This window comes from Apostichopus japonicus, chromosome 1 (assembly GCF_037975245.1).
Source record: "Apostichopus japonicus isolate 1M-3 chromosome 1, ASM3797524v1, whole genome shotgun sequence".
In the NCBI taxonomy this organism is placed as follows: domain Eukaryota; kingdom Metazoa; phylum Echinodermata; class Holothuroidea; order Aspidochirotida; family Stichopodidae; genus Apostichopus; species Apostichopus japonicus.
In genome coordinates, this window is record NC_092561.1 from 7,856,591 (window position 1) to 8,433,306 (window position 576,716).

Genomic DNA, 576,716 nt, shown 5'->3' on the forward strand with positions numbered 1-576,716 from the left:
CTGTGACCCCACAGACCCCAATATTCCGTAATGATATAGCACCCAGTATTTATATCTGGTTGGGTTCAAGTGCTTAGTATCATATCATACCACCAACCCTGAATGCAACCGTAAGTTATGGCGTGCGTTTGACATCTCACACTTCTTCACGACAGGTTTTAATTATCGGAAATAGGGGGCGTTGTTTTGTTTTACCATTTTGTTTTTTGTTTTTTTTTTGGCCGTCGCTTTTCTACTGTGATATCTAAATGATATCTATAGCTTTTCTTTGCTTGAAAGACATTGTTTGCAAATAATGAAAATAGTACAAATATCATTCAGCGTTATTGTTTTGGCTACATCTAGACTGAACCTAAGTGATGTTTGTTTACTTTCTTAACCGAACCGGCCACTTTTTCGACAACATACTCTCAATCACATCCGTACAGAAAAGACCGCATTTGCCGTACTGATTTTTTTCTAATTGACCTCTAGTATTACTCAATTTTAGAGTAGCTGAAAAATCAATTGAACATATATTGTAAGAAAAAGAAGAAGGAAATAGCCAAAACGTCAAGTAATGTGACAATTACAATTGCTAAGCATGATCGAATTTACCTTCTCATTATGACCGAACCGTCCTCATTGAGATCAAACTGTTGGGTATTTATTTTGCAACAGTGAACCCACAAACACTTGAACAACAGAAAACTGTGGGAAACCAAACTTCTGAAGCCAAAAAAATACTTTGCTGAGGCGTGATTCCGTTAGTTAGGTGTTATCATCGTCTTTAACTGCTTTCATGGAGAACAGAAGAAAAATACGGTTTTCTTCAGCCAAATTTGGTTATCCACAATCCAAATCGTGACTTAAAAAGTCCTACTGATATCGAGTAAACATGTCGTAGAATACAACCGTAACTACATATGAACTAAGATACCACTTGGGCTATGCCTAGGAATAAATGCAAAGGTTGGAAGGCCTAATGAAGGTATGGACGGTGTCGTGGGTGCATTTAAAGTTTATACATTTGTAAGTGATATTGGCTAGTCCTACATATTTAATGGTTCAGGGATGATGCCACACAACGTATGCCAGACGGCATTTAGACCAGGCTATAGCCTAACATTTAGCTGTTGGCTGTACAGGCCTACCGCCTAGGCCTACAACTCACAATCACAGTGCCTACTGTAGCTAGCCTAATGCAATTGAAGAGTCAATGTAGGCTAACACAAGTGTGAACAATTTTGAGCTGGTGTTTCTGCATAAATTTACCTTTCTGATTTTAGATTTATCAGATATGTGTTTTGTCAATGAGAGCTAAAAAAAAAAAAATGTTTTGCATGCAGTTTTTAACAATTGCTTTGAGAATGGTGTCCAAGCAATGTCACCCTATATTTATATCATTGGAAAACAATGTTCCTTTACCAGATTTACGGAAGCAAAAACCTCAAAGCCAACTGTACTAAGTCAGGCAAATATATGGCCAACCTCATTACGTTAAATGTTTCCTCTGACCAATTTGTATTCAAAGCCAACTTGGCCATCATACTTTGGTCAAACTTAACTTGGTCTCCAAACATTGCCAAAGGTACAATAGCCTGGCATTCACCCAGACAGATGCATTGTCTTTTCTTTGTGATATAATTACTGTCTGGCATATGTTGACATCCAGGGTCAGTACCTAGACTGTACTTCTATAAAGAAGGCATTTTTAGGGTCTCAAGTGCCCAAGGTTTCGAAAGCCTCATCAGGAAAAGTATTTCGTCCAAGTTAAATCTGGAATCCTGTTTATTAATAACCAATACGTGCAACATGATGAGACTATCATGTGTGAATTACAGGCTGTAGGAAACTATTAAACGGTCTGGGTTGCCTTTACCCGGGAGACGTAACTCAAATTTAAATGTTTGTAGCCTACTGTAAGTTGTAAACTGTCACTGCTTAGCCTAGGTGTAAGCTGTCAAGCTACAAATGGGAGGCCAAACAGGTTAAAATTGAAATTATTCAGGGTCTTTCTACAAATTTCAAGGATATTCCAGGGGCTTTACATAAAATCTGGGGACATTTAATCCGGGGACAGCACATGAAATTCAAGGACTGTCCCCGGCAGTATTGGACATACCTTGGGACTTCACCTTGGTATATATATATACTGTACAAACTTAAATTTACCAGAAAATAAAGAGGCTTGTGTTTCTCTTAAACATGTATATAAACCAGATGGGATTTGGGCATTCACGTAAAGTGTCCTTTTAAGATTCAAACAAATTTATTTTGTAATAAGTGGACAAATTTGTCCATACTGAAATAATTCTGTGCAGATGAATTAGAGCTGTTTTGGGCAGAGGGTGGTTGTTCTATTGTTATGGTCAGAAGCAGTAGTATTCTATAACTGATCATTAATCATACAGTAGTAATGAGTAGACACATGTATCCTTGCTGTATAAATATGAAACTAGTGATAGTCCTGGGTCCTATATATGACTGTGGACTTTATTAATCATTAAAAATGGTTTGAGGTGATTAAACAGTACAGTACCACTATTTGGAAGTGAGACTGAAAATACCAGATATAAATACTGCGCTATATCATGATAATGGAATATTGGGGTCTGTGCGGTCACAGAACGATAAATAAAACTTATGTGGTCCACAAAAAAGAAGACTTCTATAGCACATGGGTACATAAATAACAATAGTCTACAAAGTTTTTGTAGCAGTTTCAAAGGTGCTGAATTTTTCCCTAAGTTGTAACACACTTCTATGGTTCTTATACATGTTCAAATCTGTTAATACATTTTTGGCGCTTGTATAGCAGTTTGATTATTTACCAAAGCATAGCATTCTGTGATGCAATACAGGATAAATTATTCTGTGTTATCATGGAAAAAAGAAGGGCAGCAATTTATAGAACAGCAAAATTGATTTAAATGAATCATAAGGTGACGAAGAACCAGGAGTAAATTGTAACAACTTCAAACTTATTGGTCTACAACAACAACAACAAAATCTGAATGCATATATTAAAAAGATTTGCCATTGTTGCACGTTTAATAAATAATTTATTTATTATTATAACGAGAGGGCACAAAAGACTATGCCTTCATATTCTTATCTGTCCTTCATCCCCTTAGTAATACTAAAATATTCACCAATTTATACAGTTGCAACAGATATTCACCCACCGCCCCCCATTTTTCTTCCCCACCCCACAACAAAAATAATGACACAGTTAGGGAAGCCTTGCAAATCTAACCGCCATGTCCAGGCCAGCGGAAATCTCGCACCACTTGCTCATTATGTAGTGCTTATTGGTCATAATATAATATCATGTAGATGTTCATGCTACCGGTGGGTCTGCTGTATATATTCCTCTAGTCAAGTCCTCTATTTCCAACAAATTCTTGCTGGTTCTTTCTTCTCCACTTTCTCTTCCATTCTCATCTACTCTCTAATCCCCCCCCCCCCTCCCAATATGTTTTCTTTCCCCAAAAGGAGATTCTCTTCACTAAAAAGTGGTTCCTTTCTCCAAGTGGTGGTTCCCAACTCCACATAGGGTTTCCTTTACTCCCAAAAGCACTCCCCTCCAAATGGAGGTTCATATCCCCCCATGGGATGGTGGGGGAGGGAGGGGTCCCTATCTAACACTTGCCATTCTATCTATGCTGCTTTATAAGACTCACAAGTCTTCAGTTCTGTTTGTCTTGCTTAATTCACAGAGTCCTGGCTGATGTCATTATGAAGACTAGATTGAGGCATATGAAGAGAATGATGGTCATCTACCCTAGGAAGAGACTCTAGCATTGCAGGTGGATTAATTCACCTCATGATTCATTAACTTTGAGGTTCTTTCATGCTTGTACTGTATGCTATCATTGTGCAACAGTTTGATCTCTAGCTTTGCACCAATTCTACCTTAGCAAGTATTTCAATTTCAAGGGGAGGTTCCACTTGAACAAGATATGGAAACAAACTTCTTCTTTTTGATCACTGAAAAATGAAATTTTGAATTTTGAACAAGTGAGCTGCTGCCTTGCAGTGAGATAATGGTATGGGAAAACTTTGCCTGATTCCTTCAGGCAGCTGTTTTAAGAAATATATAGTGAACTTCCAGAAATAAGAAAGGGGAGGAAAGGAAAGAGAATGAATGAATGAATGAATGAATGATTGAATAAATTATATATATATATTTTTGTTACTCCGGTTTATTTCAACTTCGATTGACTTTTCCATATGACATTTTCTTACAGATAACAGGCAAAAATTTAGATTCAAAAGAAAAGGTGATCGCAATTTGAAAATGCATTTCATAGTTCAGGATAGGTAACACAATATCTCTGTGGCTTCTTACGAGTAAAATAATTGTGCTGTTCAACTTGAATAGTAAATTTAACCTTATAAAAAAAATTCGCCAAGAGCAGGTTTTACTTTCTACAGTTAACATGCATAAATATAATATTTCATATTAAAGAGTAGGAAATTAAACGGGTGTTTTTTGCTAGTTCTCATACCCTAAATACACATCTTTTACAGAAAAAAGAATTGTTTATTCAGAAATCTACCTTCGACATTTAGAATAAACTCAGAAGTGACACTACATCCCGAAAACAATGTGTTCAATTGTCTCATCCTCAACAGAACAGAATGTGCAGGAAGGAGTGTCAACCTTTCTCATTAAAAAGACCAACCTATTTGTCAGTAAACTTTGGCGAAGAAACCCGAACTGGAAAAAAAAAAAATTTTTGCTCGGAAATGATCAAAAAGGTAAGGGGAAATATTTTTTGCCAGTCTCTGTCCGAAATATCTGTAAACAACTTGTTCTACTTCTTTAGAGCAGTGGGGAAGCTGACAATACTTTTCAATATAATGGAGTAAACAATACTTAGACATAGATGGAACAATTACTGCTTTGTTCAAAAAGTTGTCCTTGTCATTTGAGGGCAGGTCTGATCTCCAAAGCACGGATTCTTTGTCTCCAGCTTGATGGAACTGCATTTAATAGACCCCAAAGATAGTCAAAGGAATTTTGTTTTCATGTCGTGAATTGTTTACGAAGTCATTATACAAAAGGAGAGCCTTTTTTTTCTGATCAAGAGAGTCTCCTACATACAAGATGTTACCATCTAACATATTTTTTATGAAAAATGGTTTTCTCATTTATACCAGGCGCGTAGCGAAGGGGGGACGAAGGGGGTGACCGCCCCCAACCCCCTTGAGCAAATTTTTTTTGTGTGTTTTTATGATATTGTTAGAAATTTCAAAGTAGAAAATGCTTAGATGCAACTTACAAGGCCTGGGATGTGCCATTTCCAGCGATCTGGGAGCATTCTCGGCCAAAATTTTCTTGTACGCTTTGCGCCAACTCATGGTGGTGCTATGCTTACATTGTTTCCAGTGCCGAATCTACGGCTCTAATAGTTTGCCTACCGGTTCGCCCCTCCCTTGGCAACTTCCTCGCTACGCCCCTGATTTATACGAACATGTGAATTATTCCAAATCTGATTTTCCCAAACAATCCAAGAGCTCATGGTTTGCTATTTTACTCCAAGCCTGCACCACCTGCCTAACAAATATATTGGAAATTTTGTTCATTTCTTGAGAATGAAAATTACAGTGAAAAATAAGTTCTCTACCGAAAGGGGATAGGTTTATATAAAGAAAGATCTTCCATGAAATCTGGCTTCCACAACAGTAACATCTCGTCCATGTGCATTTTTGGCTGTGAATAAAACTCTTGAAATGTGTATAGCCTTTAAAACCACCGCTCATAACTGTATTTACTGAGGTAGAGCGCTTCACTTTGTCGGGATTCCCAGCCCAAATAAAGTAAAAAATTCTAGTTTCAACAGGTTTAACTTTGGGAGGATTAGGAATAATTAAAAACACAAGTTGGGACAGGCCGTAGTTTTCAAGATAATGCTAAATAAGTATGTTAGTTTAATATACAAATGAAATCCATTTTCTTTGGGACTTACCCCTTCAGTTACTGCCTAACTGTGTTGAAAATGAAGTTGTTTAGCCCACTCCATGGTTCCTCAAAAATTCAAATAGCACCCTCTGTCCTTTCTCTACCGTTCCTGCTTCTCCCCAATAGTGTGATTTTGTCCTCTCACCTTTCGATACCAATTTACAAGACTAGACAGTCGCACGTACAAACGTCATCCATTTCGTGAAATTTGATGTCAGATATGCCACTACCAGTAGCCAAGGTTTGTCAGTCGGTATGTTTTAAAACTTTGAAGAACATTTTAATCTTTCAGTAGGAAGAACTACACGAGTTACCCGAGGTGAAGAAAACCACCTTACGCTGCTGTACAGCCAGGGCTTGTAATTTATAACATCCCAGATGCTCGGTTCATTTGCTTCAAGTACCTCCGCATATCTACTCTGGCACCAGTAAGTCTCTGATTATTTTCCTTAACATTTGCATATTCAGTGATCTGCCTGCTTGATACAGTTCTTTTCCCTTGACATAAAAACAACTGCTATAAAGTGACAGTATGCTGTCTCTGACTAGACATTGATTCAAATTCAAGCAGGAAGTCTTGTCAGGGCTTACTGAAAGTTTCTTAAGAGCCAATACTTCATTTTTCATTTCTTTATTCCAGTTTAAATTTACAGAGAAATTTATAAATACGATAAAAATATAACAATATACAGAGAACATCAAAAATACAGGTTAAGACTTATCAAAGTTTATGAGATTAAGATAATAATGAACGATAAAAAGCGTTACAAAAGTTATCAAAATTATCAAAAAGCTACAACAAAGGATCTAAGAAGCTGTCTTTACCAGTTTACAAAAAGGGGCTGCTCTGTAAATAAAACAAGTTCTTAAAGAGTAAAATTCTAAAACATTATTAAAAAGCTACAATAATGGATCTAAGGAGCTGTTTTGTACAAAAAGGGCTGCTCTGTAAATAAAGAAGTTCTTAAAGAGTATAATTCTAAAACATGGCGCGATATTTGGATTTCTCAAATTATAATTTGTTTTATTGCACAGAGAGTTGAGCTTGGAATGTAGAGGATGTCTTACAAATTCATTCTTACAAATCAGTCTTACAAATTCATTCCTAGGGGGGTTACTCCTCATATCAATGTCACAAACTTTCCCATTTGTGTCGACACAGAAAAGGGATGAATATGATGTACTCGAGATCCATTTGCCGTGATCATATACTGATATGATAGCTCATGTACGTCCCTCTTTCGAACCCACTTTTATAGCTTTTGAGGCGTCACCTTCAAGTCCTAAGAATCTTGCCAAAATGTCTTCATGTCATTGACAGAAATTTATGGGTTAGCTAGCTACATGAACAACTTCCTTTCCTTATGTGACAACAAGGCAGGTGAGGGGGGGGGGGGGTAGGGTTACTTGGACTTACAGTATATTGTTTATTTGTTTTATCTAAGGTCCGAAGTGTTATGAAATTTAAAGAACCCCATTTCTTAATGATTGGTGGGGATTGCAAAAGGGATCAACAATTTTTCTGGAGATTTAAAGGGATTTAGGTTTACCATAAGTTCAAAATCTTAGAATAACTTTCCCTTCATTTGATTTGATAGGGGGGGGGAGCTGTGAGATGGCAGGGGAGGGATCTTTATAGTGGGCTAGTAAGCCATTTGTTATGATGTTATATCTGCAACAATATATGTTTTTATCCAATTATGAATAGATGCATATATGAATATATTCACATTCATTGGTGAACTTGTGAAATTGTCAACTTTGCAGTTCACCATTGTGTACCTTTGGAACCCTACCAAAATTAAAACTCTCCTACCACTCTCCTACCTCTCTCCTACCTCTCCTCTTCTACCTCTTCTACCTTGCTTGGATGGGACACTGATGTTTAGTTTTTAAAAGTTTTTTTTTACTTTGTTCGATCTCTGTGAAGCATCACGATGGTGTGATAATTTCCTGCACCGTAGAACTAAAAAAACAGTTGTAGAATTAGGGATTAACAAGTTTGTGTGATATATACTGTATGTACAATGAGGCTGTAACTTAGGACTGGAACAGTTGATGTTATCAAACGTAATTAGACCTAGCCTCATTTGCATATATCAGACTTAAAACGTCATCTTTACTAGCAGTCGACAATCCGATGATTTTGTTGGCGAGTAAACAGTACTCGAAGAAGGTCGTCACTTCAAAACTTCCTGCGCCAGTTAATTGAATGGAAAAGAAGTTTAAATGATAGGATGTGTAATCATTTCCTATTCTTCCTTCTCTGTATTGTTCGAAAGGAAGGAATAACATTAACCAGCTGCTTTTATAATATTAGCCCTGATTTAATTTGATTCCATGAAGGTGTTATTTTTTTCGCTTCCTTATCTTAATTCTTCCTAGAATTTACATTTCGACGTCGGCATACAAATATCGACACCCATCGATGCAAATTTTGGCCTAAGCTGCAGGTGAGTCACCCCTTTTCCTATGGTTTGTGAAGGTCTCACATACATAACGTGACAACCCTAGGAAAAGACAAACCGTGCCAGTGGCCAGTGGCTAATTTTGTTAATTGTCTTTTCCTGTTTTGGAAGGTGTTTCTCGAACCCTTTACCTCGTTACACAACTGTCATAACTGGCTATGGCATAAAAAAGGACTTCTGGGAGTTAAATTTATAGCTAAGACTTTTTAAGGAAATGGATTAGTGGACATCTTCAAGAGTCTCAGAGTAATCTCAGAGTCGCATCTTGGAAGAACAATAAATGCTTTGCAAGTCGAGAAATTGAAGGGTGACGGTCGACTGTTTCGTAAAGGGAAAAACAAAATGGCCCTGTAGCAGTCACAGAGTTTTTTCGTCATCCATTCGGAATGGAGAGGAACTTTTCAAAATAGTAATTTCCACATTGGAATTGTTCCACAGAAGGACTCTCTGAATACCTTGGGATTAGCACACCAAAAAAATAAAACCAAGAAAAAGTGCATCACAGGTGATTATTGAATTTCTGTTTCAGAAGTTGGTCTGTTTTGGGTTTTTTTTCAGATGATATACTTTTGTAAGACAGAAAAAAAAGCCTTAAAATGCAAGTTGTTGTTTGCCAGTTATACCAACTATATAACCAGTATATAACCAACTATATAACCAGTATATAACCAACTATATAACCAGTTTTCCACAGGTATGTAGTTCAATTATTACTTTGTAAGTAATACAAAATATTTTTTCTCACCATTTCCTTTTTTCCCTGTTTTTCGTTTTGGAAAAGACCAAAGAAATTTATGGGTAGAATAGGATTTGCACCATTGACCTCTGTATTACATGCCCAGCATTCTAGTACCAATTAAGCTATCCAGTCCTTTAGATGCTGGCAATCCCTATGTTACTATGTTTAAGGCCATTTTCTTAGCTGGGAGATGCCAGTCAGAACCCCCCTGTACTTGTTTTATCATGTAACCAGGGATCAGTTTCATTCAGTGCAGATATTGGTAGAGCAGGGATTTCAAGAGAAATTGGCTTTTTTTTAGTACAATTATACAAGTAAAGAAGAAAAACTGACCTGGAAATAATATACAAATGGAAAAGATGAAATAAGTTTATGGCTGGAATGCGATTCGAACCAGTGACCTCTGACCTCTGAGTTACAAGCCCAGGGCTCTACCAACTGCGCCATCCAGCCCTTTAATAGTTGGTGGTCAATCCCTATATAGCCATTTTGTTTTGATCTTCTTAGCTGTGTGTTGAAGTCATTCACTTCCTTTAGTATTTGCCTTGCATGGATCAAATGGCTGGGTTTGCATTAATTATACAACCGTAAATAATATTTAATCTTTAGCGAAATAATTTTGAGGAAATAAACCCACATTTTGAATTTGTTTGGTGGCACAACAAATATTCACAGCACATTAACAACGAAAAAGTTCCACTTTTGTTTCTTTGAATCGGGTGATTTTGAATAATATCTGTGTTTTCTGGAGAACGTATATGTCTGACGCATTAGATCTGGTGAATCGGTTTATAAGAAACTGACATATCATTGGAACTTGGAAAAATTGTGAAAAATACTTTAAAAAAAAGGTGTAATTTCTAAAACTGCCCTGTGTCTTCCTTCTATTGTCTATTTTTGCTTAAATTATTTTTTATGAAAGAATATTACAAAAATGAATTTGTGCTGTGTAATGTCTAATAACCTTGCTTAGCAGAGCATAAAGTATAAATATAGATCAAGAATAAAAATTATGCTATCGCATAATTTTGGTCATTGCAAAAGTCGTACAAAAACCACTACAACAGTTTCGTTCAATTTTAATCAAACTACTCCCCAAAAAGTTCCCATCTTTATTTCTATCTTAATGGTGATGTTCATCATTATCAATGGCCTCACTTTCTGCCAATAACATAACAACCCCACCACTCCCCCCCCCCTCCCCACACACCTCCTTATTCTGGGAGAATGTGGAGAGCTTTTGCGATGTAAATAGCCACAGGTTTGCACACCACCTAGTAGAACTCACACGTTCACGTTCTCTGGGATTGCAGTTCATCAACAGCCTCGCAAATTCGTTGATTAGAACAGGAAACAGCAATTGACTGAAGGGAGACCAAGAGGAAAGGGTAAACAGATGACAGGGAGTTTGTACACACATGTTGTCATATGTCATCTGTTAAGTATCAAAACAGGAATCAATAGTACAGGATTCTGTAAATTGTATTCCTGTTTGAAAGATCCCTTTCTCCATTTGTATTTTTCATGTCTTGTCCTAAATTTGTGTCACTCCATATGACCAAGCTGTTTATAATATTCAAACAGAACAGTCTGTTACATCTGTTAAGTATCAAACAGGAATCAACCGTACAGGATTCTGTTAATTATATTCCTGTTTGAAAAGATCCCTGTCTCCTTTTGTAGTTTTCATGTCTTGTCCTAAATTTGTGTCACTCCATCTGACCAAGCTGTTTATAATATTCAAACAGAACAGTCTGTTACATCTGTTAAGTATCAAACAGGAATCAACAGTAAATTGTACTCCTGTTCAAAAGATCCCTTTTTTTCCTTTTGTATTTTTCATGTCTTGTCCTAAATTTGTGACACTCCATCTGACCAAGCTGTTTATAATATTCAAACCGAACAGTCAGTTACATCTGTTAATTATCAAACAGGAATCAACAGTACAGGATTGTAAATTGTATTCCTATTTGAAAGATCCCTTTTTTTCCTTTTGTATTTTTTCATGTCTTGTCCTAAATTTTTGTCATTCCATCTGAACAAGCTGTCTATGTTAGTCAAACGGCATTTTATACCGACTATTCTATGAACTAAAGTATCTATACATGCTTTTTTACCTTGTCAGTCTTCTATTTTTTTTTTTTTTTTCGGAGCCTTTAGTTGCTGCCAATTATAGAGTGTTGTTTGATGAAAGTATTTCTGGAGGCTGAAATTGATTCCTTCAGAAGCAAAATTGTAGAAATTTGGTCTGTATCTTCCGGCCATAAACCACATCCGTATGGCATTTTTATATCGCAACGCTAAGAATTTTTTTTCAAATTTTGCGATATTTTGTAAATCCATTCCAAAATGGACATTTTAGAATAATTTGGAGAAAATTTCAACTTTTGCAGCTTAAAGAAATACAAACTTTATCTACCGTGTGTATGAAAGATACATGGTGGTGACATGGTGGGTATGAAGTAAATCAAAGTCAAGGAAAATGGTAACTGACTTGTTTTCCTGTAATAATGTAGTTCGGTCAAAAGAACAATCAAAACTATAGTACGAAATGTTTCTCGGAAGGGGAGTATTAAAGAACTTGCATGCATTGACTGTAGATGTATGTCGTGATAAAATCGCTTCGGCTTTGAGTACAACGTTTCTGTTTGCTACCTTGTAGTAAGAATCTAACTGTAGTAGTAATTACCGACTTTGTGATCTGCGTTACAGTCATTGCCGACTTTGCAATCCGCAATCCCCTTCAAAATTTTGTAAGGTCGGTAAGAGTGACTCTATAGTTTTGGGAAACCAACAAGTTATTCAAAAGTACACATAGCCATTATGTACCATATTGACTCTTTCTTTCTGAAAACCGAAAAGGGGAAGAAAATTAATGTCTTGGTCAGTCAAGTTTTCATTCTGACTTGCAGAATTTGGAATTTCTGAACTTTAAGCGAAACAATTTTATGCCCCTTGTGTACAAAAGTAGATAAACTGTACGATTTAGTCATATTTATAAGTTTAAATTTGATATTGATTTCAGAATCCAGCGAAAGCCTGACATGCTGATATCAAGATGGGAAGCCGGGAAAATCCCCGCAAAGTTATTTCTAGTAAGTGTGTTTTTCCTTTTTTGGGGGGGTGGGGGAGAGGGGTGGGGAAGCAGGGAGGGGTCTGTAATTCCTCTATGCTAGTATGATTTTGATCTTTTATTGTTTCCAACCTAGAATGCATTGTTACTTTGCTCAAGCGAACACTGCCACTTTCCCTTATAATTTTGTTTCCCCAGAAAAAATCCCCCGTTTGGTTAGTGTTGAATCTACCATGATTGATGGGGAGGAGCGCTATGGTGGCAAAATGTCATTAGCAATTTGCAACCACCTGCTTGAATTAAAAGGAGCTTTCCCACATTAAAGCCAAGGCTACCCACTATAAACTAGAAGTCAATTGTTCCTTTAAAGGCTTGGCAGAATGTATTCACAGAACCGTGACTGCTATTACATGGATATTATACAGCGCACCGACAAAGGTACACGTCCAAGGAGCGATGTTTTTTTTCTTTACAAGAGATTGTTTATAAATTGCCCAAAATGTTTCCTATTCTCTGTTTCCACCTGGTTGAATGCTTTGTAGAGAACTGGTTAATTTCCAAAAAGAAAAGAAACATTCCTCGAAATTGTTTAGAAACATTGGAAACTTTTCCCTATGGAGACCTTTTCCAAGCATGTTGTCAACCGAAAAGTTTAAAGCCTCCTTTTGTCAATCTCCTCTGAAAATGTTGTTAAAAAAAATAGAACAGTGCCCTACCGATGACTGATCATTTGATAATTTGACAAACTCAAATTTAATATTTTGTTATTTTTTGTTAGTACTTAACAGTTATTACTTATTTTCTGTGATGATATTTGTAGTGTTTTAAGTCAATCACTCATAGAAACATTAATTCGAACAAATATAAAATATGGCACTTGAGACGAATGTGATATTAAAGGTCTTTTCATTTCTGTATCATGTGAGGTGATTGGCTAAATTCAAACAGCCACATTTCATTTATAAATAGGAATTAATAAAATGGCTTTTTGCCACAGAAATACCTACTGTAGAGTGAATAACAGTGCTCTCACATCATGTTCAAGTTTTTCATTTCATTTGATTCATTCCTGAATAAATATAAACATTTAATAATCAAAAGGATTATAAGCAAATAAATGATAAGAAGATTTAACTAAGATATACCATAGAAGGGTTTTAATCATTCATTAAAGTCTACAAGTTTGAAGAAAGGTTTATACAACACAGTAAGCAAAAGAATTTCTCAAAAATTTGTTTTCTATACTTTAAGAATGTCTCCAATTTCTATCTGCTTTAATGAACAAAAAATGTCAGTGCATGGTGGAGTCGGGGTTCAAAAGCACTCTGTTACTACTTTAATTTTACAACAATATAAAAAAAAAATCAATCAAAATTTCACCATAATTACTGACGCCACTTTGTTAAATTGTTTGAACAAATATTTACAAATATCGTACTGACGCCTAACATTTTTTAAAAAGGGCCAAGATATTTTGGCTTCTAATGACAGGTGTTCGTACACTGAAGCCAAATAGGCCGTGAGATATCCTTCGTAGTTCACGAAAAGTATTTCTGGAACAGGAAGCAGACCTTAATTGGGTCAAAATTTTGTTGGGGCTTCTTGGAGTGTAACAGTCGATAAATGTCAAAAAAGTTGAAAAGTGTAAGGTCAAAAGGACATATTAAGTCAGGAAGATATTGTTCCATATAATTCAATAAGACACAAGATGAAAGATAGTCAAGTGAAACCTTTGGTCATTAAAAGATATTTTTGCTATGATTTGTTGGATTAATGCCAAAAAATTATGGTAATTAGTATGATATCCGTAGCGGTCATGGCGACCCTATTCCTTTTGTGTTGGTATTATTCATAAAGTAAGGTCACAATTTGAACATGCCCTCAGCCTATATTGAAGTCAACTGTTGATACAAACACACTTTTCTTATTCCTTCCATTCCCCCTTGTATCATTCTCCCTGGCTTACACCATTATCTCCATTCATTGATATCCCCCTCCTACCACCAACTCTTCCCCTTTCCTTCACACCCCTCCTCCCCCATCCCCCACCTGCCCCCATCTGTTACCTCTGTCTTCCTGACTTAATCCATTGTCTCCAATCTTCTCATATGAGGAGGATACTCTTAAGAGAAAAATTCCTTTTCTGCATTTTCTGTGTCTTTTTAATCTCAATATTGAATATATATCTACGGAAGCTTAAAAGTGCCATCAACATAAGAAAATAGTTCAATTACTCAGTTGGAATGAAGTGAACAATTGAACATTTTTCAGAAAAATGTTGAATTGACGAGATACGATAAGTTGTCAATTGAACATTTTTCTGATTTTTGATAAGATATTATCTTGTTATCTAAACAATTTATTGAAAATGTTGACTTATTAGGGCAAAGTTTTCTTATGTTGATGGCACTTTAAAGCTTCTGTCTATATCTAATCTTTTTTTTCCCTGCACAGAGTTACAGACAGATCTTAATAAGGCTAACAAAGAGATATCAAAACTGAAAAGAGTCATTCAAGATTTGAAGAAAGGAAAGTGAGTCATGAACCTCTAAATACAGTATGCATTGATCATTGATTTTAATGTAAATATTATGATTTCTACCCCTACCCCATCCTCTCTCCTCCACCCCATTGTAGACTATTATGCATTCCCTGCCACCACCAAGTAAGAAAAAAAAGTTTCAGGACAGAAATATTGTGCTCCTCCTTAAATTTTTTGTGCCCCTCCTCTCCTCTCCTCTGCATTCCCCACCCCACCCTACCCTACCCCAACCCACCCATCCCGCCGAGAATTTCTTTCTATGGGCCTGCATGGATTATGGTTCCAAGGTTTTTATTTATCCTTAAATTAAGGCCTGTTTTGTTTTGAACCTGCAAATACTAATTACACACAAAAAATGTAAAAAAATATTATATTTTATCTCTCAAGGCTACACATTGTGCAATAAGACAGAAAACCAGCTACATGAATATCATAACATGCACGATTCTTGAATGAAAATTGTTAATTTTTCTTGATATTAAAATGTTCTTCTCGTTCAGAGATCGTTTGATACCGATCAGCGAACATCGGGAGCTACTCAAAAAGGCTGAGGAGCGGGCAAGCAGGGCAGAGATGAAAGCTATTGCGTTTGAATCGGAGGTTGGTTTGCGACTCTTTCTATAAATCTTAGATCGAAATCCTTCATGAGAAGCCAAAAATGTTGTACCTGTGAAACTGAAAACTTCTTTGCAGTTATTCAAACTAATCTGTAATCAAAAATCTATGAAAAAAAATTTAATTTCCTTTTTTTCTTTTTTTTTATATGTTTTGGGGTTGGGGGGTTGCAACAAAATTCTGCACAACTTATATGAAAGAAAAAGAGGCAAAAATACAAAAGAATACAATTTCATGTAAGCCATATGACTACTCAGTTGAATTGCTATGGTTTGTGATTGTCTCTGCTATAACTATTTGGCTTTATATATTTTCTTGTCATGCAGTTGGGGGAAAAATGGTTAAAATCGCTACAATAGCACTAGTATATTATATAACACACATATCTGTCTTCAAGCAGCATTTTGCGTCCTTTTCTATGGTTTTTCTCAACCTCACTGATTCCACGATGCCATAACGACATACATAACTAGCTTATCTATTCAATCTTACTTCAAATGGTGGCATAAAAGTTGAAATATTTACAACTTTCAACTTTGTTTCTCTTGAAGATATTTTCCTTTGGGATCCAAATAAAACTCGCCCATAATATGAATATTTAAAAGCTACGAACGTCATTGGCCAATACGTAATACAACACCATGCTTGATTTGTGAAGATTGTCTATGGCAGTTGTACCAGGGAGCTATTAGAGTCCAGCTCGCTGGTTGTACCAAGTTACCACCTCGCGTTTTGAATGTATTTTAAGCAACGGCTCATAACTAAACCTGCATCTCTGATTGGCTGAATTTAAACTAGTGGGTTGGGAGAACTGTATGCGGTTAATATTAGATGTGTAATTTGTCGGAGGACACTGTCTCATTATCTGAAAATGTCCTTAAATTACTTGCCAATTGACGCTTTTGACAGTTTGCTGTTTTGTGATTGATATATCAAGAAAGTGGAAAACGGCTACAAAACGCAAAATGCTGCTTTAAGCTACAATTACTGCTGTGCATTTGACTTTGATAATACTTGCAAAGACATAAATGATTTGAGTTTAGTAATATATGCTGTAGTAGACCTTAATATAATGTGCCGTGATGACATCAGGTACCACCTGCAATGATCCACTTCCTGGAGTGATGATGGGTTTTATCTGAAAGAAAAAAAATTCAATCGTCATCGAATGACCATGTTTAAAATTAGCAAACTGTCATCGTGGATTATTCACCAAGTAATATGCAAACATATTTGTCTTACCTTCCGTTATCATCAGCACTGTCACCAGATAATCCCCTTTAATCCCATTTTGTTTTTTCCCACCTCCCACCATCCAGTTGAACAAAAAGGGCATGAATGGATTGTACAAGAGCTCCCCCATCCTAGCAGAAGCCCACGGGAGTAGATTATCCGAGCCCGAAGGTAAAGCCCCGATACCTCCTCATTCTGCTGGCGGCGGGAAGACCAAAGGTCGACCGCCCAACGGGAAGCATTCCCCTCGGGCCTCGCCTCGATTTCACAGGAGGGTGTCGGCGAGCAGGAAGAACGACTTTGGCTCGGACCTGAGACGCCTGTCAAGCGCATCGGTCACCTCCAGGAGGGCCTCTTCCAAACGGAGACAACAGTCCCTTCAGAAACAATTAGAACTCAGCATGAAAAAGAAAAAGAGACAGTTGACCGGCGGGAAAGAGTCGAAGCCGCCCAAAACGCTGCTCTCCCGTATGTTGAAATCAAACGGACACAAGTCCAAGCCGGCGGCCAATCAGAACAAGGCCAAGAGGGTCCGCTCGGACGACAATTGGGGCGGCAACAATACTTCTCCCGGCCACCACAGGCAGTCCCTGCTGATGCGGGTCCACACCCGTCTCTTCAGCAAGAGAAAGAAACTGAGGAGTATTTACGATCTGCCGGATCTCTCCAACCTGGCCGATTGCAATTTCACGAAGGAGTACGAGACACCGAGAGAATGCTTCCATCGGTTTGAGAAGACCCCTCTGATTGGTGAGTTGTTTTTTTACTTGTTGTATCTTTCCACCAATTCTTTTCACGTCTTTTATCGAAGCACTGCAAAATGAAATCGCATAGGTTCGACTTTCAGGAGTTTTGGTGAAATACCTACGTACAAAGTGTCGCAATGAAGTTTCTTCTTTTGGGGAGGGTTGGAGCAGTGCTGGCATCGAGGTGGGGGTCATGGGGGTGAGAAATTTCCCTCAGTCCCCGACGCCCCAGTTGGCTTCAGTTAAGCAAAGCTGAAGCCCCTCAGCCCCCTTAAATTTACCTGTGATGTGCACGTTGTACAGGTTCACTTTTGCTCTTCACAAATGTTTGCCACCCCCCTTTCCTAGAAACTGTCTACTTGCCATCCCTTCCACCCCCCTCCCCTCCTCTTGAATCTGGAATTCAGGTGCTGTCACTGAAAGAGAAACATATCTTGCAAAGTCCCTCCCTCCCCTACCCCTCTCTCATTCCCTGTCTCTCAGCCAACTGCTGTACATAGTTACATGACCGTGATACGGAATATTTGGTAGACAAGATTCTTAACATGAAAGCGACTTGTCAAACACATATTATGGCAGGAAGATTCCCTGGAGAGTAACATTGCAATATTTCCTGTAAAAGCTTGAAGTAGGTTTCAGTTTTGTTACCAACAAATTATGGGTAAACAGCAAATGGTTGTGTTTAGGAAGGGAAGGGTGAATTATGATGTCATCCTTGCTACTGCTTCCTAGTTTGCTTCTTTTGAGGGAGGAGGGGGAGTGAATATACTTCAATACTGTCACGAGTATGCTTGACACAAGTCTAACCACTATCATGCAGCTGTATAAATTTATCCATGAATATTCATTTGTTTTCTGTTTTGCTCACAAAGTTCACATTAGCAACATTCTAGTATGCTTTGTTTAATTCACTGATTGCTCCACGGGCATCAATTGAATTTGTGTAAGTCTTTGTTTAGATTACTTTGCATAAAATGCAGGTAAAGGGTCAGTATGAATAGGCCGGGTAAGCAGGTCAGGACGTGATATTCGTATTTGGTACTACTTGGTGCAAGGGGTGCTGGGTGCACCACAGCAGTAACTCGTTGCAGTTGGACGCGTTGTCGGTTGGGCGACGTTAGCCCGCAGTATTTCACTATTAGTATTGTCAGCGACCTAGTATATGTAGGGGCAACTTTAGTTCACCGCTGGTGAATTCGTTATAGTATATATCTTGTTATATCTTAAAGAACCTGCCGATAAAAAAGCTGGAAACTGACCAAATTCCGGTTTTTGCCGAGGATTTGATATAAAGCTACCCATATTAAAGACACACACCACTCGAGTCTTGATGTTGTCCCGTTGAATCGTTTCACCTGACCCGTGACAAATACGTTTTGGTGAAAATGGATCAACTTAACAGAGAGCTCATTGCTTAAAGGCTGTGAAAGGTCTTTATTCTGTATAATAATAGAGCTATTATAATTTGATTTTTCTCATTTTCTCTTCGAACTCTGCACTTTAAACCACTCCACCCCCATCATTGACCCCCCCTCCCCCTGCCATACCCAGATAGCAGCATTTGGAATTGAGTTTTGATAACTGTCTCGGTGCTATTCGTAACTACGATCCCATATTAACATTGTAATCTATTAGCTTGTTTAGTCACGGTTTATGTCACGAAAGTGAAAGTTGATGTGAAAATAATTTGATGTATTTACTAACGTTTCTTGTTTTACCCAGAGTGAGTCTGTACCGTTTTTTAATACTGTACGTCCCTCTACGACGGGCTACTTCGGGTCAAAGCTCAGGTCCTTCTTAATCTAAAGTGTCTAGAATTGTTTTTCCACAGACTTTGTTTATCCCTTGGATCTGCTATGTATCTGGTACATTCTGGACCTCGTCAGTTCCTCACAGCTTGATCAGTATCCCATATCATTGGGGGGTGGGAGGGGGAGGGGGGGTTTTTACGGGCATGTTTTGGTTCCCACATTTTTCGAGGGCTACTGGGAATACGTGTAGGGATTGTGCAAATAGCCACCGTTATTTCCCTCCTGCCCTCCATCTTGTACATATGTTTTGAATTACTCGCGTATTAGCTTTACTCCCTTGAATGTAACCTATGTAGTAAAGCTTTTCCCTTTATGTCATGTCGTTCGTTGCATTATTCTTGGCGTGAGCTTTCCGCGCTAGTTTTGGAATACTCCAATGGACATCAGCAACGGTGGCTGGATAAGTCAGTTGGTAGAGCACACGACTTGTGATCCAGAAGTCACTGATTTGAATTCAGCCAAAAAGGTCTTTCTTTTTTTCACTCAGGATTCAGTTGTAATTAACTTCCTTAAAGTCTCAATACCTGTTTGCTGATGAATTTCGGAATACAAACTTCCGAAGCAGATTCAATATTTCTTATTCTAAGTGCATTCTGACCAGGTGGGTTTAATGGAGGAAAGCTGTTGCAATCGAAAGAAAGAAAATTATTTTCTGTTGTCCTAATGGCGCGAACTGTTTACCGTAAAATCACTGCGACCGCCCATATCAGCATGTTCATTACACAAGTGTAACCTATGTTTACTTGTATCGTCCACTTTTTTCACCCAATTTCACAGAGGAAAAGTCTGCAAACACCTATTTATCCCTTGCAATGGTAGGAAATGACACAATTTTGCAAGCTACATCTTTAAGAACGAAAGGAAGATAATATTCAAGAGACAGGCTAACACAGGCTAGCCACGAAAGTGAAAGTAAATCCTAGGCCTAATGGTATTGAACAAAACAGAGAGATTTGATTGGCGCTTGATCTGTTGGGCAGGGCTTGCAAATTTTGATTGAAGTTTGTAGAATCTACGGATTCGTTAAAAAATCTGGTGAATTTTATTCAGCTCAAAATGGTTAACACCAGATAAGTCACTAAAAATAGTGATTATTAATATGAAAATTGCAAAGAATGGTGTTATTTTCACTGAGATTTTAGGGCAGATAGCTGGAAAGGTTGTAGTTAAAATTTGGCTGACACACATTGAAACTTTAACAAATACAAATGCCAGTTGTCTCTAGAAACCCCTTCCTTGCAGCTATTGGGCTGTAATGTGCTGTACTGAGTGAAAGCTGGGGTATGATTCCCAATGTGGTTTCTGACAGACAATCCCCCTCCCCCCCCCCACTCTATCCCTTTCCAGCAAAGAAATGGTTCAATGTATGGCTTGCTGCCAACCTAACAGGACATGAGGTCCTTGATTCTAATCCTGTTCTAACCAAAGAAAATTCTGTGTTTTTTCAAATTTGTTTCTAATTTCCCTGACAGTTTTTCTGTTGTTGAATATACTTATTTTCAATAATACATTATTCGTTTCTACATGGTAATGTTAATAAAAGGTTGTGCACACATAAGTCTGTCTCCTCGGGTGTACTGTTGGCCCAAGTAAACACAATTTTATCAGTGTGCATCTATGTGTTACACATCAGGTTGGTTTTAGTTCACTTTTGGTGAAATATACGTCCAACTTCGGACGAGCTGTTCTCCTGAAAATGGCAAGTAACAGTAGGAGCTGAATGTAAAATTTTAACCAAGAATGCTATCATAGAATATGCTCCTCCTTTTCGTCAGCGGCTAAACTTTCGATTAGACTTTCCCTTTAAACGGACTGAAACCTTTCAAAGCATTTGCCTCTTCTGCCATGTTTAATGACCTGTTGCTGAAAATGTCATAAAAGAGTGACTGCCTACCAGCTGATTTATTTAACTATGCGTCTGTGTGTGTGTTTGTATGCACTGTTATACCGTGCATGTAAAAGCATACAAGCCAGCCAGTCCTTAATAGTATCTTTCCAGGCAAACCGGATATCTTTGAATGTGTTACCATGGATTTCAGCAGGTGTCTTTTTGATTATATAGAATTAAAAGTGTGTTTTTTTTTTCAAATTTTGTATCAAAAGCTTTCTGTTTTATAAAGGCAGTGCCTGCTCTAATTTCATTTTACGTCTCTTCAGTTTACTATGTACTTCATTGTGTGTGCAGTGCCCCATGTATTTGTTGCTTTCTTGTGGTATATAATTTCTCTATACCAGGGGTTCCCTAACTGGGGTGCATGAACCCCCAGGGGGTGCGTGAGTCCATCCCAGGGGGTTTGTAAGACGTTTCTTAAAGTTTCCAAATCAATATTTGTTCATCTCTTGTTTTTTTCATTACAATATTACACTATGAAGTTGATCTTTTACGAAGCACTGTTATGCGTATTATATAATATTAATGACTCATATCGTGTCTCGAAAAGTTTGGCGTTCGGGGACAACTCTGACATCCACAGGGGGTTCGTGGGGGAATAAAGTTAGGGAAACCCTGTCTCTATACTGTAAATGATGTGAAGATTTACCATTTCTTCCGGTAATTTTTCTATATAAAATTACAAATTACAAAATTTGGATGGAAAATTTATTGAACAAGGCTATGGTTATAGAAAATTTTGTTTTGTGTTGCAAATATAAAAAAAAATTAAAATTTGTATTACCACAATACCAAATGCTCTCCAACCATCCTGATCTTAATAGGAATGATAAAAGGACACGAGTCTAATATTTTATCTTTAATCTTCCTTTATTTGACTTTTGTAATTACAGTTCACTGATACAATTAAACGTCATTTATTCTGTTTCTTCTTACGCACTTTATGCGGAGTGGTAAAAGACGGTATCAGAACCCATGTAGATATGACCCTATCCCTTCAACGTGCACTTATGTTTTTACGACGTCACCCAACTAATTGATATCCCCTTACAAGTGTCTATTTGAAAACTACAGGCATATTTAATGTGTGTTGATTAATGTATGTCATCCAGGTACAGAGTTGTTGACAATTGACAACTTCATAATCATGGACGTTAAATATGAATGTAAGAGACTGACTTCGGTCAGCTTGCACCTTTGATAAGCCAATGAGGTTTCTTCACGAGTTCCTGCTTGCAGGAGGATCTAAAATACAAACATATATACATACAAATTGCAATTTCGGTGAATTGGGTTTTGGCCACCCTCATATGTCATCAACGTAGGTGCCCTTATGAAATTATTTCTTTCTTCTTTTTTTTCCCACAAGGGGTGAAGGAGGCCCCCTCTCAACTTGTCCTTCTTTCTTCATAGTAAAATACGATAAGCCTTTCTTCCAGAGTTGTTTTCTTAACTGCCTCAAGGTTCACTGACTGAATTATGTATGTATATATTAGATCCTCCTGCAAGCAGGAACTCGCGAAGAAGCCTCATTGGCTTATCAAAGCCGCAAGCTGACCGAAGTCAGTCTCTTACATTCATATTTTAACCTCCATGATTATGAATTGTTAATTGTCAACAACTCTGTAACTGGACGACATAGATTAATCTGGGAGTGACTCGAACCGGTTTTAATTATAATGCTGCATTATTATGATGAATTATAATATTATATATATATTATTATGAATTATAATGCTGTATTACACTTTGTCAGTCATTCAACACCGTTAGGATAAACAGGTTGTCTGTTGCAGTTTACAGTTGCGACCATGAATTGTGACAAAACTGCTATAAAAAATATAAACAAATTGAGAATTTTGAAAGGAATACTACAAAGGGCCATTGTTATCTTTGGTGGCACCTTTATTGTAGATTCCAAATTTATGTCAAATATTGTTACACCCATGGATGGACAGAAATGCACCATGGCAGGAACTATCAGTTACAATAAAAAGATATTGCGGGGACTAAAGTTAAGTTGCAACAAGCAAGCCATTTTTTACTTAACTTTTCACATCTTTTCTCCCTTTCTTTTCATTTCCCCTTTTCACTATCAAACAGAGAAAAGAAAAAAAGGGGTGGGGGTGGAATTGTTTTTCTTTTATTGCAAAGAGCCTGTGTAAGAACAAGTGTAAATGTTGAACTGGAGGGCCCTAACCTTACAATCTTAGCAGAATCTTCTTCAGAGCTAAGCTATAAACTGAAACCAAGATATGACTAACGACACATTTAAAGAGAGACAGAGGGAGCCTCAGGGAGGTACAGCCGTAGTTAATTGGACGGACAACTAAATTAGCCCAATGAACATTGACAACAGCAGAACTATAAGACAGGAGAACGAAGGGTTTCTCATTTTCACTATCCTTAATATCATCTAAATATTACAGTAAAATAGACTCTACAATGGTTGTAGACATTTAATGCTAAAGTCTTAGCTAGACCACAAACTTAACTCTGTTTTATGTGATATTATAGCAAGAAATCGCTCTCAGGAGATTTAATCAACCTTTGTGTATTAAGTCCAAGACTAATGGCAATCAGTCATTTCACATTTGTACGCCACGTATGTGGTGGAACGCCATATCTAAGACACTTTGTATTTTCCACATGTTTGATTATAAATCAAATATAATAAAATGTATAAGTCTCAACCAAAAAGTCATCTTTTTCTTTGTTATCATTTTAATGCATAATCTTATTGATTATTTGTCTTTACCATGTTTATCTTAGTTATATTGATTGATTTATTTGATGTTTTGATGTTGTTACCATGCCAGCAGTTGAGCAAGGCAGTGCAGTCAATTACGACACCAGCAAAGCAATGCGTTTTTTTTCTTCTCCTTGTGTTCCTGTCCCAGCTAGAAGTTTGTTGCGTAGATGGAATTAACTCTCTTTTATATTCAAGTAAGTGGAAGGAATGCCTACCTATGTTAGAGTAGGAGGTATTTTCTTTATAGTTAATGATATTTCCAACCTCGGTAGTTTTTTTTAATGTAACGCCAGAATGTTTCCGATAAGTTTGTAAGGACCAGCAGGAATACTCAAGATGGTAAAGATGCGAAAATTACTGGCATCTTCTCTGATGTTTATTTGCCTTTCCTTCGTGGGGGAGAGGGGGGCGGAAGGTTTGGAGGGATGGGGAAAAGGTTGAGATGACACAAGGATAAGAGTCATGGCAATTAAATAGCCCTAGAGCATCAGTGGTGCTAATTTTCATTTGAAGCCAAATGGTTTGAACTGGTAAATTGACAATAAAATTTATTCATCCACAATTTTGTGATCCTTAATATCTCTGATTTAGTCATTGACAAAAATGACAATGCTTAGAAGGAGTGTAGGATGAATTAAGGGATTGGAAAGGAGGGGAGGGGGGGGGGGGGTCAGGAGGCTGTTATGGAGAGTCAATCATGGGTAAACTGATATTCTCCTGAATTAAAAAGATCACTTTTCCGAAGACTGCAGCAGGCTAATATTCTAATTCATCCATTACTCCCAGAACGGATGAAGACTTTGTAAATGACATGGAACGGCAACTATTTGAAATATTCCAAAATAATTGACTGCATGTAACATTAATAGAACTACTTTTTGGTTACTTGCCATAGGCAGGCGAGTGTCCTATGCAGTCACATTGGTGTGTGTGTATGGGTGGGTTTATGTGATGACCCAGCTTGTAAACATCATATCTCAAGATAGGTTGCATCAACTAGCTTATATTTAGCATGTGTCTTTCTTATATTGAGTACAAGAACCCTATTATTTTGGGTGGAGGTCGAAGGTCATTTGGGGTCAGCAGAGGTCCAAATGTCGAAATATCAAATGGATCTCATCAGATTAACTATTACAAATTCAGCTGTTTGTTGTTAGAGTGAGCATACAAAATAAATTACCAGCCAGAAATAATGTCCCCCTGTTTTTCTTTTATCGTTGTGGTATTATGTCACAAGATACCCAGTCATCAAACCATGTAAGCACTGACTCTGTTTAGATTCATTACTGCTCGCCATCTGCAGTATGAACTTCAGCCAGGGTTAACACCAATTAAGTGTGTAGTAAAATTTTGTATTTTTTAAAAGAAACAAAACTACAATACTGCATATATTGAAACAAATGTTACACTATGACGCCATAAATGGAAAAATAGAATTTGTCTAAAAATAAATGATTAACTAGTTAATTTCTCTTAAGTTTCATTTTCTTTTCTGTTTCTTTGTTCAACAATTTTAAGTCATTTGTGTGCTACAGAACTAACATGCATAATGCATACAAACATATATACATTTATACTCACATACATACCCATACATACATACAAACATACATTCATTTATAATACATACATACATTTATAATACATACATAGTATATTATCATTATTATGGATCCTTATATAGCGCAAATACTATAACATATGTATATTCAAATGCGCTTTACAATAGTATACATAGATACACACATGTACATACATACATACATACATACATACATACATACATACACCGATTTATACATACATAAATACATAAACACACACATACATTATTATACATGTGTGTCTTTTCATAGTTTAGTGTTTAATACTCTACATGTACAATCCTACCCAGTGATATCTTCACCAACTACTGTACAGTCTTCTAGAAATGAATGCCTGCAGCCTCTTTTTTTTGTTGCTCATCCGTTTGATCAAAGCGTGGAGAATTCCGTCGTGATATCAATCTCACTCGAACGTGCTGGTCGTTCGATGACGGCGAGATGTGACGCAAAGCCCTAGATATATCCGTCGGTTTCATCCTATGAATGAAACCGAAAGCACTTACCTACTCTAAACTCCATACATATACATATGTATCTATATATATATATATATATGTGTGTGTTGTGTTTTGAAAGTCTCTCTGTGTACCATCACAAGTACACAGCATCGTCGTCATCAGTTTCAGCAGTAGCAACAACAGAGTAGTAATAATAATGCACACATGTGGGCAAACTGACAAGTCATGCACAAGAGCCCGTCCAGATATGATGTCGTTTATGATCAATCTGCCCAGGCGTCTCTATCTCTACCTTCGAGAGGTTGTATACGGGGAAGGCCATGTATGGTCCACAGGTACGTAGAGATCTGTCTATATATAAACTATAACTATCAACTATTTTTAATACAGGCAGACAGACTGGCTCTGTGGGTTTTGACTCATTATCGGACGGTCGATTACGTCAGACGATGTCTAAGTTCTCGTAGTGTGATTGTTAACCTTTGCTCGTGCCTACTGCATGTAGATCTACATGCAGTAGTTGTGTACAATTTCAATTGTCACATATATATGTATACATATATATAGGTATATAGTGACTTCTTACACAGTCGTAATAAGATGAACACTATATATAGCTGTGCAGCCTACATGTGTAAATGAGAATTTTCCTCGACGCGGGTGTCATGATGGCATATTTACCCACATTTTATAACTCTTCAGGTGGATGGGGATAAGGGGAGGGGGGGGGAAGATTGGAGGGACTGCGTAAATTTACTATGAGTGAAAAGTGGGTATATGCATGAGAAAACGAAAATAAAAAACATGTATCTGAAGTTTACATTGGATGAAATGACATTGATACATATGTGATACATATTTAATTATGTTATGGAATAAGGAAGGTTGTGCTTATACAGATAGGACTCTTGGCATTAATTATGTTGACAAAATTGTGGACATTGCATCATGATTAATTGAAGAAATAGAATCACCTCTGTTGATTCGGAAATAAATTTGCAAGATCAACGAATATTCGTAGTTAGAACAGATTTTAAACCAATGTCCTCAAGATATCCTCTGCCTTTTCAACTTAAAGCTATCCGGCCTTTTGTCGGGTAATTTCTACATATTTTTGTGTCCTTTGGGAGAGGGGGTGGGAGAGGAGGGGTGCCAATCAGGAGCCACTGCTACCTTGCTAGTCTAAATTCCGCTGCACATTGCTTGACTTGACTAGACTGTTGTGACCTAGTTTTGGATTATCATCCCATCACTCCCCCCTCAACACAACCATGCAACTGTCACTCCCCCCCCCCAACACAACAACTGATTGATCAACAACTACTTACTGTTATAATGACCAGAACTTGGTTAGATCACATGCAAATGTAATGCCCTGTGATTGGTTACATTTGTTAAGACTAGTCAGCTTTTGTCAGGATTCACTGCAGACTGTCAGTCGGGGAAAGCGTTACATGTTCAGTTATTCTTGACTGAAGCTCACTCAATGTAAAACTGGCAAAAATCTTGATCAGATATAAGTCTTCTGCGCACACTGCCCGACTAGACGTATAGTCTTTGGTGTACACACACTGCCCGACAAGGTGTATAGTCTTTGGTGTACGCACACTGCCCGACTAGATGTATAGTCTTTGGTGTACGCACACTGCCCGACTAGATGTATAGTCTTTGGTGTACACACACTGCCCGACTAGATGTATAGTCTTTGGTGTACACACACTGCCCGACTAGATGTATAGTCTTTGGTGTACACACACTGCCCGACTAGATGTATAGTCTTGGTGTACGCACACTGCCCGACTAGATGTATAGTCTTTGGTGTACACACACTGCCCGACTAGACCTATAGTCTTTGGGGTTCTCACACTGACCAACTAGACGTTTACTGTGGCACACTGCGTGACTTTTGATAACTTTTCTCATAAAGACGGTCAAATCGTAACTGGTCTTGATAGGTCAGGCAGTGTGCCGACTGCTGGCTCTTAGATGGCTAAGTTTTGTTGTAGTACAGTACAACAAAGATTATTCAGAAGGTGGTCGCCCAGTGGACGACCATGTGCATTATCGAAACTGTAAGTGCCAGTCAAAGCTGTAATTATGCACATTAAATCTTATTAAACAGCCAATTTTGTGCCGTCCGTACGACCACGAAAGCAAATCGTAGATTGTCCGAAGGGACAAGACGTGACTCCAAAATCATTCCTGTATTAGGAAAAGTGTTTACCCAGTGTCACATCGCAAAAATGCATTGCAAAATGGGCACATTTCTATACAATTGCTTGTAAGTTGTTAATTACCTTTGTTTTTTTCCTTTGTTCTTTTCCTCTATTGTTGTATTATGCTTATCTGTATTGTTTAACTGTTTAAGGGGGACTGCTCGTACAAGCTAATACTCTTTCAGTCTTCCTCCTCCACCACCTTGTTTTATCTTGACTTTTGTACTACTCCTCTTTTATTGTGGTGGAAATATACTCAAACTCAAAACTCAAACTCAAAGAATGTACAGTTTTACTAGTTTTTTTGTACAACTTGCAGTCAATGTAATATTTTATAAGACTCAAATAGTTCAGAGCCCTTAACACTGCTGTGCAAAACTTAAAATGTAAAATTATTCCCCGAGCTGTAATATGTATATATATATATGTGTGTATATATATATATATGTAAATATCTGTTATGTTCACTATTTATACAATTCTACAATATATTTGCTTTGTTAGAATATCTGTGTAATACCATTGAACTGTTCTCCATGTGAGATATTCAGATAAAACAGTAGACTTTATTCATAAGCAGTGTGCCTTTATATATCTTGCATAATTTTTCTTTCTACCATCTGGTGAGATGTTTCTTGTTTCCATTTTGCTGTTTTTTTTTTCCAAATAATTCTGTTCATTTATGGCAGTATGCTTTGTGTGAAAGATTGCAAAGGTTAAAGATTTTTTGAAGGCGTAACTTTCATATCGGTGCTGTGGCTGAGTGGATATGCGGTGGCATTTGAAGCGATGAGGCTTCATAAGAGGGAGGTTGCGGGTTCGATACCTGGCCGGGTGGGTTTTTCATCCAAGAGCAATCTATGGGTTTCCCATCTGAAATGACTTTCTAATTGAAAAGATTCTAAATTTTGAGTTAAAATGTTGAATTTGAAACCACCCTACTACATGTAAGTTGCAATCCATTAGCCCTTGCGTGTTTCTCCCACATTTGTGGTCGCTTATTAAAGCGTCGTAAAAATAACTTCTGATCATAGTTTATAGTTTTATATTAGGCTACTGCAGGACGCCTAACTAGATCAAATGACTTTCTTGAATTCCATTTTTATCCTAAAGTACTGACTTATTTATTGGGATTTAAAAGGAATCACAGAGCCAACCATAATCATTGATCTATAAGATAATAGAGAGAAGTGTCATGAACGACTTCCCCCAAACTGCTAACAAAAAATCTTGATTCCAATTGGGAGATATATACTGATTTAGTATATCTTGACACACAAGGCATTAAGACTTCGTCAAGTCTAAAGACTTGTTCAAGTTTAAACATGACATCATTGAGCCACATTCATGTGCTCCATGATTTTATAATTTGTCTTTTACAATTATAATGTGTTTTATAATATTTTTATATTTGTTACATATGTATATTTTTCTCTAATGGGGATGGCAATTTAGGCAAAATTATGCTTTAAACAATATTACAATATTGAAGTTCTTATATAGCAGGCATGGCCTAATGATGGCAGTGATATCAGTGTCACCGCTGTTGACCTTTGAACCTTGAAAATATGAAATGAAAGACAGAGAGGAAAATCAAGGGTTTCAGACCCTAGTGTCACTATGACATCACAGATTTACAAAATGGCAGCTTACAGACAACAGCCATTTAGACTAGGATATCTCCCAAATTGATGAAGGATTTCCTTTATCTGTTTTTCGGCCAGTTTGTTCTTCAAAAAAGTTGTTTTGTTTTAAAAAGCTGATGATGATAAGGTTTTCATCTCCTTAATTAATATCTAAATCTATAAATAAAGAAGGAAAACATCCCAATCCAAGTTGGGTTTTTTTTCGATTCCTGTTTTCCTTTTTGGCTTCCGGGATGATTCATTATCTGTAGTCATTTCAGATAATTAATTTAATTATTCATTTCCAAGTTTCCACTTTCTCGTCACTGACATATACACAGATGTAGGGTTTTACTTCCTCGGGTCTTCTTCTCGAATTGTCATGTATCCTACTGTAGGATTTAATGCACTCCTTCATATCTGTTTACGAAATTCCAGCCAATCTATTTCCCCCGTTACAATTCACAGCCGATGTTCGATTGTGAAATTCAATGCAAAGTGAACACTCTATAGTTGCTGGTATAGTCTTTCCATATATAAATTAACATACTGTACATGTCCTACTTTTGTGTTTAGCAACCAACAACCGCAGCTCCTATCCTGTGTTCTTATCTAGTATTCGTGCTTCAGTATAAATAATATATCCTTGCAGTTGTTCTTGATGGCTTCTCATTATCATTATTTTGGTGGTTGCACACTTTTAATAGAATGTCCTTTTATGGTGATAGTTAATATAGGAAATCATAGTTAAAGGGCTATGGTTCAGTTTTCAAGAATCTGGCAAAAGAGCGTACACAGTGATGATGGTAATTTAAAACAGAAACATATTTTCTGCATTTCAAACAATCAGATTCTGTTTTAACAAAACTTATGATGTAAAACTAGCACTTTTACATACACAGGTTTGAGATTGGAGGAACCAGGAGCCATACCAGTTTGAGTCACTCCAAGATTAATGTATGTCGTCCAATTACAGAGTTGTTGACAATTCATAATCATGGACCTTAAAGTATGAATCTAATTAGACTGACGTCGGTCAGCTTGCGGCTTTGATAAGCCAATGATGGCTTCTTAGCAAATTTCTGCTTGCAGGAGGATCTAAAATACATACAATACTGTATATACATACAAATGTTGGTCAAATAGTCGTCCACAGCAGCATCATGTCAGTGTTAAAGTTATTGCTGTGAAGTTAATTGAGTGGCAGCATCCCCCTGTCCTCCCACTTCACCGTTTGATGTCAAGATTACTGGGAAATTGGTCAAACGAATGAAGGAAATTCGTCTAGATTATTACAGTATAGGCCTACTAGTTGCTGGATGTTGCTATATGGTTCAATAGGTTTTGTTATTAATCTACCAAAAATAAACAAAGTGGATAAAATATTTCTTCTAAGTAAATATTAGACATCTGAAGTGAAATATAAGATGCCCAATATTACTGTAACTCAGAAGAATATCCTGGGAATTGAAATCAAAATCCAGAATCCATCCCCTATAATTCTTTCTCTTATATCATATGGGGGTGGGGTTTTGGGAGGGTATGGGGATGGGTTAGAATTTTTAACCTCAAAAAGGAGTTATCATCAACCCAGATGCTTTTGGTGATGACTATGAGGTAGGGTGGGGTTGGGTGTGGTGGAGTGGAATGAGGTTAATGCAAATTGAAATCAAATTCTGATAGTGGGAGTGCATGAATCTCACCTAGATGGGTTGGAAGGTGGGGGGGGAGGGGGAAGGGGTTAACCTGAAAAAAGGAGACACCATCAAACCAGATAGTGGGAGTGCATGAATCTCACCTAGATGGGGTTAGAAGGGGGGGGGGGGGGGTTAACCTAACAAAAGAAGACACCATCAAACCAGATGCTTTTGGTAGTGAACCACTGGGGAGGGGGGGGGGCGAGGGTTGAAGGAGGATTAGTGAAGCCCTTCTCAGCTCACAGTTTTAGCCCTTCTAAGACTTATATAATTTCTGTTCTTTCAATGATCTAGCAGATACAGCAGGTAGTCTGTCTTTAACTGGGTTATAGCTGTGAGTGATTTTAATCGTTATGATTATCAATTCACACACGTAAGCCAGATTAAACAGAAGAAAACGTAATTTATTTTCATTTTTGCAAAATGTCACTTTTTGTCTTTGTTGTTAATGTACATTGTCATTTCTCCACTGGTAAAAAATGTAACAATCTGTTATTCCCAAGAAATTCTTACATTCTCTAAGTACTCGTAATTTCGAAATAGTTCAAAGTAATTTTGAAATTATTTTGATGATGCAAGTAGAGGGTGTGTACGAATCTAATATACCAGGCCTATAGAAATCAAAGGTCATGGAAAATGGAAAGATTTTTTTTAAGCTTTCAATATTTTCTCCCGCATCTTTATCTAGAATCCATTTATAACAGTCGCATCAGAATGAGACAAATTTCAATTCTGAATATTCTGAGCTCTTTTTGCGTTTTTATCCCAAATATTGGTTTGTTTTGCTCATTGTTCTATCTATTCTGTAATATTGGCACTCTGTCACTTCCGTTTAAAGGAGAATGAAAGCGAGACCTAGTTTAGCCTGTGGCCTCAGTATCGAGTGACTTCTGAGTCGATAAATCTCCACGTAAGGTGATTGATTTCAAAGCCCCGTACAAGCTGAGAATTTATTTTTCTGATGTTGGAACTTTTATGTTGATACTGTAGCCTAAAACTCACAAATGGGTTTCTGTTTTAATTAGTATTTAGATTGGGCACATCTATGCAGATTTTGGTTCAAAAAGTAAGATTTCTGATTGGTTTGCATTAACTTCACTCCTCCCTTATCTGTCTCTGCACAAGATATGCACTCCAATCCAATCCATGTAGTTATTAAAACTTGATAGCATTTTGGAACGGTAAAAATAATAATGATAAAAATACGATCGGAGATTATGCACTCCAATCTATGTAGTTAACAAAACTTGATAGTACTTTGGAACAGTACAAATAACGATGATAATAATACGATTGGAGATTACAGGATCTTATCATATTTCATGTGGGTTCCCAGAGGCTCCTACAAGTGCCCGCTATGAATGGCCCCCTATCGTAACCATGGAAGCCTGCCAGTGCCTGCTCAGCTGGTAAGCAAACTTCTAAGCTGTTCGCCAGCGAACGGCTTTCCTTTCATGATGTAAGTGTTACTGCATTTACCTGATTGAAAAGTTGAAAATCCGCAGCAGTTTGTGAATGCTTCGTAACAAATTCATCTCTATATAGCTATCGATCTAACGTGGGCATTTACCATACTTATAGACTGTATACATATCCTGGAGCCCAAGTCAAACACTCTGCAGTGCAGAACAGGCAAATTCATCTAGGGTTGGTTATCGAGAGAAAGAATATACTGTGGGTAAAATCGTAAATAGCGAGTTTCATTCAGACGTCTTCTTTTTCTTTGTGTTTCTATCTTCTCTCCGTCTCTTTATCCAGTGGCCGAGGGTGAAAGTGACGAGGACAGTGGCTGGTCTACCAGTGAGGAGGAGGAGAAGGTCGGCGCTCAGAGACAGACCCGTAGAACAAAGGCAAAGTCAGACAAGAAACCAAACAAGAAGATAAAAGGATCAAAGTGAGTGACATTGTCTTCACCTCATTCACATTGCCAATGGGGAAAGGGGTGCGGCTTTTTCATCAGAAATGCATATTCAACCTACTGCATATTCATAGCAGAGAACCATTTTGATCAGGTGGTTTATGATGGAACGAATTTGCAACAGACTTGCGATCGAAGGATTATAGGTTCAATTTCTGGCGGGATCATTTGGGATCATTACTTGGTCCAAACAATCATATCTAACCAATGGATGGTTCATATTTTGATTTTTGATTTTAAATTTGATTTTCCTCTCTGTTTCTATCACTTTTTTTTGTCTTTTGGGTTACGTTTTTTATTTTTCCAAAAAATAAAAAGCCCTCCCCAAATCTGTCTGTAAGTTAACTGTCAATATTCTGTTGTTTGATTTAATGTGTTTTTATTAAGTAGGTGTATCATATCTTCATTTGACTGCGATTGGTTGAGTTTCCATGGTAACATGTTGTTATCAGTGACAGATGAAGATAAGATGATAAAGACCCAAAAAACAATCTGCTATTTTCTTTTTTTCAATTAATTATTACCTTGTAGCTTAGATATGTTCTAACAGATCCATCCTGGCCTATTCTGGCCATGTACTGTATAACACAGAAGAAATTGATACTCCCATTTAATGAAGAGAATAGGTCCGAGTGTAAATTGACATTTCTCAGTGAAACTTGCATAAAATTCCTTCATGCCAATTTCAGGATGTTGTTTGTTTGAAATTGTGATAGTTTGCACCAAATTGGAATACCTTGGAGTCATCAAGTGTGATATAATAGATGCATATTGATAAGAATTGCTCTTTGTATATATTTTTCTTCAAACTACGATATCTCCCAATCAGATCAAAAGTTTTCGTGGCTGTTTGGGGTGGGGAGTAAGGGGGGGTCGTTCTTTACAAAGATCTCTGTCAGATAAACTATTTTAGATGATGGTTGGGTTGTTAGGTTTGTGCATCCTTTAAAGCAGCATTTTGCGTCCTTTTCTATGATTTTTCCCAACCTCACTGACTCCACTATGCCAAAATGACATACATAACTACCTTATCTATTTAAATCTTACTTCAAATGGTGGCATAAAAGTCGAAACTTTGCAACTTTCAACTTTGTTTTTCTCCAAGATATTTTCCGTTGGGATCCCAATAAACCTCGCCCATAATATGAATATTTAACACTACTAACATCATTGACCAATACGTAATGCAACACCATGTTTGCTTTTTGTGTACAGTCTATATGGCAGTTGTACCAGGGAGTTCCATAACAACTCCCTGGTTGTACCAACGCAAAGTCTTGAATCTATTTTGAGCAACGGCTCATAACTAAACCTGCATCTCTGATTGGTTGAATTCAAACTAGTGGGTTTTGGGGGAACTGTATGCGATTAATTTAAAACGTGGAATTTGTCGTGGACACTATTCTCATTATCTGCAAATGTCCTTAATTACTCGCTAATTAACGTTGTTGGCAGGGAAAAACTTGGCTAATATCTTAGTTTGCTGTTATGTGATTGATATATATGTAAAAAACTCGATGGACATGTCAAAAAAGTAGAAAACGACGACCAAACGCAAAATGCTGCTTTAAATGAGCAGGTGAAATTAATGATCAGTCTTGTCAGTCTTTCAAAATACCTCTCCGTATCGTCAAGCTTCCGAGAAGCAGAGATCATTATTCGACGGACGACGGACATACTTTTACAGCGGCTTTTATCTCGAGAAGAGAACTCTGAGTGGGAGTAGGTGTTAGTCATTCTATGACGCACACACATGATAGTCACATGACTATAAAATGTTTGACAGCTAAATTTCTGAAGGGGCAGGTGCCACCACATACACTCTTCAGCCATTGTTGTTATTTTCGGTATCAAAATCAAGTGACTATATTCACCAAGTTGGTGAAGATTAATCTCATAAATTATGCATATCTAGTAATGAAATGACAAACTTGGGAAAAAGTAGGTTGCCAAAATTTTCATTTCATATCTTTATAAATGACATGAAAGTGTTATTCTTAAAATTGTTACTATATTAGGCAAAATATTAAGTTTTTATTTTATTGAAGACTGATAAAAAAAAAAAAAAGATACTGGTATCATTCCAGGTTGTATATTGATAATTTCCTTTTTTTTTAATTTTTGAGAAAATATGATCCTTTAAGCATCCTGATAGAGGCTCCTCAGGTAAAGTGACTGAACTACTAAGTCTAACACACAGACCGTTCTAGTTCCTCAGATGCAACAGAAAACTCAGTAGCAATTTTAATTTAAAATTAATTTAAAAGAAAATATATTAAAATAAATTAGGCTGTTATGGCCTCAGATAATATGTTTAAAATTCATTAAAAAAGAAAATTGAAAAATAGAACAAAATGGTGTTGAATATCATCCTGGGGGTCACCTGTTGTTAATTACGAAGACAAAAGAACATAGTTTTTTGTTGTTAATTATGAAGACAAAAAATAACATGGTTTCCATGAGTTATTAGAATTTATGAAACAATGGATTGACATTTAAGCGGTCTTCGCGGAGGAGTCGATGTCACCAATAATTAAGAATTACTTAAAGGAGTACTCCAGAGATTTAGTATATTTTTTAAAGCTGAATTTATTGAAACCTGGATGGATATGAAGAAGTATAAATAACACTCTATATTGGTCTGTTTTCTTGGAATATGACATATCAAGACCAAAAATCCATCCTTTAACCTTTCTTTGGTGGGCAAAAAAAAATCTAAGGGCAGAGTGACGTGTTGATCGATTTCAATCTTACAATAAGTAAGGAGAGTTTAGTTCGTTTGCCGATCAATATGCGAAAATATTTAATAAATAAAAAATATCGGTAACTTTCGTTGTATTCGAGAGAACTGTTTGGTATAGTACTTAAGTACTGTACTTACATGATGAATGTGATTCAAACAGTTAAGCTCATTATTAAATTTAAATGAGACACTTTTCTGCAGTTTTGTCACTATTATGCCAGAATTTAATATTCTTTCTGATGAAAACCACGGAAAATAGAAATGACTAGAACGCAAAAGATGATGACAGCCAAGTGGACAATTTTCTAAAATGCTAAATACCACTGTATACTGTCCTCGTTTGTCATGCTTCGAAGCACTCGCACTGATAGTACAAACAGTTTCTAACCTTTGTCTCATAGAGACAGATATTCATAGTGTTCATACTACCAGTATGAGTGTTATGAAGCATTGCATGAGAGCAAAACTTAAAATAAATTGTCCCAATTGCACAGCCATGCTATTGGGACAGTTTTTTAATAGTAATAGTACTGAATCCTTACCTTTTCATTTCATGCTTCGCAACACTCATACTAACAGTATGAACAGTTCCTAATGTTTATCTTATAGAAACAAGGATATTCATACTGCTCATACTGTCAGTATGAGTGTTTTGAAGCATGACAGAAGAGCAAAGCTTACATTTTGTAATAGTAATAGCACTTTATACTATCCTTTCATTTCATGCTTGGCAACACTCATACTAACAGTATGAACAGTTCCTAATGTTTATTTAATAGAAACAAGGATATTCATACTGCTTATACTGTCAGTAAAAGTGCTTTTGAAGCATGACAGTAAAGTTGATAAAAAAATGTGTCGGCAACCAATTGGGACGGTTTTCACATGCTAGTAGCACTGTATACTGTCCTTGTTTCATGCTCCATAGCACTCGTACTGACAGTATGAACAGTTCCTAAATGATTTATACTGTGGATAATTCATACTGCTGATACTTTCAGTGCAACCAACAGAGAACATGCCAAGCTATCATATGGGTAGATATTAGTAGATATTTACTGAACAGGATTCCAAAAATGTTCAAGCATTTATTATCCCATAAACATGTTTCCCATTGGACTTTCGAGTCGAAACTATAGAAAAGAAAACATAAAACACAAATAATTATTAATGTTTTTGTAAACTCCTCTTTATAGCTCCTTTAATTAGTTGACAAGAATTTGACCTTTCCTCTGTGAAAGGTCACTTAATCTCCATAGTTACATACTGTGAAAACACATGCTTCAAATTCCTTTTCTCCTTTTTTTTTTTTTTTGCCAAATGAGTTTGTTTACCCTAATAAGTTTTCAGGGATCTGTATTTCAAAAGAATATTAGTACAGAGGTAAATATTTTTTCTTGCAGCCTGTAAAATAGGAATAGAAATTAATCTGGTTATCTAGTTGAAGTATGTATCATTCTTACATGTATGTTGTTGTTTCCGGAAATTGCTGGTTGAAGTTTTGTAACATTTTGAAGCCAAAAGGAAAATTAAGCATGCATGTGTGATACTCAGTCCGGTAATTAAGTGCATGGACCCACTTCTCGCATGGTTAATGCTCGGAATCCCCCAAAACAAAACAAACAAAGTCAGAAAAATGAAGGGAGAATGTACATGTAGAATATAAATTGATAGTTGTTTAGGAAAACAAATTAATATTGCAAAGAGAAGTATTCAATTCATAATCACTGACAATCAAGCTTTCTTTGTTTTGTTTATTTGTTTGTATTTGTTTGTATTTCTCTCCCGTAGAAAGGACACTCCTCCGCCAGTAGCACCCAAACCTAAGAATCCATCCACCTCGGTCAGTAACACCAGTCTCACTCCGCCTTCCAGTCCAACTAACAGCGAAGAAAAGATTCTCCACCAGTCAACGTTTGACGAGGTAAAAATTTCATCTCTATATTAGCAGCAAGGGTCGTATCTCTATTCTCTAAAAAAGAAATGTCTGTGTGTATCTACAGTGTTTTAATACTAGGCTTAACTTGTTTCCACTATATAATTGTTTTTGCAAGTCATCGATTGTTTGCTTGTCACTGGAAAGTTACTCGCAAAAGTCAGTCAGTCAATCCAACCACCCACCCACTCACTCACTCACTCAATGATAGTTTTTTTGGGGGGTTTTTATTTCACATTTCTTAGAAACAAATTGCTCGAAAGAAACTTAATCATTAGCTTAAACAAACAAGGAATGTTTTTCCTCCTGATATGATCATTTGTAACTTTTAAAGCAATATATATATATATATATATATATATATGCGTGCATATATATGTATGTATGTTAATGGAGCAGTAAGACTAAATTTTGAATGTTATTTCAAGCCAGAACACCCACTAGGAAGTTCCCTGTTAGTTAGTATCTACATATGACCCTTGGCTGTACTTCACACATTTCCAAGTAATTAACCACCCTCATTTTGCAATGGATCAACCTTGAAAAAAAAACAACTAGACGTTATCTTCTCGCAAAATCAAATTTTCTTTCTTACCTGCTCAAAACTAATGAAACAAGTTATAACTCTAAATGGGCTTTGCAGAACTCATTCTGCGATCGACAATGACAGGTACTTGGTTATTTTGCCAAATTGCCATAGGTACAAAAAAACAAAAAAATCAGTTTGACAGGTATGGGGTGTCATGTGTACTTCATTTTGTAATATGCTTTTCATCAATTCAAGTCGGTGTTTGAAGTTGATCTCGGTCGGATTTTGATAAAAATTTCCAGGGGTGGAAACAATTTTTTTTTTCTCGCGAGAGGTCTCACTGCAGGGATTGATGATGGATGTGGTGCCGTTAACTCGCTCAGTATTGTGAGAAATTGGCCAGATGCCAAGGTACACTCTCGTCCGATGGTAAGGGACGTCGAGAGACCATACCCCGAGTGAGAATTGGAAGTAACAGTTACAGTCTGGATCGTAATTCTCTGTACCTCTCGTAGACACGAGAGAGGGTTTGAGACAAGCCAGTGTTCATCCACGTGATCGTTACCCCGCTATGGTGTCTAACGAGCAAATTCTTTACGCTTTTCTTTCCTCCCAGCCTGGAGTATTAACTAGAGATGCTTACAAAAGCAGTCTGTTTAATACATATCAAGACAATTATGAATGTTTTTTTTACGTAGAACTCGTAGGCCCTACTGTACAGTTACACTTTCATTGCATATATGTTATTAAATGTTCTGGCTTGCCTTAACTTGCATATATATTCATAACACTCCAGCGTGAGGAAGTGTCGTTTGTCATCATGATCAAGTTATTTGGCTTTATTTACCATACGATGACATCAGGATGACATCACAATGACATCATGATGACATCATGTTTGATGAGAAGAAATAGTTTGTAGGTTCGGTAGAGAGCATGACAATTTTAAAATCCTTGCGTGAGAGACGAGTGGCTTTTGAAGGGGCTTGTGTACCACCAGGTTAATTTGCATATAAATATAATTTAAGTATGAAATTAACACAGCCACCCACTGCTTTAATTAACATTCATAAACATCTCATGTATGACTACTGGATGATGAAAATGAAAGGAAGAGAGCTCTCATTCGACAACGATGTTGAGTCAAGTCTCACTGGAATATACTAGAGCGTGGTAAAAAAAAGCTGAATATAAACAGAGTGCTAACATTCAAGAAAGAGAAATGAACCACAACCATCAAACAGCAAATTATGAATTTTTTCCCTTGAAATATATATATATATATATATATATAGGAATAACTGAAAAACTGTTAAACAACTATGCTGCATTTAGAGAAAGGCTGAATCTCGAGTGAGATACAATAATTAAATTATATATATATATATATATATATATATTTAATTTATATTGTAGGATTTCTGTATACGTTAGTCTCTTTTAGGGCAGGTTGCATTGTTTTGATGTGTGGTAAATTATCTACTGTGTACTAGTACAATACATTCTTGAGAGGTAGTAATTTAGGGTATGAATCAGACACCCACCATTGTGACTTTCCTTCCTTACTTTCAGTCAGGGAGTAATTTATCCGGTAAACAACACAAAATGCCATGCAAAATTGGTCCAGTTACTGTGCAAAGTGCAAAGACATATCGCAATTTTTGTATACGGGAACCATAGTGTTATATGAGTGACCAAATTCAGGGCCTTCAAAACTGCTACACATTCCCTGTTTAGTGCAACAATCTTGATCATTGTTGACAATCGGTAACAATGGCACAGAAGCCAAAGAGGCTGGAAAGAGAGATGCAGATGAGGGTTGTGAAAGGGACGGAGTGGAGGTTGGGAGAGGGGAGAGCGGGGATATTTGAGATCAAATCTGTGGCATGGAAAAGGGCTGTTGGGGAGTGGGAATTAGCATTCCATTGGGGAGACTGCAAGCATATGAATGACTTTTCAGTGGATACTAAATTTTCCTTCCTCTCCTCCACCCCATCCTCTACACCTTGTCCATCTCCCTCTTCCTGTTTCCAATAACTTCTGAAGTCTCCAATAGCTGATATTACAATGTTGTATTTTGCATTTAAAGGTTGTCGAATTTCACAAACTTTGGTCAAATGATCAAATTTCATTTTCTTCTTTTTTGATAGAATGACCAACATATACATAATTTTCGATTTTGTTTTATGGCTGTTTCCTCATCCTGGTAGAATTAAAAACAAAATCTCCAAGTATACTAAATCTTCATTTATTTATATTTATATATATATATATATATATATATATATATATATATATATATATATATATGAGAATTGGTTGATGAATAAGTTGATGAATACATATATATATAAACATATTTATATAAACATATATATATATATATATATAAACAGGACATTAAATGTACTGCTATATTACAAATTTCTGGGCCAATTTTTCTATTATGATGTACTTCTCCCCAAACTCCCCACCCCTTTTCCCCTATGGGCCTAGGGCTACATGCCTGACATTTTAAATACTCCCTTAAAGTGTTTCTTTGCTCACTGAAGGCGTAATCCTCTGTTAATGCTAAGCAGAGTCCGGGTCGTAACCTTCCTTCTGTCCTTCAGTAATTTAATTTGACAGTTCCTCACATCGTAATTTCCGGAGCGACTAAATTAATCTATTTCCGATGGGAACCTCTTAAAGGCTGCGGTTCGTCAGACAGATGTTAAAGAACACGCTAGACACCGTTCGTCAATTCTCATTGAAATTGAATTGAATTTATTGTCCACAATCGGAAATTCGGCTTACACAGGTCGTAAACGGAATAAAAAAAAGCAATAGTATAAGTATCAGTAGACTGCGATACACATACAGTAATACAAACATATATATACAGCAAGTCCTACAAATAACAAACTCATCTTCTCACTTGTGAATTAAATATATGAGTAGAATTAGGCACAAATGAGTATCTGTAGCGGGCCCTAAGTGTACATGGTGGGCATAAACGCAGTCCAGAGCGGTTGTAAATGTAGTGCTCAAACAAGGTGTGTTGGGTCTTGCATGATTTGTTTCCCTTTATTGCAGACCCTCTCATGGTACAAGCACTCTAACGAAGGTAAGTGAACACCGATTACCCGCTGAGCAACTTTCCTCATGGCTTCAGTCCAGCTCAGGATTCTTTCTTGGAGGGACCACCATTCCTCTGTTTTTTTTTAAACCTATGCCAGATATGAACCTCAGATAATTTCGAGGGTTCATCACAAACGCAGACAATGAAATGCTTGTTTAATACAGACTGGTCTGACAAAGGGGTTACACTTGCCTATCATATCTGACATTATTACATTGTTATGAATCCGGGTGATGATGCTTTTATGCCATCTTCTTCTTTTCCAGATTCCCGGTCAAAGACCTCTGAAGTCGTATCACAGGGTTCACGGGCCACACGGAAGGCGGAGACCAGTACGTTACTCCTACCTCACTGCCACAGACACGACGGAGAATGGTGTATAAATTGCGATCTCTCGGTGCGCCATATTTCAGGGTTCTCTTTTGCTTGGTAATTTCGATCCGATGGCTGCATGGGAATGTTCCGGCTCTGAAGACATCACGGATTCGAGCTCTTTAGTTCACGAGAAGCTGTTCGCTGCTTCCACAGGGAGTTTTAAATGCACATAGGTCATAGAATAGCAGAATTATGATTGTTGGTGAGTAACGGTACCTGCGATGTCCGAGAGGCGGGTGTTCTCGACATTCGCCCCGATGGTCCTGACAGAGGAGCGAGCAAGCAGGAGGTATTGGGACGACATGTGGCGTGATGTCCTAAACTGGAATGGTAAAGCTGATGTTGTCTGACATACTCATAACCTTGTGTAGAAGATTCCAGACGTCTCACCTCTCAAGCCAGAATTCTAGCTAGTTCCACTCCCTGAAGTGAGAAAGTTGAAAAAGAATAAATTGTTTGATTAAATCGGTATTCATTAAATCGGTATTTATTAAAACCATACTATGTGTACAATGGAAGTGCTTAGTCTCCCACCAAACTGACTGTTTTCCAAGAGGGAGCCCTTCCCCATCCATCGAGTCGGCCAATGCCTTGAACACGTTAAATTAGTACGGAATTTGTTAATTTCTCCATCAGTGTTAAGATAGATGATTGTACAATGTAGTTCTCGAATCATGGATGTTACAGTCATTGGGGAGAAGTTTGCATCTTTCCGACTGAGACATGTCCAGTGTTGAACACGAACTTGAAATAGAATTCCCTCTGTTTTACTGAAGAGTTCTGTACCGTTGAAAACTTGGTTTGAATTTAACATGAACATAATATAGACTTCCCTCTGTTTCACTGTAGAGTTCTATACTGTTGAAAACTTGGTTTGAATTGAACATGAACATAAAATAGACTTCCCTCTTTTTCACTGTAGAGTTCTATACCGTTGAAACCTTGGTTTGAATTGAACATGAACATAAAATAGACTTCCTTCTGTTTCACTGAAGAGATAGATACCATTGCAAACATGGTTTGAATTGAACACGAACATGAAATAGACTCCCCTCTGTTACAACGTAGAGTTCTATACCATTGCAAACAAATAGACTCCCCTAGCTGTTTCACTGAAGAAATCTATATCGTTAAATAGACTTCCCTCTGTTTTACTGAAGAGGTCTATACTGTTAAATAGACTTCCCTCTGTTTCACTGTAGAGTTCTATACCGTTGCAAACAAATAGAATCCCCTCTGTTTCACTGAAGAGATCTATACCGTTAAATATACTTTCCTCTGTTTTACTGTGGAGTTCTATACGGTTAAATAGACTTCCCTCTGTTTCACTGTAGAGTTCTATACCGTTTAATAGACTTCCCTGTGTTACTGAAGAGATCTATAGACTTCCCTTTGTTCACTGTAGAGTTCTATACTTTTGCAAACATATAGACTCCCTCCTGTTTTACAGAAGAGATCTATATCGTTAAATAGACTTTCCTCTGTTTTACTAAAGAGATCTATACCGTTAAATAGACTCCCCTCTGTTTCACTGTAGAGATCTATACCATCAAATAGACTCCCCTCTGTTTCACTGTAGAGATCTATACCGTTGCAAACATGGTTTGAATGCTCCCACTGACAGGGTGTTATAAATAACAGTTTACATCCAATCAACAACATTGTTGCATGTCCCACCGAGTTCATGGAATGTACTTTTCATGTTCGCTCACAAACTCTCAGACCTTGATGCTATAATTACAACACTTCCTGGTGGGAATTTGTTGGATTAAAGTGACACAGTGTGCTGTCTTGGTCCATTTGGTGGAGATAACTGTCATTAACAACATCCCCAAGCAGCTAAGAGATCGTTTGTTATTCCACTTGGGAGATACCACAGCTTTTAATGTTTTTTTCACACACACATACATGTTTGTATTACATTCCAACCGAGGACCCCATTGTATTTTCCATTGTTCAAATCCACGTACCCTAACCTTAACAATACCCCACAACAATAGAATTCTTTTGAGGTCGTGGTGATTCTTTAGAAATCACATCCGAGGACCTGGAATTCTTTTGTTCAAGTCCTCGGTCAGATAGAAAAACAAACACACACACACACAAGGAGGAAGACTCGATTGCATCATCCAGCCACATGTGCTTCAGTCGAGTACGTTTTTCTGTATTCATTTAACACAATATTTATTTTCTGTATTACATGGAGATGGGTTTTGCAAATGCTGAAATCTCAAATATTGAACCATCATAAACATGACCTAGTGATCGCATCGGTTTGAATGTCAAACACGGTTAACATTCTATCGTGATAAAACGAAAAGAAAACTATAGAGTCAAAGGTTATGACCCTAGTGATCGCATTATGACATCACAGAATTACCAACATGACTGATCCCAGACAGGACTATTGAACTAGGATATCTCCCAAACGGAACATGATTTTTCTTGCGGAGTGTGGGGGAGTTGTTCTTTACAAATATCTCACTTGTAATAAGCCAAAGATGATGATTGGGTTTGTGTCCCCTACAAAAGTTATCACTGTTACTGCCCTTGCCCCTCCCCCCCCCCCCAATAAAATAATAGGTCAGAAAGTCAGAGAATGGTCAACCATTTTCAAAGTTCAACCATAATTTTTACTTCCACTATAAAACTAAGTTATCGCCATGGAGAGATTTTATCGTCTATTTAATAAATCCTAACTGGTCAAGAAAAATCTGGAGGACCAGAGCCTCTAGGAAAAGACATTTGGAAACTTCCATCAGTCTTTATCGTGCTGAAATTTGGGGTGAATACCGATCACCTTAAACATCATCAGTTCAGTAATAATAGTGAACAATGTTCTAACTTTGATTCAAATTTTTCAAAGTGAAGCTTTTAGTAGTATTTGCAAGAATTAAATATCACGTAAGGAGCATCGTGTGCATGATAAAAGTCGGCAAGGTCGTTGGACTTGAGGGAATTTTGTCGACCACTCCTGTGTTGTTTTTTTGAGATCATAACCATCCTAATAATGAAGAACACAAGTAATATATGAGAAGGCTAATCGAGTCACGCAGATTCTTGCAATTGACTCCAGAATATGCTGACATTATTCCATAGTTCTTTTCTTGGCTCATAACCCCTCATGCTCTTCTAACTCCTTCCTATCCCCTTCCAACTTCTCCCTTCTCACTCTGTGCCCTTTCCACTCCTCCCCCCCCCCTCCCTCCCCCGGTTTTCATGCATCCCCATCACCTCGATGCTGTGATTTATCCTACAAATCTTGTTTATCAGTAAGAATGGTGGAAAATGTCAGATATTGATAAATAGCAAAACTCGAGGACAAAAGAAAACCCAGAAAAGTGCTGAATCTTGTAAATATTGTTATTATTCAAGAGTATATACATTGTTGGTTGATATGCTATTTACACAGCTTGCAGGGAAGTTAGCTCATTCCCTGATTCATTAAAAGGGAAGATAGATACGTGCTGGGAATCGGGAAGTGAAAACAATCCTTATTTATTAAATACTCGTTTGAGAACGACTAGTACACTGCAGGCATTTACTCGAGGAAGATAATGTATGTCAACATTCCCGTCTTTTGACTCGCACGGACAGACAAAGGAATGACGTTAACCCGGAGATAATTTGACCTTATCATAGCACAGAATTTTATTCCTTTTTCCTTTGACGTAATATTTTGCTAACCTCTGTAACCCACTTTTGGTCAGTTGTTTTTCATATCAAATTCTGCTTATTTCAAAGTAATCTTGCTTTAGCCTTTCACTTTATCTGAAAGTGTATGTTCTAACATCTGACCCCTACACAGACTATAAAGAAAGGGGGAAAAAATCATTGGTTGTTTCAATTTAATATTGAGTCCAGTCACTTCCAAGGAATAATTGTCCTGACTGGATTCGAACCAGGGACCGGATTCGAACCAGTGCCGAATTTGAACTGATGACCGGAATCGAACCGGTGACTGGAGTCGCTACTGTTTCTGTGTGACAAACAACAAACGCACAAATCATTTTTGAGTGCTTCAATTTTGGGGGAATTGGTCATACGGTCTTGACACATGACAAGACTGCATCTGAATACGTACTCAAAGTTTAAGCTGAGTTGGACACATCTTGCATCTGATCGAAACGTCATTCAAGGCTCATGTGAAGGAAAAGTGGAATTTACTTCATAATCCCATGTTGAATTTTTGTTTTTACTTACCCTTAAGTCTTAGCCTTCAAAGTATCTGAAAGTGTATGTGATGGCTATTATGCAACTCTATATGCATAGGGGACTGTGATGTCATCAGGGGTTACTGTGATGTCATCAGGGGTTACTGTGATGTCATCAGGGGAGACTGTGATGTCATCAGGGGTTACTGTGATGTCATCAGGGGAGACTGTGATGTCATCAGGGGAGACTGTGATGTCATCAGGGGTTACTGTGATGTCATCAGTGGTTGTTACTGTGGAGCAGATTCCAGCTGTAGTTACTTCTTCTAGCTTAGAATGCTTGCATATACAACCCCAAAGGACAAAGTGTGCATTAGATTTTCACAAAGTTTCAGGTCAGGAGGAATCTTGTCATTTGAAAGCTGGTTTTTACTATTCACCACAGTTCTTGTGCCTGGGTTTGAAATGTTACAGAATGTAAGTTGATCTCATTGTGGCAAAAAAAATATTGTGGTATTATAATTTATTGGTTCATGGTAGATTCGGATTGTTGGTATCATTGGAATCATTGTTATTGATAATAATTTCAGGTGTTAGAATAAATATTTATTATTAAATAAAATATTATTTATTTTTATGATTATGATTATAATGAATGCAATATGCACTTCTTTGTTTTGAAAAAAAGCGGCTTTCAATTTCTGGAAAGCTTACAAAACCATTTCTTCTAGGCAGTCTAGTTTATCCCACATAATTGAGGAAAGACGAGTCACTAAACGAGGGAAAATTTCAAACATCAACTGAAAACGGAGAAACCAGTGGTGGATGACAAAACAAGATTTTTTTTTTCAATTTAAACTGGTGAGGGTTTTTTTATTTTTCTTCTTTCTTTCTGTTTTTGTTTTCCATTCTGGTGTATTTAGAGCAAGATAATAGTTTATTGCAAAAATTTAACTTCGGTGTGATTTGTTGCGGAGTATATGGATGGAAGTACTGATACGGTTCCAAATTGCGAACTAGAGAATTGTTTGAACATGACAAAGATATCTTTGCTCATTAACCCATGAAGGAAGCCAATTCATACTATTCTGTTTCTCCCTTGTCGTATGTATCTTTCTTCGTTAAATTTACGAAGAAAAACATGACCACGGGATCGCAGAATGCTTCAGGGTATGATCGTACGTCGGGTAACGAACACCGATGAAAGTACGCCCGCAAATCTGCCTGAAAGGATGACTTTTAAGGCCGAAAATAAATTTTTGTATATTTGTAGATCAATGGAAACCACGGTTATTAGTCCAGAAGGTATTTCTATACCACCTTTAAGCATTGAGAAATGACACTTTAACATTCTGATGGTTCATCAAGTAAAGTGACTGGATTATGTAGTCTATTACACAAGACCATTCATTCAGCTCCTCGGATGCAAAGTGGACACCGTATAGGAACCAGAATGCAAAATGCATTGAGGTTTCGATGACTTCAATGCACTAGACTTCTGCTTGTTAGTATAACCAGAACCAGCTGTTGGTTACAATACCACGTACGACTTGGATCTGGTATTGTTACTCAGACCACAGTATTATTACTACATTAGCACATGCTTTATCTATATTCTCCTTTTCACCCAAGTTTACCTGAAGGACTTCAAGTAAGTCCTTTTAGCAGTGTTGCAACAAGTCATGATTTAAGTCACTGAATATCAAATGATGAAATGACTCAAAGAAGAGGTGTACCCCCATGGTCACTGAAGTGGACTTCCATGAAGTGGGCACTGGGGGGTCCTCCTCCAAGAAGAAAAAGTTGTTTGATCAACAAATGGTGCATCGTAAGGCATGTTTAATTCGGTCTATAATCACGTGCAAACACAATATTGTGCTAACGACTAGTTTTGGCATTTTCATGTGAGGTTGAAGAGGGGGAGGTGTACATCCCCAACCCCCCCCCCCCTGCACCCCCCCTCCGGATCCACACCTGCTGTTTTAATCCCTATATGTATGAATATGAATTCCATGTTTGGAATACTTATAATGATGATGTTTGAAGCTGGACTATTTATCACTTTTTTAGCTTTAATTATAAATATCTGTTTTTACTAACTAAAATTAAGATGATTAATTTACTTTGCCTTATTTATTGCTTCTCTCTGTATATAGCTAATCTATGCAAGCTTTCATGTACATCCATGGCTAATCATATTGAACAAAAAAAAGGGTTGGAAAAATAAGAGCTGAATGGTTTGTAAATATTGAAAGTGAATATTATGTATAAAAAAGACAAAACAAAATCTATGAGACATTCTAATGAATATGTTGCTATATAGTGTGCTTCACATCTGCAAGTCATGTTGTCTTTTCTTAATTGTTTGGTTTTGATGTTTTTTTTACCTATTGCCAATAAGTTGGATCATCGATCAATTGGATAATTGAAAATAGGAAAATTAATCAACATAATTGAGAAAATATCAACAAACTCTTAATCCCTGTAGCAATAAGAAATGCCATATCAAGCCATCTCCCCACTTTCCCTCTACTCATACCCCCTCCCCACTCCACCCAAGCCTGCCCCACCTCAATAGGTGGTGAAGGGATTACATACTATTATTGTTTCTTAATCAAAAGATTCAGCAGGATTCTTAATTGAAATTAAGGAAACTAACTTAATTCTTCACACTGTGACTATTTACACATGGTTTAACTGTTTACAGGTATGATGACAACCAATTGTAAAACGTGGCTAAAAAGGAAGGGGTAGGGGGGGTCGTTCCTGTTAGAAATTTTGAGAAAATAGAAAAATATTTTCCTCCAACCCTAAACTTTCACCCAGCATCTCATTCCTCAGATGGAATGCTCTGGTTACACATCTAGCCCTGACACGCTGTCCTCTTCCCTCCCACCCCTTCCCCACCCCTCCCGATTTCCCTACTCCTTTTTTTATTTCTTTTCCACTTAAATTTCTTTCTTCATTTCCACCATCGTTCCTTCTTTACAGTTTTCTCAAAACCATATCTTTTACCTTTCCTTCCCGTGATCTTTTGCGTGCTCTAGCCCCCTCCCCCCTTGGACACCTTGTTCCTCCCTTCGACTGACCCCAACCTATGATATAAAGTTCAATCCTATAGCATTAGTAACAATGATAAATACAAGCACTGTGCAGCCAGAATAGAACCTTAACAATGACCCTCACAGATATGGGAGAACAGAATACCAGATGGTCGGTTCTGAGATAATCTATTACTGTATAGCGTCCTCTAACTAGGACAAAGTTTTGCTCTGTTCCCTCCAATGAGCCCTATTCATGAACTCAAAAAGTAGTAATCGATTTGGAGAAGAAAAAAAGATGGTATAATTTCAAAGGTTGTTTAAGGAAATCATATCCCACCCAAAATAAAAGGTGTTATCACCAGGGAAGCTGTTGTTTGGATGAATCGCTGTTTCTTGGACAAGTCTATGCAAGTCCTCGCTCTAAACAATATCCTTGTTGTCTTGGTAACTCAAGTTCACCCGCCCTCAATTTTATTCTTCAATGCACAGGTAAATATTAATGATAATAGGCTTTCTACAGTGAAAGGCGTAACGCTGCATATTGTGTTGAATCCAACACACGGTGACCTTTAACGTGACTATGTAATGATCGTTAACATGTGCTGGATGTAGTATTTCTGTTTATTGTCTTTAATAAATTTTACGAGTAACTTACCGTGTGCTATTTGAATCATTATATCCGTGATAAACCCAGCTAACCTTGCGAGAACATTCTCTTCCCGATGTTGCCTATAGCGAAACAAATTGAGCATATATTAGTCTGTTTATGAATGCAGGTACCATGATGCGATGCTTCGGGTTGCGGCGTTATTTTAAAATGCCCCTTTCAAGAATAGATACGGCAATTGTATAAGTTATGGTAGCTAAAGGCCGTCAGTATTCTACACACATTTAGCATGCTAAGATTTGCTAAATATTTCAAATTTTTTAAATGTGTCTGTTATGATTCGGCCTCTCCACGTTTTTTCCCAGAGAGAAGAGATCACACAGAGTTAGACCCAGGGGGTTGGAGCCCGGGGGGGGGCACTGTGGGCACGTTTATTTTTCCAAAATAGCAAATGTGCCCTACTGGCAAATAAAATGTGCCCCTTTGATGAAAAACTGTCTTTTGGATATCTTAAGCCTTTGTTAATTTTAATATCTAATTTGAATTATTTATTTTTAGTCTGTACATGCTATTTTTAAAATGGCATCCCATATCTTTTTGTAGCACGGTTAACAATTAAACAACCTCAATAAATAGCATTGATAGCATACTTACACATCATATATATTTGAGTGATATGGCCGGTGTGTATCGGTTTATAGTATAACGAGTGGTGGTTTTGGAATGAGAAAGTGCCCCTCTGATGTTGTGCCCCCCCCCCCACTTTTTGGAAGCTTCCTCCCCCTCCTGGTTAGACCAATTAATATCGAAGAGAAGAACAAATGACACGAGGGTGGCATTAGAAAATTATTGTTAAACTTTGAACATGACTGACCATTTTTTGACTTAATAATAATAGTAAATAATAATAATAATAAATATTAATAATAATAATGATGATAATAATAATAATAATAATAATGATAATAATAATAATAATGATAATGATAATAATGATAATAATAAGAATACTAATAATAATAATGATAATGATAATAATAATAATAATGAGGATTTATAAAGCGCAGACATATCCACCGATAACATGGTGCATCACAAAATACCCTGGTCAATGATGACCTGTCAAACATAGAGACAATCCCTCCACATGGCAGCAGCTAAACAGTGCCCGGCTGACAGTTTTATCTCACATGTCCCCATTTTATACAACCTGTGTGAAGAGAGGCAAAGGAGAAAAAGTGCCTTTCCCAAGGACACAATTCAATGATTTGGCAAGACTCGAACCTGCAAGCCTTAGATCACAAGTCCACTGCCTTAACCACTTGACCACAATGCGTTCTCTAGCATATTTAACAGAAATACTGATGGACGGTTTACTCCCAACAAAATCGCAATTAATAAGGAATGACGACGTCAGGCACAACCATGAAATATTAACAATATAATAAAATATAACACTCAATTTGTTTATGACACAACACTTTAGTGTTTTGAATTAAAAATTAGAAATTTGAGAAATCGGCCATTTGGAGAAAACGAATGGTTGTAATAACAAAACACGGACGGATCCAGGATCTTAGACAGATGGGATTTGGCCCTATAGCTCCCCCCCCCCCCACACACACACCCAAATACTCTATATCCATGTACAGGGTCTGGGGGTCCCTCGCCGAGAATTTCTTTTGAAATTTGAGACTCCAAATGATCTACTCTGAACCGTATATTTAGAATATGTTTTCTTCAATTATAGGTTCAAACGCAAGATTGTATTTATAACCATTTTTTTGTCTTTTTTGTAAGTGTGTGACCCCCCCCCTCCCCCAATCTCATTCCCCTGGATCATCGCCTGTATTAGAGGTCTCGCTTTAATTATAGACTGAATGTTATTCGACGATATGTAGCTATTACATGACTGCAGCTGAGAATGTTCCACAATTAAGAGGCCAGCTTTTCAAAGAAGATACAAAACTTGAGATGGTATACGTGGTAGTTGTTCTGCATCACGCCATCCAACATATATATTCCCAAACAAAATTTCGTTTTGCGACAGTGGTCTTCAATTATTTAAGTTTTTGTATGTGTATATGCGCATGTACGTACGTGTGTGCTCGCGCGCACGAGCGCGCGCGAGCGGCACTTTAAAAAATACACTACCAATCTGAATATTTGGTGTCCGAAGAATAAAACTTATTGCAAAATACTATTATATTTTGCGACTGAACTGTAAACTCAAATTTATAGAAAAAAGAAAGATAAAAAAGAGAATGTTTTCGCCATGCTCGCTTCTTATAGTAGGATTATTATATAACTGAGGATGGACGAATCCTGATTCCCACTTTTACCTTGTTTTGATTTTGGGGAGGTGGAGGGGGTGGGGGAGGAGGAATAGGACGGGGTGATTGGTACCAATTTTTAGCAGTGTCACGAAGCATATTGGAATATAACGCAAAATGAGATAGCAAGTGTTTAAATTCCGACATTCTCCTCATGCCAGGGTCTCCCCCTCTCTCTTTTTTGAGGGCGTATACATGCAAAAATGGTGTCATCATACACTTCCCTCATTTGAACTACATTGTGCAGTACAAGCTTTCATTGTTTTTTAGGATATGTTATTAAAATGTAAATCAATTGGAAGACAGCACAAAAAAGTTGAAAAGGATAACACATTTTTGATTGGCTGAAGAAAGCATCGTTGTGAAAATTTTCATCCAATTTTCTAGAAAAACAAAAATTGAAGTTAAAATGTTTTGTACCAAAATGTGAACGAAGGCAAGCAGGTGTGATGTCATATACATTCTGGCTAAAAAACTTTGTTTTGCATAGAAAAATGCTAATTGAATTAGGAGCAAGAGTGACCATTAATTGATTTCTAGCAAATTTGGGGTTCAATACAGTTAACCTTTACTAGCCATGCAAAAGCATCGTCTCCAGTTGGAAGAAAGTACGCCAACATTAATATAACACTAAACACAGCCAATAGACATTATAATGCGGTCATTGCTAATGTTTCCCGCCATTCGCAATAATCGATATCACGTTTCAGGCATGCGCAGACTAGTCATGTATTACCCTATTGAGAAAAAACCGTTTGCTAAGCGCAGCAGAGTGAACATTGAACAATTATGACTTATAATAAATATATATTTTGCGTTTGGTTCTGCCCAAGTTGTAACTTGGTTTCTTTCATTCAATAAAGTACCATTTTTAGATGATATCTATTTCCCCGACAAATGAAATGATTCTTATTATGCGAGTGATAAAGAAATTGGTTTTGTTTCTCGACCATTTTACACATGTATAGACTTGTAGCACTGCATGGTATCATAACTTCATTTGCTCATTTCATAGGCGTATGGAGAAATTTCTCTGTTAGGCGGAAGTTTCTGACCTGTTCCATCCATGCCCATACCCAACCAAAATATCCATTAATTTTGTATGTGTATGTATTATAGGCAACTTGTTACTCTTATAGCCTATCGTGTAGGCCTATATAGTTTGATTGTTAATAGGGTGGGGTGGGCACAATTGCATACAGAGCATCCCATACTATGACCCATGGTCGAGTCAAGTTATTAACATTTGACCAGATGGGCCGTTTTGTGACGAAAGCATATCTAGATCGTGTAATTGGTTCATCTTTTGCAATTCTTTTTTATTGTTGTTGTATAATTCCCACCTATACTATGGTATGGTATGGCATGGTTTGGTATGGTATGGTATGGTTTGGTATGGTATGGTATGGTATGGCATGGCATGGCATGGTGTGGTGTGGTATGGTTTGGTATGGTTTGGTATGGTATGGTATGGAATGTTATGGTATGGTATGGAATGGTATGGAATGGTATGGTATGGTATGGTATGGTTTGGTATGTTATGGTATGGTATGTTATGGTATAGTATGATATGGTATGGTTTGGTATGGTATGGTATGGCTTGGTAAGGTATGGTTTGGTATGGTATGGTATGGTATGGTTTGGTATGGTATGGATTGGTATGGTATGGTATGGTTTGGTATGGTATGGTATGGCATGGCATGGTATGGTTTGGTATGGTATGGTATGGTTTGGTTTGGTATGGTATGGTATGGCATGGTAGGGTACGGTGCGGTATGGTATGGTATTGTAGGGTATGGTATGGTATGGTATAGTATGGTATGGTACGGTACAGTACAGAAGGTATTTTGGGGTAAACATTTGTGGTCGGAATTTGATGTCCACTAGTACCAGTAAGCTGCTTTAAACTTAAGCCAACTCTCAAGGCTAACATTATATCGAACGTTTTTCTCTCACCTTATAAAGAAGAAACCTTCTAAGCTATGTACTGTACTTATCAAGGTTAGGGTGATTTTTAGTCTGAACTATATGAATGATTAAACCAAAATATATCTCTTCCTGAAATAACCATGCTGCATGCACGTTGTCAATAAATGAATCAGACATTTCTCATTTTCATTTTATTTATCATATTCTGTTTCTTCCTTTTTTTCCCCCTTCTTTTTTGTACCTGTCGCAGTCATGAGATCAATAAAGAACAACAAATATATGACGAATGTTTTTTTGACGAAAATCGTGCTGTATATAAGAAAAGTTTAAGATAAAAAAAGAAGACAAATTCCTTTCATGTTTCAAGGTCATTTCTATAGCGATAAAAAATGTTTCCTTATCAGCATCCATCCTTTGAGAATTGTGCTTGCCTTGATGGTTTAACATCAATCGAGGCTTCCTCGGATATTTTTTTTAAACCGACTGCTAATCAGACTGCACGCGACTGACTCATTTCACTAAATATAACCTTGAAAGTTAGGCAGTTGCAGATCCATCAATGTCATTCCATGTATCTGATGCATAGTTTTGTCCAGATGCTTCTTAACTCCAAAAGAGATCTCTCTGATAAAACATGTAATGATTGGAAGCACAATTTTGCTTACAGACCGTCAGGTAAGGTAAGGTAGGGTATTTGATATATATATATATATATATATATATATATATATAGGTAGGGTATTTGATATATATATATATATATCGAATACCCTACCTTACGTACCTTATGTATATGTATATATATATATATATAATATATATGTAATATATATATAATATATATATGTATATAATATTAAAGAAATGGAGGTAACCACAAATGCAAATGAATATATATAAATAATTGCAATTGTAGTGAGTTGGAAAATCCAGAACAGTGAAAAAACTTCAAGCCTCCACCGGGATTCGAACCCGGGCCTCCCGCTTTATATGCGGACACCCTAACCGATACAGGTGACAAACCCCTACAGTGGAATCACGACCTTCCTTACCGGTTTCGAACCTCTGGACATACAATCACCGTTCATAGCCTAGTGATTGGATAATCTTTCCGTTATCTCCAAAAGTGACTCATTGTACGTCTGTGATGTCAGCACGGTAGTGTAACCGTACCAAACGGTTACATCTTTTCTTTACAGGAACACAGTAGACAGCAGATCGATGAACACTAGCCGATCATATACCCAGTCTCTTTCGAGGGGACCGGGTGATACGGTACCTCATTTGAGGTAACATTGCCATGATACGGTTACAATCTCGATGTAAGGGGACTGACGTTGAGAGTGGATCAAGTTGTTTTGTTTTCGTGCAAAACGCTCCATGGGGTGACTCTTCCCTTTAAAGGAGGCCTAATATGCTATTCTAATCTTCTTCTTCGATTTATCCTTGAAACCTTCTAGATATGAAATGCTTGCTTATTATAGCTGTCAATATTCTACTCCGTTGGAATTTCATTAAGATGCAATATCATTTTACTCTTTGTATAAATGATCACACATACACACACAAAATAAGAATACATAAACACCCTCGTCCAAATTAACCTGATGACATCAGCTACTCTGCGGTTGCCAGATGTATTGACAAAGTATTATCAAATTTAAAACAAAATAAAACAAAAACTGTTAGCAAACTGCTTATCCACTAAAGTGCCTGTATGAGAATGTGTAAAAGTAGGTGGGCATGACGTTTCGATCCTAGCAGGATCTTCTTCAGAGGCTGAATGACAAGTAACAAGGGACAAATACAAACACAGAATACAGATAGGTTGAACAAAAAAGAGATTGATATAAGAGGAATAGTTGACAAAGGATGGAGAGAATAAAGAGACCAATAGGGGGAAGATGAGAGGTAGAAACAGACAGAAAGACAACAGACTTGATGATTCCTCGACAAATTTTATATGAGAACATTTGACAAATGTTGACCTCAAATGACCGTCGACCTTCACTGATTTCAATTGCATTCTTGTACTGAGTAAGGGGGATCTGCATGTCAAGTATGAACTTACTTCATCCCAGCTTCACTGTCGTGTTTGGAAGGTGTTCACTTTTCATACCCTGGCTTCTGTTAATATCACTCGTTTCATTTGGAACGGCTGGTTTTGTAAGTCTAGATGAAAACATCTCCACCATCTATCAATATTGTAACTGCATCACCGGACGACGGAGATATTCCTGACAGCTGAATAGGTGAGTAGAAAACAATTGCAAGAACAAACTTCATCGAAAATATAATATTCTTTGAGTATATTGTTTTGTGTTTATTATGAAATCATAGGGTGACCATGTATATTTAAGTGATCTTCGGGGTTGAAAACAGGTATAGTCTGGTCGACAACTTTCTTCGGTCATTGCACTGCTAACACTAACAGTATCGCATTGAATAGTCATAGGCTAGGCTATATTACCGTTATATTCATGCTAGGCATACTTGGTAGCCTAACTCAGGGACCTATTGTAAGTTAAAGCGTATAGATTATTTATAGTAGGCTTATACTAGTTATACAACTTACAAGACAAAAATATCATCAAATAGGACAGCAGCTTGGACAATAATCATATTACTGATTATGCCCAAGCGTAATTTAGACCACCAATAAACTTTGCCTAGGCTAGGTCCAAGCCTACCATCCATAAAGGGCCGAATGATTCTTCCCATACTAATAAACGTTATGCCAAGGCATTTGAACCATATTAGTAGGGCCTAACTTGGGCTTTCTAATTTAGACTACAGCTATTTGTAAATTTCATGCAGACCTAGGATTTAATCTAGTTTAGTAGTCTAGGCCCTACCTAAAGTTAACAGTTAATGTTAGCTGAACTTTGTGCAAGCATTTATAAAGGTGATTTCAACATCGTTCTAAGAAAGCTACTTTTAGTATATAACTCCTTTTCGCAGAGGAAACTTTCTAAAATAATTTTTTGTTTTACATGATGGAAATCATTTTTGTAGTTGTAAAGCTGGAGCATTTAAACTCTAAAGTCTTTTGTTATATATGTAGACAGAGAAGATGCTCAAGAGATGTACAAATAAAAAATAATCACTTTCTTAATTTACTGAGATAGGATAATAGGTCGGGCGACAAAACTGGTATCTAGGCTCTTAAGATGGCATGAATAGGGGGTTGGATTTGTTAAGTTTAAAGCTTCCTGCATATCAAACTTTTCTACTTGAATCTGTACATTTACAAGGTCTCTTCCCATCAAAATGTTTTTATTGGAAAATATGGAATGAGATTTTGCATCTCCCAGTGCTTTTGCTATGTACGGTGCCAGCCTATGCAAGCATTTGTGAGCCATTTTGCTTTGTAATGTAAGTAAGGGTGTAAGCAACATTACAGTTAGTATTGTGTCTAAAATTGTTGTCGTTGTTTCTTTGCTGTGTATAACATGCAGCTCTACAAGGATTAAATGAGATCAAGTTCTGCTTGCATTCACCCCAAGTTTGTTTTTCACTGGTACATTAATTGGCCTGTATTTTTCTGGATGCATCTTCAAATCTAATGAGCACTGTTCTTTGGTTTGAAACAGTAATTGAAATAAATATTTCGATATTGTTTAGTTCTAGTACTCAGTGCCATGGTCAAAGTTGTCACACAACGGGATCAGCTGAGAATATGCCTAGTTTATGAAAATGTAACTTTGAGCAAAAACCATACATTTGCATGAAGCATAGTTCAAACAAGCTGTACAATACAACAAACAAACCAACAAACATTAAAAGATTGGATGGATTGACGATTGGTTTATATATAGTTCATAATAACAATGAACAAGCTAAATACTACCCAGGGCAGTCTTTCAAGCTGTTTACTCTTGAAAAGCAAGTGCAATCATAAACTGATTTCAATTTCGTAATGAGCTGTTTTATGTTTGTAGTTTTGTATTATGCCAGAACAAAAGGGGATACTTTTTTATGATGATGAAGTAGAATAAAGCTGAATAATATCACTTAACTATGTTTTTGTGGCTATGAAAATGTGACAGTGAATGTTATCACAGAAAATGAAACACAAACTAATCATATGATAATCATAGTTTCAGAAAGGCTTGGCTAAAAGAGAAAGTACATTAATGAGAGCAAATAAAAGCCTGCATTTCATTACCATGTACTTTGGTAATATAAACAGAATCTATTCTGATGGTTATAACACAGTTTTTTTAGCATATAGGTTTTGGCTACTTGCAAAAGTTGTTGTTTGTTGTATTTAATAAAGTTCTGTGGGAAAGACGAAAACCAAAAATCTGTATATATAGGGAACTTAAAATATACCCATATTTCCAAATATATTGATTTCTCCACAAAAGTATTTCGCAGAACTGATACACACACTATTACCCCATAAGATTCTCAAACCTCCTACACTGTATGCAGTTTCTCCTGTTTATATCTTCATACTGCCATTGCAGCTTTATATGCTTCTATTAGCCATGATTGTTGTGATATGAGTCTGAAATCTGAACACGGATATGTTACTGTTCATGTTTTGTTTGTTTATTTTTTTGTTTGGTCATTTTGTATTACCTTTTTATTAACCGTGAAAGGAACTAGTAAATCCAGCCCTATGTATACTGGATTCGAAAATCTTGATGGTAACAGAGGTACAGTAATATACAGGTGTAGATACTTGTTTGCATTCTGTCTAGAATATTGCCTATTGTATGGAAGTGTTATTTTTCGATATCACTAAGTATGTCAGGTCAGGGCATGAATTGCACTGCAAAGTAGAAAATTCTTCAGTATTAGAGTATAGCTACTGTACACTAGACAAGTATCTCGTGGTGAAATTTAGGAAACTATATTTTTGTAAACCCCTCTTACTCTCTTCCTAATAGGATTCCACTCAATTCATCCTCATACGTACATGTACACTTTACATGTCGTTTAAAAGACAAAACAAAAATAGATCATTGGAAATATGATTTCTCTGTCATCAGCCATAGGTTGCTTAGTCTGTGCAGAACCCCATGTGCACTGGATTTTGTGCTGTGTAGTACAATAGATAACACTGTGTTGGCAATGTAGCAGATTAAATAATAGTCTACAGTGCTTCATAATATTTTGTGGTTTTTAACTGTATTCAACTAAGGAAATGTCAGTATGAAGCAAATACCAGTTATAATGGGTATATAGTATACCAATGGACCTTAAAGGTAGTCAGTATAGGCCCCAAATTAATAGCATGCTATAATTGCTAAGAAGTTTCTTCTTTAAGTACTTTCCTGGGAGGTCTTTACTCTCCAAAATTGATCTCAGACTTATTTAAGGAACACACAAGGTGACTGAATGTCCCAGTGAGGATAATTTCCTGGAAGGTTGTAATAAAAACAGTTAAAGAATTTTGACCAAAAGTGACCATATTTGAATATCTAGCATATTTGGGGTCAATATCCATCATAGATATTCCAGCACTTGACAGACAACTGTACTGTTCTACACTGTACTGCAAAGAATAATATTCCACACTTGGTTTGTTGATCTCGATCCCTAACCCCAAGATATTGGTTGATTGAATGGAACCGAGTTTTGCTGGCTAACCCCTATATAGTACAGTACTGTAGATCGCAGTACTGAAGGTGGTCTGTGATGTCATAATGTCTCTTGTCTTCTCGGACTGTTGACTTATCCGTAGAACCTATAAAACATTTGGAACTGCTTGCTTTAGCTCTCAAGGTTCTCTTTAGTTAGAATTTCATCATTTTGTGTATCTTCTTCATAAAAATAGTTTTTACCTCTACGAATAAACAAGATAAAAATTAGAAAGAAAAGAAGAAGAAAAAAATAAATTCCAGCTGAATTACCTTGGTGATATTACACACTCTGCAGACCATTGCCAGATGCATTAATTAACATAATACATTTACCAATAATTTTTTGCAAAAAAACCCAGATCATATCTTTGTCATAAGAATGCTATCAAGATGTGGTTTTCATTTCAAAGAAGCATACAATTTTCAGCACGCATGTTTATTTTTTAAGCAATTAACTTCAGCCACCGAAAATTCCCCATAACTGTTACCATATACATGAACTGCTCTTGTTAGGCTTATAAATTGTCAATATTGAAATTATGTTCTCAGGCCATGTTTGTTTTCCTAACATATCAACATTGTTGATACAGCTCGAACTATCAGGTAAAAAAAAAAAAAAATGTGTTTTCCATGCAAATTTGTGTTTGCTTGGAAGTTTTTGATGGGAAAGCAAAATATTTTTCGAACAATGTATGACTTTTATTGCATATATAATCTTTGATTTTCCAAAAATACAGGAAAAGAAAAAAAAAGAAAGAAAAAAAACAACATTGTCATTACTCTTTAGTCATGTTGACATTTTCTTTCAAGGAACTTAATATCTCTTCCCACAAAATGTACTGTACAAGAGCAGATCACGAAATATGAGCACTGGTTGCTTTCTTCACTTTTCAAAACAAGCCGCAGTATAAAATTTTATGCGAACCACTTTTCTGTCGTTTTGTATCCGGGGAACTCAGCTAATAGCCTGTGTTTTAGACTATATAGTCCAGCCACTTGATTTGTTGAACATCAGTCTTTTAAAGGGTCATTATCTCAAAACTTAAAAGTGATTATTCCCCCAGTCAGGTCTCCGTCGAACATTCATTAACTTAACGTAAAAATGAAAAAAAATCTTGTAGGAATACAATCTGTAATGATTGCTGGTGGATTTGAAATGTCTACAACTTATCAAAATTACTTTTTTTTTAGTGTCCAAAGTCATCCGCTGAGATTTTTTTCTTCTATTAATGTGTTCATCTTTAAACCAATAAACACTGTACAACAATAAACTGTATGTTTTATGTAACTATAGCTGTTTGCCTAGTCTAAAGAAGATCTTGGCAAGGAACGAGGATGTGTCAAGCCCTTTAACCTTTGACCTTTAACACATTTACTGTATTTGCTTTTGATTGCGTTGTAGATTTAGAAGATACCATTACATCCTTTGGCAATGTTCCTTAGGCCATGCATACATATTTTTGTGTGAACCCAGTTCCTTTCACAAAATTATCTTGTTCAGTAAGAATGTGTATCTGTAACCACAAGGTCAGGATGGTTGGGTAAGATCATGATTCCTGTTTTCCATTGATGTAAACTGCTACATTGGAATTGTAGTGAAGACCCATTAGCTCCCATGGGTAAAGATACTGTATCAAAACAAAGTTACAAATATACAAAGTGAAATACTATATGCCAGTGGGGGAGAGTTGATAGTGAGGTGAAGTGATTGATTTTAAACACGTCAACAATTTCAACTAATTTCTTGTTTATCATCCATATGTATGGCAGAGAGTTCACTTGAAGAATTTACGATATTAGACAATTGTTGTCATTGATCCGTAACATGGATGTGCTTTAGAAGTAATATTGTGTCAGTATTGTCTGTCATAGGATATGTATATGTGTATGGTTCAGCTGCATTAGTAGTAAATTATGTATTTTCCTCCATTGAACATGTGAGGGGTTTATCATTACATTATTACAATTGTGTAATCTGGTTGGAAGGAGGAAGAAGGAAAATGTAGTGATGTCTTATCTCAGTGACATGACTTAATTTACACATACTTACTACTCTGGCGTTTTTGGAGCCTAAGTACGCTAATCAGCCACCTGCCAGCTTTCCGCAGGGTAGTTTATTTCGAAAAAATAAAAACTCATGAATATTTGCATCCTACGAGAACGCAAGTTTAAGATTTTAAGCACTACCCCAGTCGTCGTCGTCACATGAATTGTCAGACGCCGTCTGTTAGCCTGAAGTCAGCACTTTCTGTCGAGTAACTTTCTTTCATTTCGCTGGAGGCCAAAATTGACAAACCACTATTTAAATTTTAATGATGTTTTTTTTCCCCGAAAAATATTGGGCATTTGGAACAGTACTTGTACGTTACAAAAATGAATATAAACTGTAAATATTATATATGTTAATGCTTTTTGTACATGTGAGCAAGTACTGTTACTAGAGCCCTATTTATGAAAAGTGCCATCTAATTCCTTAATTATTTAAATTGTACGCTGAATATGGTATACTAAGGAAGCAAATAAATAATTTAATAATGCAACCCTCTGTCAAGCCATACACATAAATTTCAAACAAGCTACACTTGATATGGAAACCTCGTTTTGAACTTGAGATTTTTCTCTTATTGCAGACTGGAATAAATAGTTTGAGATTGCCCGACGACTGTATTGCCCACATTTCACAGGACTTGTTTTAAGTCACATTTTGAACATGATACGGTATATACAGTATATAATAGGCTGTGCAAAAGCTTCATGATGTTTGTTGGACACGGTGAAATAAGGTTTTCTAATTCTTCAGCAGTGAGTGAGTGATTGATAGATAAAGCGCCTGCTTCTGCTGGCAATCCGCTAAAATCTAGAATTGATTAGATTTCAATGAAAACGGTTCGTCAAGTTTTTAATTCGTTTGCTTCAATCAGGAAGGAATATATACTAGGGTAGTGACTGACTAGAATGCATATGATTATGGATATCTTGCTCACAGAGTTATAAACATGTATGCAAATATTAAACCCCCTACATCAATGTATTTTAGCATAATGTTTGAATTTTTTACCAATTAATTCAGAAGTAGTCGTTAACACGATGGATAATATTTTGGCTCCCATGTTTACAAGTGGGTGTGGATGGGTTCTGTTTGTGCACAACATCATTAACTGGTTCATTTCATTTACTTGTGTTAACGAGTGTGTGACTAGAATGCATGTGATATCTTGCTCACAGAGTTTATAAACATGTATGCAAATATTAAACCGCCTACATAAATGTAATTTAGCATAACGTATGAATTTTTAACCAATTAATTCAGGAGTAGTCGTTAACACGATGGATAATTTTTTGGCTCCATGTTTACACGTGTGGATGGGTTCTGTTTGTGTACATCGTTATTAAACTGGTTCATTTCATTTACATGTGTTAACGAGTGTGTGACTAGAATGCATGTGATATCTTGCTCACAGAGTTTATATACATGTATGCAAATATTAAACCGCCTACATAAATGTAATTTAGCATAACGTATGAATTTTTAACCAATTAATTCAGGAGTAGTCGTTAACAGGATGGATAATATTTTGGCTCCATGTTTACAAGTGTGTGTGGATGGGTTCTGTTTGTGCACAACATCATTAACTGGTTCATTTCATTTACTTACAAGTGTGAACGAGTGCGTGGCTAGACAGTTCCACACCGGCTGAGTTATATATGTCGGAGTTACGTATTTAAAGGGTTTTAACTTGTTGAAAAAATTGCCATATGTTTGCAAGAACTGGTATACTATGGAGAATCCGGCCACTGGCTACAGATAATATTCGCAAGCATCGTGGACTATTAATGATGTCAATATTTAAAAGACGTCTCGGAGAGGATAGAGGTGATAGGAAGTTGGTTCCCACTATAATAGCTAGACTTTCCAAAAGTATGAAGTGACCATAATCTGACTCTCTAGCATAATTTAGGAGAGCTAATCATGATGACCTTTAAAGGTGAAGGAAATTCATTAATTTGAATCAATCAATCGTGATGATTTAGTCATCCTGCATGGCATGGAAAGCTCGGAATGGGTTCTAAAGCGAACGAGTGGCAAATAATTTTAGCGTTTACACCCCTGCGCAGCCACGATTGTTGTTTTCCCATAAAAGATATACGTATACAAAAACTGCTATGTACACACATGCTTTATATTGTGTAGCAATTCGCGCCGTTTTGCGTATTAGCATTTTGGCCATGGGATACCTGATTATAAATTTGATTCCCTGACAATGAAAGTACTGCCTACATACAGGAAGGGAGAAATATCACGGATAGATCAGTATACATACATCTATGTACACCTGTATATAACAAAATGTGTACAGACAAAGTCAACAGAGGGAAGAAAACATTTATATATATATATACTGTACATCTCTGCGAAGGTGGTGAAGTTGCTGAATGATAAAGATGTTCAAAAATCTAAAGAAGGTTCTTCTTTCATTAATTTTCTTGATATCTCAAAATAGAAATAGACTGCTATGTACCCACATGCAATATTTGTGTAGCAATTCGCGCCATTTTGCGTAAAATATTGGCAATGGGATACCTGATTATAAAGTATTCCCTGACAATGAAAGTACATGCCTACATACAGGAAGGGGGAAATATCACGGATAGATCAGTGTGTATATATGGACACTTGTATATAATAAACTGTAGACAAAGTCAATGGAGGGAAAAAAACATTTATATACTGTACATCTTTGCGAAGGTGGTGAAGTTGCTGAATGATAAAGATGTTCAAAAATTGTCATAGTCTAAAGAAGGTTCTTCTTTCATTAATTTTCTTCATATCTCAAAATAGAAATATGAAGTCCTCAAAAGAAAGCTTCTCAAATTCCATTTGAAATAACATAATTAATCTCTTCTCCTCTACTGTGACAACAATGGTTTGGGAAGGAGAAAAGTACATCGTACCATTATACATTACTAATGGTACTTCATGAAATATGTATGATAATGACATCTAACTGGTTTAATTTGGCGATAATATCACCGGGGAGCCTCCATCACTCGAGAAACATCTCCATTACGTACAAAAATTATTAGTAAATGACAAATATGGCCTTCAAATTTTGTGCGAAATCATATCTTTATTGTGTATATATCTGATGATGCAGAAAAAAATTGGATCACAAATTGTGAAACTCAGTTGTAGTCAAGTTTGAAAGGCACAAAAATTAATTTGGATTGTCATCTATAGAAAAAAAGAAGATATATAAAGGCATTGCTATCAGTTCAGCTTGTACTTTTATAGCACTTCTTGGGAAATGACCCTTTTAAACATTCTATGCTTGTCAACGAAAAACACACTGACCATTTTAGGTCAAAAGTTTTGGAAAAATATAAAACTTTTCTGTCCTCAGAAGATGATGTACACAACTTGGTAAACGATATCTCTGTAACCATATATATATCTCTTAGCTTGATGGATATGAGTCAAGAGTTGAACCAGTTGAGGCCCTGTGATTTGGACCTTTGATGGACCAAGGTCAAGGGAGGGTCAGACTCTGTGCTTGTGGCTAAATGTGTAATAACTTGCAGGTCGGGTGTTGATCTGGTTTTAACTGCTGTCGTTGTTCACTAAAGGGTTACACTGCAGTTTGACAAAATTCGTTTGCCGTAAAATAAACTGACTTTCAAAAAATTGTTTGTTCTCAACAGTAACTTTCTTGCGTAATGATCAATCACCCAGAGCATCTGTTTGCAACAAAGACTTTGTACAGAGTTGTAAGATACTGTATCTCCGCATTTAAATTTGGTATGCAAGAACATATGGCGTGTTTGAATAAATGCTTGTGAGCGATTTCACGCGGTAGTTCATGTTTGATTCAGAGATCTGTCAACAGTGTGGATCATTCGCATGAGGATGGATCTGATGGTACCCTCTGTAAGAATGCTATAGATCACCCCCCCCCAACCCCCGCACTGGTTGTAACCAAACAGAATTATCCACGAGTATAATAATAGTATGAATAAAATGCAACCATTTACAAAACTTTTGCCTTGCATGAAAGAACAGAGATAACATGGAACTAAAAAACACCCTCTTCATAATGCATAAATTTACAATTATTACGACGAGTATTTCAATGAATTATGCACAAAATATCTCATACAATTCCATACCGCAGGTGCTGTTATGTTCATTGAAGAATCCTACAGACCTGTTTAAATCTGTCTGTCATGATGATGGCATACATGTATGTGTGTGTGTGTGTGTGATGCCTTTGTCCGAAAACTAAAGAGTATGATGGTTGAATTTCATGACTTTGCTATGTAAGTACAGTTAGAAGTACACAGACATTTTGTAACATGGAGGTTAAAGTTGCCCAAAGGTTGTAAAAAAACTTGCAAACAAGATAATGAGGGGGAGGGGGGAGGGGGGAGGGGGGAGGGGGGGGGAAGGTCAATCTTGCATGTACATGAAATATAGGTCTATCTTTGTGCAAGTACTGTTTTTGTCAACAGTGTTCAAATTTTACATCTTGTGTGGAGTGTTGTACAAAATGCAAGAGGTGCGCAAGGGATCGTATGAACCTACTGATGTTTGGGTTTAAAGTAAAGAAATAAACATACTTAAAGCGGAGTCCAGGGCAAGGGGAAGGGGGTGGGTTGGAGAGACCGGGGGATGGGTCATTACCTCCATCGCCAGTCGGAGGAATGTCTTGCATTCAGTTTGCGAAAAAAATGAGAACATTCCTCTGGACCCAAGGTGACATTAGATCTATAGGATGCAGTGGGTGGGATGATGTACAGTACCATCCCCTATTCTGCCACATGAATTATATAATTTATTGGTACTAGTACTACCTCAATGTATTAAGATCACTTAACAGGCTTAATTATAGTCTACATATATTTGTCTCAGAATGCACCATTTGTCGTCTTTAATATTATGTTCAACATTTTTTCCCCCTAAGATCTGCATCGCCATCCTCCCCTTTGCCATACCCCCTCATCGCCACATTCCGCATCGCCATACTCCCCCATTGCCATACTCCCCCATTGCCACCCTCCCCCATCGCCACACTCTCCCATCGCCATACTCCCCCATTGTCACACTCTCCCACCACCGCACTCCCCCATGGCTGCCCTCCCCCATTGCCGCACTCCCCCATCGCCACTCTCCCCCATCGCCGCACTCCCCCATCGCCACTCTCCTCCATTGCAGCACCCCCATCGCCACTCTCCCCCATCACCACTCTCCCCAATCGCTGCACTCCCCCATCGCTGCACTCCCCCATCCCCACACTCCCCCATCACCACTCTCCCCCATCAACATTCTCCCCATCACCACTCTCCCCCATCGCCACACTCCCCCCCATCGCCACACTCCCCCATCGCCACACTCCCCCATTGCCACACTCCCCCATTGCCACACTCCCCCATTGCAACTCTCCCGCAGTGAAATCCTGGATCCTCCTTTAGCCCTCTAACAATGGTTCATGCGTTCACCCAAACTCAGTTGGGAGAATTTTAGAATTTAGCCATCCCCTCCCCACCATGCATGCCATCGACTCTAAGTAAAACAACGTGTAATATCAATCAACAACTCTCACAACCATTTTAACACCATTGACACCAAAGTTGTTTATCAAGATAAAGCTTAATTCCTTTGTCTAGATTTTTTTTCTGTCTAGCTGTGCTGTATACACTTCAACACCCAATAACCCTGCTGTATTCCTATTAAAATACATTGTTAGATTGTGCCCATTGAGCTTAATTCAGTGGGTGCATATCCAAGGAGATGAAGAAGGCTTTATTCGCTAAGCCCAAATTCTTTTTTTTTATTCTGTCACACTCTATCCCCATATCCTGTGGATACATCCTGCTGCCTCTTAAAGAGGAATGCGATGATCGTACTAGATTGTACAGACGTGTAAATTATTACTAACCTGCCCGGTATTAGTCTCACAACAGAGACACAGCATGTGCATTTCTTGTACTGTACATATCTCTTCTGGAAGTCTACAGTACAGTAGGTGTCCCAGACAGGAACTTATGGCTTTAGTCAGCCTGGGTAGTTTGAAACCTATTTAATTCCGTTGCAAATTAAAGATCTGTTAATCTTTGTCAGGCCTTTTTGTCAGGCGTTTTTGTCAGGCATTTAGGGATCGGCATCTCTTTAAACTGTTGTAAAGTGGTAATTGTGCCATGCTCCAGTTGGTCTGTCCTTGAACTGTTTCCTTGTCTGGCTTCGTCCAACTCGTTTCTTTCTTTTTTCCTTTTTTTTTCTTCCGTCGTTCCCAAAGTCATTTCGTAATGAGCCGTACGTAGCTATGCCGAGGTGGAGAAGCGTGTGTAGGTAAGTACACCTCACCTCGGTCTGGGGATGGTTCGGATAATTGACACACATAGGGAGTATAAAAATGTGGGTTAACAGAGAGACCCGACGCATAGCGGAAAGCAAAACTAGGTTTTACTCAGTGGATAAGTCCTGTTCTTCTCTTTAGGAAGCGCATGTATCTAGGTTGAATCGGAAGGTAGGGTGATTATTCACCTATGGACCTACTTCATAGATATCCCCTCCAGTGAAGCCTGGCTGATTAATACTGCACATGATTTTTTCGTTTACACTCGAAGCTATTTCTGATTGGCAGGTACGCAGTGGTAGTGTTTATAAATGGACTGATACGGCTATAGCAAATTTATAAAACATCTATGGATGCTTGTTCGCATTTATCTGTCAAATGGTTTGCGATTCAGAACAGCTCCCTCCCTCAGCATGCCTACAAATAGAGAAAAGGATTCTGGGAGCTGATCTTTTATCTTTCAATCTAGGTTCTAATCCCAGTTGTAAATGTTTCTCGGTAAAATTTCTTTATCTGCAGTAAGTTGGTATTACAGTAACCACTGTCAGTGATCGGGAGCAAAGCGTGACTACTGTTGTAACCCACACTACAGTAAATCTGCATTGAGATCAGCTGTGGACAAAACAAGTAATCTCCATGTTAGATCCTAATCCTATTAAATATCTTGCATGCACTTGGCTGCGCCTCGTTGAATGGAACATTCCATCTTTCAACTAGCATGAAATATTTGCACTATTGCACTCATAACCATGCATTATTTGTATACCATTCCATAAAAGTTAAGTCATACATGTATATATCAGAGTGCAGCTGTACAGTACTTTCTTAACATTACCAAGTGAGGACAGCTAGACTCAAATGTTGTGATTCATCTTCTTGTTTTATGCAATTATGTAATTTTTTTGGATGGCACTAATAAATAAATTCCATTCCACCCTCATATGCATGTCCTTAAAAATATGCCGTTATTCCACCACATGTTATTTCAGTAAATTTAGTCTATATTATTCTTAAATTACCTTAATTACAGTTATCTTAATCATGTATCTGAACAGCATAAAATCAATTTACAACATCCTTGTAGAAATGTGGCAAAAAGCCACAGTTGTACTGTATGTTTAGTGAAAGATATATACTTGGAAAGTCAAATGTAAGTCGCAATGTAAGTAGAATAAAATAATTAAAATGCCAACTCAGATACTGTAGTTCTATGGTGGTTAACAGACAATGCTTTGCATATATTAACCTTGGCCTTGCTTGCCTTGAGTCTTAAATACCTTGCTAAAATTTTAGTGTCTTAAAATCAAGGAAAACTGGTTTATTTTTTTATTTTTTATCAAGTTGAAAGTTTCTCTGTGTCCTTTGTATTTTGCGATCAAACACAGCGTTTTCATTTATATACCATAACTTCCATGATTCATTCAAAAAGTCTAATTTGTTGCAATTTAAGGTTTTTTTTGCCTCTCCCTCAATTTTTTTAAGAAATTGTTAGGAATTCCTACTGCTCTGTGTGAAAAGTAGGATGTAGGATGGGTATGGAAAGGAAATGTAAAATGTTAATTATTCTTGTACGCTAGTGACTGGGAGTGCACATGTTGTTTGGAGACAGGTAACTTAGTTGTATTCAAATGCACTTTTGAAGTACAGCCTGCAGCAGTATTAGAATAGCTCTTATGCCCTTTTTTTTCAAAATTAAGGGCTGTCAACCAACTTCGAAAGTTGAGCTACTTGTTGCAATAGCTCTCTTTTTGACGATTCATGTGAAAAGTGGTAATTTATGAATCTTTTTTCTGCTCTACATTCGTTGCTAATATCGCTAACCACCGAATCCCCATCATAGCCTGGTCTTTCTTCAGGTAATTGCTTAAATCCGATGGAGAGTTAAAAAATGCCTTGCAACAAACACCCTTTTGCAAATAAGGTTTTTTAATCCACGGTCTTTGCCTCAGGGGTAGGTATAATTATGCAGATTATGACTAACGTTTACTGGGACCTCACTTTACACCCAAGGCGATTAATTTCTTTAAAGTTTCTTCTACATTGAAGTATTTTAAATCTCGATGATACAGAGACATTTTTTTTTCCACCACTGGGATCTCTTGAGTATGCTGGCAAAGTTATACATTCAAGGGCTTGTGCAGATTTTTCCTTTTAGAGAATTTTTTTATTAAATTCTACTACTGTACTTCATTGTTATTTCTACATTTATAGGTCAAAGGATTAGAGGAGCCTGTCAGCCAACTGAATAAGTTTTTATGGGTACAAACAGACCTACAGTAACAGAGAATACCCAATTGTATTACTCTGATTGGCTGATGGTATAAGTGCATATGTATGTACCTGACAGGCTGGCATCCCCCTGGTACATTTAAGACGATACATTTATGCAATAGCACAAATACTTTGAAATTTACCACAGTATTGAAATCTCTTTCGTAAAATTTGGACCCAATTTAGGGCACATAATTAATCACAACAAAATTGAACTTTGCTCATTATTTGTCAGAGAGGAATGTTAAATGTAAAGTTCATGCATTATACATATAATCAACAGTAATGTTCAGTCAATGACCTGCGACTCCTTTGAAAACATCTGCCATGTTTTGAGAATCAAAATCATTGTCAAAACTTTCTCCCTTGAAACGTTTAGGCGCTAAAATTGATACATTCCAAGATTACAAAGCGTGCGCAGATGTTATAGAATTCAAGTAACATGTTCATACTTTATCTTTAACCTTGATCGCACAAACAAAAAGAGAGAAAGAATTGGTACATTGCTTTTATGATTGATTTTCATTATGCAAAGATAAATGTAACTTGAATGAATTTCAGATTGAATTTGAATAAAAAGAAAAAGAAAAAGAAAAGAAAAAAAACCAAACAATTTCTAGGAAAATATCATGAACCTGAAGACCAGCTGGCCTGATTCTCTCTGTATTATTGAATCTAGCAGCTGAGGAAACAAGAGTTTGAAAAAATATTTATGTACGCATTGTTTAATCCCTTTACAAACGAATATTATTTCTTTCTGGTGTTCATGGTGAAAATTTAATATTTACGTCGCTCCTCTGTTACCTGTCTCCCCTCAACATCTGCACTTTTCCCATCTACCTTAAAACTACTATTGGAATATTTTAATAGCAAGTCTGCGCCCTCATTCTCTGGGCACCGCCTCACTCATTCCCCCTTCCCTATCAACCATTCAGGAGACGTACTACGTATTTCTAGTAACAGGATCAGGTTTTTTTCGTCTAGGTAATTCAGGACTTCTCTGTCCTCCCAATATTTTTGATACCGTTTATTTTCCTCTTGTTTGTTTTCCGTCTAGTCTCTATGTATATATATATAATTTCTATACAGTGTGTCATTGAATTATGGCAGCATCTAAAACATGAAATTACAGTACTTTTAACGTAAAAAAACATCACTCTTTGAATTGTTTGATATTAAACTAACGACAAGGAGGGCCAGATCTGGTGTATTAATTGGTATCATTATTAATCTTGATCACAGTTAGTTGGATGATCTGTAGCCTGTGTTGATACTTTGCAAGCAACAGGGAAGTACTTTTCGTTTTGAAAATTTTGAACAACCGAGGTGAGCTGGCTATGTTACGTTTGTTTCCCATTAGAACAGACGTGTATCACATCTCCACTGCCAGGTAAAGGATATGTATATGCACAGTTCCTTTTTACTTTCACTGTCGTCATTAAAAGTTAAATTCAGAGCCCACAGGGAGCTTTCAGACTTTCTTGAAAGTGACCCTGAATGTGACAATATGACATACTTTGTAACATCAAAGGTTGTCTCACCTCGGTCCGAGAATGCCCTACTTCACAAAGTATTAATGTCACTCATTATTTTTACTATGCTTCAAATTAAAGCTGTACGTATTAGCGTGGTAAAACTGACATCCGTGGAAAAAGAGAAAAAGTAATCTAAGCTGATAGCAGAAAACCCCATATCAATATATTTCTCCCCTTTATAAGCTCAATATTTTTGCTGTTTGAAATGGAGACCATTTCTCTTACTAAGATAAACCCTCTCTTACATGTAGTAGGATGTGAATCATAATAGGATGTCTGTCATATCATCCTAGTATTAGCTCTCTTTTTAAAAAGCTCGTTTATGAATTTGTATCATCATCTTTTTCTTGACTTTACACCCTTGAAACGTGATACATTTGGGATTTAAAGTTTGCTAAGTTTTCTTTTTCATTTAGAATTACTTCCTGATGAAACATGCTTGTGAGAATATTATTATTCGTGCAAGGATAAACGACGAGTACTGTACGTAAATTATATGAAGAAAGCAGACTTTTTAGGTCAAATTGCTTTTGATGACATCACTATCAACTTATATATAGTCACAAAATATCACTAAATTTGCAAAAAGGATGTGGGTTTGACTAATTTTAAATGAAAAGATTGAAGGGTGCATGCTTTTAACATTAAATCAAGAGAGTTTCATATTAAAAAGAAAGCAAATGTAAAAACTGGTATTGATTACATCATTTCAAAAATTGAAAGGTGGTTAATGCATGAAACATACAAATTATGCAAAACATGTATGAGATTTGTTACTGTACTTGTGTAGAACCATCTTATTTCCAGTACTTTGTTTTGAGATCATCAAAATTTGCAGACATCTAAACTACTGTAAGATGGAAAATGTGAAAATGTAAATTATTATACTTAACACAGACTTATGTAAATATTCCAAATTCCCTTTGTATAAATTTATATTTAACATCTGTTTGTGAAACAGAATGTTTCAGCATGAATTTAAAATAGATAAAATGAAAAAATGAACAAAGTAGAAGAGAAAAGAAAGACGAAAAAAAAGAGAAGAAAATTAAAACGAAATGCGGGCATTCTAAAAACAATAAAATATGATAAGCAAGTGGGTTAAACATGATAAGTTAACCTTTACCAGGGGCTTGAGGCACTTTCTTCATTGTTGAGCACAATGGCTGGCAGGGATTATATGATTACTGGTGCTTTAGTTGCAAAATGGGTCAAGCTAGATTATATACAACTTCTAAAGTATTTAGTGTTCAGGTTTTGCATTAGCAGCGCGATTGCACGAATCGCATTAACAGCTCTCACCATCCCACAAATTTGGAAGCAGTGCGGGATGGTCGTGACATTCACCGCACAGTTACTGGCGAATTTCAGCCTAAACTAAGCAATTTCACTACCAGCGAAAATAACCTAAAATCCATAACATATACAGAAATAAGATGTGCTTGAAAAGTGCTGACCAAAATTAAAAATATATTGATAACAACTCACGGAAAAATCAGTTTTATTCATTCAAATTATCAATAACATAAATGTCTGGTATCTACACGGCATTCCTATGTTGTATAAGTCTAGCCAGCCGCCTAGCCTAAACCTAGCGCTGTCTGCTGGTGGTTAATCATGTTGTGACCTTTACAATTAAACTTCATATGCTAGACGTCTTCCCTAACTACTCCACTCATGAACATGCGTAAACAAATTTTAAGTGTTCGAGAAATGTACGAAGCGACTGCTTGGTTAACCTGAAGGCCTAAGCTATATCGTCAGCTGTTCTGTGAGCTGTGACTTGTAACTGTTGTCTGCCAGTCGTCTGCACGATAAACCTACAATTTTCTACCACTCTTTTCTCAAAAATCCTTGGGTTTTTCATCGGTGTACGTTCTGAGATGAACAAAGATGTTAAAACTCTTTCATTTTTATTTTGAAACGGACTACGAACGGTGAAGAGAAGGTTAGCTCTGAAGAAGATAGGGTTGCACACGAAGATGCAAATGTGCCTACAGTAGTACTAGTACTAGAGTACTAGTAACAGTATTGTCAATGCTGGACTGCTGGAGGTGAACCTGGGCATAGTAATGCCAAACAAACGAAGACTAAGCTTAGAAGGAAGAGTTCTTTCAAGTTTGTGCAACCAAAATGTGCTATATATATCTTTGAACTTTGTATAGCAATATGACCATTTTTCATAGCAATTTTGCTATGCGATCAATACTACAAAAAAAGCAAACAGATCGAAGGTTCCGTTGTTCTGAGTACATTTATATGTTGAATGTGAACTGGAATAGTGCAATATAGTATCATGTACTATTAGAACCATTTGTAAGCACATAAGAGCTTTTACATATAACATGCAGGTACATGTATGCTCTGCAGGTATACATGTGTGATTTGATATCTACGATAGTTTTATGTTGTAAAGTGCACGTGCTACCCATGGAATACGTATATTAAGTACTATAGATATAATGGTATGTACAACAGATATACATAGATGTGTTAAACATACATTGTAAATTATACCGTGGAGAGATATGGTAGTTTGTTTTTTCTAATACAGTACGCATAAACTGTAGTGAGTTCAAGGGTCTTCAGTATTGGTCTCAAGTATGCTAAAGAATCAGATAATAGGTACTCAATATTTTTGTTGTTGTCCTTCTTCAAATTGAGACATCGAATCTTCTATAGCTTTAACACAGTTTCTCGATATCCGGAAATTCGTGGAAATTATCTAAATTTGGAGATTCATAACCACCGGAATTCGGGAGAGTAATTTTGAAGACTTTTAGTTAAAACTTCTGGAACAATGAAACTGATGACCTTGAATGTTCCTTTGATAGCAAGATACAGTGAAACACATGTACCTCTACATTAGGGTAGAGTTGCCGGTATCCATTTATTTCACTGAAACGGGAAACAACCGTATGTTTAGAATCGTTCACAGATTTAGACGTTCACAGATGAAACGCACTTAAATGTTGTTCGTAGCCAACATGGTCTGTTAGCCTATTTGTACATGCTTTCCGATTGGTACTACACCTAACTACACTGCAAATGTGCATTTTCAGTTAGTCACCTAGTGTAAAGTGTATAGCCTAATTAATAGTAGACCGGCCTACATACGCTCTTGTCCGGTCTAATTAGACCATTAACAATTTATTAAAGCATGACAGCATTGTTGGACACACTCAGTCCTACATACATTGTGTGTTCTATAGCCTATATATATAACTGGGGCAATTCCAATTGTCTTGAAAATTAAAATGGTACCTGAAGAAAAATAATATAATTTTGACGGGGGGGGCGGCAATAATGACTGTTACGCAGATCGCAAACTCCGTAATCACTATTACAGTAACATTCCTCGAACACGACAGCATACAGAAACGTTGTACTCAAAGCCAAAGCGAATTAATCAGGTCACACGTCCGGAGTCTATGCATGCTGAGTTCTGCAATACCGCCCTCATTACCTTCCAGGAAACATTTCCTACTGTAAGTTTTGGTTTCATAATCAATCCTCTGAAATGGCTGGGACTATAATTTGTCCGCATCAGATCTAGCCGCAAGGAGAGGACAGTACTTTTTCAAATGTTTCTAGCGATATACTGATCAGGTGATCCTATAGAGTTAAATGTCAACATAATTTTGGTTGTGTCTTGCTCAAGCAGATATGAAGGCATGAGAAGGTGCTGGTCTGACAAAAATTAGACAGTCACAGTACTTTTGTTTGTGAGGGGCTTAAAATGCACTCGATGGTGTTTAATAACGAACGAATTATAAACCATAGTGATCGAATAGATTCTCGACATTTCGTCGCCCAGACACAAATTTTCAATTTGGTACGTACTACATTTACTCCACACAGCTACTATAGCTGCTCCTTGCCACTGGAATGGATTACCACTAGAAATCAAATATGTTGTGCTTCCCTCTCTTTGTTTAAAAAACATCTAAAAACTCATCATTTTTAATATGGGACTAGCATTTGAAATATATTGTATTTTTTCATTTTCAACCCCAAAATCTGCTTCAATAAATCATTAAGAAACGAACTGACACTGGTTGGTTTTTGTATTACTATCACCTTTAACTAATAGAAAGAAAGACAGAAAGAAAGAAAATAATCCATACATATTCTTTAAATATAGAAATATTCTTCTCACAGTGGAGAAGGATATTTAACAGACGACATTCATGCAATAATCTTGAGGCAAATGTTCTTAAAAGAAAAAGGGAAAGAAAGGATAAAGAGAAAGAAAAAGAGAAGGATAATGAGTAGGAGGAGGAGGAGGAGGAGGAGGAGAAGAAGAAGGAGATCGAGATGGCAACAAAAACAACTGAATACAATACAAGAACAAAGATTTAATTAAAAGCTGAGATAAAAACCAGCATTGATCTGTAATGAGCAGTGTCTGAAATGATCTTTAATGATCTCCGTCCGCTACTTTACAAAGGCATAAATTTCGTCGTTCAACTAATTTTTTTTGTAACATTTCTAGCTGTTTCCATGTTATAGCAAATCAGCAGACATTCTGGAATACGATGAATATTATAGTGACAGGACTGTGACGTACTGTACGCCAGTAGTTGTAACAGTGAATAATTTCTCACAGCTGCTTGTGACTGTGAGGTCGGGTTTTAAAATTCAAGATTCAATTTCTTTTTGGTTAGGATCTAGATACCCTCTGTCCCCACTCCTGCCCCATTTCATCCCTCCCCTTCCCTCCCCATCCATTTCCTCTCACCCCATTCCTTTCCCCACTTACCCCCTCCCCAAGTTTACTCTCTCTGCAAATCCGAGTGATGGAGGGTGATTAGGTAACAACTAGTTACAGCATTCAAGATGGACATGAAGACAGTGCATGAATGCATGTTATGGCCTAGAAACCATTTATGAACACCTATGGTCGTCTGTACAATATTTCAACTATAATTGTGGAAATATGTTTATCTTTACCATTTAAAGTGTCACAGTACCTGTAACTAGATGTATGGTATTTTAGATCCTCCTGCAAGCAGGAACTCGCGAAGAAGCCTCATTGGCTTATCAAAGCCTCAAGCTGACCGAAGTCAGTCTCTTACATTCATATTTAACGCCCATGATTATGTAACTGGACGACATACATTAACTTTGTGAGTGGCTCAAACTGGGGACCTTATGATTGGAAGGCACCGGCGTTAACCACTGAGCTAACACTTCTTGCCTCAGCAAGGATTATGCCTCATCATGCATCTCTACTGTAAACGAAAAAAAATTGTCCTCTGTCAACAGTTGTCTGTTTGCCTAGAGTCCTGCCAATCCCTGGAACGAGCTGTTCATAACAGAGAATCAAACAGTCATGTTTACGGGTATGGAATATAATTCCACACGATGCATATATATCTGAGCATGCCAGCGCAGAATGTACAAACATGTCCAAGGTATCATCATATAATACATCTCGTGTAATGAAATTCGTCAACCCGCAGAAAATGGAACAAGAAAATGCCATGAAATTACGGTCTGCATCAGCACATATTTACAGTTCACGTCGTGTAAATATTGAACCGGCGGACATGTTCGGTTCTCTCCGCACTTTTAATCTTTTGTTCCGATAAAAACACTAGAACGAGACTTTAATATGAAATGCTACATTTTCCCCCAAAATTTTTCTATCGCATTATTTAGTTTCGGCTCGTCGTCGTCGTCGAGCCGTGCATTGCTACATTAGTTTTACATTGCCACCTAGCCATAAAAGCAGACCCTAATTTGCCTGGCAGTAGTCTCTGAGCTGTCAACCTCGGAAAGGAGGATTTCAGCGAAGTGCCATGCTCCTCAATTAGTCGGTAAGTGACTCAGATGCGTCCTTGGGGTTATTATCACAACATACTCGTCTGTTTTCCCATCGCTAGAAGGACGTACAAAGTGCTTTCACACCGTATCACCTCACTTGTAAATTGGAGGGGCTCTCTCGGAGACGTCTTGGAGGGGGGAAGGCAGAAGAGTGCTAGACGTTTGTTTTTAATAGGCCTGCCATGTTGCCGTTCCAATCCCGTTACCGAAACGCAAACGAGATTGGATCTCTTCAGACTTACATCAGCTTGAAAAGGAAAGGATCAGAGCTGGCTCTGCCTGTGCGATGGAAAAAAGAGTGGGAGAGGCTTATATCATAAACCCAGTCAGAGAAAGGAGAAAGGAGGAGAAAAAAAATAAAGAAAAGTGCTCCAGCGCCAACCCGTCAGACGTTCATGATGCGATTGATCGCAAGAAGAAGTGCAAACAAGAAAATTGTCAAAGTCGGTCGCACGACGTCATCAATTTGTTGTTGAGAAAGCAGAGGACGCTTCATCAAATGTTTTTTTCTTTTTTTAAATGTTTTTCGACAGACGAACATCTGGAAGTGGATGTAAAGGTTGAAGCTGAATGAGAGAAGTTGTTTCCCTCAAAATTTGTTTTCCCACAAAAGAGACTGAAGGGTTCGTTTTGGTTTCGTACGATTCGGTCTACGTTTTGGATCCAGCTATTTTATCAAAAAGAAAAGTAGATATACTGTACATGTATGTGTTATTTGCTGATGATTGCATCTTCTCTGTTTGAGATGATAGAAAGCTGTGTTCGGTTTAGTCTCTTGACCTTCTGTGTTGAGCCATGTGTAGTGTTGTGTCATGTAAATATAACTATATCAATTTTATTAAAATGAAAAAAATAAAAAAAATACTAAAAGTTTTATAACATTCTCTCTATTTCTACAATATTAATTTTATTCAGTGGTCCAGTTTTTAGTTGTCTGTCTGTCTGTCTCTCTATCAGTCTGTCTCTCTATCAGTCTGTTTGTCTCTTCTAAATGTGTTCTTAGTCTTTTCATTTCAATCTGCCCCTGCAGAAGATCCTGCTACGTTTACGGTATTGTTGACAGGACTTTGATACTTGCGTCAACCGGGACGCAACATCTCAACAAATGTTTTGTGTCAGCTCAGAGAAAAACTCTCGTCCCTGCAGTCCTCCACGAAACATGCACTTTAGTCTGTCTGCCTATCTGTCATTCTATCTGTCTGTTTGTCTCTTTTTAATTTGTTTGTTTGTCTTTTCATTTCAATCTGAAGAAGATCCTGCTACGTTATCGTTGCCAGGATTTTGACACTTGCGTCAACCGGGACGCAACGTCTCAACAAATGTTTTGCGTCCGCTCAGATAAAAACTCTCGTCCACGAAACATGCACTTTAACATGAGTCGACAGGAAAACACATGACTTTGTTATAATCACCCCTGATGATGACACATGCCTCTAATGTGCACGCAAAAAAAAAAAAAAAAAAAAAAATGATGAAACCTTTAACTAAATATACAACAACAAAATGACTGTCAAATTCCCAAGCAGGAAAAATTGCCGTAGACTAGTTACCATATATGCTAGCCTGTACAGCATGCAATGTACACTACTGTAAGGTATACAAGCCCCGAACATAGGGTCTCCAAAAATGTCATAGGCTATGCATATGCTGTGAATGTTGGAAATCGCGTAAACTAAAATGAGTGCCTACACAGAAAATGCAAGAATTCAAAATACTGCACTTTCCGACTGATTTAATTGACCCCGGCCAGTTCGAATCCCTCTCCTACTACAGTATGTATATAAATTTATACGCAATGTCGATTAAACATCTCAAGCTTCAATGGCTTTTGAATATTTTTCGCATGGAAATCTCTGTCAGGAATATTTTTCTCTTTCAAACATTTATCTGTAGACTTGGAAGAAATTTTGGTTCTTTTGAGAAAAATAGTATTAAAAATTATGTGCAATCAAATATTAGACTGTTTGGTCAGATTGTTAAAAAAAAAGAAAGGAAAAATGGAAAACAACAACTCAAGACAATATTTATGTTCGTAGCTGAATAACTCACAAATTTCTCTCTTTGAGTTAAACATATTCCTAGAATTTTTTCACCGCTGATTTTAAGTCCTTGGTAATCTCTCGATTCAATTCTAGAAATAAACAAATTTAATAACAGAGACTGACAAGGATTTTTACCTAACAAAATTACAAGTGAGAAAGTTTTGAAACTTTTTGACTTACTGCTTCATCTGATATTCTGTAGAGTGTACTTGACCAGACACAGTAGTATGTTGCTACGTTGAGGTTTCAGTATCCATGGAAATAAGGTATGTTTACTTTTAAAAGTTAACACTGAACTGCTCTAAAGAGCTTCGGTACGGTTGGCTAGTCTTCATCAAGCTATACAGGGACTTTGAGCTTTACAGGGATTGGATTATCTCCCACCCTATGGGACTCTAGCTTATGCAATTTTTTTTTTTAGAAATGCAATTTACCCAATGACAGTTTCAGGAAATGAAATGAATTGATTAATATCTGTGTGAGAAATGTTATCAATGTTAGGAAAAGATAGATACTGTAGACATGTACATGTAAGTATAGTACTATTTATTGACTCAAACTGTGGAAGATACTGTAATGGATATTTGTATTGTGGGGAAAGAACTTCGCTTGTATCAGTGGAGTAGTTGTTCAGATAATAATAATAATAAGTAATATTTATATAGTGCATAATCAGCAAAGCTGCTCAAAGGGCTTTACAAATGTAAAACCTACAAACAAATAGTAACAAAAACCTAATTATTAAATATATAGAACCAAGAAGGCATAAAATGTAAAAGCCTAAAGCAACAATACAAAAAACACCCGTTCTAAATGATAATAAAAAATAGTTAAAAAAAAGAAGCCCAAAACGCATATAATCCAAAACAAATTCAGAAGTATGTAAATAGTAAAATAGATTAATCCATTTAGGTACAGTAGTTACTGTAGAGTCTCAATATATGCACATATACATTCACTCTTGATGGTCTAAACCATTTCCCTACATCCCCACCCCACCTCCGCCCCACCCCCATGGTACTATCGTGTCATACATAATCACACAATCATGACAACGTACTTTTTCCCCAAAAACATTTTGGCCCATTGACAGAGATTGAGTGATTGTATCAATTCGGATTATATGCTAGGGTTAATGTTTAATGCAGTCAGTGCTATGCTTAGCACCTTAATGTACGTTACAGTCTGTGCCTGCAACATTCTCTTCTTATAGCAGGGCGAGTCGTTCAAAGACAACATTTAATAATTACCCACGAGTCATTGAGTACATTGCTGGCTGATCAATCCATGACTACGGTGTTCAACGAAAAATTGGTACATTAGCGGCTACATTGGTTTGTTCAATAGGGCATTTGCTTATAATGCATGCATTATTTAAGAAGAACATGAAAACTGATGGGGATTTTTATTCGTAACAAATTGTTACTTCAGTTATGTGTTGTTGAAGTACGGAAAATTGTACTTTGGGATGAGAACAAAATGTAGATTATATATATCTGAATAGCACCGTCCGAATAGTCCAGGCTAATTCCTAATTTTCCGTAATTATTGCCGTCTCGATTCTTCCCTTTTCCATCAGAAAAAGCTTTTAGTCTAAAGTTGTGAAAGACTGACTTTTTTGCGGTCCAGAATCCTCAATGTGGATCTCCAGAATTTTAACAGAGGGCGCTGTCATCAGTCCCAGTGCGCATGATCTACACCGTGTTAAAGATCTTCTAATGAGAGTAACGTGATCCCGCATGAAAGCACTCACAATCATTCAAATACTCCCTATGAACCTACTGTACATACAGATGCACTGGGGTGACTGACTAGTTCAAGATTATAATCGTACGGTTTGGCGGAACGAGGGGGGGGGGGAAAGAAAAAAAAAAAGAGTGCTTTTGAAAAGCACTGGTTGAGATGCCTTAAAAAAGTACTTTAACTTGAAACTATGTGTTTCAAAACTATGTTTCAAAAGATCTCTTCTTCGATAAATGACGAATGAAATTGTCTATCACAAGTGATCAACTCATGGTACCGGCATGATGATCTGCATCCAGAGAGCGTACCTTCATGGAAACTAGATATTAGACCGATATGACTGCACCCTACTGCACTCTCAATGACCCCCAACTCTAGGTTCATTGCCCCCATCCATCCCAAGTCTGTTACCAATCTCACACCTGTGTTACAACCATCCTGGATTATCGAGATCCATTGTATCCATTGTCGACTGAATAATTACAACTTCTCATTATGTTTGTTAACATTTTTGAATGGGTATAGATTAAAAGATACTTATTCATGTACACATATATGTTATATGTTGGCTCAGCTTTTTGCCATTGTTCATTGTCACAAAAGGTTTCGCTTACTCATCGCGCGGAGTTCACGTTCCCGGCATGTCACGCAAAGTTCATCACGCGACTTCATCTTTTTGTTCGGATAGACGTTTTAATATGCAGCTGGGATCGCCTTTGGTAACGTCTCCCAATGCACACATAAAACGTGCATCGAAGAAAGGAAGGAATACAGCACATTGTTTCTTGTCAATATTGCTTAGATTTCAAAACAAGTTATTAAATTTCTGCTACCCTTTGCAAAATGAAGATATCAAGCTTATATGCATACAACATGGATTGTAATTGTTGACATGTCATTCAATCATTTATTTAAGGCCTAGTCCAATCTTCACAGGATATTCCCCCCACCCCACATCTTCATCCAATAAACATCAACTTGTTGAACGGTATGTACTTAAATGTTTCCTCAAAAAAAAAAAAAAAAAAAAAATTTGAAGCCAAAATGATGGGTTTTCGTTTGAATCATTATTGCTAAAGCCTAAATGAAACGCTGATTTTCGCAATCTTGTTAAAGCCTCTTCATTTCGATCCTTTTCAAGTTTTAAACACTGTGATGTGAAATGGAGACTTCATCGAGTTAGATAAAGGGGATGTAAACTCTAACCGTCATCTGTAGCTTACCCGACAGAGAGATACTGTATCTATCTGCGAGAAACGACTCGACCCCAAAACGGTTAAGAAAAATCTTGTTCCGTTTGGAAGATATGCTAGCTTAAAAGTCAAGTCTGTGAGCTGTCATCTTTTATAAATCAGTGATGTCATAGCGTCAGTAGGATCTGAAACCTTTTAATTTATTCGTTATTTTCATATATTTAAGGTAAAAGGTAAAAAAATCATGACATGGAAACTACAGAACATCATTAAGGTCATGTATTTTATTTGTTTTTCAGCTTTCAAAAAAAAGTCATCCATTTTCAGAAAACCGTCGTTATTAAGAAAAATATAAAAACATGAAGCACTCGCAGTGAAGAAAATGAAGAAAATGCAGCAGTACACTAGTATCTACCAAATGGTATGGAATAAGAAGCTGCAGGGGGGGAAGTTATAAATACCGCATAAAACCAATAAATAATGGTCAGATTTGTGTCCCCTTTAAATGAAGTGCCTCATAAATTTATTATGACATTGTTAAAGAGAGAAAGAGAGAGAGAAAAAAAAAATGATGGCAAAAGAAAAAATTTGCCAGAATTTATCTCAAGGCAGCTGCTGATCACAACAACCTCGCTGATCAGGGAGAGACCGAGTCCCTCATACTTATTTACATCAAAATAATCTGTCTTCGTTTTTAAGCCTTTCCTTTTCTTCTTTGTAAAAATTTGACAGATAACGAATCAGTGTCCTGGACGAACATCATTCCGTAGCCATCCCAAGGAGTGTCTGCGTGAGCTGCTGGTATCGCGGCATCAAAGTGTCACCTGGAGCAAAAAAATGGAAAAGTAATGTGACCTTTTCACTCTATCATATTTTTCTTTGAACTGTAAAGTAACATGGGGAGCTGCTGTAGTGAGTAAATACATATTGGATTCGGCATGTCAAGATCTTTCACCGCTTCGGACAAAGATATGAAGGGTTGTTAAGTACTTAAAAGAGACCTTTAAATGTTTCACTTAAGTTGTCTTCTCGGGGAGGTTGTAAACTGTCAGACCATGTATATGTGTATGTATATACAGTATGTATATGTATATATATTTATTTATTTTTATATATATATATATATATATATATATATATATATATATATATATATATATATATATATATATATATATATTTGAAAATGTAATGAGTTGGAAAATCCAGAACAGTGAAAAAACTTCCAGCCCCCACCAGGATTTGAACCCGGGCCTCCCGCTTTGTACACGGGCACCCTAACCACTAGGCTATGGACGCTGATTGTATGTCCAGAGGTTCGAAACCGGTAAGGATGGTCGTAATTCCACTGTAGGCGTTTGTCACCTGTATCGAACAATACTAGTTCTGTTTTTGGTGACATATTTGCCCGACTCTAGAGATCAGACATGATGCTAACTAACTCGAAATCATTTGTGATTCCCAAAGTCGGTTCTCAAAAGAGATATTTTGAACAAACTTTATGTTAATGAAATGGAGGTATATATTTATATACATATGTATCTCTTGGTGTGTCTTGTACCAGTATTTGGCTACAGTATGTTTTAATTATGCTAATTTTCAGGTCTCAAATTGAGGCTCTTTGTTGGCTGAATGGATCTATTTTTGCCATTTGCCAGGAGAAGCAAAAAAAAAGAGAACAATATGAAGACACCTGTAATTATCTGCCAGAATTAATTTAGATCACGGTAAAGCGGTTAACAATCCTCAGTCAAAGAACCTACATAATATATGTACCTAACCTAAAACCCTGTAAAACTTAGCCGCCCAATAGTCGAAGAACTGGCATGCTTTATGTACCAAACCTAAAACGCCCTGTAGAACTTAGTGGCAGGGTAAGCCGGTTAACAATCGTCAGTCTAAGAACCGGCATGATTTATTTTATGCACCTAACCTAAAACCCTACAGGTAGAACTTAGCTGCCCGGTAAGTTGGTTAACAATTGTCAGTTGAAGAACCGGCATGATATATACGTACCTAACCTAAAACCCTGTAGAACTTAGCCACACCGTAAGTCGGTTAACAATCGTCAGTCACAGAACCGGCATGATATATACATAGTTAAACATAAACCCTGTAGAACTTAGCCGCAGGGTAAGCCGGTTAACGATCGTCAGTCAAAGAACCCGCATGATATTTACGTACCTAACCTGAATCCCTGTAGAACTTAGCCGCACTGTAAGTCGGTTAACAATCGTCAGTCAAAGAACCTGCATGATATATACATACCTAACCTAAATCCCTATAGAACTTAGCCGCACTGTAAGTCGGTTAACAATCGTCAGTCAAAGAACCTGCATGATATATACGTACCTAACCTGAAACCCTGTAGAACTTAGCGACACCGCAAGTCGGTTAACAATCGTCAGTTAAAGAACCTGCATAATTTACGTACCTAACCTAAACCCCTGTAGAACTTAGCCGCACGGTAAGTCGGTTAACATCGTCAGTCAAAGAACCTGCATGATTTACGTACCTAACCTAAACCCCTGTAGAACTTAGCCACACGGTAAGTTGGTTAACAATTGTCAGTCAGAGAACCCGCATGATTTACGTTACATACCTAACCTAAAGAAACTCTGTATGATTGCAATATTCTCTGCAAATATTATTGGGCTGCTGCTCTCAAAAGCCTACAGGAACAGTGAACTGATTTCTGTTGTTGTATAAAATTTCAGGAAAGTGCCAGTGAGAAGAAGAAGAATTTGAATTTTTAAGCCAGTAGTTAATTTTGAGTGCTGGGATTTTTTTTAGTAAAGTGGCTAAATTGCTTTTAATTTTTCGCTGAACGGGTGAAACCGACTTTGATCAAATGTGCAGTTATTAGGGAACTGAAGTTTTTGCCTTTTCTCAATTCTGGTATGACATGTACAATTGTTGTTTTGTTACAATTGTTATGTAAGAGTATTACAGCATGATTTAAAATCCTTTGCTGGTGGAATTCATGAATGGGTAAAGTTATCTGGATGTTTTACTGTCAGCTCCGATTTGATATCAGTGGTGAATATGATGAAACTTGGTTCAAATTGACTCAGAAACTCTTTCTAAAACCAATTAAAAAAAAGAAGGAACCTCAATAGTCACATGATGAGGTCTTCTTTTGTTAAGAATGAGCAATCGTTTTATAAGTCAAGTGCAAAACCAATGCACCCTTCAGACGGCACATTGCAGTTAACCAGAGTTATAGGACTACGTTGAATTTAAATACCTTTTAACAGTCTATCAATAAAGCCAGTTTCTCACGAATCAAAGTTCAGTCAAGTTTAGGTTCACTGTGTCAGTCGTAAGCCCTCCTTCGGTGCAGCTGGTTCCCCATCGTACTGAGTGCACATGTGTGTACTTTGTGATGCACGAGTATGTACACTAAAGTACTAGTTATTAATGTGTGTCCTTTGGCACCAGCAGAACAGATAAGATGGCTGACCCTGTTGTCAAGTCTACACTAATTATGAAATTTGAAAAGATATAATCCGCTGGAATTTGGGCGTGAGAGTTTGAACGAGCGACCTTAAAAATAAAGTCCACTGCGGTATCGAGCTATTGGGTTTGCAGGCTGGCAATTCCTTATATGTAATCATTTCTGTGGTTAGGGTGGTTCCATGTACCAGTCAGTTGACACACATGCACGCTCCCTGGTCCCAGGTTGCAGTCAGTGTACATAGTGAACCAGGTATCATGCCTACTTCCATTCGATACAGCCCAGAAAAAATAATTCGCCCAGGTTTCATACGTCTATGTACACAGTGTTAGCCAAATCAGAGCAGAATGCTGATTTATTGGAGAATTCTGATGGAAATTTTTTCCCAAAATTGTTTTTGGTGATAGATTTGTAAGGTTATTGGAAGTCTACCCAAGGTAGTGCAGGGAATAATTTATTCAGATATCGCATCACAAAATGCCATGCAAAATACTATGCAAAATACTATGCAAATGGTAAAATTACTATGAATACAAGTGTAAAGATGTATATAGTGCAGTTTTTTTTGTATGCAGGAAGCTTAGTATTTTATGAAAGACAAATCCTCATAGCACTCCAATCTGCTACATAAAAAATGTGTACACTAAAATTATTTCCTGGATTTGAAAATTTGCCTCCCAGGGAATTTTTTTTGTTCCCTTCCTAAGCTCCTACATGTGAATTTGGGGGTGGGAGTGATATTTAGACATGTTTGTTACTCGGTGCCCAGTAGTTTGAATTTTCTTAAAATGTTAAATTGATGAATAGGTATACAGTACATGAATGTAACACTTTTGCTTTTACTGTTACAAATAAACTATTATCTTACAAAAGACAAACTCAACATTTTGGTCCCCTCAGACTACCTGAAGGCTGGATGCTAAGAAATTAGCCTTTATTAGAGTATTCCCTTCACTTTTTACTCTCCTTCTCCCCTCACCCTCCCCCCTGCCCCTCCCACCCCCATGTAAATGGTACACATGAATTCCTATTTGTAGTAATTTCTGCATCTAAATTGATTTTCCACTCCACAAATGGCACTTTTAGCTGCAAGTTTAATCCAAATTAATTCCAAAGACCACAAATGGTTAAATCCTTCTGATTGCCTCTTGTACTTCCACGACTTTTTGGGACTAACATTTAATTCAGTCCCTTCCCTTCCCCTCTCCCGGAAACATTTAGAAAATGTGCGTAAGTATGGGATGTTATGTAAGCAAATCGATTGCAAATTCATGGACCAAAACCTGTACCCGTTATCAGACATGTTTTCATTCCGTTTACTGTCTTATCATCACGCTGATTATTATTTTTTTTATCTTTTGATTAGATCTATGATGAACAGTTTTTTTTTCTGATTAAAAACTGGTGGGAAATGTGCTACACTTCATGTCATCTTGTTCAAACATCAAGTCTGTTGAGAGATAACAGTACCATTAGGAAAACAATGAATCATGAAATCCTTCTTGCCTCTCGTACCCTCAGGACCTTTTTGGGACTGATGTTTCATTCTGTCCCCAGCTTTCCTTCCTTTCCTCTCCCCCGGAAACATTTAGAATATATATGTCCGTAAGTATGGAAATGAATTTATAGCAAATCGTTTCCAAATTCATGGACCGAAATCTGTACGAGTTATCAAGCACGTTTTTCGTTCTGTTTACTCTCTAATCATCACATTGATTATTGTGTTTCTTTTGAAGACAAAATGATATTGATTTTTTTTTTTTTTTTAACATTGTTTGTACAGGATGTAGCATTTACCTTGTACACTCTGATTAACAAAAAAAAAAAATTGTCGGCTTGGTGGGAAAATACAGTATGATACACTTTCATGTCTTTCTTGTTAAAATTTTTAAAATAAACTAAAATGAGAAAATTTACTTCTCTTTTGGATGTCTTCCTTTTCTACGGTATGTAATCTTTTCTGTGTTCGAAAGAAAGAAATTTATTTTCTGTTGCCCTTATGGCGCGAACGATACGGTAAAATCACCGCGACAGCCCATTTTAGCATGTTCATTACGCAAATGTAAACAAAACAGTCTACACATGCGGCCCGATCAAGGTTTTAACGCAGTCCTATACCCGTATCATCCACTTCTTACAATTCCATGGAGGAAACGTCTGAAAGCACTTGTTTATTCATTGCAATGGAAGGAAATGACACAATTTTCACAAGCTACTCCGGTAAGACCGAGAGAAAGATATAATAGCAGGGACCTAAGACATGCTAGCCACGAAAGTAAAATTAAGCCTAGGCCTAACGGTCATAAACAAAAAAGAGAGATTTGATTTGAAGCATGATCTGTTGGGCGAGGCTTGCAAACTTTGCTTGAAGTTTGTAGAATCTACGGACTCGATAATCTGGAAAATTATATTCAGCTCAACATTTTTAACAACAGATAACTCAATAACAATATTGAATATTGGAAAATTATATTCAGCTCAATATTTTTAACAAAATCAATAAAAATAATGAATATTGAATAATGAAAATTGCATAGAACGGTTGTCATTTTCACTGAACTTTTAGTGCAGTATTGAGCTGGAAAGGTCAAAGTTTAAATTTGGCAAACACGTACTGTGACTTGAAATAAGCACCATGATTGGTTTGCACAGCCCTTTGATTTATAGTGTTTACTTTGCTCCTTACCTGTTTCCACATCCTGTACTCTCCCATCTACCTAACTCAGAGGTGGGCAACCTTTTTGAATGAATGAGCCAGATATCAGGAGTGAAAAAATGACTGGGCCGCACCTAACCATCGACCTGCTGTTGATTTCAAACCTTTGATTCCGAGGACTTTCAAGCAGTAGATGTGTCCTTAATCTGTATTCACGAAAACATACTGTCAATACAGTACAGGTGATAATTCATGGGGATAATAGGCCTACCTGACAGCATCATTAGTGCCGATAAATTCTAAGCAGCTAGCTCGTTTTTTGTGATGATGTAAAATCATTTTTTTAAAAAAAAATTTTCTTGAGACATCTCACGGGCCGCAAAAAAATCACTGACGGGCCGCATTTGGCCCGCTGGCCGTAGGTTGCCCACCGCAGACCTTACTACACATTGCAATGTTTTTCTTGTAAGGATTTGTACTTTTTTGTCTTAAACTGTTTCTATTAAAACGGTGGCAGTAATCAGCTTCCCTGCCCTAGTTCTTTCTGTTAGTGCATTGAACAGACGTATGCACTTTTTTCCACCCCCCTCGAGGTTCACTTCGACGGCTGAACATTTTCTCTCTTTATCGTGTAAATTCTCATTGTTAATCTGTGACGTTTCTGCAACACAGTCATCAACCTGCCTCGGTAGAGAGAACCTGGTGTGGGTGACCAGGTGGATATGACACCTGGACCCAGGTACACACCGTACATATCTTAATTCTTCCATTTCGCGAGGTACCTTAATAGCTTTAACGACCGGCCCGTGGAAAGTTTCACCTCGGAATAGTTCAGAACGGACTTGGTAACCGTTTGTTTTACGAGGCAAAAACATTATTCCAAGGATACAACGATCGTGTTTTCGGAGTCTAATAGCTGCGTTGCACTTTACGGGACAGGAAATAATTGATTTCGAACAAAAGCAAAGTTCTGGTGAAAGTTTCTTCCCTAAGCCGCAGATGTCCTGTCCGTGAAATGATAAACATGGGTTTTGTTTAAAGTGGTTGTTTTTATTTCCCCAATTGATTGGTATTACTACCACAATCATTATCAAATTGTAGGTCTGGTTTTCTGCTTGCGATTCTTCTTTTCTGTGTGTAGTGTGCAGGGTTTTCATCAAACATGGGAACAAAAAAAGGTTTAATATTTTTAATATTTTTGGAATTCACAGTGCTTTTGTTGGAAGGGGGAGGTGGGGGGGGGTTGGAGAGTGAAGGGAGAGGATTTATACAATGTTAGTTTCCAGACAAAACTTATAAACTATATGTTAGTTTATATAGATCTCCCAAATGGAACAAGGTTTTTTTAAGCGGTGTGGGGTAGTTGTTGTTCTCAAATATCTCTGTCATAATTTTAATGTAAAGATGGTGGTTGGCCTTTGTGTCTCCTTTATGACAATGAAATTGTCAATTTACGGAAGGGAAGGGAGATGGCCACACTCACATACAGACAATTGCCAGATGCTAGAGCGAGGTTAATACGGTAATGCATAGGTTATATGAGGTGAGTATGTCGCTCGTTAATTCACAAACCAGGTAAGGTTTGGGGAATTTATGTTGTTATGTTGCTATCAAGAAGTAAAACATGGTTTCCACTTGGAAATGATTGAAAGTATATATCACTCCTTTTGTATAATTTGAGAACGAATGAGAAATGATTGGAGAGACAAGGGGGGGTGGGGGAGGGAGGGGTGATGGTTGGGATATATATGGGTACCAATCCACAGTTTTTACTGACATCACATATTGTGTATTGAGTGTGATATCTGCACTATAAATTATAACAGTGACAATTCATGATATTTGATATTCATCTCATGTTGTACATGCTTGTCATTCCAACAACCATTTTCTTTTGAGATTTTTTTTTTCTTTTGAGATTTATTCAACCTTCTTTTTCCCCTTCCTTTTGTTTAAGCATGAAATCAATTTGAATTTGTCAATTTGTTGATTCTCTGTAGCATCAGAGAAATTCAAAGTTGATCTACACAGCAAAAATAAAAGAAAGGAAAAAAAGAAAAGTAAAAAATAGGAGAGAAAATTAATAAAAAAAAGAAACGAGGAGAAAGAAGAAGGAAAAAAAAAAATTCTAAAAAAGAGATTGCTGTGGGCAATAAGCTTTCAGCTGATGTTAGTAAGTTTTTCTTTAGCTTTTGACTGATTGATAGATAAATGACATGGATGTGAACAAGATGGTAAAATGAGACGATACTCAGGGAAAGCAAATTTGGGATGCTGGCAAATGCGACATAGATCGCTCGGCGTGTTCTAATCCCTGTGAATGTGTGAGTGAGTGTGACTTCAGTATCGATGCACCGTATCTCGTGGTAATGCAGTACTAGGTACTCGTCATGTATTGAATTCATGTTCAACACATAGCAGCTGCTGTACGATAGTCAAGTAGGATTAAGAAGGATCCAGAAAGCTGGTTTTATTTCACTCGGGGAAATCTTAGATATGATCGGCCGGTATAAGCCAGCTTCAAATACTGACATTCAGAGCTCTATTAAACACAGTCGTTTGAGATCCTGTGTTAATTTCCATGTTTAAAAGACAGTAAAATGGAGGTCGTGAAAGGTACTGTCATATTTTTCCCCCTCAAAGTATGCTAAATATGTCTGTGTTGGAGATGCTCCCCACAAAAGCTGACATGGAAATTTTCTTTAATATATATAACAAATTTTCTCATGCAGTCCAGATCTCATCAACATTAATGTTTGTCCAATAATTGTTTTTTAATAAATTCTGTTGACTCCACAAGAAAAACTTGTCCTCTAAACTTTATAATATAAAACAGCAGTGCTCACAAACCTTAGCTGTTAGCTCCTTTTGTCCTTGACTAGTTTGTAATACAAGGTAAATATAGGGTTTACATCTGAAGCAAAAGTTTAGAGTCTTGTTTGCTTTCGTATCAATTAAGCGATTCAACACATGCTAGTAGAGCTACAGGTGGTTCATCTGTGACATCACATGCCTCAAGTTCACTTTGGTACAAGCCATGTTTAGAGTAACTCCAAATGAAACATTGCATGAAAAATTTGTCAGGATGCTTGAATTTGTATTTCTTCTTGCCTGTAAAACCAAATTTACCTTTGAAGCATTCTTCTTAATTTCTGGACAAGTATAAAGTATCTAATTCTTTATCATCTCTCCCCCTCCCCATCCCCCCCCCATCTTGTAACCCTTCGCTCCCTTTCTTAAATTCCTATAGTCATGTGGATATGTCCAGTGAAGTTTCTTTGGTTTTTGAGTGTATACCCAGTCACCATTATGGTACCCGTCGATTTCTCCCATCAGTTATAAAAAATAAAATCTAAGTCCACATTTTACTTGCACCCAAGGGTTGAAATAAGCGGGCGCCCAGGCGCTATTCGCGCCCGCAAGCACTAAAATAGCGCCCCTGGACATGAAAATATAATACGCACGGGCGCTACTTTGTCGGCAAATAAGCGCCCGCATACTCCTGTAAATATCAGCCTTATCATGCGCTGCACAGAAGCCTGAAACTACATTGCATGCTAGTGCTATATAGTAACTGCTAGCGATTTGATAAATCACTGATCGATCGAGTGCATGCACAATAGCACTGGTGCACATGGTTTATATATCCCACAACACCTGTACTGATACGTACGTACATGCAGTACTTGAATTTTGTTTCTCCTTTTAGCTCCTGGTAGTGAGAAAATAGCTCCTGGTCCTACTGAAATTGCCGCGAACCAGGAGCCACTTTTTTAGAAAGTGGCTCCTGGTCCACAAATCCTTATTTCAACCCTTGCTTGCACCCCCTCTCTCCAACATTCTTTATTTTTGTCTCTTTTCTCAGCCTCACCTTTCTTCTCACCTATTCCCAGACCTGTGTTTCCCTTCCTTTCCCATGCACACATTTCCCCCCATTTCTTTACATCCCCTTCTCTCTCTTCTTTATCATCATAAATTTGTAGGCATTTGGGTATGTTTAGCCATCAGTAAACACTTATATACTGTACAGTAAATAGATGATCAGATGGTATCCTACCCAAATATGCATCATGTACTGTAAACATGTATTAATTGCTACTGGCTGTGAATAAGTCGACGTAAAGACAGCCTTTCCAGTGGGACCCGTATCTCATAATTGTATGCTTTTCTTGCTACCCTGTCGTAAATGTATATTTTTAATCAGTGAACAGCTTGGTTATTAAATGTCAAGCCTTGCAAGCCTTGTACTTTACCACACTCCCACCCCCACCCTCCTCTCCCTCACCCTCCTCTCCCTCACCAGCTCCCCCTGAGTGAGACCGATTTATGGATGGAATGAATCACTGGGCCATCTTCATTGTTGTAAGCACTGGTGTTGGTAGATCTGCAGATAAAATATAAAAAGATTAAATATATGGTTTAAATATTAACAAAGTTATGTCCCTTTAAGAACATATTCTGTCACTTTACAGTTTGTAAATGTTTTATAAAAACCAAAGGAATGCAAAAAAAAACCTGTTTCTTTCTCATTAAGTTCTCTCTCGTTAAGATTCTTTCTCATTAAGTTTTGACAACGATTAAGTCACGTATCATTTGTTGTGATTCTTAACTGTGTATTTATTTGTTTGTTTTGCATGTGATAATTCTTGTATCTAATGTTACAAATGATTGCATTGGAATCAAAAGTAAATCAATAAAGATGTGTTAAGGAGTTTCCCAACCCTTAAAAATCAATACAAGTAACAGTGAAACACTATACCATGACTATTTAAGCTAATGTGGAGGAGTTTGCTCAATTGGTCAAATGGTCAGTCGGTGACAGTATGAGACGTATGGTCATATGCAGTGACGCGATCCTACACTCTATACAGTGATGTATGTACACTAACGTGTTACAGAACACATACTACATACTACTGTAAATCCGTCACGGCCTGATACATCGAAAGTGATTATCAGTCGATACTTCACATATCTATCATTCAGATCACTCCAAAGTGGGAAGTCGTGAAGGAAGAACTGTCAATAGATGATATTTGTCTGTCAAAGATTGGCTATTCATTTTTTTTTCCTTTCAAAAATCTTTCTCAAGCTGTCACGGACTATATAACAAGCATTATTAAGAAAATTGCATCCCTCATTAAACTTGCTCTCAATAACATTAGAAATTTAGTTTTGATATTTGTCATAGTCCAAGAAAAAAAAAGAAAAATGTTTAAGTGTCAGTAATGTTTCTATAGCGATTCCAGTTTTTAGGTGACTTCTTCCAACATGAATGTTGATATGTCTTATAGACTGTTAAAAGCCATAGTTATCAGTTCAGCTTGTGTAATTTCTATAAATACAATTTTAAGTATTGAGGAATGACCCTTTAAACAGTTGCGGCTCATCAATTTAAGTGACTGGACTACTAAGTCTAACACACAGGTCACTAGGTCAGTTCCTTAGATGCAACACAAAACTCATTATGAAATTACATGCTTAAAATGGGTTACAAATTTGTCTCAAGGACAAAATGTTGTTTAAATGTCATTCAAGTGTGGGTGTTCTGCAATTGTGAAGTTAAATTAATTAACATGGTTTGATTGAGTTATTCTTATCGATAAAACATTGTCAGATTAACAATAACATTTATGCCAGTACTGATGAGATGATGTCATCATGATGTCATCATCAATTTTAAGCCTATAAAGGAGTATTCCAGAGATTAAGCATATTTCAAAACTGAATATCTTGAAAACTGGAATCGCGAAACATTACTGACACTTAAACTTTTTTTTTTCTTGGACTATGACAAATATATCAAAACTAAATTTCTGCTTCAAATTAATCAATTAATGGTACATTTTGGCTGAAAATTCTTTCCTTGAAATTGTTAATTATTTACATACAGTATATCTGAACCTGACCTATATCAAAAGCCAAGTACAATTACGTACTAACTGTCTTGTAGGCTTTGAAGAACAAAATAAGAACTTGAATCTTTATGTAAGAGGAAACTCCCTCAGGTAGATTCCTGAAGCATGGACTCATTGTTGGCTGTCTAATTTTAGGTTTTCCCCATCCTCCCTCCTCTTCAGGAGTAAATCGGGAGTATTAATCCCCTCTTGTCCCCTCTTTACCCTCATCCCATACCCTCATCCCCTCATCCCCTCTTGTCATTACATCATCTCGGGTGATTGCCAATTCTATTAGCAAAAAAGGGCGCATTCAGAGTTTAACATATTAAATGGAACAAAAAAAATAGAAAAGGAAGGTCTAAAGAAAGTGTTTTGCTCTTTAATTAGCCACATGTATCTATAAAGGTCAGTTATAGTTGATGGTCACGGCATTAAGTTTTATATGTCATTGACCTACAAAGGAAATTGTAATAAGCCAGAGTACCAAATTACTGACCGAGAAATCGGGGGCTAATTTACAGAGTCGCTTTGTGTTTTTATACGATCATTTCCCAATAAGGCTGTAGCCTCTTCCTCCAACTCCCCCAACTCTGTTTGACCAAATGTTTTTTCATCTTCCTCTTTCACCTCCAGGTGAAGTCGAATGCGGAAATTAAATGTTGATGCGGAAGTCAGTACCATTCATTTAGAGGGAAAACAAGAGAGAAATCTCGACAGAAGAATTGCTTCGGCTTTACATCGGTTGTCGTCATCATCGTTCGTTCTCGTCTAATTCGGATAATTTTGTTTGGTGGAAAGAAGAAAAAAAACGATCTGGATGGTCAGCGGTAGTGGAATATGGCCTCTCCAGAGAACATCGACGTGGATTCTACCAGTTCAGGTTAGAGAACCTTTTTTTTTCTTCTTTTTTACAAAACTGTGATTATAAAAGCCAAAATAAGTAAGCCTTTGAGTGAGAGCTCGTCCTCCTCACCTTCTTCCATATTTGTGCTTCCACAGGTCGTTTTCCTTATATTTATGTGCCTCCGTCTCCCATAGTAGTGTGTGTGTCCAAGATATACATTGCATATTAGATTCGGCTCTGACAAACTTCAAGAAATTCTAGCACCACATACAGTACTCGTAATTTGTATCTCGCGTACGAAAGTCGTCGGCAACAGAACTCCTGTGACTCGGAGCAATTTGATATTGGTGCAACCATCGTGGTGGGGGATGTTTACAGTCTGGGAGCTAAAAAACGGTTATATTATTAGCTCTACTTCCGCAAGGTGTTGACACAATTATTCACTCCAAAGAAGAACGAAATCATGCTTTATATTAATGTCCATTGAACCATAGGTAGTAGGTACTACAGATTGAAGCGTCGTCGAGAAAAAGCGGCCGCAAACTTTGAAGGAATTTTATAAATGGCGTAATTTACCGAGTATCGAGCGAAATGACATCTAATTGCGAAATGTCGGTCTCGTATACGAGAGCTTCGCTGACATAGTGACAATGGTAAACAACCGAGCATGCTCACCTTGTGACATGTCATAACTTTTGCAAGAAGTTGAGTATGAGATACCCCCCCCCCCTAAAAAAAAAAATGGAAATTTTATTGTATTGTGTAGAACATTTTCTGTCACAATCAGAAAAGAATGGAAAGGAAGTTTGATTTGGGATTGAATTTATAAATGAAGGAGCACTCCAATGATTGTGAGTCACATTTCTGTTGGAAATCAAAATTGAATTTTTGGCAGATTGAGAAGTTAAGGTTAAATAGGGGACTTAGGGTGATAGCAAGAGGTGTAGGATATAGTGCAAAGATTTAATTTGTCAATGTCTTTGAGGAAAAGAGGTGTACGCCTTCTCTGTAAAGAAAATAGAGCATAATGTACACAAAACACTTCACATTTTCACTTTCATTTAACTCAGCCCCACTTTCCAACCCCCCCCCCCTACTACCGGAATTCACTCATAGAATAGCAGTAGTTATGCCATGGCTAGATGTCCCTCTAGAGAACACAGACAAAGCTTTTCACAGATAAGATTTTAATAGCAGCGAACTCCATGTGGTATTTTAGGATTAATTTTTCAAACAGAGCCAGATCTGAAGTCCTAGCAAATTAAAGGAATTTAAGAAAAAGTGTCAAAAAATTTTGCTTTCAAAATCTACTACATGATGGTTCCAATCCTGCCATCTGGAATGTCTCCATGTTGCAAATGAACTATGACCCCATTTTTTCTGGCAACAAGAACATACATACCACACTCTAGGTAGGGTTTGTGCAAAACTTGGCCCACTCCTTGGATTAGAGGAGATTAACTGTAAACCTGTGCCAACCTCCTTTTAAAACTATACCAGAATAGATCGGATAGGTATTGCTGGTTAGAACCGACACAAACATTTTAAAGGTTATGTCATTGATTTTGTTGCAGCTGTAATACCTCGTGGAGGAAGACAAAAAATGTCGACATTTACGGGCGAAGGCTATAAAAGTGATTGGGTTTGTGACCGCTCCGTGGCGGCGACCTAAATTACGGCCTCTGCCTCTATTCTCATTCTAATGGATGTTGATCTTGTTTCCATGATTCTCATAAAAAATGTGAAGAAGAAAAAAAAAGAAAGTAGGCCTGATTGATTAAAGGTCAACCAAAACTACTACCATGCTTCTCACAAGCCTTCATATCAGAACTATAACTGTATGTTTGTGGATGGATTTTAATTAAATGCAAGGCATGAGCTGTGTTTTTAATTGCAGTGACCTTTTGTGATTTCAGTCCTCTCCCCCCACCACCCACCACTCACAGTTTAAAAAAGAAAGAAAAAAGAAGTATAAATTTATAAAGAGGATAATGAATAATTAAAATTGATCATTAATGAAAGCAGTCATGTTTGTAAAATTTATAAATAATTAAAGGAAAAAGGAGGCAAAGATATTTATAGCTAAGAGAAACAGAAAATGGCAACCAACAGTGGAAATAGTGTTGATTATGGCAATGGTTCGGTGCTGGAAGAATGTCCTGACGATTGAGTAAAGTTTTTGGAAGGAGTCCTGAACAAAAATTAAAAGTCTGAAGGCTTTTGATTCCTTGCGGAAGGCAAAAGGAATCTTTGCAATGTTCATGGCGTGTGTGTGTGTAAGTGAAGTGATGAATCTGATAATGGGCGTGTGGATTCCCCCATATTGAGTACAAGAACCCTATTGTTTTTGGTAGAGGTCAAAGGTCATCTGAGTTCACCAGAGGTGAAATTGTGAAAGGGTAAGTGATGAATCTGATAATAAGGGTAGTGATGAATCTGAAAATTGGCGTGTGGATGCCCCATATTGAGTACAAAAACCCTATTGTTTTTGGCAGAGGTCAAAGGTCATCTGAGGTCACTAGAGGTGAAATGGTGAAAACCTTGTAAACACCATATATCAAGCTGTATAAAGATCTCATTTTGATCAAAATCGAATGCAAGAAGCTGATTTGCGACCGTGTTAATATGACATCAATCCGTTTCATCCTCTGTTATTAGTTATTCATAAAGACCTGTGGGGTAGTACAACAACCTTAGATTCAAAATGGTGGACATCAGAGGTCAAACTTTGAAAGCAATGTAAACATGATATCTCAGAGGTAAAAACATTGATGACTGATACTGTGATTCTTGGTTCATAAAAATGTTATTCAATGCCTAATGGATCTTAAACATCCTCTACCTAAGTGTAAACATAGTAACTGATCCCGATGAAAAACAATGTGTCAATTTGAAACCACAGTACTTACAAAAAATATTCCCTATGGGCAAGGAATCACTAAGCCTTTTGGCTTTCATGTTTCTACTTTGTAAACCCATTTTAATCCATACCCTTACAAGTTTCATTTCAAACAAATGCAAAAAAAAAAAAAAAAAATCTTTGAAAACAGTGTCCTTATGAATTTGTTTGTCTGCATGTCATTAGTACTAATTAATGTAGCCGAAGTTTCTGGGCAACGATTTTTGTCACGATGGAATGGGGTTATAGTTAATTGGATTTTTTGTCAGCAATATTTCCAGTTATTAAGAGAATTGCACATATAGTGTTTTCTTTTAGTGTGGCCATATTTACAACTTTATAAAGGAAAGTTGGCATATTTGGTAGGATCCCAATTTACCGCAAGGTTAGCTAGCGTTCAAAACTCTGAAACAATTGTTTCTGTCTTATACATACAGTATATGTGTGTTTTGGTTGACAATTTTTCCAAACCTACTGATTATTGCTAAAAGTTAGGATCGTAATAAAGACAGTTAATTTAGATAGCAAAATCCCCCACCCCCACCCTACCCACCCACCCCCACCCAAAGTAAGAATAAGGAAGGGCAAGAAAATTTTGTTAACAAACTGCAAGCTAAATCAATAGCAAAAGAGGCTGTGTTGGTATAAATAAAAGACTGTGCCTTACATTTCCATTCTACCTAGCAGGATCTTTTTTGGAGAAAAAAACTGATGAAGATTTCCTACGAGGACCAAAGTGTCACACCTCATAATTTAATAACTGTGATACATGTAGTGTCAATAATATGTACAGATTTTTTGGGGAAAAATCCAAGAGATTTTGACAGCAACGTAATTGTTTGACATGAAATATTCATGGATCGGTTAATGATCTATGTTGCATGGGATTTATTTAAGTTTTAATTTTTATTTAATTGATATCAACTCTGAGAGCTGAGCTGTAAGAAGATTCTGACCAGTAGTAATTTATGCAAAATGTTTGGACACTTTTTTAAGGCACAGTGTCAATAGTGTATGGGTTGATGCTGAGGGGGCTGCAGCATATATGCAGCCGGGCTGTGTAGGACATAATCTTCTGTGCTCTGCAGTGTCACCCAATAGCCAATTATGCTGATATCTAGAAAAAGGTCTCTATTGTTTGATCAATATTCATACAGCCTTTTGCTGCAGGCATTTTTTTATTAATTTTATTTTGTAGCTCAGGCTGTAGCTTTTCGTTTTGAGGAGGTAGATCTTTGGAAGGAAACTTAAAATTTTTAATTGGCATTCTATCTTACCTGTCTCCTCACGCCCCAGCACTATTGTTTATGTGGCTACTGTGTATGTACCTGAGCTTGAGAGAGAGGTGGGCAAGACAACTTTTAATAGTGTCCCTGGTACAGTATGAGTAGCTTCACTACTTTCAAGTGGTGTTGCTTTAATCTCAACCCTGCTGACTATATACCCCTCAGCTTTGCATCATCATCATCGTCGGTAACAACTTCTATTTGAGGAATTTAGGACGAGGTAAATAAACAGATCTCTGTCTGTAATGTGGGCCGAGTTTATAATGTGTAATCTTAGCCGTTTTGTGTTGGCTTCACAATTATGCCGTGAGTACAGGTGACAGTGCGCTGGCACTCGGTAACCTATTTTCATTACATTGCTAAGGAATAAGATGTCATATGACAGGGGTTCTGCCACACTATGTGTAGATCTAACTCAGTTTTGATGGGAGAGGGAACAGGTATATAGTGAAGTGGGGTGGGGGAAGAGAGGGGGAAGGAGAGGGGAGAGAAGAGGGGAGACAAGGCAGCACGGGGCAAATTTAAATGGTCGTCCGAGGAACAACCCATTATCTTGCGTCTATAGATTAGAGATTTCAAATTGTCCAACATATGTCAAGGTGATCCCAGTATTTACCTTGATAAGTCACACTGCATTGTTAATTCATTCAGTGATTCAACTCTTGGTATCTAGGTCAGTGCTGTTTCCTCATATTTGTCAGGGCAAATTTTTAATGGTTCTCCGGTCGTCCCGAGACGAGCCAAATTTCTCTACGGACAAACCAAGATCGGCTTTGGAGGTTGTCTGACCGAGGACGGGTTGTTTACTGTGTACATCAAATTCAATTTGCATTGGAACTAAATACCTTGAAATAGGTAACATGAATTAATTGTTATCAACCCCAAAAGTTGGTGTTATATATCTAACAAAAACTGCATATCTATCCTATATTTTATACAGTGTAGTTTTTGTTAGAACTTTGGACAACCAAACAAATCCTTAACAAATTGCACTGTAGTGTAGAAAATAATATAGCAAACAAATAAACACAATGCTGACTTCAAAGCAAAGCCACACTACCTTTGCATGTGAAACATGTTTATTAACATTAACATTGAATTTAATGGAATCAAACATCCCAGTTTTCATTTGTACAGTATATGTACAATCCGATTTGGAATTTCTTAAAATTAAGAAATGTTTCAAGTTTCCTAGATGTTAAAAGTAAATGAGCAAGACCCCAAAGCCAAAGGTGTACAATACTACATCCCAACATTTTTTTCAGACTTCTTTTTTTATCAACATCAAGAGAATTTTATTGAGAGAGGGTGGTGGACGTCATCTCTTTGCGACGAAAAAGAAAAGTACTGATTGAGGTCACGTCTGTGATGGTTCAAACAGTTGTTGTTTCAGGGCTTTTAATTGGGTCACGCTAAAGGAAAGTGCACCTGATTACTCCGATTAGCCATCAAATGGAGAAAATCACTGTTGCCGCTTTTTTTCCGTTGTAAATTGATCGATACCGTATTAAACCTATTTATCCGGCTGAGGCGTAGGAAGTCGAACCGTAATGTTTTCAATCTTCCAAGTTTTTGTTAAAAGCAATTTGTGTTTTGTTGAAGCTAAGACATATGAATGATGAGATAAATTTGTACTGAAGTAATTTCTTTTAGAAAAGCTGTTTTGAAAGGCACAAGTAAGGTAGCTGTGAGGCGCACATAATCTCTCACTCTCTTTTCAGGGATATGTTACAGACCTGTGCAATTTTCAAATAACAGAGAAGTTAACAAAAATATAAGAAAAATATTTTAATTTTTTGCATTTTGGAACAATTTTTTTCGATATATATGACTTTATGTACAGAAAAGCTATTCTTATTTGATTTACATTCACAAAATTATACTGTAGAAACCTGTAATTTTTCTCTTTCCATCCGATGCAATTTCCTTCTGGGTCCATGTGATGTCTGGTGTTGTCTCCTTAAAGATACGTGACACATGCACTTTGCAAACAAGAAGAAACCTCCCCTCCCTCCTCCCCCTCCCCTCCCCTCCCCTCCCCTCCCCTCCCCTCCCCCAAAGAAGATATTTACCCTGTCCTTATTCCAGAAAATGTTAGAATTAATAGATGAAAGTACTGTATCTCAATATTTGTAACCTTGTGTTTCATTATGATTTCTATGTACTGTACATAGGCTGTTCACATTTTACTTACACTTATTTATGCCTGTAATTATTATAAACACCCTTGTTCGTTTTTCTATGAGCTATAACACAGGTCTTCCAGTTCAAGTTTGTTTGTTTGAAATACTTTAATAATGTGAAATCTCTTTGCTTTTTGGTCCAAAGAGGATTTCAGTCGTTGGTCAACGTCTTCTTTTCACTACTGGTGGGCAAGGAGAATTACTTGACTATATCCATTACCTGTATATACTCGCTGTAAAAAAAAATTGGAATTTCTAAATGTAACATGCAATTTTTGCAGCCTTTGATAATATTATATTTTCACACTAAACAATCACTGAAATCATGGTACATACACGTACGTTACTTTATCATGTCACCGTGAAAACCATTCTGTTACCTCTCGAATCTACGAATTAAATCGGCGATGAAAAGACCTTCCCGAAAATGCAGACCCACCAAAAGAGTTTTCCAGCTAAACCAATCAGTCGGTAAACAGATCATGATGAAGGATAAGGGTCTGAAGGGTACAGGCTTGAGAACTGAGTCAGGCTAATTATAGACTCGGCAAACATACTAAACAAGATAACGTAGGTTTAGACGAACATGAGATATCGGTAACAACCTTGCAACTTACTGAAATCACAAAATAACTTTCAGAAGGAAGGAAGAGCTCTCTGGTAAAACCCAATGTGAAAAGAAATTAAAAAATTAAAATAAAAAAGATTAATACCGGTGAAATTTTTTACAGTACAGCAAAGTGGTACCCACCTCAGTTACATAAACTACATGCTACAGCGTACCAGGCAAGTCACAAAGAAAGAATGTTAGGGTACCGGAATGATGATGAAGGCAACTCGATAAACCGTGTCAACAGCGAAGAATATAGGGCGCAAAGAGAACCAGAGAGTTTGTTGAAGGTATCATTGTAACCGTACAGAACGGTTACTGTTTTAAGGAAGTCCAGAAGAGGGAATCTTGAATGTTTCGAGCGATATGGCGGTGGTCGAAAGTTGGGTACCTCCACCAAACATTACGCCATATATCTCTAGTATAAATGTGACGTACAAGTGGCTGCCGTATTAGGACAAGAGTTGAGGACACTTTAACAACAACAGACAGTTATATCAGAAACGGTAGATACAAATGATAATAGGGATAACAGTATCTTTGAGCTGTTTATATCTCTAGTATACATGTGACTTTCAAGTGGCTGCTATATATATGGACAAGAGTAAAGGACACTTCATTCATACTTAGTAAAGATTCCTAAATCCTATTGGTCCATTCAGGTCAGCTGACCGTGGTTAATCCTGTGAGTAACGCACGGTAAAATTACGGGGCATCACTTTAATAAATCTTTGGTTATATGTAACCAAAAATGTTTTGTTTTAATGTTTTTTTCCCCCACACAAATGGTAGTGTATGAATGAACGGGGTTAATCAACGGTCTAGCGTGCGTTACTCACATGATTAATGCACTCCGGGTGTTAATTAACCCCTTATTTACAACAGACGGTAGATATCAGAAATGGTACTGTACATACAAACAATAATCTAGGCAGTATCTTTGAGCTGTTTATATCTCTAATAGTATACATGTGATAATCAATTGGCTGGCATTCATGAAGTCTGACATAGCTAATTACAAAGTTTTTTCTGCAGGTGGTAATATTTTTACTGTGTTAACTATGTTATCATCAAATATTTGTGAATTAATCAGCAAGCAGGGTATACGACTCAAATTAGAAAACTAGTTGCGAGGACAAAGTGAACATGTATAAATTTTGATAAAAATAGCAAAGTACTGAAGTATGATATACTGTACATTATGTACGGTTGGATAAGAGAGTATTTAGCCACAGTGTGGCTGACGTGACTGCATATATGTCTGTGATAATTAATTACCTACCTATTATGCGAAGAATGTTACTCCGTGTGATGAAATGTTGCGGGTTTTATGATATGGCATTTATGATTCGTTCATCAACTTGTTGAGTTTAATGAGAAAATAGAAAGAAGTGTACACAAAGAATATTTTTCGTTTAAATTAAAAGAACTAATTATACACCACATAGCATTGGTAATATTGGTGATCAAATACATGAAAAGGAAAAAAAAAAGAAAAAAGGAGGGGTTCAGAAAAAGCATACATGGACAGTATTTAAACTAAGAACAAATTTATGATTTTCTTGTCATAAGGATTGGTTTTGGTGCCCAGGGGGTAAAGTTGGGGAGGCAGTGAATACCTTTTTTTCTCTTATTAGGCTCCAATTACACGTACTGATGTTTCGTTGATGCTTGCATTGATTTCATATTTCATATATCTATATATCTATCTATATATATATATATATATATATATATATATATATCTATATATATATATATATATATATATATATATATATATATATATATATATATACATATAGATATATATATATATATATATTTATTTATATATATATATATATTCTGAACCTTGTCAGTCTGTAAAAATACTTTTATTGGAAGTACAGTATATGGAACAATCGAACACTACATATCCTTTGACTGACATTTTCTTCCTTTGTACAGCCTACTACAAAATGTAATTTCCATATCAATTAACCTAGCTGCTGTCAAGTTGTTTTCGAAAACACAAGTAATTAAGTACAACCAAAACCATGATAAATACTTAAAACGATTAACTTTACGGTTGGATGTGGCTGGTTGGACTTGTATTGTTTCCTTTTGTCATTCCTGGGGATGTTTATCTTAGATTAAGATTTTTGGAAATCATACTTGGAGAGAATGTGACAAAATTAAAGTATCTTTGAATAAAGGAGAGAATGTTACATTTAGAGTAGGATCTATTAAAGGCAAGTTGTGTGTTGAAATGTAGACTTAATATGATTTACATAAGTATCTGCACTCATGGTAGAGCCAATATATAGTAATATAGTTACATATATGTATACTTAAACGGATATGCTTGGCTTAGTACGTTATCACTGCAAAGGATATAGATATATATAATGACTTGTGACCCATAATTATGTTAACTGTGTTGTGGATCAGGGGTGGGGGGGGGGTATTAATAGAACAGGATCTATTAACGAATAGTTGTGTATTCTAAAAAAATTAACTATTTTTTACAAAAGTATACATGTACTCCCATGGTAGAGCCAATAAATAGTCAGAGTAATATGTATATATTATTTGTTACTCAAAGTTTTACGCCTGGACCGATCAGCCAACTCATGAGACAGGGGTTGTCTGATGACCGCTCAATGTGTGAAACTAAATAACAACTACTAGTATTCCACTAGCCTCAACTAATTCACATCTATACTACGCTCTGTCCACCGGACATAGAGCACTCTGCGCTAAGATGGACGCCAACCAACCAAACATATGTATATTTATATATATTTTTATATAGAAATAAATCTAGAGCAATACACCAGAAAAATTCCCAGATCTTGTGTCACAGTCTGAAGTCTGTACCACTCGACCACAGTGATTCTACTGGTGGGTGAATGCTAATAAACTGGCTTTATAGAGGGCTGTCAATGAGGGCGAAATTTATGATTGTACTGAGTGCTTTTGAATCTGTCAATTTACACAGCATTACCCCCTTTTTTTTGACAGGCTAGCCAAGCCTTAAAATAAGAAACGAATGTGTAGCAAGTGGTATGACAGATACATATTAAATTCATAAAGATCAACACACCAGAAAAAATTCCACGGTTCTTTGCAATTAACATTAACGATAACTGCTTTGGTAGTTCTCGTAACTACTTTACATTACAGCAATTAAGACTATGCAGTGTTAGAATTAATATGAAATATTCACCTCATATGGATATGGTTATGGTTAGGCCTTCATATGTTTTGCATTAGATTTAAAAACATACCAAACCTTTGACTCCATGTACAGTATGCCACAGTACGAAAGTATGTTGACATGATAATGAATCACAGGGTAACCTTGATTTATTTTTTTTTAAATTTATTTCTTGTATCTAATGAAAAATGCTGTGGTTCCTGTGTAACAGACTGCCACACACAGGGAATAATTAAGTCAGTGGCGGAGCGTCCATACAGTCAGGGGGGCGGGTGCCCCCCTGACGGACTCAAATGGACTTTTTACTTATTCGCGATTATTGACTTTTTATTGCGCTCTCATCGCCTATTGACATTTGTCACATTTTGTTGGCGATGACACCTATTTATTCTTCGTTTATCAGCAAATTAGCAAGGCCCGGAAAGGGTCATTTCCGGTGATCTAGGGAGTATCTTTACTCAAAAAGTGTTTGTACGCTCCGTGCCAACCTGTGGTGGCGCTCAGCTTAGTGTCGAAAGCGCCCCTACAGGCCATTCTCAGCCCCCCAATACCCCTAGCTCCGCCACTGAATTAAGTGTTTTCATATTTTTCTATCATTGGATATAGTTCCCACATGTCGGAAACGGCTATGCATCGTTACACTTGGATAGAAAATCACCATTTTGTATAGCATTTTGCGACGCGATACTGGGATAAATTATTCCCTGAATGTTCGTTCTTGCCCGAAGCTCGGTGTGGGACCCTGCACTCCGCATGAACCAGGGATCACGCCTAGCTGTGTTGGATGCATCCTGTCAGAGAGGCAGGGGGAGGGGGGGGGGACTACTATACAGTCGATTAATGGAACATTGACAATTAGGAAATTGTTAACACAAATTTTTTTTAAAGTTATTTTTATGCTGTTAATAGCTTTTGAACTGTCCAACTGTCTAGATGAAGTTAATTCTGACTATGCAATATATGTTTATCTCCGTGCATCCACCTCGGTCCCATGGACGTGACCAAAAACAAATCTGAAGAAAAAAACAAGCAATTAAATAAAAAATAAACATAAGACCTACTGTACAGTAGACTTAGAGATTCAATAATATAAAAATATAATATAAGGCATAAAATAGTTTTACAATGTGTATGAATGTCCGTTTCACCTACGTTGTTATATTTACAGTGTGGGACCCTATATATACCCTATAATATATACCCTATATTATACCCTATATATACCCTATATATACCCTATATTATATTTACAGCAAGCAGCACTAGTTTTATTTTGCAAGCTGTGTTCCTCCCTCAAGATAGTAATCAAACATTGATCAACTTTTTTTTTTTTTTTTCTAACTGTACGACCTTTGACCTGGGTGAGTTGCCCAAACTGGCTATTTCAGCAGCTGGTGGCCAGGGACATGTTTCTGTCTGTGAACAAAAGTAAAAGTTTGTGCCTGGCGGGGCAACCAGAAGTAAGAATGGAACCCCCAAATAGTAACACAGATTATTTTCACCTTCATGGCAGTGACCCAGTTCACAAGTTTTTTTTACTTTTTTTTTCGAGTGATCCCCCAGGGATTCCATGAAAAGAAAATGTTTGAGGTAGATATAGCATTGAAAAAACACAGTTCATATCTTCACCTGGATGAATAACTTTTGTGTTCAAAACATGACCAACCCTTTTCCTATTTAAAATTATATATATACAGGTAGCCCTGTTTTTATCAAGAAAAACAAAAATCTGTTCTCGGATAGTGGATAAAAGATTTCAAAGTCTGCCATGGAGTTTAATTTTACTGTTGATTACACACATAGGACGACGTAGAGATCATTTCCAAACATTTGGAAATGGTGCTATCATTTTGCTATATATATATTGAATTGATGTCATTTGCTTGTAAATTATCCTGTCTGGTGTTATAAGCTATTGCATGTGTTATTTTAACACCGCAGTGTACTTATTTCTTGTATAAATTTCTGTATTTGTCGATGTATGTATGCTTCATTTTTGGTTTTTATTCAACCTCTGCCGGAAGGCTTTATGGTGAAGTGTAAATGGAACCACAAGTTAATACATGTCTTGGGAATAACTTAAGTGTTCACATTTTGTGTAGCAGGTTTGACATACTGTAGCCTAGCTCTGAATTTTGTCGGTGCTCATTAAAATAATGTTGTATGGTTGTTTACTGTGTAAAACAGTGCTATGCATCTTTGACCCTTGCGTGACAAATCAACGATTTTAAATTTGAATACAGCATTTTGCAGTGTGAGACAGTAACAATTATTCCCTGCATGTGGAAGGCGTGTGTTTCAGACAGCCAAAAAACTCAGAATATCGTGGTTGTAACTTTTTTTAAAAGTTTCATAATTTAATTTGCACTCCTTTGGTGCTCTTAGCCTGTGTCAGTAAGTAGGTCTAACAGTTGGGAGAGGGCTGCACGACTTGGCTTTTACTGGTAGTAATATGTTTTTTTTAAAAGTCTAAAAAATAAATACAAAATGCAATGATAAAGTTGTCCTAAAACTCGGTACAAAAAGTGGTTTTATTAATGGAAAGTTAAATACTTTTTGTGAACATGTATGTGTTCTTTCAATTCAGTTCAAACTTCAAAGCATCTTTGTATTTTTTTGAAGGGTATATTTGAATGAATTGAGTGCTAGAGGGCAATATTGTAGTTGTGAAACAGTACGATGTGAAGATGATCCAACTCGACCAGGAAGTAAAATGTTTATAATGCTTTGGCCTCAGTCATGCGTTCTGTAGTGATACAGCTATAGAGTAGGACTCGATAAATAACTGACTTTTCACAGAAGATCAAGTTTGCCTTCCCCTCCCCCTACACCCTGCCATCCCCATACCAGAGAAATTACTGAGCTGAAAGGAATACAAAATTGGTAAATATTAAGCTTTTTTCTTTTTAACCCTTCCAATTTTGTAGACCTAGTTCAGTTGACATGTTGTTCATTGCACTAAATTTCTTTTTCAACTTTTTTTCCCCCTAAATTTTTAAATTTTGTTTCTTTAAATTGTGTATCGTGAAGAACAGATAAATATAAAGCTTTTTAAATATACAGCTTATAATACTTTTTAACACACATCAATATTTTGTTTAGTTCCTCAATCCCTGCAGTGTAGCTACCCTGATTTTGCTGCAACCCTGAGGGATATCACTTTCTGTAAATTTTTGAAGTATTGGATCAACATGCATGTAAACTTAACATGTACAAAGAACTATACCCACTCGCTATATCAGTTCTATCCTGCACTGTACAGCAAACTGAGTATGCATGTCCAGTCGATGTTCGACCACATCGTCAACACCTGAGTGCATACTGTACGTGTATACACATGTCTATACGCCGCTGTATACATGGAGGAGGTAAAAATTCTATTTAGTTAAGACTATATCATTTTCCTTCTTCTTCTTCAAGTGACATATGACAGATCTAGGTTGCTTAATCCCTCCATATCTGAATTGATTTTTTCTGAACGACTTTGTTGACACTTAGGAGTGCATGCATGCATGCGTGAATGTACATCACACATTAACAAAATAACACATTTATAAACATTGTATTACCCAACACATACAAAGAGCAAGCTAAATATTCCCAAATAGTGCAAACTCTTTGAGGTCATTTTTCATCACACCAAATTCCTCCGGTTCATTTCTTTTTACCCATAAAGTGTCGTCTCGTATTCATGTTGCAGCTGTAAAATAGATTCCATGTTTTCTTCAAGTACCCACATACATGTATATATATATACAACACGCTGCAGACGTACATATATGTTAGATCATGTAGCCCCTCGCTGCTAAGTTTTTGCAATTTTCTGCGATTGAGGTTCCTCCGTTAATCCTCTCTGGCGCCCATTCTACTTTTTAACGATTCCGCATCCTGATGGAGAAGAGCTGGAGGAGATGATGCTCGGTAAGAAAAAAAAAAGAAAGGATTTATCGACAGCTATCGCAGGCGTGAAAAAGTGCAAAGTATATGTCATCAATCAGCCCGCTTTCTCCACGGTAACCTTGAAAGGAACTTTCGTCGGAGTTCTCTCCGACAAATTGGCTTGGCAAAGCTATTCGAGCGTATGAATTTGTGATGAGGATCACGATTGCAAAAATCCCCGGCAATATATACAGTGGGCATGTTTTCTTCAAACCCGTGCGCAGTCATGAACCGAATCGCTATTCGACACACGTACTGTATGCATGGAGAACCCGCATACATACATACATACATGTATGTGCTTAAAATTAGAGTGGTGAAGAATATATACAAAATTTGCGAACAAACACCCATAATGTACATGTCATCAATATTGACAGATTTTTTTCAAGTTTGTATATCCGTGGGTTGAACCAATTTTTTTTTTTTTTTTTAGCCTATGAATGGTAAAGCTTAAGTGAGCCTTTGATAGTTGAAGTCTAAGGGAAACTTCAACATGATCATAATTAAACATGAGAGTTATCTTTTAAAGAAGTCTGTTTTTTTAATATTTTTTTATTACTGAAGACTGTTTTGTAAACATTTGTTGGGAGTATCATATTAGCTGTTCTAATTCTGGATGGGAATCCAGGTGTTTTAGCAATGTACATGGTTATATAAATAAAGGCAGCAATCTGAGTTTGTTAGCTTTATATATGTCAATTGCAGGTTTACACTATTTGAGGTACATGTAAAATGAGAAACACTAATTTTTGTTGTAATGAGCATTCGCCTGGCGAAACGATCCGAAAACGTCTCAGAAAGAGCTCTCCCGCATATTCTAACCTTTGAAAGTATTATTTCCGGACATTTGAGAGGAGAATTGTTTTTAAATTTCTGAAAAGGTCAGAGGTGAATTTGATTATCTTGACTTATAAAGTTACAGTCTTAGGAATGTAATTCATTAAGCATTGAAATGTGATGAAATTTTTTCATTCAGTTCCTACTTGCCAATTTTCAAGCAACACAGGTGTGATGTATATATGTCATATTAGATGCCATTGACAAAAAAACATTTTGGTTTGTCAAGTATTTTGCCTCTCAGATCTTTCAACATTGGTTACATGCGTTCAACATTCACTATGTACAGCAATGTTTCAGGCATGAGCTTTTTCTAACTCGGGGACAAAAACTATTATCCTAACACACTGTAGCATACACAAACTGAAGCCTATACCGCAATTTTTGCAAAGTTCCGTGATTTTTTTTCCACCCCAGGCGTCATCCCTGAATGTTAAAAGCTTATATTGCCAAGTAACATGGGTGCATTCATCAATGTTTTTACTTTTCTAGGTAGACAATTATACTCACATTTTGAAGAAAAAACAAAGCATCTTCTGGTACAATTGTTCAAGCAAGCAGGTGTGATATGCCAGGTGATAAAAATAAAATAAAATGATTTTGATTTGTTTTTACTTTTCTCTCTGATCTGTAAAACTGGGTATAGTTTCAACATTCACACTACCTGTACAGAAATTGTAAAGCTTTCAATTACCTGGGAACATGGGTGCATTCATTGATGTATTTTACTTTCTAGGTAGAAAATTATACTCACAAAATTTGAAGGAAAACAAAGCATCGTTTGGTACTGTACGTTGTTGATCGATGGACATCTCACTCCAAAAACTGCTTGCTTGCTCTGAATACGAAACATAAAAACATAAAGACACATAAACTTCTTGTATCTTTTGTAAATTGTATCTTGAAAACGGAATGTAGGAATCGAATGAAAGTATTAATAGAGTATCGACACAATCGGCACCTGGAAGGGGATTTATTCGACGATGCCAAGCAGCCCAGATGCATTGTGGGAGAGCTGTAGAAGAACAAATGGCTTGTTTTAAGATATATACTTACACTTCATGTCGTCAGTCGGGTGGTATCAAGTAATTTACATACACTAGCACAATCATGTATTTTCTTTTGCCAATTTGGAAGACCATTTCAGTTGCGGATAAGACTGTGGATTTCCCATGGCTGAAAAACCCACCTTTACTTTGGCCCGCCGGGGATCCAAAACCCACAATCCCTCCCAGATGCTGGGTTTCATTAATGTCAACGTCTGTTATCCACTCCACCACAGTGCACTCTGGTACTCAAGTCACAGCAGGATGCTTGGATCCTTTTCTAACTTTTACATGCCAACAGGCCATTTTTTACATGCCAAAAAGCCAGTTTTTACATGCCAAAAAAGCCATTTTTTGCATGCCAAAAAAGCCATTTTTTACATGCCAAAAAGCCAGTTTATTCCAGAACCATGCATCCTTAAAGTTGGAAGTAAAAATGCTTATCGCATGATGAATATAGGTGGATTTACTAGCATATTTGACCTGCTAGCATATTTTGGGATCTTCATAGTGACATACGGTTGGACTCTAACGTGTGTTACATCGATATGATTGTCATGAGAAATGCGGAAATAGTGCCGTTTATTTCATCGAATCCTAGAATTAGTCATCGGTTCTCCCAATGGAGTAATAATAATGAACAAATAGATACACTGTAAACACAATTCCTAGCTTTCGACATGAAGAGCTATGAAGATAAATTCAGTGGAATTTGGCTGGGATTGGAAAAAGAAAGTATGTACAACGCCTCAACTCTAAACGTGTGATATCAGTTGTATCGCAAACGTTAAAAGTAGACAGAAAAATTGAATAGATTACGCAAAATTTTTTCGTTTGCTGCATCGGTTAATTTTCCCGTTTCATAACTGTTTAACAGTTGCTGCCCTCTATGTTTTCTTTCTCCCACTTCCCTTTTGTTGCTTTAGCCCGCAGAGCAGATGTATGGTCCAATGATGACTCCTGTAGTCTAACCCTCTATTTCCCCTTTTTGTTTTTCCTGCATAATACTTAGTATATATCATGTTTAACTGTTTTTTGCTCTTTTTTCCCTTGTTTTTCTTTCCCTTCTCTCCTCTTGGCTTTTCAGCCCACATTGCTGTGCACTGGCATGTTTTTATCTATTTTTTTCTTTTTTTTGGTCTTATTTATCCAGATACGTAGAGCTATAGAGCGAGGTATAGCTAAGCTTTGGTGATACATACTTGCATGCATGCATGCATGCATAAATAAGCATGTCTCGGATGTAGCCTATACATTACTCAACAGGAGCGACGTCATTACCAGAGTAGCGTTAAACCATCCATCAAGACGCGCATTGTCATATTAATGCAATTACAGAGAGAAGCACCTGAGGCATGGTGCAGCCGGTCCCTTAATGATGTGAAGGCTCCTTCCGTAATTTGCATGTTTTGTTATCGTCGCTGCACTCACTCGACTGGAAAAAGAAGTAGAAATTGTCGTAGCTGCTTCTCCTCGTTCTTCATCATCATCCTCATCTTCTTACTTCTTCTCCTTAAAAAGTGTCATCACGTTTTTTTTTTTTTTTTGAACTTGAGGAAAAAAACAAGAGGTTTTTTTTTTTTTTTTTCCGAGTCTTCATTATGGTTGTGTCTTAACACACTAAGCTTGGAATTATGTCATCATCTTCACCGTAAGTTTAAAAATATTTTATATTTATTTTAAAAGAGAAGAAGAATGAAAGGAAGGAAGGAAAGAATGACACGATCGAGGCTTTACTAATGGATAGGATGTATGTTGTGCTGAAGACCTACCGTATAATTTCAACACCGTCTCTATGTTTTAATACTGTATGTAATTCATAGCGTGCTTGCAAAGCAAGTGCGTTCATATTTTCGAACGATGCATGCTTTAAGTACTACGCATGTTGGTGTCGTGCAGAATTATTACTGGTCGTTATTTACAAAGTGGAATCATCAAGAAAAATACTTTCTTCCAGTTTAAGATCAGTATTTTTTGTAGGAATTTAGGTCCTTGATTTTTGAATGCTTTTTTGAATTCTTTTTGTGCCATATGTTTCTAAATATAAACAATAAGAAGAAAAAGGTAAAGATGCTTATAGGTGCATGTTAACATTGATATGTATACTAAAAGTATCAGTTGGTTTGTGGAACAGGTTTGTTTTGTTGGTTGTGTTTTTGTTTTTTGAAGATCGATTTCTAATCAAGTAGAGTGGTTTTGAATGTTAAGTAAAGATGACTGTGCTATCTGATGGTACCTAACTTTTTCCTTTTTTACCCCGCCAAAAAAACTTGGTTTCAAAAGAAAAGCAAGATCAGTTAGTGATAGTAGAGGTTTACAAGAAGAAAATATAATTACAAAATATAGATGAACAAAAAACATGAACTTACTTTAGAGTTTTAATGAATATTTCTTAATGAATAAGTTTTATAAATTATAAATAAGTAATTATAACGATTTTAATGAATAGAGCTTTAATAATAAAGTTTTTCAAGTCAGTTGTGGTACATTGTGTGGCATCATGAGGTTCAGTACTTACCATATTCTTGGACATTTATGCTCTCCTGTAACATTTTTTTCATTTTTCATACTACCTATTTAACTTTTAAAAACGAAAGCGTAAAAAATCACAAATATAAATACCCCATCGGTGTTTGATCTGTAAATCTTCCAGATTGGTGCTAAATATCGTCGCACAAAGTTGGGCAATTCGGCGATAAACAAGATTTTCAAAGCAATTTAAAACTTGAAACTTTTGGGGAAATTGGAAGATGTTAGGAATTTAAACAATTTTCTGCACATGGCATGAACACAAACTACAAAAGAACAATGTTTGGTAAAGGAAATCGTAATGTGCCAATAATAATAGGGTGAGGATGTACTGTTGGTCCGCAGACGATGTATGGACGATGTATAGTTTACATTGTCATTAATGCGGTGCAGGTATGTCACGCAATTACAAAGTGTCTTAAAGTTACACATGTTTGCTAAATGCTGAAAAAAAAAACAGTTAAGGCATGGTATAATTTAGTGTTAAAATTTTGTGTAGCATCTATTCTTGGTTTCAAACATTGCTGTGCCCATTTTGCATAGCATAAATTTGGTTATGGGATCAATGATGAATAAAGCCATACAGTACATGAATATTCACAATTAATTGCTTGGCTATATCACTCTAAAATTTAATTATAAAAAAAAAAAACCATCTTGTAATGTATTCATACATAAATACATTTATAAACATTAGTCTACCATATAAGTAAGTCATTGATCAACATTTGGAATATGTAAAACTTTAGATGTGGGCAATACCTTTTTTTGTCACATAAGGGGGGGTGCAAAGCAGACTATTTTGCATTGGGTTGTGATCTTTTGAAGTTTCTTGCTGTACAAATAAGCCATGCCCTACATGCATGTTCATACAGTTTTAAATATTTATTGAATTATTGAAAGGTCTATTGTACAAAATACAGTATAAAGTGGTTTATACCATCAATTTTCATTAACGGAATTATTCAACAGAATAATTGCATTTTTACAAAGATTTTTGTAACCAAATAGTGTGCCCAAATCTTGAGAATGCGAAATTCCATTCACAAATTACAACATGTTTTTTTTTAAATTTTATCACAGCTATAAAACAAAGCACCCTTTTCGACTTTCTTACTGATATCATCAGCGAGTTGTTACTGTATATTTAGTACGTGGCCATTATAAGACACACATTAGTCTGTACATGCTATACAGACAAAACCAATGGCAAGCTGTCGATAGATAGAAACTTACAAAAAGCGTACAAAACTTTTGTTATAGCACAGACTTTTTCCACATAAGGAGACAACCTCTGGTCCTGCTGTCACCCGAAAATCCCATTTTTTTTTTTTTTTTACATTTACATTTTGTTACATTACTCCCGTTTTAGAAACATTCTGTTTATATATTTCAAATTCACGCAGGTCTTCTTTCCTCTGTACGTCTTTCTTTCTCTGCGATCGCTAAGATTGTTGACAATCATGCTTGATGTAATGTGTAACACACTCCCCTGGAGGGCCAAGGATGATCACTCTATCAAGAAGAAAGAAGGAAAGAGAGAGAATAAAAAGGAAAAGACACATACAGATATATAAAAAGAAAAAAGAAGAAGAAGTTACTTTCATGAAAAGAAGTACAAAAGCAAAAATGTAAATATGAAAAATGCCTTGGGCTAAGCTACTCTGTGCTGCACTTACTTGCTTATGGTTGAATTTTTATCCTGTGCCACAGATGATGGAAAAGAAAAAAAAAAGGGCTTTTACTAATTGAGTTACTACGTTACAAATTTTTTTCCTCCGTTTTTTTTCTTTTTTCGTTTTCTTCTTTCGGTTTGGCCGGGCTAGGAATGGGAGAAAGAGAGAGAAGGGATAAATATCTGATAAATACGAAGTAAAAAAAAAAAAAAATAAGACAAAAAAAAAATCGAGCAAAGATGGAAATTAAGGAGAATGCCAGATCAGAGGCAGCTGATGCGATATAGGTTATATGTATCTATACACGTGTGTGCGCAACACACATCTGCATTTAAGAAAAAGTAGTCGTAGTTGCCCTAGGTGACTCTGTTTTTTGCTCGTGTGATGAGATTTTCAAGGTTATAGCGAGAGGATATGAGAAGGGGATACAGACTGGGCAAAAGAGTGATGTTTGCATAATGTAACAGTTTTAATAAGCAAGTTATAAATGGAATAGGCCGACGGCTATACTATCCTCTTAGTAGTAGTAGTAGTACACTCTACATCCAACCACCCGACTGTATTAAACAAATGCGCCGTATTCTTGGTGGTAAGTAATGCAATTTTTTTTTTAAATGACTTGGGTGTTTCTCGTGTTTGATATTTTGATAAATTTTTGTAATTTATAGAAGGGCGGCCCGTACCGTACATTTTGAGAAACCCTCACGTACTTTCTTTAATTACTCGCATGTTTCGTTCGAGTCCGAGCTTTTATCCATCAAAGTTGTCAAAGATTGAGTTTTTCGGTTGAGACGATGTCATTTACTGTCATTTAGGGTTTGAATTCTGTTGTAGTTTTAATGAAAGAAAACGATCGGGAAGAAGAAGGAAAAAAAGAAGCACTTTATATAATGAAAACCTTAAAAAGTTGTTTGTCAATTACTGATTGTTTTTTTTTTTTTAACTTTCTTGCTCTTACATGCATGTGATGAATACTAATATGGAGAGGTGTCTGGGAGGATAAGAGTTTTTAAGAAACTAAATTAATTCTAAACATTGATGTTTAAAAGTGGAAATAATATAATTGTTTACAAGTTGAAATAATATAAAAAAACAAACACATGCAGGTATGTGGTGTATATATTCGACTTGAACACTTGGCCATCTTATGCTTGTATATTTTGGTTTCAAGTTTTACATTTGCACAGCGCTTTGAGCAGCTTTGCTGATTATTGCGCTATATAAATATTACTTATTATTGTAAAAATATCACTCTGTTGATACGGTAAAAGGAGAATTACCTTTCTTGTAGTACATACGAGCTGATATGCAGGTGCTCCGTTTGAATGGACTTCATGAAATGCTTGCATGTGCATAAATATGAGAAAATCCTCAACCTTACAATCCGTATATGTGCACTATGTTCAGATGAAAACATTTTATAATGTTGTCAAAATAATTGTTTCTATTCATCCACTGTATTAAAACTTTAAAATAAAATAAAACTGTTAGCAAGCTGCTTATCCACTAGAGAGCCTGTGTAAGAGAATGTGTAAAAGTAAGTTGGCCTGACGTTTTGATCCTAGCAGGATCTTCTTCAATACAACTTTGACGCATTGCCATAAACGATTGCAGGTATAATATTACTGTTGCACATGGTGGGTACTAAACAGTTGCGGCTAAATAAGTATCAGTTATGTAAATTGCCATTTTTACACAGACACAGATATATATATATCTATATAGGTTAAATATATATAGGCAATATATATATAATAGCTAAATATATATACAGTAGGCTATAGGTTATATGTAGGCTATATATAATTGAAAACGTAATGATTTGGAAAATTTAGAACAGTGAAAAACTTCCAGCCTCCACCAGGGCTCGAACCCGGGCCTCCCGCTTTATATGCGGACACCCTAACCAACTAGGCTATAAACGCTGATTGTATGTCCAGAGGTTTGAAACCGGTAAGGAAGGTCGTAATTCCACTGTAGGCGTTTGTCACCTGTATCGAACAATACTAGTTCTGCTTCTGGTTTTAGGCTATATGTTGCATATGTATATCATTCATGTATACAATGTAGTCAGTCATGTAGCACCAACTATAGGAAAAGCTTTGCATAGGTTTTGTGTTTTGCTTTATTTTTGAAAACAGCTGGCACACAAAACACATGCAATTTTCCCCTTCCTTTGACTTTCCCATCCCGTCCCATCCCCTCACCCCCCCCCCACTTTCTTCAATCTTTCCAACATTCAAGGTAGCAGAAACATTCTTTATACATACCAAAAGACCAATAAATCCACCGCAGCAAAATGAATCAAGATCTGATTTGTAAAGGGGGAAGATTTGTATTCATATAATACAATGTGTGCAAAATACCAAAAGCTTTCTCTGAGAATTTTTACTAAAGACTTTTCTCTGAGAATTTGTGGATTGTTTATCTAGGTGTAATACTCTAAACTCTCCACATTATTCTCAAATATTGAGGAATTTTAAATTAGACAATATAATAAAATATCACAGACAGTTAGAAGGGGAACATTTTTTTTTTTGAACAGTAAGATTTATAAGCAAACAAAGTTTAGATTATCGGTGAGCATAACTACGGTCTAGCCCTAACAGATTTAAAACGGGGAGAATCAAAACTCGATGACCTTTAAGTCTATAAATACAAAGTACACCTTGTGAAAACATTCCAGCAATATTTTTATTGCCAACAAAGAAAAGGCATAAAATGTTGATATAAACAGTAGTACTGGGTTAAATCTTTGTACTGGTTTTTGAGTAGGACTCCATGTAGGCTTCCCTTTTTGTTGGAATGCCTGCATATTGAAGGGAGGGGCCGAAACGTTGCACGTCCTTCCATGGTGTGTATATATACATGTATGTGTGGTGTGATTGAGTTGCATTCTAGTACACACATATATCTGAATAGCTGGATAAAGGAGGAGAGGATCCAAATATAGAAGAAAAACAAAAGAGAATATTTAAAAATCAGGTATTCGACTTGAATATATACAAAAATAAATTAAAAAAAGGTTCTAACTGATATATTTGAAACTGTACTTTAATCAATGTCAGATTTAGCATTGCCCCCAATCATGCTAGAAAGTATGTATGTATTTTAGATCCTCCTGCAAGCAGGAACTTGCGAAGAAGCCTCATTGGCTTATCAAAGCCTCAAGCTGACCGAAGTCAGTCTCTTACATTCATATTTAACGTCCATGATTATGAATTGTCAATTGTCAACAACTCTGTATTAACTGGACGATATACATTAATCTTAGAGTGACTCGAACTGGGGACCTTTAATTGGAAGGCACCGACGTTAACCACTGAGCTGACACTCCTAAAGTGAACACTCCTAAAGTGAAAAAAGGGTTTACTAAAAGAAGCATTTTAACTACCACCCTGAAAGTATATTTCCTCAGTGACAAACATTTTTTTGATCCCTGGTTTATACATGCTATGCAAGGTACTGTGACTTCTGACTGCCATGGCACCATGCACCCAGCAAAGAAAGTGCTAGATATGTATAGGGATTGCCACCAAATAAAGGGCTGGATAGCCAGTTGTTGCTAGAACCTGCTGGGCTTGTAACCCCAGAGGTCACTGGTTCAATTCCTGTTCTAGCCCGTCAATTTTCTTTGGTCTTAATATCCATGATCTACTGCATGGTTAATTTATTAAATGATAAATATGCACTGTGGTATTGTAGCTACAATTTCTTACTTTAATTGTCTACACTCTGCAATCTCTGGAAGTAATTTGGAGATGTAGCAGCACCACCAGCAAAGTATTTGTGAAGAAATGATTTCAAAATTTAAGTATGCTACATTTTTGGGCCAATACATATGACCTTTAAGGGTCACACTTGGCAGATCCGGCTTTAGGAATCACAAATGATTTTCGAGTTGGTTAGCATCATGTTTGATCTCTAGAGTAAGGCAAAATATGTCACCAAAAACAGAACTAGTACTGTTCGATACAGGTGACAAACGCCTACAGTGGAATTACGACCTCCCTTATTGGTTTCGAACCTCTCGACATACATTCAGCCGTCCATAGCCTTGTTGGTTAGGGTGTCCGCATATAAAGCAGGAGGCCGGGTTCGAATCCCGGTGGAGGCTGGAAGTTTTTCCACTGTTCTGAATTTTCCAACTCATTACGTTTTCAATTATATATATATATATATACACATATGATATACTTGTGATATAATTGAATATACATGTTGTACGTGTAAGCGATGCATGTACTGTAGGCCGTCGCAAACACACACAACCAGATACTCTATATAAGTTAGCAGTAGCTGAGATCAATCATGCTGATGAATTCAGAACATGTGTTACATGATGATATGTACATATTATTAAGTTAAATTTACATGAACTTTAAAATATTCATAAGTACCGTATATATCTATATATATGTATCCATGGTAAAATAGATCTGTCTACTTTTGGATGCGGCTGAGATATGTGTCATTTCAACCATCACTGAATTAATTCCTAATTTGGTGTGTGAAAAATGAAAGAAGAATAAATAAAAAATATAAAAACAAGTACGGCATTGCTCAGAACTTCTTTATGTGTACATGGAATATTTACCATAGTTCTGTGACTCTGATAAGAAATGGATAATTTGGCATAAAAGTACTGAAATGTAGCTTAAAGCAGAATTTTGCGTCCTTTTCTATGATTTTTCTCAACCTCACTGATTCCACTTTGCCATAACGACATACATAACTAGCTAATCTATTTATATTTTACTTCAAATGGTGGCATAAAAGTCGAAAAAATTGCAACTTTCAACTTTATTGTTCTCCAAGATATTTTCCGTTGGGAACCCAATAAACCTCGCCCATAATATGAATATTTAAACACTACGAACGTCATTGACAGATACGTAATATAACACCACGCTTGATTTGTGTACAGTCTATATGGCAGTTGTACCAGGGAGTTGCATAACAACTCCCTGGTACAACCAACGCGAAGTCTTGAATCTATTTTTAGCAACGGCTCATAACTAAACCTGCATCTCTGATTGGTTGAATTCAAACTAGTGGGTTTGGCGGAATTGTATGCGATTAATTTTAACTGTGAAATTTGTCGAGGACACTCTTCTCATTTATCGACATAAATCGTTAATTACTCGCTAATTAACGCTCTTGGCAGGGTGAAACTTGGATGGTATCTTAGATTGCTGTTTTATGATTGATACATGTAAAAAAATCGATGCACATGTTAAAAAAGTGGAAAAAAGCGACCCAACGCAAAATGCTGCTTTAAAGCAGTTTAATCTCTGAGGTGATTTTGTTAACTTTTGAAGTTATCTACAGAGACACAAACCCAACCAGGGTTATTGATCTAGATAGAGATAAACTGGGATGAACAAGTCCCCCTTCCTTCTTCCACCTCCCCCACCCCCCCACCTTACTCCACATCCAGGAGACACAAACTCCAAACACGTAATCTGTGCCATTATCCAGAAAAAAATTCTGCATAAGGTGCTGTAAAAATAAAAATACAAAAAACAAAACAAAATGTACCAACAGACCAAAGCAAAGTTTGAAAAGATGAGTCTTGTTTATGAGTGATACCAAAAAGGTGGAAAAAAAAAATCATCACTATGCCATCATGTGTCTATCTAAAAAGAACCTGGCACAAGATGCATTACAGTATATATTTGAGATATAACAATCCGAGGTTACCTGGGTCTGCATCATGCACAGGGATGTGCCCACGCTGGGCGGCACTGGGCGGCCCCGCCCAGCACTAAAAATTACCGCCCAGCACTGTCTTAAAAATCGTGAATCCCGCCCAGCACTATTTTCATCAAAAATCCCTACTTTCCTAACAATATATTCAACATAAATTGGGCCTAGCCTATGCCAAAATCATACGGACTAATAATGCATCAGTTACGCATGCGAGAAACATTACTTACGGCTCTCAATTGGTCCCTTGTAAAATCTCTTTGAAACAAACTAATAACTTTTACCAGGTACGTAATGTATTTCACTAATAAAAAAATTGTAAATTGTTAGCAAAACTAGTACTTGTGTATGTGCTTAAAAAAGCTACAGCATTTTAAGCACAGCATTTAGCATCTGAGCACCTTCAAAAATCGAATAATTTCTCCAAGGGGAGGGGGACACCCCCTCCCCATTAGACCCCTTCCCCAGGATGGCGATCAGTATACCCGGCACTCAGGAAATCTTGAGCACATCCCTGATGCAGTCACTGTATCCAGTACAGTACTGATAAAATTATAGTTGTCTTAAAAGTACAACACAAAATTTGACATTGTAACTGTTGTCTATATATATATACCAGGAGTTTTCTTCATCCCTATGACCGACAATGGATCTTCCCTTGTCGTCAACCTTTAAAGAATGTTCACCTCTGACCGCGGTCGGTTGTTGACCCTGTCTTGGGGACTGTTGCATGTGACACAGGAATAAGACTATATACTTGACTATGATGACAGGTACCTTGTAATAGTTTAAAGTGGTATATATTGTACTGAAGTATTCACTGATTGAATATAGATATTTAAAATAAAAATATTGGTTTATTTGAAAACACTAACACTATCAGCTCATACAGTTATTACAGTATTATGTATGAAGGAATTATTGGGCAAACTATACAAATGTAGGTGTGTATGTATGTATGTATATATGTCATGGGGGTTGTGCACTGGGTTTATTTACTTCACTTTTTGCTTACCTATCTCCTCACAACCTTAGCACCCGTTCTACCACCGGTTAACACTGTGCGCCCTTTATGACCAGGCTCCCTGTTCATTGTCCTTCCTTCTCATTCTACCATTTTAAGTGCCTGCCCATAGTATTAAATATGTTTGTGCCTCCAATGTCCCCCCCCCCTCCCCACCATCCTCCTGCCTCAAGAATATTGGGGTTTCTGGTACCATATCCCAGTATCTGCTCATAGAGGTCTGCACTTATCTGAGCCACACTTCAAGAGTACTATAGTCTCTGGAAGACCAATTGAACTAATTTATGATCATTTTAGTATTTATCATTTTATTTTCCCTCAAAGTTGGGATTAGCATCCACTTTTGTTTTTACTGCTGCTATCCTCATTCTTGTTTGATCATGTATGGTTCAGTGTGGCCTACATCCTAAAGTTCAACCAGCATTCGTTTGAACAAAGAAGTTACGATAAGTACTTATTGAAACAGATTCCTGTGACCATATTTTGATGAGCAAAGTGATATGTTATGGTAACAAACTTTTTCAGGCTAATAGTTTCAAACTTTTTCGTAATAGCACATTTAAGTTTTGTTGTTGTAGTTAGGTCATTTGTGGCAGTCGTATTGATTAAATTTGTATGTCTGTATTATATATACGTAAACACTGAGAAGCGACAATCGTGAACTGACGAAGAGCTAGTTTTGCTCAAAAGCTCAGCAAAAACTAATCATTGGCCGCTTTACTTCAATCACTCACCTAATGTAATTTTTATATCTCACTCGAGATCCAGCCACTCTCTAAATACAGCATAGTTGTTTGACAGTTTTTTCTGTTATTCTGATATAGACTTGTATGCATATGCATATATGCATATATATATATATATATACATACATATCTCTATATAAATATATATATTTCTATATATATCTATTTATATTATTTGGTTCTAATTTCATCTATGCAACTTACACTTATCTAGCGTCATACTTTCAATGTGTCACATTTTGTACTTTTCATTCGACTGCCAAGTATTGCTGATGAAGGTCCCAGGGGGACCAAATTTGGAAAATTCCAATATATTTTCTAAAACTTACTCCAAGTTATTTGTCAATTATGATTTATATCTTATTTCTCTGGTTTACTCTAATAATATATATACACATGATATGCATATATAGAAACTATTGAAAGTTCATTTAAGTAGGTCATCTTTGTTGTCATATCAAAACACACATATTGCTTGGATACGGTATTATTCTATTTTCTTTGCTACCGCTAATCTTTTTCTCTCATTGCCGTTGATCCGTTTAATTTGCTTTCATTTCAAGCCAGATATAAACACTACCCTTTCCACCTTTTTTTTTCCAATTCCCTTCTTGGTTTTTTTTTCAATTAGTGAGAACAAAACCGGACGTGACTATTGTGTGCAGTATTAATAAAAGGGTTTAAGTGAGGGCAAAAGTTAATGTGTACTGTAATAGGTTCAGTGATCATTGAGACAGCAGAGTGGATCATGTCGCGAACCGTCCACGTTTCCACACCTGTTTGATAAAAGGTGACTGATCGTTAGGCACCCGTATCCAACAACATGTTAAACAACTACATCATCAACTCGATATGACAGAGTGAAAAAGTAAGTGGGGTCCTCTGTTAAATAGTACGATACAAAAGTATACTAAGGAATATAGACCCCAGAGCATAGAAGAAATGGATCCTGTGCCCTAAGTAGGATTTCATGGCACACTCAGTGGGGGGTATAGGGTAATACTGTGAGTTAGGGACAATAGCCCCCATCCCATTGACATACTGTATAAGGTTCAACTGTCCTAATGTTACTAATAGCTAGGCTGTAGGATCCTCTGCCCTACACAGGATTTCAAGGCAAACTCAGTGGGTATAGGGTAGTACTGTGAGTTACGGACAACACCCACCCCATAGACATACTGTATAAGGTTCAACTGTCCTAATGTTACTAATAGCTAGGCTGTAGGATCCTCTGCCCTACATAGGATTTCATGGCAAACTCAGTGGGTATAGGGTAATACTGTGAGTTAGGGACAACACCCACCCCATAGACATACTGTATAAGGTTCAACTGTCCTAATGTTACTAATAGCTAGGCTGTAGGATCCTCTGCCCTACACAGGATTTCATGGCAAACTCAGTGGGTATAGGGTAATTCTGTGAGTTACGGACAACACCCACCCCATAGACATACTGTATAAGGTTCAACTGTCCTAATGTTACTAATAGCTAGGCTGTAGGATCCTCTGCCCTACACAGGATTTCAAGGCAAACTCAGTGGGTATAGGGTAATTCTGTGAGTTACGGACAACACCCACCCCATAGACATACTGTATAAGGTTCAACTGTCCTAATGTTACTAATAGCTAGGCTGTAGGATCCTCTGCCCTACACAGGATTTCATGGCAAACTCAGTGGGTATAGGGTAATTCTGTGAGTTACGGACAACACCCACCCCATAGGCATACTGTATAAGGTTCAACTGTCCTAATGTTACTAATAGCTAGGCTGTAGGATCCTCTGCCCTACATAGGATTGCATTGCAAACTCAGTGGGGGGATAGGGTAATACTGTGAGTTATGGACAATAACCCCCATCCCATAGACATACTTTATAAGGTTCAATTGTCCTAATGTTACTAATAGCTAGGCTGTAGGATCCTCTGCCCTACACAGGATTTCAAGGCAAACTCAGTGGGTATAGGGTAATTACTGTGAGTTAGGGACAATAGCCCCCATCCCATAGACATTTAATGTTACAGTGACCCTAATGTTACTATTTAGCTAGTTCTAGTTTATAATAGAGTGAAGTACTGTGGTGTACCTCACTAGCACACAGACCAAAGAAATGGATCTAGAGTAACCCTACGTAAGGCTACAATTAGGATAACTTTCACTGTTATCCAACTTATCAAACCACTGAGTGAATAACCATGTGTTATATGATCTATATGGCTTATATACAGAGCAGATAAATGGTACATTTCAGTTAATCTCACTTAGGACGCTAGCCTAACATACATTTTAGTTGTATGCTGCATGAAACTCCACTATCATCCTGGATTACTCATGAATACAGTACATTGCTTGCATGCTAACTTTTGACTGGTAGTCTGTGAATCTTTGGCTGAGTATTGTCTGCTCAATTTGTTTTGAAAATATCCAAAACAAATTACAGGATGGTAGTAGAAATCGAAAAAATATGAGTAAAAAGACTAAACTGAAGTTTATGTCTTATGGTCATTTTAAATAATTAAAATAAGAAAGAGTAAAGAAAATGAAAAGAAAAATTTGTCTCAAAATTGTAATTACTTTTTTATCAACTTTTTCATCGAATCTGTCCTGTTATTGCAAACAACTGGTTGAAAATGCAGAAAATAGTTTACGAGTATGAAATAAAAACTCTTTATATTACTTCTAAAGAAAATTCTTGTGAAGAAAAATGAAAAATAGGGTCAAGTAAATGCTTGATACAGACACTTCAAAAATATTTAAAAATGTAATAATAATAATAGAAACTTATACATGCATATATATATTTATAAACAGTGGAATTACGACCTTCCTTACTGGTTTCAAACCTCTGGACCTACAATCAGCGTCCATAGCCTAGTGGTTATGGTGCCCAGTCATCTTTCCCTTCCCTATCCCTTCCCAAACAAAAAGCAAAACAAACAAACCCTATATTAATACCCATTTTGTTGTATTACATTGCAATATACCCCATATTGCATCTAAGCATTTTTGTTTTTGCAAATATTAAGAGGATATTATTCCCAGTGCTCTATATACATATATATTACTTTAAATTTGTTGTACCAATGAGAAACACTGGATGACAACTGATAATATATTTTTTTCCCCTTCTGAATTATTGACTGCATGCTACCAGCACACAGGGAGTAGCATAGGGCCACCGCTAATGCACCAATCAAGTACGGTCCTCTTCCTCCTCCAACTGGGGAGTTTCGGAGGTAGCTTTCATGGGGCCCCGAAATAACAACATCTAATAGCACACAGGGGAACAGCAGGAATCTGTCGGTCCAACCCCTTTGCCCTGGCAGGAGTCGATAGTGTCATTGATCCCACAGATGTTGAACTTTTGAAGAGGGAATATAGAGTTTAAACTGGCAGTAAAAGAGAGAAAAGTTTGATGTCATTATAGAGTTGAACACCAGACAGCAGGGGGTACTGTGTATATGTGATACTTCTCTGTAGGTAGGTTACTGCTATTGGTATCTATAGGTACAGGTGTTGATCAGTGTGTAGTACATTTCATTTTATTTCATTTCATTTATTTATTTTTGTTCTATCACAACATAAGTATGACTATATGACATAGAAGGAGATAAGAAACAAACTTGTGAAAGGAATTGTACTAAAAAGCCCTTGTCAGGTAGTGACACTCCCTGAAAAAATACAGAACTTTACAATTAGAAAAGAGAACCCAAAAAACAAAACAATGAGTACCACCCCTTCCTCTCCCTTCCCTCACCCCCCTCCCCCCAGTTTCATTTCGCAGTTCTAGTACATGTTGATGAAGTGCTTTTGTAAGCTTTCAAAAGCAACTAAAGAAGGCATCGCCTTTAAAGTGAAAGGTAGGGGATTCCAAAGTAGTACATAGCATTGCCCATAATTGGTATTGTCTTTAAATTAAGTCAATTCAAGCAGCTTTTTGGGTAACTATCGGTGAAATTTTAGGTATTTATAACACACACAGTTACGTCCCTCGTACGCATTATCCGCTAATACTAAACTCAAATTGGTCAAGGCTTTAAACAGGAGGTAAATCCACCATCCATCCAGGCCCAGACTCCTCTTTCATCTTTTGGACCATTCGTATGGTGAGATTGTGCAAAATTGGTCCAATTTTGATCATTTAGATGTTTTTAGTTTTTGACTGGGGGGGTAATTGTTATTCTTAGGTAAGTGCGTTGTTAACAAATTCCCAGAACAGGTAGGTGGTTTTGGGGGATTTCAAATAAGAAAAGAAAAACAAGGGGGGTCAACAACACACACTTTTCCCTTTTCAGTTTAACATTAAACTGATTTAGCCTTTCCACATTTAGAGTGGCTGTCTACTACAAGCAGAAACATAGATCCTAAAAATGGACCTGCGAAATCTACATGTATTCTTTGCCAAGGCTCTGTCTGCCATCTCCATGGGTTTACAGGCGCTTTGGGTGGCAAAGTTTGGTACTGTCGACAATCATCGCATGACCCTACTAACTTTTTTTTACGTGTAGAAACGTATAGTCCTAGCCTAACCACTTTATCATTGGCGTTAATGTCAGGCTATCGCACAGTCTTTACTGCACTAACATACCGGGATAGGAATGTAGCGTTTACCCTTCTGGTGAGTTGAGAACACGTTTGAGTTCTTTGAAACCATCTCTGAGTACCAAGTTATCATTTCAAATGGTGATGTTATTTTATAAAACTAAGAAGAAATTTAAAAAAAAATAAAGTAAGTTGCTCCATCTCCACCATTGTATTTATATAATGTGGAAATAAATCAAACTCAAACACAGTAAGTTTTAGAATATGCGTCTCAATATGAACACACCTCAGTCGTTGGCATATCGTTGTAACGTTACATTCCCTTGTATAAAGTAAAGTTGGAAACCCTTTCCGTTCGAAGGTGAATGAAAACAAGAATATGAAAACTATAGAAAAAATAAAACAATTTTTGCTCTCTGTGTGCAACTTAGGAAGTCTTACGCTACAAATAAGATAATCCCTCCACCCGTGTTATCAGATCTTCCTCGCATTTTCACATGTCAAAAAGACTCAAAACATTAAGCTTTAAATATATAAAAAAAAAAAAAGCCTATTCATTAATCATACTTTTTTGAGTTAAATTTTTAACTCTGCAATATTTTGATCTGATATATGGTTTTCTTTCACAGGATTGCTTGAGAATTAAATCGCTTGATAAATACTCATACCGATTGCTTGATGCTTTCCGTGAAGTGTTATGTTGACTATAGGACCAACATAATGGGTCTTATAACTGCTTTTTAATCCTTTGAAGGCATTTCTTTCAAGAAGAATGTGACAACCTGATTTTATATTGATCATAGTTTGATATGATAAGCTTTAATTGGTTTTTTGATCAAACAGTTTATTTACTTAGTGGTTAATAATTATAGCAGACAGTCTAGCTGTGGTTTTTTAACTGTCTCTCTGATATATATATATATATATATATATATATATATATATATATATATATATACATATACATATATGTATACACACACACACACATACTATTGAATATTTATTCACATTCACATGTGCAATGAACAGAAAAAAATTGAAAAAAAGAGGTCGCACAACAATTAACAACAACAAAAAAAAACAAAGAAAAGAAAAGAAAAGTGGAAAAAAAGCAGAAAAGGAGAATAGGTCATAAAATCATTGATCTAGTATTGCTCGATGCAAAATGTTTGTTGCAAAATGCCTGATGCTAAATGATTGATGCTTAATGCTTGATGCCAAATGCTTGATGCCATATGCGTGATGCAAATGCGCATTGCTAAATGCTTGATGCTAAATGCTAGATACCAAATGCTTGATGACAAATGCTAGATGTAAAATTGGCAAATTGCTTATACAATTGTAAAGATGTCTAGCATTTTTTTTAAATAGGAATAATATAATATTGTTGTATTATACGAGACCAAATTCAGAGCCATCAAAACTGCTACACAAAATGTGAACAATAAGTTATTAAATAATTAAACAATTAAACTATTTCATGTAGGAGTAGATGAGAGCAGAGAAGAAAAGAGTGGAAAAGAGAACATACCTGAACTCATCAATTTATATATAGATATATATTTTTATATATTTTTATAGATATATATATATATATTTTTCTAATTCCCCAAACTTGCCAGTAAAGATGAAATTATATTTAAGTTGATATAGAAGTGAAGATAGAAAGGTCAAAGGTTAAACATGAAGTTACACTAAGTTGTACATTCATATCATTATCAGAATGAATATTTAAAGAAGGTTTTCTTGGATGACCTTGCACTACCATAACATTTGTTTTGTAAGGAAAGTTAAAATTTTGGGTCATCCAAGAAAAGTGCCTGTGTAAGTTGCTGTCACATCCAATGCCACACTGAACTCTAGACAGAATAAGCGCATATTTGTTTTTTGTTGTTGTAAACTTTATCATGTTATTATCGTAACTACATTATTAAATGCCAGACTTCATCACCTCACTCTGCCAAAATAAACCAAAAAGAAAACATACACATGAAATTGTCAAAACATTGTTCCAAAGTGTCTAGAATGGATTGCAAAAACTTTAACAACAAAATCAGGTCTGTTCCATGCAGAAAAAAAAGAAGAAAATTGCCACTCGAGACCAACATTTTCATGGTTAACATTAAAATGTACAAAAAAACGCTATATCAAAGATGGTGATACCTTCTACTTCATTTTGAACTTTATAAGATAGTTTAAAAAATTTTTTTTTTTTAAGCTTGATAAAATTAGCTAAATTTTACTTTTTCAGACATAAAAAGCTCCTTTAAGGAACCATGTGTTATCGGGTAAATGATCCCTCTCAGATCAATCTATAGAGGTTTATTTTTATTTCTTTCATGGTCTTGTCATAACGATCAAAGTAAGTTTGCCTTGACATTAAAACAAATGTCGTTCCTTGCTTTAATGCTGCCAAAATCCATTCTTCCTCCTCTCCCATCTGCGAAATTTCTCTCAAGAATACTATAGGCATCTACGTGTACCGAAACAGGTATATAATATGCTCTTCTTCTCCGTTAATTTAGGCCCTTTTTGTTTTGTTTTGTTTTTTTATCTCTTGTCGATTTCAGTTGTTTCTACACTCAATTAAACAGCATGCTCTCTCAACACATTTACAATTTCCTCCGAAATTTCCTTTCGAAATCTCTCTCGAGCCGGTTTTTTACATTTTCTCTCTCTCCTTTGTATTTTCTTCGCGGGTTTGTAAAAGTACTAATGATTATAATATCAGCTATATGGAGTGATCACCCCTAGGCTGTTATTCATATATGTCTTAAAAGTTTTTTTTCCCTTTTTGCATATATATATGAAGATGAAGGGAAAGAATACAATATAAAAGAAAAAGCTCTTAGCATTCTTCTTTTACATTAGAACCATGTTGAAGAAGAAATCTCCATAACCTGACACACAAAAATTCAGCATGAGTGGAAAAAAGAAAAAAAATGCAAAAGAAGAGAAAAAACAGGAAGTAAAAGCATTTTTTTTTTTTTAGAAAACCAGAAAATGTTCAAAACATGTGAGCCCTCCCATCCCCCCCCCAAAAAAAAAAGAAAAGAAGAAAAAACTGCGGCATGACCGAAGCCCTTTTAGGACAAATTACACTTGATTAGAACTGGCTTGGTAGATTCATTCTCCTTCTTACTTTGTGTGAAGAAGTTATTATCCAATTTTTTTCCCTGGCACTATTCAGTCTTGCAGCATTTTTCTCTTTCACCTTGATTAGTCTATCCAAATACTTGCATGCTACCCCTCTTTGTGAATGAACCAACCCAGACAAAAGTACAGCTAACCCTCACCTAGTTGTCTGTGTGTTATAACTGTGAACTGAGAACAAGCGGAGAGAATATATATATATATATATCTATACAATGTGTATAGTCAGGATGGCAATCCCCCTGTGTAGGAATGGAGTCTCCCAGTAAAGGCAGCTAGGTAATTTACATGCTTATAGTGTGAGTTGGAGATTGACTGTGAACTGTCATTGGTTGAACAGTATAACAGCCTCCTATTGCCTGTGCTTGCAATATGACCTGCCTAGGCTGCCAAGGTCAAGTGTAGTATATACTACTTACAGTGTTGTCATACAAGCGGTGGGGTGTCCCTTGATAGCCGCTAGCATATCTCACTACTACTAGTCAATGCACACAGGTGAAAGAATTGGAAGAAGCAGAAGAAGCGGTTTAGTAGTAGTAAAGCAGTGTGGTACGGTATAGTGTGTGTGTGTGGATGACACAATCGAGTGATCACACAAGGCTTCATGTAACCCAGATAGCCTTTTATTTTTTTATTTTATTAAAATTACTGCACTGCAATTGGGGGTGTTTTCTGAGGCCAGAAGGAACTTCCATCTCTCTTGTCTCTCTTAAGAATCACCTTGTGGGATGTGCTGGGGGCTTCTTCTTCTTCTCATGAATGGTCGCCGTCGTTAGTACAACCCGCTGCCAATCGCCGCTGTCCATCAACGTTGGTGTTCACACATGGTATTAATAGTCTTTCTGTATTGTGTACACTACTACTACTGCTGCTGCTTGTAGTACCTGCTGCTGATGTCCACCACCACTGGTAGTAGTACTACTACTAGCCGGTAGCAGAATATATACATACATATATATATAGCAGTGCTACCTGTGCCACTGGTATGTGCCCTGGAGGTAAAGTTTCCCCAGGCAAGTAAAGAGGAAGCGCAGCTAGTCGGCTTGACTCTCTCTACTACTACCTGAACGGAGTAACATCCTCTCGGCTCTTTCAGAGGTGGAAAGTTAAAGTATTTTCAAGAGGTTGTTGTACCATCGATTAAAAAAAAAATTTCCAGCCGTGTTGATGTTTGCAACATGTCCAAAGATTATGATATGGATGTGACTTTATCTTTGTCTGTGGTGATTTGACCTCTTAGAGGAGGGAATTTCCTCTTGTTATTTTTCATTTGCAAGGTGCAAAACAGTTTTGGTGAACTCGATTCAGGAGAATTAATTTTCTTTTTGTTACTTTTAATCCAAGCGGTGACGATATATTTCTTTGAGGATATCGAGCGATAATTTTTTTTTTGTCATTGGGAAATTTTTTACTTTTACTTTTCGTGAAAAGATTTAATTTTTTTCGTTTCGTCGACGATATGTTGGCCACGACGAAAATGGATGAGGGCCCAGCAGAGGCAATGGATACATTGGTAGTGATGCCACCCTCTTTGAGATTAAACGGTCTGAGCGAAAGTTACGGACACACTTCGCTCGGGAACTCGACCATGGAAGGTGAGTTGTGATGGGGGAAGACAGTTATCAAATCTGCACCATATTTTTGGTTAAGGTTTTAATTGGTAGTATTTTTGTGGTGAAATGACAACCATTTCTTCTTGTTGTTGTTGTTGTCAAGATAAGATTGAGATCATTTTAAGTGGTCTTTGTGTCTTATCTGTGGAAGGTTCATCGTACTTGCCTTTCAGAGGGTTTGTTCAGTTTCTCTCCCTCCTCCCTCCTCCCCTTATCTCCTTCTCCAGCTGCTTTACAGATTGAACCCCAACCTGGGTTTCAAAAATAAATAAGCCATCGATATTTTACTATTCACTGCAAAGTCGTTCTTGGTGCTAGACTATGCACTGCAACATTTAACAAGTATTCTGTACCACTAAAAGCTGGATGACACAGTAGTTTAATCTACCCGTGTACCGTTTTGTACCCTCCCCCTGATCCCATCCCCTCACCCCTAACCCCTCACCTCCTGGTATCAGACCACAGTCAATGGCATCTGTCTAGTCGGTTTACCCATCATCGCCCGCTTTGAAGAATGTGCGGCATTGTAAAGAACCCCCCACCAACCTTTGTAACAGTCTGATGATGTTGCTCCCTAAATTAAACCACGATAACATTACATGTTTAATTTGACATTGTAATCATGTTCCATGATTCGTCTTAGCCAAGCTACTTTCTGTAAGCACACAAGTCCTAAGTATAGGATTACTGTACTGAGTTTTTTGACAAACAGCTCAAAAGACAAGCTCAAAAACAGCTCGGAGAAAGAGAGACAACAAACAAAAAACCAGACAGTTCTTTATGATTTCCATCTACAATAGATTAGATCAGAATAGTAAACTCTGGCAAAAACAACTTGTAAAAATGTTGAAAAAGGATTTACATATCTCACAAATTTTGCTAAGATTGAAACTGATTTAAGCAAAAGAGAACATGAAGGGGAATGGCTGGTGTTTGGAGCTCTAGGGAGACAGGAATTAAATATGGCATATATCTAGCTGGTAAAGAATATTACTCCATTTTTACATTTATAATGCAATAATAATAATAATCAGCAGTTATCTTTAGGATGCTTAAGCGACGACAAATGTGGGAGAAACCTGCAAGGGCTTAGGGATTACAACCTACAAGTCGGGTGGGTGGCTTCCAATTCAACATTTTAACTTGAACCTTTTCAACATGGAAAGTCATTTCATATGCGAAAACCATAGATTGCTCTTGGATAAAAAACCCACCTTTACTATGACCCGGCCGGGTATCGAACCCAGAACCTCCCGATTGCTAAGCCTCATTGCTTCAAATGCCACTGCCTTTATCCACTCGGCCACAGCACCGGTGTCGATATTGTCAACGTAAATAAGGTTAATCGTTACTTCAAAGATCCATCAGAGTTTTATGACGTTTGGTGGATCCTACTTCTTGCAAATATAAATATATAAATAAATACGTTTGTAGCTTAGGCCATCGTCGTTTCCTCCAGCTCAAATGTAATATTGAAAAAAAGAGTAGAAAAGTATATATAATTTCCCACAAAGCTGTATGTAAGTTATTTTAACATTTTGTAATATAATATGTAAATGATCGAATTATCCATCTCTTTTTACTTCTGTCATTTAGAAAAGTAATTGGAATGATACACAGTAATGAAAACCACCGAGACCCTTTTGCGTTTGAAAATTTTAAAAGACTTTGAAATGCCGTAATAGATGGAGACCAGGGATCATAAAATCTGGTCTAAAATGAACTGATTTTCTCTGTTTTTGGAAATTTGTACCAAATGAGCTAGCAGCTTTTTTCTGTTACTCAGCTGTTTCAATTGACAATGGAATTATAAATTAACAATTACTAAGATCTGCTAATTGCTTTATTGAAGATTAACCTTACCTGTCTTTTCCGATTAAAATCCTGAAATTATTTGGAATTTAGAAGATATTTTACGTTCATTCATGATAAGCCCCACAATTTTTACCGTATAAATATGTCCTGAAACTTGCTAAGAGCTTTGAAGACAGTTGGCTGTTAAAGCACAGTACTGGAATTTAATCCCATGACATTGAGGGGCTTATTGAATTAGTCCGTTACATGTATATATACACTTGGTGAGGCCAAACCTCTCCGTAGGTGGTAACTAAAAAATCCTTGTTGAACTTTGAGGGTGATGCACGACCATTATTTGACCATTCTAGCCTATTTGGAAGCAACACTGAGTACATTGAATTCAGGGGAGTAAATTTAATGTTTAAATTTTGCGTGGCAGTTTCGAAAGCTCTTGAGTTATATCCCGTATAAAAGTACTATGGTTTCTGTGTACAAAACCTGATAGATAAACCTTTTCACACTTTGTTTGCCTATTTTTACATAGCATCTTTTGCGGTGCAATGAGGGAGCAATGATTCCCCTGCTTTTGTATATATGTAGAAGGTGGCAGAAAACACCCTCGCCCTATCCCTGGTGACTTTTCAGCCAGGCCCTGTCCTTTATGAATATATACAGTCACACTTCTGGTCAATCCACCCTTTTATCTCGAAGCAGCAAGTTTCAATCACATTCCATTAATTCTTACAACGGTCATGAATATATACTCCAAATTGTAGTCTGCTGAATTTTTTTTCTAGAGGTTCACGACCGAAGTTATTTTCCCATATTATTTTGCCGACATAAAGGAGGGTTTCGTCCAGACAACGAAAGTAAAAGTCCAGCGTTTTACTTTTATTCATATTCGTCGCAAATAATCCGCAAAAATAAAACATGTAAAATAACATCTCACCAAATGCAAATGTTCATATGAATTACAGGTTTAAGAGAAAATGACGTTTGAAAATAGCCTTAGCCTTCCAAAAGTTTAAACGATACGAACATTGTTGTGACGTCACCGATTCACTCTGCGTCCATATATATATCAAACTTTTGTGGACGACAATCCCCATAGAAAAACTGCACAGATGTCCGTTTTGCCACAACTAAAAAGGTGTTAAAATAAGACTTCAGAGCAGATTTTTGCCATTCCAAATTCCTTACTCTGATTAAAACTACTTGTATTGTTGCGATCCACTCTCTATGTCAAAAGTTGACCTGCTCACAGATTAGGGGTAAATAATTTGAAGTAAAAGGTGATTGAGCCTCTCTCCATCCTATTGATTATTTATTGGCTTTTATAGCACCGATAATTCTCCTCGTTTAGTTAATTATACGTGTCACTTGACTTGGATAACGCTCCGTTGTATTAGGTCACGATACTACATATTCAGTGAAACTATACTACAGCTGTGGGGGTCAATGGTCTGAAGCATTGTTACACTGTCATGGCAAGGAAGATGTTATCGTAACCAGGACCCAGCGATAGCTGCCATAGCAATATTTTAGGCCGTTCGGACAAACTGAATCCGTGACATCACAACCATTTTCGTACCGTTTAAAATTTTGTAGGCTTGTGGTTAAACGTTGAAATGTCATTTCCTCTTCACATATTAATCAGATAATGTTTGTGCTTTGGTGCAGTGTTGTTTTTTTACTATTCGGTTTATTCGTCATTAATATGGAAAACCGCTGGACTATTCTTTTAAATGTCTCAGAGTGCTTTCGCACTTTAGATCTTTCGAGCAAGGGATCTGATCCTCCGCACGAGATCAGCTTCCATGTGTGAAAGCTCCCGCACTCGGAGGAGCCAGCGGGATTTTTGTTCCACGTTTTACCAAACATCGACAGCACCTTACAGTGGTTTAGTGTGTACGTTCCCCCAGGTGCAGCCCTTTGGGTAGTATTTAAGTACACTTATATCAGGTATATATATAGATAGACCCAGCCACTCTTAAAAAAGTATTCAAATCAGGATGGAAAGTATTAAGGGGCAGGAAATTTTGGTACTTAAATGAAAGCAATTTATAAGCTAAATGTACCAATTTTTGTTCCAGAAAGTATCTTTATATGTATACTAATAAAAGCCAATGGGGAAACATTATATTAGTAATAAGCAATAATATCAGCTAGGTGGATGTGCCATTTCGATTGATAAAATTCTAACTTCGTTGGGAAAGATTATAATGTGTAAACACCTCCCTGTATAGCTACATACTTGGTGGCCAACTTCATAAAGCAGGAATTGACTGAATTCAGTATTTAACTGACATATTTTACAAAACATATCTAGTAGCTTGTATTTTTTTTCTGAAGTGGATCGTCTCTTCCGAGATGTTGCTGGGTGACCTACCGAAATCCAGAAGTAGCGTACAGGTCAGAGAAACTGAGATTACGTTCGTTAAAGACAGTACTCACACAGGAGCTATAGACTTATCCATTTTTGGTCGGGGAGAAAAAAAATGACAAGGAAAATGTGATATACAATATTTATACGGTCACAGGCTCTCACTTCATATATAGATACTTAATGGCCAATTCTATAGTGGGGGAACGGGAGGGGAGAGGGGGGAGGGGTGGAATGAGCTGAACTAGTTAAATGCTTACAAAAAAACAAAGAAAAACCTGAAATCACCTGCAGTAGCTTTAATTGCAAGTCTGTCAATGTGGGTTTAAGTGTGATTTATCGAAAAATACCCCAAAGTACAGTTGTGTGTCGTAGAAGCTGCACATGTATGCTAACGAACCATTTTGACTGTGTTAACGAGTACGGCTTAGATAAGCACGTATGGCCTCAATTGCTGAGTACTCAGAAATTCAAACTGCAACGGCGGAAACATACAGTTTTCGACGAAAAATCTCAAAGTGAAAGTAATAATACTCAGTATGTACACCGAACACTCGTTCCAGCGAGGCGACTCGCAGATGCTATGATATATTTTTTGCTAATCTTTTCTGATTATATATTCGTCGCTAATCTTTTTTGATGATATATTCTTTGCTAATCTTTTGTTGCCCTTTTAAGATTTCGAATGGTCAAACTTGTGACTTTCTAAGCCTTCCCTCCCCCCTCCACACATCTCCCCGCTGCAGGGTGCACTAAACTTAACGATAGTGCGTGTATATGCCTCTCTGTATATATAGGAACGTTGAACATACTACTGGTTACATAGAGACTGCAGTACTTACCGTACTACAATACCTACACTACAGATGAGCAGCTACTGTACCTTCCAAAAAAGTTGAGGAAATGACCAAAATTGTATTTATTTTTATATTCTATAATTGTCATCTTTAATGAGGGTAGCCCTGCTCAGTGCAGAGCACTGCTTCCCAGAGGAGCCCTCAATAATGTATGTCGTCAGGTTGTTAGTGCCGAACAATTCATGCTAATAATTCGCACACAGCTTTTAGGTTTGTACGATCGAGGGCTTGAACTAGTTGGTGCTCGGAAATAACCTTAGTTTTAATGATACTTGATTTCATACTAATGTTCATATATAGTTCAATGTCGTAACCGTACCTTTCACATAACGAACCGTAACCGCATGTATCAATGCATGATATCCGAGCCTGTAATGAGGTAGTAACAACTTAATTTATGCAAAGCAACTGGAAAGTTGAGGTAAAGGCCATCTTATACTTTAGACCCTGTATTTATAGTATTAGTGTATATTACTTGATGTTATCTTCACAGAAGAGAGCTAAATTTTAATGTGTTCCCTTAAGTTTGCAGCCATAGGACTGGATATTGTTAAGTTGCAACTATATAGCTAAGTCCTGGTTATTTCCAGATCACATTTGGGTCGCACCAACATGTAAAATTACATTTAGCATGTACTGTGTACTGGTACTTGATTTCTAAAACATCCAGGAAAACAGGCAAGCCAGCAATTATGCACTCAACTTTTTCCTATGTGGCTATGTTTCCATCGTAACCTTGAAATATTGTTAAATATTGTTAAATGTACCGTGGTGAGAGAGACACATGTCTGTAACAGGTAAATGATTGCAACATGCTTCGATTCGATAACTCTCTGTCCCTAATTAAAATTCTTACTGTGATCGTGCTTTTACGGGTCTGACATTGTCACTCTGTGAAAGTTGACACATCGAAAAAGGGAGCATGCATCTATAGATCTGACAATCCCGGGGGTGAAAAGGTGGAGGGTCCAGGTAGATAGAGGTGGGGAAAAGATTGGTCCTCTCTTATGAAAAGCAATTTGCACTTGTTACATTTTCAAACCGTGAAAAAAAATTATACATTCTAAGCATAATTTGATGTTTTACAATGATGGATGAAATATTTATAAATTGATAGTCTAATTTATTTGATATCACTCTCTCTCTCCCTCTGTGACCTGTCGACAGTCTTACTAAGGTACTTTCGATGCTCAGTGACCCCAACCTACTTTCTGGTAACATTGTGGCACTCCTTTTGAATGGAGCATTCAGGGGGTGGGTGTATCTATGCATTTTTTTGTCCCTGGAGTTTTCTTCCCTGGAAATGTTGTCTGTTTTTTTTCGTCGTGGTGACCTTTATAGAATCAGGAATCAACTTTGCACCAGTTTTCTTCACTTTATTGGAAACACTAAATTTGTATCCTCTGATTTTGTTTCCCATTGATCATTTTGATGTGATTTGATTTTTTCTCGGTTTCACGAACGCTTCTTTGCAATATTCTTTGTACAAGTACCAGTTCTGCAAATTTGCCAAACACTTTGCACCGGTCTGTAGGTACCAGTAGGTCCACAATATTGCGCAAAAACTTTGGTCACATACGCTAGCCAAGTAGCTTCATCTGGAGACAAGGTTTTAGGCTTCTCCTAGGAGGCGGAGTCTAGGATGTAGTATTGAGGGCGCTGTGCAAAAAAATCTTACTAGAAAGTACGTTAATGGGGAAAGTGCATAAGTTGGCTGGTATCATGGCTCGTAAATCCCCAAATCAGTCATTTGAAAATGTGCCCTTTAATACCACTGCCAGAACAGTTCACCTGCCTCGGGCATTTTAATAGGTTCTCCCGGTAGATTGCGGGAAATTTGAGCTGTGCAAGCGATTTTTCCACGCTCATATCCTTTGGTAGGCTTGGCGAATCGATTACGTAACACACAGGCTATCGTTCTAGACATGGTAAAAGGTGAAAAGTGGGCAGTGGCGAGAAATGAACAGCAGTCTTACTATAGGGAGGATTTTCAAATGGTGCACCTTTGCCTTTAAAGAAGACAGACTTTTAATCTATAGTGTTAAAGTCTCAGTACGTGTTTGCCAAATTCAAACTTTGACCTTTCCATCTTACTGCACTAACAGTTCAGTGAAAATGACACAGTTTTATGCAAATTTCATACCGAGATTCATTATTTTTATGAGCTATCTGTCGTTTAAATTTTGAGCTGATTAAAATTCGCAAGATGTAAATAACGTCCATAGACTTCAATCAAAATTTGCAAGCCCCGCCCAACAGATCATGCCCCAATCAAATATGTCTGTTTTTGTTTACGGCCGTTAGGCCTAGACTTACTATTACTTTCGTGGCTAGCCTGTCTTACGTCCCTGCTATTGAACTTTCTCTTAGTCTTACCGATGTTGCTTGTGAAATTGTGTCATTTCCCTCCATTGCAAGGAATATACAGGTGTTTTCAGATGTTTTCTCTGTGGAATTGAAAAAATGAATGATACAAGTATGCGTTACAATATTGATCGCGCCGCATGTGCAAATTATTTATGTTTACATTTTGCAATGAATATGCTGACATGGGCGGTCGCAGTGATTTTACGGTATATCATTTGTACCATAAGGGCGACAGTAAATAAATTTCCTTCTTTCAATTACAACAGTTGTTTTCCATTAAACCCACCTGCATTTGGAATAAGAAACATTGAATCTACTTGGGAAGTTTGTTTTCCGAAATTCATCAGCAAACATGTATTGAGACTTTAAGTTACGACATGACTAGGGATGTGTTCCCAACTACATAGTGAAAAAAATGGATCATATTTTACTAGTTTTTGTAAAAGAATGGATTAACCTCCCAAATTGATGTTCTGAACTTTTTTTGGAACGTTTGAAGGATATATTCCTGTACAGTATATTGTTTAACAATGGTGAAGGTGCAGTCCAACACAATATTGCAATAAAAAGTAGATGTTTTGAGTCGATTTTGATATTTTGTTCGCATTGTTTACGGTATATTAAGTCAAAGATCATATGTGGAAAGCAGAGACGGAAGTTTGAAAACCTCTTGAAATATTATAACTGAAGAAAACAATACATTAGATAAGATTCATACTTTGGTATGTAGATCCCTTCTAAGTGAGTAAAACATAATCCTACTGTTTAGTAAATTTGTTAAAGGTCATTAAAGGTCAAGAGAGGTCATAGTCTGAAAACCTTGTAAACATGATCATAAATTTCCACAAAACTAAAGATTTACTTCGCTCTCCTCTCGTACCTGTCTCCCAGATCACATTCGAACATGCTCTAAACTTTCTACTTTCAAAAGTCTACTTAAGACCCATCTTTTCATTTGTTCTTTTGTAAATTAATTTGCCTTTCTTTGTAAAGCGCCTTGAGCAGTGACCTTTGTCTACTGATTTGGCGCTATATAACTCTCATTTATTATGATTATTATGATTATTATTATTATTATTATTATTAACCTGCACACACCTATCTACACTGGCATTATTGACTGGTAACATTTATATTAAAAATTAACAGAAATGATTGTTGCCAGATTTTACCAATCTTTTAATAATCTATTTTAATAACTCTCGATTGCGTACCAAATATTGATCAGAGGTTTAAACGATTGTTTAAAACTTTCTGCCAAGATAATGCGAAAGTGGATCCTTACTGCATGCATGTATGTTAAGGTCATCGATATTGGCACACAAATTGAAGCACGGCAAATACTTTTGTAGAGGCTCTTAACCATTTATTAATAATAAAGGCAACAAATTATCTCAAATCATTATTTATTTTATTATTTTGTAATGGTAAAGTTTTGGAAATGAGCGACCTTTTTCAAGGTCATGCGCGTAGACTACAAAAATTGGCTCATTCCCTCTTGTACTGACTGGTACGGTATCAAAAGTCATCATCATAAATGTAGTCTGTACATAAATAGCTCTAATATGTTGCATGTAGAGTTTGAAGTTTTAATTTCATAATTGACCAATTCTGCTGGTAGGAATAAATAACACAGCTTTTAATATGTCTACAGTTTATTTATAATCCACAGTGACATAGCTAGTACAGTCTGAAATATATATATATAATTGAAATCGTAGTGAGTTGGAAAATCCATAACAGTGTAAAAACATGCAGCCTCCACAGGGATTTGAACCCGGGCCTCCCGCTTTATATGCGGACACCCGCATATACATCTATATATATACATATATATATATATATAGATATATATAGCTATATATGAATATATAATTATATGTGTATGTATATGCATTCATATCTTTACATAGAAACATATGTATACATATATGTATAAATGTGTACATATACATATATTTGTATTAATATATTGTCCTTATACATCACCAAATAGTAAATTTTCATGACATGATATGTTCTAGACACACTGTCTGCTCGCTACCAAGCAGCACAGTTGTGGTACACTTCAATATATCAATTTCCGTTGAGGGAATGCAACCAAGCGTTCAAGGTTAGACTTTCAGAGGTTATGAAGAAAAGTGCAGCTAATATTGAGTTTGCTGTTGCTATGTACAAGCAGTGTGTTATTCAAACTGCAAACTTGCTGCAACATAAATTATCACAACAAAACCATATCATTAATGGCCAAAATGGCAAATTTCTGATCTCACTTGATTTGTCTATCGTCTGGTATGGTGATGTGACTGATGTCATTATATAACTGTGTGGCTCTGGTCACAAAGGTAGAGAAAGGTTTGGAGAATTGTAAGAGGGAACAGCTAGTTTGTTTTAACCATAGCTCAGGGTTGTAATTATGAATAAATCATGTTTTGTATTCATGTTTCAATATCTATATTTTTCATATATATATTATATAATCTACATAAAATGCAATGAACTGTATACATAAAAAACGTACACGTTTGTTTGTATACAGGTATTCAAAATGGCAACAGCAACGATGAATTAAGGCATAAAAAACCCCAAAAAAGACATGAAGTGTTTGCCAATAAAAAACTAAATCATGGACAAACAATGTTGTAAAATAAAAATCGTGGAAAAAGGATGTAACAAATTATGAAAAACAAATGTAGCAAAAAATTTACCTGAAAATTTGTGGGACAAAAACATTTAATTGCATGTGATCATAAAGCTGTTAATAACCCTCATTATGTAAAATTTTTTCAAATAGTTGCAGCAATGGATTTTGCATGCAAGGACAATTTTTTATGTTCATCTGAGACGGCCAAATTACTGTTCAGATAATCAAAATCAGCTCTTTTTGGGGTCGTCAGACAGACCACTATTGCTTCCATCAATTTCGGAATTCATTGTACACTAATCGCTCCCAAATAGGTAAAAAGATAACATGGCGTCACCCCCTAAAGCTGGTGTACGTGTTCTATGCCACCAGACCTGCTGGTCTCTGCTACAGTGTACATATTTTTAGTTCTTTTTTGGCTTGCTTCATTTTGCTATCTGGACAACCAAGAAATAAATAATCCTTAAAACTGGTAAAAAATCCTTAAAATTTTGACCTAGAGCTGCCTTATCAATTGATAGATTGATCAATTGATAGATTGATCGGTATCCGCTATGAATATGTCACACTGCATATTGGATCAAAATGAGTCATGCTGAAGCACAAATTTGCCGGCTGCCATAAAACGCTGCTCAAACCAAGGGCCTCGAAATATCCTTTGCAACTTGGGGTACAATTTTTAACTAAATATTGTATATATATGAATAGCCTATATATTTTGTATTTTACGAACTACATCACCCTTCACTTGCAAATAATAATGTCACAGCGCTCAAACAAAAACATCGTTGTTTGATGTCAGCTTTTGGCGCAGGGTTTACATAAGAGCCTGTGTGTGTCCCACTGACTTCTTGAGGATATGTTTGTCCAACGCCAATTTGGAATGAAAAGGAAGAAAAGAAACTAAAAATTCAGTTTGGTTAGCCGACCATAAACTTGAACAAAAAGTGAATTTGATTTGGCACTCTCTATTGTTCTTTCTGGTGGTATTAAAAAGGCATGACCTAATATTGCACTATTGTACAAGAGGTCGTTGTACCTAATACCAAGTACAGTATGCAGCTTGTGTACATTTAGCTCCAAATATAGTGGTGGGTAGGACTCTTTACGAAATTCGCAGAAAATATTGAAGTTGAATAAACTTGCCATATTTAACATGAACCTTTGTCCCACTTACTGACTTTTGGGGATATGTTTGTCCAATGCCGATTGGGAAATATTGAAGTTTAATATACTTGTCATAATTAATATATATAATCAGTACCGGCAGCTGAACAAATGAGTTCATTGCAGCTTTATATCTCCTGTAAGTCTAGAATATTTTGAGTACAACTCACTGGGCTGAAGTTTTAATTGAATAATTAGGGAGGGGATGGGGAGGGGGAGGGGAGGGGGTGGGTGGGTGGGGGAGGGGGAGTGTCAAGGATAGCTTGTAAACTTCACCAGCCGAGTGTATATCATGGCAAATCCAAGAGCAAAGATTTTTAATCCGCTTTAGCCTAGATAAGACAATATTAGACCTATATTGTAACACATCATATAAGTTACATTCTCTCAGTGGTCTTACGATACGTGCGTACAACACTCTGGACTGAAAGTGCTCATTGACTAAATGTGGGAGAGAGTGGGAATCTTCTTCACTTTTTACACAAATGATATATAAAAATGGCAAACGTGGTTACCATATAGTGTGTATCCATGAATGCAAGTTGATCGATACTAAGAAAATCTGACTTTCGACAATTTTGGATTTTGACGTTTATGAAAGCCATGGCTGGTTATTTTGCTTAGAGTTTTTAGGCTGTCCTGGATTCAAATCTACAGTAAAACAATAGAGTGATGTGTAATTGAAAGTGGAAGCATATATGGCTATACATACATACAGTGTGTGACAGTTCTTAAGTAATGATATACTAGTTAATACTGTACATAGAGTCTGCTTATAGTGTACACCCAGTATAACACAATACTCTTTACGTACTACATATGCTCTATACAGATCTGCGAAGGGAATTTTCTTTTTAAAGAGAGAACCTGTTTCTTTTTACTTCCGTTGACCTCTTGCACAGTAGGGTACATGCATGCGATTTGACAATGAGTTTGTTCGTACTCGAAGCGTACAGTGCATGTGACCTTTTACTGTACATGCATTGAACTCTTCTATTTGTTGTAGGCTATATATATATGATATATCCATCTACTACTATGTACAGTACAGGATACATGCACTATTTGTGTGTGTGTGTGTGGGTTTGAATAATGCATTCATTCCATGCTTGTTCCATTCATCATACTTAATATCCATATAGAGCTATATATTAAACTGGTAATTACTACTTAATGACATATCTGTGAGACTTGATGAGATATATGATATATGTTAATATTTAAAATGTGTTACTGCAAGATGCAATGTTATAAATGGAATAAAGTATTAAACTTCTGAGAAAGAGGAATTGGGATGGGAATTCAATCGAGTATGGTGGAAGGGGGGGGGAGGGGAGATGGGGATGAAGGGATTGCAGATGGAGGTAGTGGGAATGGATTTATAAAGTTACAAGAAATAAAATTATCTTTGATTTTTACAAAGCAATTTTGAATGTTAATAACTGTAAAAACTAATATTGCATGCAATTAACAAAAAGAAAAGAAAAAAGGAAACCCCACAGAAAACAAAGAAACAAACTGCAAGAATTGCTTAATGCATCTTTTGCTGCTTTGTAGTAGTTTGAAATGTATATTCATGAACATGTATATGACATGCAGTAAATATACATTGTATGCTACCATGTATGATTAATAATGGGTCGTCTACCCAGTATATTTGATATGGGGTGTTACCAATATTTATTCCAGAATGCATGTAAAGATAACGAACATTACTACAGTCCGGCAGAATCAGAAGTCATTGGATTGTATCATTTACATTTTAGCCATTAAAATAGAAATTGCTAGCCTACAATTATAAACTGGATGATCCCACCAGTCCACCCCTTCTCTACTCAGTATATCGGATATGGGGTGTATCCAATACTTATTCCAGGTTGCATTGTAAAGACACAGACAGTACTATAGTCCGGCAATATCAGAAGTCATTGGAGTGTGTCATTTACATTTTGGCCATAAAAATAGAAATTGCTAGCCTACAATTATAAAACTGGATGATCCCACCATTCAACCCCTTCCCTATTCAACAAAGAAATTGTAGTTGATATTTGTGATCTTTTTCCCTTTTTCCCCTTTTTTTTTTGGTGCTATAATTTTAAAAACTCTGGTAACCATACTGGCAGGTTGTCAAAACAATTGCCATTATTATAAAATTTAATGCTTAGTTGCCAATATTTTATCAGATCTAGATTTCTTTTAGTAACCACCTTTATACCTTAAAACAGTCATGAGGGGGTAATATATGCCTATCAACAAGTAGATATCACTTTCCTGGAAGTCTTGTCAAATGTTCTTCTTTGGTGGCTGACTTATAGCCAACTTTCTTTCAAAGTGATGATAAATTTCAAAAAACTTATTTTGGTCTTATTTTTTTCATTTTTTCACCCTTGGATCGTTGACTCATGTTACTATACTCAGTATAAGTTACACCTGTACCAGCTATCCGTACACATGCACACAGATACATACACACGAACACGCATACATACAGACATGTGTACATCAAATTGGTTTTGATTAATGAGTGAAATCCCCATCTTCGCTAAGTGTGTGTACAAACGCCTGCTGTGTGTTCTGTTATTTAAACAGTCACTCGAGATGTAAGTGGTTAAGATTACAGCACATTTCAGTTAAAAAGTGCAGTCATCATGTAAAAGCCGTAAATCAAGCCGGGAACGATGCAACTTTCATTGGGACAGTCGGGTTTCTAAAGAGGGGGTTTAGCCTGGCAGTTAAATTTATTGGCTTTTTCCAGGATGACATACTATGAGGACCCATAATTTTAACAGAGATAGACAGAAGAGACATATATGTTTGTTTTGATATTTATATACAATTTATCTTTTGACAACTTTTCATGGAAAAAAAGTGATAACTTAATTTTTATGAGGATCAGATTTTCATTCAGGTGGGGGGGGTGGGGGTGTTATAAATTTGATTGGGATTGGGACAGGGATTGTACGACAGAGAAATATTAAACTGGATACTGCATGGACAATGTAAAAATGGTTCAATTATGGAAACATGTCTTGTTAAGTTGGAACATGAATTAATTGTCTCAGAATAGATCATTAAACGTAGGCGATGACTTAACAGTATATACTTTTCTATTTCTTCAAATGAAAAAGATAGAAAAAGCCTTTCAGTTTAGAGTGAAACATTAGATATTCCTAAATGTTTGTTTTTAGTTTTATAAGATCGTTCACTTGTCTCTGTATATGTCAATCAGAGAAGGTTGTTGGTGTACGTTTAGTACAACTGGCTGGAACCATTCGCGAGCACATTCGCGAGCACAGGAATTAATTCAGGACTTACACGCAGGAACGTTTACCGTTACGTTCGTCAACCCAAATTAACATCGCGTCATTCAAAGAGTTACTGGCAATAAACTGCAAATGTGCACAAATTTAAAGATGCATAAAATTAAAAGCAATTAAGAGGTTAAAATATTAAAATTTTAGGGTCAGAATTTTTCATGTTGGATTAAAACAGTCTATAATTAGTCAATTATATCGGCAACCAAATCATGCAATAAAATTATGGATCCACGTAGATGATCTGTGAGGTTCCAGGTACCCTCTGTCAAGAAAATCAAACAAACTTGATATATTCATAACCCACATTATTCCCTTATATTGAGACTTTTTGAATGGATAATTTTAAGTGTACAAACAATTTAGGTAATTAACCGTCACATGTATCTTTAACACATGTATGCATACTTGTTTAGGTGTTACACAAAAATTATTTAGATAGTAATCATTGATCAATTTATATACATGCATACATCATGTTTACATTGCGTTACTTATATATAAAGTTCTTAATTAACTCTTAACCAGTATTTTGTTAAGTCTTTTTAAGACTTTATAGGAGACTTCCTTTCCCATTTTACACAATTGGCGATAAACAAATCAATGAATTAAAACAAATAATTGGGGGCATTTTATGAATATGTAATAGCATTTATACATATAAAGTAAAAAACACCAGCATATTTAGCAATGTAAAAAGGAAGTGTGTTCAGATCTTGACTTCAGTTTCATAAGTGTGTGAGAGTCACTTGATGACTATTAAAAGCTAGGTTACTACACTTGAGGCATCTCTGTGTCTGCCTTCTTCAACCATGAGCCGTCTGCTTAGAACGCAGCTCACGAAGACATATTAAAGGGTGACTTTCGGCACAAATTTTCAAGTTTGAAACGTTGGAGATCGTTAAGAACACAGCCTTACTATCAATCCATATTGTATTTCTATACCACCTTGAAAAGTTTTGAGACATGACCCTCTACACATCTGAGTCCCATCAATAGAAGTGGCTGGACCTATTAGTCTAACACAGAGACAGTTTAAGTGGGTCACACAGAGACCCGTTTAAGTAGGTCACTCCGTGCCTCACATGCAAGTAAAACCGCGATAGGAAAACGTGAAGGCATTTATGGCCCTAAACAATGGTTGTTATTTTAACGCTTTCCAAATTTGTCAAGGACAATTGGTATCGAATGTCGTCCAAGGTTACTCTGTATGCATGGCAGTAAAAGAACATGTTCTAGAGAGTGATTATATAGTTTGTTAAACAAAGGATTAACATTAAACATTAACAGGCCTGCTCAAATTAAAGAGCCCCAAGTCATCAGTTTATGGCTTCAAAGGAACGTTCCTAAGATTTTTAAATATTTTATTGCCGAGTATATCTCGAAAACAGAAACTTGCTTAAGAAATGTTTTACTAGCAGTCAAATTTTGTTTTCTTTTCCTTGGACTTTGACATATCGAGACTAAAATTCTGCCCGAAGTTTGTCCTTAAAAATTTAACTGCCCGCTGTCAGAATGTAAATATATATTTCTTGGACGATACTGAAGCATAGATTATCATGTTGCCTGCTTCTACAGTGAAGTATATCATTGATCCAGTTGTATCTCGTGCATGGCATATATACTGTATATATACTGTATATATATATATATATATATATATATATATATATATATATATATATATATATATATATATATATATATATATGTATGTATGTAGTGTGCGTGGGAAGTACAGTTACCTCTAACTTAGTGACACACTTATTCAAGGTCGGCATGCTTATTTATAAGGTGTCTGAGGAAAGTGTTTCAGTCTGTTGTGTGTAGAAGACATAATATATAGTTATTGTACACCCTCCACAAGTGTGTGGGCTGAAGAAAAGATAAATTGCATGAGAGCACAATTGACAACTACCTGTATGTAAGCTCTGCCAATTAGCATTTCGCTGTGTGTGTTTGTTAGTAAATGTTTTCATTACTGTATGGGCGGTGTGTGTGTGAAGTAGGGGACTATAATGGCAATGGGCAAAGAGTACTAGGTAAATTTATAGCTTTCTCAATCTGCAAGCCAAGTTTTATCACAACCATACCCTTTTCTTTAACTCCCTTTCCCTTCCAGGGATCGACCAAAGATTTTATTAAATGAAAGTGTAGGGGGGGGGGGTGGAGGAGGGGATACATTGGCACTGGGGTAGTTGAAGCTGGCTCTCAAATAGGAAGGATACTAATCCCACACTCTCCTAGCCCCAAAGGTTGCATTTAAAAGTTGGACTTGAAGTGGTGCACTCTGAGTCTGAGGCATGTTTATTCTAGGAAGTAGGTTAATGATTAGGTCTAAATGCAAGGTTATGCTGATAACTATTTTTTGATATATGTGTGAGTTGAAAAAGTGGGTGTGTTTACCTTGATGCCAACCATACTTGGCTCTTGCCTTTCCATTCCTCCCCCCTTCCCTTCCCTTCCCTCTCCTCTCCTCTCCTTCCCTTCCCTCCCCTCCCCTCCCCTCCCCTCCCCTCCCCTCCCCTCCCCTCCCCTCCCCTCCCCTCCCCTCCCCTCCCCTCCCCTCCTCTACCCTCCCCTTCCCTACCCCTTCCCAAATGCAAATTTGGCTTTGTAAAAATACACATCAAATTTTACAGTTTATAAGTTTGTAAGATCTGCACGTAAGTTTCTCAAAATATTGGGTCTTGGCACTCAATCCATAATTCCATTCCAATTATGTGAACAGAAATTCAATTGTAAACTACACTAAGTGACAAAGATTCCTTTTGATTTCATGTTGTACAACAGGTTGAACTCATGCATTTAATTGCCCTTTATTAATTTATAATGAACAAATGCTTTCAGAGTACAGCATTATTTAAAACTACTTAAATTCTTACCTACCGATCAAATTTTATTTTTTTAATTCATGACGTGCTGTGCCTATACTTTGGTGATGTGAGACATAGACTTGATACTGTATATGTTAGTTGTGGGAAAAAAATTGCCTTAAAGTTATTGTAACTTTATATCGTAATACTTTCCTTTGTTATGTTATTAAGTTATCCTTCAAATTTGTTTAAATGCTGACAATGGTGAACATGGTGTGACGTTTCCCTTATAGTGTTACTATAAAATTAAGTTGAGCATCTACTGTATATGCATTCCAGCCTAAAGGTAGGGAGTCACCCAACGTTTTGAAAGGACGTTTCCTCAAAAACTCATCATGGAACTACTTCTTCAGGTTATACCGACGTTACATAAATGTTCCGTAAAATCTTTCAATTTGCTGCATTTTACGCTGACAGTCGTACCATGTTGTGTGATGTTCCTTTGGTAGGCAAGTGCGGTCAAATTTTGTTGGATAAGTCTACAAGTGGACACACACAAGTGGACACACACCCTTTTCAAGTGGACACACACACCCTTTTCAACCACACACAAATATCAAATATATGTAAACTAGACAAATAAACCTCTGTAGTAAAGGTAAAGGTCGCTTATGTTTTTAAAAAGGATATTTTCTTCAAGAAACGTCATTGCAAGTTTGTTTGTCAATATGTATAATGCATAACATGTTGAAATACTATGTTCCATGAAATAATTCTTAACCCTGACATTGTTTATTCAGACTGCTGTTTGTATAATCCATGATTTTTTTTTCCTAAGTACTACATATGTGGGTCGGTATAATCGTACGGTCATTTTCTGATTATGTAGACCTATACCGTGCACTACGGCATATTAAAGGTAAATTTTACACTGATGAGTAGCACTGGAGCCTGTTTATATCAATTGAATTTTTTTTTTTTTGCAATTGCAGTTGATGAAAACACGAGCAGTCAAAGTAATTAAAATAGTCTCGAGGACGTGACATAAGTCTGAAAGACTTCCTTTAACTTGTTAGCGATTCGTAACTGCTTATATACTTGCCACAGCCGATTTGTACAGTATGTGTTAGTGTTTGGAGGTACTGTGATGATTATGAGATGCCAAATGTGTAAACATACATTCTGTGGAGAGATAATATCAGCTTGGTCTCCATTTGGTTTGTAAGGAATTTACTGTACTTATTCAGGGGTGTGCACAAAGAGGTGGTTGGGAGGGAGGGAGGGGAAGGGCCGGGGGGGTTCAGCGCATGGCCTTCCATTAGCTGTAGGACAAAGTGGTTCTTTCTGTGCAATTTTTTTACATTCGGCTGGGAAAGATTTAGATGTCACTGATACAAGTGGACACACATCCCCCTTTTCAACCACACACAAAATATCAACAGTATTCATTAGTACACCCTTGCCTTTAGAGATAATTATAGACCTACTTTGAATTCTAACTTTACCTCAGAACGAATCATTTGATGTCTTAACTTTTATTTCATTTCTGGCAGAAGATCCCCAGAACCCCCCTCTCCCCCTCCTCCCCCCTCCTACCACCATCCCACCCACATGAGAGTGACTGCTTCAGAAAGCCCATAAACACTTCCCATTAACACTCCTAAAAGAATTCTTTAAGAGTTGCCTCTGGCCTAGCTTGGTGAAGGTTCAAGCTGCTATACTGTACCCAAAACAGCCGGTGGAAAAATTTAAGATTTCCCCGCCCCCCCTTTAACCCTCCACCCCTCCACCTACCCTTAATTTAAATCTTTTACACGCTACTGCATGTTAGATTAAATAAAAAAAATAGTAAACTTTCAGTATGCTGACAAGTACAGTATTTACAATCATTAAAAGAACATGACTGGACTATCGAGAGGAAATGTATTTATTTAACCAAGAGGATGTTTGTTTGAGAGTAAAGGAACATGCTAACTCAGAACTGAACTTTTCCCTGAACACAAATTAAACATGTTTGACCGGGAAGTTCACACAGTCCTACAAAGGGTTAATTAACTCTTTAATTTAAGTTGAATGGTAGTCTTGTCCAAAGACTTTTTTGCTATATTAGATTATAAAGTGAAAACAGCCTACGACCTTGTACCGGATCAAAAGAGGGTGCTATACTGTGTACAAGGGAGAAAACTCAAAACAAATTTGATTCAATCACATATCATATATACAGGGATGTGCCCGCACTGGGTGGCCCCACCCAGCACTAAAAATTACCGCCCAGCACTGTCTTAAAAATCGTGAATCCCGCCCAGCACTATTTTCATCTAAAATCCCGACATTCCTAACAATATATTCAACATAAATTGAAAAAAAAAATAAAAAAATGTAAATTGTTAGCAAAACTAGTACTTTGTGTATGTGCTTAAAAGCTACACAAGTGCCAGCATTTAGCATCTGAGCACCTTCAAAAATCGAAAAATTTCTCAAAGGGGAGGGGGAAACCCCTCCCTCTTAGACCCCTCACCCAGGACGGCGATCATTATACTCAGCACTCAGGAAATCCTGGGCACATCCCTGATATATACCCTAAGTACTGGTAAAACCGGCGATATCTCATATATACCCAACTGGTCCAGAACTGCCACTCTTTCTGAGCTGCTCCTCATCACCGTTACTCAGATATGAAACTGCTAGTTACTTACAGTGTGTACAGTATACAGCAATGCACAGAGATCGCAGTACAAATGGTACTCGTCCTCTTACCATCCATTCATCCTACGACGAGATTTGTGTTTTATATTGCCGGTAATAATAGCGTTTAATTTGTAATCCAAGTATGGCATATTCAGGAAAGACCGTCATTGATTGACTTTTATACCTGTTCCGTCTTTAACTTGAGGGAGTTTTTTTTTTTTTGTAAGACGCACGACTGACAAGCGAAGCGGCGTTAAAAACTATAATACAAGCTATTAATTACCACGTTTTATTCGTTTGGAAACTAACCGTGCGGATTCCAACCCCCCCCCCTGCAAAATACTCTAACAATTCCAGAGCGTGGTGTTTGTGTCGTTGGCTAATTCTTTGATCTTTTACTGTAGATACCTGTATGCTATGGTCGTGGTTGGCGTTGTAGAAGACTCTGAGGAATATGTGGGAAGGAGAGTAGCATGTTTTTGTACGTTTAAAGGAAAGTTACTGCATTGATTTTTGTCATAAATACCACCATTTCTTTGGGTTGATCTGTAAAGGAGAAGCAAACCCAGCCCACCATCTTTAGCTTTGCAGAGATAATTTGGATGAATTACTAAAATTTCTTTCCAAATATCAAAAGAAAAATCTTGCCTCGTCCAGGAGATATTCAAAAGTCTTGTCTGTGGACTGTTGTATTTGTCAGCCTGTGATGTCTTAGTGCCACACGGAGATGAAACTTTTTATCTCATCATGGTCTTTTCTCTCATGTATATTTTGTATTTATAAACAGTGGTGAAATTGTAGCCAGTGTTAGAATGATGTCCACTCTGCAGTAGTCATTGAATCACATCAACTTACCAGTACTTCCCCAGCCTGCAGTAGTCATTGACTCACATCAACCCAATTAGTTCATCCCCACCCTGCAGAAGTGATGCTTAGAACCGATTGTCAGATCCCACCAAAAGTTTTATTTTGCACGACCCATGATTTGTTTCCTCCCCCCTTCCCCCCACCCTGTATTTTGTGGATGGTTGCTTTATTTATTGTAACTTTTTGCATTTTGCCATCAATGTTACATTACATAAATCACATACAGTAGTATTAAATTGCCAACGGTTTACTAAATATTATTTTCGTTTTTCTTTTTCTTTTTTACTTTCAGCAAGTGAAGGCTGTAAGCTGCATACTTATTTATAGAAAATTATTTCTCCACCTTTTTACTGACATAAATAGACTCATATTAAGCTAAATATTGACTTGCATTATTTTGGGAAATTTTGAATATTGAAGTAAAAAATTTCATTAAGTAGCGTGGAATAGATTTATCCGACTCGAGTCAATATGTTGCTTTAAGAAAACAATTTGCCTCGACTTTGCAGTAATTTTCGGTAACAATACCACAAAAAGCGTCTGTAACATCATATCTATTTCCGCCACATATGTTCGCAATGAACCTTGTCCTTACACACTATAGCTACATGCTGTATATTACATATTCTTGTCAGGAAAACTGTTACCGTTTTATAAATGGCAGCTGTACTGCATGAAAAAGAATATATATCTGTACAATTGAACTATAATGAACAAAATTTTCTTTCCAGAAAGGAATAGAACATTGGAACATCATAGTTATTGTAGCCAGGGTTTTCAAATGGCAGCCCATGGGCCAAATGTAGCCAACAAAAGATGTCGATCTGAACCACAAAACCACATCGGCCAAAAATCTTGATATGAACCACAAAACCACATCGGCCCAAAATCTCCATCCGAACCACCAAACCACATAGGCCCATAATCTCCATCTGAACCACAAAACCACATAGGCCCATCATCTCCATCTGAACCACAAAACCACATAGGCCCAAATTCAAAGTCTGAACCACAAAACCACATCAGCACAAAATCTCGATCTGAATCACAAAACCAGATCTGAACCACAAAACCACATCGACCAAAAATCTTGATATGAACCACAAAACCACATAGGCCCATAATCTCCATCTGAACCACAAAACCACATCAGCCCAAATTCTAGATCTGAACCACAAAACCACATCGTTCTATCCAGGCATAGTGGGATTTCGTTTCTCAGTGGTTCGTCCTTTGGGCCCCAATTTTATATATTTTATTCTCTCGCAAATTAATTTTGCCGACCCCTATACTGGCTGCTGACGGTATAACTCAACGATGTACCCATTTCTAGGTAGTTTTTATTTTTATTCACCTGTGATATATAATTTTGAGTGATGTCTCCAACCTGCTGAAGGAACTTATTAATTCATGATCACCGATGATGCAGTAAATTTTCCGTCTTTGTTCCGCGGCTTCGCAGGTTAAAGAAATCTTTCAAAGAAAAGGACACTTGAATGGTACAAGGTCGTTGCTGAACCGCACAGATCACTCACAAAATATAGCACACTAGTCATCAGGATAAAACCTTTTATTCATGCTTATCGGGTTGAGGGTTTTTATTTTTTCTTTAAGGGTATAAAAAAGAATAATATTAATCAAAATGACTTCCATGGACCACTGGCCTTGATACCTACCAAAAAATCTGCCCCAGTTTTTGTAGGAAAGTTTATTTTAATACCCGAATGCACAGGAGGTTATTTTCTTAATTTTTAATTGTAAAACTTTATATATACCGAGAAAGGTTGTGTACTTTTTTTTTCTCTTTTTATTTTTCGATTTCTTTTACTCGTAAGTTCAAAATGTTTCTTTGTCTGCCAGGATCTGGGAATATTGATATGTACAAACTAGGGCAATGTCAGCCGAGAGTTGTAGATTATAAAAGTAAGATCTCATCGAGAGATGATGAACTGTTGATCTCGCCAAATCTCTTTGAATGTTATTCAGCTGCTGCCGGTCGTTCATTGTACTAGTTGTCACTTTATCGGGTGTCTTTGCAGACTTATACTGTATTGTCACACACTGTGGGTTTGAACCTTGATAGTCCATGCAACCGGCTTAGATATCACAAATATAGTATGTATTGCTTACATGTGTGCTGTTTTATAATAATAATAATAATAATAATAAATGAGACTTATATAGCGCCAAATCAGTAGACAAAAGTCACTGCTCAAGGCGCTTTACAAAGAAAGCAGATTAATTTAAATAAGAACAAGTGAAAAGATGGGTTTTAAGTAGACTTTTATGATGTATTTATTATGACAATTTCAAAAAGTTTTAGCAAAAGCCAATTTCAACAACGATTAGAAAAAAAAGTTTTGTGATTTTTAATTCTTTTTGAGGGGGGTTGAGGGTGGTGGTTGAGGGGTTTGAGGGGGAGGGATGTGGGAATCAGTGCTTGGAGCTCCATTTTTAAAGTGCCTAGTTCATGTACGGCACATGTTCGTGAGTTCATGAGTTTTCCAAAAGAATCCAAGATGACACAATGGTTGGGTACATCTGTTGCTTACTATCTTCATAAAGCACATTTTTTTTGTTATATTTGAAAAACTGATCAAAAATGACTTTGAATCCTGCACAGGTCTGTATGTATAGATCTATGCAACCGCAATGTCTATACATATATATATATGTATGCTTGTATGTACAGTATGAAGATTTCCCACCAATGGCTAGAAGCATATTGACCAACTAATGAACTTTGACCTTCGGTCTAGAGGACAGTTTTAAGGACATGTTGCATGTATTGTCATAATTTGAGTGACTTTAAGAGATTTAACTGAAGTACTTAATCAACAGTACATGTTTTCATCACTTTTTGTGTTGTGAATAATGCACATATGGCTCTAACTGCTATTTTCAACCAGAGCTTGTTTGCAATAAAAATTTTTCTTTGAAATGCTCGATACGGTAACTATGGAAAACTCGCAATGATGCTGCACAGTTTGTTAAGGGCTTGATTATATATTGTTTCACAGTACTATGAAGGGAAAAAAAAAAATTGAAACTTAATGAAGAATGCCCTTAATTGTATTTAATAATTGCTACATTATATAACTGCATGTACTGTATAATTGCCCTTCTTCTGTTGTGGGCAGTACAAGATTACTTGGCAATATGTGTCACAGTCCATACATACATACATGTGCATGTTTGTCTGTTTACTGTACCATTTATATGCAGGAAATAATCTTTTGGTTTGCATTATGACCCCACTCCCACCCCCATCCTCCATCCGCCTTGTTTTAGCTTATCACTTTCTCCTGTCAATAAGTCATCTGTTCCTCCTGGGATACAGGAATATAATCCTACTTTTAGTTTGTGTCACTCCCCCCCCTCCCTTCCATCTCCCTTGCTCTAGCTCATCCCTTCCTTCCCCCTCCCCATTCCGTCCCCCTTCCTTCTCCCTCCTCTGGCTTCTAGCAAAAGGTTTTACCCCAAATACAGAGAAGAGTCAGTGCATATAATGAGCCTCTTTTGCGACAAAACCAAAAGAATGTGTAACATTTCAAGTTCTATGAAGAGTATTTAGTGATGATTATAGGTCTCCCAGATAATAAATCTCCCCAGATTTATATCAATTTGTAAACAAAATGATCTAGAGAAAATGTAAAAAAAATCAATCAATCACTCAATCAATAAATAAATACTTGTGATGGTGACAAACCTTGCTACTTTTGTCACTAATTATAACTTTTGTAATAAAAACAGAATAATAAGAAGGATTAAAAAGAGGAAGGAAATTGAAACAAAAGGATTGTGCCCTAATTATGTAGGCTGCCGATATGATCTAGCTGTTCCAGTATAACAACTTTCTCAGAAAGTGTCCCTCGTCTGTTATTTCTAAGTTTTTCTACTAATTATCTGTTCAGTTGTGGTTAATGTTGGCACAGGATTTTACAGCAACTCTGTGCAATTCTGGGAAATTTTTCCCTTAGAAGCAGGCTTGCAATGAACTTTTCAACTTTCAGTAGCTAGGTTTACTACTGTTGGTTGATATGATGTCATATTTATCAACTTTTACCTCATGTGTGTGTGTCTCTATGTGTCTCTGTGTGTCAATGCTTGTGAGTCGAAGGTGACATGTAAAAAAAAGGGAGAGGTTTGGCATAGTTTATTGAAGAGTGCAATTCTCTGGTGGATGAGTTTATGAGACTACTGGCGGTCTGTTCAGGATACTGAGAAAAAGTAAATGGCCGAGCTTTTGTGATTCACACACAACATCACGCATCATATCATCCAGTGCAGTGATTATCATTGTAAAGGGTTTCCAAGCTATATATCACGCTGTCTCATACGCTGTCACTCTGTATTTAGACTTTGCAACATTTGTGTATGTAATTGTCTATGTGCACCAGTTGGAGTAATTACTGCATCATTTGGAAACTTTACTGTTGCTTCTCTGTGAAGAGCTTGTGAAAGTTTTTACCGTTTAAACATTGTACGTCTGTGTGCATACGGTTGGGAGGATACATTACTGTACAGTTAATGGGATACGATACACTGTCGTCATTCTTAAAGAGTTTACAACAGTTTGAACTTTTTAACAGTGTCTTTGTTTACAGTTTTGAATAATTACTACAGTTAATTGGAAATATATACACTCACTTTTTCATGAAGAGCCTGTGACAGTTTTAACTTGAGAACAACGTTTAATTAATTGTGTATACAAGTGGATTAATTACTAAGTTACTAAATTACTAAGGTAAGTGTGGAATATATACTGTTGTTCTCTTGAGTATAACGTTTATTCATTATTCGCAAGTAATTTCCTTGGTCACGTTTGAATTAATTACAACTTACTGTAAGTTGAAATATTGTCCATTCTTATGTAGTTTACACTAGTATATTGCTTATTGTGTTAATTTCATTGTAAGTTGGACAGTACCTACTGTATGACAAATGTATTGTCATATGTTTAGTTCAAAACATTTGTAAATAGAGCTAGTTATTCGTTTAATTGAATTAATTGTGATGTGATTATATAGATTGCAACGTCGACGGTTTCAACAGTTGGTTGAATTGTTTTGTGCATAGCTTTGAAATTTTAATGATTCATAACAACAATTTGAAGAATAGGTCCATCCGCAGGGTTGCATACCTCATCATGGATACTCATTGAAATAATTGCTTAAATAAGTGCTAATTAATTCATTTTTAAAATCCAAATTCCCTCTTCATTTTATGAAGTTCTCCGCACATGAACAAAACACTAGTGGACCCATATATGCTTAGAGTTAGAATTGTGAGTTTCTCATGTTTGGATGCTATATCATTGGTGTTTTCCAGATTGGACGTACTGTAAACCATGCATTTACAGGAGTTTGTTGGTATTTTACCAGACTTGGGAATTGTCTAACGAACTGCTTCTTACTCTCTCCTATGTACTGTATGTTCTAGCGTGTTGCACGCCCGCTGCATACTAGAACCCATCATTAGTTTACTCACACTCGATCTTAATGGTAATTCTAATAGTGCAACCGTAACGTCTACTTAGCTCTCTGCATTAGAGCATCGCTCTCTGGGTTGGAACTTCGCTCTCCGGATTAGAAGATCGCTTTTTGGGTTAGAAAGACTCTCCCTGGGCTATAGAACACTGCATGCTCTCTGGGTTAATACATTGCTCCCTGGGTTAGAACATTGCTCCCTGGGTTAGAACATTGCTCCCTGGGCAAGAAAGTCCGTCTCTCAGTTAGAAAGCCCCTCTCTCGGTTATAATGCCCCTCTCTCAGTTAGAACGTCCCTCTCTCGGTTAAAAAGTCCCTCTCTCAGTTAGAAAGCCCCTCTCTCGGTTAGAACGTCCCTCTCTCGGTTAGAACGTCGCTCTCTCGGTTAGAACGTCGCTCTCTCGGTTAGAAAGCCCCTCTCTTGGTTAGAACGTCGCTCTCTCGGTTAGAACGTCGCTCTCTTGGTTAGAACGTCGCTCTCTAGGTTAGAAAGCCCCTCTCTCGGTTAGAAAGCCCCTCTCTCGGTTAGAACGTCGCTCTCTCGGTTAGAACGTCGCTCTCTCGGTTAGAACGCCACTCTTGGCTAGAACGTTGCTCTCATTCTGCTCTATCATAGCAGGGGGATGGGAGGGTAGGGGGGATTCGAGGGTGCTTGTGTGAATTTGGTGATACATACATATTTCCCAAATGTAGTCCTGGTTCATTTGATTTCCGTGATATAAACAACATATGAGCATATTGAACATATTTTAGTGTACAAGTGATTACACAGTTAGTAAAAGTACGTTAAGACCTTGCTATCTATATATATATATACACACATGATGGATGCTCACATCAAAACAAACAATGTTCAAACATCAGGCATAATGATACTCTGTGCAAACATCTTTAACAGCTGACATTATACACATCTTTAACAGCTGACATTATGTACATGTATAATTGCACCTGTTAATACACAACATTTGCATACTACGTTCACTGCGAGCCAATCTTGTTACATCATGCTGTATATATACCATCACCAGTATCACTTGCCATATTTTTTATTATTTGCATTATTTTTTGGAGCTGGTTTTCTCTGAATGTACTCTTTACCAGTCTTTGTGACCATCATGAAGATCAGGGCGAATTACATCCGTTCAGACAGCATCCATAAAATGAATGATGGGCATGTGGTTTCTATGGAGACCATAAACCATAAACCAGGTCACCAGTGAAGCTTGATGCTTTATAAAGGCCAAAAAAAAAAGAAAAAAAAATTTACATATGTTATAAGCAATCAAAATTTGTCCTTGTTGAAGATTCCAGATGAAGCAACAAATTCATATTTAAGATAGGTATCCCTCAATTTGTCATATATATTTAAGCATATCTCTCCAAAAATCTAGTTAATCACTAATTGGGGGGGGGCAGGGAGGGAGGGGAGAGTCTATTTCCAGAATAATTTATTTTAGTATTTAAGCTACAAAGTACCACCCCGAGAGATCGTTATGCACAGGTCACGCAATTGGTGTTGTTGCTCGGTGACTGCCAAGTACCTATTTCCAGTTAAATGACATGCCCAAAAACTGTATGTACCTAATTGTTAATCATTTACATACATGGCCCATAAAACTTAAGTAGTTAATATGTACATGTTTAAATCTTGCCGAAATTATGTCTAACCGCATGTGACTTCTTGCAAGGTCAAAAAGAAAGCTAGCACTGTATATATTTTACACAGATATTGTTCTGTTATTGTTACTTGAACTTGGGAAACAATAACTCTAATAAAGGATTTTATTGTTTCATCTATACACATACAGTACCTGTATTCATCAGCTAGCTATACAATACGTTAGCAAGCCTATATAGATTTGCAATGTTATGGTTGTACACAGACTGCAGTTTTTGATTTTTGCCTTTTATTTTCACTTTTGTTTCGACCCTTGTATCGGATATAGTTCCAACTTATTGCCAATTGGGATGAGAAGTTAACATCATTTCATTTCATACGTGTGTATATATATTTACATACTTTGTGTAGTGAAATTTCTTTTTTTTCCAAGCTTTAAACATATAATAATGATAATAATAATAAACAGACAGTGAATGCTGAAGACTTGTCGATTGCAATTAATTAAACAATCATTATTAATAATCATTAATTAGATAACATACATAGCTCAGTTTATACTTATTTTACAATGCTGTTTTAATTCACTTTTCACTTAAGTTTGACATTATCCACACCCATTTTCAGGAGTATGTAATTGACTATGACAACGACAATGTTTAAATACCAGCATAAATACTCAATACACATATCAATAAAGTGATACAATGTAATGAAGACTTGTAAAACAACCTTTTTAAGCTAAATGATATACATAATACATATTGCTACATATAATTCAGAATGGGGTGAAATGCTGAACAATGGAGAAGACATATTATGATAATTCTTTAAATTTTGTGCCAGGCTTTTACGTCCTTCACATACTTTTTTTTTGCAGTCTTGAAAATTTTGCCTAAATTGCAATAAAATACAATGTTCAGCAGTTACATTTATGTGTATTGTTTGCCAGAATGCTATATTTACATGTATAAAACTGTATGATCAGGACAATATAAGAAATGTTTGACCTTACAAATGTGATTTGTAAGGTACAAATATGATTTTTGGTTTTAAAAAAAAATGGTAATGGAGCTCTAGCTAGAATATTTTACAATTTGCAACATTCTTTGATATGTTACTATGAAAATGAAATATGAAACATTGTGAAACTCATAATCTGTTGCTTTATGTAAATTCGGTTTCTCAATTAGTTTACTAAGAGCTAAGAGTTGTATAGTCCCCTGCTCAGAGGGCCAGAGAAAAACTTTACTTGGACAAAATAGGGCAAGATTGTTCAGGAAAATATCACAAATAATTGTTAGCCAAAAATATTCAGTTTTATAGCAAATCAACCTTTTTTTTAATTCTGAAAGTAGAAAGTTACATTTGCTCTTAAAGACAAAAACCACATCTCCTAAACGTATCGAAAAATATACAGCAATTTGTAATTGCCCGTCCTTTAGATTTAATTTGCAGCATTTAAGTTGTATTTCGTTGCACACTCTCATTCCAATACTGATATTATTTTGTAAACGATGGGCAAAAGAAAAAGGTTACTCGAGTCTTTTAAAAAGCCTTTTAGTGGAGGGCATGCATGCGTACCAGATTTAGTGTACAAGATGGTACGCTGATTCGTTGACCCGGACCGGGAGCCTTATGCGGGCTGGAATTGACCACATGACTGGGTGGTCAACTTAGCTTGAACCATCAAAGAAATTGTGTCAAGAGCGTGGGAAATGAGGCACAAGCATTCAAAGGTTTCACAAGAAACGAAAAGTAAAAAAAAAAAAAAAAATTAAATGATGTGACGTGACTTGGAAAGCAATGAAAAAGAAATGAAATGAACATGAAATGAGAAAATCAAATCAAATGATCAAATAAATCAAATAACTGGACTAACTATTTATAACTCAACAATTAGGAGCAAATGGATGGTGGTATTGATCGAAGTTTAAATCACGTACCCTGTAGGTGCACATTGTATCATTCTAGTTTTAAACTCTGCGACATAATTTTGTGTTTTACCCTCCTCACTGAAAGTAAATTTTGTTACAGTTTTTGAGATTTATAGCATTAATTTTGAAAGTACATTTTGAACTTCCTTGATCTGTTAATATCTAGGTTAATGACAGTATGACTTACGGAAGGAGTACAGAGGATATTGTCAATTATTTTATGAATCTCTTATATTTCATGTAACTTGAAACATGAAGATGTACAGGTACCTGTTACTGTTCCTGCTCCGAGAAATCAAAGGTGGACTTTTTTTAAGTCCATGGCTTTTTGTATATATATGGCTGGTACCTTTCATACATACTAATTTAGCAGTTAGAACGGTACATGTAAGGTGTGTATGTATGTATGTATGTATGTATGTATTTTAGATGCTCATGCAAGCAGGAACTCGCGAAGAAGTGGCTTATGAAAGCCGCGAGCTGACCGAAGTCAGTCTCTTAGATTCATATTTTAACGTCCATGATTATGAATTGTCTATTGTCAACAACTCTGTAACTGGACGACATACATTAATCTTGGAGTGTCTCAAACTCGGGACCTTATGATTGGAAGGCACCAGCGTTAACCACTGAGCTAACACTCCACTCCAGAGTAACAAGCATAGTGTGGGAGTCAAAGTAACCATAAGAGGGCAAGTGTGTGAGACATTTAACCTATAAAATGTAGAAAATGCCCTTGCCAAACCTTTTTATGAAAAGTTTGGAAACAACTAAACGAGTATTGTTTTTTCTGCTGACAGGAAAATGTTTTCCGTCAATTTTTCGGTATTAAACAAATGAGCACTATCCTACCAATGTCAGCATATGTAAAAATGAATCCTAACCACTTCAAAAGTAAACCTCCTGATTGAAAAGGTGTTTACTAAGAAAACAGCAAACCACAAAAATGTGACACGAAGATTGGAATCTTATCATAGTTGTTTAAAGATCTATCTTATCACTACTTCAAGGATTTTTTGTAGCCATAGCTCGGAACGTCAATATTCCAATGCATTAAAAAGTTACATGATTTTGCGCGACTTTTTCGAGGTACAGCGGTGAGGTGGGTGTGGGGTGGGGGAAGGGGGGGGATTTTCATGTGTTCACAGTTAGTAGACTATCTCTACTGAAATGCCATAATGCTGTATTCGAGTTAAGTTATGTTAGATGGTGAATTCTAGTAAATTCTAGAACTATTGCGGTCGAGTAAACGCATAGATTGCGGCCATCGTCTAGGAGACTATTATTGTTGCTGCATTTGAGTAAAAGAACTATGAGAACGACGCAATTGAGAGAAATGAAGCGATTGTTGCAGTTCAAGTAGATCGAAACACCAGATTGTTGCAACAATTTGAAAAAGAAGTATCAGAATTGTTTCATGTTGCCCTCAAGTCACTCCCGATAGTATAATTTTAAAATAAAAGGTTTTATAATCTAATGTTTCATAGAAATCATAATCAATATAGTTTTCAAAATTGCATAATTTTTCAAATAATTAATATTTCTTTTTCTTTTCTTTTCTCTTCTCTTCCATGCAATCTTCATTCACGCCTGCAGGTAAGACCCTTTTCTTTTTGCCTTGTTCTCTCAAACCTTACGTACAATTTTACCGTTCTAAGTAAGTGCGAGTCCTGTTTTACTTCAAACAAGTTGCTAGTTACCGTGGTTTCGACGACGACGACAACAACTGTAGACAGACTGAGTGGGACAGAGTTTTTTCGATTGTAGAAACATTTAAAAAACAAGAAATTAAGAAAATTAGAGAAAGAGAGAAACAGAATACAACAGAAAGATAAATCGTCGCCCATTGTGAATTTTTTAAACTTCTTCGACACGTTTTGAAGAAATTAAAAATGTAACACCACCGACCGTTGTGAGATTCTCGCGAAGAGAATAATCTCGATTCATCATCACCGTTAAGTGCTCGAATCATATTCGGCTCGTCATCCCTACAAGTCGACCGTACGTACGTACGTCAGTCGAATCTTTTGCTCCTCGCTCGCTTAAAAGAATTACTCACTCTCTCTCTCTCTCTCTCTCAATATCTCACTATTCGCTCATCCCCCTCTCTGCCGTTCCATTAAAAGACGGTAATTCCATTCCTGAAGCAGACTGGAAAGCCAAGTCAATATTTTAATCAAGCACTAAGTTCATTTTCATCATCCTAGGCTCTCTCTCTTGCTTGGGTTGTTTACTCATGACTTGGTCCGATTTTGTGCTCAACTCGTTTCAGCCTCTCCGTCTTCTTCCTAACACCTGCCAACCTGCCTGCCTGGTAAAGGTAATCAGGCGTGTTCCACCTCCTCCCTGTGCTATGCCACCACATTCATCTAGTACTGATTCTTTTGGTGTCTGCTTAATTCTTCACATCAATGGAATCCATTTTGCACGCCGAATGAGAACAAAATTCAAGGTAGAGCAACTTTGACAAGAGATGGAAAAAGGATTTTTTCTCTCCCCCCTCTTGATTTTTTTTTTTCTTTTAAGAAGGGAAAAAAAGAAGGAAAGACATTGGGGAAAAAAATTGTTAAAGTGAGAAAGAGAGAGGAGAGAGAGAGAGAGAACGATAGAGAGATGAGGAGGAGGAGAGAGGAGAGAGCGGAGAAAAAGTTCACAAAAGAGGTCAGCTGTTAAAGAAAAAAAGTAGTTATTTCTGTTTGGCTGTGATGTAAAATTAAGGGCAATGTACCTTAAGGCATAATTCTGTAGCAATCAGACCTAGTTTTTTAGTTCTCTTTTTATTTATTTTCCCCCCTTCTTCTTTCCTGTTCTCCTTTTTATTTATTTTTGTATTTTTTTCAATTCTCTCCACACCTATGCCCCCCCCCCCAAATCTTCACATGCACTTAAGAATAGAAACCCATCTGCAACGATCGTTGAAAATGTCGGCGATGAAATTACCGTTGTGGTCGGTAGATTACCATTTTTGTACCCCCCTTCCACATCCATTAAATTGCTTTTGCAACTCAAAACACTGCCTGTTCCAAGGACCCCCTAATACTTATAATAGTTGCAAGCATCCTTTCCGTATTTGTGTGTGTGTGTTTTCGTTATTTTTTGAGTCAGATATGTGTCAACAATTAAAGTAGAAAGAAAAGGAAACAAAAGAAAAAGAGTCCCTTTTCAGTATTTTTGGTCATAGGGGCGTATAAGTGACCAAGATTTATATTCTTTATAGAGCTCACAGACACAAACAACTCCCCACTTGATTGTTATTTGATCCATAAACCTATGTTTTGCCACAAAAAAAAAAAAGGAAAGGAGCAATATATAGATTTTTTTTTTCCACCCCCTCTATCCAGAGTAAAAGTGGATAAAGTGTATATTGAGTGACCATTGACGAGTATTGAAGTGGACAGTTTTATGCAGAGTGTCATACCTGTTGACCTCTATCAAGCTGTGTGTGTTGAAAAGATTACATGGGAGAAAGGGTGGCCTCATTGGCTGCAGTGTCAAATAGGGCTATTGCGTGAATGGAAACCCCTGGGGGGATAGAGGGGGGAGGGGGTTACCCTATAACTTGACCTGTTTGTGGTTAACTTGGTCAAGATTCGGAACAAAAGGTTCAAAACAAGGGGGTACTTTTTGGCCCTGTAGGCCTCTTTCTGAACTCTTCCTGTTAAAGTATGTAATGCACTAAAAAGAAAAAAAATTGTTGTCAAAACAGATTAAGGATCCTGTGCAATTTGCTGTTTATTTAATCCTCATAAAATGATATTGTACAGAATTTTAAAAACAATTATGTCTGTTGGGTAACATTTAATTAGTCATTTCATGTATATAAATATATATATTTATATATAGCATATAAATTTACATATACATATCAATCTGCTTTTTGAATTTGTGAGGCCTTACATCTCATATCAATTAAATTGGTTATTGTTTATTATTGACAGATTTTCTAGCTGATATATTTTCAAAACTCTTTGGTGTCGTGCATACACAGTGTGTGGTACATTTCCTTTTCTAATATTTGGGGGGGGGTTGACATGTGGGTGGGCACATGGGGGGTGGGGAGGGTTCTTTTTTCCCCCCTCTCTACCAGTGGTGGATGAAAGGAGGAAAACCGTCAGAAAAAGTTTAACATTTTCGTGGCTTGTAAATAGTTGATGAATTGAGATTGGAATGTATTCACACCTGGCAATGTTTAAAGAAAGAAAAAATTGTCTGACATTGAAAAAAAATGAAAAAAATCACTGGTCTTGTTTGACTACAGGTTCTGTATCAGTGTACACAGCGTGTGCCATTGCTGACCTTGTATTTATAAATAATAATGTCCTTGACCATGTACTGTCTGATTTCCTACAACCTTTCAGAACTGCTGACTTCGGTTTTGTAAAATATGTATATATGCAACACTATTCACTTGTGTACGTTTATGCTTACATAGCATTATGTCCACTTAAACTATAGCATTTGGCTATATATGCCAACGTACCAATTTATGCTAATTATATCAAGTGTGCGTTCATAATATGCAAATAATTAGTCGGTTATTAGTAATATGCTATTGACCTTTTATTCTGGATGTAAAGTTTTCAAAGGAGAGAAAAATAATTTTGTAAAGTAAATACTATATATACAATGGAGTTGAATAAATTTGGGTTAATTTTCACAAGATGGCAATTTTCTCATAATTTGTCAAAGCATTACAAAAAGAGTACCATTCAGACACAGAAGACTCGTGGAGGCGGGGACAAAATTTTCCTCACCATTATTTTGGGGGGAATCATGCAAAATATTGCTGTATATTTTAGCATTCCTAATAAGGAGGTTTCTCCATTTTGTTTCAATGACACAATGGAAATTCTAAGCTATGTACTAAATCTGCTGTTTTCACATTTGTATTACAATTTTGGCCTAATTTGCATATTACATTTCTAGCTATGCTACATCAGATACGTACAGTATGCTTGGCCTTTTTCTTCTTTCGGCAAAGTCATCAACGAATACAGAGTTTGAAATCCTGCACGAGCTAGTTCATAGGCAGACAATTAATTTTTGTATGCCATTATGTTGCATGGACCAGTTATAACCACTTCTGTCAGACCAGGTTGCATTAATTTTATACAACTTTTGGTTTCTGTGAAATGTCCCTTTAAAATATCTTAAGAGCCACCAATTAGAACGGCTGGACTACTTAGTCTAATACACAGACCACAAAATGGTTGAAAAGTGACACCTTCACCCTTAAGAAAGTTCCTTGATTTTTTTTTTTGGGGCTTTCAGGTACCATTAAGTTTGTTAGTTTTTTGGTTTGACCCTTATTAATAACATACATCTGATTGATCAGCACTGCTTTAACCTGGAAATAACTGCTAATGACATTTAGCCAGGAAATCCTTATGTCAGTTCTGGTCAGGCTGTCTGCCGTTTAGAGACGATCGCACTTCCCTGCCACCATCTTGTAACCTGTTACATTCAGTTTGGTAGTTGAAAGGGGAAGCCATAATTGCCTTTATAGAAATATAGGTTGGGTACAAAAAAAAACCTGGAGGGAAAACACTATCACCTTGACACCAACCGTTGATAAAACTCCATATCTGCAGCACGAGGTAGCTAACTGATGTATCCTTCAACTGTTGTTGTTCTTTTGTTGTTTTTTGCAGGTAAAGATATCAATCAGCTATTTTAATGAAATTGCATTTAGTGTTGTTATATTTAACAAAGCTGTGAACTATGCTATAATGTTTAACATATACTGGATGCAAATCCATCTAAGACTGTGTGTATTACCACCTAGCTTCTCCTATACGATGAAATTATACACCATTTACTGCGATATATATAAATATTAGATATATATATATTTTATATTTTATTTATATATATATATATATATATATATATATATATATATATATATATATATATATATATATATATATAAATATATATATATGAAAATCGAAATGAGTTGGAAAATCAAGAACAGTGAAAAAACTTCCAGCCTCCACCGGGATTCGAACCCGGCCTCCCGCTCTGTACGCGGACACCCTAACCCAACTAGGCTATGGACGCTGATTGTATGTCCAGAGGTTCGAAACTGGTAAGGAAGGTCGTAATTCCACTGTAGGCGTTTGTCACCTGTATCGAACAATACTAGTTCTGTTTTTGGTGTATATATATATCATAAACTATGTGATGCTGTCAAATGCATTCACAAAGTATATTACCAAATTTGAAAACTTTTTACATCTACTCCATACAACAACATGCTATGAGGATTTTTTGTTTAACCTTAGAACCAGCAGAAAGTATTTCCAGCAATTTTGACAATAAAAGCAATCAACTTTTAGCCACTGGAATGTCTCCCTGTAATAACAAAGTATATATTGTAAGAAGTTAAGTCTTTTTTTATTTTAGAAGGAATGACAATTTGGATCTTGGAAACAATATAGAGAAAATGCTCAGTCAAACAGGATCTAAAAAGGGAAAAAAAAGGGGGGGATAAGCAAGATGCAATTTCCTCTGACAATTGTGTAATTGAATTTCTGTACCATTACGGCATTGCCCAGTCGACCGCCGTGGAATGACGTCGTCGCACTGCAAATGCATACGAAATGATTATTAAACATTTGCCATGCAGCTTTCCCCAATTTTTTTTTCTTTTTTTCCTTCCCTCTCTTTTTATTTTCCTGACGTTTCCATCAAGTCGCGAAAATCATCCAATTGTGTAAAGTACCCTTTTCCTCTCGCTTGGGTTCTCTCCTCCCACCAGCCTCGGTAAACACCGCCGAGCCAGAAGGGTAAATAGCACATCGTTCTTTCACCTCGTTGTGCAAACAGTAACCACAGTGCAACTGCTCCGTCCTTTAACCGCCGTGTGACATCACGTTATAAAACCGAGAGTCAAGAGATATTCCTCCTCTCCGGTCTAAACTCTCTGTCGTTTTGAATTTCATAAATGACCACAATGGGGGGAGATCTAGGCCTTAATTTTAGTTTACTGCAATTTGTGTTAGGAGAGCAAACAAATTTAACTGACATTTTCTTTATTAATCTTTCTTTCCATTTATTATTTCTTCTCTTTTTTCTTCTTGTTTCCCTTTCCCTTTCGTTTCCCCTTTTGTTTTTGGTGTAGAGGGGGTGGGGGGGTTGGGGGTGGGGGTTACACCTAGCTGCTATTAAAGAGGCATATATATATATTTGAAACAACTGTTACATATTTGTAATAGAAAACCAGGGGTAGCAAAGTCACACAATATGTGTATTACAGTTATTAATATGGCCGTGGTTCAGTCACTGCATCTGTTGAAGATATTAAATGTTGTTCTTACCAACTGTTTCACCTTGGGTGACCAATCCTTTTCTCTTTTTTTTTTGTAATGAAATGTTTTCTCTTTTGGCATAATATCTTTTCAATTATTTTCCATCAGTTTAATATTGTAGGCTGCTCAGCAGCGCTCACCAAGGGCACTTTCTCTATTCAGCTAATGCCCTTAAGTTACAGATGGAGGAAGCAAGCAGCTAGAAAATAGTATAAGTTGTAAAGCAATTACAGTTGGTGCCTGTATATGAAATGGGGTCTTTTTTTCAATTTTTTTTTTTCTTTCTGTGAGCTCGTGTGCTACCCAGTATGGAGTAAATAATTGTGTGGGTGTTAATTTGAAAGGATTTTAAATGAAGCCTATCTGGCCAATTTTTAAGCCTTTTGCAATGAAGGGGTGTTTTTGTGAACATATTTTTTTTCTTTTTCTATATATATATGTGCCGACAGAAGCCCTTAGGATTGAAGAGCCTTCCGATGAAATGTAATTTCCTGTATAACTGTTCCATGTGTTTTTCTCGATATATATACGTGTATATATATATATATATACCTACCCCGGTCCGTTATATATAGTCATCCTAGTTTAATTATCTCCGAATCCTAGACGTGGTGTAACATGCAGCTCCAGACTAGCTTTGAATAGTACGTGTCTCGCGGTTTGCAATTTTACACAGAGAACGGAACGTTCACGGTTCGGTCAACAGTCGAACTTTTGTATGTAGAGAATTATTTGATATCGAATAAATATGGTGGAAGTTGTCCAATTAGCCATACAAACCCTTGTTTGCATTATAATGTCGAAAGGGATGACTCAAGGTAGAGCCATAGTCTTGATATGTGACAGTCCTCCCCCCCTAAAAAAAAAAAAAAAATTATCAGAGTTTCTCTGTCATCAGTCGAAAACAATTTTTCCTCTGGTGGACAGCTATCCTTTAGGTAGCAAACTCATTCACGTTCGACGGAGAGGTTAATAAGAATATAAAAGAAATGTCTCGGGTCCATGAGTTTTCAATTTATATTTCTAGTTAATGGCTCTGTAGATTTGATAAAACTGTTGAACAAACCCAGAAAATCTCTGCTTTTCGAGGAAACCCATCATTAGGAATCAAATATAAACCTGATTTGCTTGTACAGTATGTCCATAAATCACTCCTGTTTCTTAATACAATCCACCACCTGTGGTAGGAAGGGAAGGGGAAGGGAGGGTTGGTGTTCAGCACTTTGGCAGATTCACAGACCAGGTTTCCCACATAGAAAAATGATGACAATGATGATTCAACAGTGTGATTGTGTTAAGTTTTTCTAAAAAATGTTGACCTGTAAAATATTCATAATGATAGTATTGAAATGCACAGACATAAACATAAACATAAACTAACCAACACAAACATTGATGACAATGACCATGATGAGACAATATTGTGTGATTGCATAAAGTTTTTCTAAAGAAATGTTGACCTGTAAAATTAGGATAAAGATATCATTGAAATGCACAGACATAAACATAAACATACACTTACCAACACAAACACAATATACATCTTAATTTCCACCTAAATCAAGACAAAAAATCCAACAGTGTGATTGCATATAGTTTTGCTAAAGAAATTTTGACCTGTAAAATATTGCATAATGATGATATTGAAATACACATACATAAACATAAATATATACATACAAAATACAAATACACACAAAATATCTGTAAAACATTTTGGAATTGATTTGACGGAAACATCGTCGGCTACAAAGTTATTTAACTTTTGTACCAAGAAATTTGGCCTCATGTGCGTCGATCAGGCTGAGAGGTGAGACAACTCAATATAAGTGTTAGTCGAAGCATATCACACTACATGCAACATTATTGAACTGTTAAAATTATGTGACCTCTGTAACAATGATTTTACTATATGAACATCACCTGTGGAACGTTTACCGTGCTAGTATATATCATCAGTAATTTGCTGGGTATAGTGAGGTTTCTTTAACTATAATTGACTGCGTGGATTATGGGAGAATTTCTGGTCATATACCATTCATCAAGAGACTTAGGCTTAGTCCAGGTTTTCGTTTTGGAAAAGGAGTTGCAACAACTAAGAAAGAGGTGGTAGAGGGTTGAGGGATGAGGTGGGATGGGGGGAGATGGAAGGGGAGGGGGAGATGGAAGGGGAGGGTTGACCCTCCTGTGGAGGATGTGTCATCATCAAAATCATTGTATAAAATAGGTTTGAAGATTGGAAGGTAGGTGATGCTGTTTTATATTTTCACAGGTGCAGGGGGGGGGGGGATGAAGAGGGAAGGGGTAGGTGGATGGGCAGACAGGGCTGATGAGAGTAGATTCTGTATGTTCTCTGGAATTTCCTGTCCTCATGATTGAACTGATTAATTAAACTAAATTAATGTTAAAGCTAAAATTGGATTATTTGGTGTGGAAGGATTTAAAGCAGCATTTTGCGTTGGGTCGCTTTTTTCCACCTTTTTAACATGTGCATCGATTTTTTTACATGTATCAATCATAAAACAGCAAACTAAGGTACCATCCAAGTTTCATCCTGCCAAGAGCGTTAATTAGCGAGTAATTAACGATTTATATCGATAACGAGTAAAAGTGTCCTCGACAAAGTTTTCATATCTCCAAATCCACTAGTTTGAATTCCACCAATCAGTGAATAGTATGTTTATTCATGAGCATTTTGCGTTTGGTCGCCGTTTTCTACTTTTTTGACATGTCCATCGAGTTTTTTACATACATCAAATCACAAAACAGCAAATTAAGATATTAGCCAAGTTTTTCCCTGCCAAAAACGTTAGTTAGCGAGTATTCCACATACAAAATTAAATCGCATTCAGTTCCCAAACCCACTAGTTTGAATTCAACCAATCAGAGATGCAGGTTTAGTTATGAGCCGTTGCTAAAAATAGATTCAAGACTTTGCGTTAGTACAACTCCCTGGTACAACTGCCATATAGACTGTACACAAATCAAGCGTGGTGTTATATTACGTATCTGTCAATGACGTTCGTAGTGTTTAAATATTCATATTAGGGGCGAGGTTTATTTGGTTCCCAACGGAAAATATCTTGGAGAACAACACAGTTGAAAGTTGCAATTTTTTCGACTTTTATGCCACCATTTGAAGTAAAATATAAAGAGATAAGCTAGTTATGTATGTCGTTATGGCATCGTGGAGTCAGTGAGGTTGAGAAATACCATAGTCGAGGACGCAAAATGCTGCTTTAAGTGGAATGGGATGGATAGTTGAGAGGCCGGTGGCTGGGGATGGGTCAGAGGGGGTGTCATCTTAGGAATGGCTGATTACGTTTGGAAACTGACACAATGTAACGCGATATTAAAACTATATGGGCGATTCCGTGAAAACAGGGACATGACCCCAAAATTTCAAACTCATTTCTGCAGCCATTTTTGGCTTCTAATATACTATAAACACATTTAGGGTCTGGGTTATGTACTTTTTTTTCCAACTATATCACGTTCTTCTACCAAAAAATGTGAATACCTGACTAATGTTGATTTTTGAGGGAACATTTGAGGAAGTAGTATGGATATTTCAAAGTCTCAGATTTCCATATTTGAAAGCACCCTAAATAAATTTGTTATATATGTATTGGTAGTGCCATTAGTGATATATTAAAATATTAATCACAATTCCTCCAAACAGTTTTGGTTTGTAGGCATATATGGCTGTAACGACACATAACTGATTTGAGAGCGTAATGCGAGTTACCGAAAGACCAAGTTTTTAACTTTTTTTTTTCACTGGAGCAGATAATTTCCTGCCATTTCATATTATGCTTCTAGTCAAAGTAAAGAGTATAAAAATAGTTGAAAGAATTAGAAATGTACCTAGTATATAGATATAAATAGACATTGAAAACTGTAATGCGAGTTACCAGTAATGCGAGTTACCGCTGTAATGCGAGTTACCATATATCATTCCAATCACACTTGCAGTACTACTGATTAACAAAACAATACAGCGCACTAAATACTTATATAAGGTGTGCACAGTAGTTACTTCCTGTACCCAGAATGCACTGCAATCTCGATTACATCACATGTGACCCTTAAAACAGTTCCAACAGACATTGATGATTTTATCACCTGACCTTTGTGGAATCACGGACCTACCAAGTTGCATTCAACTGTGACATCATCAAATGAGTAAAGTTAGCCTATTCTTTCTCCATTTTCATGGGATAGTAATTGCTTAGTACAATATTTAGGACAAATTGTGAGCGCTTAGGCTATATTAGTCTGTAGCCTATCACATAGTAATCTATATGTTCAAGGATGGGCAAATATTGTAAATCATGACCATTATAATGTGCCTAACATCTTGATGGAAATTAGTCTTGATGTGAAAGCTGATGCTGCCAAGGGTGTGGGCACCTCAGAATTAGTGGGGTGGGCAGAGGGGATGGGACAGACGGGGAGTTTGCATAGGGGATGATTGGGGCTGCTGGGGGGGATGGGGCAGGATTGCAGAGGCTTGGTCAGTTGGAATAGATTGGTGTGGTTTACCAATTCAAATGTGGGTTCCCCAAATATCATGATGTGCAAACCCCTTTCCCCAATATGAGTGTATAATCACTGCAATGTGAAAATCATCCTTTACTCCAAAGCATTTCAAATCCCCAAATTACACAAAATAAGGCAGGCCACCGGATTTCACGGGAATTGATAACTGGAAATGGCCGAACCCAGGGATGACAAAACTTCCTATCGATGAAGCCAGATGATAAAGAAGTTGGGAACCCCTTTGATTGCTAATAGTTGTGGCCAATTCAAGTTTGCATCAAAATTCTAATTTGATACAAAACACCATCCATTCAAGGTTATCTAAAATGGCCATATATAGCTACCACCATGCCCTCATACCGCATGATGAAACATCTATTGTGTTATTGTTGATAATGTTATTATACTGATAGAATTAGGAACAAGGATTGTTTTATTAGTTACATGCTTTTCCTAAGAACCCTAAATACAAATTTCCAAAGAACCAATCACTTGTTAACATGCCAAAGAAACTTTTCTTGTAATTCACTATATAAGCTGTGAACCTGTTTAACTTTCAGTAGATGTTTTGAGACATTAAAATGGAAGAGGAGAGCTACCAGATTGCTTGGATTAGCTTCATTGGAAATTGGATTGATAATTCAAGAGTGTACATTGCAATCTTGTAAGTCAACAATTTTGGATTGGCTTGATTGGAAATATGGATTGATAATTCAATAGTGTACATTGCAATCTTGTTAGTCAACAATTCTTCAGTTGATTTTCTGGTTCAATCAGCTTCGATTATTATTGATATAATTGACAGGATGTTTTGCAAATTGTTGTTAAAATGTTGTTAAAAGTTTTGGAAAGAGTTTTTCAGTTTCTAAGAGTTTCCAAGAGTTTCAAAAATGGCTTTGGAGCATATCTCTTTCAAAGAATTTGATGAATAAAATCGATGACTGGAAAAAGTGTAATGCGAGTTACCGTAATGCGAGTTACCAGACTTTTCCCCCCTCCATACCACATCTGAAGTTGTTTCATATTTTCTACTGCTGATATATAAACATCAGTAGGGTAGATATCTTGTACATGTATACAATTGAAGAAATCATTCTTTGTTTGAGCACAGTGCCATTTTGTACTGGTGTCAATTTTTCAGGTGTCCTTTTTCCGTAATGCGAGTTACCGATATTTGGAAGCGCACCATACATTAAGGCGAACACAATTATAATTCTTGATAATTTAATATTGTAGCTATGAATGTTGGGTATAACACCACAGAAAATTGAGGAGTAACACTAAACCATATTCGAGCCACAGCACTTGGATTATAAAAAAACAGCAAAAAGTGTAATGCGAGTTACCATGGAATCGCCCATATACGTGTCAAAGATCTTTTGAAGAATTTTACATCCCACCTATCTAACACAAATATGTTGCGGTTGAATGTATAAAGCCTTTTGGCTCATAATCATGTGTAAAACCAACATTGTGACATTTGCGTTTTTATGAATGCTCGGAAGTGGTTAATTTTCAGGGATATCAGAGACTCATATTTTAGGGTTTTATATCTTCCCCACATAAAGGTTTTGATCACAATCTCGATGGAAGATTTTCGTATTAATTCTCTCAGTGACGCACACATGTACATCCATTCAAACACACATCCACACGGCACACGCACATATGTTTGTATTACATTCAGACTGAGGACCCCATTGTATTCTCCATTGTTCAAATCCACCTACCCTAACCTTAACAATACCCCACAACAATAGAATTTTCCGAGGACGTGGTTATTCTTTAGAAATCACAACCGAGGACCTGAAATTCTTTTGTTCAAGTCCTCGGTCAGAATACAAAACAAATGCACACACACACACACATATACAACGGATGAGATAATAAGTTGAAAAGTAAAAACAAATACTTTAATTATCTTCTTAGCATAATATTTGCAGTGAACAGATTGCATGTTCATAACAGTTGAAATGCATACACTCACACAAATCTGTAAAGTATGAAATTTGAAATAATTTTTTTCTCTCAATATGTTTTACACATGTATGCAGATCTCTTAACAAAGTATTGCTTTTGAGTAATATAGCTTCTTGGACTGTTACCACCACCACCACTACACACATATTAATTTTTTTTTTTTTTAGCATTCTCTCTCTCTATCTCTGCCTGGCGTTTGTCCTACGTTTAAGTTGTATCGGTATTTTATTTGTTCCCTAGGACAGCAGGCCTCCGTAAAGTTCAAACTATTTGTCTGACTGTGCACTCCATGAAACTCTGGCGGTACCCAGTGTGGGATTGCCGCCTGTCACCAGCCATCAAAGCCCTTCTCTGTGCCGTCTGTCTAGTGTGGTAGAGGGGTGCCCGTTGATTTGAGAATTGGGTTTCACCAATGCAAATTAGGAGGTGGCTAGGCCCGGCAATATTTGTGTAACTTTTCAGAGCAAGAAATGCAAGATTTCAGGAAAGGTTTTTTTTTTTTTTTTTGTGTTAATGATTTTTCATGTTGGAATTTGATCAAGGCACACAGTAGTTAAGTTAGACATTATATACGTAGCTGTACAGTGGTGTTCCGGTCTCTTAAAGCTTTGCGAGATCGTGTCGAGCGCCTGACGTCGGCTATTAGACTGTTCTCGCACGGTCGGAGGCGATCAAGTCTGTTTTAATCATAGATGTAGATTAGATCGTACGGTCTAAATTTTATGCCGTAAAATCAATAGCAGTTGTATTTATGTAGAGATCTGCATCCAGGTTTGCATGGCGTAATGTTTGAACTTTAAATTCATAGTGTATTCATTTAAGTTTACATAAATTTACATATTTAAATTCATAGTGTATATATACTAAGTAGTATAAGGATTAACATCAAACTCAGAGATGATGGTGATGTTTGTTTTTCCCCCTTATAATCCTTATCTTTTATTTTTGGCTTTGTAAAAAAAAAATGTAATATTCCAGTAGTTCTTATAAAGGGAGAGAATACAGTCTACATCTCATAAATCTGATATTTAGCTATTGTATGTTTATATCCAATGTGGAATCAGGCTGCTTGCAATGTTTGTTTAGCAGATTCAAACGATTCGAATCACACATCCTGCAGAGCTATTATTCGTAACTTCGTAAGCAGATCAAAACCTTTTTATTGATAATCGAAACTGAATGTTCTGCAGCTGAAAGACATTGTAAACATTTCATCTTCTTATGATTCATTACGATCAAATAACATGAGTGATTGTACTCTCCACTCTGTAAGAAAAATTGTTTGTTTATTACAAACAAAATAAAATACAATCATAAAAAAATTGTTTTGCATAAAACAGAAAATTGTATTTTAGACATGAAGTCCCAGATCTCTAATTTGTAATGAAATTAGTTCTGTCCTATACCAAACAGTGCAATGCCACAGAGAGCAGTAATTTACTGGAAATCAAGTTTTGTGTTCCAAAATTGTTCCCTGATCGCATGATAATGTTAAATTGCGATTGAAGTCAGTTACATCAAATTAAAAATCTCCCCCCCCCCCCGTACAATTTTTCAACGCTTGAAAATTGTTGTTCTAGCATTGGTGACCCCACTGTGACCAGTGACGTGGCAGTTAACTACATACAACATCTAGAAGGATTGTTATAGTACTAGCTGGATCGTCATCACACCGTGATCATGATGACACTTGTGGTATCGGATAAAATATAAGTAAACTATTAGGATCGATCGATCCCTAAATATCCTGTGTTTTGTTATTATAGTCAACATTAAATAATAACATTGGATAATCCGTACGATTTCATGAATCTGTCCTGTTCTATTTACTACAGGAATGGATTCGTTTCAGTTCTCCAATTTCTTTTTGGTTCCTTGCTTTAGCAAAAGGAACCTATGCAGTCAGGTTGGCGTGTGTGTGTGTGTATGTATGTATGTATGTGTGTGTGTGTGTGTGTCTGTGACACTTGCTTGGGTACGCTCTATCTCAATAAGGGAATGTTGGATTGAGGCCAAACTTGGACTATAGATCCACCATATGGAGAAGGTGTGCCCTATTGTTTCTGGTGCCCACAAAGGTCACCAAAGGTCAGTTATGGTCCAAAAACCGAAAATATTAAAACTGCAATAACTCCCAGTGCCAATGTGCGACAAGATTGATATTTTGGGACAAGTTGTGAACTGGTTAGGGGAGCATTTTCAAACTTAACGGTCATGTGATCCGAGGTCAACAAAGGTCAATTAATGATAAAAAACTAGTATTTTTGCGATAACTTGAGAACGAAATGTCTGTTAGGGTTGGGAGTTGCTTCAATGTAATCCAATTGTCGACCCGCACCTGGATGACCCTTGACCTCAATTTGACCTTTGGTGACCTTTACATGTTTTTGGGGATTTTTACAGTTTTGATGCTATTTTCAGATGTCAAAGGTACCTTCTGAACATAAATGTCAATAGGTTGACCCCATGTGACCTTTATGTGCGAAGTTATATGGGGTCAAAGTTTTTCGGTCGGAGTTAGGATGGTTGTACAGACTTGTCGTTTTGTTTTTTGGAATCAGGAGATTAAACTACATCTGAAACCAAGGTCAAAAGGTCAAAGGTCACATTAGAAAAAATGTGCTTATTTTGGGAGGAAACGAGCAAAAAAGAAAATGTTTGGTTTTGATGCTAGATTTGGATACCAAAGGTACCTTCCGATCAAAAATGTCAATGGGTTGACACCCGTGTGACCTTCGTGTGCGAAGTTATACGAGGTCAAAGTTAATTTTCAGACATTTAATGCAATAACTCCCAGTTCCAAGGTGTGACACGGTTGATATTTTTGGAGTAGTTGCAAATGGTATAGGGTAATATTTTCAAACTTAACGGTCATGTGTTCCAAGGTCACCAAAGGTCAATTAATGATAAAAAACTAGTATTTTTGCGATAACTTGAGAACAAATTGTCAGTTAGGGTTGGGAGTTGCTTCTACGTAATCCAATTGTCCACCCACATCTGGGTGACCCTTGACCTCAATTTGACCTCTGGTGACCTTTTTGTGTTTTGTGGATTTTTACAGTTTCGATGCTATTTTCAGATGTTAAAGGTACCTTCTGATCATAAATGTCAATAGGTTGACCCCTGGATGAGCTTTGTGTGTGAAGTTATAGGAGGTCAAAGTTAATTTTCAGACATTTCCAGCAATAACTCCCAGTGCCAAGGTGTGACAAGGTTGATTTTTTTGGACAAGTTGCGAATGGTATAGGGGAATATTTTCAAACTTAGCGGTCATGTGATCCAAGGTCACCAAAGGTCAGCTAATGTTAAAAAACTAGTATTTTGGGGGGAGAAAATGGGCAAAGAAAACATGTTTGAATTTTTACAGTTTTGATGCTCCGTTTAGGTCTCACCGATCAAAAATGTCAATTGGTTGACCTACGGGTGACCTTTGTGTGTGAAGTTATGTATACAAGTTCAAAGTTAATTTTTAGACATTTAATGCATTAAATCCCAATGCCAAGGTGTGACACGGTTGATAATTTGGGACAAGTTGTGAATGGTGGAACATTTTCAAACTTAAAGGTCATGTCATCTGTGGTCACCAATGTTATCATATCTGTTGACCCGCTTGTAGGTGACCTTATACTTCTTACATTTTCTACGCCATATTTAGATCTCAAAAGTGCCTTTTGATCAAAAATCCGATCACATTTTGTGATCACAAAAGTGTTGGCTATAGTGTTGGTTACTTTATGCGTACATGTAGGACCACAATTACTTGGACTATTTGAGCCCAATCTTGCTTGATAATATTATGTGTATTGTCATATACCCCAAGCAAGGAACCACAGTGCCCTTGGGCTCTTGTTCATTGTAAATTATTTATAGCTGTATATTCAGTGAACACCAATGATTAATCACTTAATGAACAGATAATTTGCATAATTTGAGCCTTAAATTTAACTGTTACATTCCTTTCATAATCTGACTTTATTATAGTTGTCTCCTTATAAACTCCCGACTACAGAAAGCTTCCTTGGAAAACACACCATTATATATATATATATATATATATTTTTAACAGTTTAACAGTTTTTCCGTTATTCCTATTTTAACAGTTTAACAGTTTTTCCGTTATTCCTATATATATATATATTTTTATATACATATACATACACATACAAACATATACATGTACATACATATATTTGCTACTTTAATATTCCATTTCAAATAATTGGAAACTAAGGCCTGCCAAAGTTGTCATGAATAACCTTCAATTCTTGTTTAATCATTTAATTTAATTTTGCAATGTGTTCGATCTTCAAATAAATCAATCAATCAATCTATCAAACCATCAATCTGTTTTAATTGAATTTGAGCCAAAAAATACAACATGCATGATATCGTGCAGAGTCTGTAAGTTTCACAGAACATTTCCTTCTTTGTTAAAACATTAAAATTTCCGATTTCATTAGTGTCTTTAATTCGCTGGAAATGTTTTTTTTACGAAACAGATGTTGCCGTTCTTAACGTGCCGTTGGTAACCAGTCATATTTATTATTTACATAAATTATATTATTTTTCATACCGGACTCAAAAACAACTTCAGTTGCAACCATGCATGCAGGCTTTAAATTATGAAGTCAGACTAAATATACGTAGAAAGAAAATAGCATTTTTTCTATGAATATGCGACTAGACATTTCCAACTCAAGACACACGTGCTGGTTATTTTTTTTTCCCCTGTACAATTACCGTCCACCTCGGTTTTCGTTTTAGCAGTTTATTTTGCTTGGGTAAGTTTTCTGTCGAGCAACTTGGAATCTTGGTGGTAAACTGGGTTGAACCGTAGTGCATGTACAGGCAGGAAGTTCTCTGGTTGAACTGCACTTTACGGGAACGGTGTCGGTTAGCCTTGTAATCACATTTAACATTTATAACGTTCACGTCCACGTGAAGGGATCGAAAAAAAAGCTTGTAGACCTGTGTCTTTCCTGACCGGGAGTACAGTCCTGTATATAAATCAATTAGATATTTGATTAAAATTTTGTAATTCAGTTAACATCCATAAAGGAGATTCTTATTATTATGTGGATATATATATCGTCGTGGTGACCGTGAGCTAGGAGCACGTCAGCTCGTCCCCAATGACCATAGACCTTCGGTACCGTTTTTTAAATTTTTTTTTATTTTATTTTTTTATTAATGTTTTTTTTTTATCAGCGTCGATTTGTACTTTCGCGGGAAGAAGTCCCATGTCAAGGTCTTCCCTTTTGTGGAACTGAAAAAAGTGCTAGTTTTGTACGAAGTGCTAGTTTTGTAGGAAGTGATAGTTTGTGTGAAGCAAGGCGATAGAGCACCTGCCCACGTAGGCTTTAATTACAAAAAATACTTTTATCTGACCTTCATTTAGTCTTCAGCTCTATATGTGTAAGGGAGGAAACTCATTCAAATCGTTGAGAGGATCGAGGAGTTGGTAAAATAAAGATGGAGGTAGATAAAAGTGGAAACAGATTTGAGAACGGTTTGAGAGGCACTGTAATGTGCATCGGTACTGTGTACAAATGTGCATTGGTACTATAGGATGGATAATGTGGGATATTTTTTTTGGGATGGGGTTTATAATTGTTTGAAGGTTTTTCATCTTTCTGTTCATGTTTCATCGGCTTAATTTGTCTGACAGTGCAGTAATATTCCCATCCCGATTTAGCCGCTCTGCAATCTAATGTCTAGACAAGTATGATGATGGAACACTCTTTTGCTTACCATCCCCTCCTCTCCCATCCCCTCCTCTCCTACCCCCTACCCTTCACTCCTATCTTTCTCCCTCCTCCCCTGGATATCAAAGAAATTGCTTCTTAAACTCCTTTCCTCATTCCGTGCCCATCGATCCTATTTCATTTTATATTCAAAGCGTGGTATGTTTTACTAGCTCTGTGTTGCCATCAGTAATGAATGAATGAATGAATGGAAATCCATCCTATATTTTAAGAGGACATCGTTGGAAGCAGGGCATCCAATATTATTATTTTAAGAGGTTTCCCTCGTAACGATGGTCTGAGACGACTAAATATTCATGTCGGACCGACGAAGCCGTCACAAGGGACGTGAGTTCCTGTACTGTAATAATAAACAGACAGTCACGTCTCCACGTAGTGTACGACAGCGTAATTGAACGGCCAAGTCTTTCGGACAACCCGTTAGACTTACTACCAGCTGGTTTGTTCGATAGTTAAGGACAAACAGTAAAATTGTTACAACTCATCACCAGGTAAATTTCATCTCAGTAGCTGTTGCCACCTGTTTTGCCATGGACCACTCTAGATATACTGACACACACTTTATTTAGTCCACTCTGTTTAAATGGCAATAGACCTGCAGTATTATAAAGCAAGCACCTATCTGATAGGAAAAGAGGGGAATTTCCTAATCCTACGAACGTCAAACAAACGCGATTGAGGTCCCGGCTGCACGATCATTTTTATCCATCAGAATCAAGCTTCCTGTGCACTTCTAGCTCTATAAAGTAGGACGAAGATTATAAGCTTGTATATGGAGCAATCGCTCGATTCATTTGGAGTATGTGTGTATAGAAAGGGGAGTCAAAAAGAATCAAAATCTGGAAAAGTGTTCTACTTTAGAGCATGATAGGAAATATGATCAAGTAGTTGGCATTTGTTTTCATGCAGAGATGTTTTGGATTGTTTTCCTCTGGTAGAGGAAAAGATGTTCCATTTTTGGTGGTTAACAATTTTGTTAATGATATCAACAGATAGGAGACTTTTAATGCTGGTGCACGACAAGCACTGCAGTACTATGATGAGCTGTACCTCGCGTGTGTCGTAACCACAGTAATACATCTAGATCACAGATGAAAGTAGAGAAAACATTTATTTCTTATCTGTAATCTGTATCTATCTGTCTGTATCTGGGTCTGTTGATGTGTGTCGCTTCTCGGCCTGTCGGCTTAGATCACATGTAGCATTAAGTTCGCCTTGTAGTAGGTGGATTGTGGTACACACCTGACGATGATCACACAGTCACGGCTTCGAGTGAGGGGACTGGGGTTGAGGGCCATCAATCGTTTGATTGTCTGGTGTTCTGTGCACTGGTTGGTTCTTTCTTGGGTTACTTTTCATAAAAAGTGTCAGTGTGTATCTGTCTGTCTATATGCCTGTCTTTATGCCTGTCTGTCTGTCTGTCTGTCTACATTGATAAGATGAGAGTGATGTCTATATTTGCTCTTTTCTTATTCTATAAACATATATATACATCCATCTCATGTATTAATATATACATGTATACACATATCCACAGTATAACCTATATACAGAGACACACAGTTTATATTATATGTGTGTAAACAGAAGATACAGACTGTTTTTCCATGGATGGCTTTTTAATGCAACCGGGGAGGCTCTTTAAAAACCTAGGGGGTCAACGACCAGCAGGTTATTAACCCCACCGATACCCTGGCTGGTGTGGAAGTGTAGCCAAGTATTTGATTTCATGAGAACAGTTAACTGGGCTGAACCTATTATGGGGTTTGTTTGTGACTTTAGCAAAACTTTGGTAGGAGACAGGAATCCCTTGAATAGGTTCAAGACTCCTGGGGATGTCAAACAAGTTCAAAAGCTGTCCAAAAAAATAAATCTTTCAGAGAGCTAGTAAAGAACATGCCTGTGAAAGTTTATATTTGGAAGCAATTGTTCTTGACAACTGGGGTTATATTTTATTTCTTTTCATTCCTTAGCAGGGGAACTTTTTTCTTTCCTTTACTTATATTTTTTTCCTTTCTTCTTTCTGTCTTGATATGTAGCTCCTCCTTGTTGTTGATGGTTGTTATAATAGTCTGGGTGTACCTTGCTCCTCAGTTGTGTAAGGAGTTGTGTAAGGAATCACACAGTAGGGTAGGATAGTAGGGAGCCATCAGTATGTCACATGTGTATGAGTGTGTGTGATCATGAAAAATAACAATGCTTACTCATAGATAGATGATCAAAAATCAACTGGGCAGAGAGGGGAGGGATGAGGAGGAGGAGGAACATGTTGCAAACAATTGTACCATCTTCATTGAACCTTCATAGCTCAAGTAGGGCTGGTAATTCAACTAATTGCGATGGTTAAACTTGGTGTTTTTCATTTTTTTTTTTTTTAAATGAATGTATTTGAAGGTTCTGATGCAACTGGTTTTCCAGTATTTTTTTTATTTTATTTTTTTATATTTATTTTTTTATATTTATTTTTTTATATTTATTTTTTTAAACGAGGTGAAGTAGATCTGTCAATTTTATGATGGCTGAAATTAAACCCAATGTAAGCTCTTTATGCAAACATTTTTTGATAGACTTTAATACCTTTTTGTCACTTAACCCTTTCAATTGTGATATATATATATTATGATGTGACAGCTTGTCAAAAACAACCCTCAGTTTGTTTGTCAAACCAGAGAGCTCCACTTATCCCAACAGATATGTCTTGAGTATATCGTCACTAAAAACCATCTAATTCTTGCCATCTTCCTCCTCAAATCGCTTAGTAACAAAAAACTAAAAAAAAAACTACTTTCGTAATCCCGGAGAGGTAATTATTCAGAGAAGCGTGTTATTATTACTTCTCTTACATATACATATGTAGATATATATCGTACGATCCTGCTCGAGTATGATAATATGCACTTACACACCTACCTGTAAGATCGAACGGCTTTGCATTTTGGTATACATCGCGCCAAACCGATTTTTTTCGTTTGATACAGCTGTCAACCTCCATTCAGTCCATTAATGCATCAGGGTTATGGTTTTTATCGCCGAGTAAACATTAACCGTTCTTGTTCTTTTCTTTATTTTTCTCTCTCTTTTTTTCCTTCATCTCCTTATTTCTTTTTTTTTCTCTTTGCAAACTATCAAGCGACCGCTAATGACGCTTTCACTGCCTCTCCCATTTTCCCGAACATCTACTTTTTATATTTTATTGGCTTCCAAACTTCCTTTCATATCGTACATGTTTCTCGCGTGCAGCCAGTAAGTGACGTTAATTTTGTCTTTGGTAAAAAAAAAAAAAAAAAAATTTCCATCCCCTAACCGGCCCGAGGCCATTTTTTCCCTGCTAGTGGTACAGTAATCTTCTCCCCATCTTTTTCACGGCTGAAGCATGCACTCTGCGGCAAGCTCGGAGTTGAAAACCGTAGCAATTAACACTCTTGATCGGGCTTGACCGATTCGTAGGTACGTCTTCGAGGAGAAGATTATCTACCTGTTATTTGCTTTCTGCCAATCGACATAAGTGTTGTATATATATATATATACTCTTCAACTCTCTGTAGCAATCGACCTGTAAAAACCAGTTCAGAGAGATCTCAACATATTTTTCAACATTTGTTTTCCCTCTTACATATATACATAATGACAGAGACTATATTGTATCAGTTGGAATGGTCATAATCTGCACTTTTGAAATTGTAAAAAATAAATTCATGGAAGAGAGAATTATAATTCCCCCAACTCTCTTCCTACGCGCTGGTGGGGAGCATGATGTCAGTAAGTGTGCATTATACGGTTAACTATAGTTCAGTTATGACGAGTTTGAGAATTACAATTCCCACAACTCTCTTCCTACGCACTGGCAGGGAGCGTGCTGTCAGTTAGAATGCAGAATTATAATAATGGAACTGATGATATGGTTAACTATAGTTCAGTTCTAAGGAGATCGAGAATTATAATTCCCACATGTGTTTTCCTACCCATTGATAGGAGTGTCACTTAGACTTGGTACGACAGCTTTCACATAGGATTAACAGTCCTTAACCAGTAAAAGCAAGAGTTATGTTATATTAAATTTATTTACCATCTGACAGTAATATCATACCTATTATTAGCATATATAGCAATCACCACTTTTCCCACTGTTTGTAACCAGTTCAGTTTTAAAGAGAATTATATCCCGAATTTTTGTAGTCACTTGACCCAATGGATCGTAAAACCATCTCAATCAGCAGAATTTATGACACTTTCCGTATAAACCGAATTTAGTCAGAGAGAACCATATATTCCCTCTTTACGGTACCAGCCTGACAGTGATCATGCCATCAGTGTGGAACAATGAAACTGTAATTACTTTGCTGTATCACACAGTCCAGGTAGGGAGGAGATATACTCCCTTGTTTTATATGCACTGATATTTAGTAACGTGTAGTAATCTGCATGTTAATGATAGGATTCTTAATTAATGTAAAGAGAGAACTATATTCCCATGGGTTTGTTTATTTTTGTAGATCTTGTATATAGAAGTAAATTGTTTCTAATAACATTGTAACGAAACCATGCATTGAGTGAGAAATTTCAAAAGCAAAGCTTGAAATGTTCAGAGAAAGATCGTACGAACCCCAAAAAGATGTCGAAAGATCTTCCCATCTGTCACATGAGGGAGTGAGGGAGAGGGGGAGGGGTTGGGGGCGGAGGGAAGGGTAACAGGTTGGGATAACATTCATATATATAGGGAGATCTCTCTGACTTAATAGCCATTTTTTTTAATGTTTTTCTTAAATTTGTGAACTGAATACACACGTCTTACTTCATTTGTCAGCCAAATAACCATCATTGTGACATAATTACTCTGCTAATTAACATTCGATATAACAACAAAATGTAATGCACTGCTCTTTTTTTCAAAGTGCAGATTGCCTGCATAATTTTGCTTCACAGTGTGTTCATTAGCAGCAGTTATATCCAGTGAAAGTCTTGTCGTTGCGGTGGCGATAATCCGATAATGAAATTGTGCTTGACCAGCCCCGTTCCTTTGCCATAGGCTTCCTACCGAATGACTTTATTTGATGACCGAATGACTTTCTTTCTTTCTTTTTTAAACTGTAAAGAGCAATTGTTCTGTTTTCACAACACATCCTGTTTCTTGATCGAGCCGAAAACCGTCGGAGTCGCACCGTTTCTGCCAGCTGTAAAAAGCTCGCAATCAAATCTTCCCCTGCAAGGTGTTCTGTTGGACGTCGTAAATTGGTTTTAATTTGCCGCTTTAATACGGGCACTTAGTCTTTTGTCTCGTCGGCAATGGAGTCACAAGTCCTTTCACAGAGTACACGACGGCGTTCGTATACTCTCGATATTACAAAATTAGCGAATGGGAAATATGTAACGGCCGTTCGTGTAATTGTGTCGATACCCCCCCTCTAGAAATGCACTGTCAGTTATTTGTAGAGCCTCGAAATAATATTGTTGGCAGTTTAAAATCGGAGAGCCTGTTAAATTGAAGTTATTCAGCAATGTTGGGTCCATGATAAATCGAAGCAAATAAGAAATTAACTGTACATAACGTGATTGCCAAATTTCCAATCAACTGCAGGCCTTTGTTGTTTAGTATGTGTTTTTTAGATGTCGTCCCTGCCATTTTTTTGAGCAATTGCCTTCTGTAGGTGTACGTAGGTGGATTTCAGGCTATGGATATGTATAGAGAGTGCAAGTGTACTGTCTAACTGTGAGTTGTACAGGTAGGGGCCCCTCAGAATGTAGGTGTTTTTTGTAAGTCACCTACAGCTCACCAGTTTTACATTATTGGGTAAAACAATGAATAATTATGAAGATTATCTATTAACTTAGATTGCATTTGGGTCCAAACATGAAAATATTTTTTTTATTATTTTTTTTTTGCATGGAGAAAAACCACACTAAAAAACACTTGCCCCTCAAAACGCTGGTCAACAATTTTGCTTATAATTTTCCAGGAACGTGATGAATTAACAACAAATTTTGGCTGGTTCACTCATTTTAAACTCTCTAAGAGTTATTTAAAAATTGATTGTGTTTCTTGTATTTTTTCCCACTGAGGTTCCCAAAATGCTGGTGTATTGCCCCTCAGAATGCTGATTTTCCCTAATGAAAAATACAAAACATGACACCTCCTTTACAAAAATTTTTTTTGTTTTCCCATTCCTTGGCATATTGACAGTCAACAAATGGAAAAATATTCCCCACTTAAGTAATAAAAGAGCAAAAGTAACCAACAAACATCCTAAAGACAATTAACAATACTTTGGATTTCTTCTAACTCAACTATCTACACTTGTACATATGGCTCCTGACATTGCTGTCAAGAACTTTCCAAATCTTCTTATATCAACAACTGAACGTGGTTCTCAAGCACATGAACCCCTGTTGTCAGCGTACAAGTGATTAGATCGACACTTAGCAGCACAGAAGGTAGCAAGACCAGTTGTCATTGTTTCTGATGGCCACAGTTCCAGATTTGATATTGAGGTGTTGAGGTTCTTGAGAGCAAAAGAAATGCATCTTTTCATCACTCCACCTGATACCACTGGAGTCACACAATTACATGACCAAATCAATCAAAATTTGCACTGTGAATACCATAACAGCAAGGGAGAACTCTTTTCAGGGGAATGCACAGTCAACAGGGATGGTTTCATGAAGAAATTGGCAGATGTTTGGCCACGGTGGGCAAACAAACTTGAAATAATAAAAAATGCAGCAAAACGTGTTGGTGTAACCATGGAGCTATAAATCCCAGGTTTATAGCTCCATGGTGTAACTAACCATGGCCTGAGTGTTGAATGGATGCAAAAGGACAAATTTGTTGAAGCATCATCTGTTATTCAAGATGAAACTGATGAAACAGCAGGACCTTCATCATCAACTTCCAACACATCAATGGTTGAGTCGCCAGTTGGCATCAAAAGTACACCAAGCAGTACTATACACAAAAACTGGAGAACTCATTAGAAACCATCCAGAAGCTTGAAGATTCATTCAAGAGTACACCATTGGAGGAGATTGATGGACTACTGACAATTAAGAAAGTGAAGCCAAAACCAAAGGTAACAAGTAACATGAGGGTAACTCAAGTCTATGGATCCATGGAAGGACAACAAATATAAGAGTCAGCGGAGTCATTGAAAAAAGAGAACGAAGCAAGGGACAAAGCCAGACAAGACAATAAGCTGAAGAAACAGTGTAATCTAGAGACATTTTTGAAGTGCAAGTCACATTGTGTTTGCTTGAAACCAGATGGCAAGTGTGAGGCAGAGAAGTTGAAACTGTGTCCCAAATGCTTGAATGTGCTGGCTTCCCAATTATATGCAGTAAAGCTGCATGTAAAGATGAAAATAGAGTCAAGCCTGATATGATTTTGCCTGCTTGCACACAAGGGAAGCGTGTGCGTCGGCAACTTCTTGTTGATGACTCATCTGTTGAAGAGATGTCTGTAGATGATATTGAGGTTGAAGGTGCAGAAGAGGTTGAGGTTGATGGTGCAGATGATGTTGAGGTTGAAGGTGTAGATGCTGTCAAGGTTGAAGGTGTAGATGTGATGGGGTTAAGAAGGTTGGATATGAAGGATGTGAAAGTGTCGATGTGGGTTTAGGTGAAATATGAAGAAGAAGTGTATGATTGGTAAAGTTCTACAAAAGGTGGGAGATGAAGTCTGTGTGAGATGTTTAGAGAAGCCATTTGGAGTAGATTAGGGTATGACACAGGAAATGGAAAAAGAGTCTGCTCCCATATTTTATGGTGAAGTGTATGAAGCAGAAGTGCAACCAGGGATGGTGAAATGTGGAAGAATGTAGAAATACATTTATCAATAAACATGTGTATGTGAAATGAAAAGTTGATTAATTTTATAGTTTAGTTATTACCCTTTACAAGTTTGTCTTTTCTGATGATGCTTTATTTGTTTAATTAAAGTTTCAAATGATAAAGTTGTTTATTACCTGTTAAATATAAATCATTACAGTTAAAAACAGATTGTTCTTTCTTCAGCTACATGAAACTGTTACATGTGAATGTAGGTTCTTTAAAGTGTAATAAATATTCGTTTATACTATATGTGTGTGGTACTGTATTTTGTGCCAACCCATAAGCACCCACCCAGTTGAACTGACCCACAATGTTAAAAATCTTAAAGGTAGCAAAACTTACATCCAAATGAGATCTTCATTTATATAGTAGTCATTTTGGCAGTATGTTGTGAATTGTACATATCTTAGTAAATGTAATGGACATAAAATTGAGGGAATACTGTAGAAGGCAATAGTAAATATTTCTCAGAACATTTAAAAAAAATGAGAGCAACTTATTTAACGTAGTTAAATTACAAAATATGTGAGGTAAGTGTTTATTTTTGGTGTTATTAGTGTAAAATTATATGTTTCATGTAAAAATACAGTTTTGATATTACACTGTAATGGATTTATTAATTTTTCATATTTGTTTTTATTGACCCTCAAAACGCTGGTTTAATGCCCCTCAAAATGCTGATTCTGATCAAGTAATGATGTTTTCAAAAATATCAAGTTACGTACAAAGTGCTATATTTCACTGATCATCATTCTACAAACATGTAATTTTGCAATGTAAATTACCCCCTAGTTGTCCGTTTTTGATGCAGTGCCAAGAAGCTACACTTTAATTAATAGCAAATTTTAGATGCACGATAAGCAAATAGATGATTGTACCCATATATTTTTTTGGAAACTATAAAATAATTTTTGAGTTGTTGGCAATTCTAAATTCATCATACATATATCCTATCTAAAAAGTATAATAAAAAGTTCATGACAGGTTCAGTTTTTTTTCTAGCCAATAATATTTGTTCACCTACATTTTGAGGGGCACCAGCATTCTGAGGGGCCCCTACCTGTAGTTGTAACATTTCAGAAATCATAGTCCCAGTTTATAATTTGCTTAAATGTCGACGGTTTTTTGTCAGGCTTTTTCATTATTGGTCCTGTTTTCGTTGATGAAGATGGGGGTATCCAAACATTGTTGCTGCTCATATTAAACGATCGAATTGAATCAACGTTGTCATTTTTCATATTTACTAGGATGAACTGAAATTTTACATTCTGTAGATGGAATGTCAACAAGGTTAAAGCTAGGGAAGTTTAAAAAGCTAGGGAAACTTAAAAGCTGGGAAGGTTATAAGCTAGGGAAACTTAAAAAGCTAGGGAAACTTGAAAGCTAGGGAAACTTTAAAAGATATTACACCGTAATGGTTGATTTGGGAATGTTCTTTTCTGTTTTTTGTGTCTGTTGGATTCTCTAGTTGTTTACACTTTGTGTCAATTTAGCAGTACACCCATTTTTTTTTCTTTTCCTTTTACAACCTGTATGATATGAATGGTTTAATTGTGAATATTGTTATCTTGGAAGCCAATGACTATGATATGGGAGTAAAAATATAAAGTGATCATCAATTGTGGGGGGAAAAAAAACATGTCTGTAACGCTGACACATTAAAAATAAAATATATATTTCCTTTACAACCTGTATGATGTGAATGGTTTAATATTTGTGAATATTGTTATCTTGAGAGCCAATGACTGTGCAATATGCGAGTAAAAATGTAAAGTGACCATCAATTGTGGGGGGAAAAAAAAAAAACATGTCTGTAATGCTGACACATTAAAAATAAAATATATATATATGTGTATAAATATACATATATTAATGTTAATATATGAACATTTCTGTAGCATCCCAGCTCCTCCCCCCCCCCCGCCCAACCAAAAATAGCAGGGCCAGTAGGAGTGACTCCATAGTTTTCCCTTTCAGGAAACCGAAAATATAAATTCAGTGATTGTTCATTTGTAACTACTGGATCATGTGACAGATTCGGACTGTCTTTTGTCAAAGCTAGGAAGGATTTTTCATGTCTCCCCATCGATGGTGAAATTTAAACCTGATTCGCAAGGAAATCTAAAGGGTAGTTAATGGGGTATATATAGAGCCATTAAATTGTCACCGTAGTCCAAACGTCCTTACATGTTGCTGCTGTTTTGGAATATCTGAATAATGTTTCCTTCAAGTTCTTCCAAGTTCGGTATTTGACCTACAAAACGAAAAAGCAAAAATGAAGAGAGACAGGTTTGACTATTAAGCTGTCCAGAAAGTGCAATGCCATGCCCTGGATAGGAAACCATGCAAAGAGAATATACAGCTTCAATTAAGCATGCATGTATGGCAGATGACATCAAGTTCATAGATACATGACAAACCAACATACCCCCCAAAAAAATTGGATAAAATAAGCTGAGTATATATTTATATATTTCATAATTAAAAAGAAACAATAAGTCCTCCTGGCCCACGATTATTTTTTCAGGTTGCGGTGAAAGTAATTGGCAAAACAATCCAATCATTGTACAGCTTTTCAAGTCTTAACTTTTCCAGATAACTGGGAAACCAAAAATTGTATCAAGACTTTCTTTTTTTTTCAGAAGTGTGACTTGGTTTTGAGGACATTAGTTAATTGGGCTTGCAGAAAGAACCTCATTTTGTATACATGTGTGAATGCGTGTGTGCGTGTGTGTGCATAATGTACATATGCAGATGCACTTCTTTATATGCATACATGACTGTTAATTGTGTGATTATAATCACCTCATCAATAAGGGCTGAATCAACTGATAAACAGCCCCCGAAATTATAAGTGCTGTGAACCTGACTTTGAGACAACAGGGGTGTGGAGGAGGTGACAACAGGGGTGTGGAGGAGGTGTGTCTCCTTTTGATTTCAGACCTCGCTCGATCATTATTTTGCTTTGATTCCCTTTGTTTTGTTCTATTCTCCAAATGTAAGAAAGAAGGGAGGGGGGAGGGTGGGGGGAATGATGACAGAATGATTGATAATCGGTAATTGTATACCGTACAGGTCGATCCAATAACATAAAAGACAATATGATTGTGTTTTTGGTTTTTTATTACTTTTTTAACCTCTGCACTACATTTCTGGGGGTGGCTTTATAACAATAGTCTTAATCACCAAGGTTACATACTTCAGCAGATAGCAAAATTCACAGCGCGTACTCCCTCACCTCATATAACCTATGCATTACCGTATTAACCTCGCTCTAGCATCTGGCAATTTGTCTGTATGTAAGTGTGGCCATCTCCCTTCCGTAATTGCCAGCTGTTACGCAAGTATCGCTCTCTTATTGCTCTCACTAAATCCTAAGATTTCAATTACTTCGTCTAAAGTTTATCGTTGTTTTTGTAATTCTTTTTCATCTATTCAACGTCCTGCACGTTTGAACTGCTTTTTGTCTTTGAAACGTTTTTTTCTTTCGTGATTTTCGAACGTTTTTTTGGTTTACCTCGTGAACGTGGTTCACGTAGCGTGGCTAGGCCCGCACCTTAGTGTAGCGTTCTCCTAGCGTTTATTTACTTCCACGTACAGCAGTCGTGTACGTGGGCTTACTTGCAGTTAAGTAACTGCTTTGTTTAGTTCTTCATACTGTTTTTCGTACAGCAGTCGTGTACGTTTTCCCTTTGCAGTAAAGTAACTGCCTTGTTTATTTTTCGTACTGGTTTAGATACGAATTTCTTACTGTTCACGTACAGCAGCCGTGTACGTTTTCATTCTGCAGTAAAGTAACTGTTTTTAATTTAGTTTTCACAGCTTCAGGTCTCGGAGATTTCTCAAAAAAAATTTTTTCGGAGATTTCTCGAAAAAAAAAAAAAAAAAAGGATGGAAAACTGCCGTTCTTGTAAGCAGTTCCGTCCGTTCAAAGCATGGGATAAGCATGATTTATGCCCAAAGTGTCGCCCATGCGGGAGTAAGCAGACCTGCTCCATTTGCCAGGACTGGACCCAGGAGCGCTGGGATTTGATCGGTACCTGGCTGGCGGATAAAGCCGCAGAAAAAAGAAAGAAGGCGGCTTCCTCAAAGCAGGGGAAAAAGAAGCCGCCGGCGAAGGAACCCCAGGCGGCCATAAGAGATGGCATAAGCCCTAAACATGGGGGAACGGAGGGCGCCATACGAGATGGCTCAAACCCTCCTCAGGAACGGGTATCCATACGAGATGGAGCTAATTCCCGTGCGGCGTCAGCTCAGCCACGGCCGCGACCCCAGGAGGGTCCGTCCACTTCAGGCCACGTGGAGTCCAGAAGCCCCCGAAGACAAGCGGTGGCGGACTTATTTACTTCAACTCCGGGGTCGTGGGACCACAACCGGAGAGATTTCTCGGGGTTCTCCCCGGAGAGTACGGAACGGCGCCAAAGCCGAAGCAGAAGCCGTACCCACAGCCGTAGCCGCGGTAGGAGCCGGGAAAGACACCGGCGACCTCGACGCAGGTCGAGGTCTGGCTCGTCGCCCTCGTCCTCGAGCGGACATTCTTCTGGGCGACACAGGGCCAAGAAACGAAAGAGGAGACAATCCCCAGATCCGGGGCAGGCTCTCCTTTCCCAGGTTAAAGACCTCCTGGGACAATTGCTACAAAAGCCGAGTCAACAGGACCCGGAACAACAAGGGGCTCCGTCAATTCCACCACAACCGGCGCCACCGCCAGCACCGGTTACGGACGATCTCGCCCCTGAGGAGGCCCAGGCAGATCCCTGGGACGACGTCTCCTCCAGAGCTGATGATGCGCTGTCAATCGCAGCTAGTGCCCGCCTCCTCAGTGGAGACTCCGAGGCGGAGGATGAAGAACCCTTACGGGGTACAGAAATTTCGGCGGAAGCCTTTGAGAAGGCGACGGCAGTACTCCGCAGAGTCCTCGGCTTCGAGGAAAGGGTGGATGCGCGGGCCCACGAGGGGCCGGCATCCAAACTCACTTTGAACGCGGCCACCCAAAAGCCTCGAGCCTCCATCCCGGTGGATGTGGAATGTAGAGAGCGGTTCGAGGCGGTGGCACAGGCGAAACGCTGGACAGCCTTCCAGCGATCAGCCCATCGCACTTTCCACGTGGGCGACGAAGACTGGGAAAGTCTTTTCACGCCACCCCAAATCCCGCCTCAAGTGAAGGAGAGACTTCGGTCGGCGGGTGCCTTAGACGGCAAAGACAAGTTCAGGGAGAAGGGTGCACAGACCCTAGAATCCTCCCTGTTCGACGTAGATAGGGCCTCCCGCGCAGGGATGAAGTACTCGTCAGCCCTATTACTTTTCGCCGAGCTATTGAACAGATCGTTCCAACAGGCCCAGGCATCGGGTATCTCCCGCAAAGATACCGCCGCCATCATTGCCCTCCTGGGACCCGTTTCCAGGATGGTATTAGACCAGTTCGCCCGCGTCTCGGTTAAGGCTACCTTGACACGTCGGGACCTGGTTCTGAACTCCCTGAATTGGTCGTCCAGATCCACGGCGGACGCGTTCCGCAACTTACCGATCCTGGGCAGCGACCTCTTCGGCGGCAAGTTCGATGACAAACTCCGGGAGGAGGCAGAGAGAATGAAATCTCTGAGGGAGGCGGATGAGCACATGTCCCGCCCGACCTCATCCTCGCGCCCACGTTTTGACTCAGGACAAGGTAGCCGCTCAAGATCCAGCTACAGTCAGAGTCGGGGCGCTCCGCGAACGCAACAACAATCCGCTCCTTCGCGGCCCGAACACAGGCCGTACCGCCCGCAATACCGCAGAAGCCGCGGAAGCCGCGGGCGCGGTAAACGGCCCTAGGGATGCCCACCCCACCGTAGCGGCCAAGGCCAAGGTGGGGGGGCGACTAAGAGTTTTCTGGGCTCACTGGGAGAAAATCGACCCAGGAGCCTGGGTACTGGACGTGGTAAAAAGGGGCTACGAGATAGAGTTCTCGTCTACCCCACCCCAATATGGCCTCTTCGCAACCACGCCAGTACCCGAGATACCGGAAAAGCGGGCCGCCCTCGAAGACGAGATCAACAGTCTTCTCAAAAAAGGCGCCATTACGCGGGTCACCACCGCAAACGCGGACGGCCCCCTCTTCCGGTCCTCGTTCTTCCTCACGCCGAAGAAGAACGGGACTTGGAGGCCCATCCTGAACCTCAGACCTCTCAACAGGAGGTTCATCCGACCGGAGAGGTTCAGGATGGAGACTCTCACATCAATCCTCCACCTACTGCGCCCAGGGATGTGGGCATCCTCCGTCGATCTAAAGGATGCCTACCTACATATCCCCATCCGACTCGAGGACCAGCGGTTCCTCGCGTTCAGGTACAAGGCCATAGATTACCGCTTCACAGCGCTACCATTTGGCCTCTCCACGGCACCCAGGGTTTTCACCAGGGTAACAAGGGCGGTCCTGGCTCACCTCCGCCGAAACGGGGTAATGGTGTTCGCCTACCTAGACGATTGGTTAGTACTCGGCAACTCCCAACAAGGGGCTCTCGCCAGTACAAACGCCACCGTCTCCCTCCTGACGAAACTGGGGTGGTTAATCAATGTCGAGAAATCCAACCTCGTGCCCACTCAATCGATCATATACTTAGGGGCCCGTCTCGACCTCGCCAGCGGCATGGTCTACCCGACGGCCGAAAGAACGGCAAGCCTAGTGGCCACGGCCAGAAAAATACTAGGCAATCGGAATACCCCAGCGCTCACGTGGCAGCGCCTATTGGGGAAGATGGCGAGCTTCACAGACCTTCTAGACCTGTGCAGACTCAGAATGAGGCCGCTCCAGCGGCACCTCCTCAAACACTATGCCCCGGATCGGTCGTCGGCGGCAACGCCAATCCCACTTCCAACGGGGCTTCGCCCGTTTCTCACGTGGTGGGCAGAGTCGGACAGGATCGCGGCAGGGCGACCTTTCCGGAACCCAGCCCCTACAACGTCGATCACGACGGATGCCTCCCTCAGCGGCTGGGGAGCGGTATGGGGCACACACACAGTTGCCGGCGAATGGGCGGAGCCCGAGAGGGGTCTCCATATCAATATTTTAGAGACGGAAGCGGTCCTGAGGGCCGTACGTCACTGGGCAACCCACCTAACGGGCCACACTGTCACGGTCCGGTCAGACAACACCACGACCGTGGCGTATATCAACCGTCAAGGGGGCACTCGATCCCTGGCCCTCCTACGCAGGACATGGGACCTGCTCGTCCTCTGCGACTCCCTTCGGATCGGCCTACGGGCGTCCCACCTAGCAGGGAAAGACAATATACTGGCAGACGCACTGTCCAGGGGGTATCTAGACAATGGGGAATGGGAGCTCTCCCGAACGTGGTCCGACCACATATTCCACCTGTTCGGCAGGCCGTCCGTCGACATGTTCGCGACGGCCAAGAACGCCAAACTCCCGACGTTCTGCTCCAGATACCACGACCCGCAGGCCTGGAAGACCGACGCCCTAGTCGTCTCATGGGCGGGCCTCTCCATGTACGCCTTTCCCCCACTGGGATTACTCCGCAGAATTCTCACGATGCTTCGGGACGTGGAAGCGGACATGCTTTTGATCGCACCTTGCTGGCCCAATCAAGCATGGTTCCCACTCATCATCGAAATGCTGGTGGACCTACCATACAAATTCCCACCGGCCGCCAAGCTCCTCTCCCAACGGAGCGGCCACATAACCCACCCCGACATCACGAGCCTCCATCTAGCTGCGTGGAAACTCTCCGGCTCTCGCTCCAGACAGCGGGGTTTCCACCGGAGGTTGCGGACATTGCAGTGGATGCCCGCCGGCAGTCCACGGTTAAAACATACGATTCTAGACTGCACCGATACTATGTTTGGGCCGGGGACAACGCTGCTGATCCCGTGGAGGCCTCAGTAGACCAGGTGGCGGCCTTCCTACTCGAACTCTTCCGAGAAGGGAAGCAAATAAGTACAATTAGAAATTACCGCTCCGCAATAGCAGCGGTTCACAGCGGATTCTCGGATGGCTCCTCAGTAGGAACCAACCCGGTCCTCCGCCAGGTCTTAAGGGGCATGTTCCACAGACGCCCTCCCAGGCGCCGACTGGCCCCGTCATGGGCCCTCCACGAGGTCCTGACGACCCTTGCGGGCTCTCCGTACGAGCCGTTACACAATGCTCCATTGGACAAACTAACACACAAAACTCTGTTTCTGATCGCGGCCGCCTCTGCCAGGCGCAGAAGCTGTCTCCACGCGCTCACCCTCCAACGGGGGTTCACGAGGTTCGAACCAGGAGGAGTCAGATTACTACCTGACCCTCACTTCCTCCCAAAGAACCAATCAGTAACCTTTACCCCGAACGAGATCTTCCTACCGAGTCTGTCACAAGCCTCGTCAATCGCGGAAGACAAGCGCTGGTGCCCTGTCCGAGCCCTTAAGTGGTACATAGAGAGGACCAAACAGCTACGTACCTCGGACAGGCTCTTCATTTTACCGCGGTCGCCCTACACCCCGGCCTCAAAGGACACCATTTCACGGTGGATGGCCGACTTAATTCGTGCCCACACCCAGCCTGGGGAACCCGTCCGGGCGCACGACGTCCGAGGCCACGCCACGTCCAGGGCGTGGTTCCGGGGGGTTCCCCTGGAAGATATTATGAAGGCGGCGGCCTGGAAGACCCCGTCTTCCTTTGTCGCCTGTTATCTCACAAACACCCCTGCCACGGAAGGGGATTTTGCCCGAGCGGCCCTAGGTCCGCCGCCCGCGAGATCCTCGACCCACCGCCAGGGCTCCTGTGTCACAAATGCATAGGTTATATGAGGTGAGGGAGTACGCGCTGTGAATTCCCCAAACCTTAACCGGTTTGTGAATTAACGAGCGACGTACTCACCTCATATAACATCCCGACCCGCCTCCCCACTATGGGGGACCTCGCGGACGGAACCATACAACCATGTCGGATACCCTCCTCGGATACTAGGGGAACTGGCCACACAGATATGACCATGTGACGGCCTTTCCCCCCCAGGAATTTTCGAGGGATGTCGTGGGGTCCCGCCTACACCCACCGACGACCCACTCTGGACCCACTTCGGGCCCACTCAGGACCCACCTGTCACCCACACCAGCCCACCTAGGGCCTCTTCAGGTGAGAATGTTTTTGGTTGTATCCTCGGGGTTTCCGCCCCTTGGTCGATCCTCTCCCCCTTCTCCGTCCGGTGCCGCACCATTGCGGCCTGGAAATTACGGAAGGGAGATGGCCACACTTACATACAGACAAATTGCCAGATGCTAGAGCGAGGTTAATACGGTAATGCATAGGTTATATGAGGTGAGTACGTCGCTCGTTAATTCACAAACCGGTTAAGGTAGTCTTAATCACCAAGGTTACATACTTCAGCAGATAGCAAATTGAACTTTAATGTCAATTTTTATTGTCTTTTGATTATGTTGGTTATTGATTTTTGGTCCCCCCCCATCCTCCCTCCTCCCCCTTTTTGTTTATTATGTAGTTTATTATTTTTTGGTATCGCCATTCCCTCCTCCCCCTTTTCTTTTCTTTTATAGGTTACTATATTTTTGTGTCCCCTCTCTCACCCTCCATCCCCCTTTTCTCTTATTATGTAGGTTATTATATTTTTGTGTCCCCATCCCCACCCCCCTCCTAATGCTTCATTTCGGTTTTTGACATTTTGAACTTAAGTTTGATTCCTAAATGTGCAAGCACAATCTATTGTTGGTCAAATTCCATCCGTTATACTTGAAGAGACAAAATTAAGCCAATTTTTAACATATTTTGCTTAATTGCCATTTTATGATTTTTTTTTTTTTTTTTTTTGGTAAAACATGGCTATAAATTTAGTTCTGCAGTAAGAAAAAAGGGGGTGGGGGTTGGGGAGGGTGTAAAAGTATGGATTATGATTTTATAAAGCGAGAGGAATAGAAATATATGTAATATTTGCATTCAAAGTATTGAGTGAAGTTATTTATACCAGCAAAAGTATCAGCTCATTGATATTGATACGTATACCAGAACTGGAGACACACAATGAAGGTCGTACAAAATGCATTTCACATATTGAAATGAGCAATACATTGTGGTGAATATGTGGTGTCGCCTGCATGCACACATGTGTTCTATATCTCAAGTTCATCACCGATTAGCACTTACCATAAAGAGCTCTAGGTGACCACGCTTTCTGCATTTTTACCATATATACGGAGTGAAATCTGCTGGTGGACTTGGTATGCACAAAACTATACAGACAAAAGTATGGAAAATTTAGGTCAACGTTGGGAAGATTTTAAATTTGTTATAATTGTGCGGGCTGTTTCATAAGCTGCATCTCCCACAGTTCTAGCCGAGATGGAAACATCTTAAACCAATCAAAATCCTGGCAGACCGCAAGGTGCACATGGCAGTTTCTGTATGTGGTCGCCGGGGTATGATGTGCAATTCGGACACTACATGCATAGTACAGCTAATTAATCTTATTTCCTCGACATCAGTATGCTGGAGCTATGTTAATTACTACACACTCACATACAGGGGAACTGCATGGCCTTTCTAAATGGGTTATGTACTTTTTCGCAGCTGTAATATGTTGTTGGTCCACTAATTTCCTACATCCAGGGGTTTCGATCGCCAATTAGTCCGACTATGTTTGGAAATTGCTTCTCGGTAAAGGTCTGATTCGCACGGTCAGGCGTGATCGGCTACACCTACGCTATCAGGGCTTTTAGTATTAGTGTAAGATTCCTTGTGGTATTTGGTCTTTTGTGTTTGGATTCTTACAGCAGGCTATAGAAAATATATACATAACTGTAGGATGTAGCTATAAATTATGCTTGTTTCCTGCACATGTGTGTGTGTTTGTGTATGTTGTGTAACAGGGTATGTATGGTAACTTAATTAATGGTCGGCAAATTCGTGCCAAAGATTCTCTAGATACGCTTACAAGTGAGTGTTTATATGAGAGTGAATGTAGTTTCCATAAATACATGGATGGATTTCAGCACAGGAAATTTTATTCTGACATTCTCTGCTGTGAATATGTCTATATGGATATATATATGGATATATGGATAGATAAATATATATATATATATATATAGATATGTATATAGTTATATATATAGTTATATATATATGTATGCATATATATGTGGATGGATTTCAGCACAGGAAATTTTATTCTGACATTCTCTGCTGTGAATATGTCTATATGGATATATATATGGATATATGGATAGATAAATATATATATATATATATATAGATATGTACATAGTTATATATATAGTTATATATATATGTATGCATATATATATGGATATATATATGGATATATATATATATGGATATATATATATATGGATATATATATATATGGATATATATATATATATGGATATATATATATATGGATAAAGCTATATATAGATATATCTATATAAAGATATATATATATAGATATATATGTCAGAATAAAATACTCGTTGCATACCAAAAGCACAAACACAAAATTCAAATGATACACGGTAACACATTCGCGTACTAGCACCCGACGAGTTAGAAATTTATATATATATATATATATTTATTTATATTTCTTTATATTTATATATATAAGATAAAGTTGTTTCCGTATTCATACATTTGATTCGGCAACAATTATATCTGATGCTTTCAATAATACACGGATGAATGTCAGGATGAGGGTGTGCGACCTTTTGGTTTTCACACCTACCCCACCTATCCAAGATTGGATCTTATAAGTTCGTAGCACTTTTGCGCTTTGGGATTTTCCCCCAGAATGTATTTTCCCTCTCTCTATTTTCTTGCATAGATTAGAGATTTCAAACTGTCCAACATTTGTCAAGGCGATCTCTGGATTTCTTCGATAATATCAGAGGAAATGTTAATTTAAGTCTATTCTTGTATCTACATCATTACCAAGGCAAATTTATCAATGGTCGTCCTAGCTGTCACCTTTGGGTCTCTGTTTTTTAACTTGCAAACAAATTTGCTATTCAGACAACCGAAAAAGTATGGCTTGACGTGTCCAAGGGACCAGATAAACCAGCCAAATATATGTAAACATTTGCCGTATTTTATCACCGCAAAAATATGAAAGATGTATTGAAAATGTGATATAAATATTGGCTTGGGTATTTTGCCTAGATTTAAAATTTCCATCATTTTGTAGATATAATTTCAACCATTTCCCCGAAAAACAAAAAAAAACATTGATTTGATGCCAAATAAAGGTTGGTAGCTTTTTCTTTCCTTATTCTAGTTTGAAGCCTCTTCTAGAGTTCTGCAAATTCATCCACACTCGTCCCTCCAATTGTGCCGAATTTCATGACTGATGCTTCCCACACCTCCCTCCCATCCTCCCCCCCCCCACCATCCTATTTTCCTTTTCAAAATTTGTACTTTTATAATTACGATTAGCTGTGTGACTTACTTTGTGTCTCGGCACATACAGAGACCCCTCCTACAGAGCGCCCTCTCTCCCTTCTGTGTCCACCGCGGGTGATTTCTGCCCTCGTAATTGTCTCTCTCACATGTCGCGATTAATTGAATTTTTTTTTTGGGTACCGGCCGCTTTTGTCTCTAGGTGTGCTGTGGGACGACATTTCTTGGTTAGCTCTCCTTCCCCGATAGGAAGCTAAACTTTTGTGGTTTGCTCTTGGGAAATACCACCTACAGGTGTACAACTGTGCTCTCACCTTGACTTCTGCAACACAATTGAATATGTATTTATGTCATGGACGTGACAAACACCGAGCCTCAAGTAACCACCCCATCACAAATGACACTCTGACCTAGTAAAAATGGGCACAGCTCAAGCACAGGTCATCCTTCTGCCCAATCTGAAGGAACTGTCTGTATATAAGGATGTGTAACAGATTAGACTGTATATATTAATAGGAATAGCTAGTTCTTGCATCTTATGTATGTGTGTATTTCTGTATGTTAGGTATTTATGTGTGTTGGTATGTGTACCAGGGAATAATTTGTTACAAGATTTTTGGAATCTGTAAATGACATAAAAATGAATAATAATGATAAAACATATTGTGCTAAAAGCAAATATATCTCTAGCATTTCGTTAGTCCAATTGATTATTGAGTCTTCTTATATTATCCATTCTTGTTTTGGGGTATTTATAAACATCATGATATAATTGACAAAAATATATATATATTTTTTTAAGTGTGAATTAATTTTTTTAAGATCATTATATATAGAACAGTACAGTATACCTGCATCTATGCTATGCATTGTGTTTGAATATGTAGTCGGGAAGTAACCATCCTATTAAGACGAAAAATCATTACAGCCGACCACCGAAATAGAAACCACCTCCCTTTCTCTCAGGTCCCAGTTAGTTTGATGTGGAGCTAGGAAACCTTGAATGACTTGTCAACAACTATACCCGTATAACAAAAAAAAAAAAAAATTATATTTGAATGTAAAAAAAAAAAAATATGTAAATGGATAAAGATCTTTCTAGACGTGTTTGTAGGATTATGATAATGATGACGACGACGACGATGATGATCTTGACATAAGTGCTGCAACGCAGCTCAATCTGCTGGAAGCTCCAATTCATGTTAACAACGAGAAACCCACCGCTGACACCGCTGTTGCTGCTCGTCGGATCATTAGAATGATTTCTACCCCCGGGACAATTCGACACTCTCAGTCTGATGAGAAGTTGACCAACCATTGTCCAACTTCGACCTGAAATTCAATTTACCTGATTTTATAAAAGTTCTCTCTAATTGTGGAAAGAGCCAGGCAATCAATGTCCGCTGCGAGCGGAATTTTTTTCTTCCCTTTTCTCTCTCTACTTTCCTTCTTTCCTTTTCCCTGTTGTGAGAAAAGAATCGCGCGGCATTGAGTGCTATATTGCTACATCTATCAATGAGTGTGGGATACATGTATGTAAGCATATACTAAAAACGTCTCATGTTGGAAAGTACCGAGTCGGTGTCAATTGAATGTTTTTGGGGAAAAAAGGCCGTTTCCGTGAGTTTATTGCTATAAGAAACAATTATTTGATTTGAAGTTGTTTATCTCTTAATAAATATACCTCGGTCTGAATGTTCTTTTTTTATTAGGCTAATGGTTAGGTTAATGTTAGTGGTTAATGGGTTAATTAGGTTAATGTTAATTAACCCTAGTAATTAACGTTAAAATAATGTTAATGTTATTTAGGTTAATGTTAATGGTTAGGTTAAAACGGTTAGGTTCTTTTAGGTTAATGGTTTCATTAACGTATTTGTACCAATTGTAAAATTAAAATGGAAAATCAAAAAATGGTCTGAAAGTGGGTGTGGGAGGGGGGGGGGGAAATTGGTGAAAAAATAAGAGGAAAAAGAACAAACAATTGAATGATTATAAAAGTGATAAATATAAAATTATATCACTGCGGTATACTCAGTAAGACTATATAAAGCTCTCGCTATTTATGCATATACATAAAGTCATTGATCTTTGCACATAGCAATGATTCTCAGGTACACAAAAGTAATCGGTGGTCATTAAATTGTTCAGAGATCAGAAATGTGTAACTAGGTGAGTGCATGGGTGTGACTAGGTCACATGGTATGTTTCCAAAGATCTATGTAGTTCCGTGTTATGACTATCTGGTCTTTATAAATATGTTTCCTGATTCTAAACCAGGATAAACGATCTATAACTTCTGGGTGATGCTGTGGTTAAAAAGAAGGAGTGTAAAAAAGCTTGGACCCATTTTATAAACTCTGTGGGCAAGGTAGGACAATTAAAAACACTAGTGGTGTTAACTAGGTGTCAAAGTTTTCAAAAGATAGTAAACACCAAGGGGGGGGGAATCATGAAATGGAGATTCTGTTAAACTGTAATACAAGAGTGTATACTCTTGTGAAGGAGAGGGTGGTTGTGATAGATAGAAGGAACTGGTTCCCCTTATACTGCCTATCAACATACTCTTTATACACATTTTCAGAGCATTAAATTAAGTGGGTTCAATTGAGTTTTCCACGAACCATTTTTTGTGATTAATTAATGTGGTTAGTTTTGAAGAAGGTTGATGGTACTGTACTCGTTCTGTATACATGTGTGCAGAAGAATAGACTTTTATTAACCCAGCATTAAACAGTACACACATGACACGCCCACTAAACGTTACAGCGGTGACCCGAGTGGGACCTTTTATCGCAGCTGTGCAAACAATGTAAGTAAGTACTTTATAGTTTGGATAAATGTTAAAAGGACAAACCAAAAACAGAAAAGTTGAGAGAAAAAGGGCAACTTATATAAAGACTGTTTCAGGAAGTGTGTGGGTTTTTTTTTTTGGGGGGGGGAGTGCGGGAGGGGGTTGGGTCAATAATGCAAAGCTTAGAGATTTTAAAGGAAGTTGGAATGATTCACAGTTTAAAACATGACATTGCTCTTTTCTTATGTTTTTCTGTATCTGGGTCTTATGCAATCTAGGTCACATGCACTTTTAACAGCTAGTACATTAAAGTTTGGAGTATAATTTTTTATTTAGAGCAATTTTATTTTTTTCCCGTCTGGTCGAAACTTAACCAATTAATGCTCAACATAAGATTGCAACTGCTGGAAAGTAAGACACGCCCCTGACCCTTCTGGTATTTGTCATTGGAACAAGTCAATCGTTATTGAATGAAGAAGAATTGGAATAGATTCCAAATATCTTTTTCACCCAGACACTTTCTCCGTATCGGTGTCGTATAACGTAAACGAACTGATTGGAAACTTCCAAATTTTGCCAGTCTATCTACTTCATTTACATAAAAATGAAACTTTATCCCTACCCTTAAGATGATAAACATATATCACATACCAAATCCTTTTTGAAGAAAAGGAACTTCTCTTAAAAATTAGCCAAATTCATACATGATTTTTTTTCTTCTTCAATTCTCTAGAATTCATCCTCCACCCATCCCAGACAAAAAAAATTATATAACCTCAAATAATCGATATCAACGAAAAATATTTTCTAGATCATTCTTAGACAGTAATTTCTTTTGCTATTTTTCCAAATCTGTGTTTCAACAGTTCATATAGAAACCACCACCTGAAAAAAAAAGAAAAAAAGTAGAAGAAAAAGGCATATTTTGTTTAGCAAAAGTTTATTTTCAAAAGTGATCCCCTCATAACCCAGTTTACTGGCAGCATATTTGTGTTTGTATGTGTCTTTAGTTCCATATTGTCTGTGATCAGAATTTCTCTTCCTTAATCTGTTGTCACATGCTTCTTTATGCCCTTACTGATAGGCTAGCTGCTTCTACTACTGCTGCAGTCTGGGTAATTTAAAACCAGGGGAGGTAAAGCTCCATTTTTTGAAGATAACAACTTTTGAACCTTCACTCGAAGTATTTCATCACCCGGGCATTAAAAACCTTTTTTTTTCTGAACTGAAACCTTCCTCCACTAGGAGACAAGAGAGGGTTATAGTAGTTCTCTTCTTCAAAATACCAGGATGAAATATGACTGTGATATATGTTTGGGGACATGACCCTCTGTTGCTGTCTGAATACTCAGGATGGTTGACCTGTTGTGATCCCATAACGAAGGAAACGTAGGTCATAGGTCATGGTGGCAATGACTGGAAGGGCATCCTAAAGGGAAATGAACAGGCGAAGAAGAAGTGTTGACTAGGATGATGATGTGTGTAACCAGCCAGCCATGGTTAGTGATATATTTGTGTGTATGTGTGCGTGTGTGTGTGTGTGTTGGTGGACTCGGAAATATTATATCAAAAGTAAAATGACTTTGGGAATGGCAAATATTTGTCATGCTAGAAGAAGGATGATCAACTTGAATTATGGTCACTTCCTCTTTGGTAAGGCCTAAAGTGTTGGTGTGATACAAATATCTCTAGAATTATCTTAATTAACAGGGTGAGAGGTGGAGAGGGAGAGAGAAGGGAGAGGGGGGGGAGAAAGAGGTCCCATACACAAGTAAAACAAGAAACTGACAACTAAGAACACAAGGATGTAACTTATAGGACAGTGAGTCCGGTGTGGCTTAGTTAGCTTCAAAGTTAAATTCCCAACTTAACATGAGATAGATGAACAATATGGGTGTCATTCCTTATTTTTAAAGATTTTCTCTTTGAGATTGTTTTCTTCTTTTGAGAGAGTGAGAGTTTTTGAGATCTACCAAGCAAGGTGTCTGTTGCAAGAAATCCCTGGATCAGCCTCTTTGCTGAGTCAATATGATATATAATGGCTATGTGTACTTTTGAATAACTTGTTGGTTTCCCAAATATATGGAGTGACTCTTACCGAGCTTGCAAAATTGTGAGGGAGACCGCAGATTTTGCAAAGTCGGCAATGACTGTAACGCGGATCGCAAAGAGGGTAATGTCTATTACGGTTTTCGATTCGTCCAACACGGCCGCATACAGAAATATTCAAAGCCAAAGCCAAAGTGAAATTAATCGGATCACTCATCAGGTAGTCTGTGCATGCTTAAAGTTCTTCACTACCGCCCTCATTACCTTTTCGGGAAAACATTTCACACTGTACTTTTTGATTAAGTTAGTAGCAGCTGGTTGCACTTTCAGTGTGTAACATCTTGCACGCACCAAATCAAAGACCTCGACAGTTTGGCCTTTGAAATATGTCACACTCGATATTTTGAAGAAATCGAGAATAGGACACCTATCATCGTCGTCTTCCAAAAGAAACATCAAGGTTTTAGCTTAGGCCTAGGGGTATCAATTATACTAATTAGGCATTTCCACTGTGAAAAATGGTAAAAGATAAAAAGATAAATAAAATTAAAATTAAAAAAAGGAGAGAGTGAGAGAGAAGACGGAAGGAAACTTGAAATGTGTCTTAAGTTTGATAAAAATAGCAGTTTAATGATCTCGATAGAAAATAATGATCATGTTTTGTAAATCTATGAATTGAAAATTAAGCAATCACACCGATTGGCTTAATTATTACTAACTCCAGACTGACTATATAGTATATACGTACTGTGTGTGTACTGACTCTGTACAAACTCCGTACTAACACCCAGACTGACTCCATACTAATGCCCAGACTGACTCCATACTAACACCCAGACTGACTATGTACTAAAACCCAGACTGTCACCATACTAACACCCAGACCGATTATATACTAATCCCCAGACTGACTTTACACTAACTCTATACTGACTCCACACTAAATCCCAGACTGACTCCATACTAATCCCTAGACTGACTCCATACTAACACACAGACTGACTCCATACTAACACCCAGACTGACTCCCCCATACTAACACCCAGACTGATTAAATACTAAACCCCAGACTGACTTTACACTAACTCTATACTGACTCCACACTAAATCCCAGATTGACTCCTTATTAACACCCTGACTCAATACAGTAACTCTATACTGACTCAATACTTAATCTCAGATTGACTGTTATTCACTGGCTTTACACTGACTCCATACTAAACCAATAATTGACTCTTAACACTGATTCCATAACTAAACTCAAGACTGACTTAGTACTGACAACACTGAGCTTCTTTTAGTGCATGATATGCTGAGCTGTCTTTACATGAAGAATTATGAAAACTCTGCTAATTGTTAATAAAGAGATGTCGGAGGACGGGAAAGGCGGGGGATGGGGTGAGATGGGTAAGAATGGGGGGGGGGTTGGGCACTAGTTGTGTACTTAGCACTAAAAAGTGTCTTCCAAGTTCAATGCATACAAAACCTACATTGATCCATAGTCAAGAATTCTCCCGATTTCATTTCTTTTGTAAAGATTTTCCATGGGAAGCAAAAAGTTTTCTCAAACAACTTACCAAGTAGGTGGCGCCCTTGCAGTATTCTTCTCTGTGAAAATGCAGAGCATATTCTACAAAGTTTCTCACACCTTATATAAGACTCTGTACTGTTTGAAATTGTTTGGTGTGCCACATGAGATCACTTTTCTATGTATTGTGTAGGTACTCATGGTACTTATATATGGTATCAATTAAGGCATTTGTCCATATGGTAATTTTATTTATAATTTAAGGTGTATTGAAAATAGCTCTTCATAGAAAAGTATTGTGCCCTCCCACTTCCCCCTCTCCCCCCCCCATCTCCAGTCCCCTAGATATGCTACTTATTGACATGGTGTCCCATGATGTTATTTTTTTTAATTTTATATATACCTTTATATATATTTTCTTTGTAATATTTTTTTGTAATATCTCTGCAAAACTTACTGTAAAATTGAATGATTGTTAATCACCTGGACCTCGGTTCCTTAATTTCTTAATCATTTATGGAGAAATATGAACCTTTTTAACAATGCACTAAAACATTATTTTCCCTACATTATAATTAAACCCAACTTGTGAAAACATAGGGATGTAATTAATACCATTGGTTACATAGGTTACATAGGTTTATAGCAAACTTGTATGTATAAAATTGTTGACAGATGAAATGGAGGGCGCTATACAGAAACTACTGCAAAAAGCTTAAAAGCCCTTGCTCTACTTGGGAGATGGCTGTTGGCTGGGTTTATGACACCTAATTGACATGGTTTTTGTGAGGGCACTATAACAGAAAGTTATTTTAGCAAAGCGTAAACAGACAACAACCGAGAGATTTTGAGGAACATTTTGAAAGAATAGAACAGGACATTTAAGTACTGGTTTCAAGTGATTTTGATGTTTAAAGTATTTGTGATTTCTCCTGCACTTGTTATCTGTGGTGATAGAAGTTTAAATATGGTGAGCATATTGTATGACAAGGGGGCAATTGGGATATCATACAAGATTTGTGAAATGGAAATGATAGAGGTAGGTGGTAAAGATTTAACACAGGAGGAATAAGGAGGAGGAGAGAGATTTGGGAAAGAGGAAGAGATAAAAAGAGGAGAGAAAGGATGAGAGGGGAGGATGAGAGAAGAGGATGAGAGAAGAGGATTAGAGAAGAGGAAGAGAGAGAATAGAGAGGGGTAGAAAAAATGAGAAGTGGAAAGGGAGGGGGGGATGAGGGAAGAGAAGGGAGAGGTAGAATGGAAGGTTGGGGTGGTGGAGAGTGAAAGAGGAGAGAAAAGATGAGAGGGGAGGATGAGAGGGGAAGAAAAAAGGAGAAGTGGAAAGAGGAGAAATGAGGGAGAATGGAGAAAGAAGAAACAGTAGGTTGGGGGAAGGTGGGGAGAGAGGAAGAGATAAAGAGAAGATAAAGGATGAGAGGGGAGGATGAGAGGGAATAGGGGAAGAAAAAAACTAGTAGAAGAGGAGACAAGGGAGAGGTAGAAAAGGAGAGAGAAAGAGGAGAGAAAGGATGAGAGGAGCAACTGTGCCAGATGATTCACGATGACAACAGTGACAGTTATAACTTTGCTTTGACAATTTGTTGTTTATTAAGTTCCCTCTCTTGATTTCAGTCCAAAAATGTGAATCATTCATGAATTTGTTTAATTAATATTGCCGACAATATGTAATGACAAAGAAACTTAATATTAACTGGAACTAGAGCTAACAACTAGGCCCACATGCTGTTGGTTGGAAATCACATGCAAGAATCTTTTCGCGCAGCTAAGCAGATTTTCCTCGTAGCTGGTAAAGTTGACTGCGCATGCTCAAAATTGGATCTATATTGAGCTTATGTTGGCTCTTTCCAATCCATGCGTGCTTGGTTTGCAATTTCACATGGTTATTCATAACTAGGTTGATGAGAAGGGCCGGTTAGAGAGGGGCCCAACGAATCTAACAGAGGATACACTGTTTGCGTCAATACATATGACGTAGTTTCACTAGGATCTGAGATTTGGATTTGTGCCAAAAATGTTACATCACAGTAGTGACAGTACAGTTGAGAAGTTCAAATGCTCTATCTAATCATAACTTTCAGGCTAGTAGTAAACAACTTAAAGGGGGAATACTAAGGCATGCCAATAGTGAAAATATTGAAGTTATTCATATGTGTTAGTTTATTATCTATACACACTAAATGACAAAATATACAAATAATGAGAATTGTATAAATTAGCAAATACCATGACTCAATGAGGAGAATAAAATGTTTCAGGGATGCAAGTAGAATGCAGAGGCACATAGCAGATAGATGGTTCAGGCTGGCCTTGAAATAGTCCTCCCGGTGTCCCGGGGGTCCCCTAGGGCTCCCCTAGGGTTGGGGTCCCCTAGGGTCGGTTGGAGCCAACCCATTTCAAGTACAGTACCCGTCAAGTAAGATTGCCTAACAGAACTTTGTAGAGTTTTACAATTTATGGCTTCATGTCGAATGCAGTGTTTGGATGAAATAAATGGTGAAGTTGGTCCCTGAACTGTCACCCTTGGACCGTGCATGGTCTCTGAAAGCCTAGCTATGCCACTGGCAGAATGGTCGTTGCAACAGTGTGATTAGGAGTGATCATTTGTGTAAACTTTCTAGCATATTTCATGACAATGAGCTGATACCTTGTTAGCCTATGGCAGGCCGTAGAGTGCTTGTAGAGTGTATTTTCTCAATTAGGTGAATTTTACATGAATTTTCAGGGCAGCAATTCCACAAATGTCATGTCAACAATTATAATAGGTTAACATTTTCAGCATAATTTTTGATGTATTATGGCTATGTTATAACACAATCTAGTGAATTGAATTGAATTGTTGTAAAAAGGTTTATTCCTGTTTCCTTCAATATTTGTGGTGTTGTGGCTAAAGGCCTGTACTGTAGCTATGTATATAGCTGATCTACACATCCTCCAGTATAGCACTGCCGTTGTTAACCTATGTGGGTCGAAAATGACAAAAGTTTGAACGTGGTGTTTCTATCTGCCGCCCTCTATATTCAGAGAGCTACTGTGTTTGCCTACAAGCTATAAAAGACCTTGGAGTCTAACATGCGAAGCTCAAATGACATCCTCAGTCTGGTATTGGACAAAGCCAGACGGATTTGATTTTTGTGACAGCCACTTCACCCATTTGGCAAATGGTTTGACCCGTTTTGATAGGGGTTACTGCTAGTGGCAATAAGGTTTTTTGGAGAAAGAGAAAAAAAAAAAGTTTTTTTTTTATGATGTATGGCCTGTGGTGGGATTATTTTGACATGTGATGCTTTAGTGTTCACAGATATTGTGGCCTGTTGGTGGTTTGTTACACAGGAAAGCTTTTATACTTTCAGTTTGATGGGAAGTTTCTGTCTTTTACCTTGTGTCTGATAGTAAGAGAAGTTTAACTCTTGGGTTGTTGCACAGATTGGAAGTTTTAACCCAACTTTATCAGTAGGGACAGGACATTACCACAGTGTGTGTGTGCTGTGCGTCCTTGCTGCCGTGGTGGACTGGTTGTGTGATAACTATTTTGAGCAGCTCTCTACCCAAACCAATGTGATATATTAGTGTTTACACACATATATATATACATATTGTTGTTAATGGTGACTGAGGGAAGGCTTTTTTTGTCATCCTCTGTCAGTGCTAGTAAGTGGTGGTAGCCTGGTCAGTTCTGTTTACAGCTGAGATACGTTACTGGTCTGGGGAATTTATACAGAGGATTAAAAAAGGTCATATCAGAATATATATTTACCCATGCCAGCGAATTTAGATCTGATATTGTGTACCACAGAACTGCATTCCCGTTTTGACTCGCCACTCATCATGGGCCTACAGATCAACTCCAGGATGAAAGGTACCTTTTTTTTTTTTTTTAAAACTCTTAACTCTTTTCACCTTATTTCCAAAGGATTTTGAGGTAAAGTTTTTAACTCTGTTAAGTATGTAAGTACATCAATCGTGTGTAGATAGATGTCTATATATGTGTGTGTGTGTGATTTGGTGTAGATCCATAGGACTTGATAGATGTGGTTTACTTGATAACTATGTCATTATAACAGATTTGTCACTCAGGGGGTTCTTATCATGTTTGTCCTATGATCTTTTGATAACTTTTATTGGCATCATTAATCTATAAGGGTTCATTTTGTTTGTGAAAAGGTTCCCCCCCCTTCCTCCTCCTCCCATATATTAAGTTACTGAAAAGAGCAAACTGTAAACTTGTATTGATACATACAGTATAAAAGAAACACGCAGGGCCTGCATGGTGACAGCAATCTGCCAGGACACTTGTCGTAGAAATTTCTTCTTCTACCGCTGTAGTTTGCATCGCATCTTTCACGCTTGTCAGTGGTGGTATCAATCTATACTGTATTCTCTCAACTGTTAGAATCAGGAAGATGTACCTGAAATACCAAAAACATTCGCTTGAGCCATCCGAAAGTTGTAACAGTTTATGACTAAGTTCCATCTTAGGCTAAAGTATTGTTCAAATGCTTTGTTTGCAAAGAAAGCAAGAAAACAGTGCACTCCATGGTTTCCACGCAGCCTGGTATATAACGTGAAAAAGTTTGGGAAAAGTACGGGAAACAGAAATGCATCTATTTCAAGTCTTGAAAGTCCTTGAGTTTGGAAGCTATAGGTTGGAAGAGCGGTGATAAATTAAGTCTTCATTTATGTTTTTCCACGACTACTGTACTTATGTAGTCTCGTCTGGAGCGGTTTGAAGACATGGTATCCTGTGGTTGGATCTATTCCATGCTAGCTACAGTAGCATTCATGCAATTTATAAAGAAAGCAACGCTTTCGAGCCCAGCTAGGTTGAAGATGTATATATGGCATTCGACTGCCAAGTATTGCTGAAGAAGATCCCAAGGGGGACCGAAAATTCCAATATATTTTTTAAAACTTTACTCCTTATTTGTCAATTATGAGTCATATCTTATTTCTCTTATATATAATATATGTACATTTATATGCTAGATCTAAACTTAAGCTGGGCTTACTGGTTGCACTGTGATAAACAATGTGAGCAAGGTATTTTAAAAGTGTGAGAAAAGAAAGCTTAACAGTGTTTTAATCAGACTGTGAAGGAAAAATAAAGTCCACAAAAAGCCTTCTTTGGGATTCTCTCCTCTCAACAACAACAACAAGAAACTGTGATACATTCTCAACAGCTTAAAAAACAAAAATAAGACACTGCCTCAAAACATTTGTTTTTGTTTTTGTTTTGCTCTTTTTTGGAGCTTTAATCTCGAGCAAGTGCAGAGTCTAACTGTTCAGTAACAAGTACCTAATTCTCGTTGTTATTTGGCATGGTCAAACTTCAGATGCTTGATTTGCCAAGGAGATAAAGTGAAGGTGAAGTGTGCTTGTGGTCATATCCATGCAACAACATTGTTCACCTAGGACCCCTACAATCCCCAAACCCCCTCAACAAAGAAGGAAGGCCCCTTCCCCCCCCACCCCCTAAATAATCACTTACGTTGTTATATGTGCAACTTGTTTGCAAGATTCACCATTTTAGGCAGTCAGCCATAGTAACAAGCATTGTTAAATTGGGAGAGAATTATCTCAGTAACCGAGGGTAGTCTGAGATTAACCTTACATTGATTGGAATCCTCAAGATGATAATTATATTAGCCAAATTACCAACATTTCCTTCAAGTTATTTAAGCGTGCTGTTGGTGTGGGTGTATCTGATACTTAATGTTACATAGTGTAACATGAAAACCCCACCCCCACCCCAGAGTTAACAGTCAAGCCACTACTAAAACCATATTTGGATTATTCAAAAAACCTTGTCGCGATCGGGCCGAGATTGTTTTTCTCACGATGAATTAACGTCCAATTCTAATCCTCACAATTTCTCTGGGTGAAGGTACTTTTGGAGAAGTCGTACATGTTTGTTAAACAAAAACTTGGCAAGCAGTTGATTCCTGATCCGTGACGCCATGAATCCTCTCCTCCGGCGACATACATTACCTTAAATGGTTAACCGCTCTATATGCATGATTAATTCATCATGATATTTGATATTGAATTAGTGATAACATATATAGTTAATCTTGCTGGTACAGAATTAGTGCAAAACTTCCATTTCTTTGATAAAAGATAAAAACAATATCACAGTCCTCCAGTTACAGCAGCAGCCATGAAAAATGATATTACAAGGATTATCAGGCTTTTTAATCTTATCAGCAGCTACATATTCCAGGGATGTCGGTTATCCCTGCTTGTTAATTTATGTATATATTTATATATATAGATATATATATATATATTATGTATAAAAAAAGATTCAGTTGTTCACTTACTGCTGCAAAAGTGTCATCCCAAAGTGTTGCCATGGTAACAGACCGCCCAGCCGTGCATGATAGGAAAAAATAAGGGTACACGCTCGTTCGCGTCCAATTGTCTGATAATCGCCGCACAGGCGTGAAACTAGAGTAACAACATGCTGTAAGTTACCATAAAGGTAGACTTTACCATATGTATATGAACATACCCTATACTAACATGACCACTGCCAGACTGCAAAAGGACTTTCCCCTTCCCCCTCCCACTTCCCCCATTCCCTCCCCTTCCCCTTCACAAAAGATTCAGTATAACAAAAGATTCAGTTGATCACTTACTGCTGCAAAAGTGTCATCCGAAAGCGTTGCCATGGTAACAGACCGCCCAGCCGTGCATGATAGGAAGAAATAAGGGTACACGCTCGTTCGCATCCAGTTGTCTGATAATCGCCGCACAGGCGTGAAACTAGAGTAACAACATGCTGTAAGTTACCATAAAGGTAAACTTTACCATATGTATATGAACATACCCTATACTAACATGACCACTGCCAGACTGCAAAAGGACTTGCCCCCTTCCCCCTCCCATCCCCCTCCCACTTCCCCCATTCCTTCCCCTTCACAAAAGTTCATAATAACAACTAGTGGTAGAGTGTGAGTTACAAGTTGCTTTGTCACATCTGATTTATACTATTTCTGTTCTATACTTCCTTAACAGTAAAATGCTGTGTCATTTTTTTATTTTTTTTATAACAATGACGATAAGTTAAGACCTTAAATTGTCTTTCACCTAGCTCTCATGATGTCTGGGGAAATGATTTGTAATTTCAAAACACTGTGGGAAAGTGCTTTTTGAAAATGTGTTTGTCGGTTTTCGACTTATACATGTATCTCCATTATTATGACTGGTTTTACGTGGTGTTCCACATTGAAATCTCTGAAGAGGAAGGGACAAAGAGGTACAACAGTTGACCGTAAAGGCTTGATGATCAAGAATTGCTTTACAAATTATTCATGGTATACCAGCCATCCCTGTATCTTTTACGACATTCCCCCTTCCCCCCCCCACCTCCCTCCAACTTCAATAGGAAAAGAGCAACAAATAATAACAATGATAATATACAGTATAAACAATGCAAATAATGGTGGGTTTATAATCATCTCTAGAGTTTAGTAAAGGGTTCCTTTTCCCTAGGATAATTTGATTAGAGATCCGGAGTATTCATCACCTTTCCCTTTTCGAAAGGTTTATCGAACCAAGCAACACGAAAAAGCTAGCGTGAGGTTGCGTAGCGTATATTCCTCTCAGTGTAACACACCGTACTTGATGGGTATATGTAATAATGCGCCTTTGTTGCGAGTGGCATCGTACATACCGTCAACTGTATCCTCTGGGATACAATCTATTTTGACAGCCCACAACCGCTTACTCTATAAGCATGCATGAATTAATATTTATATATATATATTAGTGTTTGCACGGGTTATCCGGGTACCCGCCCGACGTGATACTACCCGGTTCCTAATTTATTACCCGAATCCTAAGCAAAGTGTGATTTAAAAAAAAAGAAAAAAAAAATTGGCAAACCGACGGTTAGGCAGATTTCCCATTGACTTAGTGTGGTGTTAGGCAACAATGTGGTCGAAGATAACAGCAATAACGAAGAGGTCCGCTCGACGAGATACTACCTGGTTCCTAATTTATTACCCGAATCATACGCAAAGTGTGATTGTTAAAAAAAAAAAAAAAAAAAAAAACGATGGTTAGGCTGATTTCCTGTTGACTTAGTGTGTTGTAAGGCTACCATGTGTTCGAAGTTAACAGTAATAACGAAAGCTTTCCATAGATATCTTATAACTGCGTCACAATTTCAGCAAATAAACAGATGGTTAGGCTTAGCTAGATTTCTCATTGACTTAGTGTGGTGTTAGGCAACCATGTGGTCGAACGTAACAGCAATAACGAAAGTATTCCATGGATGTCTTATAACTGCGTCACAACTCCAGCAAATAAACAGATGGTTAGGCTTAGCTAGATTTCTCATTGACTTAGTGTGGTGTTAGGCTACCATGTGGAAGAAATTATTATTTATTCATTCGTTTATTTCAAAGAAGGAAAGGCTGACAAGGAATTTTACGCGATGTTTATGGATTATAGACGGGATAACTAAAAAATAGTTATCGCAAGTGGCTTTTTACTAATCGTTATTCCAAATGCTATCAAATTGCGCGAATCGCGCAATCTCGCGGCTAATGCGAACCCTGGGCCTGCATAATAGATAGTAGTAAACTGTTTAAGAGCTAAATTGGATATTTATATGGTTTGATCCAAAAGACGTGCACGAGCTAGCATAAGCAGCGGCGGCAGTGCGATGTTAGTAGTAATGCTAATTATAATTAAATAATTAATTTGTTAACAAGTTAATGAAAGAAACAAGCAAATAAAAATTATTGAGGGAGGTCAGTTATGCTACTTCTTACACCTACGTATTTGAACATGGAAACATTGTCAGTAGAGAATATAATGCATTTCTTACGCATCCAATATGTAATTTCTTGAAAATCGTGATACACAAGGGTAAACAATTTTTTTTCCGGGTACCCGGATACCCGACGGGTAATGGCCCTCGGGTACCCGGTTCCCGATTTTTGGACCCGTGTAAACACTAATATATATATATATATATATAATTACTACCGATACAGCAGTGAATGATACTGTACCTGTTTACCCCGGTATATGATCGTATCTGTAGAATTCATGCAAAGTCTATAAAGAACTTGAGCAGTCGTCCAAAGGTCTTTGGACTTTTATCGTTTCCTTCTCCCCTCCTCCCCCGTTCGTGGTGACAAGCTGGGTTACGGGAAAACCGTATCGATTTTTGTTTGTTTGTTTGCATTTATGCAGACGTTGTTTACACCTACCCCGATTGTAAAATGGAAAGTTTGCATAAGGCTCTTTAACTGACGGCAATTAACATGCTCTACACTCGAGAATTACTCGTAAACAAAAACCTCCAGTTTGTGATTACTTGCGGTTTCGTTTTCCATAGAAAGACTCGTAGCTAGTAGAAGTTGGCATCGCAGTTGCTCAATGACAGTGTGAAACCTGGGCACTGTGATGCAACGCAGCCAGTTATTTGCAATTTTAGGGGAAACTGTTACTTTGGGCGTAGAGGACAATATAAACCCTTTGACTATTGTGTAGTATGACATAATAAACATGAAAGTGGTGTAATACATGACGTGAATAAAACCGAAAATGACATTGTAATGCAAACAGTTATACTTGAGGTATCAATCTCTAGTCAATTAAATCCTGCAAATTTCCCCAAACTTATATAAAGGAAGAGAGTTTATTCAAAATGAGAATCAAATTGCCAATTATCACTCAATAGATAGATATCAGTGGACTTCACTGAATTTTGAGATTTCATGAGAATATTAATGATACCCCCCCCCCCCCTCTTGTCAACAGAGCAACACCCAGACACATTAATATGGAACTAATTCATGGATATCAAAAGATAAATTGGAAATAATTCAATACTTTCAAGTTGTTCTTTGTGTGAGAGCGTGGTGGCCAATTGGCTAAGGAGTAAGGCGTCGGACTTGTGATCCAAGGATTGCTGGTTTTGATTCCTGCCTACTTCATTGCATTGTGTCCTTTGGTAAGATGCTTTATCTCACTTGCCTTTCTCCACCCAGGGGTTTAATGGGGTACCTGTGAGGTAACTTGTCATTGGGCGCAGTATATAACTGCTGCCGACTGGAGGGATTGTCTCTGGGACAGGTTAGCATTGACCAGGGGTAATATAAAGTCTGTAAAGCGCTTTGAGACCTATCGCTGGTGTAAAGTGCTATATAAAAATCAAATATTATTATTTATTATTAATTACTGTACAACAACAAAAATGTACATAAAATTTTGACTATTTATAATCAAGCTACTGTACAGTAAGTTTTGATATGGATTTCTGATAAGAAAGAGTTATAAACTTAGAGTGCAAAAGTTAGCAAAATCTTTGCAGAAAGCTAACTATATGCATGGTTTAATAATTAGCAGTAATATTTGGTTCATATTACAACAGTTCCAAAGCTTCAAAGATTTCCACACTAAAAGATGGATATAGACTTAAAAAGTTAACATCTTTAAAACTTAATCGGAAGCAAATGGAGAATATAAATGAAAGAAAAGGAGAAAAATTTTGTCGAAGAGAAAATATTAATGAGACGTTGTCCTCTACATGATCCTACTTTATAAAGAAATTTATAAATAGGTTGGGGAGGGGGGGGGAGAATAAAGGGGGGACTAATAAATGAAAAGAGTAAAGAAGGAATAAGGTGAGAAACACTTAACTTCAATGCTAATAGTATCCTTTTTTTTAAGTTAACGTAAAATTGACTGATGTGTTTTACTTCTAATGGATGGCAACATGAAACAAGCGTTCCATTTTTTTTTTTTTTTTTTTAAACCTCCGAGGCGATAAATACCCTCGCTCGCTCACGCAGTTACTGTTTAGCAGATGATTGGGTTAATAATAATCATCATCATGGCAGGCACGGCATTCGCAGAGCTGAAGTCAATAAAATAGTGTGTTTGTAACGTGACTCATAGCTGAACAACATTCAAAATAACAACCTTCTCGTCTTCCTGTTTAAACAGTTTTGGTCTCGTCATTGTCAGGAAACATACTTACTGTTTAAAGTTGCAAAAAAAAATTTACTTCTTTCGAAAAATACAATTTGAAACGCCACTTTTGCCTCCGGTGTAATTACGCAGCACGTCAGCGAGAAAAGAAAAAGAAGACGAAGAAGAAGAATAAAAAAGGCTAATTTGGTATAAATCTATCTAATGCAAGTTGCCTCCAGACAAGTACTATAATCAATGATAGAAAGAGATAAATAACACCATTTTTTGGGGGTTCTTTAAATCTTCCTTTTTATGGACTCAAACCTTGCATGCCTTTTTCTCCCTTATAAATACAGTATGTTAGTATAATGTTACTTAACAATAAGGAAAGGTGGCAGAAAAGCTAATGACAGAATTTCTACATCAGTAAAATCTGATTCCTGACATTTATGTTAATTGTTTTTCGTTGTTGTAATATCAGTTCCCCAAAGTTAATACCATACAGTATGAAATTAATGCAGTTCATATAGACTTAACAGATAGAAATTTCATAATACTCTATCATAATAGTGTTAATTAGAGAGGTAAATGGAATCATAATTCATGCTCTTTGAGTTGTTGGTCTCGGACATTTCCGTGAACCTGAAATAGACTGCGTCATTCAATACATAGATTCCAAGTATTAAAGAGGGCACATACAGTAACTCCATGCATGATCACATTCTACAACCTCAATTGGCCGTGATGGTGTTTTCGACAGGCTGTAAAAAAATTATTTAAAATTAAATAACATGAAAAATATTTTAAAAAATAAAATTAATCTTTTTATTTTTAAATTTTAAAATTTTTTAAATATGCAAACATTTATCTGCAACAATTTGGTTGCAATATGTTAGACAAAAGTCGTTGGTGTACTGACCCACCGAGCCTTATATGTGACTTACTATTTACAGTCATATGGGAGGATCTACAGTGGTCTGTGAGTATGCAGTCCGTATATTTTGTAGGCTGGTAACCAAAAAATATAGCAAGTGTTGTGACTGCAGCTTTCAGCAACAACAAAAATGCCATTTTGGAATGCGTTAAAAGAGTGTGGACCTTTCTGTTAGAAAAAACTATTCATATACTTCATAAATAGGGAGCTCAAACTTGTCAATTTGGTAAAGAGAATATTTTACTGACTTTTCATGCAAATAAGTTTGGTTTATTCTTGATTTTGTTTAATAAGGTCAGACCGTTGTATGTACTATGTGCAGGTCCGTACAGCAGTTCTTCTCCCATTTAGTCATCCCGGACTACAGTAGTAATGGATAGGTCAGAGTGTCTCCATTAAATCTGTGCCAATGTCCCTGACCTCTTTAGAGGACCTGGGGTGGAGTAGTAAGGACAGCGCTTACCTTGACCTGGAGTAAGGCAGGACTTTTAAAAGGAACTGAATCAGATGTCTTTGCAGTACCCCTGTCTGTCATCATCAACCACAAATGACCCCCACCTCTTCCTGGAGGAGTGCTTGGTGGGTTGTAAAATCATGAGGACAGTGGAAACAGAAGGGTTACAAGACAGGTTTTAGATTATAGATTCTGATATGGATAGGGTCGCAAATAAGCTACTGTAAGCCTTCTTGATCCTTGGGTCTCTAAAATAAACTAAACTAAACTGATCAATCTTTAGAGTTTTTGAGTTCTTGCAGTCAAGAAGTATATTTATGTGTTACAAATGTTCAAGAGAGGTTTAGATTAGATTCTAACACGGATAGGGTCTCAAATAAGCTACTTTAAGCCTTCTTGATCCTTGGGTCTCTAAAATAAACTAAACTAAACTGATCAATCTTTAGAGTTTTTGAGTTCTTGCAGTCAAGAAGTATATTTATGTGTTACAAATGTTCAAGAGAGGTTTAGATTAGATTCTAACACGGATAGGGTTGCAAATATGCTACTGTAAGCCTTCTTGATCCTTGGGTCTCTAAAATAAACTAAATTAAACTGATCAACCTTTAGAGTTTTTGAGTTCTTGTAGTCAAGAAGTACATTTATGTGTTACAAATGTTCAAGACAGGTTTAGATTAGATTCTAACACGGATAGGGTCTTAAATAAGCTACTGTAAGCCTTCTTGATCCTTGGGTCTCTAAAATAAACTAAACTAAACTGATCAATCTTTAGAGTTTTTGAGTTCTTGCAGTCAAGAAGTGTATATTTATGTGTTACAAATGTTCAAGACAGGTTTAGATTAGATTCTAACACGGATAGGGTCTTAAATAAGCTACTGTAAGCCTTCTTGATCCTTGGGTCTCTAAAATAAACTAAACTAAACTGATCAATCTTTAGAGTTTTTGAGTTCTTGCAGTCAAGAAGTATATTTATGTGTTACAAATGTTCAAGAGAGGTTTAGATTAGATTCTAACACGGATAGGGTCGCAAATAAGCTACTGTAAGCCTTCTTGATCCTTGGGTCTCTAAAATAAACTAAACTAAACTGATCAATCTTTAGAGTTTTTGAGTTCTTGCAGGCAAGAAGTATATTTATGTGTTACAAATGTTCAAGAGAGGTTTAGATTAGATTCTAACACGGATAGGGTCTCAAATAAGCTACTGTAAGCCTTCTTGATCCTTGGGTCTCTAAAATAAACTAAACTAAACTGATCAATCTTTAGAGTTTTTGAGTTCTTGCAGTCAAGAAGTATATTTATGTGTTACAAATGTTCAAGAGAGGTTTAGATTAGATTCTAACACGGATAGGGTCTCAAATAAGCTACTGTAAGCCTTCTTGATCCTTGGGTCTCTAAAATAAACTAAACTAAACTGATCAATCTTTAGAGTTTTTGAGTTCTTGCAGGCAAGAAGTATATTTATGTGTTACAAATGTTCAAGAGAGGTTTAGATTAGATTCTAACACGGATAGGGTCTCAAATAAGCTACTGTAAGCCTTCTTGATCCTTGGGTCTCTAAAATAAACTAAACTAAACTGATCAATCTTTAGAGTTTTTGAGTTCTTGCAGTCAAGAAGTATATTTATGTGTTACAAATGTTCAAGAGAGGTTTAGATTAGATTCTAACACGGATAGGGTCGCAAATAAGCTACTGTAAGGCTTCCTGGTCCTTGGGTCTCTAAAATAAACTAAACTGATCAATCTTTCGAGCTCTTGAGTTCTTGCAGGCAAGAACTTGTATATTAATGTGTTACACATGTTATCAGGAACTGCTTGAGTACACTAATAAATATTTGAAAATTTCTGTGGTAGTGCATTGCTCCCCATCACCTCCTCCTCCCTTCCCTGCTTGCTCCCTTTTCTCACCATCTGTAACCCCCCCCCCCCCTCCCATCCTCTTTCTCTCTAATTATTCAGCTCTACACTCAATCTTGCCTTGCCGCAAAGGCTTCGCAGTCCTGCAGATGGTCATCAAAGTATAGTGCCAACAGATCTCTGATCAAAGGTACAAAGCTTAATGTCAGAACCAGTTGCCAAAAGGAAGCAATATATAGCCCTCTGATAAAATCCACAGATAAAAGATTTAGAAACCAAGTCCTGTAGTATTTTAAAGCAGCATCAATTTTGAGTTTTAAATAGGCAAGTTTCCCCCCCCTCCCCACTCCCCCTCCCCCCCAAAAAAAACTTCCAAGAATTATACTCAAACTAAGATTGACAATTTGATCCGAACTATATAAAGACACCCACCCTCCTAGCCCTTTTTTTTTTTTTTTTACTATAAATGAAAGTTGAAATGTTGAAAGTTATTAATGACTCAGTCGAACCATAACATTATGTGACTTGAACAAGTTTCATTGTGATAAAGTTGTTATTATAATAATAATTATGGTTATTATGATTATGATGATGATTATTATTACTGTCATTATCCCACATAATTTAAGTGCTAAATGTACAAAACACAAAGTCTGCTCTCACGCACAGAGAAGAAGAAATAAGGAGAAATAAGGAGAAATAGATAGACATTAAGCTGGATCAAGTACTTTAGTATCGCAGGAAGAGATAGTTGGTCTTGATAGTTTGTTTAACAAGGCTTCCAGTGAGTCGATAGTTCTCGAATGTTGATGGGAGCTTGTTCCACGAACGAACGAGGGGCAGCCCAAGGGAAACCTTTCTTCCGTCACACGTTGTTCTGATTCGGGGAACAGTCAACCATCAAGGTCACATATATAATTATAAACAATTTACAAGCGAACTGGAAAATTGCCAAACGTTATCGACTATTTCTTCCTCACTAATTTGAATTGAAACTCGGTAATAATCGGGAATTAAATGGAATTCATTTTTTGGTGAATTCCCAAGTGATTATAGTATATTTTTTTTTGCTTTTTTTGGTCATCAAAATCAACTTTAGAAAGCTGCTTTAAGCAGAGGGTAGACTGCATGACCAAAACATTTCCTTTAAGAGGTGAGATATGGTTTGTTTTAATAAGTACAATGACCTAGACCACTGGGGTCAAACCGAGGGGACAAGGTTAATGAGAAGGAAGGATTGAAACAAGAGCGATGCCTTTGCTCAACATTGTTTTCTCTGGCATATTATTACTTAATTGTGTACAGCATTTCCTTTCCAAATTTTAAACCTTCGAAACTGATGGGAACTCTGAGTACAGAGCTTAGAAAAATAAATCAAACATTTATATATACAGTGTATATCTATCCCGCCTGGGAACTTCTTGGGGTTAATCATGTGAAATGGAACATAATGTTTGTTTTTGTTTACATTGATTTGGAAATTTATATACTGTACAAACTAATTGATCGTTTCCAAGTGTGATAAGATTTCTTATTTTGTGATAGATAATTTGGTGTGTTAAACTTTGTTTTAATTAAGTCGATAAATTGTAATATTGGATAAATTGTAATATTGTTCTGGGCTGTAATATAATATTGTACATTGGTTCGTTTATAAAATTGCTAGAAATTGGTAAATTAAAGCAAAAATGTAAACATATCTTTAATAGTGAAAGGCACATAACAGACATACATATACATGTATATGTATCGTTGCTATGGTGATTTTGGGTTAACAAACAGTCTCAGACATTGAAAGCTATTAAGGAGATGATTATGAGAGGTCCCCCCCCCCCAAAAAAAAAAAAAATTGGAATAAAGAGAGAGAGAGAAAGAAAATCCATGTTTGTTTTATTACCGATAAAGCAAAAAAGATTTTCTTGAAATTACAACCTGGGCCAATGTTTTCCCCCTAGAGCATTGGCTATGTTATTAAGAATAGTTTTTCGGTCTCTTTCCGAAAGCCATGCTTGTATATTCCCTCTAGGTAAATGCTTTTCAAGTTGTTTATGAAAACAAATTGGTTGAGGGGGCAGCAAAGTCTATAACACAGGTTGAATGTTTATAACCTGACAGGTGCAAGTTCTCTATTTAAACTAACAACTCCCGAATCCGTTTCTCCAGAGGATTTAGCGACCCATACTCCAATAAACCCCGGGTAGGTAAGGCCTAGACTGCAGTAGTACACTGGAGTTTCTTTTGTGTTCTCAATTTATTGTTCCCACATAATGTGTCTTTTTGTTAGTTTACCCTATTCCTCCAGAGAGTAGTAGGAAATTGAAGTCTCGGTCGAAATATAAATTGCATAACTTGCGTCATGCTTTTTGCTTTATGGATCCGTCATTAGCTGCTGCTGCTGTCAATTTTACACTCTGCCAGGAATTGTTTGGTGGGGGGGGGTTGGGGGGTGTGTAAAGGCTGGGTTGGTGTGTAACACTAACAGCTTCTAAGACACATACTGTACATAGAACTGATGACGACCACACTATTGTGTATGTATGTGTCGATAGCGTGTGTTGAAGGATATACGGTAGCTTAGCCTGGACATATGGAGAAATATGAAATAGATTTACAGACAGGGATAGATATTAAAAAGGAAAGACAGATACAGTATATATGCGACAAACCCACAGTGTATTATTATGTGAGGGGATGATGCCTATTAAATGTAAATAAAGTTATCAGCACTTTGGTACTTTGGAACTATAGTAATATGTCAGGTAGCTAGGGGAAGGCTTTGTATGGAAGTATAAATTTAGGGACAAAGTTTTTTGTTGGGTACTGTATTTAAGAGTAGCAAGCTGGCAGGAATATTGAATTTGCCAGGAACAGAAATGGTGGGGTGGTGGGGAATTGTTGTGGAGTAAATATCCCCTTACTCTACTCTCCTCTCCTCTCATCCCCTCCCCCACTCCCTTCTAGCTCCTATTCCCCTAAATTTAAGTTTAGTAACAGTGTACATGGAAAAATTAAATCAACATGCTGCTTAATATTTTCAAGGCATTAAATTAGAGTTCTAATTCAAATGTTAAATAGGAACTTTGATCAATTTTAGCATGCTGGAAAAGAGATGCAATATAATATTTGTTGATTAAATAGCTCAGTACAAGATGCATGGTGCATTTAGTTTTTGTAGTACATGGTGTCAGCAGTGGGATCGTTGGTATTGTCGTTGAACGTAATGGATGAATTGTGTATACATACATGTGTCATATTGGTAAACAAGAACACTAACAGTATACAACTAAACCTCACACATCACACACAATGACAACCACAACAAAATAATTCAACCTCTCAAAAGAAGATGTTTACTTTGATTAATTAGAACACAGACAAGGCCTCCCTATTTAATTCAGCTAACATCTGGTCACTTAATTCATCTAACATCTAAAATACAAAAAATATTTCACATGCATGTTTTAAAATTATTTTCACACTTTCCTCTCACAAAATTATTATAATCAAAAGCAAACAAATTATGTTAATATAGTGGGAAGATATGTACACAACATCCACACTATATGCATAATAAGATTAAAGGCATGAATGTTTATCCTAAACATGCACTTCAAACTGTAATCGTGAATGTCATTACCAAACATTTTATGCACTTCAACAGTTGAAACTACATCTGGTATCACATGCTTTGAATTCATGAATCGACAAAAAAAAAATTTAAAAAAATATGTGAAAAGAATTTTTTTTCTTTCCGATAAATAATATACCATTTGGTGGGAGAGAGGACCTTTTCCTTGCATGTGTGGTGATCTTTGGCTGATAGAGTAGAGAGGAGGTTGTGATTTCCATTAGCGCTGGAATGTCGTCCCATTTTGCCCCTTGGGATCCCCTCAGCTAAAAGGTGATACTACTCCACTGGTGGTCTCTCAGAGGGTCAAGCGTACTTTTCTCTCTCTCGCTCTTCCCCAGTCCTTCTTCGTCCTCCAAACTCTTCCAAACTCGTTTTCCTTCCCTCAGAAGAGTGTCAACAATATCAGCGAGGAGAAAAGGGCAGCGTGATGTGAATGATTGTTTTTGATTCCGATAATATAGCCAGAAGCTGTGGTGGGCTCCTCCCGTTTGTTGTCATCTCCGTCGCTAAGAAATATGAACGAGATAAAAGTTCACTCTACCTCCTCCTCTGTATAACAACTTGTACTCCTCCTCGTTCCATGTTTTGACAGGAAAATTGGGAGATTAGCGGAAGCAGGGGTCTCTTAAGAGACCATGATCTTAGCCAGAACTTGGGCAAAAAAGAGAGCTATACACTCAGTCTCTTCTCTCCTCTCCTCTCCTCTCCTCTTCTCTTCTTTCTTTTTTTTTGCGGCTTCATGGTTGATATATCTGTCAAGAGTATACTCTAGAGACCCCGACGCAGAGGACTGAGGATGACGGGGTCGGCTTTCCGGCTCTTGTTGTCTAAGGAAACAGTTCAGTGCTGCTAGCTACATACATTGATTGTGATCACACCGTTGCCCAACATCTTCAATTGTTTTCGCCCCCGGGGGGAAGAAGCGCCGCTCAGCCTTCGTCTCTGGCCACGTCCTCGACGTTTAAATGTAAGGGTGCCATCTCAGAAATCGTCGGGCGACAGACGTGGTAATTTGTCTGTTTTGTAGATCACCGAGTGTTTACCAAGCGACCCCTTTTTTTTTTGCCGCAGATAGACCGAATGAAAATGTTATTGGAACCTTACATCGTCAACAGAAAATACATTAGTGGGTTTGTAGTATATTGTTTGTGGTATTATGGGACATGGATGTAAAAGATTTTTATAAAAGGAGAGTAGTAGGCAGTATGACTTTGACTTGTCTGGTGCCATAGGCATATATGGTTTATGTGTTAGGACAAGACATGACCCGTCCTGCTCCCCCTCCCCCCCTAGCTGCCACTCCCTCCCCAACCCCTATCCGTAACCCTTCATCTGATCTGCAGTTAGCTTAACTGTCAAATGGATTGTGAGAGGGGTTTTTGATAAGGATGTTTGTTGCCTTAATTCCTGTTTCAAGCTTTGTCTTGTACCAATGGAGATGTATGTAATATTCTGTGTTCAGTATTGAAGTGATCAATTTAAACGATTATAGGCCTTTAACCCTCACTATATATGCCAGTCATATTACAAGGCATGAAACCCATTTATCAATTTATCTCTTTTATATTCAATTAGTATAATGTTGAATATTGACCCTGTAAGCATATACTGTACCCAACTTACGTACCATCATCCCACTTCCACCTGCCCCCCACACCTGCCCTCTCCCCTGTCCCTCCCTTCCCAATTGATCCATGCCACGGTAATAGTGATCGTATAGGTAGTACATGAGCTAGATCAGGGCTTCTCAATAGGTCACCAGAGGGGTCAGATCCAGCTTGCAAAAGATTTCAATTATGGCCCTCCAAAGAAGAATCGATTCGTGAACACGTAAGATCTTACACTAACTGCGTGTGAGGACCCTTATCGCCTTGTCGAAGCACCTTACAGGCATACCCTGCACAATTTGCTCATTCTAGATATCGTGATTCTGTCCGGCCGTTCGCTGTGACCAAGGTTTTCTTTGCCCAGCTTAGAATTTTAGTTGAGAGTACCCTCGATCTAGACAATACACTTCTTACCCTTACTGGCATTGCTGGAGATATTCATTGTACAATTTATTATTATCACATTTATAAACAACATCCTTATACCCTCCCACCCCTCTCCTCTGCCCCCTTCCTCTCCCCCCTTCCTCCCTTTGACCCCATACATAATTAAGGGGGATTATCCCATTCAAAAACTTAATCATCTGTACTAATTATTAATACTGAAAGTAATCTCTTTTTGTTTTGTGTAAATTTGTCATCAGAGCTTGTTGAATAGCTTTTTCCTGTTTCTCTGTCCTTTGGTGTTGGATTTACTTTATGGTCTCTTCGACACTTGTAAGTCGATCGATATGTTGCAATTATCCTTGTACAGACAGTGTGACAAAAAAGAACTGGAATTACTTTGATGTGTGGTAGTTATGAGTTATAGATTTCGTGAATAATTTTAATTTGTAAAAGCTTTGTTGGAGACATGTTTCTATTAATTAATTAATTAAAACAACTAAGAGAAAACAATACGCATTGGAAAGAGAGAATTTAGAAATTTGAAGGAAGAAAACTGGAAAAGAAACATACTGAGGAATATAAAAGAAAGAAAAGGAAGGAGTTAAAAAAAAATGGGAGCTGAAGGAGGAAAAGAGAAGTATTCAAGAAAAAAAAAATAGAGGGAAAAATATAATTAAAAACTTAACTAAAAGAATTAAGGAAATAGACATTGAAAAGAAAATTAGGTTAAGAAAATAAGGAAAGGAGAAAAACGAAGGAAGTGACAATATTAAGGGAAAAGAATCTCACAGGAAAAAAAATAACGGAATGAATTAAAAAAAAAACAATAGGCGAAGTAAAAACAATACAGAAATGTTAAAAGCAGACCATAAAGCAAACTAGAAAGCTTGAAAGAGTTGGTTCCAGAAATTATAACGTGCATTGTCTCAATTATAAACAATTAACATCAACAGATCAGTCAAATGAAAAATTTGGTAACAGGGAAAGAAAGTTTAAAAAAAAAAATTGTTTAAAAAAAATGTGTATATAAGTTCTAAATAACAAGGAAAGTGTGTTTCTTGATTAATTACACTTAAGCGATCATTTTCCCAAGCAAAATTTCTCCCCTACGGTCACCAAAAATTTGCTGATAGAAACAGTCCCCCCCCTAAGACCACATCGCTTGACATCAAAGTGAGTAACGTTTGAAGCCAAAAAAAGAAAAAAATTAAACATATAGACGCGAGTGATTCTTCTTTGTTCATACTGTGCCCGAGTTCTTTTCTCGATGCCTCTGTGACTATCTGCTCTGGGCCTGATATTTTCTACCTTTACGTGCTCGACTAGAAAATAGCATCGGTTAAATCTTTAATCCTTTTGAGTTTTTTTTCCAGAACTATGTTAATTTCGGCTGGAATTAGAAATCCCTTTCTCATGTCCCCGTGGTCATAAAAAAAGGAAAAAAGAGAGAGAAAAAGTACAGACGGAAAACATTGGATAAGCCTCCCCGTCAGGATTTTAATACAAGAAATGAGGTCTAAACATTGTTTACCCTCCTCCCCCCCCCCCCCTCCAATACACCGTCACACATCTAGGCCTCTGCAAACAGCTCCTTTATTACCTTGTAATGTGTAGTTAGCAGCTAAAAAACAGAAAGATACTACTATACATTGCCTAGTATGTATACCATGCTTTGCCAAACACTTAACTACTATTACTACGCCCCGCTATTTATCATAGACGGCCAATACCTGCAGGTGTGGGGAATCACTCATCAAGAAAAAGAAGAAGAAGAAGGCAGTGAAAAAAGAAAAAAAAAAAGGAATTGCCGAAGCCTCGACACCCTGAGAAAGTAAACTGTGCCTCCCGTTGACTTAAAATGGAGCATCGTGCAGAACCTCCGGCTATCTCACCCCTGCTTGCACTATTCATACCCCAGTGGGATAGCTATGTGCCCCAGGGCCATATGAATAGGCCTGTTTATTAAAAACAGGACCAGTCTTAATCTATAGGTCAGGTCTAGCAGAGTGCTACGACCTTCAGAGGGGGGAAAAAAGGGGCACAAACAGTTATAGAATCATATAGTCTTGTCTGTCCTACCACTATTCCACAGGGGAATATCGATGAAGCAGCCTCTTATTAGAAAGAATTGTGTACTCGATTAAAGAGAATCGCCCAAGTTTTATAGGCTGAGCTGGCTTGTCTCTCTCCAAGCATGTTCAGTCTCGAGCTTTGATTGTTATGGTAGTTTCTGGCATATACACATATATATGTATGCATGTATATATATATATATATGTATATATAGGTATATATATATTTATTGACAGCTGGGGTTACATTCTTACAACAAAGGTGGATTCTATCAGTGCGTGAATGACTGCAGTCCTATTTACAAAGACAAATTATTTTGACTTAAATTATTATAATAATATTATATTGAGCTAATCGTTCTTCTCTACACTTCTAAATATTTTGGGGGTTTTTTGTTTAAAAATTGGTTAATTTTTGTTGAAGTTGTTGTTGCTTTTAAGGAGGTTAATATTGTACTTCTTGAATAGTTGGGTATAAAGTGAAGTATGTTTCATAAAGTTATTTCAGTCCTTGTCGCGTAATCTTCCTCGGTCGTAAGTAGAGTTCAAATATGGTTGCAGTCTCAGATGTTGCGATTATCATCTTCCTATGCAGTTACTTCATTGGTTCCGCTTCGATATGATGTTAACTTAATCCTTTTGTCCTACACGTCCCTATGAGAAGGTTGTAGAATATGCTCGCAGAGTTTTTTGCGATATGACATTTTCGTCCAGAATTATGCTCCCTTTTTGGGTTCCCCCCCCCCTTTAAGTTCTAACACTTGGACTCTCCATCATGCTGTCATACAACTAGTTTCTACATTTAGTTTCTTCATGTTGCTCCCTGTGGGGGATCTTTTGCAGCAATTTCTGTAATGTAATTTTTAAGCATTGAAAATGTGTTGAGATGATTTCAGATGGCATGAAAGAAACAGTCACCGCATGGATACAATCATCGGGCGTCTCGGTACATCTGGCTGGAATATATCACCATCTGAACGAGGAGTAGGAGGAGGAGGCGAGAGTCTATGTTGATATATATATATGTATTGAGTTATAGAGCTGGTTTTATGGAGAGTTTAAAATATGATCTTTGTTTACACCTCGGGTTGAATCTTTAGTTCGTGGAGGGGCCCGCCAAACGGGAGGATAAATAGGGACGGCTCAGCTTTAAAGGAGAAAGCAACGACAAGATATGATAATGGCGTATAGATGCCGAAATCAATGTCCGTTATGAAGTGGGACGTAAACCTGTAGTAACAGACGGACAAATACATATCCTTGTGAAAGTTCAATCGTAGTAACAGACAGAAAATATACACTTTCCAATTAAAGTTCAATCGGTTGTAACAGACAGACAATATACACATTCCAAATAAAGTTCAATCTGTAAATCTGCAGTAACGGACAGACAAATACACATTCCAATTAAAGTTCAATCAGTAGTAACAGACAGATAATATACACATTCCAAATAAAGTTCAATCGGTTGTAACAGACAGATAATATACGCTTTCCAAATAAAGTTCAATCTGTAAATCTGCAGTAACGGACAGACAAATACACATTCTTGTGAAAGTTCAATCTGTAAATCTGTAGTAACAGGCGGACAAAATACACTTTCTAATGAAAGTTCAATCTGTAGTAACAGACAGACAATATACACATTCTTGTGAAAGTTCAACCTGTTAATCTGTAGTAACAGACGGACAAAATATGCACTCACATGCAAGTTGAATTCTTTAATTTTGTCATGTTCATGACATACAAATTCTTTGATATTCTCCCTAACTAGGATATCCTGGTGGCTGAACTTGATGGCTTAGCAAAATTGCTGAAAAAAAGTTTCGGCAAGAACCAAAACCTCATAGCATATTCTGTCGTGAAGATATGAAGTTTTTTAAATTTGTGCTATCTTTTACAAAGTTTGCATCTGGCAATAGCAGAATGGATGATGTCATCAGGGCACACCCGCTGAAAATGGTCTCTAGTTTTTGTTATAATTTGTCAATCGTTAAACCACAGAGGGAAAGAATGTTTCTATTGAGAGAAAAAAACATATCTTGATGATATGTTCGGTATACCGAACACTATGGCAGCTAAGCAAATATTCCATGCAACATGCTTCAAGGATGATAAATCAATACCAAGGTTAAAATAACCTAAATGTTTTGCTTTGGAAGAGGATTTGCAAACATGATGTCACAGATCCCCTTCTATGATCCAAGTCTTAGAGTAGTTCAAGGTTAAGCTAGTCAAAAATAAGGTTACATTCAATCAACCGTATATCTCGAGTTAGTGCCAAGGAGTAAGATATTGAGGTATTGATATTAACATGTGGAAAAATTTTGGTAATATTTTACTGCTAAAATGTAAACATGGTACATACAGTAGGGATTTTAGGTTCCATCCTACCTTAACCACTGTCAATATATCTGTGGTCTATATATCTCTCTCTATCTATCTATCCCTCTCTTTATCTTTCTTGGGTTTTTTTTTTATATCAAACTGCTGGCAATCAATTTGTTACACAACAAATCGGCTCAATCCATTCTGCAAGCAGTCAACCATGTGGTTTCTTTGAATGGTTTAATTATCCAACAGCCTTATTCAAAGAATGGTTAGGATCAATAAACTCTGAATGGTACATATACAAAGCCAAGGCCATTATATGCATGCATGCATTCATTGAGTCCTGTCTTTCTTTCTTACCAGGGAAGGAATAGAATAAACCTTGTTTTCTACCTAAGCAACAGTAGTATTATATATAGTATTCTAACCTAGGCTGTCATAGACCATACACTACTGTAGGGCTAACTTACTACTACTGTAGCTTCAGTTTGGGACTATGGTCACCTGCATGGGCTTATAACAACATCAGTTATAGAATGACAATTTGGTGTTTCCTGCCTAAGTAGTCTTGATACTGGCTGGCCTTTGTGTGTGTGTGTGTGTTTGCTAGTTCAGTAATACCATCATTGTAAACCTGGATTTTTGGAAGGTGGACAAAAAGAGAACACAACTTATTGGGGTATGTTCAGTTTAGTATTTATATAGCTTAGGCCTGCCCTACTGTGCACAGTAAGCTGATATCTAGTTCAGGTTAGGATACCATAAGTGTTTAATTTGTTGAAGAGATGTTGACCACTGACTAACTTAGTACACTAGACCAGGCATGGTTAATTTAATTTGATAGCAAGACAGTTTTATATGATTTTCTTGTATTATTATTGTTTTTGTAAATGGTTCATTATGCCAATGGTCAATGATGTATGCACTTACTGTAGACCATGCACTTAGTACCCATAGTACACTAGACGAGGTGTGGTTAATTTAATTTGATAGCCAGACAGTTTAATATTAATTGGATTTATTTGCATCCCACAAATTTTCTTTTGTATGAGGCTGTACTGCATAATGTTGAATTCAAGGTAGCCAGTATAGGCCCCAAATTATAGCACACTATAATTGCTAGAAGTTTTCATAAAGTACTTTCCGGGATGTCTTTACTCTTCAAATTTTTCTCAGACATTTTTAAGGAACACACAAGATGACTGAATGTCCCAGTGAGGAAAATTTCCTCGAAGGTTGTAATTAAAAACAGTTTAAGAATTTTGACCAAGTGTGACCATATTTGAATATCTAGCATATTTGGGACCAATACAGCATACCTTTAAGGTACTTGCCAAAGTCTCCCCCCTTTCCCCTCCCCTTCCCCTCCCCTCCACCCCCTTCTCCCCCTATTCCAGCCATTTTGGACACATATTTAAGTCACAAAAAGAACTCGATTCAAATGTATCGATCGCTATTTAGCTTAACTGCATCTTTGCAGAAAACTGACAAGTACCATTAGTAAACTTTTGGCTCATAATACATGTTTTTAGAAAGAAGCTCTCATCAACCTTTTGTCCCCTTGCTGTTCTTGGTTGTTTAAATTATGAAATTGCTAATGTTTTTGACAGTATTTTAGTTTGGTTTCCTTATGCTTGAGATATGATTCATACATACCGGGCTGTAGGGAATTGTCATTTTTAGGTTTTTGTATGGCTTTCAAGAGATGTCCTATGTTTCGTGAAAGTATACCTTTTTTTTTGTGTGGTTTTGTTTTTGTTGTTGTTACTTTCAGTTTCCAGTCGAGGAAAATGATCCGATTGAGATTCTAAGAATTTACTATTTGTCGATGAGGTCATGTACTGTTCAAATCTGCATAATTATCAATTGTGTTAATTATCACCGCAAGCCCTACATTCACAGATAGACACTGTTAAAACGAGAATAAAAAGGGCATGTTACATCGGCGAAATTTTGGTCTGATGAAAGTATAAAACAATATTCGATTACAATCATGATTCAAAATTTCCGAGTCACAGTGCATTCGAAATGGGCGCACTATCGATATGGCAATATCCCTCAATTCCATATCTGCCACAGTCCCAGGTTACCATCAGAATCAAACAATGATAGCTCTAATGTGCACCGGCAAAAACAAAAGTAAAAAGTACTTTTGACAACCTTTTTTGGGTATTAAAGTTTACTAAGGCTCTGTATAGTCTAATCCAAAATGATACAAACATTGCCATGTACTGTACTGTTCTTGTTCCTTGATATTTTATCAGGTGTCCTTTCTGCGCCGCTTAACTTCTCCGGGGTTTCCCTTTCTGTTTCGGTGTCCCTTTGCTACTGTACAGTATGTTACCTTCCTATTACAATGCTGTTTCATCATCAATTCCCAGAAAGAAACCCAGTAGAGGAAACAATAGAATCATGCTCTCGTGGTCATATGACTAGCGTTTTATCAGCTGATCATAGTAAACCTCTCTACCTGTACATGGGTATAGTTTACTAGTATATTGTACATGAAACCTATACTCCCCCTGTTTTCTGTTTCCGAGGTCATTGACTCTGGGCTCTTGTTTATAGACACACTAAGTTGCCCTTTAGCTGTGATTGGAGCCAGTTCTTTTTTTTTTTCTCTAAGTTCAGACTATAGTTAGACGTGTCCCATTACCATGTTCAGTACTGGGTACGGTGGTATGTAGCACACACCACAATAGGCTCAATGGTAGACATTGTGGTGCAGTAGTCTGGTTTCAGTGTGGGTTGGATGTGGTGTTTTGGTTAATAGAAGGTTACTATATATCAGTGCCATCACAACAGTTGTTGCTATTGAAGGGGAAAAGTGTGTTTTAAAAAAAAGTCTGGTAGACATAATTATTCAATTTATAGCATATAGGTATTTTATATTCCCCCCAAAAAAGTTTTTTTTTTAATCCTAAGTGATTGTGTCATAGAGTAAATGTGGCAAAGTGTCTTCCAAATTTGCAAATTGTACAAAATTGATACTATATATGAGTGGATGATTTCCTGGACAGCAATAAGTTACAGTTAATAAATCAGTTCAAATTTATGAATAAATCAGTTTCAAATTTATTATTAACAGTGTTGACTCACAACCTGGCTTTCACTTGGTATATATGATATATCTAGAACATTGTGTAGAAGTTTCATCAGACTTTGCAATAATTAGTCATTTTTGAGCAATTACAACTTTGAAAGTTGTTGAAAATTCTTCAATAGGCTGTAGATGATGAGTACTACTTTGAAAATAGAAAAGAAAACAAATTGTGCTAAATGCATGACCAAATTTTTGATTCATGAGTAAAGTTTGGGTTGCTAAGCAACCCAAAATGCCACATAAATGTGAACTTGAGTAGAGGAAGTCTTTCATGTGATTACAGTATGTTGTTGTTGTTGTTGTGGTAATGGAGTAATGATCCATGCAAATCGAAAGTTTGCACAGATCAATGCAATTTGCACGTAAACTTTTGGAACGTGCAAGTTTTAACAGCTGTTGTAAGCTCACACACATGATTTAAAGGTTATTGTCTTGATATTTCAACTTGCTAAGAATTGGTAAGTTGGTACAACATTTTTGTGGAAGGAAGTTTCACCCTTTGCAAAAGCCAAGAAATTAAATGAATTTTTCTACGAGGGCCCTCGTACCCATGTGTGTGTATGACCCCGGTCCAGTCTTTTTTCGAGGGCTGGACGGAAATCTTCGTAGGCCAGCGTTCTCTTCGGACCTCCAAGTGAGAACCGGCCCCCCCCTCCCCTCCCCCGATACGGTAATTTATACCCATGGATACAATGAAAAAGAATTTAATCAAGTATTGGAAGGCTAATCAGTACGGTGCAGTGCAGTACTGCATGTCTCTGTGAGTGAAAGTAATGTGTATTGTACACGACTGACAGTACAGTAAAGATATATGTAAATTTGAACTCTGAACAAGAATGACCTCCTTTTGAGTTTTAAACAGAATGCATCCTTTAATCCAAGGTTATAATATATTTAGTGATCTCAATCGTAAAACGCATCTCTATTCACAATCAATCAGTCAAATTTTCCACGTCACTACAGATGCTGAGTTCATTGTTGTAGTGTAGTAATGCTGTATATGTACAGTATGACCCATCGGATCATGCTATATAGTTTGACAATACAGTCTGAATTTATAACGGCCGTATCGACTCTGGGAGTTGCACTTTTGTAGGCAGGACACGATTAAGCTGAAGAGCCAACATCTTACCCGCAACTGTGAACTGTGTCTTTGATATCGCAGCTGTTATCAGTACGCAAATTGTATTATATGGATGGGAGCGAGATCGTGGCAACGACTCCTTCAATGCACTTTTGTCTTCCTCGAAAACAAAAGCTTTTGTGTCTCTGCCCTGCACGCATGGTGCTGGTATAAATTAAAGCTGCCTTAGCCTGCCTGCATATGTGTGACATAATATGAATATATATATATATGAATATATATGAATATGAATGTGTATATATGTATATATATATATATAAATATATATATATATGTATATATATATATAAATATATATATATATATATATATGTATACATACATTTATATATATATATATATATGTATATAAATATATGGACCAGTAGCTGAGTGATCATCCCTGAAGGTGAAACTCTGAGTAACAACTACTAGTGTTCCACTAATCTCAACTAATTTTCACCGATACTTCGTTCTGTCCACCGGACATGGAGCACTCTGCGCCAAGATAAACGCCACCCAACCAGACGTTAATAAATTTATTTATATATGTCCGTCTGCTTAGATTGTACCAACCATTCAAGACCCCTTCCCCCCTCCCTCCCCCTGAAAAGTGGCTTTGGGTAGGGCAGGTTGAGAAAGATATATCATTTATATATATATATGTTGCTATATAGTACTACCACTATTCCAATGTACGGCAGGAAGGCTGTTAAAGCTGTTCCTTGTGTCCTTTTTGTTTTGCGGTTCACACATCCAATAAACTAATGAACAAATTTATTGAAGTCGGCATCCATTGTTACTCACATATATATATACTTGACGAGTCTGAGACTGCTGGAGAAAGTTTAACAGATGCGTAGACAGATAAAGCAAGTTCGGGATTCGATTCGCAGAACATACAGAAACTTACGACTATATGCTGGTACACCCCCAACACTGTATATATACGGTATACAGTATAGTTATACCAAGGAAAGCTTGCTTGGCTTTGGCTCCTCGTCATAGTGCGAAAGTCATTGCACTTACTGTGCACTGTTTGTTTGAAAAATATAGATCCACATGTTGCCGGCGTGGAAATATTTGTCGCATCTCTGTCAGAATTAATTTGACGGGCATGCATATCGCAGTCTGTTTTGGATTAAAATCGTCTGGTCGAAATAAGCTCGACCAACTGCCTGTCGAAAGACGGTTCATTAATAAATAATGAAAATGCAGAGATTGTAATCTGGTATTTATAATTGACAAACATTTGTTTGCGGTAGTGTTTTGAAGGCAAGTCTACTTCAGGGCGAGAGGAGAGGGTTGGGAGAGGGGTTTGTAGGGTGAGAGGAGGGGGTTTATTGGGTGAGGGGAGAGGAGTTTATAGGGTGAGAGGAGAGGGTTGGGAGAAGGGCTTATAGGGTGAGAGGAGGGGGGTTATAGGGTGAGGGGAGAGGATTGGGAGAGGGGTTTAAGGTGAGAGGAGAGGGTTGGGAGAGCATTTTTATAGGGTGAGAGGAGAGGGCTGGGAGAAGGGCTTATAGGGTGAGAGTTGGGACATGAGGAATGGGTTGATTCAGAATGAGACAGACAATGTTTTATTCAGTGGACACTGTTTTTGATATTTTACATACTTGAAATTTGAGGGGAGGCGGAGGTTTGGGAGATTACAGGGGGGGGGGGTTGAAGGAATTCCATTCTGGTTCCTAAAAACAGAACTTACCTACCATAGCTGCCCCTCTTACTTCAATCACAACTGCTATATAGTCAACTGCAGTACCTTCTAATGGTAAAGTTTCTTTGATGTGTTCTTTGCTCCTTGATATCAATGCCTAGTTAACTTGTCTGCTTCAATCCACTTAACTAGGTAGGGCAGCTTTTTGAGGTGAATATTGTTTAAAAAATGTAAATTAAAAAAAAGAAAACAATTTTGGTGCCATTTTAATACTAAAATCCCATAGCAGCAGAGGTAATTACTGTGACTATTAGACCAACATTTCAATATTAATAAATGAAAGCTGCATTAGTTGAAGATTGTTTTATTTACAGACCAAACTAAAATATGATGCTTCAACCGGTCATCGTTCGTCGGTAGACACACTTTGACCTACACTTTGACCTACACTTTGACCTTCACTTTGACCCCCTTTGACCTACAATTTGACCTACACTTTGACCTACACTTTGACCTCCCTCCCCTTTGACCTACACTTTGACCTACTGCTCAGTACCAGTTATCATTATTAACTACCACAATCTTATGACCTTTGACATCAAAATTGTTCTTTATATGTTATCCCTCTCACTAAAAAGTATGCTCTCTCTCAGTTTTTATCCGCTATGCCAGTACAAAAAAACAGACGGAAAAAAACAAAAAAAACAATCCTCTCTCTCTCTCTGTCCTTTCAGATCCATCTATGACTATAAAGAAGGAACCGAATGATTCGGATGAGGACATGAGCACAGACTACAGCCCTGGAGCATACTGCCAGTCACAGACCACCGTCGCCACGCCCTCTTCTTCAGTCTCAGCCTCCTCCGAATCCAGTCAAAACTTTCTGGGCTCCTCCTTATCAGATGGTGTCAACGGTTCGAGTGTAAAGAAACGAAAAGGCCCCGCGCCCCGGATGGATCTAGAACTCTGCCTTGTCTGTGGGGACCGAGCGTCAGGTTTTCATTACAATGCCCTCAGCTGCGAGGGTTGCAAAGGTTCGATAAGAGCATTTTTCTTTTTTTTCAATGTCGAGAAGTATTACGGAGATGGTCGTGCTTAAAAGCGGGTATTGAACTCTGACACCCTCCCCCGCCCCTCACCCCGCACCCGACATCTTTCATGGAGGTATTTTTGGAAGGAGAAAAGGAAACCATTACATTCTATAAACTAATGGTTTTAGTTTTAGTTTTAATTCGGCTTCTATGCCGTTGTTCTACTCGCACGAAAAATTGTTTTTCGTGTTTAAATCGCTTGCTCGTTCGTGCTCGCATAGGATTAACATTTTTTTTTACGCAGGGGGAAATATCTGAGTGACAGATGTGTCTGAATTGATTGCTACCGTTAATTACATGTTAAAATTAGTTTTAATATCTCTGCGTGAAAATGAGCTGGGGGTGAGAAAGCAAAAAAAAAGAAGGAAAAGAATTTTGCAATCTCTGCAGAGATCAATGCCTCGCAATTTTTTTCCCGTAAAAAGTTGCTGCTGCAAAGTCGGATGCCAAAATGCCGCCACGAAGTGTCAGGACGACACCGGCGTTCGTTCACCCCTCGGTACAGATTAAATGGTTACGGCTTGATTCATGTTCCGTGCAGTAGGTGGGAGTTATATAACATCACCAGAAGGTTATTTGAGAACGGGTTCTAGGTTAGAAGTTTAGCGGTGGTTTATATGAAAGTGTCAAGTCGTCGTGAAGAAATAAAGAGACTTAAGTGGTACAGCAAGGGAAGTCACCCCCTGGTGAGAAAAGTACCGATCAGGAAAACCCCCAACATGATAATGACTTCATTCTTGCCCAAAATCGTGTATCTCCGGTTGACTTTTGCGCGCAGTCTCGTTAAGGTTACGGAAACATCTGTTGTTTGTAGAGTCCACCGAAATCTCACAGTGGATGCACGAAATTATGTGAAAAGTATGCCAATCAAAAGAATCTTCATTAAACTTTTAAAACAAAATGTAAATTTGTGGGACCAACTTTTTGTATTGATTGTCCTTAAATGGATTGTGAATCTCTAATTTAGGGAGCAGCAACAGATGGCTTTAACCACATAGATGTGTATTAATAATTTGATTGAGCCGGGGTATCTAGTTGTGTGTTCATGAATATGATGGTATGCGTATGTCAAAGCAATACAAAGTCACCGTATTCCAATTAAGTCATATTTTAACGCTATTCCAATTGTGACTTGGTTAACTAGTCACGAGTTAAGATACTAACTGTAAGAAGGGCTATGTAAGGGAGTGATGGGGGGGGGGGGATGGCTTTGTAAGGGAGTGATGGGGGTGGGTGAGGGCTACAGTATGTAAGGGAGTGACAGGGAGTGAGGTCTGAAATGTTGCCTCTGGCCCTTCGAACGGTGCAGTCGGTAATTAGTGTTGTCTTGCAACTTTTATGTTCTTGTTCTAGTAGGTAAAGTACTCCAATGCACTAGGTACGACCGATATAGTATATGGCCCATGGTGCATGAGTGGCCACATACATGGCCCTTGTTACATCCACGGTCTTTGGGGTACATCCATGGCCCTTGGTACATCCATGGCCCTTGGTACATCCATGGCCCTTGTTGCATCCAGGGCCCTTGGGAACATCCACAGTCCTTGGGTACATCCAAGTCCCTTTGCTATATTTATTGCCAGGTCTGCATTGTCTCCACTGATTTAAACCAGTCTTTTCAAACCCACAAATAATTTATTCCACAATCACTTTCGTGTTCACAGTTGATTGCTCGCTCAGGATTTGGTCACCCAAAGGAGGGGGGAGGGGGTTGACGGGGGGAGATTACTAAACCGGAAGTTCAGATATTCATGGGTGGGTCACTCAAAGGCTTCATGGAATATGATGGTATTGCAATTAGGTTTATGCACCCTGTACATTATGAATATTTATGAGCATGTTGCCTCCTGTAGGTTTGCTTATGGTGTAAACTGCGACAATTTTCAATCATCAATGTCTCGAAAAGCATTTCATAGAGGAAACTGAACAAATTTCAACCGGGAGCCCTTAGAATATCTTCTTCTTACATCGGTCAAAGCCGAATTGTTTTTTTTTTCTTTCTCTGCTGTATTAAACATATCTGAGCATTGTGCTTTAACCACCAGACAAAAGATGTAAAAATTTCATCGCTCATTGAAGCGAAAAATTGTTCATCATTAGCCTGCTCGTCAATGAAGTAAAATTCATGATCGGTTTTAGGGTCAATGTCTGCCAGGAATAGTATTCAGTGTCATGCGACAGTTTTCATCAGATTTTTGAAGAAATTAAGAAAGTGAAAGGTAGTAAAGCTAGGACAGAAAACTGGTTTTACTCTCAACCCTAGCCTTGTCAAGCCTATTATGTTTTTTCACTAGCAATATGTATGAATAAACGTGATTGGAAACTCTTTGAGTGAGACTAAAATAAGTTAAAAATTAAATGACTATTTAGTAAATGAAAATGGCAAGGGGTGCTGTTGGGGTGGGGGACATGGGGGTGGGCATAGGGGGACATGGGGGTAGGGGACTTGGCAAGGGGTGCCGTTGGGGTGGGGGTGGGGGGACGGTGGCAGATGTTGGGTGAGAGAATTTAATGGAGGTAAAAGTAAAATAGTCTAAATAAATAGTCTAATAAGATGCATGTTTTGTAAAAGTAGAAAAAGGGCAACAACTGCAAACCACTACAGTACTGGGCTGTGAACACTTGTTCTTTCAAATTTACAGTAATTTTCCACTAATAAAGCACATGAGTCAGCTACAGGGACTAACCATATTTGTTTTGACAAGGAATGTAATCTTTATACTAATCTCAAAATATTTTTTCTCCTGGTTGTTTTTAGCTCATACCAGCATGCTGGTGTGAGCTATTGTTACAGTGCGGCATCTATCACTCTATCCGTCAACAATTGGTAAAACCGCTCCCACTCGCACAGTGTTTAATGGAATTTCATGAAACTTGAACACAAGGACCATTGGGTATAGGGCCATCAGAGATGGTCCGAAATTTGGGGTCAAAGGTCACCTGTGGGCCGTAATGGGCCATTTTGTGGAAATACGCAAAATGCTTCTTCTCCTACAGATTCCATGGTACAATGTTGAGGGTTTGTCACGATAGTACTATGGAAGTTTTATCTTCAGGGTGTTCATGAATTTGAGATCAAAGATCAACTAGGGGTCTTTTGTGGCCCGGGCCGCATCCCTATATTTTCAAACTGCTTCTGTTCATACAGTGTATGGCCAGTTATAATGAAACTTGGTCACAACGTTCCTCGGGATGAGGGTTAGGAGTGGTGTTCGGAAAATTGAGGTCAGATGTCATTTAGAGGGTCATCGGGGGTCATTCTTTGTAATATTTTCAAATATCTCAATCTCCTCAAGATTTCGATGGATCATACTCAAAGTTGAACTGATGATTGTTGGATTGTGTATGAATAAGGTGATGCCTAAAAATTTTGGGTCAAAAGTTAATTAATTACAATTAATCCCCATTGTCTAAAAATATCTGAGCCTTCACATTTTTCCTAAGCTCCTTTAATTTATCTACCAGTCTCTGCAGTGTTTGTTTACATTTGTGGTTAAGCTCTGCAGAGACTGTTAGTGGAATTAAAGCAGGATTGGGAGTTGTTATTAACTGTTGAACTGTAAGCATGAGAGCCCTGTAGCCAATCAGCACTTGCCGATTCTTAAAAGTCTTTGAGCCTGAGGTATGTAGGCAGCCAGCCAAAATTTTGGGAAGGAGTGCTTGTGAAGTTATTTCTGCTCAGGTAGAGGGGAGAAAGTTTAATAGGGTAGGTCAGTGGTATTGTTTGAGAGAGTGGGTAAAATAGGACTTAAAGGGGGAAAATAGGAATTATAGCCAGTGGTGTGGCCAGGATTCTGCTAACGGAGGGGGGGTTATCGCCGTTTTGAACTAGGGGTATAAATTTGTCTTTGAACTTAAATTGTTTGGCCTCATGGGCCCAAAATTGGTGGAATCTGAAAAATGGCCTGAAATTTGGTGGGCCATAAAGTTTTGTGGGCCCTACATTTTTGAGCTCGAAAAGGTATGAGCTTCTGCACCATTGGTGCTCTAGTTTCCAGAATTGAATCGATTTTCGCTATCTGTAACTTTACTTTATGGCCGAACGGGTGCGAAATTTATGCGTGTGCAGTATTTGCAATCAAACGAGTACCATTTGATTTCTACTGTATTAAACACAGGCACACACACAACTGCTCTTTGTTCGTTCATACAAATACTGAAACTGGGACATCTAAGGGGATGTTTTTTTTCCCCCACAAATTTTTGTTTGCGTCAAAGGCTCTTGTAGTGTCGTCCTGCAAAATTCGGGTGGAATTAACTTAAAGTATGGCTCGTTAGGCATCAGATATAAATGCATGGTATTTCCTTCTTTTCCTTTTCTTGACCACTACATGGTGGGAACATTGGGCAAAGGGTTAACTTGTCCCTCTCCTTCTGTTTTGTCTCCAGGTTTCTTTCGGCGAAGTATCACCAAAAATGCGCAATATAAGTGCACGAGAGGGGGTAATTGTGAAATGGACATGTACATGAGACGGAAATGCCAAGAATGTCGGCTTCGGAAGTGCCGGGAAGTAGGAATGTTACCGGAGTGTAAGTTTAAATCCAGCGAAAATCACAAAAATGAAGACTGTAAGGGGGTTTGGATGAGGAGGGGGGTGGATGGGGGAAGGGTGGTATGGGGGTGGATAGGGGAAGGGTGGTATGGGGGTGGATAGGGGAGGGTGGTATGTGGGTGGATGGGAGAGGATGGTATGGGGGGTGGATGAGTGGAGGGTGGTATAATCATTGGATTATGTTGAGTTATACTTTGGAAATTCTAGCAGCGTGGTGTGTCTCACAAGAAGTTAACATATTGATAGTTGCAGTTGTAAGAGAGGGAGGAGGGGGGGGGGCTATCGGGGAGGGTAGCCAGCGATAGATAGGATGTATTTTACGGTGCGTCTAGCTTACCTGTCTCCTGATGGCAACTGCACCCTCACGTTACCTTGATGGAGCTCACTCTGTGTTTGACCCAGTCCTGTACCTATCTACAGAAGGTACTGTATCATATCACCATGGGGGGGGGTAATCATCTTTTAATATTTACAAATGATATAGACATTACCTATCAAAAAAATAGTATTCGTGTGAAGGGCTCTCAAAGACGGCGAGGAAGACGTACTCTGATATCACCGTGAGATTCTGCTTCATTCAGTCGTCGGCGTGGATATGCTGTTCATTCATGAAGCCTAGAGTGAATCCTTATAGTCAAAGGTGGCTAACTGTGGGGTTTGTGTATAAAGGTCAACCTCGCTTTGGATGGAACTCGTGGCTTAGACACAGACCTTCTGTGGTTATAAATCACTGCTTATAGTAGTTTATCTCGATTTAAAGACAGTTTAGAAAGTTTAGAAAGATCAATATCTAACATAGTTCAGGGAGAGAACTATTTGAAAGGACTTAATGAATAAAAGTGAAAATATATTAAGGGCGACGGACAGTGCAAAAATTTCCAAAAGATTCCAGTCGCCTTTAGCGTTGCATTTACAAATTGCTCCAGCTTTTTTCACCTCCCATAGTTTTCGGTGTTTTTGAAATGCTCTCCTTTAGCAGTGCATTTACCAAGTGCTCCAGCTTTTTTCACCTGCCGTTAGTTTTCGGTGGTTTTTTGAAATGCTCTCTCCTTCTCTCTGTCGTCGTCGGTTCAGGTCTACTAACAGAAGAACAGTGCAAATCCAAACGGCAGAGAAAGTTACTAAAGAAGCAACAACAGCAGGAGATGAGTCCTCAGCAGAGCGACGAGGATGGAACACCGAACCTGACGGACGAACAGAGGGACATCATCGAACTGTTGATAAACGTCCACAAAGAGCTGGAAATTCCCGGTCCAGAGGACATGAACAGGGTTACAGTAAGTCGAACGATTTAAAAAAATCTGTTTCTCGACTTTTTAAGGAGGATGTAGTTAATCTTGAGAAGAATTAAGTCGTATTGCACTCTAAACTTAGGGCTTACGATAAGAACCTTTTATTATTGCATGGGGTACCCAAGAAGTAGGGTAGCCAAGAATGGTACTCAAGAAATAGGGTACCAAAGAAGGTACTCAAGAAATAGGGTACTCAGTGGTAAGGCATAAAAAGGCTTCCTAATAAAAAAAGAACCTTTGTCTGCCTCAGGTACTTCAGTAGTAGGCTACCTAAGAGGGTACTCCAAGAAATATGGTACCCAAAGAAGGATACTCAAGAAATAGGGTTCCCAAGAAGGGTACTCAGGGGTAGAGTATAGGTATGGAACAAGGTTTCCTAATGTGAGAAGAAACTTTTGTCTGCTTATGGTACTCAAGAATGGTACTCAAGGGTAGGGTACAAGAAAGGTATCCTAATAGGAAAAGAATCGTTGTATGCTTAGTGTACTCGTATCACAGTTATTGGACTTGCATTTACACTTAGCCTAGCAAAGCTTGGTTGGTATCGCTTGTTTGTCAGTGCTGGCTTGGCCTAGCGAACAGATGAATAAAATATCTATATCGTAAACTTGTTTTCAGTGATATACCAGACTCTTCATAAACATACAAAAACAAAGAAAACAAAAATCTACAAAAGGGGAAGGGGGGATTTCATTTACTCTTCAACAACTTCCAGAAAGAAGCATGCCTTCCAGCCGATAAGAGCTGAAGCAATTGAAAAGACTCCCGGGGAAGACAATTTTAACCATCCTTCAGAACTGTATAGACTCTTTAGTTGATTTTGAAGTTAAATGGCGAATCTTTAGGAAAACCTTTGTCCGTGCAAAATACGAAGAAAGCATATTTCAAGCACCAAGACAAAGAAAATGGTAGCCAAAAGACAATTTGATTTAGAGTAGACTAAAATTATTGGTGGAGGCAGTGGGGAATGCAAGTCTAGAAATGACCGTTACTGCTTAGTCATTACTGTAGCAGCCCAATCCTGTTTGTTTAAATGCAAATATGATATTGAAGAATTTAAAAAAACATGTTGTTTACCACATTTTCAACATATGAGTACTTATCCCATATTTTTATTTTTAATTTGATGCAAACAATCAAAAACGAAAAACAGAGAGGAAGAATATGAAAAATGAATTTGATTTGGCTCGGCAAATTTACAAAAACGTCGTTATCGCTCGTGACACGACCATAAGAGAGGTACAAGATAATTATGGGTGAAACTGTCTGAGCTGATTTTAATCAGCTAGTGGGTAACTAATTAGCAACATTTTATGGGAGAAAAGGGCCTTGTCTAATTTTATCAACGAACATATTTTTGTCGTTTATTGTACAAAATATGAAACGTTATGAGCACTGATACGATATGATGAGATTGTAACTTACAGCGGTTGTGGATAGCTTGATGTTTTTTTTACTTCAGAAATTCAGGAAGTGTGCCAGCTTCCCCCTCACCCCTCCCCCGCCCTTTCTCCCCTCCTTGAAAGTCCATTAGTAAGAAAGACTTATGAGAAGGTATATTAACTATATTTCATTCCATATTGGGACAATTTTTGCAGCCAAGGCTCATGAAATGACCCCATCAATGGCAAAACTATTTTCACGATACTTGGTTATTTAGCTCTGTACTGTATCTTGTGGGTAAGCTGTTCCTTCCTTCCCTAGTCCTCTCCTCTTAGTGGTGAAGTGGAACTCTCCAGACAGAAATATAACTAAACAAACTGTGGGATGAGGGGTAAGGTGAGGGGGGAGGCTGAGATGAACTGATCGGACTTACATTCTTTGCCCACCACTCAACTCCCTTTTGATCACTCTTCCCCCCACCGCACACACCCTCTCTCACCCTCTACCCCCTTTCTCTCCCCATCTACGTATAAATGTACTACCACAAGACCCTCTCTATTTTTTTCTTGTGAGATAACCTCTACAAACTTTGAACATTAACACACGATGTCACATTTTCTCGGCTGCAGTGTGTTGCATCATGTTCTCATCTCTCCCTGTCCCCCTCCCTATCACATGAAAAATCATAAAATTCTCCAAAATATCCTTCCACGATTATTATTTCTCAGATCTCTCAAACCAACTCCAAAGATTATAGTCGTGGCATTGTCTGAGACATTGAAAAACATCATAACCGTACTCAGAAATTAAATTTACGATACTTGTCAAAATGTTAGCGTCGTCGATGACTTTTAAAAAAAAAAAGACTTACTTTGCTGGGATATTAATACAAGCTCTGGGAAAGATGAAGATAACCACGAGAGACGGAGGGAAAAAAAACTCCTAGCATGTCATATTACAGATGATGACATCATCGTTCAAACTTCCCCCCCAAGGTTCAATTCACAACTCCCCTTTGCCTTCGGGTGAGTTTCGCAAAGAAAGACAACCCCTACGTAGTCACCAGAAGCTCTCTCCTTTGTTACGACTTTTCTTTGAAATCATCAACTTTTCTTATGACGGGAGTCGGGAAATTGATGTGCATTTGATTTGATGCTCTCATGAGCCATCCCAAAAGGCCTGCTAATCGTTCTCGCGATTAACGTTTGCGTACTCTCTGTCTGGGGCGGTCTAATGGATTTTTTTTGTTGCTCTTTCTGTTGCCATCATGAATGTTTCTTAGATTGGGTATCGCTTTCCGACCGTTAATGAGTACATCTAAGTATACGAGATTTCCCATGTGAGAGTACAAGGGCTCCAGAAAATATTTTTTATTGATGCGGTTTTACTCGTGGTGTTTCTTTTTGTTTCCTTTACCCCGATCGTGAAAAGGCATAATAATGACTTTTGTAGCATAATAATGAATGGGTTGACAATAGCCTTGACTTGCATCTGCTGGCTATTTATGGTGTGTATTTATCATGGTAAAATCAATAACAAATAATTATTAAAAAAAAATTGAAAAAAATATTTTTGCCTGTACCAATTTTTTATTCGTCGTTATATAATTCATCAACTTTGTACGGGGCTTTTTATGCCATCAGTGATATTAATTCCTTTATAAATCATCCTTTATTGGAAGTATAAGAGAAATAAATAAATAGGCTGGGTTCAACATTTGTAAACATGACAATCATTGATTTTTTATGATGTCTGGATGTACTTAAATTGTATATATATATATATATATTTATATGGTATCTCTTTCGAGATCCGGATTTAGGAATCACAAATGATTTTCGAGTTGGTTAGCATCATGTTTGATCTCTAGAGTAAGGCAAAATATGTCACCAAAAACAGAACTACGGTAGTATTGTTCAATACAGGTGACAAACGCCTACAGTGGAATTACGACCTTCCTTATCGGTTTCGAACCTCTGGACATACAATCAGCGTCCATAGCCTAGTGGTTAGGGTGTCCGCGTACAAAGCGGGAGGCCCGGGTTCGAATCCCGGTGGAGGCTGGAAGTTTTTTCACTGTTCTCAATTTTCCAACTCATCACGATTTTCATTTATATATATTCATTTGCCTTTGTCGTTTACCTCCATTGCATTAACATAAAGTCTGTTCAAAGTATCTCTTTCGAGATCCGGCTTTAGGAATCACAAATGATTTCCAGTTGGTTAGCATCATGTTTGATCGCTAGAGAAAGGCAAAGTATGTCACCAAAAACAGAACCAGTATTGTTCGATACGGGTGACAGGAGCCTACAGTGGAATTACGACCTTCCTTACCGGTTTCGAACCTTTGGACATACTATCAGCGTCCATAGCCTAGTGGTTAGGGTGTCCGCGTACAGAGCGGAAGGCCCGTGGTTCGAATCCCGGTGGAGGCTGGAAGTTTTTTCACTGTTCTTGATTTTCCAACTCATTACGATTTTCATATATATATATTAATTTGCCTTTGTCGTTTACCTCCATTGCATTAACATATATATATATATATATATGTTTATAAGAAAGAGATAGGTTTGGAATGATGAAGCCCCCCCCCACCACCACCACCCCTTGGTCTCTCTCTGTGTCGGTGTTAGTTTAAAGTCTATCAATCATAAAAAGAACCTACAAGTACACTTGTAAAAATGGCAGTATATCCTCACCTACCCCCCCATAGCAAGAGAGTGGATCTGGTAGATATTTTATTTATTTTTTGGCACAACTAAGTGTTAGTGTGTACATTTCCATAGTAAAAATGAAAATTTTTTGGGAGTCTAAGCAGGCTTACAAGTCATATCATATGAGTTGATGAAGTGAAGTTTTAATACAGCTGTTTGATAACCAAAACCTTGGTTGTCAGATCAGTTGGATGGGATCGGCCATGTCGGCTGAGATCACCGACTTATTACTAAAACTGTTTTTCCATTGAAAAGAATGAAACCAAACTCACTGGACACTCTGACAGAATTTTTTTTTTTTTTTTTTAACCGAATGAAACGGAGGAAACCCCCCACCCTCCCCACCCCCAGTTCAGACTTCAGATGCTGGACCTGTCAATGTACGTAATGATAATAAAACTCATTTAGTGGAACAGAACTAACTAGTGAATGATGTATTTCAGAGAAGGAATGCTCTTTGGTATAAGGAGCGAATTTTCTTGATCCGGAAATCATCCTTGCTGTGTTGAAAAAAGCAAAATCATGGAAAGAGATTTAGGGAATGTACTGTAAATAACGTTGTTTAAATAATTTCTGGTCGAATTTCCAACAAATGTCGTGTTTGGTCTGTCAAGTATTTCAAACTCCTTCAATCTTTCTATATTTTATATAATACATGATATGCTTAATATACAGTTTTTCTTTATCATGACTGAATTAAATTTTTAATAAACTCAGTTCAAGGTATGAGTTTTTGAGAGAATAAACACAATATCAGTTCTCTTTCTTCTAGGAGAGAGATTCGGAATTTTCTTACAAAGTATCTCATATATTTCTGTGAATTATTCATTTATAATTTCTTTCATCATGACTGAATTCAAATAACACAATACCCCACCCCCATGCCCCTCCCCCCTAAAAGAAAACAACAACCTTTTGAGATTAAAACCGAAAGTCTCTTTTCATGATCCTACTCTTTGTATGTCGAGAAAGAAAGAAAAAAAAAAGAAGCAAAATTGAATGTTTTTTAAACTTTACCGTAAAAAGTGATCTCTCTTCGTCATCACAGTAAAGCTTTATAAACATAAACACACGTTTTATAACAGTGTATTTTGTATGACTCGTTGCCCTGTTGCCTTGTAGCTGGCTACTACGTCAAAATCATATCGCCGCTTCCGATTCACAAGAAGCACGGGGGGGGGGGGGGAGTCTTGACCGATGTTTAAGAGCTCCCCAAATTTGGAGTAATCTTGTAGTCCCGGACTCCCCCACCCTTCGCCCCCAACCCCACCCATCGTGGGTATGTTTGACATTTCTCCTTCTTTCATTGTAGCCGTGGGTCGATATGCAAGCAGCGGCGGCAGCAGCAGCGGCAGCAGCAGCTGGTAAAAAACCGCCGCCACCACCACCACCACCACCACCCCAACCACCCCAGGTAAATGAGAAACAATTAAACTTATGCCAGCAGAGATTGGCCCCGCTGACAATCAAGCGGATGTTTTGTATCATTTTTAAAAGAGTAGTAGCCAAACAGCTACAGGGTTTTAAGGTAACAGGACATACAAAAAAATATTTTTAAAATATTGATATAAAATTTAAAAATATTTCAACTTATGCCAGCAAAGATTGGCCCCACTGACAATCAAGCTGATGTTTCGTGTCATTCTTTAAAAGAGTAGTAGCCAACAAGCTACATCGTTTTAAGGTAACAGGACATACAAAAAAATATTTCAAAAATATTAATATTAAATTTTTTTTAATTTTAAATTTTAAAAATATTTCAACAGGACATGCACATACATACACCAATTTTCCAAGTAAGAATCAAGTACATGTCATATTGGACCTACCATGAACAGCCACCACCTGTTTTGCATCTCACAAGGGGGGGGGGGTTTGGGAGGGGGGAGTTGGGGGTGAGAGAGATCATCTATCTTATGGATACTGATTCAACCCCATTTGTATCCACATAAATGTACATTTCTATTGTGGCAGGTACAATAAAAAAAACTATTGTTTTCTGTGGAGGTTAAAGGTCAACAGATGTGAAAGTGTGAAAACATTGTAAGCATGAAACTGGAAAAGTGAAGATCGGTTGAACTCTGCTCTCATTCTGAACTTGTTCTATTATTGCAGAATTTTTTTTTTTTAAATTTTGGGGGGGGGGGTTTTCAAGTGTCGGTTACATTTTATACCATTGCCATCCTCTGATAATTCATTTCATTATCATTGATTGTAGATGATTTTTACTCCAGCTCTTTAACAAGCAACAAATCCATATTGTGCTTCCTTTTAAGAATTTAAATGCTAATTATTTAAAAAGGTCTTTTCAGAAGAGGTTTGTTTCAGACAAAGCAAGATACAGAAGGATCAAGCCGTTTTTGTCTTAACTGAGAAAAATCATAAATGCAATTTTTTTTTTTTTCCATCTTGACACCAGGAAGTTCTTGTGGTTGTTATAAATAGTTAAATTCTTCTGTTAAAACAGTATTTATTAAGGTTCAAGGGATCTTGGATTTTGCAAATAGTGAATAAAATTTCCAAATTTTCCAAAATTTTTAATGATATAATTTTGCATCTGCAGTTGCTTGACATCTTTTCAAGACATGTTTCTCTTTCTGGTCTTTCACAAAAAAACAAAAAAATTCTTTTAATTCGTTGCTTGATGACATCTTTTTTTTATGGCATTATATTTTATGGCATTGAAGAGTATCCATGGGATGTAATTGTTGACTTTCTACGGTAGTTGATACTGGATTTGTTAGTATAGCTGTGTGCTTCACAGTATTGTAAAACAAGCAGTGGTTTAGCAAACTTTTCGTGCACCATGATCAATGAGTATGTTGGTTAGTTACTCTAGTGAGGTGTGTCAGTTTAAAGTGACTGGCTACAATACTAACTTCAAAGGAACCATCGCTTGGTCTACAGTTAAGAAAAATGAAAGAAAAACCCTGTTTGGCTGCCTCTGTCAACAGAAAGTGATGATAGCGCATGCACTGTATATAAATCTATTCCGATACTGTCGAGCAATGAAAGCTGTCGGTGTTATAAGGTTGCTGAAATTCTCAATTAATTTTTTTTTAATTTTTGTTACAAGGGCTGAAAAAGTAATATATACCGATCGGTGCAAAGGGCCAGTAAGAAGCAAAATGTCACTAAATTGAGCATTGTGCAGTGTAGGTCAGTAGGGGGCGTATTCTAGCCTGAGATCTTTAAGGGCCTGCATATCTAGATTGCCAGATTGTGGGACCATTTTCACAAGGGTCGGGTTGAAATCTTTCAGGGGCCACATTTGGCCTGTGTGCTACCTATTCAGAACACCTCTATCTATTCAGATATATGTCGCAGTGTCTAGGTATGTTACAATAGATACATTATGTGTATGTATGTATTTTAGATCCTCCTGCAAGCAGGAACTCGCGAAGAAGCCATCATTGGCTTATCAAAGCCACAAGCTGACCGTAGTCAGTCTCTTACATTCATATTTAACGTCCATGATTATAAATTGTTAATTGTCAACAACTCTGTAACTGGACGGCAAACATTAATGTGGGAGTGACTCGAACCGGGGACCTTATGGTTGAAAGGCACCGGCGTTAACCAAAGAGCTTACACTCCTCGACAGTAGTCACTTTAGTCACATTAGTCACATTGATATTCAGATGTACGTAGCATTGCTCTAAGATGTCCTATTTCTTATCACTGTGTTTCTGTTTGGTCAGTCTTGCTCCCATGATGGCCTGTCCTGCATAACATCTTTAATTTTACAGTGGTTAATAGACTGACCAGTGTTTAAATCCTTTTATGAGAGAATCAAGAGTTTCCAACAGACATTTCTTTTTAAAGTTCTTTATATTCCACACTTTTTAAATCCTTTCTACACAAGAACAGTAAGACTACCGAAATGAACCATTTGACATTTGGTACCAGAGCCCATGCCTGACAAGAAGTGGAGGATGGGGAGGGGAGGGGAGGGGGGAGTCAGGATAGGTAACAGCCCCAGTACTGGAGACATTTAGGGGTTTGAAAATATGGAAAGGGGGTGTTGAAATATATTGAGAAGAGTGTATTTCTCAATTCCATAAAACATAAAAATTTGAATTTTGAAAACTTTTAATAAAAAATGTGCGAAAAATTTGAAAATGAAGAGGCGGTACTTTTCAGTTTTGGTTTTGGTTTTTCTTCCACGTGCTCTGTCCGTCATGGCGGTTACGTTATCTCTTTCTCTGTCTCTCTTCGACAGCCTTGGCAAGGTGAGAAGGGGAAAGGGCAACTGGATCCCGAAGCCCAGCAGCTGAGATACGCCCACATTACAGAACTGGCTATTCTTACCATTCAACTGATCGTGGAGTTTAGCAAAAGGATACCAGGATTCCTCGAGTTAGACAGAGAAGATCAAATTGTTCTTCTCAAGGTTTGTTTATCCTTTTTTACCCTCCTCCCCCCCCCCCCCCCGATCATTGGTACCCTTGTCACACCCAAAGCGTCGTGTACAATTCAAATAGTTGCTCGATGGGGGGAGGGGGGGGGGCTACAGAACACCTCAGCTCATGTTTCCTCCCGGGGACATCCCAATATGGATACACCATAATCTGGCACAGCCACAATCCTGCGCACTCAACTTTATCTACGAGCCATAATAATCATGTTGGGGATCCACTCCCCAAGTATTCTTCAATCACACAAGTTGGACTCTGGGCTGTAAATGTATTTCTTTTAATTTTTTCCTCTTCTAGGGATGCCTTTTCCAAAACCTCATTCTTTCTGTGTACAATTTACTTGAAAAGTTACACAAAAGCCACAATGACATCGTTGTTGTGTCTACAAATCGCGCTTACAAAACTATTTCTTGTCACACATTGAAACATTGGTTTGATTTCCTAGTTGAGATATTGGAATATTACATCACCCCCCACTTGAAAGTCTTTGAAAAGACCTCTCCCCAGTTTTAGTTTCACATCTGTTTACAGTCACAAGAGTCCTCCAATTTGGATTGATCAATAATAATTACAGAAGTCGTTCTGCACGAGCCCGGAGGTGGAAACAATAGACCGGGTAAAATGAAATTATGCTGATTCTGTCGTACGGACAATCCCCTAAAAAATCGCTGAGGTCATTGTGTGGTATCATTTTATCAAGTGTTTTGATGAAAAACAGAACGAGTCGTCAAATTTTTTTCCGGGAAATCGGGTTTTATCGAAACGTGTAAAATCGGACAGCTTGCAAAAGGACAAAAGCAAAAGTCATGTCATGGCATCCTGGATTGCAATTTTTTTTTAATTGGATATAAATAATTCACCCAGAGGTCAGATCGTGGTTCAAGGGAAAAATACAAGAAAGAGGATTGTGTGGTCGTCGACGTATATGAACACCCATTTCGAGTTTTTGGGTGACCCTTCCGTTTGAAATTAGTTGACCATTAGTTTTACAAACGGTGGGAGTGACCTGTTTGTTCATTCTTCGTTCGTCTTCCCTTCCTCCCTAATATGAAAGTAGAGAACACCCATTTCAAGTTTTGGGTGACCCTTCCGTTTGAAATTAGTTGACAATTAGTTTTACAAACGGTGGGAGTGACCTGTTTGTAATTTCTTCTTTTGTCTTCCTTTCCTCCTAATACGAAAGTAGAGAACACCCATTTCAAGTTTTGGGTGACCCTTCCGTTTGAAATTAGTTGACCATTAGGTTTACAAACGGTGGGAGTGACCTGTTTGTAATTTCTTCTTTTGTCTTCCTTTCCTCCTAATACGAAAGTAGAGAACACCCATTTCAAGTTTTGGGTGACCCTTCCGTTTGAAATTAGTTGACCATTAGTTTTACAAACGGTGGGAGTGACCTGTTTGTAATTTCTTCTTTTGTCTTCCTTTCCTCCTAATACGAAAGTAGAGAACACCCATTTCAAGTTTTGGGTGACCCTTCCGTTTGAAATTAGTTGACCATTAGTTTTACAAATGGTGGGAGTGACCTGTTTGTAATTTCTTCGTTCGTCTTCCCTTCCTCCCTAATATGAAAGTAGAGAACACCCATTTCAAGTTTTGGGTGACCCTTCCGTTTGAAATTAGTTGACCATTAGTTTTACAAACGGTGGGAGTGACCTGTTTGTAATTTCTTCTTTTGTCTTCCTTTCCTCCTAATACGAAAGTAGAGAACACCCATTTCAAGTTTTGGGTGACCCTTCCGTTTGAAATTAGTTGACCATTAGTTTTACAAACGGTGGGAGTGACCTGTTTGTAATTTCTTCTTTTGTCTTCCTTTCCTCCTAATACGAAAGTAGAGAACACCCATTTCAAGTTTTGGGTGACCCTTCCGTTTGAAATTAGTTGACCATTAGTTTTACAAACGGTGGGAGTGACCTGTTTGTAATTTCTTCGTTCGTCTTCCCTTCCTCCCTAATATGAAAGTAGAGAACACCCATTTCAAGTTTTGGGTGACCCTTCCGTTTGAAATTAGTTGACCATTAGTTTTACAAACGGTGGGAGTGACCTGTTTGTAATTTCTTCTTTTGTCTTCCTTTCCTCCTAATATGAAAGTAGAGAACACCCATTTCAAGTTTTGGGTGACCCTTCCGTTTGAAATTAGTTGACCATTAGTTTTACAAACGGTGGGAGTGACCTGTTTGTAATTTCTTCGTTCGTCTTCCTTTCCTCCTAATACGAAAGTAGAGAACACCCATTTCAAGTTTTGGGTGACCCTTCCGTTTGAAATTAGTTGACCATTAGTTTTACAAATGGTGGGAGTGACCTGTTTGTAATTTCTTCTTTTGTCTTCCTTTCCTCCTAATACGAAAGTAGAGAACACCCATTTCAAGTTTTGGGTGACCCTTCCGTTTGAAATTAGTTGACCATTAGTTTTACAAACGGTGGGAGTGACCTGTTTGTTCATTCTTCGTTCGTCTTCCCTTCCTCCTAATATGAAAGTAGAGAACACCCATTTCAAGTTTTGGGTGACCCTTCCATTTGAAATTAGTTGACCATTAGTTTTACAAATGGTGGGAGTGACCTGTTTGTTCATTCTTCGTTCGTCTTCCCTTCCTCCTAATATGAAAGTAGAGAACACCCATTTCAAGTTTTGGGTGACCCTTCCATTTGAAATTAGTTGACCATTAGTTTTACAAATGGTGGGAGTGACCTGTTTGTTCATTCTTCGTTCATCTTCCCTTCCTCCTAATATGAAAGTAGAGAACACCCATTTCAAGTTTTGGGTGACCCTTCCGTTTGAAATTAGTTGACCATTAGTTTTACAAATGGTGGGAGTGACCTGTTTGTTCATTCTTCGTTCGTCTTCCCTTCCTCCTAATATGAAAGTAGAGAACACCCATTTCCAGTTTTGGGTGACCCTTCCATTTGAAATTAGTTGACCATTAGTTTTACAAATGGTGGGAGTGACCTGTTTGTTCATTCTTCGTTCGTCTTCCCTTCCTCCTAATATGAAAGTAGAGAACACCCATTTCAAGTTTTGGGTGACCCTTCCGTTTGAAATTAGTTGACCATTAGTTTTACAAATGGTGGGAGTGACCTGTTTGTTCATTCTTCGTTCGTCTTCCCTTCCTCCTAATATGAAAGTAGAGAACACCCATTTCAAGTTTTGGGTGACCCTTCCGTTTGAAATTAGTTGACCATTAGTTTTACAAATGGTGGGAGTGACCTGTTTGTTCATTCTTCGTTCGTCTTCCCTTCCTCCCTAATATGAAAGTAGAGAACACCCATTTCAAGTTTTGGGTGACCCTTCCGTTTGAAATTAGTTGACCATTAGTTTTACAAACGGTGGGAGTGACCTGTTTGTAATTTCTTCTTTTGTCTTCCTTTCCTCCTAATACGAAAGTAGAGAACACCCATTTCAAGTTTTGGGTGACCCTTCCGTTTGAAATTAGTTGACCATTAGGTTTACAAATGGTGGGAGTGACCTGTTTGTTCATTCTTCTTTTGTCTTCCTTTCCTCCTAATACGAAAGTAGAGAACACCCATTTCAAGTTTTGGGTGACCCTTCCGTTTGAAATTAGTTGACCATTAGTTTTACAAATGGTGGGAGTGACCTGTTTGTTCATTCTTCGTTCGTCTTCCCTTCCTCCCTAACACAAAAGTAGAGAAAGTCACAGAGGTGTATTGTTTTACATATATACATTTGCGGTTTGGGAATCCTAATTAAATAGAGCCCAAAAATTGAGTGAACCAAAAATATGGAATTAAGGGAAATTTTGAATTTCCTTACAAACATCTCTGGTCATTTATATAAAGCTCTATTGAAAGAGAGACGATCGTTTCGTCATTCGTCACCTTTCCACGTTTCTCCGCTCATTTTTTATTTTATTTATTGTTTTTCTTTTGTGTTTATTTCTTTGACACAGGGGTCAGCAGTAGAGGTCATGTTAATAAGGGTAGCTTTAAGATACAATAAGGAGCTAGACGCCATCATGTTCGGCAACGAGGAGCCCTACACCCGCAAGCAGCTGTTAGAAGGAGGGATGGGTTCGCTGGTCCAGCCTATGTATGACTTTGCTGCCAGCATGGCCGAGCTACAACTGGACTATGCCGAGTTTGTACTGCTCATGACCATAACCCTGCTGTCTTCAGGTACGTATGTCACACTGTCCAAGGTCCTTTAAAATTCTATGCATTGTTTTTTTCTTTTTATTTACTGACTGGACTTTGGTTTTCAGTTTTTTTTTGGAGTGAAACTCTTCGACAAGCTCCTCGGGGAAGGGGGGGGTCTCAGTTTTACTGTGTGTGACTTCACGGCGGTTCATATTATTTTTGTTATTATGTTCACATGTACTATTTAATGTTGTGGAATAACTTATGGTCATGAGCAGTACATACTTTGGCATAGTATAGCCTATGTATGACGTTGCAGCCAGTATGGCAGAGCTACAACTGGACTATGCCAAGTTTGTACTGCTCATGACCATAACCCTGCTGTCTTCAGGTACGTATGTCACACTGTCCAAGGTCCTTTAAAATTCTATGCATTGTTTATTCTTTATATTTACTGACTGGACTTTGGTTTTCAGTTTTTTTTTGGAGTGAAACTCTTCGACAAGCTCCTCGGGGAAGGGGGGGGTCTCAGTTTTACTGTGTGTGACTTCACGGCGGTTCATATTATTTTTGTTATTATGTTCACATGTACTATTTAATGTTGTGGAATAACTTATGGTCATGAGCAGTACAAACTTTGGCATAGTATAGCCTATGTATGACTTTGCAGCCAGTATGGCAGAGCTACAACTGGACTATGCCAAGTTTGTACTGCTCATGACCATAACCCTGCTGTCTTCAGGTACGTATGTCACACGGTCCCAGATCTTACACTGACGATTGTTTAACAAAGTTAACATGAAGGATAGAGTGATCATATAATATGCAACTAGTTAACAGTGTTTGGTGTGGGTAGATTGTCATTCGAGATCAACTGAGACCAAATTCCGAAACAGTTTCTGGTGGAGAGTGGAGGTCAAATCCTAAAAGAAAGAAACGTCTCAAGAAAGGGGAGTGTTGAAAAATTCCATACATAGTGTATGGGTCTACCTATGATATGAAGGTCCACACTTCATTTGGTAAGGGTCAACATAGGTCAAAATGCGAAACAGTAAATATTCCCTTCTTAAAGATCATGGTATTAAAATTTTATGTAAACGTCGTCACTTTTTCTCTCCCCTGGTGTCACAATACAGATCGTCCCCTGGTCCAGAACCGAACCAAAGTCGAAGCTTTGCAAGAGAGGTACTTGGATATGCTGCGGTCTTATCTGAAGTTAAGAAGGCCGAAGGAGCACTTGCTCTTACCGAAGGTTTTAATGAAACTGACCGAGTTACGGACTTTGAACAATAGCCATTCAGAACTGCTCTTCCACTTAAAACTGCAGGATCAGAACATACCTCCGCTCATCAAGGAGATCTGCGACTTCCACTGACGGCCGGTGTCAGCGATATCAGTCGATGGGTGTCAGCGGTATCTAGTCGATCGGTGACGGCGGTGGGCCGCGGGTGCAAGGCGAATAAAAAATTTAAAAACGGTCCACCGTGTGTGCATCGTAATGTGTGGTGCATGCATCCGTGGGGATCTCCCTAACCTGCCTTGTCTTCAAAGTGCCGAGGCGAACATGGTGAGGAGGAAAGAAGTAGCTTTCTTGTCCATCGGAAAAGCCAGTTTGTCGAACGTGAAAAGTGAGAACGGACACACACGAAAAAATTGGAGAAAATAAAAATCCCGTACGATTTCCAAAGGTGGAGGATAAACTTCTGGTTGTGACAACCAAACCTTACCGTGCTGCATGAAATGTACCGACGACGTTACACTCCTTTAAACAGGTCGTTATCAATAATAATTAGGTCGTTAATAAGGACAGGTCGTTTAAAATTTCCTGGCGGTTTGTTGCCATGGTTACGACTATACCAGTCAGTTATAATCTATTTCTTTGACTACCAGATTTTGTACAAATCTTTGATCCTAAGTCAATTTGTAAAACAATTGAAAAGTATATTAAGATGTCTTTTTTTTTCCTTTTTTTTCTCATCTCGGTTTTTTTTTTCTCTTCTTTTCTCTTTTTAATTTTTTTTTTAAGGGTAGGACCTTGGTTTTTTTTTTTTTGGTAATAAATTTCAATATCAAAGGATTAATAAAAATTAAAAAAACTTGGTGAACTGTTAAAACAATTTTTGTATCGATGGAAGAGAAGTTAAGGATGCCTTTACAATAGTAAAAAATGTCTTTCCTAAATGACTTTGTGGAACACCCATAGCGTGCGTGTGTTCTAGTTCCTCAGTTCTTAAGTTAGAAAACAATAATTTTACAGTGTGAGAGTGTACAGCGGTTAATCATTATTCTTGGTAACCCGTGGTGACAAAAAAGTTACATCTATGATATTTGTGATAAAAATTTTCAATAACCAAACATTTTGAAGAAAAAAAAAAAGATTTAATCTGAAATACCAAATGCTTACAAGTTTTGTACAGTGGCAGTCTAGTTATTCCCTGGGTTCTCTTAAAAATGTGAATATAACTATGTTATCAGGGAACACATGAGTTTTTAACCCAAAACCGAAGAAAATAAAGAATCACTTTCCAGAGAAGAATGTTTAGCTTTGGACACAGTTGATTAGAACTTGCAAAACTAACAGGTGCTATCAGAATGAGTAAGGCGATGCTATGTGACCTTCTAGGAATGGTCACAAGAGCTGCTCGAAATTGTACGACCCTTGGTTTTTCAGCATATCGAATCACTTTAGTGAAAGGTTTCCTTTTCCACTTACAGAAAAGTTATAAAATGTAGTTTTACGTTTTGCCTGCTCACTTCCATCGTCGGGCAGTCCCACCAGAAATTTGGCGAAGATTCGAATGAAAAAATGAAAATAATGCGACGAGAACATCTCTATAATTATCACACTTATGAAAGGTAGCCATGTTTTTTTCTTAGCTAGGGGACTGTTTTTTTCCTTTGGTTTTCTTTTAAGGGGGTGGGGGGGGAGGGGTTATTGCTTGAAAAATCATAGTTGCTCATTTTGACTGGAAATTCTCTTTTATCTAGGATATCTCTTTCCAAATGAATTTGAGAAGATGTCTTTTTTTTTTTGGATGTTTACACTTTGCATGATCACAAGTTGGGCATTAACATAAGTTTTTACCTACCGTGTGAACGATGGTCGTTGATTTAATACTGGGGTATATGTCGGACGACAATCCAATGGCCATTTCTATATCACCTTGAGTGGATCAAAAACCTAGATATGCCTCCCCGATCGGGGTCGTCACTGTGGGTTCGGCCGTCACGATCCGAATCTGGAGCACGTGCCTGAACCAGACCCGAATGCATCAAGGATTAACTGCCAATTTCGATGATGATAAAAAAGAGTTTGATGTGTCTGGGTCGATCAAATATTTATTTTGAGTGGGACCCCCCTCCCAGTGGGTAGATGATATTCTCTGCATGAATATATAGTGCCTGTTTTTTCACCCAGAATGCATCAGGGATGATTTGGTGCCAAAGGGAATCATGCAAGTTTCATGAAACGTTGGGTTGTTTTCTTGGGGGTGGGGGGGGTCTCAAGGACGTGATTATCTCGTGTGGGACTAAGGTGGGGTTCCTTATGATAAGAATACGTTTGTATTAATTAGTATAGCCGAGACAGATGATGGGTTCAGAGTGGGTTTACAAAGTGTCCCCTCTCCCGATAGTTTTAATTACAAGCTGCTTTGTCATAAGACCACACATCTTTTCAACTTTTGAGAGTTAATAATGTTTGTTTTTTTTTCAAAATGTCAAAATTTAATAATATACAAATTGGGAGGATTTGTTCCTTAATGGGTGTTAATTTTTTTTTTTTTCTACTCAATGATATAAAAAAAAGTCTTTCCATGGGAAAGGTTTTGTGATTTCCTATATTTTTGTACAATGTTGCAGAACATTAAAATGAAAGTTAAAAATTTAAGAAACAAAAAACAAACAATGAAAAATTCATTGTAACAAAATGTTGCAAAATAATCCATCATAAAATTAATTTAGCCAAATGACTGTCAACAAAAATGAAGAAGCAGAAGAAGATGGAATGTTAAAGATCAAAACTAGTGAGCACTCCTCTTGGGTTTCAAAAGCTCATTGTTTTATTTAGAAGAAACAAATTAATATGATGTATTTTGAATCTCGTCCACAAAAAATAAAATAATTTTTTTTTGTGGAATTTGATATTACAAAGGAAAAATTAAAGAAATGAATTATTAATTTCTTGCCGGAATATAGTTTAGTGACCTTGTTCCAAAGATGTTCAACAAAACGATGAATTGGCTTTCTTCAATTTTCTATGTTGCTAACCAGGGTCTCCGTGACAACCACGGTGTCTGAGATGTAACTATGTAAGCAAGTTTGTTTAGCCTAACTGACCTAACCATCTAATTACAAAGCTAGTTTCCCTCTCACTAAGATGGTGCAGTCGGCCCTCCTCTTCCGATGTGCAAATTAACCATTGTAACTATGGCTACGGCACATGGAAACGATTCCGTTCTCGTCAAAACAAATCCGATTTCGACCGGTGGGTGATTACGTGAGAACGCCACTCTCCAACTGATGTAGCCAGTGTTGTGATGTGTAAATTTTAGAGTGAGAACGTCGCTGCCACTCGAGTGTCTGTTCGTGTGAGAACGCAATTCTCCAACTAAGATGATGTCACCAGCTGTGATTTGTCGGTTGCATTGTAATAACTGTATGGCTTAGTTCAAAATGAGTTTCATAGCTGGTTGAAAAAGAATGACTACCTAAAGATGACTAAGCCTGCAAGTTACTATCATAGCAAAGCTACAGCCCATTCAATCTAGAGGGGAGGAGGGGGGATTTTGAAAGTAAGGAAAAACGAATGTTGCTCATGTGGATGGTTCATGTAAATGTTTTTGGAAAAGGTCTGTTTGTTTGTAAGGTTGTTAATTTAGCATGTTTGAACACTGCAATCATCTTTGCACAGAGTAAGTCTTTTGGCTTCAGTTTAATTTAATATCGAGTACGTCAGGCAAGCAACAAATGCTTTATTCAATCTATCTTTAGTTAGCCAGAAACAACTTTGGTGAAAGATGCACATATCTCTAAACTGTATTTTGTTTTTTGGCCTTATGTCAAGGATATTGTTATGTTTCTCGAGGCAAATTAAACAAAAACCAAGAAAAGAAGTAATAAATTGAAAACAAAAACTGGTAATATAATGTAAGTACAATATTAAACAAATTAAGTTATATCACCCTCCATCTTTGTTTGTATGTTTATTGTTTTTTTTTGGGTCATATAATGATAAACCAAAATTTAATTAGTTCTGAGAAACAAGGATTAGATTGAAAAGCTTAGGTCTCCAACGTTGAGCTGTAATAAAAACAAACAACGTAATCAAATATTTTGTCATGTTTAGAAGAGTATATACGAAAGGTGTTAAATTTAATTTCCATTCTCGTCTTTGGTTCTTTCCAGGTACACTCTGAAAGATCATGTCAATTATTTTAATCAAAGGAAAGGAAAAGAGGAGAAATGTAACATTTTTGAATTAATTAGTTAATTATTAATTAATTGTGCTATTGTTTTACAGTAAGATTAATTGGAATTGTACTGTTCATTTTGGATTAAATCGAATGAAATTCATGTAAAGTTGACAATTTATCTGTTATTTAATAGTGCCAAAATGTGCAATGGTGAAAACGACAAAGGTAATAAGCTTCCTTTTTGAAACTTTTCTAAATGCTTTACCAAAATCTTTTTTTACCGAAATTAATCAAGTTTTTCTTTTGATCTTTTGCGAAGGTGGGTAAGAGTAACCTGGCTAATTATGTTAACGAAATTCATTAGTGGTTTAATTTTGGTTTGGTTTGTTTAGTAGAGAGCATTGAAAATAATTTGAAATAATGCCGTGGAAAATATTCCTTAGGGAGTTTGGTACCGATCATGGAAGTAAATATGATGGACAAATGGGTTGATTTCATTGGTGCAGCAACGACATGTTTTATCAAATTCTTTGTTAGAAATACAGAATTATGGACAGAGCTAAATATATTAAGAAAAATTTCTTCTGGTTTTTGACATTCTGAGGTTTTTTTTTCCACCCTGGTGTATGTAGTAAAAAAATACATCTAAAGATAGAGTAAAAAAACTGAACAGACGACTGTCATTCTTTGTAGTGGGAACTGTTTGTGGGTGAAGTGGGAACAGTTTGTGGGTGAAGTGGGAACAGTTTGTGGGTGAAGTGGGAACAGTTTGTGGGGGAACTGTTCTCTGTTTACAAAATTTTAATTTTATAGAAAACAAATTCACTCTGCTCTCCCAGGAAGGAAAATTAGGTGAAATACATATGTTACTATAAAGGTGGATATTAGCCTCCCTCCACCCACCCACCCACTCCACCCACCCTCTTCTGAGAGGTGTAAGGGTTGTCACATTATCACTTGGAAATAATGAGACTTTACTCCTGTCCTTCACCCTCATTTACATATAACATTAGCACAAATAAAATGTAAAGGATGATAATTTTAGCCTATGCATGGAAGTAAAAGTATAGGACACATCGCCACTCGATGAAAGAACTTAAACCTCCGAGGTTGTGTTTTTAGGGCGATCCGACTGTTTTTTGATTTTCATTCAGACGATAGGATCGATATCTGTCTATAAAAATAGTTCGTTAAGAAATCGCTCGTTATAAGCAAAGAAAATATCCAAAGCTTGAATGACAAATTTGTTTGGTTTTATAAATCATTACTATTGTCATCGGCATAATTATTATTATCATTATTATTATCATCATTCTTATTATTATTAAATGCAATATATCGTTAAATGGGAATCTTATTTTGATTTTTTTTTTTTAATATATTATATGACGAGCTTGAGGGAGAGAGAGAGATGGTATACTATGAAAAGAACTGAAATAATAATGAAATTAAGAATATCACTCTCTCCCTTACATATTGTCTTTACGACAAAGACGGTGGATGTGATTATTAATATTTTTTTTTTTTTGGTTTCTTTGCTTATTTTTAATTTTTTTCCCCCCCTTCTTCTTGTAAATAATAAAAATACCATGGATGTAAATGTCGGTCATACAAGGAGGTCTAGGTCGATTGGGAGTGGGTACTACACACTACCCCCCCCCCATCTTTATTATTCTCTATTGTTTTATTGATTTTTAACTTTGTGCGTGTGTGTGTCTTATATAGAAAACCAAAATGCACTTTTTGCACCATTTTTTTTTTCGTTTAAGAAAAACGTTGATACACAAACACACACACACAGATATATATACATTCAGTTTTTTTCTTCTTCAACTTCTTTGTTTGTGATTGATTGTCTTCTTTTTAAATATCAGGGTATTCCACGAAGAAATTATTTTTTACAAGACTATAACAAAGTTTTGATTTTTCAAAGAGGTGCATGACTTTAAAATTTCACTTTCGGGAGCAGTTTTTTTTTCATTTGAACCCTTCCCCCTCACCCCACCCCTCCCCCACATTCATTTCTGAGTTCCATAACCTCGGGATGAAAGTGGCAAAAAGCACTTTAGGGGTTGGTTGGTAGGTGTTAAGCAGACGTTTATTTGGAAGGACCGTAAACTAGTTGGGCTGTCAGTCCATCCGTCTGTTTCTTTGTTTGTTGTGTTTTACTTTTCCATTTAAAATAGACAATATATTCATCTATTAACCCTCGGTCTATAAGTTTTACAGATGTGCTTGAATTAACTATGCTACTGTAAAAACATTTGTGGGGGGGGGGGGGGGGTTGGCTGGTAAATTATATTGGGATTTAATCAAAGAAATATTTTGCTTTCAAAAGTGTTTTTGGGGGGATAATTAGAACGATACATAATTCAATGAAATTATTTGATTTTCAAGCCGTGTCATAACATTTCAGACACCCGTCCTCTATTTCAAAATCATTGACGTACAGTACCCAATAACGACTAAACATTGGTATTTTGTCCATTTTTTATCTTAACATTTATTATTACTTTAATTTTAGTTTTTTTTTGTGTCCTGAAATGATTTTTCTTTTTTTTTCCACATTTATTTTTAATTTTGAAAACCATTCCTAATGTTGGTGGTGCACCTCAAATATAAACATCTGTGGATGTTGAAACTATGCTATTCTCTGAGTAATATCACTGATATTGTATCAGAAGAACATTGTATGATTTTCGGAAGGAATTTTGTAACATACCTTCTCAGAGCATGAAACGAGTTATTGTCTCATTCTTCTTCTTTTTTTGTGTCAGAGAGTTTGATTTTCAGAATTAATTATGACTGCCCCCCCCCCCTCTTCCTCCCATCCCCCTGTTTTAGTCATCAACAAACATTAATAGTAAGGTACGTGGACTTTTTACATTCTTTGTAGGTGACTTCCAGCCCTACGGGACTAGGTTAGGGTAACCAGGTTAGGGTCAATAGACAACGCTACACTTCCGGTCACTGATTCTAAATGAGTACCGCTAGTAGTTTAGTTTAGTAGAGGAAAAAAGGATCAGGAGGGACACTCAAGTCCCCATCATGGACCCAATAGGAGAGAGAGAAAAAAACTGAAGCCACAAACACTCAGACCCGATTCCAATGCTTAAAGTGCTTGTCCAAAGCATTCTTAAACTCATTGACACTACTTGTAAGTACAACTTTCTCAAGCAAACCGTTCCACTCATTCACAACCCTATTAGAAAAAAAGTTATGCCGAATATTAATCCTACTTTGTGACTTTTGGAGTTTAAGACAATGACCTCTGGTACAACTACTATTAGCATACATGAAAAAGTCGGTAAAGGATAAATTGTCAAAACCATACACAAACTTGAAAATCTGACTCAAGTCCCCACGTAAGCTCCAGTGTGGAGAGATTCAACAGTTGTAACCACCTATAATAAGGAACACTCTTTAAGGAACTAATCACCCTAGTAGCCCTTCTCTGGACCTTTTCAAGTACTTCCTTATCCTTAGCAAAATATGGGTTCCAAGCCTGCACAGCATACTCCAGATGAGGCCTAACCAACTGCCAATAAAGCCTAACTATGATGTCCTCTTTCAGAAAACTGAAGTTCCTCTTGATCATACCTAAAACCCTATTACCTCTTTAAGCAGCTTCAAAACAATGTTTAGAAGGTTGCAGAAATGCCAGTCAGTGAAGATACATTGGTCTCTTTCAACAGAGAACTGTAACTACACACCATGAAGATTGTAGGTATACTTTTGGTTACTACTACCAATGTGCATTACCTTGTAATTATCAATATTAGTATTAGTACTGGCAACAGCGAATTTTCGGCGAAATAAAGACGTATATAAAATCCTGTAGCTCCGAATTGCTTTGCTAGATGTAACAATAGATGGCGTGTGTCCTAAATATATCTCTATCATTATATAAGGTATCAATAATGGGAACGTCGGAAAAAGTCCTATGGTGGCATATACTGTACTCCTATTAGTGTCTATATCAATCCGCCCCAACTGTCAATAAGGAGCAGGAGAACAACTTTTTTGACCTGTGATCAATGAGGATCTGCTTTTTTTGTGGCTTGGATGTTAAAGAGCATGAATGGAAGTACATGTGGTGCAAAAATTGGGTCAATTGAGGCAATTTTAGACCAGTTTAGCCCTACCAGGAGCAGCGTACGAAAATTGTTTACGACTGAGAAAAGAATTTTGTTTACAAGTGACGAAAACTTCAGGCTTTCGTAGCAAAATATCTGCATGGTGATGATACAAAAAATTGATGGTGTCATGAAAGGCCAAGTTGTCAGCTATCCGGTGATGGGTAGCGCTTAGCTAGGGAGAACTATCTACACTTAGAGACCACATTTCTTTTGTGAATTAGTGTGTAAGTCAATGGGGCCTTTTAATGGGCGAATGCTACCCTATAGGGGGGGGGGGGTGTTATTTGCAAGCAATTCTTACATAGCGATAGGGTTTAAGCTTTTAACCTTTAAAGGGTGTGAAGACGTACTCGCGCAAAAAGAAACGTCTAATGCCGGTAATCTGACCTAGTTTCGAATGAGGTGTAACAGAAGTGTTAGACACCACCATCGATCCCAGAAAATACACACACAGCTTACCGTCGGTAATTAGACACTAGTGTACAGTCAGTACATACAGCTGCGGTCAATACCCACAGCACAGTGTACAAACGATACAGCGATGGACATCTCATGTCCAGCTAAAGATAACAAGGTATCACGGTTCATTATTGTCTGCATTTTGTAGCGACACGAATAAAACGTCACTTGCAAGCAACGGATAGTTACCTTTTTTCAGATGATTGCACGCGGTTTGGGGCGAGTCTTCAATGCCTTTAAGGGAAAGTGAAGTTAATATTATACCAATGACTAGTGTATTCATAACTTAGATATCACAATTTCGAAGTAGACAACGTGATGTTAACTTTAACAATGAAAACAAAATTAAAATTAATAAAAATTAAATTAAAAACGAAAAATATCAAAGAAATTTATCAGTGTGCTCTTATGGCATCACACATGTTCACTTTTGCAACAAGATGTGTCAACTTCAGTGCTGTTACATCCAACGCGGTACTTAAAAAAAAAATTGAAATTTCAACAGTGTGCTAAGAATACCTTTCATCTGGACTATCCATTTGTTTTAAGTAAATGTAGGAAGCAATGTTTTATAGCCGCCGGACTATCATGTTAGTAAAAATTGGGCAATTTCCTTATAAACATAATACTAAATTTTCTTTTTTTAAAAAGTCATAACAAATCCACGTTAATTTGACAAGTTGCGTTTTGTATCGTTCGGACTGAGGGTAAACGATCGGCTCGTGTACATGCGCAGTTGCAACGTGAAGTAATTGAAATGATAAAAAGAAATAACTTTACTTTATATCTTAGAGAGTATAATGAGCGATAGAACCAAACTATTAATAGTTATAGACGAGAATTCCTTTTCGTTTTATTGTTCTCAAATCGCATTTTTTGTCCCATTCGTCAAATTTTAATCAATCCTATATATATGCAAATTGAAGACATTTCACCGTCATTTCACCTGTTTTATCACGTGACCGGAATAGGAAAACGCTCCATTTGAGTGTGTACAGGAATACGACACGTCTTGATCCAATCGCGTCCGTTTGTGTCTTTAAATCGAATCTTATTCCCGTTATTCCCGTTTGGTCTCTCCGCGAGATACCGATCTACCGTTTGGCATAATTGTTCATTATTCGGTTGCTTGACTAAATCTTCCGGCATCTCCACCCGATATTTCGCTCTCCATCTGTGGTAACTATTATATGCAGTTTCGTTTTCTCCGATATTTTTGATAAAACCAGCAAGCGACTCGATTGATCGAAAGTTTTCTACATAAACATACGACTGCGGTGGAGTAAAATTTTCATAATCTTTAGGATTGGCACCCCACGCAATTGCCACGCTCTGAAACTTCCATATCGCGTTCCAGAATTTTTCTGAGATGTATCCCCGACAGGGTGAATTCTCTAGCGCTAAAATGAATTTATATTGTTTTAATATTGTAGTGCAGTTGCCAAGAACATCACACGTCAAGTTGCCGCATAGTCCGTATATGTCTATAGGAATATACTTCTGTAGTTCTAAGACGAAATCTAAACGCCGCCATTTTGCATGGATACAGTTGCTAGACACGAAAGCGACCATTTTGGATTTTAACTTGAAGTAATTCCGTTGCGATTTCGGCTCTGATTGGTTGATCCGCAATGGTCTAAATCTCCCGTATGTCATTGGAATCTCACTGGACGGGTCATAGGTCGCCTGCCAATGGTGAAAGCTTCTTGCAAACTTGAAAGGAAGAGTGGTATTTCTGGCCACTCTTAGTGGAGTCTCGTACGACATGAGAACATACCGCTGGTCTGGACGCCGATGTTCTACAAGGTAAAGGAGGTCTCTCGCCGGAGGTAGACGAGACAGATGTGAAAAGAAGGTAACGTTAGCGTTCAGTATATCCGTTAAATTAGATGTATAGATTAGAGAGACGTTACAAGAATGATTCGAGCACCAAGTAACTCGATTCTTTGGTTGCAAATCTCGAAAATGTAAAATGTAACCTCGGACGACAATTGTCATATGACAGACCGAGGTATCACCGTCGCTGAGGCTTGTTATGTGCCTTGTGCCGTTTGTTATTAATGGCTCTTGGAAGCTTCCGTAGTTTCGTCTTCCGGTTGACAACGAACTATCATTCGTTGTTACTGATTTTGGTGCAACTGCTATTTTCGTGCCAACTTCACTCATTGGTTTTTTTACCATCGAAAACCGTGCACGTGGTTTGATATTGGTTTTCTGTACAGTAGTGACATATACTAACACTGTTAACGTTAAACCTGACAGAACGAAGGAAATACACATCAATTTTTTAATCGTTGTAATACCAACGTCTTCCATTTTTGTTTATTATCTGGTTTTTATTCCGCTGCAGACTGGATATTTAGGTAGTATGCACCTACATTAAGGCAGTATAATGATAAATGGTAAAAACCGAAAAACGGCCGGAAACCGGAAACCGGCCGGAAAGTGTAAGACTCCAGGAAAGCACAACTGTGGTAAAACTTTGTCGAGTATTACTTCAAGACATGTGTAGGCTGATCAGACTATCCATAAAGTTCAACACCATAGGCCATCGGTGCTCAAACATTCCGTGACATACGTCAACTATAACTACCTCACGATTAATAAACGTAACCATTTATAACACATTTTGTGGCGAGTGATGACACTTGGAGTGTTCCAGATAACGTCGAATTTTCAGGAATACAGTGTGTCTGTCTTTCTTTCGTGTCAGAAAAGCACTTTCTATAGGTTCAACTCCTGCATTCGTTCTAGAATTGTCGTCTGACGCCTCTCGATGGAGTTTTGTCCAAGATGTTTACAATCTGTTGTTCCTGTCTAAAAGCTTTTCATAATTAGTGGCGCTCGTCCACATTCCTGTCAGTATATATTCCCCGGGAACTGTTTAGCGCCAAGGAGCTGTTCAATACAAATTTCGGTAGGAAATGGCCAATGGCACTGAAAGAATTCAGTTATTGTATCAATACAATGTAGAATGATATGGTTACCCACATTATATATCGGATCTTGAGCAAGGAAAATGTACACATACGGTATCAGTTAAAATTAGTTGATGGTAGTTTTTTTAGTCTTTTTATTTTATTTGACAGAGATGACATTCGACCATACCAACAGAATGCAAAGCGAAGGTGTCCTAGCCCATGCGTGACATACAGTGGTTATGCGTAAATCGAATAGGTATTCCACTTGAGTAAACGTCATTTATCGATCACTGCGGTCCACTGCGGTCAGATGCTGAGATGAGATGTAACCCGTAACCTATAAGTTGAAATGAAACCACAAAAAAAAGACGTTTATACTTATTAAAATGAAATAAAACTTTTAGCAAACTGCTTAACCACTAGAGAGCCTGTGTAAGAGAATGTGTAAAAGTAAGTTGGCCAGACGTTTCGATCCTAGCAGGATCTTCTTCAAAGGCTAAATTTTATACTTATTGTTAGCGGTCATCGTTTTTCTAGGGGCCTAGCAGTGAACGGTTCATTAAACTAGGGTCCCCAATGTTTCGAGCATTTAGCCAACGAATCATCTTATATAGGACTTTTTTTATTTATTTATTACTTCAGTGCAGTTACTGTAGTAGCCTAAGGGTGGAGTGCTCAGTTAAACGAGGGACCCTGAAACCCTAGCTACGCCTCTGTCACTGCCCACCCGCTACCCTGAGCTTTTTGCATTTGACTTCGAAGTTTGAAATGAAAGTTGGCTTTGATCAAGTCAAATGAACTCCATTGTTGTGGGAGTTTATATATGATAACGGTGAAAAGTCAAAATCAAAATTCATTATCAAAATAACCTCAAAAAGATGATTTAATCAGATTTAAACAGTTTACTTTTTTATAAATGAAAGGCAACCAAGGTAGAGGCCGGGTACAAAAATCAAACACCTTGATCCACTCACAACCCCGGCGCCCTTCAATAGGTACTTTTTCAGAAAAAGTCGCCCAGGAAAGAACCTGGGCACGAAAACCAAACTACCGAACGACTGATCCGCTCTCAACCCCAGTCCCCTTGCATCGGGACTGTGACTGTGTGATCATCGTCGGGTGTGCATCACCATTCCCCTCGAAAGGGAACATATACTACACATGATCTTAGCCAAAAGGCCGAGAAGCCCTTCAAAAGGTAGTGGGCTACTTAGGCTCTTAAGCTTATTTCCTTGACGGGAAGACAAACCATGGAAGTATTTGTAGTCATGACAATGTCCGTGGCCTCTTGTAGTTGGCATATACAGACCATATATAGTCCATAGCAGTACTGAGTTATAAACGAGACAGCCAATACGGATTGGGACATTCCGTTGCTGCACGAGATGTCTGGATTAAGCAAACTTCTGAAGAATAGATAATGGATTCAATTTCATAACTTGCCTCGAGGCATAACCTACTTTAAATCTTAATGAGAGTCAACCATTTGTTTGGAGGGGGTGAGGCTCGTTGTGTCGCAGTCTAAATAACTTGGGTTAATAATTCAGTAATATATAACCATCTATATCATTATGTTTAGGTATAGGCCTAATTTATATTTTATATTATTTTTTGATGGCTTCTCGGGGGGTAGAGGATTGGGGTAGAATTTAAGGGATGGAAAGGTTCAATGAATGAGTCTATATATTCGTTACACTAGGCATTCGGCAACCATATACTATATAGTTGCACTGAAATAATTGTGAAACATATTAACGTCAAAACAACATTGCCTGCCAAAATATACAGCACTGAGTGAAAGGAATCGAGAATCGGAGCTGATCCCTATCTTGATCCTTTACTTTTCCTTACGAACGGGATACATTTTGAAAATGGGAAACCCTTCATTTGGCGATCAATTGTAATCTAATTTTAGAATATACACTCGATATAGGTTTGGCGCCTAAACTCAAAAAGCTGCTAAATAAGTCCCCGACAACGCATGCGCACATGTATTGTTATATACGAACGGGTAGAACAGTCAAAATGGTGGAATGCCATTGGCACATTATATAGTTCCCTGCAACCTCTGCCTATTCTCAACAACGAGGTAAATGAATCTGGAGAAACTATCACACAGTAAATAAGCGCGTACGCGCGTACCATGTATGGAGGGTCATGTGATGTGTTCCAGGGTGGTACTAATATACTACTCTCCCTATTACGCATGATAATTTCACCCAACTAGTACGTAAACTGCCTACACTTCAGGACGTTGCACAGCTGAACTTGTCTTCGCTTTTAAAGTGCTAGCAGAAAAAGCTATAACATCCATAGGTTACACTATAAATCTATTGATGCTAGATATGAGCAAGGCGTTCGACACAATTCAAAGAGGATCCTTGCTAACTGACCTAGAACAGGTTCTTGACAACGACGAACTTCACCTGATATCACTACTAATCGATAACGTCTCCTACACCGTCAAATTAGAGGGCAAACTAGGACTTCCTTTTAACACTAACATTGGTTCACCACAAGGAGATAGTGCAAGTGCACTATTTTTTATAACTTATCTAGCCAACTCTATGAAATCAGATGATAATGATATCGATGCAGTTATCCTGCCATCGCAGTTAGTTGATCATGATTACAGCACTACCACCACTAATTCTTTTTTCACAGTAGACCAACAATACGCTGATGATATCTCTTGGGCATCAACTGGTCAGCATATACTGCAAGACATCGAAAAACGAGTCTCTGACAAACTGGCAGTAAGAAATCTGAAAATCAATTGCACAAAAACTGAGAAATTTACAATCACAAGAAAAGGAAATGACAGTTGGAAGAAATGTAAATATGTTGGAAGCTTGCTGGGGACCGAAGAAGACATTAACAGAAGAATTGGTATAACCAACGGTGCTTTCAACACACTGTCAAGCATTTTTAAAAGCAAAAACATAAGCCGGAAAATTAAGCTTAGGATCTTTGAGACTTTATTAAAGAGTATTTTTTTGTACAATTGCGAACTGTGGGGCACAACAAAGGATCTTGATCGCAAAATTGACACTTTTCAAAGGAGACTACTTCGAAATATTCTCAACATTAGATGGACCAATAATAATTGGTTATCAAATGATGAGCTCTACAACGAAACCAACCAAACACCTTGGTCATCGATAGTCGCACATAGAAGATTGAGATTTTTCGGTCATGTAGCAAGACTCCAAGAGGACGCTCCAGCAAAGGTTGCTTTAAGAGAAGCACTGAGACATACTGCTAAACCAGTTGGAAGGCCCGTGACTACATTGCTTGGAAAAATAAAATCGCAATTCAAGGACATTAATATTAACAATTTCGAAGAAGCAATAAACCTTGCGCAAGATCGTGATACGTGGCGGAGGTTAATCACTGAGCATGTCGGATAGACGAGACTCAACTTACTACTACTACTAGTACGTAAATGTGTTTGCGCGCTTAGAGCAGCAGACGACACCCGTTACCTAGCAATAACCGTGCTTGTAGCCTAACGTGATAGCTATATTTCCGTCGAGCAGCATTAGGCTCTGTTCCATGGAGAATTCCGTGGTTGCACTGAACTAAACATTTCCCCACATTTCATTCACTTATAGCGTGTTGTAATAACGTTAGGCCATATGAGACAAAGCTTGCCTCTAGAGCTGTATTAATAAGTAAGATCTATTATGTAGAAGGCCTGCCTTCATTCAAGAGAATAAGGTTGAACGTTAGCATTAGCACTATTTCGTAGGCCTGAAGTACCAGTACCTTCTTATGCCGTTAGTTCCCATGTCCGAACCGACCAATCTTTCACGAAGTCACTAACACTGTTCTCGAACTACTACAGAGAAATATCAGTATAGTACCACCCTGGAACACATCACATGACCCTCCATACATGGTACGCGCGCACCCAATTGACATGAATCCTCCAGATTCATTTACCTCGTTGATTCTCAACTCGAGTGAAAATATAAATATGCAAATAAGGCTAGGCCTATATACATCTGTTGTGAAAGCACTGTTCGTTAGGCTAATGGACATATAACCGGGAAAAACAGACTAACTTGCTGGCGGATTTCCATTTTCTTATCATGGTATTAAATGGTATATGAAAACGTTATAACCTTTCACAAACCATAAACTCTTTTATTTGAATTTCAAGTGCTTGTCAACCTGTGACAATAACATGTCCGAAATTTTAAGGGTCTATGGCCTAAGCTATATACTAAGACCTACCTCGCGATATTATCGTCTGCGTATAGCCTAACAAATTGTGCGAAAATCGTAAAACATACCTATCTTACCCCTGCTACGGTTTGTCGGCAAGGAGGTCCATACCCGTTGTACACGGTTTCCAAGTAATATCCGTACACTTCGATGGTATATCAGTAGCTTTAGGACCTCTATATAGTGTGTTTTAGCACATTGATATAGGCCTATATTGTACACGTCATTTCACTGTAGACCTATAGCACACATAACCAATACTACTCGTATGAATTAAACGGTTCACTAAGTTTCCTTTCAACTCCTATTTGTCATAATTACGGTAAAGGTCAAATTTGTATTTTGTTAATGAAGGGTGTCCTTCTTCTATTGACTGCTTTTAAAATGCTTGATTGATAGGTGTAAGAAAGGGTTCTATAGCTTCTTCCACTTCTTATTTTAAAGGCATTGAAGACTCGCCCAAAACAGCGTGCCGCCATCTTTAAAAAGTTAACTTTCCGTTGCTTGCAAGTGAAGTTTTTCTCTTGTCGCTACAAAATGCAGACAATATACGTGAAACGTGATACCTTGTTATCTTTAGCTGGACCTGAAATGTCCATCGCTGTATCGTTTGTACACTGTGCTGTGGGTATTGACCGCAGCTGTATGTACTGACTGTACACTAGTGTCTAATTACCGACGGTAGCAAGCTGTGTGTGTATTTTCCGGGATCAGTGGTGGCGTCTAACACTTCTGTTACACCTCATTCGATGCTAGGTCAGATTACCGGCATCAGACGTTTCTTTTTGTGCGAGTCTTCACACCCTTTAATCGTGAAATTTCTTTCTATCTACTTTTATAGGAGAAAGAGGGGTTGGTGAAGGTGTACTAATGAATTCTACGTATATAGGAAAGTGTTAACTGACTTTTTGGCAGAAGATCAATGTGGAAATGGTCGCTGCGGTTGTAATGAGCGGTTTACGATAGACACAGCTGCATTCGCCGTATAACAAGAAAGAGTTGTGTAACTGCATTATAAAGTTTAAAGATTCTTTTCAAAACGTAGGTACTGCAATTACAACTTGAAGGAGTAGATGGAGGGGGAGAGATGGGCGAGTGTGTGGGGTGGGGGTGGGTAGTTTGAGTCACTTTGCCTCTGTCGTAATCAAGGGCGGCGGAACCGGGGGGGCACAGGGGGCACGTGCCCCCCCCCCCACTTTTCCTCAGGTTAAAAATGTGCCCTTTTTCTACATAAAAATTGAGGTGTCTCAAGTTGGCAATTAGAGGCCAGGGAACCAGAATGAACACTCGGGAAGGGCCGTTTCCGGCCATCTGAGGGGTTTGTAAAACCAAAAATTTTTCTTGTACGCTCCGCGCCAACCGATGGTGGCGCTCCGCTCAGATAGTCGTGCATACAACTTTGCAAATCCTGGCTACGCCCCTGACTTTTAATGAATTTCTGTGGGTCAAACTCAAAGCTATTTCGAATGGAAAAAAATGGTTACGATATTAACAAGAAATAATCTCTAATTCGGAAGATTCCTACACTAGCAACTAGCATGATTTCACCTCATTTTGTCTCAAAAGAAAACTTGTTCCTTGTTTCCCAATTTGCACATTGGATAGTGCAGTGCTATATGCATATTTTTCTTGAGGGGGGGGGGGGGGCGTTGATGGAGTGATGTGTATACGCAAATAAGATAATACAATAAGAGTTATAAAGGGTACTAAATATAAGGCTGTATCAGTCCAATCGAATTTCTGCAAAGTGCCCTTTGATGTCGGTGCCCCCCCAGATTAATAGTGCTTCCGCCGCCCTTGGTCGTAATCACCCTTTCCCCTTCCCACCGGAGGCCATAATATTATATATATATATTTGGGAGTTTAAACAGCGGTACCAGCTCCATTCGTCCAGTAAACACTTATCACAGTTAGGATTTTGTCTATTTTCCATTTCAGTTTATTTATTTATTTACGATTTCGGTGACATTTGCTTATTTTTTTTCATCACTATACATCCCATATAAATGCATTTCAATGGTTTGAGTACTCGATGGTTTGATTTCACACCAGACACACAGTGAGTCTATACAGGGAACAACTCCCTGGTCTATACTTGTATTCTTGCATATTTAAATGTACTCAGTACTCGACCTTTTGCACTCGCATTCGTACTCGTAGGCCCTACAAGAACTCACTCAAACGAAGGGAAATTAGTCTTGTACTCGCTTTACAAGTCTGTATCATATAAAAAAATATAAAAAATCTTTCCATTTTTTTTTTTATAAAGTTGTCATTTTTGCAAGTGCAAGTTTAAGAATGCACAAAAACTATCAAAAACCTCAGGGTAGGACCGTGTTTTATTTGATCAATTACAAACTTATGCATTTGGAATATTTAGTAATAATGTCAAAACTGCTCACTTAACGTAGATACACTGGCTTTCAAATTAAGGCCTTAACTTACACACCTGTAATTCTCTATCGTTCTAAATTTACTATGCGAGTGGCCATAGGCACAAAGCACGTTTTCGTTAGTCGGGTTGAGTTAACACCGTAGTAGCAACCCACTCTCGTATGCTTCTAAATTCTTCCTTCTTTGCTGCCACAAGTGCGCCCCCGTTCTGGAAATTACAGCCTATCTAACGATCGTGTATTATAATTTACATGACGAGCGCCATCTATTCGCAAATATCTGAACCACATCATGCGTTTTTGTTTTGTTGCTTATTCTACTATGAGCACGTGCTCAATTGCTCATCTGAAATACTCCCTATTGCTCACGGTGTGCTCTTTTGCTCTTTGAGTCACTCATTTTGTGTTCGCTTTCACACAGTTAAGGTGTGCTCTAAACAATGCACTTTACCCTCCTTATGACAATACCAGTCCATCATGACGAAATGAAGCTCCTATCAAATCTAGTGGCGACTTAACGAATATGCGTGTCACTAAAACCGGGCAAAAATAAATAAATAAATAAATAAATAAATAAATAAAAGCCAAAGAAAACAATGTCAACGCATGCAAGTTTAGTATCTCCCTCCTAAATATATGAGCCTACTTACCGTGAATAAAACCAGACCGTCAAAGTGGAGACTGATATCATCCTTAGTGAATATGCACGTTACGAAAACGGGTAAAAACAAATCAATACAAAATAGACACAAAGATACAGATTGCATGTTTACCGGAGAAAAGCCTGCTCTTTCTGTAATATTTGGTGGCCCTAAAAAGAGCCGTTGAATTCGATCAATCTCTTTCATCTTGAATGACCTTGGTTCCAATGTATGGTATCATCTGGATATATTATCTAACATTCCCTTCTGCAGTTTTTGTACCATGTAACGTGGCGTGGGATTGCCTGCCGGGTGAGATCTTTGGTAGCTACATCTAAGCTATAGGGAATATGGGTATATGTTACAAAGTGGGATTGCCCTGGTGAGAAATTGATATCGCACGTCCAAGCAATGCATCTAAAATATATCCCAAAATATGATACACGATCCTTTCTTACTCACTAGTATGGGCGATCTCACATGTCAAAAGACATGCCCAGTGTATACTAGTATATAAGTACTCATATAGGTACTGTACTGGTGGGCGATCAGTACATATATTAATACATAGATATCATAATACATCCAATAATGGTTGGGAATGCCCTTGGACTTTAATGGCTACATCTTATAATAGGGCATCGGGGTACGTCCAAAATTGCCCGGGTGAGATCTTTGGTGGCTACATCTAATTTATAGGGAATCTTTGTACGGCACAAACTGGGATTGCCCGGGTGAGATCTTGGGTGGCTACATGTAATAGGGGAATCTTGGTACACCCCAAATTGGGATTACCCGGGTGCGATCTGGGGCCCTCTCTCCTATACTGGCCACATGCCTCTGTTTAGTTTCCTTGCAACGAAGATTATGAAACTAAAGGAATAAAATAACAGAAAATTAGGCAGTTACTCCCTGTACAACATCAATGTGCATAACTATAAGCTACTGTTTATTCAAAAGTAAAATTGGCCATTAAGGAAAGGCTTGTAAAATGGTCAATCTTTGATGGATTTTGGTGGGAGTTGCAGCTATTTTCATGATTTCTAATGCCTATTACAGTGATAAGGACGATGATTTTCATACGTGTCCGTAGACCTCTAATGATTTCAACCTATTTATTGGCCAGTCAACAATCGATCAGCACCAGGCGCGTAGCCAGGGGGGCAAACGGGGCGACCGCCCCCCTTGAGCATATTTTTTGTATGTTTTTATGATATCGCTAGCATAATTTCAAGCTTTTATGTAACTTACAAGGCACGGAAAGTGCCATTTCCAGCGATCTGGGAGGCATTTTCAGCCACAATTTTCTTGTACGCGTATAGCGTGGCGCTACGCTTAGATAGTTTCAATGCAGAATCTACGGCTCTGATAGTTTGCCTACAGGTTCGCCCCTCCCTTGGCAAATTCCTGGCTACGCGCTTGATCAGCACCGTTCAGGTAGATGGGTCCACCTTTGCCTGCGTAACAGTTTACGAATATTGATGCGTCAATTGGCACAAATACGCGTTAATAATGCAAGTACAAATAACCAGGGCCATGCATGGAGTCAGAAGAGCCAAGTAAATCCTATAATTGAAGCCGGGCGACAACCGGGCTTATATTAAGACATAATATCAAAGTGTTGTGATATCGAAGTGTTGTGAGGATGTACTTTTGAACATAAAAAGATACAGTCAAGTTTCAGCAAATTTTCGCTAAGGAATCAGATTCACATTTAACAGAAAATTCCACCCCTGAGATTCTTATACTGGTTTGACGTAACAATAACTTGGACGCATAAGAAAGAAGAAAAAAAAAGTTGGCAACACTTAACGTCCAAGCTTTTCAACACTGTTTTTCTTCATTACTACAAACTCCGCCACCCCCCGCCCCCATCCCTCCTGTCCCTATGGTTACTACAATTTTTCCTATATGGGTATACAACACGTACAGCTATGTATAGTTTGGCATTAACATACAAGCAACAAAAACTTTTTTGGGGGGGCTAAATTAAAATTTCCAGCAAATTTTAGTACGTGCACAAGTGTGACCTTTACCTGCTTTGATCACGTGACCTTTGGCCTTTTTAATTACTGAATGCACTGAAGGTATATGTAGTCTGTGGTATATCTTACTTGTGTTGAAAGATTGCCCGTATCATTATGTCGATATACGTGTATTGGCCAAGCTGCTGTTTTGGGGGTTATTTGACTCTGACCTTTGACCCCAGTGCCCACCAAGTTTGGAGCCAATCGGCCATACGGTTTAGGAGTTCGTGACACTTTTAGCACACACACTCACATAGCCTACATTACGCTTTGACCACCCCATGTTATTGTGCCAGCCTATGGTACCCCTTTTTAAGGCGGACCAACCCACCAAGTTCACCCGTTTCACATAGTATCATACATTAATATTGTTTCATCATAATATAATATAAAACATCCACAATTATATTGTTGCATATATATCTGCTTGGTACAATGATATATTATGCAAACAATGATATTGTTCATTTTGTTTAATGTTACAGTACAATAGTATTACTATTCGTGATATGCTGATGCCATTCAAGTGAATTAATAATATTACAAATTCATACTTGAAGCCAGTTAATAAAGCTTTCCAATATATCAGTTCTTGATATCACGAATTTAATTCTTGATTGCATTATTTGGTTAAGAGTTTAAATGTTTCATTTAATGATACCTGAAATAATAAATTTTCACGATATCATAATTTGAATGACGGACTTAATGACATCATCAATGATTTCATTAGAATAATAAATGGTGAATAAATTTTTTTTTACAACGGTTGGCAAGTCTATATAAAAAGAAAAAAAACCTGCTAATGTAATTAAAATAGAAATAACCAACAGTTAAGCTAATTGGTACAATACACATTGTGAAAGTATTTAACTGTATAAACTATACCGGCACATTTATTGAACTCAGTCTGTCGTGAAGTACACATCATCTAACCCTATCCTTGATCTGTGAAATTATACTCAAGTGCTTTGATTATTTCTAGCACCATTGACTAATTAGTAAAGGACTCTTAATGCCCTCAAAATTCCAAAGATATAGACTATCGACTGAAGACCAGTACAAGCAGAATTCAACAAGGGCTATGTGCAGTGATGGGCGCCTACAAACGCATGTTCAGGTATAGCACACGCCCATTAAAAGCCCCATTGACTTACACACTAAATCACAAAAGTAATGTGGTCTCTAAGTCTAGATAGAAGTTTTCACTAGCTAAACGCTACCCATCACCGGATAGCTGACAAGTTGGCCTTTCATGGCACTATCAATTTTCCGTATCATGACCATGTAGATTTTTTGCTATCCGAGCCGGAAGTTTTCGTCACTTGTAAACAAACCTCTTAACTCAGTGGTAAACAAATTTCCTACGCTGCTCCTGGGAGGCCTAAAGGGGTCTAAAATTGCCTCAATTGACCCAATTTTCTCACCACATGTACTTCCATTCATGCTCTTCAACATGCAAGCCACAAAAAACTAGATTATGATTGATAACAGGTCACAAAAGATGTTCTCCTGCTGCTTTTTGGCACTTTTCCTGAAGTAGAACAATCGAGCGGATTGATATAGACTTTAATAGGAGTATGCCACCTTCAGAAGATAGTCCGGTGGTATAGTCTTGTCAAGACCCTAGTATGAACAGCCTAGTGTACCTTTCCTTTTTCACAAAGTTATCTTCCCGTCTCTATTTGCTGTACTGCCCAAATAACGCCCGCGACAAAGCTTTAGATTGATGACTAGGACAGATCCTCGGGCCTGTATAATACATTGGGCAAGCACATTCGTGGTAGGCAGAAACGGACTCTGAGGCATGTACAGTTTGTACGCGAGAAAAAAAAAGAGTATTACAAACGACTTGGCCAAGACTAGTCCGATGGTAGACAACGTAACATTTATCCTAAAACCGCTAAAAAGAGATCAAATATTCCAACTGTTATATCCGACAACTCCATCTCAATCTAGGCTATTATCCCGAAGTTGAAACTACAGGGAAACAATCGCAGTATGTGATGTCATCACGGCTTAAGTTTTTTTCTTGAATTAACCGGCTTGAAATTTGATACATTTTGGAAAGTTTTGCTGTTAGATTTCTCTGTTTTCATATATGAGTATATAATAAGTCACTAATGTAATGAGGCTGTGTCAGTCATTGTAATACAAGTCAAGACAAAGATCAAGGCGAGACCAAGGAGCAACAGTCAATTTTGTTTTTAACAGAGGCTCATCATTGAGCAGGCACTTTTAGTGACCATAAACAGAATCAAATATGGACAATGTTAGATTCAAACACACCACGGGTGCACTCTGTACAAATGTATCACGTGACTGAGGAGTAGGTAATAAGTCAGATCGATATGCTCAAGAATGCCATTGGGAATGCCATTGGGAATGCCAATGGGAATGCCAATGGGAATGCCAATGGGAATGCCATTGGAAATGCCAATGGGAATGCCAATGGGAATGCCATTGGGAATGCCAATGGGAATGCCAATGGGAATGCCAATGGGAATGCCATTGGGAATGCCAATGGGAATGCCAATGGGAATGCCATTGGGAATGCCAATGGGAATGCCAATGGGAATGCCAATGGGAATGCCATTGGGAATGCCAATGGGAATGCCATTGGGAATGCCATTGGGAATGCCAATGGGAATGCCAATGGGAATGCCATTGGGAATGCCAATGGGAATGTCAATGGGAATGCCAATGGGAATGCCAATGGGAATGCCAATGGGAATGCCAATGGGAATGCCATTGGGAATGCCATTGGGAATGCCAATGGGAATGCCATTGGGAATGCCAATGGGAATGCCAATGGGAATGCCAATGGGAATGCCATTGGGAATGCCAATGGGAATGCCAATGGGAATGCCATTGGGAATGCCAATGGGAATGCCAATGGGAATGCCAATGGGAATGCCATTGGGAATGCCAATGGGAATGCCAATGGGAATGCCATTGGGAATGCCAATGGGAATGCCAATGGGAATGCCATTGGGAATGTCAATGGGAATGCCATTGGGAATGCCATTGGGAATGCCAATGGGAATGCCAATGGGAATGCCATTGGGAATGCCAATGGGAATGTCAATGGGAATGCCAATGGGAATGCCAATGGGAATGCCATTGGGAATGCCATTGGGAATGCCAATGGGAATGCCAATGGGAATGCCAATGGGAATGCCAATGGGAATGCCATTGGGAATGCCAATGGGAATGCCAATGGGAATGTCATTGGGAATGCCAATGGGAATGCCATTGGGAATGCCATTGGGAATACCATTGGGAATGCCAATGGGAATGCCAATGGGAATGTCATTGGGAATGCCAATGGGAATGTCATTTGGGAATGCCTCAAGAATGGCCCCAAGATTGGCCAAGAACTAAAACTGCCATTTGAGAATGATTCAAGAGCCACCCTAACATTGGCCAAGTGTAACACCTTATAAGATCGACCCTACGATAAGTCATATGCGCCTATCGCATTGACTGTTTGAAGGAGTGGTTGAATAAAGGAACCATTGACACTCTGTTTTCGTTTCATTAATTTTTTTAAATTTTAATACTTAAACAACATGTGATTTTCAAATTTCCCAGAGGTTTATTTCAATTACCTTAAACCATATTCGACAAATTAGAAGCAGCGGGCGTACAGAACGTTATTTTCCATATAGAATAACATACTAACATAGAAACATTTTTTTTTGTAAAGAAAAGTTATCCTCTCTTTCATAGATCAAACAAACAAACATGATAATATATTATAGCCTATACTCAGATTGCTATTCCCTCTCCGTTTACATGCTAAAATAGAAGCCGACATCGACACGTCGACACATATGAAATAACCGAAAATACCGCATCTCCGTCGACTGATGTTTTTATGATAAATAATGCCAATATAATACCTCACCCCACCCAGCGTAGAAATGAAAAGAAAAAAATAGAATAAGGTAGAAAGGAACGGTTTCTCTTTTCAGCGTTTTAAAGGAAATTGCACTGGAAACAAAATTATCGGCAGATTGTCTTGCTATGGATACGTTTACAAAAACAAGCACCAAATAAGCATTGAAGGCACTTTATTATTATGCAAATGACCACACAACAAAGTAACCAAACGTCCAGCAAATATTCCTGGATTATTCCCATCTCGGCGACTTTCGCTCTCATGAGACGGTTACCGCGATGTCGTAAGATGTATTCTACCCAGAATGCACCTCTCTCCGGAGCAGATACGGTATTATCTCGGTAAACGGCAGAGAGATACTGCGCACGCGCATGATATCTGTATAATGAAAGGGAGAATGGACAGGTTGAAGATATTGTTTGTCGTAACACGTAAACATAAGTTAAATCTCTGAGTTTTGTAAGCTGAGGTAAAGGGGTAAGGGGTAAGTGGGTAATTCAACCCTACTAAATGGAAATCTGCATATTTCATGTAGGGTCCGTAAACTGACAAAGTAACATTTACAGGCTTAGGCCTTACGTTCTGTCTACGCACAGGAAAACATTCATCAATCATCCAAATGGTGTAACATTTTTACCTCTTTTTTTTCTTCCAAGATATTTTCATAGTAATAGTTGTCAAATCATTTAATCCGTCTAACAAAAGTAGAGTAGCGCAAACGGGTTAGGCTGGGGGGGGGGGCTGTTGGTGTGGTGGTTTACCCTTTTTTTTACGAAAATGCAGCTCCAAATTTGATTTGTCTTCATGATGAGGTTCCATTTGAGGTATTACCCAGCTAATCGGTGTACACCTGAGGTGGATTTTGATTGGCTGAATAAACATATGAACATTCATTCAGTGCGTTTATATTTATAATATACTACGGGTCGTTTTCCTTATGCAATGTTATTTTTGATAGTATCTTCAGTATATAGCGATAATTTTCTCCCCTGAGGTTGGTCGCAACGTTCTTTTGAAGCTTAAAAAACAAGTGACAAATAATTTCTAATTAATAGAATACTTTATGGACAATGTTGATGGCTTACATCATTTTCACAGCCGATATATCTTAACATCTATAGAGTACGAAAGTTTTTGGCAACTTAATCTTAATCTCTTTTTGCCAACAAATATGTCCTTTAACCAGAGTTTTGTAACGGTTGAGGGAGGAAAAAACTACTTCCGATTTGTACGTTACGGCACACACACACAGCGGTATTTAGACACTAGTGTACAGTCAGTACATACAGCTGCGGTCAATACCCACATCACAGTATACAAGCGATACAGCGATGGACATCTCAGGTCCAGCTAAAGATAACAAGGTATCACGTTTCACTACTGTCTGCATTTTGTAGCGACACGAAAAAAAACGTCACTTGCAGGCAACAGAAAGTTAACTTTTTCAGATGGCCGCATGCGGTTTGGGGCGAGTATTCAATGCCTTGAATGGTTCTTTATGACACGTCTTTGTTTCCACAATTTCTGGCACTAAATGTCTACTTACTTCGGATCATTTAAAACTTCTGCCGTGACTTGATAGAGCGTCTCATTGGTCACTGTGGATAACTCTATCACCAATCCCATCCCACTAGACATCATGCGGTAAGCTACGTCAGTCTGATCACCGAATATCGGGATACCGATTATCGGCACACCGTGATATAAAGCTTCAAATGCACCGTTGTTACCACAGTGATAGACGAGAGCGCGGGTTTTTGGATGAGCTATGGCGACGGAAAACAAATATGAAAAAAAAAAAAACCGAACAGTATATTATACGAGTTTGATGTTCATGACATGTCTAACGGAAAAGAGGAGAATGTGAAATATTAAATTAGTTCACTTTTAAATGTAATAAGATTTTAAGATTTTGTGGCCAGGAGAGAATGGCAAGCCAAGTCCCCTTCGTATTTTCCTCTCGTCCTCCTCAACTCACAAATATGTAAAAACTAGGAAATAAAAGGAGTAGAGAGGGCCGGCCCAGATCGCACCCGGGCAATCCCAATTTGGGAAGTACCCAGATTCCAGATGTACCCGCCAAAGATCGCACCCGTGCAAACCCAACTTGTGTTGTACCCCCAATAAGGCGTAGCCACTATGATCGCACCCGGGCAATCCTTCTTTGTAACGTACCCGGATTCCCATATTAGATGTACCCTCCAAAGATCTCACCCGTGGAATCCCACTTTGTAACGGATCCAAAGTCCCTATAACTGAGATGTAGCCACCAAAGATCGCACACATTGGTGTATTGATCGCCCACCAGTACCAGTACACTGGCCATGTATTTTGAAAAGTGAGATCGCCCATACTAATGAGTAAGAAAGGATCGTGTATCATATTATGGGATATATTTTAGATGCATTGCTTAGACGTGCGATATCAATTTCTCACAAGGGCAATCCCACTTTGTAACGTATACCCATATTCTCTATAACTTAGATGTAGCTACCAAAGATCTCACCCGGGCAATCACACGCCACATTACATGGTACAAAAACTGCAGAAGGGAATGTTAGATAATATATCCAGATGATACCATACATTGGAACCAAGGTCATTCAAGATGAAAGAGATTGATCGAATTCAACGGCTCTTTTAAGGGCCACCAAATATTAAAGAAAGAGCAGCCGTTTTTCCGGTTAACATTCAATCTGCGTCTTTGTGTCTATTTTTTATTGATTTGTTTTTACCCGTGTTCATAACGTGCATATTCACTAAGGATGATATCTGTCTCAACTTTGACGGTCTGGTTTTATTCACGGTAAGTATAGGCTCATATATTTAGGAGGGAGATACTAAACTTGCATGCGTTGACATTGTTTTCTTTGGCTTTTATTTATTAATTTTTGCCCCATTTTTGAGCACGCGCTCAATTGCTCATCTCAACGACTCTCTTTTGCTCTTCGAGTCACTCATTTTGTGCTCGCGTGCTTATCACATGAACCACATCGTGCGTTTTTGTTTTGTTGCTTATTCTACTATGAGCACGTGCTCAAGTGCTCATCAAAACGACTCTCTTTTGATCACGGTGTGCTCCTTTGCTCTTTGAGTCACTCATTTTGTGTTCGGTTTCACACAGTTAAGGGTGTGCTTCTAAACAATGCTCTTTTACCCTCATTACCAGTCCGTCATGACGTAATGAAGCTCCTATCTAATCTAGTGGCGACTTAACGACTATGCGTGTAATTAAAATGGGGCAGAAAAATAAAGAAATAAAGAAATAGGCCCTAAATTATCACTTATATACTTTTTGTACAGAATGAACACATCTTACCGACTAGATCTTTCTGAGGAATCCATTTTTTAAGGTAAGTGTTGTTACCAATGACACGAGGAGGTGGGTTGGGTTCCTTCCAAATGACGAGTTGAGGAAGTCTGGCAAAGCTTGCCGACATGGCGTCAGCTTGTTCTTGTGATACTCCGTCAACTACTGTACCCATAGATACGACCAGGACACCTTCAGCGCCAGCCTTGTCGAAGATCATTTGGTATTCCTAGTACGTCAAAAAGACAACAACCGATATAGATATTTACAACCTGTCACAGTTAAAATTACATGGTAACCACCACATGGAAATACTCAATATTATAGGTATAGGCTATAGTCATGACCTGCACTAGTAACACAATCTCCTACATGTCATAACATGATAGGAAAGCAAAACTATTGAAGGACATCTAACATGATATCATGGCACAAGAACACTTCTATGATCAATGTTACGAACGACTTTATTCATTGTACGTGTATTCAGTATATACTGGTCAGGGTGATAAGTAGGTCACTCGTCGTGACTGACAACTTGTGCGTTTTTTTTCAGGAAGCTACGAGAAATGATGGCGCTATTCGGTATTAGCGAGTACAAATTTCCAGAACATACGGGAAGTTATTTTTAGCAGGTGACCGGATATCGTCGACTAATGAACGATGCACTATCAGTCGTATCTTCGAGACATGGATGGTTCTCGATGTTTTTCCGTCAGGATTCCTGGAAAAGAACTTTCGGGAGATTCAACCCGGCTATATATAAGAAGAGATATTTTCGGTGATGAGGAGTTTAGTTTTCCGATCTATTGTGAAAAGAAATTCATCTGAGATAAAAGATTAATAATCGAGGGGACGGACGGAGGAACCGGTGGACTGTTTGTTTATTAGATTGGTGCGTCGTTTAACCGGGACAGGCGTGACTTCGGCAGAGTTTTTCGGAGTTCACCCAGGAGGAAGCCATCCTTGGGATACAAACGTTGAGTCGAATTGGACCAGCGGGGAACGGTTTTGCTCCTGACCAAGTCACGGGATACCAACCTACGAGGGAGAATCCCGACATCGTTGTTGGTGACGCAAGGAGGTCAGAACAGCTACGAAAGGAACCGAGAGCCGGCACGCGCCGCGTAAGATAAGTTAAGTAATCTTTTAAAAATTTAACGGCCGTATAATATTGGAAAATCTGTCTGTAATATTCCAAATTTCTAATACCAATAATCCTTGTACAAATCAGTAGAGATCGTATCATTGTAAATATATCGTTTTTGTTAACTTTCAGAAACATCTCAGTAGTCTTTTGGTCCTTTGAGTTTACTTCCCTGAATCTATCTAAAATTTTATTTTTATCGGCTTTGAAGGCCAAAGGAAAAACCCGGGGTCGCAACAGAGGGGGCGCTAGAAGGTGCCATTTTGTTTTATCCCACGGAAGTTGTGACAATCAACCTCTTGGAAAAGGTAGGGATCCAAAAAAAAAGAGTAAAGATAAATCTACACATTCAAACAACCATATTTAGAGTTAGGATCAAGGTATTGGGAAGGAGTTTTGATCTAAGAGTGTGGAATATTTTCATTTCCACGTAAGTCTTGCGTTGTCGAAATATCGCCCTTTTAAGTCACCATCTACAGTATGTGTGATGTGTACATAACCTTCTCCCTCCATAACTCTACTACGGAATGCCATATGTATCAAAAATGTCCAAAACTATATAAGCATGTCCAAAATAATATAAGCATGTCCAAATTTATATAAGCATGTCCAAAAATATATAAGCATGTCCAAATTTATATAAACATATCGAAACTAATATAAGTATGTCCAAAAAAAATATGAGCATGCCCAAAATAATATGAGAGTGTCGAAAAATTATATGAACATGTCGAATGTTTATATAAATTTGGACATGCTTATATATTTTTGGACATGCTTATATTTTTTTGGACATGCTTATATAGTTTTGGACATTTTCGATACATATGGCATTCCGTACTCTACTTCTTCTCGCCCCCTCTCATCACATCCCATTCCCTGCCTTCATTGGTCAAGTAATTTTTTGAATATTGTGTAATATACCTGGCTTAGTGGTTCTGGCTCTTCGATATTCAGACCACCAACTAAACCCATATTTGGCAAGAAAGGTCGCGGGGTATCAGTGGTGAAATCTGCATTGGTTAACCATATATCGGAGAGACCAAATGTTATCGTAGGATAATGAGACACGGATGAACTGTAAGAAGAAGTCACAACTCCCATCAACGGATCCAACACTGCCGAGAAGAATATCACAGCTCCATAAATAAAAACTGTGTTGTAAGTCCTCCAAAAGAAAGACAATGGCTTACGATGATGGGTTCTGATCATAAAGCCAGGTAAAACTGAAGGTATATTTGGCGCTCTTATCCAGGAATTTGTCAAAGATGAAGTTGCTGTCGTTGAAATTAGACCATGAGGTATGCCCGGCATTTTTTGTACCAAAACCTGTTGCCAGAGGAAATTCGCGTCAGTCATGATCAGATCGAACCTAGATGACATGATTTCGTCATTCAATTCTACATCACATAGAAGATCTTCGGATGACTTAAGAAAATCATCTGCGACGGCCTTGATTAGTTGAAAGAGCAAACTAGTCGAGTCAGACTCAATGGTGACGTCCTGCGCCAGTTGCTCGGCGTCGACGATCAAAGATTTTCGGCTACAACCTTTGCGAATGTGAAGAAAAGAGAATATGTCTCGATATTGCGATGCAGCTGGGTAGCTATGGTACGGCTCTGGCAGAAGGAAGGTGATATTGTACCCACGTGAACTTAGAACTCTGGCAACAGCAGCAGCACTTTTGAAATGACTTGTACCAGGTTGTTCAAATACCATCAATATCTTTGCATTTTGTTTACCCGACGTGGCCACTGCCCATACTGCGATGATAGAAAGACATAACAAACTACGGAATGACATGATTATAAAATGTTTAATTGGCTGTCCAAATAGGAGTAAAAGCTCATAAACCAGACAAAGATTTGACTTTCGATTGTAGCCAATATAGTAGACTATAGTCGTCTCGGCTCCATACACATCCAAGATGTATTTTGAAAAGTTCCTGACGAAATCCGATAAAATCGCTTGAGAGGTTGAAAACGCAAATCCGCGTACTTCCTTAGGTTAAATCACACACACAATGACGCTAAGATATTTTCACCATGTCTTCCCATGTTAGAGTTTAAACCTTAAATAAATTTAACGAAGTAAGGGTAGGTCTACCAGCCAGTTATGGCAAAATATCAATTGGCCTTCATTTGATGTATTGTGCACATGCAGGTAAGTAGGCTACATTTCAGCCGATTCACATAGGGATTAAAGGCCCGGTCACACTACAGCGATATTTTATCGGAATACGGTCCGATTTTTCCGATTTTAGGCCGAAGAGTGAGGTTTGTGGTAGTGAATGTAATGAATGCAGTGGAATATTCGAATACCTACTCCAAATCTGAGGGGTTCTGGAACTGACTACATTCTGAAGTGACGTCACATCGAAAACCGATAAAAATCGGAAGAGAAATCGGATAGCTATCCGATAAAAGGAAACGGAGTTAATATCAAAAGTTAGGAGAGGGCTATTCCACATCGGAATGGCTCAACAGATAGCAAATCAGGTCCATTATCACAGTGGCTAGAAGACCCGAACGAAAAACTGGCTGTTTCGATTCCTCCGGGAAAATCGGATAGTATTCCGATAAAAAATCGGTAAAGTGTGACCGGGCCTTTACAGTAGGTATTGTAAATCTGAAAGTTTTTGTACCAAAGTAAAAACTGGATCGTGCTGACAATTGATCTGATAAATCGGTAGCATGAGCTATAGGGATTACAGTAAGAACTGAGGATATGTGTAATCACAATAGGCTAAATCCCAAACAACTTGATGTGTTGGAATTACACATATATCCTCAGTTCTTACTATATACCTAATAGCACATGCTACCGATTTATAGCACGACCCAGTTTTTTACTGTGGTACAAAACTTTAAAATTTACAGTAGTAACTCTCTTCTCTGTGTGTATCGGGTGCACATTTATATACAGCTATAAAACAAACGAAAAATTGTGTGTTGGTCAAAGCTTTAAATTCGGTGGAAATGTACATGTCAATATGTCCTGGTGAGGTCATATAACAAAGATATATAGTATACCGGGTACATTGTAAATATATCTTATGGTTACCTCTAATTATGTCAATTTATGTAAGCACGATGCTTTTTGTACACAAACGTGAAATCATTTTTAAAACCTTCTTAAAGGCATTGAAGACTCGCCGCCCCAAACAGCGTGCCGCGCTCTGAAAAAAAGTTAACTTTCCGTTGCTTGCAAGTGAAGTTTTCTTCTTGTCGCTACAAAATGCAGACAATAATGGAACGTGATACCTTGTTATCTTTAATCTAGACCTGAGATGTCCATCGCTGCTATGTACACTGTGTTGTGGGTATTGACCGTAGCTGTGTGTATTGACTGTCATAGGCGTAGGAGCCCAGTTTGATTGGGGGGGGGGGGGGGTGTGCTGTAACGACTTGCCCGAAAACTATAACAAAAATTTTTCAAGCGCTTCGCGCGCGTTCAACATCTTAATCTCCATATCATGTAGCATGCATCGGTTATTGCATCACATGCCAATTACATACAATCATATGCCGTGTTATTACCCTTCCATATCGGTTATCATTTTTCGGGAAGTCATTACAATAAAAATGATTATATTAATATAAGTTTAATCATTGAAAAACACATTGCAATTTATTTTTCTTTCAGTAGGTGCCCGAAAAAATCTCCTCATATTGCCCGAATTTTCACAAAAATATTTGCCTTAGGGGGGGGGGGGGGGAGGGGCTGCAGCCTCATATACACTAGTGTCTAATTACCGACGGTAGCAAGCTGTGTGTATTTTCTGGTATCGATGGTGGTGTCTAACACTTCTGTTACACCTCTTTCGAAACTAGGTGTGATTACCGGCATGAGACGTTTCTTTGTGCGCGAGTCTTCACACTCTTTAAGCAGGGAGTTGTTATGCAACTCCCTGCTTTAAGTCAGAATTAGTTTTGCCATCAGGCGACCAGCATATACAACTACCAGTCAACTTCAATTATCTTCCAGTTTAATTTTCAAGGCCTTTGTACTTATAGTGCCATAGAAAAGTGATTGAAACAATAGCTCCATGGTCGAAGTTGGCGTCCAGTTGGTGGATGTGTTAGTTTATTGTATCGGCTATGGCAAGCCATGTGGGACAAACACTGCATAATATATCCGCGTATTAATTCGAATATACATGTGTTGTAGCCTACATGTGTAAAGTTTCGCTTTTTGAAGCGATCTCGCGAGCCCGCCAAGACATTTATCGTTGGTATATGTATACACAGCAAGAGCGAAAATGTTTTTTTTTTTCGTGTATATTCTAATTAATCCGTGCATATATTGGTTTAATCCCGATATGTATTTTATTTAATACGTGTACATATTCGAATTAATACGTGTATATATTCGAATTAATACGTGTATATATTCGAATTAATACGTGTATATATTCGAATTAATACGCGGATATATTTAAGCCATATGATTGGCTAATAATATATACGCGTATATATTCCAATTCATTCGCGTATAAATTCCAATTAATACGCGGATATATTATGCAGTGTTTGTCCCACATGGCTTGCCATAATCGGCTATTAGCACAATCGTGCGAGGTTACAGTTAGTATATCGGTACTCAACTAGCGCTAAATTCTTAGTATACATATGAATGCACCTTTTTTGTCGTCTATATAAGTCTGATGCTATATCCTATATATACGAAAAATACAATCCACTGATATTGAATTCCACTCAAAAAATGTATTTTCTGTGCTTTAAAATCGCTTCAACAGACAAGAAATATCTGAAGTCCATATAGGGTCATAACCAGCATGTATAGAACTTACATTACACTTTTCAGAGATTGAACTTCGTCCTACAAAATCGCTATACAAAAGAACACGAAATAACTGCAAAATGTTAATGCTTCAGGGGGCTTTGCCCCTCTCACCTCCCCTCTCCCCTCTCCCCCTCCACCCGACTCCCATCGGAGCTTTGAAATACATTCCAGAAAATTTAAAATCCTCTCTCCCCCACATGTATTGCTGTTCTCCATATATACGAATACAAAAGACATAACTTTTCTGAAAACGTTACAGCTTCCGTGAGGTTCCCCCACCCTACCCAACCCCACCCCGGACCCCCCCACTAGTGCTAATTGGGATACACTTCAGAGAAATGTTTAGATTAATTTCTCATTTTGACATATATCTTGGTGGAGGGATAAGGAGAGCGGGGAGAGTGCTGGTATGGTCCCTGCACTCACTGTGTTAGTATGGAGGACACTAATGCATTTCCATACCCTTGAGATTAAGAGCCCTCGTTTGATTGTCTCACTGAAGAAGTTTTCCTCTGTCGTTTTGGTCGCTTTCATGTTTTTATTAATAACATGTATCCCCTACACTAAGAGAATTAAATGTGTCCACACAATGGTCCAATCAGTTGTAGTCTGCATAAACAGGGATTTGAATGCATTCTGGCGGGGCGCCGGAAACAAAATCTTGTTCCTATGTCGGGTTTACAAGGACTTCCACATCTACAACTAACGCTACATGACTTCTCATCTACTTTGCACGGACAAGCCCCTCGTCCCCTTTTCCTTGAACAAGTTGACCGGCAACGACAAACTACAGGGTCAGTTGTAGTTGTAAATCTCGCACTCGATTGTTCAGTTTCTGATTGGCGTGGCTGACATTGTAAGGACAAGCTGGATTCCGCAAATAAAATGATCTGGAGTGTCAGCAAATCGCCCGGCGTAATTTTCAGTAGCGTCTAACAGTGGCGGAGATTTCTTGTCAGAAGTGGGGGGGGGGGGTTGCAGGCCATTGATGCAATAAAAATTCATAACTGCTGGCTCACCATCTAAGTGGAGCGCCACCATAAGTTGGCACGAAGTGCACAAGAATTTTTTTGGCAAATATTGCCTCCCAGATTGCAGTAAATGGCACTGCCCAGGCCTTGAAAAGCTGCATTTAACCAGGGCGTATGCAGGATTTTCTAACCCGGGGGCTCGTATTACTATCTAAGCGGAGCGCCACCATTAGTTGGCGCGCAGCGTACAAGGAAATTTCTGGTTTTGGTACCCCCAGATCACCGGAAATGGCACTTCTCGGGCTTGAAACTGACAAACCATATGTACACTTTTGCCTGAGAACCAAGTTTTTTTCCAAATACTTTTTTTTCTCATCTATAACCTTTTTGAAGATTGTCACCAGTCACACATCATGTTCGACTTCATCACATATCCTGTGGATCATTGCTTTTGTAGGTGATTCTTCATCGCGGCCCACAACATCCGTCAGCCCCACTGTTCAGAATTTGAAAATTCACAATTCTCGTGAATAAATTCACTTCAAAACATACCCATGATGTTGCACAAAATATCATCTTTGGACAACCGTTATAGAAAAACCTCCTTCAAACCCTAACAGACGCGTCAAAATTGCACGAGTATGATGAAATATGATGAAGAATGTTGGTTAGGGAATTTTCGAAAATTCAGACGGCTACTAAAAAATTTCGTTGAAGGAAATAAATATTTACCAGATATTTCCGAAACCGAACACTACACACATCGACAGTTTTGAGTTATGATGTGATATCTGCTGTTTGCTTTACAAATTGGAATAATTTGTCACTGTTCCTCTTTCTCTTCCCGTTTTCTTGCCGTATTTTCTACTCCATCCTTTTCTCTCTTTCTTCTTTTTTCTTTTCCTTCCTTCACCTCGTTGAAGTTGGCAAGTGTATACAGCTCCAAAGCTATTCAACAGCAACAAAACGTTATTTTGTGTATGTCTGTTGTGGGGTGAAGTTAGCGCTATGAGCTACAAGTTCCAATGCGCAAGGTGGGGGAAAGGGGCTAGAAATAATGTGTGGGTCAATTCTAACTCTGTTTTCGGTCGTTAATTGTTGATGTAGCCTAACAGGTAAAAGGTTGAAATGACTTTAACAATTTCAAATTTAATAATTTGATTTATTATGCCATTTGGAGCACATAACATAGGCTATAACAGAACATTACTGGCAAAAACTAGGGGGGTTGATTGTGTTGGCCAACCCCCCTCCTCAAAAAGTGGGGGGTTAAAACCCCCCAACCCCCCCTGTTTCTCCGCCACTGGCGTCTAATTACATTGAGCACACGTACGCATATACATGCACAGGAAGCCTTGTACACGCTGTAGCGGTCGCACAACGATGTGTTGAATAGTATTGAGTCAAGAAGGGCCCCCCCCCCATATCCACAGGTTCAAAGGTTATGACAAAACTTTTGCAAACAAAGCTGCTTAGATGGCGCTATCATTGTTTGCATATAACGGTAAACTTTAAGAAATGTGATAGCGCCGCCGATTTCTTGTCCTAGGTAAATGTGTAAAAATGACATTGTAAACATGTTATTTCATGCCATAAACCTCACTCTGAACTGTACCGCATACCTAATTTAATTGTGTATGTCGTCTGATTAACTGACCTTTAGAATGGTCTTTATTGTGAGACTAAGGAGTCCAGCCGCTTCAATTGATGAGCCTGAGATGCTTGTGAGGTCATATCGAAAACAGAAATGATACAGGAGCCCTATAACTGGACTAAAACACCCTTTTCCTTAACATTATGCAATGTATAAAAATTTATGAAAACCAATACGAGGATATTAAAGGCAAAATACTTTCAAAGGTTAAGAGGGAAAGATGAATGACTGCATAGTAATTAATAAAACATTTGAGAGAATGAAACACAAAAAAACCTTTTTTTCCCCTTTTTTTTCAATTTCTCTTTTTAATCCAAACCCATGCAAAACAATATAAGCATTAGCATATACTTAATATACACTCACGTTCGCTTAATTGAATCCTTAATCGATATATATATATATATATATATATATATATATATATATATATATATATATATATATATATATATATATTTAACCGTTCCTCTTTAACCCCTGCCTTTGTTGATTTCATTTGTTATTGGTTGTAATGAAATTGCCTAATTAGTCGATTCCTCTGCGTAGAGAAATTAACACTGACCAAACCATTGGTACATCTTTCAAAAAATGCATCAGTTGATTTTTTTTTTTACAGTTCGGTAGTATCTTAAATAGAGTATTATTAAGAAACTAAATTCAGTCTAAAGTACTTGACATGTGTGCTACGTCAATAAATAAATAAAATTACAAGTAAAACGTGACTCATGCGAAGTGGTTAATACAAATGTGTTTACATATATATATATATATATATATATATATATATATATATATATATATATATTCATTTATTTTCATTTATATATATATATATATATATATATATATTTCTCGATTTGTTTTGTGATTCCGTCAATATGACATGTATTCCAGGACCACTGTCTGTTACCATCTTCAGATCGGTTTCCGATACATGTAACAGTTGAATAACCAGCTGAAAACGACTGGTGTCCTCTCTGGTGCTGAGGAAATTGCAGCTAAAATAGACAATAGCCTGTCGGGTTGAAGAAAAGTAAAAGACGTTTCATTCGGTCAGTGAAAGTTAAAATTAGTAATATTTGGTTACGAACTTACGATGCCGAATGGTGAGTAACCTTTGCAATCATGCTGGTGTGCGTGTACGTGTCCGTGTGCAGGTGCCTGCGCATGTGCGTGTCTTTGCGTGCGTGACGGGCAGCTTGTAAACACGATATCTCAAGAAGCACAAGTTGAGTCGATGTCATACTTGGTAGGTTGATGCCCCATGATGTTGTGTACATGCTATGGTTGTGGTATATATATATATATATATATATACATATATATATATATATATATATATATATATATATATATATATATATATATATATATATATCATATCTCTTCAACCGCATGTCCGATTTTCTCATACTTGGTAATGGGCTGTAAGTACATATTAAGTACATGTTTTTTGCAACAACAACTTTTACCTTATTGTAATTCAAGTGTGGGTGGGGTTTAATTGAAAATCATGGAAAACGGATTGTAAACACGATATCTCAACAAACTCATTTCAAGTCAATGTCATAGTTGAGAGAGATGCCATATGATTAGTAGATATGCCATATTGGATCCCATTCATGATTATTAAGGAGTGGGCGGGGTTTATTATAAAAAATAAAAATATGTCAATATCTTTGCAACCGTATGTCCGATTTAGTGTATACTTGGTATGGTGATATAAGTACAAAGTATGTACATGTTCCTAGCAACAACAATTTAGCCTACGTTTTTGGGCCCATCTGACCCCCCCAAAAAAAACCGGTTGCAGTTTCTATTTCCCCCTCAAATTCATTTTGAGATACATTCTTTGGGCCCGAATTTGTGAGGCTGAAACTTTTAGGGACCATTTGGGCCCACATTTCTTGGGGTTCAATTTTGGGTGGCAAACTTATTTTTTGAGTCAGTTTGTTTGCACCATATAGTTTGAGGCCCATTAAGGCGCCAAAGTTTATTGGGTCAAATATTTCTTGGGAAGGGGCCAACATTTTAAAAATGCAATAACTCCACAACTTTTAAATCGGATTGTAACCAAAATTGGAACACAGTTGTTGGTTAAATAGCTGGTTCATGTATAGGTAACATCATCAATGTGCAAAGTTAGTTAGCTAATGTTTATTCATAAATTAAAACTAGAATTACGAAAAGACTTGTAAAATGGTCAATCATTGTTGGATTATGATGAGAGTTATAGCTATCTTCATGATTTATAATGCCTGTTAGAGTGATTAGGACAATGTTGTTCATAGGTGTCCGTTGACTATTTTGTTGATTGTGGACTAGGGAGGGGGAGGGGAGGAGGAGGGGGGAGGGGGCCTTAGGATTGGGGCTAAATGAAAGCTCTTCCATCTTCTCATCGTTGCTAAGATAGAAAGAATACTTGCCTCTTCGTGAAAATCTCAACCTGGTCCCCTTCCTCCGGGAATTTTTGGCTATACTCCCTCAATGTTCCAGTGGACTTCAAGAAACCGACAAATTCGTTGATATTATCGTACTGTCGCTTAGACGTTACCTGAAAGCTACATATAGAACAGATTGAGCTAGCATACTCTTATGTCACAAAATGTATACAATCGAATCGTATGAATTCCTGCAATATATGAATTAATTCAAATATATCAAAGACAAAAACAAAAACCTGTATCCATACGGCTAATTGGATAAAAAAACTTTACCGTTCTGAAGTGATTATCGGGACGTGACATGCGCATAATGGGTTTCTTGAAACCTGTTTTTTTTTATCCTCGGCATTAACTGAAAACGTGTCATTTCTATATATATATCAGCATGTGTTTCCCAACCACCACGACAGAACTTCTGTGAAGAACTTGAAATTTTCCCAGAAAACACCGTCGAAAGATTCCATTCATTAAGCAGTACCACATTCATTATACTCGATTAGCCGTAACATTAAAAAATTGCTGTGACAAATTGTTTCACCCGATTTTTCATATGACGTTTATTGACGTTTATGGTGGTATATAAGTATGTTAACTTAACCATGCACATGAAAACTGCTTTACTTACTGGTATGTATCAGGATATTCTGGGGTTGGATACGACCCCGATGATACCACCTTCTTGGTGCCTTCTCGCATGATCCGTAAGCTTGCTGCGACAAACTATGAAAGAGACCCCAAAAAACAAAAACAAAAATCGCAGCGGAATAATTCATAGTCATCGGATGTCAAACGATGATCAGGACTGCAAAATGGCGCTGCAACTAATATACGATACAGTATGTACCGGTATATAGGGCGGTCATAAGGTGACATGCGAGAGTTACCATGTTAACATAACGCGACATCTCGACAAAATTTAGAACCTTTGTCGGGATACCGACTTACGCTGACTTGCACATCTCGGTAAAATCTGCTAAAATGTCGAGTTACCATGTTAGCATTACACGGCATCTTGACAAAATATAGAATTTTTGTCGAGATACCGAGTGACGCTAACTCGACATCTCAAATTTTAAATCTTTCCGGGGAGATGTCAATATTCAATATTTTGGCGAGATGTCGTGCTATGCTAACATGATAACTCTACATCTCGCATGACACCTTATGACCGCCGTAGGTATACGGTTTAAACAAAAGTAAATGGAACAGATATTTGAATTCATGCCGGACATTGTCCGAAAGTGCAAGGGAGAACTAAATCACTTTTTCGTGTATAGGTGGAAAGAGATTTCATGGTCACAGTAATAATAAAGTAAACTCCACATTACGATTATGTTTGGTAGTATACAAGTAAAGCCATCCTCGATGGAAGTAGAAAGGTTATCTTGGGCCTGTATAGAAGTAGTATATAATACAATGTGCCAGTTTCATGGTTTATTTTTCAACAACGTTTTATCGGTGACTGAGAAATGGGCACTGGAATGGTAAGGAGTAAAACGGGCACGGCTAGAACTGAGGGCTATGCCCCACCCCTACCCCTTCCCGCGAGAGAGGATTAAATGAAGTGGTCAGTATGGATACTCACGTCTTTTTGGAGGTCATGGCATTTCTTCTTAACTTCTTCATTGCTGGTTAACGCTTTAAGAGTAAAACTGTCTGCTCCAAGCAACAGAACAAGGAAACAACCGCCTGGTTTTAGAACTCGATCAACCTCAGCAAGGAATGGTTCGGGTTCAAAGAAATAGATTGCTGCAGCCGTCGAAACCAAGTCCACGGAGCCATCTTGAAGGAAAGATAAATCTTCAGCTAGGTTAACCCTGAAAAAAAGGAATTTAAATACGAAGAAGAAGAAGAAGAAGAAATAAGAGTACAGGAAACGGATGCCGAAACGGTACTTAGAAGCCGTACAGCTCTATTTTCGAAGAGTTGGGTATAACATAAACCAAGGATATTGTATTGCAGCTTAAATCTAACGAAGTGACAAAAACCGACAAAAGTGCAAGGCTGAGGAGGCTGAGGCTGAGGCTGAAGCTGAGGATGCTGAGGCTGAGGATGCTGAAGAGGCTGAGGCGGCTGAGGAGGCTGAGGCTGAGGCTAAGGCTGAGGAGGAGGCTGAGGCTGAGGAGGAGGAGGATGACCATGACGATGACGATGACGATGACGATGACGGCGACGGCGACGACGACTATGACTTTGACTATGACTTTGACTATGATGATGATGATGATGATGATGATGATGATGATGATGATGATGATGATGATGATGATGATGATGATGATGATGATGATGATGATGATGATGATGATGATGATGATGATGATGATGATGATGATGATGATGATGATGATGATGATGATGATGATGATGATGATGATGATGATGATGATGATGATGATGATGATGATGATGATGATGATGATGATGATGATGATGATGATGATGATGATGATGATGATGATGATGATAATGTTAATGATCACAATGATCACGATGATCACAATGATCACAATGATAACAATAATAACAATGATAATTTTGCGACGCTTAAGCAGCCACAAATGTGGGAGAAACCCGCTAGGGCTTCTGGATTACAACTAACACGTTGGGTGTCTTCCGATTCAACTTGTCAACTCATGTTTGGAATTCAATTTCAAAAAGTCCTTTCAGATGGAAAACCGTAGAATGCTCTTGGATGAAAACACCCACTTTACTATGACCCGGCCGGGTATCGAACCCGGAACCTCCCGATTGCTAAGCCCCATGGCTTCAAATCCCACCGCCTTTATCCACTCGGTCACAGCACCCCCCGGCTTACTTTCTCAAAGCTGTAGCACCTCTGGATTCCAGACGCCGATGGCGCCATCAGATTCAGGTTCCGAATACTCCGAATTCCTATAATTCGTCAAAGGTGCTAGTTTGGTTCAAGGCGCGAAATACGCCGTTTGCTTTAAAGCCCAACCGATGTCGCTTAGGATTGCTGAGCCGTTAACAACCTAACCCCAGTCGGCACATGTGCCAATGGTAGGTTTGGCCATGGTATACGTTTGACAACCTACCTGTATTCGATATTTCTCTCCTTGGTTACTTCCTTCGCCACATCGATCTGAGCTTTACTGCGATCAATTCCTATCATCTTGGTAAAAAGGGGAGCGAGGACCTTCGTTAGTTGACCACTACCGCATCCAACGTCCAGTGCAATTGTATCAGCATTCTAAAAAACAAAATACTTAATGAAGGCGAAATACTATATGGGAAGTGGTTATCAGAATTAAATAATGAGAATATCGAGGATCCTGAATCCCCGAACAACAATATTCCATGAGGTTTCTGTCAGAAGGGAGTTATACATATATAATGGATATAGTTCAATGTGCATGTGCTGTTTGATAAGCACTTCATCCTGCTTCAATATCTGTCAGTCATTTATTCCGGATTTAAAAATCTCAAGTTTTAATCAGACGGGATTTTTCTTCAGTTATATTTCACCAATGATTTTATATATATATATATTTATTTATTAAAAAACTTAATTACATGTATTTTAAACAATATGTAAAATATATTTAAAAAAAATTATCATATAATATGTGACGGCAAATTTTATCCTTTTTTTATCCGAAATGCGTTGCTTAAATAAGCAATTCTTTTTCTCCAAACAAGATATCTCTTTTGCTTTTGGCAACGTTTACTGTCATCCTTACAACTTTGTAATTATCCACCTGAAATATTATGTTTTCGTATGCAAGACAAGTAACACCGAGCCAAATATCGATGATGTCTTTTATAAATTTATATTTGCTTTGAGCGTTGAACGTTTAAATTATTTTAAGCGAAAGCAGCCCCGGAAAAATAAAGTGAATTTTCCGGAGCTTAGAAATGCCTTTTCATTTTATCCAAACCTGTTTACGTAGATGTTTCTTATTTAGCTGTGTGTAGTGAAATTGGTTTAATTTGCTGTCTACTTACATCAGGTGATATTAACTGCAGATGCTTGAATATGTAACAGACCATACCAGTTTTGTTTTTGCAATGTATAATTTTAATGTGTACCATGTTAAGTGATCGTGAATACATATGGAGGAAAAAAATAATATAATATATAATAACATATATAATATATAAAACATATATATTTTATTTATATTTTATTTATTTATTTATTATAAATAATAATATAATATCTATATAAAATATATATAATAAATATTATACAACGCACAAAACAGACAAACCAGGTAATTAATTGTATATTATTTGATAGATCTGTTCGCCCAATTTTTAACACACTAGGTTCTGATCGCAGAATCTCCCATGCCCGACAAATCAAGCATAACCACAATAAAAGGGATGGCCTTTTCCCATAGATTAGTTGCAAAAGTAAGACCTCAAACAGCAAATAATATATAAACCACCTCCCCCCCCCCCCCCCCCGTAAAACGAAAATGCAGGACACCAAGCTGTAAAGCTGTGGTTTCTCATAGTTGTATATACTTGAAAGTCCTGATTTGTAAGGTAATTTGTATAGGTAAATTTAATTAAATTTAATTTCTAAATACAGAAGGAAAGTTTACTCAAAATTATAGTAACTATATACCAGAACGGTTTACACGTAATGATCAGAGGGCAGTTTTCGTAGAAGATACGCCACTGGCGAGATGGTTGAATTTCTTCTAGGCTGAATTCCCGTCTGCTTTTACTGCGGTGAATGCAACTAATAACATATTTCAAACTTTATTATAGCGTCTACATACATATTCATGCAGGTACTGCACATCACTTTACCTGGGACTGATTACGCGTTTGACCCATGAACGCCGTCACCTTTTCTTCGAGTCCTAAACCGCCATAGTTCGGACGATAATCTTGATAATTTCTCGCCGTTTCAGCATCTTCAAATAGTAGGTCTCCCATTCCGTATAGCGGAGGAGTGAACTCCTAATGCGAAGTATAACGATGACAAGGGTAAAGTGATTGCAGCCTACACTGGCAAGAGATACACGATGCACAATGCATAATATAGTACAGTACACAATGCACCCTTCTAAAACTAAACGTCTAATGCGTTCATGCTTCAAAGTTAAAAAATCAGTAATATACAACAAATACAACCATTGAATATAGTATTAAGGATATACCAACCATCATTTATGGCTTTGGAGAGGCACGGTTGAATTAATGCGTCGTAAAAAAAAAGGGTACGGGAATGGGTAGGTAGGAAAGAACTGAGTTCATTCAACCGAAATAATACGGTATATATAAATCGTACATTATAGTACTACATGAAATCGTTATCGTTAGGAACTCCCTGCAGGCTGCCCATTATATAATATTATAATACGGTACGGTATTGATATACCGAGCTGCCCCCTTAGGCGTGAAATTCGATACCTGTTACCTGATATTTGAATGATTTGTATGACCCTTGCAGTATTAGCCTATACTTTCATGCATGAAAACATGTTATTTCTACATGCCGGTATAGTTATATCTGTGTGCCGTATATATATATATATATATATATATATATATATATATATATATACAGTGTTCAAAATTCAGATTCGATATATATTATAACAGACTCGTATTCTTCGACAATTTTAATCTTCTAAATAGCCGCATGATAACGCACTTCAGTCAACTATCTGTCCAGAGTCATCGAGGATACCTTTAAAGAACGGGTCAATCGCGCTAAGAAATCCACAGGTTAATTGAAACTGTGACAATGCAGTCTGTTTACAACGGCGTCGACTGTGACCTTGCTAAAATGACCATGAACAAAACAGATACCACTTCTCGCTTTACCTACGTGACCAACATCAATTCACTGAAGGTAGTAAAGCTTAAGAAATTGCCAAATTCAGTTGACAAAGTTGTCATATTGTGTATTTGTTAGAATTTCGTTGCGTTTGACCCTCCATCAAAGCTTAGAAGCCGTCACGGTCACCTAGCCATGTGTGTCGTCACGGCTACGATAAATTGAAAACTGATCCACCCTACGATTAAAGCAAGCTAAATGCTCAATAAATCGAAAAATATGGATTTATCAGTGGAAAACCCATGTTTATCGCTCATAAACATGGTGTTTCGGTCGATACACATGGTTTATCTATGAAAATCCATGTTTGCGATAATCCATGTTTTTTTTTCACGTGATAAACATGGTTTATCTGTCGAAAAAACATAGTTGATCGCCGATAAACCATGTTTATCGGTCGAAAAACATTTTTTGATTTGATTTGATTTTCTCAAGAAAGTTTGTTTGATAACATTACATATCTTCTGTTAAAATAGCTCAATTAAGCAGGAACTTATCTTTTTTAGTCAAACTCTCCATCAATTCTTTCTCTAAATGTATTACTTTTCATGTTCATTTCTGGTTTTTAAGTCTGCGTACCATCTGTTTTCACCGAAATTCTATAATGACTAATTTTGTAAGTTCTTTAAGTCAACGGACATGATACGTGCCCGTAGGTATAGCTATCTGATTATTTCCATCACAACTAACGTGACCACATAATATAAGACACAACATGTAAAGCTACACGGGAAGACATTAACAATGTCATGATTGAACCCATTCTTACTGTATAACGACGACGCCATTGAAGAGCATAAAATGAACTTGCCATTTACCAAAGCCTACTTATTAATCAAATACTCAAGGTAAGGAAACATTCTCTTCAATAACCAGAATGCAAAATGCATAGGAGATTTGACCTCACAAGCAATAGGATTCTTGTACTCAATATGTTTAATCCATTTACCATATTTGAAAAGTAACCATGATTTCTACCCATGAGAAATCATGGTTTGAAGGTTTTCAGGCCTCGACAAATATTTTTAAAAGTACTCGCTATTTGGCGACCGTGGCTAAAAATCTACTCGCCAAATTTTCACTCGCCAGTAGGCCTATGATTGTTGGTCAAGTCTCCAAAGTACAGATCTGCACATCAATACTTTCTATGAACAGAGGTTAGGCAGTGAGGCAGATACATGGTGCTACGTATAATTTCGCATTGGAAAGGCATGTTTCTTTGCAGTATGAAATTTAAACTTTAAACAATAAAAATCTGAGGTTGTAAGAACATCTATCTTCCAAAATTCCTTGCAGCAACAACAGCAAGTTTGTCTCCAAACTCCATCAATTGTTCGATACTTTGCGAATTATGACTGATAGCCAGTAAGAAAATGCCTTAATTAATAAAGAAATAATTAAGGAGATGTTTTGCCATTGGTTTTCTGACTGGTATTATTCACGTTGTTGTGTTAACGAACCCTATTCTTCCCAACCGTTGCTTGCCTAGACAACATAAACTTGTTCACAGCCTAGCCAGGTTTGTTCAAGTTGTCCCATAATCATAAACGTGACGAAAGTCGAACGTTACTTGTAAGGCCTATAGCTATGATGCAACTGGTGAGAGTGACTACACAAATTGAGATCAACAGCCGATGCAGACAAAAGCTTGTGAACTCACTGCCAAACTAAAACCGTTTTACACAATTATTTCGCATTGAGATTGGTCATAGTAAAAAATCTATCTAGACGAACTGTTAAGTTTCATAAACGCTGCCTGGTCACAGCGAAAGTATACATCCAACCTGAAATAATCTGGTCATTGGTCGTTGAAGCGTACACACGTACTTTTCGGAGCTCTTTAAATTCGTTCATTTCTGGGATCGTTTTTTCATCAAAACAACTTGTGATTCGTTTTGTTGTTTATTTGGAGTTTTTTATTTTCTGTTCCTGTCATTCTGCATGTTTTTGTGTTCCATCTGTGCTGTTTTTGTCTTGCTTCAGTGCTGTCCGTGGTTTTAGGTCTGAAGAGCCTAAGCTGCCAATCGTGAGTATCGATTTTCAGAGTTCGCAGGTTTTTCTGTGCCTTAGTGTATTCCTTATTTATTGTCTGTTCCTGTCATTCTGCATGTTTTTGTGTTAAATCTGTGCTGTTGTTTTTTTGTCTTGTTTCAGTGCTGTCCGTGGTGTAAGGTCAGTGTATCCTATCGTTCAGTGTATAGTCTCTGTTAAGCCCAAGCTGCTCATCGTGAGTATCGACTTTCTGGGTTCGCGGGTTTTTCTTTGACTTAGTCACGGTTTTCGTTATGGCTGTGTCCTGATCGTTTAGTCTGCTGTGACGAGTGTAATATGTGAATCGAGTTTGAGGTTTCTGGCTTGGAATGTGATTTTATTTCAGCGTCTAGTAAGGCTATTGTGTTTGTTTGCGATAAGTGTGTGAAGTTTAAGGAATTAGAGGAGCTAATGTTGTTGATTTGACGGGTCTAGGAAAACTAGGAACTAGTGATCATGATATACTAGCTTTTGATGTTGTTTGCAAAGTCGTAAATTCTGTTAGCAATGAAAAAGTCCCTGATTTTGCGAGATCAGATACAGAGGCAATTGAAACTTTACTAAAGGGTACAGATTGGATTAATTTTTTTAGAGATATGAGTGCTTATCAGTCTTGGATTTGTTTAGCTGATAAATTAAAGGTCATTATGGAAAATCATGTTCCGTGGAAGAATCGTCGTCGTAAAAGCAGTATGCCTCACTGGATGAATAAGAAAGTTAGATGTGCAATTAGGCAAAAACGTACAATGTGGAAGTTGTTTAGGAGGACTAAATCTGAATCTCTTTTGGCCAAGTTTAAAATTCATCAGCAGAAGGTAGAATGCTTAGTCTCTGATGCAAAATTGAATTTCGAAAATAGCATTGCATGAAAAATTAAGGATAACCCAAAGGCCTTCTTTTCTTATGTCAGGTCAAAGCAGAAAGTTAAAGATTCAATTGTTTCTCTTGGGGCATCACATGCTGATAATATAGTTACTGATAGTCAGGATCTTGCAGATCTTTTGAACAACTATTTTGTGTCGGTTTTTACAAGGGAAGATATGAGTAGTATTCCAGATTTTCAGGGGAACAGTGATAGGCCTAAACTGGATACGGTCTTACTTTAGGATGAGGTTATCTTAAAGGAGCTGCTTCGTCTAAATGGTTCTAAAGCTTCTGGACCGGATGCAGTCCATCCGTATTTGTTGAAGACTTTTGCACACCATTTATGTGTTCCACTCTCATTGGTTTTATGTAAATTCATGAATGAAGGTTTATTCCTAAGGACTGGAGATGTGCTAATATTACCCCAATTTTCAAGAAGGGTGATAAGTCTAAGCCCTGTAATTATAGGCCCGTTAGTCTCACTAGTGTTGTTTGTAAGGTCATGGAGTCTATTGGTAAAAGTCTATGGTCTGCCACTTCAGCAGTCAGTCTTTGATCAGAGAGTCTCAACATGGTTTTTGTCAAAAAAAGTCTTGTCTCACTAATATCCTTGAGATTACGGAAGATGTAACAAGCTCACTAAATAGACAGAAGTCTGTAGATGTTGTGTTCCTGGATTTCCAGAAGGCCTTTGATAAAGTTCCCCACAAGCGTCTTTTACTTAGGCTGAAGAGTATGGGTGTCAATGGGAATTTACTGTCTTGGATCGAGAATTGGCTTGGTATAATAGGAAACAGAGGGTGGTGATTAAAGGCTGTGCTTCTTTTTGGCAGGACGTTACTAGTGGGGTTCCACAAGGGTCTGTATTGGGTCCCTTGTTGTTTGTTGCCTATATAAATGACATCGACGGAGATATTCTGTGTACAGCTAAGAAGTTTGCTGATGACACCAAATTGTATTCTGAGGTCTCTTCCAAAAGCGATTCTGAGAAGTTTCAAACGGATTTGGATAAGGTTTTTTCCTGGTCCCAGGGGTGGCAAATGCTTTTTAATATTGATAAATGCAAGGTAATGCACATTGGTAGTAGTAACCAAAATTTTACATACAATCTTAATGGTGTGGAGTTACAGGAGGTCTCTGTTGAAAGAGACCTAGGTATCTACATTGACTCATCTCTGCAACCTTCTAAGCATTGTCTTGAAGCTGCTAAAAGAGGTAATAGGGTTTTTAGGTATGATCAAGAGGAACTTCAGTTTTCTGAAAGAGGACATCGTAGTTAGGCTTTATAAGCAGTTGGTTAGGCCTCATCTGGAGTATGCTGTGCAGGCTTGGAGCCCATATTTTGCTACGGATAAGGAAGTAATTGAAAAGGTCCAGAGGAGGGCTACTAGGATGATTAGTTCCTCAAAGAGTGTTCCTTATAATAGGCGGTTACAACTTTTGAATCTCACCACACTGGAGCTTAGAAGGTTACGTGGGGACTTGATCCAGGTTTTCAAGATTGTGTATGGTTTCGACAATTTATCCTTTACCGACTTTTTCATGTTGCTAACAGTAGTTGTACCAGAGGTCATTGTCTTAAACTCCAAAAGTCACATAGTAGGATTAATATTCGGCATAACTTTTTTACTAATAGGGTTGTGAATGAGTGGAATGGTTTGCCTGAGAACGTTGTACTTGCAAGTAGTGTCAATGGGTTTAAGAATGCTTTGGACAAGCACTTTAAGCATTGTAATCGGGTCTGAGTGTTTGTGTCTTCAGTTTTTTCTCTCTCTATAGGGTCCTTGATGGGGACTTAAGTGTCCCTCCTGATCCTTTTTTTCTACTAAACTAAACTAAATACGACGGAAAACGTCAAATAGAACCGTTGTACTACAAAGTACACCTTTCTGCACGCAAAATAAGGCTTCCGAGCGGCAGTTTGAAGCCAATGCAAATATGCATCCGTAGAATCTAAAACTGAAAACAGTCTTAGTTTGGCAGTGAGTTCACAAGCTTGTGTCTGGATCGGCTGTTGATCTCAATTTGTGTAGTCACTTCCACCAGTTTCAGCGTAGCTAGGCCTTAAAAGTAACGTTCGACTTTCGTCACGTGTATGATTATGGGACAACTTGAACAAACCTGGCTAGGCCTGCGAGCAATTTTATGTTGTCTAGGCCAGCAACGGTTGGGTAGAATAGGGTTCGTTAACACAACAACGTGAATAATACTTCAGAATACCAATACACTTAAGATGGCAAAACATCTACTTAATTATTTCTTAAGGCATTTTCCTAATGGCTATCAGTCATAATTTGCAAAGTGTAGAACAACTTAAGGAGTTTTGAGACAAGTTTGCTGTTGTTGCTGCTAGGATTTTTGGAAGATAGATGCTCTTACAACCTCAGATTTTCATTGTTTCAAGTTTAAATTTCATACTGCAAAGGAACATGACATTCCAATGCGCAATTACGTAGAACAATGTATCTACCTAACTGCTTAACCTTTGTTCATATAAAGTATTGATGTTGCAGATCTGTACTTTGGAGACTTGACCAACAATCATAGGCCTAGTGGCGAGTGGAATTTGGCGAGTAGATTTTTAGCCACGATCGCCAAATAGCAAGTCCTTTTAAAAATATTTGTCGTGGCCTGAAAACTTTCAAAACATGGTTTCTCATGGGTAGAAATCATGCATACTTTTCATAGGCCTACATGGTATATGGATTTGCCATTTTGAGTACAAGAATCCTATTTGCTTGTGAGGTCAAATCTCCTATAGGTCACCAGAGGTCAAACTCTGAAAAACGTTTTACATGATATCTAACGATGAAATCGTGGACACCTCTTATACTTGGTGTGTGAATTCATAACTTTGAGTACAATACCCATATTGTTTTGGTGGAGGTGTGTATAACCACGTATAGTAGACTGACCTGTGTTTATCATGCCATAGTGGTATTGTAACAGCTAGTTCTGGTTATACTAGCACGCAGAAGTCTAGTGCATTGAACCTGAATGCATTTTGCATTCTGATTCTATACCAGGTCCTTCATTTACCTTTTCCGGCCAGTTATTGTTTCGTCAAGGACCCCCATAGGTCAAGATGGTATTTGCTGGTGTTGTTTTTATGTTATGCTTTGAAAGGTTTCCACGCATTGTCGTGTCCATGCGATCAATGTCAGCGTTTAGTTCACAAATCACAAATCATGGATGCCCTTTGACCAGTGTTGCGAAAATCCTAAATTCAAGGACCTAAATAATCATATTGAAAGGTGACCACTATAACCGACCTTAGCAGTTTGCCGTTTGTCCTTTATTTGCCCTTTATTCCACCATTTGTAGTGTCGACTCATTAGTACGTGAGATGGGAGACCTACTTTTTGAAGATGCCGAAACGGCAAGAAGTTATCAAGATTACCGTCCAAATTATAGTGGTCTTGGCATCGAAAAGGAAGTGCTTTCGTTCATGGGGCAGGCCTATGAGCAGCCTGGGGTGAGTGTAGAATACGTATAACACATCAAAATATACGTAAAAACAGTTTGCCTCTTTTTTTGTTTTTTTGTTGTTGTTGCAGGAATTGTAGACACTTCCATCTTCCAGGAGGAAGTTTTGATTATTACAAATTTCCGTTGGTATCCTTTCAAGCTCGATTCGATGCAAATAGCATACCTCTCTACCAAGTTTGACGTATACAGTGACAGTTTTACCGTTCCACATACAACGGTACTGATATATAGGCCTATATACCGGGACTATATATAATATATACGGCAATATGGTATTGCCTACGTGTTAGACAAAGGATGACGGTTTATTGCGTTACAACACGGGTCAGTCATAATCAGTTGTGGGTAAACAATTTCATGTCAAGATTTGGTTGGGGTACATTACTGATTTGGAATGCACTCTTGGTAAATCCACTTACATTGACAACAAAAACATTAAAATACTTCAATGTATAGCATAGTACTTTTCACTGAATGAAAATTACGGAATAGGAAACCCCATTGGTTCAGATTTGGAGTTTCGAAATAGCATAAGTGAAATTTCATTGCAAAATAAAGTTCAATTAAATGTTGAATTTTCTTTAAATGAGCTCACGTTGAGCTCCTGATATAATCTTCTCGTTGCTTTCATGAAACTTACTTTTTGGTATGTTTGTCCTTACTGTCAATGCTACCTGTAGTTGAAATTTCATCAAAATGGAATTCTTATTAAGAAACAATATTACGTCTTTGGATAAACCATTGAATATTGAATAGAAAACCCAAACATTTTCAGCTCAATGATCAGCCCGGCTTATAACACTATTCAGATGATTACTGTTTGCCAGATGCAGTTATAAAACAACACTAACTTTAAAGAGATACATTTCTTTGCATTAAGATATATGTCTTTAAACGTGTAAAAGAAAGAGATGGTACACTGTTCAGATAATTGCTGTTTGCCAGATGTAGTTATAAAACAACACTAATTTTAAAGAGTTACATTTCTTAGCAAAAAGATATATTTCTTTTAACATATAAAATGAAGCGATGGTACATTTCACCATCCAAACTTCTAGGCATTGTGTTTTGCTTTTCGTTTTCTTTAGAATGTTGATACAATTGCACTAGACATTGGATGCGGTACTGGTCAACTAACGAGGGCTCTCGCACCACTCTTCAAAAAGATGATAGGAATTGATCGCAGTAAATCACAGATCGATGTAGCAAAGGGAGTAACCAAGGAGAAAAATATCGAATATTTGTAAGTTTTCAAATTCATTAATAAAAAGGAGTATTACGGTGGAAGAGGATGTGTCACTTTTACTGAAGAGAAAAGTATTTTACAAATGTTATAAGATATATTTATTTCAACGTATACTATCTTTTACCCGATATTCCATTCCTTACTCCAGGGAAGTGGATGATACTTAGTAGTCGTTGGAGTCATAATGGCAGATGTTCGTCAAAAGCGTTTCACATTTTTAATTCTTAGTTCACGTGACATAATGACATCCCTCATTAACTCGGCTCTCAGACTTAAAACAAAAGTGTACGTCCACGATATATAGAAAATGCTATTAGGAAAGTGGTGTTGTTCTTATTATGCAGAATGCAGGCTATTTTCCATGCAAGTTTGTTAAAGTCTCAGTATACGTGTTTGCTAATGAATTTCGAAAAACAAACTTCCGAAGCAGATTCAATGTTCCTTATTGTAAATGCACTCTGACCAGGTGGGTTTAATGGAAAAAAGCTGTCGTAATCGGAAAAAAAAAGAAATTAATTTTCTGTTGTCATTATGCCGCGAATGAGTTACCGTAAAATCACTGCGACCACCCACATCAGCATGTTCATTACACACATGTTACCTATGTATACCCGTATCGTCCACTTTTTCTACTAAATTCCACGGGGGAAAGTCTGAAAACACCTGTGTTATCATTGCAATTTGCGGATATGACACAATTTCGCAAGCTACATCGGTAAGACCGAAAAGATACTATTCAAGCGCAAGGACCTCACACAAGCTAGCAAAAAAGTGAAAGTAGTCCTAGGCTTAATTGTCGTACAAAAAACACAGAGAGATTTGATTGGCGCATGATCTGTTGGGCGGGGCTTGCAAATTTTGATTGAAATTTGTAGAATCTACGGACTCGTTAATAAATCTGACGAAGTTTATTCAGCTCAAAATGTTGAACGACCGACAACTCAATACAAATAATGAATATTGATATAGAAATTGCATAAAACGGTGTCATTTTCACTGAGCTTTTAGTGTAGTAAGTTGGAAAGGTCGAAGTTTAAATTTGGTAAACACCTACTGAGACTTTAACCAATGAACGTCATCCAACCGAATACACGGAGCTGCACGTGTGTGACATCATCAGTGTACTAATTCAGTGTAGTACATTTAAATATGATAATCTTGGGATTTTCTTTTCCCTCTCTTTCTTTCTTGTACTTTCATGGAAGCGGGACTACCAGACTAAACAGTATGCCTTAAGAATGTGCAATATTTCAATATACAAACATTCTGTCATGGAAAAGGTCCCCATCTTGCACATGCATCCTTGAATGTTCCTCTGTAATATATAGGCTCTGTACACGCCCTGTAATTCGGAGATATACATAAATTAAAGGTTGTGAAGACTCGCGCACAAAGAAACGTCTCATGCCGGTAATATGACCTAGTTTCGAATGAAGTGTAACAGAAGTGTTAGACACCACCATCGATCCCAGAAAATACACACACAGCGTGCTACCGTCGGTAATTAGACACTAGTGTACAGTTAAAACACGCAGCTATGGTCAATACCCACAACACAGTGTACATAGCAGCGATGGACATCTCAGGTCTAGATAAAAGATAACAAGGTATCACGTTTCATTACTGTCTGCATTTTGTAGCGACACTAACAAAACGTCACTTGCAAGCAACGGAAAGTTAACTTTTTCATATGGCCGCCCGCGGTATAGGGCGAGTCTTCAATGCCATTAAGTGAAATTGTACTATTTTTTGGGCATCTTCTCGTCTTGCGGGTCCGAAGTTAAACCAGGGAGGTGTTAACAACTCCCTGGTTATATCATGATCTTACAACTGGTGATTGTTTTCAACCTTGTTTTTGTTTTGTTTATTATTCTTCTAAAGAGTTAACGTAGCCGAAGATTTGTCTTTCTTACAAGACAATTCCATCGATTTGATATCAACCGCAGCAGCAGTCCATTATTTTGAACCCGAGCCGTTCCTTGCCGAAGTTGATCGAGTTCTAAAACCAGGGGGCTGTTTTCTGGTTTTATTATTTGCAGTGAAAGGCATATTCTTGACTTCTGCAACCAACAACGATGATATCAACAACAAATGCGAGGATATAATGGAGGACGTACGTCATTATTCTTAAGCAAATAATGTTGAATTAATGTGAACTGACTCATTCCCCCATAGGACATATAGGAATACCTCTCAATACCAGTTGAGCTACGTAACTTTATCCAACTTCCTATTACAACAAGTAAGATGATATAGTTTCGTTACCGGCAGTTGCTAAACAAAAATATATATTTCAATATTCAAGAACACTACAAAGCGATACAAACTTTCACGATATTACCAAAGTGAACGTAACGCTACTTTACATATTGAGGGCGTTTAAGAAACACCTTTAAAACAGTCATGTTATGGAACACAGCAATACAGCAAATGTTGTTGTTGTCCTGTTTAGGCTTATCGATTGTTTGTAAAGAACGCCATTTGTTTAGGAAAACAATCTCCATGTTAGAAATACAATATAAGCAGGTTGTATATTTTTTACATCAGCATGTTTATATTTAAACTTAGTATGTTATAGTTCAATATTTGTGTATCAGACGTGACATTTAACATGTTACAACGCAATTTCAGAATATGTGTGTTCATTCTAAGAACTTGCTTGAATTTTGCTTTGAACCTATCGGTTTTATGGAGCGGCCATTTTCGTTTCACAATTTCAGATGTTCTTTTTTTTTATCAACGTTTATAAGGAACGACTTGCCACAATTTAACATCAGTATGCCATATTTGATATTAGTATAAACAACAGATGGTCAGAACAAGGTGTCAGCAACACCGATGCCTTCCCCCTCCCCTCCCCCCTCCCCCTCCCCCTCCCTTCCCCTTACATTGTGATACAGATGACGCTCCCAACGTTGCCTCTTTGTGATGTAATATTGCCCTCGTTTTTTTTCTATTTCGCAGATCCGTAAAACTACTTATTCGGTTTTTAAGAAAGGTTCAAATAAAGTGATATCCTCTGGAAGTTATTCACTCCCTGATTACCCCGATAGACACCAGTGAGTAACACCATTTCTATTGAATTAACAATGTTACAATTGTAGTTTTCTTTTTTTCTTTTTCAATTTTCTGCTCATGTATATTCATGGAAGAGAAACATTGCTGTTACAACATTCGAACAAGACATTCATGTTAATAAAAAATTATGCCTTAACATTTCAGCACTTCAGGAAGATCATTTGTAAAATTTCCAAACAATTTTGAAGAAATTGAAACAAAGTAAGGACTGAGACTTAGACAAAATAACTTTAGTGCGCATGCGCGCTACAATATTGGGTATTACTTGACATGTGAACGATACCTACATGACTGGACGTTGAAACTTAAAAGTTTCATATAGTCTCTGTAAATTTGCAGTTTCAGAGCCTAGCTGCGTAGGCAACATATTCTGAGCCTGTCACATGTACCTATAAATGACTAATATACTCCCTGGTGTGTTATCCGCCCCTAAAGTATAACACCATTAACAACCGAAAAGTTCTTCCTAATACTGCAAGTACTCCACGCGCACTACAATACTGCGTGTATTTGCGGGCAGATGCAGTTTTTTTACTTCACATGATACTTCACATTTCTATACAGCTTTCAATTAACATCCAAGAGACGATACGATCACCTTGATGAGTTTGTCGGTTTCTTAAAGTCCTTGGGAACATTGAAGTTGTATAACGAACAACATCCAGAGGAAGGAGATCAGATTGAACGCATCAAGAAAAGGTGACATATAACAAAAATCTTTAATTCTCCATTTTACGAACACAAAGCAGTAATTACTGATGCACGGTTGTGGGACATGAACAATAGTAACATGTGTGATACAGGTGGCACTAACAGTTACTGTACTATTACTATGTGTTTGAAGTAAAGGAGGTACGGTACCGCTTGATTCCAGTTCACATCTCTCTTTAAATTACGCCAATTCGTCATACCGAGAACGAAGAAAAGCCACGTTCGGGTATCACCATAGGCCTACTTAAATAGTATACAATGACTTCATTTAAGAATCGCGTATTAAAGAACTCTCACTCAATGGTTGCTACAGTAACACGGTAACATGTGTTACAGGTGGCACCAGTAGTTATTGTACTCGCAACGAGTATCGGCTGACTTTTTCTAAGAATCCTGGTGAAATTTGCATGACATTTCTAAATGAACGAAACGACAACTGCAATGGTTTTTAAATTTGGATTGGACAGGGTTCCATCTTCAGTTTAGGAGATATGAAGCTATATCAATACCGCGATAAATGTAAGTGCATGCAGATGTTGATGCATCGCAATTTCGAAGGAAAAAATTGGATGTATACATTTTAAGGAAAGATCACAAAACAAATTCGTCAGTGGTTTGTTATCTGTGACATCACACCTGTTTGCTTCAAGTCCAGACTATGACAGCTTGAAATATTGTTCTATTATATTATCTCGAAAAAAAGGAAAAATGCGAATTGCATTCTAATTTCACTAGGACGTTTAGAATATGTTCCGTTTTCATCAGCCAATAAAAAAGTTTCCTATAACCTATGCTTTAAAACACCAAGCAAATCTGTCGTAGTATGATTTTGTTTTATGTTGTTACTTTACTAAATTTGATCATCTTCTACATATTGTTCGACTATTACCTCTGTGACTAGTTTGAAGAGGTACTTCAAATAATCAATGTCGCCATTTTGTTTTGTTCACAGGCTACGGTTGGCTGTAGCTACCAGTTCTTCAACACAAGAAATATCGCCAGTCGTGTTAAACTGTATGTTTAACTGTTATATGTATAGGAAATAGGCCTGAGTATTACAATATGCATCATTGGAACACAGACAAGAAACAAAAATCAGTAATCCATGTTGGCGAGGCTTAACCGTCCTAATGAATGAACTTAAGGTCTCTCATATCTGGAAATTAGTTTGATGCTTACTCATAATGTTAGCAGAACTGTAGTGCGAGTACCCCATCAGTAACAATTAAATGAGTACGCTTACCAGTAAGTGTTTTAAATACAGGTATACGGGTATTTAGTCTTATTCTAAATTTTCATACAGTCCCGTGTATATACGAGTAAATAATCAAGTTAGAGTACAAATCTATGAGGCCGAGTACAAGTAGCCTATAGGCACCGTACCACACAATTAGAGTAGTGCATGTCCTATCGGAAAATTGTGCTATAGTGGCCTATTGTAGTGAATTTGTTTTGGGCATTTTCTGAGTCATCATCTTTCTTTTTCATTTTTGGATGTTGAAGAGGATGATATAAACTACTGATGGTCTAAAAATCTGGATGATTGAATGTGATTTAAGGTATTTTAGAAAATCCTGGGTGAAAAAAGAAGATTCCACAGCTCTTCAAGCTCAAAATTTAAACGTTAATGGTGGCAAAAGTTGAATGTGCTGTGATAGCCCAAGCCATCAGCTATCATATGGTGGGTAGGACATGTCATTTGAAGACTTCTATCTATGCTCTAGCGGCCTTGGAAAGTGACCTATTGATTGTGTAAGTCGATGGAGCAAATGAATTGTAGTACGACACCTATACTATTATAATACGAGTACAAGTACGAAACCACATGGAATCCCTACAATAATGATATTGAGATATTCTCAATACTATGGTGCCATCGGTGTTACAGTGCAACTTGTGGAAGTATACAATTCTAATTATTCATTTAAAAAAAAATTAAATGGATGTGCACTATGAATTCATACTCTCAGAATCAGGAATTGAAATAAACTCAAATAGTCACTTTATTAATAAAGAAAAAAACACAAATTTTGTTTCCTTCCATCTCTTTTGATTTCAATGCTATCGGCGTACCCAGCAGAGGGGAGCAGTGACACGTGGATGGCAAAGCGGTCAAAAGTCTCGCTCCTGTCTCTCTGTACTACCTCCTCTCCTCTCAACGTGAACCACCATCCACCCACCCCCTCAATGAAATATACGACATTATAAAATAGTGGAGATAAGTAAGGAAATCTGAGTGAGTTAGAGGACTGAACAACATACATCAATTAAAACTTTGGGATATTTCGCTTTATATGGTTGACCTTTACTAATGGACTTTACCCGGTCTGCAAGCCAAAAACTCTGGTTACGCCACCGTTAAGAACATTCCAAGAAAATTTCCATCAAACTCATCTACATACAGTCAGTTAAATCAATCTATATAGACCATGGGATTTCCAATGTATTTCAGTTTGCTAACCATAATTCTTTTACAAATACTTCCTAGTTCCTAGACAGCCTGGCATTGTCTCATTTATCGTTCACCTTTCAACTTTACTATTCTTAACCATTGGCTTAAAATCAGAAGTGGGGGCCACGGCGCTGCCAAGGAAGATCACCGGTTTTTGAAAGTAGGGGAGGACAGGATGTTGTTTCTACCCACAATTTTCCACGGAGAGATGCAATCTATGGCGTTGTTGAATTGAACAGCTGATCCTGTGAATTGGCACCAAAAAATTGCCAATCCATCACACTTTTATTACCATATGATGAGTCTTATAATCCTTAGAATATTTTGAAGAAGGGGGTAACACGGGGTTATCGGTTCTTCGGTGATTTGTACCCCTCACTCCCCCTCTTAGAACTTCGCCCCTGGGTTTGAAGTACGTGTGGTCAGAGAATATCAATTATTAAGTTACTTTTCATTTTACGTTTTGTTACCTACCAGTCTGAGAGAAGTTTCTTCATTGTGATCTCAGAAGTTATAAACGAGCGAAATTTTAGTCGAAAGTATACGAATCAAATGTTAACCAATGAATACCATTAGAAGATTAAAAGTTTAAGTTTGATTACAAGACGCATGCACCTTTTTGAATGAATATATTTTCTTGCGGTATGATCTTCACATCGGTTTCCTATACAGATGACAGTTAAACAACATGCTGACAACGACTCCCATGCTTTCCGGTGTAGATGAAATATCAGCAAACAGAGACAATAACCTGTCGGTGCAAGAAGACAAAAGACATTTCAGTCTGTCAGTGCAATATATAAAGAATATCTCCTTGTGCTGCTTTGTTTTTTTTATCCATTTATCAAAAGTATGTGTTTTAGTAGTGGGTGAATTAATAGATAATGACATATGTCCGATGATCAACTTGCCTAACGAATTATCAGTACGTAGTTCATTAGGCCTATCCGCTTTCTAAATAATTGTGTTCTGCACAAGATGCCATATTGTATCTGAATTTATAAACAAAACGAAAGAGATTTAGATTTTAAACAAGGTAGGACCAAAAAGATTTTTAAAATAAAATATCTCAACGCTTCCTTCTCTCGTCGTTAAGACAAAATAAATACTTGCTTTTTCTTGAATCTCTCAATCTGGTCCCCCTCCTCTGGGAATTGTTGGGTATACTCCTGTAATGTTCCCGTAGACTTCATGAGGCCGACAAATTCCTCAACATTGTCGTACTGTCGCTTAGATGTCACCTGAAAGCTATTCAATGAAAATATTAAAGCAGTTTTTGTATTGTAAATAAAACTTGTCATATATTTTAGTAGTTTTAGTATTGAGAAGTCAATGGGTTTTGTATCGTCTTGCCTATTTTTCACTTTAAACATGATAACTTTCATTCGAGGGTCACAGGGTGGGGGTTGTTGCGAGCCCTACTCCCACTCATAAGATGTGGTTTCGTCACATGTAAATGATATCTAGTTACCTTCTGGTCGATGTCATTAACGGGATAATGATCATAACAAGTTTACTCACTGTTTATCAGTATAGTTTGGGGCTGGATACGTGCCAGAAGTTATCACCTTCTTGGAACCCTCTCGAAAGACCCGACCGCTCACAACGAATATCTACGAAATGAATAAGCGAGAATCATATTGCATGGTTGTTTAAATATACACACTTAGAAAAGTAAGAAAGACACCAGCATGTTTTGGAACTAATTGCGGTAGTTTAAGTAAAAAAAAGAAGAAGAAGAAGGAATCAACGTTGCGCTTATACTTCTAGTATACATGTAAAGCTCACTATGATTCGTGTATCCAGTTACACGCTGCATATAACGTTAGTGCATACAATGCGGACCAATTCTAAGTAACACTGTATAGCTGCAGATCATATTAAATGCCCCATTTTTTTCTCATGTGTTTCTTTGGGAGGGGGGGGGTGCTCAGGAAAAAAAGAGATAGATGTGTTTACTCACTTCTTCGATGAGATCTTGGCATTTCTTGTCAACGCTGTCATTATTGGTAAGGGACTTCAGAAAAAAGCCATCCGCTCTCATCAACATAGTAAGAAGACAACCTCCTGGTTTTAAAACTCGATCAACTTCAGCGAGGAATGGCTCGGGTTGAAAGTAATGGATTGCTGCAGCCGTCGAGACTAGGTCGACGGTGCCATCTTGAAGGAATGATAAGTCTTCGGCGAGATTAACTCTGAAGCAGAACAACAAATTTGAAAGTTACGGGATGAGCCAGTGACCAAAATGATGAATATCCTACTCATGTTCAATCAAGCAATTATAACAAATAGATACCAAAGTAGTACGCGGAAGCCGTACAGCTTAGAAAAGCTATGTATGGCCTGCCTGGAATTTATAAACGAATATTCACATCTGAAATCTACACAAATCATAATGTCGACACGAACGCATAACAAGTTTGCAATTTCATCATTCATGTCTTTTATTGTTCTGCCCATAATTAAGTCGACATACTGTCATGGATCAGCTTACCAGTTTATTGACTCCAAAATGGCTGCACCTCTCAGTCCGAGGCGCCAACGGCTTCGCCAGTTTGCTGTGCCGACCACCTCGATTCATTTTAATGTGCTGCGCATGTCACATAGCCCCATTTTCGCAGGTTGGGCCAGCGAGCCGGTAGCAATGTTCACCCCATTCCACCCTAGACCAGTGATAAAATGACCACTGGGGGTAACTACTTTTCACGGTTTAAGTATCATTTTGACAACTTACCGGTATTCAACATTTTCTTCACTGGTTACTTCAATTGCAACATCGATCTGTGATTTACTGCGATCGATTCCTATCATCTTTGTGAAGAGTGGTGCGAGGACCCTCGTTAGTTGACCGTTACCGCATCCAACGTCTAGGGCAAGTGTACCAGCGTTCTAAGAGAAAATAATGAAGGCAAAATAAAAATAAACTTTCCATCAGGAAGAAATAAGTAGATCATTATGATGGTTCAGTTTCTTGATCTGCGAATGGTTTTCTATAATGATGTGGTAAAAGGAAGGCGGAATGATTGGCTATTTCAGTGTATATTTGAAAAGCAATGCACTTGAACGGTTTAGTAATAATTTATCACGGTTTTGGGACATTTTTAATCTGTGTCAATTGGTCGAATCTGGAATTTCATTGACTCAAAAGTAGGCCTTCTTTCAGTGTTGCTTACGATCTTGCAACATAATGTCCTTAATTAATAAATAAATTAATGCTATTATTAATATTATATGTATTCTCAGAAATTCATATTACCACAACCAAGACACAGTGGCGGATCTATGTTTTTTTGGAAGAGGTGTATGAGGGAAGGTTGTGGGGAACTGCGTAAAACCGTGGATTTCTCCTAGATAAAAAAAACCCACCTCACTTTAATCGGCCAGGGCTCGAGTCCACGCCCACTGAGATGTTGGTTTCATTGCTTCTAACGAAACCGCCTTCATCTACTTGAGCATCATTCGAAGATCGTTGCAAGTAGTCTTAATGCGCTGAGTTGTGTTCATTATGTTTTAGCTTTTGATCAAGTCACATTTTATCTTCAGCGGATCAAGCAACACTGATGATAGGAGGATTTATTTCTATCTCAAAACGTAATATAAAAAGGAAGAAACCCAATGAATAGACCTTATATAGAAACATTCATACCTGTGGAAGTGTACGTGTTATTCCCATGAACGATGCCACCTCTTTTTCCAGTCCTAAACCGATATAGTTTGGACGATAATCTTGATAATTTCTTGACACTTCAGCATCTTCAAATAGTTGGTCTCCCATTTTCTTGGTTACCTCCAAAATTTGTGAAAAGAGATGGCAAGAACCAAGCGATTTCGACAGTATTTCTTATAACTATTGGACCAAACGATGAATGTCTTTCATATTGAACTTGATTGAAAGTCATTTGTGCAATCCCAGTTTCTACCGCCGTATTTGCTGTTAGCTTAAATACACAGCACACAGTACACTTCTAAATTTACACCAAACGCGTCATTGTGTGATTTAAATTCACTACAAACTTTGATATATGTGGAAAACCCACCCGCATTTCATAAATATATTCCGAGGCAAGATGGAAATATCATCAGTGTAATCCATACGGTTCGGTAAACATATTTTTCGTAAAAACGGTTGAAGGGTAAACAGGCTTTGAATGGTACGGTTCGTGAAAAACAGTATAGGTTAAGTTAACGGTATGAAACTTAAACTGTTGTGTGTGAAATGCCTAGATCACGTGCAGTGGTCTTATGCGACAAAGCTCGGTATCCTGTATTTTGTTAAATGGTTAAATGAAGTCAACCAGAGCATTCGGGCATCTATGATTTCAACAGTCTAGTAGCGTTTATCAGTAAAATAAAGTATATGATTTACGAAATAGAAGTCACAAGAATTTTGAAGCTCCAATAGTAAGACTAAAATCTGCTTTAAATGGATATTCTGCTGGCATAACATGTAAACCTTTAAAAAAGGAAAAGAATGTTTCATATTGTTGAATGAAACCCTAACTTGTCCCTGACTCGAGAGGGTTGATGGAATAAAGCCTAACCTATTTTGATTGATTAAACCCTCTCTTACTCCAGAAGGTAGATCATACGAGGGCAACTGTTTTTCGAAACCTTAATTTCCTGATATAAACTTGTCGTTGCTTTCATGAAGCTTACATTGTGGTATGTTTGTCCTTACTGTCAATGTTACCTGTGGTGAAATTTCATCGAAATGGATTTCTTATGAAGAAACACTATTTACGTCGGTGGATAAACCATTGAATATTGAACAGAACCCCAAACATTTTCAGCTCAATGATTGCCCGGCTTAGAACACTATTCAGATAAGTACTATTTGCCAGATGCAGTTATAAAACAACACTAACTTTAAAGAGTTCATTTCTTCGCGATAAGAAACGCTAAGAGTTGGGGTGGGCATCCTACGGCCCGCGGGGCATATGCGGCCCGCCAGTGATTTTTTGGCGGCCCGTGAGATGTCTCAAGCAAAAGGGAAAAAACAATCTATTTACATCATCACAAAAAAACGAGCTAGCTGCTTAGAATTTATCGGCACTATAATGATGATGTTAGGGATAGGCCTATTATCACCATTAATAATCAACTGTACGGTATTGACATTACGTTTTTGTGAATACAGATTAAGTTCACAAAGCTATTGCTTGAAAGTCCTAGGAATCAAAGGTTTGAAATCAACAGCAGGTCGTTGGTTAGTTGCGGCCCAGTCAATTTTTCACTCCTTATATCTGGCCCATTCATTAAACAAGGTTAACCACCCCTGCCTAAGGGGGAAGCAGTTTTGACTTTTAGGTGCAGAAACGTAAGGTGGCGACAATTTGTCCGAATCAAAGTATAACTTCAACCACCCAACAGCCAGAAGATCCTACTCCAACTTACTTATGTGATTATACCAAGAACCACAATGTGAGAAAGTACTGACGGCTTTAATGAGGAGTTTCATGTGAATTCCATTGATAAAAATGATACCAGTTAGCACTGAATTATACATTTTACATTGATATCTTGTCAAAGAGAAAAAATGGAGTTATAAGTATACGCACGACCAAAATTCATTGACGCAGCTAGGGTTTCAATGGACCCAGTAAAAGAGGAAGAGGGGGGAGGGGGGGGGCTTCCACCGTTACTTCATCTAACAGCAGATGAATGCAGATTAATGCCTACACAAGCATTAATAAGCACAATTAGGCAAAAGTATTCTAAATTATATGAAACCATATGTCGACTAACAACCATGACGAAGAATAAAGAGGGGTGAGTGTTTCCAATAATAGTTTTGTTTACGCAGAGCGGGAAATCAACAAAATGGAAAATCAATTTATCAATTTTATTTTGGTAATTGAATATGCATTCATGACAAAGGTTCGTTTCAATTCAGACATTACTGATTCAGTTTGCGAGATCATCGCTATATCCGCCGATACTCAGTAACTACTGGTGCCACATGTAACACATGTTACCGTGTTACAAAAACAAAGCAGTAATTACTGATGCACGGTTGTGGGACATGAACAGTAGTAACATGTGTTACACAGGTGGCACTAACAGTTACTGTGCTATAGCTATGTGTTTGAAGTAAAGGAGGTACGGTACCGCTTGATTCCAGTTTAAATCTCTCTTTAAATTACGCCAATTCGACATACCGAGAATGAAGAAAGGCCATGTTCAGGTATATCCATAGGCCAACTTATAGTTTAAAACGACTAGTAGATACGACTTCATTTTAGAATCGCGTATTAATGAACTCGCACTCAATGGTTGGTACAGCAACTACTGTTCATGTCCCACAACCGTGCATCAGTAGTTACTACTTTGTGTTCGTAACATGTGTAAATGATCAGAAATTACTGTACCAGCTATGAGTATCGGGGGGCTCTATGCACGGTATACAAGAATGAAAATATCTGGCATTGCGTCAAAGCAGTGCATGGTCAGTTAAATTATTTGTCAAAATAGTAGGGGGAAAACAGTTGTAAGTGAAATAAGGAGGCGTAGGCACGTTGGAACTCATTCATTTATTGAATGCAATAACACTACTGGCAGTTGATATCCAACGGATCACAATGTCGGAACTAACCCCTTAGCTGACCCCTGGACATTTGGGATATTTGCTCAATGACCCGTCAATTTCAAACTCTGATAAAATTGCAAAGTGTCCTCCACCGCTGTCTATGTACTATCATATAATAATATATTTACTATTAAGTTTTTATATTACGTCGACAACGTATAATTACAACCCTGTGATTTACAATACGGAACACTGAGATAATATAGAAATAGGTTGGTATGAGTCAGATTTGACGACCTGTTTTATTACACGGGTTAAATTTTTATGTAAAAGGAGTCAAACTTGGAATTAAACCTTCCTTTATTCGTGTTATTCGTGAATAACAGTTTAAGACGGACCTCACAGTGAACCTGTCATGAAATTAACTCATATATTAGAAGATAAGGCCAGTTTGAATGTCAAAAAGTTGAAAGCAACTCTCTATATACATTTATAAATATTTTCTTAGATTTTCGAAGTAAGGCTTGATAATAAATAAAACAAATATTTAAAGAATCATATCAATCATTTTTTTCCCTTCCAAATCAGTTTTTTATTTCCTTTCATGCAATGCGTGCAAATTAAACACAATTAAACAGTACAAATTATAAATATGCCCTACTGCATCTATAAGGATTATAATTTTGTATCCATTTTTTTTTACAACCTTGATTCCGATTCACTTGTTCATGTTTTTGGTGAATTCAACATTTGGTATCATGTCATTAATAGTTTAAACGTTGTTTACAAGACGCATGCAAATTGTCAAACACCAACAGTTTCATTAAAAACAAACATAGCACTATTCTCATCTATGCACGTGCATGGCTTTTTCAAAACACTGCATCCCAGAACGTATAATCTTCACATCGGTTTCTTATACAGATAGCAGTTATGAAGCAAGCTTAAAACCACAGGTGTGCTTTCTGGTGTTGACGAAGTATCAGCCAAAATAGACAACAACCTATCGGTTCAAGAAAAAAGACATTTCAGTAAGTCGTTGGAAGTTAGAAATGATATCTACTTGTGTTACTTTGATTTCCAATCCATTTATTAAAACGTGTGTTGTATTAGTGGTTGAATTGATAGATGATGACATCTTTCCGATGATCTACTTGCCTAACGAATTATCAGTATATAGTTCATTAGGCCTATCCACTTCCTAAATAATTTGTCCTGCACAAAAAGCCATATTGTATCTGAATTTATAAACAATACGAGTCGTTGGAAGTTAGCAAGGAAAAGTCTGATTGATGTCAATGTCAGTTATTCAAATCTGCTGTTTTCCTAGTCGATGACTTAATGAATAGATTACTGGCACCAGTCGATATCAACAAATTATCAGTATCTTATTTATAATGCCTCTCCACTTAATAATACACAATACTGTATCGTATCGGAACTTTAAAAAATGGAAACTTGAAGAGAGTGTGGGACAACGTAATTGTTAGGTTAAAACAGAATAAATAAGTAGACAAATAGAAAAAGACTATTATAAAAGATGTAAGAATATATTTGCCTTTTCTTCAATCTGTCAACCTGGTCTCCCTCCTCCGGGAATTGCTTGTTATACTCCTGCAATGTTTCCGAGGAGTTCAAGAAACCAACAAATCCGTCAATATTGTCGTACTGCCGCTTAGAAGTCACCTGGAAGCTGTAGAAAGGGTCGGGATATGATAATATGTAAGCTACAAAATACTCACTACTGAAATACTCCCGTCCATGCATGATATCTGCAATATACAGTGGCGTAGGAAGGTACTTCTGAGTGGGGAGGGGGCTGAAGACTGATGGCCGGCCTGGGGGAGGGGTCTAAGGGGGAGGGGTGTCTCCTCCCCTTTGGAATTTTTTTGCATTTCCAGGTGGCCTCAGATGCAATTTGGTGCAATATAGCACACTTCACACTTTATCATTTATTGAGAAATGAAAAAGGGGTTTTCTGACTTGCGAAGCGGGGGGAGGGGGGTCGGAATGATACTTCCGCCCCCCATATTTTTCACTGGGGGGCTGGAACCCCCTCCCAGCCCCCCGGTTCCTATGCCCTTGGCAATATATGAAAAGAGATATAAAAATAAAGGAAAGCAACTATGGTGAAACAAAAATTATTGTGAAGTTATACATATCATGGATTTAGCTGTTCCGGTTGTGCCTGAATTTTTTGCCTTGTTTCAATTTGATAACGCAAAGGGTGATCAATACCTTGTTTTCCCTTTGGGATGTAATGAAGCTCACCTAATACGCGTCCACATAATAGAATGTGTGGGGAATCAATGTCGAGGGAAGCGAAACAGGTAACGTTGATTGTTTACAATCAATTAGTTAGTTATAGCTTTACTGTACGTCCGTCCTTACACTCACTGTGGTCTGTGTTTGTGTGGAAGAAGTGCAAGTCTGAATCATGGATCCAGAGTCTCGAAATCCCACGAGCGTTCGCACAACAATCTTGATCACGGTGGTTCCATGATCCTCTCCCACCACCCTCACCGGAAAGGGAGATTACCGTTGCGGAGTTTGATCATTACCATACCTTTACCCTGACTTTTCTTGTTTGAAATACAGCGGTAAATAAGGATTACATCGGAAAGTTCGAATATTCCAAAAGAACACAAACGACTTCTTGCTATCCACATACAAGAGTACATCCGTCTTCTAATAGAATACCCCATGACCAGCCGATTCGCACAGAGATTACAGGAACGACTGTAAATCCCAAGGATTTGTACCACAGTTAATGCTGGATTGTGCTGACAAATCTGATAATTCGGTTACTGAACTGATGTGTAATCCCAACAAATCCAAGCAAATCCCAATAACTTGATTTGTTGGAATTACACATATCCTCAGTAATTGCTGTAATCATAATAGCACATGCTACTGACTTATAGCACGATCCAGTTTTCAATTTGGTGCAAAACTTTAAGATTTACAGTCATTAACTGTGTTCGCTGTGTGTATCGGGTGCGATGACGGTAAAAGGCTGATAACAATATCCATCCTATACTCTCAGATGTGTAGCTTTTATGCTAGCCTATCGGTGTATAGGTATAGCATACTACCCGCAACTCTATGTGTTACTCACGAGTATCTATCGGGATAGTCTGGGGCTGTATACATCCCTGCGGATAATACCTTCTTGGTTTCGTCTCGCACAATACTCAAACTTACATCCACGAACTACGAAAAGGAGTATACAAATTAGGAATCATATCACAAAGTGAGCTATAAATGATTTGCCCGCACTTTCCTTTTTACTAATATTGTGCACTCACTCACTCCATCTTCCCCCCTCCACCACCCCACCCTCCCGCATCCCTCTCCAAGAAAAAGAAAGCAATCATGCAAGTGCCTTTATTTGAATTCCAAGAAGCGATAATTCAGTTCTTAAACAGTTACAGTGAAAATGCCTCAGAATTTTGTGAGTTTCACTGACATTGGAAACATGAGCCTGCATTAACAAACTTATCTTCATAAATCGGTACTATACTTTCTACACACTTTCTTTCTTCTATACTTACTACACGAGGCTAAGAAAGTGTTCAGCGAATTATACAGAATTGTGTAATACTTGTAGCAAACGGCTGCCCCACCCAGCCTATATCTTTATGATTGGGCGTCAATCATTAGGGGGGGGACACAAAATCAAAATCAAATCCCCCACCCACTCAGGTTTAGTGACTTCCTTGCGCTAGCCGTACCAGGCTCTTAGTGACTCGTGTATCTCATAAAATGACCACAAACATTGTGCTTTGAGATTAGTAGTTATTAATGTTTCATTGACATCTACTCAATCCCCTGATGAAAAATAGTGCTTTTCAACTGTGTTCAAATAAGAATTACGGATTTCATTTCTACCATAAATTAAATGAGGAACCGCGCTCATATACCGCTGAGACAGTTCCAAAAACTTCATAGTATGTTGCATTTCACGTACAAGTAATATAACAATATATGCGATATGTCAATTGTGTAGTGCATGCAGTTTTGATTAGCAATGCCACTCATGATAGTTTTTGATATAATTACATATTTCATAGGAGTTTTGTGACAGATACATATATGGTGCTAAGCCCGGGTGCTAAGTTGCTAGTCATGTTGTTGTTATAACCATGCTACGCAAGTTATACCTCAAGTACTATTTTTTCCCTTTTTATGGTTAAAGTTTATTTCGTAATACAAGTCTTGTCGGATGTGACTCGTGATGAAATATATTTATAACTGACATAGCATTTCAGGGTCCAAACAAAAGCAAACTTGAAGATTTCTAGATGTTCTCCGCCCTGGACCCCCGCCGGGGCTTCAGACCTGGACCCAACCAGGGGCCCCTGGACCCCATCCAATAAAGGATTTGCGCCAAAGCGCTGCTGTGTGCGCTACGGGCACACGCCTTCAGTTTTATCCACGTTCAGTCATTTATGCCCCCCCCCTTACTTTTCAATTTGGCTTGACGCCCCTGTTTCAGAACCATCGTACCATGCAGTACTATCGATGACTCATCAGTAGCTTCTCATATAGACCAGTTGGCATTTATCACATTCTTATGCAGCCTATACGATGTTTGCATTTGTTTCTTGTCACATTCCCGAAACCGTTATGAAGTTATCATGTGGAACGAGCTGGATGGTGGAAGTAATGGTAGAATGGATCAACGTTGAGCTTATAGTTTGTAGTATATGCTTATGTCTCTTTAATGCATGTATGGTAAGTACACTGTTGTGTGCATGTAGTGATCTATAGTATACATAATGGAGGATCAATGCTGAATCTACTCTATGATTTAGTTCAGGTAAAATGTACCAATAATAAGATCAGGAAAAGGACGAATGTCGGAGTGGGTCGTGAACGAGAAAAAGACAATTCAGTATATGTAGCTTGGTATACTCACTTCATTCATGAGATCTTGGCACTTCTTGTTAACGCTGTCATTATTGGTTAGAGTCTTCAGATAAAAGCCATCCGCTCTCATCAACACAGTCAGAAGACAACCTCCTGGTTTTAAAACTCGATCAACTTCAGCGAGGAATGGCTCGGGCTGAAAGTAATGGATTGCTGCAGCCGTCGAAACCAAGTCAACGGAGCCATCTTGAAGGAAAGATAAATCCTCAGCTAGGTTAACCCTAAAAAAGAAACAGTTATAGTAATATGTCATTGACTGAATAAGACATATGCTAACGATGATCACTTATGTTCGATTACTAAAGAAAGGAATCCTAACTAGTAGTTATTAGAACCTGTACAGCTCAATCTTAGAAAGGATGCATATGTATGACGAAGTTTAATGCTTAAATTTACCGACACTGCAGCAGAACCGACAAAAACGCAAGATTTTCAATTTGTCATTCATAACTTTTGTTCCATTTCAACCTTTAATTGGGTTAACCAACATGAGAGGCGGTTTGGACTATACTCGGCTAACGGACTCCGAACGGGTGAAACGCTGGCTCCGAGGCGCCGCCACGTTGAAGATGCATGCCGAACGCGCCGAGTTTCCTCTTTAGTCACGACAGCAACTATTTTATTGCGAGGCTCCGCGTTTGTTTCAAGGCGGCCCATCGCTTGTTTCGATGCCACGCAGCGTCCAATCCATTTGTATCACTAAGGCAGTATAGCAATTAATCCTCCAATCCATCGCTGCGCAAATTAAAACCTGACTACCGAATAACTTTCACTATCACCTTGACAACTTACCTGTATTCGATATTTTTCTCCGTGGTTACTTCATTTGCTACATCGATCTGTGATTTACTGCGATCAATTCCTATCATCTTTGTAAAAAGCGGTGCGAGAACTTTCGTTAGTTGACCATTACCGCATCCAATGTCTAGCCCAACTGAATCAACATTCTAGCCAATAACGAAGGCAAAATATTAAGGGAAATGGTCAGTACGAAATCAAACAGAATATTAATATCGTTAAATGTATATATATATATATATATATATATATATATATATATATATATATATATATATATATATAGATATATGTTCTGTTGGCTTTTGTTTGTGGTATTAATAATATTGTATTTATTCCACTAATTCATGCAACCACAAGCTAGGTAGTAGCGGAACATGGCTTTTTTCGAAGAGGGGATGGGAGGGGAGGGGGTGATGTTGCAACTATCGGTAGATACCGAAAATATTTCCAAAGTTAAATACATACCAAAAGTCATCGTTGAAACGTGAGACATGTCAACTAATAACTCTATTATAAGATCAACATTATAGGTATGTTTTCAGTCAAAATAAAATCAGAAGGGGTACAGGGCTCTCTCTCCTACCCCCTACCCCAGATGTGCCCCTCTCTTGGAGCAATTGCTCTATAAGACACACTCACGGTTTTAATTTGATTGTATTGAATTATACCTATATTTAGATACAGGCCTAATTACGTCTTTAACTTCAGACATAAGCTTTCATGAACAACGTGGTAAAAACCACATTAATAGAACGATAATTGGAATATTATCTCCATACTGAAATACTGCTGCCTTAATCTGTTAATGAAACATACTAATTAGTGTCAAAATGTATTACTTCATGTAAATTTCAGTCGTAAGGACTGCGTGCCTATACATCAGGGGTGGGCAACCTACGGCCCGCGGGCCACATGCGGCCCGCCAGTGATTTTTTTTTTTGCGGCCCGTGAGATGTCTCAAGAAAAAGAAAAAAATCAATCTATTTTACTTCATCACAAAAACGAGCTAGTTGCTTAGAAGTTTTCTGCACTAATGATGCTGTCAGGTAGGCCTATTATCCCTATTAATTATTAACTGTACTGTATTGACATTATGTTTTTGTGAATACAGATTCAGTACACACACCTATTGCTTGAAAGTCCTCGGAATCAAATATTTGAAATCAACAGCAGGTCGTTGGTTAGGTGCGGCCCAGTCAATTTTTCCCTCCTTATATCTGGCCCATATATTCAAAAAGGTTGCCCAACCCTTCCTGTTATACATGCATGGTACATGTATGCTTACCTGTGAACGTTGATTTCTTAGTCCCATGAACGATGCCACCTCTTTTTCGAGTCCCAAACCGATATAGTTTGGACGGAAATCTTGATAACTTCTCGCCGTTTCAACATCTTCGAAAAGACGGTCACCCATTTCTTAGTGAGATGATAACCCAAATGGGAATAACTTAGTTCGGGTGAAAGTCACACGGCTAAGGCACTCCTAAACTCATATAATTACACCGTATATGTCTGTAAATTAGCAATCATATGGTCGGTCAGTTAGTTTACATCGCACTATATACCAATGGCACTAGCACGTCATATTGTACCCTTCTTAATGTTACGCCAAACGCTGCATTCTACAAGGCCTAAGTTTTTATATATAATTTTTTTTTTTGGTCATCTTTAATGAGGGTAGTCCTGCTTAGTGTAGAAGCATTGCTTTCAGAGGAGCGGCCCTCAATACAAAATACATATACAATAATATGAAGTAGAAAGACGATAAACATCCAAAAGCACAAAAAAGGACGGCAAAAAGATAGACAAACAAATATCAGACGTCTAAACAAAATACATAAGTTTGTCATATTGCGTTTAAAAATATTAATATTTGGCAAGCATTTCAAATAACTGCTATGCGGGGTGTAAATACATTTTGACATAGTCACGGTGAAAACTCTTATTTCATATATCTTTGAAGAGGGCAGTGTTGAAGAGGGCAGTGGTGAGTTAACATAATAGGATGGACAGGTCAGGTGTAGGTAAACAAGGATTGACCGGCGTTAGATGAACCGGAGTAATATCATGGTAATATTAATTCTTAACATTGTATGTAAAAGTATAAAGTACACACGGCCGCCTACAGTTTGTTTTTAACCACCAACGGTATTGTCACGTAATGTGAAAATGTTGCTTAAAGTCTGCTAAGATTTTCTTGGTTACCTCCAAAATTTGTGAAAAGAGATGGCAAGAACCAAGCGAGTTCGACAGAATTTCTTATAACTATTGGACCAAACGATGAATGTCTTTCATATTGAACTTGATTTAAAGTCATTTGTGTAATCCCAGTTTCTACCGCCGTATTTGCTGTTGGTTTAAATACACAGCACACAGTACACTTCTAAATTTTCACCAAACGCGCCATTGTGTGATTTAAATTCACTACAAACTTTGATTTATGTGGAAAACCCACCCGCATTTCATAAATATATTCCGAGGCAAGATGGAAATATCATCTGTCCAATCTATACGGTTCGGTAAACATATTTTTCGTAAAAACGGTTGAAGGTTAAACAGGCTTTGAATGGTACGGTTCGTGAAAAACAGTATAGGTTAAGTTAATGGCATAAAACTGAAACTGTTGTGTGTGAAATGCCAAGATCACGTGCAGTGGTCTTATGCGACAAAGATTGGTATCCTGTATTTTGTTAAATGAAGTGAACCAGAACATGCGGGCATCTACAGTTCAACAGTCTAGTAGCGTATATCAGTAAAATAAAGTATACGAGTTAAGAATTTTGGTCGCTAGCTCGATAACTACTATTGTTTTTCTAGTGTCCTGTTTATACTATACCACTTTGTTCTATTGTTCTTATGTATAGACGAAATAAATGAAATGAAGAACAAGAAGTCACATGAACGTTGAAGCTTTATCTGCTTTAAGGGATATTCTGCTGGCATAACATGTAAACCTTACTTTAAAAAAGAATAAGAATATTTCATATTGTTGGTTGAAGCCCTTACTTGTCCCTAACTCGGGAGATGGTTGATGGAATTTAGCCTAACCTATATTGATTGATTAAACCCTCTCTTACTCTACAAGGTAGATCATACGAGGGAACTGTTTTTCTAAACCTTTAGTTCCTGATATGAACTTGTCGTTGCTTTTATTTTTCATGAAACTTACATTGTGGTATGTTTGTTCTTACTGTCAATGTTACCTGTGGTTGAAATTTCATCGAAATGGAATTCTTAGGAAGAAACACTATTTACGTCGGTGGATAAACCATTGAATATTGAACAGAAAACCCCCAAAATTTTCAGCTCAATGATTGCCCGGCTTATAACACTATTCAGATAAGTACTATTTGCCAGATGCAGTTATAAAACAACACTAACTTTAAAGAGTTCATTTCTTCGCGATAAGAAACGCTAAGAGTTGGGGTGGGCATCCTACGACCCGCAGGGCACATGCGGCCCGCCAGTGATTTTTTGGCGGCCCGTGAGATGTCTTAAGCAAAAGGAAAAAAAGCAATCTATCTACATCATCACAAAAAAACGAGCTAGCTGCTTAGAATTTATCGGCACTATAATGATGATGTTAGGTAGGCCTATTATCACCATTAATAATCAACTGTACGGTATTGACATTATGTTTTTGTGAATACAGATTAAGTTCACAAAGCTATTGCTTGAAAGTCCTCGGAATCAAAGGTTTGAAATCAACAGCAGGTCGTTGGTTAGGTGCGGCCCAGTCAATTTTTCACTCATTATATCTGGCCCATTCATTAAACAAGGTCAACCACCCCTGCCTAAGAGGGAAGCAGTTTTGACTTTTAGGTGCAGAAACGTAAGGTGGCGGCATTTTTTTCCGAATCAAAGTATAACTTCAACCACCCAACAACCAGAAGATCCTTTAATTTAAAAGTCTCGATAAGAGCAGGACCTTGCGTACTAAACATCCAACTTACTTATGTGATTATACCAAGAACCACAATGTGAGAAAGTACTGACGGCTTTAATGAGGAGTTTCATGTGAATTCCATTGATAAAAATGATACCAGTTAGCACTGAATTATACATTGATATCTTGTCAAAAAGACAAAATGGATTTATTAGTACGCACCACCAGAATTCATCGACGCAGCTAGGGTTTCGAGGGACCCTGCTAAAGAGTGAGAGATGGGAGGGGGGCCTTCCACCGTTACTTCAGATTAATGCATAAACAAACATTAATAAGCATAAGTTATATGAAACCATATATCGACTAAAAACCATGACGAAGAAAAAAGGGGTGAGTGTTTGTAATAATAGTTTTTGTTTCGCAGAGAGGGAAATCGACAAAATGGAAAATCAATGTACCAATTGTATTTTGTTAATTGAATATGCATTTATGACAAAGGTTCGTTTCAATTCAGACATTACTGATTCAGTCTGCGAGATCATCGCTATATACGCCGATACTCAGTAACTACTGGTACAACCTGTAACACATGTTACCGTGTTACACACACAAAGCAGTAATTACTGATGCACGGTTGTGGGACATGAACAGTAGTAACATGTGTTACACAGGTGGCACTAACAGTTACTGTACTATAGCTGTGTGTTTGAAGTAAAGTAGGTACGGTACCGCCTGATTCCAGTTCACATCTCTCTTTAAATTACGCCAATTCGTCATACCGAGAATGAAGAAAGGCCATGTTCAGGTATATCCATAGGCCTATACTTATAGTATAAAACGACTAGATACGACTTCATTTTAGAATCGCGTATTTATGAACTCACACACAATGGTTGGTACAGCAACTACTGTTCATGTCCCACAACCGTGCATCAGTAGTTACTACTTTGTATTCGTAACATGTGTTACAGGACATGAACAGAAATTACTGTACCAGCTATAAGTATCGGTGGGGGGGGGGGGGGGGCTCTATGCACGGTACAAGAATGAAAATATCTGGCATTGCGTCAAAGCAGTGCATGGTCAGTTAAATTATTTGTCAAAATAGTAGGGGAAAAACAGTTGTAAGTGAAATAAGGAGGCGTAGGCACGTTGGAACTCATTCATTTATTGAATGCAATAACACTACTGGCAGTTGATATCCAACGGATCACAAAGTCGGAACTAACCCCTTAGCTGACCCCTGGACATTTGGGATATTTGCTCAATGACCCGTCAATTTCAAACTCTGATAAAATTGCAAAGTGTCCTCCACCGCGCTGTCTATATACTATCATATAATAATATATTTACTATTAAGTTTTTATATTACGCCGACAACGTATAATTACAACCCTGTGATTTACAATACGGAACACTGAGATAATATAGAAATAGGTTGGTATGAGTCAGATATGACGACCTGATTTATAACACGTTTTAAAATTTCTTTAAAAGGAGTCAAACTGTGAATTAATCCTTCCTTTATTCCTGTTATTCGGGAATACCAGTTACAGACGGACCTCACAGCGAACCTGTTACGAAATTAACTCATATATGAGAAGATAAGGCCAGTTTATATGTCAACAAGTTTAAAGCAACTCTATATCTCTACAAATTTATGAATATTTTCTTCGACTTTCGAAGTAAGGCTTCATAATAAATAAAACAGAATTCCAAGAATCATATCAATTCAAATTATGGTTTTGTTCCAAATTAATTTTTTATTTCCTTTCATGCAATGCGTGCAAATTAAACACAATGAACAGTAAAAAATGATAAATATGCCCTACTGCATCTATAAGGATTATCATTTTGTATCCATTTTTTTTTCAAACCTTGAATCCGATTCACTTTTTCATGCTTTTAGTGAATTCAACATTTGGTATGATGTCATTAATAGTTTAAACGTTGTTTACAAGACGCATGCAAATTGTCTAACACCAACAGTTTCATTAAAAACAAACGTATAGCACTATTCTCATCTATGTACGTGCATGGCATTTTCAAAATCACTGCATTCCAGAACGTATAATCTTCACATCGGTTTCTTATACAGACAGCAGTTATGAAGCAAGCTTAAAACCACAGGTGTGCTTTCTGGTGTTGACGAAGCATCAGCCAAAATAGACAACAACCTATCGGTTCAAGAAACAAAAACATTTCAGTAAGTCGTTGGAAGTTATCAAGGATATCTACTTGTGCTGCTTTGATTTCCAATCCATTTATTAAAACGTGTGCTGTATTAGTGGTTGAATTGATAGATGATGACATCTTTCCGATGATCTACTTGCCTAACGAATTATCAGTATATAGTTCATTAGGCCTATCCACTTCCTAAATAATTTTTCCTGCACAAAAAGCCATATTGTATCTGAATTTATAAACAATACGAGTCGTTGGAAGTTAGCAAGGAAAAGTCCTTATGCTATGATTTCAATGTCAGTTATTCAAAGCTGCTGTTTTCCTAGTCGATGACTTAATGAATAGATTACTGGCACCAGTCGATATCAACAAATTATCAGTATCTTATTTATAATGCCTCTCCACTTAATAACACACAAATACTGTATCGTATCGGAACTTTAAAAAATGGAAACTTGAAGAGAGTGTGGGACAACGTAATTGTTAGGTTAAGCCAGAATAGATAAGTAGACAAATAGAAAAAGACTATTATAAAAGATGTAAGAATATATTTGCCTTTTCTTCAATCTGTCAACCTGGTCTCCCTCCTCCGGGAATTGCTTGTTATACTCCTGCAATGTTCCCGAGGAGTTCAAGAAACCAACAAATCCGTCAATATTGTCGTACTGCCGCTTAGAAGTCACCTGGAAGCTATAGAAAGGGTCGGGATATGATAACATGTAAGCTACAAAATACTCACTAATGAAATACTCCCGTCCATGCATGATATCTGCAATATACAGTGGCGTAGGAAGGTACTTCTGAGTGGGGGGGGGGGGCTGAAGACTGATGGCCGGCCTGGGGGAGGGTTCTAAGAGGGAGGGGTGTCTCCTCCCCTTTGGAAATTTTTTGCATTTCCAGGTGGCCTCAGATGCAATTTGGTGCAATATTGCACACTTCACACTTTATCATTTATTGAGAAATGAAAAAGGGGTTTTCTGACTTGCGAAGCGGGGGGGGGGCGGAATGATACTTCCGCCCCCCATATTTTTCACTGGGGCTGGAACCCCCTCCCCCTCCCAGCCCCCCGGTTCCTACGCCCTTGGCAATATATGAAAAGAGATATAAAAATAAAGGAAAGCAACTATGGTGAAACAAAAAATTATTGTGAAGTTATACATATCATGGATTTAGCTGTTCCGGTTGTGCCTGAATTTTTTGCCTTGTTTCAATTTGATAACGCAAAGGGTGATCAATACCTTGTTTTCCCTTTGGGATGTAATGAAGCTCACCTAATAAGCGTCCACATAATAGAATGTGTGAGGAATCAATGTCGAGGGAAGCGAAACAGGTAACGTTGATTGTTTACAATCAATTAGTTGGTTATAGCTTTACTGTACGTCCGTCCTTACACTCACTGTGGTCTGCAGTGTTTGTGTGGAAGAAGTGCAAGTCTGAATCATGGATCCAGAGTCTCGAAATCCCACGAGCGTTCGCACAACAATCTTGATCACGGTGGTTCCATGATCCTCTCCCACCACCCTCACCGGAAAGGGAGATTACCGTTGCGGAGTTTGATCATTACTATACTTTTACCCGGACTTTTCTTGTTTGAAATACAGCGGTATATAAGGATTACATCGGAAAGTTTGAATATTCCAAAAGATCACAAACGACTTCTTGTTATCCACATACAAGAGTACAGCCGTCTTCTAATAGAATACCCCATGACCAGCCGATTCGCACAGAGATTACAGGAACGACTGTACATCCCAAGGATTTGTACCACAGTTAATGCTGGATTGTGCTGACAAATCTGATAATTCGGTTACTGAACTGATGTGTAATCCCAACAAATCCCAGCAAATCCCCATAACTTGATTTGTTGGAATTACACATATCCTCAGTAATTACTGTAATCATAATAGCACATGCTACTGACTTATAGCACGATCCAGTTTTCAATTTGGTGCAAAACTTTAAGATTTACAGTTATTAACTGTGTTCGCTGTGTGTATCGGGTGTGATGACGGTAAAAGGCTGATAACAATATCCATCCTATACTCTCAGATGTTTAACTTTTATGCTAGCCTATCGGTGTATAGGTATAGCATACTATACCTGCAACTCCATGTGTTACTCACGAGTATCTATCGGGATAGTCTGGGGCTGTATACATCCCTGCGGATAACACCTTCTTGGTTTCTTCTCGCAAAATACACAAACTTAGATCCATATACTACGAAAAGAAGTATAAAAATTAGGAATCATATCACATCTGAACCACAAAGTGAGCTATAAATGATTCACACGCACTTTTCACTTTTACTAATATTGTGCACTCACTCACTCACTCCCTCCCTCCCACCCCCCCCCCCGCCCTCCCGCGCCCCTCTTCAATAAAAAGAAAGCAATCGTGCAAGTGCCTTTATTTGAATTCCAAAAAGCGATAACTCAGTTCTTAAACAATTACAGTGAAAATGCCAGTCAGAATTTTGTGAGTTTCATTGACATTTTTCATGTATTGGAAACATGAGCCTGCAATAACGAAATTTATCTTCATAAATCGGTACTATACTTTCTACATACTTTCTTTCTTCTATACTTACTACACGAGGCTAACAAAGTGTTCATCGAATTATACAGAATTGTGTAATACTTGTAGCAAACGGCTGCCCACCCAGCCTATATCTGTATGACTGGGCGTCAATCATTGGGGGACAGGGGGACACGTCCCCTCCACTCTCTGAATGGGAGGGGGCACGAAATCAAATCCCCCCACCCACTCAGGTTGAGTGACTGGGCTGACTGGTGCTAGGCCTATATAACAGGCCCATAGGGAATCGTGTATCTCATAAAAGGAGCGCAAACATTATGCTTTTAGATTAGCAGTTATTAATGTTTCATTGACATCTGCTCAATCCCCTGATGAAAAATAGTACTTTTCAACTGTGTTGAAATAAGAATTACGGATTTCATTTCTACCATAAATTAAATGAGGAACCGCGCTCATATACCGCTGAGACAGTTCCAAAAACTTCATAGTATGTGGTATTTCACGTACAAGTAATATAACAATATATTATACGATATGTCAATTGTGTAGTGCATTGCAGTTTTGATTAGCAATGCCTCTCATGATAGTTTTTTGATATAATTACATATTTCATAGGAGTTTTGTGACAGATACATATATGGTGCTAAGCCCGGGTGCTCAGTTGCTAGTCATGTTGTTCTTATAACCATGTTACGCAAGTTATACCTCAAGTACTATTTTGTCCCCTTTTTATGGTTAAAGTTTATTTCGTAATACAAGTCTATCCACTTGTCGGATGTGACTCGTGATGAAATATATTTATAACTGACATAGCATTTCAGGGTCCAAACAAAAGCAAACTTGAAGATTTCTAGATGTTCTACGCCCCTGGACCCCCGCCGGGGCTTCAGACCTGGACCCAACCAGGGGCCCCTGGACCCCATCCGATAAAGGATTTGCGCCAAGGCGCTGCTGTGTGCGCTACGGGCACACGCCTTCAGTTTCATCCATGTTCAGTCATATATGCCCCCTTACTTTTCATTTGGGCCTGACGCCCCTACCAGTACTATCGATGACTCATCAGTAGCTTCTCATATAGACCAGTTGCATATATCACATTCTTATGCACCCTTAACGATATTTGCATTTGTTTCTTGTCACATTCCCGGATGCGTTTTTTTCCCAGGACGAACGTGGGTTTCAGGTTTTTCAGGAATTTACAAATTCGTTTGAAATCAGAGTTAGGGTTTAGAATGTGGGTTAGGGATCCAGTTTCCAGTGTGAAAACGAAGGATTGTCGTTCATAATCTGGGGTCAAAACTAGGAACAAATATTCAGAACATGTTTTTGAAAAGGCGTCACATGTTTGAAATGCAGGGATTTGATTGGCCGATGCCCACGTTCGTCCTGGGGTAAAAACAAATACGCTTCCCGAAACCGTTATGAAATCATTATGTGGAACGAGCTCGATGGTGGAAGTGATGGTAGAATGGATCAACGTTGAGCTTATAGTTTGTAGTATATGCTTATGTCTCTTTTATGCATGTATGGTAAGTACACTGTTGTGTGCATGTAGTGATCTATAGTATACATAATGGAGGATCAATGCTGAATCTACTCTATGATTTTGTTCAGGTAAAATGTACCAATAATAAGATCAGGAAAAGGACGAATGTCGGAGTGGGGGCGTGTACGAGAAAAAGACAATTCAGTATATGTAGCTTGGTATACTCACTAAGTTCATAAGATCTTGGCATTTCTTATCAACGCTGTCATTATTGGTTAGAGTCTTCAGATAAAAGCCATCCGCTCTCATCAACACAGTCAGAAGACAACCTCCTGGTTTTAAAACTCGATCAACTTCAGCGAGGAATGGCTCGGGCTGAAAGTAATGGATTGCTGCAGCCGTCGAAACCAAGTCAACGGAGCCATCTTGAAGGAAAGATAAATCTTCAGCTAGGTTAACCCTGAAAAAGAAACAGTTATAGTAATGTGTCATTGACTGGATAAGACATATGCTAACGATGATCACTTATGGTCGATTACTAAAGAAAGGAATCCTAAAGTAGTTATTAGAACCTGTACAGCTCAATCTTAGAAAGGATGCATGTGTGTGACGAAGTTTAATGCTTAAATTTACCGACACTGCAGCAGAACCGACAAAAACGCAAGATTTTCAATTTGTCATTCATAACTTTTGTTCCATTTCAACCTTTAATTGGCTTAACCAACATGAGAGTCGGTTTGGACTATACTCGGCTAACGGACTCCGAACGGGTGAAACGCTGGCTCTGAGGCGCCGCCACGTTGAAGCTGCCGAACGCGCCGAGTTCCTCTTTATTCGCGACAGCAACTATTTTATTGCGAGGCTCCGCGTTTGTTTCAAGGCGGCGCATCGCTTGTTTCGATGCCACGCAGCGTCCAATCCATTTGTATCACTAAGGCAGTATAGCAATTAATCCTACAATCCATCGCTGCGCAAATTAAAACCTGACTACCGAATAACTTTCACTATCACCTTGACAACTTACCTGTATTCGATATTTTTCTCCGTGGTTACTTCATTTGCTACATCGATCTGTGATTTACTGCGATCAATTCCTATCATCTTTGTAAAAAGCGGTGCGAGAACTTTCGTTAGTTGACCATTACCGCATCCAATGTCTAGCCCAACTGAATCAACATTCTAGCCAATAACGAAGGCAAAATATTAAGGGAAATGGTCAGTACGAAATCAAACAGAATATTAATATCGTTAAATGTATATATATATATATATATATATATATATATATATATATATATATATATATATATATATATATATATATAAATATATATATATATATATATATATATATATACATATATATATACATATATATATATATATATATATATATATATATGTTCTGTTGGCTTTTGTTTATGGTATTAATAATATTGTATTTATTCTCATTAGTTCATGCAACCACAATCTAGGCAGTAGCGGAACATGGCTTTCTCGAAGAGGGGATGGGAGGGGGAAGGGGGTGATGTTGCAACTATCGGTAGATACCGAAAATATTTCCAAAATTAAATACACACCAAAAGTCATCGTTGAAACGTGAGACACGTCAAGTTTGTCAACTAATTACTCTATTTTATGATCAACATTTTAGGTAAGTTTTAAGGCAAAATAAGATCAGAAGGGAGTACAAGGCTCTCATGCCCCCTACCCCAGATGTTCCCCTCCTTGGAAACAGTTGCTAAATAAGACACACTCACGGTTTTAATTTGATTGTGTTGAATTATACCTATATTTATATACAGGCCTTATAACGTCCATAACTTCAGACATAACATTTAATGACAAACCTGGTAATAACCACATTAATAGAACGATATGTGGAATATTATCTCTATACTGAAAAATACTTCTGCTTTAATCTGTTAATGAAACTTACTAATTAGTGTCAAATGTATTACTTCATGTAAATTTCAGTCGTAAGGACTGTATGCATATACATGCATGGTATACATGTATGCTTACCTGTGAACGTTGATTTCTTAGTCCCATGAACGACTCCACCTCTTTTTCGAGTCCCAAACCGATATAGTTTGGACGGAAATCTTGATAACTTCTCGCCGTTTCAACATCTTCGTAAAGACGGTCACCCATTTCTTAGTAAGATGTTAACCCAAATGGGAATAACTGAGTTCGGGTGAAAGTCACACGGCTAAGGCACTCCTAAACTCATATAAGTACACCGTGTTGGTCTGTAAAATTAGCAATCTTCCATATGGCCGGTCAGTTAGTTTACAACGCACTATATACCAATGGCAGTAGCACGTCATATTGTACCCTTCTTAATCTTACGCCAAACGCTGCAATCTACAAGGCCTAATTTTTGATATATAATTTTTTTATTTTATATTATTGTCATCTTTAATGAGGGTAGTCCTGCTTAGTGTAGAAGCATTGCTTTCCAGAGGAGCGGCCCTCAATAAAAAATTCATATATAATTATAAGCAGTAGAAAAAACGGCAAACATCCAAAAGCACAAAAAAAGGACGGCAATTTTTGATATATAATATTTTTTATATTATTGTCATCTTTAATGAGGGTAGTCCTGCTTAGTGTAGAAGCATTGCTTTCCAGCGGAGCGGCCCTCAATACAAAATTCCTATATAATTATATGCAGTAGAAAAAACGGCAAACATCCAAAAACACAAAAAAAAGGACGGCAAAAAGATAGACAAACAAATATCAGACGTCTAAACAAAATATATAAGTTTGTCATATTGCGTTTAAAAATGTTAACATTTGGCAAGCATTTCAAATAACTGCTATTCGGAGGTGTATATACCTTTTGACATATTCACGGTAAAAACAAACTCCTCATTTCATATATCTTTGTTGAATTAACAGAATAGGATGGACAGGTCAAGTGTAAGTAACCAAGGATTGACCGGCGTTAGGTGAACCGGAGTAAAATTTTACTCCGGCGGCTGAGTCAGGGCGTATATGGGGCATGATGCCCTCCACGTGTTCAACATCCTCAAAAGTGCCTGCACTTTTCATAAATTACAATTGCCCTTTGTTTTGGTAACAAAATGTACCCTTTGTTCTTTTATAATGTAAACTGTGTGCCCTTTTGTCATTCAAAAAATTCACTGTCGTGGCAAATTTAATAGAAGAAATTGTGGATTTTATTTTCCAGACAAACGTTCAAAATACTGCGATTAACGGAGAGTTTTAAGATAACCTTATGTTTGTAACCTCAAAACAAAATCATATCCGACTGCTCCTCGATAGTTTGTTCCCCCTCCCCCCCCCCAGCCTGGGCTTAACCCGCTTTCGCCGCCCCTTATCACAGCTCAGTAGCATGCCGTCCTGGTATCATAGAGTTTCTGGGTTTTTTTTTTTTTTTTTTTTTAAATAACATATTTGGACACCGTGATCTTTGAGATTTTTATATTATCCAAATAATCCAATGCATGAGTTGCGGGACCCAGTTTTATGAAGAGCCTCAAAGTACATCACATAAAATGTAAGTGCTCTTTTTGGAAACAAAGAAACAAAAGAGAAGTTGAGTATGCTGGATTGGCTAAGAGCTAATTATTGCTTAATACAAATTTGACAAGTGGGAAGCGTTGTGCACATGCATACTATATTTTTTTTTCGAACCTTGTTCTGACACACTTGCCTTAGATTCTATAGTCAAGTTTTATTAATATAACTAAAAAAGAGTCCTTTTCGAGATAATGATGCGAGTATAATTCCTGCACTTTTGGGAAGGATTACATTAGTCAAGAACAAGTGACAGTGATCACACGCAGGTATACCCGATAACATGCACAATGATTGTTCCTGTTTGCTGGTTATATTATATAATTATAGAGTACTGTCTATACTACAGAGCTCGGGAAGTACTATAGCAAGAAATATTTGTCGAGATAATTTTCGTGCATACGCACGTACGTACTATGTAACGTTATGTTTAACGTTAGGTTTCGGTTAGGTGATATATTGTAACGAATCGCGTAGACTATATCATGTTAATCATTAAAGTGTTAGTAAATCCCCATTGTACAAATTGGCTGATCCTTATTGAGACAATATATAATCAAACTTTACTTTGGTTATGGGCATGATTTACAGGGATGTCCTGTTTATGCTCGCCCAGCGTCATAATATTGTGAAAAGTGAAAGATAAATGAAGAGGAATTATAATAATTATAATTATAATGGATTTCGAAGATGTTCGTTTGATTCTTTAAAAAAAAAATGGATTCTTAAGAAGTAAAATGCAGGAAATTAGGAAGATTCCTTAGAAGTCGGGCATATTATTCAAGAGGGCCTAAATTATATATGGCATGTCGATGGTGACATACTCCTATTAGAGTCTATATCCATCCGCCCGATTGTTCTCCTTCAGGAAAAGTGCCAAAAAGCAGCAAGAGAACATATTTTTCGACCTGGTTTTTTGTGGCTTACATGTTAAAGAACATGAATGGAAGTACAAGTGGTGCAAAAATTGGGTCAATTGTGGCAAGTTTAGACCCCTTTAGGCCTCCCAGGAGCAACGTACGAACATTGTTTACCACAGAGTGAAAAGGTTTTTTTCAAATGATGAAAACTTCAGGCTCTGATAGCAAAAAATATGCGCTGTCATGATACAGAAAAATGATGGTGCTATGAAAGGCCAACTTGTCAGCTATCAAGTGTTGGGTAGCGTTTAGTTCTAGTGAGAACTTCTACCTAGACTTAGAGACCACATTACTTTTGTGATTTAGTGTGTAAGTCAATGGGGCTTTTAATGGGCGTATGCTATACCCGATGGCCATGACAAGTTGAATCCATAAAACGGTTTATACATCTGTGGTTGCATCGATAGATAAATACCTACATTTTACCTCATATTATCTACGCTGTTCCTGTCTGGTATCATTTGTTTCATTAGTTGTTTTGTTTCGTGTTGTTTTAGTTTCTTCTTTTGTTTCTCTCTCTCTCCTTGTATATACTCAACACTCAACACAACTCACGTAACACTCAACACAATAAGAAAGAACGAACAAAAAACAACAATGGACCCCATTATTCTTCAACTCAGTATATATTTTGTTGTCATTGTTAAAATTCACATTTACAAGAAACAGTTGGCATGATTGATTGAAGATAACAATTGCAACATTTGAGCACTCTAACAAAGTCATAATTACGGGTGAGTTGTTAAACTCGTACTAGGTAGGACCACTGAAAACCACTTACGAGGTAACAGTACAAATTAGGGCATGTTAACTGGTAGAATACTAATTAAAGCTAAAAAGAAAATTGGATTTAAAATAGAACTTCTAGAACGCCTGCAAACTTAGTGCAAGTTTTGAAGACTCGCTGCAGACTTAACTGACTCAATAACAGGTCTGCAAACTTACTTCAAGTCTGTAGACTCACGATGCAAAGTTGTTGACTTATTGCAAGTTTTGAAGACTTGCTGCAGACTTACTGACTCAATAACAGGTCTGCAAACTTACTGCAAGTCTGTAGACTCACGATGCAAAGTTGTCGACTTATTGCAAGTTTTGAAGACTCGCTGCAGATATAACTGACTCAATAACAGGTCTGCAAACTTACTGCAAGTCTGTAGACTCAGGATGCAAACCTTTCGACTTATTGCAAGTTTTGAAGACTCGCTGCAGACTTACTGACTCAATAACAGGTCTGCAAACTTACTGCAAGTCTGTAGACTCAGGATGCAAACCTGTCGACTTATTGTAAGTTTTGAAGACTCGCTGCAGATATAACTGACTCAATAACAGGTCTGCAAACTTACTGCAAGTCTGTAGACTCACGATGCAAAGTTGTCGACTTATTGCAAGTTTTGAAGACTCGCTGCAGACTTACTGACTCAATAACAGGTCTGCAAACTTACTGCTAGTCTGTAGACTCATCATGCAAACCTGTCAACTTATTGCAAGTTTTGAAGACTCACTGCAGACTTTCTGACTCAATAAACAGGTCTGCAAAGTTACTGCAAGTCTGTAGACTCACGATGTTAAGCTGTCGATTTATTGCAAGTTTTGAAGAGTCTTGTTGGTCTTTCCAGCAGCATCCCCTCCATGCTGGTTCCTCCTTGCAAATATTCTTCTGTCCCTTCTCCCTAACTCTTCATTCAAACCACTTGTTTCCAGACTGAGATGTGACCGACTGGTTGAGCTTCTGCTTATACTTAGCGACCAGAGAGTCAAATTTCCTCTCCTCTTTGATGTCCGGTTTGACCCCCCGCCTCTTCTTATTCTGTTCCTGAGATGGAAAGAAAAGTGTATGAAGCTAAATGAACAGAACTTATCGGCGAGTGTAAGTTGTAAACTGTGGTATCAATATCTCACACTTCCTTGCCCATCTCGCAATATTGCTACAAAAGGATTTATCATCTTGTAAGTATGTGCAACATGTGACCTTCCTTACTTCTCCCCTCCTCTCACCATCTGCACCGAAACCCCCCCCCCCCACCATCATCATATCTCAGGAATGTGCCCAGGATTTCCTGAGTGCCGGGTATACTGATCGCCGTCCGGGGGGAGGGGTCTAAGGGGGAGTAGGTGTCCCCCTCGTTTTTTGAAGGTGCTCAAATGCCAAATGCTGGCACTTGTGTAGCTTTTTAAGCAAATACACTAGTTTTTGCTAACAATTTACATTTTAAATTTTTTTGGGTGAAATATATTGTTAGGAATGTCGGGATTTTAGATGAAAATAGTGCTGGGCGGGATTCACAATTTTTTAAGACAGTGCTGGGCGGTAATTTTAAGAGCTGGGCGGGGCCGCCCATTGCGGGCACATCCCTGATATCTTCTCACGGTATTATTTTTCTCTCACCTGGTTGGCTCGTGGTGAAAGGAGTCCCCTTACGTTCTCCTTTACCCCCTGCGACTCCTTCCGTCCGGCTTGCTGTTTGAAGAGTTTCCTCCTCCTGGTCAATTTCTCTTTCCTCGCCTCTGCCTGCTTCTTTCCTTTGTCTCTCCATCTGAGCTTAGCGTGAGGATGCTTGTACGGTCCCGTCTTCCCACCGTCCAACATTTTGGCTCGGGGGTCATTTTCCATGTCCGTGGTCGTCTGAGGTTTCTCCTTGGGTTTGCTCGATGGGGTACGACTCCTCTCCCCTAGTTTCATCTACGTTTGCGAAACCGCACAAAAACAACAACAAAAGAATGGCCTAGAGCAGAACATCTTATGGTGACTCACAGGAAGGCTGATATGATTAATTAATATTCATATTACATAATCAATAAACAAAATAGTGCCCACAAAATAGGTACTCTCAAATTCGTACATAGAATCTTGGAATGAATATTCAAAATGTTTTGACCAGATAGTAACTATCACAATCAGCTAACATGAAGGTTGATGGGCTTAACTAAGATTTGCACTGTATAAATTTGTCTATAAAACAATAGATACACTTTCAAATAAATTAGGGTATCTCTTGCCCCCACTGGCATCCATCTCAAACCTCCGCCCTCCCTTGATATGATATACAGTCCATGATTTGACAAGTATATGAAGCAAGGAGTCCAATTATCACTTCATGCCAATTGTTCATCTCAACAGGGCACCTTTTTATACATTTGACTGTGATCAAATATGTGGCAACTGTCAGCAACAGTTTGAGCATAGTGAAGTCTATGCTTTTGTAACATTTCACTCTTTATGCAGCAATGAATTGATCAATTGATCCATCTTTCCCTCACCTTAGACTTATCCGCTTGTCTCTGCCTCTTCTCCAAGGCTTTCATGTTCTCCAATGAAAATCCAACAATTGGCCGCTGAAGAAAGGGGTAAATAAAGAATCTTTTTAAACGAGCAGAAAAACCGACCAGAATAAGAATACAGGTTAAAACAGGAATTGAAAGAAGCACCAAATGAATAGGATAGGACTGACTGACAGTGCTGATGTGAGATGTTGTCTTAACCCTCCAAATGAGCCAGTTACCTCCAACCTCCCCTATTCCGCCCCCCGCCCTCCCCAATTCAACCCAAGTAGACACTATAACAGAGACAGCAAAATTACAAGGCAGCCTTGATAACTAACTTGCTGCTCGCACTAGGCATCTGCCATTTTCAATGGCCTTGTCAAATCTTAAAGTTACGCATTTTTGTAAACTATCCTTACTGATATTCTGAGGAAATGTGATTGACCTACATAAACATATCATCCATTTCACTAGATCGTACAAATTTGTTTGTTTCAAAGACAACTGCATGATACATCTAACAGTTGACAGACAGACAAAAACACAAATATCTGTTTAAAGAGCTATTTCTTCCAAGTTGTCCACATGTTCTACCGCACAGAAATACATCCCAAGCTGTACCCTGTACGTGTTAAATTGTAAGGTCCTCTTTAAATTCTAAAAATAAAATAACAAAAAACATAAGATTGTAACAAAAGTAAAAGTGAGGGTGGGACCCTGCATGGGAAGTTGGGAAGGAACAATATATCTTGGGCCGGCCCAATACATGTGGATGACTTTCTCAACCATCCCGGATTACGTACTCACCCTGTTTTCACCAAAGTACTCTGCGTTATTGTTCACCGTCCGTAATGCCTCCAGGGCGTGTTTGTGTTCGGTGAAGGATACGAAGCCGTAACCGAGGGGTTTGCCCTTCTTATCCTCTCTTAGTTTGTCCTTGTCCCTCATCACTCTGGCCTGGGGTAGGTTAGAAGAAGAAAAAAAAAAATGTGTAAAATTGTGTAAAATAGACCTAAAAATTGGTAAAATTGTTCAATTTCTTAAAAATCATTCGAGTCATCATTCAAAAAAATGTTATGGATTTCTTCCTGCATTCATGTCACATCTTAAAACTGTAGGAAAGGCAAACATGTTTTTGATGAAGGTGTGATATGGGGGGGGGGGATGGGACGGGAAGAGGAGGATGGGATGGGGGTTGGATGGATGGACAGATGGATGGAATCATTAACATCTTTCATTTAAAAAAATACAAAAGCATAGATCAAAGTTTGCTATGAAAAGTTAGTCGACTAAATATCCTGGTAGGTATGACATCACATTTTCCATGAAGAGATAAAAATGGGATAAACGAAATAATAATAATAGGTGTTGAAAAAGGTGACAATATTTTTCCATGGGAAGACTGAACACAAACCTCGGTTATTTCCACGCCAGTCTTGGCCTGCACGGCCGATCTAAACAAGTCCTTCAGCTTGGTATCGTCGCAGGTCATCGGCAGATTATGGACCACCAGTCTGGTCTTGGAGACGAATATGTAAATGTTCTTTATCTTGGCGCGTTTTACGGCCTCGACCTTTGACCTCTTGGAGATGTCGGACCTGGACAGTCCGGCTGCTGCCTCGGTGCCGGGTCGAATAACTTAACGATGGAGAACAAAGGAAATGTGAGACGTTGTTCATCACAAAAGTAGGAAAAATAAAAAAAAATTGAGAAGATTCAGAAGGACGTACACCAGAAAAGACACACTTTAGATGTAAAGGGGCTTTCTCTGACACAAACAGAAGCCGAGCTGTAAAATTTCCTTTTGGATTTGGGCATCAACATTCGTCCCTACATCGACACCCGTTTATAAGAAACCAACTTTCACTTTTTAGTGTTCACCAGTAAATTTTGTCTGCTTTCATGTTTCTTTGTGTTTTTGTTTTCTACTGCTAAGATAATACTCATCTACAAGAGTAATATCCATTTTGATGTAGTATCCCAGATATATTTACTGCTTGTACTTATATATATATTACATATTTCTGTGTTAAATTTATTTAACACAAGCTGTAAACCTGTGTTTGTTTTTTGTTTTTTTTAAACAAATTTCACAAGTAAAATTGCTTGTTTAAATATGTTTTCATTTGTGGCCACAACATGTGAAAATATGTGGGCACACTTGCAGGTTGCTGAAACGGTGAGAAAATGTGAGTTGCTATCTGTGGTAAGCCTGGGACAATGAAACTCAATACATAGCTAACTTTTCAAACTCTTTCATCACCAAAAAGAAGACCCTGTGTCTTGAGGGACTATTATTACACCTTTTCAAACATTGAATTTCTTGTCACATACGGCCACAGATTCTTGTGTCAATGTGTGTACCGGGGTTTCCACACTATTTTCCCCGAGAAGGACTTGTGGCAATATGTGACAAAAGAGAAAACCTAGGCATAGGGTTTGTCAGTGTTTACCAAAATCATGAATTTTCACCCAAAAACCTAGGGATGTTCCTGGGAAAATCACAGGCCTTGACGCGCAAATGTTGGGCATATACTTAGGGTTTTAGTGTACAAACGCCATGCCTGCACTTGCCCTCTTTACCTATGCCAATGCCCCCCCCCCCACCCTCCGCTGTACCCCTCCCAGGTTAACCCTGAAGTTTTACACCCCTTGAATATTTAACTCACATCCCTCTCTGAGCAGATACAAGTTTCTCTTATCTTTCTCTTCCATCTTCTCCATCTTCTTCCTCTTATCCTGTAACTCAAACGCATCGCTCCTCGACAACGCCTTAGCCACGATCAATCGTCTCCCGTGGAGTTCCAGGTTGGTATTACCCTCCTGAGAAACGTTGGGAGAAAAGGAGACAGACGTCTTGCAGTTAAAAGCACAGAGGCAAAAATCTGACTTTTTAAGGAAATTTAACTGTAAATTTAAATAGGTTAAAAAGTAGACAAAGACTGTGTCTAAAAAAATACAAAAAAACCCAGACGGTCTGTGTGGCAAACAGAATTAGCGAGACAGACCGTGCCATGAACTACCAGAATTTACAAACCGAAGCAACCTTTGTTTCAAAATGAGTAATGACCCGCCCGCTGCAACATTCAATGTCATTTCGGCCAAACATCGGTATCAATAAAATAATTAAATATTCTGGTATTTGTACTGTTACCTATTAGGAAGATACAACACTTAATTGACAGAACATCACAACCAGAACAAAGAAAACTACAATAGGCATAGACACTGGCATTGGGGGTGGGGGGGAAAGAGTGGGCCCGCTGCTCCCCCTCCCCCCGCACTTTTCAAAAGATGCACTCCACGAACGTGCTAAATCATTTCGCTAGAGCCTTTGTATTAGTGAGAGTAGTGCCAAGCACTCAAAAGATCAATTTTTGGTTTCATTTTACCTCATAATTTGGTGTCATTTCTAGAAACGTCAATGAAATGATGAAATTTGTACAGTTTACAAGGGGTAGAAAATTTGAACACAGAAATTGTCAAAAGCATCTACACGACTAAAAATTCTTCTAGTGAAGACCCCGGACACCACACGCTTTCTAACCCCCCCCCCCTGTCTTTTGAGAGCTTCCTACGCCACTGGTAAGGCAGCCAGGGAGGAAAGGGGGGTCGACAAAACCAGCTGCTAAACTTACCACATCAGCAGTTTTTCGAAGACAATTATCCGAAAAATCCTTCTTGTGAAACTGTAAGAATGCCGTACCTGAAACAGATACAGTAAGATAGTTGTTGCTGTATCTGAAGTGAATATTTTCATGATGAATAGCATTTACAGATGTCAGACGTCTGTTGCGACATGAAGGCAACATTAATTAATGAGGTAGCTGCTATGCAAATTGTACTTAACGGAGAGAGTGACCATCACGGAGATGTAACCAATGGCTTTAAGTAACCAGCAAATCTGGCTACTGAATAATCCCCATATGAAACATTTCTTGACCGAACGAATAAGACGGCAATAGTTTCGCGGTAACTTAGGGACCATGACAAGATCACCATGCCGGCGGATTCCACTGGGTAAATGTCTTCCCATTATTCACCTCGTGCAGCCTTCATGCTCAGATGATCATAGAAGCTCTTGCTGATGAAATAAGGAAGCCAGCAAGCAGTGGTGATGTCAAAAAGTACAAGCATCCCTAATATTAAACTATTGCCAACTTTACCTCTTGGCTGGTCAGTGACGGGGTCCTTCACCAACGCACAGAACTTCACCGGCCCAAACTGTTTGAATAGCTTCGTTATTTCCGGAACGGTGACCTCGTAAGGTAGGTTTCTGAAACACAAACGTGACCAGAAAATGAACTGAGTGTTGGCTGCATTTGTGACATAAAAGCAAAATCTGTTTTTTAGATACGCTGCAGGTCACATGACATTGGTGGCGGAGCGTCCATACAGTCAGGGGGGGGAAGGCCCCCCCCTGACGGACTCAAATGGACTGCTGGCGCCCTTTTCAGCTTTTTTTACTTATTTGCGATTATTGACTTTTTTACAAAGATACCACAGGGATTGTGATGAAGCGCATGTACTTTCAACACCCATATAAACTTCCGAGTTGTCACAAATGGCGATGAAACCTATTTATTTTCGTTTATCTGCAAATTAGCAAGGCCCGGAAAGGGTCATTTCTGGCGATCTAGGGAGAATATTTTCTCAAAAAATTTCTGTACCCTCCGCGCCAACCTGTGGTGGCGCTATGCTTAGATAGTGCAGAAAGCGCCCCTACAGACCATTCTCGCCCCCCTGACCAATACCCCTAGCTCCGCCACTGCATAACATGACATGCTGACGTATTCTATCTGCCACACAACTATCAGCTCTTGCTTTTCACAATCATTCGGTTTTAACCTCCAACAAATGTATATATTCAAAAACGATTGTTGGCAGAGATTTTTCCATATTATTAGAGATGATCAGAAAAAATGCAAAAAAAGACACTTCAAATCATAGCACATACCATTATGAATTACAGGTTAATAGAAAATTATGATGAATATTATCACACCCCTCAGCATTCTTCTACCCTCATGAATACCCTCCATGTGTTTTAAATCTAAAAGGGTTGAGATGAGCTCTCAATAGGCTCCCGAAACAGCTGCCTGCCCATTTGCAAAATTGTTTTGTTCCAATCTTTATGTTCAATACTGGTTTATTCACAGATCACTTGAAAAGAGGTTAGTTTAGAGACCCAAGGATCAGAGAGCCTTACAGTAGCTTATTTGAGCCCCTATCTGTGTTAGATCGTGGATGAACACCGGCTTATTTCAAGCCTTCTCTTTTCGATAAGCGTTCAGAGGATAACAAGTCAGGGGTGTGAATTTTGAAAAGGTCAAGAGAATCGGGCTTTTGGCCGAATTTGGATTCTGGAACCTAAGGATTGTGAGGCGGACACTCTAACCGCTGAACCAAGCCTTTGCCTCAAAGGTGAGCCCCTGCATAAAAAGAGCCACTGCAAAAAGGCAAAACTCATCATTGGTATATATACATGCAACGAAGATAACAGTCATAAACAACTTTTGGCGTGGTGGTAACCTTGACTACCAAGTAAATTAATGATAGCAATCCATTGTAACGCTTCAATCTCACACAATCACTTCCGTACTAGTACAATATTCGTACGCAAACAGCAAAATTAGCAAAACTTGTCAAACTCTGCAACATTCCTCTTTTTTATGTATTTGAAATCAAACTAATCACAATTTTAGGAAAGAGAATAAGGTAGCAAAGAATGTTAAAACCTGACATGAAAACAATCTCCAGAAGCCATTTTAAAGGTCCTTACTTGATGAAAACTGTCCTCTCCTCTTTGATGTCTCTGGAGGTCTGTTCTTCATCGTCTTCGGGCTCCTGTTCGGTAAAAAAAAAAGATCATAAAAAAACAAAACAAATAGCAACCATATGAAGGTTCACATAATTTATGAGGTATTAAAATATTTATACATGATTTGATAAACTATGGGATTATGGGATTTATGGCATGTTATGGGATAATATTAAACATTGTGGAATTCTATCAAATATAAATGGACCACATTACTATGAAATGTGAGTGGTTTTACCTGCAATAATTCAACACAATACTATGAAACAGATCCCTGCTTTTTTTTTTCTCCTTTTTTTGGAAAGGGTTCACCTATACACATTAACCTTTCTGAACCAAAGAGGGAAAAATGCATCAATGCATCAAAAAAATAAATAAAAAAATAATGAACAAGAGAATCAAGCCAACGGGTAACATCTTTAATAGCATAATATGTGAATATTTGCTATAAATTGTTTCCCTTCATTAGTCAAAGTTGATATTTCAAGCAAATATTTTTTGGGCCTGAATTGTTTATCGGTATAGGTCTGTTGTATTAGTCTAAACTAATCCCTTTAAAGCAGCATTTTGCGTCCTTTTCTATGATTTTTCTGAACCTCACTGACTCCACAATGCCATAACGACATACATAACTAGCTTATCTATTTAAATCTTACTTCAAATGGTGGCATAAAAGTCGAAAAATTTGCAACTTACAACTTTGTTTTTCTCCAAGATATTTTCCGTTGGGATCCCAATAAACCTCGCCCATAATATGAATATTTAAACACTAAGAACGTCATTGACCAATACGTAATCAACACCATGTGTACAGTCTATATGGCAGTTGTACCAGGGAGTTCCATAACAACTCCCTGGTTGTACCAACGCAAACTCTTGAATCTATTTTTAGCAACGGCTCATAACAAAACCTGCATCTCTGATTGGTTGAATTCAAACTAGTGGGTTTGGGGGAACTGTATGCGAATAATTTTAAATGTGGAATTTGTCGTGGACACTTTTTTCATTTTCGCAAATATCCTTAATTACTCGCCAATTTAACGTTGTTGGCAGGGAAAAACTTGGCTAATATCTTAGTTTGCTGTTTTGGGATTGATATATGTAAAAAACTCGATGGACATGTCAAAAAGGTAGAAAACGGCGACCAAACGCAAAATGCTGCTTTAAACCTCACCATATCTTTATCTAATTCTTCTTCTTTCTCCTTCCCTTCCTCTTCCTCATCATCACTTTCCTCATCCTCATCACTTTCATCGTCACCAGATTCTTCATCACTATCGTCGTCATCTTTACTGACTTTCTGAGACTTTCCTGCCTCTTCCTCCTCACTGTCATCATCATCATCATCTTCGTCTTCATCATTTTCACCATCATCTTCACTTCCATCCTCCCCTTCGTCCATTTTTTCCTCTTTCGGTGTCTTATCCGCTACTTTTTCTAAAGAAATCAAAACAAAATAAAACTGTTAGCAAACTGCTTATCCACTAAAGAGCCTGTGAAATAGAATGTGTAAAAGTAAGTTGGCCTGACGTTTCGATCCTAGCAGGATCTTCTTCAGAGGCTAAATGACAAGTAACAGTAACAGAAGGGACAAAAACACGCACAGAATACAGACAGGTTAAAGAGCACGGTGAACACAATGAGATACATTTAAGGGGATTAGTAGACAAGGGATGGAGAGAAGAAAGCAACAGGGGAAGAGGAGAGGTAGGAGATAAACAGTGGAGGGACAAAGAGAGGATTAAAGGCACAGGGTAGGGCATAAACTGGAGAAGGACAAAGACAGAAAGGTGTGGAGAAAATCAAAATGACTGGGAAGTTATATTCAGAAAAGTACTGAAAACAAGTTTCAAGTTCAGCCCCCCAAAAAAGAAAGAAAAGATACACATGCACATCAAATTAAAACAACTCGTCATCTAGAAGAATAAAACATCTACTATCACACATTGTCAGTCTCCGTAAGAAATTATTAAAGAGCAAAGTAAAGCAACAACCACGACGACAAAAATCACCGGCAAAAAGTATTTAAATTAACTTGTCATCTGGCAAAAATAAAACATCTATGATCAGACAACATTGATACACTTTGGTTTCCCATGTGGACACTTGACCAAATTTCATTGCAATGGGATCCAATTAGGAACCATGAAATGTTGGAAACTAGGTGACCAAAGACAACACCCTGTTTCATTTGATACAACCATCATCACCTTGTTTCATAAATTCTAAAAACTCAACCAAATCGTTTTCTCTTTAAACTTCACGTCAACAACACCAGAGCAACCTTGGATGACATTCAACACCATTTGTCCTTAACAAATTTGCGATGCATTGTGAAACGTGTTATCCGAGGCCATACAATTGTTGTGTGTTTCATATCGAGTTTTGTGTCGCATTCGGAGAACTGACCTAATGACCTGTGTCTTTGGCTAAAAAAATCCAGCCACTTTAATTGATGAGCCTCAGATGTTTATAAAGGTCATTTCTCAAAAATTAAAGGGGGTATAGCATTGTAACATGGACTGATAACGTTTTCACATGAAAATTAAATGTTGTGCCTCAAGTCACCCATTATTTGATTTTAGAAATGCAATAATGTGTTAGCCTAGCGTGGTGGCCAATTGGCTAAGGCGACGGACTTGTGTTCCAAGGATTGCACGAAGTAATGCCCAGTGCATTACGTTGTGTCCTTGGGCAAGTTGCTTTTTCTCCATTGCCTCTCTCCACCCAGGGGTTGAATGGGTACCTGTGAGGTAGCTTGTCATTGTGTGCAGTTTATAACTGCTGCCAACCGGAAGGATTGTCTCTGGGACAGGTTATCATTGACCAGGGGTAACATATCCTCTTTAAAGCGATGAGACCTATCGCTGGTATAAAGCGCTATATAAAAAGAAAATAATATTATTATTATTAATACTGTATTAACCATTGATAAATTTGTTTTCCATTTTATAATACTCTTTTTTTGCTATTTACCTTGACTGGTTACATTCTGTTTGGCCTTCCGATATTCGTTACTTGGAAGGGCAAAATCTACTGCGATTGGCCGTCCTGATGGAAAGATGGAAAGAGGACGGTAGTCATGTGATATACGTCACCCAATCAATTTCGAGATGATCACTGCATCATTTAAAGTGTAATCGAGTGCTCACATGAATCAAAACAGTAGCATTACGTAGAATAAGGGGTATAAGAAGAATACAATATCAGTAACCATCTTTACATAAGAAATAAATGGCTAGAAAAAAACTGTACGATTGTATCAAGCAAGAAAGGTTCATTTCCATCGAATAGAATATGTCGTTTGGTCAGTATTAAGAGCAACGTTCATATCATTCGACCAATCAGAGAACAGTGTTTTGATGATCTCACAAAATTGATGAATGGTCACGAGTTATTGACTATTTTGTAGTAGGTTTCGAACAATGAGGTGTTGTATTTTGGATGACATCATAATATCTAATAATTGTTGAATTCTTGAAGGTAATCAACCATTTATCCTCACCCTCCGATTTCCCATGGACATATCCATAGACACATTAATGGACTGGAATAATCTCAGGGTCAAACCCTCCTCCCCCCCCCCCCAAACTACCTTTACAAAGGTCGAGCAATTTGTAACGCCCTACGATTCCATGGCAGTTCCATAACCCTTCTAAAATGCAAACCGATTTTATATCTTACCATGAAACTGTTGGGTGTTCATCTCCTCCATCACCTTTTTCGCGACATCTCTGTTCTCGAAGTGGAGGAATGCAAATCCTTTATTCCTGGTACTTTTCCCGGCTTGAGTCATTGGCATCTTTATTTCTAAAACTTTGCCAAATTTGGTAAATCCTTCCTCGAGTTCCTTGGTTGTGGTCTGTTGGGATGGGATGAAAATTTGTCTGTTATATCCGTACCTCTACCCGAAGTTGGGAGACACGTTTTTCAAACTCCAAAATTGAAATGCAAATTTCTTTCTCAAAATCAACATTAAACATTAAATGAGCAAGCTACAACAAACTTACTGCATAGGAGAGGTTTCTGACAACAATCCGACCCTCTGGATCCCATTCGGACCTGGCCTTCTTTTCTTCTGAGGAGAGGTAATAAATGCTAATTATTACAAAGAATTATATATGTGCCTATATCTTATGTACCGTTGATTCTAATTAATTTTGCAATCAACTTTGACCCTGCAATTAGACTTATTTTGAATTTACCTGCAATCATTAGTCAATTTTCACTTTGCGTAAAAATGTCAACAATTGATATTTGCATCATGAGGCCAAAAAAGTAAACAATTTTGAATGTTTTTTCTGATATAGATAGAGAAGAAAAACCCTGTTAGGATCAATACATCAAGGCCATCTAAATTTGGATATATTTTCAAATTTGCTTGATAAAATTGCAGCATGTGAGTAATACAAAAAATCGCAACATTTATCTGTGCAACGAGAATCTCTTTTGTCAATTGGATCCACAAATTGTTTTTCATCGACTTTGCTAGACAGTTCACCAAAGGGCTTTCAATTTGGTGAAATTATCTAGAAGGGTATCTGAACAGTTTAAAAAAACAATTGTAACCTTAGTTCACTTTGTGGGTTTGGCAACGTCCCTGACCATCACCTACAAGGCATTCACCTTCTCTCCTTCCCGACAGGCGCATAGCCAGGAATTTGCCAAGGGAGGGTCGAAAATGTCGGCAAACTATCAGAGCCGTATATATGGCTCTGCAAACTATCTAAGCGTAGCGCCACCATGGTTGGCACGAAGCGCACAAGAAAATTTTGGCTTCCCATGCCTTTTAAGTTGTATCTTAGCATTTTCTCTTTTGAAATTACTAGCGATATCATGAAAAAAAATTTAAATATGCTCAAGGGGGGGGGGCGGCTGCCCCCTTCGCCCCCCCTCCCTTGGCTACGCGCCTGCTCCCCGATGTATAAACACAAATACTTAGCACAGTTACACAATTGTATTGTCAAGGAAGGTCATTATATTTATGTTATACGAAACAATAAATCCATTTTTCTTTCAATGATAACTCGGGATCAACTTTAGAAGTGAAACGACGCGCTAAGCCTTAAAGCTGTCTGATCTCAATTTCTTGGTTTCCGCTGAATGCAAGTTCCCTCAAAGGTCTCTGTATTGGTACACTTTTTTCCCTTAAACTGACTCTGAAATGATCTCCTTTCGGTTAATATTCCAGACGATATTAAGGTTCTAAATTTACACACCTTCCGTCTCAGGTTGATGAGATTGATTCAGTCTCTGAGGTGGCACCGCCCTCGATATTTCCAAATTCTGTCCATTCATGATCAACGGACTATCCTGTGGTTGGATAGATAAAAGAAATTGAGAAGATGTAGACTTTTGGGAGGATAAAGAGTTAAAAGATTAGCGCAACATCTTGGTGAGGTCAAAGGAAAGAACTACAAGCACGAAAGACATACATTTCATAAAGGCAAGAGTTTGACTTCAAATAAGTTAATAGCACAAGATATTAGAACATGTCAACGCAATCAGGTACGGCTCCAAGCTGACAAGATCCTCCAAACCTTCACTTTGGCCAGTGGGGAATCTTCCCCTGGAAGGCCAGAAGTGTCTCTGTCATATAGGAGTGTATTGCTTAAGGTTTAGTCAAGTATATTTCAGTAGCTCCTTGGTCGGTACTACCTGATACTACTTGGGATGATCAACATCCTCCTGTTATCTCGCTCACTAGCAATGCTTGAGGGCGTTTTTAAAGATAAACAACCGTGTAAGCCGGTTACTGCAAGACACTTATGGTCATAGTCTCATAGACTGGTGTGATTGTTATTAAGACATAGCACTAGAGCTGGGTTTCCCTTTTTCCCCCCCACGAACCCCCTGTGGATGTCCAAGAACACCCAACTTTTCGAGACACGATCTGAGTCATTAATATATTATAATGCCCATAACAGTGCTTCGTAAAAGATCAATTTCATAGTGTAATATTGTAATGAAAAAAAACAAGAGATGAACAAATATTGATTTGGAAACTTCAAGATCAGATCACGAATTGTATCACGCATCGATCACCCATCACACACGATGAGACGGATGCTCCTGTTTTTCCTCCACGAGGCGTTTGATCCTCGGAGCTGTCTTGGAGAGGGCCACCCTCATGTCGGGGCCGATATCAAGGTGTGCCCGCAGCTTTGTTTTCATGACCACCAACTTTGGTGATATCATATTTTAGTTCAACAAAAGGTACTCTAGTTTTGACTTTCAGAGACATCTCCCGCACCCCCTGGGATGGACTCACGCACCCCCTGGGGGTTCATGCACCCCAGTTAGGGAACCCCTTCACTAGAGGCTGAGGGGCATCTATTTCCATCCTTACCTCTTGATTGCCCATCTTGAGGCACTCTTCCGCTGCTGCTTTGGTCTCGAAAGAGAGAAACGTTTTACCTGTCGAAAAAACGACGAGACAGATATATATGTGAATTACGTAGTATCGGGCATATACTGTGCAGTGACACACTGGCGGTAAGAGTGAACAGATTTTGGTATTGAATGGATATCAAAACTGTTCCAACATTAAAAGAGAAGTTGCTTCATAGGTTGAGGTGTTGTACAAACTCTCTGTTTGGGCAACACCATGAAATGTAGCCTTCAAATATAAGTTCCTTCTTGGCGTTCCATTTTGTCTTCCCTAAAACTTTGAAAAGAAACGGAAATAATCTTACCGACAAAGCCTCCTTTTTTGTCGCGAATCATCTTGCAATTCGCCACTCCACCGAACTGCTCAAAGAATTTGTTAATGCCGTCCCTCCGGAGTCGCAGCGGAATATTTCTGCGGGAGATGAATATGATTTACATTTGTAACACCTGTCGAGTTACATCACACGTTCACAACGCTTACATATTGATTTTGATCGTGCTTCGATAAGTGTTCAAACGATTACGCTTTAACAGAAAATACCGATTACCGATTATTTTTTTCATAATCGGGCCGATTCCGATTATTTGAAAAAGAGAAAATATCCCGTTTATACGAAATCGGCAATAAAGTATGTGATAGAAACAATTATTGTTTAGATTTTCCTCTGTTTCCTTTTGCTTACATTGTAATAGAAGGCTCTTAGGTATCCTTTTGTATGTACCAAATCACCTCTGGAGTTTTGCGGAAAGAAAAACAAGTTTTTTTTTTACAAATTTCCAAAGTACGAAAATATGACATCCTACCTATTAAGCACTGTGCTAAGCGAATGGCCTAACCACGTCGACGTGTATGTCACCTGTTAATGGCTTGAACTGGGCTAAGAATAGTTACTCAATATATCCAACTCAAAAGGTATCTCAGACAAACCATCCATCTTCAATCTCTACCAAAGTGTAAATTTTAGTTACATATTTCTTACATGTATTCTGACATATTGTACTTATTTTCAGTATAATTCCTTTTATGAACAAATAGAAATGTTACGAACTTGGAAGTTACCTATTTAACTCCATTAAAGTTCAATTAGAAAATGTAAGCTTAGGCCAATCAAACTGAACAGCAAATGGTACCATCGTAACTTGTTTATAATTACTGTAGAATGTTACCAGATTTACCAGATGGCTTCACATGTAAACACTACTAGATATCTCAATCAAACAGACTGTTATTAAGTGATTTGTATCAATTATTCAGAACTATGACTTAAAGCAAGACACATTTTCATTATGCCAATATATATGATGCAGTACTGATGATGGATAAAGAATTCACTCTCTCCATCACAATTATGAACGACCCCTTACCTTATTTCTAATGTCGCTCCCTCTTCGATTTCTTTTCTTGCTTTCTTGGGCGGCGAGCCATTACTTTGCTTCAAATTACTCTAGAGATAAAACCAACAGAAAAACAAAAGAGTTTTATTCAAGGACGAATAGACTGGAGGGTGAGCGGCGGATGGGGGAGGGAGAAGGGTTACCCACTAGGTGCATTCCTGCTCCAATGCCTACTGTGTGCCCTGAAGTCTCACAGAAAGGTTAAACTTGAAAGTTTACAGTATTTTATCAAAGGAAATTGCATTCTCAAGTAAATAAGTAGAACTCTTGCCTTCGAGGCACTTCAGTGCGCCACATCAATGTACTCTGGGGGACTTCTCATAGGGTGCTTCCACAAACCAACGCACCCCACTGTATTTACAAGTTACCTCACAGGTCCCCATTTATACATCTGCAGGGATGTGCCCAGGATTTCCTGAGTGCCGGGTATACTGATCGCCGTCCTGGGGGAGGGGTCTAAGGGGGAGTGGTGTCCGATTTTTGAAGGTGGTCAGATGCCAAATGCTGGCACTTGTGTAGCTTTTTAAGCACATACTACTAGTTTTGCTAACAATTTACATTTTTTAATTTTTTTTAGTGAAATATATTATGTATCTGGTGAAAGTTATTAGTTTGTTTCAAAGAGAGTTTACAAGGGACCGATTGAGAGCCGTGAGTAATGTTTCTCGCGTGCGTAACTGATGCATTATTAGTCTGTATGATTTTGGCAACGGCTAGGCCCTATTTATGTTGAAAATATTGTTAGGAATGTCAGGATTCAAGATGAAAATAGTGCTGGGCGGGATTCACAATTTTTATAAGACCGTGCTGGGCGGTAATTTTTAGTGCTGGGCGCGCCACCCAGCGTGGGCACATCCCTGCATCTGGGTGAGAGAGGCAATGAAGATCGCCCAAGGACAAAAAATGATCTAATCAGGACTCAAACCTTTAATATCCTTAGATGGCAAGTTCAGTGCCTTTTCCATTTGACAAAATCTTGCTCTTTGAGGTGCAACATCATGTAGTCACCCCAACCCATAAATGCCATACTGCATAAATTTGCAAACTAATTAATACTAAATTTATATTTTAGTCCAACGACTTTACCTTATCCTTGTGTGTTCTTTTCTTTCCTCTCTCGGTCGTCTTTTGTTTTTCTTCTTTTTCTTCTTCTTCATCTACGAGAACAAATATTAAAACAATCGTCAGCTGCCGTTTTAAGTGACGACGATTGAGTTTTCCTATTATCCAATCATATTTGTAGCATATTTTTGAAGTGATTTAAGGGTCGTGCATATTCTTTCGGTCAAAATGTGCACTTGTTGACTTGTCAAGTGAATACTATAAAATTTATGAATTTTTAACCATTTAAATGTCTGGACAATAGGCAGACAAATTTGCAGTGCATACAACTTAAACGTCAATAGCTCAGAGAGGAGAGAGAGAGAGAGAGAGAGAGCGAGGGCGGAGGGGGGAGGGGGGAGGGGGTGAACTGGTATAAAATGATCAACTGTAGTAATCCTTTGAGTGAACCTGACAAGTTTCACAAAAACTGCTGATCAAATGCAAGCAGATCCTTGAAACAAACTAAAAAACAATTCAAATTTTTTTAAACATTTCTTCTGTTTGATATAGCAGAGGAATAAATCATTTACTAATAGGCAAAACTAAAAAGAAAAGCACAAACCTTGGAAAAAAGCAACCCACACCATCCTTCATTCATACTCGACGTGAGATATTAGATTATCACGTTCGCACATGGATTAAACTAGTAATCCGTACACAAAAAGAAATTGGGAGTTCCCCACTATTCCATGATATTGGAATAGGGCAACCCCTTCAAGTTCAAAAGTTCACAATGAAAAGTTTTTAACTACCAACAAGTCACCACGTGTTTGGAACTTCAGACAATAAGAATGTAACATAGGGGCTATGTAAATACGGGATTATAAACTAGAATAGTACAGATTTATTCATACGTTGGTAGTTTCAGTATAAGTTTGTAGTAAGTTTAAGAAACACATTAATTGCTACAAACAATGATAGCTCAGCAACTTATAACCTGCATGGTCTCCCATGTGAAACTAAAAGTAATTTCTGTCCCTTTCTGCAAAGATTAACACAGGCAAAGCTCACCCCCCCCTCCTCCTGCCCTTCACGCACCCACATCTTGCCTTTTACTCATACCTTCTTTATCTTCTCCCTCGCCGCTGCTTGCATCTTCCTTTTCATCTGTTTTCTCGGTATCTTTGTCCTCTGAATCCCTCTCTTCTTGTTCATCCTTCATCGCTTTGTTTGCTTTCTTAGGAGTGTTCTTTCTAGGGGTAAAGTTCTTCTTAGCCCTAGTAGGGCCTTCTTCCTTCTTGTTAGCTGGGAAGATGTGCAATTTCCTCTTTTCCATCCATATGTCCTTGCCAAGTACTTTCTTGGTATCATCCCTTTTGAAACAATCAAGATACTGTAAAGCTTAGAGGGTTCACAATACAATAATAAAAAAATTCATATTTGTCTATTATGAGATACTGAGAGTCGAACCAAACGTTGAAGAGGCAACGCTTCTGTGTCTGACCAGTGGTTGTTATGGAAACAACTCCCTGGTCCGTGACACGAAATCGTCAGAAAACTTATCAGAAATGCATATAGAACATCTTCTCACCGGTCACTGGAAATTCAAACTTAAGTGAAACGCCAAATATTACTTCAACAGAGGTCTAAGACAATGGGCACTTGAATGTATTTGCTTATAGATGATTCCGGAGCTCAAAGGTTACAACAACACCAGTGTTCACTAGTACAAATAACACTTTTAGCACAATTATCAACATTTGGGATAAAGAATTCTGGTATTCGGTTAAAAGGTTATTTGAGATAAATTAATAAATTTGTTAAAATGTTGAAAATAACAAAGAATAGTAATCATGTAAAATCATCTCTTTTTTGGGGGAGATCCTGCATGTATTTATATGCATGTTGTCTTTCCCAAAGTTATTTATCTTAAAAGATGAATTATTCTTTTCTCTTGTAACACACATCCTAAGCAAAGGACTCAAGGACAACAACATCTTGCTATGCTTTTACCATTAATCATAAATCTTCTAACTAGTACTATTTACATGTGGACCATACCGAAGCAGTTTACTTGTAGAGCAATGCCCTGTGCCAATACCTTCTACTGAATATATTTAGGTTGAAGGACATTAAATTTTGCTTGGTGGACTAACTAGTTGTACAGTGAAAGAAAAGTCCAGTTTGTGAAATTGCAAACACGATTCACTTACTTCGAGGCAAAAGTAACAAAGCCGAACCCCTTGCAGCGATCAGCGTTCTCTGGAAATTAGAAATTCAAGCAAGACTTAATTAAAAGAAACATTGCAAATGGAACATTGAAAATTAGTGAATTAAAAACACAAGTCAACTTATATTTTGAAACAAATATAATCTCATCATTAGGACAAACTAACAAAGTAGAGAGTACTTTGTCTCGAGTCCAATGCTTGAACCAGCACACCCATACTGATGTCTGGTGGAATGATTGCATTTCACCAAAATAGCCTCTAGACCTGGGGTGGGCAACCTACGGCCCGTGTGCCACATGCGACCCGCCAGTGATTTTTTTGCAGCCCGTGAGATGTCTCATGAAGAAGGAAAAAAAAAACAATCTATTTGACAGCATTACAAAAAATGAGCTAGCTGCTTGGAATTTATCGACACTAATCATGCTGTCCGGTAGGACTAGTATTATCCCCATTAATTATCAACTGTACTGTATTGACATGATGTTTTTGTGATTACAGATTAAGGACACACACCTATTGCTTGAAAGTCCTCGGAATCAAAGGTTTGATATCAACAGCAGGTCATTCAAAAGGTTGCCCACCCCTGCTCTAGACCAATACACTCTGCACACTACAGTACACACATGCTTGTGTTTCATTCAGACCGAGGACCCCATTGTATTTTCCATTGTTCAAATCCACGTACCCTAACTTTAACAATACCCCATACAATAGAATTCTTCCGAGGACGTGGTGATTCTTTAGAAATCACAACCGAGGACCTGAAATTCTTTTGTTCAAGTCCTCGGTCAGATAGCAAAACAAACGCACATAATTTTGCCAGTATTCCAGTTAAGAGTAATTTTTAAGCTTGTATTGTCCCTTTCAAAAGTGTTGCTGTTTTTCAGGGTATTGCTACCTTCCTTCCTCCCTACCTCTTTAAAGAAATGCCACACAGACTCTGGACACATGCAGACCAGAAGGCATCATCACTCACTCCCTCCATCTAATGACAGTAGTCTCGATCAGTATTGTAATTACCCCAAATATTCGTCAGAGCATTATACCAGAGTGCAGAAAATGCTATTTTGGTGACAACCCTCCCATCTCACCCCTCCCCTAGTAATAGTACTATAGGTACCAACAACCTAATACACATTAGCCTACATTTTGTTAGACTAACTACTTTGTTGATAAGGTGAATAACCACAGTTCACAACAGTCCAGTAATGGGAACTGACCCTACTAAATTTGAGTTGCCATGCGTACTATTAAGTGCACACAACAAGTTAAATGAATCTGGAGAAACTATCACACATTAAATACACGCGTACGCGCGTACCATGTATGGAGGGTCATGTGATGTGTTCCAGGGTGGTACTAATCTACTACTCTCCCTGTTACGCATGATGATTTCACACAACTAGTACGTAAATGTGTTTGCGTGCTTAGAGCAGCAGACGACACCCGTTACCTAGCAATAACCATGCCTGTAGCCTAACGTGATAGCTATATTCCCGTCGAGCAGCATATAGGCTCTGTTCCATGGAGAATTCCGTGGTTGCACTGAACTAAACATTTCCCCACATTTCCCATTTTTACATTCACTTACAGCAAGTAGTAATAACGTTAGGCCATATGAGACAAAGCTTGCCCCTGGAGCTGTATTAATAAGTAAGATCTATTATGTAGAAAGCCTGCCTTCATTCAAGAGAATAAGGTTGAACGTTAGCATATTAGCACTATTTCGTAGGCCTGAAGTACCAGTACCTCCTTATGCCGTTAGTTCCCATGTCCGATCCGTCTTCGTTCAAATCTTTTACGAAGTCACTAACACTATTCTCGAACTGCTACAGAGAAATATCAGTTTGGTACCACCCTGGAACACATCACATGACCCTCCATACATGGTGCGCGCGCACCCAATTGACATGAATCCTCCAGATTCATTTACCTCAATGAGTGCACATCTCCTGACCATAATGTAGTCTGCACGTGCAGTTATGGTAACAGAGTAAGAATTTTACCTGTAAGTAACATTTATGTTTGGCCTGTTTCTGACCATTTGGTCTAACGTTAGGCCTAGCCTGACTAAGTTACACATTGCTTTGTTGAACATAGCCTTTGCCAGTGGCAGAACTATTAGTACTTGTACTACTAGGGTAGGCCTAGCCTTCAATTTTTACAAATTACAATTTTACAAAGTACAACTACAAAGTCTGCATCTCTTTTCCTGCTGCCAGGTGAATAAGGAATGGCTACTGTTATTCAACCGCAGCCGGGAAAATTGCACGGGCACTAATGCGTATTCGTCCAGCAGTCGGTTCAGTAACATTTTCCTTCAATTATTTGCCCCTCTGCCATACGAATATGCACGACAAACAGTTACCGACTAGGTAAACAGGTTTTCGCTTAACTACTAACTAAACTGAATGCAGCATTGGCTTAGCCTAGGCCAGTGTGTGATCACACACGTTAAGCCAATATGAACAACAAACTAGCTACAAATGAAACAATATTTACCGTCCTTTACAACAAAACATTGTTTCACTGGTCCATGACTGCCGAATAATTCACTGAGCTGGTCGTTTGTGCAAGAAAATGGCAAGTTACGGACGAAAACTTTATTCGGTACTATAGCCATCTTGAACCACTAACACTGTAACAGTGGGAATCGTGGTGCACACGCATGCTGTAGTGTACGAGCAGTTGCTACACATAGAGCCATGTGTGATCGTTGTAAATTCAATAATAAAATTAAGAACTAAAGTTTTAAATTTTTATTTTATAAAATGTCCAGGCAATGCAATTAATATAAATTGCTCCCATATATTAATTTACAATCAGTACTTTAGATCGACTGATAATCTACCGTTTTGTCGCTGAAATATATTTTTAGATTATCTGTACTTTTCATTTATTGCGCAATATGCCTGCACCATAGAAATTGAACTAGGGGCCTGTTCAGAGGTTTTACGACAGCCAAATGCGCCATACAGGTCAAAGGTAATATGGGGTGCTGCTCAGAGAATGTACGGCTCTGATGCTGATCTAAGCGTACGATTACGTCATTATCGCTGTTTCTGAGTTAACTTTCCTTGAAACGACTTAAGTATGTAAAATTTCCACATTCGAAGCAGCCGATATTTGTCAGCTCTTCCAATGAACAGTCAAGTTACTGCATATTAAAAAACTTGGTGACACTAGTGTTCAGTGGCGTAGAAAGGTACTTTTGAGTGGGGGGGGGGGGGGCTGAAGACTGATGGCCTGCCTGGGGGAGGGGTCTAAGGGGAGGAGGTGTCCCCCTCTCCTTTGGAATTGTTTTGCATTTCCAGGTGGCCTCAGATGCAATTTGGTGCAATATAGCACACTTCAACACCCACTCCATTTTGTAAAGAATTTTGCATTTTCACCTGGCCTTAGATGCAATTTGGTGCTTCAAATGAGTTTGTTTTCTCATTTGGAAATGAAAAAGGGGTTTTCTGACTTGCGGAGCGGGGGGGGGGGGGCGGAACAATACTTCCGCCCCCTATATTTTTCACTGAGGGGCTGGCTCCCCCAGCCCCCCGGTTCCTACGCCCTTGCTAGTGTTTGCGTATTATATAGCTCTTGACTATGCCGTCCATGTGAACATTTCAGAGGTAGTAATTACGAAAAGATATGGCGACAAATTATCTGGCATTATTGGAAAGATGGCAAACCGTGTTTGACCCACTGGCAGAACTAGCAAGTAGACTAGTGAGGTAAAATCTATTAATAATATCCTGGCTGCATGTATAGTCTTTGGTATAGACAATTATCCAAGGGCGGCGGAAGCACTTTTAATCTGGGGGGGCACCGACATCAAAGGGCACTTTGCAGAAATTCGATTGGACTGATGCAGCCTTATATTTAGTACGGTACCCTTTATAACTCTTATTGTATTATCTTAGTTGCGTATACACATCACTCCATCAAGGCCCCCCCCCCCCCCTAAGAAAAATAAGCATACTGGCACTGCAATATCCAATGTGCAAAGTGGGAAACAAGGAACAAGTTTTCTTTTGAGACAAAATGAAATGAAATCATGTTAGTTGCTAATGTAGGAATCTTCCGAATTAGAGTTTATTTCTTGTTAATATCTTAACACATTTTTTTTTCCATTCGAAATAGCTTTGAGTTTCACCCACAGAAATTCATTATAAGCCAGGGGCGTAGCCAGGATTTGTAAAGTTGTATGCACGACTATATCTGAGCGGAGCGCCACCATCAGTTGGCGCGGAGCGTACAAGAAAATTTTTGGTTTTACAAACCCCTCAGATGGCCGGAAACAGCCCTTCCCGAGTGTTCATTCTGGTTCCCTGGCCTCTTGCTAACTTGAGACACCTCAATTTTTATGTAGAAAAAGGGCACATTTTTAACCTGAGGAAAAGTGGGGGGCACGTGCCCCCTGTGCCCCCTGTGCCCCCTGTGCCCCCCCCCCGGTTCCGCCGCCCTTGCAATTATCTCACAAATGTCGAGCATAGCACTGAAATGACAGAAAGATAAACTGATCGATAGGTAGCCTATATCAGTGGGATTGTAATGATCAATGTATCCGATAACACATGACAAAAAATTGAATCAAAAGTAATGTATAAGTCTACCACACATAGTAAGGTATCATTAGGTATAAAGTACAGTAGCCAGTGGCGGCGATAGGGGTATTGGTCAGGAGGGCGAGAATGATCTGTAGGGGCGCTTTCGACACTATCTAAGCGGAGCGCCACCACGATTGGCGCGTAGCATACAGAATTTTTTTGGAGTAAAGATATTCCCTAGATCGCCGGAAATGACCCTTCCGGGCCTGGCTTATTTGCAGATAAACGAAGAATAAATACAATTTACAAATTACACTAACAAAATGTGACAAATGTCAAAAGGTACATGAGAGCGCAATAAAAAAGTCAATATTCGCGAACAAGTAAAAAGTGGTAAAGAGCTGAAAAGGGCGCCAGCAGTCCATTTGAGTCCGTCAGGTGGGGCACCCGCCCCCCCCCCTGACTGTATGGACGCTCCGCCACTGACAGTAGCCTATACATGATAAATAATATCCTTTAATTTATCACTATAGGTCAGGGTTGCATGTTTTACAACAGTACCGTATGCAGTACCAATGAAAACTTATATCATCTGCTAACGGCACCGCGGCAATTGCCAAGGTTCCTTGTGAACTGTGCAAAGTGAGATAGCGCTTTGCACATGGATGCTGGCGTTTGCAACTAAATAAGGATCAGTTTAAACTACAGGTGCTACACCACAACCTGGCTAATTGGCAAATTTACTAAATAGGCCTACACATGTAAAGTATAAGTAAGGGGACTGGGGTTCGTAATTGGCTTACGACTATCACGTGACGGAATGTTAATATTTGAAACGGGCCGTTCTATTCATTTATGTCTGATATAACATATTCATTGTCACGAAACAGTAGTCCGACAGATATATCGTTTGATTGCTGTTAAGTATCGTTAAGTAGTTAGCAATAGACAAGGGTCGAACATTAGGCTTTAGGCAGTAGTTCTGACTTTATCTAATTTGTTTCAAAAATTGGGCTACGAAATGCAAAAAGTTCGGGGTTCATTTTGTCGGCAAATTCAGTTTTTTTTTGTGGTTTGTCCCTCAAGGGAAAGTCATGACATGCCCTATTGCTCTTCTAAGGCCCATATTACATTTAAAGGCATCGAAGACTTGCCCCAAACCGCGTGCCGCGCTCTGAAAAAGTTAACTTTCCGTTGCTTGCAAGTGAAGTTTTCAAGTTGTCGCTACAAAATGCAGACAGTAATGAAACGTGATACGTACATTGTTATATGATTATCTAGACCTGAGATGTCCATCGCTACCATGTACACTGTGTTGTGGGTATTGACCGTAGCTGTATGTATTGACTGTACTAGTGTCTAATTACCGACGGTATAGCGCGAGTCTTCACACCCTTTAAGCTTAATTGACCGAGACGACCATAATCATATATGTGCGTTTCACATGCAGTTACCGTCATAACACCTATCACATGAGATCAGGTCAGAAAGTCTTGCACGTGGATATTGTCTATCTGTTATGTTGTTTCATATTTCTATTTAGGGTATTCATGTGACCTTTTTTCAGTTGATATATATGGTTGGATGAAAACAGTTTTCCGAGTAGAGGGTTTCGTTTTCCCGGCTTTAAAAGGGTTTTCATGCATACCCCTTCGTGGGTCGCAATAAATTGCGCAGTTCTAACTTTGCACGCTAGTTGTTTGTGCATAACACATGGAATAACTTTTTAGCCCTTTTTGTCTGACAGACAATTTACTTCCAGAACGTTGCCTGATAGAGTCGTAAATTGTGTTTCCCGTACATACTGAATCATTTCATGCCCCTTTGAACGTAATTGTAAATGTAAATTGCTTACGTAATTTTATACAATTATACCTATTTTTCAAGTTTCTGTATACTGAATAATGGTATGAAATCACATTAAATAAGACAGTGGTTTTCTAATGCGATAATTAACTGAAGTACATATGAAAAGAGGCTGAGCAAAACAAACAATTGTACAAAAAGAACACCCCCTACCCCCACCCCCCCCCCGATGAAAAATTAACCTACAGTATGAAAAAGTTTCCCAGAGAGTTAAATGAGGGCGGTAGTGAAGAACTTAGTATACATAGATTAATCACGTTTACATAGATTAATCACATAGAATACATAGATTAATCACGTTGGCTTCGGCTTTGAGTACAACGTTTTTGTATGCTGCTGTGTTGAACGACCCTAACCGTAATATATAATTACCGACTTTGCGATCCGCGTTATAGTCATTGCCGACGTTGCAATCCGCACTTCCCCTCAAATTTTTGCAAGGTCGTTAAGAGCGTCTCCATATAGTTTACCCTTTCTGGAAACCAAAATGATAGCAGATCCCTTCATCGGAAGTAAAGAAGGAAAACTGCTACCGGACCATATAACCAATCGAATGAAACAATATATTAAACAACTAATATCTCGGACACTATAATATCCAAGTACCCACAGTCGAATACAAACCCATGCCATTATATCCAGGTGCGTATCCAGGGGGGGGGGCGTTGGGGCGCGTGCCCCCCGGGTAAGAAAAAGAGGAGAGAAAAAAAAGAGAAGAAAAAAGGAAAAAAGAGGGGAAAAAAGAGGAGGAGGAGAGGAAGGAAGGGAAAAGAAAAAGAAGAAAGAGAGAAAAAAGGAGAAAAGGAGGGCGTAAAAGAAAAACGCGAAGACACCGGGGAGAGAAAGAGGAACAGTGACATCATTACAGCCCTGAAGGGTAGCCAGTGACGGATCAATGATTTCGTAAAAGTGTGACTCACCCTACCCCTTACACCGACAACTCCATTTTTTGACGTTTCCATTTTCCTCTCTCACTAATGATCTATATATGTACTATATATGGTCTATCATAACGCGTGTGTAGAATTGTGCTATGAAACCAACTGTGGCTGGTCTCGAACTCGACCGTGTCGTCGGGGAACATGACGCATTTTGGGATGGGGGCGACCGCCCGCCCGCCCCCCCCCCATTCAGCATTTTTTTAAATGATATCGCTAAGTAATTTCAAAATAGAATGTGCTTAGAGGCAACTTACAAGGCCTGGGAAGTGTCATTTCCAGCGATCTGCGGGACATTTTCGGCCAAAATTTGCTTGTACGCTTCGCGCTATATAACAAATGGTCCTGGGTAGTGCCATTTCCAGCGATCTGGGAGGCATTTTCGGCCAAAATTTTCTTGTACAATTCGCGCCAACCTATGGTGGCGCTACGCTTAGATAATTTGCCTACAGGCTTCTCCCCTCCCTTGGCAAATTCCTCGCTACGCGCCTGTTCGAGTTTGTAACGCAAACAGCAGATATCACATCATATCAGTGAGCATGAAAATGGCGTTCCAGGATGAAAAGCCTCAAAACTGTCCGACTTGCCTGAAAAAATAACCAAAAATTTTCGCGCGCCAAGCGCGCGTTCAACGTGTTCATGCCAATATCATATAAGCAAGCATCGGTTATTACATCGCATGCCATCATGTACCGTACGGTCCGTTCAAATTGCGCAGTATTTCGCGGGATGCCCATCTAAACAACGACATGTCTCATGTAGATGTATAAAAAGCATGGAGGTCCAATTATGTCAAAACTCTCTTTTACATTAGTAATGGCGAATTAGGGGCTTCACCCCAGCCGCGCAGTGGCGGAGCGTCCATACGGTCGGGGGGGTGCCCCCCCTGACTGACTCAAATGGACCGTGGCGCCTTTTTCAGCTCTTTACCACTTTTTACTTATTCGTGATTATTGACTTTTTTATTGCGCTCTCATCTACTTATTGACATTTCTCACATTTTGTTGGTGTAATTTCGCGATGACACCTTATTCTTCGTTTATCTGCAAATTAGCCAGGCCCGGAAAGGGTCATTTCCGGCGATCTAGGGAATAACTTTATTCAAAAATTTTCTGTACGCTACGCGCCAACTAGTGGTGGCGCTCCGCTTAGATAGTGTCGAAAGCGCCCCTACAGACCATTCTCGCCACTCCTGACCAATACCCCTAGCTCCGTAACTGCCGCCGCGCCTCCTACGCCTATGTGTGTAGTGTTCGGTTGAAGGAAATATCTGCTATTTTTTCATTTCCTTCAACCAAGTTTTATAATAGCCGTTATAAGAGGTTTTAATGTTTGTACACCAATAAATTAACTCTGTCTGAATTTTCCAAAATTTCTGACCAACATTCTGCAGCACACTTCCCTCTACTCGTGCAATTTTCACCGGTCTGTTAGGGGTTCAAGGAAGTTTTACTATATTGGTTGTCCATAAATGAAATTTTGTACAACATTATGGGTATGTTTTCAAGTGAGTTTATTTACGAGAAATGTGAATTTTCAAATTCTGAACAAATATGGGGCTTAAAACCTTGAAAAGTGGGGCTGACGGGTATTGTGGGCCGCGACGTAGAATCACCTAGCTACAAAAGCAAAGACCCACAGGAGATGCGATCAGGTCGAACATGATGTGTGCCGGGTTGACAATCTTCAAAAAGGTTATGGATGGAAAAAAAAACTATTAGGAAAATACCTGGTTCTCAGGCAAAAAGTGTACATCTGGTTGGTCATTTCAAGCCCGAGAAGTGCCGTTTCCGGTGATCTGGGGGGTTTCAAAACAAGAAATTTTCTTGTACGCTGCGCGCCAACCGATGGTGGCGCTCCGCTTAGATAGTAATTCGCGCCCCCCGGGTTTGAAAATCCTGGATACGCGCCTGATATCATTGCGTGACCAAAAAGTCCCGATTGCCTCGATATAAATGTGTAACACAATCAGTTGTTCCGTGGACTAACAGACTAAAATTCGTCACTTTCCATATAGTCGCTGCATGGAGCATAGATAGGAAGTTTTCAACTGACATATCCAACCCACCATCAGAATCTGTTGAACACTTTAGTCTGTTATTCCGGTCGCGTCTACCGACCTTCTTTCTTTAAGAACTGGCCGCTGTTCTTTAATTATCGCTCACTCCCTCTTTCAGTAAAACTCCAGACGGCAACAGAGGAGTGGGACTCGCACGGCCAGTGTGGAGGAATATCATAATAATAATAATAATAATAATCAGCATTTATCTTTGCGACGCTTAAGCGACCACAAATGTGTGAGAAACCCGCAAGGGCTTATCGATTACAACTTACACGTCGGGTGGCTTCCAATTCAACATTTCAATTCAAATTTGGAATATTTTCAAAAGTCATTTCAGATGGGAAATCCGTAGATTGCTCTTGGATGAAAAACCATCTTTACTATGACCCAGTCGGGTATCGAACCCGGAACCTGCCGATTGCTAAGGCTCATTGCTTCAAATGCCACCGCATTTATCCACTCGGCTACAGCAATACACGAAGACATTATTACAGTATGTTCTGGGTATGGCATATTAAAGACTGATAGAATTCACATATCAATAGACTTTTTAAAGTTTTTCCCACAATATAGGATTGGACTTATTACCAAACAAGATCAAAGACAACGACAAGAACGGTGTCGCGTTCACTCAAGTTAAAAATTGTATGAGAACACATGAAAAGATGACGTAAACATAATTGAATATAGTTTCGAGGTGTGTTTATTTGATCAGGTACCAAGTCTGACTCTCTTTCATAAGGAATAAATCATATAAATATATAAAGTATGTGTGAACTAACTAGAGATAAGATATAAGGCAGTTCATGGTCAATATTGTCCACAGCAGGTGGTCAGTATCCGTCAACTCGCAGGGGTCACTTGCAGTAGTCCGCTCACATCAAGTTGTCAGTATTACAGCAGTGTAGTGACATGCATATGGTAATATAATTATCCATGATGGATATCGCAAACGGGGACAAGAAAAAACACAGGAACAAGAACTCAAAACAATTATAAACAATAATCAAATAAGAGCAATGACAAAAAACCCTAAAATATAAACCTTATAAAAATTTCCAACGCTTTTCGAAAAAAAAACCAGTTGCTTTATGTGATGTTTGACTCTATCAATGTTGATATTGATATTGTTGATATGGAAAGGGAAGAAGTTCCAAATCTTCGGCTAACAAAAGGCGAAGGCTCTACCAAATGTAGTGCGTACACGTGGAACAAATAGTAACCATGATATAGAAACAATTAGAAGGTTCTTTGGGTAACCAGGAGCAGCGTCGTGAACACATTTATAAACAAATAGTAGGATTTAAATATAAATAAATACAATATTTTATATCAGAAACTCTTTAAAAATGGTAGAGACATCGTCCCTTTTTCCAAGGTAGTAAATAACTCTGGCAGCACTATTTATAATAGATTGTATAGTTTTGTAATGAGACTTTAGCATTAATACCGTATAGTACAGAGAGTTTGCACATAGATAAATAGATAGTTAACTTTATAGTCCATCTCAGAAAACAAAAACGCAAAATGATTTCCCGTCGACAGTAAACATAAAACAGTAGTGAATACAAACAAAACCCGAACAATAAACAAGCTATTAGTGAACAACTACGAGAATAAAACTAAATAAGCAGAACCAGAACAGTAACAGAAGCAGCACAGAGAGCTGCAAGTGACCGTTCACACACTGTGGCCAAATCGCTTTGCATGCGAGTTAAACAAGTGAATTGCCTCAGGTAAGAAAGAATTACGGAACCTGGACGTTTTAGTATGGGGCACCTGTAATCAAATCCCGGATCTGTTGAACACGATAAGACTATGCCAAGGGTGTGTGTGATCTTCTTTTATATTATTTAGTTTCTTCATCAGACTCTCTTCATACATGGATGAGAGAGACGGAACGATTCTGTTCATAACGAGTGAAATAACAAGACTATAGGAGTTTTCACAAAATCACGAGAAAGAAAAGACTTAACCTTTGACCTTATAACGTATATTGTCCTGAACCATGTGGAAATGGTGATGTTAACCCTGTTGATTGAAATAGTTGTTAGGGTCAATAAAGCCCAAAGTTATTTTTTTCAGCAACACTATACTAACACCAAATACAGTCGCAGTCCAACATGTTAACACCACGTATCAATACACCATGCACCTCCGTCTCTGCACCGACTTATTTCCAAGTATAACATAACTTCTGTTTTATTAGGATATAAGAAATAAGAGTTACAATCCACCTTTTCACAGCATGTATAGTCAAGAAAGACAAAATGTCAAAATCATCACAAAAAAATGACTTTTCAACAATTAATGAAAAACGATTGTCAATGGTCAATGTTAATGGTCATCAACAAACCCTGCCACTTTCAATACCTTTTTTAATGTACAATAGAGTATGGACGCATCGCAGATCAATATTGAACTGTTGAATAACACCGGTCACCATAGTAAAACAGAACCTGCTGGAACACCATTAGCATTTAGAAGTTCTTTTATAGCGACACTATAAATAATACATGATTCAGCACAGTAAATATACACATTCAATCTATCCTCCCTTAACTTGTACTCAGCGGTTCAATATCCTCTAGCTTTTCTCCAATTTCTTGCAAGATGACGTCACTTAGTTGCTCTCTCAAACATTGCAGGCTGTATTTCCAAAGTATTTCCTGTTTGGCTTCATCTCTGTTCAAAAAAGGACAAGTAAAATATGTAACATTAAATTTCCTATTATAATTAAATATGGAGGTCACAAAAGGATAACAACACTGTCATACATTAAAAAAAAAAAAGAAGAATTTTCGTCATTCCACCCGCAGGTGGAACTAAACATATTGTTTTAAGAATGCCGTGTACTTTCAAACCGCAAGAGGGGAAAATTTCAACGTACTCGATGTCACCTCACATTTTGATGACAAAGTAAATCACGTGATTACACAATAAAGCAATTTCTTGTCAATGTATGTTTGTATATATTTTGCCTATATACTGCTGTTTTTATTTAAGCTTGGTGAGTACGCGTACCACGTACACCACAATTCAGCTATCATTTGCGGTCAGGTTAATATTTAAAGACAAGTGGAGCCATCGGAACCGCGGCCCCCACATATTTCGACATTTAAAATGCATGGTATATGTCGTACACAATAGACACTATAACAATCACATCGCTATCGGACCAGTGGCAGAGCTAGGGGTATTGGTCAGGTTGGGGGGGGGGGCGAGAATGGTCTGTAGGGGCGCTTTCAACACTATCTAAGCGGAGCGCGGTTAATTGGCGCGTAGCGTACACTGAAAACTTAAATTGGTTCACCGACTAACATAACGTTAGTCCATCTGGTGCCTCTCCCGACTAACATAGCCTTAGTCAGTTGCTATACCGACTAATTTATTCCTTAGTCAGTTGGATTTCTTAGTGGGTCATCTTAGTCCGTCAACTTAGTCGATCAACAATTTCTTAGTCGGTAAATGTATATTAGTCAGTTACATTAGTTGGTGACATTAGTCGGTCTTTACCGACTAATTTATATGAGCCACCGACTAGTTTATAGCAGGTTTTACATTAGTCAGGATGGTGCCTCTCCCGACTAACCTTTCTTAGTCGGTATCGACTGACTAGTTGCACTGACTAGAATCACTGAAAGAATTAAACCCGACTAGTTTCACTGACTAGCATCACTGAAAGAAAAGAGAGCAGAAGAAACACAAATAATGTGTACGTTGGCAGTATTTATTTCTGATAAAACTTCTGATGTCTACAAAGGCTGACTTTCGACAGATAGGGAAGAAATCACTGTAAACAAAAATCTGAAAATATGATTTTATTCCAACAAAGTTAAGACAAGTTAATGGATCAAACATGAATCGCAAAAGTATAGCACTGCACAATAATGCAAAGTTGAATCTTGGGCAAGGGTTCCTCATGACTTTCGTTTTAAAGTGGTACCCCAAATCGACACCAGTTAAGTCTTCACGAACAAAGAGTGTTTCTCCTAACTACAAATGGCCTCCCACTTGTCTTCAGGAAGCCAAAATCTGCACCGTAATTGACCTGTGAACAGAAAATATGATATACATGTAAGCACAGATACAGATATAGCACATGATAACTCACATTATCATAAACATACATTTACATTAAAATTTTATAACATATTGGGAAGTATACATTTAAATCTAGGTCCCTCAAATTATAAGCCAGGAATAGCAGCTTTACCAAATAATTATTAGCTTTGCACAGCATAACACCAAGTTATTTTTCAAAGCTTAATAATTATGTTAATCATGTTAATAATGATCCCAATAGACCGGGAGCCCAGAGGGTTTGGTTAGCTGGGAAGGTAACCAATTGCCTTGTACATCACAATGTTCACAGTGCATTCCTGTATATGAAACCAGACGACTTGCAAACCGACTGTGGTGGGTGTGGCTGGGAGAGCAATTTTAAAGTCACCTGATAGCTAACCTAGATCAGTTTTCATGGTAACACATCAAAGTAAGTACAATGTGTCAGGTATGGCCCCAAGAGCAACAAATGGCCATTGCCAGTAATTATTGGTGGTGGGGTACCCCTGCCAGTGATCTAAAATTGACCCCTCAAGGCTGACCTAGGTCAGCTCATGAGGAAACCACTTGAAACCTACTGGAAAATGTTGGTTAGGACTTCAGATACAACTGATGGGCATTGCCAGTAATTTTTATTGGTGGGGTACCCCTGCCAGTAGACCCCCAAAATGCCCATCCCCCATTGACCTAGATGAGCTCATGATTTGACCAGTTGAAAACTACTGGAAAATGGTATCACTTCATATGTAAGGGATGGGCATTTCCAGTATTTTATATTAGTGGGGTACCCCTGCCAGTAGACCCCCAAAATGCCCCCCCCCCCCCTCATTGATCTAGGTCAGCTCATGATTTAACCAGTTGAAAACTACTGGAAAATGATTGACAGGATTCTATATGTAAGGGATGGGCGGACTCTGGCAGTGGTGGCCCACCAATATAAAATACTGGAAATGCCCATCCTTACATATGAAGTGATACCTATCATTTTCCTGTAGGTTTCAACTGGTCAAATCATGAGCTCACCTAGGTCAATGAGGGGATGGGCATATTGGGGGTCTACTGGCAGGGGTACCCCACCAATAAAAATTACTGGCAATGCCCATCATTTGTATCTGAAGTCCTAACCAACATTTTCCAGTAGGTTTCAAGTGGTTACCTCATGAGCTGACCTAGGTCAGCCGTGAGTGGTCAATTGTTGATCACTGGTAGGGGTACCCCACCACCAATAATTACTGGCGATGGCCATTTGTTGCTCTTGGGGCCATACCTGACACATTGTTCTTACTTTGATGTGGTTACCATGAAAACTGATCTAGGTTAGCTGTTAGGTGACTTTAAAATTGCTCTCCCAGCCACATCCACCACAGTCGGTTTGCCAGTCGTCAGGTTTCATATACAGGAATGCATTGTGAACATTGTGATGTACCAGGCAATTGGTTACCTTCCCAGCTAACCAAACCCTCTGGACTCCCGCTCTACAGATCAGTGAAAATTTGACCAAACTTATGAAGCTTGCACGTAAATGATATACTAGACTGTTTTTTTTTTAAAACAGGTTATGAAAAGTATCTTTAATATCATTAAACAGTTGGGTACAATAGTTAAACTCACTCTTCCATCTTTTTTCTCTATGGTACTTGTTCCTTTACTTTTTGGACTCTTGGATAAACTCTTTTGTTCTGCGAAGGGTACCAATATATCATCTTAAAACATGTCTTTAAGCCATATATAACACAGTTCTCCTCTTCTGTTGTTGCCTCCACACTGGTGTCGTACATCACAGGAAACCTCACCCTTGACTTAGATATTTGGCTTTTCAATTCCTGCTGGAAAAAAGAAACAGCAAAGTATTCATCATTTGAAAAAATAAATAAATAAAGTTGTCACCACAAAGTTATGTGAGATTTGCTTCCACTATAGTCTCAAAAAACAATCCCAAAGTTTGAAGCAGACTGTATAAAGCTGAAAATTTGAACGAGAGTGTCATCACCATTGCAACCAGAATCAAATGCCCAGAATACAGAGACAATAAAACATGGGCTAAATCTTTGTTTGTTTTTATGATCTTTAAAAATATAAAATTTTAGAAACAGAAATGCACTGAGCCAACTTATTTATAGGCCTAATCGTTTTTAGTTGTTATTTTGCTTGCTCACATAACAAGCCTGTTTAGACCTAGGCTAGAGGAGAATCAATACTTTGTTACACTAAGTTTGTCTTTCGGTCGTTTTGATTTAGTCTTACTAGTAGTACTAAAGTATATAATGGACCGACGAAGACTAGAGAATACCCAGAGTTTTAGCAACTGCGTTAAACTGTATCATCTGATCTATTATTTACGTCAATGAGTTTCATTCTATCTAGGATCAAAAAGAGAAAACTAATTAATCTTAACCTTTAAACTTTGCTACTAAACAGATATGCTTGAATTACAAATTAATGTCAAAAAACATCATAATCTACGAATCGATGCATATACATATACATAAACAGAATAATTTGAATTCGCGCAAGTGAACCCTGCACTACATTGGACAGAAAAAAAACGTGCAATTATAGACCAAACTAAACATACTAAATTTTCCGTTACTTCTACATAAAATATCAATACAAATACAACAACTTACTCTTTTGGCAGTATACTAAAAGCACATGTTATAATAACTTCAGACTATCAAGCTTTCCTGAGAAAAAACGGTTAATACTTCTTACAGTAAACAAGTCGACCGTGAAGGAATGTCGCAATTGTTTCATGAGCGTGACCGGAAATTAAATACTAAAAAATGATAAATGAAAAGGTTAAATAGAACTGAAGCGTGCATCCTGACTGCTCGCAACATATAATACCGTTGACTAGCCAACATAATTTGTTCAGCCTACTGTGACTGTACGTTTGAAGGTCTAGCCTTGCTTATTCAATATCACAAAGCCTACCCATTTAGATTCACATGGGATATTACAGGAAATCTTTACCAAATGAGTGTAGACTTCAAATAAACTATTGAGACTTATAGTTCCAGCATTTGTTTGGGAATAAATTAGAAGATTATGTGCCACTGTTCAGTCTAGCCCAATACACACATAACACATGGTGTTTAGAATGCACACTTTAGTGTTGAGAATGCACTGCAGTACCCAGTAGAAGCCTATAGGCTACTCACTGTCATTGCACTTGTGTATTGCGAAAAGCCAGCGTGACAACGGTAGCGTTACACTAACCATAATACATGAGTACTAGTGCCAGTGGCCTAACAATTAACTTTAATTTTACCTTCAAGTTAAAGGAATAACAGGTAGGCCGATGATGGCAGTTAATACCTCCATTCTTCTAAAGACCTTGGGTGATTTACGGTTGAAAGTTGCTTAGAGTGATCGTATGAAACTATGCCAAGTCCAGCAAGCTGCCGTTGCCTCTCGGTTTCCAAATTGAAGTGAATCGAATTGGGTTAAAATACATTAGTCCGTCGACCGACCGACTAAGCTACGATTATGGCGTAAATCGGGTGTCCGTATCGTTCTTAGTCCATGGGTTAAAATACCTTAGTCCGTCGCCACCGACTAAGCTGCGATTATATTTTCCTTAGTCAGTGTAAACTGACTAAGAAGCAGCGATGAAACGAAGATTTTTGCTAGTTCGTGTGCATTGACTAACGTTACAAACTAATTTAACGTTAGTCCGTGGCAATATTGACTAGTTTATTTTTTCAGTGTACAGAATTTTTTTGAGTAAAGATACTCCCTATAGATCGCCGTAAATGACCCTTTCTGGGCCTTGCTAATTTGCAGATAAACGAAGAATAAATAGGTGTCATCGCCAAATTACACCAACAAAATGTGACAAATATCAATAGATAGATGAGAGCGCAATAAAAAAGTCAACAATCGCGAATAAGTAAAAAGTGGTAAAAAACTGAAAAGGGCGCCAGCAGTCCATTTGAGTCCGTCGGGGGGGGGGGGGGCATTCGCCCCCCTGACTGTATGGACAGTCCGCCACTGTATCGGATATGTGTGTACGTGGTATTTTAAACTTAGCAAAGAAATATCAGCGATGCCGCTATACTAGGCCTAACACAATATCACTGACACTGCAGTTATATGCATGCCTCGTTGCTTATAGTTTAATATGTGAAATTCGTTTTTCTTTGAATTTTCAGTGGTAAATGTCGTTTATATATATTGTTTTTTATGATGGGTTTTGCTGAATGGGCCCCCACAATCACCAAGCCAAGGCCTCACAAAAGCTTAATCCGGCCCAGAGTATAAATCAACAAGTAGATTATTATACTTTATTTTACACGAAAGGAAAACATTTGAAGAAAATCTAAACATTGTAACATCACAGATTAACCCATAGCAATCCACTTCCTGCAGTAACTCAATCAAAACTACAGTATGAAAATGTTTCCTGAAAGGGAATGAGGACGGTATTTAATTTTTAATTTCTGATTTCTTTTATTGTAAATTATGTTTGAGGGCCTCATGTAAGATTAGCGTTTTTTTGTTTGTATCGCTAAAATGAGTTTTACCCTTGAAAGTTGAAATAAATAAATAAATTGAAGAACTTAACATGCATAGATTCTGGATGTGTGACCTGATTGATTCACTTTGGCTTCGGCTTTGAGTAGGCTACAACGTTTCATGTGTGATGCCGTGTTGGACAGATCTAACCGTAATAGCATAATGACAGACTTTGCGATCTGTGTTAAAGCCATTGCCAACTTTGTAATCCGCACCCCCCCCCCCCTCCCCTCACAATTTTGCAAGGTTGGTAAGAGTGACTCCATAGATTTGCCTTTCGGGAAACCACAAGGCGTTTAGCCAAGCAAAATAGGTAGCATTCAACTAACCTTATCTCGAGTTAGCAATAAGATATAAGTTTTTAATTTACAATGAGGATTACAATGTTTGTCTTTGAAAGATAAGGGTTACATTGTCTATACGTAAGAATATCCCTTACAATGCTATAAGGTAGCCTAGGCAGATTTTTTTTTTTTTTTTTTAATTAAAAGGGATAGGATCGCATAAAACTTTGAGAAGGAAGAAGGAAGTTATCCATAGAGAATGTATACGGACGAACACACAAATGCTAAGATGATCTTTACCGAGAAAGACGACTGGAGTTGCTGGGTCTGCCTCGGTCAAAGTAATGGGCCGTCGTCCCGTCGTACTTCGGATCGAGGGCGGCAATTAAGGATGAACGGGACCCTTCCTTCGCATCTACACCCCCTGAAATATTAATGTAGATACAATGAACATCAGCCAGTTGGAACAGTTTTCTAATGCTAATACCCCCTCTAAACTGTTCTCCCATATCATGCTTCAAAGCATTCGTATTGACAGTACAAACAGTTCTTAACCTTTATCTGATACTGAGAAACATGATATTCATATTGCTCTCACTGACAATACGAGTGCTCTGAACAACGGGACATGACACTACAGTATAGAAACAAAAATTGTCCCAACTGGGTGTAAATATTTATTAATACTGATCGATAATTCATGACACGAATTTTCTCTTAAGGACAGAGCATACGAGTTCTTTTTCTTATTTCTTCGAAATATTACCAAAGGAAAATTGTTGACAGGTAGAAATGGTGTGGAGAGTTCAATATCGGGAGCGACAGGGGATGGAGGGAGGGGGGGCACAATCTTCGAAGGGCAGTGGGACATGTACATATGACTTTAATGTCGAGAGCAAACCGCAAAATCACCACATAAAGTCCCGACAAAATGGACCCTATGTGCATTCTGTACCATACTATCTGGAATTTCCTTGTTTTTCCACAGAACGGGACATTTTAGATACTCATATGTGTGGTTGAATTTATCAACAAAAAGGTACTTTGTAATTTTAGCCTTTTTGAATTCTCAACAAAAGGTCACTTTCTCATAACAAATATGGTAAAAGAGGGCATTTACATTATAACAAAAGGGCACTTTTAGTTTATAAAGTCGGGCATGTTTTTCACAAATCTGGGTACACAAATTCACCGCCACCCCCCCCCCCCCAATCATTCCGAAAGGAATGGAAACATTTATGGTTTCAGACGTACTATAAAACATAAACAAATCTAAAAGCGAAACTATTTGATTTTTGTTTAATGTGATACGGTATACCTTCGAATGTATGGTACGTTAAATAAACTTCCAATAAATCATTAAACGTTGACAGTTATAGTTGTAGATATTTTTCATCAGATTGCATTTATCCACATGGGGAAACATACATAAAACCGTGTACATAACAAATCATATATTATGAAAAATGTTAATTTAAAGTCGTAAATATTTTCATAACCCTCCAGTTGTTAGGTATATATGTCATTGTCGTATCTGACGGCATATATTACGTCACTCACCGAAATAACTATATGTAGGTGTACGCAAGTTGTAAAACGTGGTTTACTTACAACAACATATCATGCTACTAAAGGAGCAGGCTACGCAACCAGTACCTTCCCGAAACACGTCTGTATCAACAAATCCGGGATGTACTGACAGTACAGATATACCCTGACCGGTAAGCTTCCTAGAAAGGCAATACATATTCATAACCTGTATAAAACAAAAAGATATATCATTAAGAATGAAAGGAGCCTTTAAAGTAACGGAGCCGGGGGTGTGGGGCGCTCCCTGAAATGAAACCCTTTTCCATGTTTGTAATTACAAAGGTCCCTTTGTTTAGTTCTCTAGTTATTATACAGGTACGTTTTTATGTTTTTATTTATATGTTTTATAAAATAATAGTGATCGTTTTTGTTGTAAAACATTCAAATACTTGAATTGAAAGTTTGAGATAACTTTGGGATTTTCCTCTTCAGATCAATGTTACACATCACACTGCACTGCTCCTAGGAAACTGTTCCCCCCACCCCTCTCCTCACCCTCTCCCCACCCCTCAACCCAAATTACACCCTTCTCTGCAGCAAGATATATATATATATATATATATATATATATATATATATATATATGTATATATATATGTAGTTTGTGTAAATGCTTTTTTTAAAGGAGACACAAACCATACCATCTTTATTAATTTATGTGATAGAGATAACTGTAATGAACACCCCCCCCCCCCACCCTGAGAAAATATCTTATTCTATTCCGTTTGGGGGATTTTAATCTTATTCCGCTTGGGAGATTTAATATTTATTTGTTTCATATGCAGGACTGAAGACTTTATCAAGTCTAAGTATGACATCAAATGTCTTATTGTTTTCTTTATTATCACAATGTTAATTTTTTCCTGATGGAGATGGCTTTTGCAAAAGGATGACTCTAACATATTAAATTGTTAACATTATTACATTTTTGCTGCAAGACACAACAATTAAGCAGCAGTTATAAAGGTCTATAAACCGAATACCGTATTTAATGAAAAATATATCTTGTCATCAATAAAATTATATATATATATTTTTTAAACCTGAAATAGCTTGGAATTCAGGTAAAATTTGTGAGCTCTGTGAGATTTCAGATCCTGGATATTGTCATGGATCACTTCGCCAAACAAATGGGCAACCGATGACACGTTGACAATACGTGAGTTGGGGGCGCTCTCCTTCAATAGTGGCAGAAGAAGTAGCGTGAGGAGGAAGTGGGACAAATAGTTGACTTGAAAGTGAAGCTCAAATCCATCTTTCGTAACACCTGCAAGATAAAATATATACTGTGTTTATACATATATAGAGAGAGGACAGGGGAGGGGGGGGGGGCTTAGGAGCCTGTGCCACTGATGTAGTTATTAAATAGCTTGCTTATCAACCAGCATTCGTTATAATACTATGTAGGGTGATACCATATCTTTTGTGATAGGTAGGCCTAACATAACACTTATAGGGGTATTCCGATCGTTTAATTTCATTGCTTAAAATTATTAAAAAAGTTCTGCACCTCTCGTTCAATTCACATCCTCATGGAATTTTGCATGACGAATTTTTGTTCTTATGATAAGTATGAATCTGGCAACATCAGCTGTCAATGTATCATGTCAAACCTTAATGCAGCAAAAACTGTTTTTGTTTTATTTATAATCTCATCATTTCGCTCCCATAGGGAGGATGAGATATTGTAGTTCCTTTGCCAGTTGGGTCATATACAGCTATTATCAGTTGCCATAGCAACAGTTGCCATGATAAGAGTGAATACTCCTGAGTAGCTACTCTCGGGAAACACCCATGTTGGGGTACCCCAGTGTGACCGGAGGTCTATGACTGAGGGATGGGCAAAAACGTGTCTGTGTGTGTCCAATTTTGTGTCAACAACGTCTACATGGCTGGGCTGATTTTCTTCAAACTTGGTGGGAAGCTACCTCAGGGTGAACCCTTGTGTTTTGCAGAACCAAAGGTCAAATTTAGTGAAAATCTATTTCCTTTGGGGGGGGGGGGGGGGTACATTGAATTGACATAAAATCTTCACAGGTATACTTGAAAATGTCAAATACTATCAAAATATGTGGTTGCCATGGGAACCAAGGTCAAAGGTCAAATGTTATATTTTAAGGGCAATTTGTGTCAAAAAACTGCTCCTAAACGGTTTGCTGGCGATGAGATATGAAACTCTGTGGATTGCCCTCTTGGGTTACAAAAATCATTGGAATCCAATGAGGAAAAATTATTTCTACAATCAAACAGTTGCATTTTATTGACATTTAAAACACACAGATCATTGAAATCTATAAGCAAACGTCTCTGCCATACGAACCAAAGATAAAAGCTACGTTTGTGTCCCGATTTAAGCTATGCAACTCGATTAATAAATGTGAATTTATAGCATATGCTTACATTTCTGTTGTGCATTCAATGTTCCAGCATTGCAAATGAGTACGTGCAATGGCAATCCCCGATCTTTGAATTCACGTACAAACTCTATGGTAGAGTTGAAAGACGAGAGGTCAAGGTTCATGTACTGAATATTCAGTTCAGGCACTTCACGCGTGATTGGCTGATGAACAGAATAATATGGGTATTTATTGTAGTGCGCGTACACGCTACAATATCGGCATTACTGGCTAAGTGAACGATACCTACATGACTGGGCGTTGAAACTTTAAGTTTCATATAGTCTCTGTACATTTGCAGTTTCCGAAGCTAACTGCGTAGCCAACTTATTCTGAGCCTGTTACGGCGCTCACCAGCGCCCTCACTTTGTAGGTACCTACATGAATATGCTCCCTGGTGTGTTGTCTGCCCGAAAAACTTACACCATGAACAACCGAAAAGTTCTTCCTAATATTACAAGTACTCCACGCGCACTATAATACTGCGTACTTGCAGACAACTGTAGTTCTAGTTTTTTATTGCCATATCTCAGAAATGCCAAGTGTTTCGGTTGAATGGACTGTATATATTGTGTGATAGACCATTGCAATAACAACATTATACTACCACAGCATTTGCCTGCAAATACGCAGTATTTTAGTGATCCAGGATTTCTCGAAAGAAACGGGGACGAGGGGTGGGCTGAAAACAAGTGTCGGTATACATTTCGAAATTAATATAAACAAAAAAATAATAATATAAATTTTTGGATGACGTCATATACTCCCACCTGTTTCTCCGTCTTTTCTCCGCTGTGCTCTTCCTGCGTTTCACGTATCATCCTTTCAATCGCCTTCGTAAAATTGAAACGATTATGGGGGGAAAGGAGAGAAAAGAACAATTAAATTCGTTTTAAAAAAAAACCTGAATTGTGAGTAACAAATTACTCAGCTAAAAGTTGCTTTACAGTGTACCAATCAGTTTTCTTGCTATGATTTCAAGTGCTTTAACATGAATAGTAACAAAAATTTCGAATATTCTTATCGTTCTTGCAAATGTTTCTGTTACACTTACAAATTTAGCTTTTTCTTCATTTCTGCAGGCTATGATGACCCTTCCACCAAGCTGTGCTATAGTCTTAGCTGTCTCGTACCCAATACCTGTATGTACAAAATAACAATTCACCATATTAAAAACATGTCCTTAACAGCAGAGGACAAGGGGAGGAATGGGGTTACAAAGGGGTTAAAAATATGTTTCTGTTTCGATTACCCGCTTCGATGCAAGTTGTAGGCCAAACAGAAAAGTTAACAAACGCATTGCCCTCCTACCCACCCCCCCCCCCCACAAAAAAACCTCCGCTCCTACAAATGGAAATATATACTTGTACCAACTGAACATGACCACCTCTCTTGTAAATAGGGCGCAGCTGGGTATCGAATGCATTACCATTGTGTTAGTTCCTTCCGAGGAGGCAAATGTGCAACTTACTTCAAGGCCCCAGCGTCCCCAGTTTGATCAATTAGCTGGTAGTAGCGCAGCTGCCTCCTATACGCCCCTCCCACCCCGCCCTGCCCCGATACCCAACCATTACCTGTGTTTCCACCTGTCACGATGAAGGTTCTATCCGGAGGTAACTGATCATCTGGCACGGAAGGTTTCGCACCCATAATGTATTACTTTAGCTCAATCACTGCGGTTTTGGTTTGATAGAGATCAGCAAAAAGAAAGAAAAAGAAAACATTGGATATGTCGAATTGCTTGCGCCATGTGGATATACCGGTATCATCCTAAAATGTATGTTTTTGACTATAGGGTATAGCCAGTGTTAAGGCATCAAAATGGATGACACATCGACGACTCGAGGTCAATACCAGATGGACTTGCTAGCTGGGTTAGTCATTCATTAAACACTTGTGGGAAATCCTGTAGTTTACATATTGCACGATGTTAATATTAGTTCTTGCCGCGTCCGTCCCGGTGAGGCTTATTTCGATGATAATGTGGTAAAAATGACATGAATTACACAAATTAGCAGTCCAACAGAGATATTTAACTGATTTCTTGTAATTTATTCTCCTGGGTTGATTAGAACCGATATGGTGAACCCTATAATTAGCAATACTACATTTTACGTTCCACACACACACGGAGACCTTCATCAGAAGAGGTATACAGCAAGGCTGAATTGGCTTATAGAACTCGCCAGACACGAGGTGACAGACATGGCACTTTTACCCAATCACAACTTTATGTTTCTGTCACATGCCAGCAACAGCCAATCAGAAACTATACATGCTTTAATTCTTGGAAATCACAAAAGGGAAAGATAACAGGGCATTTACATACATCTGCATACATTTAAATATACATGCCTCCCTCTCCCTTGAGACTGTGTCAATCTCCAAACGAATAGGCAGATTAGCAAGTGTAAAGAATGCAACATATATACAAGGAAACACTGAAAAAAAACATCAACCTACTGTACACTATAGACAGGCAGTAAGGACACCCCCTGCCATTCTTCCAAACTAAGGGTTTACATCCTACTCCACCCATCTGCATTTGAGTTCGTACTTTGTAACACATTTTTTTATACATGTTTAAAAGCTTAACTCTTGGAGGATTAAATACCATCTCAAAAGTCGAGAATTAGATGACTTTCACTGGTCTAACCATTGGAGAGCCTGGTGGTCTGTCATAACTAGTGTTTCCCAAACAAGTAATATTTCAACGTTGACACAGACCATATTATGGCCAAACACTCCTCTGCAGGGACTGAATACTTCTCTTCTCTTGACAACAGTTTCCGAATAATATAAGCAACAGGGTGCTCATGACCATCATCACCAACCTGGCACAGCACTCCAACAAGTCCAAAATTGGAAGCATCGATTTGCAGCAAAAATGGTCTTGAAAAGTCAGGTGCAACAAGAAATCTGTTCAGATACCAAACAATTCTTAAGGATCTGAAATGAACTTTGACACTCTGCAGTCCAGTCCACAGTATTGGGCACGGGACTCAGGCCTTGTCAAGGAGCTCTTAAAATGGATGCGCAATAGTCGCATTTAACTGTGAATAAAATTCCGGTACTATCCTGTAATACCAAGAAAAGCACCAACTTCTCTCTTCCTCATGGGTGTGAGAAAATCACGCACAGCCTGAACTTTGTCAACATTTGGGGAAATCACACTATTCCCCACAGTATTAATTCATTTATTTGTTTTATCGCCAATTGTATACAATGGGAAAGGAAGTCTCCTAGACAGTCTTAAATCTTTAACAAAGTATGACCTAAATAAGGCACTTGGCGGGCAATTACTGGACACTTATCCGGTTTAACAGTAAGGCCAGCAAATCCATACAAATACGAATTGCGCCACCTAATTTCACAACACAGACAATGGGTGATACATATGCAGAAACAATAGGTTCAATAACCCCCATTTTGAGCATACTGTCTAACTCACTCTTTACCTTCTCCTTTAATGCATTGGGAATTCTGTCGGCTCTTTGATACACCAGAGCATCACTGGTATGATATGATTAACCAACGTTGTCCTACCTGACACATCAGAAAGAAAACTTGAGCAAATTTCTGCAAAGAATTATGGGTTGCTTCTAAGTGTCTATCCAAAAAATCATTTGGTAACTCTATATCCTGCCATGTTTGTGTCTGTAAAGGATGCAAATGCATTTCCTCTAGCACTTAAGACTCGTCATCAAAAGTTAAGCTATCATCATTATTCCCATCTGCACCAGAACAAACATTATCTATGACACCAGTGACAAAATAACACTCAGCTGGTAAAATATCCCTTCTCTCATGAAACTTCTTACACAAATTTGCATTGACAACTCTACACACAAGGCATTTATATGGCATACAAATCTCATAGTTGACTTCATCAAGTCATCTTTAAACAACATAGGGACCTTGCCACTTACAATCCAGTTTTGCCAGTCCCTCAGGCAGGAAAACAACAACTTTTGCCCCTGGTTCAAATACCCTGGAAGAAGCATTCTTATCATAATACCCCTTCATTTCTGCCTGATAACGCAGTTGTGTGTCATTGTCCTCAGCCATCCACTCTGCCAGTCATTCTCTCATTTGTAGCAAGTAAGTTGGGGTATCAGTTTGATTTCCATCTTCTGATATCCATGCTCCCTTTAAGCAAACCTGTCAACTCTCCCGGTTTTACCGGGAGCCTGCTCCCGGTTTTTACCCGAATCACCTGGCCTCCTGGTTTCATATTCTATTCTCCCGGTTTTTTAATGTTTCATCACTTGCGAAATTTCTGAAAATAGCCAACAGTTAGTCCTATGCCTATCGCGTAATAAGTGTAATCTAAAAATAGATTGATTGTTAACAAACACGTTACGACTGACACAGTGCTGTGCCGGACTCTCAACCGATATCAGGCTGCTTTGTCAGTTCTCAGACTTTGCCCATTGTCGTTATTGTACGTTGGCCTTGGTCGAGTCCTGAATACAGTACAGTAGTACGTAGCACTGTGCATATGCCATGGTGCACAAGTTTAATAAACACAAGTTGTCCCTTGTTTGTATATGCGGCGTACCGAATGTGTGCAGTTCGCATGTTGGCTACTTGTATACGACAAAAAACAGTTAAGTTCTATGCCGGCACACACCTACTTGCGTCCTCTTCGATGCTAGGTGAATATCACGTCTTAAACTACGATTTAACAAACGGCTGTTTCAAACATCTCACTAATTCTTTCGGCGATTTTAATCCCTATTCATTGAGCACAATAGCATTACCTGCGTATAAACTCGTACAGGGATTATACGAGGTGTCTACGCAGCAATTTGTTTGTCAACGATTTTATACGCGATTGTTCTTGTTTATACGTCTTTATACGATCCTGTGTGCGTACACATGTCCAGTTATACATGAGCAGTACTGTAGACTATTTATTTAGGAGTATTTATATAATTTCAGTTGAAAATTACCAACCTCCCTATTTTCCCCTTATTCTCCCGGTTTTTTGGCCCTGAAAAATGTATTCTCCCTATTTTGGGGTCAAACAGGTTGACAGGTCTGCTTTAAGGCACTGGACCTCAGCCTCTAAGTTGTGTTTGTGCTCCAACCTAAGTTCCTCAGTTTTAAACAAATATTCCACCCACATTTTCTTTGGTAATCCTGGAGGTATTCCATTTGGTGACTGAAGCAGGTCACACTACTGAGTCCTGACGTTTGTGGACATTCTCTGTCCGAACCTTCCATAACCACTACTAGTAGTAGTAGAACTACAGGCCTAGTACTGTAGGCCTAGAAGGCCTAGTACTTTCTCTAACCTAGGCTCGGTCATTGTGCCTAAATGGTAAATCTACCTAATACCAAGCAAAGTTTCAAAAAATTCAAAACGTATGCAACAGGCAAAACACCACTGTTCAACTACTGCATAACGTTAATACCAATGCCAATAGTAACGGGTCCAATATATGCCAAAAGATCCCAGTGCACGTAGGCTAGGCACTAGGCTAGCTCAAACACTATTACTGTAAAGCAAAATAATATCCACTCTTAATATGCCTAGGCCTATCTCAATAACAATCACAAGTAGTGTATATTAAAGCAGATACGAAATAACATCAGTAACTAAAACTCAATATTTAACAAATAACTATTCTTCACCATTATACTGTCTGGAGTGTTACTGTTGCCTGTACAGACCCTTCAGTTTCGCTAAACCGATACTGCATACATTTTTCGTCATATACGAACACTCGCGGATTGTTGAAATTGGCAACATAAGTCTCAACTGATAGGAAAGTGATGGCTTAGAAACCGTCACAAATACTGTTTCTCTTGAAACATTCGTCGATAGCAGTTTTGTCGATGAGTCTTCGTCGAAACTCAATCGTACTTGTTCGCTACACCAACAGTCAATACAAAATACTGGACCTAGGCTAGCCGTACGTGTATGGCAAGCCATATGGGACAAACACCGCATAATATATCCTCGTATTAATACGAATCCATACGCGTATTAATTCGAATATATTAGCGTTTCACATCAGACAATAACTGACATGTCTTATAGCTTGCACAAACGAGTTTCTCTGGTTATCACATTGTAGCCTCGCCAGTGTCATAAATAAGATATTGCAAAGTTAGTCTATATTGACGTATACCCAGGCCAAACGTACTTGATCTAGACAACAGCATGATTTAATACGTGTATATATTCGAATTAATACGTGTATATATTCGTATTAATCCTCATATGTATTCGAGCTAATACGTGTTTATATTCAAATTAATACGCGGATATATTTAAATTAATACGCGGATATAGTATGCGGTGTTTGTCCCACACGGCAGACTTCAGAATAGACACTAGCATGTATATAGCTAGCCAGCTTCACGAACACCACGTCCAAAGTAGGCACCAAAACAGTTTTTCGGTGATCCACGGGAAATACTTGACCTCAGTAACAAAATTCCACGTACCGCAGCACAACAGGGAACAGTTACACTAAGGCTAAACTTAGCAAACCCAACATTGGAAAAATATAAGTTAGGCCCTTCAAACGGATTGACACGTCCTTCACGAGAAACATGACACACACACAAACATGGGCGGCGATCCTGGGGGGGATGGGGGGATATATCCCCCCATAAAAATGGGTGGAGGGGATGTAATACACCATATCCCCCCCCCCCCACCAAATGCCAGGAATAAGAATATTTTCATGCCTTCATTTATGCATCATCGCGAATGTACGGCTCTTTTTAGCTTCATTTCTCGCCTATACCATAAACGCAGTGCGATCTTTTCAAATAAACCGTCTTTATAAAGCAAGAATAGTTGACTGTAGGCTTCATTGGCCCTATAACAACAAAATGTATTATTGCGCCCACGGTATTGATATAGTACATATATGCACCCTCATAGTATTCATATAGGCCCTATAGTAGGCCTACACACGTACATGTTCCCTCGAACAGCTGAGAATCTAATGTTACCAGGGTAATGCTTAATTAGGGGCGTCGGAGCGGTTCGCCGGACCAATATTCACGGCGCAAAAAAAAAAAGGAGAAAAAAGTAGCACTAAGAAGAAAAAAAGGCAAAAAATAAAGAACCAAAATGAAAACATACTTCAAAATGTGTTTCAAAAGATTAATCGGGTACAAAAACAGACAAGGGAGAATGCACAGAAGAAAAGCTCGGGAAGTGCCATTTCCTGCAATCTGGGAGGCATTTTTTCAAAATTTTCTCCATTACGCTACGCGCCAACCAATGGTGGCGCGTAGCGTAGTTTGACCTTCCAAACGTCCCCCACCCCCGATAATTATGGTAGATGGCCACACTCTGATCTTCCGTACCAATCCAAAATAGCTTCCGACGCCCCTGTTAATACACGTACGTTTCACCTGGATGCCCTAGCAATCGGTACCTAGGAATGTAACTATGTGTAATTGTGTATTGCATGTGTATAGGCCTATAATAGCCTGCATGAGGCCATTTTCTTCATCGAATAATATAAAGAGCTCTCGAACATTCTAACGTAGCGCCTGAAACAAGATTGACAGGGGCAATTTTCCCAAAATAAAACCCGAAATTAAAAAAAAAAGTATTTTGGATCCTGCTTATGAGATATTTCGGACATGAAATCCCTATTTTAAAGTTGGGTATATGCCGCTTGGAAACCTCGGCAAGTGCCGTTTCCGGCCATCTAGAGGGTTTGTAAATCCCAAAATTTTCTTGTACGCTTCGCGCCAACACATGGTGGCGCTACGCTTAGATAGTCAACAAGGTCATATCCCCCCCACTCGGAAGTACGGATCGCCGCCCATGCACACAAAAAACAAACAGCTTCCACTTAACTTTCGTTTCGTCAATTAAAACGAAGGATAAGTATCACAAATTATAGTTGAGAGCATATCAGGCTAATCAGGCGTGGTAAAACGTACCGCTGACATCATGTCGCGTCCGTCCCGTGCTTATTTCGATAAGAACGTGGCAGGAACGACACGAATTACACAAATTAGCAGTCCAACAGATATATTTGACTGATTTTTTCTTGCAATTTATTCTCATGGTTCGATTAGAATAGATATGGTGAACCCTAAAACAAGGAATACTAATACATTTTAACGTGCCACACAAGCACGGAGACCTTGAAAAGTTCCGCAACAGTAGAGGTATACAACAAGACTGAATTGGCTTATAGAACTCGCCAGACACGAGGTAGAAGACATGACACTTTTACGCAAACACAATATTAAGATTTCTGTCACATGCCAGCAACAGCCAATCAGATACTTAATTGGAAATCATCTAAGGGAAAGTTAACAGCGTATTTACATACATCTGCAAACATACATGTATATAAGGTTCAAGGGGTCGCGACACTATAAGTGTTTGACACAACAGTCCTATATACCTACAAATGGGCAAAATACATGAATGGTTGATTGCAGAATATTACATATGCATGTAATGTATAAACCTACATTCATGTACGGAAGCCAGGTAAGACGTTCGTTCCGAATGGAGGATAGTCACCGAATTGCAGAACTGTCTTGACGATAGCCGAACTTCATGCTACCATATATATATATATATATATATATATATATATATATATATATATATATATATATATATATATATATATAATCCAAATTTCCAAATGAGAAAAAAAAATCTCATTTGGAGCACCAAATTGCATCTAAGGCCAGGTGAAAATGCAAAATTATTTACAAAATGGAGTGGGTGTTGAAGTGTGCTATATTGCACCAAATTGCATCTGAGGCCACCTGGAATTGCAAAACAAATCCAAAGGGGAGGGGGACGCCCCTCCCCTTAGACCCCTCCCCAGACCGGCCATCAGTCTTCAACCCCCACTCAAAAGTACCTTCCTACAGGGGCGTCGGAAGCTATTAGGGATTGGTACGGCAGATCAGAGTGTGGCTACCTATCATAATTATCGGAGGGACGTTTGGTCGGTCATACTACGCTACGCGCCACCATGGTTGGCGCGTAGCGTAATGGAGAAAATTTTGAAAAAATGCCTCCCAGATTGCAGGAAATGGCACTTCCCGAGCTTGAAAACAAGACCCCTGCCATGCCAGAGTAGTCACATTTAGCCTACTTGCCGTCATCTTTATTGAAAGTTATTGACAAATATACCTCCCAGGTTGCATGAAATAGAGGTGTCCGGTAGATCAATCAGCGAATGCGATGCTGGTGTAGGCTTTTCTTCTGTACGTTCTCCCTTGTCTGTTTTTGTACCCGATTAATCTTCTGAAACACATTTTGAAGTATGTTTCATTTTGGTTTTTTATTTTTTGCCATTTTTTTTCTGTCCTATGTTTTTTTTTTCTTTTTCTTTTTTGTGCCGTGAATATTGGTCCGGCGTTCGCCGGACCTGCCGCACCGGCTCCGACGCCCCTGTCCTACGCCACTGGCTCTATATCAGTGTAAGTGCTCAAATGCGCTTTACAACGAGAACACATTACTAAAAGACTGAAATGTGGTGTTGACATTTAACAACGACGTATTCAGAAGCAATTGTTATTTCACGTTCGGTGTTGAAATTACACAAAGACATATACGCAAGAAATTGTTATATCATGTCCGGAGTTGACATTGCACAATGACGTATTCGCAAGCAATTGTTATTTCACGATCGGTGTTGACATTGCACAATGACGTATACGCAAGAAATTTTTATTTCATGTCCGGTGTTGACATTGCACAATGACGTATACGCAAGCAATTGTTATTTCATGTCCGGTGTTGACATTGCACAATGACGTATACGCAAGCAATTGTTATTTCATGTTCGGTGGTGATATTGCACAATGACGTATACGCAAGCAATTGTTATTCCATGCTCTAATGAAAGACTAAAATAAAATCATGACAGACAGGAACTCCATACTTCCTGATAATGGTAGATTGTCAATTCATTCTGACTGTTGAATCATTTTTCGACATCAGTATGGAAATATTGACCAATTTAAAGTAAGATGGCCTTGTTTTCTTCATGCTTAAAGAAAACCTATCGTTTTTGAAGTATACAAAACTTTAATAGACAGTGGATATTTTCTATTCTGTCATGTATAGCAGCGGAATGATCTTGCAGACAATGGTATACCTGTTTGAAATGTCAGAGAACGCCTTACATTAAACTTAGTCAATCGAAAGTCAGATTTTCAATCTGTGACAGTTAACTTATTAAACTGATTTAATTCGAGCCATTGGCACTGCTACATATTATCGAGTTTATGATATCGATACTGCATATACGTTTCCCTCTTGACTTCCCTCTCGACGTTATATCAAATATCAAATTAACGCGGTCTTTAATTAACAGACTTCTTCACTGCAGAGTAAACAGTTAAAGCATGCAAGTTTATAGTGAGCCAATTCCCATGTAATAAAAACTACCTCTCTATATAGTCTAAAGTAGCTGAGATGTTGGCAACTCATGGCGTACATGATGTATGTATGTATATTTACATACACACATACACGCATACACACATATACATACAGATGCACACACATACATACATATACATAGCTACATACAAACAGTGGCGTAGGAAGGTACTTTTGAGTGGGGGGGGGGCTGAAGACTGATGGCCGGCCTGGGGGAGGGGTCTAAGGGGAGGTGTCCCCCTCCCCTTTGGAATTTTTTTGCATTTCCAGGTTGCCTCAAATGCAATTTGGTGCAATATAGCACACTTCAACACCCACTCCATTTTGTAAATAATTTTGCATTTTTACCTGGCCTTAGATGCAATTTGGTGCTCCAAATGAGATTTTTCTTCTCATTTGGAAATGAAAAGGGGTTTTCTGACTTTCGAAGCGGGGGGCGGAATGGTACTTCCGCCCCTCCATATTTTTCACTGGGGGGGGGGCTGGCGCCCCCAGCCCCCCGGTTCCTACGCCCTTGCATACAAACACACATACGTCATGGACGTTATTAGTTGCCAGCGTCTTATAGCTATACGTTAGACTAAGAGAGGTAGTTTTTCAGTCGTTAGAAGATACGTTCCTGCTCTATATACCTTGATAATGTGCCTGAAGTTAATTTCAGCCGCATGTGTATGGAGACACATCTACGCCGTTTATTTGCTCAGTTTTGGGATTTCTTTTTAAATTGCGTCAATCGAGAATAACAATTAAATATAAATTAAAACAAAAGGTATAGGCTGCAGCCTACTGTTTTATAACACCCACAAACACTGCACGTTGCGTTTCAATACGTGCGCATATGGTTTTCCGAGGCCGGCCTGCAGCACGGGGGCAACCGAACGACCCGCCCCCTCCTCTCTACCCTTCACCTAAGTTCATAGCAAGGGGACAAAAAGTGCCCTCCATTTAGGGTGGCAGGAAGAGCCTTTCTTTTAAGTCTTGCAATAAAATTTTATGAATTTAACATAAGATCTTGGTATTTGGGTCCCATGAAAGGCCAGAATATGTCTGACGAAAGTGCTTGTTCCTAAGAGCTTCCAGGTAATTCGTCCCGGGACCCCTACCGGGGCTTCGCACCTGTACCCCACACTGCCCGTGCGCGGTGCAGCCAGACGGTGCCCAGAACGGGATACACAAGATTCTGCCAACCAAACATATTTCGCCCTGCCCTTTTCACGTGCAGGTCTCCCTGTAGTTCCCTCTTGTTAACTTTTAATATTTCGGACGAACTTCATCGAAGCCAACATTATATTAAACAGTAGAGAACAGAACAATAGTTAATTCAAGAAAAGATTATATTAACATCACCATACAATTAATTTTGCTCGTCAAAAAGTAATATAAAACCAAAGAAAAATGATGATATTTGTGGTTTCAACTAAATTGTTTATACCAGACGTTACAAATTTAAGAGCAACATTTTGGTTAATTTCATGGTTTGGATACCCTGCAGTTGTCGGTTCCTGAGAAGCAAAGTTTTATTACAAAGTTAATTTCAAAAATTGGATGAACATTAACAATATACGCGGTGACGATTAAGCCTGGGACGAACCTGACGTCATCATCCAATTTTCTCAAACAGAGCATTACAAGAAACAAAAAAAAACCAGAATTGCGAAATGCATTGAGGTTTCGATGATTACAATGCACTAGACTTCTGATTGTTAGTATAACCAGAACTAGCTGTTACAATAACGCTATGGCATGATAACACAGGTCAGTCTACTCTACGTGGTTATACACACCTCCATCAAAAACAATAGGGTTCTTGTACTCAATGTTATGAATCCACACATCAAGTGTTACAAAACCAACCAAACCTTGATCTCTAATAACTTCGCACATTAAGGTTGCAGAGGAGTCAACTTATGGACAATTTAGATTGGAATATGCCCACGAAACTTCAAAGAATCAACTTGAAAGCAGCTAAAACAGGTCACTGGAGGTCAACCTGAGGTCAATGGTCACCCAAATGCAGGTGGACTATTGGATTACAATAGCGTAACTCCCAACCTTGATGGACATTTGGTTCTCAAGTTATTGCAAAAATACTAGTTTTTGACCCCTAATTGACCTTTGTTGACCTTGGATCACATGACTGTTATGTTAAAACAAAAATAGTAAAAGTCTTAAAGAAAAAAGAGAAAAATATAGAAAATATAGATATGCCCTGTGATCCAAACTTTCTGTTTAAGATGTTTCGCTTCAATTAATTATATTTAAAAAATACCTATATGCCAGTATTATATATGTTTTTCTTATTCCAAAAGAGCGAGAAATAACTGAATATTTCAGAGTACTATACGATGAAAACTTACTCGAAATAAAATTCTTCCCTTGGAAACTCAATTATCAATATCAAACTTAATGCCACTTGTACTCGAAGGCCTGTACAATATATGGAGTACAATTGACGAAGTAAAGTTTTGGATACCATCTGAAGAGATATACTTGTAGATTACATTGTGAAACTGAATTCAACGCTGGTTAATCTAGGACCAGCCCTCGCTCAACCAATCCATCCCCCCTCTGCGTGCTTTCAGTCAAAATTGGCTTGGTGTGCTCTACGTATATATATATATATATATATATATATATATATATATATATATATATATATATATATATATATATATATATATATATATATATATATATATATATATATATTTGGGAGAGATATACTGGTAGCCGCCTACATTATAAAAATTCATACATTGACGATTCTAGCCCCATCCTCACTCGCCTCCCCCCAACCCATCAGTCTCTCTGTTCATGCTTTCAGTTCAAGTTTAGCAATGATTTGCTGCGAATATATCAAGAAAATGTATGATCCAAATATGACACACTTTTGGTGAGATATTCTAACAGCATGCATTGTGAAACTTCATACCAAAGCAAAATACAGTATAGCTGCCACCCCTCCGTCTCCCCACCGCCTCCCTAATTCTACACACCCTTCAATACCCGTGCGTTCATCTTGCAATCCAACAGAAACTATATATAGGCTATACGCCACATTCGTCATCTAACTGGAAGACCTATCCAACGGCTCAATACTATCCAGTTTTTCTCCAACTTCCTGCAAGATGGCGTCTGTCAGCTTCTCCTTCAAGCACTGTAGACTGTATCGCCATATTATCTCTTGTTTGGCCTCATTTCTTTAATAATATGTCAAAAGAAATTGAATAAAAAATAACGAAACATTTTTTTCTTTTTTATTAAATCAAATGATTTTCCTAGTTTGGTCACAAATATCAATGTTACCAATATTACCAAAGTGCAAACCCTGATGGACGAAACCGGTCGTGAAGTAGAATTTATTCTGGTGTGTTGATCTTTATTAATTTAACATATATCTGTCATACCACTTGCTATACATTTATTTCTTATCTACCTGGCTTTCCTATATAAAGTGGTAATTCTGTGTAAATTGTCAGATTCTAAAAGCATAAGGGGTGCACTCTGTACAATCATGACATTTGTGTAATACGCCCTCATTAACAGCTATACAAAGCCAATTTATACGCATTCACATACCACTTGGGTCACGTGCCCCACCCCCCCCCCCCACTTTTTTTTTGCAAAATAGCAAATGTGCCCTACTGGCAAATAAAATGTGCCCCTTCGGTGAAGAACTGTCTTTTGGATATCTTAAGCCTTTTTCAATTTTAATATTTAATTTTAATTATTTATTTTAAGTCTGTACATGCGAAGGATTTAACCGAGGTTGCTAAAGACTTTTGTTCAAGGAATGAACACAGGAGGAATTTGTTTGGAAAGTTCGAAATTATGGATGGACAGAAGTACAGATGTAGGTTGATAGAGTCACGTGCACCATAATAGTATTGATAGCATACTAAGACACATATATATATATATATATATATATATATATATATATATATATATATATATATATATATATATTTAAGTTATATGACCTGTGTGTATCGGTTTAAAGCATAACGAGTGGTGGTTGTGGAATGAGAAAGTGCCCATCTGAAGTTGTGCCCCTCCCCCTTCACTTGGTGGAAGCTTCCTACCTCCCACCCCCCGAGTCGGGGAAGGGGTTAGCTGGGAGTTACCAAGAGTATGCAGACAAACGTATGTCTGTGGCCTTCTCGGCCATGTTAGTGGCCTCATGTATTTGTTTCCCGACGAGGGGAAACGCACATGGTATATTAATTTATATTACATATCGTTCTTACCTGGAGAGTCCGCTGTGACCTGACGGTTTCCCGCCTTTGAAGTAAAGGGCTGTCTTCCCATTGTATTTCTCATCTAGTGCTGCAATAAGTGACGTTTTCGAACCCTCAGATGTATCCTTACTTGCTGGAAGAAAAATAAATGAAGAAATGAATGAAATTATTTTTAAAAAAAAATGTATCAGTTAATGCAGTTGCATTTTTGTGCATTGTTAGAAACATAATCATGACAGCACTAACTCGACCATTAGAAGGAAATTTAAGATACGATAAGAAACATAACCTGTTTCTTTGGTCAACCAAACTCGTAACTGAAACTATGAAATTAAAACGATTCGGAACGGAACAAACTGAAACTGGTCACTTCATTCGTGGGACAAGCCCCCACCCCCCCATAAAAAAAATCTGAATTAGATTTAAATAACGGAAAGTAACTCAGAGAGTATAGGAAACAAAATAAAACTTCAATGGTATCCAATATGTATGAATGTTACATGAATTTAAAAATATCAGGATTAAACGCAATATCAGCTTAGATTTGTATGGAACGCTAAATGAGACAGGCGATATATCCCTCGTAATATGGTAATGATAGATATCGTCAAATTAGAACTTCCCTGTAAGTAACCATAGCTAACACCTAACTGCTTAGCATGACCACGTGGTCAAGCAGAAATAATACATTGAAGATATCTCCTATTGAAAGTTGCTTTGTTATCATCAATTCTTTGGACGTTATCATCAAATATTTACAGATTTTTGCTTCCAATGGCTAATATCACGAATTACTTTCAAATACCTGCAATTAATTAGTGTTAATCAGCCTATGGCCACCATTTCAAATTTGAACAGTTTACAATGAATCCGCGGTCGACATTTCAAGAATACAAGTGCGCATGCGCAAGAGGTAACTAGTAGCTACATTTCCTTTTTATATGTGGCGATTTTCATCGCTTGTTATAACGGAAGCTGGTCACTTCGCCCAACAACCATCTCGCCCAACTGCCATTTCGCCTTACCTTACCATTTCGCCCAACCTTGTTGGTCATTTCGCCCAACCAGTATGGTCATTTCGCCCAACCTCGCTGGTCATGTCGCCCAACATTGATTAAATATTATACTTCAATATTGGTCATTTTAATAAGGAAACGTTCGGGAGTTGTCAACGTTACAGTGGTTACAGTCGGTAGGATGGATCAGTGTTTTAGGGGTTAGGTTTGATAGGTTTTTATGGAGACCGATTCCCCTTTGTTTGTATAATAAAATAACTTCCATTGTATGCGTAACCGCCTAAAGTAGTGTAATCCTTCCATTATACACGAAATAACTGCTCAGACTCCGATCGATATCGAACGGACATCACTTTATATACGTACCACGAAGTAATATAACCCTAAATAAATCAAATTGAACTAGTGAAAAAGAAAAAAGTGATATTATTCTGACTGAATATGAGTAAAAAAAATGGTTGGGTGAAATGACCAACAAGGTTGGGCGAAATGACCATGCTGGTTGGGCGAAATGACCAACAAGGTTGGGCGAAATGACCATGCTAGTTGGGCGAAATGGTTTTTGGGCGAAGTGACCAGAAAGCGTTATAACCATACCACAGACCAGCCAGCAATCCACACAGCATTTAGTAACACCCGATGTTGTACGAAAGATATCTGTCTCAACAAATCCAGGATGGAGTGAAAAAACCGAGATATCGTGACCGGTTAACCGTCTAGAGAGTGAATACATATTCATGATCTGAGGAGGGGAAAAATTAAAATTGTACAAAGAAATGTTATTATAGTGTATTAAAATTGTAATCCATCGACATGACCGTTTCCATGGAATTATTTTGTCAAAAATGCGTGGAAAATGGTAAAAATTGTATGATTATCATCAGTCGCGTTGAGCGTCAAACTTTCACAGGGATGATTTTTTATACCTCTAAGAATATTTTATAATGGAGAATAAATTATTCTTAATTTTGACTGAGTGATCAACATAAGACAATAATAATCATAATAACAATAATACTAATAATAATAATCATAATCATAATAATACTAATAACAAAAACAATAACAATAGCAACAACAATAAAAAATAATGTATATAGACTACCTGAAAGAGTTTCGAATTCCCGTAAAATTTCGTGACACTGTAAGATTTTTGACCCTGAATATTACTAAGCTTGACCTCAGAATACTTATGCCCTTCTGACGAAACGTTGACGATACGTGAGTTGGGGGCGCTCTCCTTCAATAGTGGCAGTAGAAGTAGTGTGAGGAGGAAGTGAGATAGATAGTTGACTTGAAAGTGAAGCTCAAATCCATCATCTGTAAGAGCTGAAAGAAGGAAGATTAAATAAAAGAAGAAGGCAAATATTTATCAACTGATACCAGATTTAGGAATCATTATGGTTACATCAACATCCCCCAAACCAACCCAATTCACAGTACCTTTGTGAAGGGATCCGGGATATCTAATATGCAAATGAGAAAGGCAAATTGGAAATTGATCAAAATAGCAGAAAATTACTGCAAGTTGTTTGGTTTTCTGTCTTTTTTTTGCGTAAGCAACACTTTGTTATAAAAGGAGGAATTAAAGTTAAAGAAAAAACCATTAGGAACCTCAACACTCATCATTCAATTGGAGGAGGTGGAGGGGGGGGGGAGACAGTCAAATCCCTATAGCCGATCGAACCTTGCCCGACTGATCGATCGCGACCCGGTTCAAGTCGACTGTCGAGACATACTGCAGGTAGACTAACATAATCGACTGAAATAAATGTCCCTCCACACCCGATGACCGATGACCTCACACAGAACGACTCTTTTCTGTTAACGACTGTAGTGTATATGTTCACCAGACATAGTGAAAATTAAACTCAAAAGTAAATTTGCTTGTTCTCTTTTTATTTTTCGTTGCTCATCTCTCCACCTCTCTCTCTCTCTTTTCCCCAGTCTTTTACACGTTGTGTTCTGTCTTATATCTTTTTTTTTCACTCAACATTTCTCTCTGAAGAACAGTTTACAACTTATTTCTCACTCAACCTTTTTCTCTGAAGAACAGTTTACAACTGGCCACTGTCTCCAAAATACATATTCTGTAACTCAATACAATACATGCTAATTTTGCATAACAAAAAAACAGAATGGTTGGGCTAACAATAGATGGCACTTGAAAGTATTTGCCTATTACATAACATAGCAGGTGCACGCAATGGCTTAGACTGCTTTACTCTCTAGAACACTTCAATAGATGACATTTTTAAAGTGAGCGCCTATTACATAACATAGCAGGTGCAAAATTGTTAAGACTGCTTTACTCTCTAGAACAGTGTACGTCTGGGTTACATACAAACTGGTTTCCTGTATTTGGTTACCGTTGTTGAAACTGGGTTGTCGTGAAGTCGTGAACGGCGGCACACTATACTGTCGGCCAGTAAGGAAACCGCTGTAGATGTTAAGTTACCCCGACTAAAGCCGACGCGACTTAAACCTAGCAAAATGTTGATCAGTCATATTCTTAAACACACACACACTGACCGACTATCCACGATTTTCAACGCAACGACGGCTAAGGCAATTAGACGGGTCTTGATCAACCGGGCGCAAGTGGGCGCGAATGGGCTTCAACCGCACACGCGCCGCCCGAGTATAAAATCCACGATTGTCAGTTGTCAGTATTCGACGGACGAATCGCGTTTAGTCGGGTATACGGTTCCGTAAACCTAAACGTTGGTCGTTCGCCATTGTAAAACTAACCTTTCTTTTGGGGACCGAGTAATCCAGCATTACAAATTAAGACGTGCAATAAAAGTCCGGTCTCCTTAAATTGGCGAGCAAAATTGATTGTGGATTCCAAGGATGAAAGGTCAAGGTTCATGTACTGAATATTCAGTTCTGGTATTCCATTGCTGCCCTGCAGTGTATATATGAATCAAAATGCAAAAGTCATGTTAAATTCCGCTTATTAATGAATATTCATTTATAGTATACCATCACCCACCCAATTATCCAACAACCTTGCTGGGAAACATCAATAGGAAATAATATGATTTGTGAAGGATATATGTGTAGCAAATGTGTTCTAATGTTCATGGAAATGCATTTTCTATAGGATGTATCTTTACAATTAAGCCTAACTGTGCTACTATTTACAGTTAGATATATATCTTTAAGACAATATCCTAAGGAAATTTATTTCCATGAACAAAAGAACGCATTTCCTATACACGTATATCGTTAACAAACAAGAACTTTTCCAGTGAATATCTGAGATAATTTGGTGGCAATACCGTCCTACCAGAGCCGTACGGCTCTGCGTCCTACATGTATGCTAATTTAAGCCAAAATAGAGTCATTTGAAGTTTCTTTGATAAATTTTAATTTCTGGTACTCCGTAAATGAACAAAAATATGTTATTTCATTTGTAGGAAAACGGTGACCAACATAGCACAAATAAAGTTGACTAAATTAAGTGATTCCCGTATGACAACCCTGAAATAAACACGCTCATTGAACATTTTAAAACACGCCCATTTAAAGGACAAAACCCGCCCATTGAAGATTTACAAACCACGCCCATGCATAGAACCTTAAAATTAATAAATGAGCAAACAAAATCTGACCTTGCTGCCTTTGAAATCCTCCTGAGTTTCTTGCTTCATTCTGTGTATGGCCTTAGAAATTAAAGATAAATATTATTCAGTGCTACACTATAGGCAATTTAAATTACGTTTAATGACATTTGATAGCCCACCCTACCAGTGGCGTCACCAGACTTTTCAGTCTGGGGGGGCACAGGGGGGGCATCAGCAATTGATGGGGGGCACTTAGGTGGATACGGATCGCCGTCCTGGGGAGTCTAAGGGGAGGGGTGACCCCTCCCCTTTGGAAAATTTTCGCATACGGAGGATGGGCTAGATGCAAAATGGTGCCACATTTGATGCTAAATTCGATCTGAAGATATCTCCAGAAATTGTTATTTTTGAGGTAATGATTTTAACAACGAGCAGAATTTTGCAGAGGATATGGACCACATACTGTCGATATTATGCCTAACCCTATCAATAGAACCTACATTTGTTGAATTAATGTGTGCATGACCCCCGACTCCTTTCTTGTCCTTCTCGTTTTCTCCCATTATCTATTAAGATGTAACAGGTTCCAGCATCGTTATTGGCTCCTATCAGGGATCTCACCATGCAATCCAAAGTTTGATCACACATCGAGTATGGCTCAGTATGCAGGTGTGAACATTCGCCATTTGTTCCTACAAGCATCTGACCTCAAATGACCTCTGCACCCGCTACACAACAGGGATAATATATGGGTCCACCAAAAACTTTTTTTCATATTTTCCCAGCTCATTTGAAGAAAATACGAATTACTGTGCTTCTTTGTCCTTATGAAAAACCAACTCGGATGATGGGAGTTGAATATAACAAAATATATATATTTTTATTTACCAACCCAAATCTCAGATGGGGGGGGGGGCACTCGGGGGGGGGGGCACTAGGTTTTCCAGGGGGCACGTTCCCCCCTGGCCCCCCTTGGCGACGCCACTGCACCCTACCCCCCCTCCCCTCCCCTCCGATTATTTATTATTCCGAAATCCCATCACAATTGTACGTTAGTGTACTATACCAGTTCTGCGAAGAAAAAAACTTCTTTTTTTTTCTTTTTTTCTTCAAACTTCTGTTTTTGGGTCATAACAATGTTAGTCTACAATTTGTTGTCAAAGAAGGAGATTTCAATAGGGTTCATTCTGAGAATGTTTTAGGCCAAGAGTAAAGAGGGGTTTTTTTTGTCGTTCACTCTTTTAGACGACCTTTGCTTATACACTAACAAAACCATCCATGTAAAAATAATACAGAGAGGTTAGTAGAAATTGCCATATATATATACACAACGGTTTTCGGTCTTTTTCGGACGATGTTTATTTTTTTAATTTCAAATTGGTATAATTGTCAAACAACCTCTTTTGACCATTTGAACACTTCAAAATTTATATCTGGAAGTGATTTTTTTTTCTGTTATCTCTCTTTACCCATGTAATGGGAAATTGCTTTGATGGCCTTTAGAAACAGTAATCGGACATTTATTATAATGGTACTTACATCTGTTGCTTTCTGCTCACTCCTGCACGCCATGATGACTCTCCCTCCCAGCTGTGCAATGGTCTTGGTCGTCATATACCCAATACCTGTTAAATAATGAATGAAAAAAAAAGGGTTACCATATTTCTTTGGTTGAAAATTGCGATACCGAGTCGTGGGGGATGGCCCGGTTTGAGTGGGTGTCCTGATCCCCTTTGTGTTATAAAGAATATACCAAATTCATGGTAGGATATTTACATCTGTATACAACCAGTTTAATCAATCGTAAAATATCCTATTTTTTTTATATTTACCAGAGTATTTCTGGGCAAAAAGGTGGTTAGTTAGTATTGTTTAGCTAAAAGTGATTAACTGACATTACATTAACACACTACTCTATTAGGAAGTCTGGTGTTTCCCGGCGCGTTTTTGCTTGTTATAGTTTGCGTTACATAAAAACAGTGATATTTCTCAACGTCACAAAGACCTTTAGCAAATCGGGACAAGTTAGTTTGGCGGCGGGTACAATAGATTTTCTTTACAATAGCGGGACAGTCGGTTAATATGGGCCAGGCGCGTAGCCAAGGGGGGGGGGGGGCGAAGGGGGCAGCCGCACCCCCCCCCCCTTGAGCATATTTTTTTAATTTTTTTTAAATGTTTTTTATGATATCGCTAGTATTTTCAAAAGAGAAATGCTAAGATGCAACTAACAAGGCCTGGGAAGTGCAATTTCCAGCGATCTGGGAGGCATTTTCAGCCAAAATTTTCTTGTACGCTTTGCGCCAATCATGGTGGAGCTACGCTTAGATAGTTTGCAATGCCGAATCTACAGTTTCGCCCCTCCCTTGGCAAATTCCTGGCTACGCGCCTGGTATGGGCGGACATTCAAGTGGAATATAACCACTTGTTTATGCTATTTAGGATGAAGGGGTATGGTGTGAGTGTGGGGTGAGTATGGGGTGAGTGTGGGGTGAGTGTGGGGTGAGTGTGGGATGAGTGGGGGTGAGGTGGGTGGAGGTGGCTAGATATATAACACCAGGTATAGGAGTTTCATCACTATTTTCATGGTATAAATTTTACTTGTTTTAATTGTTTGCTTTGAGTAACAATTAAGCTGCAAGTGGCTTTTCAAACTGAATTTGATTGCTACTCGATAAAGTTTGCTACTAGTAAACAAAATGATGTTTACCAAGTCAAAGAATGAGATGGTAAGTATTTTCACGGGGCTTTTGAACAGCAAAAAAAGTGTTTACGTCATTGTAGTTTAAAGGATTACTTAAAGGCATTGAAGACTCGCCCAAACCGCGTGCCGCGCTCTGATAAAGTTAACTTTCGGTTGCTTGCAAGTGAAGTTTTCTTCTTGTCGCTACAAAATGCAGACAGTAATGAAACGTGATACCTTGTTATCTTTTATCTAGACCTGAGATGTCCATCGCTGCTGCTATGTACACTGTGTTGTGGGTATTGACCGTAGCTGTATGTATTGACTGTACACTTGTGTCTAATTACCGACGGTAGCAAGCTGTGTGTGTATTTTCTGGGATCGATGGTGGTGTCTAACACTTCTGTTACACCTCATTCGAAACTAGGTCAGATTACCGGCATGATACGTTTCTTTGTGCGCGAGTCTTCACACCCTTTATTAAGGCGCCAGAACAATTAATTTCAATTATGACAGTTAAAAACACTGTTATCAGTCTAGGTTGCCTTTTTCATTCGAATTTCGATGCATCACTGCATGAGCAAACAATTTGAAATAAAAAATTTCGAAGGGAGGGGGGGGGGGTGGTAGAATAAACCGGCCGCGTGACCTATTTGTGACTCTCTCTGTTTTGTCATGTCATATTATGCAGTTAAATGTATCTTCCCGATGTGAGAATTGAATGTTTTAATATTTTCCAAAGCTAATGGCAATAATCACATCTCGTTGATATACCTTAGTGCAAATAAGGAATAAATGAGAGAAAATTAAAAAATATGGGGAAAAATAAAGAAATGTGTGTTTGTACCTGTGTTTGCCCCTGTCACAATAAATGTTCTCTCTAGCGGCAGCTGGTCCTCTGGTACTGATGGTTTTCCACCCATGTTATGTTTGGCAATCGCTTTTTTATCTCACGGTGAAGTTTCTATACTGTTCGTTTACTTCTTCTGCATCGACAAATTCGGACAAAAAACGTGAATAGATAGATAGATAGATAAGTCGGTAGGTAGATAGGTAGGTAGATAGGTAGGTAGGTAGGTAGGTAGGTAGATAGGTAGGTAGGTAGATAGGTAGGTAGGTAGATAGGTAGGTAGATAGGTAGATAGGTAGATAGAGAGGTAGGTAGGTAGGTAGGTAGGTAGGTAGAGAGGTAGAGAGGTAGAGGTAGGTAGATAGGTAGGTAGGTATATAGGTAGGTAGATAGGTAGGTAGGTAGATAGGTAGGTAGAGAGGTAGATAGGTAGGTAGGTAGAGAGGTAGAGAGGTAGAGGTAGGTAGATAGGTAGGTAGGTAGATAGGTATATAGGTAGGTAGATAGGCAGGTAGGTAGGTAGATAGGTATATAGGTAGGTAGATAGGTAGGTAGGTTGGTAGGTAGGTAGGTAGATAGGTATATAAGTAGGTAGATAGGTAGGTAGGTAGGTAGGTAGGTAGATATATAGGTAGGTAGGTAGGTATATAAGTAGGTAGATAGGTAGGTAGGTAGGTAGGTAGGTAGGTAGGTAGGTAGGAAGGTAGGTAGGTAGGTAGGTAGGTAGGTAGGAAGGTAGGTAGGTAGATAGGTAGGTAGGTAGATAGGTAGATAGGTAGATAGGTAGGTAGGTAGGTAGGTAGGTAGGTAGGTAGGTAGGTAGGTAGGTAGGTAGGTAGGTAGGTAGGTAGGTAGGTAGGTAGGTAGGTAGGTAGGTAGGTAGGTAGGTAGGTAGGTAGGTAGGTAGGTAGGTAGGTAGGTAGGTAGGTAGGTAGGTAGGTAGGTAGGTAGGTAGGTAGGTAGATAGGTAGATAGGTAGATAGGTAGATAGGTAGATAGGTAGATAGGTAGATAGGTAGGTAAATAGGTAGGTAGGTCGGAAAGAGGGAAAGACAACACAGACATATAGACAGACATAGATAGGCAGACAGACAGACAAATATATAGCCAGACTGGCAGACAGACAGATACATAGATAGACAGACAGACAGATAGACAGCCAGAGATATGATATACATCGGCTTATACATTTGCATGTAAATATACACACTCGCTCACCCACTTGTCATGTATAACTTAATATAATCATGGAGCTATAAACAGTCTGTTTATAGCTCCATGGTATAATATACATTTGCATAAGAATACAAACACATATTCGCAACCATATTCATTAGGCCTAGCAGCCAGTTGGTACAATTTCTTAATGTTATTACCACTCTATACTCTATCCTCCTCATAAATACACCGTGTATGGCAAGCCATGTGGGACAAACACTGCATAATATATCCGCGTATTAATTGGAATTTATACGCGTATTAATTGGAATATATACGCGTATATATTATTAGCCAATCATATGGCTTAAATATATCCGCGTATTAATTCGAATATATACACCTATTAATTCGAATATATACACGTATTAATTCGAATATATACACGTATTAAATAAAATACATATGGGGATTAAATCCAATATATGCACGGATTAATTAGAATATACACGAAAAAAGATTTCCGCTCTTGCTGTGTACATATACCAACGATAAATGTTTTGGCGGGCTCGCGAGATCGCTTCAAAAGCGAAACTTTACACATGTAGGCTACAACACATATATATTCGAATTAATACGCGTATATATTCGAATTAATACTCGGATATATTATGCAGTGTTTGTCCCACGTGGCTTGCCATAACCGTGCTCCAAAGAACTATTACTACACAATACACACGAAGATCTTGCTTACCAGCCCGTACAATAAGTCCTTACAATCCGATACCCACAGACGATTGGCAAAGTTGTCCCTGAGACTAAAATGATATACATTGAAGACAATTGTAGACCACTGAATGGCGGTTTGACGCAAAATGATTTGATGACAATATCACCTACATCACGTGACCTGTTTTTTGCATAGTCATTGCATACCTTAATCTGCTCGTTTACTATATTCCAAAGGACACAGTACAGAGTCCGACCGCATGCACTTTAGCTAATGGTTATCTGTACCCGTGTTTATACTGCAGCGTTGTGAGCGCGCCCGGTGGCGAATTTGTCTTTTCCAAACATGCAATGCATGTAAATAGTTCGCTCATGCATGACGGTTCGGAAAAGTTACGTAATCACTATAGAAACCTTCACTTCGAGGTCACCAAAATGTCTGCATCCATTCGTTGTAACGAAGTTAAACACATTCAAAATTACCCGAAACTTTACATATCATTGGAATTGGTTTATTCATATTTAGCACAATGGTTTGTTATGATTGTATTATCTAGGCTACTGTCGATGTTTGATCGAAGTTTTCTGTGAAGGCATTAATCGATAACATCGCACAGTGAAAGTTTTGTACACTGAGTGCATTCAAACATGTGCTGTAGGCCCATATGTATTATAACTGTGTACACACAGTGCAGTGACGGTAATGTATCATACTGCGTACAGACTATACTGTTTTGCGTATATTCATGCAAGACTCGTGAACTCGCGTCGTGAAGTTTATTTAAGCGTACCCATTCCACGAAACAAATTCCGGTTTCAATAGAACGGCTCACGAATCTTAGATAACGTAAACACGAACCCAACGGAATGAAGCGTATGTATCATAAGTAAGGTCAATGTATGATCCAAGAATTTAAAGTAAAGTTAGGCCTTTTGAAGGGAAACCCCGTAATTAGACTTAATTAAAGGGTGTGAAGACTCGCGCAAAAAAAAGGTCTTATGCCGGTAATCTGACCTAGTTTCGAATGAGGTGTAACAGAAGTGTTAGACACCACCATCGATCCCAGAAAATACACACACACAGCTTGCTACCATCGGTAATTAGACATTAGTGTACAGTCAGTACATACAGCTGCGGTCAATACCCACAGCACAGTGTTCAAACGATACAGCGATGGACATCTCAGGTCCAGCTAAAGGTAACAAGGTATCATGTTTCATTACTGTCTGCATTTGTAGCGACAAGCAGAAAACCTCACTTGCAAGCAACGGAATGTTAACTTTTTCAGAGCGCGGCACGCGGTTTGGGGCGAGTCTTCAATGTCAGTGTGTTATTCAGTTTATGTCTTCGAACTTTCCAAGCGATTGTCATTATTGGTGCTGACGTAAGGAGCAATCTGATTGGCTGAAAACTCTGTAATTGCAAACCAGTTTGGGGAAAACAATATACGCGCCCGGTTTATGAACACAATAGGATAAATAAAGTGTAACCAGATAATTGACGAGTCTGGACAGTTAACTTCCGATCTCCAACTACTGGCATCGACACACTACCAGGACGCGTAATTTTTTTCCCTAGGACGAATAAGGGCATCGGTCAATCAAATCCCTGGATTCCAAATATGTGGTACTTTTTCAAAAAACATGTTCTGAATCTTTTTTCCTAGTTTTGAAGCCAGATTATGAACGACAATCCTTCATTTTCTAAATCCTAACTCTGATTTCAAACGAATATGTAAATTCCTGAAAAACCTGAAACCCTTATCCGTCCTAGGAATAAAAATTAGGCAACCAGGACGCGTTATATTTTTCCCAGGAGAGTTCGGTGTAACTATCATAAAGGGGCGTGTCTCTGTGTCTAAAGGGCGGATGTAACATTTAGACTATTGTATATACAAATACTAAAACCATCACACTTTTTAGGGGGAGGGGAGGGTGGGGTAGGGTAGGGTAGGGGGTTGGGGAGAAGGGAGGGGAGGGAAAGGGAGGGGTAGGACGGGAGGGGAGGGGTAGGACGGGAGGGGGAGGTGGCAGGAAAAAGGTGACCATGTATAAGATTATTTCCCTTTCAAGTCGTGCTGTAAAATATCTAATTTTAAATCTTTGCAGAAGCATTATAAGGCGGATGTGCTTTGAAGTTGCAACGGAGATATCTCAGATATATGTACATTATTCTATTTTTTAATTTCAAAGTATGACCCATCCTGAAACAAATGTGACAGCGTTGTAAAAGCTATTTCAAATGTGCAGCATGCAAAGTTGTTTGATGGTTATCAAACGTATATATACTGGTACATGTGATCCAATCCATGTCATATTAAAATAACATTATCGTATGTGTTTGTCCTGTTGGCGTTCCATGAAAAGACATGTTTTCATAACTCTGGACCGCTCACCACTAACCCACCCTCTGTACAGATCATTTTGTATGTCAAAGTCGAAGTCATTATCCTTATGCCTGTCGGAAGAGAAAATATTGCCATAACCCATATATATGACATGACACGTCATCGTGAATTTGAAGGGATTATATATGCAATGGGAAATTTGAAATCTAAAACGAAATCAAAAACTAATACTATACGCATCCTGTTGAAATTTGCAATCGATTCCTTCGCAGTGTGTTTGAAGACCGATCGTTGACATTTGTCATAATTCTTATATACCGTCAGTGAATTTGAAGAAACTCCATGGATGCTCAGAAATGACGTCACTCTTTCCACCAACCACAAATAAATCATACCCCTGGAAAGTATATTCTTTCGGGCATAACAACCGAGGGACTAGAGTTTTACATATGCACAGCTGTCTGACGTGATGCTACTTGTCAAAAAAAACAAGAAAAAAAAAATACGTTGAACATGACACTGAATATAAATATGTAAATACTTGAATAAGGAACTTGTCAACATTTTGACAGGTAATTTGGGAGATAATAAAGAGTATTTCAAAGCAATAAATCAATCTCAGATTTACAAAATAAATATTTAAAATGTAAGACCTTAAAAAAAAATCTAAGATTTAAGACAAATATGGCAAATCACATGCAGTGCTTCTGAAACAAGCACATTGATGCAAGTAACTAACTTCATATGGGGGGGGGGGGGGGGAGAGGTTGGGGATGTAAAACGTGAATGCATGCATGATATTTCTTAAGTACAGAGAACAAATGGATTAGGTGTCAAGGATAAATCAACGAGAAGATTATAATAGCCTAAGTAAAGCTTTTAAAGACCATTTGCCCAGATGACATCACAGACCCCCTACTATGTTCCAACTTCCTAGAGTAGATGAAGGTATAGCCAGTCAAAATAGGTTATATTGAATCAACATATCTCGAGTTAGGGGCATGATATTGAGATGGGATTTTCAACTAGTAGTGTGGAATATTTTTCTCTTCAATGTAAGTTTCACATTTATTGTCACCAGACAACTGTTTTAAATTCCTCACTTATTAGGTTTGAGGGAATTTGTCATTTTGTTGCAAATTGATTACATATTTAACTGAACAAGTAAATGCCATATATACGGTCATTCAATTCCGATAAAGATAATAACGATATAGACGTCAGTGCTGGGCAGAGTTACAGGAAACGGAAAAGGGTTGTTATAAGATAAAAATCCAGTCAGGATCACATGTAATGGCAAGAAGGAATAATTTCAAACAGCAGCAGCCGAGGATCTGAGAGGCTGCGTCACGGGAAAGAGCACTCGAGCCACGTAGAACTGTTCGTTATACAGCAAGTTCAGCCGACCGTAACCGCACCTTGGTATTTAGCATGGCGTGGCTTGACAATAAAGGAATCCGGCCACATACTTAGAATGGTAAACATGGTATACAGACACAAACAAATTGACTTTGCATAACAATATACACTTGTCATAGTGTACGTACGTGTATATATGTTCGGAGGAAACAGCGGGAGCAAATCGTGTTCCTAACATGATGATGCCACAAAACGTCATGAGATTAGGAACATTTTTCGGGCGAACGAACTTTTCAAGCCCCGAAGAGAGTAAATTAATTCTGAACTTTCGACTGGAAAAAGCAAGTTTTTAACTGGCAGAATAGTTGATATGTGTTCTAGAGAACATGCTTAGATGGATCCCATAGAAGATGGGACGTCGAAATTTTCGTGTCATGGCCACTTTAACCACTTGACCACAACGCCCCCAACATTTATGATAAGTTGAACGAACATTCAGGTTTGACTTCTAGGAAGCTCTTGCGGAGAAGATTTTATTACGGCTGTTATACGTTTTGAGAACTGTTTGACCACTTTTTGACCAAGAATACGTTTTCTATAATATTTTCACGAATTTTTTTATGATTTGTTATATTATTTCGTAAACTTTGTTAATTCATGTGTTTTATTTGCAAGCCTTGGTATATATATAGAGAGTATTAACATTTTTATGAAAGAAACCTGTCAAAGTTACTTTTCTTTGAAATCAAATTGTCAAGGGCGTAAAACACCGTTAGTAATTCAATAACTTTAATTACATCAAAGAACCCAAACCTGTTCCAATATCCTTACTTAATGGTGACAGATCTACCTTCACTCCAACCAAAGCTCATTTTTGCAGATATCGTGTTTTTGAATTAAGGTCTCCTCACCCCCCCCCCACCCACCCTCCCTCCCCTCCAATCACCATCTTTGGTATATGTAATAGATTGGTAATAACATATACTAAGATTATTGATCTGTATACAACACCTAATTGTATTCTGGTCATTTGATTGGTCAATTGCTCGTTGATTGCATGCAAAATCCGCTCTATTCCACTCTATGAAATAGAACCATGGGTTATTCTTTTTTGGTAGCACTTTTTTTCAATGGTAAGAGAGCAAAGAAACCTGTCTGTTCAAAACAATCTGTTGCATGAGTGCATTTTACCCATCTTAATATAATATGTTGCATAAAACAAATAATGAATGGTTTCCATTCGTGCAATAGTGCAAATTCGTTGAAAGATGTAATTTGTTCCATTCAACTCGGCCGCACCTCGTTGAATGGAACATTCCATCTTTCAACTCATGAAATATTTGCACTATTGCACTCATAACCATTCATTATTTACAAATACTTACCACGTATGACTTCATTCAAGCTATACTGTTTATATATACTGTCGGACTTTTTTACCTCTGTTGACCTTCATCACCCCCCCCCCCCCAAATAAAACATATAGTTTTCAGGCGCGTATCCAGGGGGCGTTGGGGGCGTGCGCCCCCCGGGTAAGAAAAAGAGGAGAGAAAAAAAAGAGAAGAAAAAAGGGGGAAAAGAGGAGGAAGGAGAGGAAGGAAGGGAAAAGAAAAAGAAGAAAGAGAGAAAAAGGAGGGAGAAGAAGAGAAACGCCAAGACACCGGGAAGAGAAAGAGGAACAGTCATAATTACGGCGCTGATCCCTATTATATACACAGGGAAGCCAGTGTCAGATCGAGGATTACGGAGGGGACGTGCGTCTCACCCTACCCCTTACACCGACAACTCCATTTTTGACGTTCCCATTTTTCCTCTCTCACTAATGTATATATATATACTATACATGGTCTATCATAACGCGTGTGTGTGTGTATGGATGCCTTAAACAATTGTACATTTATGCTATGACACCAACTGTGGCTGGTCTCGAACTCGACCGAGTCGTAGGGGAACATGACGCATTTCGGTGTTAGACCAGGATCTATATGCGAACTGCACTAGACCTATGTCCTTCGATGCAACACTGCCATCCAGAGATAAAATGTTATACACTCCGACCTGAATGCTAATTGTTACCCCAAATCTAGTACCGTAACTCTTACAATGAAACTAAAAATAAATTCCGCATGCGATTGGAGAATTAAGCACATCTCCTGTGAATATCATGTAGTGGATCCAAGGGCCGGGGGGGGGGGACGGACGCACCCATCACTTCTTGAGATTGTTCCCATCTGCATGAAAACGCGCGCCCCACAGCCCCTACGCCCACCCCTCTAATCGCTTCCCGATGACTTACGCAACTTAATTAATTACCTTCGCCCGTAGTACCAAGACCTTGACAAAATCCGGTAACACACCACTTCATCGATAACAAGACTAATGATCGGGTTGTGTTTTAGTGACGTCTAGAGGTCGTGCACTGACCTACGTGGAGTGTGACCACTCCCGATTTTGCAATTTCCCAAGATCAGGCCACGAAAAATCCCAGGAAATCCCAAGGACACTGTACTGTATGGATATCTAGCAATATCTAGCGATATCTAGGGATAAAAAACCCAAGATCTTCCCTAAACTGAAGACAGATAGAGAATCGAACCCTTCAGTGTGTACTGAACTTGAAACTGTGCGTCTTTCAAAATGAAAAGAATGTGGGGCATTGCACAATAAACAGAACAAAGTTATTTATTTCAGTCTCATTTCAATTATTCGAATTTGTTAAGCAAACAGCAGATATCACATCATATCAGTGAGCATAAAAATGGCGTTCCAGAATGAACAGCCTCCAAAGCATGGGCGCATATCCTGGTGGGGGACAGCGGGACGCGCCCCCACCATTTTTTCAGTAGTGGGGACATGATATACCGTGTGCCCACCAATTTGTCTTGACGAATAGCTGCATTTCAAGTTCCCCAGCATTGAACTTTGGCGCAGTTCTCCAGCATTGTGCAAATGACATGCAGCAGTTCTCATTTTATTATATTTTATCCACAGTTGTTAAATATAGGACGAAAATCGCATTTGCGGCAGTCTATAATTGTTTCCTGGGAGAGGACCCCAGACCCATCGTATATACAAAAGTCTACTTGGATTGTTTGTCCCTGATTTTTTCTGCAGACAGCCATGTATTTACCCAAACTAAATTTTTAAGCCATGAAATCTAAAACTTAAGGAGGTTTGGGAGCATCATTAGGTTTGGGAAGTGTTATTTCCGGCGATCTGGGAGGTTGTATTTGCCAAAAAAAAAATCGTACGCTGCGCGCGAACCCATGGTCGCGCTCCGCTTAGATAGTATCAGAGAACAGACACGCGTCCCCACCATTATCCAAGACTGATCTGCGCCCATCCTCAAAACTGTCGATGTGTGTAGTGTTCGGTTTCGGAAATATCTGGTAGTTTGTTTATTTCCTTTAACGAAGTAGCCGTTATAAGAGGTTTTATTATTTGTACACCAATAAATTAACAGTCTGAATTTTCGAAAATTCCCTGACCAACATTCTTCATTATACTTCCCTCTACTCGTGCAATTTTGACCGGTCTGTTAGGGGTTGAAGGAGGTTTATCTATATTGGTTGTCCATAGATGAAATTTGGGCAACATAATGGTTATGTTTTGAAGTGAATTTATTCACGAGAAATGTGAATTTTCAAATCCTGAACAAATAATGGGCTTAAAACCTTGAAAAGTGGAGCTGACGGGTATTGTGGACGCGACGTAGAATCACCTACAAATGCAATGATCCATAGGACATGCAATGAGGTCGAACATGATGTGTGACCGGTGACAATCTTCAAAAAGGTTATAGATGGAAAAAAAACTATTTGGAAATATCAAGTTCTCAGGCAAAAGTGTACATCTGATTGGTCATTTTCAAGCCCGAGAAGTGCCATTTCCGGTGATCTGGGGGGTATCAAAACCAGAAATTTTCTTGTACGCTGCGCGCCAACCGATGGTGGCGCTCCGCTTAGATAGTAATTCGCGCCCCCGGGTTAGAAAATCCTGGATACGCCCCTGGTTTTCTATCACACTAATGTGGAGCAACTTGAGGGCGTATAATGAAACAGTTCATTGAAGAAGTTAAGCTAATTCCAGGCGCATAGCCAGGAATTTGCCAAGGGAGGGGCGAACCTGTAGGCAATCTATCAGAGCCGTATATATTGCTCTTCGAACTATCTAAGCGTAGGGCCACTATCAGTTGGCGCGAAGCTCACAAGAAAATTTTGCCCGAAAATACCTCCCAGATCGCTGGAAATGGCACTTCCCAGGCCTTGCGGTAAGTTGCATCTAGGCATTTTCTATTTTGAAATTACTAGCGATATCATAAAAAACATACCCAAAAAATATGCTCAAGGGGTGGGGGCGGTCGCCCCCCTTCGCCCCCTCCCTTGGCTACTCGCCTGGATTATTCCAGACTGGTGAAAATATCAAACAATTCATCAACATGGAGCTTTAGGAGAATACTTAAGAATTTAAAGGAATTAAAGGCTACAAAAAAATACGACATTGAGATTGATAGGTATTGTAAAGACAAAGGTTAAGAAAGAATTAAATAAATCAAATGTCGAAGGAGTTGGAAAAAAACATAACAAAATGCTCTAATACTCCAAATTGGATAAAAGAAAAGAGCAACTCTATTTAAAAAGAAAAGAAAGATTTAAGAACTATAAATCTCACGGCTGGATTTTCTTAAATTGCACTTTGTGTTATTGTACAGAGTTGTTAGATTAAAATATATGAAATTGCTACTACAATGATAAATATTCTTCGCGATCCATCTCATATCATTTCGTGCAGATTTATTGACTTTATTTTTTTTTAAAAAACGATTATGTTTGCTTACTGAGAATATTTAAAAATTCGAGTCTTAAGTTTTTTTTTACTAGTTTTTTTTTTATCGCCTACACACATTTTCAAATTATTGTAAACCGCAGGCAAACATCAAAATCGGAAACTTTCAAAATGTCATTCATGGACTCATCTGTGATTCATTTCTTAATAGTTCTCGGATACAGCGAGGAAATAATTCCCTCGTGTTTTTATTTCTTGATGTTTCCTTAGTTTAATCGAACATCGCTTAGTACAATCTCTCTATATAGGTCAAGCAAAAGAGGATTTTGAAAGAGTTTTGTAACGATTATTTATTTTTTTTTAACAAATACAAGTTTAAATACTAAGGGGGAATGAAAGTGAGGTTATCTGATTGGCCAATCTTTATTTTTAATTCATAGATGTAACACACGATCTATTACAAGCAACTCATGCAAGTTTTTCAAAAACATATTTTTTTTATACAAATGTATATTATTATGTTGACTTCTCTTCCTAAGAAAATTAGGCCGGGAAGAGCAACCTCATAACACTTGGAAATGGCTTTCGGGATAGGATTTCCCCTGTGGTGAAGGAATCAGCCTAATTTAACTGTCAAATCAAGTGCCCACCTCACTCCGCTCATTATACCCCCCCCCCCTCCTCCAAACCCAGCTATACCACATTTATCCTTAACTCACTATTAACCGATTTACACAACTATTTACAGGATTCTCTCTCTACTCATTCATCAATCATGTAATAAGTTTCCATATCGAAAGAAAGAAAATAAAATAATAATTGAAGGCAGAAAGTCTCAGGTATTTTTTTTTTAAATGCAGGTTGATCCATTATTGTCTTAAGTATGACTGGACGACCATTTTAATGGACCCTAATAACTCATAAAGCGGAAATAAACTGTGATTATCGGATACGTTTTATCGAATGAATAATTTATTAAGCAAGTCATTTCAGACGTCGTAAATAGTTTGGTGATTTCTGTCGAGTTTTCACTAGCAGTGATAGCTAATTAAGATGTTGCTGCTTCAGGTTTTTGAGTGTTGGACGACGACGGCAGGGTTCGTATAGCCTACAACATATTAACCTGGTACTGCCAGTACTAATAAACCGCTCGCTCGGCCTGTCTTGTCTGGTTCATACGAATCAACAGAGGCTTGCGCTATAGGGGAAGTAACTCTTTATGCCTCTTGCTTGCTTTTATTAAACGCTCGCGTCTAGCAATGTGAGGATATACATATATACACACACATATATATGTATATATTTGTATTTATATGTGATCTTAAACGGAGATAATAAGAATAATCAATAATATTTATGAAGGATTTGCATAAAAGATTGGATAATATTCATTGCTTTTGAACATAGACGGTGACTATACGAAGAAACTGTATGTGAGTATAACCATTTTCTTTCAGAAAATATATGAAGTATATATATTTTATATGTATATATATATATATATAACATGATATGATTGCATGTATCTTTGGGCACACTTTGTATATTATGTTTAGACATAAACTCGAATATACTTGGGTCAAGTGGTGAAGGTCTAGGCCAACATACGCAGTTCAAGTTAGCCTATATTGAGTATGTAAATTGTATGTAAATTGTATGTAAAGATAACACCGATTTAAGATATCTGAAAATATGACACGATTTCATAATTTATCGAGCCGGGAGCTTATGACGTTAACATTTACAAGTTGTTCTCATAAGGCTTGTATAGCGAAGACATGCGAGCACATGAGAACGCCGGGCTGATAGAGGGATGAATAGAACGGGTTAAGTGTCGGCATGTGGGGGGGGGTGTCGGTATGTGGTGGGGGCGGCGGTGAGGTAATGTCGTCAAATGTAAATACTTTCATGTTGTCCTATAGAAGACATATTTGTACATCTTTAGTAGATGAATTGAAATGATAGTCTCGTCGATACATTTTTTTTAGTTAGTATTCATTTGTTTAATAAGTTTACAACCAAGATACAAAGAGCCATCACACAAAGTTAATATGATATGACACAGTCAGATTACAAATTATCAAAGAGATAATTTGGATGTCGTATTTGACGATAAAAGCCTGGTCATTTATTGAAATAGTTTACCTCGTTACCATGAGAAACACGCACCGACAGCTTGCCACAACTACATGGTCCAGCTATAAGTTGCTGTTCGCGCGCACGGTTGAAAAGTACAGGCGCGTGTGTGGCATTTTTTTTTTTTCTATTTTCAATGCTATTACAAAAATTTTGACTTAAAATTAAACCTCAGAATCTGCCTTCATCCTCATTTTCATTGCCAGCAGTAAGCTCCTAGAAGCAGCAAACTCTTTACCACTTTTGGAGCAACTAATTATTTTAAACCAAAAATGTTTACAAAACACCCTTCTCCTTAATTAATCCCCTTATCCAAGACCTCTTGCTTTAATACTTAACCTATAAAACCTACGCCAAAAATAATTTTAAAGTTCCCTAGATACATTATAATTTTTAAACAGGGAGGAGGCATCAGCCCCTGGCAGAGGGTGCCCTTGTTTAGGAACCCGGTGGATAGAAGACTTGTGAGTCAAACCCCAGAAAGAATAGTCCTCTTTCGGGGAACAGCCCAGTAACCGGGAACTACTTTTTTGCTTACCGTATAAGGAACATCCCGGCAGGGTGTGTTTGCCAGGTCTGGAGCAACCTCCCATTATCTTTTTCTTTACTGAAGTAGTTATAACAGTACTCCCTAACGCTAAAGCATCCAAATTGTGTTTGTTGCTTGTCTTCCTCTCCACTATCGATTTACAAATCTTCTATTGTCTGCTTAATTCAATAAAAATGTCTAATTAACCTGCAGTATAGCCGTGCCTTGTACGGCTCGATTAGGAGTGTTCTGACTAACTTTTCCTTGTTTTGTTGCTGCTACACGGTGTCGTTGTTATTGCTGTTTCGGTGACCAAACACTGCGTTCACATGGGATAACGCGCTCGATTGGCACGCACCTTATGGTTAACTGTGGGTCCCTCAAGTGTTGATCACTGGCGCGTTCACACGCGTTGTGTAACTCGGGATCTGATGACGAGCGCGTAATGAACGATTCATTCCTCTCTCATCATTTCTATAGAAAATAAGACTTTAGATACATTGTGAGTTCCTTCGCGGAATCTCATGATGTAAGTTACTAAGGCACACTGAGGGTCGTATATAAACAACATAACTATGACAACGGGCGGGGCTTGCTATTCCTAGAGATAATTTTATTTGGCAAAAGCGCAGAACTTAATTATGAGAGACATTTATCCTTCAGCATGTCCAGCTCAGACCGTGATCTGATGATGAGCGCGTTATCCTACGTGAAAACAGCTAGCCCAACATCACAAGCTTGAGGGAACATCGATATTATGAGAACATCCGTATACAGTTCTATGAAGGAATATTTAACCGATTATTTTGTTGTTTTAGCCACTGGGTTTCTTCTCTTTCAAGGTCCTATATATACTAATTAGATATTGCACCTGTCCTTTTGGTTATAGTAAATTCTATTTTCGATCGTGACAAGAAACAAAAATCAGTGATGGCCTTGTCGTTGCCATTGCATGGCGAACATTTAATTTCATTTGCAAGTTCACATGGAATTCTTATAGTTCTTAATGTCTACACTTATGTTAATGTTCCAGAGTGAAATATACATTTCTTCATAAATTGTATATGTTAAAGTATAATCAACATGAACATTTTGTAATTCTTGGCAAGTTCACCATGCATGTATAGGGAGAGTTGATAGCTTTCAGAGTGGGTATTTTCACACAACGACACCGTAGCGTGAAATATGTATTTCGTTATCGAAGACAGTTTGTAATGGAACCGGAACGGACAGTTTCAAATTCATTTCCAAACTCATAGAGAAAGCAGTGGAAGCACTCAAAGAGAGCAGTGGACTTGTAATCTAAGGATTACAGGTTCGAGCCCTGGCCAGATCATTAGTAAGAGGTAAATCGCATGAAGAGATGGTTAGGCAGTGGACTTGTAATCTAAGGATTACAGGTTCGAGCCCTGGCCAGATCATTAGTAAGAGGTAAATCGTATGAAGAGATGGTTAGGCAGTGGACTTGTGATCCAAGGATTACAGGTTCGAGCCCTGGCCAGATCATTAGTAAGAGGTAAATCGCATGAAGAGATGGTTAGGCAGTGGACTTGTAATCTAAGGATTACAGGTTCGAGCCCTGGCCAGATCATTAGTAAGAGGTAAATCGTATGAAGAGATGGTTAGGCAGTGGACTTGTGATCCAAGGATTACAGGTCCGAGCCCTGGCCAGATCATTAGTAAGAGGTAAATCGCATGAAGAGATGGTTAGGCTGTGGACTTGTAATCTAAGGATTACAGGTTCGAGCCCTGGCCAGATCATTAGTAAGAAGTAAATCGTATGAAGAGATGGTTTGGATTGACATTCTCAAAGAGGAGACTTGGTCAAGTCAAAGAATGCATATCACAGCTCATTCATATTGTTATCTTTTCTTAAATTTATTATTTTCTTATACATATTTTTGCAGCAGGATTTGAAAGTGAAAATACTTTGTGTCCTAGAATCATTTACAGTGGGCTCTGCATTAGGATTTTGTTGTATGCCTGTTCGTCTCTCCACCTTTCTGCAAGTATATATGTGTCTGTATGTGGTTACAAAAGTCTCATTGTCAACTCTTAAACAATGGCTGAATTAGATCATATTCCATTTGGGTTATAGGATAGTTTTGACGAACATCATTTATAAACATGAAGACTTCAATAAGTCCAATACTTATCCTGATTCGGTAACATTTTTTCGGTAACATTTTTCTTATTTATCATATGTATTTCATTGTTTTTTATTAGCAGAATTCGATTTATTTTGTATTACCAACGTACAGTAGAAAACGAAAAACCAAGCGCTTGATTTTTTAACCACCCCCTCCCCCCCCCCCCCCCAAAAAAAAATTCAAGATTCGTAAGAATATTTAGTTTAGGATTTTCGTTTGAGAAATGTCGTTAACTGTTTATTACTGAGATACATTATATCAGTTTCCAGTTTATTCTTTTCTTACCAATAACTTGAATCTTATTAAATTTTTGTTTCCTATTGGGGGTTGGCTTTGACGATAGGTTTTCCTCCCCACGTCACACAAGACTAACCACGTATACACAGTCAAGCTTTCACGTGTAAAGCGGTCAGGGTAGGTTATTATGTGGAAGTGCATCCATCATCCACGCATCAATTCCCTCCTACAAAACAAACTCACTTAAATTGTTTTCCCATGCATTTGTGTGAACTTTACGTAGGCCTATTGGACAAGAACAGCTGCGCGCATTTATTGATTAGAATCGTTTTCCCAGTTGTTTTATGTCAGGCGTTAACCTAAAGAGCCTTATTACAGAGAAAATAACCGTTTGTGCAGTAGCATTGAACAACAACTACATATACAGTTACCCGCTATCCCCGCCCGTCCTCCATCCCCACCACCACCTACAATCTGTAATTAGGTTCAATATTCGAAGCTCATACGTGACCCTGTTTTATACCTACAAAACTAAATTTGAGTCCTATGAAAGCACATGCTTGTCATTTTTTGACGTCAAACTATATAAGGAAAATATGCGTATATGAGACCTTCTTGACTAGGCTCTTACCCTCCCCTAACGAACCCATTCCATCCCGCCCCCTCCCCGATAACAAGTGGAGGTATATTACTACGTCATTCGAAAGCACGCAGGGCGATAATCGAACTCGGGAAACTGGCATATATATATATATATATATATATATATATATATATATATATGTTGATACTAGATGAGACTAGTGGAACACTAGTAGTTGTAACTCGGAGTTTCACGCTTTGTAGCGATCTTCAGACAACCTGAAGATCGCTACAAAGCGTGAAACTCCGAGTTACAACTACTAGTGTTCCACTAGTCTCATCTAGTATCAACATATATTCCGCTCTGTCCAATGGACATAGAGCACTCTGCGCCAAGATAGACGCCAACCTACTCTACTCTCTATATATATATATATATATATATATATATATATATATATATATATATATATATATATATATATATACATATATATATATATATATATATATATATATATATATATATATATATATATATATATATATATATATATATATATATATATGCAATGGAGGTAAACGACAAAGGCAAATGAATATATAAAAATGAAAATTCGTAATGAGTTGGAAAATCAAGAACAGTGAAAAAACTTTCAGCCTCCACCGGGATTCGAACCACGGGCCTCCCTATATATATATATATATATATATATATATATATATATATATATATATATATATATATATATATATATATATATATATATATATATATATATTTATGTGCCAGTTTCCCGAGTCCGATTAACGCCTTGCGTGCTTTCGAATGACGTAGTAATATACCTCCATATAGAATTTCAAATCACGAAGTGATTGCTTATACTCTATATACATTTTCTGTACTATGGATTATAAATATTTAATTTCATTTCTCATATCTGAAACTGAGAGTATATCTATCTCGATAATAACCTAGTCCCGAGAGATGAAACTGAATATCTAACGTGAAATCAAAAGATTCGAGAAATGTTCATTAGAAATTTCTAATTGATTTGATATAATTTCGATTATCAGGCATTTTTTTCCCGACACCGACGTTAAACCCTAAAGTTTGATTGAAATTCAGTATTCCGAGTAACATATATGCTTAACATTTAAGATGGAGTGTTGTACAACATAAGTGAACCCATTCTCCACACCTTACTCCTCTCCCATCAAAAATATTTAGGAAAATTAAATTAAAGAAATTAATCAAGTAAAATAATCAGCTTGAAAAGTAGTATGTAAGCTTTATGTTAGTATACATAACACTACCCGATTCTGATATGTCACCATGGCAACAGTCAACTATATATATATATATATATATATATATATATATATATATATATATATATATATATATATACAATAGTCGTCTTGTCCACCGTGTAAAGCACCATTAACGTATGAAACATCTCACTTCATTGAATTTTTATCTGGATGTTAATTATCGATTTTTTTTTATTCTCCAAAGGCTTGTCAAATTCATCTAGGGTTTTGTATATATATAACGTATACGTAAGTGTTAATAAAAGTCACGCAAGAATAGAGCAAACTGGGTACGAAAAGAAACCAATCTGGAGATGTATACATGCACACTCGACTCAATTCGACTTGTGCATATCATGTGATTATGACAACGGCATGTATATAGTGCAGTGCTGCGCTTTCTGAAAAAAATAAAACACAAACGACGAGTGATTTTAGTCAAAAGGAGAAAGAAGCGAATATTGTCCAGTTTTCTTTCGCACTTTTCAAGAGATGTTATACAGATAAGTTTACAACCATAATACCATTATTTTTGTGATTGATATATCTGACACGTATATTCGACTATATATATATATATATATATATATATATATATATATATATATATATATATATATATATATATATACATATACATATATATATATATATATATTTATATATATATATATATATATATATATATATATATATATATATATATATATATATATATATATATATATATAAACTATAATATCTTCATGGTCTTAGCATAGGGACGAGCAATGCAGCTATCATAAAGTGGTTTGCAAATACCCGCGCATGCGCACAACACTTTGTTAGTTTTTTTTTTCTTTGTTACTCTGTTGTCAACATGGATTTATGATCCCTGAGCATGTCCCTTACATATTTCAAAACATACATCAGTAATAATATAGTGAGCTATGTTAAACTAACATAACAAATGCACGTAAATCTTGCCTACTTTGCATAAACGAATTGGAGCGGAATAAGCTATTGTCATTCATTGATAAGGTCAATACGAACAGTTAATTTTAGCATTTTTACATTTTGTTTCTTTTTTTTAACTATGTTGAACACTGCTAACGTTAACTTTAGTTATCATGTTGATAAACCGTACGTAGAGTTACTATGTGACACATGGAAACACTAATGTAGGCTATAGCAACTATTCATGCCGTTTAAGCAGTGAATAAGACTGATGTTAAGACAGTGTGGCTATGTTGGAATATCACAATGCTAATTTTAATATTGAAAAACACTAATTCTTGTATTCTTTTTAACGATTGAATACTTGGTAAGAAATAATGTGTATAGTTACTGCGTTTTTGGAATCCTCACATTATAACTGACTTGTATAGGCTTGCGTGAATTTCCCCCTTTTCGGAGAAGGTACTTTCAGCTATCAGACAGTTACATGACATTTCCAGGTTAGGAAAGTAACGCGAAGGGCTTGTCTGGGAATTCAAGTAGCAACCTGCCCTAGATTGTAAAACCTCCCTTCGTAAACCTTGAGTATGAGGTAACAGTATATTGTTACTCCAAATACATACAAATTAGGCCTATGAAAAAGAAGTACAAATATCTTTACGTCGTCGTCCAGCGAGGTCACGTTTGACGGGGCCGATTCCCGCATCCCTATATCCAACTAATCAGCCAGAATGTGACGAAATTAAAGTAGTGCAGGATAGGACTTCATTGTATGATATATATATATATATGGCTGTTGATTTTAGTGTAGACACACTGCATACTTAGCCTATACTAGTATAGTATAGTATAGTACAGTACAATACAGTGTAGTATAGTATAGTATAGTATAGTATAGTATAGTATAGCATAGCATAGCATAGCATAGCACAGCACAGCACAGCACAGCACAGCACAGCACAGCACAGCACAGCACAGCACAGCACAGGACAGCACAGCACAGCACAGCACAGCACAGCACAGCACAGCACAGCACAGTACAGTACAGTACAGTACAGTGTAGTATAGTACAGTACAGTATAGTATAGTACAGTACAGTACAGTACAGTACAGTACAGTGTAGTATAGTATAGTATAGTATAGTATAGTATAGTACAGTACAGTACAGTACAGTACAGTACAGTACAGTACAGTATAGTATAGTATAGTACAGTACAGTATTGAATTCATTTATTTGTTTTATCGCCAATTGTATACAATGGGCCTTAAAAGTCTTAAAAAGACTTAACAAGGTAGGAGACTCCCTGGGAGAAAAGAAAAGAAAAATGTTCAAATATATATACTACAGAATATACGTAAGGATTAAATAAACAGTAATAATATCCTAATGATGCTGAGATGGAAACGTGAAAAGATTATATAATACTAGTACGAGTTAATAAATTCCTTTTTCAAATGTCTGGTGAATGTGGGTTTTGAAGTTATAGACTTTGTTTTGCTCTGTTACGAAGTATATCATAGCATAGTACAGTACAGTACATGATATTATAGTACAGTACAGTACAGTACATCACTACAGCACAGTAATGTACAGAACAGTGTGAATGTTCAAAAGAGTGAACACACAATCAATGACAAATTTCAAACCTATCGGTAGCATGTCTGCTCTTACAAATATCTCTGTGGTAGGTTATGTACACGCCTGCGAGAAATGGAAATTGCGTATATGATGGTGAAACAGACCATTGAACACAATGTGTATAAACTTGCACTTGTAATTTTTACACGAGGAACGTGTATGGCCTCAGGCCGAGAACGTTGTATATATAGTTTACACAGAAAGTGCCATACGTTGCGGAAGATTTACTTGAGCCTTGCAGAAAAGTATTACTGCTCAGCAAAAACTGTCATGTTTGGAGCCCAATTTCTTTCACCATCCTAGATTTTGCATCATATATTAATAGTTTTTGGTATTTTGTTCATTGTTCTTCTTTCATGACTACCTTTGTCATAATTCAAGAGAATGATTTATTCCTTCAAAATATTGTTTTCATTTTTATCTTCTTTTTTTCTATTTTCTATTTTCTTTCTTTCTTGGGTATTATTTTTGTAGAAGAGTGGTAGTAGTCGAGGCATTATGTTTCGGTAATTTAAATCATAACACCTTTATTGACATTTGATGAATGGTTCTCCTGGAGTCAAGAGGGAATAAATTTATTCATGATTCTATAATAGGTAAACAGAGATTATAGAAATACACACCATGCCCCTGAAAGCAGGTCGGTATTATTTGCAGATATATACTGTCTATATGTATATTATATACCTCTCTAGGTGAAGTTTATACTGATTTTGTCAGTTTGGTATTTATTATATTATAAAGCCATATTTCTAATACAAAAAGTACAGGTCTTGAATAACTTTCGACATGAAGTGACGAAATTTGTTTCCCATAGATACCTTAACAAAAATAGAGTATTTTACATCCGCCGAAATGGTCAATATTTTCAGGAAAAGTGCATGTAAAGACATATAGTTAACTGAAGTTATATTTTCTTTTTCGAGTATAAGTGTTCTTTCACTGCCAGCAATCGTTGCAGCTTCGAAATGAGATGAAATCTAGAACAAGGGAGTGTGTGTGTGGGGGGGGGGGGGGGCTTTTTTCTGTATTCTCCGATGAAGCTTATAATAAGACCGGAATCTAATAATGTCAAATTTATTCCAGAGAACGGTCGGCTGGTTTACCTATATATCCGTGTACCATAAACAGACATTCAGTCATTTATTGCCTAGAGCATGTATACATATTCTACTTATGTAGGCTTTTTTATTGTGTTTACTTCCTTTTCCATGAGTTCCTATGGTTACCCGTAATTGTCTGCAGTCGCGACAACATTATACAGTGTGTGGAGAAAGTGTACGCGACACTTGGAAGAAATAAATGATTTTTTTTTTCTTTCTCCAGATATGGACAGGGATTTTGTCGCATTATGCCTGAAGGGATGTTTTTTTTTTCTGTAGATTGGGGGCCTCTTTTCCTATACTATAATCCTGATAATGGTGGGTGATAAAATTTCTTTAATAACTGCCACGAAAAAAATTTGCAAAAGGGAAAAACAATTCAAGAGTCATCCCTGCTAAAGAAAAATTCAAATTTTTCAAAAAAGGTAGAGCTGTCTGTGGTTCTGACACAATGTCCTTTTCAAAAATTCAAAAAAAATATGTTAGCTTATGAAATACATAATCAGGCATATCGGTACGTTGTTTCTTTATAAAGCTAGAAAATCTTAAACATGATTCCAAAACTTAGCCTGAACGCGATGCATTATTATTCATTATTTTCAAAGCAGAGGTACCGACAAGCCTATGGCGTAATTTGCATATAAACGTCTGGGCTGAAGTTGCTTTCGTCTTCAAGGTATTTGATACCACCCCTAAATCGAACAACGTGGAGTTGGTCTTCTGGCTCAGTGGTCAACTTATACCCCTTCTGAACCCCCCCCCCCCAACCTCCCACAAACACACTCCATCATCTTTCCCTCGCTCTTACCTCTCCAATTAAGATGCTGCCTAAACTAGAAATCTTTATATTTTCGATTCATGTCTTTCTTTGTTTTTTTGCGTTATATAAGTATTGGACTATAACAGGTGCTTTGTGTGATATGTCTTAAGGAAAGCCATAAGTGCAAATAATTTCGTAAGTTCTTGTTGCATTCGGTTAACATGGTATTGTTAATAACTGGGTATAAGTGTACACAAATCATAGCGGATAACAACTGTAGCGCTATATGAAAAGAAGAATTGAGAAAAACATGTTTTGTTAAATCTTATGCATGTCAGTCATTGAGCAGCTTGTCAGTGACAGGCATCAACCCTAACCTTGTTTCCAATTATCTGTGGGTCACCAAGACACCTATATATTAATGTCACAACAGACAGATAAAAGCAACCACATGGAACGAAAACAAACACTTCCTTCTCCGGTGCATTATAAATTCAGTACTCATCTTCATAAGATAGCAGCCATTGTAAAGTCATTTGTATGTAACTAACTTCATATTCAGTGACTCTGCATATGTTTATGCTCACGGTTATGAACAATTAATAATGTGATCATGTTTTTTTTTCTATCTGTTATCAATACTAGATGAAGCCCAATATTGCTTTACCTTTCGGCTTAATGTCAAAATACATTAACCGCATGTTAACAGTTGCAAGCCGTACGCTATACTGTACACCGACGAGAAGTTATTAGGTGGTATATGCACATCGTATATCGCACATCGCACTACGTATTATTACTTTTATCATTAATATTAAATATATAACATAAGCAATGACATTTATAACGACGAACTGATGGATATGACAACATGTAATATACAACAGATCTCGACGAATAGAGGTATATACTAACAAAACTGAGGACGCAACTACTTGTATGTATCTATTTATATATCTATCTATCTATTTATATATCTATCTATCTATTTATATATCTATCTGACTATATATATATATATATATATATATAAATATATATACATACATATATCTATATATATGTATATATAAATATATCTATATAGATATATATATATATATATATATATATATATATATATATATATATATATATATATATATATATATACAAGTAATTGTGTCCTATGTGTGTGTGCAGGTATATATATATTTTTTTTTTGTAAATTCTTCGGCAACAGTGACTACAAAAATAAGCCTCTAGATACGAAATAAATCTTTTTTCTCTCCCTGTCTCTCTGTAAACTGACGACACTTGATTTAAAAACAAGGCCTCAGATAGTCCGAGCTGTCACTAAAATGTTAATTTATCATCTCAATTAACACGACTGACAATAACCATACTCCAAAGAGTCTAACAATTTCCTGTTAAAACTTGACAGTTAGGGTAAACTAAAGAAAACGGGAAAGAAGAAAAGTTTGAATTAGTATAATCTCAGAAATGTCCAGTAAATATATGACGCTTCTGTATATCAGATGAGCAAAATATGTTGCTATGGCAACGGTTATACATCTAACGGTTCAAGGCAATCTGCAGTGCTTCCAACTTAATCCTGTAAAAGGCCATTAACTTAGTGAAAGTTTATCATACAGCAGTATATGCCTTAGTTTTGTCAGATTTATAAATTATGAGCTTTAGCTCTTAACCGAAACTAAAGTAACAAGTATAGACACATGTATTTATATATATATATATATATATATATATATATATATATATATATATATATATATATATATATATATATATATATATATATATATATAAATATATATATATATATATATATATAAATATATATATATAAATATATATATATATATATATATAAATATATATATATATATATAGGAATAACGGAAAAACTGTTAAAAAACTATGCTGTATTTGGAGAAAGGCTGAATCTCGAGTGAAATACAATAATTAAATTAGGTAAGTGATTGGAAGTAAAACAGCCAATGTCTGGTTTTTGCAGAGCTTTCGAGCAAAACTAGCTCTTTTTCAGTGCATGACCACCGAAATATATATATATATATATATATATATATATATATATATATATTTATATATACATATATATATACATATACATATATATATTTATATATATACATACATATATATATATATATATATACATATATATATATATATATATATATATATATATATCCGAAACGGCTGTCATTCAAAATGTTTCACTTCTGTCTATAAGCTTCTAAAATATGTAAGGGTACATGAGACGCTCTCAGAAGTTCTCACGGAATGAACCTTTATCGAAGCTCACATAATGCAAAAGAGACTACTTCCCGAATGTGAAATGAGAAAAGAGACACTTTCAAACATGTTCGATGATAATTGCTGTCTTTGTTTCAAGTAATCGTCAAACTATAGTCAAGTGTTTCCTGTCTAACGTTTAAATAATCCCTATTAAATTTTTAAAGTAATTTCTGAAAATTATTCAATGGATTCCTTGTCAATTTCTTTTTTTCGAATCTGAAAGATACTTTCCATTTCGTAATTATATGCATTCAAACGTATCTGTTCATAGCTTTAACTGTCAAACGTTCAATTGAAACCATCACGAAATTTCAATTCTATTGCATGTTCCTATTTACTTGCGCTTACATATGAATTACATTAATGTTACAGTACTGTGTAGTTTCTATAGGAGGCAAAGTTGTCAGAATCGATATGGAAATGTTAATTACATACTGAGTAATTATATTTTTAATGAAAAAGAAAACACCCCAGCTTGGGTAGTACCTTTGTTTCAACAACTGTAACCATATACCTGGACAAATACTGTTGGTAAGTTTTGGTAAAATTCAGAAGAAAATGGAAAAAAATATACATTTATATATATATATATATATATATATATATATATATATATATTTGGTAAAACCACTGCAAACTCTACAATCATACGCAAAATACTTCCTCTGAGTGAATTTTATCAAATATCCCTTTAGTTTTAAGTGTGTTATCGTGTTGGTGAATTGTGACTGTAATTTTCGTTGATGGTATAAACATAGACATTCCGTCTCCCTACCATTGATTTTCCACTTGTCTCTACCGCCTACCCACTACCCCCCCCCCCCCCCGCCGCCCCAACCACCACGATACACACACACACTCTCCATCGATACATTTCAAGTCCCACATCTGTCACATTAATTCAAAATTGGCTTTGTGTAGTTATGCAACATTATTTTCTTCATGAAACAGCCGACCTCCGACACTCTTATATGATTTATAACATAATATAATGTTCTTCTAATATTATGTTGCTTTGGAAATTTGAACTGTAACTTTTTTTCGCTTTAAATTCCAGACCAAAACTTTACACTGCTATTCGTAGTAAGCTGTCTCCTACATCCTTCGTGTAAGTACATGATTATATATGCCTCTGTTTTATTCTCTTATCGATGTATGCTTCCCGGAGCTCCCTGGTGTGACTATAATATACCTCTGTATCCCCACTCCCCCAAAACACCCAACACCCACAGTCTGGTGTATGATATGAAACCTACCGCTTTCATAACTCAAAAAATATAAAAATTGTCTACTTTAAAATTTAAAAAAAAATACTACTAATAATAATAGAAGCTTGAAACTTGACTTTATTCATTCAAACTAACGAGCTGTATTGCAGTATGAATCGTCAGTATTTCACCAAAGTCAAAGCAATGCGCTGTTTGAGCAGTCAGTCGATGGGATGAACCGTACTCCGCAGTATATAATATAGCTATATGTGACTTTATAATCCAGATGTAAAATGTATAGATTAAAAACAAATTGTCTTTATTCTCGAGCAGATGTTCAGACTTACGGATCCTAATATATCTCAATATCATTCTCGCCTTCTCTCGACTTTACGAACCTCTATTCCACCCACGCCTCTCTTTCTCTCTTTCTGTTACAGTCTCCTCTCCATTTTTCTCTCAGTCTATACAGAGATATCTGTTAAACTTTTAGTTTCATACCCTCCTTTTGTGACTGATTGTTTTCGTAGAAAAATGTAGATAAAATGTAGATTTTTGTATTTATCTATTTTTCTTTTATTGAACTAACATTTCTAGGTTTACCAAGTTCGTCAAGGACATAACTTTCTCAAATGACAATTATCGAGATATAAAATATGTTTTTTTCTTTTTCGTCGATGTGAGGCCCATTGGCCATGGACTTTAATCAGGCTTGTTGCTATGAAGGTTAGACGTGTTCGTCATTGGTTTTATAAGTGTCTGTGACATCATCGTGAAGTACTATCCAGTAAAGTAGGGATGCACCGGATATCCGGTCCGGCCGGACTATCCGGCCGGATAGTGAGAAATTATCCGGTTCCGGTTCCGGCCGGATATTTTTCAAAATCCGGCCGGATCTTTTTCAAAATCTGGCCGGATCTTTTTCAAAATCTGGCCTGAATTATTCCTTAAAAAGGTGTTGGTATTAACTTAAATTAATGTAAACTATTTCCAAAAATTAATAAAAACATTCAAAGTAAGGAAAAATAAGGTTTAACATTGTTGCCTCCACATCGTTCTGATAGGATAATGAAATAAAGAAGGACAAACAGTTAATTTCTGTGTAGGGCACTTGCTTGTAAGTTTCATGTGTGTTTATTACCCGTCTGTATACAAAAGTCCACTTATCTCTTACTTTGTAATTTAAGAACTTAAGTATGGATAAATAATGCTTAACCGAACAATCCTATTTCTAACTTCACTCTAAACTAATTGGTAATTATTGGGATTCTCCTGAAACCAGATCATAATACAACAGCACGTAGGCATTACCTCTGCATATGTACTACTTTTAAGACATGACCATTACTAGCATCTTTCTGAATACGATAATAACGGCTGTATAATATAAACAATACATGGCATGACAGTTCGACTGGAGTTGCATAAAACAGTTAAATCCATATGTTGCCTGATGCCTGTTACCATATAGGATTAAACATTACTCCTACAGTGCACAGCGTAACACTTTTAAAGCTAAAATACATTTACAAAAGATAGGTAATGAACATATAGTTAATTCAATAAAGAACGAGAAGAGCAAAGAATATAAAACAATGTCCTTGATGACACTTCACCATGAGGATGAACTTCCCCAAGCTAGTGCTAGTGACCCTTCATCACCTTTAACTGCTAAGAACATTAAGCTTAGTTGAATCCATTCACCGCATGACGATGGTCTAGTTACCGTAAGGTCATTTCAAAGCAACATATAAATCATTACCCTCAATCTTCCATAGTACATGAGCATGACTAAATAACTGGAATAATACTACTAATAATAAAATGTCAGTATGCTCCTTTAACTTAATAAAATGACAGTATGCTCCTTTAACTTAATAAGATGTCAGTATGCTCCTTTAACCTGTTTCAGTTACCAAGCAATCAACTAACTGAAATAATACCTTGCAAATGTCTTTCCAATACTTAAATGTAAAACAATTGCTATGCCGGCTAAACATGCAACCCTAAATTCCTTCTCAATACATTTATCACCAGCAACAAGGTTCAACCTAATAAACTCTCAAGGTCATAGCTACCTGCTATACTCTAATCTTCCCTAGTAGCTCTCAACTGGCCACCAACCCCAGGATATATGTGATGACCCTCTAGTAAAATATGGAATGGTCCTGCCCAGTACTACACTTCTGCTCACCAAGCATGATACATGTGATCACATGGCCTACCCTGTTATATGCAGTTCAAAGCCTATTGTTTTCAATACATAGCGACACTACAGTACACACAGCATAGGCCTACTGAAATAATTCTACGATGGGCTGAGCCACTCCGTAACTGTACATCTGAATTTTAACTAACAACGATGTGATTATGAGTTTTAAGTACAACCTTCAGCCTCTCTAGTACTTTACTTAAAGTAACTCATGAAAATCAAGAAGAAACTCAACATACCTGATAGGATAATGAAATAAAGAAGGACAAACAATAAATCTCTTTGTAGGGCACTTGCTTGTAAGTTTCATGTGTGGTCCTCACACCCAAGGCCCTAACCCATATCTAGACAGTCTACATTCCAGACGGATGGAATCTCTGATTATATACATGGGGGTGCTTCTAAAGGAAGAACTGTCTAGAAACTAAAATGGTTTGATGAGGGGAAGTCCCTTTGTTTAAAAACAGAATTTTGTAGGGGTGCCTGCTTTTTGAGCCCGCTACAACATGTTTAATTTAATTTTCTCAATGGTCTGACCCACTGTTTGTAAAGATCATCCAAAATAATACAACTACTGTAATAATATTAAGCTATATACAACAAATACAGTTTGCAGTGAAATCATTTCTTGCAGCCTTCATCAGTTTAATATTGTGCAGTTAAAATAGACCATTCATATATTATCAGTCAAAATACTGTTCCATTGAATCTTTACTTTCCCATTATTGTTGGCATTCTCTTGGATATCTCTTGTCACCATGAAAGTTCCTAAAAGTTCATGAAAAACCTAAATCATTAAGTGTTTTAATGATCATTCAATTCCATTTTAAAGGATAGATAAAAGATAGATAAGAAGTTTCTTCCACTTCTGGAAAGATACAATGCTTTTTTATTTTAGTTTACAGATAATATTGCAGTGTCAAAATTTGTTACCAAATAATGAATAATAAAAGACAATTCTAAATCCAAATAGTAGTGTTATTACAACAATTAAATAATGTTTTTATTCAGTATAAAGTATGAGATTTGTGAAATGTTAGCTTCCTGTTTTAAAACAAACTTCATAGGTACAGTAGTATGCAGTATTTTTCCAGCAAACAAATTTACATGCTGTACTGTATCAAGCTTGTCAACAATTATATTTTAGTTATTTTATTAAAGAATGTAGATTACACCACTTCAAGTCATAATTAATCTCATAAATGGGGTCTTAATTTCACCTTCTTTATAATATGCGTATACCTCACCTAAGATTTGCTCCTTGTTTCATACTTCTACTTCTTATTAATGATTTTCTTTTGTGTGATGAAAAAATCCGGTTCCGGCCGGATTTTATCCGGCCGGATTTCATGTACTATCCGGCAAAATCCGGTTCCGGCCGGATCCAAAAATTTGCATCCGGTGCATCCCTACAGTAAAGACATTCTATATCGATCGCTTTCATTTGACAGCGTGCTTATCATGTTGCATATGCATATAGGAACTACATAACGTTTATAATCACCCAATAATCCACACCCTCGCTAGGAAATATCCATAGGAAATATTCATGTATGTGAAGGATATCTGCGAAGGAAGTGTGTTCTTTTTTGAGTCATGGATCTATCCTTTTAATGATATAATATAAGGAAATTTTTATTTTTTGACCAACGAAAGAAGAACATATACAAAGCATCTTGGTGAAATTAGCATGCAATTCCCGCATTGCGTTTTCCGATACATTGATAGCAGCTGATATTGTCACAGCTTATACCATAAAGGGAACTTGAAGCAAACAGGTGTGACGTCATTAGTTGCACGCTGGGAGCAAAATGTTTTGGTTTTCCTTATATTCACTTTATTGGTTTAACTGTAGATTGTACGGTGAACCAACATTGACTTAGTGGATGTGAAGTTTTCAACACCCCAATGACTGTAGTGTATTCGTATTCTAATGCATCTCATGTTTGCCCAAAAAAATTGGATAAATATTTTTATGCAAAGTTTAGAACAAGTCCGTCATTGTATATCTATGACATTGCTTCAAGTTCACTTGTTGGTAAAAAAGACACACAAAAAACAAATGCATGTTCGTTTCAAATGTTATTATCTTGAAACGATACATAGGAATTGAATGCAAAATTCGCGAGGATGCTTTAAGTATGTTCTTCCGCCGTCAGCAGAGGTAAATTGACCTCTGAATTATTCGTTGAAAATTATTCGTTGAAACGATATACTGTGATATTATAAGGTGGTCGGAATGCATATAGTCATATTGGTCACGTGGTGTATTGTAAAGTTATTAATATGCATTGACAAAATATAAATTCAATATAACATACCAATCTCTCGAAGATGTTCCTTTATATAATTTGGTACAATGTTATTGCGGGTGTTTATCAATGCTGATAGTAGATGGTTAGGCCTGCTAGCCTAACAGCATTCTACACCTATACTTAATTATACAATAACACTATATCCAGTTTACCAAGACCGACAAACTTATATTAGTCTAATGTTTGCATAGTTTATCAAGGACCAGACTAAATGAAAATATCCAAGAAAGGTTGTCATATTTCACAAATAGCTAACTTAATCAAATCGTCTTGGATGTTGGCCAAAATTTAATCAAATTCATCTGCCTTTTCAACGACCTCGTTTTGAAACGAAACAAAATATATTAGGTACATACATATGGCTTATACTTACAACGGATGGTTCAATCAAAGGGCTTTTTTTATCAAGGTAATAGGGTAAAATAAACGCTAACTATAGATACTCGTGTCAGGCTTCTAAAAGAATAAATATGTTTTATAATATCTATGCAAGTCTAGATCTGGAAAATTTACTTGATAGCTTCCTCTCCGGATAGCTTGACGCAGTGGCGGCGGAACCGGGGGGGGCTTGGGGGGGCTCAGCCCCCCCAATGAAAAAGTTGAGGGGGCAAATGCATGATAAGCCCCCCCAATATTTACCAAGGCTCCGAAACGTGCATCTGCCCATTTTTCAATGCATACTTGTCGATCTGTCCGATGCACACGTATACTATATAGGTGTAATAATTTTAGTAATTGCTGGGCGACCCTCGGCCCGTCCCCTGGCTATAGACCACATTGTCACCCCAACCGCGTCTTCACGCCCCGTGAAAAGTGGAAGCAGTGAGTGTGAGTACCAGTAAGCGTAACACAACTTCGTCTTAGGCCAATGAGTTGCCTCATTTCAGCCAGTTCTCCAACATCCCCTTACTTAGTGGCGGAGCGTCCATATATACAGTCAGGGGGCGGATGCCCCCCCCCCCCTGACAGACTCAAATGGACTGCTGGCGCCCTTTTCAGCTTTTCACTATACATTTTACTTATTCGCTATTATTGACTATTTTATTGCGCTCTCATATACCTATTGACATTTGTCATATTCTGTTGGTGTAATTTTCCGACAAAATGGCGACGACACCTATTTATTCTCCGTTTATCTGCAAATTAGCAAGGCCCGGAAAGGGTCATTTCCTGCAATCTAGGGAGTATCTTTACTCAAAATTTTTCTGTACGCTCCGCGCCAACCTGTGGTGGCGCTCCGCTTAGATAGTGTCGAAAGCGCCCCTACAGACCATTCTTGCCCCCCTCCCCGACCAATACCCCTAGCTCCGCCACTGCCCTTACTACACTCAAAAACGTCTTTGCGAGTACACTACGAGTATAATAGCTACTCTCTTAAAACGCCATCGAATATACAAATTACAATGTTTTTACAGACTTTTACGTGCAATCTGAGAAATTGCAGACTTGAGACCCATATATTAGGGCTAGGTATTCGCAGCATAAAACACACGGGAAGTGCCGTTTCCGGCCATCTGGGGGTTTGAAATAACCCAAAATTTTCTTGTACGCTCCGCGCCAACCGATGGTGGCGCTCCGCTTAGATAGTCTCCACACATTAGCCCCCCCAATAATTTTTCCGTTCCGCCGCGCCTGGCTTGACGCATGATTAAACTTCCACAAGACGACAAGTCAATAAAGTTTTTTTCAGCCGAGTGGAATGACTCGAAACAGGAGGCAATATTAATTTAAATATATACATATCAATGGCTGGTCCAGAATGTCCCAGAAGAGGAGAACCAGACACGAGTAAAGCTAGGTTGATACAGAAATTATAGTACCGAAAAAGCAGCGATGTATACTATATATATATATATATATATATATATATATATATATATATATATATATATATATATATATTTAGTCAAGAGACGCCCAATAAACGTGTTTGTTGTGCAAAACAATTATAAGACAGATCGTGCCATTTAAATAAACAATAAACACTGCTAAAAATATGAAAACAAATAAATGCTAAGAAATAGTTGGTTTGTATTTCTGGTTTAAATGGGGTGTACACCCATATCAGTGCAGTCTAATTCTTCCCCCGGCTGAATGTAAAATAAGTCCCAGACTGACGATGAAATGTGCGTCCATGGCCCACGCCCCCCCCCCCTCCACCCCTCTCCATCCCCCTCGCATTTGCACACGCCACTGATCTTACTGACCTCGTAAACATAAACATCACTAGCGAGCATAAAACTCTTTTGATTCTCTTGGACGAATCTATATAGGGTTTTTTTTCTCGGCTATATTATGAGCCCAATGTTATGATTTTTACGTGTTAACATTACAAGAAACAAGAAAGAATAATTGGTCGGTGATAAATATAAAGAAACAAATCACGTCAGACAAATAAATGAACTTGTTCAAGACGTTTCTTTCTCCATCTAATGATAGCCACGAAGGTGGTCACTTGCCTATGGATTAGCTATACGGTTTCTTGAAATACCAATGTATTATTCCGCACGCACGGATAAAAAGCCATTTGTGAAATCAGTGTGTGTGGTAGATAATATATACTAGAGGCAATGGATTACTACAACAATGATTGCATACCATTGTATGACATATTATATCACCAGGGGACTTTCAAATATAAAAAAATTCGCTTCAGATACTTGAACTTGTTAAAGACGTTTTATTTCTTCATATATCGACAGCCTTGGAGGATATCACTTGCCTATGGATTAGCTACGGTTTCTTTTAATTGAAATACAAATGTATTATTCCACACGCACGAAGAAAAAATGCCCTTTGTGAAATCGGTGAGTGATAGATAATACATACTAGAGGCAATGGATTATACAACAATAATGGCTTACCATTGTATGGCATTTTATATCACCAGGGGAAATTCCAACCTCCGTGAAATAGAGAAACGCAAGGTGTGATAGAAACCACAACCTGCAGGGAATAGAATAAAAAGTGGTAATTTATTCGAATTGTACTTTGAAAAGAGCAAATATCCCCTCCTGGTGAATTTTAATAGATGGTAATGTCTTAGGAAAAGAGATAAAAGAAAAGAAAGAGGATGAGAAAAAAGGATGAGATCAATTTGAATGAATTCATTGGTATTCGGCCCTGTGGTGATATACGGTATACTGTGATAGTACAGGCATGTGGTACCTGGTTCGTGGCTAATTGCTTACCGGTATATCATTTACGGAGCTGAAGAAGGGGGAGAGGCGGAGAGAGAGACAGAGAGAGAGAGGTGGGTGGAGACAGACATACAGACAGATTTAAAGTGTTGAGAGTGACGTAAGATCTTGATGTCAATCACAGCTCGCTCGTTTAATGACATATTACGGCTGATCGGTACATACGCGTCTATACTGCTGATGAGACTAATCAACTAGTATAAGGTTAGGATTTAATGTACTGTGTGCCGCTGACGTCAAAATAACGGATTGAAAGGGGAAAACAAGGGAAGTTACCTTGGGTCGTGTGTGGACATGGTGTTAAAGATTCATCCGATGTTCTTTCGCTTGATATGAATCGTGACTATAGTGCTAACCTTAACGCTCATTCAGACGGCAGTTACGTAGTTGAAAGACGGTATATAGGGATATCATGTAGTTTGGGATATTCTTACAGCCGAAAATAATTACCGTACTGCTTGAATATACTATAGGTATTACATGGACAGTCATCACCTTCGCTTGAACGTGGTATGAGTATGCGGCAGCATTAGGTGTATATTGAGTATATATTAGATATTGGACATGTATTGTATATATATATATATATATGTATATATATATATATATATATATATATATATATATATATATATATATATATATATATACATATATATATATATATATATATATATATATATAGGCCTACATGGGAACAGTCATCACCTAGAACGTTGTATGAGCGGAAAAAAATGACAGCACCACGCTACAGCCAGACAACCTGATCATTAGCTATCTGACGATTGCGAAGAAGCATGAAACTCGAGTAATAGCGCAAACTTTGTACGAGTGTACATTATTTATATCTATTTATTTATCTATCTATCTATCTATATATATATATATATATATATATATATATATATATATATATGTATTATTCAGCTTTTGTTTCTAATTTTTGTTAACCATTCGCAGTGACAAACCTGTTCATCCTCAGATTCAGATTCTATTTTCCTTTCGTGGCATTGTATACCTAATTCGTAACTGTCATTATTGTTATTAATATGTGATATTGATTGTGACAACGTTCACAATCATTTTCCAGTTAGTCATCACATAGCATTCCTATATACCTGCCATTCTTCTAATCACAGACTTTCTAATTCGCTTCTTTTTTTCTCGTTAAACTTTATCGAAACTCCAAAATGATTTAATGGCAATGTTCAATCAAGTAAAACGTGTATTAATGCATTCATTTCCGATGAGAGCGTTATCAAATGAATAACCAATGTGTCTTTGTGATTTTGAGGCACCATCTGTTTTGATATAGCTTCGAGGGACTTTTTACCTTAGCCTTGAAAATGAACTTCTCAAGTATAGAGAAACTGAGAGGGAAACTTTGCAGCGCTTTCTTTCGCACTCCTTTCAACCGGTATACTTCAATCCATGAAATATATATACGTTTAATGCTGCAGGCTCGGTTTTCTTGCTTTTAAGTGAGTTAATTACGGAGGAAAGTAAAGTTAGCATTTTGGAAAAGGATGCGTGCCCGTTTCCAAGGCAACTGTTTGTATTTTACTCTATTCTATATAAGAAACGTGAAATGGGGCCTTATAGCCCTGCGTGTTCTTCATGACTTCATGGTTATGCATTATATTAGGCACACGATTCAGAGAGGGAAATAAGCGACAGTCATTTGATGGTGGTCTTCGGTGTCTCAAATATTTTAAGTCATGCGTATTTATCTGTTTCATCGCGATATTGAAAGCAGAAGTCTAGAATATGATAGTGAAAAACAACAACAAAAAACAAGGTATACAAGACTATGTACCGATCGACATGACACGGTAAGGTCCACGGCGGTATGACATGGTTTGTTAGGATGCGATACTATAACATAAACCATTCCATACCATATTTCATACCATATATCAAAGCATATACTGTATACCATACCATATATCAAAGCATATACCGCATACCATATATCATATCATATATCGAAGCATATACCGCATACCATACAATATATCAAAACATATACCGCATGCCATATATCATACCATATATCAAAGCATATACCGCATACCATATATCATACCATATATAAAAGCATATACCGCATACCATATATCATATCATATATCAAAGCATATACCGCATACCATATATCATACCATATATCAAAGCATATACCTTTCCATACCATATATCATACCATATATCAAAGCATATACCACATACCATATATCTTATCATATATCGAAGCATATACCGCACCCGTCATAAACCGTACATACAATGTAGCATATCGTATTAATCATATACTATACCATATACAAATACCTTGTATCGTATACCATATACATCATATCGATACACTAGGCACAATATTCAATACACACTTTACCATATACTATATACCATATGTCATTCACCATATACCATAAACCATATACAAAACATCATTTACGATATATATATGCACTATACACAACCATACACCATCTACAATATACCATATACCATACACCATATAGCGATAAGAATACAATACACCGTATACCATATAATACACCCTGCACCATATATGATACACCATATAGCGTAAATAATACATCATACACCATATACCATATGTAATACACCATATAATATATACACCATATTACGTACTAAATACATCACGCACTGTATACCATATACCTCACATTATCAACCATCGACCATGTACGACCTCAGTACCACACAGAATAAACTACACACCATACCATACAGTTCTATACCCATACTACATATACAATATAGCACGCTGTAACATCATAAGATCATTGCGATGTTTGATTCTTTCATTCACCCCTAAGCTTATTTAAGTATAGTTGACAAACACCCCTGCTCTGCAACAGAATACCCTATCGTAAGTGTCGTTCACGCCTATCTTGGATCAGCTCATTTAAAATAACCCCCTTTAATAAGAAAGTGACTGATTTTACTGTAAACGCTTCATCTGTTAAATTTCTTCTGCGTTATTCGTAACAAAGGGTGAAAATTCACACATTGAAAGAATTGCGTCTGAATTATTTAACCTTCTCGCCAGACTGAATGACTATAACCTAATTTGGAGACTCTCAGAAGAATCTTTCGCCGATGTGATATGTTATAACAGACAGACTGTGGTGATGGGTGACTATTTGGGTGCGGAGAGTAGCTAGTGGGATGGAATATAATGCACGTGTATATTGAGTATAACGGTCTCTGTTATTGTGCATTTAAGGGGAATTGATCAAATACGTTCTGTTTGCTAGTTACATTTGATCAATAATTGGGCATGCACGTAAACAATAAGGTTGATGGATGGAGCACCTCAAGGGTTCAGGAATTCGTTCGTTCTCTATCTCTTGAGGGGGGGGGGGGTGTACCGTGGTCTTTTTTCGCGTCTGTGTTTGCGAAATAAATATTATATTTGTCTGAAAATAAAGGTGACTGTATAGCATGTAAGAGATGTAAACTGCGAATATATTCCAGATCGAAAACAAAATGCCTACGTCTCAACCTTAACGCCTGTAAGAAATAATGGAGTGGCGCTATTCCATTTCATCAATACAGAGATATACCAAAATCTGATATGGAATAAACCATGCATTATCTGAAAGTCCGCCCTCTATTTTCCTTTTTTGCCTATTGCCAATGGCACATGCAAATTAGCTCATTTTCATTTTAAGACTCACATTGCTGCCAAATGTAGAGCTGCCATGGCAGGACTTCGACCTGTAAGAAACATTAGACACTTACTAACCAAGGATGCCTGCCATACTATTGTTTTAGGACTAGTGATAAGTCACTTAGATTATGCTAACTCCCTCTATGCTAATCTACCAAAGGTTGTTATTATGATGCTTCAGAGAATTCAAAACATGGCTGCCAAACTTGTTCTGAAAAGAGGAAAGGAGGATAGTGCTTCTGAAGCTTTAAAGGAGTTGCATGGGCTTCCCATCAGACAAAGAATTCTGCACAAAATATTAACGCTGGTCTTTAAATGCGTTGTTGATAAATCTGCTCCTCAATATCTTATATCTAGATTCACTTTAGCACCACAATCTAGTAGGTCTCTACGTTCAAATAATATTCTTTATAAGCTGATCATTCCACGAACACAGAGGGTCACTTTTGCTTCAAGAGCAATAAGTGTATTTGGCGCCGAGCAATGGAATAAATTACCTAACCATGTCAAACAATCTGAGAATCTTGCAATTTTTAAAAGAAAACTCAAAACATATTTATTTCCTGGCTAATCACTCATATACTCAATTTTTCAAATTTTCAATATTTGTATTCATTATATTTCATATTTTTGAATTTTCTTTTAGATTTTATATAACATTTTGCATTTTCTATTTTTCTCTTTGATTTTCATAACAATTGTATATTTTTGTACATTCATCTAGTATATTTTTCTACGCCATTTGATATCTTATTTTCTTATGAATGGTTTATTCTTTCTTTGTATTCTGTTGTAAAGCGCAAACGAAAACTTTGTTGGGGTTGCGCTATATGAAATTCAATAAATAATAATAATAATAATAATAATAATAATTTTCAAGTTCCCGATTTTAGGAGGATACTCATGCCGTTGGAGGTGGAAAAAAAAAGCTAATCCTACGGACCCCTTCCTACACCCCAAGGATTCCAACCTCACTTCAAAAGGATAGCTGGAGACATTATATGACTATGTCACACCCGCTGAAAGAAAAGATTTTTTGTATGGAATTGCAACCTAAATTTTCTGATCAATTTAATTGCGATTCTACACTAGGGTGTAATTTTGTAATCACCATAGCATTAAAGGGACTATATCTCGAAATCTAAGCACGAAATGTGTTTGAATATTTATATCACATTTTGTTTGGTTTTGGTTCATTGTTCACACAAATAAGCTGGCATCGGAAATTGCGCAGAATCGAGAGTAAAGTGTTAAAGCATTATCATGCATTCAATCTCGACGGTCTAAAATTTTCTCTCTTTTTTGGCCAATTCACAGCCTGATTGAGCGAATAAAAAGTTCGAAGAAAAACGTTCCCGCGCTTGTGTACAGAACAGTCTAAAACATTAATCGGGCGCATGCGCGGGCAGATGTATTGCCCTTCCTGTTTATGCCTGTACACGGATAGGTTGCCGTACGTATATTACGCAATCACCTTTACGTAATGTCTGTCGCAGATTTCAACAGTTCAGGTGGCAACCTGTTTCTCAAATATCGTTTCCGTAACAGAGCGAGTCGTTCAGGAAGCAAGAATTAACAAATACCATCGTGTCATCAATTGTCTGGAAATTGACGAATTTAGTGTGTAAGTCAATGGAGCATGGTACGACACTTGTAAGATAGCACACGCCTATTAAATGCCCCATTGACTTACACACTACATCATAAAAGTAATGTGGTCTGTAAGTCCAGTTAGAAGTTCTCACTAGCTCAACCCTACCCATCACTGGATAGCTGTCAAGTTGGTCATCATGGCACCATCAATTTTTCATATCATGACCGTGCAGACGTTTTGCAAATGAGGGATTGAAGTTTTCGTCACTTGTAAACATACCTCTTTACTCAGTAGTAAACAGTTTTCTTACGCTACTCCTGTGAGGCCCAAAGGGGTCTTAAATTGTCTCAATTGACCCAATTTTGGCACCACATGCATTTATGCTCTTCAACATCCAAGTCACACAAAAAAACAGATCCTGATTAATAACATATAAGTTCTGCTGCATTTTGTCACTTTTCCTGAAGGAGAACACTTCGGGCGGAGGATTGATATATAGACTCTAACAGGAAGCATGCCACCGTAAAGGGCGAACCAATATTGCTACCGCAGGAGTGTAGCACTGATGAGAAAACATGTTATGTTCCCTAAACTTTGTAAAGCAAGACTATAGATAATTTGAAATTGACATGCAAAAATACAACAACAAAAAATTAGTTTCTTCTATTCTCTTTTTTTTTACCAGCTGATGTGAGATAGTGGAGTATGCCGTTACTATGGCAATATTTGCGCTTGCCATTACTCTCTCGGCGCTGACTGGTGTTTGCGTTGGTCTTGTAGCTGTTTTCCTAAAATGTTGTGGTCGATACTATTTCAGTGAAGCGCCACCATTTGTTCTTACCAACATTGCATCTGAGGAAAATAAGCATCTAACTTCGAGTGAATACGGTACAGTACACCAGGTAAGTCCAGTGGTATATATTACTAATGGAATACGTCATACGAGCTAAAATTTAAAAGCTAATCTACTTTCCACATCATGAGCTGGATCATATTCTGTAGATTATCGAAGGTATAGAGTCGGGTTCGAATCTCAGTTGACAGCTTGAGGTTCTTTCACTGTACGAGTTTTTTTCGACTCATCGCCGTTCAACATATATATTTATGTAACATGATACCCATACTTTCATATTTATTATTTTTATGTGTTGCTAAACTATATGTATATACATATATATATATATATATATATATATATATATATATATATGTATATATATATATATGTATATATATATATATAGAAGACATATAGATATAGATAGATATATATAGAAGACATATAGATATATATATATCTATATGTCTACTATATCTATATGTCTTCTTAACTTATATAAGGCCTATCATCTTCAACGAGAATACGCGACAAGTGATACTATATAAGATTCCACCGTAAAGCCCTTGCGATGTTTTAGAGCCACTTAAAGTGTAATCTTATACCATTAACTGCAAAGCAATAACACGACGGTGTGATATCAATTTCCCATTCGAAACGACCTGTCAGACCAGCCAGGAGAGAAAAGACAATCTTACATATACACTAACTGGGGCCTGCCCTTATTCGTCAGAGTTGTCAAGCGATAAAGTAACAATAATATCTTACCACCGAAAGACGGATCGGATCCCGAAAAAGTAGTAATGGAAATTAATATTTCACTAAAGAATGTCAAGCTTGTTTTGAAAACGCATTAAAAACTGAAAATTACTAAAAGCGAGGATAAAATCCCACTGCTCTATCACGATAAGGGTTTGGAGAAAGCTAAGTACGAGTCAAAAGTGGTGCGGTGCGTTCTTATATTGGTTGTATTTCACCGAGAATTATCCACAGCATCTGTTTACCAAAAATCTGTTTTTGGTGCGGTTTTTTTTTTTTGGCTCTGTTTTGTACTGATTGCGCTTAAATATTGAACATCTGATATTTTTATGACTTGTTTATTCTTCGTGACAAAAACATCATTTTGGAGGGCAGTTTCCATATTCTCATATCTTCCCGCGTCCAAAGGACAACGAACGGTATAAAATACGCCCGCCTGGTATTCATTTATTTTTACCATTTACTACAGCTCATTAGTTCGACTGGATACATCATCGTGTGAACTGTACAGTGGTTTAATAACGGAGAAGTTTAATATAGAAACAGTTATTACATTTCCCGATCGGTGAACTTGAACACCTGCTATCGTTATTACGGTTTTTATTTTTTTGTAAGCTTGGAAAAGTTGCTTGATGAAGGTCGGTGGAGATCGCTTGCAGACATGAACTGTTACCATAGCAATAGATTTATTACTTTAAAATTGTGCGTCCATTGGACCACCGGGCGAATCTTTTCATTCAAACATTAGCGTCGTTTTGTTTTAAACATGATATACATGAAAATGTTGAGAAAAAAAGCCTACTTGACCTAATTTCGAGAAGGACATGTTGACATACTTTTTATTATTCTATTTTTGGAAAGTATGCAGAGTGACGCATTTTATTTCTCGTAAAATTCATTTACATGAAGATAAAGAGATAAAATCTTGAAAACGTTAACAGGATTTTTGTAAATTTAATTCCTTGAGTTAGGGAAACTAAAACAGCTGAAACTTTGTATGAGTACACAATCCAAGTGACGTAAAAACGCGATCAAATTTGAACAATTAGGCTAAAAAAGGCCTCCGATTTCGGTTTTACCAAATTTAGGTTGACATTGACAAACCTCATGCAAAAAGAAAAAAAAAGATTGACTGACAGTTTTAAAAGAATTGGTATTTTTATGTGTTTTGGTTGTACAGTTTTCATAAAGCACTGATTTTTTATATGTAAGCGGATTGCGGTATAAACTGTTCTCTAATAGCAAGTAAGGAAATGAATTTTAAATTATTCTATACTATATGGTGGTATATACGTCTCGCTTTGGATGTTGAAGTTGTTATAAACTATATTATTTAGAACAAAATGGTTATGGTGGGGCCTTCGAAAAAGGAAAGGAACACTTTTACGCAATTGAAATTGTTTCAAGAACTTATGAAAACCAAACCGTCGAAAAAAGGAACGTGTGTATGTATGTCAACGAATTTATAACATCACGTGCGATATATATTTCGGTAACGGTTACTGTGCGATACGTAAGCATTCGCCATTTTAGATGGAATGACTGCAGTTTAGAAAATTTCAAATAATCCATCAGCTTCAGATGAATCCACAAGAAGACATCAATCACTTAAACTTGGTTTTCTTTTTCACCGAAACATTGATCTTGAATATTTCGTAAAACTGTGCGGATGAAATATTACGTATATCAATCTTTATCTACCCTACGGACATGTTTTGCCAATTTCCAATCTAAAATACATATCTTTACTTCTTCGTCGCAAATGAAAAATGAAAACGCGCGTAGATATTACTACAGTGAGCAGACGATAAGAACATTTCCCTCCTTCAGGTCATTCCATGGGGCGCCGAACGCACTCTTTAATTTTAGCATCCTGGACGGAATTAAGCCTGGAATGTTTATTTCGTGTTCCTGGGATGAACGCCTATCTCACGTGACACAGGATCTGGGATAATTTATGCAAACTTATGAATAACTCCGGAATGAAATTTACGACAAATTAAGGGTTTTTTGTTTTCCTCTTCTTCTTCTTCTTCAAACTAAAACTTTTAATTATTTAATCTATAGTGTTAACCGTTCATTGGTTATTGAGCCAATATATTTGATGCAAACAACATCAACCAACAAAATAAACCCCTTCCAACACTCGCGTTTGATCGATAGGCAGTCAGCAACTCACTGCAAGCAATGATCTGAAACGAGCATTTCGAGTCACGCTCTCTGAGTGAATGGATGCAGTCATAAAGTGTCAAATCAGGCTCTCTTACGGAGATATAGCCTGGCCGTAATTTCCAAGGTGTACCTACTGGAGATAAATCTCTGTTTATATATGTTATAGCGACAGCCAACCTGCAAAGCCAAATGGCGTTATCGAGTGAAAAGTCAGTTGTGAGTATATAATATTCTAAGTGTATATAATGTTTATCTATAATGTAAGACGCTAGAATAGCCTGGGTAATGATATTTTTATAAGAAGCGCGCCAAACGTTTTGCGGTTTCCCAGGTTACCGTTAAGTGAGGGTACCTCTTCTCTAGGTTTATTTTACTGTTCCCTTTTCAAATTATTATTGATTGCAGTTCAAAGTTGGTCGTTTTTCAAATATGTTGATTCTGTAACTATTCAGTAACGACGGTGTAAGCGGTAGATACAATATGGGGGTGTATATGCCCGGTAACGGGGTTAGATGGATTTAGGTAAGGTAGAAAGCTTTCGTACCTCCCATCGTAAAAATACTCTGGACTGTATATACATCTTTACACTATATATATATATATATATATATATATATATATATATATATATATACATATATATATATACATATATATATATATATATTTATATATAGGCCTATATATATATATATATATATATATATATATATATATATAAGCGGGAGGCCCGGGTTCGAACCCCGGCCGTGGAGGCTGGAAGTTGTTTCACTCTTCTTGATTTTCCAACTCATTTACGGTTTCAATAGTATTTCGAATTTCTGCGAATATGATATGGTTGTCTAGCATGTAATTGTAACAGTCACCCTAAATTACTGAAAAATCGACCACAGCAAACCCTCCCTCCGATGTAGAAACGAAAGAAATATTTGTGTTCTAAGATTCCTACCCACTTTATCATAGTTTGTACTGTATCAGGGTATAGTACTAAGAACATCACAGTTCTTCATCTGTTGCATTTGGGAAAAGTTGTAGTCCAGCCTATATGATGTTTTAAGTGGAAATTATCAATTATTTTATTGATTAGCTACGTTCAGTGTAATTAACAAAATTACAATGAGTTAATCTGTTAGTTAAGTACAAATGTATTCAATGTTTCTAGTTCGAAATATTTCCCTCCTCCCCCCCCCCCCCAACCAAAACACGCACACATACATACATAAACACTCAAATGGATGATTGATCTCCGAAACAGTAAAATACGACTGTTTTTTTCCTACAGCGACAGCATGACATATAGCATCTGCTAAACCGAGTCATTTTGATTCTTTACTTTTGTATAAAGGTAATGCCAGACAACAAGAATTACAACTTTAATTAAAGAAAGGCGTACATATACTATATGGAGAACCGTAAAGCGATATCCACCTTTGACCTAGCATATGTAGTTATACTGGATAACTGTTATGGGCTTTATTTCACAGATTGAAAATTCACTCTAAGTGATTAAACTTTCAATCTAAACAGACAGAAATGATTAAACAATATATTACATTTCAACAATTTAGTTCAATAAAGTTCAATAAAATAACGAAAATGATATTCCGCTCACAGAATCACCAACCGCTATGCATTTGTCGTGTTATTAATGACTAAAGTATATTGTTTGCACATTTGCCCGCCCTTCCCCCCCCCCCCTTCCTCTGGTCACCTATACCAATCTAATCCATATCGTAAGGATCCACTACCATACATAAGGATGTGCCCATCGACATAATATCAGTTTCATTTATTATCTCCTTTCCAATAATTTCTTCTTTATCTCCTTCTTCTTCTTCCATATTTGGAAGCCTGCAGTGAATATTGCTTTAAGTCACTAGTGATTACTCCGCTACAGTCACAGGTTCCATAATTATTCCTATGGGTGTAATATAAGAATTACAGAAGATAACCAAAATAGAGAGAGACAGAGAGATATGTTGCTCACAGATCATCAACGTCTATATGCGTACATAACATAATTAAAATACTACAGCCTCCTAATACGGAATTCACAATCTCTCTTTAAATGCCTCCCTTTCTCTTTCATTTCTTATTTCTCTCCTGTGGATATGATCAACACATAACAAGGTCATGCATGTCTCGCGGAATACATCCAGGGGTGCATAGAACTTCCATTAACAAACAGCACATATCTGGTAATGAATTTTCAGCTCCCGGAATAATCATTCCAGGAATGAAGCCAAAAAAAAAGAGAGGGAAATTAAAGGCAAATGATAATTAAAAAGTTAGGGACCTCTCAGCTACTTGAAAGAAAATCAAGCAACTACATCTTGTATGACTTTTTTTTTTTTTTTGTCTAATTGGAAAACGCTGCAGCGATAAATTGAAAACCACTTGGTGGCCTCTGCAATGTGTTAAGCCATTTTAAGAATTTCCTCTCCTTGTTCTTGCACAATTAATGTACTAGGCTGTTATCTAATCTTCTTTTGAAAATTAATCTGTTTCTGACTTCGTCGAGGCTTTATCTGTGACGTTATTAAACCGGTAAAAAATGGCAGTAGATGTTGATAGATTCACATGTATAGTCAACCATAACGACAATTACCAAATATGGCATTTTATTTCGTTTTTAATTTTCTACATCAATTTTAAAAAACTGCATTTATTCTTGGATTATTGTTATTTCTCTTTAGTTTTTGACGCAAAACGGATGAAATAATGCAGTCACAACTTGACGTTGATTTATGACGAATAAAATATCGCTAAAAGGGTTGTAATTAAATACAGAAATAATAACGAAGGTAGATTTTCTTCAGTACTTAATGCTGCGGATTCCAATCCCCACCCCCCCCCCCCCCACCCCACCCATCTTTACATCAGACTCTGTCTTATCTATATTTCTTTAGATCCTAACAAGCTTATTCATGCAGGAGTTTGTTTTTTGTTTATAATGGGAAATATAAACAATTTAAAGTGATTAAAGATGAATTTTCATTTTTTATAGTTAGTCTTAATTATCTTGTGTTTTTGAAGGCATAACTTTCTGGTGATAAAGTAGTTCTTTAAAATAGGGGAAATAATCATAAAGCTATAGACTATCCATTACGTACGTTTAAGATGCATGATTCAATAGGCCAACGAATTGGATGTGTTTTTTTTTTTTTTTGCACAAAGTTTAAAGAAATATAGAAATAAACCAGTGAGATAGGAAAAGACAAATGATATTTGAAAAATGCCAGTCTTCCATCCATTGCAAATTTGCGTAACGATATCAATACATCTGACGTCACAAACAAGTGATGCAGGTGTCAAAAGGTCAGGTATCCTATCAAAAATAAAACCAAAAATGCAAACCTGTTATGTAATGTTCTGTAAAATTTTAAATTTATTCTCAACTTTGCATTTAGTCTGTTTCAAGACAACTTGCTTTTTAGTATAAATTAAGCCAGTAATTTCAACAACAACAAAAAACAAACACAAAAGCTTTCTTCGACTGAATTTTACACTATGAAATTAAACAACTTTTTGAGGGTCAAATTATAACATACAAATAATGTGTTACATACAAAAAATGTGTTACATACAAACAATGTGTTGCATACAAATAACGTGTTGCATACAAATAATGTTTAACATACAAATAATGTATTACATGTAATCCGTTTTACGGGTGTGTAACATACCATCAGTAAAAGTCAACTGTTTCCGTTTCTCTATTACCTTTATTCATTCTAATGAATAAATTATCATTAAATGATACACATACACGATGGCGTCCCTACGAGGGGATTCCTCCCCCCCCCCCTCACTCACTCACTCACACCTCATCTCCTTCCTATCAAAGCCTATGCTTGGAATTTGAATGAGAAACACTTTGTTATATCCTCATCACAACATGCTCTCCCTATAAACATCTAATTGTTCTTCGTACTCGCCTGCATGATTACCACGAAACGAAATCTGTCCCTCTTTATGAACCCCCTCTCCCCATTCCACCATCCCCCCCCCCCCCCGCTCTTCCACCCTACAACATCCCTGCACCCATCACGCACCCATGTCGCTTTCTATAGTGAACCATTTTCGATAATACCATATTTCATACAGTATACCTGTTACGCTATAAGACATCTTCCATTTGTCACATGGAAAAACTCTATTCAGTAAAACCTATGAAACAAGGTCGGCCCACAGAGTAATCTACTTGACTATCAGACGGCCTCTTTTCAAAGTGAGTTTTCATGTTCAGTTTGTGGGGTACAATAACACTTATCTCCTGGTAGGCCTAGTAAGTGTGTTGTTCAGGTAATACGTGACAACCGTCTGTCTCTATGCAAGTTTGTCGTTGTCCTGAAGTGATGAAGGAATCGGATGCGCGTGAAAAGGGTTGGGGGGGGGGGGGGGGTATTGTGAACATGACACCGAGAAATGAATTAGACGGCGTTAGGAAGCGTAAACGGGAGAGAACCTCGCAAACTACGTCCGTATATAAATATATATATATATAAAATATATATAATATAATAGGTTGAATAAAAATGGCGAAACATTCTCCTCTTTTCCAATCCCTCTTTCTCTCACCACAATGACAAAAAGAAAATAGAACTGAATTATTTACTTACGTTGAATGAAATTAAAAATTCTCATCAAAATATTTAAACATTTTTCGCGGTCCATCAAATTTATGTACAATGCCTTAGCCAGGTATGAACATACACTTCGTAAATGTGTGCCCGATGATTTGTCTATATATTGTCAAAAAAGCAAAAAAAAAATGTAAACCTACATCGGTAATATACCTTTTTTCGCTTTCACTTTTACTGAAAATAAAACGAACTTCCTCAGATACACAGTGTATGTAAACATCATACATGCATATGGACCCATATACATTGCTTGCTTAAATGTTGTAGCGTGCTACACTAATGCGACTTCTAAGCAAGACGATATGTTTTTGCGCATGCGTATCTTCTCACAAGGAAGACGTCAGGTGGTAAACAAGAAACAGCTGGTTTCAATCACACATCCATCCTCTTCTCTCTCTTGATAGGAGTATAATTAACAGTGAAGCAACTCCAGCCATCTTCATCACCGTCATCATCATCATCATAGCTTCTATGATAGAGATAAATATCTCAAGAAACGCTTGCTTTAGTTGACAGGTATCAGAGCTTAAAAGCCGCGTGAGGGGGCCCGCCATTATGTCAATGTGTGGGAGCAACCAAGTTGAGGTGTGAAACGTTTAATTTCCCTTTGATATGCTTTTCATTTTCGGCCAAGATGAGATGTAAACAGTTTTAGGTCACGTTAAAAACAACATGTGTTAGATTACTTACTACAGGACAGAAACATTGTCCAAAAATAAGAGGATTCGAACATCTGTGAATCTGTGATGTCATATTTAGACTTGCTGAAGTCTTCATTTTTGTGTGTGAAGAAACATTCAACATGCGGTATCTGTAAGGTGGAAAAATGTTTCTCTTACTTAGCTTGAGTTGTTCATAACAGGAACAATAGATACCGTATATCATGTGGCTATATGTGTGGCTGGGTTATCGTCTCGTTTAATTATAAATCGACTTGAGTAAGCTTAAGAACGCATGCACATATATCAGAGTGCGTATACGCACTCTGATATATATAACACGTTGTGCGAATGAAATGCAACCAACTTCGTCAAGAGAAGAAAATATCAAGGAAGAGAGACGACACTGTCTCCAAAAGCGCAAACAAGTTTATGTTGACCCTCGTAGGTTTGACTATCGTAAATGATAAGGGAAGGTTGAAAACAAATGCTGGGTTAGGCTTAATTCTAAAGCTGAAATCCGAAGCATATACACACACGCGGTCTCTATCAATTCTGATGCGCTATAACTTGACGTCATCGGAAAAGCAATTATCAGCCGATTATGTTAATGTACCCTGTTTTTGCATCCATTGCTCTAATTCCATTGGTGTGCTATACCTGATATGTAGTATAGTTATGGCTTACCGGCTCGGTTTAATTGGATTCTGAAACTTTGCCAAAAACCAGATTTATTTTTTTTCTTGCGCTGTTTGGCCAAGAAGCTGCAAATTGAGAAATAACAACTCACTAAAGTTCAAGTTATAATGTGTTTCGGCTGCAGGGCTATAAGTTAATGTCATGTGGTAGCTGTCCTTTCTTAATTAGAATTGTGATTCTGCGCGTAAGGCATAAGGCCTAACATATCTGTCTAGGATCGTATAACATTTGTCTTGCTGCTACGGTGGCTTAGGAAGGACATCATAAAAACATAATTTAATACGAAAAGTAGTCTATAAATCGAGAAATTTCGCTAATCAATCTCAACATTTTAGGCTCAACTTTTACGCTATAGAAATTTTAAAATTCAATTTAAAACTCGAAGTGTTTACTGCCCCAGCCCCTGAAGTCTTCGTTTAGCTATAACTACGAAATTGAGAATACATTTTTGTTTGTTCCGGGTTCCCCTGGCTCCTAATTGACACAGGGCGGTACCAACCCCCACCCCAACTCCATACCGTCTTGTCAGGCCCACGTGGAGGCCATATAGTCACAATCCTGCGATTTACAGCAAGATTCACTCCCACAAAACCGTTTATTAAAAGTTACAAAACCCCTTATACAGGCATCAATTTTACATTAAGGAAGATTACATAGCAATATATCCATATTAATCAAACTATAATTTGATTTTAATTTCAAATTGATAATCTAGGTTTTTCTATACTATTAATGATAACCCAAAAAAGTGCAAACGTAAAATGAGACACCAAATAGTAAACTATCTTTTCACGCACTTTTTTTATCGAATAAGATTTGAAGATGTGGGGAAAAAATGAGAGCAAAAGACACGAAGCAAATAAAATGTATTCTCCATCTTAAAGTGATAGTAAGTTGGTTATAATAAGACTATAGGCTGACTAGGAACACATGATGAACAGCTAAATAAATTATAATATATCACTTAAATATGACTGACCATGCATTCATTGTGATGTTTAACTTCAAGTCTATATGTAATTGAATAAAAACGAGATTGTTGATTGGGTGTAAATTACAAACAGTTTTTGAAAAAGGAAAAAAATTGTTGATTAAAATATGGGAGTCGAACAAGTGATCTCGTGTATACAGGCTCTTTTCAAATTGCCTTATAATCAAACTGACAAAAGAGAAACCCTGCAGCCCTAAGTTAGTGACGATCCTTGTATTCAAGATCAAAGGCGTAGGAGGCGGGGGCTGGGGTTGGGGGATGCAGTCCCCCCCAACCATAGTTTTTAGTGAAAATTCGGGCAATATGCTGAGAATTTTTTCGGGCACCTACTGAAAGAATAATAATTTGCAGTGTGTTTTTCCAATTTTGGAGTGAAAATTCGGCAATATGCTGAGAATTTTTCGGGCACCTACTGAAAGAATAATAATTCGCAATGTGTTGTACCAATTTTTTGGTGAAAATTCGGACAATATGCTGAGAATTTTCGGGCACCTACTGAAAGAATAATAATTTGCAGTGTGTTTTTCAATGGTTAAACTTATATTATTATTACCATTATTTTTGTAACGACTTCCCCAATAATTATAACCAATATGGAAGGGTAATAACACGTAGAATGATTGTATGTTATTGGCATGCGATGTAATAACCGATGAATGCCTATATAATATGCACATTAACATGTTGAACGCGCGCGGGGCGCGCGGAAAATTTTGGTTATAATTTTCGGGCAAGTCGTTACAATCCCCCCCCCAATCAAATTAGGCTCCTACGCCTATGTTCAAGATGAGGAAGGGAGAGGTGTGGGGGGGGGGTTGTCAGTCAGATGCTTCATTACTTTGCCACCGTGTGAACAGAAACAACATTTCTAGCTAGACTTTTTGCAGCCCTGAAAGCATCGAGGAAAGCCAGGATTCGATGAGGGATTCGACTTTTTAAATATAATATTTGTATTCGGAAATCAAAAGAGTGATCGGGAATCATAAAGCATTAATCAAAATAGGTTTAACTAAGACTTGTTCGATATAAGCTTTTGAAGGTACTGTTTTTATGAATTTAGTTTTTGAAGTAAGCATTAGTTCTATATCACGTCATCAATAAATTACTTCGGATTTTGTGTTAACCCTAACCAATGACCGGTGTGACAGTGTATAATGCCCCTGTTTATTTTATCCCGGGATAATCTAAACTAACGTAAAACTCCCACAGCATGATAAGCGAATAGAGAAATGTCACCAGTGGAAGTTTCTCCCTAAAAGTGTTAATACTTAAAGGTGTCATAATATATTGTACCTTACCGGTGATCTGCGACCTAAAAATTCACATAGTGGAGTGTGCGTAATCAACGTTTTAGCAGTATCAGTAAATTCTTGAGGAATTTGTTTATTGTACTGTAACAAACTGATAAACAATACAGTGAGCAATGAATCAGCCATAGTATACATTAGAGTTGAATAAGAGGGGCTATTCTACCCTGGTTAATGATCTCCCAGCATGGGGATGTTTTACACTAGTTTACAACATCTCCCGGGAAAAATTATCAGGGGATATTCTACACTGTCACACCGGCTTAAAAACGTTTACCCATCGTGACACGTTGCTTGTAACGCATGCGCAGTTAAGAAGGTTTAGATGATCATTCATATTGCGTAATCACGACAGACTTGAATATAAAAAAAGGAGAAGAAAGGTTTTTAACATTGGATATGAAGTAATGAACTTTTATATTAAGTAATGTAAAAAAAAACGACCAGTTTCCTTTAGTGACTTTTTCCTTTCTTTCTGTGCTCCCTAAATCACTATAATATGCTACTTTAACTCATGGTAAGCCATAAGTGCAACCATTTGCACTATGTAGGTTAAGTATCCTTACGGTCTGAAATCTAATGAATCTGGGATTTCAATTTCCCCCGGAGACCATGAACTCCTCGACTTTCACTCATTGACATCTCTCAACGTAATCATTGCCCGCAGACTCAGTCAACTGTGTTAATAAATGCAGAGCTATTGGGCGTAATTTAATTTTGGTCATCAATTTCACGGCGGATCCATTCTCGTTTAGAAGGAAGATATACTTGAAATATTGGTCGATTTTATTGGCGAAGTCAACACAAGTATACCGTCACGGCACGCTTAACTTAAGAAACTCTCTTGAGTCATATAGGCCAATGTCCATATAGCTATAGTGCTTTGCGTGTAGGCGCATATTTACATCCACGGGCCAAAAAAAAAATCTTACACTTGAAGAGGGCAGTCTTCTTGTAGGAGGGCGCTATAATAGAAGAATTAAGATGGTTGTTCAAAGTGAATGAATTATTAACAATTCCATATAGGCGTCGGAGAGGAGGCCAGGTAATCTATCTTGAGACGATTTTGGTGTACTTGACTTTCTCTAATATAACTTGAGTTTTCTCATATAAACCTCATTTTGAAAATAGGGGGCGCCCCATCTTCTATTATATGATACTTATTTCTACGGGTGTTTCTGTAATGTATATACACAATTAGGGGCCTTTTCGGTATTTTCTTTTATACTCATGTCAACCCTTAAGTGTATTTTTCCCATAATTTATATTCACTTGATATTTTCCGCGCCTTAAACTGAAGTGGCACAGAAGTCGATGCGAATGTTAAGTTGTATGATTTCTTTCTGAACACAAATGTAGAGATCACCTACTATAATGAAGCTAATGGAAATAACCACTTGATGACGGAAAACATTTCCGTCCAAAGTTTTATATTTTATTTCTTTATTTCCTTTTTTTTCTTTTTTAGGAGAATGGGCTACAGCTCAGAACATATGTGAGGATATGTTATATCTGTTGATAGTTTTATTTCACATATACTTAAAGAACTTAACTAGATAACAACGTTTGTCGTGACACCAATACAAAAACCTAATAATATTTAATAAGAACCAAATTTTAATATCATCCTAACTCAACATGCATGTGCAGAGCTGTATATATATGGTTAACATCCCCTCCCAATAGGCGTATGAGACGGGGGCCGGGGGCTGCAGCCCCCAACCACATATTTTTGTGAAATTCCGGGCAATATGCTAAGAATTTTTGGGGCACCTACTGAAAGAAACGTAAATTGTAATGTGTTTTTCAATGGTTAAACTTATATGATTATAATCATTATTATTGTAACGAATTGCCCAAAAAATGATAACTAAAATGGAAGGGAAATAACATGGCATATGAGTGTATGTAATTGGCATGCGATGCATGCCCATATGATATGTACATTAACATGTTGAAATTTTGGTTATATTTTTCGGGCAAGTCGTTACAGCCCCCCCCCCCAAATAAAATCCTCCTCCTACGCCTATGCCCCCCCCCCCCCGAACCCACAGAAAATAGCTTGTAATATATTGATTTACTTAGGGAGATACCGTATTTAAGAGTTTCTTTATTTATTAGAGTGACGACTTGAGCTAAATATCAAACATCACCAAAGGGTCAGTGTAGGATAATTTTAATCGTTTTCCTACGATTACCTTGTTTTGCATTTTAATGGAGATGATATTTACTGATATTTGCAAATGTTCTACCTGAAATATTGGCGTTTCTAACAAGACTTCATAATAGCATTGATGGCAGTAACAAAACAGCTTAGTTTCACCGCAAATATTGGGGGGGGGGGGGGGTTAGTAAGTCATTTCACTCCCTGATTTGGCTAACTCTCTGACATACCCTTTCAACAACCAGGATGCCAGCAAAACTGAATAAGCCCTTTCTTACTATTTAGGTCAAGTTGCTTATCATCATTTTTCGTTCTACGCATAAACGATACAAATGATGCTGCTCCTTTAAAGTTTAAATTTGTGTACATTTTGTCTCCGGTTTTGCAAAAACGTGTTGCAAACACGACTGACCCATCTGCGTTAATTGAATTCTTAAGTAATGCAAGTCGTAAGGAACAGAAAACTAATTTGTATCTGTCCAAAAGAATGACGATAAGTTTTGTTCCTGATTGAGATCAATTCTCATTTCAATCTTTGACAACACAATAAATGTACTTACGAACCCATGATAAGGAGGGCAATTCTTTTCTTTGCACTTATTTTTTCTTTTTTTTCGCTCGGCAATTGGCCTAACGAAAATCGAATGTCTTGTTTGCTTCCAAAACACATATCTTGGAGGTATACTTAGCCATTCTCTTCCTCAAGAGTATAAAATCGATTTCCATGACGAGATTCACCGAGATTGACGGTTATATAGCTGATCATTGTACACGGATCACCCAGAAGTGGGGTAATATATATATATATATATATATATATATATATATATATATATATATAACAAGGAAGGATCAGGACTGCAAGAAGAGTGCTCTATGCTATAAAAGCAGAGCCTAAACATATAAGTAAACATATAAGTAAATGCCTTGGTAAGTACTTACCAAGGCATTTACTTATATATATATATATATATATATATATATATATATATATATATATATATATATATATATATATATATATATATATTTATATATATATATATATATTGATATATATTGATATATATATTGATATATATATATATATATATATGAATGTATGTATGTGTATGTATATATATATATATTGATATATTGATATATATATATATATATATATTTATATATATATATACATATATATATATATACATATACATATATATATGTATATATACATATATATATATATATATATATATATATATAAATACAGAACTTGACGGATGGTATTATATTGCTTAACGTCCAATGTGTATAGACATATATAGCACTTAAATAGATTACCAGCTACTGGTTCGGTTGTCATATACATAGCTGGGGGGAAAAGCTTAGCAGGTGAACAAATGCGGTGTGCGTCTCTGACGTAATACAAGGGACCTGTCATGATTTTAGCACGGTTCGCTGGTAATGCATGGTTAGTCTTAGATAGTCACGGCCGTAATAACATGGATACCTCCCCCCCCCCTCCCCCTCCCAACCAACCAACCTTTTCTAATCAAGGCAACGAACCAAACACAGATAGGTAACCGGCTGGGAAAGGCCAATGTATTTAACACTAACTTATGATAAACTAGCCAATTTCATAAACATAACGCCTAAGACCTTTATAAACGAATAACTTGATGTCAAACTGAATCGTTTCTTCACAAAAGTGAAAATGTTAAAGAAAAAAATACGTTTTTCGCTTTTAGATTAATTATTGCAAGTAAGTTTTATGTAATTTCCTTGGTTTCAATATTTAATTTTCTTTCTCTCCTCTCTGTTTTTTTTTTGAGGGGGGGGTTGTAACAATTATTACTATTTTTTTCGTCTCTTTGAAGATTTTTTTTTATATTTGCTAGACGTATGAATCTACACGCGACAAGCTACATTCGATGAAATAAAAATCATCTTCATCAAAGACATGTTTCCTTAGCAACGACATTCCTCTTTGAAAACAGCAAAACAAGAGAAATCCACAATTTTCCCCAGACAATATTTTTTAATTATTACGTGTGTTTGATTCCGTTAACACCTCGCATATATAAAACGAGGTTGCTATCTTCAGAAGAGGAAAATATAAATTTGCACATAATTGCTCCATTCCTTGATACAAAAAAAAGAAATTTTAATATTAATTACAATATAACACCCTCGCATGCGTTTTACCTTCCCCTTTGTTATGTGGAAATACATGAATGCCTGTACTTGAGTGCTAATGTTGGTTTGTAAATGAAGAAATTTGGAATTATGTAGAAAGATATAAGGAAGGCCGTTAGTCAGCAATAAGACAAGGATATACGCAGTCATTATCTCACACTAGTTTTTAATATGTTATAGTGTAATATTTTAATTGTCTCACAACACGTCACGCTTAGAGAATAAAGCGAAGCCATTAGGGATTGTTATGTGTCTGGGGCAACGTTTAATGCTTAAATGTCGCTAAAACATGACTTGTTTGCATTTTCCACAGCATGCTCACGTTGTTAGCATAGATACACATGCAGCCGCAGTAGGCTTTTATCCACGACGTCTAGTGACTGGGCAACGTTATTTCTTTAATCAAAATGCAATCAACAACTCTTCTTTGTCTTTGCGGGGTGGGGGGGGGGCGGACCGTGCATGGGTAGATGGTTTATGTCTTATGTGGGAATGAAATTCAAAAACAGATCAACTTTGGCTATTTTTAATTGACCCAACAGTACGACTGTGCTTCTATTTGCCATGCGCGTATGTTTGTTTGCTGTTGTTGTTTATTTTATTTTTGTTTTGCTGCCTCGAAGATTTGAACGTCAAATATTTGGCAATGTGTCTTGGGTATTCTCAATCTCAAAAGCGTCCCAAACAGTATAGGTTTACCCATAGAACTATTTAAGTTGCTTATAAGATTAGGGGCAACTTTGGCCTTTTGGTTAATTAACTATAGAGGTATATGAGTAGATCTCAGTACTTCACAACACTCGTATCGATGGCAACTCCTTTTATAATCATTTAACTCAGTGGTGAATTTATAAGAAGGGGGGCCTACGGTGGTCATGGATCATTATCCTGAATTATACTGATCCGTGTGCAGGCGCGGATCAATGGGGTGTGGGTACAACCCCCCCCCCTCCACCGTTTCTACCACACCCCCACCCCCACCAAAAAAAGTAACCTTGCGTGTGGGCTTAAGTTAAAATATAATTTATATTCTAAATATGCCTTAAAAAGCATTTGTTTGGCTGGAGTACCCTCACTCTCCCCCCTCCCCAACCCCACCCACATAATCGAAGTCGTCTTCAACGACCCTGGTGCCACACCCCTCCTTATTAAAATCCTTAATTCGCCCATTGTTGATTCCTTAAGGGATGTAAGGAAAAAATAGGATACGTTGTAATATTTGTGTTTATGAACAAGAACACTTGGCAACCCTGCTTTTGCCTCGTCTGCTGATGAAACTGCAGGAACCTAACGGCGTTCCATACTGCAGATCCCAATCATCGTGTTTTTTTACAACATTCTGTATTTAGCGAAGACATCAATTATAACGCGTCATCATAGACTCGGGGGAATTTGACGAGTTATGTATTGTAATCATTGTTAATCACAAAGACAGAATGGCTATAACCAAGCCAAAAAAGGGGGATATAATCTTTCCCTTTTACGAAAGCTGACAATGAAAAAAAGAAGAAATACGACGAAAGAAATCGGAAGGGAAGAAAGGAATAAATTAGAAAATGAAACAAAGACAAAACTGTGAAGTTCAGAGCCGTCATATAAGTGTATGTCAGATGTTAGTTTTAAAACAAAAATAATAACTGGTTATAGGCTAAAAATCCATTGCATTGATGGTAGCAACATGCATGGATATATTTGTTATGTGTGTGACTTGTACTTTACCGCAATCAACAGACATGCTAACCGGGGTAAGTTTGGACTGACTCCTTGAAATTACATCGCACATGGGGGCCGGGGTGGTGGCGGAGGTATTTAGTGATTGTTAGAGTTGTAATTTAAAATTCACTAATACATAAAAGCTGTATTGGACTTGCAGTTATATTAAATAACTATAAGAATTAGAATACTATTAGCAAATGTGTGTACGACAAGACGGAGACCTATATCTCCCTTTAAGTTTATTCACATTTATATATTATCACAATATCATGAACAGGAAACTGACTGAGAAATTTTAGCAACACATTTGAAGTAGAAAGAAAAACTTTTTTGTGGCTACCAAGACATTTCAAGCATTGATCACTTGTGAGTCCTGTTTTTATATCGTTCATATATACTGAAACTTGGAGATGAAGATACGGGATAGAATGAGACAAAAGTCAAGGATAAATATTTTCATATAGGAGGCTAGGGGGATGAGGACAAAAGACAATAAATAAAAGAAAAAATTAATTCATCGCTTATTGTGTCGTGTATTCCACTTGACTTTAAAAAAAAAAAAATTGTGACTAACTATAATGTGATCTTGAACATGACTATTGGTCTGTGATCATTTTCAAAAGTAAAAGAATTCATGTACTTAATAACCCATGAACAATGCAAAAGTATGCGTACAGTTATGTAGCTCCCATGTATACATTAACACGTGCATCACCAATCCTGCAGAAAAGTCTGCAGACATCCATCAATATTACTTTACATAACGTGTGTTGAATATCAAAGAAATGTATCTTCGTCCGCACGAGAGCAACATCTCTTGCACCCGAAAAACCCCTTTTTACTGCTTGTTTATTTTTCCCGTTAAAGAAAAAAAGGTTTTACCTATATATACTACAAAGGAAATATTACCTATATTTATTATACTCTCTCTATATAACAAAATATATCACTTCATTGGTTTTTTCTTTGTACTCATTACTTATCGTTCGCCTGGCGTATTGGTTGGTGTATCCCGTAAAGTGTACATAAATTACGATATATATATATATATATATATATATATATATATATATATATATATATATATATATATATATATATATAAATAAATATATATATATATATATATATATATATATATATATATATATATATATATATATATATATATATATATATATATATAGTCTCATCTAGGTCGTTCTAATCAAGCTGCATAAATATTAACCGTCTCTCGGCAAGTTCACCTGCAGTTTCCTCTTTAATCAAAACAGGATAGCAAAAAAAAATGAGAAAGGGGAATACAGAGAAAACTTATTGGCTTTCTACATCCGGAGACTATATTTCTGATATTAAAAAAAAAAGACGTGCAGATTATTTTTGGATTCATTTTCACCCCCTTCTTTTCCAGATTAATCATTCTCCCGATGAGTTTTCGATGAGTGAATCCGGTCAGTTTATACAATATGAAAACCTTTTCGCGAAAGCGGAAAAGGCAATTTCTGCCGCCGCCAAAGAATCAAGACGGAACCACGACGGGATGTATATCAACGAGGATCACTCGGAGTATGACGTCACTTCGAAGAAACTCGTCCGGTGTTACAGCAGCGAATCTCTCAACTCGGTCAATTCCGAATCTTCTGTGATCGAAGATACGTTGGAAAGGTATTTATTATATTATAAGGTCTTAACTTTATACGTACCAAAAGCAAAATTCTTCCATTGCCCAATTTGCCCTTATACACATCAAATAGTGTCACTCTCCGAGACTTCGAGAAAAATAAGACAGATATTGTCCTTGCCCTCGATTCAGGGCACTTGAAAGTTTCCCAAACCACGGGCCTGTGAAATTTGGAGCTGAAAGAGGCTGGGAGAATTTTCACAGAGTACTTTCTCAGCCTGATGACTAATCTCGTTGAGTAAAATCTCTAAATTTACCAACGACATTTTTATATACAATGCCTTAAATCACCCTCAGTTCACTCTTGATACACGTTCTTTATAGTTTCCAATGTATACGAGGGGTGCATGTAAATATCTATGACACTGTATCTGCGAACATGCCCAAAATAATTGTCAGCCCGTTAGGTTTTTTCCAGGCGTTTGTCACTTTGAGACGGAATCGAATTACTCGTATCAAGTTATTGTACCCTGTGGTACATACCAGTGGCGTGCGCAGTGGAGTGGTGTGGCAGGGTGGGAGCGGGGTGGGGTGGCTCAGCCCCAACCCACCTCCATCTTCAGTCTGAGGAAAGTAGTTCAGTCGGGAATTTTATACATTCAGTCGGAGAAGAATGAGACATAGCCACTCCTACTAGTAACTCCTCATCCCTTTCCCGTATCACACAAAAATTCAATACAACCTCAGCATTTTTAACCTTTAATGAAAGACCTAATTTTATATCTCAGAATGTACCAAACTGACGTCTAAATTTGTCCTTGATCTGCCGTTCGCACTTCCATTTATTTCGTTTACTATTTCCTGTACTATTTTTTCCTTTACTAAATTAGTCGGGTGGAATTTAGAATTTGTCCCTTGTTCCCCCTCTCCCTCCACCCCACCCCCCTTGGAATCCTGTGAACGTCACTGGTACACACTCTACTGTACGTTTTCGGTACGCTTTAAGCGTATGAAACGCCATACGACCCCCGCTTGAAAACACTCAAACGGATTATTAATTTCTCTCGGATAAAGGAACTGTTTATACTGTCAGTTTGGGTGCCTTGAAGCATGATATTGGAGGACAGTATAGAGTGGTATTAGCATTATGAATATTGTCCCAACTAGTATACATGCATGCCAGTGTAACATATTTATAATGTAGATTGATATGTGACACATATAAACATACATTTATGTATTGTTTGAAATAAATGAGATTTTTCTTGATAGTATTTAAAAAAAATTTAAACGAATTGATCAACTTTGAAGCATCAAATATTTGGTCAGTTTTTTTGGCGTTTAGGCTATGCAGAAAGTTTATGGGTTTTCTAATGGAACCACATATATGTATTACATTTATGTTGACAAAAAGATAACATAATAACTTTTCGTTTCAGTTTTGGCTTTGAAGTATAGCAGAGGTTCTATAGCCAACTAGTAGCCTAAAATTCCTCCACATATATGCCTTTTGATTGATTGATTTTGTATGGGCTGAATTTAGTACAAAATGTCGTAAAATAAATTTTGCAAAGTGAATTTCACTTGACACAACACAAGATGACAATGTAGTGCTTAAACTGGTCATTGCAACTTTATCATCTTAATTTGCCAGTCTCTTTAATAACACTGATACAACGGTACATTACAAAGCCCACTATTAAGTTACCGTAAAAGAACCACCGATGGATTTTAATCAGTTTGGGCACTCCGAGCCCCCCCCCCCACCCACCCACACCCCCATCCTTATTTCTTTTTTCTTTCTCTTGCTCGCTTAATTGGTGAACGCTACTTTAATATTCCTTGTCAGGTGTGAATATTGCCTAAAAGATGTTGCAGAGGGCTCTTTGGTAAGGTCAAGTATGCAAGGTTTAACACGTAAAGTCGTTAAGTGAAGGTGTCACCCTGACGTACTGTGGGAATATAACGCTTCTGTTTATACACGTTTCGTCAACGCCGTAATAAGCTCGTTGTGACAGGATTCTCTTACAGGGCGCGTATGTAAAGATATCTCCTTCCGGGTATATATGCGTTAAGCTTCATGAATAAATTCACGACAGATCAAGATACACACTAGGTGCAATGGACGAAGAAACTCTAGCCGCAAACAAAGTAGCCTGGAATCACAGCCAAATCCGTCGCCTAAATGTATAGGATCGCCACTTATAATGACACCTCTTGATACGGTTACATGCTATACATAATAAATAAATATATATATATATATATATATATATATATATATATATATATACATAGGGCCTATATATATATATATATATATAGGGCCTATATATATATATAGGGCCTATATATATATTTATATATAGGGCCTATATATACATGGCCTATATATACATGGCCTATATATATATATATATATATTAATAAGCTGTGAAATATGTATTTGGTTTTATTTCATTAGTATTTGATAAAGTTTTTGATCTCGATTTTTCCTTTGTCTTCATCAGCCTTGGACAGGTCGAAGTGACGTTAGAATATGTACAATCACATTCCAGACTGCACGTGACCGTAGTCCAAGCACGTGACTTGCGAAGTGCCTGGAACCACGATTCCCCCACAGACTCTTTTGTACAGGTTTATGTCTTACCTGATAAAGAGGTCAAAGGTCAAACAAAAGTATACCGCCGAAGTGCCAATCCAGTATACAATGAACGATTAACTATGATTGTTAGAAAGGACGCCCTCTGTCACAGGACTGTGCGGGTTGAAGTTTGCGGGTTGGATAGGTATCAACAACACGGGGACATTGGAATTGGGGAACTTAAACTTGGTGCCGTAGAATGGTTTCCTGGACCATTTAGTACTTGGATAGACCTCATACCAAAAGGAGAAGTAAGTGAGAGAAAAAACAAGTCTGAAACGGTTTACTAAATTGACCGCAGGGGAATTTGGCCTGAAATGTACAGATACATTCTGTGAGGTTATATTGTAGCCCGTTGACGGTTATAACGAATGATGTACCCCTCTGGTGATGTATATACTGATGGTGGTAGGCCTATGATCCACTCATGCCGTGTAGTCTATACATGGTAAAACCCACTGATTGCGTTACTGGTGATGTAAACTAATAATGGTATTCCCCTTCAATAGAGTGTCCTACTGATGATGTGTACAGCTCATACATAGCGTTCGATTTTAAGGAGAGTTTTTCGTTTAGGAACACTAACGCATTTCGTCCACTCTTCACCTCCTCCCGCACCCTTCAGCCCACCTCTCACTCTTCACCCCATCCCTCACCCTTCACCCCATCCCTCCCCTTGTGGCTTGGAGTTTTTATGAAAATTCAAGAGTTAAATATTCCCCTTTCTTTTGGTTATTTCATGTTTTATTAATAACCTGTTGACCCATAAAACAACTAAAACGTACCCACACTGTTCGCATCTTTTTGTTTCAATACGCATTATTCTGGCTTTGAAAGCATTCTGGCCGGTCGCAGGACGCTTGTACGCATTTGAAACACTTAGATTCATTCCATGGATAAGACTCTCTGTCAGTCTCCCCCCCCCCCCCTCCTTACTCTTCGAGAAGCAAATCGACATGCCTGGTCCAACTTGAGGTCACCAACTTGAGGTTAGCCATCTCATAAAAATAAAAAACATTCATGGAGTACACTCAATATGTAAACAAGAGTGAGATGAGAGCCTCTTGCCAATCATGCTCTTACAAATAGACTTAAAATACTAACTTGAATCTTAATTCAGAAACATCTATTGTCCACTCACGCCCCCCCCCCCCGTCCCCTGCCATTTCCCTCGAAATTCTGCCCTATGCTTTTTTAATAGTCAAAGGGTAACCCGTATATATGCTAAATGTTTTTATTTATTTTTTATTATTTTTTATTTTTTATTATTATTATATTTATGATTTTTATGATTTATTTTTTGTTCATCTTCCCATCCAGAAATCTGATTCCCTTGGGGACATATTATTTTCTTTGAGTTATTTACCAACTGCAGAGAGGTTGACAATGGTCGTAGTCAAAGCGAGAGGACTGAAGTGGAAAGGAGGAAAAAAGAGTGGCGGTAGGTATGAAAGAAAAGTATGACGTAAGATCGATAACCTTTGAAAATAAAACCATATATGAAATATAATCCACCCCCCCCCCCCTCTCTCCACCTCTCTCTCTCTCTTTCTTTCTCTCTTCATCCACCGCCCTTATAATGTATTTAGTTCTTCATCTTATACGAGTAAACACACAATTTACCCGTACATTCGTTTTTAGAAGTAAGGCATTGACTCATCAGTTCGTGGAATGACGTAAGACATCTGTCCTAAACAGGCTTCCGTAGAATAGTGGACCGTATCAGACTTTCTGTCGGATTTTCTTTACGATTGCGTATATAAGTGGAATGGTGCATATTTATTTACTTCATAAGATTAACTTTATCAAATCTGTCCTAAACACTTTTTTATGTTATGAGACGACTAGCAACCCCTTTAAACGACCAGTCTAGAGGGGGAGGGGGGTGTATTTTGCCAGTTAAGGTTCTGAATTAACCACATGTTTAGTTCAAACTCACCTTTTTGATACAAAACATTACGTCCACATCAAATATTGGTCTCTCAAAAATTTAGATAGGCATTGAATATTCATTAGAATGTTCAGAACATGTTTTCTTGATCGATCTTAAAGGTAGTCAGTATAGGCCCCAAATTATAGAACTCTATAAGTGCTAGAATGTTTAATAAAATACTTTCCTGGAGGTCTTTATTCTCCAAATTGTTCTCAGACAAAATGACTGAATGTCCCAGTGAGGAAAGTTTCCTCGTAGGATGTATTAAGAACAGTTTAAGAATTTTGACCAAAGGTGACCATATTTGAATATCTAGCATATTTGGGTCCAATACAGCATACCTTTAAATTTTCGCTTGGACCATCCTTCGCATGAGGTGGAATGTATTAACGTATTTTGCTATTATTAGCGACACTAAGCACCCGACTGTAAGCATCTCCGATAGAGTCCCTTTAAGTGAGTCGATATACGATGGACATTTTTCATATAATAAAGTGACTCGGTGTACATTAAAAGCAGATTTTTAAGTTCAAAATTCATCAAAAAATTGTCTCTGTTCTGTGTAATGATTAGTTTCATTATATGACAGAAATAATATAAACAACAGTACTAATAGCGCAAGCCACATTTCGATATCATTTTATTATTAGTCCTAAACCAAATTACCCTTTGGAACACCGACGGCTCATTCGTCAAAACGGATGAACTGTCAAGTTAAGCACATGCAACATTACGTCAGATCTTGTGAAGCAGCAAAGCAAGTCCATTAAAAAACCTAAAAAAGTGGCGTTTTCTAATGTCAAATATCATGTGTTTACGACGCTTCACAATTTTTTTAAGGACAGATGCTGTTCAATGTAAGGCCTTTCCTCTCCTTTACCATTTTGCTTATAGAATGAAGCTGGGAGAATATTTACGAAATCATATAAGAAATTTATAAGACAATGCGAACTAGCATCACTAAAGAATGTTATACATATACCAACAGAAGGTAAGATACGGCATGGCAGAAATATGACATAGAAGTCATTTTATGGTTTCTTCCTGTCTGCTGGACTATAAAATGTGGTTCTTTTATGTGTGGATTATGTATTCAAAATAAAATAAACTGTTAGCAAACTGCTTATACAAAGTCTGTGTAAGAGAATGTGTAAAAGTAAGCTGGCCTGACATTTCGATCCTAGCAGGATCTTCTTCAGAGGCTAAATGACAAATAACGTAAAGTAACAGAAGGGACAAAAACACGCACAGAATACAGACAGGTTATTATGAGCACTAAGTGATAGATGTAAGGGTATTCTTCCTCTCCCCCTTATGGTTTCTTTCATACTCCTCTCCATAATCGTCTGGATTATGTATTGTCAGATCTGAAGAGGCACCAGAAAACTATGGCACGCCCTTTGTAATACTGTGAAACAGGTATATATAATGCTGTGAAATGACAAAATGAGTGCGGGAGAAAATGCTTTGAAACTATATAATATTGATATGTACTCATTTATTAATATATATAGTGTTACATCAATCTCACAGATCCTTACGTGAAAGTTTATCTAATGATTGATGGAAAGAAAATCAACAAGAAGAAAACATCGGTAAAGAAAGGAGATGAATGTCCAATATACAATGAAGCCATGATCTTCTCTGTTCCTTCCAACCTTCTAGAGGTAAGACAATGCTCAACCTCGCTACACCCACCCCACCAAGACCCCCACCTCCACCCATCCTTCCTCTTTATACAGATATTGGCATATATTGCACTTTTGTCTGTTATTATTGTTCATTACTATCTGAAGGATCTAACCAAAGTTTTTTCCTTCATTTTATATATATATATATATATATATATATATATATATATATATATATATATATATATATATATATATATATAGATATATATATATATATATATATATATATATATATATATATAGATATATATAGTTTTTTCACTGTTCTTGATTTTCCAACTCATTACGATTTTCATTTATATATATTCATTTGCCTTTGTCGTTTACCTCCATTGCATTAACATATATATATATATATATATATATATATATAGCCTATATATATAGCCTATATATATATATTTATATATATATATATCTATATATCTATTTATATAGATATATATATATATAAATATATATATATAGCCTATGTATATAGCCTATATATATACATATATATAGCCTATATATAGCCTATATATATATATTTATATATATATATATTTATATATATAGCCTCTATATATATATATATATATAGCATATATATATAGCCTATATATATTTATTTATATTTATATATATATTTATATATATAGCCATAGCCTATATATATATATATATATATATATGTATAATTTTCCTCGTGGTTATAACGGAGTGCAGGAGACCATAAACACCATCCGTACTAGATTTTCTCTCTAATATTCCATATTCTTAGATAATTTGGCAATTAAGTCTCCACTTGATTGAAATTAAATATTTATTACTATGGTTGCCTTCAGATTATTAGGTATTTCATCGATTATTTTGCTTGAAACCTCTCACCCGTGTGTCAAATTATGATTTCGATCGAAGGCAGACTGTAAATTTTTCTCTTTTTTCTGTTCTTTTAATAATACGCTCAAGCTACCGCTGTAGGCTCGAATGTAAACGAAATCAAGGTTCTATGAAATAAACATGAGTTGTTTTCAAATTCAAAGCTGTCCAAACTGGAGTATAAAATTCGAAAACGTGGATATAGTGAAATGCTTTATAAATGTTGAATATAGTGACGTGAATGGCTTAGTGGAAATGTGCGTGGAAAGCTTATATGTCAATCCCTCATTGATAACAACCTATTGAACGTCTGATCATGAAATTGGGTGCAATTTCTTGTAAGCAATGTTCATACTGCTTTTATTCATACAAATTTAAACTACCCTTCGTGGTTTTCTATTGGTAGACTTTGCGAATGAATACGTATATATATATATATATATATATATATATATATATATATATATATATATATATATATATATATATATATATATATATAGAGGAAGTTGGGTTCATGTGAGGGTCTAGTCAACCACCCATCCTCTCCGCTCCGCCCTTGTACCCCGGTACGAAATGTAACAGAAAATAGATTTTCCCATCCCCCCCCCGCCCCACATCCCCAACCCGCCTGTTCCCTATTGCTTCCGACATATAGTGAAGGTGGTTACGGTACAATTTGTTCAATTATGACAGCTTTAGATTTCACGATTTTTCATAAAATGTTCAAGGATAATTTTCATGTCTTCTTATACCGATTGTATATATGAAGCCCTTTGCGCATGACGGAACCATAAGAAGAACAGGAGTGCAAGTGAGCATTTTAGTCAGAAACTTCCCTGCACTTCCACTTCTTACCCATCTAATATTTAAAACGATCCCATACCTGTGGGATAAAATAATTACTAGTTTCACCATGCTATTGTGTTACATTTGAAGGTGTTCAACAGAAATCAAGTTTGACGGTGAAGGTTCAGTGTATGCATGGAATTCAATATGGGTGTGTATTGTTCGGGGTAAAAGGAAGAGCTGGGCGTAGAACCAGAGTTTGTGGTAAAAAAAAACGAGATACCATCTTCTTCAACCCCCAACCCCAACCCCAACCCCCACCCCACCCCCTTCCACCCACCCACCTCCTCCATACACTACCACTGCGTGATGTCTCAATTGTTTGTTATCACTGCAGTGTGTGCCGCGTCAGAGTTACCATAACGACCATATTCCTTCCAAACATATGAGTCGTACACCGGTATACCGTATATAACCGGTATACCGTTAGGATATTGTTCTATATATGGTTTTCTGTACAGTAACATCCGTACCGTATCTTAAATGCATTCTTTCTTACATACAGACTAATATTACGGTTCGGTCTACGGTAGCTGAATATATTCTTTCCAAAAATATGAGTCGTACACCGGTATACCGTATACCCGGTATACCGTTAGGATATTGCTCCGTACATGATTCTGTACAGTAACATCCGTACCGTATCTTAAAGGCTAATCTTATTTTTCTTCTTTGTTTACATACAGACTAATATTACGGTTCGGTGTACGGTAGCTGAATATACCTCTGGGGGAAAGGATCCACATATCGGCCATGTCTTAGTTGGCCCTAACTCGAAAGGTACAGGACTGACTCACTGGAACCAAATGAGAACGACATTACGGAAACCGATCGCAATGTGGCATGCTTTGAGACTTTAAACTGTATTTTAATCTTTGGCCATAAATATATAATTATGTTCAAATAAACGAAAAGTACATACCGGTATACGATAGGGAAAACAAATTCCAACGGACTTTATTCCCTAGACATAATGTAATACCGTACAACTCATGCGTTTGTACGAGAAACATCTTTAAGAACATTTTTCTACGTAAAAGAATTGGAAGAACCACCCTACACATCAGAGGAAAGTCTTGATCGGCATATTATATCGGTTTTTCCTTCTCATACGGAGCTTTATCCTGAGCTCGACCCCTATTTCTGCCGCCTCCAACCCCCCCCCCCCACTCTCTCACCCCTCTCACCGACCCGACCTGACAAGAGGTGGCGGAAGAGGCCTCAAACTGTTGTGGTAAAAGCTTCGAACGCCAGTGTGACGCTCAGTGACATTATATGCTTTATGCATGGCAAGAAGTTTAGACGACCCGACAGAATTAACCCTCTTTGTATTCTGTACCGCAAATTCTAGTATTTTCATATTTTTTTTTAACAAACAACCCTTTTTAATTACATTTTGTGTTTTATAAATTAAGCACAAAAAAGGCTCTTTTTTCATTACAAACATGTACTTTTTATTAATAAAAAGTTGCACTTCTAGTTTATGAAAAGGGTCCCTTCTGACGCATGTCACAAAATCGGACACTAGTCCAATGTCCCAGGTTCCGTCACCCCCACCCCCCCCCCCTCCCCATTTACTCGACTCCTCCTTCATGACGATCTAAAGTAACTTCAATCAACCATTGCCGAGCGTCAACTAAAGCAGTTTTTCCGTTAACTTTTAGTTTCTTTCAGAAAGTTTGATTAAATTTAGATACAAATTCGAAACTGAAAAATCTCACAGCAGAAGCTTAATACGGGAGTCAATACCTACAGAAAACGAAGTAAAAAATTTCAATTTGTTTGCGTTTCAAAAAGCATTTAATTTAGTATAGTAATATGAAAAAAATCTATGGTGAGTGATTTGTTTTTCAAACCAAGCTCACTTGGTAAAAAAAAAAAAAAAACATATATAGGGAGAGTGTCCGATATGAAAGCTCAAGAATGGTTTGATACAATTCCAATGATACTTTGAGTTATACTCGGTAGGTTTGGCAAAATTGTGATTTGAAAATCCAATTTCTACAAGGTGTGATGGATGTTCAAGAATCATATCTATATTTGTCCGTGAATTTAAGCTAAGCTAAGATCTATCTGTATTTTCGTTTCCATGAGATGCTCACGGTTTTGTTTAGTGGTGAAAAATGTCGTCTGCGCAATATCATGATGATGATAAATATGGAACGCCTAACGGCCATGTATATGATGATGTTGTATCTAATATCGTGACCTTTTCTCGAAATGACTACACCTTAGTGTACGTATAAAAGTGATTAATTATATTTGCTGGTTGTAGGTCTATACCAGAACATGCCCTGTTGTTATTTGTAACATATTGATTGTGTTTTCCGTAACGTGTTTATATGCATACTGACACTATAAAAAGAATACCACCCCCCCCCCCCATGAATGCCGATAGGATCAAACCAAAATTAAAACGTTTCTCAGATTTATGAAAAGTGTTGATTTAGTTTTTATCTCATTGGTGATATTGAATTGTAACAACATGATATTTTAATTTCTGATGTACTGATTTTGAAGCATAATGTATTGATGTTAATCTTAGCATACTGATATCAAAATTGTTTGCTAACATGCTGATACTTTCCTGACAAATTCATGAATTTCGTGACATTGTATAAAGAGATGAGGGCTTTCGGTATCTCGGAGACAAGCGAAGGGGGGGGGGGGGCTGCCACTGTCACGTGTGATCTCGATCTTAATCAGAAGTTGATTGACTAATTCAGAAACAATGGAATTAAGAGTTCGACTTCAGAGGTTGCAAATAAAAACAAACAAAAATTGCATTTGACTTTTGACACACAAACCTTTCTGTAGTGCATTAAAACGTCAAGAACCCGCTAAATGAGGAACAAGGCCAATTGGTTGGGGGACTCGTGTAGATCTCTAAGGTAGATTGAGTATCGCAACAACTATAGTTGGTAAAATATTAAAATGCATGACTTGTGTAGAATTTTACAAAGCCGGGCGGTTTGTCCTCATCGACCGAACCGCTTCGAAAATTCCCTTATTGCTGTGATACTTCTTTCCTAAAGATAGGGTGTGGGTATGAGGCCAAAAACGATTTGATCCACTCCAATCTGAGTCCACTTACATCGAGACTGGAACATCGACAAAAAGAACAGCTAGTTGGTACTTTTTTTCAGAAAATGTCACCCAAGATAGAGCTGCCTCGACTTAACTGATTCATTCTCAACCCTTTAGTAGCCCCCCCCCCCGCCCTCCCCTTACATCGAGACTGTGACCGTTTGATCATGACGTGCATAAAGGGTCTCTTGAAAAGGGAACTACACATGATATAGTGTAATTGGTTGTGATGTAAAATGGTATAGTCCAGCTATGACGTCACAAACAGAGATTGTATATTTATCCAAAAAGAATCTTTGATACTCAAGAAAGGGATTCTTCAATATTTGTCTTCAATTCTGCACGTATTCACAACATTTAATGATATGAAAAGAAAGAGATCATTCTTAATATATAACATAAAAAATTTAATATAGAGTTATAAAACAGTTCTAATGAAGATTACCAAAAATAAAATTAAACTATCTGTCACTTTTTTGTTTTCATAAAATTATAATCCAGTTTATTTTTAGAATTACACTTTTATAACGCGTAAGATTGAAATTGCCTATAATGCCGTTTTACATGCTTGCCTGTAATATTTACAAAAAAATATGATATTTTGTACGAACATATAGTACAAATGGAATGTTTATTTTAATTGTTGTACATGAAAAATATTATTTGATAAAAATAACTTGAAGAAAATGAACTGCTTCTCATATGATCATAAACGCGTTATGCATATTTTAGGGGTTTTCTTCTTGCTTTTTCCAATAGGCTATGCATGATTTTAGGGATTAAAATCACATAAATAAAGCTGGACAAACAAAAGCTTATCCATATATAAATATTTGCTCTGTATGTTGTCATTTTTGCGTCATAAGAGTAAGGTCTGAGGAAATAGAGCCCTTGGGGACACGTGCAAAGGGGGGGGGGGTAGGGCGGAGATGGACGCGTACAGGCTTCCAAGACGGACGATAATTAATTTGCCCTCTTTTTGCTGTTTTGCACTCTCCATACTTCCAACATATTATCTTAATGAGGATACACTATTCATTATCCCATATTTTCCAGGTCGCACCAACCTACCCAAATTGACCACGAACTCCCGAGGCTGTGGTTCCTACTCATGGAGCGGGCATACAAGATTATTGTACGATTTCCTATCTATTTACTTTTCCCTACTAATAATTTTATACATTGGGAAAGAAATATGTGTTTGTCAGTGTGAGATATAACACTCCACCCCCCCCCCCCCCGTCGTTGGATTCCTGGAAGCCTATAACCTGAGTAAATATTCTACATCTACACACCCGAACACAGACGTACAAGCAATGATGAAAACTCATGTGTCATGTACGTGTTCATCCATCCCAACCCCCTCCTCTACCCTATCATTTCCGACCACCTGTCTAAATACAAGCATATCAGACAACGCCGGTGCCTTTCAATCATAAGGTCCCGAGTTCGAGTCACTCCAAGATTCATGTATGTCGTCCAGGTACAGAGTTGTTGACAATTGACAATTCATAATCATGGACGTTAAATATGAATCTAAGAGACTGACTTCGGTCAGCTTGCGGCTTTGATAAGCCAATGATGGCTTCTTCCAGGCGCGTAGCCAGGAATTTGCCAAGGGAGGGGCGAAAATGTAGGCAAACTATCTAAGCGTAGCGCCACCATAATTGGCGCGAAGCGTACAAGAAAATTTTGGCTGAAAATGCCTCCCAGATCGCTGGAAATGGCACTTCCCAGGCCTTGTAAGTTGCATCTTAGCATTTTCTCTTTTGAAATTACTAGCGATATCATAAACACATTAAAAAATTTTTTTTTAAATATGCTCAAGGGAGGCGGCTGCCCCCTTCGCCCCCCCCCCCTTGGCTACGCGCCTGGCTTCTTCGCGAGGATCTAATATACATACATATATAATATCTTCAAATATCCACAGGACTTTTGCTATTAACATCCCTATCTACTTAATACTGGATTAAAATACCAGCTGCTTGAAACTATACAGGACCATGCACTGAACGAGGTGAGTCACAATTTCCCAGGGTTGCATCACGGAAATTTCTGTGGGTTGTATGCAGTATAGTGCGCAACAAAATACGACTTGAGCAAGTTCAATGATTATGTTTTCTTTCTAAGCTTTATCCAGTCCAAACCCTGCAGTGTACTTTGACTAGGGTAGTACTAGAGTGATACTATGGCGTACATTTCCTCGCCAGATTCTCCTACCCCTTTTGAAGTCGAAGAAGACTTATTGCATTACTACGTTGTAGATGGTGTTAGACTCCCACCTTTTTGTAGAGGAAAACTAGATGACATCGCCAATTTTACAGTACGGGAGGACGACGTATGGATTTTATCGTACCCCCGAGCAGGTAGCCTAACTATAGCATTACTAGGCTAGGCCAAACACTGTAGTCTAAATACTTATATACTTTATGATATGGGCATAGTCTAGGCCTAAGCAAGTAGGCCTAGACCTAAGTAGTAATATCATAAGACATAGGCTTATCTTCACCGTAGTCTAGCTCAAAGTTAGACCTAAGTTTACAGTACAGTATTAAGCCTAAAAGCATGTTAATTGTTATGTATCACATGCTTGGTAGGCCTACTGTAGGTATCGCAGCTGTGCTCGCCATGCGTATGAAATGTGAAACCTTTAACTTTTAAGTGTCACATAGGTTACTAAATTCTTACCAACTTCTTACTCATAAGGCTTTCTCAATTCCTAGTATGATCTAAGTGTCCTTGCAAGTTGTTGATTACCTTGCAATGCAGGTGTATCACATTCACTATGTACAGCAGCTAGGAAAGGCTCCATGCCTTACATCCCCTAGGCCTATATAATAATTATTTTATGGGCTAAGCCTACATGGCGACCAACATTTTTATGTAAGCAGACACACATAATGGAGAGGGATTAGTGAAGGCCCACCAAAGCCATAGCCTAAGATTTATGTTTCTAATTGTTTGATTATGTGTAGGCCTAAATGATATACTAACAACAGAAATGAATATTTTCAAGATTTACATAGTTTTCAAACATAGGCTTTTGTGTAGATATGTAGTAGAAGGGAAACTTCTCTATATTAGATGAGGCCTCAGTGTGAAGAAAAGAATTGGAATTCAGGGAACAATTTATCTGATATCCCAAAAATGCAGAATGCTATAAATAAAGACAATATCTTAGTGTTCAATTTTTGTGTAGCAGCTTTGAATGCTCTGAACTTTGTCTCTTTGTATCACCTGTTACCTCCCCCCCCCACCACCCCCTTCAATTCCCCTCTCTGTTTTGCATGTGCTCTCTCAACTTCATATCCATGCATCCTTTCAAATCTGTTGAAGAAGCTCTGTCAGTTTTCCAGAAGAGGAGAATAAAGGTAATTTATGGTTTGCTGATTTCTCATCTTCTTATGTTGATCCTTTATTTTATTTTTGTTTTTGCTTCCAAGAAAGGTCACAACTTTGGTTAATTTTCATAAATTACAGTGAATTGGAAATTCAGATCTATAAGTCTAACAAGGTTCATGTCTTCTAATAGTATAATAATATAATCTTCAATAATATCAAGATGATTCTAATCAACTGGTCAAGGACCACTTGTCCTATCCAATACAATGATATCAAGAATTTTCTCATCAACAAGTCAATAAATTATTCCAAGAAGAATAAAAAATGATGCCTTTCATTAAAAGGAAAAGGATTGCAGAATTGTTTCTCTCAAATAAAGGTGGATCAGATTTTCCCAGACTGTGAGACCGATGTATGAGCTGATGACACTATACGCATCTCTTTAATAAATTCAGCACGGAACCCTCCTCCCCCTGCCCCCCCCCATAATAAAACAGCAGTTGCTAATTAAATCATAGCTTTATCTGTTTCCTCTTGTACAGACTTTAAAGATGTTAATTCCTATGTGTTGGCTTAATTTTATTATTCTGTTTTTAATCCAGATGATATGTTCCCATTGTACAGATGTGGTTTTATCCTTGCATGCTAATGGTGTGTCCTCCTTTTTGTGATTTATTTTCCGTCCAGGTTGATGATTGATTGCAGAGTGTCAAGCCCTTACCGTATAAACATCTTAATCCCTTTTCTGTTTGTATATTTTTGCACGTCTGTGCTTTTAATGTACATTCAACAAAAGGTATGATGGAGGTGAGTTTAAGGGGCACAATTTGCAGTGAAATCAACTTTATATGATGCCCAGTCGAGTAGAAAAACCAAATTGTCATGCCTTTGGATCGAGATTTATTCCTTGCAAGAGACCTTCTTCATTACTGTAGATTGATTTTGCACATGTATACAGTATGGCATTATAAATGACCATCACTTTGGGTTAGCATTTCAAATGCCAGTTTTTCTGGAAAAGCACTATTAAATGTCATCAAACTTGCAATTGAATAAACATGGCTTTGTGTATTTCCTGCTCTTTAGTTTGTTGGTGTTTTGGTGGAGCTATGTGAACTGCCTTTCATTTTCAAAATTTGATAACCAGAAGGAGAGAAAAAGTCCATTTCTGTGGAGTAATTGAGGCTCTATTTGCAAATCTATTTGAAGGTTTCAAGCAAAATCCTCCCTTACCATTTGTTAGTGCTATGGAGTACCTTGTATCATTAGTATCTTATAGATATACCGAAAAAATCTTAACTATTTCGTTGAGCTGCTCATTGGCTAAAATTGTGAAATTTTAGACCTGAATATGCAACAATAGTTAAGCAAAAATAAAAATGGTTGGGTTTAGTTCTCCTTTAATTGTAGAACAATGTAACTAAAAATGCAACATTGTTTTCATTTTCAATTTCTCATCAAAGGTGGGTGGATCCAGGACATGGTTCATCTGATCCACTCTGAAGGAGGAGACATCCTCAAGGCGGATCTTAGCCTAGAGGCAGTGGAGGACGCCATACCATTCCTCGAGGGACCTAGCCCAGGTCTGGAGACGCTCAAGAATCTGCCCTCACCTAGGTGCTTCAAGTCACATCTGCCCTTCAGGCTACTTCCGAGAGGCGTCCAGGATAAGCAATGCAAGGTGATTTTGTACATAGCATGTGTCACTGTTCATCAGAATCAATTTGTTATGAAACATTGTGATGAAACATTTTTCATTGTTATAAATTATGTCATGCCCATCATAACATAAGGTTTCATTACTATGTGTTATGTTAAATAGAGAACACAGATATCTCACCCATTATTAACCCTTTGTGCGTTGTTGAGATTTAACCCGCAATAGGTGTGGGACAAAACCAACCACACCCAATTTTTTACCCATATCCCCCCCCCCCCCATCTGACAGCTTCCTCCCTCCTTCTCTCTCAGTCCCTGCAAAAATTTTGATGTTGAAGTTTATAAAGCAATAACAAGGTTATAAACCTTTGTATTTATGTAACTGTAATATCTTTGACCACTGTCCAAATCCCCATGGCTTTTTGTAATATGATACAAGCTAAGTGGCTCCTTATAATAAAGTGTGCATGTTCTTGTTTGTAGTTTATATTCAAATTTATTAGATTTATAAATTTATTATTCTTCTCATAATCAAAACAAATCAGATACCCAAATGGGTTTTTCTCAGTTTTGGTAAATAAAATGTAACAAAAATAGTTAGTTTCTGTGCAACGCTTTTCAGTGTCTAATAGTATTTGAAACTTGTTCTGTTTTAATTTGCTTGGACAAAAAATATTATAATTAATTATAAGTGTAGCAACAATTTAGGGCATAGATGAAAGCTCAACATTGGCAACCATAAAAATATATTTCAACTTTTTGTTTGTTACAGGTCATCTACGTTGCTCGTAATCCCAAGGACGTGATGTGTTCATTCTATGACTTTCACCGCACTGTACAGATCATACACTATAAGGGGACGTTCCAACAATTTTACTACAGGTTCATGAACAGCAAATGTAAGTAAATAAACATTTTTAAAAAAACACAAGAGCAATATTGAAAGAAGGCCTGAAAGGTCAGAGAGAGGTCTTAATGAATTCTGTCCAATTTTGCTTTTGTACGTGATGTAGTTTAACTGATGTAGTCGTTTGACAGACTCAAGTTAATTTTACTTTCATCTGAACCGATTGATACGGAAATGTTAAAGGTGCTGTCAAAACTTTAAGATCTTTTCTGCAATTTTGATGCAATTCAACTTTTTGAGCTGTAAAATATTGAAATAATGACATTCTGAGCATTATGAATCATGTTTTGTTGCAAAATGTTGATTTAAAATGAGATTAATTAAGTGATAAATTATCATTTGAAAAAAATTATTGCAATGATGACATTCCAATGTGAGTGTAATCAAACATTTTGCTACAAATTGTTTAACTTATGATATTTCATAATTACCATTTGGTCATTTGACAGCAAAATGTTGAATTCCTCACTTATTGGATTGAAGGGAATTTGTCATTTTGTTGCAAATTGATTTAATGTATGATCCAAACATTTCATCATTTTGTTGAATTTGTTTAAAATATTTTAACATATTGATGGCACCTTAACATTTCCATAGATTGAGAAACTTTTTTCCCTCTTTCAATTCTTTTAAAAGTGTTATTCTTGATTGTTTATGTGACTTGTACTGTTTACAAATTGCATTCAGTTAATATCTTGGACAACAATGAACAAACGTTTGCCCTCTCCCTCCCCACAGCTTAGTTCTACTCCCCGAGATAGCCTGATTTCATAATTGTACGGTAAACTTTGTTTCACCTCATTGGATAAGCTGATACCTCCTATTAGGTGTTATTCACAAACATATGAAATCACATTAATCTTTACAGCAGTTCAATTAACATGTCGTTCTGTTCAACCTCAAGGATTTCCATAAGGAGATAATACTGGAACAATTAAGTACAATCTTAGCCAATAATAGCGATAATTCCGTGGAATTGCTCTCCTTTTTCCTTGCAGTGGGGTATGGATGTTACTTCAGTCATGTTAAGAGCTGGTGGAACCAGAGAACTCATCCAAATGTTTTCTTTTTGAAGTACGAAGACATGCACAAGGTATGAAAAGTCATCGATATATTACACGCTAATATTTTGAAGAAACATTACCAGTTTAACCCTCGGTCAATCTGGATTCTCCTTTTAACTCTTTTGTCAAACCTCAAGAGGAAAATCTTGGTTGTACAAACAGAAGTTCAGTGGTCTCAGACCACCCGATACGGTAACCCTAAAAATAACACCTGATCTGACAAAAGGTATGACTATTCTTCTGGAAATCTTCAAAACCTCAAAAAATGTGGGGAATTTCCTAGTTGTAGCTGTATTTAAAAGACAAAATGTATTCCCACCTAAAGATGCGGTGTTCCCATTTCAACCAAAGAATATATGGTTACAATAATCACAGCGCAATTGCTCACTAAGAGAAGTGATGATCGGTACTTAGTAGTTAGTGAAGTTAAAGGTTTTTCTAAATATTTCATATTACCTGTATAGTCCCTGTATGAATGATTTTCTGTCTTTTAATAAATATCATGAAATAAATATTTCTGTATTTAATAATCTTTTGCTCTTCTTTTTGGAAAAAGTTTTTGATCTGTTTTTCGTCTCTATTTTCAACTCCAAGGAATTCAAGAAGACGGTGATTAAAATGGGCGAATTTTTGGGCCAACCTTTGACCACCGATAAAATGCTGGACGTCTGCGCCTACTGGGATGAAGAGGCCAAGTACAATAGAAAAGGTATGTATGTCTTCAACCAGAGTAAAGGAGTAATATTAGTCGGTTTGAAATTCAATTTAATTTATTACATGTATATATTTGTCCTATACTTCGGTCACGTGAGCAACTCAAGTCAGGGTCAGTGACTCAAGTCAGTGACTTAATATCACTGACTTAAGTCACTCAGTGTATTCTCCCTCTGGTGAGAGTTTCCATTTTAAAAAGGTGAATTGAGCATTTTGATTTCAGAAAGAGGGTGACCGGTTTAGTAATACAAGACTGCTTTTCAACGTCATAATTCTGCAGGGCCAAAAAATGATTTCTTCTTGTATTTCACCAAGTCTGGACTTATCATTGTACACAAAACATTTTTATTCTCTAAGAAATAGTTATGGTACTGCATTATTATTTTCTAGATTGTTTATTTTTAAATTCAGAGCTCCTTTTAAGTATTTTCTCTCCCACCTCCACCCCCCATTTTCACCACTTGTTGACGTCTTCTCAGCTCTAAGTTGGAAATTATCTGCTTACCTCTGGAGGATGGATGACATCCTGGGATTATGTGTGTATGTGGATGAGAGGGGGAGGGGGGGGGGGGGAGGTGGGTTGCAGGTCTTAAAAGTACAAAACATCTGCTGCACCAAGTAGGGCCCCCATTCTTGTAAATAAAAAAAAGCTGGTCTGAGCAAGTTGTTAACCTCCCTATGCTTTGGTTATCTAACTTTGTATCATCTGGGGGGGGGGGGGGGGGGAGGTTGGAGGTGAACAGGCGGGTAAGGAGGGCATGGAGGAGAACAATAGGAGCTTGCTATTGTACACCTCGGTATTGTGACAATAGCCATGACAGTATTGATGGTATCAGACTATCTTGTTGTATAATGATTGTGGGTCTTCCACATCATAGCCCAACTTTCAATTTTAATATTCAAATATATAAAAGCTGACTTGTTTTGCTATATTTCTTTTCCCCACATTGTAGAAGACAGAGTTGGATACTGGAAATATCACTTCACAATCCACATCAACGAGAAGTTCGAAAAATTGTATCCGGACAAATTGAAAGACAGCGATCTGACCTTTGATTTTGACCTGTGAATGGAAATGCATATTCATTGTTGGATGTTAAGTATTTGGTGCATATTTATTTCCCTCCTGTCCAATCAGGTTCCAGAGAACTGTCAGTGTTTTGTTCACCCTAATTATGTAATCAAGCTTTTGCAAGAAGTCATTTTCTTTTTTCCTCATTACATTTCCCCGTTTTAACATTCCTTATTTGACGTTGGTATGTAGCGGGATCAGAGGTTGTCCACATCTGCAAAAAGAATTGATAACTCATTTTAGTAATATAGCATGCACGTGAAATAGTATTACGTGGCCACAGATATAAGTCTGTTTTTCGGCAACTGGACAAAAGAGTGTTTTTGTCCGCAATCACAAAACCTGTTGTTTTTGGTATTGGAACTGAAAGCCTGGTGCCCTGGACTGTAGTCGAGTAATGTGTGCAATATTGTTCAATAATTGGTGTTCAGATCCAGATGATAGAGGAGGTTTGAATTTTACAGGTTTTACTAGATAAAACTATGTGTTGCGTGTGTTAGACATCAGTAATATTACATTTACTCATTATTGAGATGATCTTCTACCAAAAAGTTTTGATTTTTCCCTTTTCTATTTTATTTTTTAATATTGTCAGAAGAGCAGAGTTGATTTATCTAACAAGAGTAAAGTAACATGGAAAGTGTGACTCATTGTTCTTACGGCAAATTAAACTGAATTTTTTTTCACAGACAAAATTCAAGGGCAGTTTTGGTCATCCAATATGAAAATATTTAGAGCTTAATACAGTGGGACTGTTCTTCAAAAATCAACCCGGTAATATGGTTTGAGTTCAATAAGGATGTAAGTCATAAACAAACAAAAAACCTTGAAAAGAAACAGCCCAATATTAATGACCATGGGTAAATACAGTAAACTTGGCTTACACTCAACGGTAGCCCATGATGGGGTCCAAGGGACATAGAGCCAGTTATCAGAGGGTTTTTTTTTACAAAAAGGATCATTTTGATCATTGACAGAGGAAATATTTTGGAGAACATTTTTGGCCAATTTTTACCACTACTGGTTGCCATCACTATTTTTTTTCTGCTGAAAAGGTGTTTTCGTCGATTTTATTTTCGTATTTATTTTTGTATTTATTTATTTTCGTCAATATTAGAGTATTTCTGCAGAGTAATAAGGGAACAAGAGTAACCGCAACCGATCTAAGACAGTTAAAGCGACAGTGATCTTGTGTACAGTTTTGGTTTCTGCCTTTAGAATTTGTAAACATTTGTAACCTTGCATTGGTTACACAATGTGTTTACGTAATTATGTATTTTATGGGTAACCAAAACAAAACTTCTCAGTGTAAATAAGGGTGGGCAGGCTTGATATGTTCCTGATAATAGATTGTGCAGTTTATTCTTGAATATATTTCTCAACAGGTTTTGTTGTCATAGAAGCAAGGAGTTATGCAAACTGTTTATTAACACACCTAAGGAAAGAGCTGTGGTAATTAAGGCTTTATTCTGCAGCTGGGTAATGACATATTATAACTTATAACAGGGGAAATCACAATAAGTTTATTGTATTGTTGATGTTTTCATACAGTCACAAATTCTCTGGCACAGGGTTGGCCAAAAGTGGAACCACAACCACCCATAACGCTCAGGGACATCCTAGGTCTACCAGTAAGATGCTACTTCCTTTTTTCTTTCTTTTTTGCCAAGGCCGAACATAAAACAAAAGTAGATAATATGAATTGATCGATGGGTTTAAGATTGTTTCATGACAGGGCAAAGTTTAGGTTATGTTAAAATTTTCCATCCTGTGTCATGGGTTATATTAAAATAGCTTTGTATTATTGGAAGAGTGCCTCTTGCAACAGAGTGATATTTTTGCAGCCCCCCCCCAATCTCTCTCACCCATCCCAAACACTTTTCACTTGAACAGCCCTTGGCCAAGGATTACCATATTTTATGTAAGAAAATATGAAGGCGGCTTGCCGCAGGTTGGGATATGAAACGAATTGGGTGGTTCGCCTTCCCCTTTGTGGAAGACAAAATTAATTTCAATGTTGGTAGCAAAAGTTGTTATATGACTTGTACGATCGGAATGGTTGAAGAACTTGTTATATGCCTTGTACGATCGGAATGGTTAAAGAACTTAAAAGTCTGTTGACAATTTGTATCTCTGTGCTCAACTTTATTTAGATAGATAGCCGAATCACTGGAGAGGAAAATTATTCCACTGAATTTATTAGTACAACTTTTTTGGAATTACCTTCAAATTTGGAAAATTTTGTCAATCCACCTGGATGCTGAAGCCTAGCAGTAGGCCATTAAGGTTGTTTATTGAACCAGAGTCCCCAATGTCTATGGGATTCCCCCTCCCTCCACCCCTTCCGCCCAAGGGTTTGGTTCTGACATTTTCAGCCAATGGATCCCCAGTGAAATAAGTTAGCCAAAAAGAACTTTGTGATTTTAACATGTGTGTTATTGTCTCAACAGGTCAAGCACAGTTAAGTGTAGTAAGGGTGACAGGCCCAACTCTTACTCTTAAATGGGGGGGGGGGCACTAAAACCATAGCTATAACACTGCCTGGACGCTTATAGTAAACAAGAGACATGTCCGGGAAATATGGACATATGGTATTAAACCATGAAGTGAGCAGTTCACATTTTCCAACGTTCTTGAGTACACTTTTAGAACATAAACTGTTTCATAAGGCTTAGAGAAAGAAACATGAAGAGAAAGTTCTCTTATGTTATTATTTTGCTCGAAATTGTTGTGTGTTGAGAATCCAACCATTAGAGTGAGATGATGGATTCGAAAAAAAATTGTTCAGACCAAAATGTTTTATTTCATAATTAATAATTGCTTCATATTTTGATCTGTAATATGCTTCCCTGTAATTGTGACAAAAGTAAAACAATTATCTAAACAGTAAATATAAAATTATATATGTGAGGTGGTGCTTAATCTGTTCATAAATGTTTGCCTTATGGGTCAAAGTATATTGTATTCAAAATAATACTAAATAAAACAAGAATTTGAAGTAAGTCATGTTCAGTTTATGTTTTTTTTTTGTCTGTAGTGTGTAATATTAATAAATGCCATGTATTTGCAGTTTTAAGGAAAGTTTAGTAATGTTAGAATGGCTATAGACTCTCCAAAAGTACTTACCAAGATGCTCAGACCATCCAGAACATTTCCAGAGTTTCTTAGGAAAGGAAAGAAGGACTGGGTGAGAAAGGGGGTCGGGGAGTGGGACTTACAGTGAAGTCCCAATCAAGGACCCTATGAAGTTAACAAGAAGCTTCACACAAAAGCCGCAAATCCTGTGGCTATTCGTATAATAAATAATAAAAATGTCAATGGTACAGCCAACTCCCCCCCCCCCCATCCGACGGCATAAACCTGCAGAATTCCAATAACCGAAACAAATCTAGAGATTGATGCCAGAAACCTGGTGACGACTAAATGTTCTCAAGTAAATAAACATTTTAGAATGTAATAATATCCACAACTGCACTTAAATCTGCTTTACTTTCTTTGGCATTATAAGGTTTTATCTATGTTAGGTTTGGAAATCCCAACAGACGATTACTAAAACTGTGAAAGTTGGTGTCAGATCTGTAACCGGGCCTGGGTGGGGGGTGGGCTGTGTGGCTCCATGCAGAATACTGTGCCCGTGTGTTTATGACCCACTTGTAGGTGAAATTATTATAGTTCAAAGTTTTGCGAAGTACAGCGGAAGGGTAGTCGTCATATTGGTATACTACCTGCATAGCAACCCACACTGCAAAATTTTTCCATAGCAACGAGCGTCGCGCTCGTATTTTGTCGTACAGGTGTTGCCTGGAAATCTACCGGTGGAGTACTAGTAGATTATGTGCACTATCACCACATTATGTTAGTTAAGCTACAAATGATGAGTGTATGAAATTGTAATGAACTGTAGCTTGTCTGTATGTTGTTAGATTCCAGTTCGGTAAAGGGCCAGTATGTGTAGGATTTTGTGTCTAACTAGGTCTATGCACAATGAACTATAAAAGCAGACAGTTGTAAACTGAAAGTTTCGATATTAGCCGTCGAGAACGAGACCACTGATTCGTCGTAACAACTTTGGGAACGTGAGTTGCACAAGCTGACTAAGCTATAGCCTGGCCTACCTCAGATTCAGCGTAACTATGTATAGGCCTAGGTCTTAGGCCAAGCCTTTACATCACAAACTCACCACAAGTACCAGAATTAAACTTACGGTAACTAAGCCGGTCATGTAACTTTATTCCCCAATTGGCAAATCGTTATATGTTACTATGTTAGCCTAGGCCTAAGTCATCTTCTCATGTAGGCCTAGGCATACTGTAACTGTAACAACTAGTTGTGTAACTGAGGCCTAAATTACAAACAGGCTAGTACTTAAATTACTGTCCTGATGATATGCTCATCAAGAAAGAGAGTGAAGCAGAGCCTCATGATGGTGTTTCAGCCAGAATTAATAAACTGCATGCTACGTACTGCTGTAAACCTAAGGCCAAGCCTGTAGGCTATTGTGTTTTTATTGTCCCGGCGACTTGTGCTACAACTTCAATACAACACAGTCAATACCTAACGTTACCGGTAAGAACTTAGATAGACCTAGGTCTATGATAAGATTGGGCTAGCCTTCATGACATGGGCCTAGCTTGGGTATTAGTACATAGCACAGAGTACACACTTGGTTTTTACAGCCTCTGATTTGGAAGTCTACAGAATTACTGTAACTGGATAAATTCTGCAAACTAAAACAGATATTACCAAGTTAAATTGCTTGGACTTGTCAGTTCTTAGGCCTAGGCCATAAACAGTTTTACTAATAGGCCTAGGCCTACCCCTGAATTTAAGGAGATTATTTCTTTTTACTTTTAAGATTTGGCAACAGCTATTGTAATTTGTGATGGCTAGTGGACTAGCAGAGCTGCACACATCAGCTGTTCTACCAGCTACCGGAGGTCTCTTATTTTCCCCCCACCAAATTTTAAGAACACCTCGGAATCTACGCCCTGCAAGTCAAGCATCCAGAGGATCCTTCGAGTTCAGACAGTCACCTGCACGTTCACCTAGCCAGTTGAGAGGTAGGAGATGTTCCACAAAGCCTTCATAAAATCAAATGTCACAAAAATAATTTTTAGTTTGATTCAATTTCTCAAGTGATTTGTATATATATTTTATCATGTACAATAAATCAAAACTATTTTTACCTCCAGAGATTTTCCATTCCATAATTTCCCTTTTCATTTTTTTATTTGGGTCATTGTTTGTAATAAATTGCTTAACTCTTGACCAAAAGTCCTGACTGAAGTTTCTGCTCCACCAGCTGTCATGGTTTTCTGTATTGAAGTATTGTAGCTGGAACTCCAATGATATAGTGCCATTTGAGAAGTTGGGTATATTTTAATTATATATCTATGATCTTATATTTCTAGCTCTGTTCTGCTGGAACATTACAATAAGAAGCTGTGAGATTATCTACAGTACCCTTACATTACTCAACGACACTACATTTACAAGCATTCCTACAAGAATCATTGTTTCTATTGAAAGACAGCAGTGAATAGAGTATTACAGATATCCTTCATTTTAAAGTTTAGAGTTATAGAGAATATTAGCGAGATAGAATATGTGAAGAAGAGCATACCAATTTATCAAACTTAATTGACTCTAGCGCCATCAGCTAGAGCTTTATAATGACTAAAGAGAGTTCTGAGAATTACTTTGTAGGTGTGTTCTGTGCATCTTATTTACTAAGCAGTTCATAACTTTAGTTGCAAAAGGATCATTCCACGTCAAATCACGGATGGCTGTTGCTTGACCCTCTCCAAAAATTACCACCCTCATTGCATGATTAGTGTACTGTGATATAAGCATATTCTGAAAATTTCAGTTGCATTGCTTCACACTTTACTGAACCATTAATTTAGAAAAGTATGTGAATTTGTTATCTTATTTTTAACTCAAAGGGTTATGGAGCCATGAATATATATGGTAGTTAGATAAATAACAAGTACTCTAGACTTCATGTGTCAGTACATAATCAAGCATAAACCCAAGTATCATCTGGTAGCAAAAAGTACTTTAAAAGAGATTCAACAATGAAGGCAACAGAAAATGTTAGAGAGAAGGAATTTATTTAACAAAAAGAAAATTCAATAAAGATGTCTTGCAAATTATGTTTAAAAAAATGATTTAACGAATAAACGCTAACTTTTTAATGATGAATAATTAAATGTTTGCATTGTTCTTTCTTTAGCATCGTTACCAGCACGATTCTCACCAGCACCAACAGCCATCACAACCAATCATGACAAGTTAACTTCAATAGAAGTTGAACAGTTACTGAGACAGAAAATCCAACAGAATTATCATGACCTTAAACAGGTATTTTTATTCTCTCTTTTTCTTCATATGTCTTCTTTTTTTTTAAGGGAGGGGGTTGGAGGAATGATGGGGGTATTATAATAAATGCTGTCTCATCAAATGCTTGAAGTTTTTATTTTAAGGTACTTTTTCAAGTACTGTTAGGTACTTTTAAAAGTGCCAAAAAGCTCTATAAATAGTTTTGATGCTGTTTTGAGCTATCAGGTCCAAAGAGTAATACAGTAATGAACAATTCTAGCTACTGTATGGTCCATTATTGACAATATTTTCAGTATTAAAATAAGTATAATTTTTCAAAAATGTTGTAAAATGTTAAATTTCTGTCAATTTATCTTTTTGTAGGCATGCCAGAATTATGATATCAACCAGAGTTTAACAATTACTAAGGGAGAGCTGAGAAGAGTCTTGGATACGTTCTGTGCACCCCTCACTACGGAACAGTTTGAATCTGTGGTCGCAAAGGTACCATTGAACGCTAACGGCACGATAACGTACCCATCATTCCTGGATAGATTTGCAAATACTGGGACCGGATCGAAAGAATCATGGAAAATGACATCAGGGCACAAGTAAGCATCATTGAAGTTAAAATTGTACAACAGTTTTTTTGGGGGAGGGGTGGGGGGAGGGCAGAGGGGGAGAGTATGCCATGCCATCCCACCATGTGTGTAGGAAGGCCAAATTTATCTTATGCCTAGCTCACCTGCAATTCTTAAATTGTAGCTCTGTTTTATTTCAGATTTAATGGTGTTTGCTATGTGTAGGAATTGAAAAAATAAGAGACACAACTTGTTTGAACACTCCCTAATCCAGACACACTGTTTGCATCTTACAAGGAGGTTCATTCTTGCCCAAATTTGCCACACCTTGGGTCACACATATTCAAATATACTGTATATATAGGAAATATTGAATTTCTTGGGTGTGCAGAGGGGGGGGGGGGGGAGGAGGTTCTCCACTCTCTTTTAGTCAGAATTTCATAAAAGTGCTTATTATAAACCGGGTCATTCCGTGTCAAATCACGGATGGCTGTTGCTGCACCCTCTCCAAAAATTCCCAAACTTTTTGTATGATTGGACCACCATGAAATAAGCATATTCTGAAAATTTCAGTTGCATTGCTTTACAATTGGCAAATTAATCACACTTTGAAATTTCGCAATTTGTCGCCACCATGACATTTTGGCATTTTCTTAAGTTTTGAGGTCTCATTTCTCAGCAATTACACATTTTACTACCTTTCTATTACATATGCCTATGGAGTCTATCCCATAGAACAGGAAAATAAAAAATTAGGATACAAAAATATTGTCTTGTGGAGTTAGGTCAACTTAAAAGTGTCAAAATATTCAATTTTTGTACTTTTCACTAAAAAATGTGCTATTTTTAGTGATAAATTGCTCCTAAACCACTGCTTCAGGGTACTTGATTCTTTCAGAGGTTATTATTTCTAGTATAAAAATTACAAAATAATGATTACAATGCTTTCCTATAATATGTTTGCAAGTTGTGCAACTCTAAAGTTGCTATTTCATGCTGCGATTCAGCATGAGGTAGGGGTTTTGATGCCAAATTTTTACCAAAGTAACCATGTTAGAGCTGTCAAGGTTTTATACTTTAATTATAAGTATAAAGTTCTCACACCTAAACAAATTTCAGGGTTCTAGCTGTTCTCAAAATTAATTTATGAAGTTGTTAAGTTGCTCCGATGTACAAAAGAGGTCGTCTTTGACGGCCTATAACTCAAAACGCGTCAAATTTAAAAAATCTGATATTTTTTTCTGGAAGAGATATAGTACCACCCTGTTTGTACAAAAAATTTCAGGAGGGTGTTTTGCCTTATTTTGAAATGAAAAATCCTCAAAGTTTGGGATTTTTTCAAAAAAACGTTTTTGCTTGTTTTGATGTTCCATGTGTTGTGAGCCTGGGTATTGTACTGTACTTCAAGGTCATTTAGTTCAATACTGTGCAGTTTTTAATTTCATATAGCAAAATACTATTTGCAATGTACTTGTCTGCTCCTGGTTGAATTCATTTCATAAGAAGACTTATAAAATGAATTTCAACCAGTACACACATATGTATGTACATTGTGTACAGTACATACACTGTACTGAGTGTATATGTACGGAGTGCCATGAGTGCCAGAAGACTATGTTAAAACAACACTAACACACTTTACACGTACACCCAGTACAGTTTTGTACTGTACATACATCTATGTACTGGTTGAAATTAATTCTATAGTAAAGTCTTCTAATTCAACCAATAGTATATGTACAGTGTGTATATTAGTGTTACTTTAAACATAGTCTTCTGGCACTCATGGCACTCCGTACATATACACTCAGTACAGTGTATGCACTGTACATACATACAAGACAATATTTTTGTAGCCTAATTTTTTATATTCCTGTTCTATGGGTTAGACTCTATAGGCATCTGTAATAGAAAGGTAGTAGAATGTGTAATTTCTGAGAAATAAGACCTCAAAAGTCAAGAAAATGCCAAAATGTCATGGTGGCGAGAAATTGCGGAATTTCAAAGAATTTTAAATCGGCCAATTGTAAAGCAATGCAACTGAAATTTTCAGAATATGCTTATTTTATGGTGGTCCACTCATACAATAAATTTGGGAATTTTTCAAAGATGTCGAACTACAACATACCCCAAAATTTGGTGATTTGATATGGAATGACCCAACCATAACATTGAGCAGTAGGGAATATGAACATTGACTATCAAGTACACAGCATTTAATACTTAATTAAACTCATAGCAGGGAAGTTCATTTATATATTTAATGTCATAATAGGTCCTCCTCCATCACCTATCCATACCTATGTTGTAACAAATGCTGAATTTAACAATGGCCTGTAACACATTGCAGTGCATTGTTTCAGACCTTGGAAGATAATGGTTAAAGGCATTGAAGGCTCGCCCCAAACCGTGTGCGGCCATCTGAAAAAAGTTAACTTTCTGTTCCTTGCAAGTGACGATTTGTTCGTGTCGCTACAAAATGCAGACAGTAATGAAACGTGATACCTTGTTATCTTTAGCTGGACCTGAGATGTCCATCGCTGTATCGTTTATACACTGTGCTGTGGGTATTGACTGCAGCTGTATGTACTAACTGTACACTAGTGTCTAATTACCAACGGTAGCAGGCTGTGTGTGTATTTTCTGGGATCGATGGTGGTGTCTAACACTTCTGTTACACCTCATCGAAAGTAGGTCAGATTACCGGCATTAGACGTTTCTTTTGCGCGAGTCTTCACACCCTTTTAAGTTGCAAACCTGCCTATATCTGAGTTTTAAAATTATAATTTCCAAATTGATCTGCTGAAATATAATTCTCTTTTTTCCCTTTCTTTGTAGATACAGCTACACAAAGGCTCCTCAAGACATGGGTACAGATGTCCTGGAGAGACAACTTCGATCTTCCATCTCCCAAAATGCCAAGAACGTCTTAAAATCGCTAAGACTGTTTGACTATAACAGAGATGGCAAGATCCAGAAACATGACATGAGAAAAGTAATTGAGAACTATGGGTTCAGAATGACAGATGAACAGTTTGAAAAGTAAGTAAAAAATTGATTCATTCTGGGATAAAACCCTAGTATTCAATAGATTCTGTTCAAATGCGAGTTTAGCTCTGTCATTTATGTTGATCAGATTTTCTGAAACGACATATGCGAAATGTCATTTTTCAAAGTTGTAATATCTCGCTGAATTGTCTTGTGGACATGTTTGCTACTACCGGTGGTAACCAGTGTTGTTCACAAAGCAGACAACCGATCACTCCTGATATATAAGTGTACCTTTAGAAAGATAAGTAGAACTGTCCATTGTTGTTTTTATACTTTTATTTTGTTTTTTAACATCCAGCAGCTTTTCTTGTGATTTCTTTCATCTTTTTTCTCTGTTTTTGATTTGTATCATTTTGAGGGGGGGGTGTTTTGCGCCATGAGGCCCTCTATTCGTTTCCCACAAACCTGATTCGAATAGTTTACAAGGATTTCCTAACTCAGTTAATATTCCTCCTGCAATGAATGATCTATAAATAGTTACCAAGATATGGTTCACATACATCTCCTTAGATGTGAGTATGTCGCTCAATCTTATCATTGCGAGGTGTACGCTCGATGAAGTAACTCACCTTCAAAAGGTTATAAAATCTTTGCAACAAATTCCCATCTTTTTTTCTAAACAATTACAATTTGTTTTAAATAAACCATTATAACATTATCATTGAGATGCAAAATAACTTAGATATTTAGGAGCATCTGTGCCGTTCTTAGGTTATAGTTCAAGATTTCAAAGTTTTGTCAAGATCATTTTATTATAAAGTAGTCATTTTGCATTATTTCTGACCCATTTTTCTTTTGGCTTTTTTTGTTGTTGACCAGGCTTTGGGCAAGGTACGATTTCCATCACAGCGGAAGCATGGACTACAATGAGTTTTTACAGAAGTTAGGCGTAAACGTGGAAAGTCTACGACATTCCGCACCAGCAAACAGGAGAGGTGAGCATGGCTTTAAATTGTGACATTCTTGTGGGCACACCTGCAGCTGTGATCAAACATGGTCATTATTTTAAAACACGATAGAAAAGGTGCGAAAATGTTTGACACGTTAAACAGCGAGTAGATGTGTCTGTATCCCTTTCGAATGTTAGACCACTTCAAACCAATGCATAGAAAACGTAAAAATTCTGGGTCGCAAAATAAGGTGTGTTTTTTGGCAGTTATGAAACGCATTTTCAAACCTCGCACGGATTTTCAAAGGTTGCCGCAACTCCTGTGTCAATTTGTGCTGCTTTGGGATGTACACACCTTTTCCCGAACAAACAAACACAAACTTGTGGTAGTGTGTGAGACTGGGTGAAAACTGGCAAATATAGGTCAGTTTTCTAGTAAATTAAACTCATTAATACCTGGGTGAGATAGAGTATCGTAAGTCAAGGTGACATCAAGTGCCAATCTCTATATTACTGAGTTTGGTAAAATCTACACATTAGGAGGTTAGTCCATTAAATCAATTGCTAGGTATGCTAAATATGCCGACCATGTTTGAAGTATCACAACAGTAAGAGATTCACAGCATTCCCAATCGTGTCAACACCGACACAGGTTATTCGACGAAGTCACATTCGCGATCGTTTTCAGAACATTACACGATATTTCTGTTTTGCTTCACTTTTGATACCATTTAACTGTGTGGACTTGATCCAAATGACTCAATTTTTTCCCTTTGTAAAATCATGGTTTTCTTACATGTTGATATATTTGTGACAAAAAACTATTGATGAACAATTGCCTTATATTGAGCATGCCCATCAAAATTTGCTTACTACACCAACATCAGCTGCGGATAAACCTTGTTTTTTTGGGGGGTGAGGGAGGGGGAGGGGGGAGGGGCTTCAGAGGCACATAGACTTAGTTGTTCTTACTTCATTCCTTGATACAATAAAAATTAAGAGTTGAGCAATTTTTGTTCATGTGATAAAATACTATTGATGAACAATTGCCTTATAATGAGCATGCCCATCAAAATATGCTAACTACACCAATATCAGCTGCGGATAAACCTTGTGTTTTTTATTGTGAGAGGTGGGGGAGGGGCTTCAGAGAAACATAGACTTAGTTGTTCTGCTACATTGCTTGTTACAATAAAATATAAGAGTTGAGCAATTTTTGTTCATGTGACAATAAAACTATTGATGAACAATTGCCTTATATTGAGCATGCCAATCAAAATTTGCTAACTACACCAATATCAGTGGTGGATAAACCTTGTTTTTCTTTGGGGGGGGGGGGGGAGGGGCTTAGACTTGATTGTTCTGCTGCATTGCTTAATACAATAAGTTGAGCAATTTTTGTTCATGTGCCAAAAAACTATTGATGAACAATTACCTTATATAGAGCATTGCCCATCAAAATTTGCTAACTACACCAACATCAGCTGCGGATAAACCTTGTTTTGGGGGGGGGGGGGTGAGGGAGAAAGGGGCTTCAGAGACACATAGACTTCATTGTTCTACTTCATTTGCTTGATACAATTAAAAATAAGAGTTGAGCAATTTTTGTTCATGTGAAATTAATTTCGAAACACAGGTGGAAGAATGGGCTCGGGAGATAATAATCATCAAGAGAGGCAGGTCGACAAGATTGCCATCATCAACAAAAGTGACGATCCCACCAGAGGAATGAATTATCGACAGATAGAAACTGAACTAAGGAAAAGGGTAAGTCGGCCAAACAAGAGGTAGATATACGTATATATTTCATAAATCCAAATTAATTAAAATTAAAGTTTGAGATTCAGCATTCACCTTCTCCTCACTCACCTAACCCCATCGTGGTTCCTACAACTGAGCTGTGATCATTCAGTGACGAGATAAGAATGTCACCATTTCATTTAAACTGTTACAATCCAATACATACTTACATAAAGTATTCCCCAATCCCCCTCCCTCTTTCCCCACCCCCCCCACTCCCAATATGCTAGAATGTCAGATAAACATTGCTCAAATTGCGACAATAATGTTAATGCTCTTCTAGGAGTTACCCCATACCGAGATATTTAATCGTCTATTTGAATAATCCTTAATGACTGGGAATAATATGGAGGGATCAGAACCTATGGGAAAGTCTACTTTTGAAAAACTTTCAGCAGTTTTCATCATGCTAAAATCTGGTGATGGTCTTTAAAGGCATTGCAGTTTCATTACTGTCTGTAGCGACATGAACAAAACGTCACTTGCAAGCAACGGAAAGTTAACTTTTTCAGATGGCCGCACGCTGTTTGGGCGATTCTTCAATGCCTTTACTGTACCGATTTGGTTTTTACTCTTTCGCAGTTACGGGATAACTACATCAATTTGAAGAAGGCGTTCATGGCGTTCGATGCCAAGAAGGATGGTTTTGTGACCTTAGATGACCTGAAGAGTATCATCATACACTTCACCATTCCTGTCTCTGACCAGTTGTTTCAACAACTCATGGATAGGTATAAATCTCACAAATTATTTACATCTTTCGGGAAGTTTTATCTGAATATGATGACATTTGTGATTCACCATCATCCCTTCTATTTTTTACTATCCCTTTTATCCTAGTGAAAATTTGAACAAGCTGGTGTACAGTAGTCATGGTAGCATGCCATTAAGGACAGTGACATAACCACCATACTCCAAGAAATTCCACATCCAAACATCCGACTAGACTCAGTGTAAAGTTTTTATTTCAACTCTAAAAGAGTAATTGTTTTCTCCCAAAGTGGTGCAGTTAGCTGTTAAATTATGCTAAACAGCAAGAATTACCACTTTCTTTGCTGATTGTTATATGCAAATAATGATGTATTATTCGATTCAGTATGATTGTTCACATATATGTAAACATTTCCTGCTAATTTTTTTTTTTTTCAGAATCGGATTCAAAGCATCGCACAAGATTCCGTGGGAACATTTCTTGGACAAGTTTCAAGATCCGCAGAGCAATGGAAACGGACAGACGATTCCGATTAAACCAAATCACAAGTGAGAAATACAATATTAAGATTTGATAAATGTAGCGATTTATGAATGAATAATAGGAGCTGCCAAACCATTATTCCTGTTGATTACCTGGGTTATTCAAGCTTTGGGTCAAAATCCATTTTTAGGGTCTCCAAATATTTTCAAGGGTCGTCATAACAAAAAATTTCTGATATTTGTTTCAAACAGTGGAAAAATCGTGAACATGACTTGCTTTGAAAGTTGTAAAATACAAATCCAAATTGCAACAAAGCACCCTTCACCATATGAAAATTTCTGATATGTGAAGGGGATACCTCGTCCCTTTAAACCCCATTCTCCAGGCAAACAGCAGTCAACCCTAGAGTGTTGCCAAGATTGTCAAGGTGAAAATTGGAGTCACCAAGCCGAAAAGTTGGAATACCAAGGACTTAAACCATTATATCTATTATTAGAGTTCTATTTACAACACCATGGCATGGTTACTATTTCAAAAAATTTTCAGTCTGTTTCAGCAAAATGGGATGATTCCATGAGGTTATTCTGTCTTCATTTTTCTGTCTCAATGTCTGTTTTTGAGTCAGAAAAAAAGTAATCTTTGCAAGGCACTTCTATCCTTGAAGAACTATCTACCTTCTTTTTTAAGTCTTTTTGCTCTTGAACTCTCATAATCCTTGAAACTGTTTGTCTATCAGGATCTCAGAGCAAATTCTCTCTGTCAATCTTTTGCAGATTTAACCCAGTCCGAGAAGCAGAGAGACCCTTCACAGTGGACGAGATAGTGTCTCTTCTTCAAAGACACGTCTCGGACATGTACCCTTCCTTCAAACAGGCTTTCTTGACCTTCGACGAGGTAAGGTCAAATTTACAGAAATGATGAGAGTTCTGTGTTACTTTCATAATTCATATTTTGGGTAATGCATAAAGGATATTTAGTTGAATTGCTGCCTGTGGTAAAGAATAATGATCTGTATTAAGGGAGATTTACATCCACTGATCTATACATAGCATATGTAGAAGAAACAACCATTTACTTTTAAATTTTATTTGGTGTAACCAGTTTAATGTCTCAGTACGTGTTTGCTGATGAATTTCGGAAAACAAACTTCCAAAGCAGATTCAATTATTCTTATTCTGAATGCACTCTGACTAGATGGGTTTAATGGAGAAAAGCTGTCGCAATCGAAAGAATGAAATTTAATTTCTGTTGCCCTTTTGGTGGGAACGATTTACCGTAAAATCACTGCTACTGCCCATATATGCTTCCACACATTACGAGCATCGTCAATTACTCACTTTCAACTGGAGTTATCCTGGAATCTTTGAAATCTGCTCAAGTTGTTCCCATTCTGAAGAAGACAAACTTGAATAAAAACAACCAACAGAATTACCGTCCGATTTCGAACCTGAAGTTCATCTTTAAGACTATAGAGCGAGCAGCCGCTGCCCAAATCAATGATTACCTCCAACGGGTGGGTTTGCATGCTCCGAAACAATCCGCGTACCGTAAGCACCACAGCACTGAGACAGCTATGCTTCGTATACAGAACGATCTCTTGGAAGCTGTCGATCATTGTCAAGAAGCTGTGCTGGTTTTATTGGATTTCTCTGCGGCCTTCGGTACAATCGATCACGACATCATACTTGAACGTCTTCAGAACCGCTACGGTATTCTTGCCACAGCTCGGAAGTGGTTCGAATCCTATTTGAGGGGCCGCAGTTTTTCTGTAAATATAAGAGGAGCCCGCTCGATCCCGCGTAACCTCAATGACGGCGTGCCACAAGGCTCCGTACTGGGACCATCCATTTTCGCCATGTATGTTGCTCCACTTGGGGATATCGTCTCCGCTCATGGTATAGATTATATGTCCTACGCCGACGATACCCAACTGTATCTTACCTTAAGTCCTGGTAACCGTGAAATTTCGATATCTCGTCTGGAGTCCTTCATACGTGACATTAAGTCCTGGAGCATACAGAACAAATTAATGTTCAATGACTCTAAAACAGAGGTCCTGCATATCTCTTCGAAATTCCTGAAGTGCCCAACATCACCTAAAATTGCAGTTGATGATTCATGCGTTGACACTGTATTGAAAGCTAAGAGCCTCGGAGTCATCGTTGATTGTAACCTCAACATGAAACATCATGTGAAGAACACCGCCTCCGCAGCTTCATTCGCATTATACAAGATCGGACAACTCGCCAAATACCTCGAACACAAATCTACCGAACGACTCGTCCATGCATTCATTACGTCCCGCTTGGACTATTGCAACAGCCTCCTGTACGGCATTCCATCCACTGAACTTTCCAAACTTCAGCTCATTCAGAACTCGGCCGGCCGTCTTGTCACACGTTCCAAGAAGCACGACCATATTACTCCAATCCTCCGTGATCTGCACTGGCTGCCCCTCCATCTTCACATTCGTTACAAAGTTGCCCTTCTTGCCTTCAAAGCTATTCACGGTATGGCCCCTAGTTATCTGACGAACCTCGTCGCTTCCTACTCACCACAACGTCGTCTCCGCTCGTCGTCCGAAACCCTCCTTTGTCGTCCTCGCAGGTGCAACACGAGATTCTACGGAGACAGATGTTTCAGCGCTGCAGCTCCCGAAGTCTGGAACAATTCGCCTTGGGACCTTCGTGAAGCACCTCATCTTAACCGTTTTAAGAAAGATTTGAAAACTTACCTTTTTAGCTGTTTTTAACTGTCACAGTATTTCATTCTTTTTATATGGTTACTAGTTTGCTTTTTAGCCTGTTTTATTTTGTAGGTTACTATAGTCTTATCCTGTTAGCTGTTTTTTCTGTATATTGTATTTCGTATCTTTTTGAGATTGCATCTTTTGATTTCTTAGCCTGGTTTATCTGTTTTTGACTTTCTTTTCACTGTACAGCGCTTCGAGATTTTTGGGAGGCGCTTTATAAGTAGTATTTATTATTATATTATTATTGTATTAGCATGTTCATTACACAAAATGTAACCTACATATACTCGAATTAACCACTTGTAAGTCCTATGCCTAACAGTCGTAAACAAAACAGGGAGATTTGATTGGCGCATGATCTGTTGGGTGGGGCTTGCAAATTTTGAGTGAAGTTTGTAGAATCTACGAACTGGTTTAAAAATCTGGCGAATTTTATTTAGCTCAAAATGTTTAACGACAGATAACTCAATAAAAGTAATGATTATTAATATGAAAATTCAATAGAGCTGTGTTATTTCACTGAGCTTTTAGGGCAGTAGGCTGGAAAGGTCAAAGTTAAAATTTAGCAAACACACATTGAAACTTTAAGACTGTGCCAACGAAATGCTTGCCTCGTCACTTATTCTAAAATGTGGCTGGTAGGTAATTTACGATACAATTCAATGAACCCCAAAAGTGTTCTTAAAAGATTATCTGACAAAGGATTACAACTTTTTCTGAATGCAATAATATGTGCAATTATGTATGGTGTTTGAGTCTTATGTGTTGCCGACATTCATTGCAAACGCAAAAGACATCTTTAAAATCTCTGCTTTTCTTTTGTTTCAGAATCGTGATGGTAAGGTCACTCGGAAAGAACTGAAAAAGATCCTGGAGAAGTTCACCATCCGGCTCAGTCCATACCAGTTCCAAGGCTTGGTTGAACATCTAGACCCAGAAAATAACAATTCTATTGACTATCACACATTCCTGGATACATTTGAGCCAAGAGAAACAAAGGTAAGAAACTGCTTAAGACTTTCTCTTGCTTCAAAGGCATTGCCCTCATCTAAAATGTTAAGCAGATATACGAAATGGACATGTAAGTTCCCCAAAAAAATCACATTGGCACACCTTATTTGCATATCTGCATACCTAATTTTTTGTTGTAAGTTATTTGTGTACTCTATGTACAGGGAGTGTATCACTAGATAAGCCCACAAGGGTTTTTTGATACACTTCCTTTCACATTCCATAACTCTCTGTATTTGCTACATTTGTTTTATTTTTGTTGTAAAAAAAAACAAATAAAATAAACAAACTAATAACCATTATTATCATATTGAAATCCACAATCTCTCACCTTTTCAGTCAATATAACGGTTGTAATACAAAATATGCCGCTACTTTCCACTATAAAAAAAAACTTCAAAAACCTGTCAACAAAGGGTTATTGGTGACAGTAGCATATCTGACTAACTCTGTGTCATTTACAAGGTTATCCATCCAAATTAACAGATGTTGTCTTGTATATTTGGTCACCAACTTTACCCCAAAATATAAAGATTGGATTGCATGTAACCCAAATAAAACACCCCTAGATTGTTGTGCTTCTTCTTTGGGGGAGGGGGGGGGGGGAGAGGGCAATATTTTCTTGGAATTTTGAAACTTTTGCCAAACAGGTGATATTATAATGTGTGCACATATGCTGGGCCACCATACCCTCCAATTAATCTGGATTGTCCCACTTTTTCAACAGATATATATTGTCCTGATTTTTTATGAGGTATTTTAGACATATTAAAGTAGCACTAGTTTTATGGTACACAAACCCGAAATGGTACACATGTAGTAGGCATTACTATACCTGACCATCTCAAAAGCAAGATATGATCGTTTTCAACACACAAACATGATTCTTGGTCCTATATTAGTCCCACAAGCTTACGTGCAAAAGTTGCACCCATACAAATTCACCACCGTTTGCCTGGAAAAAGTCTGTTAAGAATTAACCATCTACACTGTACTAAAAACCAGTGTAAATTTATGCCAAAATTTGGTATGTAGCCCATCTTTAAAGTTCTTCCACCGAAGAAATATGGTAACCCTAGACTAACATACATAACATTTCTTTCAGCAGCACACAATTTCTTGAAGGTTTGCCACTCTGTTTAAAAACATTGCTTAATCTAAAATTCTGTTCTGCACAGGAAGGACACAAGTGGTTGGACTCCGAGCACAGATTTAACGATGTAGCTCCGGCCAATCTGGCCTGGGAGACCGTCGAGGAAATTCTCTGCGAAAAGATCGAAGAGTACTGGAAGCCGATCAGCCAGAGCATCAGGATAGCTGATCCGGAGGGGAGCGGTAACTTAAGTCACCAACAGCTAAAAAAGATCCTAGCCAGACATGTGTTACCAATATCAGATGAGCATTTTGAAAAGTAAGCAGATCAAACAAAAATTCATTTATGTATCTGTTTGTGTGTAGATGTAGTTTATAAACTACCTCCATAACACCACCCCCCCCCCAACCCCACTCCCCAATGTATTCCACTCAGTGTCAATTTGGTTCAAAATTCAATTTAACTTCTCCTGTTTAAGGCGTTTTTGTCTATATTTTAAAATTTTGGCTGCTTGGGCCAAATTTTGTTAAAAATGTAACTGAAAAAAAAACTGAAATATTCTACAAGTTGCAATTTATATCTTGTTTTCTTTTCTTAGGTGTAACTTGTGTTTCTCTCTTTCTTCGGCTTTAAACTGTTGAGTACAATGAAAGAAGAAAATTCTAACCAGCCTTGTGATTCTGGGTTTAAAAAAGCAAATAAAGGCCTCACACAAACCCTCATCTCATTCCCCCAAAGTAAAATTAGTTCTTTAATAATGATTAAGCCCATAATAATAAATTTTGATAAATTTTGGAGCTGAGAAGCTGACAGAGTGAAATCACTTACTTTAAAAAATAAAGATAATATATTGTTAATTACAAAATTATTTGTAATTTTTTTTCATTAAAAGTTGAAATTTTAATGCCCTTTGCGTGTGTGTGTGTGTGTTAAGTACAACCACAGTGTTAAATCAAACCTGTAAATTTTGGTTTTAAATCAACTTTTTCAGCACCAATGTAGCAATATGTGTTAACAATGTTCAATCAATTATCATCTTTCTTGGCCTTGTGATAATTTTACAACCTTTTTCCTTTTTCTCCTACAAAAGACCCTAAGTTTATGGTTTGAAAATAGTGGAATAAGCAAAAAGACCTACTTTTGGTGGTTAGAAAATAGTGAACTAAAAAGATAAATCAGGCCGACAATAGATTGCTTACAGCATAGCACTTACTACAGCTTCAAAGTAATACATTTCATGTAATGGAATTTGTGTTTTACAAAAAGACCTAATTTTGGTGGTTAGAAAACAGTGAACTAAAAGGATAAACCAGGGTCGACAGGGAATTGTTTACAGCATAGCACTTACTACAGCTTAAAAGTAACACATTTCATGTACATTTTTCAAACTAATTTTTTTGTTCATTTTAGGTTATGGAACCAATGCCAGGAAACTCCAGAGGGCAAAGTACAAATCGCTGAATTTTTCGGAAACCTGGGTGTGAATGCGTCACCTGGCGATCTGGTCGGGTTAAGTACACAGATACACGTCATCAGTGACCTGACCGAGCAACAGAGACAGGTCGACCTGGATTCAAGGTAAGACCGACTGATAAGAGAACAAAAAACAATTAAAAACTACCAACTCATTAACAGGTCGTTAACATTGGTCCCAGATTAGCTGATAAGGGTGTTAGCTCAGTGGTTAACGCCAGTGCCTTCAATCATAGGGTCCCCGGTTCGAGTCACTCCAAGATTAATGTATGTCGTCCAGTTACAGAGTTGTTGACAATTGACAATTCATAATGATGGACGTTAAATATGAATGTAAGAGACTGACTTCGGACAGCTTGCGGCTTTGATAAGCCAATGATGGCTTCTTCGCGAGTTCCTGCTTGCAGGAGGATCAAAAATACATACATAAGAGAAAAAACCCATAAAAAACTACCAACTCGTTACCGGTCGTTAACATCGGTCCCAGATTTTAGCATGCGATAAATTTTGTCAGAAAAATTCGAAATTTCTCTCCGTGGATGGTTTTAATTATTTCCAGACATTTTACGAGAGTCAAATTAGACGATGAGATTGATTTATGAGGAAGATTTGTTTGGAAGAATGATTTCTGAAGGTCGGGCATAAGTAGCCAGTTTTATGATTTGCTAGCATCTTTTGGTAGCAATATCGACGATTTATGGAGGCAATTACCGTTACGGTGTTTTCCATACATGTAATATCTCCCCGGCCATGCTCAAAATGTTAGAACTCAAAATACGTTGTTACTATGTTGAAGTTACTATCACAACAAATCCTTAAAAACTTGGGTATGTTATACTTTACAAAACATACATCAACACTGAAATTAAGCCAGTGACACTTTCTTGTGGTTCGGTTCAGATTTTATATCTATATTCAGTCAACAAATGCTTAAATTTTGCTTCATGTTAAACGATGGATTGCGACATGACTCAATTCGACTGTCTTATAGTATAATGGAAAATCGTGGATGGTCTGACAATGTGTACTGTATTCTTAAGACTGCTCTTTATTAACAGATGTATCCAACTTCACACTCCAAAATGTGGTTCTGTTCAACCCTAAGTTTACTCACAAAAACAACAACTCTGTATTCATATGAAAGATGCCAATTTTCTTTCTATCTTTAAATTTTACAAATTACAATAATGTAAATGAAAAACTGACATGTGATGATGTCACTGCAACTAAGAAAATTACCCTTAATTTATATTCTTTAAATATTTCCCTTTTTTTCTTTTCCTTTATGTGATTTTCTACCTTGATAGACTCAGACAAGTCCAGCAGCAGGCTCTCCAGCAAACCAGCCAGATGACCGCAGAGGAAGTCCTAGTCAAGCTAAAGGATAGAATGTCCCAAAAGTCAAGCAGTACCAGGAACAACTTTCTCAGATATTGCAAAAACAGGACAGGAAAATTGTCGGGGAAAGAGTTCCGTCAGGTACGTCTGTCATAGTTTACACTTCCTATGTGACTGGAACGACAGGAATACATGTGAATGACAACATCAAAGGGCAGGAAAACGTTGAAACCACTAAAATGCATTTTAGACACATCATGATCTCAACAGACCAGTTCAGGTATGAAAAAGTATGAATTGTTTTTGGGTTGTCCGCAGTTTGACCCTTGACTTCCAAGATGCTTAGCTTTATGACATAATTCTGGTAACAAAATTTTGTTAACAAGATTTTGCTTGTTTTCTCCATATTATTGTTTATTTAAATTATTTTTCATTCGTCTTTGCTTCCTAGGTGCTACAAAGCTTTGGCATGTACATGGACAACGAACAATTCAGTAGGCTCTGTGACAAAGTAGGCTTCAGCGCAGGCCCCATGACGTACTCTGACTTCATTCAAGGTTTCGAGGACCTGCGGACCAGAGGGCCTGGGGATGAGGTCCAGAGGTATCCAAATCATTGGTACAAGGTCCTAGATGCAAAAACAATGTCTTCACAGGAAGTAGCGGCCGATCTGAAAGATAAACTGAGGCAGACATTTGGAGTGAGTATATATGGCCTTTAGAATAGGGCTGGGCATGAAAACTGATTGTGCAATACTTGGGCCAGCAATAACTCAGTATGTATCTACCACAGTGAAATGGGAATAATTTATTATTTGGTCAAATTATGTTGTAAAATACATAAAAGTTTCAGACAATATTTACAAGTAATAGTTTAAAGTAGTACACAGCATTGACCTCCTCTCCTTGTGTGTCTTGTACCTGCACTTCCCAAAGTATTGTTTTTGTTTTGCATCCCATCAAGATGGTCTTTACGAAGGTCAAAAAGTCCTCTTAATTCGTAGAAAATTACAAAAAATTAGCAAATACATTCTGTCTATGTGTAGTTTAATATACAATCACCATGGTTTATACACACACAGGATGAGTATAGGCCTTATAAATGTATAGGTCACAGCTAGTTAGCCTAGGGACATCTCATCATAGGTCGAAGGGGAAAAATTAAAGTTGAAGGCTTACAGGCCAAGACCCTCTCACACGAGTTTACAACTTAATCCCTGGTCATTGGTAACTTGTCACAGCTACACACCATAGTGTGCACAATTCAAACAATCTCTCCTGGGGCACCACAGTGCACCACATCCATGTGTCCCCCAGGGGACTTACCATAGGTTGCAGCCACAAACCAGCACACACAAGTTACCTCGTCTGGGTGAAGAGAGCCAATGGAGATAAAGTGCCTCGCCCAAGAACGCAACTCAATGATCTGGCCAAGACTCGATTCTGCAATCCTTAGATCACAAGTCCAATGCCTTAACCACTTGACCACAATGCCCCAACTAATTATGAAGCATGGTTTGAAAGAAAGAGTTGTATATATAGAAATACAACTTATAGTTTAATTGGTGTCCGTAAATGTATCCCATCCACAGTAATCTCTCTCCCTCTCTCTCTGCAACAATGTAAATTATTGAAATACAGTCCACCCATTACTTAGTCGACTCATGTCCTATGAACAACAGTTTTTCTGCCTTTACAAACATGTTTAGTCAATGGGGCTCTTTGTAGTGTTTCAACAGAGGGCCCTGTCATATAGGTCCTAATGTGCGTGAACACTGGCGTACTACGAGTCTCTGAGTCAAAGTAAAACCATCATGCGAACCCACTCACAAACGTGCGAAATTAAATTAAATTTGGCTAGTTCAAGTCTCCACTTCATTGTGCATTATTCTGAACAAAACTCATGTTTCGAACAGACGCAAGTGCATGTGCATAAAAACTGTTAAGTTTGACTTGAATCTTCCGACACATATTTCAAACAGATCTCTTCTTCGGTATTTAATGGATGAGCTTGTTGGTTCTTTGAGTGATGGACTCCACCATGCTACTGCTCTTGATTAAGGTACCAAAAGTCACATCAACAGTCACAACAGTCACAGCAGTCACAGTCACAACTTTAAAGAACTAAATATGACAGCATCCCCTCAGTAAACTTTGTTTGCAGTTGCAGATCCCTCATTGCATACTGCTCTATTAAAAATTGACTACCGTTTTTTTTTTTCTGTAAATTTAATATCTCTAAAATCTTGTATGTTTTTTATTTTCTTCCTTTCTTTCTCCTGTTTTCTCACTCTTTTCATTATGTAGGATTTGAGGTCGGCATTCTACAAGATGGACGACGACCACGACGGTTTCATAAAACAGAGGAACTTCCGGCACCTGTTTGATCACATGATGTTGATCATCGACAACGACGAATTCACCAAGATCATGGACGTACTCGACATCGGGAAGAAGACGAAATTATCGTACTTACAATTTCTGGATAAATTTGAAGAAACTGACACAGAAGAGGGCCATAAGTGGTTAGACTCGGAACACAGGTGAGATAGATTTGTGAGCCGCTTCATCGACCAGACTGTCCTTAAATCTGAGAATTCTCAGAGAGTAATCGAGCCCTACCCTACACCCCATCGCCATCACCCATACCTTTCTTTTGTCCCTCGTTCCTTTCTTTTATCCCCGTTCACCAGAAGCAGTGTATTTAAGTCGGAACAAAGTTGAAGGAGGACGACTTCCCATCCACAATTACAGTATTCTAGATGAAAAAGCTGGTTCAAGGGGTTTTACATTAAATTATTCTCACATGAAAAATGTGATACTTTCAAGGAATCACCAAGTCATTTTGACTCACTGCTTTTTGTGTATATCCCGGATACCTCATCTTCCCCTATATCAGGGGTTCCCTAACTGGGGTGCATGAACCCCCAGGGGGTGCATGAACCCCCAGGGGGTACATGAGTCCATCCCAAGGGGTTTGTGAGACTTTTCTGAAAGTCAAAACTAGAGTACATTTTGTTTAACTAGAATCTGATATATCATATAATTTAGAAATGTAGAAAAGTCGTACCTATCGACAAACTCTTTTGGCGTTCCATACGCATATATGTTGCCATAGTAGTACCGTACCATGCATGTGATACTTGATCTTTTACGAAGCACTGTTATGCGCATTACAGTATAATAATGACTCGGATCATGTCTCGAAAAGTTGGGGGTTCGTGGACAACTCTAACATCCACGGGGGATTCATGGGGGGATAAAGTTAAGGAAACCCTGCTCTATATGATATTAATTATCCAAATATCCGATTTTACTCTCTCAGGTTCAATGACACCATCGACCCGGCACAGATGGCTGCGGACCAGGTCCACGAGATCTTGGTCGCCAAGGCCCAAAGACACTACCACGACCTAGCCAAGGCGTTCAGGTCTATCGACAAAAATGGGAACGGAGTGATCCAGAAGAAAGAACTCCGAGATCTTCTGTTCACATACATGCTACCGATGACGAAGGAAGAGTTCTCTATACTATGGAACAGGTATGACTGTCAATATGTGACAGACACAGGTCAATATGTGACAGACACAGGTCAATATGTGACAGACACAGGTCAATATGTGACAGGCACAGGTCAATATGTGACAGACACTGGTCAATATGTGACAGACAGTGGTCAATGTGTGACAGACACGGGTCAATATGTGACAGACACGGGTCAATATGTGACAGACACAGGTCAATATTTCTGACAGACAAAGCTGTCACCAGGAGCATTGTATGTGCATAACTTGATCTACGGTTAGTGATTTGTAAATAGGATGCAAAAACAATAGTTACGTTATTTTGTAGCAAATAGACCCCCTACTCAACCAATGTTTTTTTTTGTTTTTTTTTAAGGAAAAGTGGTATTCCCATGTTGATTTTCATGAAGCTTAGATGTGGGTTGTGCCCTAAATTAAAAAAAATCACTGTGTGAATTATTCCTCACTTTTACAGTGTTAGTTAAGAAGACATTTTCCTGGTAATGATGATATCTATAAAATGAAAAGGTTGCAAGTATAATGGTACATACTTGAACACATATAGAGTCCTCCTAGCACAGTAGTGAACTTGTTTAAACCTTACCAAACATTTCAAACACAACAGTTGTCTTTCATTAAGAATGACCCAAAATGATTATACATATTTAATTGTGACATCATAAACGTCTTTTTTGTCCAATCTTGCATTATGATGCGATGATGTGACGAAATTGTCGAGGTTAATTCCTGCAAAAATGAATATGTTATTTTTTTTTTTATCTTCTACTCTATCTCGCAGGTATGACTTGGAGGGCAAAGGATATATCGATCACAATCATTTTCTGAAAATGATGGGAAGATCTTTCGCCCCTAGCGATAACGACGGCATGAGCAGAAGGATAGTGGAGGAGTCGATGGACACCATAGAAAACCATCATAAAACCCAGCTGGAGAAACAGTAAGTATTGTGTGGTTCCTGTTTCCTGCTGACTCAGGTCTACACAGTCAAAGGAATTATAAAGTATTAAGTTTTAATGAAATAATTATAAAATAATTATTTTTAACATTTTTCTTATTTTTATATATTTTTAGTATTTTTATATATTTTTAATATTTTTAATATGTTTAATATTTTTAATATTTTTAATATATAATTATTATTAATTAAATAATTATTAATTGGCTGTAGTTTTTTTTTGTGAATCCATTTTAAACATTTTGAGGATTATTGTGCATGAAGATCTATTAAGTCGACTGTCATACAAGGAAAATTAAAGCTTTTTGAACGACATTTGCCAGAATTATGTCACAGAACACCCCACTGTTCCTTTATTTCTTGGTTTTAACAGAGGCTTTTAGTTGCCAATGTAGGTTACGATTTAAACAGCTGCATCTAGAGTTAGGCATTGGATATTGAGATGGGATGTTTCAACTAGCGATGTGGAATATTTTATTCCTTGCTGTAAGTGGCACTTGCATGATATCTCTCGTCTGGACAAGCTACATGATATTTTACCACTTTCCATTCTTACCCAATCATGCTTTTTTTTTAAGGTTATTTTTCTTAGATCAATTCTTGCTCAATCAAGCTGTTTCTTTAGGGTTATTTCTCTTAGATCCATTCTTACCCATCATGATGTTTTTGAGGGTTTATTTTTTCCTTATTTATCTCCTTTACCTAGAATCAACATCACTCTGAACCAAGCCAACAAGTCCACCTTCATCTCAACTGCTCATCTGGAGCAATCTCTGAAAGACCGGATGAGGGACAAGTACGGGACGTTCCAAGAAGCTTTCGCAAAACTAGACCAATCGAAGAGTGGCTTTATATCGGTCAAAGATTTACAGAAGATCCTGTTAGACCATAACTACCTAGTAGACGATACGACCTTGAAGGAATTGCTACATAGGTAAAGTTACCTGATTCTTTAATTGTGAAAATTTGTTATGAGGTGAATCTTGGTGCCAGGTTGGGTATGAGGTAAAATATCGGTTGCAATCGGTAAGCACCGGAGTGTTTTGGGGGGTAACGTGTGTAATGTAAACAAAAGGTACATACGTATGACTAACTAATCATAGTAAACCAAATAATAATAATAATAAAATTGATATTTGATATAGCGCAATTTCCATAAAAAATGCTCAAATGCCCTTTACAAATATGTAATAGTAGACCTAGACTAATACTAATAATGAAAATAATAATAAAAATTTACCCATAACCTTTAGTTTACCCATAACCTGCAAAAGTTTGTTTACATATTATGTTAGTTCTCACCACGTACAACTGCTACGATTCAGTCACACAAGAACATTTAACAAAAGTACATTAAAATGAGGATGAAAACATTTTGAAATCTTTCAACATGACAACATTTTGTGACATTCATTAGTTCTTAGTCGAGCTTTTCATGCATGCTGTGCTGATAACAGAGTAAAAACACAGCACAAATGAAGCCTCATTAGGGGATAAGGGTGGTGATGGAGATCTTAGGGCAAAGCCAAATACGTACGTGGAAATTCATCCTTTAGCTAACTCAAACAGGTGCCATAATATATGTGGGACTGAAGTCGGTTGCTTGTGAGAACCTTTCTTATATAATTTAAATTCTTTTAATTTATTCCTCTCTTAACATCATCTAGACTTGGATTACCTACCGACAAGAGCAGGCTGTCCTACGAGAATTTTCTGAATGCCTTCGATGAAGGTATGGAAGCCCAGTATCGGCAGAAGGGCATGGCGGATGTCGACGTGGAATCTTTCGGTCATCTCAAGGCCGACAAAGCGTCCAAGAAATTACGCAAGATGGTACAGGCCAATGTCAGCGTACTCCAAGCGGTAATTGTTTTCATTTTTTGTTCCTTTGCTCTCTCAAGTTCTTGGCAGCCTGTGAGAGAGAAACAAAACCAATGTACATCTTGTTTTGTTCTATGGTTTGTTTTTGTTTTGGTCAAGTCACTAGTGATGAACCGATACCCCAAACAGGTTAAGAGAAGTCTTATTCCATTTGGGAGATATCACAATTTTAAATGTCCCTGTTTAACAGAAGCCTGACTGGCTTGATTGAACCAACTTTTGTACATATATAACATTTATGTCATAAACCATTTAATGAATGTGTTATAACTTAAAACCAGACAAATACATTTCAGCCATGGTTAAAATGTTTCCTTTGGAGATCCCGATTCCAACAGTCGAACGCTAGTTTACAAAAGTTAATTTATCATATACTGTTAGTCCGTTTCCACTGCAGTAAATGTGTGGAAAAGATAAAACAAAAGCAAAGATAAAAGTAATATTTAATCCTAGGTCTTTTCCACTGTTGGTTTCAAGCGCACAAGAAACATTTAGTTCTACAAACATTTTACAGACTTTTCCAAGAGTTCCGAGAAGGATGATGTTTGCATGACCTTGTTTTTATCACACAAAGTACATTTTGAACAGGTATTGTTCATATTGTCAACCATCGGTGTGCTTTCAAGTTTTAATCAAATAGTTTGATCAAATAGCTATGAATAGCTTTTATCAGACAGCTAGATTATGTATTCAATGCACTCTTTATTTGACAACTGGTTAGTATTCCACTAAACGGTATTATAAATCATTTCAGCACCACACCGCTCAGCTGTGAGCTTTTTTTTCCTTCCCCTTGAACCTATAGTAAAACTTCTCTCATATTTTCAGAAGAAAAAAAGCATTTTTTTTAGAAAAATAGTGGTATCTGTTTCATAACATTTCCTTCAAAATATAAAAACGCGTTTAGTAAGGATTATGTAGTAGGATTATTAAGGATTATTAGTAAGGATTATAAGCATGGTATGTAACAGTTTCATAGGAACTATTTACAATTTGGTTTTTGTGTACATTTTCGATGTTCAAAAACCCTGATTTGATTCCTTTTTTCTCATCTAATGCAAGCTCTTCTTAATATGTTTCATTGCAAGTTCTCATCATTATTCAATTTTTTGAGGTGTCATTAATCTGTAGAACAAGTAGGTTGTGAATTGTTGAACAAAGAAATGAAAAATATACATTCACTTCTAAATGTGTATTGAAACTTTTGGTATTTTTTCTTTCGCATTCCAACAATGACAACTCATCACTATTCGTGCTTTCAAAACGTTCAAATTGACTCATTCTCATCACATAAATTACAAGTCTCGCATAAATTACAAACGTGGATCCCTAAGCTTCATGTAAGCACTTATATTTATCGAGGGTCTTAATTTTAATACATGCTTCTTTGTTATAGTTTTCATCTATTATACAAATAGTAATATTTACCATAACTTTGTAAAATGTCTGCCTCACCCTAGTCCTAAAATATATACCTTTTAATTAGATTTCATTAATTATATTGTAAGGTGTTGTTATGCATTAATGAGTTTCCTAGACGTTGACTGTTTATTGCTTAAAAACATCACATTTTTGTTGTTGCTCTTTATATTTATGATGCCATATTTCATCGTTAATTTTCCGCTCTGCAAATTTTTCAGGCGTTTGGAGCTTTCGACAAGGAAAAGAGAGGCAGGATCGGGCCATCCGAATTTCGACGAGTCCTCGATAACTTTTGCTTCAAGCTCACAGGAAAACAGTTCAAGTTTCTGTTGACCAAAGTCAAAGTGAACGAAGACCTGTCGATAAATTACCCGGCATTCCTCGACGATTTCTCGGCCAACGAACAAGAGGTAGCTTAACCGCGTCACATCGATGGGAATTCGTAAAGCAAAAAGAAATGTGTAGCGGGGGCGGGAGGGGGGGGGGAATTGTTTTTATATCTGGAGTGTTTCAGTTTAATACCCAAGGAGATTTACAATCAAGAGGGTGGGTCTCTTTGTGTGCCTGTGGGTTACACAAAGGTTCACACTCAGATACAATGTCTGAACGATTTGGCAGGTGGAAAGAAAAGTGCTTAGACTGTCTCAAGTACATTGGGTGAAAAAGTTACCTGCTATTAAAGTGATTCTTTGTCAATGTTTGTGTATCACACTCACATCCAGACAGGTATTGGATTTTATTCTTCTCTATTGTCATGCCTCTGTTTGGGTTTTTTATTCTTTTCTTTTCTTCTTAATACTATTTGCTAAGTTGCTGCAATAGTTCTGTAGGCGGTATTAAGTGTCCATAAAATATTATTTAAAACTATATATTAGAACCTTACTATTTATTCTCTGCCTGGAACCTTTGTCCCTATGCCTGTTTGATAGGAGAATGTCACAGGGGTGGGAAAGACTATAGTGTGAATCAAAAAATTTCTGTTTATGTTATGGAGATAATTATTAAGAAAGAAAAAAAATTGAGCCACTGTCACAATATAGTTGTTAAGTATGCTTAAAGTACTAGTACAATAGGATGACTATGAGTACAACAGCCTTTGTATGACTTACAAGTAAAATTTCTCTTGTAATGAGTACCAATATGAGAATACAAGGTACTTGGTACACTGTAGCATTCCCCCCTTGGTAGTAGTATGAGTACAAGGCTACATGTGTTACCATGTGCTAGTATCTATGTACTAGTTTACCAGTCTGTTAAAAGAAATGACCCACATTTGATTGTTAAGTTTACAAACCACTTTTGGTCATACTATATACATATACTATATATATTTTTTATACTATATATATATATAGATATATAGATATATATAAATGTCTATACTATATATATATACTACTATATATATGTCTATACTATATAAATACTACTACTATATATATATATATATATATATGTCTATACTATATATACTACTAAATATATATTCTTACTTTTGTACTTCCCTCCCTTCACAATAGTTTTAATTTGAAAATGATATAACAAAGAAAAAACAACAGAACACTTTTAACTTTGTTTGGGGGATTTCTTGATTTCTTTCCAGCTCGCTCAGAATTGGATCGAATCTATCCAAAACAAAGAAATGCAAGCGGCAGAGGGCCAAGAGATAGAGCCCCCTACATCGGAGGACATCATGAACGAGTTGCAGAGATGCGTTTCCGCAAACCTGAAGTACTTTGAAGAGAGATTTACTGCTCTGGACTACGCCAGCATAGGAGTGGTACCGAAAGATGACTTCCGAGACGTATTAGCCAGCGTGGCCTTTAATTTGACTAACGATCAGGTAAGGGGCTGAAGTTAAAAAGCACAGAATGGTTCAAAATCAGAGGCAATTATATGGCAAATATTGTAGATTAACACAATCCACAGAAAATTCACCCCCACCGAAGAGAAAGCTTAAGTGAAGCAGTTTGCAAAAGAGGAAGTCGCAGTCTTGTGAGCTGGTGCAGTTGAATGTTATAAAGAACAACATCAGTGGTGCAAATTCTTTTTCAAAACTCTTCCTTACCTCCTTCAGCTTTATTGGTCAGCCATGTCTCATGCTTTGAAAAATTTAAAGCAGGCATCATGGTTTGATTGAGTCCACATCAATATTTCAAGCCAAGAAAAACTTTGTATTCTTTTTAGTTCGATGCCCTGTGGGATGTTTTACCCGCCAACGAGTTTGACAACTTGCAATACAGGTCGTTCTTGGACCAGTGCGGCGAAAGAGGTAGCCCGTTGGAGGATGAGGGAATTACTCCTCTTCGAAGACCGGCATCCGTCCAACCACTCCAGGTCCCGGTGCGACCAGCTACGACAACGCCAAGGGCCATGAGCCGATCGGTGAGTGATTAATGTGACACAAATCGACCGTTTTGAAATGAATAAAGTAATATTTCCTACATTTAAACATTAAAAGGGCACAAGGGAGGTAGCAGGCAACTATATGGTGATCCTATGTACCTGACTAAACAGATTCATGAGTGGCTCAACCAAAAAAAGCAAGAAATAAATGTTAATAACGTGTCAGAAATAGTTTTGTTTTGATGGTTTACAAAGTCGGTCAGGTTTGTCGTGGAATGTCATCATTTATAATACGACAAACGGTATCCTTTAAATATTTTCCTAGTGACTGTTTTTAAGCTCAGCATTGTCCATCATACCTTAAATTTAGCAACATACGTTGCATCATATTACTGTTCTGTAACGTTACTCATTGCAACATGGTTTTTCAACACACTGCTGTCACCACATCTTGCTTGTTTTACAGCCATCTCAGGAGAAAGTCCAGGTTTTCCAAGACAAAACTGCTCATCATCTTTTAATTCTTGCTAATGACTAGTATCAAAATCAGTCCTCTATTGTTTTTAATTTTTTAATATTTTTATTAGTATTTTTTAATGATTTTTGCTTCATCTTTTAATTTACATTTATTTTTTTGGTGTAAATAACCTCTGTTCCTTCTCTTCTCTTTCCCATTTTCTTATAGAGTTTATTTTCAGGCCGTCGTGGTGCCACACCTCTCATCAACGCCGAGAGCACCGAGCAGAGATTAAAGAGAGCGGTGATTAAGTATTGGCACGAGATTCAGAAACTCTGCAGGTTACTAGACCCTGAAAATACTGGGGAGGTGGAACCGCAGGAGTTTGCCGGTAAGAAATGGCCGCAAGAATAATTATTTTTTACAGAACTTAGACTCACAGAATTGCTAGTGAAAGGCACCGGTGTAGAAGTGACATACATAAGTAAGAAAGGGTGAGAAGAAGTTTTAGTAAACAAAGAAAGTATGTGATTTTGATTAACGCAATGACCGACGGGCCAGTTTCTTTGCAAAGGCCACAAGTCACTCTGTTCATGAAGTTTGATCACCTCCAAATACATAAGAAAAAAAACCAATCAGCGGTTATCTACTATCAACATTTAAACCTTGCTTCTTTTCTGTCGATCTAAGAACATCTTTCCGCACCTGTTTGTATTGATTTATGAAAGATTATATATCAAAATTCTTTCTTAATTGATTTTTCAAAAATTTCCATAAAAATAGGAATACAATAAGTAACTACAGTAACATACAAAACTCTTCAAAAATTTCCACAAAGTTTGAGCAGGCTCAAATTTTATGTTGTGTCATCTGCGTCTGTGTATTTGTTACGATGTAAGAATTACTGCCTACGCCACTTTTTCTGAAAGAGTTACTGATTTTGTTTGTGAGTTTATGGAGTAGAATAAAGAATAGTAAGGTTCCACATTACATAATCTCATTCAGATGCAGTTTAAACTTTGTCACTTTTACTTCTTATCATTCTTTCTCCATTTTCCCGTCTTGTTTAATTTTTTTAATTTTTTTTTTCATTTCAGAAATTTTAGAGAACTTCAACATTCTGTTACCTGCTGAGGAGTTTCACAAATTGGCTCTGAAGTATGACTTGAAAGAGTCTGGAAAGTGAGCAAAAATTCTTAAAAAATTATCTCATTTCTGTCTCCCTTCTTCTCTTTGTTAGTTTAATTGTTAAAGTTTATTTGGTGGTATTGAATACCTTCTGTGATGACCATAAAAGAGCACCAGTGTTATGCCAGATCTGTCAATGGTTTTCTATTAACTTGCCTCATAATACTTACCTCAGTATAACTAACCTGCCTCAGAGGGAACTTAAAATTTTACAACATAAAAATGAAGAAATAAAAACATTTAAAGGGTGTGAAGACTCGCACAAAAAGAAACGTCTAATGCCGGTAATCTGACCTAGTTTCGAATGAGGTGTAACAGAAGTGTTAGACACCACCATTGATCCCAGAAAATACACACACAGCTTGCTACCTTCCGTAATTAGACACTAGTGTACAGTCAGTACATACAGCTGCGGTCAAAACCCACAGCACAGTGTACAAACGATACAGCGATGGACATCTCAGGTCCAGCTAAAGATAACAAAGTATCACGTTTCATTACTGTCTGCATTTTGTTGCAAAAAGCAGAAAACTTCACTTGCAAGCAACGGAAAGTTAGCTTTTTCAGAACGCGGCACACGGTTTTGGGGGAGTCTTCAATGCCTTTAACTGTCATGTCTTATCTGCAGACTAAACAATACTGTTTTTTTTGTACAAAAAAAGACACCTTTTCTTGTAAGGATTACTTCATAAATTTTTGACCAGATTTGTAAATATTGAAACATGGAAAAATGACTTTTGTTCGACGACAGATTTGCCTACACAGAGTTCCTGAAACATTTCGTCTTGAACCTCAGACCGATTCGAGAAGCGGAGGAACCCAGAGGCCTCTTGTCTCGTCAGAAGATCCACGCAGCCAAAGTACCGGTGAGTTCATGGATGATATTTTGAAAAGTTCCCAAGTTTTTTGTTTTTTTTCTCCATTTATTCAGCATATTTTCTTTTTAAACAATATAGCATATACATATTGTTATAATTATGATCACCTTTTACAATTCTTGCATAGAACATGTTTTAATGAAATTTCAAGAACGGAACAACTCTGGGCATTCAGAAAATGCATGTTGTAATTGAATATAACTTACTTTATCTTTCTTACACTTACTTGATTTTGAATGGATATAACGTTCAACATCAATTGCAAACTTAAATTTATAGAAAAAAATCGCAAATATTTGGTAAGTTCTTATTTCGCTTACAATCATAAATATAATACTTCATGTGTATTATAAGAAAATTATATGGGTGACTGTATCCATTTCCGTACCCGAAAAAAATATTTAGTTGTGAAAAGAAGAACTGTTGCTTTAAAAACCTATTCCGAAACTGAAAAGTTTCCAAGTTGGTTATGGGATAGAATTTTTATCTGGGATGGCATAGCGAAAATCATTTACAAGATTTCCGAAACAAATCAAAAAATGGTATATAGCCATCTTTCGTCCTTCACAGAACCAAAGTATATTTCTGTACTTTATTGATATGCACAGGCTGTCCCAAAATCAGACGCTCCTAATCTTTATCACTTGTTCCGTATGCTAATATTGTACTATTTCATCAAATCACATATTTTTGAACTACTTTTTGGTTTTGTTATTTGTAACTTGGGAATTCAAAAATTGCAGCGACATGCTGTGAAGGGTGTGCATACCACCTGTGCGAGTTATGAAATTCAGCAGTTATGGAAAATGCTGTTGCAACTATGAAGCATCACATAAATGACATGTATGATGTTAATTATACTCTTTCTTATCTTCTATTTTTTTCAAATTGTTTCATCCAGTATGAGCAATATACAATATACATTTTATATATTAGAAAATATACATTTTATATATTAGAAAATATTGATATAATTTATATATTTTATATATTTTATATATATCATATATTTTATATATTTTGTATATTTTATATATATCATATATTTTATATATTTTGTATATTTTATATATATCATATATTTTATATATTTTGTATATTTTATATATTTTGTATATTTTATATATTTTGTATATTTTATATATTTTATATATTTTTTATATTTTGTATATTTTATATATTTCATATATTTTATATATTTTGTATATTTTATATATTTTGTATATTTTATATATTTTGTATATTTTATATATTTTTTATATTTTGTATATTTTATATATATCATATATTTTATATATTTTGTATATTTTATATATTTTGTATATTTTATATATTTTGTATATTTTATATATTTTGTATATTTTATATATTTTGTATATTTTGTATATTTTATATATTTTATATGTTTTTATATAGTTTTATATATTTTATATATAATATATATTTTATATATTTATATATGTTATATATTTCCTTTATTTTATATTTTATTTTATTCTGTACTATTTTGTACTATTTCATACTGCTAAAAAATTTTGTTTATGCTTTTCTTTTTTTTTAATAATATTGTTAATATTTTATTTATTTTAATAATTTTAATCAACTTTCAAACTTCTTCTTCATATGAGACTCCATGAGTAGTAATGTTGCTACATGTCTGTTTCAGTTGTACCTTTTCCCCAATTTGTTCTGCATCTGCACTCTTAAAGTTGTCCTACTTTTTGTTATATGATGTGTTGGATAGTCTAAAAACACACTAAAGTACTCCCTAAAATGAATTATAAAACAACACCTGTTTCAAAGCATGTGATGCTGTATAAACTGTTCACAGCATGGAACATGTTTATTGAATTTTTGGATTCTGATAACAGAGAAGTCGGAACAATCCTGGTTTTGCCCTAGTGCCTAGCCATGACCCATAAATCTTTCCAGGCCTCACATCACCCATTGTTTAATCCTTTTGTGACTACAATGTAACTGCACATAGACCGATTTCACGACCATTGATTAACATCATGGCCGTAAGTAACAGCAAACCAATGCACACAAAAAAAAAAATATTCTCAGAACTTGAGAAACAGATCACTCTGTGACATAGAGGAAGTTTACACACAGATTCGATCAGAAAGATTGTTTACAAATCGGGTCGTTTTTTTCCCACCGCGACTGGCTCGTGACCTACTTTAAAAGGCCAGTAAGTGCAATTCATAACTCCATAGTTTGGAAAGTGGCTGTAATCTACAATTCTCTACAATAATCTACAAAAGTTACAGAGTTGTTGACAATTTATAATCATGGATATGTAAGAGACTGAATTCAGTCAGCTTGCGGCTTTGATAAGCCAATGAGGCTTCTTCGCGAGTTCCTGCTTGCAGGTAGGATCTAAAATACATACAGAAAATACATACATACAATTATTTTATCTAAGTCAAAATACTGGTGAATTAAGACGGTGAAATTGTATGAATTAAGTAAGCAAAATTAAGCAGCTACTTAAACTTGATACAGTGCACAGGATACCATCTCTCTTCCTCCTATTTTCTTCTCAGATTAACAATAACAGAAGTATACTGGTTGAATGCATGAATTAATGTATAAATACATGAATGATTGATTAATTGATTGAATGACTGATTAATTGATTGATTGATTACTCTTCAGGTGGGGATAGGCAGCGTGGTAAGCTCCAACATGGTGGAAGCCATGCTCAGAGTCAAACAATGCGTGGAGGACAACTGGAAGAGAATGAGGCGGGTGTTCCGAAACGTGGACACCTCCGCCTCCGGTATCGTATCCACGACACAGTTCAGACAGATCCTGCGACAGTTTAACATCAACCTTACCGAGGACGAGTTCTTTCACCTCATGACCTACTACGATAAGGACCTGGCCGGTAAAATATCCTATAACGATTTCCTGAGGGCGTTCTTGCAATAATCATGTTTGATTTTAACGATTTAGTGGAAAAGAGACAAATATGATGATATATTATGTAATACAAAAATAATGTAAATGAGGTTACAGTTGTAATGTTGAGTAAGATTTGTAAAAGGTCTGCAGTATGTTAGTGCATGTAATGAATCAATGGTGGCTAGTGAATTTCAAAGTGATTAAGTAACCCAGTCTTATCACCTATTTAGGTTAATCAGTTATTGCAATGACCAGTGGAGTAACTGTTAACCTCCCAAGGTGCCAAGGTTTCAATTTGTGCTTACAATTCCTTTACATACTCACAGTTCCATGAAAAAATGGTGGCTACATTTCCGTTACAAATTGAGGGTTTCATTTATTGGTTACGATGGTGAAGGCTCAGTAACCTTTGCAATCTTTGCTTACGTGTGTGTGATGTGTGTGTATGTGATGTATGTGTGTGTATGTGACGGCCAGCTTGTAAACACGATATCTCAAGAAGCACAAGTTGAGTCAATGTCATACGTGGTAGTTATATGCCCCATGATGTGTAGATGTGCCCTATTGTTTTTGGTTCCATCTCATGCATGTTAATGAGTGGGCGGGCCTTTATCATTACCATACCACATTGCAGTTACATTCCATACAGATATAGTCTTCTTTATATCTCATTTCCTACCAAAGTTATTTCTCTTAAATTGCCTTTTTATGGGAAGCACAGAGAGAAGTGACTCTTGTCATTGGCAATGCCTCAGTGTATATAATCGTTGTGCAAGAACTTACCTTACAAACAAGAAACAATTTAAAATTTGAAACCGAGTGACTCACTATACAGCAAAAAAGAAATTGGTTTTGGCTTTGTATGTCTATATCGCACATGTAAAAATTTCTTCTAATCTTTTTTCATCTTCCAAACCACACTGTAAATCTTGCATATTTGTTGTTGTTTATTTTATTATATGTGTGTTTTTTGTTTTAATAATGACTTTTGACATATTTTCCATTATCATTGCATTCCATTTACCATCAGCTAAAATTTATCCAAACATTTTTATAATTTTTTTGTTAGATCTATCAGAAGGCCAAGTATTTTAAAAACTTTTGAAAGTTTCTGTTTGTATACTATTCAATTCTGAACAATGTTGTGCATATTTTACGCTATAAAGAGGGTTATTCTACTACTATTTAATGACTTTTTTTCCATATTTGGCTTCCATTGTTTTATGCTCTTGTTTTCTTATTTTAATTTTATTTTGTCTCAAAACAATGGATAATTTTCCTGCAGTAATACATGATTCAGCTGTCTATTGACCATAATCTCATGATTCAGGATTTTTCTTTGTTATTTGTTTATGTATGTGTGTAGTCCATCGGGGGGGATTTTCTTTTTAATCGTGTCTTCATGAGTGAGGAAATGGGAAAGGGGAGAGGAAGGGGGTGGAAGGTGGGGGACTATTGTCTTGGGGAGTGTTAGTATAAGTACAGTGGGGAATTTTGACAGGTAATCTGAAAGGAAGTTGGCTCGAGGATCAGTCTTAAGAGACTAACGTCAAATGTTGATAACAGGTTAGAGTTAAAGAATCCCTTTCCCCCACCCCCCCCTCCCAAACTTGCTAACATATGTTTCACCTTTACATTCATAGAAACACAGCCTTCTAAGGCTTCAAACTGTCTCTGCCCAATTTACCTACATCCATTTCAGAAGGGAGGAAAGCTCATCTTTTTTTTTTAAGTTGGAGGGGGTACCCAGTGAGGGGCAGGGCTACAGTCGACTACATGTGGTTTATTAGTATATACTATGTGAATGTGGGATGTCTTGGTTTCTAAAGTCGGCTCCCTCTCATCAAGAACTACCATCCGTGGGGCTGTAGCCTCCTATGACACCTTCCCCCCCCCCCGATCAGACCTACTGTCGACGGCCCTGCATATGACACAATAACAAGTATTTCGCTTGTGTTCAATGCATGAATGAAGACCTGTTTCTTACCCTGCATACCAACGTTACAGACAGAAACTTTCACTTGTTTAACTCGCTTTCGGACGGAAAATCGTTTGCGCAATACTTAACCCAAACCCTGAACTACCAGGTCACGTACGCGAAACATTTTTTCAACCACCACCGTCAATCGGGAGGAAACGTTTTCGTCGGGGACTTGTTTTTGTTAGTTAGGGAAGAAACAAGCCATTCCTCCGGGTCCCATTGGATGTGAGATCGGTACACCCTTTGTTTGAACCTCACAAACTTTCAAACATATTTTGTTGTTCACATTCATGTGTTAATATCTATCTATGGACAGAATTTATGCTTCAGAACACAACATTTGACGTCTAAACTCACAACTGTAACCCCGCCCTTCCCCCTCCTCTACATAGGAATCGGATTCAAAGACCCACGTCCACACCTCTTTGTGCCCATCAGCCGTGGGGTATAACACGCTAACGATGTTTAACATGTCTGTAACTACAATGTATCTTATCGTCTAAACTTAGTACATACTTTGTTGCGGTACAATATACTAGTTATACTGGTGTATCTTGATACTCGCCAATTTGGTTCTTTCTTCAGAAAATATCTTCAGTTAAAATACACCACTTCAAGAAAGTGTGGACACTAGCAAACTTCTTTCACTTTAATGTAAGCTTATTAGTCTACTGGTTATTGTACAGTAGGCCAGGCAATGCAATCTAAAAAAAACATACGTTCTGTTCTGTTGGGGTTTTTTGGGGGTTTTTTTCGTCACAGGAACTTTACAGGATTAACAAGGGTATTGGGCTCGTTTTCGCAACCAATGATATTTTAATGCGCCGAAGACGCTTAGTAGTAGTAGTGAGTTGAGTCTCGTCTATCCGACATGCTCAGTGATTAACCTCCGCCACGTATCACGATCTTGCGCAAGGTTTATTGCTTCCTCGAAATTGTTAATATTAATGTCCTTAAATTGCGACTTTATTTTTCCAAGCAAGGTAGTCACGGGCCTTCCTACTGGTTTAGCAGTATGTCTCAGTGCTCCTCTTAAAGCAACCTTTGCTGGAGCGTCCTCCTGGAGTCTTGCTACATGACCGAAAAATCTCAATCTTCTATGTGCGACTATGGATGACCAAGGTGTTTGGTTGGTTTCGTTGTAGAGCTCATCATTTGATAACCAATTATTATTGGTCCATCTAATGTTGAGAATATTTCAAAGTAGTCTCCTTTGAAAAGTGTCAATTTTGCGATCAAGATCCTTCGTTGTGCCCCACAGTTCGCAATTGTACAAAAAATACTCTTCAATAAAGTCTCAAAAATCCTAAGCTTAATGTTCCGGCTTATGTTTTTGCTTTTAAAAATGCTTGACAGTGTGTTGAAAGCACCGTTGGTTATACCAATTCTTCGGTTAATGTCTTCTTCGGTCCCCAGCAAGCTTCCAACATATTTACACTTCTTCCAACTTTCATTTCCTTTTCTTGTGATTGAAAATTTCTCAGTTTTTGTGCAATTGATTTTCAGATTTCTTCCTGCCAGTTTGTCAGAAACTCGTTTTTCGATATCTTGCAGTATATGCTGACCAGTTGGTGCCCAAGAGATATCATCAGCGTATTGTTGGTCTACTGTGAAAAAAGAATTAGTGGTGGTAGTGCTGTAATCATGATCAACTAACTGCGATGGCAGGATAACTGCATCGATATCATTATCATCTGATTTCAAAGAGTTGGCTAGATAAGTTATAAAAAATAGTGCACTTGCACTATCTCCTTGTGGTGAACCAATGTTAGTGTTAAAAGGAAGTCCGAGTTTGCCCTCTAATTTGACGGTGTAGGAGACGTTATCGATTAGTAGTGATATCAGGTGAAGTTCGTCGTTGTCAAGAACCTGTTCTAGGTCAGTTAGCAAGGATCCTCTTTGAATTGTGTCGAACGCCTTGCTCATATCTAGCATCAATACTGCTGTATTTCTTACATCCAAAATATGACAGCCAGTCACGCGCGCGCCAACATCGTCACGCATTGCAGCGTGCTCGAATACACGTACGTAATAGGGAAAGACAACACTATAACATATCTCTGTTTTCAACATCTCTGCCTAAAATTTACGCATGCGCATCGATGCTGCGTCTAAAGCATCGCTATGTAACCTAGACGCGAGCATGTGTATACGCACAAACAAGATCAACAAGTGCGTTACAAGTTGAATGCGCGCAGAAGTGACATCATAGAGAAAATGGATCGTGAACACCAAGGATCACATCAATGTAAATCATGGGCGGCGATCCTGGGGGGGATGGGGGGATATATCCCCCCATGAAAATGGGTGGAGGGGATGTAATACACCATATCCCCCCCACCAAATGCCAGGAATAAGAATATTTTCATGCCTTCATTTATGCATCATCGTGAATGTACGGCTCTTTTTAGCTTCATTTCTCGCCTATACCATAAACGCAGTGCGATCTTTTCAAATAAACCGTCTTTATAAAGCAAGAATAGTTGACTGTAGGCTTCATTGGCCCTATAACAACAAAATGTATTATTGCGCCCACGGTATTGATATAGTACATATATGCACCCTCATAGTATTCATAAAGGCCCTATAGTAGGCCTACACACGTACATGTTCCCTCGAACAGCTGAGAATCTCATGTTACCAGGGTAATGCTTAATTAGGGGCGTCGGAGCGGTTCGCCGGACCAATATCCACGACGCATAAAAAGGAGAAAAAAGTAGCACTAAGAAGAAAAAAAGGCAAAAAATAAAGAACCAAAATGAAAACATACTTCAAAATGTGTTTCAGAAGATTAATCGGGTACAAAAACAGACAAGGGAGAATGCACAGAAGAAAAGCTCGGGAAGTGCCATTTCCTGCAATCTGGGAGGCATTTTTTCAAAATTTTCTCCATAACGCTACGCGCCAACCAATGGTGGCGCGTAGCGTAGTTTGACCTTCCAAACGTCCCCCACCCCCCCCCCCCCGATAATTATGGTAGATGGCCACACTCTGATCTTCCGTACCAATCCCAAATAGCTTCCGACGCCCCTGTTAATACACGTACGTTTCACCTGGATGCCCTAGCAATCGGTACCTAGGAATGTAACTATGTGTAATTGTGTATTGCATGTGTATAGGCCTATAATAGCCTGCATGAGGCCATTTTCTTCATCGAATAATATAAAGAGCTCTCGAACATTCTAACGTAGCGCCTGAAACAAGATTGACAGGGGCAATTTTCCCAAAATAACACCCGAAATAAAAAAAAAAAAGTATTTTGGATACTGATTATGAGATATTTCGGACATGAAATCCCTATTTTAAAGTTGGGTATATGCCGCTTGGAAACCTCGGCAAGTGCCGTTTCCGGCCATCTAGAGGGTTTGTAAATCCCAAAATTTTCTTGTACGCTTCGCGCCAACTCATGGTGGCGCTACGCTTAGATAGTCAACAAGGTCATATCCCCCCCACTCGGAAGTACGGATCGCCGCCCATGATGTAAATAGAAAGCGAATACTGATACGCGTGCGATAACAACTTCTATCGCAGATATGCTAAATAGTGCTGTGAAATGGTTTGCGTGGAAGAAACGCAGATCTGTGAAAGTGACTTGGCGCTATGGTGAATGTCTTCTGATTGAAGTTGCAGCCGACTAGTAAATCAGTTACCGTCGCGTTCTGCGTAACCGATAAGATACTTTGGGATATGTGTACGCCGAAGCGTCATATACGATGCGTTAGAAGCAGCATCGATGCGCATGCGTAAATCCTATACAGAGATCATATAATAGAGGAAATGAAAAAATTAGGATCACGTCATTAAAAAATATCGAATACTGATGCGCGCACAATAACAACTTAATTCTGTCAGAGATATGCTATATTGCGTTGTTACTTGATTTGTGTAGAAGAAGCCGAAGGTCTGTTACACTGCCTGGACACAACGTACATATAGCTACTGATTAAAAGTACGGTAACCAACCTATGCGTTTGTCACTGTTTACAAATATTCTGCATGAATAAATGAGATACATCAAAATAGCAAATAAATTGAGATATTCCGGTGTGATAATCCAGCCATATCTTGCCATCAGCTATCTTTTAAGAAACATCAATTCCATAGTTTGGAATTAATATAACGTTTGCGCTGTATGTGATATCTTGTGTTTACTACCAAATTTTACTTTTTTATTTTGTATTTGCAATTGATTTGAAAATTAAGACATATTCCATTGGGCCACCATCTTACAATAAGAAAAATAGTAAGTCCTTTCAACCAAGGATGTTATATAGCGACAAGATAGTACTGAACGAATCTCTGGTTTCACAATACTATCAGTGAAAGCAACCGCATAAGCTATAGTTGAAAACAGAGATATGTTTGGTTGACAACATCATGAAAATGCATACCAGTGTTACGCGCAGAGTTACTCCGTGTTACGCGCAGTGCTACGCGCAGTGTCGCACCAACACCCTTTAGTACACATGCATGCGTCCGTGTTTATGTGATTCAGTCTTAAATATGAATTTAATCGAATGAAGTTGCTAATACAACCGTGATGCATGTTGCTCGCAATAAGTTGAAATTTGATATCGTCACCATAATGAAATTCCCTTTGGCGTTCCATACCTTTATATATACCTATATATTCAAAGATTACTAAGCGATACCTTCCTATGGGATTTGCCGCGTGCATATCTCCTCTCTATTGTGACGTAATGACAATTAATTCTCTGCGTTCATATTAAAATGAAAGCTACTATACCACTAGTATTTAAGTGTTACGTAATAATTGACATAGACGAAGTTGAATGATTATGTAAGAGTGAATAGGGTAAATGTTTCATATTCAAGTTTTAGCGTATCGCTTATGAATGCAGTTATAATAATCTGAAAGGGTCGGGCTTTTCAGACATTTTACAACCGGCACTGATGGGTAATCAAATGAATATATGTGCGAGACAACATCAAGTCAACGAGATGGGTAACCAAATGAATACATATGCGAGACCACATCAAGTCAACGAGACACGTAAGAATTTCATGGCTTTTCTCGTTTTGTTTTGGTTGTTTTTGCTTTGTAGTGACTTCTTTCGGTTGATCTTAATTTTTTGCAAATGGCATAATAGGTATATATATTTAAGCAGACTAACTGAACGCTATATAGTATGCTAACTTCTGCGATGTTATCGCGTAGATATTAGCCATTAGTCGTTCCAAGTTTGAGAAACTAGCTCTCTTCTTTGGATAACTTATAACCTATATATAATCCGAGCGTGATTTCTTTCGACTACATACACTTACATTACATTTGTCTTTTGTTTGTTTGTCTATATAGCCCCCGAAGGTCCAGTCTCTTCAGCCATACGCCAAGATAACTGGTTCATTATTCGTGACGTCATTAGCCACGCACGTGACGACGGTCAGAAAGCATTAAAGAGATCAAAGGCCGTAACTAATTTACTCGAGGAAAAGAGAGACGATTTGTTACCACTAACGGCTGGTACCAAGACTACTAACAGACGCAGATATCGGCACCATGTGACTGTCAAGGCCAAACATGGGAGAATGCCTCCAAATATTGGACAACTCTCCGACGAGAAAGAAAGTGAAATCGTAATGGATGGCATATTAACCGAAGAGGAGAGAAGACTTTTAAATCAAAATGTAGAACATACGGAAGAGGATAAGAGACGTCAACAGAGAATCGAACGACTCAGAAAAGAAGAAATTTTGGAATGTGAAAAAGAGAAAATCGATGCCACAGCCGAGGAAGAAAAACTGCTTGCTTTCATTAAGACAAATGAAGACACTGCCCCATTAACCGATCGGCTTGATCGGTTAACCGAACAGGAATTGGATGACGTCATTGAGAGCATTATGAAAATCGATGTAGGATAAGCTACGTCATTTAACATTTATAATAACCTTTTCTGTCGATTTAAGAGAAAAAAATAGAACACTGACTTGAGGTGAAATGAAATATATAAACCATTGAATAAATATGATGATTGCAAAATCTATATTTCTTTTCCATCCCGTGTTATCAAAGACTCTCGCGGAACAGGTTGTCCAGAAAAATATGTGAGATGTAACACATTATAATTCATGAATACTCTGTACACTACAATGTCGTATTGAGGCTACCGTATAGTAATGCCCATACAACTGTTTGCCATCACTTTTTTCGCCTGGTTTCCTCACCTGAAATTGGGAAATTATAAATACTTTAAAACTTCCTGCAATAATTGAAGGAAAAACCCATTTCAAGGATGCATAAATCACGGATATCATACGTACCTGACGTCAAATCAATACATACCTCCAAGTATTATTTATTTGCATATTCATGCAAAGTAATCTGCTTTTGAACTGGAATTGGAACTGAAAATGGTACGGAAGCTGGTAGATGATTTACAATTTACGAACATAATCACATCTGCTGATCTATTTCTGTGATTACAAAAAGACCCTGTTTATGACTAGCGCCACCTACATTAAAAATGTTTGCAGCGTCTGATCGATAGGACAGTCAATTTAATCCAGTGCTACCTGGTCCCGCCAAAGGGCGAATCCCCTTTAACCAAAGAAAACAAAACACTGAAATTTGCACAGGGAAAACCTTTTTGCCAGACAGATTTGTGGTTTGCCCCTTCAAACCAAAGTCACATGTCCTACTAGCCAATTGAGCTTTGTTAAAAATCGACTATTTTGAAAATGTCTGATTTTTTAACTTGTTTTGCAGGTAATTAGCATTAAAAATGAAAAGTGTCGGTATTCGAGAGACCTGTGGGTCTTCTTCCTCCAGATAAATTCAGACGTGTATAGGTACATTTTGAAGAAAATTTTGGTCATGAAATAGGTCTATAGCTAGGTTTTGCACGCAAGGTTGTGCTAAAAACTATACTTTTACTTTTGATGTTGGGTTGGAAGGGAAGATAAGAGGTGCGGTGTACACCTTCTCGGATCATTGCCTGACTTGTTAGTAGACTTGCAGTGAGTCTGCGGGCCCACTCGTATCGTAGTCTGACTGCATGCACTCGCATCATGCCCTTATGTATTTGTACTCATTCTCGTACTGGAGGTACTCTGGAAATCTAGTATAAATATACTTTACTCCGGTGCTAAGAGCCATTATACTCATACTTGTTCTCAGACCAATTTTGATTTTACTCGTACTCAAGCTGTTGTACTTGTGCTCATGCTGTTGCACTCGTACTCATGTTGTTGTATTCGTGCTCAGGCTGTCGTACTCGTACTCATGCTGTTGTACTCATGCTGTTGTACTCGTACTCATGCTGTTGTACTCATACTCATGCTGTTGTACTCGTACTCATGTTGTTGTACTCGTACTCAAGCTGTTGTACTCGTACTCATGCTGTTGTACTCGTACTCATGCCGTTGTACTCGTACTCATGCTGTTGTACTCGTACTCATGCTGTTGTACTCGTACTCATGCTGTTGTACTCGTACTCAAGCTGTTGTACTTGTACACATGCTGTTGTACTCTTACTCACCATGTTCTATTAGTACTCATGCTGTTACTCATACTGTTGTACTCGTATGCTATAAGTTTGTTAGATTGAATACAAAGGTGAAGAAGTATAAAAAGCAAGCCAAACACAGAAGGCTGTTTCAACCACTGATCTGCACACTAGTGTACAGATCAGTGATTTCAACAGAGCAGTATGGTATCATACTGAAAGCAATCCTTTTCATAACTTAGTAACATGTTTAACTGTTTTAGGTATACACGAACATCAAACGCATCCTCTCTGTATACGCTTTATCATCGTTGCAGATTACAGTCTTTGTCATGAACGTTAATAGCGATGACTGTACAAGGACGATTTCTGATCCCCCCCACCATCCTCCCCCACCCAGCTTCACTTTTTTTCTTGGGGCTCTAAACATTGACGACCAATCTAATATTGATCATTATGGCGTATTTCATTATACTTCTAAGAAACCCGTGTCTGTAGTTTAGTGTGCAGCATTATACTTATACACAAACGTGGCAAAAGTTTGTTAAATAGTGTGTAGGCTTAAGCTGTGCGAGGTTTTGTGCAAATAATTATGACTTTCGTCCCCGTATATATATCATTCATTCTTGTCCATTTATTATTTGTTTTCCTTTTTGAATGACTGATATTCAGGCTCCTTCTTAGGACGTTCTAGGGGGGGGTGAGGCAGTCAACACCCCCGTTCTGGGCAGGGATCTATGTTTTGTATATAGTTAAGATTGCTTAGATTCAGTACTTGTGTAATATTTTGTTAACCATAATATAAATGTATGTGACATAACCATGAAGTTAATATTAACGTCCCCCTCAGCAGAATAGACAATTCTCTGCCGAAGAACATGTGGACCTTTGAAAAACTGGAAGGGGGATAGGGACGAGGAAGGGAGGGGATAGTGCGTGGACGTTCGTCGCATGCCCCCTTCCCACTGCGCACACTCCTGAAATTTTACCCTCACTGTTTCGCCATTGTCATGGTGTAATTAGTAACTTAACCTTTTAGACTTCTTGATTGGATATGACCTTAGCCTTCTTAAGAGGGTCTGATGTCATGGGTCATGGGTGTCATGGGTCTGATGTCATGGGTCTGAGTCACCACATGTCTATGACAAGCCAACGGGCCATAAAATATTTCTTATCCACATTGTGTCGAGATAATTAATTAACCAATACAGCCTTTCATTCACGTGACACCTTCGATAACGAAAATATGAACGACGAGAATGAATCTCAAAAATCTTACGACATATAATGCCACTCAATCAGAAACTGCATTACGGGAGTTTTTTATATAAATGTTTGAGCATAATAATTTCCCGCCAATAGTTCACGGCAACGTCCGTTCTTTTTCAAGCTTAATGATATTTCCAACTTTTCTTCGACGTTTCTGCTTCAGCGTCGGAATTATTCGGTAATGCATTGGCGTGATCTTAGCATCGTGTTTATGGTACTACCACAACGGGCCACATCGGCTGTGTAATATATGCATGAGCAAAAATAGTAACCAATCAGTTCATCGTTTCCATCCGTCTGTTCATGCAATATCTGCCTACGCGTAAGTTGTCGAAAAGTCGAAAGCGCGTCGTTGCCGAATAACTTTTTTGTTGCGGAAACTGCAGTTAGATGAGATTTCAATTTGTATAATATCGCTTGCATTTGCGCAACAACCCGACACGGTATTCGCAGTCTACACTTGCGTTACACCCAACATAGTTCCAAAAACGCGTCGAAATCTTTGATAACATGGAATGAGCATTAACAGGCACTATTTATTACATTTTTAGTTTTAAGTTTTCAACAATTGGCGGCACTATAAATGTCAAATTGAGAATAACTTATTTATAAGTATCATTTACATGTTTTTGCTTGTGACTAAACAGCCTCTAATATCTACACTTTAGAAAACCCCTCGTTTCTTGACAACAAGATGCGCTCTACTGTTATCGTGTCACACCGGCTACACTTCTGAGAATTTGAAACACTTTCCGTTTTGTAAAAGCTTACACACACAACACAACACACCCGTACACACGCACGCATACACTCAAAGAAAATTATTGACGCCAAAACTATACGACAACAATTTTATGTATATATGTTCCTAAATGCGAGCCCAGCCGTTCATATAGAAATTACACAGTCTACAATGTATGAAGGAGCTATTTCGTGCTAGAGTTACTACTTCTGAGAAGACAAGAAGACATTGGGTAGAATTGTGCTAAAATTTTCTAAAGCCTCTTACATACCAATTCACCCCCCCCCCCCCCCCCCCCTCTCTCTCTCTTTTGACTGTATTTTGCTATGCTATCGAGTTCTACAGGAGCTATGATTATTTTGGCAACTAATCCCTGAGGCCAGTGGTAAGCCCTTCAATAGACCCCACGCGACAACCTATTGTCCACAACGCGTGCCTTTTGTGTTCACAACCACACTAGCGCGTGGGTTGTTCCTTTCAACGCAGGACAAAAACCTTTTCAATGTGTTGAATAAATAGACCTTTTATCAAAAGAGGGTCATTGAAATAGCTAAGGTTCTTTTCATTTTCTTTATGTTTTTTTTTCTCTTTTTCTTTTTCTATTTCTTCTTAATTTTTGGTTTTTCTTCTTCTTCTTCTTCGTTTTTTCTCTTTCTCTTCCTATATAGCTATTAAATAAGTTTTATTTTAATAACCCCTAGCGATGTGGTCGTCGCCCATCAGATAATGAGGGGGCTTTTGGTAGACCTCTTGGGGGGAGTTATTTAGCCCTAATGATAATAACCAGAACTTGCATAGGGGATACTAGTCCCTCCATGGTTTCGTATTGTTAAAGAAAAAAAAACCACGAGAAAACAAAATGAATGAGAGAAATACCAAAGCCTGTACAAAATAAAAAGCGCCTTTCTATAAAAGATCAACCCGTAGAGAGAAAGACGGGGAAAGTCAACCCTAAGCAACTCACAAATATTCCGAACGATAAAGAATGTCATGAATGGGTGAAGGATAATTTAAAGGTAGTCAGTATAGGCCCTAAATTATAGCACGCTATAATTGCTACACGTTTTTCAAAAAGTACTTTCCTGGCTGAGGTCTACAACTTGTTCTCAGATACCTTTAAGTAACACACACAATGAGTAAATTTCCCAGTCGGAGGAACATTTTCTCGAAGAACGGTAATAAAAACAGTCTAAGAATTTTGACCAAAAGGTGACCATATTTGAATATCTAGCATATTTGGGGCCAATACAGCATACCTTTAAGGAATATAATTTCAAGTTGAAGTGTCGTAGTGGGACCGAGTTGCAGAAAACAGTTTAGTGCAGAATATTTTGACAAATTTAATAAAAACATAAACTAATTTTGCTTTCAAGATATTGACCTTTGGCCTTTTATTTAACAATCTGGACTGCTCATTTAAAAAAACAAATTTGATGATGACGTCAGCTCCTCGGTCCATGCGTAATTGTTTATGTAAATCAGCCCAGCGTATGAATATTCAGTAATAGTTATGCAGGTATATAAACGCTCAAAACCGATGTTTTCGTGTGCATAAACAAAATTCTGCATACTCGGGTTGAATGAAGTCTGCGCGCCATTTGTCCATGATAATTTTAGTATATATGTAAAACCATGGTGCAGTAAATCTAATGGCCAGAGTTTTATATTCCAATTAGGCTATAAACCTTGGTACATCTGCTATGTCATATAGAGATAAGTATAATTAGTTCTATGTGTATATAATCTGGATGTAGCTATATACCACCTTTCTCATACATACTTAGCAAAGTTTCTTTAATTAATCGGCCTTTGGCTTCGATCAGGTGTAGCATTATGTTCTCATTTTAGGGGAATCGTTTTACACATCTGACGATGGTCACACAGTCATAGTCCCCGGATGCAAGTGGACTGGGTTCGAGAGCAGATCGGTCGGTTTGGTGTTTGGTTTTTCGTGCACGGCGGGTTCTTTCCTGGGTGACATATCTCAAATAGTATCATGTGTCGCATTATGTTCCTCTCTATAGGGGAATCGTTTGACCATGGAGGTAAAAACAGTTTTTACCTCCATGGTTTGACACACCTGACGATGAGCACACGGTCACAGGTCCTTTAAACAAAAATATCTTCAATCGAGGTTACAGGATTTATCCTTCTTACAATACTTCGATATACACTGTTTTTTAATAACGTTTATCCTTTGATGAATCCCTTTAAAATTGCCTTATTCAACCCTTCTGAATGTTTCAGAATTAATATTGATGAACCAGAATGATACCCAGGAGAGTTCTAATATGTCTGCTTTCTTTTCTGTCTTTTAAAACCATGCATTTTTTTAAGCGGATAAAATTTGTGACCAATTAATTAAAAACTGCAAGCAATTTGTACAGCGAATTTTGTGCAGCACTGCAGTATATCGATGAGTTTAGTCTTAAGGGCATCATCGGTTATAAGTCATAAAGTTAAGGGTATGTCCGAAGGCAAATGCTTTCCCCTGGACAAAAGAAAGCACTTCCTTCTGGGTATAACCTTCAGAAAGAAGAACAATTCCAATATGAATATTTGCTAGCGTATGATGTGGGTAAGTGGGTGTCAAAATGAAGGCGGAACCATGCATAGCAATATATATATATATATATATAGCCTATATATATATATAGCCTATATATATATATAGCCTATATATATATATAGCCTATATATATATATATATATGTATATATAGCCTATATAGCCTATATATATATATATATATATATATATATAAATTTTGAATTTTGCAGCCAAACCTCTACTCAGAGTTTCATGCTTACTAGTAATCGTCAGGAGGTGTACTCAGGATATATATATATATATATATAGCCTATATATATATATAGCCTATATATATATATAGCCTATATATATATATATAGCCTATATATAGCCTATATATATGTATATATAGCCTATATATATATATATATATATATATATATATATATATATATATTAATTTTGAATTTTGCAGCCAAACCTCTACTCAGAGTTTCATGCTTACTAGTAATCGTCAGGAGGTGTACTCAGGAGGATTACTGTGCATGGAGTAGGCATGAGTAAGCATGGAGTATGCAGGGCATGGAGTATGCAGGCATGAGTAAGCAGGAGTAAGCATGAAACTCTGAGTAGAGGTTTGGCTGCAAAATTCAAAATTTACATTACGCTCTTCTTCATAACGCGGAATTGAGCACTCTGTCGTGTTCTACTTGGAACATTTTATACACTATATATATATATATATATATATATATATATAAATATATATATATATAGCCTATATATATATATATATATTTAGACCGGTACGTACCAGTGTGGTTATAATAACCCAACAGTAACGTACATAGGGATGCTTTAGAATCAGCTTGAAACCCTTTCTTTTTTTTCAATTCCGATAGGGACAAACCAGGGTTTCACAATAAGCATTGTATACGCTGCCAAGAAAAAAAAAGTGTCCACCCATTTTTCTCTGAAGTTTTTTAGCCTTTTCGTCTTTCTTTGTCTTCTTATCTCTCTCTCTCTCTCTTTTCTTTAACGTTTCGATCTTATCAATGTATCAGGTAATTAATAGGACATTATGCCTAATCTATAAATTTACTCCTTATGAATGAATTGTCTATTGTACCAACAAAAGACCATCGGTGTTATAAAGATGTTTGATAATTTAACGGGTGACTAACCTTTTCAATCGAGCGCCTTTGCTACAAAACCACAATAACCTTGTCAAGTGCTTAGAAGCCTTAATAATTTCAAGATAAAAAAAATATATCACACATCATTCAACATATATAAAAGTACAGTGAACTGCGATTTTTTTTTGTCTTCTTTTTTTTCATTCTCATTGGTCCATTGTCTCTTCCCTATTGTGTTTTTAACAATCGAGTCGCGCGCCGTTAAATAGGGGCCTTGCATAGACAGATATCTAAGTCACCGGGAGAATGTGAAACAAAACGTGCGATAGATAGCAATTTACCCGCTCTGTAGGCCAACAAAGGTTATACTTACGACTGAAAATTCATCGTTCCCTGAAAATAATACTAAAGAGAGAAGGGAACAAAGAGGCTACTTTTTTATGACTTTATTGTCGATAAAAACGACCATTGTTTCCACTAAAAAAGAAGGCGTTTCGTTTGACCTTGTGATCCCATTATAAACTTTTTTTTCAATATTACCAAAGAAACTTATAACTTACAAGTTGGACACAAAGCTTTAGTGCGCATGCCCAGTTAAATAACGTACACGGTTACAGGCATAACGTCACATGGCATATAAGTAGCGTTCGGTAAAACCCGATATTTTGCATAAAGTGCCTCAATATGAGTTGTGAAAATTTAATGCAATTTCAAAGTCAGCATTATGAAACAATGAAGCGCTTTTCAGTGGCGGAGCTAGGGGTATTGGTCAGTGGGGGACGAGAATGGTCTGTAGGGGCGCTTTCGACACTATCTAAGCGGAGCGCAACCACAGGTTGGTGCGGGGCGTACCGATTTTTTTTTGAGTAAAGATACTCCCTAGATCGCCGGAAATTACCCTTTCCAGGCCTTGCTTATTTGCAGATAAACGAAGAATACATAGGTGCCATCCCCATTTTGTCAGAAAATTACACCAACAAAATGTGACAAATGTCAATAGGTATTTGAGAGCGCAATAAAAAAGTCAATAATCGCGAATAAGTAAAAGTGGTAAAAAGCTGAAAAGGGCGCCAGCAGTCCATTTGAGTCCGTCAGGGGGGGGGGGGAATCCGCCCCCTCTGACTGCATGGACGCTCCGCAACTGGCGCTTTTAGGTCCAATGATGCCCCTGAGTAAAGTGGAAGACGGCAAAGAAAAAGGAAATAAATATATAAAAAATGTGATATGGGTCAGTTACAAAAGCACTTGATTTTCACACTCTAGAACATAAAAATACGTTTTAAATTGGCATTTAATAAGTTGAGCGTTCCATAAAACTTGTAGAGGTCACGCCGATGGTGTCGCCTTATATTTGCATAAAAACTGCCTTAAAATGTGTTGTGAAAGATATAATGCTATAGTCAACATAATGAAACAGGGAAGCACTTTGAGGTCCAATGCATGATGCCTCTGGGTAATGTGGCGTTACCGCCACATTACCCAGGCGTTATGGCGTTATGGCTTCAACTGCGCATGTGTGTGCAGTAGTTCCGTATCAGGTCAACAAGTCAATTGATATCCAAACGTAAGAGCGTTACGGTACCACATTATTATTGTACCTACTATACCTACCTCAGGGCGACGGAAGAGTGACAGGAAGAGGGGGGGGGGGTTGGAAGTGAGAACGCAAACTTTGAGGGTCACTGGGACATTTGACTTTAATTTGAGGGGTAAACATTGGAGGGAGAAGGGGGAGGGGGATTTACAGTTACCTCAAAAGAATCCGACAAACTGGATCTTTATCTGTGCATTCCGTATTACAAACTCGAGTATTTGAAACATTTGTTTTCAATTTAGGGTACTTTCAAATTACATCATTTGTAAACAACATGGAACCTTTCAGTTTTAATTTAGCAACAAAAAAGTGTATAGGTTGTATAACACATATAGCAAAACATACTTTTTCATTACCAACAATGTGACTTTAAATGTCTTGAGGAGACACTTTTGAGAGGTATATCACAAAACTTAGGAGACCGTTCATCCCGTATCCCCCCCCCCCTCCCCTCCGTCCCTCCCGGCTCTACCGCCCCTGACTGTAACCTGTCGTGTAACTATAAGAAAATAGTAAAATCGATTTAAGTAATTTTCCATGTTCAGTGAAGACACCACCCAAACATGCATGGAAAGTCTATATATATAATTCAAGATATGTAATCGAAATTGATCGAACTCAGACACCTTCATAAAAAGGGATATTAAAGTCTCAAATTCCCCAAATGTGTAGCACAGAGCAGGTGAAAGAAATGGTCAAACAGTTCCCATCTTGATATAGCTCGTTCAGTTGCTGACATATAAAATTTTGAAAAGTATTCATTTCACTCAGATATACAATGCGCAATAATATGTGATGTCATATATAGACAACATCTCGAAACTGCCTTTGTTATTCCAGCATGATACTCCAGGTTATTGTTGTATATTTGTTTCTTTAACCTAAGTCTGAAGCGTAATCAAAATTTGATAACTGCTGGATGTTGTATCATCCAGTATAAAAATGACTTTCAACGTAAGTTACTCCAAGTTTTTCCCATGAATATTAAGCAAACTTGGAATAACTCTGGAGATGTATGATCTTGTTTCTTTCTTTTTTCTATTTATTTGTTGCCATTTTTGTTTGTTTTTCAAGGTGTTAAAGGTGTCACAAATTCCTGTAAAATTTCCCCGGCATCACCGTAAACGACGGTTGCGCAGTTGAAATCATGACACGACATTTTGAAGACCCACTTTCCCCACCACACCTTACCTATATGGGTCACAGAGACTTTCTGGGAGTGAAATATATCCAAGGAACGCCTGAAATGCCTCATGAAAATACAAAAGGATGCGAATATTAGCGTTTGGGCTTCAAGTCCCAACCGTTTGTGGACGAAGTGATTAAACGGGCTTTTGCAAGATAAACTACAAGGAATAAGATGTCATCATTTCAAGCAGACGACCTGACAAAGGCGGATGTTATGTTGGCGCCAAGACAGGTTACAAATTATCGACTTAATGCATAATGTAAATGGGCGGTTGCTATGACCGGGATGGGGTTGAGTAGGCTGTCGGTAGCATCTTGACTCAACGCCGTGCGTGGCCACCCAGCGTGAGTTGCGCACGTGTTTGTAAAGATGAGTGTTCACACTAAGGTGTGTTGTTGGGTGGTGGTCTGTTTTGATTCTTGATGGGGTAAAAGTTGGGGGGCAATAAATGAAAGCAAATGATAACAGTGTTCGATATGTAACCTTGACAAACGTCATCTATAATGTAGATGCCCATCTCACGCGATATATCGTATTAACGATTCAGAGACGGTACGCCAATTATTCGCTCGGGTAGTCGGAAAATGGATAATACTATAATTATACATGTGTATGTTTGTAATGCTTTCTGGACAAGCTTATGGTCTAATGAACAAAAAAGACTGTGAAACATTTATTTTTGCTACAGAAAGCGAATGTCAACTTTGTATCTTTTAAAGGACGCCATTATATAGTTGTACAAACTACTGCCTAAATTCATCTCATTACAGTTATATAATAATAATAATAATAATAATAATAATAATAATAATGTGTACACTTGATATTGCGCCGGTATCCGTCCGAAGACGCTCAGTGCCTATAACAAACCGTCTATGATCATTCCATAACCGTTCTCAAGTCACTGTGGAATATACATGATGAGCTGCCACAAAGGGCGCTAAATCGTATTTACCGATCAGACACACATATTCCCCCACTCCATACTTATATGCTGAGCACCCAAGCAAGATGGCAGTAGGTCCCATTTTTAAAATCTTTGGTATGACTCGGCCCGGAGTCGAACCCCGAACATTCCGGCTGATAAGCGGGTGCTCTAACCACTCAGTATAAGAATAAAGACTGTCGTAAGATGAAGAACAGCCAACTGTTATTATGGGCATTGATTCTTCTTCAGTTCCCTAGGTATGAATATGTCGCTCTCTAGTTTTAGTAATATCACAAAAGCTGCCGTTTTTACTATATATTCCTAAAACATGCAAACACAATAGGTAGTTCGGTAGCACAAAGTATAACAATGTCTTCGACAACACATTTTGTATAGGATTTGTATCAAACGTTCGACTGACAATGTGATTTTCCTGGGAAATGGTATGGATACAGCTGTCGAACAGCTGTAAGAAATGTTATTATTTCACAAAATCAAATGCTTCCCTTCTAGGAATTCGAAGCGTCAACCAATAAATTAGCTGATAATAGCATGCCATTAGTGTTAGCCACTGAGTGTTAGCTCAGGGGTTAACGCCGGTGCCTTCCAATCATAAGGTCGCCGGTTCGAGTCACTCCAAGATTAATGTTTGTCGTCCAGTAACAGAGTTGTTGACAATTGACAGTTCATAATCATGGACGTTTATGAATGTAAGAGACTGACTTTGGTCAGCTTGCGTCTTTGATAAGCCAATGAGGCTTCTTCGCGAGTTCCTGCTTGCAGGAGGATCTAAAATAAATACATACATTAGGAGGGGGGGGGGGGGTCACCGTTGGTGTAGTATAGAAATTCGAAGCGTCGATATTAATCAAGATAGTTTCTGTTCCATATAGGTTCGAAACCAGTAGGGAAGGTCGTCATCCTATTAACATGTATATATGGGGTTTTCCATATAATCTGATAGGTTTGTCAACGCGTCGTCAAAGTTCAACAAACGCGTTAGAGAATTTCCCGAGAACGTCGCGTTCTCGAATAACAACAATAGTACATATACTGCAGTTGTTGTGTGAATTCAAGCTATATATGACATATAATGAAGCCATGCATAACTATATATGGACAAGTTCTCGTAGCTACAAACTTTCGTAAAAGATATCGCTAAACCACGTTGTCGTATTTCGACTTGAACGCGTTGATAAATGTATCACATAAAGTAAGACGCAGTACTTGGTTAGTCTCATACACATTAGTGCTCTACAGCAGTTTAGGTGCGTACGCCTATTACAAGCCCCGTTGACTTACACACTAAATCATAAAAGTAATGTGGTTTCTAAGTCTAGATATAAGTGTTCACTAGCTAAACGCTACCCCATCACTGAATAGCTGACAAGTTGGCCTTTCATGGCACTATCAATTTTCTGTATCATTACCGTACAGATTTTGTGCTATGAGAGCTTGAAGTTTTCGTCACTTGTAAACAAACCTGTTTACTCAGTAGTAAACAATTTTCGTACGCTGCTCCTCAAGTGAGGCCTAAAGTGGTCTATACCTTGCCTCAGTTTACCCAATGTTTGCACCACATGTACTTCCATTCATGTTCTTTAACATCCATGCCACAAAAGACTGATTGATAACATATTAAAATCGATGTTCTCCTGCTGCTTTTTGGCACTTTTCTTGAAAGGAGAACACTTGGGGCGGAGGATTGATATAGACTGTAATAGGAGCATAGGCGTACGAGGCGGGGGGGGGGGGCAGGGGGCAGACTGCCCCCCAAATTTCCAGAGGACAAGAAATTCGGGCAAAAGTCCTGAAAAATTCGGGCAGCCTATGAGGAGAAAAAATATATATATATAAATATGTAGTAGCTTGCCCGAATCTTTTTCATATTTTTGCCCGAAAATTCCGTGGAGAGCGTTCTGTGTTATTTGTTTTGTGACATTAATATTAATATAGGCCTAATGATTTTCTTTATTTAGCATCATGATGCCCGAATATTTCCGTGTAACACCACCGTAAGCGCAGCTCATCTGGGCTACCACGCTTTTTGCACTATCGCCCAAAATTATTAACAGGGCACGCCGCTCACTATCGTGGTGACAAGCATGCATGGAGATTAGCAGTCTCTGAAGTGAAAAAACCGCAGTAAACATTTTTTCTAACTAGTCAACTGTATACCTGGACATCCCCGACATGAGTGTATATAAGAAACATTTTCTTTTTCATGGATGGTGGGGGGGGGGGGGGGAGGGAGTGTCTAAAAGCCTAGAAGTACAGGTTTATCATATTCTTTGTTATTTTTTTTACTTTTTTTGTGAGACAAATTGCAGTCTCACCAGACACAGCGACATTTTCCCGCCTACGTGTCGTTCAACAGTGTATGTTTTTCTGGGGGTAGCTGAGTACTGTGTTAAAATAATAAATACCGTAACTAAATAGGAGCTTAAAAAATATACTGTCCTAGTTTTCCCCGTCAAAGTGATGTTACCATTTTTTCTTCTTCTAATTTACCAAATTTTTGGGGAAGTGTAAATTTCTAAACGTGAGATTATAAATAAAGAATGTTTAGATGCAACTTGCAAGCCCTCAGAAGTGCCATTTCCGGCAATCTGAGGGGCATATTTTGCCAAAAAATTCTTCTACGCTACGCGCCAACTGATGGTGGCGCTCCGCATAGATAGTGTCACGGGAAATTTCGGGCACAAAAGTTTCTGCCCCTCCAAACCGAAATGGTCCCGTACGCCTACACTGTTAAAACACTGGGTAACAAAATTGTTGGGCAAGTACCCTTTCAACTGTGTTGGTCAAATAGTGCCCAATTTATATATAAAAATGATCGAATCGCAGATTAGTTTGTTTACCCATCGAGTTGGTAAACTCCGTGCTCATATTTGTCCACATGTTGGTCTTTTCTGTCATCGTAATCGTATGTTGGGCGAAATTTCGGTTCTTTATACCATACGCTGGGCAAGCATTCGGCTTTACCTTGGCGACGTTTACCAACGTTGGGCAACTTTGAATGCAAAGTGTGCTTGAGCGCGCGTGCACGACGAAGGATATTCCGTCGAGTTGACAGCCTCAAAAGTCGAAATGGAAGATCTACTCAAAAGCTGGGGGTTGTTTGTTCCCGACATAATTCAGTCTATGAAAGGTAATCATTTCAGTGAAGGGATTGAAGTAATCGAAATAAACTGGGACGATTGTTTCACACAATTTTCATCAACATTTTGTACTCCTATGCTAGGCCTAGTAGTAATACTAACGTTAGCGTATAGAGCCTATACAGTAGTGTAGCCTATCACAGTGACAAAAGGATACCTGTATACCGACGTACGTACTATATGCCTAGCCTAGATTACTTAAGCGAGTCCTACTCCTAGGCTAGTTAAGGTTAAGTGTGGAGTTCGAACTTCCAATAACCTTTTCTATCCTTTTAATAAGCCTATGGTGATCCGTGGTTGAAATCATGGGCTTATGTTTACAATGTGTATCGTTTTTATTATGTTACAGTGGCAAGCTACAGTAGCTTCAGCATATATTATTATAACGGTAACTTCTTAGTGTTTATTGTAGATAATATAGAAACTGTAGGTCAAATGACAATAAATTAAGTCAGCAGAGGTCAAACAATGACCTTTAACCATATTACCTCAGGAACAACCAGGTTGATGATGTTAAGTATGTTCTGTATATTTCCCATATTGAATACAGGATCACTATCTTTCTTTGAATGGGAGGGGGGTCTCCCAGCTACCTACCTACCCTATTGTTTCTAACCTGATGACTATTGAATTTGGTATTTACTTCCCGATAGACTATTATATTACAACAACCATTGATTTTGAGGTTTTTATGCTTTGCTAAATTTGGCATTTTGGTTTTCACTTGCAGAGGAGAAGGACAACCTGTCATTGCTCATGTTACCACTTATTTTTGGGACCAGGAGAAAGGCCAAAACTGGAGGACGATCAGTGGCAACAGATCATGCTTCATCATTTATTGAATTAAAAAGGGTATGTCTAAATGCATTATTCATATCAGCTGCTGACTTTGCTTGTAATCAGCTAGGGTTTGAATCTCGTAATCCAAGAATCAGTGGTTCAAATCCCGGCTACATTGTGTCCTTAGGCAAGGCACTCTATCTTGATGGCCTCACTCCACTCAGGTGAAAATGTGAACTTGTGAGGAACCTGAGCAAAACCCTGTGTGGATTACAAAGACTGCAGCAACTTACTCTCCAGGATTGTTGGAGAATTGTGACAGGCTCCACTGATCTGTAAAACCCTTTAAGCTGTATTTTCATCATTATTGTTATTGTTTGTTCTTCTTTGTTCTTTTTTTTTCTTGTTCTTGTTCTTCTTGTCGTTGGTGGTAGAAGTAGTATTAGTATCAGTAGTATTAGGTGTAGTATTGCTATATTGTTGGACATTGGATTGTGCAAAATCCCTGAGTTCAAAACTAGCATGTACCCATTGTGATCTACATTTATATTTCGAATGGGAAGGAGGTGCCAACTAATGCCCTACGACAATCTTCTTGTTCACTTAGATGATCTTCAGTCAGTTAAGTCCCTCCAAAATAATTCTACATATGAATCAGTGGTGTGCTGGTATCATCCTACTGGTTAGACATATCAAAAGGGAGGGTTTCCATTTTTATTTATACTACAAGTTCAATAACATATTTGTGATATGCATAAAGTAAATGGTTTTGGCTGTAATATAGAACACACCAGAAATAAATCAATTTGAACATGGAATACTAAAAGCTACTTTTCATTGCTTCTATTGGTTTCACAGGAGCACACCCATTTGCCTTCATACTTACAGGGAATAAGCAGTGAATGAAGATCTCAGCCTTTCATCCTTGGGTTTTACTCAGACTTCAAGCTGACACCATCACAAGTGTTTGTTATCTTGGAGAGGCACACAGTGAGCGTGCAGACACTCTCTGAAGGAGTCGACATCTGCTATAAAGCACACTACATATTCAACTTGCAGTACAGTACCAGCACCACTGCCGAAATGTTTGGGATTTCATTGAAAGTTGCATATATAAACAATGAGGAATGAAGAATCTTTCCTCCTCCATCCGGTCTTTCAGAGCTTTCATGAAGAATGCTGCCAATCCTTAAACAGTTTATCACCTAGCTCGGAGCCTTTTTTCCTCGAGGTATCATAATGGGATACATATCAAAAGCCCTAATACCGCTGTTTCAAACTTCGACACAAATTACAAGGTGTCTAGAAATTCATTTTTGAAGCATGCATTTATCATGGAATTTGGTAAAAGAGTGGATGATACGAGTATATGTAGGTTACATTTGTGTAATGAACGTGCTGAAATGGGCAGTTGCCGTGATTTTACGGCTAATTAAGGAACTATTTAGCTACTGTAGCACTTAAGTTAAGATATTTCGCAGAACTAGTCCATAGGAATTTTTATGTACAACTGAACATCTAGTTTGAACTTACTCTGTAATTGTATTCACTTAAATCAAAATGACAACATTTTTAAGGGCACCCATGAAAGGCAGAGCTTCATGCACAATGTGACTGCAAATTTTTTTTTGAAACTTACTCTTGATTTGCACCACCAATTAAAATTCTTCCAGCAACTACTGTGTGATGAGCTAGTGGACAATTAACTGACATACTTGTGCTCTTTCTATCCACTATTTTTACATTTTTACATTTTTACATATGTAGAATAGACCCTTCCCCCTCCCACATCTCAATGTAATGAACTTGCAAACATTCCATTAGCCTGTGTTACCTTGTATATTTGGAAACTGAAAGGAAACTGAACAGTGTGCCTTACGTGATTAATTTGCATAAGAATATCAGTATAAAATGCATATCAATTAAATTTTACCTTGAAGTTATTCCTCAATGTGTCCTTTTCAGATATAATAGGCACCTTAGCAGATTTCTCTCAATGCTTCACAGGATTTATTGATTTCCTCCAAAAAGTTTCAATTATTCATTTCTCTGCGTGACTTACGTGACAAATGTTGAGGGCGATATAATTCGCAATGGGAAAGCATTAATGTTTCGCAGTGGTGACAGAATTTATTTTGGGTTTTCAAAGTTCAGGAACTATAGGCTTCTGACTTAACTACAGACTTGTACTGAACATGATATTGAAAACAAGTGTAAAATTTCGCTCTGATTTGTGTCTTACGTCACATGGAATGGCCCTAAAGAATGTTACCAGTTTTTAAATCATATGAACATTGTATAGCTTGCTTCACAGCACAGAAACACAGAAATTAGCATAGCAATATATCAAAATTTGCGGATCTTTGTTTTAATTATCATGAAGAACATTTTCAAAGACATTTTTTGGCCAGCCCTCATATCTCCTTTAATTCCATTATTCATTTGAACAAAAGTTTAAAAGTGTTCCATTCATGTCCATCTAAAAAGGAGACTTTTTCCTATTCAACAATTTAAAGATGGCTAGGTATGTAGTAATCATTTTGTGGAAAATGTTTTGCCAATATCATTAGATTGTGGAAGACAATTGTTCAAGTGCAAAAGAAATTGCTGTAAATTTTGTAAATTCAACTTTGTACATGGTTCCACATAATTATTAATTAATTAATGATGAGTTTAAAAGACTCCAAAGGTAATAAGTGATTAGCTATGGTCAGAAAACATAGGTCCTAACATAAGATCTAGAGAGGGAGTGAGTCTGACCACAGCAAATTTCCATTTCCTAAACAAGAAAAGACAGCAAGGGCAGTACTGGGCTGAAGGCAGTAAGCATTTAGGTACAAGAACATTGCTGACAACCTGTTTTGCTTCCTGTTTAACTATGGTATGGAGCTTTACACCCCTTGATTGCAGCCCATTTTGATCCACCCTTGCATTGGTTAAATATTAATTTTAACCAGTACACTTTCAGATGGGTACTCCAGAAATGGAGGGTGTATATGTGCTTCTGATCCACATTACTGAAACTTTTGGGGTTAAACTTAAGTTAAAAGGTTAAAATATTAATGCAAAGTTGGTGTATGATGTACAAGGGGGATTTTAGTTCTCATGGCAAGGAATCACAAAGCCATTGGCATTTTTTTCCATAAAATTTATCCTGTGGGATTCTTAAGAACATTGAGGCCACAAATGTTAATGTCACTTTAGGGAAGGTTGTTTTCATATCAAAATGAGTTTCCAAGGAATGTGCGTGAACCCTACATAAATGAAACATATGGCTTCAATAATTAATTAATTTCAGTTCATACCCTTGTTTCAAGAATACCTGAATTTAAGACTTCTTATATCAAATTATACTGTTCAGTCAACAATAAGTTTCTTCAACCATTGTAGTTATATGTCTTGTTCAAGTTCAGTTCATTCAACAATAAGTTTATTCACCCATGATAGTTATATATGTCTTCTTCAAGGTCAGTGAATAAAGGTGTTCCATGTATTACAAAATACAGTATCTTTCTTTATTTCAAAGGATGTGATGTCTTAGATTTTTTAGAATTCCAACAGTTCTTTTCCATTATTGCCCAACACGATCTAAGAAACCCCCAACAGTTGGAAGTGGTTCAGGATTAACCCAACATTTGGTTGTTGCAAATGCCCAACAAAATCCATGAATTGTCCAACAGTTGGGACAAATTTAGTATACACCCAACAGGTGGCTAAATGAACTGCTCAACAGATGGATACATTACTGGTGCCTTAACCCATACGTTGGTTAAATGATTTGCCCAACAAAATGAATGACCCACCCAACCGTTGGGGAAATGGCTAACCTGAACAGTTGGGTAATTCCCCTCCCAACTGTTGAGAATTTATTATACCTATTTGGGTTGGTCAATTTTTGCCCAACTTTTGAGGTTGCTGAATACATGCCCAACGTTGGTTAAAAAGTTGGGTAAATTTTGCCCATTATTTTTAACAGTGTATGAATAGGAGTATGCCACCTTGTAGCTCCGTTGGCTTGCGGTACGCATGCGTGTGAACTGTTTCTTCTCCTTCCCCTTCCCCTGCATGCTCCTGCTCCCCCACCCCCACCCCGCCTCACCTCCTAGTTCGTGTTTGTATATCCATGTTCAATCCTAAATTAGGGATTTTTAATGAGAACATAATTTTGAGACAGTTTGTTATACCAGGGACCGGCCAACATCATGGATGGATCTATAGGGTTTCATAAAGGATGGTGTGGTCGTGTGGTTGTTATAGAAGACTCCCCATATGCTTGAAGGGGGGGGGGGGGGTAATGTGAACATCGTCTCCCAGGTCTAACGCAAGATTGTGCAAAAAATTATTTTTGAATTATTCGTGTGAGGCTGGAAAGGGGTGTGCATCTGCCCTCCCCCCCCCCCCAACCACCACCACCAACATCTGAACCACCATCATCCCTCCCTCCTTGATGTGAGACCCTGAATTACAAATACTGCCATAATCCGGTCGTTCTTTACAACCTTCTTTTCTTTCTTCCTCTCCTCTGGGTTTCCTCGACATAAAAGCCGGATTTTTGTTTTGTTTATTTGACTGAAGAATAACATACAAACCCTTCCTTTTCACAAACAAGCTACAATTTATTTTCCGGGATTTGATGGGGTTTTTTTTTCAAATATATAGCGATATCTCTTGACATCTTTTCAAGTCATGAGCTCTTTTTATACTAATGATGAGGACCTAATCTGGAAAAGAAGAAGAAGAAAGAGAGAGGGAAAAAAATCCCCCTTTTCAAATTTTCGATGTTTGGCTTCTCATTATGAGATGGCTTATAGACATATAACGGGGTTAGTGTATATAAGTTTAAGCCATATGCCAGTTCTTGGACAGTTCTGTTGACAACCACTGGACAATTAATAACGTCACATTTCGATGGGTAATCTGCGGCTACAATAGAGTGTAGTGTACTAACTACATGTCGACGATAAAAAAAAAAAACAGCATAATCCTCTTTGCTGATTATATACACAGTATTATATATGTACTTTGCGCATTTCACTTGTGTAAAAGAAAAAGAGAAAAAAAAAAGAAAACGAAAAAAGGGGGCTTTACAAAAGGCCCGGGACAAAAGGAGTCACCGTCGTGATTATGGTGGAATAAAGAAGGGTATAAGAGGAGGGCTTAAAATCTGCACTCAAACCCGATTAAGAAGTCACTCAACTCACTGAACTGTTATACTGTATATATGAGTGTATAACTATGCGCATCAATGACATCTGTTGATTTTATGCATTTCAAGGCTATATGAGCGATTTAATAAGACGGTAATCCCCTTTGGTCTATACGGTCGTGGTATATTTAGATATAGAGAGTACCGGTTCTGCTATTTCTTTCCTATCTAGGGCTACATGTGCTCTTTAACTTTAACGTTATCAAATACAGTAAATAGGCTATAGGTAAACCACACTTTGATCCACAGGGTCTTTCCTTTTTTTTATCTTTTTTTTTTTACTATTACCCTGCCGTTATATTTTTTTTTATTTAGTATACGCGTGTACACAACAGGTTGGCACGCGCCTATGTAAGCTTGTTTTTGAGCTGCCAAAAAAAAAATAAAAAAATAGGAGCCACCAAAGAAGGGATTTTGAATAGAGTCGGTCTTCAATGAACCATGTATACAGTGAAGGGTAAACATAGTACTACCAACGCAGAGTAGCCAATGAATAGAACGTGTCTTTGTTATGCAAATTTGGGCACACTTCAGTAAAAGGTTTGTCGCGTGCATGAGGACCCTCGGGGCAGGAAAAAATTTTCTATTCATATTTACGTCTACCGCGTGGATTGAGTGAATAGAGTGCCGAGTATAGCGTGTACAGTTTAAGCTGGTCCCATGAACCGATTCACACGTTCTTTCTCTAGTTTTTAACCAAATTGATTTTTTTTCCTTCTTCTTCTTAGCCTTAAGTGGGTGGAGAAAAAACAGAGAGAAGGAGCATAAGAATAAGAGTTGTATATAGTCTAGATGCTAAATTTGTCTGGGACTATACATATATATTTGTCGTGAAAGAAGAAAAAAACGAAAGGCGATTTTCTCTTCTTGAACGCAGAGCAAAAATATTTTGGTTTATAAGGAAGACCGTATAAAGTGGTTGGACACGACCTGTGACCATAACAACATTATCATTATTATTATTATTATTTTTAATAATTTTTTTTTTGGGGCATATGATCGATTCACTTGCGAAATATTTATAGTTTAAGTAAAGTTGAAAGGTTATCGATGGACCAACCAGTTTGACGGAGAGAGATAGATAGATAGAGAGAGAGAGTCAAAGATAGTATAGAGAGATTTTGACGGCCTGCGAGTTTTGTTGGATTTCTGGATGACACATATTTCTACAGCTCTACATAAGAACAAAAGGATCTGGAAAGTTAAGAAAGGAACAACTTGAGGATAGGTAGCAAATTAATTTCTAAAGACTCGAACAACAAATTTAAAAAGTTTTCTCCGGAATTGTGTTTTTTTTGGGTTCGGTCTTAACATCGATTTTCGCCTTTGTCAGTGTGTGTGTGTGTGCATTTTACGCTTCTTTACGTCAAATGCAATTTTTCGTCAATGCATATTTTTGATAGCAACTTTATTCTACTGCGGACAACAGTATAGGACTATACAGAAGACACTTCTCCAAAAGTTACAAAACTTTTGGGACTTAATTTCTCCATTTCACCACTGATTTATTTGGGGAGTGCTTATTATTAATATTATTATTATTATTCTTTGGAGGAGAAAGCGAAAAAAGGAAATTATTTTCAACCATGACTACTCATATCCTACATACGTCTATGTTACAAAATCAGCCATTTTCATTTAGTGCTTTTAAACCTTGCGGAAATGGTAATTCGATTGTGACAAGCCTACATGACGGCAGTGTGACGAAATCGACGTCGCCGCAAGTAGTAGTCGCTAAGCGTCTCAAGGAAGTTAACGGTAGTAGGAAATTGTCCGGGACCACCTACATGAGAGTGAAAAGACGGTCCCACTTTGGACAGTTAGGTGGGTACCTCCCTCCGCCGGCCCCGGCAGCCGTAGCCCGTCGAAACGAGCGAGAACGGAATCGGGTGAAGTTAGTTAATCTCGGTTTCGCTAGTTTACGGAACCAGCTACCGGACGGTGTCAAAAACAAGAAAATGAGTAAAGTTGAAACTTTGAGATCTGCAGTGGACTATATTAAGCATCTGCAGGAGCTTCTTGACGACAACGATGCGGTCAACGCTGTCTTCAGCCACGGTAGCCAGATGACCCCCTCTCCGAGCGCCACGAGCACCTCGTCGTCACCGGTGCGGTCCCCCATCGGTTCTGCGTCGAGTGAACCCCTCTCACCGGAGGAGGCCGATCTGGCTAATTTTCCTGAGTGGTTTTTGTTGGCCAACTGCTGATTAGTTAGGGCATAAAGACAAAGGTAAGGAATCATAAATATTTAATTCAAGTTTTGATATATTTTGTTGCAAAAGATTTTTTTCTCTTCTTTTTTTCTTCTTTTCCTTAACTCGACAAGTCGAGATATACATTGGATACAGACATTAAACCACCCCACCCCCCCCCCCCCTCTTTTTGAGTTGATTTTGATAAATTCAAGTTTTCGCAGTTACAAGTTATTCTATAAAAAAAAAAGGTACTTCATCCTCATGACGTAACGCAGATTTTATTTGAAATTAATCAGAAGTAAAATTTTTTTTTTCCAATTTTGTCTTTTTTCATGGTCATTCATACCGATATAAAACTTTGTCTGGGCGACGAAAATGTTGAGAATTGACTGAAACTCATTTAACAACTTTCTCATTAAAATTAATTTGGGGGGAAAATGTATTAGGTGTCTTCTTTGACCAATTACCCCTTCTCCTTTTTCCCTTTTTTATTTCCCTTTTTTTTGGGGGGGGGGGAGTACTGCTTTTCTAATAAGTTTTGTAAAGTTGGCTAGAAGAAGGAACAAACTGATTTAAATGGATGTTTTGCCAAAACAATAGAGCAATTAGAAAATAATCCTTTTGAAATGTGCAAAATATTGAGAGAATATATGTAAAAGGGGATAAAAATAACTCAAATAAAAATGTACCTTGCAAAATGCAATTTACCATGGGCCTATGCAAAATGATTTTCTTTGAACTCATTTTTAATGTAGTCCCAATTTCTATTTCTTTTCTACATGTCAAAATATCACTACCAATTCGCACTAATTAAAATATATTAATTCAAATTCTAAAAACGTTATTTAATAGAATGCAACACTGACAACAACAAATACGACCCATTCTTAATAAAACAGAAACGACGCCATATTTGTAACAATTTATATGACGGTTATTATGACAAATTTTATGTATGCTAATTTATTCATAGATTAGCTTAAAGAGAGTTGACCATTTTTTTAAAGTAATTTTTATTAATCTAATTAATTTATTAAATTAATTTTTTCCAATAAGAATACGCATTTATGAGAATGGAATTTTAAAGCAGCTTACTATTTTTTTTTAATGCAGAGGTGATTGTGAACGCGTTTTTTTTTATTTTATTTTTTTAAATGTTAAATATTTAATGAAAATGTAATTACAGTTTAATAGCAAAATGTAATTCCATTGTGAGAAAGAACAATAGTTGTAAAAGCGACGATTAACAATCGAAAGATGGGAGCTGTATTGTTTTAATTAATAAAGCTATTTCTATTTAGATTGTCAATTCCTAACCAAGAAAAAACAAAATCTACCTATAGCTATATCATTCATATAGGAGTTATGACTTTTGATCACAATCGAATCACAGCTGACAAAGTCCAATTCTTTTACCGGACGCGGACGGTTAGTGTGGTGTATTTAGTACCGCTCTATATACAGGCCTATGCTTAAATTATAGCACACGTGTTGATCGTCCGGTTCCAATTCATATGATTGATCTTAGAGGGGATGGTAGGAGAAAAGGGGGGAGGAGGGGGGGTGGGACACCGTTCTGTCTTCACCTTTTAATGAAGACGATCGTATCGTCTCTTTTCTAAATATATTTTCCGGCTAATTTCCTTATTGTTCTTTTCTGATTATTATTATTATTATTTTTTTTTTGGGGGGGGGGGTGATGAATGATGAAGACTAATGAGTCGAGTGTGGTTCTTTTTATATTTCTCTTTCTTTAACATATTTCTTTATTGTTTGAAAAATGATTAAACTTATTTCCAGAACCAGCCCATGTAGCGAATTAGCCGATTGAAACTTTATTGATACGATGCCATTTACACATATACTCATTGTGGTAGTTCAAACTAATATACTCGTACCGGTCCAAACAAGCACAATATATACGGTACTTTGTATTAAATCAGTCGCACGTACGCGTTTAATATTGTGTATAGGATAAATGTCAAAAATTAAATGGAAAACGCGGTTTTAATTGTAATTATTTTCAAAGTGAATCTTGGTTACCGAATCGGTACGTAATTCCTATACGTCGTCATCAGTGTATAGCCGCTGTGACGTTTGGGCTCACTAATCAATTCTATTGTTTAACCTGTGTGTACGGAATGGTTTTACCACAGGTATTGTATTTATATATGCGGCATTTCAGGTGCTTAGAACTAAATGGAACGTGGAGAGTGGGAGAGTGGAGTGGGGGGGGGGGGGGAAGGGTCTATAACCGGGTAGAGGTGGAGGTAAATGTTCAGCATGAAGCATAAGACAAAACCAAGTGCAAAATACCGATGGTACAATAATAGGATGTAAGCTATATACCGCGGTATACCCAAAAATGTATATTACAAGTTAGCGGTTTATGACATTGCGGTTTATGTTTCTTACCACTTAGTTGACTTCACAAAGAGTCTAGAATTGCCTAATTCGTCTGAACCTATATAGTTAATGTGTTAGGATGCATGTATAGGCTTTGTAGTGACACTTGTCAGACATTAACAAAATTCCCTGCGTTATTTGCATATATTCCAAAATTCAAAATAATCCAAATATGCGTGCACAATGCATTATTGTTCTTCCTGATTAGTAAACGGAATAGCAGGTATAAAGTGTAAGTTTAAAGTAATTGGGCTTTCTCAGCAAATTTACCAGATACAAACCGTGACCTCGGCGAAATAGTTCTAAAAATTACTGAGATTACTTTAAGTAAGTTATAGAAGCTTATATATTTTTGTCTTTAGTCAGAATCAACCAATTAATGGTTAATTACTGATTTCATTCTAATCAGTGACACTACTTGGTCGTTCAGACAACTTTTGTTTCAATAATAGTAGGCCTATTAATCACGTGTTTACAAGCGCATACAGACTCGGAATCAAAAACAAACAAATTAAAAAAATGTAATAATTAAAAATTAACATTAAACGATGAAACTAATGGACTGCATATGATTATGAAATTATGATGCAGAAAAAAATCATCGTATTCAAACAGAATACGTTGGGCAATTAATTTCCGAAAAAAAAAAAAAACATGTTAAACTGTTTGAAAATAAAAAACAAAGCCAGTTAGGATCTGTTCTTTGTTCTGAAACCTGGTCCGCAGTAAATCATGGGAACATGTGGGGTGTGTATATAGAGGTTCACCGCATCTGTGCTTTTTAAGTTTGTAATAAAAAATATAAAAAACTTTATGAATGGGAAAGTCGTATTGCATAAGTCGAGGAGGGGGATGGGGGGAGGGGGAGGTTACGATCGCGTTGGGTAGCATATACGTTGTAAATTTAGTAGTATGTGTTAGTGTATATGCATATGCGTCTCGAATGAGAATTATATTTCACATATCCCCGAAATTTTGACGGGGACATAAAAAAACAACACAATTCTTTGATTTATAACCGCACATCGGCGTACACAGTAGCTTATGGCTTCATGTAAGAATATACGGTATATGACTAGCGTTATAGCCAACATAAATTTCTTGTGTTAGTATAAATTGTGTGATAAAATTAAAATACAGTTGATTTTGCGGTATACACTATCAACGTGCCCTGTCTATTTGTCGATGTTCAGTACTGCACACTGGTGTGTGCGTGTGTGTGGGGGGGGGGGGGTAGGCCTATATGGTTAAATACGGTTTAGGTGGTTTATATGCAATAGTGATACTAGCTATTTTACGGTATTTATCGGTTTCTACTGTTAGAAATTGTTATCGTTGATAAGATACGCGTTGAAGGTTTAATCGTCGTTTATCCGAATGACTCTTGAAGTTGAGTCGATTAATCAAGCTTGCTTCTCGGAATAACAACCCCTCCCCCCCCCCCCCAAAAAAAAAAAAAACACACCCATGAAATGGTGTGGTCAATCACCCATTCTTAATATGTTGTCGTGTGGATTACTGGAAGAGTTCATTATGGTCAGATATGCCGGAAAGGTCACGATATGTAAACATGTTTCGTTATCCTAAATCCCCCCCCCCCCCCCCGTGCTACAATGGGATATACCAATAAATAAAAAAGAAAAGAAAAACGTCTCGTTTATGAGTTCACAAAAGATCGTATGTATTTTATGATTATAGCGTAGACTTTATGTCGAGTGGTGATTATGAGAGCGACTACCGGGAACCGTTAGCATAAAGGACGTGGAAGAAGGTTTGGGGAGTATTAACCGATAATCACGTAATTGACTATAACCGGGTATTCGAAATAATCGCGGATTGGACTATAGGCGCTGCTAACGTTAATTTACTGTACATTGCATGTTGCCTCTTGGTTATTGCATATTCTTGTCACTAGATGGTACAGATTAATGGTGTCCTGTTTCACTGTTTACTATACCGGTTGATTGTCAAAATGTTTTCGTCGTATACCGGTATTTTCTCGTTTGTTGAACAATGATAGAGTGATGTGTAATGTATAACAAGCTCCGGCCGGGTTGAAGTTAGCTAGGAATTTATTTTGAGATTCAAAATCGGTGATGGTTTAAGGCCGCAATACCTTAGAATTTTTCTTTACTAATAATTTAGTATTTATATTATGTAAATGTATTTTCAACTGTTTGTTGTTGTTCTTGTTTTTGACTTTTAATTTAAAACAAATCAACCTTGTCAATGAACTGTTATTAACAGCCATGACACAATGCCGAGGGTAGCGACGCGTGGTGACAGGTGTGGTGGTGGGTGGGGGAAGGGCGTGCACGTAGGGCTCGCGGAGATAGTGACATGGTAACAGTAACCGCGACTCATTCGAAAATGAAGAACAATTTTGTGAAAGAATACTCTCAGTGTTGAAATTAAAGAAACTAAACGCCTCAAAACTGCTGAAAACTATACCTTCATGTTAGTCCGTTTTATATCTTTGTTTGTTGTTTTTATTGATGATTTTGTTTAATTGAATTTCGATATTTTGCCACCGGGTTTGAAAACCATTATTCATTATACCAGCTGTGTACGATACCTGACTGTGAAACGTGTAGATACAATTTAAATCTTAATGCCGATCAATCCTGATATATTTCAAATTCTCTGACGTCACAATCAGTTTAAATTGTAGTCTCTATAAAGCCAGTCCTCAAAGTACCGACATAACTTAAATCCCGCCTACCTTATTATCACAAACTTTTTTTTTTAATTTTATAACAGAGCACATATGTTAAGTACATTTCGCCTAAGTTAATTTGACATGTGATCAAAGAAACATTTTATATTTGCAATTAATCAGAAATGATGAGATGGAAAAATGCGGATTATTTTAACCTTAATCAAATTAAAGTTAAAAGATAATATTTTCTGGGAAATTAGTTTTTAGATATGCAGTTAACCTCTCCCTTTATGTCTGGAAAGGAGATAACATTCTTCCGCAAGAAATGCAAAATAAAAGCCCTAAATTTTTCTGTATTCTATAATAAAAAATATACCGTAGCATATAAGGTGATTCCCCCAAGGCTAACAAAAATTGTATTACGTATGTAAAGTTATATATATTTTTTTTAACGAGTTTAAGACAAGTTGCACAAGCATTGGCAAGATTTAATTAATTTTAACAATTCATTAAGAACTTCAATTTACTACATTACAACTTTTCTTATTTTTTTTCTCACAATGAAAAAAGAAACTCATTAAAACTGAAAAATTGAAATTCCTTTACACCGTGCCATGTCACTGCTGGAAATAGTTTCTCAATCATTTTAAAGACGAAAATTTTTAATTTTTTTACAAAATTTATTTCTTATAAAAGCAAGATATGTAAGTAACGTATATAAGTATTTACTCTTTCTTCCTTTCTTTGTTTAATATTGCGGTTTGTTGAGCTCTAAGACAACGGTTAAAGTCCAGTCTTGGTCTAGGCGATGTTATACTCTAGCCATCAGAAAGGTAAAATCTTGAAAAACTTTATTCGTTGTCTGCTCGTGTGGTTAAAAACGTCTTTGTTTATCTGTTGTCTTCTTTGCACAGACCGGGGCGTTTTTTCAGCGCCGATGTTTTATTACACGGACCAATGGAAACCACTGTCAGAAACAAAAGTGTCGTCGTCGGCGTGGGCCAATCAACAATCGTCTTTCAATGATGGGTGGTGCTGTCAGGAGAGTGTTTTGTGCGGTACTTGCAGGAGGTAGACAAAGACACCAGTTTCTTTGGAAGGCGGACGAGAAACTAGACAAGAGGCAAAACAAGAAGGGGGAAAAGAAAAAGGCGGTAATACCGGCGCGAAGTGGGATCTACGAAGCCCCGTCGCAAACACAATGATCTCGACTATATAGGCGCAAAAAAGAAACGGGGGTAACAACTCCCTTTGTTCATTTCGCGCGAGAATAGTTATACCGATCAAAATCGAAAAGAAGTGGAGATAAACGTTGCAAAATTTATATAGATAATAAATGTATGACAATCTTAACAAAAGTCTCTTATTTTTGGAAATACAATCCTTCTTTCTTTTTGTTTGTTTGTTTGTCCCATTCAACTCAATTTTCATCGAATTTTTTCCTTTGTTCTTTGTTTCGTTTTTGTTTTGTTTTTTTCTAATTGTAATATATCTTTTCCAGAAACATTATATTTTACATATTTTAAGGCAAGCATTCCGTCAGATTATCATTTTGAAAAAACGGTTAGAATTGGTCTTGAATAATATACTTAACAGTTGAAATATATCAATGTTGGTAATTATAAAAAGAAAATACCGCATCATAATATTCCAGTGGTGGAGAAATTTCGGGGGGGGGGGGAGGAATGGAAATTTTCAATTACTAAATACCTACACGAGATTTAACACTACATAGAATGGTATACGATTGTGTAGGCACAACATAATTATGTAATCATACAATATATTAAAAACCAAAAATATGCTTGAAACGCCAATGATTCTCCCAGAAAAAACGATGGAAATAACAGACCTGGTTAACTTGAAATATGGTTAATAAATTTCATTATTTCATACAATGCGAGACAAATAAAGAGGGGGAACTAACATAAATGCCATTTTTACATTGCGAATAAATTTTTTGAATGCTCCTTTAACTTTTAAGAAACAACAAGAGAAGGCCATTTCAACTTGAATGTAATCATTTTTGACACAGAACATATTTTTTGCTTTATTATTATTATTTTTTATTATTGTACAATTTATAAATATATACGAAATATATTGGTTTTTGTCTTAGTTCTCTTTATCTTGCAAAATCACGTAGACTTAGCGATAGCCTTTCCGCCTTATTTACATAGACTTATGAATATGCACATGTGACGCAGATGTAAATTAGCTTATTTAACAAAAAATTAGATACAATCTTTAAGAATACGAAAAAACGTTAAGAAGGAAAAAAGGAAAGTTTATCAAAACAAAATTTAGGATGTTTTTCTCTATAATTATTTTCTTACCTTCTAGCTTTGGTTTTTATGTAGCATATTAGGAGGGGGAATTGCATTTATTCGTAAATATTAAGTTATATGATTCAATCATTTTAATGAATGCTTGAAAAGATAATTTCATTCTTTAAGGAGTTTTGTTTTGTGCTGCTATCAAGTTTTGTAACATCCGCAATCCTCATGCCACCACAACACACCATACACACGCACTCACTCACTCGGTCTTTTGGCTAAGTTCACGTGATCCCGTGTGAACCGTCACTTTTCTTCAAATGTATCACCCCTTCCCCCACTGTCGACACTTAACGCGCCCCCCCCCAAAAAAAAGAATTTATGAATTTGCAAATCAAATATTTATCGGAGAAATTTTAAACTATTAAACCAGACACGTCTATAGATAACTCGGACATGCGTACTTACACTATTGAATATGCATATACATTAATTAAATTATGCATTTATTCAAATTACCATTCCTTGTAAAACTTTGATTTGATAATCGCTTAGATATTTCCATTGTTTTTTTTTAAACATATAATGTTTGATAGGAACAACCATCAATGCAATCAAATGATCATTTATTCATATCATATAGGTCTATGATTTCTTGCATATTTTATCTTCCTATGGTATGACGAAACAAGTAGAGGGCGTTCTATAAGAAAATATTTAAGAAATATTCCAGTAACAGACAATGTGAACATAAAGATGAAAACTCAATTGCTCAATAGATGAATCATAACTCTACTGAGCTATGGTTGTTTGGGTGTGATTTACTTTTACAAAAAGGAAAAATTTCTCTCTAGTCCAGGGAATGGTACATGGTGGGTGGTCTTTAATGTCATCATGGCACATATTCTGTGTAAATCTATCTTCTTTTATTAACTGTCGAATGTACTATGAAATCATGACGTCATCATTTTTGTTATCAATAACTTGTACATTATCAAGAAAAGCAAAGAAACCGTCACGATGACGTCACTCATTATCCCTGTTGCCAGATACATTGATAAAAATTCACCAATGATTACAACAATAACCAAAAAAAGTCATATCGTTACGATTGAAAATTGCTATCAGGGATATAGTTCTTTACCCACTAGCTCAGAAAAAAATTTGATTACCTTAGAATAATAATAAAAAATAGAAAACATAACTAGGGACAGAGTGACGATGTTGAGCCCACAACAGTTCAAATTTTATATCTTTACATGTTGTCATATCGTAGCGTGATATGTCGCTCATCTAAACAGATACACATGTTTGTTTCTGTACACGACACGTGTATGATGATGGGCTTCAAACGCAATTGTCTAATAAAACTGTCATCTTTAAGACTTCACGGTAACCGTCTTGACTTTTTGTCTCCGTTGGCGTTCCATGTTAGAATGTGAATGCTTTATTTTATGCAAAAGTGAATGGTGACTTTCCGTACTAGGCCTTGTCTATGTTTACTATTGAAATCTATAGAAATCTATTTTGGTCATTTAATCTCATACTGCCTTCCAGCCTAACACCCCCCCCCCCCCCCCCCATTCATTGAGCTTTTTTCCCTCTGCCTGACATATCCCTATACTTATCGTCCAAACTAATGAAAAAAATTAAAATATTTTTTTTTCCTTTTTTACCTTCTTCAATGCGAGTGGGGGGCAGGGTAGGGTTTATTTTTGAATGTACATTTAAAGTTATACCATGAAGAACAGATACGATAAAACATAAAATGTATTGAAATACGATATTGAAATATTAAGAGTGTAGTAGGGAGGATACTAATAATGAACAAAGAATTGAATATTGACGAACCTAGGATGTGTACATCCATTTATTCATTTGATCTGTTTTCAGCATGTAAGAAATGCCTTACAAACCCTTTTGTGCCTCGGGTAGTTAACATTACTAACCACTACGAACCTAGGTTTGGTTTGTGCTTTTTATTCTTGATTTTATTGTCAAGTTTTTGTACATAAAGATAGAAAGTTTACAACTTTCTTAATGCTTCAAAGAAAACATTGCAAAGTTAACCAAATCTTTTGTTTGTGTTCTTTTGTTTCTTTCGGATGTTTTTCCATCCTTTATTTTCTTTTCATTTTATTTAATATTTACATCAAGGTTTACTTGAAAATGAAGCTATTGGAAGTTAACCATCTTTTAGATTGAGTGGTTTTCAGATGATGAAATTGCTAAACTGGACAATGCCAATATTTGGGTTGGAGAGAGGAACGAGAGGGGCGAGGGAGGGGGAGTGGGCGGCGTGGGTGGGTTGGGATAAAACACTTCCTCAGGTGGGTGCATAAGGGAAGTACACAATGCCTATGGGAATGCTGGCTGGAGACGGAACAATGATATAACAAGTTCTATACACGTAGAAAGGCTTGTTCTGCAGTAAGAGGGGTCCATCCCTCCACTCCCACCCCACCCCACCCCACACATATATCATTAAATAACCAATCAATTTTATCACGCAGGTGGCAGGTCACCTTCGTTTAATTCGACACATTTTGTACAATACAATCGATAGTTAATCGGTGCAGAATTTTGGTTTTGTTTTAAGACACTAAGTAAAATAAATTGGGGAGGGTTGGGGATAAGTGAGAATGTGTAGACAGGGGTGAACGGCGGAAGGTGTGAGGAATGGAATGAAATGAGATAAAGGGTACTGTAAACGGTTGGTTGGGAAGGGGTTGGGGAGGCACGGTGAACGATATGCATCACGTGGGGGTCACGTGACGTAGTTCAGAACCACGCCCAGCAGCACACCCTGCTGTGACTCATTCTTGAAAATTCTGTTAAAGAAACCCATCACGAACTAAGATTTGCCGGGTTACATCGCTACTCCCAAACTTCATTGGTCATGTAACTTCTTGTACTATTCGGAGTAGTTTCGGATAGTCAAACGTAGCCTTTAAGAAATAGTTAAACAAGACCTCACTTCAATATTTTGTCCAATTTTTTCACAGAAATTAACCAATTTTCGTCCAAAATGTATGTGTGTTTTTTTTCGTATGTATGAAGCTTCTCCACACGGAGAGGTGTAATAAATGGTAGCTTGATTGTCTGAGGGTCCGAATACATTAATTGGGGAAATTATTGCACATTCAAGAATAATGCTAGCTGTTTGCATCATGCTATGATGACCTATAACCCCGGGTATTCAAACTTTGGTTGCTTGGTGACCCCAATTTTCAACTTCATCACCCTGGCGACCCTCCTGTATCGCATGTCGTGGCCAGGGGATGGAGTCACAGTGGTCTATGGGAAGGAGGTATCCCTTCCCACAAATTTTGATACGATTAAGGGTGATTTATAAGTAGCAAACTGAATGGTGATATTTTTGCAACTTTTGAACTATATTTATGTTCAATGTTTATCAATGAGTAAACATCAAGCTCACACTACAGTTTGAAAATGTATTCTATTGCCTCTTAAAAAAATGAGTTTGTTAAACTTACCAAAATAGTCAAACAATTTTCAACTTAAATCTTGGGAAATTATATGGAAATTGAAAAATAAAAACCACAAAACGAAACCACGCACGTAGAAAGATAAGCGGCTGCTTGACCGAAAAGGGTTAAACGCCCTCTCTTATGAGACGTCACGAGACGTTTATGGTAAACCAAGCTGTCTGAAAGATGGATGGAAATATCATAAAGATTGCTATCAGAGGGACCTGTCTTAGTTCCCACCATAAACATAATAAACATAAAAAAAAACATAAACACGATACAAACAAACATAAACACACAAAAATATAAACAAACGAACAAACATGGAAGGTAGTTGGTATTGCCCTCCCACCCCTCCCTCCCCTCCCCGCTCAAATATGCTAGAAAGTCTGATAACGGCCATGCACTAATGCTGAAATTTGAATCGAGTATACGCTCTACCGTGCACTCTAAAATTAAGTTATCCAAAAACGGAGACATTTCATTGCGTATCCTAGCAACTAACAAGTTTCCGAGAATAATTGTGAGGACCAGAGCTAACAGCCATATACTTGTGGTTACTTCTAGCAACTTTTAGCATATTTAAATATGAGAGGTCAATACTGATGACCTTAATGAATGAATAATATGAATTGAAACGAAAATGAAAAGTGGGTGTTTGCATAATTTTCAGCTGCACATGCGCAAAGTGACGTCATAAGGGAGGAGATAACATTTGTCCTACATATCCAGTTTATAGTTTTCTGTTCCAATTCATGACACGCCGTATGTTAGAACATCGTTTGAATGTCCCTTAATTCCTTTATGGCATAAATACATCCATTATAGGGAGTCAAGCCTTATACGGTTGTCTGTATAATCCGGTTGATTGGATGGTGTGGGTACGGATGGGGACGTGGCAATGTTGCTTCGCAATAGTTTGGTTTCTCTGTATATGGGATCTGTTTTGGGTACGCAGTGACGTTATGGCTATATCATGTTTTGGTTCCTCTGGGCAAGGCAAGTCACATGCAAAAAAAAGCACCTATTTTTACGGGCGCCGAAAATGACGGTGCCACTGCACTAGCCACAATCTGACGGTATAACCACACTCGGCACATTCCGATGGTGCCGCACTCGTGACATTTCCCGATGGTAACATACCCAAACGCCCGAATACGACAACGTCATACCTATGCACCAGAGTCCGATGATACCATAGTGATATAGATGATACCAGAGTCCGATAATACCGACTGGTTAGCCTAGTGGTTAGAGCATCCGCTTATCAGCCGGAAGGTTCGGGGCTCGACTCCGGGCCGAGTCATACCAAAGACTTTATAAATGGGACCTACTGCCATCTTGCTTGGTGCTCAGCATACAAGTATGAAGTGGGGGAATATGTGTGTCTGATCGGTAAATACGATTTAGCGCCCTTTGTGGCAGCTCATCGTGTATAGTCTACAGTGACTTGAGAACGGTTATGGAATGATCATAGACGGTTGGTTATAGGCACTGCGCCATGAGCGTCTTCGGACGGATACCGGCGCAATACCAAGTGTACACATTATTATTATTACTGTTATGAATGCCACAGCTTGATTGTACCGTACTCATATGTATGCGCATGCGTACAGTCATGCAGCTGTTTTCCCCCTAAGATGAACGGAAACACCCCCATCTCAAGTTCATGATGACATATTAGCCATTGTCGATATCCTTAAACAAATTTACACTCTCTGTTTGAGAAACCAGAGTCATATTTATCTCTCTTTTTCTTATTTTTTTTATCCTATCCAGATTTATTCGTCAATAATTTGTATATGGATCACTGGTGTATTAACCACTATATGTAACGCAGTTTTGTTCTCCTTTTCCTTTTAATGTAAACAAAATTTCAGCAGGTGTATTTCTATATCATCCACAGAATAACTAAAACCACTTTATGATAGATTTGAGAGAAAGGCCATCTATATATACGCCCATATTTCATTTTTTTTTTTCGTTTGTTATTTGACAGGGAAAAAAAACTTGAAAAAAAAATCATATCGATGACTTTTATCAGACATATATATATATATAAATATATATATAATGACTTTCACAGAGAGCGTGGGATTTACACAGGTGGCTGCTAATTTTGAAGTGCAAAGCAAATGCTTTTCTCAATAATTAAACGGGACGCTAAAAAAAAAAAGCCCATCTTCTCTTAACGGTGAATTCCGATAGAAAGATGACAAAAATTATGGGAAAATATTGTTGATCGTAAGGAATATATTATTTGGTATTTCATAATTATATACGATGTGTATATATGAACTTACCTCATTCTTTGTCCAACATAACCCTCTCTTATACACTCTTTAAATTTGTAGCACACTCCTTCTTTTTTTCGTATTTTTGGGGGCGAAAGTGTAAATTTGTACATGTTAAAGACTAATGCAGAATTTGGTAGGTTAGTATAACGCATGGTTCTTGCTGCTTATACGTACCAATGAGGTGACGAACAGCGATACCGTATGAGTTGATTTCGTAAATGTAACGAGGCAGAATATCAGAGATGGGTCAACTCTAGTATCGCTTGCGCGTTTTTTATCTCTTTTTTCGTGTTTTCTTCGCCAATGAAAGGTATCTGATGTAATTGGTAATCTGGTGGGCGGCACCTCTGTAATTAGATGGATGGTTATACAAAACGTGCAGGGTACACGCGGGGAAGAGAGGGGTTAAGAGATAAATGGAAGACAGTTATACACCCATCAGGTGTTCGGTGGATCGAAACTATTCCGGTGGTATAGGCTATGGACGTTGTGCCTCTGTAGGTATATAGGTATTGATCCCCATCATGTGGATATACTTCACATCATTGCAGCGATGGCGTACGTAATGTAATGAAGACATGGCTCAATAATTCCATTTTTCAAGTAACCACAGACAGGTCTGATGCCAGGGGGGGGGGAGGGGGAGACAGCCCGGCCCGGGCCAATATATATAGGGAATGTGGGGGTTAAGAATATTGTATACACTCAATTCCATAATATATGTAAGGACAAGGGAATATTCAAAACGAAGGGCCCGGTGAGATGATTGTCCCCTGGATCCGATCTTGCTCTCGACTCCCCCCCCCCCCCACCCAAGTCGCCCTTTTACGCCAGCAATGAATACTCGAGTTTATACCAAGTAATTATCAAGTGTATAGTTCAAATTGTGATTCCAATTATTGAAAATAAGTCAACAGAAACGCCGTTTGTTCTACTTCACTTTCTACTTCATTGGTAATCACCCACTATAATACCCACTATATTAATACATTATACTATATTACCCACTATATTACCCACTATATTAATATATTGTACTGTATTACCCACTATGATACCCACTATATTAATATATTATACTATATTACCCACTGTAATTGTGTCGATAGTTACAATGAAATTGTAAATGAACTGAAAAAAGATGAAGTTGCCTGTTGTTGCACACAGTAATATGGGTGTGTTGTTTCTATTTAGTAACATCACGTTAAATTGATGTTCTATTTATTTCCAGTATGGATATATATATATATATAATAGTGGAATATGGTTCTATTTTGTTGATTAGCTTCCACTATCACTTTTTTTGTTTTTTCCTTTTGACAAAAAAATTGACACGGACGCTCAGATTCCTGAAGCAAAAGAACACACAAACACACCAAAAAAAAAATCACTTTATATATATAAATTGTCAATAAACCGAAAGAATAAAACGATTGTCAACGTTTTGTCGCTCGGAGAAAAATGTGCATATTAATATAAATCATCTGTAAACAATCTTGTCCGGATTTTTTTCTCACCCCGTTTATATGATTTAACCTCATGCGGTGATCAGCTAATGACCTGAGTTCCCAGTAGCTAACATGGGTGTTCAAACCATATGCATGATGCAGAACGAGATATATTTAAACATTGTTTTATGTCAATTTGAGGAATTTCTTATCACCCCAAAAATATAGCACAATAAAAACTCAGAAGCGAAAGATTTTACAGCTAGGTCAATACGAGGTTTTATTGACATATGACGAATTAATCAAGCAATACAAAAAAAAAACCGAGGTGCAATCTAGAATACGAAGATTAATAATCAACTACAAAATGAAATCAACAACCAGAGCAGATGTTCAGAGGTTTGTAAACAATAATTTATTATAAAGCTTCGAAAAGTCGTTTTTTTTTTAATTTATACGATTTCTCCCAAAACATTTATGCTAGAAAATATTTCAGATATGATGTATTTCTGTAGTTCAATTTGGTTAATATATGAAGATACACTTAGAGGATGCACTATTGAAATAAATGGATAGGGAGATATGGGGTGGGGGTTGATTTAGGGGTGGGGTTGGGTGGGGTAAAATTGATAAAAATTTGGTTACAATCTCATTGCAGTTTTCATTATTTATCGTACAGTGTTTGTTATAAGGTGCTGATATAGGTTAATGACGGTTTGATAATGCGCTAGTGTTGGGGTCGGGACGTAGGAGTAGAGGACAGGGGAGTTAAGTGAGATTAAATGAACTGAACAATAGAACAATATACCATGAGACCCTATTTAGTTACTTGTTCATTCCAGAAATTAATCCCCAAATTTGTTTTTGAATTATTGACTTAATTTTCAAAATTGTTTTGTTAATGCTGTTTTAATTCAGTGCATGCACACATACAAACAAGTGATACATTGATCGTGAACTTGTGTTGGTATACTACATAGGTTCTAAAGTACCTAAAACATTTTAGCAAGATTAATTTTGGCGAGACAGTATTTGAGTAGCCTTCATATATGGTAGCATTACCATTACAGCTTACATAGAACCACCATGTATAAACGCGACAGAGTTTCTTTTGACTTTGCTGTCTTAAGTACGCATGTGTGCTCAAGCGTCTTTATGTTTTGTGTATTACATAGATTGACAGTAAATTATGATGGATTTTCTTTGTTATCAGAAACTATGTCATGATTTCTGACACTTTTCAGTCGCTTTCTGGATATGTTTGCTTTTCAATGGAACTTGGCCAGTAAGGGGATGACGGCTAAAGGGTATGTAAATGATACACATGTGGCTTCCGAGTGCCACCGCAACACCTCCATACTATATTATACCATACCATACCATACCATCCCACTCACAGCCCACTTCGACCCACCACAACACAGACACATATGTTGTATAAGGATCTCCATTACAGTAAGGGTTGAAAACCTCAGTTGTTTGAGCACATGTGGGAATTTCTTCTTAATGTATAAAACATTTTATATATCTTTTTAAGTTCGTTAGTAAAGTTATTTGAAACAACTTTTGTTGTAAATATCATTCTAGAACTCGGAGGCAAGGCCAGTGGGATTGTCTCCAATTTAAAAGAAAGAACAAATAGAATGAAAAGAATGAAAGCAGGACACGACTTTAAGATTCTGAAGTCAGAGAATTGAATCCCTGCATTCTAGCCACAATTATTGTTCTACGCTGATTCAGACTTACTCATTTCCGGATTAGTCTTTTGTTGTTGATTTATGTTGATTTGGGAATTATTAACAACCCCCACCCCACCCCACCTCTCCCTACCCCCAACCACTCGTCCCATCTGCTTTGTTCTGATGAGGTGTAATTGTTCATGTTATTACTGTAAGTTTCATAACAATGTGGCTGGAATTTCTTTTGTTTCTTTCCTTTGTTGTATTGAATTTTCTTTATTTTGTTTCCTCTTTTTTGTTCAATGAAAAATATCCTACTTATCGACCTCCCTACATCCCTGTGTTTCTTCACTTGTTAAGAGGTTGTGTGTGTATGTGTGTGTGTGTGTGTGGAGGGGTGGGGTGGGGTGAGGGTCGTCTTTCAAATCAATTTCTCTTGCTCTTAGTACTGCATGTTGTTCTTCATCTCATTCATGTTTCTATCCATGTTCTTGTTCATTCCTAATTTCCTAGGCTATTGTTCTTACTACCGTGTTATTTTTTCTATTGTTCTCGATCCTGTTATTGTTGTTCATCTGGTTCCTTTCTTCATCCCTGTATCTGTTCTTGTTCTTCCTATTGTTATTTTCCTATTGTTCTTTCCCTATCGTTCTACCTACCGATTTCCCTCTTTGTTGTTCATATATTATTCTCAATTCTGTTCCTGTTCCTGTTGTTCTCCTTTTGTTATTTCCTATTGTTATTCATATTGATTTCCCTATTGTTATTCCTACTATTCTCATTTCTGTGACTGTTCCTGTTGTTCTCAATTTCATTCTCGTTCCTGTTCCTGTTCTAATGCGTTGTTCTTCGTACTTTTCCTTTTCTTATTGTTCTCCTCATTCATGTATTGCTATTGTTTAATTTCCTTTGTTTTTTTTTAAACTTCTAAACAGTTTCAGCGGTCATGACTTTCACGTACCTTTCCCACCCCTCTCTGTCCACCCCCACAACCCTCAGCTAACCCACCCCGCCCTCCAACTATAGTCTGACCATTGTAAAATTAAGTTTATTGCTCGACAAATATACACATATATGTTTATAAATATATAACCCAGCAAAGACAACATTCCACCGGTGTTTGAGTAACCCATCCTACCGAGTACCTCGGTTCGTTTTAGCACTTGAACTCGTCTCGCTTTGATAAGCATTTCCAACAAAAAATTACACACAATGCTAACGGCCTAAACTAACACAAAAAGGGGATCCGAGTGGGAAAGTTGGGGACTAGAAATAATCACCTTTGTTCAAAGGTTTGGGGTTCTTGAACTTTAAACCGACGCTGTTTTCTTCTTATTTGCTAAAAGCAGTCAAAAATTAGGGGGAGTAAGTTTTGTCCGAGAGGCTGGTTCAAGAAAGAACAATACCATAAATCATTCGCGATTATTTCTATATTGGACAAGAAAAAAAATGTGCAAGCGATTTGACAAGCTTCAACTGTCTTGCTCAAAATAAGACAAAAGAGAGAGAGAGGGAGAGAATAAAACACCTGTCTTGTTATAAGCGGGTGAATAACAATATTCTACTAGACTAATTACCTAGCTTGGGATCCCACAATGCTACCTATGTAATCAGTTCGAGTTTATCTTTGTTTTTGGCTTCCGCGTCTATAACTTCATCATCGAAAAAACTTCACTTCATTAACTCATGCAGTTAAAAATAATTTGGAACTAACTTGTTCTGTCCTCATCTATAGTTAACATTGCTAGTCCCGTACCACCAGCCCACTCTCCCCCTCTGCCCCGACCCCCCCCCCCCCCCAGCCCTCACCCTCCTCCACATTCTCCCGATCGTTTAGTACTCCCTTATTCATTTACACTCCATCCCTGTGGTTCGTTAGGCTTTCATTTTTTGATCACAAAAGTTAAATGAAGTCACATGGATTACAATTAATGTACTGTAATTCATAATTAATAATTAATAAGACGGTAATGAATGAAAATGAAAATTTAGGGTTGGAATAAATGTTTATGCCAGTTTTGATGGATGCTCATTTTTTTGGGGGGTGGGGGGAAATTTTTCAGAAGCATGGACTGAAGGAAGCAAAACGATGCCATTCTCAAACATGAAAAGCGAACTGTGTGTCGACACATATAGAGATCATTGAAGACATTATATGGTTTGTAATATTAATATGAATTTACGAAAAATGTTAATTTCATTTAATAGCATTTGAAAACAACAGGATAAATACAAATGTGATAAAAACCCGAATGTTCCTGTTAATTTTGATGGCGAAAAATTTATTAAAAAAATTAAATTGGTACAATAATATGAATTTTTTTAAATAAAATGAAAGGTAACGGTGTGGTTCGTAGCATTAGATCACAGGTAGGTACAGTGCTTACCGTGGAACACAGCGACCCTATCATAGGACAGAGTTTCTGCAGCCCACTAGGTTTTCAAAACTCTAAGGTGGCCCCGAAGATCCTTTTGGCAAGGTAACACGTGAAATATGCATACTATTTTTTCGGGCCGGGGGGGGGGGGATGTATATGGGCCACAATAGGGTCTACTTGAGAATATTGCAACATAACAGTTGAAAAATATACATGTAGATGTTTTACCTTTTATTTGGCTATTGCATATCCATTTCACTGTAGTAGGAATATTTATAAATTAAAGAATGAGAAAATAAATTGAATCTTGATATGTCAAATTCCACACAAAAAAAAACAAAGGAAAAAAAAAAAACAACAACAATTTTGAGTACAAATAAAATTTCTGGTTTTCAAGATATTCACCTTTAAAGTTCTGCTATATCCTTGGAAAGTTCCTTTAAGGATGATGACGTAGGCTACTCACTGCAGGTCTAAAATTAATTAAATCAATCTATTGTTTTAACAATTCTGATAACTCAACCGAATTCCTGCTGTTTTTTTTTTCTTTGGCTTCACACATGAAACAAAATATCTCCCTTAATGACATTCAACACTAATTATCCTTGACGAATGTGTTAAACATGGTGGGCTCATAATTGACGCCAAGGGCGTAGGAACCGGGGGGCTGGGGGGCGCCAGCCCCCCCAGTGAAAAATGTGGAGGGGCGGAAGTATCATTCCGCCCCCCGGTTCGCAAGTCAGAAAACCCCTTTTCAAATGAGAAAAAAATCTCATTTGGAGCACCAAATTGCATCTAAGGCTAGGAGAAAATACAAAATTAAGTTTACAAAATGGAGTGGGTGTTGAAGTGTGCTATATTGCACCAAATTGCATCTGAGGCCACCTGGAAATGCAAAAAAAATCCCTCCCCTTAGACCCCTCCCCCAGGCCGGCCATCAGTCTTCAGCCCCCCACTCAAAAGTACCTTCCTACGCCACTGATTGACGCACTTAAGGATTTGATCAACGATGTCTATCAAGGAAATATCGAAATCACTTATCTTTATGTGTTTTACATATGTGTGGTTCCTCAAAAATGTAATGATCTCAAAATATTTATTCTTCTTTGCATATGCAACGTACACTTGAGCAGAATTTGACCACAAAATGTCTGCCGTGGCAAGTTCTTTCATACCCCTAAATTGACACATTCCTCGATAAGCTAACTGTAACTTTTGTGTAAGTATACATCAATTGACTCTGAATGCTGATTGCTATGCTCTGAGCCTCTAAGCTCAGACAGGTCAGGTCCCAGAGAGTAGTGGTATAATGATGAGGTAATATTGGTTATATTTTGGGAGTAAGATTTCCAAATCCCAAAAATACGTGCAAAATTGGGGGGAGAGTACATAAAAGCCAAATAAAAACCACAAACTGATCAGCACATAGCTGATATGGATTCAAAATTATAAAATATGTATCTCTGCTTCGCTGCAAAAAGGTTAGGTTGCCTGCTGTATCGTTGCTAGTAATATTTGTAGGTGCGTCAATTACGAAGGTGCATCAATTACGAAAGGTGCGTCAATTATGAAGCCTTTATTATACATGGTAAAAATGTTATTCTAAATTTTTAAAAATGTTATGTTTACCTATCGAACTTTGCGTTGCGTCTCACATAGAGCTAACCGAATGGTCTGTGTATTAAAATCAGTAATTTAGCCCACTTTACTTGATGAACCTCGGATGTTTTAAAGGGTAATTTCTCAAAAATTAAAGTGTGTCATAGAATTACAACCTAGAATCGTAGCAGTGTTGATTTTGTTTTTTATTGTATAGATATAAAACAATCTGCAACATATCAAAATTAATTTTAGGCCTAAAGTCATTCTGTTTGAAAACAACCTTGTGAATTTAAAGAAGCAACATGAAATATAAATTTGTTGATTTTTCGATTCTCAACATTTCGTTCGTCGCTCAGAAAAAATAAAAAAAGGCAGATTTGATGAGTCAAGCTAATAAATCTACATTTTTAAGAAATTTATTTTCTAATAAAAATCAATAAAGTGTTGAAAATCAACACAGAGAGCTTCTCAAAATGTTTCCTTGATTGACAAGAAACTTGCGCATATTCATATCGATGACGTTACCAAGAATGACTATGAAGTTAAATATCATTGCTTGGCTTGGAACCGTTACTATTATTCACATTTGTTTTGTCGTTGTTTTTAATTTAATTTATTTAATTATAATATGGCAAAACAGATCAACAAAGTGACCATCGACATATGAAGATATTTTGGTGTGTGTTTGTATGTTCTTTTGCTTCAGGAATCAAAGCGTCCGTGTCAATTTTTTGTAAAAAGGAAAAAAAAACATAAAAAGTGACAGTGGAAGCTAATCAACAAAATAGAACCATATTCCACTATATATATATATATATATATATATATATATATATATATATATATATATAAATATATATATATATATATATATATATATATATATATATATATAT

At 37.6% G+C, this 576,716-nt stretch overlaps 17 protein-coding genes and 1 long non-coding RNA gene across 32 annotated transcripts; 8 read left to right on the forward strand and 10 right to left on the reverse strand.

Moving 5' to 3' along the window:
• Positions 1-664: 664 nt before the first annotated feature.
• On the forward strand, positions 665-42,946 carry LOC139966176 (uncharacterized). Of its 3 annotated transcripts, XM_071968948.1 has the most exons (12): positions 665-970; positions 3,702-3,791; positions 4,621-4,746; positions 6,243-6,378; positions 8,336-8,403; positions 12,183-12,252; positions 14,685-14,763; positions 15,273-15,372; positions 16,707-17,370; positions 33,179-33,314; positions 37,873-38,005; positions 41,934-42,946. In XM_071968948.1, exons 6-12 carry the CDS (start codon positions 12,216-12,218, stop codon positions 42,048-42,050), a joined length of 1,266 nt encoding a protein of 421 aa, XP_071825049.1. In that variant the 5' UTR covers positions 665-970; positions 3,702-3,791; positions 4,621-4,746; positions 6,243-6,378; positions 8,336-8,403; positions 12,183-12,215; the 3' UTR covers positions 42,051-42,946. The 3 variants fall into 3 exon arrangements, with proteins under 3 accessions (XP_071825049.1, XP_071825059.1, XP_071825065.1); XM_071968958.1 differs by lacking the exon at positions 4,621-4,746; XM_071968964.1 differs by lacking the exons at positions 665-970; positions 3,702-3,791; positions 4,621-4,746; positions 6,243-6,378; positions 8,336-8,403 and adding an exon at positions 8,463-8,923.
• Positions 42,947-56,238: 13,292 nt separating this feature from the next.
• On the forward strand, positions 56,239-266,443 carry LOC139966114 (oxysterols receptor LXR-alpha-like). Of its 7 annotated transcripts, XM_071968841.1 has the most exons (10): positions 56,239-56,361; positions 83,400-83,512; positions 95,314-95,560; positions 239,482-239,781; positions 244,228-244,368; positions 245,466-245,668; positions 251,093-251,194; positions 254,003-254,173; positions 258,101-258,326; positions 259,424-266,443. In XM_071968841.1, the coding sequence occupies exons 3-10, from the start codon at positions 95,518-95,520 to the stop codon at positions 259,660-259,662; spliced, it is 1,425 nt and encodes a 474-aa protein (XP_071824942.1). In that variant the 5' UTR covers positions 56,239-56,361; positions 83,400-83,512; positions 95,314-95,517; the 3' UTR covers positions 259,663-266,443. The 7 variants fall into 7 exon arrangements, with proteins under 7 accessions (XP_071824942.1, XP_071824950.1, XP_071824957.1 ...); XM_071968849.1 differs by lacking the exon at positions 83,400-83,512 and having other exon boundaries at positions 56,343-56,361; XM_071968823.1 differs by lacking the exons at positions 56,239-56,361; positions 83,400-83,512; positions 95,314-95,560 and adding an exon at positions 131,307-132,502.
• On the reverse strand, positions 261,778-275,686 carry LOC139966148 (alpha-(1,3)-fucosyltransferase 7-like). Of its 3 annotated transcripts, none has more exons than XM_071968885.1 (2): positions 275,519-275,686; positions 261,778-271,557 (listed from the first exon to the last, which is right to left on the reverse strand). In XM_071968885.1, exon 2 carries the CDS (start codon positions 270,613-270,615, stop codon positions 269,254-269,256), a length of 1,362 nt encoding a protein of 453 aa, XP_071824986.1. In that variant the 5' UTR covers positions 270,616-271,557; positions 275,519-275,686; the 3' UTR covers positions 261,778-269,253. The 3 variants fall into 3 exon arrangements, with proteins under 3 accessions (XP_071824986.1, XP_071825004.1, XP_071824997.1); XM_071968903.1 differs by having other exon boundaries at positions 275,460-275,686; XM_071968896.1 differs by having other exon boundaries at positions 275,528-275,684.
• An 8,354-nt stretch (positions 275,687-284,040) lies between these two features.
• On the reverse strand, positions 284,041-290,965 carry LOC139966084 (UDP-glucuronosyltransferase 2C1-like). Its single transcript, XM_071968776.1, has 4 exons — positions 289,797-290,965; positions 287,735-287,954; positions 285,962-286,181; positions 284,041-284,793 (listed from the first exon to the last, which is right to left on the reverse strand). The coding sequence occupies exons 1-4, from the start codon at positions 290,673-290,675 to the stop codon at positions 284,520-284,522; spliced, it is 1,593 nt and encodes a 530-aa protein (XP_071824877.1). The 5' UTR covers positions 290,676-290,965; the 3' UTR covers positions 284,041-284,519.
• Positions 290,966-296,584: 5,619 nt separating this feature from the next.
• LOC139966252 (uncharacterized) lies at positions 296,585-303,864 on the reverse strand. Its single transcript, XM_071969098.1, has 6 exons — positions 303,536-303,864; positions 301,810-301,964; positions 300,336-300,567; positions 299,376-299,470; positions 298,733-298,867; positions 296,585-297,321 (listed from the first exon to the last, which is right to left on the reverse strand). The coding sequence occupies exons 1-6, from the start codon at positions 303,662-303,664 to the stop codon at positions 297,222-297,224; spliced, it is 846 nt and encodes a 281-aa protein (XP_071825199.1). The 5' UTR covers positions 303,665-303,864; the 3' UTR covers positions 296,585-297,221.
• Positions 303,865-306,462: 2,598 nt separating this feature from the next.
• Positions 306,463-317,080, forward strand: LOC139966300 (uncharacterized). The gene is made up of 8 exons (XM_071969157.1): positions 306,463-306,597; positions 306,726-306,743; positions 310,791-310,941; positions 312,044-312,198; positions 314,083-314,314; positions 315,166-315,260; positions 315,844-315,978; positions 316,943-317,080. The coding sequence occupies exons 3-8, from the start codon at positions 310,813-310,815 to the stop codon at positions 317,034-317,036; spliced, it is 840 nt and encodes a 279-aa protein (XP_071825258.1). The 5' UTR covers positions 306,463-306,597; positions 306,726-306,743; positions 310,791-310,812; the 3' UTR covers positions 317,037-317,080.
• Positions 317,081-319,053: 1,973 nt separating this feature from the next.
• On the reverse strand, positions 319,054-322,446 carry LOC139966266 (uncharacterized). The gene is made up of 6 exons (XM_071969121.1): positions 322,089-322,446; positions 321,177-321,331; positions 320,406-320,637; positions 319,964-320,055; positions 319,556-319,690; positions 319,054-319,193 (listed from the first exon to the last, which is right to left on the reverse strand). The coding sequence occupies exons 1-6, from the start codon at positions 322,215-322,217 to the stop codon at positions 319,094-319,096; spliced, it is 843 nt and encodes a 280-aa protein (XP_071825222.1). The 5' UTR covers positions 322,218-322,446; the 3' UTR covers positions 319,054-319,093.
• A 2,354-nt stretch (positions 322,447-324,800) lies between these two features.
• On the reverse strand, positions 324,801-332,302 carry LOC139966257 (uncharacterized). The gene is made up of 6 exons (XM_071969111.1): positions 331,987-332,302; positions 330,693-330,847; positions 329,890-330,121; positions 328,087-328,181; positions 326,527-326,661; positions 324,801-325,971 (listed from the first exon to the last, which is right to left on the reverse strand). The coding sequence occupies exons 1-6, from the start codon at positions 332,113-332,115 to the stop codon at positions 325,872-325,874; spliced, it is 846 nt and encodes a 281-aa protein (XP_071825212.1). The 5' UTR covers positions 332,116-332,302; the 3' UTR covers positions 324,801-325,871.
• A 3,418-nt stretch (positions 332,303-335,720) lies between these two features.
• On the reverse strand, positions 335,721-343,227 carry LOC139966317 (uncharacterized). Its single transcript, XM_071969190.1, has 6 exons — positions 342,819-343,227; positions 341,818-341,972; positions 341,022-341,253; positions 338,895-338,989; positions 337,327-337,461; positions 335,721-336,764 (listed from the first exon to the last, which is right to left on the reverse strand). Exons 1-6 carry the CDS (start codon positions 342,945-342,947, stop codon positions 336,665-336,667), a joined length of 846 nt encoding a protein of 281 aa, XP_071825291.1. The 5' UTR covers positions 342,948-343,227; the 3' UTR covers positions 335,721-336,664.
• Positions 343,228-346,349: 3,122 nt separating this feature from the next.
• On the reverse strand, positions 346,350-368,085 carry LOC139966311 (RNA-binding protein 28-like). Its single transcript, XM_071969177.1, has 21 exons — positions 367,904-368,085; positions 365,384-365,432; positions 364,293-364,543; positions 363,213-363,283; positions 362,097-362,176; positions 361,037-361,143; positions 360,691-360,758; positions 359,561-359,654; positions 358,352-358,419; positions 358,026-358,203; positions 357,318-357,392; positions 355,516-355,778; positions 354,303-354,367; positions 352,687-352,796; positions 352,159-352,226; positions 351,190-351,343; positions 349,935-350,158; positions 349,328-349,477; positions 348,518-348,592; positions 347,646-347,939; positions 346,350-347,072 (listed from the first exon to the last, which is right to left on the reverse strand). The coding sequence occupies exons 1-21, from the start codon at positions 368,022-368,024 to the stop codon at positions 346,938-346,940; spliced, it is 2,700 nt and encodes an 899-aa protein (XP_071825278.1). The 5' UTR covers positions 368,025-368,085; the 3' UTR covers positions 346,350-346,937.
• A 7,405-nt stretch (positions 368,086-375,490) lies between these two features.
• Positions 375,491-393,626, reverse strand: LOC139966322 (polyprenol dehydrogenase-like). Its single transcript, XM_071969205.1, has 9 exons — positions 393,299-393,626; positions 389,233-389,331; positions 388,713-388,798; positions 388,429-388,491; positions 387,663-387,822; positions 386,306-386,529; positions 385,284-385,428; positions 383,973-384,096; positions 375,491-377,490 (listed from the first exon to the last, which is right to left on the reverse strand). The coding sequence occupies exons 2-9, from the start codon at positions 389,306-389,308 to the stop codon at positions 377,364-377,366; spliced, it is 1,005 nt and encodes a 334-aa protein (XP_071825306.1). The 5' UTR covers positions 389,309-389,331; positions 393,299-393,626; the 3' UTR covers positions 375,491-377,363.
• LOC139966327 (uncharacterized) lies at positions 378,514-382,135 on the reverse strand. Its single transcript, XR_011792548.1, has 2 exons — positions 380,482-382,135; positions 378,514-378,856 (listed from the first exon to the last, which is right to left on the reverse strand). It is a non-coding gene; the product is annotated as an uncharacterized lncRNA (long non-coding RNA).
• A 5,749-nt stretch (positions 393,627-399,375) lies between the features above and the next one.
• Positions 399,376-438,452, reverse strand: LOC139966349 (retinol dehydrogenase 12-like). 2 transcript variants are annotated; one of them, XM_071969273.1, is made up of 9 exons: positions 438,163-438,452; positions 410,414-410,552; positions 408,426-408,511; positions 406,935-406,985; positions 406,069-406,225; positions 404,423-404,646; positions 403,915-404,059; positions 402,311-402,434; positions 399,376-401,260 (listed from the first exon to the last, which is right to left on the reverse strand). In XM_071969273.1, the coding sequence occupies exons 2-9, from the start codon at positions 410,487-410,489 to the stop codon at positions 401,128-401,130; spliced, it is 996 nt and encodes a 331-aa protein (XP_071825374.1). In that variant the 5' UTR covers positions 410,490-410,552; positions 438,163-438,452; the 3' UTR covers positions 399,376-401,127. The 2 variants fall into 2 exon arrangements, with proteins under 2 accessions (XP_071825374.1, XP_071825365.1); XM_071969264.1 differs by lacking the exon at positions 438,163-438,452 and adding an exon at positions 412,329-412,607.
• On the forward strand, positions 421,810-480,314 carry LOC139966332 (synaptotagmin-12-like). Of its 4 annotated transcripts, XM_071969231.1 has the most exons (8): positions 421,821-422,228; positions 435,561-435,611; positions 449,424-449,640; positions 468,285-468,538; positions 471,005-471,389; positions 472,459-472,579; positions 474,605-474,738; positions 477,162-480,314. In XM_071969231.1, exons 3-8 carry the CDS (start codon positions 449,455-449,457, stop codon positions 477,333-477,335), a joined length of 1,254 nt encoding a protein of 417 aa, XP_071825332.1. In that variant the 5' UTR covers positions 421,821-422,228; positions 435,561-435,611; positions 449,424-449,454; the 3' UTR covers positions 477,336-480,314. The 4 variants fall into 4 exon arrangements, with proteins under 4 accessions (XP_071825341.1, XP_071825332.1, XP_071825323.1 ...); XM_071969240.1 differs by lacking the exons at positions 435,561-435,611; positions 477,162-480,314 and adding an exon at positions 476,981-477,136 and having other exon boundaries at positions 421,810-422,228; XM_071969222.1 differs by lacking the exon at positions 435,561-435,611.
• Positions 480,315-481,696: 1,382 nt separating this feature from the next.
• Positions 481,697-491,322, forward strand: LOC139966545 (sulfotransferase 4A1-like). Its single transcript, XM_071969697.1, has 6 exons — positions 481,697-481,928; positions 484,368-484,585; positions 485,336-485,462; positions 486,469-486,563; positions 487,129-487,243; positions 488,202-491,322. Exons 1-6 carry the CDS (start codon positions 481,751-481,753, stop codon positions 488,315-488,317), a joined length of 849 nt encoding a protein of 282 aa, XP_071825798.1. The 5' UTR covers positions 481,697-481,750; the 3' UTR covers positions 488,318-491,322.
• Positions 491,323-491,956: 634 nt separating this feature from the next.
• LOC139966550 (EF-hand calcium-binding domain-containing protein 6-like) lies at positions 491,957-526,715 on the forward strand. The gene is made up of 27 exons (XM_071969708.1): positions 491,957-492,396; positions 493,176-493,380; positions 494,556-494,683; positions 495,026-495,252; positions 498,061-498,264; positions 499,093-499,208; positions 500,799-500,929; positions 501,545-501,693; positions 502,112-502,222; positions 502,931-503,051; positions 505,738-505,908; positions 507,099-507,331; positions 508,424-508,591; positions 509,794-509,965; positions 510,276-510,524; positions 512,131-512,366; positions 513,149-513,364; positions 514,147-514,305; positions 515,030-515,257; positions 515,991-516,186; positions 517,845-518,036; positions 519,230-519,469; positions 519,814-520,011; positions 520,658-520,820; positions 521,527-521,611; positions 522,369-522,483; positions 525,157-526,715. Exons 2-27 carry the CDS (start codon positions 493,203-493,205, stop codon positions 525,430-525,432), a joined length of 4,662 nt encoding a protein of 1,553 aa, XP_071825809.1. The 5' UTR covers positions 491,957-492,396; positions 493,176-493,202; the 3' UTR covers positions 525,433-526,715.
• Positions 526,716-532,208: 5,493 nt separating this feature from the next.
• LOC139980520 (uncharacterized) lies at positions 532,209-533,391 on the forward strand. Its single transcript, XM_071992611.1, has 2 exons — positions 532,209-532,400; positions 532,707-533,391. Exons 1-2 carry the CDS (start codon positions 532,301-532,303, stop codon positions 533,267-533,269), a joined length of 663 nt encoding a protein of 220 aa, XP_071848712.1. The 5' UTR covers positions 532,209-532,300; the 3' UTR covers positions 533,270-533,391.
• Positions 533,392-554,975: 21,584 nt separating this feature from the next.
• On the forward strand, positions 554,976-555,596 carry LOC139971890 (achaete-scute homolog 1-like). Its single transcript, XM_071978714.1, has one exon. It carries the CDS (start codon positions 554,976-554,978, stop codon positions 555,594-555,596), a length of 621 nt encoding a protein of 206 aa, XP_071834815.1.
• The last annotated feature ends 21,120 nt before the right edge of the window (positions 555,597-576,716 follow it).

What these genes read in the sequence shown, in the direction of transcription:
- LOC139980520 (XM_071992611.1), top strand. Translation starts at nt 532,301, where the DNA reads ATGGGTAATCAAATGAATATATGTGCGAGACAACATCAAGTCAACGAG. An exon ending in ACATCAAGTCAACGAGACAC is followed by an intron (nt 532,401 to 532,706) that starts GTAAGAATTTCA and finishes TTGTCTATATAG; the next exon opens with CCCCCGAAGGTCCAGTCTCT.
- LOC139971890 (XM_071978714.1), top strand. Translation starts at nt 554,976, where the DNA reads ATGACTACTCATATCCTACATACGTCTATGTTACAAAATCAGCCATTT.
- LOC139966300 (XM_071969157.1), top strand. Translation starts at nt 310,813, where the DNA reads ATGGGAGACCTACTTTTTGAAGATGCCGAAACGGCAAGAAGTTATCAA. An exon ending in GAGAAAAATATCGAATATTT is followed by an intron (nt 312,199 to 314,082) that starts GTAAGTTTTCAA and finishes ATTCTTCTAAAG; the next exon opens with AGTTAACGTAGCCGAAGATT. An exon ending in GATTACCCCGATAGACACCA is followed by an intron (nt 315,261 to 315,843) that starts GTGAGTAACACC and finishes ATTTCTATACAG; the next exon opens with CTTTCAATTAACATCCAAGA.
- LOC139966176 (XM_071968948.1), top strand. Translation starts at nt 12,216, where the DNA reads ATGGGAAGCCGGGAAAATCCCCGCAAAGTTATTTCTA. An exon ending in CAAGATTTGAAGAAAGGAAA is followed by an intron (nt 14,764 to 15,272) that starts GTGAGTCATGAA and finishes CTTCTCGTTCAG; the next exon opens with AGATCGTTTGATACCGATCA. An exon ending in ACCAGTCAACGTTTGACGAG is followed by an intron (nt 38,006 to 41,933) that starts GTAAAAATTTCA and finishes CTTCTTTTCCAG; the next exon opens with ATTCCCGGTCAAAGACCTCT.
- LOC139966545 (XM_071969697.1), top strand. Translation starts at nt 481,751, where the DNA reads ATGGCGTACATTTCCTCGCCAGATTCTCCTACCCCTTTTGAAGTCGAA. An exon ending in TCCAGGATAAGCAATGCAAG is followed by an intron (nt 484,586 to 485,335) that starts GTGATTTTGTAC and finishes TGTTTGTTACAG; the next exon opens with GTCATCTACGTTGCTCGTAA. An exon ending in CAGGTTCATGAACAGCAAAT is followed by an intron (nt 485,463 to 486,468) that starts GTAAGTAAATAA and finishes TTTTCCTTGCAG; the next exon opens with TGGGGTATGGATGTTACTTC.
- LOC139966257 (XM_071969111.1), bottom strand. Translation starts at nt 332,115, where the DNA reads ATGGGTGACCGTCTTTTCGAAGATGTTGAAACGGCGAGAAGTTATCAA. An exon ending in TAAGAAATCAACGTTCACAG is followed by an intron (nt 330,848 to 331,986) that starts GTAAGCATACAT and finishes GTTATTGGCTAG; the next exon opens with AATGTTGATTCAGTTGGGCT. An exon ending in GTTGACAGATTGAAGAAAAG is followed by an intron (nt 325,972 to 326,526) that starts GCAAATATATTC and finishes TTGAACCGATAG; the next exon opens with GTTGTTGTCTATTTTGGCTG.
- LOC139966084 (XM_071968776.1), bottom strand. Translation starts at nt 290,675, where the DNA reads ATGTCATTCCGTAGTTTGTTATGTCTTTCTATCATCGCAGTATGGGCA. An exon ending in TCCTCAGAAAGATCTAGTCG is followed by an intron (nt 286,182 to 287,734) that starts GTAAGATGTGTT and finishes CCGTCGCCATAG; the next exon opens with CTCATCCAAAAACCCGCGCT. An exon ending in GAAGTTTTAAATGATCCGAA is followed by an intron (nt 284,794 to 285,961) that starts GTAAGTAGACAT and finishes TTCATTATACAG; the next exon opens with ATATCATGCGCGTGCGCAGT.
- LOC139966322 (XM_071969205.1), bottom strand. Translation starts at nt 389,308, where the DNA reads ATGGGTGCGAAACCTTCCGTGCCAGATGATCAGTTACCTCCGGATAGA. An exon ending in GAGAAAAGACGGAGAAACAG is followed by an intron (nt 387,823 to 388,428) that starts GTGGGAGTATAT and finishes TCTGTTCATCAG; the next exon opens with CCAATCACGCGTGAAGTGCC. An exon ending in ATTGAATGCACAACAGAAAT is followed by an intron (nt 386,530 to 387,662) that starts GTAAGCATATGC and finishes TTTATCTTGCAG; the next exon opens with GTGTTACGAAAGATGGATTT.
- LOC139966114 (XM_071968823.1), top strand. Translation starts at nt 132,367, where the DNA reads ATGTTGGCCACGACGAAAATGGATGAGGGCCCAGCAGAGGCAATGGAT. An exon ending in CGGGAACTCGACCATGGAAG is followed by an intron (nt 132,503 to 239,481) that starts GTGAGTTGTGAT and finishes CTGTCCTTTCAG; the next exon opens with ATCCATCTATGACTATAAAG. An exon ending in CATAACCCTGCTGTCTTCAG is followed by an intron (nt 258,327 to 259,423) that starts GTACGTATGTCA and finishes GTCACAATACAG; the next exon opens with ATCGTCCCCTGGTCCAGAAC.
- LOC139966317 (XM_071969190.1), bottom strand. Translation starts at nt 342,947, where the DNA reads ATGGGTGACCGTCTTTACGAAGATGTTGAAACGGCGAGAAGTTATCAA. An exon ending in TAAGAAATCAACGTTCACAG is followed by an intron (nt 341,973 to 342,818) that starts GTAAGCATACAT and finishes GTTATTGGCTAG; the next exon opens with AATGTTGATTCAGTTGGGCT. An exon ending in GAGAAAAATATCGAATACAG is followed by an intron (nt 341,254 to 341,817) that starts GTAAGTTGTCAA and finishes TTTCTTTTTCAG; the next exon opens with GGTTAACCTAGCTGAAGATT.
- LOC139966332 (XM_071969231.1), top strand. Translation starts at nt 449,455, where the DNA reads ATGGCAATATTTGCGCTTGCCATTACTCTCTCGGCGCTGACTGGTGTT. An exon ending in ACCTCATACCAAAAGGAGAA is followed by an intron (nt 471,390 to 472,458) that starts GTAAGTGAGAGA and finishes CTTCCCATCCAG; the next exon opens with AAATCTGATTCCCTTGGGGA. An exon ending in TTCCTTCCAACCTTCTAGAG is followed by an intron (nt 474,739 to 477,161) that starts GTAAGACAATGC and finishes GTTTACATACAG; the next exon opens with ACTAATATTACGGTTCGGTG.
- LOC139966311 (XM_071969177.1), bottom strand. Translation starts at nt 368,024, where the DNA reads ATGGCTATAGTACCGAATAAAGTTTTCGTCCGTAACTTGCCATTTTCT. An exon ending in TCAAGATGGGCAATCAAGAG is followed by an intron (nt 359,655 to 360,690) that starts GTAAGGATGGAA and finishes ATCCAACCACAG; the next exon opens with GATAGTCCGTTGATCATGAA. An exon ending in AGTACTTTGGTGAAAACAGG is followed by an intron (nt 348,593 to 349,327) that starts GTGAGTACGTAA and finishes CCCTTTCTTCAG; the next exon opens with CGGCCAATTGTTGGATTTTC.
- LOC139966252 (XM_071969098.1), bottom strand. Translation starts at nt 303,664, where the DNA reads ATGGGAGACCTACTATTTGAAGATGCTGAAACGGCGAGAAATTATCAA. An exon ending in AAACGCGTAATCAGTCCCAG is followed by an intron (nt 301,965 to 303,535) that starts GTAAAGTGATGT and finishes TTTGTTTTTTAG; the next exon opens with AATGCTGATACAATTGCACT. An exon ending in GAATATCCTGATACATACCA is followed by an intron (nt 298,868 to 299,375) that starts GTAAGTAAAGCA and finishes TTCTATATGTAG; the next exon opens with CTTTCAGGTAACGTCTAAGC.
- LOC139966148 (XM_071968885.1), bottom strand. Translation starts at nt 270,615, where the DNA reads ATGGAAGACGTTGGTATTACAACGATTAAAAAATTGATGTGTATTTCC.
- LOC139966266 (XM_071969121.1), bottom strand. Translation starts at nt 322,217, where the DNA reads ATGGGAGACCAACTATTTGAAGATGCTGAAGTGTCAAGAAATTATCAA. An exon ending in CCAAACTATACTGATAAACA is followed by an intron (nt 319,691 to 319,963) that starts GTGAGTAAACTT and finishes TTCATTGAATAG; the next exon opens with CTTTCAGGTGACATCTAAGC. An exon ending in ATTGAGAGATTCAAGAAAAA is followed by an intron (nt 319,194 to 319,555) that starts GCAAGTATTTAT and finishes TTGCACCGACAG; the next exon opens with GTTATTGTCTCTGTTTGCTG.
- LOC139966349 (XM_071969273.1), bottom strand. Translation starts at nt 410,489, where the DNA reads ATGGGTGGAAAACCATCAGTACCAGAGGACCAGCTGCCGCTAGAGAGA. An exon ending in GGAATTCGAAACTCTTTCAG is followed by an intron (nt 404,060 to 404,422) that starts GTAGTCTATATA and finishes TCCCCTCCTCAG; the next exon opens with ATCATGAATATGTATTCACT. An exon ending in GGTCACAGCGGACTCTCCAG is followed by an intron (nt 401,261 to 402,310) that starts GTAAGAACGATA and finishes ATATTATTAAAG; the next exon opens with AAATGAGGCCAAACAAGAGA.
- LOC139966550 (XM_071969708.1), top strand. Translation starts at nt 493,203, where the DNA reads ATGGCTAGTGGACTAGCAGAGCTGCACACATCAGCTGTTCTACCAGCT. An exon ending in TTGAGCCAAGAGAAACAAAG is followed by an intron (nt 505,909 to 507,098) that starts GTAAGAAACTGC and finishes TGTTCTGCACAG; the next exon opens with GAAGGACACAAGTGGTTGGA. An exon ending in TTAATTTGACTAACGATCAG is followed by an intron (nt 519,470 to 519,813) that starts GTAAGGGGCTGA and finishes TATTCTTTTTAG; the next exon opens with TTCGATGCCCTGTGGGATGT.